Source organism: Hemicordylus capensis, chromosome 5 (genome assembly GCF_027244095.1).
Source record: "Hemicordylus capensis ecotype Gifberg chromosome 5, rHemCap1.1.pri, whole genome shotgun sequence".
Taxonomy (NCBI): Eukaryota; Metazoa; Chordata; class Lepidosauria; order Squamata; family Cordylidae; genus Hemicordylus; species Hemicordylus capensis.
In genome coordinates, this window is record NC_069661.1 from 74020159 (window position 1) to 74536316 (window position 516158).

General features: G+C 42.8%; 1 protein-coding gene and 2 long non-coding RNA genes across 9 annotated transcripts; 2 read left to right on the top strand and 1 right to left on the bottom strand.

Annotated features, from left to right (window-relative positions):
* Positions 1-771: 771 nt before the first annotated feature.
* On the top strand, positions 772-55243 carry LOC128328245 (uncharacterized). Its single transcript, XR_008309094.1, has 3 exons — positions 772-1220; positions 5704-5932; positions 55039-55243. It is a non-coding gene; the product is annotated as an uncharacterized LOC128328245 (long non-coding RNA).
* A 69079-nt stretch (positions 55244-124322) lies between these two features.
* Positions 124323-408768, bottom strand: SPOCK3 (SPARC (osteonectin), cwcv and kazal like domains proteoglycan 3). Of its 7 annotated transcripts, none has more exons than XM_053254078.1 (12): positions 408334-408710; positions 407901-408104; positions 305076-305168; positions 304736-304781; positions 304603-304633; positions 227418-227544; positions 204461-204575; positions 161384-161500; positions 136565-136786; positions 133064-133126; positions 127197-127334; positions 124323-126038 (listed from the first exon to the last, which is right to left on the bottom strand). In XM_053254078.1, exons 2-12 carry the CDS (start codon positions 408102-408104, stop codon positions 125878-125880), a joined length of 1317 nt encoding a protein of 438 aa, XP_053110053.1. In that variant the 5' UTR covers positions 408334-408710; the 3' UTR covers positions 124323-125877. The 7 variants fall into 7 exon arrangements, with proteins under 7 accessions (XP_053110053.1, XP_053110051.1, XP_053110055.1 ...); XM_053254076.1 differs by lacking the exon at positions 304603-304633 and adding an exon at positions 266250-266364 and having other exon boundaries at positions 408334-408709; XM_053254080.1 differs by lacking the exon at positions 305076-305168 and having other exon boundaries at positions 408334-408703.
* On the top strand, positions 149739-161389 carry LOC128326712 (uncharacterized). The gene is made up of 3 exons (XR_008308215.1): positions 149739-150200; positions 151224-151292; positions 161029-161389. It is a non-coding gene; the product is annotated as an uncharacterized LOC128326712 (long non-coding RNA).
* Positions 408769-516158: the final 107390 nt, after the last annotated feature.

The window sequence follows — 516158 nt, forward strand, 5'->3', positions numbered from 1 at the left end:
TGGGCCCAGAGATGAGATTTTAAAATACCCCCCCCCCCCCGGCAAAGTCCAGGGCCTTCACATACCCCAGGCTTCCAAGAATTTAAGTCTGATACTTCATAATAAGTATGCTGCCTGGAAATACATTTCACTGAATACACACACGCACACTTCACAATATATAGTGATATACATTGAGTACTACATATTTGTGCTACTTTTAATGCCTAGAACACACTAGAAACACTAATTATTAAAATGGGCCCCTCGCTGCAGATTAGCAAAGGAGACTTTCAACCATGCAGGGTGAGCCTGTGTATGTTTTCTCAGCATTCTGAACAAATTCAGTAAAGTTTGATTCCAGGTTGTTTTTCACACGAGGCTTTTAAAGCCCTTTAAGACACATCTCTTCTGGAATGGAGGTGCTGCATTCACATGTTGGCCAGATTTACCCTGAAGTCCCTGCAAGTTATTGGGGAGCAGTTCACACACAAGAAAAATAAAATAAAAGCACAACACATGCTTACAACTTGAACATAAGTGCATTTATGAATGAATGAATGAATAAATAAATAAATAAATAAATAAAATATATTTGTTCCAGAAGTTTTTGTAATTTGCTGCCATGAAACAAACCACTGATAGGACTGTTTTAAATTAAACATTCACAGACTTCTCAGTCTCTCCCCCGACCCATATCAAAGTCCTATGGCAAGCAGATCCCTATATATCGGCAGCGGGTGGGGGGGGGGCCACAAAAAGGAATTCACATTCTACCTGGCAAAGGCTGAGCTGTCTGGCCTGGGCAGAGTGTCTGCTGCAGAGTACTGTGGTGGCTGCCAGCCTCCTTCCTTCTTGGGGCCTGATGGTCTACTCAAGCTCAGGCTTCAGCGAGGCCTACACGGAGGCCTCCCTGGAGGCGGGGAGAAAAGGAGCTCCTAGCAGCTTGTCCCCTGCTTTAGATTGTGGGCCAGGAGGACAAGCAGGAGAGAGGGTGAACAGGGCAAGTGGCTGAGGGGGCAGGGGGCAATGGGGAGTCATGTGAGGTGTCTCTGGGGGGGCCCTCCAGGCAATGGGGCCCTCAGACAACTGTCTCCCCTTGCCTAATGGTAGTTCCGCCCATGGTTCAATGTATCTCTATGAAGGTGCAAGAAGACTCTTCAGAGACTGCACTGATTCTAGGTTATCTCCTACTGAGCTCATACACAGCAGTGGCACCCCTCAGATTAGCCTATCACAAGGTAAAGAGATAGATTTCCCTTCTACCTAGTGCAAAAAGATGAAATAGGATTCTCAGGACTTAGGACAACCCCATCCATGTATTACTTGCTGCAGTAGGACTAGAAGGCAGAGGACACAGATCTTTTTTCCATTTGTAACTGATCAGTGGACTTATTCATGTCTGAAACCATTGGTACTTTGGCCTTTACTTTCCCAGGATTCCTCTGGCACTACCCTTGGTTATGCTATGGGTTTATGAAGGCTAAATAGCCACACTTCTTATAGGCTGAGCTCTCCTGTCTGGGAATGTTAAAAAAAAAATTGGGAATGCTTTTAATTTGAACAGCCTCCATTGCTTCAGCCAGAAATATTAGCCCTCTCACCCAATAAGTTCATAGTAAGTCATTTCATACAGGTGGAGAGAAAGTAGTAAAGGAAATACGCTATGTTGAAACAGCACAAATTATGGATAATTGGCCAGAAGCCTAAAAAACGGAGCTGTGCATCATGATTTAAAGGGGCAGGGTCTAACTTTACATGACACTATGCCACCAAAGAAATGAAGGCCGCAAATACTAAACATACATCCTTCTGAGAACACATGGCTAGGAACATACCCCGTCTCCCAAGTTCTTTAGTTAGCATCCTATTTGTATCCTGATCTTTTGAGAAACTCAAGAATACATGGAGGTCTCCTCATTTTATCATCAAAGCAACCCTGCGAGATATGTTAGGATGAGAGTTTTTGGGTGGCCTGAACACCCATTGAGCTTTGGCCCTTTTGTACCCATTGGCCTGGATACCCATTGAGCAGAGAGGTCTCCCCAGTTACTCAGTACTCAAATCACATCACAACAGTTTGAAGATCACAATCCTTAAGTAACCTTGCCATCTTTTCAAGTTGTTTGGGAGCAATCGGAAAGAGTACGGGCAGGCAAACCAGCCTTGATTTAGCTTGTGATTTCAGTCTTGTTACTTCTACGTAGGGAACAATTTAAAAACATTTCAGACAGTCAATGCTCTGCCAGAAAAACCATTCTCCACTTATTCTGTTAGCATACATTATTGCCCTTATCTTAATCCATGTTAAGTGACTGAACTCAACTGTACGTTTATGTCCCAGTAGCAGATGGCACTCCAATTATTCATATTTGTGATTGCCTTAGAAAAAAAGAACACACAATATTTCCCAGCACTTTTTTTTTTAGTTTAAATTTCCCTGGTGAGTTATTTGTTAATTGTTCCTTGTCTCATAAGGTATTTTTAAACCCTTTTTTTACCCATATATGAGAAATTGTGTAATCAGGCCTTTTTGCTCTTTATTTCTTTGTGGATCCTTCATTTGTTCAGATAATATGCTTTTTTAATTATACTTTGAATACATAAACTCAGCAGCACAAATTGTAATGTGGTCTGGTTTAGAGTCACAAAGAAAGCTAGGGACTTCCATTTGGAATTGTTCTCTGGAACAGATATCAACTGGCCTAAAAATCTAACAATTGTGTATGAACTAATTTCCATTCTGGTTCACAGTTAAAGGGTGAAAGGGCAGTAGGATCCTACCCTGTTCCTCCAAATGTAATTTCTCCATGTAAATGATTGCAAGTCTTAACTTTTGCTAAGATTCCAAAAGCCAATTCAGATATAACACGGTGCAGATTTCTCATGGATCAGTACCATCTGAGAATCCACTTGTAAGTTCTCTTGTTGGAAAGTGCCATCTGCTTACATTGTGGCAAGAAGGCTAGGCTAAAAGCCTTCTCCCTGATACGTAAGTTCCACATTCATGAAGAATGTGATCTAGGGTTAATTTCCATTGTGTATTTGTGGGGCTGCACAAGCCTCATGGACATATTCCTGGAAATAAAAGTGGCTTTTGTGGGGAGGGGAAAGAAGCAAAAATTGCTTTCCCCTCTCCCTATGCATGGTGTCCCACACAGTTAGCTTACTTGCTCCTTGTGAGGATGGAGCTCCTGCTCCGGCCTTATAAGCATGTCAGCCAGTATGTTAAGGAAGAGCTGATGTATCTAACTTTTCATTACCAAATAGGACCATGGGGTCCTGATGTGGATCAGGAGTGCAGCAGGTGGGATGGCTTTAACCCTTTGACCCATTGTGGTCCTGATCCAGAGTGTGGCCCACTGTGGTTGCTGTGTGTTCCAAGAGGAAAGCTCCCATTGTTGTTAATGGGAGCTTATATTAAAAATAGATAACTTTTAAAATGAAATGTTATATTTAAAATTATTAATATTTTTAAAGGGTTGTCCAATCAATCTGGGATGCTTAGTCAGTTTAAGAGGTTTTCCCATCCATCTGATTAGAAGTTACAGCCTTACTCATCATTCCTGGTTTTCGCCTACCTGTGGTTTTTGAGTGGCCAGAAATTACCTTTGACATTATTTCTGTCACCATTTTGTAGTGCTGAGCCATACTGTGGCTCTTTTCTGCAAGCAAACAAAAAGGGTGGGGGACAAAAATCGCAGGATTTGGACATTTGGGGGCACTGCTGGAGAGCAAGGTACTGTGCTGTTTTCTGCTCCCCGCCCCCGCTTTTTAGTGTGATTTTCAGCACATTTCAGTGTGCTTAGGAACCTAACTCCCCAATGCCCGATCCACATAGGGTTAAGGTTTCTTTATCCATGGTTTTGGTATCCACGGAAATTGGCAGGAACAAAACCCCTGCCAAGAACAAGGGCCACCTAGTATTAGAGGGGAGAGCTGGTCTTGTGGAAGCAAGCATGACTTGTCCCCTTAGCTAAGCAGGGTCCACCCTGGTTGCATTTGAATGGGAGACTTGATGTGTGAGAACTGTAAGATATTCTCCTTAGGGGATGGAGCCACTCTGGGAAGAGCAGAAGGTTCCAAAATCCCTTCCTGGCATCTCCAAGATAGAGCTGAGAGAGTTTCCTGCCTGCAACCTTGGAGAAGCTGCTGCCAGTCTGTGGAGACAATAATGAGCTAGATAGACCAATGGTCTGACTCAGTATATGGCGGCTCCCTATGTTCCTAGTATTTCATAAAACAAATAACCTCCTCACACATATTCAGAGTTAATGTACAGGTGCGGGAATGTATGCCATTATTTCCAGATACTTAACAGGGAGAGCTGATAGTGCTTACCCCAAAATATTCACATTCTTTCTCTTCTTGTATTATCTTTTCAATGTATTCATGCTGCCTTATCAGATGATAGTTATTCATCTGAATGTATAACCTTTAGCCCATCTAGATATCTGTAAGAACATTTGTCATAGGCTGGCTTTTTAAAAGTAACATTTTTCTTCTACATGCATTTTTATATTGGGCTGCACACCAGAAATTTATTTATAATGCAGTTATGCATCTGCTGATCTAAACTTATTCAGTCAATCTGAATTATAGGTTTTGTTGGCCTAGATTGAGTACCTCTAGAACAGGGCTGCACAAGTTCAGCTCTCCTGAAGAAGTTGGACTACAACTCCCATCATCCCAGACTATTGGCTACTGTGTCTGGGGATGATGGGAGTTCTAACCCAAAAACAGCTGGAGGGCCAAATTTGTGCAGCCCTCCTCTGTAAAGATATTCCAGTTCTAAAGAGATTTAAACATATGAAGAGGCCTTATTTGTCCATTTTGCTCAATACTGTTTACAGTGATGGGTAGTGGGGCTCTAGGGTTTCAGGCAGGGGTTCCCCCCACACCCCAGCCTTACCTGAAGATGCCAGGAACTGAATCTGGGAACTTTTTGCATACAAAGCATATGCTCTACCACTGAGATACAGCTCCTTCTGAGTCCTGCTTAAACCTGCTGTTTCCGTTTTACAGAAGGTTGAAGTACGCCATCCAGAACTCATTGGCTGCAACACATTGAACTTATGAAATGTTACAAGTATCTTGGGACTTGGTCTCGTTGTTGTTAGTGCATAGTGGATGCTTTGTGGGGGTCCCCCCGCCATGTTTTACTTGGAGGTGGGTCAGGCCCTGTTGAGCACTGAGAGTAGTACAGCCTTGCCAAATGCACCATCTTGATGGGCCATACATTGAGGGCATAGTGTAGAATGAAAGAGATGGGATTATTCCAGGTGGCTGCCCTATAGATTCACCCTGTGAATAAAGAAACAGGGCCCCTATGATGCAAACATGGATACACGAAACTGGCTGCCAGGACCACAGGTAACGAGGGCCACCTATAATCTCTTTTTATAAAAAGGTTTTTGTGTTTGACACAATAGCATTAAAGACTTTGGAGGTGAATTCTCAATGATGATGGATGTTTGATCTAATAAATGCTACTTAAAATAAGGTATAATATGAAAGTTCTGGAATCCATAAAAAGTGGGAAATGCTTAAAATCCCCCTGGAATAAATGTTAGTTCAGTTCTTCACTGTGTTGTTAAATCCTATCAATTTCAATAAAATTTAGGTATGCCACACTTTCTCTAGATGTCAACTCTAGATGTCAGCTCTGAATGTCAACTCAGTACAATAGTGTGGACTATTAATGGGTCATTCTAATTTTCCCAGGGTCATACTGAAATATTTCTAGGAATCCGGTAATCTCAGGAAATGCCTCAACAAGAACCACACTGCTGGCATCATGGCAAACTCTGAGCATATGAAGCAATATTACCATATGCAGCCAAGTAGTAATATAGCAGTGGTAATATCTGGTATCTACAAAGCAATATCTGGTCCTAATCACAGAGCATGTGACTGCCACCATTTTCAATAGGAATCCTTTGCAGATTTCAAGGTATGTTGCTGCCATCTCCACTCTCCACCCATTTGCACTTGTGCTGGAAATCACAAGTGGAAATTCAGAACAGTCTCATAGGAGGGACTCAAGGCAGGAGAAATCAGTAATGAACTTGACTAAGTGCTTGGGTTATCTCTGATAAGGCCATTCATAGTCTTCAGATGCTTTGATTTTGCACAGGTTAATATAAAAATTGTTACTGAATAATCATAAACATCAAGAGCTAGAAACTTGTGTTTGAAAATGAGCATCAAGTTTTAATGTAAACCGCCCTGAGCCTTTTGGAAGGGCGGTATAAAAGTTTTAATAATAAATAAAGAATAATAATAAAAGTTATTGCCAGGATTCAGATTCTGTCCTTGCTAGGAAATGCTGCAGATACATGAAATATATCCAGTGATGTGTACAAATGATGCTGAAAGGTAAGAACAAAAGATCTGCTATCAAATCTGTATGCTTAAGACTATGAGCTAAAATGCATGCTATTAATTGTGATTAATAATATGCTATTAAGGTGTCATGTTAATTGTAATAGATAAAAGGAGGACGATATGGTCTGGAGCATATATAGCAAAATGAGTGTTCATCTGGAGCATCACTAGATTTGGGATGTTCTACTGCATTATCATTTCAGCTCAATGGGGCAAGGGCTCAGTACCATCCCACTCTCCCTATACATTCAAATAGGCCAAATGAGGTATTGTTAGATATATGGCCATCTACTGAATCATAATTTCAATGGTGCCGACATTAAAACAAAAAGGTTCTCTTAGGAGCTTCAGGTTATAAACCTATGCACATTTACCCAGGAGTAAGTGCCACTGAATCTTATTTCTGAGTAAGCATGCATAGGATTGCTCTGTTCAGTGCTTGCCACCCAGTAGGGATCAGTGGTCCCTCTAATTTTTTTCATATCTGTGCGGAATCAGTTTTGTTCTGGCTGGCAGTATCAAGGCACTGTGTGCGCAGATAGATTCAGAGTGGGGCCTTCCTAATTTAACCTGAGTGGAATCTAAAATTAACTGAGTGGACATTAGAAAACTTGTGAGCGTGTGCACATGCACACACCTTAGAAGGAACAGTGGCAGGGATGTGCACGGAACTGGTTCGATCGACTGGTGGTTCCGCCGGTTCATAGGTGGGGGACATACCTTTAAGGGTGGGGAAGGGTGCTCTTACCCCTCCCACCACGTTTCCCCCGCAGGTGCTCCATTGAATAAGTCCCCGTCGGGACAGCATACTTCCTCTAACTTCTGGCTGAGGAAGACATTGGGGCGGCAGGGTGGCACGCTGCCGCCCCGATGGGAACTTATTCAATGGAGCATCAGTGGGGGAACCTGGTGAGAGGGGTAAAGGCACCGTCCCCTACCCTTAAAGGTATGCCCCCGACCTTCAACCACCCCCCACTGGTTCCATGCACATCCCTATGGCAGGAAAGTGCCTCCGCCATTCACCTGGCCGCTAGCAGGGGCTTGGCTCTGTGGAATCCAGGTGAATGGCGGAGGCGCTTTCCCACCGTAGGGGCTGCTGGGTGGCACACTGCAGCTCTGAGTAGCGTTCAGGTGCCACTGCCGCGGAGGTGAGTCCCGGATTACTTTACTCTTAAAGCTGCCTCTTGCCGCCCCCTCTCCCAGAGGCGTGTTCATGGGTGGTCACTGCTAGTTCTGCAATGTATGTGTCATAGACACAAATGTCAGCATTTAAATGGGCTATGTTGAGTATGAAAGTGAAGCTATATGGCAGAAACCACACAGCACAATTATATTTCTTCTAACAGTTTGTCTTTCCTGAACTGATACTTACTACGGTAGTAGTGATTTTTTTGATCTCCAAAGATTTCAGACCAAGTTTACTTTTAAAATCCTTTCTTAATTTTCTCTCTGAGATGAAGGAGGAGGAGGAGAGCTGTTCTCCTCTGAAAGAAAAAGAAACATTACAAAACCACCCAAAAACAAATTCAAGAAAACATTAAGAAATATTGTTGCCCTATCTAACATTTGTCTTGGATCTAAGATGCCACTACTGATCTTGGTTTGTTTTAAACCAAAATCAGAAATAGAATTCTTCAGAAGTTTGTGTGAGCAGGGGAGTGGGGACATTGTGCAGAACCAAGGTTAACCATGACATGCCATCTGCACCAGCATATTATCTTCCTTGTTCCATGATTTACATAGGGACATAGGAAGCTGCTATATACCAAGTCAGACCATTGGTCCATCTAGCTCAGTATTGTCTACACAGACTGGCAGCGGCTTCTTCAAGGTTTCAGGCAGGAATCCCTCTCAGCCCTATCTTGGAGAAGCCGGGGAGGGAATGTGGAACCTTCTGCTCTTCCCAGAGTGGCTCCATCCCCTGAGGGGAATATCTCTCAGTGCTCACACTTTTAGTCTCCCTTTCATATGTAACCAGGGTGGACCCTGCTTAGCTAAGGGGACAAGTCATGCTTGCTACCACAAGACCAGCTCTCCTCTCCTCTTCATGTTGCTTCTCATGATGCAATGCAACCTCCAATAAACTTCAGCTCTGCACCCTGAAAAGTCTTCCATTAGCACCAAATAGCCTTGTCGCTTTCTCTTGCCACTGTTGTTTACCCTACCTCTTAGCTTTTCTTTTTTAATGTTTTCATTGCAACTTACAATTATTTATGGACTAATATGGTCTTTGTTTTAATGTATGCAACAGAATATTCTGTCAAATATAATACTTCATATTATGAAGAGGCTTATTGTTTCCATTTTCTAAAGGGGGTGTTTGTGGAGCTACGAATGTGATGCTAAATATGAGTAAATGCATTTAAGCTGAAAATACATATTCAGATTATAATGTGAGCTTGGTATATTTTCAAATCAGTGCCGAGAGAAATAATTAGCTGTAAAACTCTGATTAGTCTTAAGTGGAAGTGGCAATGCTAAATCACCATGCTTCACATTAAGCCAAGAGCCTAAGGGGCAACACTTTAAAGCAGAAAAAGCAAGTCAAATGCAGTGAAAGAGCTGTCTATTTTTCTCACCCCAAGTTTTATTCCTTTCTGAATACATTCATTATAATTAAGTCAACATTTATAAACAGCTACCATGCCTCATTAAAACTTGTATCTTTTTTTACACCTTTTGCCTGTACAACTCCTTGGAAAACAACATACTGAATAATGTGTTTCAAAATCCTAACTCCTAGATGTGATGTACTAATCTGACATGGTGCTCATGGAAATCATCCAACTGTAAGATTTCCCTCAGTCACTCCCAAGTGATGCATGTGTGGAACGTGTGTGGAGGCCTGGTATTAAGGCTGGGCCAAGTCAGGCATATGCCCGACAGTCCACACCTATCTTGCCAACACCTATCTTAGGGCCCATGACACAACCGCCTGGGTCATATCACCCTTTGCAATGTCGGTGGTGACACGAGGCAGCTGACAGATTTGTGCCACCACTGCTGCTCACCACTGGCCATCTCCCTATCTGCCTGGAAATGTCCTCCAGAGACCTCATCATCATCACCGGGCCTCTAGGGGATGTTCCCATTGTCTGGAGAGGGAGAGGCAGGTGGATATTCCATGTTCCATTGGGGCTCATGGAGTGTTTGCTCCCTTGCCTCTCCACCATCCAATGGGCTTTCTCTCAGGCCCCTGCATAATGGTGGGGAGGGAGAGGTCAGTGAGGAGGGAGAGGACTCACCAACAAAAGACTCAGTGGCAGCAGCTCCTTCTGTTCATGCCCACACTCCAAAAACTGGGAACCACCATATCCTTCACTATATTCTTCATTGAGAATATATAGACTGTCAAACTATTCAGTATTCACTTCTCTATTGGCGTAGCATATGTCAGACTGGCTACATTGGTTCCTGTTAAGAACTGTTGAAGGCGCTTGAGGAAGCAAATAGCCTTGAGTGTAAGTTAGATTTTCTGGACCCCATGCAGGTGCTACCAGCACTAGTCTACAGTGTTAGAAACTTAAGCCTTGTGGCTTATGACTGGATGAAGTAACACACACTGATCACATTCCTATGGAAAACAATGAGATTTCACTTTACTTCATAACCATCCGAGAAGCTGTCCGATATTATCTTGAGGCTCTGCTCACAGAAGTAAATCCTTAAAGCAACCACCCTTCCTCAGATATTGTGCATGTGATAAACGTCTCCCTGTATTCATGATGAAATTCATGGCCCCAGGCAGTTCTAATCATGCATACACTAGTTAACCAGGTAGCTCCATACATCAAGAGATTCATTCAACCAGTTCACTAGGGCCTTGATGACCTCAAGGGCCTCAAAACAAATATCTCTCCTGATACATGTGGCTGCATGGTGGAAACAAGCTTCCACATATGGGTCTCAATTGCTGGACCAAGGTGCATGTATTAAAATAATAACTATACAATAAAATACCCTTGTTTGGACATATCAGTTGTCCTGGAGAGAGGTAAATAGCTTATAGACATTGAAATGGTGGCATACATTAATAGATTTGCTATCAATCGCAAAAGGGTGAGATGGGTTTTGTTGGGATACCATGTTACTTGGTTGCTTGGGTGGCCCTGTGGAGTCTGGAGACAGGTGTGGCATCCCTCCTGCGGGGCTTTCTTTCCCTTTCAGGGGGCGGTAGGGATGGGAAGGGTCCAGTCTGGTCAGATCCCTGTGGGGTTGAGAGAGCAAGGCAGGGAGAGCTGCAGGAAACAGCTCCAGGGAGACAGCTAGGTTGGGTGTGGCAGAAAACAGGAAGCAAGGTCAGGAAGGGGGTGGGGTTGGAAGTAGGCTTTAAGCCCTATCAGCTCTGCACTGGGGTATTTAAAGACAAGGCAGCTGATGATGAGGAGCTATTTCTGAGTATGTGAGCCAGGAGTTCTCCAGGAAAGGAAACTGGCTGAATGCAGCAAGCCAGGAGAGGGACTCAGGTGACAAACTAACTTTCATCCCTTCTTGAGGCTGGCCTTTTTTTGGTACTGACCCAGTCATTCTGGAGTCCAAAGAGGGCTAAGAGCTAACACCATCCCTTGGGAATCTGACAGGTTTCTTAATACAAAGGTTACCTGGTTAATGAGCCCCTGGTGGCACAGTGGTAAAACTGCCGCCCTGTAACCAGAAGGTTACAAGTTCAATCCTGACCAGGGGCTCAAGGTTGACTCAGCCTTCCATCCTTCTGAGGTCGGTAAAATGAGTACCCAGAATGTTGGGGGCCATATGCTAAATCATTGTAAACCGCTTAGAGAGCGCCGGCTATAGAGCGGTATATAAATGTAAGTGCTATTGCTATTGCTATTACCAGCTCTAATGTGACATGAAACCAAGTTTGTCTGGACTAAATGGCACTGTTCCTTGATACTTACTGAGAAATCATACTGAATTGTCACATTATTATTATGCTGTTTACCAAAGGAATAAATTACACACCTGTCACCTGTAATGCAGTTATTCAGAAAGGCCCCTTAATGTTGCGGCATTAAAGTGTGGCGATGCTATTGATTGAGTGTGTTGCCTGGGAATATTTTATTCATATTAGGAAGAATACCTTCTCCCACCAGTAAATCATCTAAACTACAGTTGTATTGCCAAGTCAGCATTAAATCCAGTCCTCCTTACTTCTCCTATAGGCATTAAACACTCAAACTTACTTATGGCCCCAAGAGTCTATAAAGGAGGCAGAATGTGCTGAGAGAAGGCAGCTCTCTGTAAAGCTGCTGCCATAATTCAATTTAAAATTGCATGCTATTAAATTTTTGCTCCTTTTTCTTATGATCCAGAACAAAACACCACAAAAATATTTCAAATAACCTGAAACCATCGCTGGCTCTCTATTGTCCTTTCAAAGAGTTTTGAATTATTTTATCTCACTCTAACAGAAGGGTTCCCCCCCTCGCAACACACCATAGCTTATTCCATTCTAAAACTTGTGTCCAAGTTGGCTGCATGAAAACATGAATTATGGCCGCATATCATGAACAACTTAGGGAATAAAGGGTGCCATCTGAAAGGCCAATGGTCTGCACTAATCTTCTCCTTTTTCATAGTTTATTAAGATTTTCCATTATCTAAAATTGCAACACATAACACAGAGAAAAAATATTGAAACCCAGCCATCTGTATTCAATCAGATAATCAGGAAAATAAAGACGCTTCAGTAATGCAAGTATGCAACACTGTGCAGACCTCATGTCTACCACCACTCAACCACAGTAGTCTGCCACTCTCTGGGCTGTTCACCAGGCTAGCCAGGGAACTAGATGTCACTGAGTTCTAGACTGAGAAGCTATTTATTTATCCATCATATTTTTATACCACCTAGCATGTGCCCCTCTAGGCAGTGTACATCATTTAAAACACAAAAAATATAAAACTGAGTAAAAACAGTTAGAATTTCACAAAACAAAAAGTAAAAACAACCTCATAAGATAAAAAACAAACAGTTTAAAATTAATTTCAGTTAAAACCCTGAGAAACCTGAGAAAACAGATATGTCTTGAGGGTCTCCCTAAAAGCAAACAGAAAAGGAGATACTCTTATTTCAACAGGTACTGTATTCCAAAGCCCCAGGGCAGCCACAGAGAAGGCCCAGTCTTGAGTTGCCACCAAATGAGCCGGCAGCAACCATAACCAGACCTCTCCAGTTACCAAAGGTGCTCTTACCCCTGGACTTCAGGGCCAAAGTCCAGGGCCCCCACATCTCCTGGGGTCCCCAAATTGTCTTTAGTCTGTCCTGGGTGGTGTGGTTTGTGCCCTCAAGAACCTATGTGTTAAAAAATGATGCTTAACTTGGGGGGGGGGGGCTCCAAAGGCCTTTAGGTCCAGGCTCCAAAATTACCTAGGTGCACTCTATCAGTTACTCAGAAGTAAGGTGCTCTGTATTTAATAAGACTCACTCTCAGTGAATGTGCATAGGATTGTATCCAAGGAGATTTGGTCTGGTTTGATTTTTTCCAAGTCAAAATCCTTTTGAATTTCAGCTTGGCTTACTAATGAGTTTGAGCCATTCCCAGCCCCCTCCAATTTCTTTCCACTTCTCTATGCCTTCCTATCATCAGAAGCAATAGTATGGGGGTATGAAGGAAAGGGACATCAACATGCCTCCTGAACATGGTAGGCCTTACAAATGGTCAAAAACATTTCATCAGTGACCAGAAATGACAAATATGTTTGCATTAGTTCTGGTATACTAGTATGAGAGTTTCACTGCTCATACCTCAAGTTTGGAGGTGCCATAGTTTCATCCGAATTCTGATGCCACTGTAACCTGGGTTTTGTGCTATGGCTGGTGCCAAAACCATAGGGAGGGTGGCTCAGACCATCCCAGAAATGCATGAGCTCTATGCCTGCTGTGCTTCTCACTGGCTGCCTCTTGGAGCACTTGCCCCACCCCACTGACACAGCAGTCCTCCCAACGATTGCCCTGCAAGAAGGATGCCGTGTTGCCACATCCCAAGCTTCAAAGCATGCAAAAGGGGGAAGTCTCACTGGAGGATGCCCACTTTCCATTGTCTCATGTCCCCCCCATCCTCTTTGGCAATCTGCAGAAAAAGGGGATGGGATGACAAGATGGGCAGTTCATGGAGAGGTTTCCATAAAAAAGTTATGACTAAGTACTTGCACAAGCATGTACAGCCTTGGGGGCACCATGAGGTGGGTAACCCAGTTGTTTCCCAACGAAGATGACACATGCTAACGATGTGTCATTGCTAGGTGTTGCTTGCAATGCTTTTCTGCCTGCTCCCAGGAGCCCCCACGTTTGTGTTTGAGTCTCCAGGCTTGGATATCTCACTCTTGACATGCTCAGGAGCCTCATAGCATCATGAGCTCTCTGTTTATGGTACATGGAGACAGGTCACTTAAGTCACTTAGTTCACAATGGGCCACAATGGGCCAGTCGCCCCTAGATTTGGCTCCTAACAAGCAAATTGGAAAGGGGAGCAGATGCCCTCCCTATCTGGGATACCCTAAATAGACCCCAGAAGTTAACTTAAAGCAGGTTAACTTCCAGCCAAGGTCACTCTTCACTCAGAGTGAACTGCCTCGCCTTCCCCTCCTTTTGCAAAGGATAGCAGCAAGCTAAAGCACCAATTAACTCAGCAGGAAGAACACAGATAAAGCTCCTGGAGGAGCTTTTCTCCCTCTTCACAAATGAGGCTGAGTCAGCGATAAGGACCTAGAGATTCACCCACTAAAAGTACTGATTGGATTATTGGTCCATGCAGATTTCCTCTTCTCACATCTATACACTCTGTTTTCATGACAAAAGCTTTGGCATACCTTGGCAATTCCCACATTGTTACACTCAGGAAGAGAGATCAGCAACACTGGAATCCTTGCCAGTTCCATCCAACACACCTATCCAACAAAAAAGGTCAATTGGAATGTGTCCCCAGGATATGTTTTGGGGTATAAGAAGTCCCAATTTCATGATCCAGTGTGCTTTTTGAGTACCAACTACCTTGGAGTCACCAGTTGCTGCTTGGGCAATTTACTGTTCACAGGCCACACCAAGCTGTGTTCAGTTTTTCACGCCACCCTCCAGATAGGCTTTCTTGTCCAGCCTGATCTCCCCAGTCTTCCTTGCCAACATAGGAAGCTGGTTCCATGGAGGAAGCACCCTCATGGATTCACCTCTTTCAACTAACCCCTCCAACCTTCTTGCCCCTGACAGAGCTGTCCCTGTGGAACAAGGTCCTTCAGTTGTTCCAGGACCCCAGAGGTATCTTTTACTAGATCAGATGATATGAATGTTTGCCCCACACTGCGCCCAACACTATCTCTGTTCCCCCATCTTAAATCCAACTACCTCCTTCTCTAAAAGCCTCTTTCTCTTTTCCACCTGAGAATTTATACATTTAGGACTTTAAGCTAACATGCTTCATTGCAGTTGAACGTATTCTTAGTAGTAGTAATATTGCTTTAACAATAAATTTCTTTCCGTTGTACCCCTCCATACAATAAATACCTTTTTTTGATTTTGAAACTAAAATCTTCTCTTAGTCCAGTCATTTCCTGGGTCCACAAATTTGTGCAAATTAAATCTGACTGAAACTGTCTTTCTGAGCTAATTTCCCCACAAAAGCCCGAACATAGAATTTGGGGTGTTCACCAATCACCCCAGGGCAGTTTCATTAACGGGAGAGATATCCAGGGTCTGGGTTGAAAGGCAGCCCCTGGGATTCTGCTCTATTTTTTTGTACAAATGATTAGGGGAAGGGGGCCCAGCCCCTTCCCCTTGGATGCAAGGGCACATTCCCCTTGGATGCACAGGGCTCCCCTGCTAACTGGGCAAAGAGGCACCTTTTAACATGGTGATTCTCTTTATTTATCAGGGGGAGAGTAACTGGCCCTATTCACCCCCAGCACAGTACTTCCAGTGGCTGTTGCTGGTGTGTGTCTTAAGTTTCTTTTTAGAATGTGAGCCCTTTGGGGACAGGGAGCCATCTTATTTGTTTGTTATTTCTCTGTGTAAACCGCCCTGAGCCATTTTTGGAAGGGCGGTATAGAAATCGAATTATTATTATTATTATTATTATTATTATTATTATTATTATTATTATTTTATTATATGGCATATGAAAAACCATCTTGGGGTAAACTGGGATGGTGATTAAAGGGCTGAATCATTAATAATGTGTGACGATGCCCCTTCTCCAAAGGACCACTCTCTCATAAGAGTGGCAGGCCATAGAGACACGCATGCGGGCCAGAGGACTTTCTCTGCCCTGTCCCATTGATAGATCCACGGAGGCCTTGGGGAAGGACACCATACCAACAGCTTTCCAGGTTGCAACAACTGGTGAACAGCAGTAGTGGAAGTGCTCACTCTGCCAGTCTGGTCATCCCGTGGCACATGCACATGTCAATTTTTGCCCAGTAGGGCCACCTGGCTTGCCAGGAATTGCTGAAAATACAAGCTTCACTCCCCTGCAATGGTCTGCAGTGGCTGATCTGCATATGTCACAATGCTAGCCTCACCCCGGAAATTTGAAATGTGTACTAGCAGCCATCACCAATCTTGCAAGACCAAAGCCACAGGGACACATGGAGCAGCCCAGACTCCTTGGGAGTCTGTAGAGGTTGACTGAGGAGGGGGAGGCAAGGTGTATGAGTTCTATTATTTAAGCAGATCTACCTGGAGGCCCAGATCAGTGGGGCCCCATATAGTTGGGTGCCCTAGCTCATGAAGGTGTAGTCCTACAGAGACCCAAAGCTTGTGAAGCCTCTGGTCCTCCCAAGTGGACTCGCCATCTCATGAGAGAGTAAATCCCCAGCTGGCAAGCTGACATGGGGGCTGGAGTGTGTTAGGAGTGCCTGGGCTGCTTTGCCTGGGTCTGGCATCACAAGAGCATCCTTTGTCACATTGGACCAGACCCCATGATCCTTTGTCCCTCATATACATATTCCCTCCTAGGAAGTCATCATGGCCCCTGCCCGGAGTAATACAAAAATAGTGCCTCTCCCCACCCCTTTCTCATAATCATGCTTGTCCCGTCGGGTTCTTGAAAGGGCTGCAGAGGAAATGTTGTGAGGAAAGTGCTTTAAATGCCATTTAAGGGTTTAAATGCTCTTTTCCTGCTGAGGGCGGTTGGTTGGTGCCAAAAAAGCACAATGGTTTAATTTTATTTTGCTGGGCATGCCCCCTTGAAGAGCTCCCCCCCCCCCATTGTATTGATGTCTTGCCAGAAGTCTGGTGACACGAGCGCTACAGATGCAGCCATAGGATATACAGATGCATGCTGGGATGCAGCTTCAGTGGACCAGGGAGAGGGAGTAGCTCCTCTGCCCTGAAACCAGAGGTTGCCCAGCTCAGGTTGGAACATTGTCTGTGAGACGATTCCTGATTTCAAAATTAAACCTCAGGTTCGTCAACCTGAGGTTTGGCGTTCTGTGCAAAGGAAGCCAATGTCTCCCAAGGCAAAAGACCAATTTCTGTTGTTATTATTATGGAGTGAAATTTAGTGGGTTTGGTGAATATTAATTTTTGGGTCTTCACTAGCTCTATCAAAAATGTATCAATACACATCTGTTATGCAAGACAAGCAAATGCCAGTAATTTTGGCCATATGCATTTTCAGCATGGAGCATTTTGCAACGCATTAAAAAAATTCTCTGAAGGCATTACCACTTGCTGGAGTCAGTTTAACTGTAAGCGTTTCCTCATTATAATGCCATTAAGAACTGAACCAAATGCTCATTCTGATTGATGAAGTAAATTCAAGTAACTGAGCAATCTGCATTTAACACTAATGTCTGAGAGTCCGCTATTTGACTAATTTTGCTCACAAGTTTTTGATTTCTTATGCTACTCATGGACACAGCAATGGAAAGATGTAATATGAGAAATATGGAGAATTAGAAATTCAGTGGCACCTTTCTTCAGTCGTTAGATTTTGATAAGTTTGGTTAACCCAGTGACATGTCTAGAAATTCTACTAATTCTATCCCACAGGAAGAAACTACTCAGTTATTAAAAAGAAAAGTGATTCTTTCCCCTGATTAAATCACATCAAAGTAATCATAAAGTTGCCACACACACACACACACACACACACACACACACACACACAAACAATGTAACAAATGCCCTGCATGACAGGTCCCAAGGGTGTGTGTCTGTGTTTATGTGATTTTATTTTGCACTTTCCAATCTTCTGAGGGAATGCAGTCTACTTTCAAAATATCCTCGATGTATAAAATGTGGAAATACTTATTTACAGCAGATTTTGAAATCAGTGTCATTGTGTTCTTTATCTCCTAGGATGTGTCCAGGCAGAAATTCAATGGAGATATCTTCCCCAATCACTTGCTAGAGATGCATCTTATTAATTTCTGCTTGATGCATCTCTACAGGGCACAGTGCTTCCCCAGAAGGCCACCTACTTTAATAAATGTCCAGGCAGGAATTCTAAATGTGCAGGAATTATCACTTGCTACAGATACACCTAATAAATTTCTACCTGGTGCATTGTAACAAGCCCTGAATATTCTATTGAGTCCTGAAATCCATGCAATTTATTAAATTTGCTTGTTATCTGGAGAAACTAGGCAATTAGTGCCAGTATCTCCCCAAATTTGAAAAAGATGTATTAAGAAGTAACTGAGATATGGTTGTTGGAAAATTTACTCTACTAACTGAGCAAAGAGGCGCCTTATAAAGTGGTGATTCTCTTTTATTTAACTGTCCCTATCCAGTTGTTGTTGTTGTTGTTGTTGTTGTTATTGCTTGTTTACACAGTCAGACAGGTGTTATTGACTGGTTTGTTTTATTCAGACATCGAGTCCTTCCCAAGGACCTGGGATGGCTGAATTTTATTGTCAGTTGTTATAGATATCGTCGCAGAATATAGGCTGTTCCCAGTAAAGCTGCTTTTTGTAATTGGCTGATGGTGATTTCTGTGGCCCCTATGGTGTTGAGGTCTTTTGGAACTGCACCCAGGGCGCCAATTACCACTGGGATTATTTTGGTTTTTTTCTGCCACAGCCTTTCAATTTCAATTTGTAGATCTTTGTATTTGGTGATTTTTTCTATTTCTTTTTCTTCTATTCTGCTATCCCCTGGTATTGCTATGTCGATTATTTTGACTTGTTTTTCTCTCTTCTCGGCTACAGTTATATCTGGTGTATTGTGTGGCAGATGTTTGACTGTTTGTAGCCTGAAGTCCCATCATATTTTTACATCTTCATTTTTTCCCAACTTTTTCAGTTTTATGGCCCCACCAATGCTTGGCTACAGGTAGCTTGTATTTTTTGCAGATGTTCCAGTGTATCATCCCTGCTACTTTGTCATGTCTTTGTTTGTAGTCAGTCTGTGTGATCTTTTTACAACAGCTGATCAGGTGGTCCACTGTTTCATCTGCTTCTTTACAAAGGCGGCACTTGCTGTTTGTGGTGGATTTTTCGACTTTTGCTCTTATTGCATTTGTTCTTAGTGCCTGTTCTTGTGCAGCCAGTATTAAACCCTCAGTTTCTTTCTTCAAGTTGCCATTCTTAAGCCATTGCCAGGTCTTGGTGATGTCTGATTTTCCACTTATATTGTGCAATTTTTCACTTACATTGTGCAATTATTATTATTATTATTATTACATTTCTATCCCGCTCTTCCTCCAAGGAGCCCAGAGCGGTGTACTACATACTTGAGTTTCTCTTTCACAACAACCCTGTGAAGTAGGTTAGGCTGAGAGAGAAGTGACTGGCCCAGAGTCACCCAGCTAGTTTCATGGCTGCAGTTCCAGCCCCTATCCAGTTGCTACTGTCTACTAAATCCGCCCCCCCCCAAAAAAAAACCAACAGATTGTGAGACCTTTTGGGTCATAATAAATCTTTATGTATTTGTTTGTTGTTTGTTTATTATTTAGCTATGTAAACTGCTTTGAGAAAATGTGTTCAAAAGTGGCATGTAAATATTCGTAGTAGTACACCCAAGATGTTGAGGCTATTCCCACGATCACTGGAAAGCGGACTAAGGGAGCTTAGCCCACTTTCCAGTGTTCATGGGAATCACTGGGCTTGCAGGTGAGCCCGGTGCTCCCAAGGTGGCTAGCCCACTTTATTCCCCCTTCCCTTAAATGAGGTTAACGGAGCGAGCACTTCGTTAACCTCATTTCTTTCTCTGTTAACCTCATTTTATGTGTCTACTCGACACATGAGTAGACCCCCCGACCGGCTCCGTGACGAAGCTGGCAGTCGTGTGGGAGGCCGATCCGGCCACCAAGGGCTGCACTGTGATCGTCTGCGGAGAGAGCGGGCTAAGCTGGATTGTGAGAAGCGCTTCCTTGTCTCCGTTTCAAACGTATGCAAAGCATTGAAAAAATACTTTTTAAAAACAAAAAAATATTTGTACCACGATGAAACTTTGTATTTATACTTATATTGTTCCTGCACTGTTGTAATACCAGCATGAATGGGGATGTCTCCTAAAAAATTGTTATTATTCATTTCTCATCACAAAGTGATTACAAATCACCTGGGTTTTGTTTTTTGGTTGAAATCTGCTCATATGCAGCTGAAATCAAGGCTTGAACCCCTCCACCCCAAACAACAACAACAACAACAACAACAACAGGCAGTAGCCATGTTGGCTCTACTGCAACATAATTGCTGTTGTCTTTCTTTTAAACGTTTCCTGTAATAATCTGACAAAAAACCATGCTTTTGAAAAACCCAAGATACAAGTGGTGTATAGTAACACTATGAGCCTGGTGAGACCCGGTTCTGCAGGGTGAGTGGGGAGAGCAGGCTAAGCCTGCTCTCCCCACTCATGAGCAGAGAGGGAACCCTGGGTGGCTGGATCGGCTACCCACACGATTTCCGGCCCCTATGGGTTTTTTGGGGGGGAAAGGTTAAAACCTTGTTAAAAATCTTCCACTTGCCCATTTCGTTTCCGGGCTGGGTGGTAGGTGGCACCCATCATGCCCTACCACACAATCCATTTTGGTGTCCCTAGGAGCTACCCATGGGGAACCATGGGGTATTTAAAATCTCTCCCTTCTTCCCTATGGCTGGAACAAGCTGCACTCACAGAGTGCAGTGTGCACACAAGTTTTGCATTACAATTTGCAATGCATTTTTCAGCCCTGCCTTGGAAAACACTACAGAAGCACACAGTAAAAAGGAATCTGTCCCTCGCAACACAGAACACATATTTCAAACAAATTCTAAAAATGCCCAAAAAATAATATCTGACCCAGAATCCACTGCCAGCCACAGTGCCTGCCTGCAGTAATATCACTGGCACAGGTTGCTCTCTCTCAAATGATTATGACTCCTTACGTTACTTCCTAGCATTGCAACAGCTGCCACAGCAGTACCCTTAGCAGCAAGGATAGCCAAAAGCTCAACTAGAGCAACTTCAGCCACATTTTGACTGAGTACACCTTGCAATGCAGATTGCAGACCAGACCAGAGCCATGAGTGAAGCAAAAGTTAGTTTCAAGGTCAGACATGGAACTCATCACAGCAATCACCAAGCAATATTACACACATAAAGAGAGATTTTTTTTGAGTGCCTCACAATCTGTTTTGGATTTCACTTTTATAAATAACTAAGTATCATCTGCAAATTTGGCCGCTTTGCTGCTTACCCTAACTTCTAGATCATTTATGAACAAGTTAAAGAGCACTGATTCCAGTTCAGATCCCTGGGCAACCCCACTTCTTACTCCTCTCCATTGTGAAAATTTTCCATTTATTCCTATCCTCTGTTTTCTATCCTTCAATAAGTTATCAATCCTTACATGGACTTGTCCCCTTATCCCATGACTGCTATGTTTACTCAAGAGCCTTTGGTGGGGAACTTTGTCAAAAGCTTTTTGGAAATCCAAGTATACTATGTCAACTGGATCACCTCGATCCACACACTTGTTGACACTCTCAAAGAACTCCAAAAGGTTAGTGAGGCAAGAATTGTTTTGCAGAAGCCATCCTGGTTCTCCTTCAGCGAGGCCTGTTCTTCTACATGTTTTTAAATTTTATCCTTAAGTATGTTTTCCATCAATTTACCTGGCACAGAAATTAAGCTAACCAACCTGTAATTTCCCGGATCCCCCCTGGATTCCTTTTTGGAAATCGGAATTACATTCACTACTTTCACATCCTCTGATACCGAGCCTGATTGTAGGGACAAGTTACATATTTTTTGCTAGGAGATCAGCAATTTTACAGTTGAGTTACTTCAGAACTCTTGGATAGATGCCATCTGGGCCTGGCAATTTGTTCATTTTTAGTTTTTCAAGATGGTTTAGACCTACTCTCGTCACCTTAAATAGGTCCAATTCTTCAGCTTTCAAGCCTGAGAAGCTCAGTTCCAGTGGCTCAGTATCTGCCACTGTGAAGCCAGACACAAATAACTCATTCAGCTTCTCTTCAATCTGCTTATCCTCCTTAATAATCCCTTTCACACCTGTCAAGGGCTGACTTTCAATAGAGTGCAGTAATAATACCATAGTGCCATGGAGCCTTGGTGAGCTTCGGATAGCTGAGCTGCCTGGCTTGATGTGGAGAGCTGTCCACCTTGGGAGTGTGGCTGGAAAGGGGTTGGTTCTTGCCCTTAGCACAATGCATGCTTGTGGGGAACTTAGTGCTAAATCATCCACAGATGACCTGATTCCCTTGATGTAATCTACTGCAAGTCAGCCCTTTACACAAGCTTTTGTTCTTCTGCTCCATAGGAGGCTTCTGTCCTTTCTGAGCTCACCTTGGGACACCTTCCTGAGCTCACCTTGGGACACCTGAGCTCACCTTGGGACAGCATTATAGTTTGACACGCCCCTATCATTTAAGGGTCCAAACGCCTCCCTGGGAGATTATCTGCTCCTGATATATTTAAAGATGTTTTTGTTATTCCCCTTGACACTTCTAGCTATATGCTCCTCAAACTCTCTTTTTGCATCATTTATTGTCTCCTTGCATTTCTTTTGTTAGAGTTTATGTTCCTTTCTGTTCTCTTCATTTGGGCAGGACTTCCATTTTCTGAAGGGAGACTTTTTCCTTTTTATAGCTTCCCTCACTCTACTAGTTAGCCATGCTGGTGTCCTCCTAAACTTGGTGGTACCTTTTCTTCTTGGTATACATTCCAACTAAGCTGCCATTATTGTGGTTTTGAATAAGTTCCATGCTTTCTGGAGTGATTTGACCCTCCTGGCATTCCCTTTCAGCTTCCTTTTTACCAATTCCCTCATTTTTGTGAAGTGTCCTCTTCTGAAGTCCAGATCTACAAATGTGTTGCTTCTATTGCTTAGTTCTTTGGGGCCTTTTCTCAAGACTGGTTTTTTATATTCAGGGTCATATGAGAGCATTGGCAAGTAGTAACTTGTATGTGTGAATGAATTACCATACATCAGAATACCACAAATAGAACTCACAAGCCACCCACAATCAAACACAGTGGTTTTCAGTGGTCAGTTGCTTCCAATCTTCAAATCTGCTTCCAATCTTCAAATATAATCAAGTGATGACAAATCACACTTCCATCTGAATTACATTATTTGAACTGGCCCTGACATACCCTTCTGACATATCCAGTGTAGTGAAGGAAGTTCCCAAGCAGCACTGTGCCTCTGAAAATTTAACTCAATGGACCTTTTGCCAATGGCACCCTCTGGAAATCTGAAACTGCCATCAGGGGTTTTCATATTACCACAATCGGTGGCCAAACAATATCCTTCTACTGATCTCATCTTGGGTGAAGTAGAGTTCAAGATTTATTCACTTGATACTTGATTCACCCTCTGTTCTTTTGGTACTTTAAAGTGTTTCAAGATTTCTCTTCTTCTTTTTTGTGAGGGTTCTAAAAGTGTGCGATTGAAGGAAATTGAAAAGAACACATTTTGACAGTGGCTTTTCAAAGATACACTCAAGCTGTAGTTCTAAGCTTTATCATTTGCTACAGCACTGAAGGCTCAATTTATCTAGTGCTGGTATTACTCTTTTAAAGATTCCTAATGTTTAGTAATGAGAAATTATCAGATTACACAATTAAATGATCTTGAGAGATGTGATAAAAGCATGCCATAGCAATGCAATTGGTTCTGTTATTTCAGAAAGCTATAAAACCTCTCTGAAATAGTTGCATATTATACAGCAGGCCACAAGGCTGGGGTCTCTTTTTGACTGCTCAGTACTGAGGTGAGGTTTGTTATGGAATGACCATTTGAGACAAGTAAATGTTAGCCATTTTGAGATTATAGGAATCTGTGTAGAATCAATGCACAGAAGGGAAACTGGGATTATACTGGTTTATAGGTATCCCTGTTCTCAAATGACACCTGTTGCAGGCCTGGGAATCCAAGGACTTTATTTCTTTAATACATTTATATATGGCCATTCCCAGAATGGCTCAGGGTAGTTTACATAAAAAATTCAAACTATTGAAAATGTGACATTTTAATTTGACTACACCCAATTAAAAGCAGTAAAAATATTAATGTAAAACTCATTTTTAAACAATTTAAACCCAATTAAATCTTATTAGAAGCCAGGTTGAAAAGATGATGCTTATGGCTCTCCATGGATGTTAAGCTTCCTATACTCTTAGGAAGTCTTTTCCACAACCTAGGGGTGACAACTGAGAAGGCCCAATCCAAGGTTGCCACCAGATGAACTGGTGGCACCTGAATATGGACCTCTTCATGATGATTTTAATGAACTTGCATATTGCTGCTCCATGTGGTAGCCAGCTGAATTACAATAGCCTTGCCAGGCATGGAGTTCTCAGGCCCTGTACTGACTGCACCTAGCCAGGTGTTCATTGGATCCTTCCAGGACACGAAGGATATAAAGGTCCTGCAGTAATTTCACACTTATTTATGGTAATATATGCTTTCTGATCCTGATCCCTGGTTTTAGCTCTGATCCTTGGCTTGTTTGTCTGCTTAACTTTGATCGTTGGCTTCAACCCATACTTGCTGAACCCTTTTCCTGGTCTGTTCCTACACTCCTGGCTCCCTATAGTTGCATACTGTTGGTCCTGATGTCAGGCTCTGTTGGTCCTGATGTCAGGCTCTGACACATCCTGCAGTGCCCACAACCCAGAGCTGAAGTTAATCAGCTTGGTGTGCACAGAGACAATCAACATGTGGAGGCTGAGGATTTGGATTGGGAGAGCCATCCTGCTTCGTTTTCATGAAATGAGCCTACATAGGTTCTGAACATTTGAAAACGACTTCTGATATTTACACATGACAAAAGTAATTCTGTCTGCAAAGTTCATATGTTGAACTATGTTGGCTGACAGAATCTCCTTAGTTTTGCAACAGGTATATGCCTTAAAATGAAGAGAAGTTGTACAAACATTTTCTGCAAGTACAAATTGCCTAGTAACTTAGAAGTTTCTTGGAGAGTGTTTGGGTTTACTTGCAGCTTCATCAAGATCTATAGTATTTGCTTTGCAAGCATTTATCTGTGATGAAACTGCTGCTACCTGATTATAGCACACTGTGGACTTGATTGTATGGGTAGATCTGTGGAGGGTGCTTTAGAAACACCAAATAAATTGCTTAATCAATTCCAGTTACTATCTAAGTCTGTTCTTCCTAGTAGCTTGGAATTCTCTACCAAGGGTATTTATGAGAATGCCTTCTGCATCATTAAGTCCGCTGCCTATTGAGAATATTTCGGGAGGTCCATCTATGGTTGCCACTAGCCTGTTTGGCAGCAATTTGGTGCTGGGCCTTCTCTGTAGCTGCCCCTGGGCTGTGAAACATGCTCCCTGCCAGAATAAAAGCTTTGCCATCTTTGATTGATTGATTAAGTGCCGTCAAGTCAGTGTTGACTCTTAGTGACCACATAGATAGATTCTTTCCAGGATGATCTGTCTTCAACCTGGCGTTTAAAGTCTTTCAGTGGTGCATTCATTGCTGTGGTAATCGAGTCCATCCAACTTGCTGCTGGTCATCCTCTTCTTCACTTTCCTTCAACTTTTTCCAGCATTGTGGACTTCTCAAGGGAGCTGGGTCTTCGCATAATGTGTCCAAAGTATAATAGTTTGAGCCTGGTCATTTGTGCCTTGAGTGAAAATTCTGGATTGATTTGTTCTATGATCCATTTGTTTGTTTACCTGGCTGCCCATGGTAACCTCAAAAGTCTTTTCCAGCATCAAAGCATCAAAAGCATCAATACTCTTTCTATCTTGCTTCTTCAAAGTCCAGCTTTCTCAACCATAGAGTGTCATAGGGAAAACCATTGTCCAAACTATTCTAATATTTGTAATTAGAGACCCGTCACGGCATCTAAATATCCTTTCCAAGGTCTTCATTGCAACGCTACCAAGTGCTAGTCTGAGGCATATTTCTTGACTGCTGGATCCTTTACTGTTGACGGTCAATCCTAAAAGGCAGAAGCTATCCACCACTTCAGTGTCTTCATTATCAATTCTGAGGCTGGTTGCTGTACCCATTGTTGTTAGTTTAATCTTTTTTACCTTTAGTCGTAGTCAAATTTTTTTCACTGTGCTCCTTGACTTTCATTACTAGAGCTTACAGATCATCCACATTCTCAGCTATCAGAATGGTGTCATCAGCGTAGCGCAGGTTATTGATGTTTCTTCCTCCAGCTTTAAAACCATGCTCATTTTCTTCCAATCCAGCTTCTCTCAGTATATGTTCAGCATATAAGTTGAATAAATAAGGAGAATATATACAGCCTTGTCTTACTACTTTGCTGACCTGGAACCAGTCTGTTTCACCATGTTTGTCTGGACTGTGGCTTCCTGTCCTGTGTATAGGTTTAAGACACACCCTTTTAATCAAGCCTTTAGTTGATTTTTAATGGGTTTATATGTGCTATTGTTTTATTTTTTGTTTTGTTTTATTGTATGCTGTTTTTACCATGTAAACATCCTAGAGATATATATTTTGACAGTATAAAAATGCAAGCAAACAAGCAATAATCTATCTGTGGGATGAAAAAGGACCCAGATTTACAGAGGGAAGATCTCTAGATAGACTTGACTAATGGTGAGGAAGGAGGAGGCAAGGGGGATTTGAGGACATTTCGGTCCCCTCCTACTCCATACCATCTTAGATATATTCCCTTACTGAAGGGGTTGATACTAGGCAAGTAGTCTATCTTGGTTTTCTGACAGTGGCTATATATGCCTTTCTTCCTTCTGCTCTTGAATACTCTGTGGGTTCTGGAAAACCAGGAGTGTTTAAACTTTATAACCTGCATATGTAGTGTTTTTTCATTACCATCAGGAGAATCCAAGTACTTTTGGTTCCTTTTTTTGTTTTATCATTAAATTTGTATATAGACCTTTTGGCGTTTCACAGCATATCCATTAAAAATATGGATATTTTAATCCATATAAAATCCATAAACACCCATAAACATTCAAAAGTAACACACAATTAAACAAAATATTCAACTGCAGCAGCAACACCAGTGAAGAAAAGAAACTAGCACCCTTTAAAGATCAAAGCCCTTTCTTTCAATTTGTTTCCACACGTTAGAAAATGTTTTGGACTCTGTTGTCAACCATTCTGTTGTGGATGCTTTGGAAAATCTGAAAATAGATTAAATTATATTCCCCATATGCCATTCCCATTTTGAATACTGGTCTGGTGTTTTGGGTTTTTTCGGTCTTCTAAACTATATTTCTCCCAGAGTCAGCAGGACACGATATAATCAAACAGGGTCACAAATATGGCAAATCCCACAGCGTATTCAAGATCAGAAGGAGGAAAGGCATTTGCAGCCACAGTCAGAAAAGCATGATTTGCTGGAATTAATGATGTTCAAATTGAGCTACATAAAGAGTCAGCCTCCACAACCAGCTTAACAAAAAGAATTCTACAAGGTCAGCTTATGGTTCTGAATGCATAGAGGGATAAATATACAGAGGTTGTGAGATGGGGGTTGCTAACGTTAAGCAACAGAACTGTTTTCCTTTAACCACTACCAGATTGCAGCTAAAAGTAAAAAAAAATGTTCCTAATTCCATTTTGGCGAAAGGGAAAATATAGTGCTTATCTAGACCCAGTGGAGATATGCTTATTAACAATAATGGATGTATGATTTTATAAATGTCTGCTGATTTTAGATGCTGCACACGGAAAATAATTTCCAGAATACAACTATCTTGCCTGTCTGTTCACTTAAAGTACAGATGGGGGCATATTTACAAAGCAAGCATGCTACAAACTAAGTGTTCGTAACATTGAATCCTGGGTAATTAAAAGAATCTGTTTTCGGCCTATACTGGGAACAAATACAAAGTAAAATGCCGTAGCATTTAAAAATGTATTTGTATGTTGACAATTTATTGCTTGCTTTAAGAATGCAAAGTATTTACACATAATTTCTCAAATCAAAATTGTAAATGCAACTGCAAACAAGGCCAGTGGCAACTATGTCAGCTGGTGGCATCAGATAGGGGCAAACTATACATTACCAGGGGTGGCCCAAAGTATTATGGCACCTGAGGCAAGATGCAAAATGCTGCCTTGCCCCACACCCCTGATGGGGCCAGCCACCTTTCTAAACCATACCTGAAAGCTTTGAAAGTGCATGAGGTGAGGGCAGGGAGGAGGGAAGATTGCCAGCAGCCTCCTCTTCTCTCCTTGTGCTTCAGTTTGCAAAGAGTGTGAGGAGAGGCACTCCTTGCAAAGCTTGCAAGGGTCAGATCGGTTCCAAAGAGCTGCTCCAATCGTGATGCCATGGGGCATCTTTCCACCCTGCTGGCTCCCCAATAATCTTCCATCTGAGGCAACGGCTTCACCTTGCCTCACGAAAGAGGCACCTCTGAGTTCTCGTGTGTAGTTTGGCCCACTAGTTTTATTTTGGTTTAAAAAAACAACCACAACAAAAAACCCAAATAGCAGCCATGGGGAAGCTGATCTTAAGGTCCATGGTGTACAAGGCAGAAATATTTAAACTGTTCCCCTCATACTGCAGTCCCAACAAAACACCATACACCTGTGGATGCTTAGCCCCAGAAAGAAATCTTCCATTGATGCTTATGGAAGCTTCCCTTTTTATCAGGACTGCATCACAAAAGGAAATCACTGAAGCCATTCACACGATCAGGTTTTGTGGGGGTGGGGGAAAGAGCTCCTACCCTGTTCCAGACAGTTGAGCATGGACTCTGTTTGGCTCTGCAAACCCCACACCCAGATGAGCATGGCAGCCAACAGCTTGAAACAGAAGAGGTCCTCCTAGGACTGGGAGAACCTTCCCAGCATGTATCACGTTGCCAGGAGAAAGGAAACCTCATTATGTCAGCAGCCACCCCCTGATTGGCCATGAAGGACTCAGAGGCAGCCCCAGCCCTATTCAAGCCATTTCGAGGAATGGACCATAGATCACTGTGCAGAGTGGCACATTTACAGTTAGCAGCCCCTGCAACCACAGCTCTCTTACAAACATGGCAGCCAGCTGCCGGGAGTTGCTGGAAAAGAGGAATGCTAACACATGATCAAACAATGAGGTAGAATAGCTCCTCTTTTCATCCTACCTTAGTAAAGAACCAGGTACAGAAGTCAAGCTACTAAGGATAGAGTGCGCTGGATATGAGGGATTCCTGTAGGTCTACATGAGCCTGAATAGCGGAGTTCACTGCCTCCAAGTCTTACTCATGGTCATGTGAATGGGGCTACTGACTACCCGCTCCCCTCTTAGAGTTGTTCTGATCATCATCACCCCTTAATAAGGCTATTTAAGTGTTTTTGGTTTCGTGTTTTTAAACCACCCTAGCTGAGTGTAACATGAGCTTCATCCAAAGTTGACACCACTGTGCATAAACTACTTGCTCTGTTTCACCACATAGACATCATTTTTGTTGTGAGTGAGCAGAGCCATATGGTCAAAACATATCCCACATACTGCTGTGGATGTGAGGATGAAATGGCAGGAAAGCACGTTATACGATACCTGACCCTTGGTCCAGCTCTGCATGGTACCAGCTCTCCAAGGTCTTAGACAGAAGTCTTTCACAGTAGTGCTGTCTTAGATCCTTTCACTGGTGATGCCATGGACTCAGCCTGGACTCTTGTACACGCAAAGCATATGCTTTACCAGTCAGCTTACTCAGCTATGGGTCCTTGCCTTTGTACCCTGATGCATTATCATTTAGAATAGGTTGGCTTAACTCAGCTGTGCATCAGTTGACTAGCTGTGAGTGAAGTACTTAAATTTAACTTGAACATAAATTTAAATATGTGGCAAGGACAGCCATTTTTAATGAATTACTTAATTTGTTCAGGCTAATAGCAAATCAAATACAATGGAAACAAATAGGTAAACCCCAAAAGATATCTCTCCCATTATGACACTTTGGGGCCATTCACACGACTTACCGGGTGGGCAGGTGGGTGGGGGGAAGGCTTCCCAAGCCTTGCCTTCCCACCATACGATCATTTGGTCCTCAATGGGAGCGTGGAGCACTCCCACACGATCAGACCTGCTCCATGCAGTGCGGAGCAGGGTGGATTGATCTGAGGATGGGATCAATCGTTATCCTGGCCTCCGTGAAGCCCACAATCTACCACACTACATGCATGATGCTTTGGGGGATTATGCCAGGAGATGGACAATCTAGGCACCCATCTCTGTGTCTGCTGGGGTCAAACACAGCCCCAGCAAACACATGAGCAGTTAAGCTCAGGTTAAGAGATCACTCACTCCTTTAACCTCAGCTAATAGCCAGGTTTGAAAGTGGGGATAGGTGACACTGCCCCACTGGGATCAGGCCCGTTCCCCGCAGTTTTCATACACAGCGTAACCTGGGCTGGACATCCCTAGCCTGGGTTAGGCTGTGTGTGAGAACAGCCTCAGTATCTAATGCTTTGCAGTTTCTGTTATTAGTAGAGAAAGGAAAGCTCTTATTTCTAGCAATTAAGTTTCATTGGGGAACAACTGCTTTCTCACATAAGCAAGGGAAATAAAGGAACTCAAGTGACAATTCTAATCACACACACACACACACCTTTATTAATACAATTGTTAATACTCTTGACATCTTGGCAGAAAGCATTTGGGCAAAATATTAACATTTTTGCTTTTCAAAGTGCTGATTCTAATTTATTTATTTTTTAAAAAAATAAGGTAGTTGAAGGAGAAGGCAGTGAAATCGTGTCAGTGGAATATAGCTGATATTCCAATGTGAAGAAATACAATTTCATTAAACCACTTGCTCCAAATTTTATGAAACCATACTAACAACATAATCCCATGTGTGTCTACTCAGAAGTAAGCCCAACTGGTTCAATGGAACGTACTCACGGGCAAGTGTGCATAGGATTGCAGCCTGGCCTACGGACAAAGGCTTGAAAATGACTTCTGTTTCACTGCACTTAAATTCAATAATACCAATTAGATAAAAATCCATGACAAAGTTCTCAAATAAGAGTTTTGATTGAAACTGTTTAAATTCTGTACGGTAAAGGTAAAGCGTGCCATCAAGTCGATTTCGACTCCTGGCGCCCACAGAGCCCTGTGGTTGTCTGTGGTAGAATACAGGAGGGATTTACCATTACCATCTCCCATGCAGTATGAGATGATGCCTTTCAGCATCTTCCTATATCGCTGCTGCCCGATATTGTACTGGTGGGGATTCAAACTGGCAACTTTCTGCTTGTTAGTCAAGTATATAATGAAGGAATCCTCCTTACTATACATCATCTCTGTGTGATGATAAGCTGCTCTTAAAAACAGGATGCTGGGCTGCAATGTCTGATTTAGCAGGGCTCTCTTCGTATTCCCAGGTAACTCAAAAATAAACATTCAGATAAAGCTAGAAAAATAATTGTATTATAATCTAAGATTACATTATACTAACCTGTTCAAGGACTGGGGAGGTTCTGTTCTTTGTCTCTCCACTGGGCATGACAGACAGGGCCTTCTCTGTGGTGATGCCAACATTATGGAGTAACTTTCCCAAGAGATAGCTGCCTGGCTTACCTCTCCCAACAGAGCCTAAAATAACTATACTTCAGTGAGATTTGGGGGGTACTGCATCTTAATAGTTGTTGTGGGTGCTGCTGTTTTAAATGTTTGCTTGCTGAGGTTTTAAAATGGCATGTGGTGTTTGACTAAAATGAATTGTTGGCATGTTGATCATGTTGTTAATGTGGGCATCTTGTCCACCCAGGGGGTGTGCCACATCAAAGGGGCCCTGTCTCTGCATCCCTGGAGTAAAGAAGTCAATGAAGCAGCAAGGGCTTCAGGCCCAGGAAGTTTTTCACACCCGACTTTTAGTTCACATCTCCTCCAGAATGGAAGGGATGTATGTTACCCTGAAGTCCCTGTGAGCTATCAGGGAGCACTTAACACACAATTCGGGTTTTTCATCACGTGTTAGAAAGTCTAGCCTGATTTATATCCAAGGGGGAAAAAATCCACTTTTTGTATGGGTTTTTTGGGCAACTTCAAACTTGCAGTAAACCCACAGTTAAGCCTGCTGTGTGGGAAAGCTCCAGAAAAGGGCACACATTGAGGACATTCACACAATCAAAAACTGTGTTTTACCCGGGTTTGGGAGTTGTGTGTGCTCCCAATTTTCAGTTGTGTGCAAGCAAGGTTAGAGGAAAACCTGCTCACTGCACCATTTTGGCATGCTTCAGTGTATCTCTCGTACCTAGACTTTGTCATTTTCCTGTTCCTGACCTGCTTGGAAGAGAAACATGGCCAGAAATTAAACCCGCTGCATCTCCCCAGAGATGGCATTCTACATATACAGTGCCAGCACCAAAAAGCCCCGTCCCTGCTCATCATGTATGGTTGAGTTCATGGCATCCATAGAGCAGAGCTCAAGAAGCTGACCTTAAGACCCAAGGAACATTTCTGTGGGCACACAGATGGCCCTTCAAGTACCCCAGCTTCAGTCCATGTAGGGTTTTACAGCATAAAACCATTTGGCTCAAAAGCAAGTTAGTAACCAGTGAAGCTGCCTCAGAATAGGTGTTACAGTCACGTATCATTTGTATTTGCATACAATTGAATATTCTTGTGGCGACATTCTGAATTAGCTGAAGCTTCTAAATGCACCCCTACACAGAGCACACTGCAATAGTCTAACCTGGTTGTGACCAACACAGGGTTACTGACATTAGATCTGCTTTCTCCAGGTTGGGCCACAACTGGTGCACCAACAAGTAAAATGCAGTCCTGGACAGCATCACCTGGACATCCTGGGATAATGTCAGATCCCAAGCTTTGAACTGATCCCTCAAGGAGGCCACAACCCCCATTAGAACAATGCCACCCAGATTGCTATGTTTGCTCAACCAGAATGTCAGCTTCTTTGTCCTCATCCTGACCAGTGCCACCTGCAGAGGAGGAGGGATGTTGCCTTCATACCCAGCTTGTGGGCTTCCCAGAAGCATCAGGCAGGATTGGGACTTGGATGCTGGACTAGATGGACTACCGTTGTTCTTATGTTATCGTGGAAGTTATTTGAAGAAACTTGTCACCATTTGTTTTACAAAGCTATTTAGCTTAGGCAATCCATCCTTTTCTATCCCTACACTGCAAAGTTCTCCTTCAAACTAGTTTATGGATTCCACATGGTTTTTGAACCGTATTTAACTTCCTTAAATGATCTCAACACCTCATCATTTTCTTAACTGAAATCTAAAAAAAGAATGAATTACATTAAGCTCCCCCTGTGCTTGTAGAATACCCTATTTTTAGATCATATCTTCAAAATGTACCGCAGTTTATAATTTGCTTTCATTCTTTTTTTATGCTCTGCTGTGTGATACATTGAGACGCCTGATAATTTGCTTGATAGGTGTTTGTGTTGACAATGTCAGTTTAAGTAATCAAGCCATGTAGCTGATTAAGGCGGCTTCATGTTTTCCCTGAAATAAATCCTCAGATTTATCTTTTAGTGACAGATGTTTGTTTGCTTCCTAAATACCACAGTGAGTCATGACTGGTAAGACTTCCTATTCTTGGTGATCACACCACACTGCACAGTATTATTTTAAGTCATATTTTGTAAAATAGCATGCCAATATTTGTGCCATAAAATTCCTGTGTAGCAATTTTACTAATGTTCTTCACCTTCAGCTACACATATGATACTTTTCATGACATCATCCAATGCAGCAGGATGTTGTATGTAGTGAAAGGCAACATCCCATCTCAACTTGGAACTTAATCCATTTCTGAATAAGAAAGACCAGGACCAATCCAGATGTTTCCCACCATCTCTCCACCTCAAGCCTTGTTCCATCTCATTGCCCTTCTGCTCATGTTTCCCAAACTTATTTTAAGTGGGAAGGAAGGAACCAGCAGCAAGGAATGGCTGGGAACAGCAGAAGACCCATTTTTAACTTTCCAGTGCCCTTGTTTACAAAATGGAGTCTTCTGAGCTCATTTACACCAGGAATGCTGGGATTTGTAATTTTATTGCCTCCTAGCTTAGTGGATGGAGTCAAAAGAATTAAATTCATGCATTCCAGTGCCCTTGATTGTGACTGAAGCTTCTGAGCATTCTTAGCAATCTCAATTTTGTCACCAAGAATACAGAGATGCAAGGTGGAACAAGAAAGGCCTTCTGTCCCCATCCTTCTCTCCTCCCCGTCACATGTTAAGTTTGAGAAAGAGGGAGGCAGGAAACTGGCAACAGAGAAGGCTAGGGGCACCAAAGCAATCAGCACCCAGGCAGACTGATTAGAAACTGAACAAATTTTAGAGAAGAACTTGTTGGCTGAAAATTTGGACATATTACCTGAATTTCTAAATGTCTCAGTTCAGGAAAATCTTCTCTATCTTAGTTGTGTGTGAAGAACTCAGCAATATGGGCTGGGCAGTTCATTCCCATGCAATTGATATCTTTCCTCCTGGGATGTTCACCATGAGAAGGGGGGAGGTCTATGCAATCTGTACTGCCATTGGTTGCATTGTTCACCTGCAGATCTCTTATCAGCTGTTTGAGATATGTTTTAAAGTTTAAGGTGTTAATGTTTACTGTCACTTATTTTAAACTGTTTAAATATATTTAATGGGGTTTTTAAAAAATTGTTTGTTATAATTATGTACACTGTCCAGAGATATGTATATGGGACAGTATAAAAATGTGTGTGGGGTTTTTTTTAAAGAAATATGAAAAATGGCTCCCATGCAGCAAAGTGTGACTGGAACCCCAGTTTCTGCCGCTTTTAGAAACCTCATAGGAACTGATTATCAGCAACATGCCTTTCTTGGGACTAGTATCAATGCGCTTTTAATAGTGATTCATAGGGCTGGGCTATTGGAACTATCAGAAGCCCCGATAGTACCATTCCCTCCCTCCACCATGGGGAGATAGCCGATCATGGGGCAAACAGTACATTGTGTGTGGGGGGTGGGGTGGGTGGAGGTTCTCCAAGTCCCGACCCAGCACTGGCAAAGGGAAGGCTAGGCAGGTGGGGAGAATGCTGGGAGTGTCTGTGGGGAGGGCAGGGTCTTTCAGGAGAAGCTGGGGATGAGCATGGGAAGGCTGGGGAAGAGCACAGGGATGCCTGTGGACTGTAGTTCCTCCCAGAGCTTTTCCCATGGGAGATAACACCATGGGATAATTCTCCTATGGGAGAACCCCACTTGCCCAGCCTTCCTCGTGTCACTGCAGGGTCGGGTTTTAATGAACACCCACCTACTATTGTAGTGCCTGTGGCAATTGTGATCAGCTGCCTCCCCATTGGTGGGGGGGAGGGAAAGGAAAATGGCAGTATCAGGAGTTCTGGTACTCCTGATAGCACAGACCTAGCAATTTATGTCTGAAAAAGCATGGTGCATAGGTCATTTAAGATGACAATGTACAGACTTGTTGCACTGCTGAAATGTATTGGTCCTGTGGACAAGAGCCCACTAAGTTTGGAAGGTGGCAAGACGAGGTGAGGTGAGGCAAGGCACCACAGACAGTTCAATGGGAAAAGCTGATCCAACAACAGTTAGAGGTAGACTGACCTCTTCAATACTTTTGGGTGGAGGCTAGTCCTTGTGGGCCTACCTCCCTGCCTCAAAAATAGAAGCCTTAATGGAGCAAGTCATCTGACCTGGAGTCTGGCACACCCCTTCTCTCTTCTGATCCTTCCTAGCCTGTTGCTGATGTGCAGATATCTGGAAATGCAACAGTGTAGTGGAGGTAAGCTTCAGGGGGCTGAGGTTCTAAGGGTGCCATTTTAGGGGGTTCAGGCTCTAACGGTGCTGTTTTGGAGGGCTTCAGTTCTGGGGCTCTTTCTGTCAGGGTGTGGGCCTGGGTCTAGTGCTGATCCTGCCTCCTCAGAGTCACTACTCAGGCTATCAGGTCACGACAGTGTCCATCTGACTGGGTTCAATATGTAGTAATTATAATAACATTTCTTCCATGTACACCTGTTCAAAAACCTTCAGTGCTTTAAGAGTAATAAAAAGAGGCAGGCCCTGCCTGCAGACTCACAACCTAAAAGGAACAGAAGTCAGGGAAAGGGAGTGTGACATAAAAGGGTTAGGTTAATGAAAGAGAAGATGATCGGGGAAGAAAGGCCCACGGAAAGAGAGAGGTCTCTTCAGCCACTGGTTAAAGCTAGGGACAGATGGAGAGTTCCATATGACAAGAGCCAGGGCACACTCAAGAAGATATGCATAAAGTCATTCTGAAGTGACATTTGCATGCCTTATCAGGCACAGAGTGTCAGTAAAAAGTAGCATCATATGCAGCTATGAGGCTGCCGACTTCTACAGTCTTTAAGCGGATACCATACTCTCCAATTGCCCCCCTTTTTCTAGTCTTTGTCCTTTTTTCTAGTCAAGTTCCTTTGCTGCCATCTCCAAGATAGAGCTGAGAGAAACTCCTGTCTGTAGCCTTGGACAAGCCGCTACCAGTCTGTGTAGACGATACTGAGCTAGATGGACCAATGGTCTGTCTCAGTATAAGAGAGTTTCCTATGTTCCTATTTCCTAACATCACTGCCCCTATTTAGTGCCTTCCTTTCTTCCTGGGATGCCTTGTTAAAATTATCAGTATGAGTTTCAAGAGTTATTCTTCAGGGTTTAGCTGTTTCCACATTCTTTACCTTTACCTTACTTGGGGTGGCGGGGGGTCAGGACCTGAGAGATGGTTTAGATCTTTCCCTATTCTGGGAGTAGTTTGGGAGTGCTCTTGGACCCAAAGCTCTACCTGGTTTCTCAGGCTGAGGCAGTGGCCAGGAGCTCTTTTTATCAGCTTTGGCTAATACAACAGCTACGTCCATTTCTGGAAGTAAAGTGTGCTGTCAAGTCGATTTCTACTCCTGGAGACCACAGGGCCCTGTGGTTTTCTTTTGGTAGAATATAGGAGGGGTTTACCATTGCCTCCTCTCACGCAGTATTTGATGATGCCTTTCAGCATCTTCCTATATTGCTGCTGCCCAATATAAGTGTTTCCCATAGTCTGGGAAACATACCAGTGGATATTTGAACTGGCAACCTTCTGCTTGTTAGTCAAGCATTTCCCCGCTGTGCCACTTAAAACAGTGGTACATATGCTGGTAACTAGTGATGTGCGGTTCGGTCCGGATCCGGATCGGTTCGTCCCGAACCGGTCCGGATCCGGCGGTTCGATCCCGGACCGAATCGGGCCCTTCTGGGACCGATCCGGACCGAATCCGAGTCGGTTCGGCTCCGAACCGGCTCGGGTTTCCCGAACCGGTTCGGGAGTTCAATTGAGTCTCTGGAGTGTCCCTTTAAAGTTTGAAGTGTGTCCTCCATTTTGTGGCTCATTCCTGAAACTTTTGCTCCTAGCATCCATTTTGTGATGCTATTTTCAGGCATTGTATTGGCTGCGCTATTGATCCTTTGATTGGCCAGAATGAGTCCTTTGGTCTGGTAGGCTGCTTGGCTGTTGCACTGTTGAGAGCTGGCACCCTGTTGGCCGTGGGGGAGTGCAAAGGTGGGGGCTCCCAAAGGAGGGAATTTCAAACCTATATAAACCCAAGCCTCTTCTCTGGAAACTTCTCTTGGCTGCAGTTGTGGGATCATCTCTGAGACCTTGCTTGCTCTTTTGCTGCTGGTGTCTGCTGTGAGTCCCTGCTGACTGTGTGTCACATTAGTGTGTGTCTGTCTCTCTGCTCTCTGTGTGTGTTGTTGTGTGCCACCTTGTCCATCTGCCCTCTGTCTGTCTCTGTCCAAACCTCTTTAATACTTTCCCCTCAACTTTTTCCAACTTTTCCTGTTGTGTGTTTTCTGTTCTCTTCACCCTTTCTCTCTCAACCCTTCTTCCAAAGTTTTGGCTTTCCCTCCTTCCCCCCCCCCACCCCCCTCTTCTGCATTGCTTTCCTGTTTTTGTGCCTTGCCTGACTTTTGTTCCACTTTTTGAGTTGCATTCAATTATTGCTTCTGTGTAAATTTATATATTTGCTGATTTTGGTTTTTAATTAATAGCTATTGTTATTGCTGGCTGCCTGTCTGAGTTGTGTTTCTGAGGATTTAGTTTATATTATTGCTGCAATTTGATTCCTTGTGTTCTGATTTTGATTGTTAATTTGTTCCCCTCTGGCCCTGCTCCTAGCTTCCCCCCTCCCTCCCTCCCTCCCACCCAGATAAGATTGTTTCCCTCCTGTGCTGCTGCCTGTTGAGCCTTGCATTCTTTGGATTTCTTTGTGGAATTAGGTTCTGGTTTTGGTTTTGCTCCCTGTGTGTGTCACCCACTCCCCCAGTCCCTCCCCCTGGTAGTTGTAAACCCCCCCCCCCCGCCCTGAGACTTTCTGGCTGCCCTTTGGTTTCCTTTTTTTTACTTTGTGTATAGATTGTTTGGATTCAAATTTGATTGTTCCCCTGTGGTCCTGCTCCTAGCTTCCCCCCTCCCTCCCCTCCAGAAACCCACTCCCCCCACTGCCACCTCCTCCTCCACTCCTGCCCTGCCTGCCCCCTCCCACCCAGACTGAGTGTTGTTCCCCATCCTCCCTGGTGCTGCTGCTGCTGCCTGTTGAGTCCTGTCTTAGTTACTTTGGTTTTTTGTGTGAAATCAATTAGCTTCTTTTGGTTCTGGTTTTGCTGTGTGTGTGTCCCATTCCTCCCTGCTGGTTGTTGTTGGTTCCTCTCCCCCCCCCCAGACTTTCTGCCCATTGTTCCCAGGTGTTGTTTTTTTTTTTTACCCCAGGCCCCCTGCCACAGACTAGCCCCCAACCACACACACCCTCTCTGCTCCCCCCACCCCACCTCTTTTCCTCCTTGCCCCCGACTCTCTCCACTCACCCCAGGCCCCCTGCCACACACTAGCCCCAACCACACACACCCTCTCTGCTCCCCCACCCCACCTCTTTTCCTCCTTGCCCCCGACTCTCTCCACTTACCCCAGGCCCCCTGCCACACACTAGCCCCCAACCACACACACCCTCTCTGCTCCCCCCACCCCACCTCTTTTCCTCCTTGCCCCCGACTCTCTCCACTCACCCCAGGCCCCCCTGCCACACACTAGCCCCAACTACACACACCCTCTCTGCTCCCCCACCCCACCTCTTTTCCTCCTTGCCCCCGACTCTCTCCACTTACCCCAGGCCCCCTGCCACACACTAGCCCCCAACCACACACACCCTCTCTGCTCCCCCCACCCCACCTCTTTTCCTCCTTGCCCCCGACTCTCTCCACTTACCCCAGGCCCCCTGCCACACACTAGCCCCAACCACACACACCCTCTCTGCTCCCCCCACCCCACCTCTTTTCCTCCTTGCCCCCGACTCTCTCCACTTACCCCAGGCCCCCTGCCACACACTAGCCCCAACCACACACACCCTCTCTGCTCCCCCCACCCCACCTCTTTTCCTCCTTGCCCCCGACTCTCTCCACTTACCCCAGGCCCCCTGCCACACACTAGCCCCAACCACACACACCCTCTCTGCTCCCCCCACCTCTTTGGACCGCTGCTACTGCTGTGTCCTCCCCCCACACCTGAATCCCCCCTCCCTGCTGCGCTGCGCTTCTCCTCTCTCCTCTTTCTCTCTATCATCTCTCTTTCTCCTCTCTCTCTCTTTCTTTTCTCTCTCTCTCCTCTCTTTCTCTTTGTCCCTGCCCCCCCTCTCTTTTCTCTCTCTCTTAGTCTTTTCTCTCTCTGCTCCCCTTCACTTTCCACCTCCTCTCCCACAGCTGCAGCCACACACAGTAGCCTACCCACCTGGCGGCTGCCATCGGTTTTTTTTTCTTTTTATAGTTTTTGGTTGATTTTGTCTCTGCTTGGGGGTGAGTTGAGCGACACAAACAGTGTTGTCTCCTCACTTCTGCCCCTCCATCGTTGTTGAACTACCCCGGTTGCCTGTGTGCCTCGTGCGGCCGCCCTGCTGTGTCTCAGCCCAGGGTGGCTGGCTGGCGGCGGCGAATCCGTGACCAGCAGTGAGCGGCAGGAGAAGGACCGGAAGAAGAGGGGTTAGTGCGTGTGCGATTGTGCACCTTTTGTTGCCCCTTTCTCTCCCTAGCTGGCGGTTTTAAATAGGGACACCCCTATTCTGAAATGCATTTGGGTGTGGGGAGGAGGGAGGGAACCTTGGAGAGGAGATGTACTGTTGTAAAACTTGTGTCTTCATGCCCATGCCCAGTAAAGAAATTGCTGCTGTGTGTTGCGTTGCATTGCATGCGTCTTGCAGGTGGTTTTTGAACAGGTGCCTTCCAGAGTGCTTCCTTGCCTCTGGGGCAGTCTGAGTGGGGTCCAGGGTTCTGATGCGATGCTGCCACTGCTGGGCCCATGCCATGCCAGAGTGCTTCCTTGCCTCTGGGGCAGTCTGAGTGGGGTCCAGGGTTCTGATGCGATGCTGCCACTGCTGGGCCCATGCCATGCCAGAGTGCTTCCTTGCCTCTGGGGCAGTCTGAGTGGGGTCCTGGCTGGTCTCTGATGCTGCCACTACATGCTGGGCCCATGCCATGCCAGAGTGCTTCCTTGCCTCTGGGGCAGTCTGAGTGGGGTCCTGGCTGGGCTCTGATGCTGCCACTACATGCTGGGCCCATGCCATGCCAGAGTGCTTCCTTGCCTCTGGGGCAGTCTGAGTGGGGTCCTGGCTGGGCTCTGATGCTGCCACTACATGCTGGGCCAATACACACGCATGATGATGATCATGATGTTCAATCCATGAGGCTGCCATCAAGTGTTTGCTGCTGCTTGCTTGCCATGGCATTGGGCAGGCAGAGTCACAGAGTGGGTGGGTTCAACCTCTGTGTTGGTGTGACTGGGTTCTGGTTTTGGTTGTGTGCAATTTAGAGTCACTAAATAGGCTGCATTGAGTTTGAACCACCCCCCAGAACCCACACTTTGTGTTCCAGTTCACTAAATAAGGGTTTCCTCCTTTGATCTGCAGGTTCCCAAGCGTTGACTGCATCCCTCCCCCACCCCCGGTAGGTGCTGTGCCCTCCCCCCATCCACTCCCCCCCCCAAAAAAGCTAAAAACTTGCCACCCACACCACAACTACTCCACCCAACTGCCCGTGCCACCCTCCCACACCGGGGTTCCACCCTTTAACCCCCTATTTTTCTAAAAAAAACCCCTCCCAGACCCATCTCCCCAATTGGCTTGGTGGTTGACTCCCAAATTCAAAAAGGACACCCTCCCCCTCACTTCGATTGGCTTCCCCCCCCATATCAAAAAGTCTTCCTTTCCCCCCCATTGGCTTCCTTTTTTCAAAACAAACTTCCCCCCCGCCGCCTCCAAATCAGCTGCCTTTTTTTTGGCCCCTAAGCCCCTCCAAATTATTTTTTTGACCCTGTCTGGCCTTCCTCCTAAAGTCTCCCTCCTTCTGACCTAGCAGCATGTCTGAGCGCCGTGTGGCGGGCAGGGCTCGCTCAAGGCTGGCAGGCAGAGGTGGGAGAGGCCAGGTGCGGGGTGCGCCTGCGGCACGGGGAGGGAGAGGACGCGGGGAGCCTGAGGACACCCCAGTTCTCCCCATTGGAGAATTCTTTGCTCCGGCCCCATCTTTGGTGAGCAGGATTCAGTTCCCCACGCCTGCTGCCGCCAATCGCGGCAGAGGCAGAGGCACTGTTAGGGCTGTGGCGGGTCCCTCCTCGCCGGCGGCACCAGGTGCTGCTGAGCTACCGCCAGTTGTTGAGGTGGAGGAGACTGTGGAGTTGGAAGAGCAGGTAGAGGGCGGTGAGGACCGTGCGGCTGGCAGCGATGCAGCCAGGTTCTCCCTCCCTCTGGGGCCCCTTCCCCCTATCCTTTCGCCGCTCAGTGGGGCCCCCCCTCGTGAAGCCCGACACTCTGGTGGGGAGCGGTCTGGCGAGGTGGTGGAGGAGAGGCCTGCCTCTCCGATGCCAGTTCAGCCGGGCCCTTCCTCCGCTGTGGAGGGCGGAAGGGGCGGGTTGGGTGGCAGCAGTGGGCAGGCAGCGGCGGCCGCCCCCCCCCCTAGGACTGCAGCCACCCTGCGAGAAACGGCCTAGGACGGCGCCCAGGGCGCAGGAGGCCAAGGGCAGTGGTGCATGGGTGCATTTTGAGGTTCCTCAAGATGACCCATTCCACGCCCGCTGTGTCCACTGCAGGATGCTTGTCAGCCGTGGAAGGGACCCTGCGCACCTGGGTACGACGCCTATGTGGAGACACCTAGAGCGTCACCACCCAGGTCTCAGGGGACAGGCTGGCAGCGCTAGTGCGCCTTGTGCATCTGCCACTAGGGCGGGCAGCGGCAGTGTGCCAGCCAGCAGGCAGGCTACACTGCCCGTCCAGCGGTGGACGCAGTCCTCGGGCAGCCAGCGTATTGTTCGCGTGGACCATCATCACCTCACCCGCCTCATAGGGGAGATGATTTCCACCGATGACCAGCCGTTTCAGGTGGTCGAGAACAACGGCTTCCGCCGTATTCTCCAATACCTGGCTCCCGAATACGTCATCCCCTCAAGGACGACGTTCAGCCGGAACGTGGTCCCCTCCCTGTACCGCCGGTGCAGGGAGCTCGTGTCGGCCGAGCTGCGTGCAGCTCCGGCCGGGACAAGCGTGCATTTCACGACTGACCTCTGGACCAGTGTCAGTGGGATGCACGCTTCTTTCCTGGCCCTCACTGCCCACTGGTGGGGACCGGAGAGTGAGGGGACCTCCGCGGGCGATGCTTCCGGGTCCGGCGCGGCTCCCGATGCACTACGGCACAGGTGGGCCGTCCTGCACGTGGAGACGATGGACACGAGGCACACCGCGGAGGAGGTGGCGGCCGTACTCGACCGCCAGATAGAGGAGTGGATTGGCGGGTGTCCACACCTCTCCCGCGGCTTCATTGTCACCGACAATGGAGCCAACGTTACCGCCGCTGTCGAGACAGTCATGGACTGTGTGAACATACGGTGTATGGCACACACGCTCCATCTGACCGTCAGGGACGCCCTTGGCCTTAAGGAGCTGAGGGCGTCCCAGGAGAAGGGGGCCCGCCCCATCGCAGGTGCTGTTGCTGCCACGGCCACGCTTGTGGATAAGTCCCGCAAGCTGGCCGCCCACTTCCACCGCAGCGAGAAGTCCAGGAGACTGCTTCGCCAGAAGCAGGATGACCTTGGCCTTCCTCGCCATCTCATCCCTACGGATGTGGAGACGCGGTGGAACTCCACCTTCCTCCTGTTCCAGCGCCTGTTGGAGCAGGAGAGAGCCCTTGTCGCCCTGGCGAGGGACGAGTCCTTGGATGTCTGCGACTTCTCGAACGCAGAGTGGAAGCAGATGTCCGAGGCGGTGTCGGCACTCGAGCCCTTCCAGCTTGCCACGAAGGGCTTGTGTGGCGACACCACTCCCTTGAGCCAGGCGCTGCCCACAGCTGTTGGTCTCGAGAAGCTGATGGGTGGACTCCATATCTCTCTGACCACGCCAGAGGGTCGTGCTCTGGCTGGGAGGCTGAGGTCTGGGGTTGACAAGCGGCTCGTTGATGTGCTGGGAGACAGGGAGGAGTATGTCCTCGCTTGTCTCTGTCACCCAGCCCTCAAGGGCAATGCCGTGAGTGCCGACGACTTGCCCAGGTGGAAGGGCATCCTGGTCGAGAAGGTTAGGGAGGAGGAGGCCGCTAGGGCCCGCAGAGACCAGGGTGTTGGTAGTGGTGCGGGGGCAGCCCTCGCGGCCCAACCCGCACCCAGCAGCAGCATGGGCGGCCAGCCGGCGTCAGCTTCCCCTTCCCCTCCCTCTTCCCAGTCCAGCAGCGCGGCATCCCAGGCGGCGCCATCGCAGCAGCCATTTGCTACCGACTCGAGATCCGCCCAGTGGTTTCAGCGGTTCTGCTATGGCGCCATGCCTGGTATGCGGGAGGCTCGACCTGCCAGGCCCCCCTCCAGTGCTGAGCAATGCGTTGCGCAGTACTTGGAGGAGCCTGTGGAGGGAGACGGCGTGGACTGCGCACAGTTCTGGGCGAGCCGCCGCCAAGTCTGGCCGGACCTGGCGGTGGTGGCTGTGCGCCTCCTCTCCTGCCCCCCAACCAGTGTCCAGAGCGAGCGGGTGTTTTCACGTGCCGGGGACGTGGTGACACCCTCTCGCTCCCGCTTGGACCCTGGTCTGGTGGAGCAGCTGGTCTTCCTTAAGGTGAACCTCCCCTTGTTGGGCTACCCCAAGCTTGAGTTTGAGACGGGCGAGTGATTACCGTGGGTTGCCCCATGGTTGGTCACCTGCCTGGCTCGACCTCTGCTTATCCCTACCCTCCCCCCTTCCACCTCTAGCTGAGCTGACGTGACAGATGCTGAGCCGTGCCAGCCAGTCGCAGCGTGTAGTGTGCCCACACAGAGATGCAGTTGTAGTAGTAGTTGTAGTGCTGCGACTGGCCAGATGTTTACAATGCCCACGCCCACCTAAAAAGAAACCCAATGCTGACCAGCACAGGCCCTTTATCTATCCACCTGTCAGCATTTGGGGACCTGGCGTGGGCACGGCACACCCCCCCAAAGTAGCACAGCCCACGGAGTACTAGACTTAGCGGCAGCGGCGGGTATACGTTCAAAAATGCAGTGTAGATATGTAAATACTGTATGTAAATAAACATGTAAATAATTTTTTCTTTAAAAACCCCATGTCAAAATCAAGCCTCAAAATTATGCAAAAGAAAGAAAAAAAGGTGACAAAGGGAGAACAAAATGATGAATGCCAAATGAATTGATTTTATTGAAAATGTCACCAGAAATCATGTGTGGGGGGCTTGGTTTACATGGAGAAAATGATTGGGTGATTTTTTGAAATGAAACGAATGAATTATTATCATCTTATGTTCATCTTGATTGTGGTCACTGTTGATGTTGGCTGATGGCAAAAAACCCAAAACCATCAGAATAGCAATGAACTGGCTGCCAACACAACATATTGATTGATAACTGTGCAGGGGGGGAATTGGGTCTGTGTGTGTGTGTGTGTGTGGTGCAGGCTCAGTCTGTCTCTTCCTGTTGTGTGTCTGTCTGTCTGTCTGTCTGTGTGAATGGATGCCTAGCACTGTCTCTGTGTGTGGATGCTTTCTGTGTGTAGTGTGGTGTGTGTCTGTCTACATGTTTTTTTCCTCCCCCCTCCAACTCCCTCCATCCTTCCCCTCTCATCCTCTCCCCTTCCTCTTCACCACCTTCCATCCTCCCTCCCTTCCAGCCCACCACCGCCTCAACTGCCCCCAACCCCGGTCTGGCAGATGATGAGAGTCTGGTCTCTCCCACCGAAGCACACACGTGAGCACGTGTGTGCACAAATATGTGGCTGACCAACTCTGAGCCGGACCCTCCCCCCTTCAATCCCCTCTACATCCCTCTCCCCCTTCCCTTTCCTCCCCCCTGCCTCCCAGCCTCCCTCCCTGCCTCCCTCCCCCCTCCTAGCTAGCAGCGCACACATACACACACAAAACACCTGTGGTGGCAAACACCACCAGCACACATGCACTCACACTGGTGCCACCACCTCTGCCTTGGGCCTCTGTGTCCTTGAGCAGATATGTGGTGGTGGACCAGAGAAGCATTTCTTTCCAGCAAGGCAAAAGGCATGCACTCACTGCACACACACACACACACACACACAAAGAGGTGAAGACGAGAAGAGGCAACTTCTAGAACCAGCAGCAGCAGGTGAGTGTCGTGTAATTGTGTTGCTTCCCAAGGCCACTGCCCATGCTCAATGCTCAGTCTGCTGAAACTAAAGAACTAGCTACAGTCACCCTTCCTCACATGCAGCTCAGCTCAGCTCAGCTCAGCTGCACAGCACACTGACTAACTAGACACTACAGCTGGTGGTAGAAAAAACAGAAGTCTAGATTCTAGAAGATGTCCTGGTGGATTTTAAACTTTCAAATCTGTGCTAGGATTGCCTCGCCCGCCTCCTCCTCCTCCTCCTCCTCCTCCTGCCTGTAATTGTGCCCTCTCCCCTTGCAGTTGCGCCGTCGTGATGGGTTGGTGATGTGCGTGCGCCGTCTACTTGTTAGCTCTCTCCTCCTCATGTTGGCTGGGCTTGCCAGGCACTGGCTGGCAGCAGCTGTTGGCTGTGTGCTAGGCTCAGGCTGTGGCGCGCGTGACTGGACTGGGAATGTTATTGTAGCGGCAACACTGGCTGTGGTGGTAGCAGTAGTAGCTGTTGTTGTTGCTGGGCTGGTGGCTGCTGGCCTGTGCTGACTCTGCGCACTTGGTCTGGTCTGGTCTGGTCATTGGGATGCAGATGTAGGGTGTGTGTGCATCATCCATGGGGAGCATCAGAGCAGAGCAGAGCAGGTTGGCTGGCTTCTGTCTGTCGGGCCTAGTCAGTGGCAGGCACTGAGTGAGGCGGTGGTTTCTTTGGGCATCACGTCACCCATCATGCGGAGCAGCAGGTCTGCTGCTCTGCTGCTCCGCCTCCTGCTTCTTCTCTGTGTGTGCTGCTCTTGTGCTTAGTGTGCTGCTCCGCTGCTGCTGCTGTGCTGGCAGGCAGCACAGCTGTGGCCTTTTTGTTAGATCAGAGAGTGGGTGTTGTCTCTCTGAGTGTCCTCCTCTTACTTGCTTGGATAGGAGTGGTGGTAGTAGGTAGGCATTAAGATGGACTGACTAGGTGTTACGTGTTAGGGCGCCCAGAGAGAGGCGCCAAAAAGATGGGGTGGCAATTGTTGGGTTGCTCCTAGTATTATTGGTGAATTTCTGAAGAAAATTTTTTTTCCATTGGCTAGAATGGGGGTTCGGGGCTGCCCCAGACCCGCCTCTGTGGGGTGGCAGCACCCCCAAAGTGGGTCCGGGGCCATGGCAAAAATGCCCTCAGTCCCTCCCAGCAATCCCCGTAGAGATAGGAGTGATGGTTCTGTTGTTTTTCTGAGGTGTTCTGAGTGAGTGTGGATTCTGTGATAGCAAATGAGAGTGGATTCATGGTGTCTCATTGGAAATCTCATAAGCTATCATAGAATCTACACTCAGAATACCTCAGAAAAACAACAGAACCATCACTCCTATCTCTACGGGGATTGCTGGGAGGGACTGAGGGCATTTTTGCCATGGCCCCGGACCCACTTTGGGGGTGCTGCCACCCCACAGAGGTGGGTCTGGGGCAGACCCGAACCCCCATTCTAGCCAATGGAAAAAAAATTTTTCTTCAGAAATTCACCAATAATACTAGGAGCCACCAATTGCCTTGGGATTTTTGGGGTGGAGGACACCCATGGGTGGCTACCACCCACCCCAGCTTTTTTGCCCCTAAGGGCTCCACATTGTGAGTTATGGGCAAAAATTTATTTTTTGAAAAAAATTTGTAAAAAATCAGAGGAAGGTCCAATCGACTTGAAATTTGGGTGGCAGGTAGAACACAATGTCCCCTTCAAAACCAGCCACTTTTTGTGATCCGAACCGGTTCGGTTCGGATCCGAACCGGTTCGAAACCGAACCGGACCGGGGGGGTGGTCTGGCAAAACCAAAACCGAACCACCCCGGTCCGGTCCGGACCCGGTTCGGACCCGAACCGAACCGGGAGAACCGGTTTTATGCACATCCCTACTGGTAACCTCCAGGCTTGACTACTGTAATGCACTCCACATGGGGCAGTCTTTGTACATAGTCTGGAACCTACAAATGGTACAGAATGCGGCAGCCAGATTGGTCTCTGGGACAACTCGGAGGGACCACATAACACTGGTTTTACGGGAACTACACAGGCTGCTGATATGTTTCTGGGTGAAATACAAGGTGCTGATTAATACCTATAAAGCCCTTAATGGCTTGGGTCCAGGGTATTTAAGAGAGTACCTCCTCTGTCATGAACTCTGCCACCTGTTACAATCTTCTGGAGAGATCCGGTTATGGTTGCCACTGGCTTGTTTGGTGGCAAGCCAGGACCGAGCTTTCTCTGTGGCTGTCCCAGGTCTTTGGAATATGCTCCCTGATGAAATAAGAGCATCTCCTTCTCTGTCTGTTTTCAGGAAGACCATCAAGACTCACTTGTTCTCACAGGCTTTTAATTAGAATTAATTTTAATAATTTGTTTTAATTGTTTTATGCTACTGTTTTAATTATTTCATGTATTTTAATCTGTGCTGATTTTTAAATATTGTTTTAAATTTTGTACACCGCCTAGATATGTACATATCAGGTGGAATAAAAATAAGATAGATAGATAGATAGATGATAGATAGATAGATAGATAGATAGATAGATAGATAGATGGAATTTATGTAAAATGCTTTCAAAATATGTGTTGAAAAGTGGTATATAAATATTTGTATTAGTAACAGTAGTAGTGGTAGTAATATATCTTGTCTCTGCTTTTAAGTGGTCTCAGGCATGTCATTCTTCTTCATATTTTTAACATGGTAGGGGTTCTCCGCCTTTTTGAACCATGGACTCCTCAGATCCTCAAGTGTTACTCATGGAGCACCACCCCATTTATATAATATATTTTCATGAGGCTCCAAAACAAATTAGAGGGGGGAAGTACCCAAGATATCTCTCTCTCTCTCTCTCTCTCTCTCTCTCTCTCTATCTATCTATCTATCTATCTATGTAATAAATTCGTATATCACCCACTACCGAAGTCTATAGGCAGTTTACAACATAAAACAAACCAAGCATAAAACAAACCAAGAATTTAACCAGATAAAAGCATCCATAAAAACACCAACTAACTATTTATTTAATAAATTTGTTTTCAAGAACTTTGTCTTCAAGGATAATTGTTTTCAAGAACTTCATTCTGGCGCACCAGGAAGCAAATTAAATTCAGTGCAGCAATGATTTTCCATGGACCCAAGATTAAGAATTCCTGACATATGAGAAAGTACTGACAATGATTACAAGACTCTAGTAGCTGTGGAATGCCTCAAGCAATTGATAGGGCTATACAAATGCCAAATATATTGGTGGCGGTACTGCTGCTGAATGGAAATATCTTTAGTAACACAAAACAGCTTCACACCCTTCTCATAATATTTCAGCCAGAACTCTCTAGCTAGTCTCCTATGACACAGAGAGAAGCAAGTTCAAAAACTTGCATTATAAAGACGTTTGGGAGTCACATTTACAAACCATAAGCTGAATGAGAGCTTGTATTAAAAAGCAAAAGTAAGAACTCGAAGCATGTCTACTTTTTTATTAAGACTATTTTACCAATGTTTAAATTATTCTAGCCAGTAGCAGATTGTGCTTTGTAGACTGGTGTGTAGTAAAGATATCTATAAATGTCCAGAGAAATCTCTTATAAGCTGCTGCTCTGGGTAGATTTTTGAGTGAAGATATAGACTTCTGAAAGGTAAAGACTCATGGCCAACTAAGGGTGAGCTTATTATTGGCTGAAATGTACCACACATTCAGCAAGTGTATTTCTGGAAGATAATCTGCCTCCAGAAAGAGAGCTTATTTTAAGGATATATTCTCATTTGTCCAGCTGAAAAATATAAAGGACATATTTAGTGAAATGGAGTAAAGATATGAAATGATTGCTTGCAGACCACCAGCCCTACCTCTGCCTATTAAACAAGAAAGAAATCAAAGACCGAAGAAAGCAAAATGTATGTTGAGAACTTTTAAGACTGTGTGTATTCTCATTTGAAATGGAACTGTACCTGCATAATGTTTATAAATCATTATGTTGGGGTTTACGCAGATGAAATATATGCAGAGGCGTATCTAGAGAAAATAGCGCCTAGGGCAAGCACTGAAATTGCGCCCCCTGTCCAGACATCTGACACCCATCTTTCAGATAACTTTACCATAATATCAGCTCAAAAATACAAATCAAGATCATTAATCTTTTAATATTTCAAAAACTATTTAGCAGTGGACGTAGCCAGACCAAAAAATGCTGGAGAACTACAAATTTCAGTATGCTGCGGCTCATGAAATACCCAAATACTATCTGGAGGTGTACTTGGAAAACTAAACAGAAGTACCTGTCTAATTCTCTACTATGCATTGTAGCATCACCATTACATAAGTTTTAAAAATAAATGGAGAATTTGACTTTTCCCAGATACTCTGAAAATAATTAAAGGATATGCAGAGTAAACTATGTCACTGCTCGGAATATATTCTAGTATTTCAGAAAGACAGTTAAAATGAGAGAAAGGGAGCAAGAAATTTCCAGTGGGCCTTAATACTACGGATTTCACACTGATTCAAAGAAAAACTCACCATTAATAGCCATATTATTAAGACATCACATTTAACTCACTTATCACAAGAAGCAAAGTAAGAGCAAATGAATACAATCCTAGCTCATAAACTTCAGCTCAGTATTCACAAGCCCTGATTCTCTGTACATGGTGCCAATCTGAATATGTGTACAGTGTCTTATATTATATGAATTTTTTTTAAAAAAAAAATTTTACCTGTAGCCCCTTCAGGGGTCTTCCTAAAGGCCGTGGGGGGTCTGCAAAGGTTCCCCCTCCCCCCGCTGGCCTCTAGGGCCTCACAGAGGCCATCTGAGCATGCGTGGTGGCCATTTTGTTTTTGGCAGCCTTTTAAAAAAAATTAATTTTACAAAATGGTGCCCCCCTTCAAGTGGCGCCTGGGGCACGTGCCCTGCCTGCCCTACCCTAGATACGCCCCTGAATATATGACTACAGTATAGCAGTAAACATAATAAAATATCTGAAAGATAGTTCCCTTTCCCCACTATCTAGGAAGGGTTCATAGCTCAGTGATAGGGCACATTCTTTGCATGCACTACTAAGTCCCTGGTACATTCCCTGGCATCTACTACCCTCCAAGTAGGCCAAGAAGGATCCTTGTCTGAAAACATGGAGATTGACTACCTGACAGTAGCTTATATGATGGGCCCTTTCTCATGATCAGGGACCTGGGCAGGACAGTACACAGGGAGGAAGGCTATAGAAGCTTAGCTCTCCTGCAGACAGCCAGGTCCCAGTTGCTGGGTGTGCAGATTGTGCGCCCAGATTATCATCATTATTATTATTTACATTTTATATCCTGCTCTTCCTCCAAGGAGCCCAGAGCGGTGTACTACATACTTAAATTTCTCCCCACAACAACCCTGTGAAGTGAGTTAGGCTGAGAGAGAAGTGACTGGCCCAGAGTCACCCAGCTAGTATTATGGCTGAATGGGGATTTGAACCCGGGTCTCCTCGGTCCTAGTCCAGCACTCTAACCACTATGCCACACAGGCTCCCGATGATCTGCTGCTGCCCTAGGCAGTGTGAAGTTGCAGGGGCTGGGACATGTCATTCCAGCCCCTGGAAGTTACACAATGCACTCAGCGAGTGCATGGTGCATAGTGGGGATCTCCCCAGCAATGGGCGGAAGCCCCTAAGTGTCTGCACAGGCTGAAAGCAGCCAGTGCTGACACATATACAGGGTTAAGGGAGCATTTGCTCTCTTGACCTCATTTAACAGCTGGGCTTCATAGCTGGGTCTGCCACCAAGGCGCCACTGGGAGCCATGCAGCTCTCAGTAGTTCTCATGGGCAGACAAACCTGGGTTTGACTGCCTTAGCCTGGTCTTGGCTGATTGTAGAACAGCCTCAATGTGTAGCCCTCTGGCAATGGAAAGGGGGCTGCAGGTCCGCAAGAAACCTTCCATGTCCCTGAGCTGATGACTTCTTTGCACAGTGAACTGGGCTTGGAAGGGGAGACAATGTTCAGGTCTCTTCCCTTCCTTCAAAAGCCTTTTCATTTGTATAAATGAAAGCTGCTCCTGAGGCCTTCACAACATAATAGATTAGATATCAAATAAACCCAGTATACATGACAGAATTTGCTAACAAGTATGTGAAGAGTAGGCCTCTCAACTGTCCCAATATTAATCGTACATGTCTATTTCTAGTTTTCCATATCAAAATCTGTACACTGCATAGTAATTTGAGGAGCTTATAAATTAAAATATACATTGGTCTTGTGCATAATCCAAAACACGAGACTTTACCAAGTCCAAATGGGTTTGGGCCATAGTGAAAGCCCAAAAACCTATTTTCTGAGTCATTGTCATACTTATCTTGGCAGGTAGGATGTGTGCGTGTGGAGACAACACTAGTACCTATGGTGTTTTAAAATGCTTAGCAGAAATTATCCCAAATGCAATGAGACAAAGGACAATCAAGCAGATAATGTAGCAAATTCTCAATGTGAATCTTTCTAGATGCAGAACTGCAAATTGTATAGACATTTTCATACCTATAATCTGGTACAGAAATAGTCATTAACTGAAATCTGAGTATAGTAAAGGCTCTGTTCAAGGGGAAACTTATCTATTTTGATAAAGTAATCTTTAAATTCACATTCATATTTGATCATGCTGAACCAAGAAGCACTTTTCATATTCAAGGATATCAAGTCTCATTGGAAGCACACATTTTTCACACTGTATTTGTATTCATTTGGCCTTTTGCTCATATCTAACCGTTTAAACATGAGGAATCTCTTTTTAAAAAATCTGTAAAATAATGAAGTTTCTGATTTTGTGGCATAAGACACACCAAATATGAGAAAATATGTTATTAAGGAGAAGACATATTTGTAAATTGTAAATGGGAGCATTCTGTGTTTGGACCTTATTTTGTTTTTGGTTTCTGGAAGTAAAGAGGTTAAATTTTTTAGAATTGTTTTGTCTTGAGTATATTCCCTTCTGTGCTGCTTGGATCCTTTCCTGCCAAGGGCCTTTCTTACTTGCCTACACTTCTTTCAACTTGACAGGAGCAAGAGAGCATGTCCAAAGTATATTCTGAAATATAGTCTTTGCCAAGCTCCCAATGGATTAGCTGCATGCATGTGTTCATGGATTTGGGGTCCTAGGTGGCTGCCGCTCACCTTCAAAACTTAAGGAATGCTGTTGCCAGTTCTAGATGCTGAAAAGAAAATGCCAAAGTGCCATGCTGCTTGACCCTCAAGCAAATTCAAATACCGAACTCTGTATAATATCTGGGGCACATTATGCGCGGATTAACAGAAACTATTTAAAGTGGTAGATTTAAAAACAAGGCTGTTCCTGCTTTAAGAATACTCAAGTATAGTATACTGAAGTGCATATACAGTGCATACTTGAAACAGATGTATGGAATATGACATGCTTCTAAAATAAGACTACAATAAACATCTTAATTAACCAGTAATATAATCCAGACCTAAACTTATTTTTTTGGCACTAATTGCAAGTAAAATGGTGTGCATTTTTTAATTTATTCCCAGCAATTTCTCTGACTTCCAGCATTTGTATACTTTGCCCTTTTTGATCTAAGGACCAGCTGAAACAAGAATGTCACAAGAATGTGGGTTTTGTGGATCCATGTAGGATTTGGCATGTTGTGATTTCTTCGATATGCAGCCAGCTCATCACTTAGTTCCTAGTATTTAGCATATCCACTGTAAAGGTACAAGGCATGGCATTTAGCATGTCCAGTGCATATTTGGCATGTCCAGTATAACATTTCTAGTGGTTATATGGTTATAAAGTCACATGGCTACTGGATCCTATGTCAACCTTTTCCCTGATTCATCCCCCTGATATTCAATATGCTGGTTTGGTTGTGTGAATCAGCTCTTGTATGAATAGTACATATTAGATAATCAGAAACAGTTCCTTAACTCACCTTGTGATGAGAGCTCTCTTCAGAATACAGATACACATTCTGAATGGATTTAGAAATATTAAAATTATATTCTATTTTTGTATTATAAAAATAGAATACAACACACACAAAAAATTATATATCCTGTACATCAGGGGTGGACAGACTTCCGGGAGATACTTTTTATTTTATTTTGCCAGAGTATTGGGAGCTACCATTGGAAAATAGTGACTTGAGGAAGTAGTGCCAATCAAAAATATTGGCTTGGGTAGGCAGAGCCAGCCATAAAACAACAGCTGGGTTTGGGTTTGGGGTTTTTTTTGTTTTAAGTTACATCCACAGAATAACTCCTCAACTGGGCAGCAGAGATGGACAAAGGCCTAATCAAAGGCAACCAATTAACAATGAGCCTGAGAGATAAGCCACAAGCCAGCCATTGAATCTAAGGCAGATAATGCTTTTTTTATTTGTAATGTTTAAAGGGACAAGTTGTGTTGGCATTTTAAAGCTCCATTTTAGAGAGAGGGAAAACTGAGGCCTAGAGATATACAACTTGTGCAGGCGTGTGATTGTACATATGAGCAATCACACTTTCAGTCCTCCAGCAAGAAAAGCAGACTAAGGGTCATTCCACATAGCAATTATCGATGTGGTTCGATATTGACGCAGCTCCTGTGCTGTTCTAGGTGAAAAGGCCCCTACTCAGCCAGCCAGCCACATTTGCAGTATATGCTGAAATGGAAGGCAGAAGGGGCACTCCTTGAGATCTGAAAGAGATCTCCTAGAGATCTGCAGACTCCTAGAGATCTGCTTTGGATAAACTTGGAAACTGCTGGTAGCTTCGAAGCTACCTAATGCCTGCCCCTGTTGTAAATCTTCCTAATGCTATTTTGTGCATTTATAACCTTTTCTATGAAATGTGGAGAGGTTCTTCTACCATTGCAGTGTGATCCTGACTTGCAGGTTGTGTTTTCCTATTTTCGATAACCATGATTACAAATGCAACAACAATTAAGCAATGAATATGTACAGTACTTCAGAGTATAAGTTTTCTCTTAACACAATCAAACATAATTTGACAAAAACAATTATAGAGACTTGATCACACTCATGTGTCCCAAACTAAGTTTTTTGTTTGGTTTGAGGTCCCTCTGCCCCCCTGCCCCCCATGCGTCCATCCAGAATCTGGTATCTCATAGTTCTGTTTTCCAGATCTTTCCAGGCTGGTGTTGAGACACAATCTTCTGCTGCTGCCCCATCCTGTACAACTGCAATCGGACATTAATAAAGTATTGCTTATCAAATGGCTGCTCCTGGAGAGAATCTATCTATGTGGTCGCTAAGAGTCAACACCGACTCGACAGCACTTAATAAATAAATCAGTCCCTCATCCAGCCCATTACCGCCTCCAAGCAGGCACCACCTCCAAGCAGGCATTTAGAAAAGATATGCCATTTCCAGATGAGGTTGACTTGGAGAAATAGGTCTGGGTGTCATTAGCATATTGATAACACCCAGCACCAAACCTCCTGAAAATCTCTCCCAGAAGTTTCATATAGATGTTAAAAAGCATTGTAGACAGTATGGAGCCTTGTGGAACTCCACACTTTAGTTCTGGTTTGTCAATCTATATTTGTCAATATATAATTGACAAATCTGGTTTGTCAATTATAGATAAATAAATAATCAATATATAAAATGGTGCCCTGTCCCCCAAAGGGCTCACAATCTAAAAAGAAACATAAGGGAGACACCAACAACAGCCACTGAAGGGCTGCTCCAGGTCATTTGATTTGCCACTATGTCAGAACACCTATACTTGTGGTTTTCTCTGCAGTAGGCTTCACCACATGGAGAAAAACAACTCTTCGTGTGCAAAGCCACCCATGGATATCACCCAAGAGCTAAGCAGAAGTCTCCTTATCAACCCTGCTGCTGAAGATCCTTGAACCAGAGGTGCCAGCGAATTGATCTTTGGCTTCAAACACACCAAGCAAGAACCTTATCATTAATTTTAACAGGCAATTACATCTTAAAGAATATCAAAATCTGCTTTGTCTATAACAAAATTATAACAAAGTTTGTCAATTATAACAAAAATTTACAGGTTCAATAAAACAATGCCTTTATTTGGGTAAATCAATGTCAAAGCACAGTATGGAAGCCCAGTGGAATGATCTTACCAAGTGATTGGAGACCTGGAGATCAAACCATTTGGTTACTTGCGTCGTGTGTGTGTGTGTGTGTGCGTGTGTGTGTGTGTGAGAGAGAGAGGGGGGGTGGAGAGAGGGAGGCCCGGTTCAGATGTAACAGGAAACTAGAGGTCCTTTCACCTCTGGTATCCTAACCCAACCATCCAAATTCGGAGAAATATGTTTGTGGGAATAGTGACCCACGGTTTCCCTTGCCACTCTGAACCTCTGATCAAAGTGGAGTGTCACCACCGCAAACTACTACAAGAACAACAATTTATATACCGCTTTTTAACAAACACCATTCTTGTGGTGCCAGAATTACATCACAACACTGGCAGTGCAGTTTGGGACCTGCAGAACTGGAGTTGAGGGGGGAAGCTGTTCCCTCATTCTGACCCAACAGGCTCTGCAAGCTGTCCTTCTGTCAAGAAGGAAGCCCGCACAGCCAGCTCCACCTCTTCACTGCAGTCTTACTCACTGCAGACAGGCAGCTTTCCCCAACACTCAAATGCAGAACAAGAGAGCAGGGAGAAGGAGGCACAAAGCCACGGGCCCATTGGACCTGCAGTTCCATGTTACATCTGATCCAAGAGAGAGAGAGACTGACTGATGTAGGCAGAAACAACATAATTGGCCATCTAATGTGAAATATGTTTAGGCATGACTGGAGGAGCATGAGTTGGAGCCCAATCAGAGAGTTCTAGAACTGAGGAAAGATGTTCAAGGTACAATGTGCTGTCTAGAGATACAGCAGCGCAGATTTCGTCTGAAAGAACTGTCCCTATATCTTTTTAAAATTCTGTAATATTTAATGTTAAGAAACAGATTCCCTTTGTAGTATACAGATGGCACCTCAGAAGACTTTTTGGCCTAAATACCCAAAATAAATAGTAAATAATGTCATTATCATTAGGCAAATCAAAATGATGAGAGGCAATTGTGGAAGTACAAGCCAGAGCTCTAAAAGCCTCTTTACAGAGCCAACTTTCATCTCAGCAACATGAAAACAAAACAAGCTCTCCTTAAAAACAACACAAGTGATCCCATAATTGAAGCAATCTTTCTCATATAGCTTGGGCAGCAACAAGAGATCACACAAGGCTTTTAAAAATATTTTTCAAGCTCCAAAGCAGAGTGAGCCTGGCCCTCAATAACCGACACTAAGGGCAACAGCCATCACAGAGAAAACACAACAGATGGCAGCGTGGTTGCCCCACTCACACATGCAGGTTACTGAGCAGATGCCTTTTGGGCTTCATATCATTCCCCCCCGCCCCCCACAAAAAAATAAAAATAAAATAAAATAAAAATATTGTTGGGTTTCAGGGCCACAGGGCAGCCTTGTACATAATCCACGTGTAAAACAAATGTAAGCCACCCTCCTGGGAAATGAATGAAGGTTCCCAAAACAAGGCAAAAAATGTCAACAGAAAATCAAATCTAGAAACGACAATCCAATTACGGATGTTTCTCGTATCAGATGAGGCTTAGCCTTACACTTTTGCAGAATCCTTCCTGTATTATTTCACATTTTATTGAGGTAATGTGCAGTAGTTCAAACTGCTTACATGAAAAAAAGAAGCTATAATAAATTCTCCATCTGTTTTACCTCAAAGGTCAGCCTACCTGAGCAGCAGCAACTCACCTCTTTCTGATGCCAGGTGTTAAACATGAAAAGGCAGAAATCAGAGGATGTGGACAGAAGAAGGGAATTGGGGGGGGGGGAGCACAAATGAAGACAGCTCAAAATTAACTGTTTTTTATTAATATAGTACACACAAGAGATTAATTACAAAGGTGTGCTAAGCATGTAGAGTGCCACTGAATGTCTCTCCCCTGTTATGCTGGATTAAAAAGACGATTGAAACATAGGTTTTCCCACCTAAAAATGCTTACTGGACATATAGCACATACTACAAGAGCACACTGATAGCAACTGCTGTGTATGTCACCATCCATCTTTTATTCTGGAAAATGGGTGCCTTCTGGAGAAAGTCAGCATGCCTGTCCATTGATATCAATGGGATTTACTTGTGCTTTCACCCCTCTGGATTGCCCCCATTGTACCAAAATATGATGTGGATTATATAAGTACAGTATAGCGATGATATTAGCATCCCCAGTGATGGAGGCAACATTCAAGTGCTGTGCTATTTAACTGTGGAGCCTGCAGAAAGGGAGGGATTGTACTCCAATGATTCAAACATCTGCCCTGAAAACGAGATATCAGGGGCAGACATGGGGAAAATTGGGAGATTCCATCAAAAGGAGATGAGGATGCACCCAAAAGCACCCCCCGCAAAACACAAGGACACACCAAAAAAAGGGAGAGCCTTTTCTTATAGGGCAAGCTGCCATAGTGAATATCAACACAAAGCCATTGGGCAGAACAAAGCCACCAGCAAGGTTGACAAAAATGGACCCTAAATGAAGTATCCAGTGAGCATGCTCAAGGTCCACCACAAGGAGGGTGACACAATTTGAACAATGCCACCTGTTGATAAAATATCGACATTTTATATGTATCTTGCTTCATTCATAATATAACTATAGGTATGGGGGGAAAACTGGTAGATGCCAAAATGAGGAAATGTGTAGCAACCTAAGAGAGCTTCTGAATGTAATGTGTCATGCATCACTGTAATAAGCCATGCATTACTGCACCATCTACAGTTTGTCCCACCCAAATATTACTCAAGTGCAACTATCCTTTTCAGTAAGCTAACCTACTCTTCCTACATGAATTTTTACATATATAATGTAACCTACCCCACAGGGTTGTTGTGAGGATAAAAATATACCGCTGCATGTACACTGCTCTGAGCTCCTCAGAGGAAGAGCAGGATACGAATGTAAAAAATAAAATAAATAAAATATCCAAGTAATGGAAAACCCCCTTGGTATATTACTGGGATTGGAAACTTAGTTCAGGGCTTTTTTATGAGATCACCCAGCATTTTTATGTCCATGTGTGTTCATGTCTCTACCTGGACCGATTTGAACCAAATGTAGGGACACATAGGGACGCTTCAGTGGCATAGTTTGTGTTGATACCATCCACCCCAATTGAAGTTGGCAGATGAGTGGATGTTGGAAGTTCTATCTTGTGAACTGCCTAAACGATTTGAACCAAATTTGCTACAGCTGTAGGGACACAGAGGGACACCTCAACAATGTAGTTTGTGATAATGTCATCCACCCCAATTCAAGATGGTGGTTGTATAAACATTTGAGGTGCAAGTGGGAACCAATTTGGACCACATTTAGTACAGTTGAGGGATGGTGTAGTTGGCAATGATGTCATCCACCTCAATTCAAGATGTTGGACTCATGAACATTTGAGGCGGAAGTAGGCTAACTTGTGAAGATGATAATTATCAATTAAGATTATAGTGAAAGGAAAGAAGGCAGATTAGTTCTTACCAGAACTTCTTGTTTAATTCTAAAATAGCATGACTTGGCGGAGACAGTTGCAATGCACCAGATTTTCTTTTTCATTGATGCAGAGATGCTGTTCCAAAGCCTGAAGGCAGCAGCAGGAAATTCCTATTGTTATGGATCATGCAGGTCTGTTGTGTCAAGCAAGGAGAAAGCTTTCACTGTTTAGGGTTGTTGTGTAGCTTGCTTTCTGGTGGTGAACAATAGATGTTTCTTTAATGGCCCCTAAAAGCCCACCATGCTAGGCTCTATCTAAAAAGTGCATTTTGAAAGCTACCTGATGGTAGCAATTAAAGTATGGTATGGTAAAGGGAGCATGGTAGCAATTAAAGGGAGTGGGGAGGGAATCAGTTTTAAATTTACAGAATTTAAACAGGAAGCTGTCTTGGAGTCTTTAAGAGTGCTGATGTTGCTTTTGGAGAACTGATGCTGCTTTAGGACCAGCATTGCCTGCATTTGTGTCTACTTGCTTTCCACCTGCTCATCCTATATATGTGCAAATAAACAAGCAGATATTACGAAATGCTTAAAGTCTCCACCTTCTCTTCTCAGTAAAGTGTCCCTGTAAAGATGCCATGAGACTGCCCAGAGCTTAGAAAGATGGGAACTATAAAACAGTATATGCCTATGGGGAAACGAAGATTGCACTGGATACTCCTCCGACATCCATATACTGCTAGGAGTCATGTTTGCATGGGGGCCTCTATACACTGAGCCTAACACAAACCACACACAATCAATACACTAGAAACTGGAACAACAAATCTCAGAGTTTGGGCCTATGTGTGTCAGCAAACATGACATTCAACACACACACACACACACACACACATCAGGTTTATCAGGACTATTGAGATCATCCCCTGCAGCTAATATTTATATTTTTAAAATGCCCCAGATGGAAGCACAAAAAATGCTTAATGTCATTTGTAGTTTGAACTTGAAAAGCTCCTAGATCATCTAGGCCTTCAAAGAATCCTGTATTATCAGGATCGTCCCAAAAGAGGAGCACTCTAAGCATTTAGAGTTCAGCATTGTAAGAGGTGTATCCGGTACTACTGCTGCTTCTGAAAGTTTGAAGGAGACAATCTACTTCAAAATTAGCTGACATCCTAATGAAGTGCTCTATAACAAGCAAGGTTGCTCTAGCACAAGAAAATTGCATAGTTGTGCTAAAAATGGAAGTTGCAGAATTTTGCTATAGCGCTTTTGCACAAAAGTTCCTGTTAAAACAAATGAGGTATGCTGCAAGTTGTGCAAGTGCAATCGTGGGTCTCCCCCACAGCTGTCTTAAGTTGTTGCTTCTTGGTTTCATCTCTGTCAGATCTTCCCCAATGGCCTCTGTTAGAAGTGAGAATTCAAAAGCATTACTCTTAGCACCACAGTAACCTTTTCTAGCCAGGAGAGACATGATGAGCTGTTAATAGGTCTGTAATGAATGGGGATTTGGCAAATGATGGATTTAAGCCCAGCCTTTGTCTCAGAGCAAGTCCAGGTGGGGGAAAGAAAAATGCTGATTCATTCCCGCCCTGTTTGCTCAACAAAGGCTGTTCCTTTAAACTTAACCTGGTAGAACATACGCTGCCACCACACCCTATTTTACAGGTTTTCCCTCCTCCCTGGATTTGGGTGAGTGTCCAGGGAGACCCTCTTCCTCTTTACCAAATGAAAAAATACAAAAACCTTCCACATGTAGCCTATGCGTGAGGAGAAAAATTTGGTAGGTAGTTGAACAATTAACCTTGAGGCATGTCTGCACCAGAGCAAAACCCCTTTTTCCTGAGTTAAAAATCCACTCAGAGGCAGGTGAAATTACAAAGCATAAAAAGAGAAAACCTTATTCAAAAGACTACAGACTGCTTTGGTCTGAGGCATTAGCTGCTTCAGTTGCAGATTAGAAAAGAGAAACACACAGAACTTCCAAGAATAATTTAAAAAGCGCACTCCAGTTGATGGAGTCGTACACTTTTAAATCTTGGTTACCCATTTGCAAAGATAATTCAAAAAGCATCCCCAGTTGTAAGAAACCTTTAAAAGCACATTTAAAGGTTACAGAGACTTTTGCCGTGCCCTGGATGGATAAAAAGGGAACAAGTACAACATTCTTACATTACAGATAAAATACAATAGACCAGTTGTAAAGATCTGCAAAGCACTAAAATAAAGAAATCTGTCGCCAGCTACCTAACACACGGTCCCCTGGCTAAACCCTTCTCCGAAGTCAAACCCTGGCTTCTTCCCTGAACTCATCAAAACCATGGTAGAGACTTCAGGCTCCTGCAGAGTTGCTTCCCCTGCTTGGCTCCAACTGTGAACAAAAAACCCCTTGACTTCTTGCTGCCAGGCCTTCTAAGACCCGGTCACCGTGTGCTGAGTGGCTGATCCCTAGAGGTCACTGCCTGACAGGGTTTCCTTCTGGTTCACTCTTTAGGACAGGGGTGGGGAACCTTGGCCCTCCAGCTGTTTTTGAACTACAACCCCCATCATCCCCAGCCATGGCTGGGGATGGTGGGAGTTATAGTTCAAAGACAGCTGGAGGGCCAAGTTTCCCCACCCCCGCTTTAGGATAAGGGAGGGGCTGATTGCTACAAGGTCTGTCTTGGTCAGAGTTAGTTAAAACTGTTCAGTTGAAGGAACAGTTTAGTGCCAATTTTTCTATGTCTTTATTAGTATGCTGGTCTATGTCTCTCTCAGTATGTGATGTTCAGTTTCTTAATAAATTGTCATTTGTTTATTTGAAATCAACCTAGTGTCTCCAGATAATCTCTTGAGCTAAATCTCTTTACCACCAGAGCATACTCGGCTGTGTGCGGGTTTTAATGTTTCTCCTCACACTCCTCAACACCCTCAGCAGGGGCTCAGAGTTCACTTTGAAAGCGGGGTGGTTACTGCACATGAGTCCCTGCCTTCCTCATGTTCCTCTCAGCTACCCTCTGGCTCTCCTGGGAGTTGCCTCAGCCCATCTTTTCTTCCGGCCCAGCTCATCATTGGTTGGAGGATTAAACAGACCCCCATAGTCAGTGCCCTCATCATGAGAGCTCCAAATTCCAAATCATGAGATTTCCAGCTTTTATGAGACACCAGGATTCCCCGCTCCCTGATCTATGCCTTCCCAGCCTCTTCCCTGGAGCCGTGCACTGGTGGCCATACCCTTTATTTCACTGTTGCCTCCCCCATCCCACATCTGCAAGGTAGCGTCAAGATCCTGTTCTGGATGCTGGAGGTGAGCTCATCCCATCTGGGGAAGCACCACAGCAAGCATGCTTGTGGTAGTGCAACACCCAAGCTCCAGAATTGGCATGTGTGTCTAGCACAACAATTTTATGGTAGTGCAATGTCTTTTCACAAGCGCTTCGTTAGGATGTCAACCAGCATCTGTAACTGTTTATATACAGTCAATCTGCATCTTATTTATTATTTATTTTTCTATGCAAACTGTTTTGAGAAATTGTTGAAAAGCACTATGTAAGTATTCGTAGTGGTGGCGGTAGAATATGGATCATGTGTAAAAATGTGCTTCTTGAGTTTACTCGGCAATTAATATCTAATTTACTGTGGCACTGTTAAAAGAAATAATAGGTTACTCTAGTTCAAGGGTTCCCAACCTGTGATTCACCAGATATTGCTGAACTACAACTGCCATCAGCCCCATTGACAATTTATTGTGGCTAGGGATGATGGGAGTTGTAGTTCAGAAACATCTGGAATGCCACAATATGAGGGGAACGGGAAAGGACAAGATCTTGGTCACAATCCAAAGTTATTTAGTATGAAAAATGTTAGGCCTGCTTTCTTAATACAAGTATTTCTGTGAGTCTGAAGTAATCTTCACCCAGAAAAATACAGGTAGGTTGCAGCTATGGTTGACAATAGAGCCAGCTGATTTATATATAAGTTAAGCCTCTTTGGTAGAAAAGGATATTTCAGAGAAATGATTTTATTTCAAATTTCTAATCAGTTTCACCTTCAACAAATAGGATAGCATGCTAGATTTCCTGCTAGATTATAAACTAACAAGAGCTTATCACCAAGGAAAATTTAAATTAAGCAGACTGATCTGCTACTAACAGTGTACCTTGGGGATCTGTTTAAGCTACCTAGAGAGAGAGCAAACTATTTTTTAAAAGGAGTAGATTATACTAAACTGAAATATATAGAAAGCACAAGCCAAGTCAGAAATAAAGCTCAGAACCTCTGGAGAACAGAAACAGTGGCAGGGAGTGAAGTATACAAAATGAAAGCTATTTCACTGAGGTAAAAAATAATAATTCTGAACAGGTTTGATTCACATGGCCACTCAGCTTATTTTCCAGCTGGCATTAGACTTGATTGCGGCAGGCAGGTTGAGTGAGGGCTCCCCTAGGTCATTTGAAGGTGCATTATATTGAGTCAAGTCCATTGGTCCAACTAGCTTAGTATTGTCTACTTTGACTTGTGGCAAGTCTCTATGTTTTCGCCAGCAGAAGATCCTATTAAATAGAGATACTAGGGACTGGATCTAGAACCTTCTTTACATACCTGGCATCACAAGGTGTCACCCTCAGGCAGTTGCTAAAGGCTCAGCAATGCCGGGGATATCCATCACTGATGCTTGCTGTAAGGCCCCCCAGTAAAACTTGGGCCCAGTTAGCAACTGGTAGCTACATGGAGCCACTCCCTTACCTTAGCAGTGTGTGCTGGTGATGAGGTGGGTGTTTATTTCACTGCTCCAAAACCAATGGACCAGTTTGGGCAATACTTTGTCCTCAAGCCAATTATGTGTGACTAGTATTTTTAAGCCCATTAAAATAACGGGCGCTAGTAGGGTTGTGTAGCTTCTGTGTGTTTGCGGCACTCTCAGCAGCGACCGTTGGTCCGTTTTTTTTAGGTGTGCATGCATGAATCAGGGACCTTGTTTTCCCGCCCTTGGCGGGGGGGGGGGGGGTTCGTTCTGTTCTGTTTTCTGGCTTGTGGGGGGGGGTTTGCTTTTTTGTGTGCTTTCACTTTTTTATTGAGGATGTGTTGCCTTTCGGGTGTTTTGCCGGGCAGGGGGTATTGTGCTTAGTGCAAACTTTTGATTTTTTCATTGTGTTCATTGCAACCTTTTTTGTTTGTCTTTCGGGCTGTAGCCGCCATTTTGAGTCTGTTGCTGCCGGCTTTCCCTTTCCTGGGGCCAGCCCGGACCCCCCGCCGCTGCCACGTATTTCCCAGCGGCCGGGTCAGCCCCGCTGCTGCCGACACTGCCCTCCCCGGTCCCCGCTTCTCCTCCTCCTTTCTCCCACATGGCTGCCTGGTTCCATGCGGCCGCTTCAGCAGCAGGGCTGGTCCCGCCGCTGCCACATCCACCCTCCCCTGTCCCCATTTCTCCTCCTCCCTTCTCCCACATGGCCGCCTGGCTCCATGCGGCCACTTCAGCGGTAGGGCCGGTCCCGCCGCTGCCGCCTCTGCCCTCCCCGGTCCCCGTTTCTCCTCCTCCCTTCTCCCACATGGCCGCCTGGCTCCATGTGGCCGCTTCAGCGGCAGGGCCGGTCCCGCCGCTGCCGCATGCCCAGAACAGCAGAGAAAGACACGGGCGCAGAGACACGGGCGCACACCCAGGGCTTTTATTATTATGTGTGATAAAGGCATAGGTATTCAGTGGACATGCACATTTTCCCCCTCCTCCTGATGCGCTTTTTCCTAATCGTATGTCAGGGATGGTTCATCCAAACCACACCTCTATATGCAGCCCAAATAGTTATCATATTGTAGTTGACTATTCTACTTGCATATAGATGAATTGGTTCATATATATAACACAAAGGTAAAGTGTGCCATCGAGTCAGTGTCGACTCCTGGTGACCACAGAGCCCTATGGTTGTCTTTGGTAGAATACAGGAGGGGTTTACCATTGCCTCCTCCCGTGCAGTATGAGATGATGCATTTCAGCATCTTCCTATATTGCTGCTGCCTGATATAGGTACCAGCAGGTATTCGAACTGGCAACCTCATGCTTGCTAGTCTAGGCAAGTCATTTCCCGCTGTGCCATTAGGTGGCTTCACACACGCACACGTCTGCCCGCTTGACAAGATCATCAGAGGGGGTTCTGCTCTGTGTGCCAACATTGAGAGAGGCTTGATTGTTGTGCACACAGGACAGAGCCTTCTCAGTCATTGCCCTCAGATTCTCAAATACCCTCCCAAAGTCCCAATAAACATCCACTCCTCAACTTTCCTTGCTATCTTTAAAAGGGAACTGAAGACCTGGTTTCTTTAGAGAGGCTTTTGCCCTCTAAGCGGTGTTACTTTTATTAGTGGTGCTGTATTGTGAACTGTCATTTATGGTTTTATTCCTGTGTATTTTTAATTGTCATTTATTGTATTATTGCTTTAATATCCATATTATTATTATTATTATTATTAATTCAATTTCTATACTGCCCTTCCATACTCAATTTTATTATTGTTTTAATATTCCTGTTGGAAACTGCTTTGAGATATTCTATGAAAGGTGATATATAAATGTAACAAGAAATAAATTTGAATGAATGAATGAGCTCAACTTTGAGGGGGGCCCTTTGAATCAGGGGCTGTGGGGCAAGAGAAACAGTTTTAAACCCCATCTCCCTCTGTGCCACAGTGCAATAAAAATCCACCCCATAGCTACTTTTTGAGAAATAATAGAAGACAATGGGGATTCCAAACACAGAGTCTAGTGCCATGTCTGTTTGGCCCTGAGGAGCCTGATAGCTAGAAAAATATTGAGAAATCAGATGGAGTTCTGCAGATAGCAATATAACCATATTGACTAATCTAAAGGGAATGCTTTGGAAGGAGAGCTTAAAAGAACGAAGTCAGCATAGCTTGGCTAAGTAATAAGGGAAGGACTGTAATAACGTACTACAGATATCGGAAAAATACAAACCTCCAAGGAGGTGGATGAATAATGTAGACCCTGGCAAAAAGGTATAATTAAGAATAATGAGGTGAATTTATAAAATGGAATATTCAGGTTGGATATAAGGTAAAAAGGAAACTAAATTAGGCTATCTACAATTTTCCCAAGGGAAGCCATAGAAACTCGATTACCTGGGGCAGCTGGACTAGAGAAAAGCGAGAAAACACTGTGGGAGAAAAAGTATCTTGTATTCAGCAACAGATACAGTACTTGGTTTAATAGCTCTAAACCGTGTATAATCCCTGTAGAGGAGGCCTGGAAGCCATGCTGACAATGAGCTCGGTTGGTGCTAGTTATTTCAAGGGCAATATTTTTTCTGTGATTATGTCAGTGACTTCTTACCTCTCGAGGCAAAATTCAGTTTGGCTTCAAAACATATCCAGTGCTGTGCTAGAGTGAGACAATCATTTTTTCAGCAAGTTGAAGGTATAAAAGTGTGCAAACTCATCACAGGCTTTGACACTTGTAATGCTTCACAGACCTGCAAAAGTTTTTTGTCCAGAGACAAGAAGGGGACAAAAGAAGTGAGTGTGCACCACATGTGCTACAATGCTTGTGTGTTAACCAGATATGGGTAAGGTTTCCCAGGATCATCTTGGATAGATTCAGAAATGAACGGTTATTTCCCCCTAAATTCCTCATCTGTCTAGTCCAATTATACCTGTTACGGCTTTTGTTACAACCTGTTACAGCCTTACATGGAGCTTCTGCTTGGATGAGTCTTTCGTGGGAGGGGGATCCAAGTCTGCAAAAGGAACATATTAAGCCGTTAACGGTTAAAACGTGGTGTAAACACCAGGGCTGAGCACCAAAGCCAGGGGCAGTGGGCATGTGATCAAGCATCCCTCCCCAAACTACTCCGAATCTCTCTTTTCACCTTGATAACAATATACGTTAAAGGAGTGTTTGAACTGCATATGGTGAAGAAGTTTGGAGATTAAGTATTAAGGGGGCAGGCATTTGCGGGTAGTCATGCAGTCACATCTTTATCACATGGCACAGGCTGGTCAGACAAAGTATCATTCGAACCTGCCCCTTGTAGATTGCAGAAGCTTGAAGTCTGCTCAATCCTAGCATACACTATGAGGTCGTTCACACGACCGAGTGGGTGGGGCGGTGGGAGAGGGGAAGGCTGGTTAAACTCACCTTTCCCTCAGATGAGAAATTGCTTCTGGAAGTACAGACCACGGTCCCAGAGGAGCAGCAGTGTGTGGCACAACAGGTCCCGGTCTCTGGATATCCCACAATGCATCACCCAACATGCACAATGAACCAGATGGGTGCTCTAGGTGTGTGGTGGCGGCGAAATTCTTTTATGTTGCTATTAGACTAAGATCTTGTTTAGGGTCTAATTCATAGGAGCGATTGCTTTGTCCTGTTTATTATGTATTATATTATTGTTCGCATATTGTGTTTTTAATCCTCTTTTTATCTTTGTATATTCTCTGTATGGCCTATGGCTGTAATAAATTGATTGACTGATTGATTGATTATAGGGAAGAGGGAACATCTTTGGCAAGGCATTGATTGTGCTTTTTGCCTCTGCCCCACCTCCTCCAGGTGTGTATGGGGCTGCTTTAAAGCACAGGATGAGCCAGGGGCACGAGACTCTTGGTGCTCTCTCCTTGGAGCTCTCAGCCTTGGGGTGAGCTGCCTGGGGTCAGAAGTCAAGAAGTTGGCATAAGTCTGTTTGAGCCCTAGATCTGGTTTTGTTAAGTAGTGGAGCTGTGGTTGGTTGGACTGAGGGGTGTAACTGGGAGAGCAGGAAATTGGGGTTGGTGTGGGGGCAGCAGTATCACTGGTAGCGGGCAGAGGGAGATATGACGGTGGGGGTTGGGCTGGCCATTACGGGGGAAACGGTCCAGGCAACTGAGGCCTGTTCCTTTTCCCAGCTCTTCTCCCAACCCTGAGACCCCTGGGAGCTCTGCAAACACTCCCTCAAGGATTAGGGTGCTGCTGCTGAATGCCAGGTCAGTTAATGCTAAAACATCTCTCATCCACAATTTGATTGTGGATGAGCATGCTGACCTGGTATGTGTGACGGAGACATAGTTGGATGAGCTGGGTGGGGTTAGTCTCTCTCAGCTCTGTCCTCCAGGTTTCCTGATCGTGCAGCAGCCCTGCCTGGAGGGTCGAAGAGAGGGCATTGCAGTCATCTATAGAGAGTAGGGATGTGCATTTCGTTTCGGGCACAGATCGTTCTGTGCCCGAAACAACGAATTTCGGGTGATTCAGAGCCGATCCGAATCACCCCTGCGCACCTCCGAAAATTTCTGTGCCTGATCCGAATCACCCCGATTTCGTGAAAAAAAATTCGGGTGATTCGGACCTCCGTGGGCATGTCTGCAGCCTCCATTTTGTGGCTGCAGAATTGCCTTCTTCTTCCCCCTCCATTTTAATTCTGACAGCTCTTTGAATTTCCCGCCTTTTTTCTCCATTGACTTCAATGCAGAAAAATTTTCCCATTCACCTCCATTGAAAATAAAAGTTCCTACCTGCAGAGGAAAATGACCAAATAAGGTTTGGATAGTAAATCACACCCTCCCATTGGCCAGGTACAGGTGGAGGTAGGGTCAAGGGTGGGGGTGATTTTTGGAGGGCTTTGCAGGAGGGTATTTAAGGGGCCACCAGTAGCCATTTTCTTCCTTTCTGCTGCCTTGCGTGGGAGAAGAGACACAAGAGAGAGATCTGCTGCCTTGCTTAGTAAGTCTTGCCTCCATTTTGATTTTGGATTTTTGTGGGTGCTGTTTTTCTGCATTGACGCCAGTGCTCTGCCTTGTTGGTTGGTTTTCTGCTTTATTTAAGCAATTTTTTAAAATAAAGAGAGAAGAGGGTGGAAATTTTTTTTAAAGAAACCTCTGCCTTGCAGAGGTTTCCCACTGCTCATTTTTAAATCCTTGTTGGGGCTAGAAGAGGGGGAGAATTTTTTTTTTCTAAGGAAACCTCTTCCTTGCAGGGGCAAACCACTTTTCAATTTTTAATCCATTTTTGGATTAAAAGAGGGTGAGATTTTTTTTTAAAAAAAGAAACCTCTGCCTTGCAGAGGCAAACCCTCTGCTCATTTTTTAATCCTTGTTGGGGCTAGAAGAGGGGGAGATTATTTTTAAGGAAAGGATTGGAAGGAAACCTCTTCCTTGCAGAGCAAACCTCCTCTTCCCATTTTTTAAAATCCTTTTCTGGATTAAAAGAGGGTGAGATTTATTTATTTTTTTAAAGAAACCTCTGCCTTGCAGAGGCAAACCCTCTGCTCATTTTTTAATCCTTGTTGGGGCTAGAAGAGGGGGAGATTTTTTTTAAGGAAAGGATTGGAAGGAAACCTCTTCCTTGCAGAGCAAACCTCCTCTTCCCATTTTTTTAAATCCTTTTTTGTGAAGAGAAGAAGAGGAATAGATTTTAGATTTTTTTTTAAACATCTGACTGCCTGCAAGCATTGCCAGCCTGCAGCCCTTGGTGGGAAAGGAGGGTGTTTTTTCTCCTTTTGAATCCCCCCACCCTATTTTTTGCCAAACCACTTTTTTGGGCAATTTTTTTCTGCGGAGAGTCACTGCTGCCTGTGCCTGCTGCCTGCCTGCCTGCCTGCACTCCAGGCCCACCTGTGTGACCAGCCACCAGACCAGACCCTCAGAGGTGGACGCCAGAGACCCGGCGTTGGAGAAGCCTACACCTGAGTGAGATTGGCCCAGCCATTTTATATTTTACACACGCACACAACACACAGACACACGCACGTCACGCACGGCGTTCTAATCTGTAGTGTTCCATTCTTTAACTGTGCGCTTGGGGTTTATTAATTTTTCCCTGTTTTTAGGTTTTTGGGGTTTTCACTTTTCTCTATAAGTGTTGTGTGATAGTTGTTGTAAGATTGGGTTTTAAATAAATAGTGTTTTAAATAAATAGGGTTTCAAGGTGTTGTGATAGTTGTAAGATTGGGTTTTAAATAAATAGTGTTTCAAATAAATAGGGTATTAAAGTGTTGTGATAGTTGTAAGATTGGGTTTTAAATAGTGTTTTAAATAAATAGGGTTCTAAATAACTAGGGATTGTGTGTAACCTTCCCCGGTAGCTAGCTGTTAGGAGGAGGTCCAACTGTAGAGTAGCAGTAGACTGTAAGAGTGGCCTGGCCTAGTAGTGCTGCAACTTTATATTTCTGTTGCTGCTTTTGTGTATTTTGCAGAAATATTTTTTAAGGGCCTAGTCTGCCCACAGTTACTTTTCCATCTTGTTTGCCTGTGTAATTGACACAGAGATAATTTTTTGAAACATTTTTGTAACTGTGTGCTACTTTCAGACCACAGAGAGAGTAACTTTCCCCTGTGGTGGAGTGCGTTTGATACAACTACCCCTTCTTCACATTCTGAAATTTTTAAAAAAGTTTTAAAAAGCAATGGTTGGGAGGACAGCAGGAAAAGGGAGGGCGCAAGTAAGTGGGAGGCTTGTCTTCCCTACAGCTGGTCGTGGCAGGGGGCGGCAAGAGGGGCCTACTCCCCAAGTCACCCCCGGCCCTGCTTCGGCGCGCAGGCTTGACTTCTTCTTGGGTCAGCCTGGCCCTATGCCAGGGCCTGCGTCCAGGCAGGATTTAGGGGGGGGGGCCTCCCAGATTGCCAGGGAAGAAGATCTTCCTGTGGCAGCTGAGGAGGTGGTGCTGGTGGAGGAGGTTGGCAGTCCAGCCAGATCCACCTTGCGGACCCCCCAAACGGTCACTATGGGGGTTGGTGGGGGGCTCAGTCTGGCATCTGAGGGGGCTCAGGAGGAGGGAAGATCTTCTCCTGCCCCTGGGCCTTCCCATGCCAGCGCTGAGGGCATTGGTGGTGGTATGCCCGAGAAGGAACCAGCAAAAGTTCCACCAACAAAGCGACCTCGTGTCACTGGGGAGTCTGGCAGTGTGGTCTGGGATCACTTTGAGCTTAGCCCTGGTGATCCCACCCATGCTGTGTGCACCCACTGCAAGGCACTGGTCAGCAGAGGCAAGGACCCTATGCACTTCACAACCTCGGGGCTGTGGTCGCACATGCGTCGGTGGCACCCAGGTGTGGAGACCTCTGCTGGCACTGGCAGTAGGCCCGGTGCCTCACCTGGTAGCAGAAGCAGTAGTAGTGGCAGCAGTAGCAAGCGGCCAGCGGCTCCTGCCCACAGGCAGGAAAAGCTGACCGATCATCAGTGGGTGCAATCTCTTGGGAAGCGGTCTGATCGTCCAAAGCCTCATCTCGTGACTCGGGCCATTGGTGAGATGATCGCTCTTGATGACCAGCCGTTCTCCATTGTCGACAATGTCGGCTTCCGGCGTCTGCTCCAGCTGCTTTCTCCGGAGTACAAGATCCCCTCAAGGACCACTTTCAGCAGGAGGGTGGTCCCCTCCCTGTACCGTGCGTGCAGGGGGGCCGTGTTGGCCAAGCTGCGTGCAGCTGGGCCAAACACCAGTGTGCATTTCACTGCGGATATCTGGACTAGCCGCAGTGGGCTGCACACTGCCTTCATGTCCCTGACAGCCCATTGGTGGGGGCATGGGGGTGAGGGGACATCTGGCGCTGCTGGTGCTGTATCCAGCTCCTCCCATGCATGCACGCCTTCTTGGGCAGTGTTGCATGTGGAGGCGATGGACACAGACCACACTTCAGATGAGTTGGCTGCCGTCATGGAGCGGCAGGTGGGGGCGTGGCTGGCCGGGGAGCCAACCCTCCGCCGGGGCTTCATGGTGACGGACAACGCAGCCAACATCACCAAGGCTGCTAGGCGGGTTTACGGTGTGAACATCGCTTGCGCTGCGCACACCTTGAACCTCGTAGTGAAGGGTGCGCTTGGCCTCAAGGAGGCGCCGAAGAAGGCCAAGGAGCACCAGCGTGTTCGGGGCTCTTCCAGTAGTTTAGGTCAGGATCCTGCTGCTCCCGTGGCCGCCCTGGTGGAGCGTTGCCGCCAGGTAGCGGGCCACTTCCACCGGAGTGAAAAGGCAAGGCGCCAGCTCAAGGCCAGACAGATCGAGCTGGGCCTGCCCGAACACCAAATCCCCCAGGATGTTCCTACCCGGTGGAACTCCACCTTTCTCTTGCTCCGGCGCATGCATGAGCAAGAGGGAGCACTCAACAGCCTGGGGACGCGTGGTTGCTTGGATCTGTGCAAGTCTCTCTATGATGACTGGCCGGTGATCCGCGAGCTGGTCTTAGTACTAGAGCCGTTCTATTCTGCAACGAACGACTTGTGTACTCAGACCGCCACGCTGAGCCTGGCTTTGCCCACTGCTATTCTCCTGGAGAAGGCAATGAGCGATCTCCAGACCACTCTGACCACTGGGGTTGCGATTGCCCTGGCAGGTCGGTTGAGGACTGGGGTAGTTGAGCGGCTCAAGACACCATGGGCCGCATCTGCATGGCATGTCCTGGCATGCATTTGTGACCCAAGGATGAAGGGCAGCGCTGTGCCTCCTGGCGAGCTGCCCAGGTGGAGGGGCCTCCTGGTCGAACACGTGAAGCGTGAAGAGGAAAGGAGGCTAGGGATAGGTGCAGCAGACGACCAGGAGGAGGGGTCTTGGTCGCAGGCTGGCACTGCGCATCCCACCCCCAGCAGCAGCAGCAGCAGCAGCACTGCCACCACCCCCACTTCTTCCCAGTCCAGCGGCGTGGTTTCTCCGGCACTGGGACCAGCAGAGCAGCCAGTGCGACCTCGAACCACCACCCGGTGGCTCAGGGGCTATGCTAGTCTCATGCCTGGGAGACGGGAGGAGCCTGTCCCTCGCCCCAGCCGTGCTGAGCAGACTGTTCTGCAGTACCTGGAGGAGGCGACGGAAGACGAGGAGAGTGAGCCGTTCCCCTTTTGGGCAACGCGTCGCAAAGTCTGGCCGGACTTGGCATCCGTTGCTGTCCGGTTTCTCTCTTGCCCGCCAACCAGCGTCTCGAGCGAGAGGTTGTTCTCCATGGCCGGGGACGTGGTGACTCCTCTGCGCTCACGCCTGGATGCTGATTTGGTAGAGCAGCTCGTCTTCTTGAAGGCCAACCTCCCCCTGCTGGGCTACCCCGAACTGGCCGTGGAGGGCGAGTGACTCGCGTCACCCCCCCTATGTAGCGCCTCCCACGCCACGGCAGTTCATCCCGGCCAGAAGATGTGTCACAGTCCATCCCTCTAAGCCCACCCTGCCACTAAAACATGCCCCGTGCTGCTGGCACATCCAGACACGCATGCATACACAGGCACCGCTGCACTGTCAACCTGGGATGGTGGACTGCCAGGTGAGTGCTCCCAGCATGAGGGAGGGGTTACCACAGATGTGGCAGAGAGAGACGACAACTCCCATTTCCCACTGTCCTGATGGCTGGCCACCATCAAGACTAGGGACAATGGGAGCTGTAGTCGCTGTCTCTGCAGAAGAAATCTGTGGTGGGCCCCCCCCTGATGCTGGGAGCACCCACTTGCCCAGTGCTGAAGGCTGGGCCGTAGGGCAGCGCACCATCCATCCACAACCTCAGAGACAGGCTGCTGCGTGTGCGTGTGTGGGGGGCACAGTCAGGATTGGAAGGGACATCCCTGGGGGAGAGTAGTGGCTCTGTGCAATGGGCCTGTGCCTCCTGGCGAGGGGGGCACACACACACTGTCACTGAGTGGGCTTGCCGCTAATTGCTAGCCTGCTTGCCTGCTAAAACTGTCATCATTGCTTCCTCCCATGAACAATTGCATTGAAGCTGTAATCTAAAAAAGGTCTGTCTGCTGCTTTTCTCAATGCGATGTAATTATTTCTGATTTCGGCTTGCTTGTCAGGTGATGTCTAGTTTACTTCTTTCTTCATGCTCTCCTCTGTTCAAATCCAAATATGTGGTTTGCCTTGGTCTACTGAGCTATTAGGTTGTCGCCGCCGCCGCCGCTGAGTGAGATGGTCTGCTCTGCTGCTGCCTGCTTTTTCTGGCCACAATGGGAGTAGTACTACTGCTGTGCCTGAAGCGGCACACACACACACATGCACCCACCCTCCCCTCCCCTCCCCCCGAAAAGCTGTGTTGCCAATGATGAGCTTGATGCTGGTGCAGCCCTCACACAAATGTCTGTCTCACGCAGACAGAGAGAGCACACATTGCAACCTGAGGCGACACAGCCCTTTTCAGCCCTAACCCTCTTGCAGAGAGTGAGTGACTTGAGCAGCAAACCCGCACAGTGCACACACACAGGGGAATAAAGGCATCTTCTAGACTCCGAACTAGTGGTAATGTCATATCATGTGATTGCACAGTCTTTCTGCCCAGTATCTGCGGCATGCATTGGGATGCAATCCGAAAAAGCCTGCAAAAATTCTAGCTTGCTTTGTTGCAGAGACCTCTTCGTGGTATGTGGTGTTGTTGTGTGATGTGGTGTGGAGTGGTGTGTCCGTGTGGGGCCCGGTAAAGGACAGGACAGGTGCAATTCACTGTGCCTGTGCATGTGTGTGGGGAGATGCATCATTGCATTATGTTTCCAAATGAAGATCGGGTCATGTTTGCGAGTTGATTGACAGCATTTTATTTGAAGATTGTGCTTGCCGATACATAGATGCGGCGATCTCATGCCACAGAGTCAGACAGGAAAAGAAATGTCCAGAGACACGTGCGTGCTGCCATTCTCTTCTTATCTGCCATCATCATCCGTTACTCTTCAAAGCTGTGTGGGCGAGGAGGGGGCAACAACAACATGCCAAGACTTGCTGCTCCACTTGCGGAGTGTTGTTGTCTTGCGTGCGTCCTATGTGTGTTCCCTCCTGGCTGTGCCTGTCTGTTGACTGTAGTGGGCGAAAGAAGTTTGGATGAGGTGAGGTTCAGGGCAGGGCACTGTTGCTGGACTTAGAGTGGGATATGGGGCAGCAGAGTGGGGTGGGGTGGGGTGGTAGTGCCTAATGGGTGTAGGCTGCCACCCCAATTTCAAGGGGGTGGGAGGGACAGAGGGCTGATTTTTGGTGAATTACTGAAGTTTTTGTGTCTTTGGGGCAGATGGGGGGGACAGAAAGTGGATCTGCCCCAAAAGAGTGGGGTGGGGTGGTAGTGCCTAATGGGTGTAGGCTGCCACCCCAATTTCAGGGGGGTGGGAGGGACAGAGGGCTGATTTTTGGTGAATTACTGAAGTTTTTGTGTCTTTGGGGCAGATGGGGGGGACAGAAAGTGGATCTGCCCCAAAAGAGTGGGGTGGGGTGGTAGTGCCTAATGGGTGTAGGCTGCCACCCCAATTTCAGGGGGGTGGGACAAAGGGCTGATTTTTTGTGATTTTTTGAAGTTTTTGTGTCTTTGGGGCAGATTGGGGGCAGAAAGCGTATCTGCCCCAAAAGAGTGGGGTGGGGTGGTAGTGCCTAATGGGTGTAGGCTGCCACCCCAATTTCAGGGGGGTGGGACAGAGGGCTGATTTTTTGTGAATTTCTGAGGGTTTTGTGTCTTTGGGGCAGATGGGGGGGCAGAAAGTGTATCTGCCCCAAAAGAGTGGGGTGGGGTGGTAGTGCCTAATGGGTGTAGGCTGCCACCCCAATTTCAGGGGGGTGGGATAGAGGGCTGATTTTTTGTGAATTTCTGAGGGTTTTCTTGGGTGCAGCAGAGCAGAGTGCTAGATTGATTCATTCCCATACTCGTCATAGTAATTAAGGAGAAAGTGAGAGAAAAGCGAGAGTGTTAGGGTCATCTAGAGTTGAGAGTACTATATGCTGCATGAATGAATGAATCAATCACTCACTCTGCTGCACCCAAGAAAATCCTCAGAAATTCACAAAAAATCAGCACTCTGTCCCACCCCCCTGAAATTGGGGTGGCAGCCTAAACCCATTGGGCACTACCACCCCACCCCACTCTTTTGGGGCAGATACACTTTCTGCCCCCCCATCTGCCCCAAAGACACAAAAACTTAAGAAATTCACAAAAAATCAGCCCTCTGTCCCACCCCCCTGAAATTGGGGTGGCAGCCTACACCCATTAGGCACTACCACCCCACCCCACTCTTTTGGGGCAGATACGCTTTCTGCCCCCAATCTGCCCCAAAGACACAAAAACTTCAAAAAATCACAAAAAATCAGCCCTTTGTCCCATCCCCCTGAAATTTGGGTGGTAGCCTACACCCATTAGGCACTACCACCCCACCCCACTCTTTTGGCTCCAGAGTCCTTTTTGCTGATCCGAATCGATTCGGATTCGGATTCGGATTAAATCCGAATCCGAAACGAATCGGGGGTGATTCGGGTCAGCAAAATTCGGACACAGAACAGAACAAAGGTGATTCGGCTCGGGTCCCGAGCCGAATCACCGAAAACCCGAAATGCACACCCCTAATAGAGAGACCCTCTCCATTTCCAGGTGCCCAGTCAGGCAATCTCAGAATCTTGAGTGTCTGTCCTTGAGAGTGGGCCTGCGAGATAGGCTGGGGTTTCCGTTGGTGTACCGATCATCCCGCTGCATTTCAGTCTCTCTACCTGAGCTGGCAGGGGTGGTCTTGGAGGTGGCCTTGGGTTCCCGCAAGCTTATTGTTTTGGAGGATTTCAATGTCCACGCTGAGGCCCCCCTAGTGTGTGCGGCTCAGGATTTCATGGCCTCCATGGGCCTGTCTCAGTTGGTATTGGGCCCTACCCACATGGCAGGATATACTCTGGATCTGGGTTTTGCCGTCTGGGAAATAAATCATTTGGAGGTGAGGGAGTTTGAGATAACTCCCTTGTCATGGACAGATCATCATCTGGTGGTTTAGTTTGACTGCTCTGTCTTCCCTCTGCAGGGGTGGTGGACCGATTAGAATGGTCCTCCCCCAGAGGCTTATAGATCCACTTGGATTCCAGACGGCCCTCGGGGAGTTTCCAGTGTCCAGAGCTGGTGACACTGTCGAGGCCCTGGTTGATCTCTGGAATGGAGAGACGGCTTGGGCTGTTGACACGGTTGCTCCTAAATGCCCTCTCCAGCTTGGTGGAGCTTGTTCAGCTCCTTGGTTTTCCTTGGAGCTTAGGGCGATGAAAAAACTCAAGTGACGGATGGAACGACGCTGGAGGAAGAGTTATGACGAATCTGACCGAACATGGGCTAGAGCCCATTTCAGGGACTACTCCGTGGCGGTGGGGGCGGGGAAGAAATGTTTTTTCTCCGCCTCCATTGCATCTGCTCAATGCAGACCAGGTGAGCAGTTTGGTGTAGCTAAGACATTGCTTCACACATCCCCCCAGGTAATGGGGAAGGAACCCTCCACAGCCCGCTGTGATCAGTTTGCATGTCACTTTGTGGATAAAGTTGCTCACATCCCTGCTGATTTGGACTCCAGCGTTTTGGCAGTTCCGGCAGATTTGCCTCTGGTACCATCTGGTCCTATTATGTTGGATTTTTTTCAGTTGGTGCAGCCTGAGGATGTGGACAAGATCCTGGGCAGTGTGCGGGCGACATCATGTGCTCTTGACCTTTGCCCTTCATGGCTAATAAAAGCTGCCAGGGAGGGTACAGGTAGATGGTTGGAAGTTATTATTAATGCCTCATTGGGGGAGGGCAGGATGCCATCGTGCCTCAAGGATTATTATTTAAAAAGCCCTCCCTTGATCCCTCCAACCTGGACAACTATAGACCGGTATCTAACCTTCCCTTTTTGGGCAAGGTGATAGAGCGTGTGGTGGCGTCCCAGCTGCAGAGGGTCTTGGATGATATGGATTATCTGGACCCTTTTCAATCTGGCTTCCACCCCGGGTATGGGACTGAGACTGCCTTGGTCACTCTAGTGGATGACCTACGCCATGAACTAGACAGGGGGAGTGCATGTCTGTTGGTTCTGCTGGACCTCTCGGTGGCATTCGATACCATCGACCATGGTATCCTTCTGGGCTACCTCTCAAGAATGGGAATTGGAGGTACTGCATTGCAGTGGTTCCGGTCCTTTCTTGGGGGGAGGGTCCAGAAGGTGGTGCTGGGGGACTACTGCTCGGCTCCGTGGCCATTGGCCTGTGGGGTCCCGACCCGCAGGGTTCAGTCTTGTCCCCCATGCTGTTTAACATCTACATGAAACCGCTGAGAGAGATCATCCGGGGACTTGGACTGAGTTGCCAGCAATATGCAGATGACACTCAGCTCTATCTCTCCTTTTCACCTTATCCTAGGGAGGCGGTGGATGTTCTGAATCAGGGGCTGGAGGCCATGATGGGTTGGATGTGGGCTAATAAACTGAAATTGAATCTGGACAAGATGGAGGTAATGTTGGTGAGTAGGAGAGCCAATTGGGATGAGGAGATTTTACTGGTTCTGGATGGGGTTGCACTCCCCTTGAAAGAGCAAGTATGCACCTTGGCGGTATTACTGGACCCTGCTCTGCTTTTGGAAGCTCAGGTGGAGGCAGTGGCCGGGGTGCCTTTGCACGGCTTCGGCTAGTGCGCCAGCTGCATCCCTTTCTCGAGAAGGCAGATCTGGCCATGGTTACCCATGCCTTAGTCACGGCATGGCTGGATTACTGTAACGCGCTCTACATGGGGCTGCCCTTAAAGAATATCCAGAAACTGCAGCTAGTGCAAAATGCGGCAGCTAGGGTTTTATCTGGAGCTGCCTGGTAGGAGCACATCACATCCATTTCAAAAGAGCTGCATTGGCTACCAGTTTGCTTCTGGGTCCAATTCAAGGTACTGGTTTTGACCTTTAAAGCCCTTAATGGTTTGGGCCCAGGACACCTGAGGGACCGCCTGCTCCCAAGGGTTGATGCCTGCTTGATGAGGTCATCTGAGGGGACTCTGCTCCGGTTGACAATGAGGGAGGCTTGGTTGTCGTGCACACGGGACAGGGCGTTCTCTGTTGCTGCCCCCAGACTCTGGAATGCTCTCCCAGTGGCTATTCACTCCTCGGTCTCCATCACAGCTTTTAGAAAGCATGTTAAATTGTGGCTTTTTACTCAGGCTTTTATTTGATTGTCTCTGCTGCTGCTCTTTGTACTCTGTATTGCTTTTATGCTTTTGTTTTAAATTTTTAATCAGATTTGTTTTATATTTTTAGCCTAATATTTTAATTGTGTCTTTTTTACAATCTTGTTTTTAAATTTTGCTGTAAACCGCCTTGGGATTGTTTTAATGAAAGGCGGTATATAAATTTAACAATTAAAACAAATGTTCAGAAGCACATGGTTTTATGTGTACTGCTCTCAAGGATTTGAGCAAAAGAGATCCTGGCTTGTTCCAAGTCAGAATTGAAAGGAGAATCCTCTTCTTATATGCGCCCAAAGATAGGGAATGTCACAGAAGTTCAGGATTTAATCTTACTCTGTGTTATAACTGAACTTGCCATATATTTATCTAATATTAAAGACACATTTTTAAATGCACAAACAAAATTATGCTATGCCTAGCATATACCAGTTGGATATACCACTCTGCCTTGCTTTGTTTGAATCAAAAAAACATACAGAACAGTTTCTCTTCCAATTTTCTCGTAAACAATATATGTGAAATAACAGCTCTCCCCAAGAGAAACATACGCACAGCCTACACAGGGAGCACCACCATCCTTTGATTCAACAGCAGCCAGAAACATGTTTGTCTACTAAAATAAGCTGTGGAAAATAAAGCAGCAGAATGTGTTTGTAAACTTGGATCCACTTAACATGTTACCTTCTGAATATGTGTCACTGAATGTTGCTGGGATTTCATTTCATCCCCCTCTCCCCACCCTGTTTATCAGTTGGCCTTCTCCCAAACTCCAGGATGCTTGTTAATTTCTAAATTGTATAGCCAATAATATGACTCATTTGAGCAGTAGGCTTATTATTGTCATATGACTCATATCCCGGGCTGTGCTCTGAAGGCAGATGATGCTGAAGTAGGTCTGGGTCTGATCTGTGCTTGGATGGAAGACTAACTGGGAAGTTTCAGGGAGTACCATGATGGAGTTGCAGGAATTCTATGGTGAAAGAAGGGGTGGATATAAGTAGAAAATAAATAACAATGAGTTGATACTTTATTTATTTATTTATTTATTTATTTGTTTGTTTGTTCATTTCTATACCTCCCTTCAAAAAATGGATCGGGGGGGCGGGGCGGGGGGGGGGAATCAGTGGCCCTAACTACCCCCCTCCCCAACCCACAAGCCACTGGGAACTTTTGAGGTTTTTAGACTCTTTGGTGTGTAATGAATCCTCATAGGGGTTAATTATGAGGAAACATTATTTATTAATTATTATTATTATTATTTATTTACACAGTCAGACAGGCGTTATTGACTGATTTGTTTTATCCAGACATCGAGTTCTTCCCAAGGACCTGGGATGGCTGAATTTTATTGTCAATGTTGTTGCTGTTATAGATATCGTCGCAGAATATAGGCTGTTCCCAGTAAAGTTGCTTTTTGTAATTGGTTGATGGTGATTTCTGTGGTCCCTATGGTGTTGAGGTGCTCTTCAAGGTCTTTTGGAACTGCACCCAGGGCGCCAATTACCACTGGGATTATTTTGGTCTTTTTCTGCCACAGCCTTTCAATTTCAATTTGTAGATCTTTGTATTTGGTGATTTTTTCTATTTCTTTTTCTTCTATTCTTCTATCCCCTAGTATTGCTATGTTGATTAATTTAACTTGTTTTTCTTTCTTCTTGACTACAGTTATACCTGGTGTATTGTGTGGCAGATGTTGTCTGTTTGTAGTCGGAAGTCTCATAATATTTTTACACCTTCATTTTCTTCAACTTTTTCAATTTTATGGTCCCACCAATCTTTGGCTACTGGTAGCTTGTATTTTTTGCAGATGTTCCAGTGTATCTATCATCCCTGCTACTTTGTCATGCCTTTGTTTGTAGTCAGTCTGTGCGATCTCTTTGCAACAGCTGATTAGGTGGTCCACGGTTTCATCTGCTTCTTTACAAAGGCGGCACTTGCTGTTTGTTGTTGATTTTTCGACTTTTGCTCTTACTGCATTTGTTCTTAGTGCCTGTTCTTGTGCAGCCAGTATTAAACCCTCTGTTTCTTTCTTCAAGTTGCCATTCTTAAGCCATTGCCAGGTCTTGGTGATGTCTGATTTTCCACACATATTATGCAAATATTGACCATGCAGTGGCTTATTTTTTCCATTTTTTTGCTCGATTCTTGACTTGTTCTTTCTTGTAGGCCTGCTTTGTTTCAATGTTGTTGAATAGTTTCTCGTTCTTGACCATTTTAAGTGCATCTTCTTCACTGTCCTTTATATATTCTCCAAGGCCTCTTTTCTCCTCCTCTACTATTTGATGGACTTGCAGCATTCTTCTTCCACCTGAGCTTCGAGGGAGGTATAGCCTATCGACATCACTGCGGGGGTGCAGAGCATGATTGATGGTCATGATTTTCCTGGTCTTACGATCTAGCATCTCTAGCTCTGCCTGGGTCCAGTCTATTATTCCTGCAGTGTACCTGATAACAGGTATAGCCCAGGTGTTTATGGCTTGTATGATGTTCCCGCCATTGAGTTTGGACTTTAGGATTTTTCTAACTCTCCTGATGTATTCACTTCCCATTTTTCTTTTAACTTCAGTGTGTGTGATGTTATCAGCCTGGAGAATGCCCAAGTATTTGTAATTTTTTTTTCTCTTCCAGGTTCTTGATCTTGCTTCCATTGGGCATCTATTCTTTCTGTTTTTGTTATTTTCCCTCTGTTCATTATTAATGCAGCACACTTGTCTAGTCCAAACTCCATTGCTATATCGCTACTGAATATACAGACAGTGTTTAGCAGTGATTCAATTTCTGACTGGGACTTTCCATACAACTTCAGATTGTCCATGTACAGCAGATGGTTGATTTTACTTGAGGTTTTAAATGTTTGGTATCCAAGGCCTGTTTTGTTTAGTATGTGTGAAAGTGGGGTCATAGCAATTAAAACAACAGAGGGGATAGTGAGTCCCCTTGGAAAATGCCTCTTCTAATGCTAACCTGTCCAAGTGTCTTGCCATTGATTAACTGTGTACTCCACATGCTCATTGCTTTTTAAAAAAATATCTGAATGTTTTTGCTGACAGCAGTTGTTTCTAAACATTTTAGTATCCATGTGTGAGGCAATTAATCGAAGGCTTTCTTGTAGTCAATCCATGCAACACTTAGATTTGTTTTTCTTCTCTTGCAATTTTCTAAAATCATTTTGTCAATCAGCAGCTGGTCTTTTGTGCCTCTGGTGTTTGAGCAATTTCCTTTCTGTTCAACTGGAAGCTGTTAGTTAATAAGTGTTGCATCACTCATCTGCTCTTATTCCAGTTAATAATTTGAACATGGTTGCAGGCAGGTTATCGGTCTATAATTACTTGGAATTGCACCTTTTGCTGGGTCTTTCATTATGAGTTTTCCCAGTTGTTAGCCATTGCTCAATATCACCTCTTGCAAAATGTGACTGAACTGTTTTGATAGTTGTTTATGAAGGCTTGTTAGGTGTTTAAGCCAAAAGCCATGCAGTTCATCATTGCCTGGTGCAGTCCAATTTTTAATTTTCTTTGTTCTTTCACTTATTAATTCTGGTGTTATTATTAGATCTTGCATTTGTTGGTTACATTTTTTGACCTCTTTCATCCAGCCTGCTTTTTTATAATAATCTGTTGGATTGTCCCATAATTTCCCCCAGAGTTGCACTGTCTTTTCTTTATTTGGTGTTTCTATGTTTCTTGCAGTTTCTCCTTCTATGCTTTGGTAGAAACGTCTCTAATTCGACTGAAATTGGAGATTCTGCCTGTGTTGTGTAATTCTGGCTTCGTATCTGCTAATCGTCATTGACACTGCTGTTATTTGCTGCTTTATTATTTCCAGGACTTCTCTAATTTTCCTTGAATCGAGGTGGTATTTTTGGATCAGATACTGTTTGGTGTTTTCATTCTCCAGCTTCTTGTTTTTCATATCTTTCAGTTTACTAGCATCTGAACTAAGCCTGGAGATTTTATTTTCTAATCTAATCTTCCATTTAGGTGATGTACTGCTTTCTTTTTTGACAGGTCCACTGATCTTATATCCGAGCTCTTGTGTTGTTATTGTTGCTGCACTGTACATTAGTTGGTTTGTTTCTTGCAAATTCTTGGTTGTTATTTCTGCAAGTGCAGCATTGACATCTTTTAATGCCTGAGCAAGTTGTTTTTTGGCAACTGTTTTTAGAGCTGGAAGTCGAACCCTGGTGGCTGTTTGGTTCATGTGCTCAGTGATTTTTTTGCTTTAGTTCTTGTTGCTTTTCTGTTAAACGGCATTCGGGTTTTTGAGGTGAAGGCAAAGGGGAGGTTGCCTGGTTTTGATTTTGAAACAGTTCAGCAACAGTGGCATCCTCTATTTCCAACACCACCTCCACCTGCGCCTGAGCAACTTCTTCAGTTGGTGGTAATTCTTCTTCCATATCTTGAGCCTGTGTTGCTCTTTGCAGTTCTTCCAGCTCAACTCCTATGAATACTTTATTTCTTATTATGAATCTTCTCTGGTTGTGGTTTTTGTTATTAATTCGGGTTTTTGAGGTGAAGGCAAAGGGGAGGTTGCCTGGTTTTGATTTTGAAACAGTTCAGCAACAGTGGCATCCTCTATTTCCAACACCACCTCCACCTGCGCCTGAGCAACTTCTTCAGTTGGTGGTAATTCTTCTTCCATATCTTGAGCCTGTGTTGCTCTTTGCAGTTCTTCCAGCTCAACTCCTATGAATACTTTATTTCTTATTATGAATCTTTTCTGGTTGTGGTTTTTGTTATTAATTCAATTTCTATACCGTCCTTCCAAAAATGGCTCAGGGTGGTTTACACAGAGAAATAATAAATAAATAAGATCACTCCCTGTCCCCAAAGGGCTCACAATCTAAAAAGAAACATAAGATAGACACCAGCAACAGTCACTGGAAGTACTGAGCTGGGGGTGCACAGGGCCAGTTACTCTCCCCCTGCAAAATAAAGAGAATCACCAAGTTAAAAGGTGCCTCTTTGCCAAGTTAGCAGGGGATTAGACACCAAACAGGTTGTACATAGATGGCATCTTACTCCAGTCAAATTATTTAATGAGGCACAAAAAAGCAAAAGTCTTGAGCACCTAAAGTATAGTCTTTATTGTGGCATAGATCTTCATAGTCAAAACTCTATTCATAGACCATAATAAACTTTGATTGATTGAAAACGCTATCTTATATTCGTTTTTGACTTTACAATTATTGGTGTGCACTGAACCAGCTGTTCTGGTCCAGTGCGGGTATGACCCAGACCTGAACCAGACCAGGCCAGTTTGGCATCTCCTCAGTTCCACCCCCACCCCCACTTCAGTCTGGTCTGGGGGGAGTTGGTGAACTTTTTTTTAAAAAACCATTTTTTAAACTTATTCCCTCTGGGGGATGTTCCCTGAGGCAGCAGTGTGGAGTGGTCCACAGAGTTTCCTCCTCCCCCCACCAGCCTCCCTTTTGTCCCACAGCAGCCTGTTTGGCCCAGGCCACACAGAGGCCCATTGTGCAGGTGTGGTGGCCTCCAAAATGGCCACTGCACTGGGGGAAAGGTCCAAACATGCTGAATAATGGCAGAGTGGGCCAGTTTTGGACAGAAGAGAGGCTGGCGGAGAATGGGAACCTCCATGGATTCCCCACCGCCACTTCGGAGGACACCCCCAGAGGGAGCAAATTTAAAGAAATAAAAAATAAAAAAATCTCATGAACCCCCCAAACGGGCCAGGGAGGAGTTCAGTCTGAACCAACTGGTGCTGCTTCAGTTTGACCCTCAACCATCAAATCCATTGGCACATCCCTAGTTACAATCCTAAATACACTTACTAGCAAGCAAGCCCAGTTGAACACAATGGGACTTCTTTCTGGGTAAACATTCCAAGGATTGCACAATCAGCTTGGTTCTCTTTTTACTCTGGACAAACATACTGAGTAGACTAGGACTGGGAAGACCCTGGTTTGAATCCTCATTCAACCACGAAATTCACTGGGTGACTCTGGGCCAGTCACGTATTTCTCAGCCTAACCTACCTCACAGGGTTGTTGTGAGGATAAAAATAATCATGTGCATTGCTCTGAGCTCCTTGGAGAAAGAGCGGGATAGAAAAGTATAAAAATAAAAATGTGTACTTTCCCTTGTTGGCCATTCTTTTCAGATGAGCCCTAAGTCTAGTAAGAAATTATGTTTGTCTTTTACTGCCAGCAACATTAAGTGGTGACTTGCATGTGTGAATGAGCCATTGCAGGCAAACATTTCTATCACCTCACACCACTTTATGCACTGTGGTTTTCAGTAGAATTAGTTCACACATTCAGCTGCCAGTCATCAGGTGTAGACAAATGAAGCGATGGACACCTCTGTCTGCATTAGCACACCATCAGAACGATTGACCTCATGGGGACAAAAGAGTGACAATAGGGACTTGAGATGCTATTTAGTTCAGTTCACATCTCAGTCATGGATGAGTTCTCTGGATCACTGTTTAATAAAATCACTAATCATCTTCAGAACAGTTGCATAATGACAGTGGAAGGTGGGTGTTATATAAAGATGATTGAAACAGTTATTTTCCTATGTTGTTACATGAAGGCTTTTGTATTTTAAAGAAATAAAGAGGAGGATCTGTTTGCTTCAAACCATGATAGGACTAATTTCCTTAAATTATAGATAAGGCAATCTGTTGAAATTCATAGCTTTTATAAAATATTTACTATTCCCTGTAAACCGTGCAATTCATATTCAGTTCACGCTTTTCTAAGAGAACTGATTGCACTGATAGAAAGCGGGGGCCTCTCAAAACAATTAGGGGAACAAGAAAGACATAAAGAATTGTGAGAAGGTGATGAACATGTGGGGAAAGTGATTAAAGGAAGCAATTACACAAAGACCCATTTAAGTGAATGCATGAGACACGTGGAATGTCTTTCCGAGAAATAGGATAGCTGAAGAAATGGTTAAAGTGCAAGGAGGTAGGATTAAAGCTAAACTGAAAAAGAGCAAATACTTACAGCCAGATGGCCTTTTCCTAATATGTTATACAATGTTTGTTTCCTCCTAAGACGCCTAAGTACATTGGCATTAACTAGTGAATGGAGGGAGAAGGAAAGTATTTGGATAATGGGTTTGCTTGCTTTCTTATTTTCTTGCAGCCAGCAAGTGCCTGTCCGCTTGCATGGGGCTAACCCCCCACTGGATGCTCTACAAAGGCAGCCCTCCCTCTTATTTTAATATAAAAGCTATATGAGGCATGCAATTGCTTGTGGATTTTTGCAATCAGCTTCATTGGTTTAAAAATAAACACTGGATTCTGCCTGAATGGCAGATAAAATAAAGACAATGACTTAACTGCTAATATTTAGCCAGTGCAGCCCAATGGATAGAATACTGATCTCAGAGCTCTGGGATAACCCCAATGGTTATGATGGACTCAATGGCCCCAACTGAGTGCAGAGCTGGGTATCCAAAAGCCCACCACAATGAATTCACTAGCAAGGCTTTTACTGCATTGAAATGTGCCCATGGACTTTAGTTAGTGTCAGTGTGCCTCTGCTGGATTGTGGCCACTGTACAGTCTTGAGAGAGTCGCTATCTCTTAGCCTCACTATGGATCTGTAAATGGAAATATAGGCTGCATTTGCACATAACCTGAAACTAGAGCTGAAGGGACTTCTGATTTCAAAAGTTGTACGTCTTAATCGGGGCATCTGTAATTTTGCTATAAAATAAATGTGCAGTTTCCCTCGCTGGACAGAGATTTATACCTTTGGTCTGTAGTGAGGTCCACCAACTGGACCTCTGGTTCCGCGGTGCCAGCGTTACATCCAAACGCTGGCACTGCAGTGTAGTTGCTTTGCAACCACAGTTGAGGGAGGAAGCTCCTCCTTTGCTGCAGCTACTATTGGCTGCCAAGGCTGTCCTTCAGTACAGAAGGAAGCCCAGGCAACAGTTCCCCCTCGTCTCTGCAGTCAGCAAAACTTCAGAAAGGGAGCACTCCTTAAATGTCCAAATTCAGACAGGAGAGTGGGGCAGGCAGTGGGGGGGGGGGGGCGCGGGCGGAAATAGAACCACGGGTGCCTGATGTTCCAGCAATTTCCAAATTAAAAATATTCTATAAATGGGACATAATTGTAGCAATTGAATCATAAGACTTCTGACTTTGTCCCCCAAGAAGTTGGACATCCTGCATCCAAATTTGGTGTCAGGCTTTTCTGCACAGCATGTATGACAATCTAGATAAGAGGGTGAAGTTAGATGGCTTTAAAAAATATTTTTCCTTGTGGTAAAACATTTTTCTTGATGTATGCGGGCACATTGTTTGGAATGCTGCTCAGGAATGGTGCAAAGACTCCCATTCTCACTGCCTCATTGTGTGTCATGATGTTATCATGTGATGTCATAATATATGCTTGGTTTCTTTAAACACACATACACACACATACCTTGATAGTGGGCCATAATATGCTTACACACCTTTGCTTATTTGGCAACGAGGCACCTTTTGATGTGGTGATTCTCTTTATTTAGCAGGGAGAGAGTAACTGGCCCTATCCAACCCCCAGCACAGTACCTCCAGTGACTGTTGCTGGAGTCTATCTTATGTTGTTGGTGTTTTAAAAGTGTGAGCCCTTTGGGGACAGGGATTCATCTTATTTATTTATTATTTCCCTGTGTAAACCACTCTGAGCCATTTTTGGAAGGGCAGTATAGAAACTGAATTAACAACAACAACCTTTCCCCTATGAGGATTCATTACACACCAAAGAGTCTAAAAACCTCAAAAGTTTCTAAAATATAAACTGAGTACCCAGTGGATTGCAGGTTGGGGAGGAGGTAGTTAGGATAAGGCCACTAATTCCTGCCCACCACCCCACAAAGCAGTAGGGACAAAATGTACAGAAGAAATGGAGGTGTGTAATGAAGACACCAAAGAATCTAAACATTTCAAAAATTCCTAAAAAATAAACTGAGTACGCCAGTGTGTGTGTGGGTGGAGGGCGCGGGGTTGTAATTGACACATGGCAGTTGACAGTTGGCACTGTCCAATGACAGTCAAAATGAACAGAAGAAATGAAAGTATTCAATGAATCATCATAGGGATTCATTGAGGAATCCAAACACTTGAAAAATAGTGACCACACATTTTGCTCCATAACCCCACTTCTACAAGGGCTAGAGCTTAGTTGTTATTTTAATTAAAACTGGGGATCCATGTTCATGTTAGGATAGGGCGACTTCAAATCCCCATTATTTCCTATGGTGGAGATATACAAAATCAGTAAAAACTAAAAAGAAAATAATTAAATATCAACCAAGTGCCTCACTGCCTTGAAATTTGGGTGGTAGGGGGCACCCATGGGGACCTACCCACTAGCAAAATTTGGTGCCCCTGGGGCCTTTATAAGTCATCTGAATCAATCCAAATTGAATCTGGGCTGATGGGGGGGATCAGGGATGATTCAATTTGAGCACAAATCGAATCAAGAACATCGATTTGTGCACATCCCTACTGTATGTTTCCGAGCAAAATACAAAATGCTGGTTATTACCTATAAAAATCTCAATGTCTTGGGTCCAGGGTAGTGCCTTTTCTGTCATGAACCCTGTCACCTGGGTTCATGGTCAACCATGAACATGGTGAACCATCAAGATCATCTTGGGAGGTCAGGTTACAGTTGCCAACAGCTTGTTTGTTGGCAATTTGGGGCTGGGCCTTGTCTGTGGCTGCCCTGAGGCTTTGGAATATGCTCCCTGTCAAAATAAGAGCATCTCTATCTCTGATTGCTTTTAGGAAGACCCTCAAGACACATCTCTTTTCTCGGGCTTTTAACTGGAATTAATTTTAAACTGTTTAATTGGTTTAATCCCATGAAATTGTTTTAACTTGCTTATTCTGTGAAATTGTTTTTACTCTGTTTTATATTTGTTGTGTTTGAAATTGTGTACACAGCCTAGAGATAAACATATCAGGTGGTATATAGATATGACAGATAAATAAATAAATAAAATAGGGCCTCAGCATGTCATAATCCAGCCCTGCGTATAATAGTACTAAGGTCTGTACCTGTTTATAAAATGAAGATCAGAAGGAATTAAGCAGACTGGTGTTATTTAGCCACAGCCTTACTAGATCCTAGACTGATCTCAGGCTGCACCCAAGGCTTCTGAGATGAAGAGGAGACAAAGTTGTTCCCTAATATTTAGAAAATAGAAAAGCTAAGCATTACTTGACTCCATACCTTATGCTAACCAGATACATGGGCCCTTTTTTTTAAGGAAAAGAAGTTAAAAAGTCTTTATTTTAGCAAAACTGGAGATTAATTTTAGGTAATACACTAGGTAGGGAGTCAATAGAAGCCAAATTGGTAGCTCCTAATGGATGAAGAACATTTAGTCTTCAGAAAATAAAGTCCCATCTTCAGATGGCAGAAGATCATTTCCCTCCAGTTCCAGAATCCCTCTGTTGGGTGGCTAAATGTGTTGTACTCCAAAGTACATCATCTATGATTTTATGTAGTTTGGGGAGTACCATATATATGAAAACAGAAACATGGGTTCTCCGGGCAAAATATTAGACACATAAGGTGTTCCTATATAAAGGAGTGGCTAGTTCTTTAGATACCACTCTTGGCTCTTTGGAGAAAGAGTGGGATATAAATATAAAAATAAAATAAAATAATAAATAAATAAATAGATTATGGCACTATGCCGTGGTGTCTAAAGAACTAATGATGTTTGGGTAAAGAGAGGAAGGCATAAGATAGATGCCTTTTGTAGAAATGGATCAGCTTTTATTGTATTTTGTAAAGAGAATTACACTTCCATCTTTTTCATCTATTCTGAAAAGGTTTTTTCATTTATCATGAAAGGGACATGAGTATGTATTTTTCTGTGACAAAAATAAATTACTGTTTGAAGTCAAGTAATACTAAGCACTTTAGCACTGGGCAAATAAAAATTATAAAAAACATACTACATTCATGTCTTTAGCAGACCACACACTACCATTATAGATAGTGAAAAACGACTGGATGTTTGATAAATGTTCTAAATAATATTCCAATCAGAGAGTACTGCAATACATTTGACTTTATCTCAGTATTTCGCACCCACACCAGTAAAAGGCACAAGGCATAGTTTTGGGGGATAAGGGTCACAACTCCCTTAATATACATCAATTAAGTGAAGGGGATCGATTCTCCACTCCCACAATGTGGTCCCTATAGACTCACAGCCCATGTGAGTCTGGAATACAATGCAAGGGCAAAAAACCCCTTGACTCAGCAACCTGCCTGAAGAAGCTCATGCTGCCAATCTTAGCTGACCTAAAGTCAGGTATCCGTGTCCACATCACCAGCCCTAAACCATTGCTGTTTGGATTGGTGATGTTTCAGCAGATTAGAGAAGCCCCTGACCAGCACTCTCTGAGCTGCAAAACGCCTAGGGACTGATAGGGACTCTTCTTTACATCAGACACCGTAGAGTGCTCACCAGTCTTAAATTGCTTCCCTGATTCTGCACTCTAGCTGCTGTTGTGACCAGAAGAGCTTAGTGTGAGGTCGGCAAAAGAGACTCAGCTACAGGGCCAATGTGAATGAACCCCAAAAATTCCTACCTCCCCCCGCAAAGAGCAACCAGTGAAGCCCACACTAAGTTTCAGGATGGAAGGGAGGAGTCACTTCTGCAAATGTGGACTGCCAGGCTCAGGAGGTGGCGGTGTCTGGTCTCATCCCCTGAAACTCAGCAGCCAATCACCATAGCCCCTTTGCCTTATTCTTATTCAAAGGAGGGCAGGGCAAGCAAGCAGTTCCATAATGTCCTTTTTGAGGTATGGGTATCAGAACTGTACACAAATGTGGCCACATCATAGTTTTTTATAAAGTAAAGTGTGCTTTAAGTGTAGCTTGGGAGTGCTCCTGGACCCAAAGTTCTCTCTGGTTTCTCAGGTTGAGGCAGTGGCCAGGAGCGCTTTTCATCAGCTTCGGCTGATACGATAGCTACGTCCATTTCTGGAGGTAAAGATAAAGGTAAAGTGTGCCGTCAAGTCGATTTCTACTCCTGGCGCCCAGAGGGCCCTGTGGTTTTCTTTTGGTAGAATACAGGAGAGGTTTACAATTGCCCCCTCCCGTGCAGTATGAGATGATGCCTTTCAGCATCTTCCTATATTCCTGCACACTGCCCAATATAGTACCAGTGGGGATTCAAACTGGCAACCTTCTGCTTGTTAGTCAAGCATTTCCCCACTGTGCCATTAGGTGGCTAGCAAAACCAACGGTACTTACTTCTAAACAGGCATGCATAGAATGGATTTCACTATAAAGTCCAATACCTTAAATATTACAATACACAGATAGTCAGTGATTAACATCAAAATCAAGGTATCTTCTCAACTGCCACACAGAGATCTCCTGCTGACAAAAACCAAAAGCAATATTTTTCAGGGGGGTTACTTATTGCGAACTTCTCCCAGCCAGCCTCCTATACTTCACCTGCCTTTCTCTATGTCCAGTGAGTGAACAGAATAGTGACCGCATGTTTTGCTCCTTAACTCCACTTCTACAAGGGCTAGAGCTTAGCTTTTTTAAAAAAATGAAAGCTGGGAATCTAGCTAACCGGGCACCAGGGAACATGCTTAAAATCTAGCAAAAATCCAGAAATCCTGGGGAGATGGCAACCTTACACACCTAAGAAAGGCAAGGACAAAGGCTAGACTCTCAGTTGAATCTCTGCTCAAAACTAATTGCACAATGGTAATAAAAAACAAGGAGTCTGCAAAAATAAAATAAATGGGAAGAACTTGAGTTTTGTGCCAGAAATTCTAGAAACTGCCAAGGGGAGACATTTTTGAGATACATATTTTTGTAATTGCTAGCTCACGTCTGAGTTAGATGTTGCTGTTTTGTAAATCTCGTTTAATAATCCTTTTCTGATAGTCCTTCAACCTAAACCTCAGCAGAGCAGATCATTATTGCTCTTTTGAAAGGCAAATCTATAAATAACTCAGATGGATAAGAGAAAGCAAACCCAGTCTTCAGTACAGAACAGGCATGTGCCCGAAACGTTTCGGAGGCCATTGTAAAGGCCTCCGAAACGTTTCGGCACTGGGGCAGTAATTGGCATTTCGGCATTGGTGGGGGTAGTACTTTAAGGGCAGGGGAGGGTGTACTCACACCCCACGCCTCATTTCCCCCACCGGCGCTCTGTAAACTTTAAGCCCCTCGGGGCGACAGCGTTCCTCCCTGCTGCCCCGTTCCCCCCATCGGCCGGAAGTAGCTGGAAGTTGCGAGCGGTTGTGTGCCCATTGTGCGTGCACGTATGCCGTGTGCATGCATGCATGATGGGCTCACGTGCTCTCGCAACTTCTGGCCACTTCCAGCTGATGGGGGGAACGGGGGTGGCATGGTGGAACACTGCCACCCAGAGGGACTTAAAGTTTACAGAGCGCCGGCGGGGGAAATGCAGTGTGTGGGGGGGGTGAGTACACCCTCCCCCGCCCTTAAAGTACTACCCCCGCCAGTGCAGAAGACCATTTGTGAACATCCCTAGTGCAGAACAGTTGTGAAGAAACGCACAAACTCCATTATGCTGATGCAGCTGAATGAAGGAAAGAAACAGCCTAGCAGTTCAGCTATACAGAAAGGTTAACAAGTTTAAGTAAATTTACCTTGGCGACAACACTGTACTGAATTTCTAATGAAGATTTTCCACACATGCTGTCCTCTGAATGCCAGTTCAACTAGCCCTCATCCTCCCCCAACTCCAGCCTTGGAGATAGCTTGAACACCCAATTATGGAGAGAAATACTCAAGTTCCTCAGTTGGTATGCAAAAGACTCACTCCACTGCATCTCTACGGCTCTCTTTCCATGGCAGTCAAGAACTCAAATGAAGCGTGCCTATTAATATTGTCTTTTAGCAGTTAACTCTATAATACATATTCCTTTTGTATTTGTAAACAGCAAAAATATTATAATTACATTCAGTCAATTACATATAGCACCCACAATATTATCCCTGGACTAGCTAAAAATATCCATCTTAAGAGCACAATATATAAATCTTCGGATGCTTTGCTCCTTAACTCTATACTCTGTTCTCATCCAGCAGGATAGTCAGCTATAAAACTAGAATGGCAGCCTCTTCCTCCTCAGCTTTATTTTATTAACATTTTAATCCCACTTTACACACACACACACACACACACACACACACACACACACACACCAGGGTGAAACTATGAATGGTAATTTCTTATGTGTCAAGAGGATTAGCTAGACTTCCTTTTCTTTCTGTTGACAGGCAAATCAGCTTGCCTATGCTGGGAAGTGTTTACTGATAAGATTCTCCTGTGTGTGCTGTCATTAATTTGTCATTTTTGTGACTGTGAGGCATATGAAAGTCCCTAAGATACAGCAAAGCTTTTTCTTAGTACTGTAAAAGAATTAAGAACTTAGCTCGCCTACTGATGTGATGACAATTTGGTGAGCTGCCATGAAGGAAAGGATCAAGTTTAAGAATGGTATCAAAGAAGCAGGAGTTCAATGTCAACAGCAATTGCTATACTTTTTAACCCTCCAGGCAGGCAAAGAAGAATGGATTCTTTGTACATTGCCATTTTGTATGCTGTGTAGCAGGATGGACGCACATATTCTAGGATGGGGAAATCTCAATTTCTTTATTGAAATGTTGCTCACAAAACTCCTACAGAACTGAAACAGAAGTGTGTAATTTAATGTAAATGAATACAGTTCATTTTGGTCTGTGACCAGTTATAACAAACAATGGTGCATTGACAGGATCACCCAGGAGACAGGTGTGCTAGGTGTCCATCTCTGTGTCCGCTTGGACTGAACACAGCCTGAGAGAACACATGATCCTGGAACTTGGGTAATGGTATGCTCACACCCTTAACCGGGCTACAAGCCAGGGCAAAAAACTAGGCTAGGCAGTGCTTTCCCACTAGGATCGGGGCTGGACTTGGCAGTTCTCATGCACAGCCTAACCCAGGCTGGGCTTCACTAGCCCAAATTCGGCTATGCGTAAGAACAGCCTCAATGAATCACAAAATGGGGGTAAAGGGGAAGTATCTACAGGTGTGGAAAACTAGGAAGAGAGTTTCTGGAACCTTTCCCCCCAATAAAAGTTTTTCCAATGCTTTCTGTTCATGGAAACAACATTTGGTAATTTACTTAACTACATGACTTTAAAATAGGTGTCCCAATCTACAGAAGTATTTTGATTTGAAATAAGTGGTTCCCTCTTCACCAAAAATTTCAGCTTTAGAAATCTCCCACCACACACACATAGACACCCTTATTGCTAACAATTCTCAGCAATCTCCAGGATTTCTGGTTTTGCTACAAAGCAGTGTAACAAAAGGGAAGAAATGGCTGACACAATATAAAAAACATCTTCGTCTAAACAGTGTCTTTGAAGAAGAGTCATTGATTTGAAGTTTGGCACAATAAAATATATCTCCAGTGCCTCTTTGAGGTGCGTCCCTCTCTCACCATGTCTACATAACTTGTGATTCACCAAGACAACCAGACCACTAACCATGTAGTAAAGGTAAAGTGTGCCGTCAAGTCAATTTCGACTCCTGGCACCCACAGAGCCCTGTGGTTTTCTTTGGTAGAATACAGGAGGGATTTACCATTGCCTCCTCCCGCACAGATTGAGATGATGCCTTTCAGCATCTTCCTATATCGCTGCTGCCCGATATAGGTGTTTCCCATAGTCTGAGAAACATACCAGCGGAGATTCAAACAGGCAACCTTCTGCTTGTTAGTCAAGCATTTCCCTGCTGTGCCGCTTAAGGTGACACTCTGACAAATGACATACACACCCCTGCCATTTTTGAAATCCCAGAAGGCAGGCAGCAAACACTGGATATTTTATTGAGCCCTTTTCCAATAAAATATATGTAGCCTCCTTTAGTTCATTCTCTCTCTCTCCCTCCCTCCCTCTCTCTCTCACACACACACGTGCTCCCATTCACTCACTCATATTAATGATGGTTTCCAGAAGATTAAATACTATAGATCTGTTATTGTTAGTGTAACCCTATGAGTGTAGCCCCCTGTTGGAGCACAAGGACAGATGGGTGTTTTTTTTAACCTTTGGGTAGAATCCAGCATAGTTTGGATTCTGAGGGAAGAGCTGTACTGAGGCAAGAGAAGTGAAGGAAGAGAAGGGAACAAGAGAACAACATTTAAGTTCTGGAGCGAGAGCATTAGACTGAGAGGAAGAAGTCGAGCAAGGAGGCAGGACAATGTTTTATGTCTTCTTTGTTTATGGAGCTCTGGTTAGTGGCTGTGATAACTTGCCTAATCAATAAAGTTCTGTTAATCAAAAAACTCAGTTCTTAGCACAGTAAATGTGGTCTGAGTTACAGCTAGTTGTGTGGGGGGAAAGGTCATGCAATGTGTTCACCTCATGCCAATCTCTGGATGGTTCCACTAAATTCACATGCTTAGCATGCCAGCCTCTCGACAGAGAGCCAACTGATGGAATCCCACCAACAATAAGAGTCGTTCACTCAAATTCAAATTTCCTGCGAGGTCATTTTTGTGTAGGAAACTGCTACATGTTTCCTACACAAAAATGTAGGATTAATGCAAAATCAGATCTCTTTTCTGCCAAAGGCATATACAGTGACAAGGGCCAGTGGCTGCTCCCCACAGAGAATATGATAGTGCACCAAACATTCATCCGTCTCTCATGTTTGATTAACTACACATGGGATTCTCACAATTTCTTATAAGGAAGCAACTTCAATATAAGAAATTTGATTTTGTGTGAGGTGGCCCCCAGGATACTTCTGTTTGAAGGAAGACAGCTCTATTTTGCTTTGACTGAGTAACTCTGTTAGAGACAATAGCCTTATGCCACAGTGTGCAGAAGACTCTGCACTGCATATTTTATTTGATTGCCATGTGCACAGGTAATCAGTGTCTTTCTTTCATCTGTGTTCCTCAGCTGTATTTCAGGCTGTGCTCTGAGGTGGTACCGATATCTCCCTCACATTCAGGTTGGCCCCCACAGCCAGCTTTCCTCTCAGCTGTCAATTAATTGCAGCCCCAAAGGTAGCAGTCAAATTAATATTGTATAAAATGTCACAACAGACAAGCATTTTTTTTAAATGAACAGACTAGAATAAACAAACTGACTGGAGGCCTTTGGAAGATGAATGCTTAACTCTCAGTCTTCACCTCCATATCCCCCCCGCCCCTGTTAATATGCTCCCATTCACTCACTCATATTAAAATTAGTGATGGTTTCCAGAACATAATCAGGAGAACTTATGTCACCTTGGAATTAAGCCTCTCTAGACTTTCCCACCCTTGGGTGCCCAGTGAATAATGTGCCTGAGTGACAGGCCTGTGGGAGAGAGTTAACTCCTCAGAGTGCTCAAACACCAATAGCTCACTGCAATTTAACAATTAGAGCATTTATACTGAAAATCAGGAACAGGGGATTCATGGCTGAGAAGAAAATTATAGGCCTGAAAGATAAACTAGAACTGTTACACAGCTTACTCCTAGTACTGTACTTTTGTAAACCAGAGCCTCTCATACAACCTTTCTTCATAGCTTCAACCTTAGGAACAGACAAGAGATGGTGATCTCCCTCCAGGGAGTTCTCCACACAGCAGGCTTTACTGTGAGTTTTCTGTGAGGTTTTACTGTGAACTCAAAGTTATCCCCAAAGCCCGATGCAAAAAGTGAAATTTTTTTTACCCCGGATATAAATTGGACTGCACTCTAATGCTCAGAGAAAACCCTGAATTGTGTGTGAAGTGCTTCCTGATAGCTCACAGGGACTTGGGGGTAAATCTACCCCCTATGTGAACGCACACTCTCCATCCCAGAGAAGATGCAAGCTGAAGGGCTTTAAAAGCTCTGTGTGAAAAACCTGCAGGGTCAGGACTCTAAACATAACCAATAGAGAGCAAGGATTTCTTAACAGGCCAGCCCTCTGATTGCTTGCTGGTTGTCAATAATAAATGTAACAATAAATGTAACAAATTTACCCAGACAGGAGAGCTTCTGCACCAACCATCCATTGGTTGGTGCAGAAGCCCCAATGCAATATTTTGGAGGGAAAACAAACTAACTCGTTAATAGCTTGACAGAATGAGAAGTCTTTTCTCTGTACTCTGATGCAGGCGAAGGGGATCGCACTGGCTAGCCATGCCTCTCCCTTCGCAGTTCCATACTCACATGCTTCAGCAAACTCAGCTACAGAATTTCTCTGCAGATCCCTGGAATTTGGATTGTCGGGCAGCTGATAGCTGCAAAGGGTTCAAGCACCTGGTGCAATGACTCCAATTGATTACACCAAGAGGAGATCTAACTTACTTTATTATATTCTGAGGAATACAAGAAAGGTGATGCTGATAATGAAATGTTTAATCCAGGCCTACAAATAAGTATATAAAAATATATAAAAGTATGTATTAAAGTGTAACTTAAAGTATGTATAAAGTGTAATATTCCCTAATGGAATATGAAACTAACAGGAGGCCAGAGTTAAGAGCAAGAAGCCCCCCTCCCAAGAATGTGGGTTGAGGGGCCCACCGAGGCAACAGGTACCAGGAGTGGTCAAGCACAGGCCATTAGTTGAATTCCTTCGCCAGCTGAAAGAGGGTCTGGCTGGTATGAAAAGATACCATAGGGATAAAAGTTGTCAGAAGCCAGGTAGTTAATCATCTTCTCAGGCTCTAGATGACACCTCTGGAATATGTAAGTTTGATAACTAATGACGTGTATTAATCGCTTTATTGATATACATGTATGATCGAAACCTATAAGAATTTACCTGCTGTATAACTCGGCGCGCAGTATCATCCAGATGCGCTCTGATGATACTCGTGCCTTTCATGACATGAAATAAAGCGCTTTCTTTGAGCACGTACCCTTGTTGTTTGACTTCATTCAGTTAAGACAACAAGTATATTGGCGAGAATTGAGTCTAATCCTCTTTGGTTCTGGCAAGACGCCCCATTCTCTATCCAAGTGATAGACGGATGAAAGCAAAGTGGCTGAATCAAACAGGAAGGCTGGATTCTAGAGGGATCTTTTCCCCGCAACAATGCTCTATATCAAATGCAGCAAGGTAGAGCAACCCAAAATGGAATCCGCTCTAAGTATATATACAACGTGACAATAAGTTTCATACTTCCAGCAAATCAAAGGGAGGAGACAGTCAAGTGATACATCACCAAAGCAAGCTTCTACATCAGACGACTGACATTGTTACCACTTTACATTCCTAAAACTATGCATCGTTATTCTGAGCAAGAGAAACAACCCTCTTTCCCATGAAAGGGAAAGAACAAGATGGCCCATCACTTCATGGCAGTTGCTGAGTTCAAGATACAAAAGTAACATAGGAGTGTGAGAAAGGAATACATGGGAACGCTGATAGCAGCTAGCCAGATCTACCCACCGTGTAGGAAGACAGGTCAGGGCAAGTCTCAGAGCCTGTGGCTCAGTATTAGCAATCTAAAATGGCGTAGCTTATGTCAACTAAAGCAAAACAGATTCTAGGGGTATTTTCTAGATATCATAATCCCCCCTTTGAGACAGAAGTGAGTGCTAATGACACTTCTAAGTCTCACTAACATGCACATCTAACTGTTGTGGGGCAATTAATTGTATAATCTTACTATTGACCGCAACTTGAGTGTAGGATTTCACATAGCAAGCAATCCTGGTACACATTGTATACTACAAAAGCCATAACCAGTCCCCAGACACCTTTAAACCATCCCAGTCCTTTTCATAACCAAAGTTTGAACAAAAATGTCAAGAAGGTATACAGTTGCCCTAAAATCTCAATAGCATATGCTATACTAGTACTGAAACAAACTAGACTTCTAAAACAAATTCTTGGATAAGCTAACACAGCAGCAATAACAGAACATACATTGTTGGTTAAGACAGTTGACACTTGATCTCATTGAAATAAACATGCATACATGAAAATATTGCACTAAATCTGAAAATGGGGAGAGTTTCTCCCCATCACAGCCAACATGCTACTTGATGGGGAGAAACTCTCCCTGGGTACAACATTTGCCTCTCCAGACAAATGTACTGAGGGAGAGGGGCAAGTGGGGGGAAATGGCTAAGAAGCATGCTCGTGCAGGCATGGGGCTAGCTACCAACTCCTGTTTGCCCTGATACCTGGGAATCTGTTGGAAGTGAAGGACTTTGTGCTGTCTCTTGTCTCAGACAGTGGGGGACAGACTAGTGAGTCAGAGGGCTAGAGGGTCAAGACACTGGTCATCCCTTCTCTACTGCTCTGACACTTTCCATCCCTTCCATCCTGACACCATTCCATCCCTTTGGAATGTAGATTGCTATTCTCAGGGACACTTCCTTCCTTCCAGCCACTTCCTTCCTCTCTCTCTCTTCTCTTACCTTCCTTCTACCTTGCAACATGCAAGCTCCTCTCCCCTGCACCATGTGTGCAGAGATGCAGAATCCATCTGCATCCAGCTAGATAGATAGATTAGAGATCCTAACTCCTCACTTTCCTATCCAGAATGGAGTTCTCTAATAAATATCATTTATATTGATTTGAAACTACGAACTGGCTCCAAGTTATTTTACTTTCAGCATACACACATGCCTAACCAAATTCCGCTGTGTTGTGCCTCTGTGCACTCTGCTGTAATGAAAAAGGGTTTCTTCTACCAGAGAGAATTCCCAGCAGAATCTAGTTTGAACAACATTGAAACAGGGCTTATGTGAGCTCTGAAATTCATATGTACATTATAACACCCATACTATGCACTGTGAATTAAAGGGATGTCTGAGCTATAGTGCTGCAGCATTCCTGTTCAATACTGCTTCAGCTGTGCATATACCACCAAACCATACTACAGTCTCCAGGGGGTTGTGTGATAGTGTGCATGTAATGCCCAGCTGAAAGACCAAGGCAAACAGTGGCTGCATGGAGCTTTATTCCCCTGCTAACCAAGCAGAGAGGCACCTTTTAAAGGTGGAGATTTTTGTTGATTGTGCTAAAACTGTTTCAATCTGTATAAAAACCCTCGGCAGCCTCCATTTGTGGCCGCCCTGCTCTGGAAGCTATTCCCAGGGTTTGCTTTTTGCTCTGCAGAGACAAAATAAAGCTTTGAAAACTGCAGAGCAAAAAGCAAACCCTGGGAATAGCTTATACAGATTGAAACAGTTTTGGCACAATCAACAATAACAACAAGCCTGACAGGCAGTCCCACACACATCAATGGGTTAGTCTTTGAAGACCATGCCTCTCTTTGTTTGTGTCATAAATACTTTGTCTCTAGTGTGAGCTACCCTTATCAGCAACCATCCTGCAGTTGGTCAGCTCATCCTGCAGGAAGGCACAGCAATTCACATATCATTGCTAAAATCAAGGCCTTTGATAAAGAGCTAGCATGGTGTAGTGGTTAGAGTGCTGGCCTAGGACCGGGGAGACCCGAGTTCAAATCCTCATTCAGACATGATACTTGCTGGGTGACTCTAGGCCAGTCACTTCTCTCTCAGCCTACCCTACTTCACAGGGTTGTTGTGAGGAGAAACTTAAGTATGTAGTACACCGCTCCGGGCAACTTGGAGGAAGAATGGGATATAAAAAATGATTTTAAAATAAATAAAAACAAAAACTTTACAGCAAAGGGTGAGAAACAAATCAAATGCTTTTCTACGTGGGAACAAACTCACAAAATGGAGTAGACTCTTGCTCATCTAAGAATCTAAAATGGTGCTGCTTTAGTTAACTCTCAGGTAACAACTGAATTTGCAGCCCTTTTGAACAAGATAACCTCATTAGGCACAGTGGAAAGGCAGTATACCCGTGACCTAAAATCTCATGTTCAAATGCAAAGTTCTGACTGCTTACTGCTATGCAGGCTTCTGTTCTGTTTCTCACCCACATTTTTAAAAGGCTATTTTCACTATTATTTCCCCAGCACCATTTTCAGGGATTGTTTAGCTGTTCCTTCACTATCTGGAAGCAAGTCCAAATAAGTTAATTGTATTTATTTATTTAATTAATTGTTGCATTTATATACCGCCTTTCATTAAAAGACAACCCCAAGGCGGTTTACAAAAGTTAAAACATACAATAAAAAGGCAATAAAAACATCAAGCTAAAAATATAAAAACATATAAAATGCAGGCATAAAAACAATACAACAGGTAAAATTTATTTACAATATTGCTATACCACGCCAAACTTGCGTCTCTGGGCTGTTTAATGGAGCTTACTCCCTTGTAAGTGTGCATATAGAATTGTAGGCTCAGTTATCAAAATCCTGTTTGAATAGGCATGTATACTCTAAGCTCAGCATCCTCTTTCTCAAGGTGCTGCTTCCAGAAAGCCCTAAAGAGGTGCAGCAAGAAACAATGCCACACAGTGTTAACTACTAGTCTTGAGTAGACTGTCCTTGAACATGGAGATTCTACATGACAGCCAAACTGCCTGTTAATGTGGAGGTTTCATTTCCTAAGTGAAGTGAAGTTTCCATATTCACAGGCACTTGGGCTCTGATGTAGAACCTCCATGTTCAAGAACAGTCTGCACAAGAATGATGGTTTCTTGGCGCTGGGTCAGAATGGTTTTTGGAAATTCCGTGTGGGGTCCTTGATCCCAATCCTATGCATATTTACTCAGAAGTAATCCCCAGAGAAATAAATGGACCTTCCTCCCTTTAGTGAGTCCTACTATGCTTGGCTGGAAGGGGCTGGAAGGAAATGAAAAAGAGAGAGCCCAGATTCTTGCCTAGGATCTCTGCTGGTCCTGATGTGTAAGTTTCAGTGAAATCAATGGACTTGCTTCTCAGTAATTTATTCCAAGCTTTGCTGAGGGGCTTTGTTTCCCGCCTTTGGTGAGGGTGAGAGAAGCGGGGGCAGAGGAGCGGGAAGCCCATGAAAGGGAAGGGAGGAATGTTTGTTTAACCATAAATCTTTTCAGAAGATTTGCACCAGATTTGGAGGGGTGGTGTCTTTTGTTACCTAGTTGATTACTGCAAAAATGTGAAGGTGATTTGGTGGATAATTTTGATTTTTATAAGCAATAGAATGCTCAAGGATTATAATGGTGGCATGTTGAAACAACTCATCTTAACTATACTGGAGCTACTATAATTGTATTGCCAGTAAAGCACCCAGAAACATAAACCGTCCATACAGGAAAGTTTTGGGAGGTACACAAATAGGTTTAATTAATTAATTAATTAAAATACTGTGCCAGGATAATTACTGAGCCAATTGCAAATCAAGAAAATGGCAGCTCGCCCAAAATGTCCCTTCTTCACTTCCTTTCCCACCTTTCCACTCTCTCTGCCATTTCTATATATACAAATGATAATGGGACTGCAGTTAAGGAGAATGAAAATTATGGCTATAGATATCAAACTTACATTAGTACTAGTCATGCTTCTTTACACTTGAGGATAATACTGGAGAAGTAATTCAAGAAGTGATGAAGGTGATCCTGTGCAGCATATTGCCTGCTTTCAACTGTAAAACAAAACCTTTGACACCTTTTCCAAGTCTCCATAGTAATTAGAGATATTATTTTCATCTTTATGTTCACTTCCCCCACGTCATTCTCATTTTCTCTCATCCTTAACATGTACAGCATGTCTTCATTAAACTTCTACAGACTTTCCATGTTTTATGATGCATGACTTACCATGTCAGAAGTAACATTAGTTCTTATTTCTCTACATTCAAGACTATTTACAAGGATCAAGTGTGGGTGTTTTTCTTAATAAAGCTTTTATGCCTTTCCTGCAGGAACAGAACATTTTGTCAAGCCTCACAGTCCTAGTAAATGACTTCAAAGCAGCTGCGTTACCTCTCTTCACTAAGCCTGAGAGAAAAGATTAGCGATTTCCATACCACAGCAGCCCAGGGGTGGCTGAAGACCAAGAATTCAGCCCCAGTTTCAAGTTCTGTACAATTCCTTGTTTGGCACAGCTAAATTTCAATAAAATCTAATTTTGGGGACAGAGCCCAGTAGGTTAGAAGATGCCAAGGTTGGTGGTTGATTTGTTGTGGCCAATCTCGGCACATCCTAACTGAGAAAGGAAAATAAGCACTCATGCAGGGATGGTGGCGGGGTTGATGTGCTCCCAGGAATGAGGGAAGTTGCATAGAGCTTAGTTGCAACAGAGATTCCATGTGACACCTGAAGTTGCCGTATAAGAGCACTTTGTCTTGTGTTCAATATTAATTAATTAATTAATTAATTAATTAATTAATTTACCGCCTGAAAGGCTCTAGGCGGTTCACAAAAATAAACACAATAAAGATAAAATAAAACAAACTGTTAAAACAGCAATTTAAAACATGTAAAGATTACTAAAAACCAGGCTTAAAAAAAGATGATATGATATATGATATGATATGATGAATATTTATATGCTGCTTTTCAACAAAAAGTTCCCAAAGCGGTTTACATAGATATAAATAAATAAGTAAAATGGCTCCCTGTCCTCAAAGGGCTCACAATCTAAAAAAGAAACATGACAGACACCAGCAACAGCCACTGGAGGGATGCTGTGCTGGGGACGGATAGGGCCAGTTGCTCTCCCCCTGCTAAATAAAGAGAATCACCACTTTTAAAAGGTGCCTTTTTGCTCAGTTAACAGGGGACTAACTGAGTTTCCCAAAAAATGTCCCTTAAGGACTCTTTTGAATGCTGGTAAAGATGTTAAACTATGAGTGTATAGACATTCTATACATTCCACAGCCCAGGAGTTGAAGGCCCGCTCCTGAGTCACCGCCAGAGGGGCTGTCTGCTTATAGAGACGGACCTCTCTTGATGATCTTAATGTGCAGTGAGGATCATTCTGAGTAATCCTCTTTAAAAATGGGCCTCTTATCATATTTTTAGAATGCTCCCCTTTAGAAAATATAGAATAGAATAGTTATTCCTAGATTCTGTTCTACCCTTTATAAACATTCATCTAGCCGCTTTCCAGATTAGACCCTGAAATGGGGTCATGGCAGATCTTGAAAGTGTGCTTCCACACTTCCTGCGTTGTGACAGCACAGTCCCTACACAGACAGCAGGGTGCTGTTCACATTTCCAATGCCTTGATTAGAATGTAATCGCTGCGATATAGAGCTAGGACGTCATATATCTGGCATAAGAAAGTTGCTGTTTTGGGGAGTTGTTCGTTTCTGTGAGACTGCTCCCCCTGCTGTTTATGTTTTGAATGCAACTTGCCAGAATGGAAGCATTTTGCTGCTGTTGAGCAGCTAGTCTTGAAAGCGCCCTATTGTGTTAGTAAAACACAAATGCTCGATTGATGTGGATCATTCTTCACTTCGATCAACATAATTACTACTAGAAGGAATAGGTACAGAAATAGGAATGTTAGACTTAAACATTCCTGACGGTTCCTAACTTTTGGATCAAGAACCAGAAGCATGCACAGAGGTTCCATGTGAAACATGGAATTAACCTGCTTATAGCCCAACTTCAGTAAATTGAAAGAAAATTAATTCCTTTCTTCCAAGTCTCTTAGGCATAATCTGTCTAAAAATACACACCAAACAAAAACCAGCTACCTCAGCAGCTGGTGTCTTAGATGTAATTCACAGGCCAGCTGCAAAAGCTGCCACAAAATCAACTTTTTTTTCTACGAAGTGATACCTAACCTGTTTCAGTTCTTCAGCTTCTGCAATATTCCATTCCTTCCAGAATATTTCACATCTCTTTTCATACAGAGAGCTAGAGTATTTGCAAGTAGCAGCTTCTAAAGTGCTTTATGTAAAAAGAAAAATATATTACATTCTATTACACAATAGTGGGCACATTCTAACACTCACAAAGGAAGTTAGAGAGGATTTTTGCACATAAGCAGACTCCAATCTTGGATGATTCCAGGTTCACAAATGCCTGGATGAGATCTAAATAAGGCTATGCATTCTTAGTGAATCTTCATTTCTGTGTCACTTGTGTGTGTGTTTAAGGCATTCTAAATGGTGAATAACACATAACACATATACAGTTCAATGCTCAGTACCTCTGAGAATTTAACTTCTAAAATGGAAGTGGGGGGGAATGCTGTGGATCCTGTTCCAATGGGCAACTAAAAAACAAAAACCGGACAGCACTCTGTGTTAAGACCATTTCATCCTTATCAGCCCAAACCAAAAAAGAAAAGGTGTGTGCGCGTGCAGTGAAGGAGGGCATCGAGTGGTTTTATTTAAGAAACAATGTCAGTGCTGCCTGGGGAGGGTAGGTGGGGAGGCAGGCTGCTATTTAATTCCCTGCACATGATCTCCCTTCCTTGGAGATCTCTGTAAGCTCTGTCGTTTGCATGGCACACAAGTGGAGCTACGGCAAGCGGCAGAGCCGGGAGTCAGAGGAGAAGTCCACCAGCATTCCACAATGTACTGCACCAGGAGTGCGGTGTATTGAAAGATTCTCCCGCTGCCAGATGCGCTTGCTGCCCAGCTTGGGGAACGCTCAGACCAGGGGCATATCTAGGGTAGGGCAGGCAGGGCACGTGCCCCGGGCACCACTTGAAGGGGGCGCCATTTTTTAAAATTAAAAAAATAGCCGCCAAGAACAAAATGGCCACTGTGCATGCTCAAATGGCCTCTGTGATGCCCTAGGCCATGCCAAGCCTTGCAGAGGCCATTTGAGCATGCATGGTGGCCATTTTGTTTTCAGCAGCCATTTTTAAAAAAAATATTTTTTAAAATGGTCACCACACATGCTCAAATGGTCCCTGTGAGGTCCTAGAGGCCAGCAGGGGGTTGGGGACCCATTGCAGACCCCCCCCCATGGCCTTTAGGAAGCCCCCCGAAGGGGTTACAGGTAAAAAATTTTTTTGAAAAAAATTAATATAATATAAGTTACTGTACAAAAATTCAGATTGGCACTATGTACAGAGAATCAGGGCTTGTGAATACTGAGCAGAAGCTTATGATCTAGGATTGTATTCATTTTCTCTTACTTTGCTTCTTGTGATAAGTGAGTTAAATGTTATGTCTTAATAATATGGCTATTAATGGTGAGTTTGTCTTTGAATCAGTGTGAAATCCTTAGTATTAAGGCCCACTGTGAGTTTCTTGCTTTCTCTCATTTTAACTGTCTTTCTGAAAGACTAGGATATATTCCAAGCAGTGACACAGTTTACTCTGCATATCCTTTAATTATTTTCAGAGTATCTGGGAAAAGTCAAATTCTCCATTGATTTTTAAAACTTATGTAATAGTGATGCTACAATGCATAGTAGAGAATTAGACAGGCACTTCTGTTTAGTTTCCCAAGTACACATCCACATAGTATCTGGGTATTTCATGAGCCCCAGCATACTGAAATTTGTAGTTTTCCAGCATTTTTTGATCTGGCTATGTCCACTGCTAAATAGTTTTTGAAAGATTAAAAGATTAACGAGCTTGACTTGTATTTTTGAGCTGATATTATGGTAAGGTTATCTGAAAGATGGGTGTCAGATTTTTGGACAGGGGGAGCAATTTCAGTGCTTGCCCTAGGCGTTATTTCCCCTAGATATGCCTCTGGCTCAGACTGCAAGCCTCCTGAGTATCACACATAAGAACAGCCCTGCTGGATCGGGCCCAAGGCCCATCTAGTCCAGCATCCTGTTTCACACAGTGGCCCACCAGATGCCGCTGGAAGCCTACAGCAAGAGTTGGGGGCATGCCCTCTCTCCTGCTGTTACTCCCCTGCAACTGGTACTCAGAGGCATCCTGCCTTTGAGGCTGGAGGTGGCCCACAGCCCTCCGACTTGTAGCCGTTGACAGACCTCTCCTCCATGAAGTTATCCAAGCCCCTCTTAAAGCCATCTAGGTTGCTGACTGTCACCACATCTCGTGGCAGAGAATTCCACAAGTTGATTATGCTTTGTGTGAAAAAATACTTCCGTTTGCTGGTCCTAAATTTCCTGGCAATCAATTTCATGGGATGACCCTTGGTTCTAGTGTTATGTGAGAGGGAGAAGAATTTCTCTCTATCCACTTTCTCCACACCATGCATGATTTTATAGACCTCTATGTTGTCTCCCTGCAGTTGCCTTTTTTCTAAACTAAATAGCCCCAGGTGTTGTAGCGATGGAGAATGGGGACGAAGGGTGCGCTTGCGCCCTTCTACCACACTATTAGCCTGGGCAAAAAACTGGGCTACCCTGTTTTGGAGTGCTGGGATTGGGATTGATCCCGGCAATTCTCACAACCAACTTTACCCAGGTAGGGAGGGGGGCTGCCTTAGCCTGGGTAGAGCTGGTCATGAGAATGACCTTAATATTGGATGCAAAAGCTTCCTAGTGAATGGATATATCACTGAAAAGAATTTCATGTATATGAAGACTGCTGCAATTGAAGTTTCTGCAGCAAGCTATGTGAAATTACAAAATATGATTGAGAAAGCCCATTATTCCATTCTTGGTAGACGTTTGGTAATTGCATGACCAAATGCTAACACTTCCTATTAGGCTTTAATATTATACCTTTGAAAAGAACCTAAAAACACATGTTTTTAACCCGTCTTTTGGTACCTATATTTGATCATTTTAGTTGGTTGCTTTTAATAGCTGATTTTAAGATTGTAAACTGCCTAGAGATCATTTATTTAGGTAGTATAAAAAACATAATAAATAAATAAGATAAATTCAAATCAAATATTATTTGCCTCCCTATTGAGTTACAATACAATCCTGGAAGTACTGGCCTAAGATCTATCCATCAGCTCCTGGATACAATGGAAATATACTAACACTAGTAAAATGGGCTTGCAGTTTTCAAGCATTCCGCCTGTACCATGAAATGATCATGTACTCTCCTTTCCTTTCTTCCTAGTTGATGACCAGAACAGCTGCTTTGTTTTGAGCATGTAATAATGTTGCTGTCAAGAACTCCTAAAAAGACAAATTCAAGGCAGTTGAATGAGATAGATGAAGAGAGCTAGTGCAAAAGTTTTCGTGTTTTTCGATTTCTTAAGCAAGTTTTGTGGAAATCCAACATGGATAGAAATCTAGTCAACTGAAACAATACTGTATAGCTTGTGTCAATCATTCTGTGAAAGACTGGAATTCCTTTCTGTAAAAGTACCCGGGAAAACGGCCAAAGTTTGTGAGAAGCCATCATTTCTCATGCTTTTCCAATATTCCCATGCTTTCCAGGAAATTAATGAATGTTTCTGGAATTTTTTATGTTTCTGGTAGTGTGAGGTCTGGAACCTACCTGCCTAAGAGCATTTTTCTATCTTTCGTGGTTTGACTCGGGAATTTCATATCAGTAAGTGAGTGAGTGAGTAACAACAACAAATATTTATATACCGCTTTTCAACCCAAGTTTCCAAAGCAGTCCACATAGAGAAATAATAAATAAAATAACAGGAAGCTGAGAGAGAGAGAGAGAGAGAGAGAGAGAGAGAGAGAGAGAACCTAGTAATGAATTAAAGAATGGCATCATGGAAGCCTGCCAAAAACAACAGTATTAAGTGGTACTTATACAAAAAAATAACAAGGCACAGAGGTCCACATGTTGTACAAAGGTAAGAGAGTGTAAGAGCTATTCCCTCACATAGAGGCTGTGGCCTGCCTGCAGTGAGAACTTGTTCTGCAGCTGAATGTGGGTGGAGGGGAAAGGAAAAGCAGTTTTCACTTCTCCCCTCCCTATAAAAGTCCTTTTTGCTTTCAGAAATATGTCTACATATTTTTAGGAAAACAAAAGAAACTGCCAAAAAAAGAAAGAGAAAGGTCTGTTATCAGAGCCATATTTCTGACCTCCATTCTCTAACATGGCCCTCAAGTAATTGATGACTAATTTTTTATCCAACTGTACATTTGCTTTTCAAGTATTTTTTAAAATAAAATTACAGTGATATTGTAATTACATTTGTCATACACTGTTTAAATGAATACATTAGCTTAATTATCATCGGCTTTGGTTAAAAATTAAGCTGCTCTTATGCTTTGTGATTTTGAAGCAGTCATAACTGGAAGAAGCCAACTACTTCCACTTCCCAGGGTGTCAGTTTGCCCGATGGCAAGTAGGCCTTGTGGGACCCTAATGAAGTGGCCCCCCTTAAACATTAGATAATATGTTAAAAATGTTAATGACCTTTTAGTAGTTTGAAAATATAATAGAAGTTCCAATATTATTACTGTATGCAGCTAAAATTTATGTTGTATTACTATTTTTTTTTTAATAAAATCATTTTTCAAGGATACTTTATATTTAAGAATATTATGCCCAGCTAGCCGGGGGTGCCTGGCAGAGGGCAGCGGGCGCTGTCAAGCCTCCGGCAGCATGCCCGCCGCGGCCCCCGCCTGCCTCTGCCTCTTCCTGCGGCAGTTGCTGCCACCGCTGCCGCCACCCCACTGGCCATTATGGGCCTGATGCCGCTGAGCGACATCATGCAGCTGGCCCTCGAGCAGATCCTCCATGAGTCACTGCTCAGCCCCTACGCCCTCGACCTGCAATCTATTGCCCATGCCCACATTGCACAGACAGCAAATATTTTTCGAGTAAATGTGTTTAACCTAATAATGGACCACATTGTCCAGTCACTAGATTCACGCTTTGTACAACACAAAAAGTTGTATAAAGATTTATCCTGCTTGGACCCAGCAAAGTTTAAAACTATTGCAGAGAAGGGCCTTGAAGATGAAGCATTGGAAGGTATTATTAAGCTGTCTCCACAAATCAGCAAAGATCAAGTAATATTGGAATTGTTTTCTTTTGCGTTGAACTTTGATGTATTAAAGCTATTGCTTAATGATGGTGAGAATATGAATTCCAGTTGCAACAAGTGTAAAATTTGTAGCACTTGCCCATTCTGGCATCCAACAGACTTCATGACAAGGCATATGATAACCTTTATGAACTTTATAAAGTCATCTGCACACTATCAGTTACTCAAGTCCAATGTGAGAGGACATTTTCAAAGCTAAAGATCATAAAGACAAGGCTAAGAAATTCACTGTCTGAGGAGAATTTGGAATCATACATGTTGCTATCCATTGAAAAGGAATTGTTAGATGAATTGGATGCAGAAGCAATTATTGACAGATTCGCACAATCATCTAGTGAACTCAAACGATTGGTCTTAATATAGTGGACTGCATGAAATATGCTTTTGAACTACATGTTAATGTGTAAAATGTTCAGTACAAGCAAACTATTTAAAAATATCCACCATTTATTTAATTTTTTTAAAAAAATTAAAAATTCAATTATAACAATCTGTACTGTATACTGCCAGTAATATGTACAATATATGTACAGTGTAATTACTTAAAAATATACATTTATTCTGCAAAAATTTTAATTGTACCTTTTTCCCACTTATGTATTTTTGAAAATTTTATTTATTTCTTATAAAAAGTAAATGATAGCCTTATAGTTGTGGGTGGGCCCCCTTTGTCTCTTGGCAACCAATATTTTTAGACCCGGTCCGCCACTGCCACTTCCAGTTTACTTGCTTTTCTTGATATACCCAAGCAGAGCATATTTTGTACATCTAATAAGACCCTAAACAAACAAACACACACCAGCATCTCTCAAATATCACCCCCCCCCCCGTACAAACCTGCCACAGAGAACACCACATATGGTGAGGGGTCTGGGAATCAAAACCTATAAGGAACTTTAAAGGAGGTTTAGTCTGGATAAGAGAAGACTAAGGGGGATATGATAGATGTTTTCAAACATCTGAAAGCTGTCACATGGAAGGAGAAGACAACTTGTCATCTGTTGCTCCTGAGGAAAGAATAGAATCAATGGGTTGAGATTACAAGGAAGCAAATTCAGGCAAGTCATGAGGAGGAATTTCCTAACTGAAAGAGCTTTCAATAGTAGAAGAGGTTTTGCTAGATTTTCTAGAGGGTTTTATACAGAAGGTGGTCATCTGCCAGGGATGCTATAGCAGATTTTGCACTGAGCAGGGGAGATGGGCTAGAAGGCTTCCAAGGTCCTTTCCAACTCCGAAATTCTATGATTCTGTGATTCTATGAGACGAGGTTATCTTTTGGGTCCCCCCACCATTGGATGTATGATGGTTGAACAACCAGGAGCGGACTCTCTCAGATGTAGTGGCACCCAGGAGAGGTACTGCCTGCATTCAGACGATCAGTAAGACCTTTTTATTTTGGCACTTTTTTTTTTTTTTTTTTGAGATTTATGCTTCTTCCAATATTGCTGCTCCCCGATATAGTACCAGCGGGGATTCAAAAAAGCTTTTGCTTGTTAGTCAAGCATTTCTTCTGCTTCCTAATGATTCCAAGCATGGAATTCACCTTTTTCACAGCTACCGCGCATTGAGTCAACACTTTAAATGAACCAGCATGACTCCAAGATCCCTCTCCTGGTCAGTCACTGATAGCTCACACCATTGTTCCCTTTAAGCCGCTTGGCTGTGCGCCCACACAGGACTTTCACACACACCCCGCTCAGCTGATTCTAGTCCCCGTGCAGTCCCTCGGAAATCTGGTTAACTTTAGTGTCTGTCTTAGACCCTCCCTCTCAGCTAACTGGTTCAGCTGCATTCTTCTGCAGCATTTGAATAGAAATAGAAAGTGAAAGTGCGGGGACTGAGGAGTTGCTGAATTGGAAGTGGACAGGAAAAGCCCCAACACTTATATTGGTTTTATTTGATTTGTTCCCCTTGCTCAAGCCATTGTATTTCTCTTCCCCCACCCTGTATGGACCGTGTGTGTGCAAATGTATATGCTTGTGTGTATTTGAAAGGCAGTTTGCTTGTGCTTTTTCGTCCACCCCCACTTCCCTCCCTGTTTGGGAACTCGTGTGTGTGTGTGTGTGTGTGTGTGTGATATTTACCATATGCTGGCTGTTTAGTAAAGCTTGAAGACATCAAACTGCTTATAGCTCTAATCTGGTAGTCTGTGGATTCCCCCCATCCCCCACCTTGTGTCTTTGCCTTATTATTTATTTAAAAATAATTTTAAAAAAATCATTGCCTTATTATTAAAATATATTTTTATGCCACTTTTTAGCACCAAAGTTCTCAAAATGGCTTAAATAGCAAAATATATTATAAAATAGTTCTTTTGCAATATGTTTCTCCTTGTATTTTAATATATTAATATATTTTATATAATATATAAAAATATTGTATTTTGCTTGTGCTTGTAACAGTAGTTCCATCTATATATTTAATTCTCTAAGGCATATCAGTGGCTAATCCTGTGTGTGGCAGCTCTTGCAAGAGTTCATGAGCAGAAGCATCTGATTGGGCAGTGAGGATTCCATATGCAGATAAGGAGAAGGAGCCTGTGATGGATAAGGTCAGCTGGAATGCAACTGTTACTGGTCGGAAGATGTTCTTGATTGTAGAGGAGAGGAATTCTCTCTCTCTCTCTCTCTCTCTCTCTCTCTCTCTCTCTCTCACTCAAAGGATAGCAGGCAGGGGTCTGCAAAGAGAGAAGTCGTGAGGGAGGAAACAGCCCCTTCAGGAGAAGGAGGCTGCCGTTGTGTGAATTAGATGAGGAAACAACATGAACAAGATCTGTTAACTCAGGGAGGGAGGGAGAGGAGAGAGAGAAAAATTAAGAGAAGGGGAAGAAAGAGTGGGGAAGAGCGAGTGGAGAGAGAAAGAGAGAAAAAGAAGGGAGGGGAAGAGAGACAGAAGGAAGGGTGAGGGATGGGCCTGAGCCTGTCAGCAGCCTGAAGGGAATGAGCAGCCATGGTGGCACCTATTAGCAGCAAGGAAGGGCCCAGTCAACCACGGCTGCTGTTTGGGGCTACCAAGGCCATTGTCAGAGGGAGGCAGGCAGGCAAATGACGGGCCCAGGCCTGTCTGCAGCTGGAGGGAAACGAGCAGTCATGGCGGTGGCGACAGCAAGGAAGGACCTGGTCAACTACTGTTGCTGCTGCTCCTGTGGGGAAGAGCAGGAGCGGGGCTCGGGTGGGGAGGTCCCTGGGGATAGGAGGCTGCAGCTTGGCCAATAGGCACCAACAATGCTGTAGCCGCTACCAAGAGATGTGAGAGGGATGGAGTAAAGGGATGGAGGAGTGGCCAAGAGGGGTGAGGGGGATGGAAGCAATGGGATGGAGGAGCAGGAGTGCAGCTCAGGTGAGGGTGGGGAGATCTCTGAGGTGAAGGGGGATGTGACGGGGTGAGGGAAGCAAACAATTACTAGTGCGCAGATGCTCTGCACAGGTTAAGCTAGTATATAAATAACTTACATAGTGTTTTTAATAAGCTGTAATGGACTGAAATATCCCCAACTTCTTGAAGGGGCTTCAAAAGTTGCTAAAATGAACATTAAGCATTTCCCCCTCCCCCACCAAAAGTCTATTTTTATATACAGTGGTCCCTCTACTTACGAAATTAATCCGTTCCGAATGCACATTTGTAAGTCGAAAAGTTCGTAAGTCGAAAAGCGGTTTCCCATAGGAATGCATTGGGAACGGATTAATGCATTCCGGAGCCTAGAAAAAAGACCCAGACCCCCAGTAAGGCTTGCAAACTGCACAGGAACATTTCTTTTCAAGAATAAACAGGCAGTAAACAGGCAGGCAAGTCAAGGAAACCGCATGTAAAATTCGTAAGTTGAGGAAACCCCATCTAAAAATTTGTAAGTCGAAAAAACCGCATCTAAAACCGGATCTAAAACTGCCATTTGTAACTCGAAAAATACTTATGTCGAGTAGTTCGTAAGTCGAGGGACCACTGTACTTGCTTTGTCACAGGAAACATATTTTAAAGGCCCTTGAAATGCTTGCTTGCTTTTTAAATCCTAAAAAATTGGGGTAACTCCATATATGACATTCTGCTGCTCTGTGAAGCAAATTTCTGGGGAGGAGAGTGTTGGATACCTTTAGAGAGCAGAAAGGGTTTAATTATGAAAAATGTGGGGAAGCTGTGGGCCTCAGCCAAGCCCAATGGGTCCAAACTATGGAATCAATTCTGCATGTAGGAGTGTGCACGGAACCGCCACACTGTGGTCCGGCACTGGGGTGGGGGGTTGCTTTAAGAGCGGCGGGAGGGTTTACTTACCCCTCCTGCCACTTTCCTGCTTGGCGCCGTAAGTAGTAGAGTAATTGGGGCGGCAGGGAGGGATCCTGCCACCCCAATTACTCTACTACTTACGGCACCAAGCGGGAAAGCGGCGGGAGGGGTAAGTAAACCCTCCTGCCACTCTTAAAGCAACCCCCCACCCCCAATCTGAACCACCCAGGTCCGGACCGGTCCGGACCGGTCTGGAGGCCTTTTCAATGGCCTCCGGACCGGTCCGGGCCCACCCCTACCTGCATGCTTGCACACAGAAGGTTCTAAGTTCCCTCCTTAGTATCTCCAAAACAGGGCTGAGAGAATTCTTGCTTACAACCTTGGAGAAGCTGCTGCCAGTCTTTGAAGATAATACTGAGCTAGATAGATCAATGATCTGACTCAGTATATAGCACTTTCCTATATTCCTATGTTGATCTATCTTTAAATTTCTGGTATTATTTACCTACCTTGAAGGTTCGGATCACCTCCAAAAGATGGAAGAAAAGTGTACAAATTAATAAATCTACACTTAAGGCCCTTATTTAACATTCTGACTTGGGCAAGCAGCTAGTTTGGTTAATCTAAGGCATGTGTTAGCTACAATCTCCAGTATATTTGGAAGGAAATGGGAAGCCTACTGTGACTAACTGTCCAATTGTAAGGGCAGCTGATACTTATGCAATCAATATTTTACAACTAAGAGCAAAGAAGCAAGGATGAACTCAAATTTAAATAAACAAAAATTAGATAATTTAATGGGCCACTTTTAACCACCAATGGCAAATACAATTGCTATTAAAATAGAAGACAGTTAAATAGAATTGTAAAGTACACTCCTTTCTTTCCATATTTATGGTGTGTGTGTGAGAGAGAGAGCGCGAGCGAGAGATATCTATGTGGCACATGTGCACACACTGCCTCAATACTGCCTCTATACTGCACATGTGCACATATAATGCACATGTGTGCACACTGCCTTGATATTGCCACCCAGAAGAAAACTCATTCCGCTCACCAATAGAAAAAATTAGAAGGAACACTGGCTCAGATCCCATCAGCACATAGTTGGGTTGGGTAAATTGGCGGGGGGGGGGGGAGGTGTGCCCCAATATGCATCACTTTACATTTGCTAAAACTGAACCACATTTGCCATTTTGTTGCTCACTCCTCCTTTTGGAGCTCCTCACTATTTATTTATTTAAAATATTTCTATACCACCCAAAACCTGCATCTCTGGGCAGTTCACAATTTATTACAATCTGTTTTTTATTTCACTACCCTGAATAGTTTGGTGTCATCTGCAAATTTGGCCACATTTTTGCATACCCCAACTTCAAGATCATTTATGAATAAATTAAAAAACATTGGTCCCAGTACAGATCCCTGGGGATCTTCCATTCCTACTCATGCATTCCAAGCAAGTTATATGTTTTTCCCCCTTAAAAATAACAATTTCCATAGGCTGTTCAGTGATTCTTTCCATGCTCATCATCTCAATGGGAAGGACTATCTCCACATGCATCATGTTCCTCCTCCAGCATTAGTCCTGCTGTCTTTTATTAGTGTAGGAATGCAATGGTTTAGATCTGGAAAACTGGGGTTTCAATTCTGCTCAGCCATAAAGCTTATTGAATAATTTTGACCTATTATTTTTCAGCATAATTTACCTCAAAAGATTGTGAAAACAGAATAGATTTGTGTCTATAATTGCATTTTGTATATTCTTTTTTTTGCTAGACAAGTGAGGTCTCCAAACAATGCAAAAGCTGGTTAAACATTATGTAGGCTGCCTGATCTTAGGCATGATTTCTCTTTGTATGTAATTTTTTTTAAGAAGGGAAAGTAACTGCACTAGTCTTGGTTCTATACTCCAAATCAGCTGGGTTGGCACAATTAGGGAACAGTCATATGTTTATTTATTTAACGTATTTTATACCACCTGATATGTACATCTCAGAGGCGTAACAATAGGGGGGCAGGGGGGGCACGTGCCCTGGGCGCCATCTTTGCGGGTCACGTGGGGGGCGCCGCCATGACCCCCACCAATCCCAATTTTTTTAAAAATAATAATAATAATATTTTTTTTTAATAAAAATTTCTCCGGCTCAGCAGCAGCAGTCAAGGGAGTGCATCGGCGCCCCCTCCCCCACGAGCGGTCCCTTCTGTGCCCACGCCCCCCATTGCCAAAATGCCGCCCATCGCCGCACGCCCCCCTTCAGATCTTTTAAGAGAATCAGCCGGCAAACGCTCTTGGCTCTGAGGCGGGCGGGTGCCACCGCTGCCTGTTTTGCTGCTGCCATTGATTGGTTGATTGGCCTCCCGAGTCCTTGCACTTGCGCGAGCTCTCCCCGCTGGAGTCTCGCAGCGTCATCACTCACGTGCACTGCATGCTGGCGATGAGAGCGTTTGTGCTCCTCTCTGTTTTGAGGCTGCTCTAGTGTGCTGCGCGGGGAGGATCCAGCGAGGAGACCACCAGCCAGACTGAGCCTAAGCCTTGCTTTTTGCAAACTGAAACTGTCCGCCTTCACAATAAAGTGTGCAGCTGCAGCATCAAGGTGTGTGTCTGTTTTTTGTTCTTTTAAATGTTTTATTTAAACTTATGGGGCGGGGGAAGGGAAGGGTTGAAGAAAAACGTTTGGGCCAGGCATGATGTCTCAGCATCAGTCAGGTGTCTGGGGTGGTGGCGGGGGCGGTGGGGGGGGGTGAACTCCCCACCCCCACGGAAGCAGAAAACCTGTCCTTCCCCCCCCAGCCTGAGCCATGTGCTTTAAAAAAAACACTGTTTGCTTTAAATTTATGGGGGGAGGGTTGAGGAAAATGGTGGGGTGCTCAGAGCTTCCATATATGCTAGTTGAAGAGGCGATGGTGACGAGAGAGCGTGCCCTGCTATTTCCCCACCCGGAGCAACCAACAAACAGCCGCAGGTAGCACAGAGCTGTGTGTGTGTTTACTGTTTTAAAAAACATTTTCTTCAAATTTACGGGGGGGGGGTTGAGGGAAACAGTGGGGTGTGTTGGGGCTCAGGTGGTGTCTGGGGAGGTGGCAAGGCGGCGGGTTGGGGTCACCCCGCAGTTTGAAGAGGCGGCGGGAGTGAGGAGATAGCCTGCCCCTTCCCCTGCTCTCCACCGACAAACAGCTGAGATCCGGCTGTGGTTGGCGGCACAGAGAGATTCAGAGAGAGACCCTTGGCTGGGTCACGGTGTGTGCTTGTTTTCGTTTGTTAGTTTTTTAAAAAAAGCTTTCATTCTTTTGATTTTAGGTGGGGGGGGGAGGAGGGTGGCTGAGGAAACTTGGGGTCTGTGCGGTGCTGCTGCTTGACTCTTGAGCAATGCGCTGGCAGCAGTTGGCTTCATATTGTAGTATGTATCATCATTGCATCATAATTCTGATGTTTGAGATACAAGCCAACTTCACAGGGTTGTTGTGAGGAAAAACCTAAGTATGTAGTGCACCACTCTGGGCTACTTGGAGGGAGAGTGGGATATAGAATGTAAAAATAAATAAATTGAAATACAAAAAATAAATACTATTTTCTCTCAAAAAACGATAATAGCATTTTTGGTTATTTATTGCATTTTTGGTTATTTATTGCATTTTTGGTTATTTATTGCATTTTGAAATTTTTGGTAATTTTTGTATTTTTAAAAATGTTTTAAAATAAAAGTTTTCTGAAACATGTGTGTCAGTCAGATGTATGTTGGGGGGGCGGCGGGGGGGGCAGTGGCGGGGGGCGCAATTTCAGTGCTTGCCCCGGGCGCCGTTTTCCCTAGTTAGGCCTCTGGTACATCTCTAGGCAATGTGCAAAATTTTGAGATTAAAAATTTTGAGATTAAAATACACAAGACACAAAAATCATAAAATAATTATTAAAACAAATTATTAAAATTATTAAAATTAATTCTAATTAAAAGCTTGTGAGAACAGGAGAGTTTTGAGGGTCTTCCTGAAAACAAACAGAGAAGGAGATGCTCTTGTTTGAGCAGAGAGCATATTCTAAAGCCTTGGGGCAGCCATAGAGAAAGCCCGGACCTGAGTCGCCACCAAACAAGCCAGTGGCAACCATAACCGGACTTCTCCAGAAGATCGTAACAGGTGGCAGGGTTCATGGCAAAGGAGGCGTTCTCTTAAATAGCCTGGTCCCAAAAAATAGCCTGGTCCCAAAATAAGGGCTTTATAGGTAATAACCAGCACTTTATATTTCACCCAGAAAACCAGTGTTATATGGTCCCTTTGTGTTGCTCCAGAGACCAGTCTGGCTGCCGCATTCTGTACCAATTGTCGTTTCCAGATTACATACGAAGGCAGCCCCACATAGATCACATTACATTAGTCAAGCCTGGAGATAACCAGCATATGTACCACGGTTTTAAGGTCATTTACCTCTAGGAATAGACATAGCTGATGTATCAGCCAAAGCTGATAAAAAGCACTCCTGCCCACTGCCTCAACCTGAGAAACAAGGGAGAGCTTTGGGTCCAGGAGTACTCCCCAGCTACATACCTAATCTTTCATGGGGAGTATAATCCCATCAAGAGCAGGCAGATCTCTTGTGTTCTGCCCCCACTGCACCCCATAGTTGGTAAGGTAAGGTAAGGTAAGGTAAAAGTGTGCCGTCAAGTCAATTTTGGCTCCTGGCACCCACAGAGCCCTGTCATTTTCTTTGGTAGAAGGGGTTTACCATAGCCTCCTCCTGCGTAGTATGAGATGATGCCTTTCAGCATCTTCCTATATCGCTGCTGCCTGATATAGGTGTTTCCCATAGTCTGGGAAACTTACCAGCGGGGATTCGAATCGGCAACTTTCTGCTTGTTAGTCAAGCATTTCCCCACTGCACCACTTAAGGTAGCTCCACAGTCAGTACCTCCATCTTATTTGGATTCAACCTCAGTTTGTTATCCCTCATCCAACCAGGCATTTAGGGAAGATATGCTATTTCCTGATGAGGCTGAAATGGAGAAGTAGATCTGGGTCACATCAGCATATTGATAACCACCCCACACCAAACCTCCTGATGATCTCTCCCAGAGGTTTCATGTAGATGTTAAGCGCATTGGAGACAATATAGAACCTTGAGGAACTCCACACTTCAGTTCTCGCTTACCGGAACAACAGTCTCCAAACGACACCATCTGGAATCAGCCAGAGATGAAGGAGCGGAACCACTGTATAACAGTGCCACCCAATCCCGCCTCCCTCAGATGGTCCAGAAGAATACCATGGCCGATGGTATTGAAAGCCACAGAGAGATCTAAAAGGATCAGCAGAGTTACATTCCCTTTGTTGATAGCCAATTGGAGATCATCCATCAGGCCGACCAAGGCAGTCTCACCCCATAGCCGACACAAAAGCCAATTTGAAATGGGTCTAGATAATCTGCACAATCCAAAACTGCCTGGAGCTGAGAGGCCACTACCTGCTCAATCACCTTGCCTAACAAAGGGAAAGTTAGAAACAGGTCTGTAATTAGCTAATTCCAAGGGATCCAATGCAGCTTTCTTCAAAAGTGGTCTAATAATAGCCTACTTAAGTCAAGGAGGTATCCTGCCCTCCCTCAGAGAAGCATTTATAATATTTACCGGACTCTCACTGATAATATTTATTTATTTGTTGTTTGTTTATTTAAACATTTCTATACCACCCAAAACTTACGTCTCTGGGCGGTTCACAACAAAATAAAAACAAAACAAAACATTTGTTAAGACAAAAATGGGGGGGGGGGGGGAGAACACACACATTACAACAATTTAAAAATTTAAAATAATACGTTAAAACAGCATTAAAACCAATTAAAACAACATTAAATAAAAGCCTGGGTGAAGAGATGTGTTTTTAAAGAATTTTTAAAAGCTGTCAGAGATGGGGACGCTCTTATTTCACTAGGGAACACATTCCAAAGCCTCGGGGCAGCAGCAGAGAAGGCCCGTCCCTGAGTGGCCACCAGACGAGCCAGTGGCAACTGCAGACAGACCTCTCCAGCAGATCTCAGTGGGTGGTGGGGTTCATGCCGAAGAAGGCGTTCCCTTATGTACCCAGGGCCCAAACTGTTTAGGGCTTTATAGGTTATAACCAGCACCTTGTATTTTGCCCGGAAACATATCGGCAGCGAGTGTAGCTCCTTCAATACAGGAGTTATATGGTCTCTCCGAGATGACCTAGAGACCAGCCTGGCTGCTGCATTCTGGACCAGCTGTAGTTTCCGGACTATGTACAAGGGCAGCCCCACATAGAGCGCATTACAGTAATCCAGTCTGGAGATTACCAGCAGATGTACCACTGTTTTGAGGTCATTCACCTCAAGGAATGGATGCAGCTGGCGTATCAGCCAAAGCTGATAGAAGGCACTTCTGGCCACCACCTCAACCTGGGATACCAGAGAGAGGCTTGGATCCAGAAGGACCCGTAGATTGCGTACCTGGAGAAGTGTGACCCCATCAAGAACAGGCAGATCAAAATAATCTCTTGAGTTCCGACCCCGCACAATGAGTACCTCTGTCTTAGCCGGATTCAGTCTCAGTTTGTTATCCCTCATCCAGCCCATCACCGACTCCAGGCAAGCATTAAGGGAGGTTATGCCCTCTCCCGATGATGCTGACAAGGAGAAATAGATTTGGGTGTCATCAGCATACTGATAGCACCCTGCACCAAATCTCCTGATGATCTCTCCCAGCAGTTTCATGTAGATATTAAACAACATTGGAGACAATATGGAGCCCTGGGGAACACCATACAAAAGTTCAGATTTTGAAGAACAGCAGTCTCCAAGGGAAACCACCTGGAACCTGCCTGAAAGGTAGGAGTGGAACCACCACAAAGCAGTGCCTCCAACTCCCAACCCCCTCAGACGCTCCAGAAGGATACTATGGTTGATAGTATCGAAAGCCGCCGAGAGGTCCAAAAGGACCAACAGAGTCACACTTCCTCTGTCAATTGCCAATTGGAGATCATCCATCAGGCTGACCAAGGCAGTCTCCACCCCATAGCCAGCCCGAAAGCCAGTTTGAAATGGGTCAAGATAATCACTTTCATCCAAGACTGTCTGGAGCTGGGAGGCCACCACCCTCTCAATTACCTTGCCCAGCCACGGAAGGTTGGAGACAGGCCTGTAGTTGTTCAAGTCCAAGGGATTCAGGGTAGGCTTCTTCAGAAGCGGTCTAATAATTGCAAAAGAGGCATCCTACCTTCCCTCAGAGACGTGTTTATAATCTCTACCAGGTCCTCTACAACAACCCCCCTGCCAGATAATATAAGCCATGTTGGACAAGGGTCAAGAGAACAGGTGGTAGGCCGCACCATTCCATCAGCTTGTTCACATCCTCAGGAGTCACAAACTGGAACTGATCCAACCTAATCACACAAGAGGAGTCACTGGACACCTCCACATCAGACACTGAGGTAATTGTGGAGACCGAGTATAAGTTGGCCCGAATACGAGAGATTTTCCCCACAAAGAATCCATTAAACACATCACAGCAGGTAACTGATGGTTCCAGATTCTGATTCAAGGGAGAAAGGGCACTCACTAGCCCTCTCACAACCCTGAACAACGCTGGACGTGAACTTGCGGATGCAATACGGGCAGAAAAGAATCACTTCTTTGCTGCACGTATTGCCTGAGCATAGGTCTTCAAATGAGCTCTATGTTGCAATCTGTCGGATTCAAGCAGAGTCTTTCTCCACTTGCGCTCCAGTCGTCTACCTCACCGCTTCAGCCCCCATAATTCTTCCGTATACCAAGGGGCCAATTTTGAAGCAGGTCGGAGAGGACGCTTAGGAGCAATCATGTCTACTGCCCCAGTGAGTTTGCTGTTCCAATTCTCCACCAGGATCACCAGATCCTGGATTGGATCTCAACAGGATCACCAGAAGAGCCAACACTAAATCCCTCCAAGGCTTCTTGAAATCCTACTGGATCCAATAACCTTCTCGGCCGGATCATCCTAATGGGTCCCTCACCCCTGTGAAGGTGGGAAGTGATTGTGAGTCCAACCTTAACCAGATGGTGGTCTGTCCATGACAAAGGGGAAATCACAGGATTCCCCACCCATGGAACACCACCCTGATCAGAGTGAAAGACCAAATCAAGCGTGTGACCAGCAATGTGCGTCGGCCCCGAGACCACTTGGGATAGGCCCATAGTCATCATGGCCGCTAGTAATGGTTTCTGATTTGTTCTGGACCGACCTGGCATTACAGAGGAGCAAGGCTATGCTCCAAGGATCATTGGCACTGCTCCCCAAGGTCAAAGGGCTGGCAGGACAGCCAGAAGGGGAAACAGCTATTAGATTTCCAAGTCCCCTTCCCTTATAACAGCCCGCTGACCTGCCAACGTTCCTTCTTCTGTTCCCCACCACGACCGGAATGGCCGCCCCACAGTCAGCAGACACACCCCCTGTCTCCCCATCTCCAGTTAAGCCCAGACACATTCTAAGATTATCTCACCCAGAACAAATTAAAAAAGAAGCTCCACTATTAAATGCCCCCCCCCAATACCTAGGCCAAGAGACCTGGCCCTGATAAATATGATTATCAGATGAGATAAGCCAAGTTGAGCAAAGGTCAAGAGAACAGATTGTAGAGTGCACAGTCTGAAGCAGCTTGTCCACTTCCTCAGGAGTCACAAACTGAAAATGATCCAACCTAATCCCATAAGAGGAGTTGCTGGACACCTCCACAGTAGACTCTGCAGTTGCTGTGGAATTCAGCTCTACCTGAATACGAGAGATTTAATCTGCAAAGGAGTTGTTGAAGATTCACAGTGAGTAAAGGATGGTTCCAAGTTTAAATTCAAGGGGGAGAGGTACATACTAGCACCCTCAGAACCCTAGACAACTCAGTTGGATTTGAATTTGTGGAAGCAATGTGAGCAGAAAAGAACTGCTTTTTTGCCACCTGCACTGCCAGAGCATAGATCTTCAAATGTGCCTGATCAGACTCGCACTGAGTCTTCCTCCACTTGCGCTCTAGCCGTCTACCTCACCACTTCAGCTCTTGTAGTTATCTTTAAAGCAAGTTGGAGAGGACCCTTAGAAGCGATTATGTCTACTGCTCTAGTGAGTTCATTATTCCATGTTTGCACCAGAGCATCAACGGAATCAGTAACAGAGCCAACTCTAAACCCTTCCAAGGCCTCTTGGAATCCTATTGGATCCAATTACTTCCTTGGGCAAACCAATCTAATAGGTCCTCCACCCCTGCAAAGCTGGATCATGGCTGTAAGTTCTATCTTAACCAGATGGTCATCCGTCCATGACAATGGGGAGATGACAGGAGTCCCCACCCACAGAACACCAGCCTGATCAGAGCAAAAGACTAAATCAAGCATGTGACCATCATGTGTTGGTCCAGAGACCAATTGGGATAGGCCCACAGTCATCATGGCCACTAAGAACTCTTGAGCCATTCCTGACAACCCAGTCCCGAAATAAACACTGAAGTCCCCCACCACCAACAACCTGGTCCACTCCAATGCCAACTCAGCAACCAGGTCCGTCAGCTCAGTTAGGGACTCCACTGGGCAGCAGTGTGATCGGTACACCAGCAGAAGCCCCATTCTATCCCTGTCTCTAAACCTAGGTACACACATTCAATATAGGCCAGATCCCTGACAAGAGATCCTGGTAAAGGAAATGGTATTCTTATATACCACAGCCACCACACCTCCCCGCCCACATCCTCTCACCTGCACCACCATAGAGTACCCCTCTGGGAGAAGCTGAGACCAAACTGGACCACTAGCCTCTCTCGACCAACTATGTAAAACATAGCTGCTATGTAATACATAGCAGGTCACCTCCTTCATCCATGATCAAGTTATGCAGTACCTCAGATTGATTTTGAACTGACCTGGCATTACAGAGTAATAAGGCGAGGTTCTGTGGGTGGGTGGCATTACTCTCCAAGGTGGGTGGCATTGCTCTCCAAGGTCAAAGAGGTGGTAGGCCTGCTGGAAGGGGCAACAACAATTAAATTTCTAAACTGCCTTCCCCTGTAATGACCCGCTGGCCTACCAATGCCACGTCTTCACTGATTCCCCACCACCACTGGTATAGCTGCCCCAGAGTCGTCCCCCACTTCCCCATTTAAGTTCAACCAAAGACACATACCTGTATCAAGCCTAACTAAGAACTAAGCAATGAAGTGAACAGGAGTCTTCCTTCCAGCGGTCCAAGACAGTAAGTTGGCCCCAGCCCTCAGTCCTACTCCTGAAGGCTGCCACCATATGTTTCTCAACTGTGTGTGTATGTGCATGCAACCCACATATACACAGCCTATTCAAAGCTGTACTATTGTACAAGAACTCTATTAGGCTGGTCTGGTCCCTCATACTGTACAATGGCAGGGTAAACTTTCATGTGGGTGCATATGAAAACATGGAGAAGCAGATGAAGAACTTTAGAGCCAGTATCTTCTTGTTTGCAAGCCCCATGTACGGATCATTTTTTAAAAAAGACAAATATTAGCAGAGTTTCAATCCCCACATCTCCTCCTCACATTCAACAAATTCCTTCCAATTAAAGTCTAATGCAGGTAGACCTTCCCTGGAGAAATGGCTAGCTATGGCTTGAGCATATTCCACAGAACACTGTTCCAGCTGAAATCACAATGAAATACATGGAGTGTATCACACAATCACTGCCTGGTGAACTGCATTCTTCATTTGGTTCCAGGGCAGTATTCTATGTTTCTTAGAAGAAAAAGGCTGCCAAAGGTGTTGTTAGCTATATCCACAAGAATCATTACAGCATCTGGGTAAAGCTTGGTTACAAGAGTCTTTATTTTGCAAACTATACATAAACATTAAAAGAAAACTGCCGTATACTTTAATATAACATAAGATATTAAATTTAGTATTAAACCTATTGAAATCAAACTCAAAGAAGAAACCATTTTTTTCCTTTTAGTTAGCTGCAGATAAACATCTGCAGGGAAAACATTAACACACAGTTGAAATTAAACAACTGCTTGCATAATATTATACAAGTTCTTTCGGTTTTAGTATGGCATAAAGCCACAGGTCTGATATGAATGAAAATGGTGGAGTTTCAAAACGTCTACACAATTAATTAACATGCTAACATAAATACAATGATTAAAATAATTTTCTCTACAGTCAAACTTGAATGCTATTCTACTTAAGAATTATAATGTATTCTACATGATAATTACATAACAATGGGGGTGGCGGGAAAATAACCCATTTCTCCATTCCAGCAGCAGTACCTATACTGATATTAAATTTGGAATTTGGTAAAGCTCAGCTATTGCCCAATAATTTTATATCGGTATGCATGCTATAAATCTTTCTATTTCTATTTTGCAAGGCACCTTACAATACTGCTCTAAAGTTCTGAACTAGAAATCAAAAAGGGCAATATGAATTAGGAGAGATGTAAAATTAGTTATGAGTTAGAAAACTAAATATCATACTAATGGGTTAGAAAGTGTTTCTTGGGGCAAGGGTCATCAAGTACAGTAATATATAAACACGTTTTATGTAAAGTTTCCCCATTAAAATATGTTAAAACTAATTTTATGGTTAGAACACTATAGAAATAAAGGCAACATGATCAGGTCGCCTGCACACATAACAAGCTTTTATGATTTTGACACAAAAAAAGAAAAACTGAAAACAAAAGGACAACAAAACTTTATATTTGCAGAATCTATGCTTGTCCAGGTTTACTGCATTTTAAAAACATCATGTCAAGATCCTAGTAATTTCAAAGTCAAAAACATAACAGTTTCAAACACAAAGGAGGGCCTGACTCCACTTCTACAGTCTCAGCTTCTCCACTCCTCTGGAAAATTATAAGCTGGCAACATGTTATGTCTTTACTGAGCTTTGCTTATCCGGTCCATGCACATTTTGAAGGGGGGAAAAATCTCCACAGGATCTAAATCACGCGAAAGTTAAACATTTCTTTACTTATAGCTACTGTACTAGAAGTGGCCATACATACATATTCCCAAACAGAATATGTCATGTTTTTTTCCTCATGGAAATTTTAAAAGTTTGGTTGTCCTTATGATTATCTGCACATTTAAAGGTTTCTTTTTAGTAGCACATACACATTTCTTTCTTCAGGCTAGACTCCAGTGTGTTTTCTTCTGCTCAATGGCATATAAAAACACATAATATAATGATTTTCATTTAAACAAAGAAAGTCTATGACTCCAGCTGCAATATTTCAAGTAATCATACAAAATATACATGTTGTTTAGAATCCTTTTGACTTTCAAAGGTATGGGAATTTTCTGGGATGCCATCTTGTAAATATTAGAAAGAGACAATTTATTCATAGCTAAAAGCATCAAATATATCCTTCATGGTCATCATCGTCATCATCATCTCCTTCATCTTCATCGTCATCTTCAATTTCATCTTCATCATTCATCATATCATCATCCTCATCATCCGTCCATTCATGGAAATCACCACTGGCAAAATCACCTGATGTTTCTAGATCAATAACTAAGAAAAAGCATAGCTGTTTTACTTGATGTAAAGGTTTGCTTCAAGATGACAGTAATACTAAATTTTCCCTTTTTGAAATAAGATAAATAATACTGTAGGACCCATGGTAGCTACTGACTATAGTTTGCGGTCCTATCCCTGGTTGGGTTGAAAGCAACAGAGGCTTTATGGCTCTTGTGAAGAATCAGGCAGCTATACAATGGTAATAGCTGGCTAGAGAAGAAAGAGCACTGATGAATGGGCTGTTTTTCCCTAAACATTAGACCAGCCATCCAGATACTGAGAGTCCAAGTGACTGCAGGGTCCTTGCAGTTCTCAAAGAACTCCTGTCCCTCGATGGCCATGTTAAGGTTTTAACCTAGTTGACAGAGATCGGCATCTCAAGGATGTCATCTTAGTGGAGAGTTGAAACATTAATTGGGTTTTTTTAAAACACATTTTGCTGAAGAAGTTTCATTTTACAAACAATCCCTGAAGTCACTAATTTTAAGTACATTATATACATATTACAGACTATAATTCAATTACAACATATCATATTCACTTTGCAAAATAAATATTGAATGGAATCCCATGTGATAGTAAGTTCCTCTCTCTCCACATTTCCCCCAAATGCTAATTATAAAAATGCTAGCAAGGAGTTAAGCACATCTATCAAACGCTGTTCAGTTAAATTATATATTTTGCCTGGAGTATAAATACAAAAGAAACTTGTCAAAGTTAACTTTCATTATTAAAAGCAGTAGAAAACAATGACTTCTAATGAAGTTGAAGACGAATCAAATGATATCAAGTTGTGTCTGTTTAATTATTTAATGGGCCTATAATTGAGAAGGTTTTGATTGCAGTTTACTGAGAAAACTGATTTAGCACAATACTCATGGGGCTAGCAAATGCTTTATTTAAAAACTTACCCACAAGTTGGGGGGTGGAAAGAAGTTATGAATTGTGAATTCTAATATACCTTCTTTGAAAGCAATCATTATCTCTAAGTTAAGTGAGGAAATCCAATCTTCTGCTTCCTATAGATAGTCAGGCAAGAGGCTGAACTCTAGGTTACAGAATAAGTCCTTAGATTTTTCAGTTGACATGGCACTGAAATGTCACTGTTTTCTTATTCCTAATGTGAACAATAGGAAGATTTCTGAGACTTACCACAATCTGCAGCACCATGTGTTCTGGATCCCGTTACCTCATTGCCATATCTGTCAACACACCAGCATTGTCCTGCACTTCCATGGCACTGGGTTGGTTTGTAGTACCCATCTTCATCACATAGAGGGATATACTGCCCTGTGCAATCATAGACATTTAAAAAGACCCTCAAAAGCAGTCACTCTAGCAGCATAAAGCAGTGTTCTGTCTTCAACCAAAATGGGGAAGAGTAGGTAACAGAGGGAGGACGAGACAGGAAAAAGAAGTCAAGGGACTTAGCTGAACCAAAATGAAGCAACAGTAGTAAGGGAAACGAAGAAGCAGGCTGAAGAGTCCTTTACTGGAGCGCTGGCAGGATGAAAAGAACTGGGAGGGGTTACCATCAAGCTCCTCTTATAGTTTTTGCTAATTTGCATATGTCCTGCCCTGGAGCGAGCATGGGATGATAACCCAGGAGATGTCCTAACACAGTAGCCGAGAATGTGAATGATATTATTATTATTTTTTTCTGATGAACTGTATTTCAGATTTACTCTTTAATCCTTGGGTAAGGATGCTCAGGTAAGTTGTAGTATTAAACCAAAATTTCCTATGACTGACTATAAAAAGGTCTCCACTCCACAGACAAGGAGAGAAGAGCCGGTCCTGTGGAAACAAACATGACTGTTCCGTAAGCTAAGTAGGGTGCGCCCTGCTTGCATATGAATGGGAGACGATGTGTGAGCACTGTAAGATATTCCCATTAGGGGATGGAGCCACTCTGGGAAGAACAGAAGGTTCCAAGTTCCCTCCGTGGCATCTCCAAGATAGGGCAGAGAGAGATTCCTGCCTGCAACCTTGGAGAAGCCTCTGTCAATCTGTGTAAACAATACTGAGTTAGATGGGCCTATGGTCTGACTCAGTATATGGCAGCTTCCTATGTTCCTAATAGGCCATATTTATCTTTTCATTGATCTACTGTAGGGATGTACATGGAACTGGTTCCACATACTCCCGGAGGGCAGGGGGCACTTTAAGGGGCAGGAAAGTTGCTGCCTATCTGCCAGGCCCGCCCTGCTGCTTCCCCCCTGGTTGCGCTCCTCCAAAAAGCGGGCATACAGGGATCAGCCGGGATTAGCCTCCTTGGAGCCAGGATCAGCGTTGCCACACAAATGGCCAATGCTGAGAGCACCCCCCCACCCTCTTGAATGGAGCACCAAACGGTTCCATGCACATCCCGAATCTACTGCTATCTTTAAATGTATATTGTTCTTTTGATTATGTCAGCATAACTAATAGAGGGAGCATTCTCTGCTAGAGCAATGCTTCATAACAGTTCTAATGTCAAAGGAAACAATTATCAATATAAATTTCATGGGCAGGTAATAGCACCCACCATCCTCCCTTTCTAAATGTGTGTGTATGTATGTCATGTATACATATATATATATATATGAAAGAGTCTATTATGGTTTTATATATGATTATATTGAATATAAAATGCAGGAAGGGATGGGGGTTGCTTTTGGTATTTTATTTGTGTTTACAGATACAATTTCCCCCTCTTAAGCAGATATATAACATTGAAATGTATTGAAAATAAGACCAATTTATGCCACCATTTTCTTTCTGTGCTGACTTCTTTTTACACCAGTTTTTGATTCCTCATTATTGCGTAGGAGTTTGTGAATCTCAGTCTGATAATGCAGAAAGACTATTGAACAAATGTAAAGCTATAAGAATAAGTAGGACTGTAAACATTCAAGCAATTTCAATGTTTCACAGAGTCCATTCAAGCCAAGTATATTAGTAGAACAGAAATTAATAGATTCTGGAGGATATATATGGAATCCTTCTGTAAACAATTCATACAGGCAAAAGAAATGCATTCTGTGTCAGCATTGTGATGTGATTTCCACCACCACCCACTCCCCAGCTTTCAGTATTATGAATCTTGCTTGCTTGCATAAAATGCTTGATTTGTTCCCCCCACCCACCCACCCCCACCCAAAAAAAATCTGTGTGCCTCTTCCATGGAGTAGTGTATTAACAATCAGCCTGATGTGGGGCATGCACATATGATATTTAATAATTTCGTAAGAACCAGATTTAGGGAAGCCACAGCATGCACAGTTGTCACTTTCAATTTCAAATGTGTTACTTGGCAAAGCCTACAACCTGAAGCAGCATGACAAACTATCCAACAATATCAATTATTTATGGATTAATCCAGTTCAAATAGTCTTTTGGCAACTTTTCTGAAAGTTAGACCAGACTGTCAAAGTTCAACTTCTCACACATCTCTCCCATCATTTGGAAAAAGGGATAGTTCCACTTTGCATCAAGAATATCTAAATGCTGTATCTCTCTGACCACCACGTCATCAGAATCCAGAAAAAATGGAGGTTCCTCTCAAAGTGTCATGGAAACAGCACTTGGTACAGCTGGGATCAGATGTTACTTCTACCTTGGTCAGAGTTGAGACACAAAAGAACCAGAAACTTACTTGACTGAGATTAATCACTTGTAAGTAATATTTCAATAGTATTTGAGACAAGGACAGTAGATATTTCCTAATTTTAACAGGCACCAATCTCAAATGCAAAGGTGTATTTTATTTTTCTTAATCATTTGCTATCAGCTATTCTATTTCAGATATGGCTTCTTTATATATTTACCTATAGTTCTTCTTGATATATAACTAATATTTCTTAAAATGATAAACAAATGTTCATGTACTGTCATAAAATTGTGAGCTCAACAGGGCTTTTGAGGAATTTCTAATACATGTCATAGTACAGTAAGGCTGCAATGTTCAATCATTTAAACTGATTAGATCAATCAATTCAGAAACTTTGGCTCAATTAAAAAGGAGTCCTTGATTAATCAGGTACCAAATGTTAAAAAGAAATTTTTCATATAAGTAGTTAAACAAAACTTCAGGCAATAAATAACACCTTATTGCCTGATTTCTTGCTCAAGTAAGAGAGAATACTGTTATCAATCAATATTTATTACGGTCACAGACCAGCATAAAGTATAAGGGTGATTACATGTTAAAAGTGAGAGCAGATAAAAAGTGATTACATATAAAATGGTACATATTAATGCTAAAGGGACTAAAAATACTAAAAATAGTAGATAATACACCAAAAGCACCAGGGCCTAAAAGCCTGAGAAATAGGGAAAAAGTCATTAAAATGCATGATAGGCATTAAAAGGTGGGGGGCATAAAAATGCATGTAACAAAGTTAAAAGACATGAGAAGACAGAAATATATAAAAGCCTGAGTGATAAAACTGGAAAACAGCCAGATTAAAGAACAGTAAAAAGGGAGGCATGTGAGCAATTGCAGGGCCTGCCCAGAGTCACCAAGAGTCAGATTAAGGCTGATAGGACTCACTGCCTGTCATCCACCAATGGAATACTTCTAAGACAGTACTCATGTCACCCAAAAACAAAACTGTTATTGATATTCAAATTTAATAAAGACAGAATCAATCAAGATTTCATTCAACTGGTGACAACTTTAACACACAGTTTAATTAGACTTATAGAATTTATCATTGTTTTTAACTTGTTTTAAATTAATCTGTTAAATTAAATTGTTGGTTTTAATCTGTGTTGTTTTACTGCAAATTGCCCAGAGACATAAGTTTTGGGCGGTATATAAATATGCTAAACAAATCCATAAATAAATAGCGGGGGCTGGCATTCAGCACAGCAAAACTTGGGCAAAACAGACTCTCCCATGCAGCTGTTCATACCTCAAACAATGCCCTCAGTGTTGCAGGGCAAGGCTGGTGCGCTGCTGTTTAAAACTGTGCAACTGCACTACGCTATGTCCAGTGGAAATAATGGTAACAATGCCCAACTGGGATTGGGCAATGTTAGGTAGCAGCCCACCAGCACTGTTCCACAACATTACGAGCGTGAGGGTCTGTACCCAGTGTTTCATTGCACAGAATGTCAGCCAGTAATTATAATTCAGAAGAGTTTATAATAAAAGGAATCCTGTTTTCACTATGCAGTTGGACCTAAAGTGGCAATAATAGTGTATGTTGCTTCTAACAGAGTGGTGTATCAAATCAGCGTCCTCTGAAGCACTTTTAAAAATGTATTTGGAACGGTTGGGTCTCTTGACACCTAGCTGATATATGCAAAATTTCAGAAGGATTGGATGGATACTTTTAATTTTATAAGCAACAGAATGTTCAATACTTATATTATTTCTTGTTTACACAGTCAGACAGGTGTTATTGACTGGGTTCGTTTTATCCAGACATCGAGTCCTTCCCAAGGACCTGAGATGGCTGAATTTTATCATCAATACTGTTGGTTATTATAGATATCTTCGCAAAATATAGGCTGTTCCCAGTAAAGTTGCTTTTTGTAATTGGCTGATGGTGATTTCTGTGGCCCCTATGGTGTTGAGGTGCTCTTCAAGGTCTTTTGGATCTGCACCCAGGGCGCCAATTACCACTGGGATTATTTTGGTCTTTTTCTGCCACAGCCTTTCAATTTCAATTTGTAGATCTTTGTATTTGGTGATTTTTTCTATTTCTTTTTCTTCTATTCTGCTACCCCCTGGTATTTCTATGTCGATTATTTTGACTTGTTTTTCTCTCTTCTCGACTACAGTTATATCTGGTGTATTGTGTGGCAGATGTTTGTCTGTTTGTGGTCGGAAGTCCCATAATATTTTTACATCTTCATTTTCTACCACTTTTTCAATTTTATGGTCCCACCAATCTTTGGCTACAGGTAGCTTGTATTTTTTGCAGATATTCCAGTGTATCATCTCTGCTACCTTGTCATGCCTTTGTTTGTAGTCAGTCTGTGCGATCTTTTTACAACAGCTGATTAGGTGGTCCACTGTTTCATCTGTTTCTTTACAAAGGTGGCACTTGCTGTTTGTTGTTGACTTTTCTACTTTTGTTCTTATTGCCTGTTCTTGTGCAGCCAGTAATAAACCCTCTGTTTCTTTCTTCAAGTTGCCATTTTTAAGCCATTGCCAGGTCTTGGTGATGTCTGATTTTCCGCTTATATTGTGCTTATATTCAGCATATATTTCCGCTTATATTGTGTAATATTGTTATTATTATTAAGATTATTATTATTATTTTACATTTATATCCCGCTCTTCCTTCAAGGAGCCCAAAGCAGTGTACTACATACTTAGGTTTCTCCCCACAACAACCCTGTGAAGTAGGTTAGGCTGAGAGAGAAGTGACTGGCCCTTAGTCACCCAGCTAGTATCATGGCTGAATGGGGGTTTGAACTCAGGTCTCCCTGGTCCTAGTCCAGCACTCTAACCACTACACCACGCTGGCTCTTTCAACATTCAACGGAATGCTGAAATAACTCATCATAACTTTACTGGCACTACCATTCCAAAATACTTACATATATCAGAATAAAAGTTCTATTTATTTTATGCACCATAAACACCTGACTGCTTTGAAGTTATTTCTATGTGCAGGTACGTAAGAAAATATGATACTCTTTTAATTGTAATATCAATACACATATTTAGAGTCAAAGAATTATTCATAAAACAGATCTGCACTTTACATAAAATATTAGACAGAACATTTAAAGCCAGATATTTTATTACTGTATCATTTAGCCCTTTCCCTCCCTTGTTCTCTCTCTCTCTCCCCCTACCAAGTGTAAAAATGGGCATTCTAGTAATAAAACCAGTGTAATATCTTGGAACTGATACACTAATAAAACTAACTTTAATAGCTTTCAAAGACTTTATACATTCTGTTACTGGAATTTAGTTTGGTCCATCATTTTAGGATTCATATTGATTTTGTGTTGCAGTTTCACTAGGGTTATTTATGTAAGCAATAAAAACTTCAAAAGAATGATCTATGACTTACCTAGGAGTTTCTTTCCCCCTTGCTGTTTCTGAATGTTGCTGAGCTCTGTCTGGCAAGGTGGGTCTAGAATGACATCAGACATGTGAAACTGAAGTTATATTTGAGAACTGAAAAACAGACTGCTCAAGTCTACAACCTAAATTCAAATATATTCTTTCAAAAGTGGCTTACTACCCCTTCCATCAGTGTTATTCAGGTTGTATTTTGTAAGTCAATCTTGTTACAATGAGAACAGAAGAATCACCTTCTGAATCAGACTGAAGGTTGATTTAGCCCAGCATTCTGCTTACACTAGATGTCTGGATTCCCCATCCGGATTCCCCATCCAGATATCTCTGGGAAGTTCATAAGCAAAGCTTGAAGCTGTCAACCACACACTGCTTCCCACCATCTGGTAATCAAATGTATATGGCCTTTCACCTGGCTATTACTGACAAAAGCTATTTGCTGAACCTAATCTGCAGAAGCTTGCCTCATTCTTTTCAATGCAAGGCAAGTTAGTAGCCATCACCATATCTTATAAACAGTACTTCTTCTTGTCTGTTCTGAATCTACTGTCAGGAAATTACATGGGAAGACCTTGAAGAATAATATTGAAAGAGAAAAATAACTCTCTTTGTCTCAAGATTATTTTTATTCTGCTCTTATGTGAAAAAGAAACAATATTTTAAATGTGTTAGCAACCTTGTGCAATCTTGACTTGAGTAGATAATACACTAATTTCTATTATTTCAATAGCCCTCAGTGTTCACCTACAAGCAAAATCTCACTGAATGAATGAACTGTTAAAGCAAAGTGAGAAAGAGAGAAGGTGTGTGCGTGTGTGTTCATTTCTACTTGTTTCTCAAGTAGAAGAGTTTCAAATATAATTTATTGTACTGTTGAGTTATCCCAGTTCTGAGGGTGGCACACAATACCCATCTATTTCAATTAGAGAATTAAGCACAAACTTAAATTGCTGGAATTTTACTCAATGAGATTTAGAAGTGTTCAACTTTGGCTCAATTCCACCCTAAGAATGCCCCCCCCCATGACACTATTTGCACTTTAATATCCATGAAATTAATTTGAACAATTAATCTGAACCAAAATTACTTTGTTGTTAATTTTGAAAGGAATTACATCTATGCAACCAAACATCAAAACTAGATTTTACCAGAGTGCAACATGGGGCAGTGAGGGACAGGGGAGTACAATTAATTGAAATGATAGAAATTGAAGCCATTCACACAACAGGTTGGGCAGGGAAGAGGCTGCTCCAACTCACCTTCCCCCCAGATGATCACAGAAAGGCTGCTGGGAGCACAGACCGCACTCCCAGACAATCTGTGCTACGCCACACAGCGTGGAGTTCTGCAGGCCGGGATGACATGTCCCAACCTCCAGATATCCCTCCAGATATCTACACAAATGCGGTGGATTGATGGGATCCACTGTCAGATGGGTCCTCTAGGCACCCATCTCTATATCTACTCGCAGCCCGAGGAGATACACAATCCCTGCAGCTGGGTTAAGGGAGTGCTTGCTCCCTTAACCTCAGCTAAGAGCTGGGCTTCAGATCTGGGTTAAGCTGGGCAGGTGTGCTGGGATCCACGTGGATCCCGGCGCTCTACACAAGCAGCCTAATCCAGGCTAGATTGCTTTATCTTGGGCTAGGCTGCTTGAGAGAACAGTCTCACTGTCTATTTACTTCATTAATAAGATGGTTTTAGTTTTAAGAAAAGAAATAAGACCCAGTATTGTCATTGGTTTTTTAGTTTGTCTCTATTATATGGTGCTTTGAAAATTCCGCTAAAGCTGTTCTTACTACAGTAGTTTAATCCATAATACTGAATCACTGTGATTCTTCTAAGCATAAAAGCCATTCAAGTTTATAACTAAAAATATATATTCTCATTTGTATCTATTGGCTGAGCATCATCTATTGAATAAGATCTACAAATACCAACATACCCTTTTATATTATTCATGCATCCGATAAGAAAATCAATATAAACGGAAATACAATAGTGACAATTCAAGCAGAACAGTGCACATTTACCCTTCATTTTGAACATTTTTCCCTGAAAGAAAGCTAAAGGTGTTTGAAAAGCATGGTTTTTTTTTTAAAAAAGTTGCTAATTTCTGAGAAAGAATGTTGTTTTCCTGTCAAGCAGTGGTGAAACTGTAGAACAAATGTGTTTAGAAACTACTTAAAAGTCATAAAGAGTCCTTGTAGGCCATCTGGTCCAACTCCTTGCTTGAAGCAGGAAATCCAGAGGGAAAGTATTCCCAACCAATGGCTGCTCAGCCTTTCCTTGAAGAGCTCTACCGAGGGGGAGCCCACCATCTCTCTAGGTAATTGGCCTTATAGTTGAATTGCTCTTACCTTTGAGAAGTTTCTTCTACTGTTCAAATGAAATCTGCTCTACTGTAACTTAAGACCATTAGATCTATTCCTGCCTTCTGGGAATGAACAGAACAAGTCTTTTCTTTCTTCTAGGTAACAGCCCTTCAGCTAGCTGAAGTGATATCAAGTCCTTTAATCCCTTAATCTTCTCATTCTCTAAACATACCCAGTTTCCTCAAGCTTGTTCATTTCTTGGGGAAACTAGTTCCTCTTGATTGGAACCTGAGATTCTAATAATGCATCCTAAAATTGTATTAGTCTTTTTAGCAGCTGAATCACACTGCTGACTCATATTTAGCCTGTGATAGACTATAATCCCAAGATCCTTTTCAGATGTGCTCCTTCAAGCCAGGTCCTTCATCCTAGACTTGTGCAGTTGACTTTCTTTTTAAAACCCAAGTGTAGAATGTGCATTTGTCTTTACTGAATTCCATTTTGTTAGGTCCAGGCCAGTTTCCCATTCTCTCAAAGTAATTTTTAATTGTATTCATGTCTTCTTATACCTATTAAATAGATAACCCAGTTTTGTGTTATCTGCACATATAAGAATTCCCTCTACCCCTTCATCTATGCCATTGGTAAAACTGCCGATGAGTATCAGTCAGGTCAGAGCCCTATGGCACTGTATAATCATTAAACGTTTAACTATTTCTGGCTTCTTTAAAAACAAAAACAAACCAAAACCCAAGTATTTTCAGGTTAATTTGAGGATGATATCAAATTATTATAAGTAGCCAAATTATGCATATTATACTTTTAAAAGTGTGGCTCTTTTTATATTAGTTGGGAAGCAGGAGACAATTTTGCTGCACACAAAGAGGAGCAATCTAAGATTTCCACCAATTTTCCTCCTCAATTTAGGCCCCTTGTGGTGCTATATTCCACTGTGTTTTTGAGGTCTGTACTCCTCAGGAGCTGCTTTCCAGAAAATGTGAAGGGTTGCCCAAGAAGCGGAATATGAGAAAGCTCCATTGTGCAAGCAGAACTTGTTCTGTGGGTAATACCCACTGAATTGTTCACAGTACTCAGAACTTAAATTCTCATAAAACACTTTACTTGTAGTTTTCCATTATTTCTTTAGCATTTAACAAACAACTGTGATATTCTTCTACCTTGCTGTCTCTGGAAGCAGTAGCACCACTCATTATTAGATATCAAACTGTCTTTGTAAGTATCACATGAATTGAAGAATGCCTTGGTGCACTGTTCATTCTTGTCAAGGTAAATGCTTCCAAGCTCTGACTGGTCCAAAAGCAGGTCATAGTTCGTATCAAGCCTGTTAAACATCCAGCCAAGGGAATCCTTGCAAATTGGCAAAATGCTGGTATCAAATCCTAAGAGGTAGAAATACAAAGTACTCACATAAGATAGAAAGGCGCAGCTGGCACACAGCTCAACCAAGCAAAGGAAATGCTTCATCACAAAAACAGCTTTATAAGATACCAATCAAAGAGCTTATATTGATAGGTTTGAATCATGCTAATCACATAAAAACAAGAGTAAACAAATATGTTGTTGAACATCTAATCTCAAGGCATTCAACAAAAATAGGCTTCTTTCTAAACTATATACATGACACATTGGGAAAGTCAGGTTGCTTACCTGTAACAGTAGTTCTTGTAGTGGTCCCATTGTTTTTCACACTCTGGATTACTGCGCCTACGTAGACATGACCAGGCGAACCATCTGAAAGGTCGAAGGCCTTTTGGCAGTAGCCCCTAGTGACATAAGCATCCCCTCTGACATTACCTTCCTCAGTCCTCAACCACCATGATAATCAGGTAAGTGACTGCTAAGTGGGGAAGAGGGAGGGTTGTGTGAAGAACAATGGGCCACTATCAAGAACTACTGTTACAGGTAAGCAACCTGACTTTCTTGGTAGTGGTCCTATTGTCCTCCACACTCTGGAGATTAGCAAGCTACTCACCAAGGTGATGGGAGAAGTGGGCATCTATGGAAGGATGGTTTCTAGGATCGCTGTTCCAAACTGTGAATGCGCTCGTCCAGGGCATAGTGTCGGATAAAGGACAACAGTCCTTTCCAGGTAGCTGCTCTATGGGTGGCATCTAGAGGAATCCCATGGAGGTAAGCTATAGAAGTGGCCACAGCCCTTGTCAAGTGTGCACAGATAGAGGGCAGTGGTGGCTTCTTAGCCAAGGTGTATCCGTGCTTGATGGCTGACATGATCCAAGCAGACATCCTCTGAGAAGAACACTATCAAGAAAAGGGACCATACAGGGCAAGAAGCTGCAAACAATAACAAAAATCCCCTGTGTCAGACAAAAAAGTATGTTTCTGAAGAATACTGACTAAATCTGTGCATCTATAGGGTACAAAATTGTACACATATAGCTCAATGTGGGAAATTGGTTGCCCCTGAAAATACCATACACCATATAGTATGAACAAGGACATTGACTACATAAACCAAAACCAAAATAGAAAGTGGTTACAACACTGTAAAGGATAATAGAAAATTGTGTATAGATTCTAAATGAAAATCCTAATAATAACCAATAAGAAAAAATGAAACAATGAATGAATAAATGAATGAACAAAACCCATATATACACATATATCAGATTACATATGTTTTTGAATTCTGACGAAATGATACCCAAGGCTAATGTCCATGAATGTCCATAGTAACTAATATAAATCATAAAAGAAGTGCTGGGAAGATGAACGCATGCTGAATGAATGGCATTTTCAAACAAATCACTCTGTACTGTGTCCAGATATCTGCTCCACCAATGTGGGTGTAATAAGATATCAGATGTGGAAACGCCAACCAACGCCTCAAATGCTGGCAGATGGCAGTTGATGAAAGTGCCAAAATTAGTGCCCAACAGGCACCCGGGTTTTATGCCCATTTCGAGGTCACCCTCATGGGCAATCATTCATGTGTCTCTTTAATGTAGATAATTTTCCACAGAAGAAATCGTTCATCACTGCTATATCTCTTAGTAGCACGAGTAAATTTTCACAGAATAAATACTTTTTTGGGGGGTGGCTGTTGTCTCCTTCCTTCCTGCCTTTATTAATTTATTCATTAATTTATTCATGAGCTACAAAAAAGTCTGACACAGGGTTTTTTTGTTATTGTTTGTGGACCCTCTTTGAAGAAACCTGCTCCCCTTTGTTAATAAGGCATTTGACTGACGGATTGGCTGTGTGCGGTGAAGGCAGAAGGACAGCACACATTTCACATCCAATGTATGACAAGATTGTTCTTTGTTTGAGGTTGATGAAGGAAAGAACACTGGAAGGCAGATATCCTGAGAGACATGGCACCGGGACACAATTCTGGACAAGTAGTGAATGTCCAGCCTCAGAAGGACCTTGTCCTGCTGGAAGGAAAAATACGGAGGGTTTGCCCATAGCGACTTGAGCTCAGACACACGCCGGACTGAAGAAATTGCCAACAGAAATGCTGTCTTAATGGTCAGGTATTTAAATGAGCAGCTACCCAGAGGTTCAAATGGCTTATGCATGAGGGAAGAGAAGACTAGTTTCAGGTTCCAAGGAAGTGCTAAGCTCGGAGCTGGGGGCTATAAACAAAGTAGTCCTTTTAAAATGACTTTTTAACAGGATCCAAAGAAAAAAAGCAAGGTCATGCGAAGTGTAGGCTGCAACAGCAGCAAGATGAACTTTTAAAGAAGGAACAGAGATTCAAATTCTTCAAATGTAACAGGCAAGAAAAGGATAAAGCCCAAGGAAGCCTCTTTGGGGTTGATCCCCTTGGAAGGTGCAAGTAAAGTGTGTCCATTTTGCTTTATAGGAACGTTGCATTGAAGGTTTTATGGTGGCCAAGATGACATCCAGAACTGCCTGGTCGCAGATCACCGGCTGGTAATCCTCCATGCTGTGAGGTGAAGTCTCCAGACATCCGGATGTAGGACTGGCCCCTGTTCCATGGCAAATCTGGTAGAGGCATGTGCTGGCCACTGGAAAGAGCCAGCATTGTTGGGAACCAGGCTTGTCAAGGCCAGCAGGGGGCAATGAGAATACAGTCGGTGCACTCCTCCTTGATCTTCCTCAGTACTGCTGCTATAAGTGGCAGTGGGGGAAATAGGTAAAGCAGGCCCCTGTCCCATGGGAGCAGGAACACATCTCCTAGGGATCTGAGGTATGCACTGCTGCAGAACTGTTCACACTGTTTCTTCTCTTCTGTGGCAAACAGGTCTATGCTGGGGGACTCCACTTTTTGAACAGGGGTTGGATTATCTCCCAGTCCAAAGTCCACTCATGGGTTTGTGCATGCCGTGTGTGGCTTAGGGAGTCTGCCCACACATTTTCTTTCCCGGCAATGTGCATGGCAGATGGCCATATGTGACGTCTGAGGAACCCAGTCCAAATGGTCATGGCCAGGCAGCACAATCCAGGCGAACATGTCCCACCTTGATGATGCAAGTAGGACATTGCTGTTTCATTGTTTGTCATGACCAACACAGAGGTACCTCAATAGTGAAAGGAGCGTTCATGGCTTCCAGAAGGCTAAAAGTTCCAGGCAGTTGATGTGGAACACTGTTGCTGGTGGCTGCACAAATGGTCAGCCTTCCATCAGATTGGGGAGTACGGAACACCAACGTACAGACTAACAAGCAATTCCTGGCAGTACAAGCCTGGTGCGTGGACAGTCTTTCAGTGGATAAAAAATGGCAGGATCCACTGCTTTAAGGGAAACATTCAGAGGTGTGCAAGAGACAGAATGCTGGTCGATCCCACAAACCCCAATATGTTTTGTACTGTCTGTGCTGGGTGTCCCTTCGAGACCAAGATTCTGTGGGCCATGGCTCTGATGTCTGCAACTCTCCATGGAGGCAGGGAAGCCAGCATATTTTGAGCGTTGAGGATCATACCTAAGAATTTTATTGACCTTGTGGGTGTCAATTTGGACTTTTCCCCAGTTCACACATAGACCTAGACAGTCTTGGAGGCTTAGCGTAGTTTGGATATGCTGGTGTAAATTCTCTATGGTCCGTGACACCAAGAGCCAGTTGTTTAAATTTGGAAACAGACAAAATAGCTTGCTGATGGAGATGTGCCATGACTACAACCATACACTTGGTGAAGACCCTTAGTGCTGTGGACAGACCAAAGGGCAACACCTTGTATTGGTAAACTCTCCCCCAAATGCAAAAACAAAGATAATTTCTGTGGGGTATCTGGATTGAAATATAAAAATAAGCATCTCTCAAGTCTATCGCTGCAAACCAGTCATTGTATAACATGTTGTAAGATCTGGTTGAGAGGGGTCATCTGGTGAATGGAGAGGAGAGCTGTCTTGTGGTAGCAAGCATGACTTGTCCCCATAGCTAAGCAGGGTCTGCCCTGGTTGCATATGAATGGGAGACTTGATGTGTGAGCACTGCAAGATATTCCCCTCAGGGGATGAAGCCACTCTGGGAAGAGCAGAAGGTTTCAAGCTCCCTCCCTGGCTTCTCCAAGATAGGGCTGAGAGAGATTCCGGCCTGCAACCTTGGAGAAGCCGCTGCCAGTCTGTGAAGACAATATTGAGCTAGATAGACCAATGGTCTGACTCAGTATATGGCAGTTTCCTATGTTCCTATGTTCCTATGAATGAAGCCTCAAGTGAATGAATTGGTTGAAGGTGCGAAGATCCATGACAGGCCTCAAGCCTCCACCTCTATGGAATCACAAAGCAGCGTGAATAAAATCCCGTTGCTATATTGGTGTGCACTGCTTGGATGGCACCCTTTTTGAACAGTGATCTTACTTCCTGTTGAAGGGTTGGGTTGGATTGTGTAAACTGGGTTCCTGAAAAAGGTGGTAGCGTGTGGAACTCTATTGTGTACCCCATGCACATGATGGTCAACACCCACTGGTCCATAGTGATATCTTGCCATGCATCTGCATAAAGGAGGCTGTAGCTAGACAGTATGTCAGGCCCTTTTATTGTACGCTGGCTTGGACTTAGGGGTGGTCTTTTGAGATGGAGTGGATGAATTGCAAAAGGAACTCTAGGGTTGGTATCCATTCCTCTGTTTCTCCAGAATGTCTTTGCATTGACTGTTCAGTCCACTGACACTGCTTATTGGACCTTTGCTGGAAAGACTGGATCCCCATAGACTATGCAGTGGTCTTAAGTTTGCAAATTCTTTCTGTGTCATCAGTTTCTTTGCCAAAAAGGTTGTCCCTATCAAAAGGGAGGTCCTCAATACATAACTTAGTCTCAGGTGCCAGAGAAGCAGACTTTAGCCAGACATGCCTGCACAATGCCACAGCTGCTGCCATGGTCCGAGAACTGCAATATGCTTTGTGATGAGCGGAGCATAGTTGCTGTTTTGTAGTTTGCAGGCCCCTCAGAAAGGAAGGTCATGGCTACTTCTTTTTGATCCAGTTGAAGCTGCTGCTACTTCTAGCTTTTCAAGAAGAAAATGGGTGTAACAGGCCATACACCCTTGATAGTTTGATATGCAGACCTGAAGGCTTGCAGTAGCATAAATACACTTCCCAAAGGAATCTAGCTTCTTCCCATCTGGGTCAAATTGAGCAGAGAACAGTTTTTGCTTTAAGCCATGCTGGGAAGACTCTACTACAATCAAGTTAGGCTTTGGGTGTAGAAACAGGTAAGGCACGCCACTCTGGTGAGTCCTGTAAAGATTTTCCAGTTTCTTAGATATTGGTTGAATAGAGGCTGGTTTGTTCTAGGCTGCTTTGACCACTTCCGTGACAGTAGGAAGAAGTGGAAGAGAAATGGGAGCAGCAGAGGCGAACGATTAGAGCAAATACGGAGTCAACTGTCTTATATTTTAATTGCTGAGTCTCTAGTCCAAGGACTGACACCATACCCTGGACTTGCTCAGAGTAAGGCCTATAGTCATCTGACGTGGATTGCCCTTTTTCCCCATCTAGAGGATCCTCTGATCCAGTAGAATCTGGTGGCACATAAGGTTCTTTATTTACAGATGAAACAATGTCCAGATCTGAATCAGAGCCAGGTGTTGTTAGGCCCACAGAGGCTTCAGGTTCAGTAGTCTGGGCAGTTTTAACTGGCTGTTGAAGTGCTGCTGTATGTTGGCTCTAGCTAGTAACCGTGGGTTTGGTCTGCCCCCTCCCAAGATTGGGCCCTTTAGTGCCCCTGCTGTGCAAAGCAGATCATGACCTGGAATGAGACCATTGCCTCCTAGAACTGTGCCCATATCTGTGACCCCACTCTCTCTCCCCCCTGAATTCCAGTAAAGATGCCTTTGATAAGCCATAGGTGCCCTGGGCCCTTCTTGGTTTCTGACGTAGGCTTGGGAGCCTCTTCTAGCACTGAATCCAGCTCCTCAGAACAGAGCACAGCATCCTGCAGCTTGTACAGTGCTGCTGGGATGACTGAGAAGTGGGAGGAGTTTGCAGGGCTGCAGTAGTAGTTAAAGTCCTCTTCCACAGCAGAGCATGCAGATGTTAGCGCCCTGTTTCTTCTCACTTGTCATGTAAGGCCCTTCTGAATGGCACAAAAATTGGTCCAGTGGACCTCTTCTGCTTGCGAACTCTTGCGAGAGCTGCCACACACAGGCTCTTAGCCATGGGTACACCCCAGAGAATATCTATATTTATATCTATCTATGTATTGTAAACAAGTACTTGATATGGTTATAACCTCCATTCCCAACTTGTGTGTGTATACATACATACAATTTATATACATAAATTACTACAGACACTTAATTTCAGCCGTGTGTGTGTGTGTGTATTCTATCTTCTATATAAGGCATATCCATGGCTAATCCCATGCATGGCAGCTCTCACGAGAGTTTGCGTGCGAGCTGACGGGAGTGGGAGAGGAAAGTGACAGTCATGGCAGGGAAGAAAAGGTGAATGGATGGGCAGGCGGAGCGGGAGAGAAAGCAATGGCCTGGGTGGGAAAATGCAGCAGCCGGGAGGAAGAGAAAGTGGTGGGTAGGTGGAATAGTGAAGACGTGAATAGGTGGCAGGCAGGGGGAAGAGCAAGTGGCAGCCGGGAGGGAGGGAGGTCCAGTGGAAGTGCATGCCACCTTCAACCTGCGGCCTCCACTGCAAGCTGGTGGGAGAGTGCACATTGCCTCCAACCAGCCTACTCACAAGGACAGCGGCCAAGCAGGCGTGGAAGAGGGTTGCTGAACCTCCTTCTTTGGGTCTGCCTGTAGCCCAAATGACTGGTCGGGCCATACTCAACCCATTTTGGGCCTCTCTACGTCTGTGCAGAGAGCCCCCAAATGGGAAGAAAATGGGGGGAGAGAGAGCCAAGGGGGAAGGGAGGGTTGAGGAGAGCCAAGACAGAGGTGGGAGAGAGAAGAGATAATAGAAAGGCCGAGAACAAGGGACAGAGAATGGGGGGGGGGAGAAGGAGGGAAGGACCAAGAATGAGTGGGGGGGGGAGCTGAGAGAGGGGGGGAAGGACGAGAAAGAGAGGGGGAGGAGAAAAAAGGGATAACTAAAGGTGCAGATGCTCTACGTCATCTACGCTAATGTGTGTATATGTGTGTGTTTGTGTGTGTACACACACACACACACACAGAGGGTAATACAGACACACACACACACGGTGCGGGGAGAGAGAACACTTCTGCTTCTGCCTTCTCAGGCAAGTCAAGTTGGAAAGGACTGGACTATGCTAAGCTGGCTGTGACAGGGATGGAGTAGGCAAGAGAAGGGAGGTGTCCAGGAAATGGCTGTTTCATATCACCCCGAGAAAATAGAATGCTCTCCCAACAGGGAAGGTAAGCCAGGGTGATGATAAGACAATCATTCTGCAGTGTTAGCTCAGAAGTGAAGGGAAACTTGTAAGCCACTTTGAGTACTAGTAAGTTGAGCAGTATACAAATATTGTGAGCAAACACTTTGCTTCTCTTTAAGAAAAAACCCTTCGGATTCTGGTTTTTATATGGCGAATTATGTGGCAGCCCTGACTTTGCTAGTGTGTGCTGTAAGAGATCTGTTTGATGAGATGCAGGAACTGTCTCCTGAATTTAAAAAAAAACCCACAAGAAAAAACAAATGCTGTCCCAAGGTTCTGTAAACTTTATTGGAGTTGTGGCTGTTGGGGGAATGCTTTAAGCCATTTTACTGTTAAATATCATACCACCACCACCACCACCCCTAGCTCCTTTTCTCCTGCAGGGGAAAATAATACATCAGGACTGAACTGCAGACTGAGAGGAGGCTTTCTTTTCTTTTTTAAGCTCCTCCCCGTCATGCCATGGTCCCAGCTTAACACACACACCCTGCAGCTATTAGTCCTGGGAAGAAAGCTGTTATTTGGCAAGCACCAATGAAACCACATGGAGTTTCTCTGCCAGGATAAAAAAATCAGCTTGGGAGAATTTTAGTTGGAACCATGGGTTAAAAGAAAAACCTTTCCCCGACACTGTAGTCCTGATTGCCCCCTCTCTTATGCCTTGTGTTTTAAAAATAAAAATGAATTCTAATGGACATGTTTAAAGTGATGTGTAATTTGGCCCCACAATTTGCATTTTTTGAGAGAGAGAGTCCTCATTTAGCAATGCTAGCAGGCAAGTATTCCAAGCACGTATTTTAATATTTCAATTTAATAGAAGTAAAACTTTAAAAAAGAAAAGAAAAAGGACTTGTCCATGATCAGATAAACAGAATACATACCTATTTAAAGTCCAGATCTACTGATATACTGAGGATAGTTTCTCAGATCTGTTTCAGCTCATGCCAACTTGAAGTTATTAATAATAATAATAATAATAATAATAATAATAATAATAATAATAATAATAATAACATTTATATCCCGCTCTTCCTCCAAGGAGCCCAGAGCAGTGTACTACATACTTGAGTTTCTCTTTCATAACAACCCTGTGAAGTAGGTTAGGCTGAGAGAGAAGTGACTGGCCCAGAGTCACCCAGCTAGTTTCATGGTTGAATGGGGATTTGAACTCGGGTCTCCCCGGTCCTAGTCCAGCACTCTAACCACTACACCACGCTGGCTCAAGTTGCAACATCACATAGCATGCCGACACTCTACCATGTCAAATCTATGCACAGTTTATGTGTGTGTGTACAGGCATGTCTCACAAGTGCGCGCGTGCGCACACACACACACACACACACACACACACACACACACACACTGTAATGGTGCAGCAGAGTTATTTCCCAAAGAAATTCCACTATACCTACTGCTGAAAGCACTAGGATATGGAGATCAAAAATCCTGCATTTGTTGGGAACCTGGAAGAGACATGCCCTGGAGAAAATGTAGGAAAAGGATCTTCATGAGACAACTGAGTCTGTTACCTTCAGTTTCTTTTTATTATTTATTATTTATTCGATTTCTATACCATCCTTCCAAAAATGGCTCAGGGCAGTTTACACAGAGAAATAGTAAATAAATAAGATGGATCCCTGTCCCCAAAGGTCTCACAGTCTAAAAGAAACATGATAGACACCAGCAACAGTCACTGGAGGTACTGTGCTGGGGGTGAATAGGGCCAATAACCCTCCCCCTGCTAAATAAAGAGAATCACCATGTTAAAAGGTGCCCCATTGCCAAGTTAGCAGGGGTTCACTTCCTTGCCCAAATTGAAGCTGTTCTTGTGAGCAGCAAGCTTGGCTTGCAAACTGCTTGCAAGTGTGAGCACCTAGAGCTCCGGTCTCCTGAGGAAATCCCCTAATGCTCCACACTCAACACGAGGTGCATTGTGGGATTCCCCCGGCCTCCAGAATGCCATGCTGGCCATTGCTGTGGCGATCGTGTGCGTAGTGGCGAGGGCCAGTCCAGATCATCTGCTTAACCCTACCTTCCCCCCCGCCCATGTAAAAGGCCACAAGTGTCATCCAGATGAAGACAAAAGTTGCAGTAAAATGAACAAGACCTTAATACACAGAAGTAGGGTACTCATGTACAGGACAGAACAAAGTGTATCTAGCCATCCTCCCCTTGTTCCAATGCTAAAATCTAGAAGAATTTTAATTTTAAACCAGGTGGTGTTAAACTAATAATGAACACCACATGTCAAGTTATTTGTGAGCATTAACCCAATCATCACTTCATCTTTAACAAAAACTACCTTTTTCTTTATTTTAATGCTACATGCGCTATTTTAATGCTACATGAGCTCCATCTTTGACCTTATTAATATGCCACGTTGCTTTTAATTATATATAGCAGCACCAAACTTTATAAAATATTAGTAAGTGAGGCCTGTCATTGACTAGGTAAAGTCATTTTGCATGGATTGCACTTATAGGAATGTTCAAGAAATTAAATATATGTAATATCAGATAGAGCAGTCACATAGAACTAATATAGGTGTTGCTATTGTCTACAGGTTTGCGCACAACAGACTAAGAACCAAAGCCCGAGACCCCTTTGGCTTGTGCCCTTGGCAAGCCAGCATACTCTCAGCAAGCTGCCACAGCTGCACAGACTTTCCAATGTTCCTTTGCTCTCTGCCATAAATTTTTTATTAGTGTCCTTGCAAAAGGGAAGTTAAATAAGTTTGAAATTGGTAGAATTTCACCTTCAAACATTATTAATTTTATTGAATAATGACCATATATGGTAAATTTAAACCATAGTAAATTTGAATCTGAAAAAAGATCTTCTGTTTACAGTTAAAGTATGATGATTATATTCAGTATTTCTTCTAAAAAAATAATTTTAAAAATCCTTCCTGAAGCATATTCCGGTGTAAAAAATAGTGCATTCAGCTAATTTCAGTGCAAGATAATTCAAGCAAGATTTGGTATCTGTAGGTCAGCACTCTTACAAAGCACTTTTCCTGTGTAAGAAAAATTACTAAAGCAAGGAGTTAGGGGGAAAAGCAAGGAGCTGAGTAAAAATTTCTTTTTATGTGTCTGAAATACAGGATAATTGTGTTGCAGTGGATTATTAATGTCACTATTTTGACTAAGAATCCACAACCAATTGCACATAAAGATCACTGACATCAACAGAATGCAGCACCTGAAAATGGGGTCCAGATTGCAATCTACATTTTGAATTAAAGTTTATAGAGGGAATTGTAGTGTCTTTGTCTATAGATTCTCAATCAGCTCGAACTATAATGTAAGTAATAAGTTTTGCCATCTGGACAATGCTGAAGACTATGGGGGCGGGGGGCGATCTATAAAAAGAAGGCCTAGATGAAGTGCTGAGGGTTATACGGAAATTGTCTTGATTGGAGATAGCCCAGGGAAAACGAGAATGTCTGTTTTTCCTGTCTATGCCTGAAGATATCTAACACAACAAAATGTACATTATCTGCTGTAGGGATCTCTGAGGGAATAGTTATTTTGACCTATGTTGTCAAATTGTTTCCTGTTTTCAGAACAAAAGAATGGCCAGAAGGATTGCCTGCTACAAGAGGAGTTTCACTGTGGTTTCAAATCTTTAGTGAAAGATCTTTACCAAGGAAGTATAATTATTATTTGGCTTGGATGTTGAGAAGTTGATTTGTGATTTTCCAAGGAACCTATTCCAATTACAACACCACACCAAATGCTTTATTTGTGGTGAGAGGGCAGTTTCTTAATTTTTTAAAATCATACCTTTTTGATGAGAATCAAATAAAGGAAGAAGGTTTGGTGCAACTGAATTTTACAGTAGCAATACATTATTATTTAATGTTTTAAGGCATTTAATGTAAAACTATTGTGTAAGAACACTTATGTTTCTTTAATTTATATATTTTTCACAGAATCCAGTAATCGCAATAGACCCAGCACAGTGTCTCCAAGATCACACATCACCCTGAACCTGCCCCCACACAAAAGTACCTACTGAGAAGTCTCCCCTCAACCTCACCCTTATAGTGGTACAAGTCCATGCCTTCATTCCTGCATGCCAGAATAGGGCCACAATGTCCTACCAAACACAGGAAGACTAATGATCAGTAAAAGTAAAACAACCTTAACTTAGTTTTATCTATATTATTAATTCTCCAAGACGAGCCATGCGTGGGGACATGGTAGAAAGGAGGCGATTGGCTGACACAGTTTGTACCCAATTGGGCAGTGGGGATTCCATATGCAGATAGGGAGAAGGAGCCTGTGAAAGCAGAAGCACCATGGTGACTGGGCAGTGGGGATTCCATATGCAGATAGGGAGGAGGAGCCTATGGCACTGTGGTGATTGGGCAGTGGGGATTCCCTATGTAGATAAGGAGGAGGAGCCTGTGATGGTTAAGGTCAGTTGGAATGCAACTGTTACTGGTTGGAAGATGCTCTTGATTGTAGAGGAGAGGAATTGATATATATAAAAGGATAGCAGGCAGGGGTCTGCAAAAAGATGGGTCATGAGAGAGGAAAGAGCCCCTTCAGGAGACGGAGGATACTGTTGTGTGAATTAAATGAGGAAACAAGATGAACAAAGTCTGTTAACTCAGGGAGGGAGGGAGAGAGAGAAAAAACATGAAGGGAGGGGGAAGAAAGAGTGGGGAAGAGCGAGTGGAGGAGAGAGAAAGAGAAAAATAAGGGAGGAGGAAGAGAGACAGAAGGAGGGGCAAGGATCGGGCCTGAGCCTGTCAGCAGCCTGAGGAGAATGAGCGGCCATGGCAGCACTAGCAGCAAGCAAGGGCCCAGTCAACCACTGCTGCTGATTGGGGCTACCGAGGTCATTGTCAGAGGCAGGCAGGCAAAGGACGGGCCCGGGCCTGTCAGTGGCCTGAGGGGAACGAGTGGCCATGGTGGTGGCAGCAGCGAGGAATGGCCCGGTCAGCCACTGCTGCTGCTCCTGGAGGAAGGAGCACGAGCGGGGTTCAGGTGAGGGTGGGGAGGTATCTGGGGATAGGGGGCTGCAGCTTGGCCAATAGGAACCAGCAATGCTGCAGCCACGGCCAAGAAGGGTGAGGGGAAAGGAAGCAACGGGATGGATGAGGAGCAGGAGTGCAGCTCAGGTGAGGGTGGGGAGATCTCTGAGGTGACAGGAGCAATCAAGTACTAATGCGCAGATGCTCTGGAGCGTGCAAGAATTGCAGCATTGAAGTGGAGAGAAATAATGGTGGCGGTCAGGATGCAGAGGTGGACGGCTGGCGGGCGAAGCCCCTCCAGCCAGAAGAGGTGGGTGGACGGCGGGCGAAGCCCCGCCGGCCAGGAAGAGGAGGTGGTTGTGGGGAGAAATAATGGCAGCGGTGAGGAGGTGGGCAGATGGGGGAGCAAAGCCCTACCAGCCGGGAGAAGGAGATGGGAGGCGGCAGCGGGATGGCCTAGCCCTGGCCCGCCCAATGGGGAGAGCTGCGGGGGGAGAGAGATGCGGGGGGAGAGAGATGCGGGGGGGAGAGCGAGCGAGTGAGCTGCGGGGGGGGGGGAAGAGTGAGTGAGCGAGCTACGGCAGGGGAGAGCAAACGAGCAAGCTGTGGGCGGGAGAGCGAGAGAGAGAGAGCTGCGGGGGGATGCCACAGGATCAGTGCACAGCTGCACAGATGCTCTGTGCGGGGTCAGCTAGTTGTTAGATATTCTACCTCACAAAAATGACCTCACGGGTTCTTAAGAATTTGCCTGCCAAAAAAGATTCTAAGAAGGTAGGGCCACTTTGAAACTAATCAAAACAAAAAGGTCAGAAGATCTACTGCTAATAAATATATTACAACTCACAGCATTTGTGGTCACCTTATATAGAAATTGAAAGCCCTGTAGGAGTTGGAACAATGGGGCAGGGTGGTGAGGGAATGAATGATGACTGAACAATAGACTTCAAAAGCGATATAATACATAGATAAGCTCTGTAAAATGTCTTTATTCATACTTCGGATATTACTGAAAACATCCACTGCAGAGTTGCTGAAGGTACCCTGTCCAATTTCTAGCAATTTCCCTCCAGTCCCGCGCCTTATCCCATCTTGTTCCTGATAGTGCTATCTCTAGTTTTCATGGGGTCCAGGGCAAGAATAATTGGGTGGCGGCATGGTGAAACAAAGTTCCATCTTTGCCAGAACTAAAATATGGATGTGCATGAATCAATGTTTTCATTTTGATTTTTACCCAAATCGAATCACCCCAATTTGTTTTGGGTCCAAATCTGCCCCCCCCGAATCACCCCAGATTTGATTTGTACCAGAATTTTCTAAATCAGAATTGATTCAGGGCAAAAAAAGTGATCCCGGGGGCAAAAGAGTGGGTGGGTGTTAGTGCCCAATGGGTGGAAGCTACAGCCCAAATTTCAAAGAAATTGGGCAAAGGGGTGATTTTAAAAGAATTTCTGAAGTTGGTGCATCTTTAAACTTTTCCCCATAGGGAATAATGGGAATTTCAGCAGCCTTACAGCTCCATGTGGGGGGCACCAGGGTGGCCCAGAGCGGGTTGTGGTGGGTAGTAGTGGCCAATGGGTGCAAGGAAGCTACCACCCAGATTTCAAAGAAATTGGGCAAAGGGATAATTTTTAAAGAATTTTTGAAGTTGGCATGTCTTTGGGGCAGATTTGGGGCAGAAAATGGGTTTCGGGGGCAGAGCCCCAAGGGGTGCCTGCTACTTCCCAGATCTCAAAGAAATTGGTGAAAGGGGTGGTTTTTAAAGAATTTCTGAAGTTTGCACGTCTTTAAGCTTTCCCCCCATAGGAAATAATGAGGATTTCAGCAGCCCCATAACTCCACTTGGGGGGCACCAGAGTGGCCCAGAGTGAGTGGTGGTGTAGTGCACATAGGGTGCCAACCGCCCACAAGCCCATGGGGCACTGGGTTTTGTTGTTTCTGAGGTGTTCTGAGAGTAGATTCTCTGGTAGGAAACGAGAGTGGATTCAATGGGCTTGTGGGTTGAGGGGTAGTTGTCTCATAGGATAGACATATCTGAATATTTATTATTGAATTATTACAGCAATATCCATAGTGCTTTATGAAGCGACAGGAAAAGAAGAACAGGTCCCTGTTTCCAGGAACTTACAAGGTACATTTGAAATGCATCTGATGGGACACTGTGTGAAGCAGGATGCTGGACTAGACAGGCCTTGGGCCTGATCCAGCAGGGCTGTTCTTATGAAATGGGGATGAGAACAAGAAGCGAAGACAGCAAGAGATGGTTGCTGAGTGTGTTATGGAAGAGGCTAAACCCCATCATACAAATACCTTTTACACAAGAGTAAATATCCTTACTGAATTTGGTGACTCCTATTACTGTACTTGCAGCCCAGTCCTAGTCATGTTTAGTGCTGCGGGGAAGAGAATTCCCTTACTTGAGCTTCCTTTCATTCATGCAAGATCTGATTCAACCCACTAGAACCCAACCATGATAGAAGCATGTAAGATTTGGCATAAATAATGCAGGTTTTAATATTTTCAGCAAAGACTCTTATTCTGACAAATAAAAGCAATATAAGGAAATTACCCATAAATGTACACCCACCCAAGTGCTGTATAATTCATGTTCATTATGTCTGGTAAGACAAGGAAACATGTTTTTGAATGGAAGACAGTTTCTTCTAAGGGGAAGGTTATGTTGCACAGACAAATTGCATATCAGGGAGCTGAAAGGAATTGTACACAAGTGATAGCTTTTTCAAAAGTGTATTTCGATGTAGGAAACACTGCAGCATATAGTGCTTTGGTTCATGTTAGGGTGATGCAATGGGTACCTTTTCATACTGAAAACACTTCAGTATTCTGGTGTGTTTTATGTTGTACAAAAATGTCTCTTTAACTTTATTATTAGTACGAGCTATGGAGAAAATACAGAATGGATATCACCATCATTCTGGCTAAGTAATTGCTCAATATTATATTTTCAGTTGTGTATGTGTGCATTGTTGAGAGTAATGTAGACTAATCTAACCTTATGGATACTTCAAGTGTTTGTCTATGTCTCTCTGGGAAAACACTTAGCACATCTCATAAGTAAGAAAGAAAAGTTTATTTAAATTGTTTCCCAGTTCTGCAGACGTTTGTAATGCATATTTTTCAGAACTGCTCAGCATTAATTAAGAATATTTATATGCCACTTTTCAGCAAAAGGTTCTCAAAGCAGTTCACACAGGAAAAAACATTAGGATGGTTCCCTGTTCCAAAAGCACACATAATCCAAAAGGGAACATGTGGTTGACATAAGCAACAGCCACTGGAAGGACACTCCAGTACAGCTGGATCAGATTAGTTGTCCTTCACCTGCCAGGAGCAACTGGTATAGATAAAGCAGGGGCAGTAAATGAGCTGCAGGTGCACGGGCTGGTTATTTGCCTGGCTCCCCAAGCGAGCAAATAACCACCTCACATGCCTGAGGTTAACGCAGCAGTGGGCAAAAGAAGACACATTGAAGTGGTCAGGAAAGTGGGAATGAACCACATCTGTGGCTCATTGACCCTGCTTATTTCACCCATACTGGTGACTCCTGCTACCTAATATAAGAGAGCCACCATTCTAAAAAGTGTCTCTCTGTCCAGTTAGTAGAGGTAAATACAGTTTAATTCTGATTCCCTAATTCAGAGCCATTAAATAACATTTGATTGTGTAGAATCTTAAAAAACAAACAGCAGCAGCTGGCATCTAGACTAGTGTTGAGCCAATGCAACAAAAAGCTGTGCATGCATGAGATTTGTGGAGCTGCATGAAGTTGTGGTGCTCAGAGGCATATCTAGGGAAAATAGCGCCTAGGGCAAGCACTGAAATTGTGCCCCCTGTCCAAACATCTGACACCCATCTTTCAGATTACTTTACCATAATATCAGCTGAAAAATACAAGTCAGGCTCGTTAATCTTTCAATATTTCAAAAACTATTTAGCAGTGGACTTAGCCAGATCAAAAAATGCTGGAAAACTACAAATTTCAGTATGCTGGGGCTCATGAAATACCCAAATACTATGTGGAGGTGTACTTGGAAAACTAAGGGCCTGTCTAATTCTCTACTATGCATTGTAGCAACACTATTACATAAGTTTTAAAAATCAATGGAGAATATGACTTTTCCCAGATACTCTGAAAATAATTAAAGGATATGCAGAGTAAACTGTGTCACTGCTTGGAATATATTCTAGTCTTCAGAAAGACAGTTAAAATGAGAGAAAGAGAGCAAGAAACTCCCAGTGGGCCTTAATATTAAGGATTTCACACTGATTCAAAGACAAACTCACCATTAATAGCCATATTAGCAAGACATCACATTTAACTCACTTATCACAAGAAGCAAAGTAAGAGCAAATGAATACAATCCTAGCTCATAAGCGTCAGCTCAGTATTCACAAGCCCTGATTCTCTGTACATAGTGCCAATCTGTATATGTGTACAGTGTCTTGTATTATATTAATTTTATTTTTTTTAACTTGTAGCCCCTTTGGGGGGCTTCCTAAAGTCTGGGGTTTTTTTTTTGCAAAGGTTCCCCCTCACCCCACTGGCCTCTAGGACCTCACAGGTACCATTTGAGCATGTGCGGTGGCCAATTTCAAAAATAATCTTTTTTTTTTAAAAAAAAGGCCACTGAATACAAAATGGCCACTGCGCATGCTCAAATGGCCTCTGCAAGGCCTGGCATGACCTAGGGCCTCACAGAGGCCATTTGAGCATGCATGGTGGCCATTTTGTTTTTGGCAGCCATTTTTAATTTTTTAAATTTTTTTTACAAAATGGCGCCCCCTTCAAGTGGCGCCCGGGGCACGTGCCCTGCCTGCCCCACCCTAGATACGCCCCTGGTGGTGCTCCACAATGGTGCACAATTTTTAGTGGTAAACCTTCTCCAGAACATATACACGGTTAGGCTACGAGGTTGAACAATTTACTGTGTAAACTGTCAACATCTTTCACTAGTCTGGAACAGAAATTCCTCTCTTTGTGCAGTGTTGTTTCACAAGCGCAACAATATTATGCTAGTTAGTACAACACTAGTCTAGATGCAGGCCAGTACTCTTACATCTAACAGATTTTTTTTTACTTTAGTCTATCCTGTAATCTAAATTTTATTGTCCAATACTAATTACAACAGCACAGGAAATGTTAATTCCTTCTTCTGTTTGAGGATTTTAATAAAGACACACAGCACAACATGTTCCTAGACTGATTTTGGATTCAGAACATTCTTTACATTCATGTCAGAAACATAAATATTAACCTTATAACAAACTAAATGTATTTATTACTTTTGTGTTAGTACCCAGCATATATAAGGTTATTAGGGTACCTAAGCACAATGACATGTTTTTTTTTTAACCTGACTACTCTCATTTGAACCACCAAATGAGCCAGTGTCTGAATTATCTTGTAATGCTTTCTGCGTACTCTTGCACGCTGTCAAGAACATCTATATATGAACATTTAATTATTATTATTGTTTAAAATATTTATACCTTGCCCCTCCAGTGCACTACTGCTTGGGGTGGTTCACAACAATAAGATACAAGATACAATAAAAGTAATAAAATTAACTAAGTTAAACAAGAAAAGAGAAAAAGAAACAGAAAAAAGTTGTCAGATTAAAAACCATAATCATTATTAGGTTCAAATTAAAACTGAAAATTATAAAAAGCTAAAGAGCCTACTAGATATAACAAAAGATAACAATGGAGCATTAAAAAGCCTCCTAAAAAGGTGCATTTTAAGATGTTTTAAAAAACACTGAGGGAGGAAGCATGGCAAAGCTCTTCTTTAACGAAGTAGTCTCTTAGATCTGTCATGGTAAATCTGCTGATGCTGCATTCTGGTGTTTCTGGCTATTACATTTCTGACATGAGTTTTCCATAGGTCTACATTTTAAGTCCAAAATGGCCTGATAATCGCTAACATGGTACTTAGAAATATTCAGATCCACTAAATATTATTTTATTGTGCTCCTATCCAAAATGCTTCCCATTCAAAATAAAACTGCTTCATGCTTCTAAGCAAACGTATAGCTCAGCTCTCTGATGCAACTGTTTTCAAACAGAACAAAATGCATCAAACTCACAATTACATCTTAATGGAACTCTGCTGATTTTTATACTAGAATATTTTGGCCACAGCTCCCCTCACCCCCCGCACCCACCCCTCACATAGTGATTAGATTGGCTTATACATGAGGTTTCCTTCATTCTTAAAAGGGAAATCCATTATGATCCTACATAATGGATCATCTGAAAGTTAGCATTTCTTCATATAGAGAAACTGACAAACAGCAGATTCAAGAACACAACGAAGTTGTGAATGTGACTGGAGGTTTAACTTACTCTCTGGAAAAAATCTAGACTAACCAGCTTTAAACCACAAATGTTAATGTCAGCTGCTAATTTTGGTTACCATCTCTCACTGTCTCCTGCACAGAAGATTATTCTTTCATTTGGCTCAGGTTGAAGCAATTGGCCTTTTACCAATTTGGCACATGGACAGGATCATTAAAAACTTTTGGCCCTTCCAGGAAACCTGCCATTGGGACTAGTTCCAAAGGAAGTACTGAATTCCACAGATTGCCATAAATGTCTTTGCTCTTCTTGAGACTTGGAATTTTCCTCCATAAAAAATTCACCAGTGAAACCTCAGAAGAAAACAAATACCTGCAAATATTTCTGTTTTATCTCAGGGGATACATTTTCAATCCTGGAAGTTTAAAAAGAAAAACAAGTACTGTAACTAAATCTGTGTCTACCTCTTCATCCCTACTTTGGCACCCAAAAGAGGCTACAATAAATCTTTTCATGTGCGAGCGCATGTGTGCATTAACTCACTTTCAAACAGAGCAAAAATCACAGTTATCTATTTTAGCAGCTTTAAATGAAGACTTTGCCATTCTTTTAGTGACAAAAAAGCATGCTAGATCTGTTGAGGAGTGATTCTTTGATATATAAGGAATTAAACAAGAGGCTTCTGTTTTAGTTGCAGAAACATCTTATTTATTTATTATTTTTTAACACTAGCTAACAAGGAAACATTCACTTCTACGCAAGTCTGGCAGTGCTTCTGGATCCATGCCTCTCCCTGGTGTCCCAAGCCAGAGGTGCTTTTTATCAGCATTGACTGATATGCCAACTGTGTCCATTGAGATAAATGACCTCTTCACATTTATTTTTAGAGATAAATGACCAGTGATAAACATGCTGGTAACCTCAAGACTTGTCTACTGCAATGTACTCTATGTGGGGTTGCCTTTGTACATAGTCCAGAAACTGCAGTTGGTCCAGAATGCAGCAGCCATGTTGGTCTCTGGGTCATTTCGAAGACACCATATTACTCCTGAGTTGAAAGAGCTACACTGACTGCTGATAAGTTTCCAGGACAAAATACAAGGTGCTGATTATAACATATAAACCCCGAAACAGCTTGGGTCCTAGGTATTTATAAGAACATCATCTTCACCATGATCCCCACCACCCTTTGAGATAATCTGGAAAGGTTTGTCTACAGTTGCCACCGGAGTGTCTGATAGCAACTCAGAGATGGGATTTCTCTGTTGCTGCCCTGAATCTTTGGAATGAGCTCCCTGTTTAAAGAAGAGCCTCCCCATCTCTGAAAATTTTTTAAAAGGCAGTTAAGACACTCAGCCTGTTCACTCAGGCTTTTAATTAGATTTATAGTTTTTAACGGTTTTAACATTGTGTTAAATTGTCAATTACTTTAATTTGTTAATATTTTAATTTTGTTTTAATTTTAACTTTTTATTGTAAACCATCCAGAGACTTGAGTTTTTCTGATACATATTTGGTATCCAAATATGTTAAATAAATAAATATTTGACCACAGGTGCAAATGTTTCCTCATATTTTTGTGCATATCCTTTGGCAACCAATCTTGCTTTATGTCACTGGATATCTCCCTCTGCATTCTGTTTGGTTGTGAAAACCCACTTGGGTCCTATTGCTTTCCTACCTTCATCGACAAGAGTCCATATTTTGTTCTTATGAAGTGGTCCAATCTCCTTTGCTGCTTGCAACAATTTCTCTGTTGCTGAATCCAGCATTCCAATTTTATGCCAATTCATAGGTTCTGGTATTTTTTCTTCTCTGGCTGCCAAAGATAATCTTTTAGGTAGGACCCCATTATTATATCTACTTGAGCGTCTCACTTCCGGTTCCATCTCAGTCTCCCCTTCTTGATTAGCTATCTATACTATATCGGAGCTTATTATTACTTCATCTTTTTGTTGCTTTGATTGCTAGTTAGTCTCCGCATTACTGGAAAGACTGAGCCACAGTTAGATACTGCATTGGCATTTGGCCTTGGTCTCTCATCAAAATATGGAACACTAAGCAGTTTAAAAGTTTCTGAGTTTAAGTATTCTTTAGCTTTTGCTACCCAGTTCATAACCTATGAATATGCCTTCTTCACTTCTGCAATCTAATTTCCCTCTTTTTCTTTAGGAACCTGTGCATATGCCTTACATTTGAACACTCTAATATGTTTTAAGTTAGGTTTTGTCCATTCCACAGACCAAAGGGTGTTACTCCTTTAGTTTTATTGGGTAGTCTATTCTGCAAATAAGTTCCAGTCATTAATGCTTTCCCTCAGTATTTATTTTACAGACCTGAAACAAGGAGCATACTTCTTAACATTTCAATCAGGTTTCTGTTCTTTCTCTCTGCCACCCCGTTTCTCACTGGAGTAGAAAGTATTGTTTTTGGTTTTCTTCCAAATTTGTTGCTTATTCTAGTATCATATTCTTTAAGTTTTAGCAATTTTTCATTTTTCTTTTTGAGTAGATAAGTGTAAACATAACAAGAAAAATCATTTATCAAAGTCAGAAAACAAAGATTCTTTCCTGGTATTTTTATTAGGAAGGGTCCACAAATATCACTGTGAATTAAATCTAAGACCTCATTAGATTGCCTTTCTGTGGTTAATGCATATGTGCCACTTGTTGCATTTGCTTTAATACATTCAATGTACTTGACTTTTTAAGGTTTAAGGACTAAGTATTTCTACACATAGGTGATGAACTGGAACACAGAAATTAAATGCAAGATGAAGTGTATAGCCCTATTCATAGTACAGCTGGGGATGTAGAATGTAGTATAGTAGTAAAGACTATGAGCTGACAGGTCCCTGGTTCACTCTCAGCTCAACAGGATAAGAGAAAGAATAGCCTGAGGAAAGGCAACATTTCTAACACTCAGCTCCCATTTGCGATACAGGAACATTAATTCTGGCCTACCGGTCACCATAAGCATGACTGAGAATGTAACTGAAGTGACTATTAGTAAATTTTATCATAAGAAACACAGGTGCCGACAGAGGGAAAGCCTGAGGAGCAATTCCTCATAAAATCTTCTTTTTTTGGAGGAGAAGGCACTTCTGGTGGGAGATATGGATTATAAGGTTTGGTGTGTGTGTGTGTGTGTGTGTGTGTGTGTGTGTGTGTGTGTGTGTGTAACTCCTCAAATGCTTAGGGGGATCAACACCCCTGAGAAGGGATGAGTTTACAAGCTACGTATTTGAGACTTCCAGTATCCAAATATCATCATATTTAGATGTGCTGACTTTTAACTAGGCTGAGCCAGTTTTCAATGCCTCTACAGGGTTCCAGATCATGTAATTGCCCTTTCCAAGTGATAGGAAACTAAATGAGTTCTTAGCTCACCAGTTGACTGCTTAACCACTGCAGGAAATCATGTAATCTAAGCAGCATGGGGTTGGGGCATTACTGGAAGGGTCAAGTGGGTCAGATGCCAAGTAGTTGGAATGTGCATGCTTATTAATGAAAGCCATGAAGCACCATCAGGCAATACTTTTGTTCTCAGATTTAAGCCTCTGAAGGTGCTTTCAAGACAGGTTTGGCGATAGGGATTCAGAACCTGAACTAAGGACAGCTAGCAGCTGCTTTCACCCTTCCTTCACTTTTGTTGTCACTGCCATTGTTCTTAATGACAGCTGCTATTAAATTACCAATGTAAAAGCGCATGCCCCTGCAACCATGGTGGCTTACATACAGGAATCAATTTTAACCTTGTACGTGATTAACACACTGGAAGCAGCAGTGGACAGATAGCAAAAAGAGCAGAGGTGGAGGAAGACAATAATAGTGGCTAAACAAAGATGGGATCATCAGCCTCACAAAGCTCTTTCCTCTACCCTACTAGACAAATGTTATACCATGTAAAGGTATAACAGGAATCTAGTAATCTCTGCTAATGAAAGAACACCCAGCTAATAAAGGTAAGAAAAATGGAAATACAAAAACCCAGGGCTGATTTAGACATCCAAGTCAAGCATGGAAGATGTTTGACAATACAAGTGCATGAAAGTTACTCCAGGCAGCAAACTCCTTTCGTGGCTCCTCATAAAGCTCTGGTAATTTTAAGACTGAGATTCCTCTTGGGACAGAGAATCACCATCTTCCATGTAAACCATTTTGAAAACTTTTTTTGGGGTAGAAAAGCAGGATACACATAATAAATAACAAAAAATCAACCATTTCACTACAAATCACAAGAGAGGCTGTGATGATATGGTCAAAGTGGGCAAGCCAGATGAGAAACTGCTTCACACAAATAGCTTCCACATTTTGTGGTGCTACATTGCAGTAATACTCCTGACTCTGTCAAGAGTTGGGAATTTTCAGATTAGTACAACTGAAAGGAATTGTACATCTCTCTGCTTTACAGGTTTACATTTTCCTAACTGTATTTAACCAAATATTTCACCTTTTGGTATACAATCCAATTTTGAAATACATAAGTTTGGAACTTCATTTACAATTCTAGAAATGAACTAGATAAGATTTCATGAACCACAACATACTCTGAAATGTAGAAATTTCTTTCTCTTGCTCCCTTAAATATATTTGATCACCTCGCCTTACAATGTTTGCTATAAGCAGTTCCGTATGGAGTGGTGGATTGGGAGAGAGGTTAGAAAAAGTTTGTTTAGGGCTTCCATGAGACATGCCACTAAATACTACAAAACACTGGTTGTGAGCATGGCTCTAGACTACATAGATTTCAAGACTGCAGCTGATAAACTCCTACAGGTTTAAATGTGTGTTGGCTGGATCAAAAAGTACTGAGGTACTACCTACAGTATTGCCAAAGTACCAGGGTACAAACTACAGTTTAAACTTCACTGTTTTTGTATCCTGAACCCCTATGTATTAATGTTCTTTCACACTGGATTACTATTATTGCTTCAGTACAAGTAATCAAATCAAGGAATATCATTTTCAATTAAGTAAAAACAATAGGATTTTTGTAGTAATGCAAATTTGCAGAAAGTAGGATCAATAACCAAGCACAGGTTTTAAATTATTCAGAACATCTAAAAATGTTAATGGTTAAGGTATCAAGGTAGGCAGTCAGCAGTAGGCAAGCTCTATTAAATAACACACAGGAGAAATTCACAGAGTTGGCTTGTTGTGTTAATGAAGGGTACAAGTTCAATGCTTACAAAATCTAATTTGATTCAACTCCTCAGTGGGAAACCACTCTCAAATGTATCACTGCACATAATAATTGCTGTTTTAAACAAAGCTTACCAGTAATTACATAACCTGATATGCTGCTTACTTTTTGTTACAACAAACTACTCTTTAAAGTTTCAGTGCACATTTCCCCCTGTTTAGAGTTTACATATAGTCATTCCATCTGATTATTTTTCTCTTTGGGGCTGTTTCTCTCAAATGATCCCAACTCTTAACAAGTAGATTCTCAGCATTTACTAATGCTTATGTACCACGACGCAGCAGTGACTGTATACTTGCCACTCAACTCCACTGAACTCTTTCTTTTTCATCCTCCCTTTATAGGGCAACCAATCATCAGGCTGAAGTAAACTGTTTCTACTATATTAGAACTGCACACTAGGCTGAACAAAAGCCTTGTGAGTGACAACCCACGCAAACTCTCGCTAGTTTGTACTGTGCTAAATGGTCACTTGAAAAAGCTTGAAAAGGTTGTTGGATGTTGATACAAAAGCATGGTTCTGTTTCCTGGGGAATACCACAGTAAGCAAATTAACTTCTGAAAGGCATGTTAAACGTTTCTATAGCAAGTGGTTGAGAAGCTCAGTTTGAGAGATTCATTGGAGAAATAAAAGTCATATGGAAAAACTTCACACAGAGAGATTCTCCTAAAGAGATATCAAAAGTTGTAATCACTTACTGCTTCTTTCAGGCCTTTGTACAGTTCTTGTCCTCTTCTGAATTCCACTTTCATGGAGTGCCTTGAACCAATCTCGCAATCTGTTTGCAACCTCTCTGAACTCCAGGTCACTGCACACTGGGGGGAAAATGAAAAGCTGCTTAATTTTCCCAGGCTGTATATCAGTTCAGTCTTTCATATTGCTGTAAACAAATGAAAACTAAATAAAAACTAAAATACAACTAAATTTCTCTAGCAACGAGCTTTCCCCTTTTCTCTTTTAATATTAACTAAAAGTAAAAAGCTCAACACTTTCCCCCCTGAAAAAAGCTGAAGCTGAAAAACATTACTTGCATTTGGTTGTTTTTATACAGAAGACAACAGTTTTTTGTAAACTATATTAACTTCAGATCAGCATTGCACTTGGGCAGCAAAAGAAATGTTAGATAGTATTGAGGTCTATAGTACAGTAATGCATGCAGTATGCTTTTCATTCATTGGGTTCCAGGTTCAGTACCTACTAGAAATCTAACATCACTTTGGATTATTTTGATTTCGAATGTTCTCTCTTTCTGAAGAGCTGTATATCAAAGTTATGGTTCTAGAACAGAGACAGAGATAAATTTCATCACAATAATTGCCTACAGAAATTGGGCAAAATTTTGCTTGGAACAAAATTTCAGAGGAAATCCAGCCACTTGCTGCCTGAATGGGTGGTACGGCTTCTTTACCCCAGCCCCTTTTAGCAAGGAGCAAGAGGCTGGGGTGTATTATCACTGGCTCAGTGTTGGTGGGAGATGGGGTAGGCAGCAAGAATGGACGTGCTGGGAGCGCTCCAGACCAGGGGAACCTGGGCATAGCACTGAAGGCTCGAGGGCCTGCAGTGGTGATGGGGCTCACCCAACGGAGCGGCAGTAGCATTCTCTGGTGTGCAGGTGGTTCTGGGAGCAGTGGGGCATTGGCTGGGCCTGCCTGGCCCAGATTTGGAGCATGACAGGGGCAGGGGGCCACAGTTTTAACCCAGCATGAGCCCTTGGAGACCTTCTTCTGGGCCACAGGGTGTCAGGGTGACAAGCTTGGGGGTATTGGGTCTGTGAGGCCATTTGGTGAGCCAGGGAAGCAGCTGAGACAGTTGTCCTCCATGTTGGCCTGGGCTGTGGGTATTGCCTGACTGCCTTCTAGGTAATAGGCAAAGGACTTGGGGTAGGGCTTGTGTGTTATTGCTGTTTTTCTTTATTTCTGCAGTCTGGGCTGGATTATGGGTCCCAAGAAGGCTGATGGTAAAAATAAGGTGGGGAGCCAGTTTGTCCTCCTAGGAGACCTCATGAGTTCTCTTCTGACGATGGAGACATGGGTACTATTAGGGCACTCATAGTTCATTTGGAGGCCCTAGAAAAAGAGCACAAGGCGTCTCAAGTAGTTCTGGTCCACATTTGGACTGATCTCTTTCAGGATTCTACAGTGAGATTCTGGTGCGATAATCAAGCCATGGTCCATGCCATAAATCGCCAGATGTCAAGGTCCCCTAGAGTCATGGGACCGAGCTTTTGTTCTAGACTGCTTACAGTATAACATACTATTTATGGCATGACATATATCTGATGTCCAGAACGGCATTACAGATGCCCTGTCTCGTTTTTAGGTGCACCATTTTCACCAGCTGGCACCAGGAGCAGTGCTGTGGTCCAATTGGATGCCAGAATGGCTATGGAGCCTTGGAGTTTAGAAGCTTTCAGAGCAATTAGTACTTCTTTAGCATCGGGCATGCGTACCACATACAACAAAAAAAGTCAGGCATTCCAGCAATTTAGGTGTCAGGTAGGACTCAGCCAGCAGTGGCTGGTTCTGCTGGAACATCTCATGCAGTACCTAGTACGTCTTCGTTGGCTACAGGGACTCTGTCATCTAGCAGCTTTGGCTTTCTTTGCAAAATCCAGGGGCTGGCAGGATCATTCGGACAACTTTAGGGTGTGGCTTATGTTAGAAGGGTGGGCTTGAGAGACCAGAGGCTGCCTCTTATGCCTGATATTCTGCAGAGTGCCATTGGGCGCTTTGAGTCAATTTGCTCACTACCTTACTAGGTGGCCCTTTTCCATGTTGCCACCCTGGTCACCTTTTCAGGTTGGAGAGTTGTTTCCAAAGGGCAAGGGTAGCCCCTCCGTTAGGGTGCTTTAGTGGGACCTGGTCTTCAAATGGGGCCTCATTGAGTTGTGGTTACAGTTTTCAAGATGGATCAGAAGATCAAGAGACAGCTGATTACAGGCAGGGGACAGCTGATCACGCATCATAGGTCAGAAAAGGCAACACTCTGCTCCTTGGGGGCTTTGGATCGTTTCGCTGCCTTACGGGAGAGCTAACTGTGGGTGCCTTTTTGTACATGCTGATGGGTGACCCCTCTCACAATATCAGTTCTGGGCCGTGATGTGAAAGGCGATTGAGGCCACTGCGGTGTCCACATCTTGCCTGCCATTACATTAGTTTTGGATTAGTGCTGCCTCTGTGGCTTCCAAGCTGGGTTACCCTGGGATGGCCATTCAATGGTTTGGCCGGTGGCATTCTGTGGTGTACTGCAAGTATGTGTGCTAGAGCCTGTGCTTGATGTCAATGTTTCCCCCTTTCCTTGCAGGACCAATGTTGCTGGCTGAGCAGGCTAGGGTCCTCATCTTGGGGCACTCATTTGTGTTTTGGGTGTTCAAGTGGGCACATGGTGCTGAACACAGCTTGGCCTTGGAGAATGGGCCTCAGTCACTTGGCTTGGCCAGTGGGGCATGTTATTCACCCAATTTTTGCCTTTATTGCTTGAATTTCTGGAGAATAATCCACCTCCAGATATCCTCATGGTCCATTTGGGGACCATGGTCCATTTGGGGACTTGACCTAGTGAGTCAAGTCAGGGCTCTCCCTTATTCGTAAGGCATGCACAGACATGGGAGTGGTCCAAACTTGGTTCCCAGACCTGATCATCGTATGGTCTGATATGATCCAGCGTAGGATATGGAGACCCCTACATACCCCACGGTGGATCATATTGGATCATACAATCATAGAGCTGGATACTAAGGACCCAATCTTTAGTATTCAATTGCATAAGCCAGGCAAGATTGACAAGGCAAGAAGGAAGGTTAACATGGTTAACACGGCCATTTCATAGACACTTTGGTGGGTGGCGGTTTACCTCATTTCAATATAACAACAACTTGGAGCTGTTATTTAAGAAGCACCTCCTTTGTCATGAACCCTGCCGCCTGTTACAATCTTCTGGAGAGGTCCGGTTATGGTTGCCACTGGCCTGTTTGGTGGTGAACCAGAACTGGGCTTTCTTTGTGGCTGCCCCAGAGCTTTGGAATAAGCTCCTTGCTGAAATAAGAGCATATACTCTGTTTGTTTTCAGGAAGACCCTCAAGACTCACCTGTTTTCACAGGCTTTTAATTAGAATTTTAATTTTTTTCAAATAATTCTTTTATGCTGTTTTTATTTGTATTTTAATCTGTGCTGATTTTTAAATATTGTTTTAAACTTTGTACACCGCCTAGAGAGGTATATATCAGGCAGTATAAAAATATGACAAATAGATAAATAAATATTCTCAGAGCCTGGCCTTTTACAGAGGTGATGGGGAGCAGCTTTCACCTGCGGGCATGATTTTTGTTGAAGATCTGTGGCTGGGATTGGCAGCGATTCCTCGTGGTTGGTGGGGGTAGTGCAGCGGCTAACCTCTGCTGTGGCAGGTGCAGTGTGGTGGGAAGTAACAACTAAGTCTTGGTGAGCACCTTAGGTAAGCATTAGGCTACAGGGAGGGCGGTCAGATCCCTTGAGGCTTGGCAGATCAGGGATGCACTTTCTACATTAATTTGTTTGTATTGCAGTTCTTTGCACTTCTCACCAGCTTAACCTAAACCCAATCTTCCTTTGTTTTCCTCTAAGCTTGGTGATCAGTTGATTAGGGATGTGCGAACAGATTCAATTCCAAACCTGTTCGAAGAGGAATCAATTCGGTTCAATGGCTCGATATCAAGCCAACTGCCCTCCCTGGGTCAGCTCAACATTGGACCGACACCACCAGTTGTTCAGAGTGGTTTGTGGGGTTTTTTTGGTTTTTATTTTTTATTTTTTGTACACACGGAGAAGAACAGTGGCACTTCAGCTGAATTGATAGGAGTGCATGTGGACCTCTTGCATTTCTTCAAAGCAGCTCCATCCATTGTTGATTGTTGACTGGTTAGCAAATCCAGGCTCCAAAGAGAGCAATCTGGGTTTCGTTTGGGCAGAGGGAAAGAAGCACAACAGCACTCCTTCCATCCAATTCCGCAATGCCCCACTGCTTGCCTTGGATACAAGTTCTGGTGACCATTCAGATGAGTCCTGGATCTGCAGTGAGATGTACAGTACTGCATTACACACTGTGTTGAATGTCTGAGCAGAAGGTTATGACTGATGCCTGTGCAGTGACCTCTGCCTTGAGTGACATAAGTGGCAGTTTGAAGGTAGCATGTAAATGTTCAGATTGCCAGGATTCCAAGAGAGCTACACTGTTGAACATGAGACACAACAATCTTCTCCCATTGGCAGAATTACACTCATGCATTTTGCTAAACCCACTGATAGCAGATAGTTCAATTAAGTGCTTGGACTTTGCTGCTGCAGTGTACCAAGGATATAACTAACTAGCTAAACATACCTGGATATAAACCATTTAGCTACCCTCTTTAGAATGAAAAATCATTTCTTCCCACGAAGGCATGCTACTAAAATTATATACTACATATTGGCCTGGATTGATTTAAAATAGGTCAGGATGAGGTAATTCAGACTATTATTTCACCCAATAGGTTGGCAGATGAATCTTTAATGACAAAAGACAGACAGTAAAGGTTGTGGAAGGTTAGACAGTAATCAAAAAATGCATATTAAATCAGATGTATCCACTCAGGAACCTGCCAAGAAGTGCTTTTCCTTTTGTCTAATACTACTGCAGGCGTTCTTGCTCACAATCAATTCTAGCAGACATTAAAAGAATTAGTATGGATAAATGAAGTCCCCAGCTCAAAGGTTATTTGATTCCATCATCCGAAAGTACTAGAAGCTGACTGGGTTTACAAAAATCAACGTATTTAACTATGGATAGATGAAGGAAGCCTCCTACATATATGTTTCATACATAGCATTTCTAATGTATAAATGCTAAAAGGAACCAACTGCTGAATTTGTTTTCACATAAAGTAAATGTTACAATTTAGAGTTGGCATTTGAATGTAATTTACTGATTGGAAGCAGAATATTTGGAAATGCTAATCATTATATTTTCCTTCACTGCTTTAATTTTCTGTACAAAACCTAATTGCATCCTTTGGTACAACTGAATCAAAAGGAGCATCAATGGAAAATGTGTTAATATTTTTATGTATCTAATACACCACAATGGATTATATTCATCAGTTGTTTATGTGATCATATATATCCTGAATGATATTCAGTAAATTAAGCTTAAATAAAGAATATAAACACTAAGTTATATTCCTAATTTTTAAATGAAGCTTCCAGAAACCAGGTTGTTTGTTTATGAAGTGCTTCTGGGAGCAACCTTCAGATACAAGTGATTTTATTCTGATTGAGAAATTATTTCATTTAAACGGGGAAAAACACTGCAAGTCAGAGGCAGTAAAGGCTTTAAGACTGGTGTCTGGGAGTAGTTTTGGAGTTGATGAGGGTGAACAATGGGAGCTCAATGCAGACAAGTAAGAAGTACTGCTGGCTGAAGGATCTGATGACCTTGGAGGAAGTGTGCAGCTTGTTCTGGATAGGATTTCACTTCCTCTGAAATGCTGATCACCTTAGTGGCAACTGTAGTTAGGAGCAATGTACAACCTTCAGCTGGTATGCCAATGGTATCCTTTCCTGGCAAAAATCTGATGGTCCACAATAATTCTTATTATAATCTTTTCAGTTTGGTGATTAGTACCGGTACTATGCACTTTACATGGTGCTCCCCATTTGAAGATACACTAAAAAATTCTATTGGTCTGAATTAGCTTAGGGTTTTATCTGGGCCCAGCAGATCAGATCACACACTGATACTTGACCTGCTTCACTGACTACTAGGGATGTGCAAAACTTTTAGAGTTCAGAACATTCTGTACCCGAATCAGGCCATTTCAGGCGATTTGTATACAAAACAAATCGCCTAACTGCAACTTCCCAAAGTTTTGTAAACAAAACAAAGCAACCGGATTTCAGATCCAAAAGATTTGCTGTTTGCCTCCATTTGTGGCAATCTGAGTGTAGTCTCCATTTTGTGTTTGACACAGATTTGAATTTCCCACCCTTCCAGCCTTCAGATTGGTAAAGGAAAGCATGGGCTGATCTGCTGACAACTGTCTCGTTGTTCCTGATTGGCTGTTTTGGCTCTTGCCACTCCTGACTGACCTCACAGTGGCCAGGGGAAGGGTCAAAGAAGGGGCAAGGGTGGGAGGGAGTTCGAGGGATTTTTTCATTCAATAAGATTTAAAGAGGCAGCAGCCACCATTCTGCCTTGTTCTGCCTCATAGGAGAAGACAGAGAGCTTTGCTTTGCCTTGCTTGCCACCATGCCATGCCATTGCCTATACCTATTGCCTTCTGCCTTGCCAGCCTGAGCCTAGCCTGCCCACCCAGCCTGCCCCTGCTGGCTAGTGGCTAGTGTGGCTACCAGCCTGGGAGTGGATCAAAATTTATCTCTGCTGCATTGCTTTTTTTATTTTTTTATTGAATCCTGAGAAGAATTCTTTTTTCACCCCCTTGAGACTGAATCACTGCCTGTCTGTGCCAGCAGCCCCAGCCCCTTTGGCCACTGGCCAACACCCCCCCCGCCCCCCAAATCTGAAGACTGAAGAAGGAGAAGTAGTCAAGAAGAAGATTGAAGAAGGAGTAGACTCAGAGACCAGACCACAGAAGTGGACAACTGGACACACAACGTGGGTGAAGCCCTAGACTGAGTGTACCCCATTTTTACACATATGCACGCACACACACACGTCTCTGGAATTGTGTGTTCTTGGGGTTTTTTCCTGTTTGGAGGAAGGTTTTGGGTTGCAATTGAATTTAAAAAGTTGTGTGCTGTTTAGTTTGGAAGAAGTTTAAACAGGGGGGTCTGAGTGGGAGACAGTTACTAGTAGGTGATTAGAAGGGTAGCGTAGCCTCGTGATTAAAAAAAAAATTCTATCTCCCCCCCACCCATTCTAAAGGTTTTAAAAAAACAACAACCAGAAGTCTGTCTTCCAGCCCTCTGTGCCCATAATCTATCAGTATTAATACTCTCCCCCTGCAGCTGCCTATTGTATCGTATCTGTTCCCTAGTTATTATTGTATCATTCTGTTCCCCAGTTATTATTGTATGGGCACAGGACAGCCTCTCTCTCTCTCTCTCTCTCTCTTTCTCTCTCCTTCTCTGCAATGAAGATTGGGTCATATTTTGACTTCTAGCATCATCAGTGTTTTTATTCGAACTAGATTGCTTGCATCTACAATAGGTTGTGCTGGTGCCACAGGCTCTGATCTGTTGCAGAAATGTGCCAAAAAATTGTGTGCTATTGTTGTCATCAATCATCACTCTTCTACTTGGGTAGGTGAGAGGGGGGGAAAACCTCGCTGTTCCACTGGCAGAATGTTGTTTTGCATCCTTACTTAACCCACTTTTATGTAGCTGACTGTGATGGTTGCTTGTGGATGAAAAATGCTTGGGGGAGGAAGGACAGGGCACATTTAATGCTGTTGTTGGCCCTAGTCTGCTGCATCTGTGATATCATGCTTGCTTGTTGCTGGCTGCTGCTACCCTGCATTGGGAGGGGGCGTGTGGAGCAGTGCATTTCATTGTTGTTGTTTCACACTGTTGTGTGTAGCTCAATTGCATTTCTGGGCGGGGATAGTGGGACCCAATGGATGTGGTGAGTGACACAGTGGATGTGCGTGACCCTTGGAAACCTTGTTCTTTGCAAAGCTCTGCTGTTGTTGATGTGTGCTGCATCTAGCCTATGGGACAATGGGGACAGACAGTGCCCATTTCTTCCTGTGGATGCCTCCTAGGAGTGCCACAGTGGATCAAGCTACCATCCAGATTTGAAAGGAATTGGGCAAAGGGCTGATTTTTAAAGAATTCTTTCCTCCCATTGGGCACTACCACTCACCACAACCCACCCTGGGCCACCCTGGTGCCACCCCCCACCCCGGGGAGTTCTAACTAAGGCTGCTGAAATCCCCATTATTCCCTATGGGAAAAGCTTTGGGTAAACTTCAAAAGTCATTTAAATATCAGCTCTTTGCCCAATTCCTTTGAAATATGGGTTGTAGCTTCTTTGCACCCATTGGGCACTACCACCCACCACACCCCACTCTGGGCCACTCTGGTGCCCCCAATGTGGAGCTATAAGTTTGCTGGAATCTCTATTCTTCCTTATTGGAAAAATCTTAAAGATGCGTAAACATCAAAAATTCATTAAAAAAACAAACAGCCCTTTGCCCAATTTCTTTGAAATTTGTGTGGTAGCTTCCACCCACTGGGCACTACCACCACCTCCCTCTTTTTGCCCCGGGACCATTTTTTAATCTGAATCCATTCAGATTCAGAAAATTTGGGTACAAATCATATCAGGGGTGATTCAGGGAGGTCAGATTTGGACCCAAAACAAATTGGGGGTGTTTTGATTCAGGTACAAATCAAAATGAAAAAAATCTATTTGTGCACACCCCTACTGGCTACCTAGTTCAAGGTGCAAGTTTTATGATTTAAACACCTAAATACCTGGAAACAGTATCTCTTAGAAACTGCTTCTTCTGACATGAGCAGTGTAGTCTGATCTCTTCCTGGGTAGGTGGGTAAAAGAGACAGGGCCTTTTTGACTGTAGCCTACTGTGTGGAATATGCCTGAGTCCATCGTTGCCTGACTTCAGGAAGAACCTGAAACAGTCCTATTCCCACAGGTTTTTAAAAGGTCCACTGCTTTTTAAATATGCCTCTATTTTATTGCTCTTATCTGATACACTGATACGCACACACACACACACACACACACACACACACACACACACAGAGGTGTTTGTGTGTGTGTGTATGTATGAGAATTGGGTGGGGGGAGGAAGGATTCTTGTTTTTGAGAATATATGTTACTTGTTTCAATGCTGTAACCCACCTAGAATATATTTTAACACAGGACATAAAATTATAAATAAATAAATATTGACTGTCAATTACTTCGGTAATATAAGAAGTTTCAGTAAATAAAATAAATAAGGCAGCATACCACCCACTATCAGAACCAGAAATACAAACTTACCTGCATGATTTACAGTCGGGAAGGGGAATGGATTATGGCATAGCAGAAGTCTGATTTCCAGTTAGAGTCAAACTGTACACTGAAAATATCATATGGTATTTCCCCTTTCAGGACCGTACCACTTCTGAATGATTGAAACCTCCCCCCCCACCCCCCGCAATATACAATGGTATCCCAAGACCACATGCTTCTAAGGCAGGCTGTAAAATACAACTCCACAACATCCTTCTCTTCTTTCTTCCTGGTGGTGATACCTGCCACCACCTGACTTAGTGCACATACCCCTCTCTGCACTGCTTGTCTTGTTAGAAAAAGAAGATGGAGCAGAAGAGGAAATGCGGAAATTACAGTACTGGAGGCACTCTATAGAGCATCTCCAGTACTTTATTGTTGATTCACCATTTTCTCTTCTGCTCCATACCCCCTTCCTTAACTGGACTAGTGGTACATGAAGAAGGCATGGGAGGGCATGTACCATCATACAGCTGTGGGTGTTGCCACTGAAAAGGAAAAGGAACAGAACCATTTCAAAGCAGCTCTTTTTTGAGTAGTGGCTGTACCACTCAAATTGACCCTTCAAATGACCATCGGTAGCAGAGGCGGGTGAGGCAGCAAGCGACATCTTACTGCCCCACTGACATACCAAAGACCCATTCCCTGAAGTGACCATCTCATTTCATCTCATGGGAAGACAGCCTCACCAAATAAAAAACTAACTGTTTCCCATTTGTCAAATGGTGCAACAAAAGCTTTAAAACTAAAAACATTCCTCTCTAAACATATCGGCAAGATTTACCCTGAAGTCCCTGTGAGTTATCAGGCAGGGTCGATGTGAGGGGGTGGGGAAGCTGTACAAATTACCGGGCCCCGGCGGTCCAGAAGGGGGCCTGCAGTCCAACTATCTTGCATATGTTTTTGTCTTACTTCCTGCTGCCACCCCACCCTGTGCTTGCCCTGCCACCATGAGGACTAACTGCCAATTTTTAAAATAATTCTAGCTGCCATGTATGCTGCCGGGGGGATGGGGTAGGGTGAGCCAAGCACCCCCACAATGATGGAAGTGACAGCAGAGTGGGAGTAGCCACTGAGCCTGAATGTCCAGCCCAGTGGCCCTTTAGAACTGTGAGGCATTCTGGCATGCCTGCACAGTTTCAATAGAACAGGCATCCCCAAACTGCGGCCCTCCAGATGTTGCTGAACTACAACTCCCAGCATCCCTAGACACAATTTTTTGTGGCTGGGTATGCTGGAAGTTGTAGTTCAGCAACATCTGGAGGGCCGCAGTTTGGGGATGCCTGCAATAGAACAATGCCGCTCCTGCTCTGCTGCTTGGCTCACCCCCCGCCCCACCCCCGCACATAGCAGCTAGAATTATTTTAAAGATTGGTAGTTTGGCCTTGTGGCAGTGGCAGTGTGTGGGGGGCCTTGTGGTGGTGGTGGGTGCCCAATTTTTTTCCCCACCAGGGTCTGAACCCACTCTCGGTGGACCTGTTATCGGGGAGCAGTTCACACACAATTTAGGTTTTTCACTGATTATGAGAATAGCCTCAATGTCTGAGCCAGAACCTGGGCAAACCTGCAAAATTAAGAAATAATTATCTGTATTCTATATAGCAGCATTCCTTTACATAAGAACAGCCCTGCTGGATCAGGCACAAGGCCCATCTAGTCCAGCATCCTGTTTCGCACAGTGGCCCACCAGATGCCGCTGGAAGCCACAGACAGGAGTTGAGGGCATGCCCTATCTCCTGCCATTACTCCCCTGCAACTGGTACTCAGAGGCACCCTGCCCTTGAGGCTGAAGGTGGCCCACAGCCCTAAACAATTGTTAGGGCACTCCATTTTCACACTAGAAACTATTAGTAAGTGACATTTGTAGACCCTATAACAAATCATTTTAATGCTAAAAACTAAGCAACAGTACAGTCATCTTCATTATATTCACTGGTACAAGTGTTAAAAGGTCTGTGTGGAAGCACGGTAGTTACCACTCCTCCATGGCTATGTTTTGCTTTGCTTAAGTGGAGGAAATTAGCATCAAATGGGTACAGACCAGTCAAGAGCAATATTAACCTTAAAATACTCTGGGAAAGTTGGCCATGGTGTGGAAATATGGGAGAAGACAAAATAGAGTAGACGAGTTCTTGAAAACAAAGAGTTGCTTTATTGAGGGGTAAAAGAAGTACAGATGATGAAAAGAGGATGGTTAGGTTTTGATGTTGGGAAGGGGAAAGAGAAGGGTGAGAGAAAGAGAAAGAGGAAAGCTGTTTTTTATAGCTACCTATGAAAAGAGAAGGGATCCTTCTCTCCAATTGGCTTAAGCACGAGGCAGGCAATGATGTGCACCCAAGAAGCATGGAGCACAGAGTCCAATGGTAAATCAAGAGATTGATGCCATCTTTAAGGGGCTTCATATAGACAAAATCATACCAGAGGCATGATTGAAAAGTTTCGGTGGAAGAGACCGAGAAGGTATTTCTTTAGGAAATTTCTAGTGTTTAGAGAGTCTTGCTCCAAATAAGGCATGAATATTGAGTATTGATTAGGATATGTTTGGGTGACTTCTCCTATGTGCGCCTTAAACAAAGAAATATGCACAAAAGAGACTGCTGAGAGCAATCACTTGAACAGAGAAGGGGGGGGCACATCACACATTCTGGCATTTACTCACTCAATTCTGATAACAGCAGGGAGGAAATGAGATGAGAAGTTTTGCTTAATCTTGAAACTTCTTATTGTGATATAAGGGAAGAGAGCTTGCAATACTTTCCTTTTGTCTCTGTTTTACCCTAATTTTGGTCTGCCCTACATCTCTCTCTGTATATGCTCAGAGGGGCATTTCCTTTAGTCCATTACAGCTTTTTGCAAATGGCCTGAAGGCACCCTGGGGAAACACCTTGTCAGAACAACCTTTTACCTGGAATGCAACCACAGGTTATCTTCCAAGCAGGCTAGGTAAAGAAAATAGCTAATCCTATAACCCATTCTTCCTCCAAGTTGCTCACAGTGGTGTAGGAGGTCCTTTTTTTTTTTTAACCCACACAACCACCCTGTGAGGTAGGTTGTGCTGAGAGATGTAACTGGCCCAAAGTCATCCCGTGATTTCATGGAGAAATTAGGATTTTAACCTGGTATCCCTAGAACTACTCCAGCAGTGTGAGCTAGTCCACACTGGCTATATCATTTACTATGTGCAATGCAATTGAAATGTATACCATAAACAACTTACTAATACAATAACCGCTCAATGCAATTGAAATGTATACCTCTTAAACAACTTACTAAAACAATAACTGCTCATTATTAATTCACTAATAATAAATGTATAATGGCAAGTCCTTTAAATTAGTTTTTAATGTCAAGACCCTTCAAACGGTCTTCTTTTTAGCATGCAGTTATGTTTTCCAGCCTTGAAGCCACAGTAAGGATTTGTCTTCCTTCAAATCCAGTATCCAATTGCCTCCAAAGTTATTTTGTAGCAATAGTAAGCCTCAGGGTAGTCCTGTATATTAACAGTTTGCCTTTCTCTCATTTCTCTGTTTCCTACTATATGAGCTGAATTTCTCTCCTAAACAGAATGCTGAGCTTTATCTTCTTCTTAGCTTGAGAAACCCCAAATAGAAAAAATCCATCCAAAGGAAAGGTTCCTTTCCTTTTTCTATTCCTCCAAGTTTACTGTGCTCCCTCCCCCCTTTTATTCCACTGTCACAGAAAAATGGGCACATTTTCATACAACGAACCCATCAGCAAAATGACAGCTAAATTGTCAGTAAAACAATTTGTTAACTTCAAAAATAATTGCATTCACAATTCCTTACTTCAACTCATGACATCACTTGAGTCAAAAAGTTGACTATAGAAGTACACAGATACCATTATTTTATCATCTATCTGCATATTCTGGCCATCTGTTGCCTTTAAAATCTTTTTGATTTTTTGAATGTGCTTCAAAATTTACAAATAAAAGCATTTTTATTTCTTCACTTCTAAATGAAGCAAATGGGTTTTATACTCCAGTTATTCCATGTTATGAGATAATTAATATAAATACTGCTGATATATCAGGGAACTGCAGCTGCTCATTCTTATAGCTTCAAATTAATGTTCCATAGAGGCATTCTGTCCATGATTAATGTATCATAAAATTTAAAATGATTTCAATTAAATTATATATTCATAAGAGAGACCTGGTCTTATTGTCTCCGCAAAATTGTTAAGGCTCCTCTCATTCAGCCATCAGGACCACGGAAGACTGTCAGGATTTACAGTCATGAAGAACTGAAGGGCTAAAAGCAAAGCTCAGCCTTTTCTTAATAAGCAGAGTTTCTTGTCTCAATAGCCTCTATCTTGCAGAGGCTTGAGTTTGTGTGAAATCTATTTCTACCATTCTCTACCCATATTTGATGGTAGCTTAATATGTTTCCATGCTGTCAAACAGCGTTGTAATGCTTACCTGCTTGGCACAGCATGGTGAAAATGAAGCTAAAGTGCTTGCAATTCTTAAAAAGTGGTGAAACTACATAGAAAGGTTTGATAGGAATCAGTAAGGTTTTGGCAGCAATAATCAGCCTCTTAGCCTGCAATATAGGGCTGTATAGAGCATTAATGCACATTAACATACTTTTGATTAAAGCGGCAACTCTAGGCATATGTATTTGGGAGTAACTTTCACTGGATCTAGTGAATTTTATTCAGAGTAAATATGCATAGAACTGAACTCACACTTCTTAAATTCCTCTTATAAAGATTGATAAATTCTTCAAACACTCACTACATTTTTATAAGCTGCATTCGTTTTACTTCAAATTTCACCATTTGCTACTTTTACCATCCCTCTTGTCATAAGAAATACCCAGTCATAACAAGATGAGCAATCCCAAGTAACTGAGTCTACTCGGAGAACTTTTTATGAAGCTTTAGCATCTGTGACCAATATTTGTATGTTTTTGCTATATCTGTGGACTGAGTTTCAGGGATTTATAGGCTGATCCACAACATGTAACCCAATCCTATGCATGCTGACTCATATGTAAAGTTCTGTGAATTCAGTGGACAATACCAATTGTGCATAGGATTACAGTGTTGGTTAAACCAAAGCACTTGGATTTAAGACTATTTCTTCTCTTTTGATTAGGGCTGCTTCAGTTCACATTCTGCTCCAAGAGCTATTCATCCATAAACTCATAGATGAGATTTCCTTCATATTGACTTGCTGGTTAAAACGTTTTTCTGTCAAGTTGCTAAGAGTCACTTCTATACAGAGTTTTTCTATAGAAAAATGTGGACAATGAGATCCAGGCAATAATCTATTCAGACATAAATGTACTTGTTAATCATAAAGTATGAAAGATATTTGAACTAATAGATGTGTTGATTTCCAGTTCTACTACCTTCAGCTGAAAAGAACTGTCAGATGTCATCAACTGCATGCCTCTTTTTCCATTGCATCTTAGACTAGCAACATCTCTTTCCTGTAATAACTGCAGTCCTACTGTATACTGCTTACAAGATTCATGAAATTGAGACTGATTAAACTGTCAATGAAGAAATCAGCACTTTATCTGCAAAATTTACAAAATAATCTGTCAGGAGTTGAGGTCTGAAGAAATAAAGAAAGAAAACATTTCATATTTTTTTGTAATATCCAAGTGGATTTAGATGTTGCTGCTGAAGAATTTCCTGAAAAACTAATGGCGTACTCACAATGGATTTTCTAACATTCTGGTATGATAATTTCTTTTTCTCTGCCATGCTAAATTTTCAGTAATTAGACAGAAGCTATGCAAATAGTTCTCTACATTTTGATTTACTGTGTTAAAATGCTCACATCCAGACTAACGTGTGTGCCAAACAATATTTTGAGTGCACAAAGGGTTAGGGGTGATTTTTGCCAACCCTCCCTTCCTTCTGCAGTCCTCTGTGCCACCTGAAAATATATTCCTGGGAGTCCTGTTGCCCTCAGAGACATATTTTTGGGTGGCACAGAGGGCTGTGTAGAGGGAAGAATGGTCAGCAAAAATTGTTCTGCTGCCATTGCACATTCAAAACAAACGAAATCAAATTCAAAACCCTATTTGATGCAGACAAAACCCTATTTGATGCACACAAATTTGTCAGCCGGCATGTAGGAAATTTCCACAAACATATCACTATAGCAATATTGCATCAGTACTACTGCACATGTTAACAAAGTCTTCACTGCACTCTGAGAAATAAAAAAGATTGAAATAGATACTATTTTTAATTTGACTCAGTTCCAAAGTATGCAAAGACTATACTGACAAAGAGGCTCTTTTCATGATCGGTGAAAAGAGCCTGGGGAGGGTTAGCTGGGAGAGAGGGCTTAGCCTGCTTTCCCCACACATGAGCAGGCAGTCTGCTCTGGGCGGCCGAAGTGGCCACCCACACAACTACCGGCTCCGTTACGGAGCCGCCGTGGGCTGGGAGGATAGGGGGCTGCATGGTCCCAGAAGCTCCTGCATGCTCTGCATGAGTGCGCAGGGCATGCTGGAGAGACCCCAGAGCCGGGAGACTGATTTTCAGCCTCCCAGTTGGCGGTCTACTCATGAGTTGCCATGGTGCAGAGCCACGCCACTTCAACACATGATTAAACAAACCAGGGTTGTGGAGTGCTTGCTCTGCAAACCTGGTTTTAGGGCAGGGTTACATAAGTGGGTTAACCACTTGGAGGCCATCGGGCTCACCTACGAGCCTGGTGGTTCTCACTGTCAGGTGAAATTGGGCTAGGGTATCCTAGCCCGATTTTGCCTGATTGTGGGAATAGCCTCAGAAACAGAGATGTGGTACTGAAGAGAAAGTAACCTTTATAAGCATACAACTTGCTCATAAGAATTCTGCTACACAATGTGTAGCAGAATTCTGGCATGTGAAGAAAATAGCATAGCAACCTTTCACTGCAGGTAGCATACTTACCTGGCCACGCTGAATCTACATACCATACTGGTAACCTTTTAGTCCCCTTCCCATATAAGTGAGCCAAAGGTTTGTCAGCTTGTGCCTTGTAACCATTCCCCATGGTTTGTTATGTCTGAACCCAGCCATTGTTCAGATATATGGATTAGACAGACATCATGTGAAACCTTCTGACAGCATGAAATGGTTCAAACTGAACAATTTAAGTGCTGCAACATACAGCAAACAAAATCAAACAAGCTATAGTAATCATGAGGACACCACATGAGATTCCAACAAGAAAGCAGACAAATACACTCAGATGCTTGCTTTGAAGGACTTCCTGTAACCACAATGGCACCCTCTGTCATATATTCTGTAATTTAAAAGACATCAGTCTTAACAATAAGACTTTCTATAAAATGGTAAGTTATCCTTTTGATACAATATATAAAATAAAAAATAAGGCAGCGAGGCTGCAATCCAATATAGAGTTAAGTGCTGCGCTGAATATTGTATTTTATAACATTTTATTATTCAGTGACGCTTTATTGTTTTCTATTTTTATTGTTATGCCAGCTTGAGTGGTATGAAGAAAGGCAGCATACATGTTCCTAAATAAAGTGCACAAAAGCCAACTGAAATCAATTGGCTTAAGCATGCTTAACTCTGTGGGATTGTGACTAAAGAAGATTCCAGAGTGGATAGGAACATGAGTGGCATCAGAGCAGTGAGGCTTGGAGAATTAGAGAGTCTTCAGCAAAACAAGTGGACAGAGAAAGTCAGAATGAAATGACTGACAGTTTAACTAAATTTATCTATAGTAATACTCAAATGCTACTCTAAAGGACTACTAATTTTCAATAGGACTTTCTTTCCTAAATTTAGTCAGGATTTGAGTCACTGATATTTACTATGATTTGTGAGAGGAATCAGCAAACTCCCAAGTTAAGATGTTTTGTTATAAAAAGGACATGACTGTTCTGATACAGGTATATGACATCTCTTTGGCATTATATGAAGGCATAAAAAATTATAATTATAAAATAATGATTGTTTTTAAAAAGTGAGCACCATCCTATTTCATAATGAAATTCCACTTATCCAGAGTACAACTGAAGAATAGTCACAGCACACAAAGCAGTTATGCCACAGAGGGAGCTGTATTGGCTCCAGCAAACATTAGACAACCCATGCTCAATGCAGGAAACTGCAACAGCATTCCTAACAGATGCCATACGCTATTTGAAACCCTGCAGAAGACAGCCTACCACTGCACAAGGCAGACTGTTTCACAGATGAGCAGTTCTTACAACTAGGGAATTCTAATGTAACCTAAATCAGCTTCCTTGCAATTTCAATCTGTTTGTACCTGTCCTGTTCTGAGCAATAGTGAGTACAGTCAGCTACTACTTCTGTGCAACAACCCTTCAGATCTTTGGTTATCATATCTCCCCATTGGTATTGTCTTCGTACCTAGATCCTTCAATGATTCCTCATAGGACTTTGTTTCCAGAGCCTCACCATCTTAGATGCTTTCTTCTCAACCCATTCTGGTTTATCAATGTTCTTCTTCAAATGTGGTGTCCAGAACTGGACACAGTATTCCAAGTGAGGTCTAATGATGGCTCAATAGAGGGGAGTGATTATGTCTTGTGATTGGACATTATGCATAATATAGATAAGCATAATATAGATATAGATAGATAGTGCTAAGATAGCATTAGATTTTTTAGCAGCTGAACACACTGCTCATTCATGTTCAACTTATTCTCAACTAGAACCACCAGGTGTCTTTAAAAAAAAAAATACAGCATGATACCCATGTGAAAACTCTGTGGCACTCCAGGAGATACTTCTCTCCAGAATGATGTGGAAGCATTCATGACTACTTGCTGTGTATGGTTGTGCAATCTGCTATGTATCTACCTAACAGTAGCATTGTCTGGCCCATATTTTTACCCATATTTTGCAAGGATATCATGCTAGACTTCATCAAATGCTTTGCCGAAACCATTATGCTTATCATATTCCCATGGTCTACTCAACTGGTAGCCTAGTTTTCAACTAGCCTGTTGAAAAAGGAAATAAGATTAGTTTGGCATGACTCTTAACAACCCTATGTTGGTTCTTACTAATCAATTGATTCTTTTGTAGGTGCTCACAGACAGACTGCTTAATAATATCTTAGGATCTTGGCAAGTATCAACATCAAGCTAACAGGTCTATAGTTTCCTGGCTCCTTTCCCTCCTTTTTGAATATAGACACAGCATCTACTTCTCTCCAGTCTTCTGACAGCTCAGCTATTCTCCAGGAATTCTCAAACATTATACAGAAGTTCTGATATCCCATCTGCCATTTCCTTCAGTATCTGGGGGTGTTAATCACCTGTACCTAAAGACAAATTCATCTACAGTAAATAGACATTCTCTTACCACCCCTTTATTGTGAGGTGCAAATGCCTTCTTTATTAGCAATTTATGTAGCTCACAAACAGATGCAATGTCCAGTTCATAGAATTTCCATCCACATATTTGGCAGCAGTGTTCTTCATATTACTAAATCTAAATGTTAAGTTTCCTCCAGTAGATTTTCAAGCAATATTACAAAGCTTTTCACCCCAAAATCGAGCCAATGGTAACATTAAAAAATGTTGAATTTCATAATATCCTTGCTACATATTCAAACAATACTACAAAGCTTTTCACCCAAAAATTGAGCCAATAAAAAAAAGTGTTGAATTTCAGAATATCCTTGCTACATATTTCTATTCACATATAGTTGTAGAATAATAGAATTTCAAAGGCAGCATAACCATTTACATTTATGTGATCTTACATACCTTAGTAATTGGTATATAAAGAAAGCCAACGTAGCATAGTGGCTAAGTAGCATAATAGCTCTGAATGAGGACTTCTCTGGATCAAATCTCACCGCTGCTCTGAATTTACTATCTGACTTTAGGCAAGCTACACTCTCTCAATTTCAACTGCCCAACTGTGATATGGGGTTTATCATACATACTTAAATTATAAGGCTGTTTTAATGATAGCAAAAATAATTCACATTAATGCTTTAAACACTTTAAAATACTATAAAATGCTAGTTATTGGTATTATTGGAAATACTGTAGTTATGAACCCAATGCATTGGATCCTAAGCAGCACAAGCACAGCAATTCTCATGCAAGTAGTTTTCCCCAGTCCTCCTCCCTACTGCAACTTCCTGAGGTCTCCTGAAAAGCAACTCCTGGGGATCATGGATCCTTAGGAATGGCATGGGATGTGGTGGTGGGGTGCGGAGCACTGATTGTTCTATTCACATTACTTAGGATACAATCCAATTTTTACATAAATTATATTGTGCTGTGAAAATCCTTCTAAAACCAGAATTGTGAAGCTTTGCATAAAACCTTAAGTAATGGTGCAGTACAATCATACTTATTCAGAAGCAAATCCAACTGAGTTAAAATCCTAAGGAAGTGTGTATATTTTCTGTCTTATTCTCTAAATGAAGCTACTCAACTTTGGCTCTCCAGCTGTTTTTGGACCACAACTCTCAGCATCCCCAGCCACAGTGCCCAATAGTCAGGAATGATCAGAGTTGTAGGCCAAAATCTGCATGAGGGACAAAGTTGAGTAGCTCTGCTCTGAATGAAGATATTACGTACATATAATGGCAGGGGGCTAGTTAATTTTCTGCTTCAGGCAGCAAAATTGTGTGTGTGTGTGTACAAACTCTAATATTCATAGAGTTTCACAAAAGACACAAACTTGGATAAAAGCAGCAACCTGTTTAACCTCTCCCACGTGTGCTTTTAATTGTTTCCCCCCCTGGCCAGTTTCAATAGGTTTATATTGCTCTTGATAGCTGCATTTAGTGCCTTAAAATTCTTATTTTTAACAAATGTTTCAGTGTAACCTGACCGAGTTTAACTCTGGTAGTGAATAGGTAAATTAATCTCCAGCTACTTTTATGTTCCTGAAGAACCTTTTTACATTGAGGCACACATTCAATTCAGCTCCTGTTTCAACTCTGTCCCTAGATAACCATTTTGATATAATCATCTATTAAAATGCCTCTTATGACAGACTGAAGTGCTTAAAATACTTATTCAGAATTTAGTGGGAACTCTAGCAAAGATAAATTCTAAAGCTAGATAATAGCTCCAGCAAGTGATATTGCATTGTTTGTAGTTCATTCTCTTTGACCGCATTGCTGGGGTGTGCATGGACCATTTCGCGGTCGTACCAGTCCACTGCAAACAGGGCCAGTTCAAGCAGTTCGATCGTGAACTGCTTTGAACCCGTTTGAGTTGGTTCATCGGTCCAACCAGCCCAGCCAGTCAGTCCGACTAACTGGTTCGCAGAGCGGCAATTCAGTTCAAATTTGGACCAAACCGCCATAAACAGTCCATGCACACCCCTACTCATTACTTACATTTGGAGTGCATTTAGATTCTGTTATAATTTTATATTACAGTAGCCCTAGTAAAGTGACTCATGATGATGATGATGATGATGATGATGATGATGATGATAATAATAATAATAATAATAAATAAATGACTCATGATGACAGGATGGTGGATGGGAGACATTTATATGGTTGCGTTGTCTTTGGGTTGGCTAGGCAATGACTAGGAAAGGTCACAGTCATTAGAAGCTTATGGAATGCTAAGCTGGGAGAGTCCCATTCCCAATGATAGGTTGCCATCATGCTTTTGCAGTTTTTAAAGAATTTACTTAGAGAGTGTTTCTAATCTACAGCATTCAGTTAATTTAAATAATGTGTATGATTATTTGAATTAATACAAAAACAGTTTTATTGTCTTCCATTATTCAGAACAGAGGCAACTTGGGATACAAGAGAGACCTAACTTATCCTTTTAATTTACAAGCTAACTAATGTATGTATGGATTCTGACAAGCATGACAACTGCTGTTCAGAAGAAAACTTTTCAAAGGCAGAAATGTTATTGAAAAATCTGTCCTCTGCACTGCTCCTTTGAAGCTTTCTCATGTTGTATGTTTCCAGTATTTTAACTACTTCAGAAGAAAAGAACACAGAAAAATAATTTTATTTCCTTTGTGTTTCCAAGCTTTGCAAATTCAGCCTGGGTTTTGTTAAAGGTATATGCTGTTTTTCCAATTGTTTTTGAAGTAAGACTACTTTTTGAAATAAAGTGATTGAGTGAAATAGAATGAATTATGACCTTTGGGATATCCTTTAAAATAAATTCTATACAAATACTACTAGGAATTATCAACACCTTCATCTGTCAGGAAGGTGAAAATAATTCCATTTTCTGACAAACATAACAGACATAAACCCACTTAAAAGCTTTCATCTCTTTCAAAGTTTAGATAAGGGATAATCCTGCTGAAAAAAGCAAACGTATAGAAAGTCTCCAGAGGAATCACAGGAAAGTAAAAATTGTTCTCGGGGGGGGGGGAGTAGTTTTAGGATGCTTTGTCTGCTTTGTATGTGCGCCAAATATTGGGCTGATTCAGACATCACACAGAGCCAAGATTAGACCTTGGCTTTGTGTAACATCCCTGAATCTTGGGAACCTGTGTTCTCCTCTCTCTGTGAGCCTAAGAAGAATTCCACTTCTGTTTGTGGTTAGAAAAAAGCCAGAAAGGAGTTAATTCATGATGTCTGAATTAACCAGTAGAGGTTTGTTCTATACAAAGTTTGAGACTAAACTATGATTGCAGTTTCAGATGCTGGTTTATTAAACTCTTGCTAAAATATTCCAGAATCATTCTGTTTGGACATCATGATGAATCCTGGTTTGTTCTAAGCCGGTCTAAGAAGTAGAATCCTTCCTCCCCTTAGCGATGAAGGGGAAAGGAGAATACGTGCATCCAAGGCTAAGTTATGGTATGTGAAACCTGGATTAAATCTTGGCTCTACATAACATCTGAATGGGGTCTTTGACAGACATTAAAAATAACTAGCCTACCCCGCACAGAGCATCTGTGTGGTGCTTTGGGGCCGGCTGTTTCCCCCTCCCTCTTCCTCCTGCCCCGGTCTCTCCTCTCTTCCCCTTCCCTCCAGCGGCTCTCTAGCCCTCCTCTCTTCCCTTTCCTTACCCCACACAGAGCAACAGTGGGTGTCCAAGAAGGGTCCCACCACTGCTGTTATTTCCTCCCTCCCATCTGCCTGCCGCAGCTTTTCTCTCCCCCCACTCTGCCCGCTGCCTTTCTCCCCCCGCCCGCCACTGCTTTTCTCTTCCCCCCCCCATCCGCCCGCCCGCTGGCCGGCTGACCAGCCACAACCGGCACTTTCTTCCCCCTCGCCTCCTTACTTCACTGGAACTCTCGCAGCATAACGCGAGAGTTCCACCGCCAAATCCTGGACACGCACTGGCTAAGAGAATTAATTATATAGATAATGCTCAAAGCAAGTTTTAGGAGGAGAGAAAGCAATTTCAAATATTAGAATACATTGTTAACAGATTTAGGACTGCTCTCCTATAACATACCAGTTTTATGGCTACACACACCTTTGTCCACCAATTGATCTATTATTAGGTTTGCTCCAAAGTGCAGTAGTTACCAGCCTTCATGACTATGTTTTGCTTAATGTTGGTAATTTAACTCAAGTTAGTGCAAATCTAAATACAGCCAAATAGTACACTGAGGTACTGGGACCATGGATACACCTGTGTTAACTGTGCACGCAGAAGGGCACCCTAAAGTGCAGACATGTTTCTTAAAAACAAGGTTAGGTTTTATTAATAATCTTCCCTTAAGGGGTTAATGCTCTGAAAATGGCACTGACTGGCCTCCAATATATATTTACAGGTTAGTGCTGCAGGACGGGATATTGGTGGTAGGGAATGGGGAGGGAGAGGGATAGAGGCCAGGGATGTGAATTCCAGGGGTTGCAGTTCCAGGCCTCCTTCATGGTAGGAGGTTGAGACCTTTTGTTACTGGAAGACTGAGCCAGAGAAGCTTTGAGTCACAAGGAAAAGCATGGAAGTGAAGTTTTATCTTGCTGTATTCCTGAGATTACAGCTCATTCTGATCAGGTGTTTCGTGACTATGACCCTTAAGGTCATTAGTATAACTGCAATGGGAATGGGATATGCCACTCTGACTGCATTTGAGCATATGCAGAAAATCAAGACAGACCAGCCTAGGATGCAAAAGAGAAAAAGACAATGGAATGAATGCTTCCTTCCCCCTTATGAGCCTCCATAGACACTTTTTCCTCTCTTGTCAGCAGGTGCAGTCATGCTGGAGATAGATGTGCCCCTCCCATCTTTCTTTCACACTGCTACTTGTAGTAAAATACCTTCTTGAAAACTCCTTTGTTTAGGGGGGACACCCAAGCGATAGTTCACAGGATGTACGATTGATACAGAATTACAATAGCCGAGTCTATCAAATCATGCCTTCAAACTATGTTCTGGACTATAAAATGCTCTCCCATGAGGATCTTGCTTTCTTGCTTGTTCCTGCTCTTGGTTCATCTAGTTCACAACCCCCCCATGGACTTGGAGAGAAAGATCTGACCAAAAGACAGGTAGCTATGAGGGCATCTTTGTTCTATCTCTGTGAGCGGGAGGCGGGGTCTGTCCTTGACTTATGTGGGTGTTTGCTTGCTGAGAGAGGAACTGCATTCCAATTTCAATACTTTGCTGCTCGGTCCATTCTGGCACTTTCTGTGCATACTCAGGGGGGCAGTGGCTATTAGAGTGACACTTACTAGTCCCCTATTGTCAGTATCTGGCCACCTGGCAGGGAAGTTCACAGTACCAAACGGAGCTGCAGAAACAAGATACAGCTCGGAACAGTTCTTCCTTATTGGGCTTGGCTGCAAGCTGTCGACATGAAAGTTGACAAACGTTGCTTTCAAGCAGTGAATAGAAAGCTGGTGACAAAATTTATAGTACAAGCCGAGAGCTCCCAGCTGGCAGGAATTCAAGGCTTATCAGCCCTGTGCAAGAGGCGTTTACTCCTCCTGATAGTTTCTAGCTGTGTTCTTCGTCTTGTAACAGGCCTCTGTTGTGGAGTCAGTGGAGGTTGCTTGCATAGCTCCTCTTCTGATTGGTCTGTCATGGTTTCTGCTGTCTCAGGTTGTTGTGTCTGCTCTGAATCATCAGCCGGATCTGCCTCAGCCGGGCTCTGCCCCTCAGACACCCCTGCATCGGCTGAAAAGTTGACAGCTTCCCCTTCCTCCTCGCTGTCTGATTTCGAGGGCGTGACACCTATGATCACACTAATGATCTGAGGGCTTTTTACTTAGTTGGTGTTTTTATGGATATCTTAATCTGGCTTTTATATGTTAAATTCTTGGTTTAAACGACCTAGAGACTTTGGTAGTAGGCAGTATACAAATCAATCACTCAATCAATCAATCATTAAGAAAATCTTGGCCAGAATGATCCATTTTCTCAGATCAGAGGACTCTGTTACCAGGTTTGCTCTGAAGTATGTTAGTAACCACCCATTGTGACCAGTATTCCCTCTAACAGGGATTACCAGATGTTGTTGACTACAACTCCCATAATCCCCAAGCAAAGGCTTTTGCAGCTCAGGATGCTGGGAGTTGTAGTCAACAACATCTGGGAATCCCTGTTATAGGGAACACTGATGGTGATTATGCTTTGCTCAAAATGAGCTAAGGTAAATGAGCTCCAGTTGGCGCAAATAGGTATACAGCTATGTTTAACCTTAACATACTACAGAAAATTGATCACGATATGGGCACACTGGAATTTAGGGCAGACAGAAGCAAAGAAATTCAGAAACGTGCCTTGAAAACAGAGAGTTGCTATATTGAGGTGTAATAGGGACATGGAATTAGAAAAGGGTGTTGTTAAGACAAAGATTAGTGCCTAGCACTCTTGCCAATGATGGTCTTCCTGTAAAGGGTTTGCAGACTCTTTGGCAATGGCTTAGGTTGTCTCTAATACACATTTAACATGTCTTAACACTAAGGAAGTGGGGTAGAGGTTTGGAAGTTGAGTAGAGGTTTGGGAGTGGGGGCAGGTTTCAGAGGGGAGAGGGGGAGAGAGAGTGCACAAAGATATTTTTCATAGCTTCCTGTGGTCTAGGTGGGGTCCTTGTCTCCAGGGGTGTGCGGCCAAGGTGTTGGTGAGTGAAAAGAGGGATGCTCAAGCACGAGGCAAAATGCAAGAGAGCTATTCCCTCATGGAAGAGGTTGTATAGTCAAAAACATTGCCTCAGGGCATGATTGGTCACTTGAGGGGAAAGCAAAATATTTTGAGTACTTGTTCCATATATGGTGTGATTGTGTACCAATCATATATCCTGGCTGTTGTCTTTTCAGTGCTTCTCTAAAACAAAAGAGTTGCTTAACAAGTGCTTTACTGCAAGTAGCAGTCTGAATAGAAATGGGAGGGGGATATCTCTCTCTGATATTTCTCCCCTAAAGGAGAAAGGAGGGAAAGTGTGTCCTTGTATTGTGTTATCTGTGGAGGTTCCTTAAGGGGCGGAAGGAAGTCTGCATTCCATTACCTTTTGTCTCTTTTGTATGCTGGGCTGATCTGCCTGGATTCTCTGCATGTGCTCAGATGCAATCAGAGTGGCATATCCTAGCCAGTGTTCCCTCTAACAGGGATTCTCAGATGTTGTTGACAACAGCTCCCAGAATCTCCAGCTGTAATGGCTTATGCTTGGGGATTATGGGAGTTGTAGTCAACAACACTTGGGAATCCCTGTTAGAGGGAACACTGATCATAGCCCCATTACTGTTGTGTAAATGACTTGGGGCACTAGGAAACACCTAATCAGAATGACCTGTAATCTCAGGAATACAGCAGGCTGAAATTTCACTTCCAAATAGGCTAAGAAAATTGCTGTGCTTCTTGTCTCAGGGTGCAATGAAGCACCCAAAATGGTGAACTGAGTGAACCTGGCAACAAATACACTAAGGAAGAGGCTTCCTCGCTACTAGAAACAGTGATGCAGCCAAGATTCGATCTGGGTGTGCAATGGGAACAGGCGGGCATGGCAACGACATAAGCTTTCTCAGGAATGGGCAGCAAACATAGCAGTGGTTTGCCAATTTATATAAAAATATAACATAATACCCCAGATGCACAGAACCCAGATCTGTTTAGTTTGCACAGATCTACTGTGCCATACTTTTAAGTCTTGATTTAAGATGCATACAAGGCTTTATTTACATAATTAAAGCAATTATACCATTATAATTAAATCAAAGACAATTTTAATAATTATTCTAAATAATATTTAAGCTTTCAGTTATATAATCCACACATGGCCAATGATACAGAACACATTCTAAAATGCAACATAAAACAACTCATTACAGTTTTAAAATATGCAGTTGATGAAATATTCTATAGTGAGGCAATATAATGCAAGGACAGGAGTTATGGTGGTTTTTGAATTCTGTTCTTTGAATCTGCATCTCTTATTTAACTATATGCCCTACTAACTTTAGTTAGGAAGAAATATGGTGATTAAGTTCCAAAATCAATTAGTTAATCTGTAACAACTCAAGTGTATTGGAAGATTGCCTGGCTTTAGGTCTAGGGATTTGGCTTTATTTGCGTTTTTCTGGCATACTCCTATACTCTAAGGCTTAACCAATATGTAAGTTGTAAGTACGCAGTTGACCTAGACTAATATTCCTGAATATAAGACAAGTTAAAATTAAAACATATACTTCCTTGAACTTTTCCTGTTAAAAATTAGTTAAAATTAGTTAAAAGCAAAATTCAGAGTTTCAAACACACTGCAGAAGTTTCACACTTACTTCTAATTACTTTCTACTCAGTGCAAGAGCTAGATAAGGCAAACACTAAAAGGTGTTAAAGGATGGAAGTAGTAAAACTGATAGTTAATTTGGCCTGACATATAACAATAGGGCTGAATAAAAATGGAGAACTTTTTACAATGCCTTCGAAAAAACAGCTTCCCATTTTGGTGATGGGTCCACAAACAATGGTGAAGATGTTCACAATTCCCATCTCTACTCCATTTTGCCAGGACATGGGGGAAGTATTGGGCTGCTTATCTTCTCCTTTAAGGTGGCAGTTTACAGGCATGATGTCATTTTAAATGAGGTGATCTGAATCAGGATCCATTCCTCCTCTTGGTAGTGTTTTTGAAAACTGCCACTTTAAAAGGAGGCAACTCACAGTGTGACCCTTGTGCTTCGCTCCTCAATTTGCAAGCATTTTTCCTGCTTAGAGTAGTGATATATGGGTTAGAACTGCAAATATGATCAGTCAGGGAACCACTGTCTTCACTATAAGTCAGCTACCATACACTTCCTCTAAGACTCCTAATTGACTGGGATCATTCCAAGAAATAGGGGCCAGATTTTTTAAAAATGCACCGAAGCAGCCTGAAAAACAATGGTTTCACACAGCTGCAAATACAATTAAAAAAACAAACACACACAGGAGCATGGAGAAACTATTTCAGCTCCCTAAAATGCATGTCCATTGCAAAACATTCACAAATCAACATTTGGCACAACCAGAAACCAGGCAGCTGCACCAGTTCACAAAAGAAGAAGGGGAAAGGAGCCAAAGGTGCCAGTTTTGGGTGTGCATTTTTAAAAATACCCACTTGTGTGCGTTTTTAGGCTGCTTGTTCTTTTTTCCTTTTGCAAGTCTTTTCATTAAAAAAAACTGGTTGTCTTCTTTTTCTTTTTGGTGTAACTGAATGGAGAGTCCTAGATGCCAGTCTTCTGAAATGACCCTTGAGGATTTGTGCATTAAGAAATGCAGTTTTCAAAGAAGCTGGGCATGTCTTGAGTGGAAAAGTGTACCTAGTAATATACAGTGTATTCTGATATTCAGACAATAGTGCAATTACAATTAATCATCTTGTACACTTCATTCGGGAGCAGGGGAAATACTGATGTTCTCTAACACTGCCTTTCCTTGCCATTCCCGAGAGAGAGGAGGGCGATAAAGTTAGCGGGAGCAATCCAGTGAGATACAAGAATGAAGGTCACTCTGATATGTGTATTTATGAAAAGAATGGTGGGCAGGGGGAGACAGAAAATTTGCATCACTAATGTTGACTGCATTCAGATATCACAGTCCCAATCTTCCAAACCATGATTTGGAGAATCTGGAATGAGGGATGTCCTTGAGTACTCCTTTGCTTCCCTCCTCCCATCTACAAATGGACATTTCCACAAACTAGCAAACAGCAGACTGCAAACCATGATCAAACTATGGCCTAGTCAAAATGTGTTCAGTGTATATATTTGCAATTATTACTAGAATAAGTGCTAAAAATACACCATCAGGGATGGCCTAAGATGTCACACATCTGGGGCAGCAGCACCAAATGCTGCTTTGAGCCATTACTGTGGTGGGAGCTATTTCCCTTTCAAAATGGATCTTTGCAAGCTTTGAATGGGGGCTGGGGAGGATGGAAAGTTGGCAGCAACCTTCTCCTTGTGTTCCTTGCAAGCTTTTCAAGAAGTGTGAAGAGAGGCACAATGTGCAAAGCTTGCAAGGATCTGATTCAGTGGTCCCTCTAATTGGAGAGGAGAGCTGGTCTTGTGGTAGCAAGCATGTCTTGTCCCCATAGCTAAGCAGGGTCTGCCTTGGTTGCATATGAATGGGAGACTTGATGTGTGAGCACTGCAAGATATTCCCCTCAGGGGATGGAGCCGCTCTGGGAAGAGCAGAAGGTTTCAAGTTCCCTCTCTTGCTTCTCCAAGATAGGGCTGAGAGGGATTCCTGCCTGCATCCTGGGAGAAGCCGCTGCCAGTCTGTGAAGACAATACTGAGCTAGATAGACCAATGGTCTGACTCAGTATATGGCAGTTTCCTATGTTCCTATGTTTTCCTATGTTTCCTATGTTCTTTTCATCTTTGTGTGGAATGAATTTTGTTCTGAGCGGCAGTATCAAGGCAGTTTGCGCGCACCTGCATTCAGAAACGGGACTTCCTGATTCAATCTGAGCGGCATCTAAATTGAACTGAGCAGACTTGCGAGCATATGCACATGCACACGCCTTAGAGGGAACAGTGGTCTGATTGGTCCTGAAGAGGTTCAAAGTCCAACTGCAACAGTTGAGGTAACCTTGCTTCTCTTGCCACCTCACACTGCCTCATGACAGAATCACCCCTTACTTTACTTTATAGATGTAACACACACACCCTCTGTTTCATATTCTAAAGGCTGAGTTAGACATAACCCTCCTTGTGGGGAAGAACTGTAGCTCAATAGAAGACACTTACTTTGCATGAAGAATGTTCCATATTCAATTGCTGCAGATCCAGGTAAGGCTGGGAAAGACTCACCTGCAATTCTGCAGAGTAGATATACTGATTTAATGGGTCAATGATCTGACTCTGTATACGGCAGCTTCCTATGTTCCTAATTTTCTGTAGTGAACAAAGTCTTCATGTTATTTACTTTGTCCATCTCTCCTCCATCAAATTACTGGTTGCACCCATCTTTCCTCCAATTGCATCAAAATTTGGAATTTATGCATCTTAACATTTGGTGTTTTAAGTTTCTTGATAGATTTTAAAATGACAGAAGATGACAAAACACATACACACCTCTGGGAGAAGGACATTTGAGTGTCATAATTATTTTACTTATTTTAAATACTTAATCTTTCCTTTCAACCTGGAGATTGCCAAGGAAGTTAACATGCAAAAACTAACACAACAGCAAAAAGTTAAAGGTTCTAACATCAAATTACAAATTAAAGCTAGGATAGCAGCAACAGAATAGCCATTTCAAATGAGAGATCACAGTTAAGAGCAACGATAGACATAAAAGCAATAAAACAAAGCTGACTGCAATGAAAAAAATCCATCAAGAACTTGGAAGATGCCAGAGATGCCAGTTAAAAGCAAACTTGGTAGGAGTCAGTGTCGTGCTTCTGGGGGAGATAATTCTACAATATGGGTGCTACAACAGAAAATGCCTTCTTTCTCATTACCACCTGTTTAACTTCTGAAAATGGGAACACCCACCCCTGAAGATCTTAAGGAACGGGCATATTCATATGGAAGCAACTGTCTTTTCAGATACCCTGGTCCAAATGTGTGTAGTGCTTTATACGTCAAAATAGTAACTTGAACTGTGTCCAGAACTGGGAGTCAATGAAGGTTTTTAATGCTAGAGAATATATTAAAAGATATATTCCACGTGGTTGAGTTCCAGTTAACAGTTGACCCCATATTCTGAAACACTATCTCCATAGTTTTTTATAGGAGCTTTCCAATGCATGTTAATGTTATAATGCTTAGCATAAAACTGGGGAAAGGGGCACACTCTAAACATGAAAAGTGTAGAGTGAATTGTTTAATAAATACTACAGCCTTTCATCCACTTCCCCATGAGATTCCCATTTTTTTCTCCATGCTATGAGTTCAACCACATATTTGAATGGCCCCCTATTATAATTTATCTTTTGGTTCAAGCCATACTAGTATATGAGACACAAAGGTTTCACCCTAGCTTTCTTGTCAACATGCTAGTTTTATATGCACCTTTTTAAAGATTAAAAAATGAGAAAATATTCAGAATGTGTATTATTCACACACACACTCACCCACCAGAAAAACCTGTCCCATGTGACTCTCCTGATGATGGGTTTCAATTTGAACTTCGAACCAAAGGAACAAACAGTGAATATATCACCATTACAGATCCCACTGTTTCATCAGTACAAAATTTATCTGTTTGGGGCATGAATAAGAAACCCTTTCACAAATTTAATAATAAAATGTTATTCTATAAGCAATTTAATTTTATATATTACAACACTTTTATTTTGCACTGTTGGCAATAATGTTTTAAATTACAAATAGACATTGCTAGAATGATTGCTCCACTATCTTAATAAAATTATGTTTAATGTAAGAATGACGAAGGCAATAAAAGTGTTAATTAAAACAATAGCACTTTCTATTACAGAATTATCATGCAGAAAATGAGTTACAAGGCTGTAATACTAGTAATAAGACATAAGAAATTTTAATTACTGCTGTGGTCCAGAATCTGATCATTATGATAATAAAAAATGTCAGTGAGATGCTGTGAAAACCTATCATTTAAAACTAAAGTAATGAAGTGAATCAATTAAAAGGCATTAATCCTGAACACAATCTCATGAGCATTTGTCCAAGTGCACAGGCACAATGCCAAAATATTTTAAGTATTCCTAAGACAAGCATATCTCTAATAAAGAAATGCATGTGGAACATAAAATATAAATAAATAAATAAATAAATAAATAAATAGCTAGATAGATAGATAAATAAAAATAATTAGTGAACTAATTGAAATGTTTTTATATCACCTTTCTTCTGAAGCACTTACAACACGTTTTATATACAAAAATGGTATTATTCCCACTTTTCAGATGGAATAAAAATCAGTGGCTCAGATCTGGGGTACCCAAGTGAGTATGTTATAAGTTTTGGAGGACCAGATCTAGTTGTTCAACGTGCCCTGGAAAGAGTGAATTTCAGGGTTCCTATCTTCCCTACAGATCACCCTTTAACTGGTAGAAGTTATGTTCCTGAGTGTCACACACAGCAATCAGCCACACACTTTCAGATGTTGCAGAGTGTTAATGGAACTGCCCTGGGGTGATTGGTCAGCACTCCAATGTTTGGGCTTGGTGGGGGGAATTAGCTCTTAAGGAGGCAGCTCTATGTCAGTCTTAATTTGTGCAAACGTTTGGACTCAAGAAATGCACTGCACTGACTGCACTGAGACAAGATTTAGGTTTCAAAGTTTAAAAGAATTTATTTGAGGAGGGTGTACATAAAAGAGAAAAATGTGATTAAAAGCAATATTACTATCAAAAATATATTTAAATGCAATGAGGCATTTTAGCTTAAAGTCTAATTGTGTAAGTTCCCAGGTAGGCAAGAGTAGGCTTCTTAGAGAAGAAGGGGCTTGTATCTAAGAAAGGGGAACAGAGATAGATTTTGGGCCCAAGGAGGGGTGAAGGCTCATATCACCTGGTCAGGACGGGGAACTCCAGGGGCCACCGATGGATTTTGCTCCTCAGGTCTGGCCAAAGTGGGTGCAGGAAGGTTGGAGATGTTAAACGATAGCAATGATTCTAGGAGGAGGCTACCTCCTTGGACCCAGCTTCCCCAGTTAGCGATGAAGACTGGGCAGATCAGGCTGGGCAAGAGAGCCAATCTGGAAAATTGCATGAAATACTGAATGTATCCCAGCATGGCCTGTGAACAGGGAATCAGCCCCAAAGCTGATGGAGTAGGCAATGGAGTCCCAAGTGAGAGGCACAAGTGAGTGTGAAGATTGCAAGGACCACTCAATGGAGTCCCAAGTAGAGCATATGAGGAAGCACACTGGTGGGGATACTTATACCCAAATGGGGATACTTATACACAAAAACATATCCTGGGGGTAAATTCCAACTGACCGTTCTTGTTGGGGAGGGACTGATAAGGATCCCATTGTTGTTAATCTTTCTTCCTGAGTGTACAATGTGGAAATTGACAAGGAATGCCAAGGCTTTTGTCATGAAAACAGAATGTATAGATGTGAGAAGGGGGATCTAAATAAATATTAAGGTCCAGTTATCTAATCAGTATTTTTGATGGGTGAATCTCTTAAGCTCATATAGCTTGTTGAACCTCCTTTGTGAGGGGAAAAATTTACCTATGAACACTTATCTATTTCTTCTTCCTGAGCCAATTAGCACATTGGCTTACTACTATCTTTTTGTGGAAGCAGGGGAAAGACAATGCAGTTCACCTTGAGTTCAGGATGACCTTGACAGAGAGCTAACTTGCTTTTAGTTAACTTCTGGGGTCAACTTAGGGGGTCCCCACATAGGGAAGGCGTGCATCTGCTCCCTGTTCCAATTCACTTAGATGTAGCCAAATCTAGGGGCGATTAGCCCATTGCCACTAAGTGACCTGTCCCCCCCACGTGTACCAACAGAGGCCTCACAATTGCTGTGAGACTCCTGAGCATACAGAGTGAGATCCCCAAGTCCTTCAGGGATGTGATAGAGGCATCCCAATCCAGGGCTGGTAGCTCCTCCGCTGTCAGGGAGAATGAAGGTCTTGGGCGAGGAGGACATCGGTCTGAGGAAGAGGGAAATGCTCCTTTAGAAGGGACCCCTTCCGTGGATGATGAGCCCATATCCTCTCGCACAGGGGATACTCCTCTGGGGGGTGGGGGCCTCCATGTAGTTGGTGATTCGATCATTAGGGGGATAGAGAGATGGGTTTGTGACCCACGTGTTGACCGCACGGTGACTTGCCTGCCTGGTGCGAAGGTTGCGGACATTACGCAGCGTCTAGACAGGCTTCTAGGCAGTGCTGGGGAGGAGACAGCTATCGTGGTGCACGTCGGCACCAACGATGTGGGGAAATGCAGTTGGGAGGTCCTGGAAGCCAAATTTAGGCTGATAGGTAGCATTTTGAAATCCAGGACCCCCAAGGTAGCATTCTCAGAAATGCTACCTGTTCCACGCGCAAGTACAGTGAGACAGGCAGAGCTGAGGGGTTTCAATGCGTGGATGAGACGTTGGTGCCGGGAGGAGGGGTTTAGATTTGTTAGGCACTGGGACACATTTGGGGGCAAGCAGGGCCTGTACAAAAGGGACGGGCTGCACTTGAACCAAGATGGAACCAGACTGCTGGCACTTAAAATCAAAAAGGTTGCAGAGCAGCTTTTAAAATGACACCTGGGGAACAGCCGATGGGAGCTGGGCAGTATCCCGTTTGGCAAAAGCCATCCTTTAAAGTGCAAGGCTGCAAAGAATTCAAATAAACAGATGGGGACGGAGCAGAACCGCATAAAGAGCAGACGGGGGGCTGTGCCAGCAGGTCAGAGAGTCAAAGAAATAGCATACATCAGGGGAGAGATTCAGTGTATATAGGTGCTTGTATGCCAATGCCAGAAGCCTCCGAGACAAGATGGGTGAGCTGGAGTGCTCGGTTGCTAACGCAGAAATAGACATAGTGGGCATAACAGAAACATGGTGGAACAGTGAGAACCGGTGGGCCACTGTTATCCCTGGGTATAAACTCTATAGGAAGGACAGGGAGGGGCGCCTTGGAGGAGGGGTAGCACTGTATGTTAAAGAAGGGATAGAATCTAACAAGCTGGAAAACCTAGGTGGACTGGGGTCCTGCACAGAAACCCTGTGGGTGACTATACAAGGCCGGAAAGGAATCGTGCTACTGGGGACATGCTATCGCCCTCCGGATCAAAATGCCGACAGTGACTGGGAGTTGCAGGAGGAAATCAGGGAGGCATCAAGGAGAGGCAGGGCTGTAATTATGGGTGATTTCAACTACCCACACATAGACTGGGTAAATTCACATACAAGTCTGGACAAAGAGGTCAAATTTCTAGATACGCTAAATGACTGTGCCCTAGAACAGTTGGTCATGGAACCGACTAGAGAGAAGGCGACCTTGGATCTAATTCTGAGTGACACCCAGGACCTGGTGCGTGATGTCAGTGTCATCGACCCTTTAGGGAACAGTGACCACAGTGCCATCAAATTCAGCATACATGTGGGGAGAGAATCATCAAGGATGTCAAACACAGACATTTTAAATTTCAAAAGAGGAAACTTCTCCAAAATGAGGAGTATGGTGAAAAGAAAGCTGAGCGGGAAAATCGGGAGAGGCACTTCGCTCCAGAGTGCATGGGGTTTACTCAAAACCACAATACTAGAAGCCCAGTTAGATTGTATACCCAAAAGAAGAAAAGGTACCAGGAGGATGCCAGCATGGCTAACGGGTACCGTCAAGGAAGCCATAAAAGGGAAGAAGACTTCCTTCCGAAATTGGAAGGCCTGTCCAAATGAAAAAAACAGAAAGGAACACAAACTCTGGCAAAAGAAATGCAAGGTGACAATAAGGGAGGCAAAAAAAGAGTTTGAGGAACATTTAGCCAAAAGTATCAAGGGGAATAACAAAAACTTCTTTAAGTACATCAGAAGCAGGAAACCTGCCAGAGAGGCGGTTGGGCCATTAGACAATGAGGGACTGAAAGGGATTATTAAGGAGGATATGGAGGTTGCACCAAAGCTCAATGAGTTCTTTGCGTCTGTCTTCACGGCAGAGGATACTAAGCATATACCTGTTCCTGAACCAGGCTTTTTAGGGATGGAGGCTAGAGAGCTGAGTCTGATAGAAGTGACAAGGGATGATGTTCTAAACTGTCTGGAAAAACTGAAAGCTAACAAATCACCAAGGCCAGATGGCATCCATCCAAGAGTCCTCAAAGAACTCAAATGTGAAATTGCCGACCTCCTTGCCAAAATATTTAACTTATCCCTGAAATCGGGCTCTGTACCAGAGGACTGGAGAGTAGCAAATGTAACACCGATTTTCAAAAAGGGATCTAGGGGGCGATCCGGGAAATTACAGGCTGGTTAGCCTAATGTCCGTTCCAGGCAAATTGATGGAAAACATCCTCAAGGATAAAATTGTAAAGCACCTAGAAGAACAGGCCCTGCTGGGAGTGAGCCAGCATGGCTTCCGCAAAGGTAATCTTGCCTCACCAACCTTTTGGACTTCTTTGAGAGTGTCAACAAGTATGTGGATAAAGGTGATCCAGTTGACATAGTCTACCTGGACTTCCAAAAAGCTTTTGACAAAGTTCCTCATCAAAGACTCCTGAGGAAACTTAGCTGTCATGGAATAAAGGGACAAGTACATGTGTGGATTGCTAACTGGTTGAAAGACAGAAAACAGAGGGTAGGTATAAATGGAGAGTTTTCACAATGGAGGGAAGTAAGAAGTGGGGTCCCCCAGGGATCTGTACTGGGACCGGTGCTTTTTAATTTATTCATAAATGATCTAGAAGCAGGGGTAAGCAGCGATGTGGCCAAATTTGCAGATGATACCAAACTCTTCCGGGTAGTGAAATCCAAAACGGATTGTGAGCAGCTCCAAAAGGATCTCTCCAAACTAGGGGAGTGGGCGACAAAATGGCAAATGAGGTTCAATGTTAGCAAGTGTAAAGTGATGCACATTGGGACGAAGAACCCCAACTTCAAGTATATGCTGATGGGATCTGAGCTGTCGGTGACGGACCAGGAGAGGGATCTTGGGGTTGTGGTTGACAGTTTGTTGAAAGTGTCGATTCAATGTGCGGCAGCTGTGAAAAAGGCAAATTCCATGCTAGGGATCATTAGGAAGGGGATTGAAAATAAAACGGCTAACATTATAATGCCCTTATACAAAACTATGGTGCGACCACACTTGGAGTACTGTGTACAATTCTGGTCACCACATCTTAAAAAGGACATTGTTGAACTGGAGAAGGTACAGAAGAGGGCAACCAAGATGATCAGGGGCCTAGAGCACCTTTCTTATGAGGCAAGACTACAACACCTGGGGCTTTTTAGTTTAGAAAAAAGACGACTGCGGGGAGACATGATAAAGGTCTATAAAATCATGCATGGCGTGGAGAGAGAGAGATTCTTTTCCCTCTCACACAACACTAGAACCAGGGGTCACTCCATGAAATTGATTGCCAGGAGGTCTAGGACCAACAAACGGAAGTACTTTTTCACACAACGCGTGATCCACTTGTGGAACTCTCTGCCACAGGATGTGGTGACAGCCAACAACCTGGATGGCTTTAAGAGGGGTTTGGATGACTTCATGGAGGAGAGGTCTATCAATGGCTACTAGTCAGAGGGCTGTGGGCCACATCCAGCCTCAAGGGTGTGCCTCTGAGTACCAGTTGCAGGGGAGTAATGGCAGGAGAGAGGGCATGCCCTCAACTCCTGCCTGTGGCTTCCAGCAGCATCTGGTGGGCCACTGTGCGAAACAGGATACTGGACTAGATGGGCCTTGAGCCTGATCCAGCAGGGCTGTTCTTATGTTCTTAAGTCTGAAGACTCAGACACGAACGAGAGTGCTCCTGGGAGGCAACAGTAAAGCTGTTCTAGTAACGAGTGCTTCCAGAGGTACATATTTCTACCACTTATGGGGCAATCTGAGGGCAAGGTAGGAACCCTGAAATTTACCCTTAGTGACGAAGGCTCCTAAAATGGGCAGGTGCTCAGATCGGAGGCAGTTTTAAATATAAAGCTTATTTTCAATCAAGGATCCCAAAAAATGTACTGGGTACACAATCATATCTAAACAACACAATCAATGTTTAAATGGCTTGCAAACAAAAAAAACAAAAAAGCATGTGCCTGTGTGCCACCTAGCAGATATTAAACATAACTTCAAATTTTACAGACAATGTAACATTCCTAAACTACCGTATTTTTCTGCACAAACGCTGTGGCATGTATGTTCTTAAAACTTATTTTAAAGCGCCTGCGGCTCTTACACCAGAATTGGGGGCAATGGAAGGAGGCGCGGTGGCAGCACAGCAGGTCCCTCCAACCAACGATAGGCTCTATGAGGCTGAGAAGGCACAGAAGGAATGGAGGTGGAGGTAGAGGAGCGGTGACAGCACAACTGGGCCTTCCTGGCCCTGGGTTTGCATGCTCTACCCCCCACTTTCCATTTCTCATGGAGCACCATTTCTGCTCCACATGGGGGCATTTTGGCCCCTTGCTCTCTCCCGAAGGAGTTTGCTATGGTGAGGGTGGCCAGGTTGGGGCACTGCAAGGTCATAGCCATATTTAGCTTTCGAGGTGGGAGGGAGCGGGAAGAAACATTTCAGTGTAAATTAGAAGGTGCTTACTTCCCTGTATCGCCGGCCCTGAAAGCTCAGGATAGGGCTTGTGGCACACTCCAGCACTGTACCTGGGTTTCAATAATGGCTGAAGAAGGCTACAGGGGAGTAATGATCTGTGTACATCCATTACCCCGTGCCCACACACAACATAACATGACCTTTGCTTTTAAAATCAAAGTTAAGGTAGTTAGAAACTTTATTCATGCTCTAAAAGGCATTAACATTGCAAGTAAAAGTGAATACCTGAACTTTCACACCCTGTAAGCAATAAAGACTGTGCAGTCCTGAATATTATGCTGACTTTAAAAAGTAGATTCTATGTTCCTACATTCTGCCTTGGTCTTTCAGTTAAAAGTTGATCTGAGGAAGCATGAGTCCAGTAGGTGCAGTTTCCCCAGCAGTTTGCTGGAGATGCCTCTAATAGACAGATCCTTTATTATGATAATCGACCAGATAAATAATCATCATACAGTTCTCTTCACAAAGACCCTTTATTGTCCAAAAGTTTTATTTTTAAAAGTTGGTTCAAATAAAGTAAAAAGGTTTCAGCCATAATCAGTTTAACTGATGAGTACACTTAAACGTTTTTCATTTATTTGGACCAACTTTTTAAAAATAAAACTTTTGAGCAATAAAGATTCTTCGTGAAGAGCACTGAAGTGTCAACATGTGCATTGCATCACCAATGTATCAACTTATACAATCATCATACAGTTTGTGGCAGACAATAAGAGCCTACGTCAAGGTAAGCATCTCTTTATGTATTTTGCAAGCTATAAAGAAAAATTTAGCCACATTTAGAGAAATAAAACCATCATAATCAGGCAACAGGTGCTGCAGTTAAAATATATCAGTATGGCTGGGATAATTTACTAAAAAAAGGCAAGATAAAACTGTTTCAGATATCCTTATAAAATTGAGCAACAGAGCAAAACATGCACAGTTGTGGCACCTGTCCCACAAGTGCCTAGCCGAGCAGTATAAGGTCTTTTCTTACGTTCCCCATCCTGTACCGCAGGAGATGCCTCTGATGAGTTCCTGCCTGACACATCTCTATAAGGCACAGTACTTACCCAAAATATCACCCACGATAATAAAGTTTTACTTGTTTTATCAACTTCTAGATAACACCTTCCTGACTTAAGAATATAGGTTTCAAGAACTATATTCTAACTGAAAATGGTTTTGTTCTAGATCCCAAAGTTTTAGGTTGCACCAGAAAATGTACATTAAGTATTAATGTGATGAAGGGAAAGGAACTTCATCTCTTTTCCAAATAGTACCTATGACAGATCAAAGGGGGAGTTTATTTAGCTACTGAATAGCTCTATTGCAATTTTTAGGAGCCTAGAAAAAACCTCTATCTTCCACCAGTGGTTTTTTTAAAGGTTTTATGGTTTGGAGCTCATTGTTTATATCTGAATAGCTGCTAGTAGTTCTAGACTGATTTAATTTTATTCAAGTTTTATTATATATCATTTTATTATTAACTGCCTTGTGGGTCATTCTTGGTGAAAAGCAAAAACACAAATATATGAGCTATTTCTTAGGCCTATGAGGCCTAACAATAATCTGATCCAATCCCATATTTTGTGTCGATTGGAGATTGTTGCTCTTCAAAATCTGAGCTTAAGTATGGTGTCCCTCAAGGCTCTGTACTCTCTCCAATGCTTTTTAACATCTACATGAAACCGCTGGGAGAGATCACCAGGGGATTTGGAGCTGGGTGTTATCAGTATGATGATGACACTCAGATCTACTTCTCCATGTCAACTTCTTCAGGAGTTGGCCTATCCTCCCTAAATGCCTGCCTGGAAGCAGTAATGGGCTGGATGAGGGAGAATAAACTGAAGCTGAATCCAGATAAGACGGAGGTACTTATTGTGTGGGGTCAGAACTCTAGAGACAATTTTGATCTACCTGTTCTAGATGGGGTCACATTTCAACAAAAGGAACGGGTTCGCAGTCTGGGAGTACTTCTGGATTAACGTCTCTCCTTGGTTTCTCAGGTTAGGGCTTTACAAGTTATAACTAGCACTTTGTATTTTGCCCAGAAGCCTATTGGCAGCCAGTGTAGCTCCATCAACAGAGGAGTAATGTGGTCTCTCCAAGATGACCCAGAGACCAACCTGGCTGCCACATTCTGAACCAACTGAAGTTTCCGGACTACGTACAAAGGCAGCCCCACGTAGAGCACATTATAGAGTCAAGTCTGGAGGTTACCAACAAATGTACCACTGCTTTGGTCATTTATCTCAAGAAACGGGCGCAGCTGGCGTATCAGCCGAAGCTGATAGAAAGCCTCACTTAACTTTAAAAAACCACTTAAAAACCAGCCCTTCGCCCAATTCCTTTCAAATAATTCTGATAGCTTCCTTGACCCCCTTGGGAACTACCACCTACCACACTCTACTCTAGGACACCCCTTTCCCCCCGAAGTGAAGCTATACATTTGCTGCAATCCTTATCATTCTCTATGAGGAATTCAAAAATACTTTTAAAATCCACCAATAATCAGAGGAGTGTCCGATTGCCTTGGGGTTTTGTGGGTGGTAGTCACCCCTGGGTGCCTACCACCTACCCCATATTTGTGCCCCTAGGTGCTCCACAATAGGAGATATGGGCTGGTTTGGGTCCCATTATACCCTATGAGAAAAATAATTAAAAATATTTCAAATATTCATAAAAAAATCATAGGGGTGTCCGATTGCGTCGGGGTTTGGGTGGTTGTTGGCACCCATGGGCCCTCCACAATAGGGAATAATGGGCTGGTTTGAGTCCCATTACACCCTATGAGAAAAAATAAATATATATTTCAAAAATTCATTACAAATCGTATGAATGTCCGATTGCTTTGGGGTTTGGGTGGTAGATACCCATGGGTGCCAGCTACCACCCTACCCACATTTGGAGGTTTGAACCAGTTCAAACCAGTTCAAATGCGAACCGAACCAGAGGGGGGTTTGAGCAAAACCAAAACTGAACCACCCCCTCCTGGTTCGAACCCTAGCCAAACTGGGCAAACCGGTTTTATGCACATCCCTACTGGATATTTAAGAGAGCATCTTCTTCACTATGAGCCCCACAGCCCATTGAGGTCACTTGAGGAGGTCCGTCTCTAGTTGCCGCCAACTCGTTTGGTGGCTACACAGAGATGGGCCTTCTCGGCTGCTGCCCCGAGATTGTGGAATGCGCTCTCTGCTGAGATACGATCCTCCCCATCTCTGGCAGTTTTAAAAAAACTTTTGAAAACACATCTCTTCAACCAGGCTTTCTCAGCTTTTAAAAACTTGTTTTTAAATTGTTCTGGTTATTTAATTGCTGTTTTACAATGTTTTTAATTGTTAATCATTGTTTTATGCTTTTATAATTTTTTTTTAATTATTAACTGATTTTAATGGTGTTTTAATGTAAACTGCCCTGAGCCTTTTGGAAGGGCGGTATAAAAATTTTAATAAATAAATAATTATTTTTGGGAAGGCCAACATGGCCCCACAAAATTGCCAGGTTTGGTCATGTTTGATTGGAATTCCAATATTTCCGAACACTGTCCACTTCCTAAGTAAGCAAAGAACCACCTATCTACAGTGGTGATTCTCTTTATTGGTTAACACTTAACCAAACAACTCAAAAATTAAAACAGCCTAAAACCATTAAAAACCCACCAAAGACCAGACTAAAGAAATATGTCTTTAGGGCTCTTTTAGAGACCATCAATGATGTTAGACCTGAAATTTCTACAGGAAGCACATTCTGCAGTTCAGGAGCCTCTGTGAAGAAGGCTGAACCCTGAGTAATCAGCAAAATAACGGCAGCAGCTGGAGACGGACCTCTCCCGATGACCTTAACAAGCAGCAAGCATCGTGCCAAAGAAGGAGTTCTCTTAGGTGACGTGTTCCTAAGTCACATAGGGCTTTAAAGGCAATTACCAGCACTTTGTATTTTGCCTGGAAATATATCAATAGCTATTGTAACCATTTTAAAACAGATGTTTAATTGTCCTTCACTTACAAAGTAATTGTCCTCTTACTTACAAAGCCCTTGTTTCTGAAGTAATTTGCTCTAAATAGTATAAGACTTTTGTTCACAGCACACTCACAAGTTTTCTTCAGTGCTCTATACATTCAGAAGCCACATAATTCAGAAACATAAGCTTGCGTCTTTAAATACTCCTTATATAATATGCTATTTCAACCAGCTTTTCCCCCACAAACCTACATACACATATACTCTGACCACAATCTTCTCAGAGAAATAGCCTCTGTGCACAAATGTTCCAGGTCCAATGTTCTGCTAAAGGCATCAATCATTGCCAAGACACCAAGCTTTTTTCTCAGACCAAAATTTTACTTCTTGTTCGTCCAAAATGCATCCTCACTCTTGCTGCTACAGTAGTCAACACTTAAGTATATTTAACCTGCAGGAGTGGATAAATGACAGGGCTGCAGGAAAAACTATTATATAAAAAGCCCTACTCCTTGAAATGTCAACCTAAAGGATACTATTCTCCAAAAGAAAGAATTCCATAGAAATAAATAGAACTGTACATAAAACAACTGATATCAAGACCAACAAAATTTTAGTTGTTCTACACACCACCCCATCTTTGTTTCCTAGGTCCAATCAAATGTGACACAGGAAATCCGTGATTAGAATCTGCTCCAGTTTGTGTTTTGTTTATTATCAACCACAGGGGAGAGTTGAACCCTTTACTTCCATGTCCTTTTCCCTATGTAAATCCCCTTCTAAATTCTATGGGAAGAAAAAGACAGCAGCTTTGGGTGCGGAGGGGGCAGTGGCAGGATTTACACAGAGGAAAGAGCATGGGGGAAAGGCTTAAACTTTCCCATATTTAAAACTTCTCACTATTTTTCTAATCTTCAAAACACAATCTTCCTGAGACTGCTGATAAGCAACACACATACCCACACACCCCAAAGATCTCCTGCATCACATCTGATTTGGTCCCAAGACACAAAACCCTGGAGTATACATTTTTGGCTATTTCTAGAGTGCAGGATTTGTGTCAAACCCTAACAGAGTTAATGAAAAGGTATGCAAAACTATTGAATGAATGCATTCTATTTCTAAACGACTTCTAACTAAAAGTCGTTCTCATTACTACTTAAGAATAACCACTGGTTATTAGTCAGAATGCTTTCCATGAATACAATTACGTTTAACTGAAGAATACACCACTGAAAGATCTAATATATATGTAACTACTTACCCCTCTTATCAGTTCTGCCTATACTTGTGGATTTATACGAAGGACAAGGACAACGTCCTTCACACTTCACTGAGATCTGTTTTCCTGAGACACAGGCTTGATATTCTAGTTTGCACTGCAACAGAGAGGAGAGAATGACAATATTTAATATAAACATATTTTATAATGCAAATTCAACTCCATTAAGTATTTTGAAAGAGTTAGCCATTCACCACTTTCTATTTCATATTATAACTGCCTAGGAAAGATGAAACTGCACTACTAACCTACACAGGTTAAAATATGATGAATGAATCATGTGGTTTAGACTTGCAACTCAGTGCAAAGCAAGATCAAGGAAAAGCAGGAATGTCCAGTCTCTGCTTCCCAATTACTGTTGAGCTGTTCATAACTGAAGAAAAGTTGAAACTACTTACTGAGGGTATAGTATTTGCAAGTCGTGTGTAGGCCAAGGCACTGACCTAAACAGTGATCTTTGCCACTAATGACTGCTTCTGTCCTATTAGATTAATTCATTTCTTAAGGTTGCACGCTTTGTATTTTTTCTGTTTCAATTTGTACCAAATCCGAATCAACCTCATTTTGTATTTTGTCCGAAATTAAGCCTTCTGAATCACCTCAGTTTTGTTTTGTATCCGAATTAATCCGAATCATAATTAATTCAGATTATAAAATGGGCCACATGGTCAAAAGAGTGGGTGGGGGTTATAGTGCCCAATGAGTGGAATCTACCACAAAAATTACAAAGGAATTGGGCAAACTGCTGATTTTTGGTGAATTTTTGAAGTTCGCTCATCTTTCAGATTTTCCCCATAGGGTATGATGGAGGTTTCAGGAAAAGTATAAGTTCACATGGCGGTGGGGAGAGGGGTGGCCCAGAGTAGAGTGTGGTTGGTGGTAGTGCCTAGTTGGTACAAGGAAGCTACCACAATTTTTTCAGAGGAATTTGGCAAAGGGCTGATTTTTAAAGAATTAATGAAGTTACGAGTCTTTCAGATTTTCCTTGTAAGCTATAATGGAGGTTCCTGCAGTCCCATAACTCCACTTGAGGGGCACTGGGGTGGCCCAGAGCAAGTGGCGGTATAGCGCACATAGGGTGCCAACCACCCACATGGGTTGCCAACCCATGAAGTGCAGGGTTTTGTTGTTCTAGAGGTGTTCTGAGAGTAGATTCTCTAGTAGCATATGAGAGTGGATTCATGGTTTTTCATTAAAAATCTCATTTGCTACCAGAGAATCTAAATGCAACACAGAAACAACAAAGCCCAGTACCCCAATGGGTTAGAAATCCAGGGAGGTGGTTGGCACCCTCTGTGCACTACACCACCACTCGCTTCAGGCCATCCCAGTGCCCCCCAGGTGGGGTTATGGGGCTGCTGAAACCTCCATTATTCCCTATGGGGAAAATCTTAAAGATGTGTAAACCTCAAAAATTCCTAAGAAATCAGCCGTTTGCCCTATTTGGAATCTGAGTGCACCATCCTTGAGGCACTGCCACCCAACCCACTGTTTGTACCTGAAGCCCCACATAAACAAGTTGAAAGAGTGAAGAGAATGATGAACAACGACACTTCATTTTTTGGCACAGTTATTTGAGAATTTTGCAGTGGGTGTGAGCCTGTCCCTGTGGCACTAGCACAGCAGCACAACCCAACAAAACTTAGACACCAAGATAACTCATAAAAATCAGAAGAAAAACAATATAGCTCTTCAAAAGACCCCTGAACAAGTCAAGAGATTCTTTCTAAACCTTTGGAAAGAAAAACCTGTGTAATTTCAGAGCTTTCCCAACCAGCTTCTCGAAAAGCTTCTCCACACAATTTATACCATGGCTTTTAGCAAGAGCTTTGGAATTGCATTGAGCTCCCAAAGATATTTGGGTATTTCTGTCTCAAAATTCTGTCTTCCAAATCCCTTTGCAAGGGCAGTTTGCATTTCAATCACACTGAATACAACACATACTTAACTAAACAATTCAGGCTCAACAGCTCTTTACATATCTTATCTTCTGCTAATCACTCAGTGCCTCAGCTGGAGTGGAGAGAGTCAGAGAAGTCAATTTCAATTGCAATGCTTTTCCGAAGAACAAAGTATTCTGTCCGAAACACAGTCATTTCAATTTGGAAACAAATGTTTTTTAATTCTTGATTTTGTTTTGGTTACAAAACCTCTGAAATCGCCATTTTCGGGCACAAAACTATTTGTACCCGAATCGAAATGCACAAGCCTATCATTTATATCCCACTTTATCTGATGGACTCTGAGGTGTACACCCCCCCCCCCCAAAAAAAAATGTTAACAGAAAGCTCACAATCTAAAAGTTTGATGACATGGGGAATAAGAGACATCAAATGAAATCAAAATAACTTTATCAACTCCAATATAGGAGGAAGAACTCATTCCAAAGGGTTATGGTGGTAGTGCCTCTAGAACTCTGCCTAGAAAATACGTTTTCGTTTCGAAAATACTGCCTAGAAAATACTGTTTATGACAGCTCACAGATTCTGGAATGCTGTTCATTAGGGATTTGCATGAAGCAGATCTGATGTTTTGTTTAAAGCTCAAAATGAAATGCAAAATGTTAGAAATATTTAGTAGAGACAGCTGTCGAGCCAGTTGTTTTGACAAAAGAGACTCAAAATGTTTCAAGTGTTCAGCCACAATGTGGGGAACAATGTGGAATGTGAAACACCCCATTGTTCCCCATAGATTGCTCCCAGGCACACTAAAGTGGGTTGGGTGGTAAGGCATGATGGGTACTACCTACCACCCAGCTCACAAAAGAAATGGGCAAGCAGGCAATTTTAAAAATTTTCCCCAAACCCCCATAGGATCCTGGAAGCTGAACTAAAGCAACTTTAGGCACATTTTGACTGGATACACTTTGTAATGCAGACCAGAGCAGTGAGTGAAGCACAAGTAAGTCTCAAGGCCAGACATGGAGATCAGCTCATCACAGCAATCACCAAGAAATCTCTCTCTCTCTCTCTCTCTCTCTCTCTCTCTCTCTCTCTCTCTCTCTCTCACACACACACACACACACACACACACACACACACACACACACACAGAGCTGCCACTGTCCATTTCTCACCATAACATTTCTTGCCACAAAACTACAACTCAAGGAAGGCAGGCACCCAAGTTTTGCCTTTGTCAATCTGAGATCCAGCAGATCATTATAGCACCAATAGCAAAGCATATTATACTCAGTGCTGAGAAATAAAAACCACAAAATCAAATTATTCATCCTTCCTTCCATTCTGTCTGCCACAGAGAGACAGGAGGACAGAGATCAGTCATGGACTGGTGCAGAAACTACTAAGCTAGATGGACCAATGGTCTGACAAGAAACAAATCTTCTAGGCTCTTACCATGAAAAGAACTGTTTTTTTCTCCAGCATATGTATATGCCATGACACAGCTGCTTGCCTGCCTGCCTGCCTTCCCTGGGTCTGGATAATACCATGGCCTCAGATTGCTGGGCCTTGGCTGACAGCCTGACACATGGGTCAGGGCACCAGTCCATCTCATCACTGGTAGTGGCATTCATGTGTGGCTGCATGTGTCAGCAGCACTAATGGGCAGACTGTGACATATCTGGATTTGGGGTTGGCCAGGTGGGGTGAGCTGCCAGTGGTGTTGCAGTGGTTGAGGGTGACCATGAGTCACTCACCCTCCATGGCCAGCTCTGGACAGACCATTAGAGGGAGGTTGTCCTTTAGCTGCTCTACCAAGTCAGCCTCCAAGCATGAGCAACAGGGTATCATCACATCCCCAGCCATGAAAGAACACCCTCTCGCTCTGGATACTGTTCAGCGGGCATGAAAGGAAACTCCTGGTAACCGTTGCCAAGTCCAGCCAGACTTGGTGACATTTTGCCCAAAACTGGATCGGTTCCATGTTCCGGACTGCCACCAGCTCCTGCAGGTACTGCAGAACACACTGCTTAGCACTGTTGCAGACTCCATGGGCTCCTCCAGTACCCCTGGCAAGAAGCCAAGAAAGCTCTCTGTGAACCACTGGGTGAAATACTGAGGCAGAACTACAGGCTCCCTTAGCCCTGCCAGGGACACTACGGTGAAGCGGTGGTGATGCTGCTGCTGGTTGTGCTCTAGCCTCTTCTTATTGTTTCATTTAGCCAGTAGGATCTTCCCATCTTGGCTCCTGGTCAAGGGTGATAGGTTTGCCCTTCATCTTTGGATCACATAGGCAGAACAAAACATGCCATGCTGATTCACCCAAGAATGTCCTGAGCTGATTCACTGTTCCAGTCATCAACCGAACTGCAAAGGCGATTGCTTCCTCAGTGGTCGATATGGGCTGGAACTCACCCACCATCTTCTTGAAAAGAGCAGTGGGCAAAGCCTGGCTTAATGTTGCTGTCTCGGCACACAAGCCATTCATGGCAACAAAGAATGGCTCAAGTGCCAAGACAACCTTGGAAATGAGTGTCCAATCATTGGTGGATAGGTTGCAAACTTCCAAGCCACACCTGCTTGCCAGGCCATGAATGGCTAACTCTTTCTTCTGCAGGTGCTGGAGGTGGAGTTCCACTGTGTCAAAACATCCTGAGGGATCAAGTGTTCAGGTGGGCAGAGCTAAAGCTGCCTCTCCTTGAGCATCTGCCCTTTTCACTCTGTGGTACCTGTTCACAAGAGCAGCCATGGAAGCAGCAGGTTGGCACTCAGTGCCTTCAGTAGGGATATCTTGCCTGGCCACAGCCCCAGAAAGGCCAAGCGCATGCGGCACAATGGCATGCCGCACCACACAAAAGATGGACACAAACTGAAGCTGCTCAGCTGCCTTCACTATGTTCCGAACATTGTTGGTCACCATGAACCCTTGCTGAAGGCTTGGCTGCCTGTACAGCCATCCCTCCACCTGGTGATCTATGGCCACCAACAGCTCCTCTGTCACGTGGCTAGTGTCCAGCACTTCCTTATGCAGCAGAGCTCACCTTTGCTTTGCTGCATCGGAAGGGCTGGCCACACTACCAGCAACAGATTCCCTTTGCTCTCCTGCCCGCACCAGTGCACCATGAGGGACAAGAAAGAAGCATGCAGCCCACTGCTGTCAACAGATTGGCAGTGAAATGCACACTTGTGCCAGGGACTGCTTCATGCATCAGCCCTGATATGGCTTCCCTGTATGCCCAGAAAAACTATACACAGGACAGAAAGCCACAGTCCTGACAGCACATGGTGAAATAGACTGGTTCCAGATCGGCAAACGAGTAAGACAAGGCTGTATACCTTCTTCTTAGTGATTCAACTTATATGCTGAACATGTACTGATAGAAGCTGGATTGGAAGAAGATGAGCATGGCTTTAAAATTGGAGAAAGAAACATCAATAATCTGGTCTACTCTGAGGACACTACTCTGATAGCTGAGATGATCTACAAGCTCTATTAATGAAAGTGTGGAAATTAATGATTTAATTAATTAATGATAATAATTAATGTAAGTGGAGCCAGTGTGGTGTAGTGGCTAGAGTGCTGGACTAGGACCGGGGAGACCTGAGTTCAAATCCCCATTCAGCCATGATATTTGCTGGGTGACTCTGGGCCAGTCACTTCTCTCTCAGCCTAACCTACTTCACAAGGTTGTTGTGAGGAGAAACCTAAGTATGTAGTACACTGCTCTGGGCTCCTTGGAGGAAGAGTGGGGTATGTATGTAAGTAAGTAAATAAATATATAAAGTCAAGGAGCACAGTGAAAAAATGGGACTACAACCAAATGTAAAGAAGATGAAACTAATGACAACAAATACAGCAACCAACTTCAGAACTGACAATGAAAACATTGAAATGGTGAATAGTTTCTACCTTTTAGTATTGACCATTAACAGTAAAGAATCTAGCAGTCAAGAAATAACGCCACATACTAGCACTTGGTAGAGTTGCGATGAAGGCCTTGGAAAGGATATTTACATGCAGTGACATGTCTATACCTACAAAGATTAGAATCGTTTGGACAATGGTTTTCCCCGTGACACTCTATGGATGAGAAAGCCGGACTTTGAAGAAGCAAGATAGAAAAAGTATTTATACTTTTGAACTTTGGTGTTGGAGAAGAATTTTGAGGATACCATGGACAGCCATGAAAAACAAACAAATGGGTCACAGAACAAATCAATCCAGAATTTTCACTCGAAGCACAAATGGCCAGGCTCAAACTATCATACTTCAGACACATTATGTAAGCATGGGAGCTCCCCTGCTCCCCTGAGAAGTCCATAATGCTGGGGAAAGTTGAAGTAAAGAGAAGACGACAACCAGCAGCAAGGTGGAAGGATTAGATTATGAGAGCAATGAATGCACCACTCAGAGACCTTAAAGGCCAAGTTGTAGACAGATCATCCTGGAGAGAATCTATGTGGTCGCTAAGAGTCGACACAGAATTGACAGCACTTAATCAATCAATCAATTTTTAAATGAGGCTGAGGCCCAGTGAAAGCTACTTCCCCAAGGTCACCTAATTAGCTCATGGTAGGATCAGAAGAATCAAAGAAACATGCAATCCATATATTTAATCCCCGTAGATGTGCCTCTGTGGGGATGCGTCCCGGCAACCCAGTGGATTGGCTGGGCAGCGGAGGTGCTGGATTGGCAGGGTGGCGGGAGCTGCTGGGATTGGCTGAGCGAGCGGCAGGAGGCCGTTGAGTTGAGCTGCAGCTGTGGGGGGAAATGGTGGCGGCTGCCCCAGCTGTGGTAAGGCGGTGGTCACCACCGCGGGCCACTGCAAGGAGGCGGCGGAGGCTGCAGCCCTAGCCCAGCTGCTGCAGCCGTGGCCTGGGCTGGGAGGAGATGGGAGGCAGGAGGCAGCGGGACAGACTGGCCCAGGCGGTGCCTGCAGGGGTGAGTGGGGAACGGGCGGTGGGGCGCAGAATGGGCGGGAAGGAATCGGGCGGCGGGGCTTCCCTGTTTGCCATCAGAGAGGAGGAATGGCAGTGGCAGGGCCCTTTTTGGCTGCCTGCAGCCCAGTGAGGCTCTGTGTGGGAGGAGCGGGGAGGAACGGAAGGGAGGGAGGGCAAGAGAGCGTGGGCCTGGAGGGAGGGGGGAGAGAGAAGAGACTGGGGCAGGAGGGACAGGGAGTGGAAAACAGCCGGCCCCAAAGCGCACAGATGCTCTGTGCGGGTCGGCTAGTTACACCTAATTTGCTTGTGTTACAGTGCTTGTGAACTTTTTTTTTTAAAAAAGTGTCACTGTTAACACCTAAAAACACATGAACAAGTATTTTGTAAAGCGCCTAAAATTTGATTTTTTTAAAAAAATTAGTCTGATAGGTTGGTTTTTTTTATGCACAAGAATAAAATATGTAGTGAACTTTCATTTCCCCCTTTCCTGACATTCAGAGCAAATTACAACTAATACAGTTTGTTGCAATCACAAAATCTATTCATGAGGTTTGCAATTCTCCTCTCCAATTTCTTTATAAGAGCAATTTTTAAAAAATTGAATGAATCATTTGCTTAAAATGTATTCTGGTACTATAAAGGATGCATTATAATTTGACTTTTTGATGCAATATCATTTCTTAAACAACACCCACTGATTGCATTGCTAATTCATCAAGTTCAATTTACCCAATTATCCAAGGTTGAAATATTTATAAAGTTATAAGTGAACTAAAATATCACATAAAGGGCATGCTCATTAGTATTTAATTGTAGTGAAAATGCAAAATAACATACATAATCAGGCTCAGCACTTCTTGTTGCTTTGAAAAAAGGCGTGCAGAATGTTTTACTTACATTGAAAATTAGAGCAGATTTGCATGTGTACCTTTGCAGTTTTGTCTGCTTTTTACTGCAATATTACTCGGGTTTTTTTGTTTTGTTTTGTTTAAGAGATGGAAACTATATCTTCATAGATGTACTTAGGGAACATATGGCAAACAGAAAGTAGCCCAAAGTGCACATATGAATCTGCTTTTAGTCAATGCAATATACAAATATTAACATAAGGATGCTATATTTCATCATGAGGAAATTTCAGTGACCACTTTACACTGGAGAAGACCCACTAAAATCAATGGAATGCTTCAACAAAACCGACACCAAAATAAATACAATATGGAAAGACTTTTTCCTATGTATAACCTGCAATTTTTATCTTGTTTGTTTGTTTGTTATTAACCCCTTTTCTACCAGCAGGGAAGAAACTTCTTTTCTGCTTTTATGCAAACAATACAGTTCTGCTTTGGCATACATGTGTGGAGTTATGTCATTTATTGTAAGCCTTAGCATCATACTGTACAAAGGACCTTTTTATTTATTTATTTTTACATTTCCATACCGCCTTTCATTAAAAGAAAACCCCAAGGCGGTTTACAAAAATTAAAACATACAATAAAAGCAATAAAAACATCAGGCAATAAAAACATCAAGCTAAAAACATATCAAACAAGCATAAAAATAAGACAACAGATAAAAACACAAAGAAGCAGCAGTAAAAACGATTATGTAAAAGCCTGGGTTAAAAACCAAGTCTTTAAAAGCTTTCTAAAAGCCGTGATGGAGTCTGAGGAATGAATGGTCACTGGGAGAACATTCCAGAGTCTAGGAGCAGCAACAGAGAAGGCCCTGTCCCGAGTGCACGACAGCCGGGCCTCCCTCATTGTCGGCACCCGGAGCAGGGCCCCCTCAGATGTCCTCGTCAGTCAGTCTTTATTAATACAGCCAATGGCCAGAATTACAAAAATAAAATCATTTAGAATTAACAACTTCATTCCGAATAACACCACAAATATAACAGAATTTAGCAACATTGAGTCAGTTCTCCTCTTTACAATCCTTTAAAATTAAATTTAAATAATCAATTTCAGTTAATCCTGGAAATCCTCGTCAAGCGGGCAGCAACCCTTGGGAGCAGGCGGTCCCTCAAATACCCCGGGCCCAAACCGTTTAGGGCTTTAAAGGTCAAAACCAGCACCTTGAATTGGACCCAGAAATGAACCGGCAGCCAGTGCAGCTCTTTCAAAATGGGGGTGATATGTTCCCAACGGGCAGCTCTGGATAAAACCCTCGCTGCCGCGTTTTGCACTAGCTGCAGTTTCCGGATATTCTTCAAGGGCAGCCCCGCTTAGAGCGCGTTACAGTAATCCAGCTGCGACTTGACTAAGGCGTGGGTAACCGTGGCCAGATCTGCCTTCTCGGGAAAGGGACGCAGCTGGCGCACCAGCCGAAGCCGTGCAAAGGCACCCCTGGCCACCGCCTCCACCTGAGCTTCCAAAAGCATAGCCGGGTCCAGTAGTACCCCCAAGCTGCGTACTTGCTCCTTCAAGGGGAGTGCAACCCCATCCAGAACTGGTAAAATCTCCTCATCCCGATTGGCTCTCCTACTGACCAACAGTACCTCCATCTTATCCGGATTCAATTTCAGTTTGTTAGCCCACATCCAACCCATCACGGCCTCCAGCCCCCGATTCAGGACATCCACCGCCTCCCTAGGATCAGATGACAAGGAGAGATAGAGCTGAGTGTCATCCGCATATTGCTGACAACTCAGTCCAAATCCCCGGATGACCTCTCCCAGTGGCTTCATGTAGATATTAAACAGCATGGGGGACAAGACCGATCCCTGCGGGACCCCACAGGCCAATGACCACGGGGCCGAGCAGTAGTCCCCCAGCACCACCTTCTGGACCCTCCCCTCAAGAAAGGACTGGAACCACTGCAATGCAGTACCTCCGATTCCCATACTCGAGAGGCGGCCCAGAAGGATATCATGGTCGATGGTATTGAATGCTGCCGAGAGGTCCAGCAGAACCAACAGGGATGCACTCCCCCTGTCTAGTTCCTGGCGTAGGTCATCCACTAGAGCGACCAAGGCAGTCTCAGTCCCATACCCGGGCCGGAAGCCAGATTGAAAGGGGTCCAGATAATCCGTATCATCCAAGACCCTCTGCAGCTGGGACGCCACCACACGCTCCATTACCTTGCCCCAAAAGGGAAGGTTGGACACAGGTCTATAGTTATCCAGGTTGGAGGGATCAAGGGAGGGCTTTTTAAACAGAGGTCTTACTACTGCCTCCTTGAGGCACGATGGCATCCTGCCCTCCCTTAATGAAGCATTAACGATCACCTCCAACCATCTGCCTGTCCCCTCCCTGGCAGCTTTTATTAGCCATGAAGGGCAAGGGTCAAGAACGCATGAAGTCGCCCACACACTGCCCAGGATCTTATCCACATCCTCAGGCTGCACCAACTGAAAAGAATCCAACACAACGGGACCAGATGGTACCAAAGGCACGTCTGCCGGAACTGCCAAAACTCTGGAGTCCAGGTCAGCACGGATGCAAGTGACTTTATCTGCAAAGCGACAGGCAAACCGATCACAAAGAGCTGTAGATGACTCCTCCTCCATGGTCTGGGGGGATGGTGTGGAGCAATGTTTTCACCACACGAAACAGCTCTGTTTGTCTGCACTGAGCAGATGCAATGGAGACGGAGAAAAAGCATTTCTTCGCCGCCCCCACCGCCACGGCATAGTCCCTAAAATGGGCTCTAGCCCGTGTTCGGTCGGATTCGTGACGACTCTTCCTCCAGCGTTGTTCCAGCCGTCGTCCGAGTTGCTTCATCACCCTAAGCTCCAAGGAAAACCAAGGAGCACAACGGGCTCCACTAAGCCGGAGAGGGCGTTTAGGAGCAACCATGTCAACAGCCCGGGCCATCTCTCCATTCCAGAGATCAACCAAGGCCTCGACAGGGTCACCAGCTCTGGACACTGGAAACTCCCCGAGGGCCGTCTGGAATCCAAGCGGATCCATAAGCCTCCGGGGGCGGACCATCTTAATCGGCCCACCACCCCTGCAGAGGGCAGACGGAGCAGTCAAACTAAACCCCACCAGGTGATGATCTGTCCATGACAAGGGAGTGGTCTCAAATTCCCCCACCTCCAGATCATTTATTTCCCGGTCGGCAAAAACCAGATCCAGAGTGTGTCCCGTCACGTGGGTAGGGTCCGATACCAATTGAGACAGGCCCATGGTTGCCATGGAGGCCATGAAATCCTGAGCCGCACCCACTAGGGGGGCCTCAGCGTGGACATTGAAATCCCCCAAAACAATAAGCCTGGGGGAACCCAAGGCCACCTCCGAGACCACCCCCGCCAGCTCAGGTAGGGAGAGACTGAAGGTAGCCAGCTCAGGTAGCCAGCTCAGGTAGGGGAGACTGAAGTGTAGTGGGGTGGTCGGTACACCAACAGAATCCCCAGCCTATTTCGGAGGCCCACCCTCAAGGACAAATACTTGAAATTCTGAGATTGCCTGACCGGGCACCTGGAAACGGGGAGGGTCTCTCGAAAGATGACTGCAACGCCTCCTCCCCGACCCTCGAGGCGGGGCTGCTGCACGATCTGGAAACCTGGAGAACAAAGCTGAGAGAGACCAACCCCGCCCAGCGCATCCAACCAGGTCTCCGTCACACATACCAGGTCAGCACGCTCATCCACAATCAAATCGTGGATGAGAGATGTTTTTGCGTTAACTGACCTGGCATTCAGCAGCAGCACCCTAATCCTCGAAGGAGTGTTCACAAAGCTGCCTAGGGTCAGAGGGTTGGGAGAAGGGCCGGAAAAAGGAACAGGCCTCAATTGCCTGGACCGTTTTCCCCTGTAACGGCCTGCCCAACTTCCACCGTCATACCTCCCTCTGCCCACTACCTGTGATATTGCCGCCCCCACTCCAGACCCACTTTTTTGCTCTCCCAGACACATCTCCCCAGACTAACCCACCACGGCTTCTTGGCTTAATTAAAAAACAAAACAAAACCAGGCTTGCATAATCTCCTGCTGACTTCTTAATTGTGGGAAGACGGATATTCAGGGCAGAAGGAGAGAGATCTTCTGGGCCACAGGCAGCTCGCCCCACGGCAGAGAGCCACAAGGACGAGAGCCCTTGTGCTCTTGTCCTTCGGCTCTCGCCAAGAGGCTCACGCCCTTGGGCTAGCCTGCCCTTTATAGCAGCAGCAGCAGCTGTTAATACCTTTTGAGTATTAACTGTAAGAAAACAAAAACTGCAGTGTGTATAGGTCTGTGTTCCACGTATTTGGAGGACTTTGTGCTGCCAAGAGGGTATCATGGGTTTAGAATGCATGCAAAGTAGAAATACTATGTATGATTACTGTATACTCTAATAGGGATGTGCGAAATGGTTCTACGTCGAACTGGTTTGACATAGAACCAGTTAGATTTGACGGTTCTAGGCCAGACCGAACCCCCTGGTTGGGGGGGGGGGTTTCGCAAAATTTTTAAAGTTATTTTTTAAAAGGACCTTAAATTTGCTCTTTGAGATGGCAGACGGGGGGTCTGTGGAGGTTCCCCCTCCCCCCGCTGGCCTTCAAAATGCCCCCCTCGGGCCCTTGTGGTTGGGGCCTTCGTAAAATGGTGCAGCAGCCAAAATGGCAGCCTCCGTAGATGTGCAAATGACGTTTTCAAGGCCTAGCATGGCCCAGGGCCTCGCAGAGGCCATTCACGCATGTGCAGTGACAGCCATTTTGGCCACCATGCCATTTTATGAAGGCCCAAATGGGCCAAAAAAAGGCCAAAAAGGCTCAAGGGGGGCATTATGAAGGCCAGCAGAGGGATGGTGAACCTCCATGGACCCCCCCCCCGGCCACTGCCTCAAAGAGCAATTTTAAAGTTTTGTGTTTTTTAAAAAATAAACTTTATATAATTTGTTAACCCCCTGGACCGGACTGAACCGGGATGGGGTTTCGGGGTGTGTGTGAGAGACCGAACTGGCCCAGTTGGGTTTGAGCCCGCTCTGGACTCAAACTGAACCGGGCCAGCCGGTTCCATGCACACCCCTATAAACTAGTCATGAGGCTGTGTAGTTCTCTAGAGCCTTAAGTGATATACACCATTGAATTACCCAGGAACACCTGGTTATGTAAACAGGAATACAACTGGAGCACTTTCCCTCTCTTTCTCTCTCTCTCCCTGCCTATCTAGAGTATGTAGCTCTACCCTTTGTTCTTAGTTTAGTTTCCCAGTGTTACCGAGAACAAGATGGGCTCTCTCTCAGAGCAGTTTCATGGTTAGCAGGGCATAGCTTCTTTCTGAGTACCAGTTGCAGGGGAGTAACAGCAGGGCATGCCATCAACTCCTGCAAGTGGCTTCCAGCTGCATCTAGTGGGCCATTGTGCGAAACAGGATGCTGGACTAGATGGGCAGTGGGCCTGATCCAGCAGGGCTGTTCTTATGTTCACCTATCAATAATCTTTCCTGAACTTTGATCTCTTTACTTCAACCCCCCAGAAGCACTAAACTCCAAGAATAAGTCATCTGCATGTCTTAAAAATAAAAATAAAGTTATTAAAATGAGCAGGAAACCTTGATTGTCTTGAGTGAGGCTTACTGAAATCTTCAGATTGGCAGGACACAAAGAATCTGTGGCTTGCTAACCATGAAACTGTTCAGAGAGAGCAACCATCTTTTTCAATTTGTTGAAGACTGTAGCTCTTCTGATTTCTTATAAACACGTGTTTATAAGATGTAACACATGTTTATTTATAAAAGTGTGTATTTATTTTTATTTATTTATGTAGCATATTTGCATACCACCCAAAACTCATGTCTCTGGTCAGTTTACAATAAAATAACAGAATTTTTAAAAAGTTAAATCATTAAAACAATGTAAAATGAATGATAGATTCTACAAATCTAACTAAAAGCTTGGGTGAATAAATGTGTCTTAAAAGCTGAGATGGGGAGGCTCCTGCAGATGAACATCCCCAGATGATCTCAATAGGTGGTGAGGGTCATAACATTATCTCAAATACCCTGGGCCTAAACTGTTTAGGGCTTTATAGGTTATAACCATCACTTTGTATTTTACACAGAAACATATTGGTAGTATTGCAGTTCTTTTAAGACAGGTGTAATATGATCTCTTCAAGACGACCTGGAGACCAAACTGGCTGCCGCATTTTGCACCAATTGAAGTTTACGGACTACATACAAAGGCATCTCCCTATAAAGCACATTGCAGTATTCAAGACTGTAGGTTACCAGCAAATGCAATTCTGTTCTGAGATCATTTATCTTGAGATAACTAATAATATCAGCACTTCTGGCCACTGCCTCAGACACCAGAGAAAGGTTTGGATCCAGAAGCACTCCCAGACTGAGTACCTGTTCCTTCTGGGGGAGTGTAAACATTCTAAGAAAGATGTACGCTGTGTAAGAATATGGAAATAAAAACATCTTAATCTTTGAAGACTGGAAATGCATTTCAACAAAAGAGCATGCATTTTAAAAAAAGAGGTTAGGCTTGATAAGGACTCCATTTTCATTAAACCAAGGGCATGATGAGCAAGTGACTGAACTCACAGGGCATGCATTCTCACTGGGCAAAGCATATAATGCTTTGTGGATAAATGATGTGGGATTCTAAAGTTACTCTTTCTGTTGCAAGTAATAAATGTGTTTTTTTAAATCAAGGAAAAAAGTCTTTGTAGAACAACAAGAAGTTCTGGTAAGAACTAACTGATAACTCTCCTTTCATTATAATCTTAATTGATAATTATCAACTTCCACGTCAAACATTCATGCGTCCACCATTTTGAATTGGGGTGGATGACATCATCACAAACTATGCCACTGAGGTGTCCCTATGTGTCACTCACAAAAACGGTACCAAATCTGGTTCAAATAGGTTAGGAGGTCCATGAGGTAGCCCACGTGTATCAAATGGTCACATATATGCCGTCTTGAATCAGAGTGAATGACATCATTACAAACTATGCCATTGACGTGTCCCTATTTGTCCCTACAGTTGTGGCAAATTTGGTTCAAATCGGTTAGGTAGTTCACAGGTTAGCCCACTCACTCTTCAAATATTCATGAATCTGCCATCTTGAATTGGGATGGATATAATCACGTACTACGCTGTTGAGGAGTACTTATGTTTCCCTACAACAGTACCAAATTTGGCTCAAATTGGTCCAGGCATTGTGAAGTTGATAGGTGCGAGCACACACACATGCACACACCCTGGGTGATCTCATAAGCTTACTCTCCTTAAGGAGGCTTAAAATGAATTTGCTGTTATGAGGAAGAAACGGGTATGAAAAACACTATTCATGAAATGTGTCAATTATATACACTTGTCCATATGGGCATTTTGAGATATACTGAAAACCATTCTAACACAGTGAACATATCACAAAGATATATTCCTTGTTGAATTTCACACATTTCACTATTCTCTGTAACTGGTGTTCAAGAACATTGGCTAAGCAGAGATTAGGCTTTGAATTCTGGTAGCACTTTCCCCATCCAGGTTATGCACTAATATGACACCTGCATGAAGTATATAAGAACATGATGATTAGAAATGAATACTTCCAGTGGGTTACTAAAATAGCACATTCCAGAAGTCAACAAATATGGTTGCCACAGTCACTATGGTGACCATAAAATTAAATTCTGTTACTCAGAATTGGGGCTCAGTCTAATCAAGGAGAATCAGCTCTATTTTGACTTTCTTCCCCCTACAGCATACACAAAGCACCAGACTGTTGTGACTCCCACAATCCTCTGACTGACTGGATGCAGGTGGGGTAGCATCATTTTTAAACAGTCCATTGATAAATAGATCCTTATTATGGTACTTGATCATTAATTGACTGATTTTACACACAATCGTGTAGAATTTAGCAACACAGGAAGTAACAGAAACACTCTTTTAGCAAAAAGATATGTTACACAAAATTCTAGGGATCTTCCTGGTAAACCTCTTAAAGGGGTAAAATCAATTTACTGTATGGGGTGCTACAGAAAACACAGTGAAGTAAAATATGCACCACATCTTCCACTTCTGAAGTGCAAGGGCACCTGCTCAGATGATAAAGTATATTTTTACATCTGCCCTCCAGCCATGCCGATGGAAAAACATTGAGACGGGCCAAGGTAAAAGCTCTCTGATGTTTTGGGCATGTCAAGTTGGAAAGATAATGTATTGGGATTGAGAAGGGGTTACCCACCAATTCTTAATGCAAGTGGGGAGTATACTTATCTCCTCCTGCATTTTGACATCTAAAATATGCTGCTCCAATATTCTAATAGCTTATTTGTGTCCCTTAGCAAAACAGCCTGTTGAACTTCAATGTTTTTCACTTTCAGTTTGAATATTTATTTATCAAATTTGTAAACTGCCCCAAACTTTCATCTCTGGGCAGTTTACAGCGACACAAAACAGGTCAACACAGAGAGAAATAAAAACCTTAAGACAATTTAAAACTTGACTTTCTCCCAACCCCAATCATTGCCCTGTCCATGCTTACTGCAGATGTAGATAAAGAGGTGTTTCCCTTTGGCCTTTCTCCCTTTAAAACCCTGCCCTAGAGGGGCACACAAACCACTAAAAGAATTTCCGACAAGGAGCAAACATCACCCTTGCTAATAAAATCTGTTTCAGCTGCTCTTTCATAACAGCCTACTCCCTTCAGTCCAGACTAAAAAATAAGTGTGGAGTTCCATAGCTATTTTTGCACCTACAAACCTCCCATTACTTTCGGTCCCTCACTCCATGCATATATTGTCTTAAGACTCTATTAAAATTAGAGATATGAAATAAATACACACCATTGTTATTTTCAAGATGCGCGTTAAATTTAGTGCAGGAAAGATTGTCCATGGACCACATGAACCAACCCAGCTGATCCCAGGTTAAGCATTCTTGTGACAGAGAGAAGGGAGGCTGGCAACAAAACAAGGAGTGAGTTTTCTTTGATGAATAAAGGATCGTATTTACTGGCTTTGAACCAGAAATTGAAATAATTTCCTTCTGGGTGCTTCCAAGACACGAATTAAGCCCAGAGTACAGACAGAGACATGAAATAGAAAACCTATAGAAGGGGGAAGGAAAGCTGTGAAATTGGTATTTTTGCAAAGGGTTGCTGGAAGGTGAGGAGCACTAGACTGAACCTTTTGGAGGGAGCCAGTCTATTCTGACTGAGTATGTATGGAGACAAAGGAGTAACGGCTGTGATTAATCTAAAGAGAGGATTGCAAGGATTCAGGCCTTCCTGACAGATAGGCTACCTTGTCCTGAAAACCATGTTTTTTAATTCCAAATGTGGAAAGGCAAGGCTGCAGTTGCTTGATGATAAAAAGGATATATGCTCTAGACTGGCACTCTGCTAACAGTTAACTACGTAGGAGCATAAACAGTGATCTGGATGCCCACTTATAGTTCACCATATGAATAAGAGTGGAAGATTAAATTGATAGAAAGGAAATGGGGAAAAATAATTAGATGCCGAGAAGTGTGTGTACACAGTGTGGTGTGAAAAGTTTGAAATACTAGACAACTGAGAGATTTGGATAAGACTTTTGAGCCTGTGCACCTTTTTATACATACATACACACACACACACACCCAACATTCAGACACACACACACACACACACACTGACACACACAATATGTGTTTTCAAAAATATTTGCTTATTAATGAGGTGAGATCACCAGAATACTAGATACAGAACTTCAAGAGCTGTTATTCAGTTTCAGAGGTTGCAGTGGGCACTATAAAATCTTCCTCTCATCTTCAAGACTGCTTTATAAACAATGGCTCTTGCTTACTACAAATGTTTTTGGAAGCACAATTGCCACAGTTCTTCAGTTATAAATCCTACAACATGCTGTTCAAACCTTCTATAGATTTAATGAGAGTACAAAAGCATGACATGGAAATCACAGAACAATGTCTATAAGGAAATTTATATCGCTGCAGCACTTATTGCTATAAAACTGATACAATGTATTGATGTGTTCACAAAATGTATTGTACAATTTGTACAAGTCATTGACAAATACATTGCAAGTGAAAGAAGGTAGATATATCGCACAGCAGTACCAAGATCGTTACTGAAGCCTGACAATACAATCATAGCAGGCCTTGCCTGGAGTGAACAAAAATGTTTCTCTTTTATATCAATTTCAAGATTGCTTGCACCTCAAATTAACCTTTATTTTTATAAACCAGTATTATGTACTCTGAATGACTTTTGAAGGCACTTCAGATGACAAATGAGCAAAGCAACTTAGAAGCTATCTTAAAGACCACATTCATATGTACATTTACATGAAAGTAAATACCAATGAATAAAGTAGGACTTACTTTAGAGTAAACAAGCACAGGATCGCACTGAATAATACAAATACTAACATTTAATTACTACAGTAAAGAATGTGAGTTTATTCTGCCTTGTTACCTGCATTTTTCTCTCAGAATTTCCTATGGTCAACTAAAATACCTCAGAAAGCACTTTTAAAAGGATTTTAGTTATACACACAGTTGCAACAATGCCATAATTTCCAAAGTCTTTGCTCAGTTGTATCACTAGACACAGTTAGAGGTACTCAGAACAAGCAATCCTGGCTGCGTCTCTATGTGCTATTGGTTGGAGAACCTACATCAGCCATTTTAAAGCTAGCTATCCCATAAACTGTTTTTTGCTTTGAGAGAATACGCAAGTCTCAAAATAAATTCTAATAGAGATTAATTGCTTATGTATATCTTTAAAAGATAGTTCACTCTCACACAGAATTTACTGGCATATTACTATTATCCATACTGGAATATTAACTTATTTACAGGAATATTATCCATACTGTATCTATGCTCATGAAACACCAGCTGAATGGCAGAAAAGATCAATCATCGGAAAAGGTTATCATGTACAAATACCAGCACAAAAATAAACAAAAGATTATTGGTTGAGGGGGGAGGAGCGGAGAGAGCACAGGTCAATCTCTATTTTGTTGTCAATAGGATAAAGGTTATCAGTAGTTATGGATATAACCTCAGGTGTAAAAACCCAAAGAGCTAACATGAGCCAGTTTACAGAAACAACAATTCAGAAAAATACAGTGAGCCTCACGTGTTTTATCATAATTTGTTTTTATCAGTTAAAAGAATGGTATTCTTATGGAAGTTAACATAGTAACTTCTAAAGCAACTCCAGCATGCCAGCAACACAACTGCACATTTGGTAACTATAAATAACTTTTTACAGATTAATTTTGGATCAATATTTGCTAAATAATTGCAAGTAGCTACATACTTTGTTAACCTAATGTAATGACAATATAATTGTTTAAAACCATTGTTAAATTGTTATCAATATTATATTTTTCATTGTTACCGTCATTATTTATTCATAAGGTGCTTTACCATCATCATTGATCTATTCATTGTATTTGGAACCAATAGTTTCAAGCTCTGAACTACTACAATTTGCTCATTTAGACATAGCAAAGCACTGAAAACCAGCTTAGTTTCAATTAGGAATCAGAAAGCTCCAGAAGTAGTGAGACTGTGGACACTCAGAACTGCAACTTCAATGGCACTCCTAACAGTGAAAGATAGGTATTCTGTTTATTTATTTAATTTGCTTTTATGCTTGGATACCCAGGGTATACAGAGCAAGTTACATGAAGTGAAGCCTGTAAATAACTGCAAAATCAATTGATCATGATAAGTTACGGATGTTTAATTTCACTGTGAGACTGATTTGTCTTGACAAAAAGGACTCATGGAAATGAAAGATATGCGTACAACTCTTTCACAGTTACTTTTGCTCTTCATTTAGGACAGATCTTACAAGGCTCCAGAAAAAAACAAAAAAAATGCAACAGTGTTTATTATGTTTTGTACAGAAACCCCTCCCCCCAATCCTGCTGTGCTGGCTCATTGTGGTGTGTGTGTGTGTGTGTTCTAGGGAGGAATGAGTGAAGTACGCTGGGAGGTATACTCCCAGTAGGGTCATCCAAAGCTCAAAGGTCATCCCAGCTGCCAAGCTAAGGAACATGGAATGTAACAAGCACGAATGTGGGAAAGCTCGACACAGTGGAAGATGAAATGTATCGACTACAGATTGACATCTTGGGCATCAGTGAATTAAAATGGACTGGAATACAACATTTTAGGTCAGAAAATCATACCATTTACTCCTCAGGACACAAAAAACAAAGGAGGAACAGTGTTGCTTTCATAGTCAAGAAGGATATAGCCATGATAGTACTTGAATACAATACGGTCAGTGACAGACTAATATCAATTAGATTTTATAGTCAACCCTTTAACATGACAGTTCTTCAAGTCTATGCCCCAAGGAATGATGCAGAAGAAGAGCAAGTTGATGAGTTTAATGCTCAAGTATGACAGAACATGCAAGCAAGATGTACTGGCGGTGGTTGGAGACTGGAATGCCAAAGTTCAAAATGGTAAGAAGGAAAAGATACTTGGACTATATGGCCTAGGAAATAGAAACGACGCAGGAGAAAGACTTATTCATTTCTGCCAAGTCAATGATCTCTTCATTGCTAACACATTCTTCAAACAACCAAAGTGGCACCTATACACATGGAAATCACCAAATGGAGTACACAGAAATCAAATTGATTACATTATTGGTGCAAGGAGGTGGAAGAGCTCAGTTATAACAGCAAAGACGTGGTTGGAGGCTGATTGTGGAACAGACTACAAACTGCTCATGTACAAGTTCCAAGTCAAGCTAAAGCAGAAAAACAAAGCTATCCAGCTACCACAATATGATCTTGAGAATGTACCCACCATTTTCAAGGAGAATATCAGGAACCCCTTTGAGTTCTGAATCTCATTGATAGGGAACCAGAGGAACTGTGGAATGAAATAAAAGAAGTTTATTTGAGGATGAATTTGAAAAGAGCCTGCCAAAGACCAAGAAACGGAAGAAAGCAAAATGGATGTCAGAACAGGCTATGGAAATTGCCCAGAAGAGGAGAGAAGCGAAAGTCAAGAAAGATAAAGACCTCAGAAAGGAACTTAATAGGGAATTTCAGAAAGCTGTTAGAAGAGACAAGATGCAGTACTACAGTGACATCTGTAAAGACTATGAGGATAGAATAGACTCGGAAAAACAAGGAATATTTTCCAAAAGATCTCTGAACTCAGAGGGAGGTTCCAACCTCGAATTGGTATGTTAAGGGATGCCAAAGTACCGATAGTAACTGATCAGAGATCAAACAGAGATGGAAGGAGTATACTGAAAATCTGTAAAGCAGGGACATTGACATCCACGATACTCTAGAAGATATTCCTTTTTTGCAAGAACCTCTAGTACGGGAAGATGAAGTTAGATCAGCACTCCAGTCATTACCGAGCTGGAAGGCTATAGGAACTGATGGAATAGCTAAAGAAATATGGAAGGCAACAGAAGAAGAATCAGTCAAGGCTCTAACCAAACTATGCCAGCAAATTTGGAGAATGACACAGTGGCCATCATATTGGAAGAAGTCAGTCTACATACCCATACCAAAGAAAGGAGACTTAACCGATTGCACAAACCCTCGCAAAATATCCTTAATTTCACATGCTAGCACAATAATGCTCAGGATCATCCAATGCAGATAAGAGCCCAACTTGGGAAGGGAAATGCCTGATGTTCAAGCTGGTTTCAGAAAAGGCCGTGGAACAAGAGGCATAATTGTTGATGAATGCTGGATAACTGAGAAAGCCAAAGAATACCAGAAAGAAGTTAATATGTGCTTTATTGACTACAGAAAAGCCTTTGATTGAGATGACCATGTCAAGTTGTGGAATATCCTCAGGAAAATTGGCATCCCATAACATCTCATTGTTCTCATGAGAAACCTATATGCAGGATAGGAAGCCACAGTCCAGACAGAACATGGTGGAACAGACTGGTTCCAGATCAGCAAAGGAGTAAGACAAGGCTGTATACTTTCTCCTTATTTAGTCAACTTATTTGCTGGACTGAGCAAAGCTGGACTGGAAGAAGATAAACTGGAAGATGGACTGGAAGAAGGTTTTTAAGTTGGAGGAAGAAACAACAATAACCTGTGCTACGCTGATGACACCACTCTGATAGCTGAGAATGCGGATGATCTGCAAGCTCTAGTAATGAAAGTCAAGAGTGAAAAAAGTAGGGCTACAACTAAATGTAAAGAAGATCAAACTAATGACAACGGGTACAGCAACCAGCATCAGAATTGATAATGAAGACACTGAAGTAGTGGATAGCTTCTGGCTTTTAGGATCGACCATCAAATGTAAACGATCCAGAAGTCAAAAAATACGCCGCAGACTAGCACTTGGTAGGGTTGTGATGAAGGCCTTGGAAAGGACATTTAGATGCCATGATGTGTTGATACCTACAAAGATAAGAATCATTTGAACAATGGTTTTTCCCGTTATGCTCTATGGATGCGAAAGCTGGACTTTGAAGAAGCAAGACAGAAAGAGTATTGACACTTTTGAACTTTGGTGGTGGTGAAGACTTTTGAAGATACCATGGACAGCCAGGAAAACAAACAAATGGATCATAGAATAAATCAATCCAGAATTTTCACTCAAGGCACAAACGACCAGGCTCAAACTATCATACTTTGGACACATGCAAAGATACAGCTCCCTTGAGAAGTCCATAATGCTGGGAAAGGTTGAAGGAAAGAGAATAGGACAACCAGCAGCAAGGTAGATGGACTTGATTATGACAGCAATGAATGCACCACTGACAGACTTTAAAGGCCAAATTGTAGACAGATCATCCTGGAGAGAATCTATCTATGTGGTCACAAAGCGTCGACACCAACTTGACGTGTCAATTAATCATATAAATGAAACAGTTTAATATAAAAACTGGTGAGAAATTACCTATTCAAATGAGACCTATGTAAAAACCATACATCTGAGCTGGTAATGATGCCTCTCTAGTATAAAATTGTATAGAGAGCTTCATAATTTGATGCTAAGTCATCTGTGAAAACCCTAGAATAACTGTGTAAAATTTGTATGATATCAAGATGGATTATAAATAGTTTACAGAATTTGCAAGTGTTTTTTTACATATTTTTATACCAAACAGAATGTTTGATAATAGAATGCTATATAAATCTATAACAACAGCTGAATCTCTATTCAGTTGAACTCAGTTTTTACCTGAGATGAATAGGCATGGCCATCTGATCCACAAACAGGACTGGTATAAACCGCTGGACACTGCTTGCATTTTGATGAAATAGGACCAACTCTCCACTGCTTATGGCCTAAACCAGCCTCTTTCATACTGAAAGAAAACAAAGCAGGTAGCATGGTGAGCAATAATAAAAAATTGACCTAGGAAACATAAGACAACAAATTTCAGATCATATTGTTAAAAAAGAGCTACCAAATTCTCAACAATTGTATGAGTAAGCAGCTGTCTAAGCAACACCACACTGCCTTTTCATGCCTTTGTTTAAATTGTACATCTGTTCTTCAATTGATATTTTGGTTCATAAGAATAACGAATAAACTCCATAGAGGGCTCCATATTGTCTCCGATGTTGTTTAACATCTGCATGAAACCACTGGGAGAGATCATCATGAGATTTGGTGCAGAGTGCTATCAGTATGCTGGTGACACCCAAATCTATTTCTCCATGTCAACACCATCAGGAGAAGGCATAACCTCCCTAAATGCCTGCCTGGAGGTGGTGATGGGCTGGATGAGGGATAACAAACTGAGACTGAATCCGGCTAAGACGGAGGTACTCATTGTATGGGGTCAAAATTTGGGAGATGAGTTTGATTTGCGTGTTATAGATGGAGTCACATTTCCCCAGAAGGAACAGGTGTGCAGTCTGAGGGTGCTTCTGGATCCAAGCCTCTCCCTGGTGTCCCTGGCTGAGGTGGTGGCCAGAGGTGCCTTTTATCAGCTTCGGCTGATACGCCAGCTACGTCCATTTCATGAGATAAACGACCTCAGGACAGTGGTACATATGCTGGTAACCTCCAGAATGGATTACTGTAATGCGCTCTATGTGGGGCTGCCTTTGTATGTAGTTCGGAAACTACAGCTGGTTCAGAATGCAGCAGCCAGGTTGGTCTCCAGGTCATCTCGGAGAGACCATTTTACTCCTGTATTGAAAGAGCTACACTGGCTGCTGATAAGTTTCCAAGCAAAATACAAGGTGCTGGTTATAACCTATAAAGCCCTAAATGGCTAGGGCCTAGAATATTTAAGAGAACATCTTTGTCATGAACATCATTGGGAAGACTACTCTGTGAAGAGCAGACACAGCTGAGGAGATGAGCAAGCTTTTCTAAACATCAAGCCTTTCACCCCTTCAAACTAACAGGAAGAGGGGAGATTTTCAGGGGTTGGTTTCTCTTTAAGGGATAAGTGTGTGTGTGTGTGTGTGTGTGTGTGTGTGTGTGTGTGTGTGTGTGTGTGTGTGTCTGTGTGTGTGTGTGATTTGCCAGGGCTAGCAAACTCCAGTGTTCTTGTTTGTCCCTGCCTGGAGTGGGTGGAGTCAGCTTGGACTGGGGGAGGTCCCACATTCCTTTGACTCAAATCCTGTGTTTCAGTTGGAAGACTACTCTCTACATAAGAGGTGAAGGCCCAAGAACATAGCGAACAGGAATAGCAAACAGGATGTTGGAGTTTTGCAGGAGTTTAGTGGGAAGTGTGCAGGGGAGCTTGGAACAAGCCCCTGCAATCACAAGGAGCCTGGTGGAGAATAAAACCTAAGTACAAATCCCTCCCTCATATCCTTGGGAAAGGCTGTTTGGACAGTTAAATAGCTGACAATTGCAGCTGAGACCTATCCTCCTAGTAAACTATCTAATAAACAGATAATAATAAACAGATAATTATCTACTTCTAATAAACTATCTCTAAATACTGTAAACAGCCAACAAAAACAGAATTAAGATAGAAAGTCAGCTGGGGAAGGGGCAAAGAGTGCCACATGTACGACTATTTGCCCCATGGGCAGAAGTCATGGGTGTGTGAAGGAGCTCCTGGCTCTCAGGGAACAAATTCGTTCCCTTTAGACCAAGGTGGTGGATCTGGAGAAGCTCAGAGAGACAGAGAGGCATGTGGACGAGACCTTCAGGGACGTGATAGAGGCATCCCACACCAGGGCTAGTAACTCCTCTGCTGTCAGGGAGAATGAAGGTCTTGGGCAAGGAGGACATTGGTCTGAAGAAGAGGGAAATGCTCCTTTAGAAAGGACCCCTTCCATGGATGATGAGACCATATTCTCTTGCACAGAGGATACTCCTCAGAGGGGTGGGGGGCTCCTTGTAGTGGGTGATTTGATCATTAAAGATATAGAGAGATGGGTTTGTGACCCGCGTGTTGACCGCACGGTGACTTGCCTGCCTGGTACGAAGGTTGCGGACATCACGCAGTGTCTAGATAGGCTCTTAGGCAGTGCTGGGGAGGAGACAACTGTCGTGGTGCACGTCGACACCAACGATGTGGGGAAATGTAGTCAGGAGGCCCAGGAAGCCAAATTTAGGCTGATAGGAAGTGTATTGAAGTCCAGGACCCACCCCCAAGGTAGCATTCTCAGAAATGCTACCTGTTCCACATGCAGGTATAGTGAAATAGGCAGAGCTGAGGGGTTTCAATGTGTGGATGAGACACTGGTGCCAGGAGGAGGGGTTTAGATTTGTTAGGCACTGGGACACATTTTGGGGGAAGCAAGGCCTGTACAAAAGGGACGGGTTGCACTTGAACCAAGATGGAACCAGATTGCTGGTGCTTAAAATCAAAAAGGTTGCAGAGCAGCTTTTAAAATGACGCCTGGGGAACAGCCGGTGGGAACTGGGCAGTATCCTGTTCAGTAAAAGCCATCCTTTAAAGTGTAAGGGTGCAAAGGATTCAGATAAAACAGAAAGGAGACAGAGCAGAACTGCATAAAGAAGAGACAGGAGCCTGTGCCAGCTGGTCAAAGAGTCAAAAGAAAGATAGCATACATCAGGTTGCGAGATTCAGCATATAGGTACTTATATGCCAATGTCAGAAGGGGAGAGGTGGGGCTGTAATAACGGGTGACTTCAATTACCCACACACAGTCTGGGTAAATTCACAGTCAGGTCATGATAAAGAGGTCAAATGTCTAGATATGCTGAATGACTGAGCCATAGAACAGTTGGTCTTGGAACCAACCAGAGAGAAGGCGACCTTGGACTTAATCCTGAGTGGCACCCAGGACCTGGTGTGTGATGTCAGTGTCATCGACCCTTTAGGGAACAATGACCATAGCGTGATCAAATTATTTATTTATTTTTATTTTATTTTTACATTTATATCCCGCTCTTCCTCCAAGGAGCCCAGAGCAGTGTACTACATACTTGAGTTTCTCCTCACAACAACCCTGTGAAGTAGGTTAAGCTGAGAGAGAAGTGACTGGCCCAGAGTCACCCAGCTAGTATCATGGCTGAATGGGGATTTGAACTCGGGTCTCCCCAGTCCTAGTCCAGCACTCTAACTACTACACCACGCTGGCTCTTCAGCATACATGTGGGGAGAGAATCACCAAGGAAGTCTAACACAGACACTTTGAATTTCAGAAGAGGAAACCTCTCCAAAATGAGAAGTATAGTGGAAAAAAAGCTGAAAGGGAAAATCAAATGAGTCACTTCACTCCAGAATACATGGAGTTTAATCAAAACCACAATACTAGAAGCCCAGTTAGATTGTATACCCAAAAGGAGGAAAGGTACCACTAAGTCCAGGAAGATGTCAGCATGGCTAACAGGTACCGTCAAGGAAGCCATAAAAGGGAAGAAGACTTCTTTCCGAAATTGGAAGGCTTGTCCTAATGAAGAGAACGGAAAGGAACACAAACTCTGGCAAAAGAAATGCAAGGCAACAATAAGGGAGGCAAAAAGAGAGTTTAAGGGACATTTAGCTAAAAGCATCAAGGGGGATTAACAAAAACTTCTTTAAATACAGGAAACCTGCCAGGGAGGTGGTTGGACTATTAGACAATGAGGGAGTGAAAGGAATTATTAAGGAGGATATGGAGGTTGCAGAAAAACTCAATGAGTTCTTTGCATCCATCTTCACAGCAGAGAATACTAAGTATATACCTGTTCCTGGAAGAGGCTTTTCGGGGATGGAGGCTAAAGAACTGAGTCAGATAGAAGTGACAAGAGATGATGTTCTAAACTGTCTAGAAAAACTGAAAACTAACAAATCACCAGGGCTGGATGGCATCCATCCAAGAGTCCTCAAAGAACTCAAATGTGAAATTGCTGACCTCCTTGCTAAAATATTTAACTTATCCCTGCAATTAGGATCTGCACCGGTGGACTGGAAAGTAGCATATGTAACACTGATCTTCAAAAAGGGATCTAGGGGCGATCCGGGAAATTACAGACCGGTTTGCTTAACGTCCATTCCAGGCAAATTGATGGAAAGCATCCTCAAGGGTAAAATTGAAAAGCACACAGAAGAACAGGCCCTGCTGGGAGTGAACCAGCATGGCTTCTGCAAAGGTAAATCTTGCCTCAAAAACCTTTTGGAGTTCTTTGAGAGTGTCAACAAATATGTGGATTAAGGTGATCCAGTTGACATCGTATACCTGGACTTCCAAAAAGCTTTCAACAAAGTTCCTCATCAAAGACTCCTGAGGAAACTTAGTGGTCATGGGATAAGGGGACAAGTACATGTGTGGATTGCTAACTGGTCAAAGGACAGGAAACAGAGGGTAGGTATAACTGGAGAGTTTTCACAATGGAGGGAAGTAAGAAGTGGGGTCCCCTAGAGATCTGTACTGGGACCGGTGCTTATTAATTTATTCATAAATGATCTAGAAGTAGGGGTAAGCAGCGAGGTGGCCATATTTGCAGATGATACCAAACTCTTTCAGGTAGTGAAATCCCAAACGGATTGTGAGCAGCTCCAAAAGGATCTCTCCAAACTGGGTGAGAGGGCGACAAAGTGGCAAATGAGGTTCAATTTTGGCAAGTGTAAAGTGATGCACATTGGGACGAAAAACCCCAACTTCAAGTATATGCGGATGGATAAATAAATAAATAAATAAATAAATAAATAAATAAATAAAGGAGCAAAGTGCGCTGATAGTTTATGAGGAATGAGTAACTGAAGCAACAAATACAATTCTAAAAACTGCCCTTCAAATGATGTATGCAAAGAAAGTATGTTAGAGTTACATTTGAGCTTACTGGCATAATTAGCGTTGCCAGATAGTGACTTTTACCCTGGATTCGTGACTATTTTCAACCCCCTCCAACTATTTCCATGTCGGAGGGGTGTCCAGAGTCCTGGAGCCAGCCAACATCTGCTGCCCGCACTGCACAGCAGCCAGTTATATGTTTCCATCACGGCTGCCATGGCAGCGCCTGCTGCTGCGTAAGCCAGCCACCAGCCAATCAGAGGCTCTCCCATGCATATGGAGAACCTGTTCCTCCCCCACCCCACTAAAAAAACAGGCCAGTGGCTTCGGTGGAAGTGTGCTTGTACATCACGCACAAACTGACATCAGCCAAGCCAGCAAGCAGCAGCCTCCCTGCCAGTGCTAGAAGTGCTTCTGCCACCCATAGTGCCTGCACACCACCACGATAAAGACAACACATCACCCACAGTCAGACTCAGAGGAATCTGAGTGATTCATGTGGAGAGTCATAGGAGAGGAGAGCTGGTCTTGTGGTAGCAAGCATGACTTGTCCCCATAGCTAAGCAGGGTCTGCCCTGGTTGCATATGAATGGGAGACTTGATGTGTGAGCACTGCAAGATATTCCCCTCAGGGGATGAAGCCACTCTGGAAAGAGCAGAAGGTTCCAAGTTCCCTCCCTGGCTTCTCCAAGTTAGGGCTGAGAGAGATTCCTGCCTGCAACCTTGGAGAAGCCGCTACCAATCTGTGAAGATAATACTGAGCTAGATATACCAATTGTCTGACACAGTATATGGCAGTTTCCTATGTTCATGTGGCAGCAGGAATGAATCCATTTGATGGCCACCAAGAGAGCCAAATGTTTGTAGCAGCAGTCTCATCCTTGGAGTGACTCACTTCTTTGTCTCTGCTCAGTCCAGGTCAGGAAAAACAGGGGGAGGGGGAGGCTGGTGTTGGAACTGTGGAGAAATGAGTGTGCATGTAGTGTTGTCCCCCCCCCCATTTTTCCTATTTTTATAAACTATTTTAGCAAAGTATGCATATAGTATATCAATTAGCATATACAAATTGTTATGCAAAGTGGAGATTTTTTTAGTGAACACCACCATTTCCACTTTTTTGGTGATGTATTTCAACTATTTTCACCATTTGGACCTGGCAAACCTAGGTACAATCCCTGAAAGCTAGTTCAGGTAGTATCACCTTCTTTTTTGAGCATACAGACTAATATTATTCATTCATTCAGTCTCTATACTGCCCTTCCAGAATGGCTCAAAGCGGTTACACTGAAAACCATTAAAAGCAATCAACAATTAAAATAGAAATTTTAAAAGAGCACAATTATAAAAGAACAACAACAATTAAACAGTCAGAACAGTTTTAAAACCCTAAAAAACCAGGTTACAACATTAAAACTATTTGCAACAATTAAAAAACCCTGGAAGGCCAGGCCAAACAGGTTTTGAGGGCTCTCCCAAAGTCCAATAAACAATTCAAATTATGGATTTCTGCAGGGAGTACATTCCACAGTCCAGGAGTGGCTACAGAGAAGGCCCACCTCTGAGTCGCCACCAGACATACCTGTGGTAATTGGAGATGGACCTCTTCAAACAACCTTAACCTGCGGTGGGGATCACGAAGAAGAAGGCACTCTCTAAGGTAACCTGGACCTAAGCCATGTTAATAAACTATGAAAGAGGGGAGAGCAAAGAACAAGTCATCATTGATGACTTTAAGATGGGAGGAATCCATTGGAAACAAAATCTCAAAAATGTGGAATTTAAATGTTCTCTGAGCACTTTCAATCTTCAACATCTTCTTCATTATGAGCCCCACCCACCACTGAGGACATCTGGAGAGGTCTGTCTCCAGCTGCTACCAGCTCGGCTGGCGACCACACAGGAACGGAACTTCTCGGTTGCTGCCCTAAGACTGTGGAATGGGCTCCCTATTGAAATACGATCCTTCCCATCTCTGGCAATTTTTAAAAAGCACTTGAAAACTCACCTGTTCATGCTAGCTTTGTCAGCTTTTTAATTTTTTAAAGTTTTAATCTGTGTTTGATTTTTAGATTGCCTAAATTGTTTTAAGATCTTTGTGTATATTTAATAAAATATAAAATATTTTATTATTATTAAATAAAATATTTATTATTATTAAATAATAAATAAATTATTATTAAATAAAATATAATAAATAGATTATTATTAAATAGAATATAAAATATAATAAAATATAACTTGTTTTATATTATTGGTAACTGCCCAGAGACAAAAGTTCAGGACAGTGTACAAATGTGATAGATAGATAGATAGATAGATAGATAGATAGATAGATAGATAGATAGATAGATAGATATCAAGAACAAAGACAGCTGAATGTGAGCTAGAAAATAGTTCAATGGGTCAGTATCTGCTTGCTGGTAACTGACAGTTCTAGAATTAAAGGCTTATTTTAAATCAAGGATTTATGTAGAAACACACACTAATCTAAATTTTAAAAGACATGCATATATAATTATGCAAAACATAGTCCAAACAAATAACAGGCTGCATTTTAATTGAATGAAATGATTTGTTGCTTTGAGAATGGATGTGTAACGCTGGAATTGCTGACTCAGAAATACTATTTTACCTACTATTAGTCTGTTAGAGTGACAGTTTTACACCAAGGTTTTACACCAGTTTTACACTACTAGGCAACTGTCCATACCAGTAGGAAGTAAAACACAAGCCTGGGGTGGCAGAGTTCTGAAAGAATATGTAGTACTTAACCCTGGAAGATACAGAACTTTACACAGTGAGTATTTATTGGGAACTGGGGAAGCAAATTAACAACTTTCCCTCAAACCCAAAACAACTTGGTATTAATCATACTAAATTATTAACATAAACTGAATTTAATTTCATCAATTTCTTGACAATGGATTCCATAGAGCTATGCTACCCCAGACATGCCCACTGCGTCTGACATCAGATGGGGGACATGATTTTGCTCACAAACGGGACCGTTTGCAAGCCAAATCGGCCAACGCTGCATTTGCTGCACAGCTGGAGCAACTCCGTTCTGTAGTATGATCAGCCAGAACTGCATACACTGATATTTAGGCAGGGATAGTTGCTTCGGCCGTGCTAAAAATGCAGCACTGGTCAGTTTCGATCCCAAACAGGGCCACGGGGCCCCATATGGGAGTGAAGCCATGCCCCCTATGTCTGATGTATGATGCAGGGGATGTGGCTAAACATACCCTGCATCATATGTTATACGCAGGGGCTGGGGCTGGGGAGGATGAGGCGGCGGCAGAACCCGGGCTGCCACTTGGCTCCCTCCGCACCTGCATAGCACATATAAGAGCACACATTACGAATCAAAGATAAAATAGAAAGCTGTTCTTGGCAGATGAATGATCATGGAGGAAGACAAAGTCAAGAGTACACAAGGGTGATAAGACATGTGACATTAAAATGTAATTGTAAAATATCATCTACCAAGTTAAAGGCTCCGTAACACAAAAAACAACTTAAAAACTATGAAAATTGAAAAGGACACTTTAAAGATTAATTATGGAAAGCTAAGATTTTCTTTTCTTTGGTAAAAACTACAGAAGAGAGAGATGAAGCAAAGTTACTGGATTGAAGAAATAATAATGTGCTTTCTGAGATTAAATAAAAAATAGGCTTATATGCAAATAATAATCCAATTCAGGACAAAAGTCTCTTCAAGAACTTTAACAAGAAAAGAAAATCTCATTAAACAATTGGCAATTCACAGTTTCCTCTAAATTAATGGAGCATACCTGAATTTAACTCTTTAAAATTGAGAAGGTTTTTGTTTTAGTGCCTGGCAGGCCTGAACCTAGGATTGCCAACTTCTGAATCAGCCCATGTAGCTAGCTGTCCCTTTAATAACAGTTGGATCTGAAGCAATTAGCTAGTGACCATATTTAACACTATACAATAAAAATCTTCACTGGCTGATTTCTGCATATCAGGCCTCTGTTAATGGGTCAGGTGGCAAGTTTACCTGAACCTTACTGTAATTAATAAAGACTGGCCATAGATGGTACTAGAGAGCTTTACTAAGTATAAAGGCTTCCCACTGCCACAAGCATTTTACTTCCTTCTCTGAGGATGACTTGTAACATCATCATTTGCTCCAGGCACCACAGACTGGTGTGCCAGATGATCTAAACTATATGAGATTTATATTTAACGCATGGAATAGTTGTGTGAAAGCAGCACAGCTTTTTGTACCTCATATCCTAATGAGCTGATTGTCAAGTAGTAACACATAAAGGGCACCCCCTTCCACTTCAATTAGGGGTTTGTCACCTTAAGTGGCACAAGGGAAATGCTTAACTAAGAAGCAGAAGGTTGCCAGTTTGAATCCCCGCTGGGAAACACCTATATTGGGCAGCAGCAATATAGGAAGATGCTGAAAGGCATCATCTCATACTGTGCAGGAAGAGGCAATGGTAAAGCCCCTCCTGTATTCTACCAAAGAAAACCACAGGGCTCTGTGGGTGCCAGGAGAAAAAATTGACTTGACAGCACTGGACTTGAGTTTACCTTTACTGGCCTTGTTAAAAAGGATAGTAACAGAGCATTTGCACAGTTGCACGAGAGCACTCTTGTAGACAGAACACCAGAAGAGTACTGGCTGAGATATGCTCAGTATCTCAGCCAGAATCATTCTACTGGGTACTGTTAGAATGTCGACTCCTAACATTCTTATACTACTTTGTCTTTGCATTACATTTATTGTGTGAAATGGCACTAGATTAAAAAGTTACACTGGGCAACAATCGTGTCTCTGATTTAACTGTGGAAGATATAAGGCAGGAACATTTTCATTGGAATAATCGGTGTGGATTAAAGCACCATTTCTAGCTGCAATTTAAAAGAAAGAAAGAAAGAAAGAAAGATTCTGCCCGCAGAATCAACATAAGAAATCGACAGAAAAGGAAAATACATGGGCATTTAATCAGAGATTTGCCTCTATCCCTGTTGCCTAGATCTGAAAACAAAGACCCCTCAAGAATGCAGTGCTATGCAGGCCTATACAAATGCATCATCTCTTTCTCCTTGCACCAGAATTAATGGAGAAGCAGGGTTAACGGTTGTTTCCTTTTAAGCTTATATTGAGATAAAGCACATAAACTTCCTTCCAAGGTAAAACTAAGATGGCTAATTAATACACATGCTGCTAGAACTACATGCAACCACATGCAACTAAATCAACTAAATCTATAGATCTATAGATAACCCATAGAGGCTCTTCTCTTTTAGCAATGAGTGCTTGATTTATAAAGCTGTAAGTGTAAGGGAATGGATACAAATATTTTAATAAAATAAATAAAATGAGTTAGCTTAGCACTTTTCCTTATGGTAAGTATTTATAGAATATTCACAGCCAAGTAGAAAAACCCAAATAGAAAACAACATGCATACACACTGCTTCAGTTATGAAGCATGTGTATACATTGAATACATGTACAAATTGCATCTTTCCATACAAATCACACACAAGAGCAATGAGCAAGTAAAGATCAGAACCCCAATTTGTATTATTTTAGCGAAAGGTAGTGATTTATTTGTACACACACCTATACAAAAGTAGTGATTTATTTGTACACACACACTGTTTTGTACACAGTATTGGTACTCTCGCGTATAAAATGTATTATAAGTAGCCATCATTACATTTAAACTGTTTCACTTCCTTCAGGATTCTGGAAAAAGCATGTTGATTAACATTTTGCAAAACAGAAGTGTATTTAAGAGACTAATTTTTAAAAATACAAGTTTAATTAATTGACCAATTATTTTGTTGGCATTCCTATTGAAATTATACTATTTGGTAAAGGTAAAGTGTCCCTTTGAGTCGATGTTGACTCCTGGCAACCACAGAGCCTTTGGTAGAATACAGGAGGGGTTTACCATTGCCATCTCCCATGCAATATGAGATGATGCCTTTCAGCATCTTTCCTATATCGCTGTATTATATACATATATACATACATATATATAAAATTAATAATAAAAAACAAATAAATTTATATATAAATTATATATGAGTGTGTGTGTGTGTGTTTCCCATAGTCTGGGAAACATACCAGCGGAGATTTGAACTAGCAACTAGATGTCAATGTTATATAAGCCCTCTTCAGATGTTATTCAAAGACACACTGTACTCACGTTCAGCATCTCAGACAGGGCCGGAAGAAACTTCATGTTATTCCTAACAAATAGTCTAACTATAGACAATACACTATTCTAAGAAATGCTGTAATGTACAGCAGCTCAAATGGGACCAGAAGTCCTGCCCTGGCCCTGTAACTCATCCCTACAACCTGCTGCTCACAATTACAGTGATATTGCAGTGATGGAAGCACCTGCCACCACGGACGCAGCATTCACCTCTTCAAGAGAACACAGCTGTACTTCTGAGCAGCGGGCTGCAGGAGTGAAGGACTGAGGGCTAGGACAGGACTTCCAGGCCCATTTGAGATGCTGTACATGAGTACAGCATCTCTTTGGATAATGTCTGAAGGAGGCTATAGACATACTGTTTGTTAGAGATAATATGATGTTTCTTCCCTTTCACAGTTCACATTTGAGAGAAGTATTAGAAACATATTTAGGCCTCAACCTCCTTTGCTGGCTTAAAGAATTATTTTAAAGGAAAGCTGTATGGTGAGCAAAATGCTCAACCTTTACTTTACTACAAGTACTTGAAATACATCAGGAATTAAAGTTCCTTAGTTTTGCCATGTGATGGCAGAAACTGGAGACAGCAGCTATAAATCAATGTTGGGACACTTCATCTCCATTCATTATTCTATCCATTTTCAAATCATTGTAGCCTTGATTCTCTATTTTGATGACTGTGTGATATTTGTAGTAGTCCTGCCATTGACAGAGTCAGTAAAATTTACTCAATCGTTTCAACCTTCCCAATAAACATATCAAACAGAAAAGTACAAGCTCTCTCCAAAGTAGTTATTGGCAGCAACATAGTGTTCAAGGTTAACTTGGCGAATGTAGACGAGATAATGGGCACAAAAAGTACGACATTACTATGAAGATTTGACTTTTGACAAATGTAATAAATAAATAAATTATTTATTTATTTAAAACACAGTTAAAACCCAACATAAAAAGTATTAAAATTATAAAATCCTGTGTGAATAAATATGTCTCCAGTGCCTTTTTAAAAGTTGCCAGAGATGGGGAGGCTCTTATTTCAACAGAAAGCACATTTTAAATCCCAGGGGAAGCAATGGAGAAGGCCTGTCCCCAAGTAGCCAACAGACAAGCTGGTGGCAACCGCAGATGAACCTCTCCAGATGATCTCAAAGGGCGATGGGGATCATGGTGAAGAAGATATTCTCTTAAATACCCAGGGCCTAAGCTGTTTAGGGCTTTATAGGTAATAAGCATCACCTTGTATTTTGCCTAGAAACTTATCGGCAGCCAGAGTAGCTCTTTCAACACAGAAGTAATATAGTCTCTCCAAGATGGCAAAAGCCATCCTTTAAAGTGTGAGGCTGCAAACAATTCAAATAAAACAAAAGCAGAACCGCATAAAGAGCAGACGGGAGCCTGTGCCAGCAGGTCAAAGAGTCAAAAGAATAGCATACATCAGGGGAGAGATTCAGTGTATATAGGTGCTTGTATGCCAATGCCAGAAGCCTCCGAGCCAAGATGGGTGAGCTGGAGTGCTTGGTTGCTAATGCAGAAATAGACATAGTGGGCATAACAGAAACATGGTGGAACAGTGAGAACCAGTGGGACACTGTTATCCCTGGGTATAAACTCTATAGAAAGGACAGGGAGGGGCGCCTTGGAGGAGGAGTAGCACTGTATGTTAAAGAAGGGATAGAATCTAACTAAGTGGACTGGAGTCCTCCACAGAAACCCTGTGGGTGATTATACAAGGCCGGAAAGGAAATGTGCTACTGGGGACGTGCTATCACCCTCCAGATCAAAACCCTGACAGTAACTGGGAGTTGCAGGAGGAAATCAGGGAGGCGTCAAGGAGAGGCAGGGCTGTAATTATGGGTGATTTCAACTACCCACACATAGACTGGATAAATTCACATACAAGTCTGGACAAAGAGGTCAAATTTCTAGATACGCTAAATGACTGTGCCCTAGAACAGTTGGTCATGGAACCGACCAGAGAGAAGGCAACCTTGGATCTAATTCTGAGTGACACCCAGGACCTGGTGCGTGATGTCAGTGTCATCGACCCTTTAGGGAACAGTGACCACAGTGCCATCAAATTCAGCATACATGCGGGGAGAGAATCACCAAGGATGTCTAACACAGATATTTTGAATTTCAGAAGAGGAAACTTCTCCAAAATGAGGAGTATGGTGAAAAGAAAGCTGAGGGGGGAAATCAGGAGAGTCTCTGAGTGCATGGGGATTACTCAAACACAATACTAGAAGCCCAGTTAGATTGTATACCCAAAAGGAGGAAAGGTACCACTAAGTCCAGGAAGATGTCAGCATGGCTAACAGGTACCGTCAAGGAAGCCATAAAAGGGAAGAAGACTTCCTTCCGAAATTGGAAGGCCTGTCCAAATGAAGAGAACGGAAAGGAACACAAACTCTGGCAAAAGAAATGCAAGGTGACAATAAGGGAGGCAAAGAGAGAGTTTGAGGAACATTTAGCCAAAAGTATCAAGGGGAATAACAAAAACTTCTTTAAGTACATCAGAAGCAGGAAACCTGCCAGGGAGACAGTTGGACCATTAGACAATGAGGGAGTGAAAGGGATTATTAAGGAGGATATGGAGGTTGCAGAGAAGCTAAATGAGTTCTTTGCATCTGTCTTCACGGCAGAGGATACTGAGCATATACCTGTTCCTGAACCAGGCTTTTTAGGGATGGAGGCTAGAGAGCTGAGTCAGATAGAAGTGACAAGGGATGATGTTCTAAACTGTCTGGAAAAACTGAAAGCTAACGAATCACCAGGGCTGGATGGCATCCATCCAAGAGTCCTCAAAGAACTCAAATGTGAAATTGCCGACCTCCTTGCCAAAATATTTAACTTATCTCTGAAATCGGGCTCTGTACCAGAGGACTGGAGAGTAGCAAATGTAACACCGATTTTCAAAAATGGATCCAGGGGCGATCAGGGAAATTACAGGCCAGTTAGCCTAACGTCAGTTCCAGGCAAATTGATGGAAAGCATCCTCAAGGGTAAAATTGTAAAGCACCTAGAAGAGCAGGCCCTGCTGGGAGTGAGCCAGCATGGCTTCTGCAAAGGTAATCTTGCCTCACCAACCTTTTGGACTTATTTGAGAGTGTCAACGAGTGTGTGGATCGAGGTGATCCAGTTGACATAGTCTACCTGGACTTCCAAAAAGCTTTTGACAAAGTTCCTCATCAAAGACTCCTGAGGAAACTTAGCTGTCATGGGATAAGGGGACAAGTACATGTGTGGATTACTAACTGGTTGAAAGACAGGAAACAGAGGGTAGGTATAAATGGAGAGTTTTCACAATGGAGGGAACTAAGAAGTGGGGTCCCCCAGGGATCTGTACTGGGACCGGTGCTTTTTAATTTATTCATAAATGATCTAGAAGCAGGGGTAAGCAGAGATGTGGCCAAATTTGCAGATGATACCAAACTCTTCCGGGTAGTGAAATCCCAAACGGATTGTGAGCAGCTCCAAAAGGATCTCTCCAAACTGGGGGAGTGGGCAACAAAATGGCAAATGCGGTTCAATGTTAGCAAGTGTAAAGTGATGCACATTGGGACGAAAAACCCCAACTTCAAGTATATGCTGATGGGATCCGAGCTGTCGGTGACGGACCAGGAGAGGGATCTTGGGGTTGTGGTGGACAGCTCGTTGAAAGTGTTGACTCAATGTGCAGCAGCTGTGAAAAAGGCAAATTCCATGCTAGGGATCATTAGAAAGGGGATTGAAAATTTATTTATTTATTTATTTTTACATTTCTATACTGCCTTTCATTAAAAGAAAACCCCAAGGCGGTTTAATAAAATAAAACGGCTAACATTATAATGCCCTTATACAAAACTATGGTGCAACCACACTTGGAGTACTGCGTACAATTCTGGTCACCACATCTTAAAAAGGACATTGTTGAACTGGAGAAGATACAGAAGAGGGCAACCAAGATGATCAGGGGCCTACAGGTGAAACTCGGAAAATTAGAATATCGTGCAAAAGTCCATTAATTTCAGTAATGCAAATTAAAAGGTGAAACTGATATATGAGACAGACGCATTACATGCAAAGCGAGATAAGTCAAGCCTTAATTTGTTATAATTGTGATGATCATGGCGTACAGCTCATGAAAACCCCAAATCCACAATCCCAGACAATTAGAATCCACAATCCCCAAATCCACAATCCCAGACAATTAGAATATTACATGGAACCAAGAAGACAAGGATTGTAGAATAGAACAATATCGGACCTCTGAAAAGTATACAGTGTACTGTGCTTGATTGGCCAGCAAACTCGCCTGACCTGTCCCCATAGAGAATCTATGGGGCATTGCCAAGAGAAGGATGAAAGACATGAGACCAAACAATGCAGAAGAGCTGAAGGCCGCTAATGAAGCGTCCTGGTCTTCCATAACACCTCATCAGTGCCACAGTCTGATAGCATCCATGCCACGCCGCATTGAGGCAGTAATTGCTGCAAAAGGGTAGTACCAGTTGCAGGGGAGTAATGGCAGGAGAGAGGGCACTCCCTCAACTCCTGTCTGTGGCTTCCAGCGGCATCTGGTGGGCTACTGTGCAAAACAGGATACTGGACTAGATGGGCCTTGGGCCTGATCTAGCAGGGCTGTTCTTATGTTCTTATGTAGATGACCCAGAGACCAACCTGGCCGCCGCATTCTGGACCAACTGCAGTTTCTGGTATGTACAAAGGCAGCCCAACACAGAGCATATTACAGTAGTCCAGCCTGGAGGTTACCAGCATATGTACCACCATTCTGAGGTCATTCATCTCAAGAAATGGATGGAGATGGTATATCAGCCAAAGCTTCTGTCCACTGCCTCAACCTGGGACACACAGGGAGAGGTTTGGATCCAGAAGCACCCCCAGATGGCATACCTTCACCCCCGGACTATGTCTTTACCTACTGCCAACTTACTTATTTATTTAAGTGCAATTTTACATAGCCCAATATATACATACCTGGGTGATTTACACACTAAAATCAAAATTTAAAGCAACCAATACTAATAAAACATTAAAATGATAATTTAAATTCTCAATATAAACTTTAACAAGGCCTAACTAAATGTCTTCAGCTGTTTCTTAAAAACCAGCAGAGAGAGGAAGGCCCTGATACTATTTGGGAGTGTGTGATGTTTTGAGAGTCCTGGGGCAGCCCTAAAGAAGGTCTCGTTTTGTCATCACCAAATGAGCCGATGGCAACTGCAATTGGACCTCCCCCGATGATATTAACAGGAAGTGGGGTTCATGCAGAAGGAGGTGCTCTCTTAAATCCCTTGGACCCAAACTATTCAGGGATTTGTAGGTCATAATCAGCACTTTGTATTTGGCCCAGAAACAACAAAAAGCTCCTGGCTTCCTTACATTATCATCCCTAATCCTCTAACGAAGTAAGTCAAAGCCTTGAACCCTGAACAAGATTTGATTTCATACATGAAAACATGAAAACTGGCAATATCTGAACATTGCAAGGTTCAGCTGAACATCATGCTAAGTTAATGATGATATGTTCAGAATGGGGTGACCTATGCATGCAGAAAAAAGCTGTTTCTATATTTTTATTATATGAAGATAAAATTCCCCTGGTATATTGGTATCATTTTGAGACACCTTTCAATCTGTGACTCCATTGTTTAGCTGTACTGTGTTAAAGCTACTTTCCTAAAAGTGCACAGCTAACCACTTCTGAAGCACTTCAACTGAGCCCACCTTGTCTCCTGGTAGAACAGGGGTAGGGTCAGGCATTACATATAAATCACTGTTGCCAAAGCTACCGGGCAGAGTCAGAGAAACAGAATTCAGAGAGGATAGGCTATTGTCCAAAGCTTGTGGCCCTCAATTGCTCAGAATGGCCTTTGGCCCCAACTTCCATTAAATTTCACATATCTTCACTGATACAGTTTGTAATAAATTCTGAAAAAATCTTGTTTCTCATACAGCATTGCTCTCTCTTCCATTAATGTTTATTGTTTAAAGATTCCAAGCGAGGCCTTATTCTCCTTCTGATATTTGTTCATCACATCCACGTGCAAACCTATGAAAAAATAGAGCCCCTATTGTGTTTTCTGCAGAACCAGTGTAGATGATATATAACCAGAATAACTGGTAATCACAAATCATTAATTGTGATACCGTTTTAAAAAATAAACTGCAGACAAAAAGGTTCCAACACATTCACAACCCTTTTTTTACCTCTTGCTTCTTCCAACTGTTTTATTGTCAAACAAGATTAAAAAACTGTAGAGCAATGTATTTTTTTAAAGGGGTACTTTGTGGGGTAGTGCAAGGATGATGACAATTGCACAGTTTCACAGTAATTGGACTAATCAAAGCTATATAATGTTACCATTGTGAGTAAAGTAGTCCTGCTCATTAGCCCATTACAAAAGAATTACTGTAAATTCAGCCTACGTGCAGCATCACTTCCTGTGCAAACAAACATAGATAATACAACAAGCTTGAAACTTTTCCAAGCTGGCAGACTGGCAACACAAATTATACAGAGAAACAGAAAGCTTTCACTAGATTCAATAGAGCTTGGAGCGTAAGAATGATTAAATGTTTCTGTACACAAGTACACATCACAATAATGAATCAGACTAAAATTTTCCAAGAAGAAACTCAACTGCACCAGCTGGCTTCTTCACACAGCAGTATTATAATGTAAAATGATGACATTCTAAATAGCCTCATTTCCAACTTTTGTGCAATCTGTCTAAAACATGCCGAGGGCAGAGGAGGGAGAGGGAGAGAGAGAGAAGCAACACTCATCACATAACTGCAAATGAATAAGAAAAAGAAACCCATCTTTATTTTTCCTTATTTATTCTAAGGCAGGGGACCATACTGTGATCCATTTTACAGTGTAATCCAATACTACTTTAATAATAAGAAAGATTTGGTCCTGTAAATTATGGCTGTAGTTATGAAGCAGACGTGCATATATTTTACACTTCAACTAGAATATCTGTACAACTTTGAAAAGAAAAACCACACATTTCCATAAGACTGTTCAGGGTTATCAGAGGTTAATATCTGCACTTTTCTACGTGCTTAAGTCAACTAAGTTCAATGACTGGTGGCAGGATGGCAGGCAGAATCAGGAACCCTGAATGAACAGAGGAGGAGGAACATTATTTAGAGGTTTGTTCTCTCATTAGTGGCTGATTATTTCTCCATCTTCTTGTGTACTGGTACAATTTTTTTTAAAGAAAAGAGCCAATGAAGTATTCACACACACACATACACATTCAATCTACAACTGTAATATTATGTCTTGCATTGTGCATGGCAGCTTGAAAGATCAAGAAACTATGTCATACAACATCAAAAATTCTGATTTGCTTAACCTGCTAAAGTGCTTAACTGATAGTAATAGCAGCAAGTAAGCATTTATATTGTGGGAATTTTAAACAATTCATCCAAAATAAGCCTTATTAATCTTGAAAAACTATAGTTTGCCAGTATAGTTAAGATGAGGAGTTGTTACAACATTCTGCCATTATAAGAACATTTTATTGCCTATACAATCAAAAGTATGCATCCAATCATGGTGAAATATTGCACATATCATGTAGGGGAAAAGAGACACCACCCCTCCAAATTTGGTGCGAATCTGTTGTGAAATGGCTGAGATACAGCAAATTAAATCTTTAACTCTTGAAAAGAGAAATCAAAATGTTGGCAACCTTTTTCTGGCACAGATAATGTATCTTTTTAAATCTTTGATGTGTCTTTACTATTCCACCAAAATCTAACTCCATATTGGACTGGTGCCTTTTGCTGGTCTGAAATACATCCATCCAGTAGTTTCTGAATAATAATTAGGGGAAAATAACTAAGGGACAGATAACTGATTCTACCCACTGAGAATTCAAGGATTGAAACTGTCCATAGCATCCAGTGCAGGTTATTTCTGGGCTACAGCTGGAAAGGTGGCACACTGGGGAAATGCTGTGCCTTGTACAGATTCATCAGGCAGAAATTCATCCGGGGCATCTCTAGGAAATTATTGGGGAAGATGCATTTGCTGAATTTCTGCCTGTATGCATCCCCCAGCCCGTGCCAGCCCAATGACCAGCTGAGAGATCAAGGCAAAGTGTGGCTGCATACAGCCTCATTTGTAAAACAGCTTTATAGAGAACATGGTTTAAATGGCACGGAAGTTAAGATGGGCACCTTAACTTGGAATATGTATGCTTTTTAGAGTATGAATCAAAATGTAAAGCCATCTTAACTGATCTTAAACGCAAAGTTTTGTATGACTGAATCTAAATGGAGCATAATCACAATTACATAACAGGTAGAATCCAAAGAGCATTTATATAATGTAGGAATGTGCACAAACCATTATTTGAGCACTTTGGGGAAAATTTGGAAGGGAACTTTAAGTAAAAGGAGAGCAGGTCCTTACCTGCTCTCTGGCATCCCATTCAGTTTCCTGCTGAGGCAGCATACCTCCCAATATCCTCCAGCATGGCGCCAGCATGCACATGACATCCACACATTTAGCTACCTACTGGGGCATCCACGCATGCACACATGGGATCCGCACATGCACAGATGCCATGTGCATACTTGCACCATGCCGAGGGTTATTGGGAGATGTGCCACCCCAGCAGTAAGCTTAATGGGGCAGCAGAGAGCAGGTAAGGTCCTGCTCCACTTTTCCCCCGGCAGCAGCTTCTCCAAGGTTGTAGGCAGGAGTCTCTCTCCACCCTATCTTGCAGATGCCAAAAGAAGGAACTTGGAACCTTCTACATTCAAGCATGCAGGTGCTCTTCCCAGATGGGCCCATCCCCTAAGGGGAGTATCTTATCACTGCTAACTTATTTCATTATTTTATTTTATACATTTATATAGCACCCAAAACACAAGTTCTCTGGGCAGTTTACAGGACAGTAAAAACAGCCAACAAAAGATTAAAACATTTCAACCATTAAAATAAAAAAGTTAAAATTATTAAAACACAATTAAAACAGTATCTAATTAAAAGCCTGGGTGAACAAATGCATCTTGACTGCCCTTTTAAAAGTTGTAAGAGATGGGGAGGCTCTTATTTCAGCAGGAAGAGTGTTCCAAAGCTTTGGGGCAGCAATGGAGAAGGCCTGTCCTTGAATAGGCACCAGAAGAGCTGGTGGCAACTGTAGATTAACCTCTCCAGAAGATCTCTGTGGGCAGTGTGGTTCATAGTGAAGAAGATGTTCTCTTAAATACCCAGGGCTCAAGCTGTTTAGGGCTTTAGGTTATAACCAAAACTTTGTACTCTACCTGGAAACTTACCAGCAGGCAGTTTAGATGTTTTAAGATAGGAGTGATATGGTCTCCCCGAGATGACCCAGAGATGAATCTGGCCGCCACATTCTGGACTAACTGCAGTTTCTGGACTATGTACAAAGGCAGCCCCACATAGAGTGCATTGCAGTAGTCAAGTCTGGAGGTGACCAGCAGATGTACTACAGTTCTGAGGTCACTTATCTCAAGAAGTGGACGCAGCTGGCATATCAGCCAAAGCTGATAAAAGGCACCTCTGGCCACTGCCTCAACCTGAGACACCAGGGAGAGTTTGTGTCCAGAAGTACCCCCAGACAGCATACCTTTTTCTTCTGGGGAGTGTGATCCCATCCAGAATAGGCAGATCAAAATCATCTCCCGAGTTCCGACCTCGCACATTAAGTACCTCTGTCTTATCTGAATTCAGTCTCACCTTGTTACCTCTCATCCAGCCCATCACTGCCTCCAGCAGGCATTTAGGGAGGTTATGCCTTCTCCTGATGATGTTGACATGGAGAAATAGATTTGGGTGTCATCAGCATACTGATAACACCCTGCACCAAATCTCCTGATGATCTCTCCCAGCGGTTTCATGTAGATGTTAAACAACATCGGAGACAATATGGAGCCCTGAGACACACCATACCAAAGTACAGTTTTTGAAGAATAACAGTCCCCAAGAGACACCATCTGGAACCTGCCCGAGAGATAGGAATGGAACCACCGCAAATCAGTGCCGCCCACCCCCAACCCCCTCAGACACTCCATAAGGATACTATTGCCGATAGTATCAAAAGCCGCTGAGAGGCCCAAAAGGACCAACAGAGTCACACTTCCTCTGTCAACTGCCAATTGGAGATCATTCGTCAGGACAACCAAGGCAGTCTCCACCCCATAGCCCACCCGAAAGCCAGTCTGAAACGGGTCTAGATAATCAGTTTCATCCAAGACTGCCTGGAGTTGGGAGGCCACCAGCCTCTCAATTACCTTGCCTAGCCATGGAAGGTTGGAGACAAGCCTGGAATCCAGGGCAGGCTTCTTCAGAAGTGGTCTAATAATTGCCTCCTTAAAGACAAAGAGGCATCTTGCCCTCCCTCAGAGAAGGATTTATCATCTTTACCAGGCCTTCTACAAAAACTTCCCTGCAGATAGTATTAGCCACATCGGGCAAGGGTCAAGAGAACAGGTGGTAGGCCGCATTGCTCCAAGTAGCTTGTCCACATCCTCACGAGTCACAAACTGAAACTGATCCAGCCTAACAACGTAAGAGGAGTCTCTGGACACCTCCGATTCAGACACTGCAGTAATTGTGGAGTTTGAATCCAAGTTGGCCGGAATACGAGAGATTTTATTGATTTATTGATTGTTGCATTTATATACCGCCTTTCATTAAAAACAATCTCAAGGTGGTTTCCAAAAGTTAAAAAACATACAATAAAATGACAATAAGAATATTAAGCTAAAAATATAAAAACAAACCAAATGTAAAATCTATAAAATACAAGCATAAAAAACTATACACAGGTTAAAAAAACACATAGAAGCAGCAATAAAAAGAATCATGTAAAAGCCTGGATAAAAAGCCAAGATTTAACAAGCTTTCTAAAAACTGTGATGGAGTCTGAGGAGCGAATGGCCACTGGGAGAGCATTCCAGAGTCTGGGGGCAGCAACAGAGAAGGCCCTGTCCCGAGTGCAAGACAGCCGAGCCTCCCTCATTGTTGGCACCCAGAGCAGAGCCCCCTCAGATGACCTCGTCGAGCAGGCAGCAACCCTTGGGAGTAGGCAGTCCCTCAGATACCCCAGGCCCAAACCGTTTAGGGCTTTAAGGTCAAAACCAGCACCTTGAATTGGCCCCAGAAACTAACCGGCAGCCAGTACAACTTTTTCAGAATGGGTGTGATGTGCTCCCATTAGGCAGCTCCAGATAAAACCCTAGTTGCCGCGTTTTGCACTAGCTGCAGTTTCCGCATATTCTTCAAGGGCAGCCGCACATAGAGCGCGTTACAGTAATCCAGCCATGACGTGACTAAGGCATGGGTAACTGTGGCCAGATCTGCCTTCTCTAGAAAGGGACGTGCAAAGGCACCCCTGGCCACCATCGCCACGTGAGCTTCCAAAAGCAGAGCCAAGTCCAGTAGTACCTCCAAGCTGCATACTTGCTCCTTCAAGGGGAGTGCAACCCCATCCAGAACCGGTAAAATCTCCTCATCCCGATTGGCTCTCCTACTGACCAACAGTACCTCCGTCTTGACCAGATTCAATTTCAGTTTATTAGCCAACATCCAACCCATCATGGCCTCCAGCCCCTGATTCAGGACATCCACCACCTCCCCAGGATCAGATGACAAGGAGAGATATTGCTGAGTGTCATCCGCATATTGCTGACAACTCAGTCCAAGTCCCTGGATGACCTCTCCCAGCGGTTTCATGTAGATGTTAAATAGCATGGGGGACAAGACCGAACCCTGTGGGACCCCACAAGCCAGTGGCCATGGAGCCGAGCAGTAGTCCCCCAGCACCATGTTCTGGACCCACCCCTCAAGAAAGGACTAGAACCACTGCAACGCAGTACCTTCGACTCCCATATTCTAGAGGCGGCCCAGAAGGATACCATGGTCGATGGTACTGAATGCCACTGAAAGGTCCAGCAGAACCAACAGACACGCACTCTCCCTGTCTATAGGGGTGTGCAATTCGGATTTTCAGTGTTTCGATTCGGATCCAAATCGAAACACCTCCGATTCATTTTGTATCCAAATCTGGCCCTTCCGAATCACCACCGATTCAGATCCGAATTAATCTGAAACCGAATCGATTCAGATAAAAAAAAGGATCCTGGGGCCAAAAGAGTGGGGTGGGGTGGTAGTACCTAATGGGTGGAAGCTCCCACCCAAATTGCAGAGGGATTGGCCAAAGGGCTGATTCTTGGTGAATTTTTGAAGTTTTAGTGTCTTTGGGGCAGATTGGGGGCATAATGTGGGATCTGGGCCAAAAGAGTGGGGTGGGGTGGTAGTGCCTAATGGGTGGAGGCTACCACCCCAATTGCAGAGTGATTGGGCAAAGGGCTGATTTTTGGTGACTTGTTGAAGTTTACGCGTCTTTAAGGTTTTCCCCGATTAGGTATAATGGAGGGTTTATCGCTTCACATCAGGGGGAAAGGGGTGGCCTAGAGCAGTGTGGGGTTGGTGGTAGTGCCAGGTAGGGGCAAGGAAGCTACCTGAATTTTTTCAAAGGATTTGGGAAGAGGGCTGATTTTTGGTGAATTGTTGAAGTTTATGCGTCTTTAAGGTTTTTCCTCATAAGGTATAATGGAGCTTTCAGAAGCCCCATAAGTGCACTTGGGGTGTGCTGGGGTGGCCCAGAGTAAGTGGTGGTGTAGTGCACATAGGGTGCCAACCACCCCCATGGGTTTCTAACCCATGGGGCACAGGGTTCTGTTGTTTCTGAGGTGTTCTGAGTGTAGATTCTGTGATAGCAAATGAGAGTGGATTCATGGTGTCTCATTGAAAATCTCATTTGCAAACCCATTTTGACGGAAGTTCATTCGTTGGATGTCTTTCTCCCGCTTTCCGCTTACTCACCAGCCACCCCATTAGCTGAACCTGCGCAGAATAATTGGGCCCCCAATCTGAAGGCTAGGCAACTCATTCCCCACCGCTCGCAAAGCAGGCGAACTTCGCGGTCCCTCAGTCCTCATTACCGGCTCCTTGAGGGCGCTCCTTAGATTCTCCCTCCCTGTTGTCTTCCTCCACAGATTGCCTCCTTTCTTCCTCCTTTTCCCTGCCTCAGCCTTTCTGCCTTTCTTCCTCTGTTCCCTGAGTCTGCCAATTCACTGTTTCCTAATATGCTGGGCGATTCCCATCAGCCTCCCTTCTTCCTCTGTCTCTGTTCCCCAAGTTTGCTGGAGTTTGCCATTCCTCGAGTCCCGCCAGCCTCCCTCACTGCTGCTGCCTTCCAAGTCAATAGCTTCAGGCATCCGCACGGCTCCAGATGTAGTCCTCAACTCGGTCGTCCATAAGCGATTTTTATATATATATATATATATATATATATATATATATATATATAATAATAATAATAATAATAATAATAATAATAATAATAGTTGCCAAAAAATTTGCTCAGGCATTGAAATATGTAAATACTGCACTTGCAGAAATAACAACCAATAATTTGCAAGAAACAAACCAACTAATGTACAGTGCAGCAACAATAACAACACAAGAGATCAAATATAAGATCAGTGGATATAATGTTAAAAGAAAGAACCACCTGTTAAAAAAGAAAGTAGTATATCACCTAAATGGAAGATTAGATTAGAAAATAAAATTACCAGGCTTAGATCAGATGCTAGTAAATATTGAAAGATATGAAAGATAAGAAGCTGAAAAATGAAAACACCAAACAGTATCTGATCCAAAAATTACAACTAGATTCAAGGAAACTTAGAGAAGTACAGGAAATAATAAAGCAGCAAATAACAGCAGTGTCAAAGAAGATTAGCAGATATGAAGCCAGAATTACACAACACAGGCAGAATCTCCAATTCCAGTCAAATCAGAGACGTTTCTACCAAAGCACAGAAGGAGAAACTGCAAGAAACATAGAAACACCAAATTAAGAAGAAACAGTGCAATTCTGGGGGAAATTACTGGACAATCCAATAGATTGTAATAAAAAAGCAGGCTGGGTAAAAGAGGTCAAAAAATGTAACCAACAAATGCAAGATCTAATAAGAACACCAGAATTAATGAGTGAAAGAGCAAAGAAAATTAAAAACTGGACTGCACCAGGCGACGATGAACTGCATGGCTTTTGGCTTAAATACCTAACAACCCTTCAGAAACAACTATCAAAACAGTTCAATCACGTTTTGCAAGGAGGTGATATTGAGCAATGGCTAACAACTGGGAAAACTCATCTCATAATGAAAGACCCAGCAAAAGATGCAGTTCCAAGTAATTATAGACCGATAACCTGTCTGCCAACCATGTTCAAATTATTAACTGGAATAATAGCAGATGAAGTGATGCAACACTTATTAACTAAATAACAGCTTCCAGTTAAACAGAAAGGAAATTGCCTGAACACCAGAGGCACAAAAGACCAGCTGCTGATTGAGTGTTGCATGGATTGACTACAAGAAGGCCTTCTACTCATTGCCTCATACATGGATACTAAAATGTTTAGAAACAACTGGTGTCAGCAAAAACATCTACATCTACATCTACATCTACATCTATCTACACACACACACACACACACACACACAATGAGCATGTGCGGAACACAGTTAACAATCAAGGACGAAACAATTAGACAGGTTGGCATTAGAAGAGTTATTTTCCAAGGGGACTCACTATCCCCTCTGTTGTTTGTAATCGCCATGAACCCACTTTCACAGGACTTGGATAACAAACAGCTAAAACATCAAGTAAAATAAACCATCTGCTGTAAATGGACAATCTGAAGTTGTATGGAAAGTCCCAGTCAGAAATCGAATCACTGATAAACACTGTCCATATATTCAGTAGTGATATAGCAATGGAGTTTGAACTAGACAAGTGTGCTGCATTAATAATGAACAGAGGGAAAATAACAAAAACAGAAGGAATAGAACTGCCCAATATAAGCAACATCAAGGACCTGGATGAGAAAGAACATTAAAAATACTTGGGTATTTTCCAGGCTGATAACATCGCACACACTGAAGTTAAAAGAAAAATTGGAAGTGAATACATCAGGAGAGTTAGAAAAATCCTAAAGTCCAAACTCAATGGCGGGAACACCATACAAGCCATAAACACCCGGGCTATACCTATTATCAGATACACTGTATGAATAATAGACTGGACCCGGGCAGAGCTAGAGACGCTAGATCTTAAGACCAGGAAAATCATGACCATCAATCATGCTCTACACCCCTGCAGTGATGTCGATAGGCTATACCTCCCTTGCAGCTCAGGTGGAAGAGGAATGCTGCAAGTCCATCAAACAGTAAAGGAAAAGAAAAGAAGCCCTGAAGAATATATCAAGGACAGTGAAGAAGATGCACTTAAAATGGTCAATAACGAGAAACTATTCAACACCAATGAAACAAAGCAGGCCTACAAGAAAGAACAAGTCAAGAATTGAGCAGAAAAACGGAAAAATAAACCACTGCATGTTCAAAATTTGCACAATGTAAGTGGAAAATCGGACATCACCAAGACCTGGCAATGGCTTAAGAATGGCAACTTGAAGAAAGAAACAGAGGGTTTAGTACTGGCTGCACAAGAACAGGCACTAAGAACAAACGCAGTAAGAGCAAAAGTCTAAAAATCCACCACAAACAGCACGTGCCGCCTTTGTAAAGAAGCAGATGAAACAGTGGACCACCTAGTCAGCTGCTGTAAAATGATTGCACAGACTGCCTACAAACAAAGGCATGACAAGGTAGCAGGGAAGACACATTGGAACATCTGCAAAAAATACAAGACACCAGTAGCCAAAAATTGGTGGGAACATAAAACTGAAAAAGTTGTAGAACATGAAGATGCAAAAATATTATGTGACTTCCAGCTACAAACAGACAAACATATGCCACACAATACACCAGATATAACTGTAGTCCAGATGAAAGAAAAACAAGTCATAATCAACATAGCAATACCAGGAGATAGCAGAACAGAAGAAAACGAAATAGAAAAATAACAAAATACAAGGATCTACCAATTGAAACTGAAAGGCTGTGGCAGAAGAAGAACAAAATAATCCCAGTAGTAACTGGTGCCCTAGGTGCAATCCCAAAATAATTTGAAGAGCACCTCAACACCATAGGGGCCACAGAAATCACCATCAGCCAATTACAAAAAGCAACTACTGGGAACAGCCTATATTTTGTGGTGATATCTATAATAACAACAACAATATTGATAATAAAATTCAGCCATCCCAGGTCGTTGGGAGGACTCGATATCTGGATAAAACAAACCAGTCAGTAACACCTGTCTGACTGTGTAAACAAGAAATAATAATAATAAACAACTTTACTGGGAACAGCCTACATTTTGCGGCGACACCTATAACAACAACACTATTGATAACAAAATTCTGGCATCACAGGTCCATGGGAAGGACTCGATGTCTGGATAAAACAAACCAGTCAATAAGGTCTGTTTGACTGTGCAAACAAGAAATAATAATAAAAATATTTATAACCCACCCCTCCAGTACACTACTGCTCGGGGTGACTCACAACACATAAAACAGATACAATATAAAGTAAAAGGCTAATAAAAATAAACAAATTCAAAAACTAGGCTAACAAATGTTAAAAGTCTCAAATGAAAAGTTATCAATAAATAGCTAAAAAACCTTCAGGAGAGAAATAACATCAGCCTCCAGGCAGATCCCAGATGAGAGTCTGGGTGCCTGCCTGCCTGCTTGTGCCCCACACTGTTTGCTGTCTGCCTCCTAGGTCTGGCTGCTGAGCTGTGGGTAATCTTTACAGGACTGGGGCCTGGGGAGTGATTCAGCATTTTCCCTGGGATCCATCTAGGGTTGAGTCCGAACCGGTCCGGCGGCCATTCTAAAGAATGGCCGAACTGCCGGACCGGTTCGGCCCTTGCTGGTTCTGGTCCGGGTGGGGGGGGTATTGCTTTAAGGGCGGCAGGGCTTGCTTACCCCTCCCGCCTCTTTGCCCCCTCCAACGCCCATATTTAACAGACTAACGGGGCTCTAGAAACCAGCCGCCCCTGCCCCCCCGCCACGAGCAGATTTACCCACCAAAACTACCAATACCCCTGCCGCCGCCCGCCAGCCCTCCCTCCCTCCCTCCCAGCTGCCCACCCGCCCGCCCGAGGACTCACCCGATGCTTTAGAAAAAACGAGAGGAGCTACCGGACGGAGCTCCTCTCGCTACGGGCCTGCTGCATACTGAAGGCGCTTTGCGCGCATGCGTGCGCCACAAAGGACGCCGATCACCGGAGGCCCGGTCTACCCACCGGGAAAAGGCCGGGTAGACTGGGCCTCCGATTGCCAGAGGCCTGGTCTACCTGCCGGGCCGGGTAGACCGGGCCTCCGGCGATCGGAGGCCTGGTCTACCCAGCCTTTTCCCGGTGGGTAGACCGGGCCTCCGGCGATTGGCATCCTTTGTGGCGCACGCATGCGCGCAAAGCGCCTTCAGTATGCAGCAGGCCTTCGTAGCGAGAGGAGCTCCGTCCGGTAGCTCCTCTCGTTTTTTCTAAAGCATCGGGTGAGTCCTTGGGCGGGCGGGCGGGCAGCTGGGAGGGAGGGAGGGCTGGCGGGCGGCGGTGGCGGCAGGGGTATTGGTAGTTTTGGTGGGTAAATCTGCTTGCGGTGGGGGGGGGCCTGGTTTCCAGAGCCCCGTTAGTCTGTTAAATACGGGCGCTGGAGGGAGCAAAGAGGCGGGAGGGGTAAGCAAGCCCTCCCCGCCCTTAAAGAAAGGCCCCCCTTCGGTGCAGGTCCGGACTGCTCCGGACCGTGCACATCCCTAGATCCATCTACCCAGAACAGCCTTCTCTGGGCTATATAGGGTCAATGCCAGTGGCAGTGGGCCCACCATTGGCAGGGTCATCACTGAAGGGGTGGCACCAAAGGGGATGGCAAGGGGCAGGTTTCCTGGCCCAAGAATTCACATGTGGGGGGGGGGTTATTAAGGCTTCTATTTTAATTAGTCCTGGGTGAGATTGCTTTGTAATGTGTCTAGGTTTATCTGGAGATGGGGAGACAGGGGGCATGTCCACTGATTATGGGGCAGCAATTCCGGCGGTGGTGGGGAATGGAAGAAGAAATGTTGGCAGGTCAGCAGGTCATTACAGGGGAAGGGAAATCAGAAATCTAAAAGCTGTTTCCCCTTCCAGCTGTCCTGCCAGCTCTTTGACCTTGGGGAGCAGTGGCAACCATGCTTGCAATCTCACCTTGCTCCTTTGTAATACCAGGTGGTTCCAGAACAAATCAGAAATCATCCATGATCTGATTCTGGGTAAAGAGGTCAACTTGGAATGTATTTCGGAGACCTTGTTGGGGGAGGCTGGTGGCCCGGTCTTGTCCCAGTTTCTCCCCTCCAGGGTACTCTGCTGAGGAGCAGGTGAGGGACCATGGGTGGGGAGGTGGAGTGGCTGTGTTCTATAAGAATAACATCTCCCTTATCAGGATCCCTGTAGACGTGTCCAGCCATATCACATGTGTGTACATTCCTGATTGGGACTTCTGTTGGTGTACCAATCGCCCCGTTGCTCAACAGAGTGCCTAACTGAGCTGATGGACTTGTTCTCGGGCTTGCTGTTGGAATCCCCCAGGCTTATGGTAGTGGTGGACTTCAATGTTCATTTCAGGACAAATTGTACAAGGTGGCTCACGAGTTCATAGCGGCCATGACAATTATGAGCCTATCCCAAGTGGTTCGGGATCGATGCACAATGCTGGTCACATGCTTGATTTGGTCTTTCATTCTGATCAGGGTGGTGTTTCGTGGGTGAGGACTCCTGTGATTTCCCCACTGTCATGGACGGACCACCATCTGGTTAAGCTTTGACTCACAATCACTTCCCACCTTCGCAGGGCTGAGGGGCCTATTAGGATAGTCCACCCGAGAAGGTTATTGGATCCAATATGATTCCAAGAAGCCTTGGAGGGATTTAGTGTTGGCTCTGCCAGTGATCCTGTTGATGCTCTGGTGGAGAACTGCAACACTAAACTCATCAGGGCCGTAGAAATGATTGTTCCTAAGCATCCTCTCTGGCCCACTTCAAAATTGGCCCCTTGGTATACGGAAGAACTACAGGGCTGAAGTAGCAAGGTAGATGACTGGAGCGAAAGTGGAGAAAGACTCGATTCGAATCCGACAGATTGCATCATAGAGTATATTTGAAGATCTATGCTCAGGCAATACATATGGCAAAGAAACTATTCTTTTCTGCTGTATTGCACCCGCAAGTTCACGTCCAGTGGAGCTGTTCAGGGTTGTGAGAGGGCTAGTATGTGCCCCTACTCCCTTGAATCAGAATCTGGAACCATCGATTACCCACTGTGATGTGTTTAATGACTTCTTTACGGAAAAAATCAATCATATTTGGGCTGACTTAAACTCAGTCTCCCCAATTACTTCAGTGTCTGATGTGGAGGTGTCCAGTGACTCCTCTTGTGTGGTTTGGTTGGATCAGTTCCAGTTTGTGACTCCTGAGGACGTGGACAATATGCATGGGAAAGTGCAGCCTACCACCTGTTCTCTTGACCCTTGCCCAACATGACTTACACTATCTGACAGTGGGGATGTTGTAGAAGGCCTAGAAGAGATTATAAATGCTTCTCTGAGGGAGGGCAGGATGCCTCTTTGTCTTAAGGAGGCAATCAAACTGCTTCTGAAGAAGTTGGCCTTGGATCCCTCACAGCTGAGTAACTATAGTCACTGTCAACTAAAGTCACAGTACACAGCTGAGTATTGTCAATTACCTTGCCGGTGGTTGGGCAAGGTAATTGAGAAGGTGGTGGCTCCCCAGCTCCAGACAGTCTTGGAGGAAACCAATTATCTTCTAGACCTTTCAGACTGGCTTTTGGGCAGCCTATGGTGTGAAGACTGCCTTGGACAGCATGGTTGATGGTCTCCAGTTGGGAATTGACAGAGGGAGTGTAACTCTGTTGGTCCTTTTGTACATCTCAGTGGAGGGGGTTGGGAGTGGGGGGCACTTTTTTGCAGTGGTTCCACTCCTACCTTTCAAGCAGGTCCCAGATTGTGTCCCTTGGAAACTCTTGTTCTTCAAAATCTGAACTTTTGTATGGTGTCCCTCAGGGCTCCATATTGTCTCCAATACTGTTTAACATCTACATGAAAACGCTGGGAGAGATCATCAGGAGATTTGGTGCAGGTTGCTATCTGTATGCTGATGACACCCAAATTTATTTCTCCATGTCAACATCTTCAGGAGAAGATGTTTAGGGCATAATCTCCCTAAATGCCTGCCTGGAGGCGGTGATGGGCTGGATGAAGAATAACGAACTGAGAATGAATCCAGACAAGACGGAGATACTTATTGTGTGGGGTCGAAACTCGGGAGAGGAGTCTGATCTGTCTGTTCTGGATGGGATCACACTTCCCCGGAAGGAACAGGAACACAGTCTGGGGGTGTTTCTGGATCCAAGCCTCTCCCTGGTGTCCCAGGTTGAGGCGATGGCCAGGGGTGTTTTTTATCAGCTTCGGTAGATACGCCAGCTGCATCCTTTTATTGAGACAAAAACTTCAGACACTGGTAGATATGCTGGTAACCTCCAGAATGGATTACAGCAATATGCTCTATGTGGAGCTACGATTGTATGTAGTCCAGCAACTACAGCTGGCCCTTTGGTATCTGGTGTCAGAATGTGGCAGCCAGGTTGGTCTTCGAATCATCTCGGAGAGACGGTATTACTCCTGTACTGAAAGAGCTACACTGACTGCCGATAAGTTTCCAAGCAAAATACAAGGTGCTGGTTATAGCCTATAAAGCCCTAAATGGCTTGGGCTCTGGATATTTAAGAGAACATCTTCTCCATCATGAACCCTATTGCCCATTAAGATCATCCAGAGAGGTCCGTCTGCATTTGCCTCCAGCTTGTCTGGTGGCTACTCAGGGATGGGCTTTCTCTGCTGCTGCCCCAAAGCTTGGGAATGTGCTCCCAGCTGAAAAAAGAGCTTTGACAATTTAAAAAAAAATCTTTTAAAATGCATCAGGCTTTTAATTAAATACTGTTTTAATAGTTTTTAACAGTGTTTTAAAATTTTAAATTTGTTGTATTGTTTTAACTTTTTGCTGTCATTTATTTTTATTAATATTTTAATTTTCCTGTTATTTATTTTGTTTTGTTGTAAATTGCCCAGAGATATATGTTTTGGGCAGTAATAAAAATATGTTAAATTAAAATATATAAATAAAAACTGAGAACTAAAACACTAAAAAAACTACCAGATATAAGCAGTAGTATAAGAATTTAAAAGTCTCTTTAAAAATACATATTTTAACTGCTTTTTAAAAACACAGAGGGAGGGAGCATGGTGAAGCTCTTTGGGGAGTGCATTCCAAATCCAAGGGGCCAAAACCCAAGAGGCCCTCTCTCTAGTCCCAGCCAACCAGATCTCTGTTAGTGGCGGGAAAATGAGCAGGGCCTGAGATGTTGAGCAGAGAGCCCTGGCAGGTTCATATGGGGGAATGCGGTCCGAAAGGTACTCCGGCTCTACAAGCCATGTACAGCTTTGAAGGGCAAGACTAGCACCTTGATTCTAGCCCAGAATCAGACTATTAACCAATGAAGCTGCAGCAGGATGGGTGTGACACTCATGAAGTGACTTGCACCCATGAGTATACTGGATCAGCTGAAGCTTCCAAACCATCTGCAAGCAAAGCCCCACATAGAGTGCATTGCAGTAGTCCAATATGGACGTTACCAAAGCATGAGTAACTGAGGTCAGAGCTGACTTCTCCAAGTAGGTTTGCAGCTGGTGTACCAGCCATAGCTGGTAAAAAGCACCTCTGCACACCACCAACACCTGTGCCTCCAAGGACAGTATCAGAAACAGCCCCAAGCTGCGGACTTTGTCTTCCAGTGGGAGTGTGACCCTGTCCAAGACCAGATTTACCTCACTGCTGATCAGTTTTACCATCCCAGGGCACTTCCGTCTGATCTGGACTAATTTTCAGCTTGTTTTCTCCCATCCAGTCCAGAACAGCCTCCAAACCCCAGTTCAGAACACACACACACACACACACACACACACACACACACTAAGATGCTAGAAATCTGGCAAGAAAGCCACAAAGCTTCTAACCTATTGTCTTTAAATAAGAATAATCATATCCCAGATACAAAGGAAACGGGGAATACTATATTACAGTAATCTTCACTATCTTTACAGTGGGGACTGCAGCAACTGAAGACGGCTCATTCCACTGCGGGGGGAAGGAACAGTGATTCTTGATAGGGATGTGCACTGAACCGGCAGGCCTGGTCATGACCCGGCTACGCAAGGGCCATTTGCGCATGCACGGCAGCCTCCAAAATGGCCACTGCACCAGGGGAAAGTCCTGGAAAGGGCCGAAGACCAGCTGAACCGGGCGATGGGTGCATAATGGAGGATGGCAGGTGGAGGGAGGATCGCCACATATCTCCCCCCACCAGCCTCCTCTGAGAAGCTCCCCAGAGGGCATAAGTTAAAACAAAAGGGGTAATTTTTTTTTTAACTTTTTGGTCCATGAACAGCTGAGGGAGGGTCAGTCCAGGTTCAAGCCGAACCAGGGGTGGTTCAGCTCGACCCCGAACTGTCGAACCGAACCAGCTTGAAGTTGAAACGGTTTGGTTCCAAATCTATTTGCACACCCCTAATTCTGGCTGCAGCATTAGGGAGGAGAAAGAGAAGCATGAGAGGAATAAGGGAACAAGAAAGTGCATGTTCACAAGTACAGTGCTGGCCACAGCAGCATCAGCAGCAGATGGGAGAGAGCGAAAGGGCATGAGAAGGAGGAGGGGAGCAAGAGAGTAAGGATCAGTGATATAGCACTGGAAAAGAGACAAAGAGCACATGGAGGATGAGGGGGGAGAGAGCACGTGCACTCGCAAAGGTCAGTGCAGTGGCCACAGAGGGAGAAAGAGAGATCATAGATAAGGCAGAAGAAGGAGTGGGAACAAGAGAAACAGGACGTGTGCCAGTGTGTCGGCACAGAGAGAGGAAGCTTTGAGCAGGGCAGGAGGAGGAGGAGATGGGGGGGAGGGGAGGGGGGGAGTTGTGTGTGCATGCACACACACTGGCTAAGGGGACTAGAGGCAGGAGGAGCGGGAAAAGGCCAGAAGCACCACTGGGATCTGTGCAGGCCATGTAATGAAGAACCATTGTCTATTATACCCCAAGACAGAGCAATAAAGAATTATATACAAGTAAACCATAGATGACCCTGATTAACAACCCTTCAACAGTTTCTGGGGTTTTTTTGCTTGCATCTTCCAGTGCTTAAAAACAAGAACACGTTTAATTTTTGACAGCACAAATTAATACAAATGGGATTTCACAGACCATTAAATTCCTACATGCAGGCAAGGCTCCTAGTCCAAACTGCTACCCCAGGGACAAAAGTTTCAAAAAATTAGTCATGAGCATCTACTAATCTTAATACATAGAAATTCAAAGCAGTGATATCTTCCAGGGTCAGTCAATTCACTGAGCTTTCTGTAATTTTAAAATTTAGTAGAGTTCCTTAAGAAACATGCATACCAATTCCCTTGATCACCACAAGCACTAATATTTGTCCACAATTCTTGAAAACAGGCAGAAAAATATTTGTGCATAATAATCAAATAGGTTTCATTCTAGGCAGACAAAACATGAATCAGGTTCATTTTCACTGAGAGAGAGATAAAATAATTATTTGATTTAATATATAAAATTGTTTCTCTGTTACTTGAACGCCAAACACATTTGAAGAGGTTCCAAGTTAATAGTTAATGTTGTATCTTATAATATAGTTTTTGTGTTCAGTTTATTGATTGGATAATACTAATTTATGAATCATCCACTGAATGAGCAAACACAAAACTCACTTTGGGCTTTATAGGGAAATGAAACAAGTATACCCACTGTTCCCCACTGTTGTTTGACTACAAGCTCATCAAGAGAACACCTGTTCTTTTCCTAACCACATTGTTCTACCTCCTTCCCTGACTTCCCATATGTATCAAGGATATGGAAGGGCTCCGGCATGGCAAGGGCAAGGCCTGGTTTTATAAGCCTGCCCCTGCCCCCTCTTCTCCCAACTCAACACAGCCTAGAGACCACTGAGCAACAGACAGGGAATGTTTTCCCTGCTCCTAACCCATAAACTGCATCTGGAGCTGTAGATATAGAAAGAGGTATCAAAAATCTGCTCTCTTTTTCAGTTGCATTTAAGAATGCAAAATTCCTACTTAATGCAATCATATTTATTCTTTTAAAATACTAGACACAGCACAATATCAAGCTCAATATTATATTCACAGTATCAAAGCTATAATTTGGAATTAATTCCTTCAAACAGCTTAGCCTGCACTTTGCTTATCTCAGAAACTGTCATTCTTGTAAAGCTAATCTTTAAGTTCTAACACATTTCTAATGATCTCTAAACTTAATACTCTTCTTTATTCTCTATGTGGGATCAATTAGAGTTCACAACACAATTTTAATCAAGTAACCTATGTATTCAGATCAACTGATATTGTTAGATATTTATGAGTTAATAAGGATATCCTGGAAGGTCCCCTTGTAAATGTTTTACACTGAAAGGCAGTATATATATGTATATATATATACCCACACACACACACATACGATAGCAATGAATATACCACGGAAACAGTAGCATTAAAGCGATTTCCATAGGAAATTAAGTGCCTGAGATTATCAAAATTATTCATCTGGTGTTAAAAAATTATCAAAGTATTTTTGTTTATTTATTTATACCCCTTGCTGTGGGAGGAGGAGATAAGATGGCGACATGAAGCTGCCTTTATTTATCCGCTCTGCAGATAAACTGAGAATTCACTTTTATTATGCTCCTACCTTAGTCAGACTTGGTATATTCTGTTCTGAACTGCTCTTGATAGTTTTTTTACTTCATTCTATTTTATTTTCTTATTTATTTATTATTTGGTAATAATCACCAGGTGTTCAGGGAAATCATGTCACAGCTGCTGCTGCATTCAGCAGTGCCTGTCACAAGTATGAATTTAACTGCCAATCTGTCGACCAGGGGCCGTGTGGAGGTGCTTGACACTAACCACTCTGCAGAGGAGCTGTTGGTGACCATGGATCTCTAGGTGGAGGGATGGCTATTTGGGCAACCAAACCTTCAGCTGGGGTTCATGGTGACCGACAATGGTCTGAACATAGTGAGGGAATCCAAGCAGCTTCAGTTTGTTTCCATCTGTTGTGTGGCACACTCTCTGAACCTGGTCATGCGGGATGTGTTTGGCTTTTCTTGGGCTGTGGGCAAGCAAGACATCCCCACTGAAGGCACTGAGCGCCAGTCTGCTTCTGCCATGGCTGCTCTTATGGATGGGGAAAACAGCTGCTATCCAAGTGTTGCAGGATAGCAGCTTACTTCCACTGGAGCAAAAAGGGCATGTTGATGCTCAAGGAGAGGCAGCTTGAGCTCAACCTGCCTGAACACCTGACCCCTCAGGATGTTCCGAACTGATGGAACTCCACCTTTCTCTTGCTTCAGCACCTGCAAGAGTCAGCCATCCATGGCCTGGCAAGGAGGCATGGCTTAGGAGTGTAAATAATGACTGGGCACTCATTTCCAGCATTGTTTTGACACTCGGGCCATTCTTTCTTGACACATACAGCTTCTGCACCAAGAAAGCAATGTTAAGCCAGGCATTGCCTGCCGCTCTTCTCAAGAAATGATGGGTGAGCTCCAGTCCACTGAGAAAGCAATAACCTTGGCAGGCTGGGTGAGGACTGGAGTGGTGGATCAGCTTAGGACACCCTTAAGTAAATCAGCAGAGCACTTTTTGTCCTGCTTATGTGACCCAAAGATAAAGGGCAAGCTGTCACCCTGCCCATCTGGCCCAGGGCCCTCGTGGTTGAAGAGGTTAGGCAAGTCCAGGAGAAAAGGCTGGGGCGCCTACTATTAATGCACAGTCCACCCTTAGCAGCAGCATCACCATCACTTCACCACAGCAGTCACCACAGCAGTCCAGTGTCCCAGGCAGGGCCAAGCGACTCAGTAGCTACACCTCAAGAGTTCCACCCAGTGGTGCACAGAGGGCTTCCTTGGTGCCTTGCCAGGGGTATGGAAGGAGCCCACGAAGCTCTGCAGCAGTGCTGAACAGTGTGCTCTGCAGTACCTCTCTTACTTTCCTCTCTGTTCCTGTAGCAAAATTCTCCTAAAATTCAACTGCCTCCCATCTCTGTCCCCTGAACATGTATTTGCAATGTTTCCCAGTCAATTAGCTTCTGCAAGACTTCCATTCTAATCTCACTGGTAACAAAGCCGGGCAAAAATTCAAAGGACAGGGTAGGAAATTAAAAATGAATTGTTCTGTGTAGGGAAAGAACTGTGCACTTATTGGATGATCTTTAATTCTCATGCAAGTTTGTATTCAACAGACCTTATAGAAATCAACCATGCTGCAAATCAACCAGAATTTCAGAAATCAAAAAAGAAAGAGGAGGGAAAAGAAGATTTGTGAAAGGGTGGTGGTGGGGATTCTGAAGATCTTAACAACAGGGAACAAAGTTTTCTATTAAGTTGAACGGAGCATATAGCTTGGTACAGTGCTGGTTTGTGGTTTTCTAAAGAAGGATCAGAAAAAGGCTGGTAGGAAGGACAGGCTGCAATTGCAGGGGAAAGTACTCTGCCTGTGATCAGGGGCACTTGCTCAATATTAGTCAGCTTTTCTTGGGGGAAAAACAGCAGCAAAAAATGATTGGACAAGATATACCCCTCTGAGCCTCAGCTTTCCCTATCTCTAAAATGGAGCTATGATTAAGAATGCTGGCATAGTTTGCTGTCCCTCTGAAATATACAAACAAAAACAAAAAAAGACTTATCTGCCATGAATTCAGTGACTGGTCTTGGGCTTAACTCTCAGTTTCAATGTTCCTCATCCATAAACTGAACATTAATTGGTTGCTTTTAATCAAATCCAGCTCAAGACCTATCATTTAAAGAGTTTTGATGTTAAAATCCTTTATACTGTCAATGTACTACTAATGGAGAAAAGAATGACCATTGTACCATTAAAATATCCAAACATTCCCTAATCATATGAAATAGGACTATATATGAGTTTACTATTAAGAGTCTAACGATTTCAAATATATTAACAATTTTTCACATAAACAAAAAAGGGGCATACATAAACATATCGGTAAAGAGAGTATTGTTTTGCTTTCAGCAGTGCATTCTTTGAGACAAAGACTGGCGATTCTGTACTTATTTCATTACAGAAGCAGGAGACTCTACACTTACTACAATAAGGAGGCCAATGAATCACAGCAGGTTAAGTTACTTTGGAACTGCTGCTAGTAAGCTGTTATAAGCATCAGTTCACTGTGGCTTCTACCTATCAGGAACTACCTTAGCACAAGATGCACTAATATGAACAGGATCCACACAAATTCAAGTCCTACTGCCATTTGTTTTGTCAATGCAACCTGTGTAGGAAAAGGTCCTTAAGTCATCTATTCTGTGTTACCATGAAGGATTGGTTCAACACACTGAATGATCACAGTATGCACCCTCATTTTCACCTCAGTCATGAGATTTAGTGAAATTGTAGCAATTAACAAAATTCTGTATTCACTGTCCTAACTATTGTTAACTCATCAATAACATGGAGATATTTACCTGTGCGTAAGTCTCCGATGGCTAATGCAAACAGCAGTTTGTTGATCTTGAGCAACGCATACCTTATGGCGACTACATTTCATCTTTAAGCATGGATCTTTAGCTGGGTCTAAAGCTAAAAACAATTGCAGAGAATTTTTTTAAAATCCTTTTCTAACAGATGCATATCAATCACAAGTCATCTAAATCTTTACACACAGTGAGATATAAATTCCTCACTGGAGCTCTTAAGTGTGTTCATGTTATATTAAACTAATACTTTTATTTTTTTAAAATCAGTTTGATAAAGCGTGCAGTACAGCATAAGGACACCTACGCCCTACTGATTTAACAGTGCCTAAACACAATTAAGTGTCTGCTAAACTGCACCCAGAAGAATTCAATTTCCTCCTATTAACTTTTCCAACCTTATCTTTGTCGTAGTTTTTAATCTGCTAATACACATGTTGTTCTCTCTGCACAGACTTATATGAACAAGTTTTTCTTGTGATGTGCAACTAGCACATGACAGATCAGCCATTTGAAACTTCTTGGTTAATAGGAATACAATCTTAATCAGATGTCAGTACTACCTTTCAATGGTGTGGGAAGCTTGCACTTTTTTCCCCATGTGACAAATAAAGTTTGATTTTGATGGCAGACACAAAATCTCACTCACACCATTTTGTTTAAACCATGTTAAAAGCAACACAAAGCAAGATTTACCACATTAGGAATGCACTACTTGTACACAGCTTGCAGTCAATTAATATGTTTGCCTAACACTTCAATTCCCTGTTCTCTTACTAAGCAAGAATTCATAAAAGCATGTGCAATAAGAAAACTGTAAGACATTTAGGAAATTCCTCAACAATTCCTACCACCTATATTAACAAGCATCTAGCCAAGATCTTAAGAACAACTTCTTGTAAACAGAACTACTGAAGGCAGATGGAAATAAGGGGGCAGTGAAGATATCTCTGGTGGGAAAATATGAAGCACTTCATGAGGCTAGTAGGAAAACAATGAATTTAAACAAAGTTTGACCTTAAATATAATACCAGGGCTACAAAATGTGCTGAATATGGGTACAAGTATGAGAACACTTATCTCTCAAGAATTCAAAATGTTTCCTCAACTTATTATGCATTATACGTTCTGCCCAAAAGATTGCTTATTGAGTTGTTTACTTCTGCATTTCCTACTTGACCAAAAATCAAGCTTCCAAACAGGAGTGTGGCAAGATTTTAGTGGGCTCAAGAACGGAATATGGAGATAAATTCCTCCCCCGCTGCCTTCTTCAGGGAGGGGAGAGCAAAGAGCAAGTTGTCACCCAACCAATGGGGCCCCCAGGGTCAGATTATGACATGCTGAGGCCCTAAGCTATTTCGAGCTTATAAGGCCCCAAGCATTACAGAACAGGTTGAAAGTGCCACACCAGTGTGTCACTCACCCCTGCTCGCTGTGCTGCTCATAGTTATGGCAGAACGTGTCCAAACCTGCCTGTAACCATGATGATGGGCATTGGTCTAAACCAGTCTCTTGGCTAATAACATTTTGATACAACTTATAGTTATTTCTGCAGATTTAAAAGCTCCGTATAGTAACTATGTGCCCATATGTTTTTGTTTTATCAAAATGATAATGTGTGTTTTAGAGACTTTTGTCCCCTTTATTTTACAAGCAATTGCCAAACTTGATTTTTTAATTATTATTATTGTTTACACAGTCAGACAGGTGTTATTGACTGGTTTGTTTTATCCAGACATCGAGTCCTTCCCAAGGACCTGGGATGGCTGGATTTTATTGTCAATGTTGTTGCTGTTATTATTATAGATATTGTCGCAGAATATAGGCTGTTCCCAGTAAAGTTGCTTTTTGTAACTGGCTGATGGTGATTTCTGTGGCTCCTATGGTGTTGAGGTGCTCTTCAAGTTGTTTTAGAATTGCACCTAGGGCACCATTTACCACTGGGATTATCTGGGTCTTCTGCCAGAGCCTTTCAATTTCAATTTGTAGATCTTTGTATTTTGTGATTTTTTTTCTATTTCTTTTTCTTCTATTCTGCTATCCCCTGGTATTGCTATGTCAATTATTTTGACTTGTTTTTCTTTCCTCTGGACTACAGTTATATCTGGTGTATTGTGTTATTGTTGTTGTTGTTGTTGTTGTTCAGAGGACCCTCATAATGTGAGGTCCTAAACTACTTAGGTCCTAAGCTACTTAGCTTGTGCCTAAATCTGGCACTGGGGCCCCCTTTCTCTCAAGGGACTGGGAACATTTCTCCCATTCCTCCTTTGTTCAGCTGTAAGTTGTAATGCCCCTGTTGCCAAAGAAGCTCTCTAAAATACTAACATACACCATAATCAAAGATCAAGTTGAACAATTTAGTATGATTTACTTTCCATTAAGCTACACTAGGCTTAAGAGCCTCAAAGTTGGCTAGAGTAAGCCTGCTTTATCTGCTGCCAATTCACTTCCAACCTTGAACATTTTATTCGTCCTTCCCACGACAACAGAAACATGACCACTTCTGAACTTTTACAGCTAACGATACTACAACTCCACCCTCCTACAGGTTGTGCCCAGATCCCTTGTGATGTCTGAATCCCTTCCTTCAGTAATTCAGTCACTACAAGAAACTAGAAGAGCTTCTGGTATTAAACTTTCACTTGAGGGAGTGGACCCAGATTAGGAAAGGGGGAAATGTAGGGTCATTTTGTTTTAATGAGGAGGGGCATTCAATTCAAGAATATGCCATGCTGGCACAAGCATGAAAGTTTGTATGCCATGTTGGCATAAGCATACTATTTGCATAAAAGTTTCTGGGTGGGTATGAAAGGTGTGAAAGTGTCAGTGTGCATATGAACGTTCAAGTTTGCAGAAAGCCAGTCCAAGACGATGGTTTCCAGATTGGGACCTGTTCTGAACTGAAAGAAACATATCTTACAATGCATTTATGAATATAGCTGGAGATTATTTGTAGGGATGTGCACGGAACCACTGAGGCGTCAACCACAGATGCCGCATACGTCATTGTGACGTATGCAGCATGCGCATCGGCAGAGGCAATGAGCGCATTGCGAAGGGCACATGCGTGGCTCCAGCTCTTTTGGCTTGTTAACTTTAAAGACGACGACGGGGGCAGGGGCGGCAGGGAGGAACTCTGCCGCCCCCAAGAACGTTTTAAGAAAGTCCAGCACCGGGGGGGTAGTGCTATCCCCCCCTTAAAGACACACTCTCCTTAAAGTCGACGAGCGCGCACGCGCCGCGAAGCACGCATGCGTGGCTCCAGCTTTTTCGGCTTGCTAACTTTAAAGACAATGACAGCGGCAGCAGGGAGGAACTCTGCCGCCCCAAGAACATTTTAAGAAAGTCCAGCGCTGGAGGGAGGGGAAGAGCGGCGGGGGGGAGAGCGGCGGGGGGGAGCGGCGGGGGGAGCGCTATCCCCCCCTTAAAGACACACACACCCCCACCGAACCGGCCGAATTCCAGACTGGTCCGGAGGCCTTTTTTATCGCCCCGGACTGGTCCGTGAACACTCCTAGTTATTTGGGCAAGAATGTTGCCAAGAATATAAGAAACTGACTTCCTGTTTTCCATGAACCCAGAATCTCTGGATGAGTGAAACTATAGTACAATACAACATGAATTGTACAGTACAACATGAATTCACAATAGTGCAAGAGAATATACAATACTAATGGAAAATTAATGTTATATCCATTTATCCATACTTCGGACATTATAAGCCAGAATTATGAAGTACAGCTTTCTGATCTAAATACAAATATGATTCACACACTAAGCAGTGTCAAAAATCTATAAAGACTGCCCAGTTCTAGTCTAAATTGTGTGGCCATACTTTTAATGAAAGATATAAACAAGTAAAAATAGTTTGGCATTGTTTACTAATGCAATATGGCTTGCAAATTTAGCAGCTAAAATGAGGAGATACCCATTACAATTCAGCGGTGCTGAAGTTAGGCAAATACACTATTCAAATACACTGTTCATTCAACAATTATTTGCTGTAATCCCCAAATACATGAACTTAAACATAAAAAATGCCGCTTTTGGTTGCCTCTGTGCCATAATACATCTTAGCTCTTTTCACAGTACATTAAATCTGTATAACATTTTACTGGCATCTGTCTTATTCTAAAATCAAAATGAAAAAAACATACCTTTCCTCTTGTTAAAATTTTAAAAATGAGGACAGGTTTCTAGTTTGCAACTCACCTACACTTCAGGAGTGTGTAGCAACTATTCCCTGGAAAGCATCATAAATGACAAGCCTTTGCAAGGTGAGTAACCAGTGAAGCTGGCATGCCTGGTTAAAGAGAGAGAATTGCAGGTGGCCAATGTCATTTTATTTTTTGTGTGTACACAACTATGTGGCCCCTTTTGCCCTAGGCTTCTAAGCCTTTAAGGCAGAACATAGGCAGAGAGACCAGTGTATGTAGTCTGATGTAGAAATGTAGCAGACTGAATGTCTTATAACTAGGAAGGCAAACATGGTGATCTCTTCAAGTCCAGTGACTTGTGGTTACACGTGAGACATTGGTCTCTGTACTCATCTCTCCAGCTTGAAGGATGAGCATAGACATTGATCTATATACATCACAGGGGGTGATGCAACTGAAAGATGAAAAGGATAAAGAGGAGAGTAGGGCAAAACAGTCAGGAGTAGCACTGTTGCCCCACCCCCAGATATCTACAAAACTGAATTAAAGTATCAGAAAAGTTTTTATAATTTCATGCTTATTTATTTATTTATTTAAAATATTTCTGCCCCGCCCCTCCAGTGCAATACTGCTCAGAGCAGCTTATAATAGAAGAGCATCTAGGAAGTAGGTAATTCTTTACCAGCACAAGGCTTGAACCTTGAGAAGTGGTCCATCAAGAAAAAAAATTACATACCAAAACCTTTCATTTTATGAACAGAACTAACCCCGCTAACCAGACAAAGCAGCATATTTCCTCCAGCATATTTAGCAGGAGGAAAACCGACATCTCTATAAAACTTGCAGGGGGTACTGCTAGTGTCAACCTTGAGTGTTACCTTTTAGACTGCAAGCCCTTTTGGGATAGGAAACCATCCTATTTTTGTTCTATACCACTTTGAGAACTTTTTGTGCAGTATGAAAATATTGATACGTAAATATAGATAAGCAAATGTAACGTATCAGAAGTATAGTGGTAGCAATGACCTGTCTCCTTGGCCTGGTACATGCTTTCTTCTCATGAAACCATTCTCCTGGCTGACCTCCTGATGCATGTGCGAATGAGGTACAGCTGAAGCATGTACATTCAAGCATGCAGCACAAGTACTACATTATATGAAAATACATATCACTGCAAACTGGGTAGTATGTGTGAATATATTCTACTGTTACACACTCTCCATGTACCCATAGAAAAGTTCAGGGACAAAGTGAAAGGATTTAGTTTTCTTAACTAATGTACAAGCAGATAATACAAGTAAATAAACTCCTGCAATGGATAGCAAAGGAGTTTATCAAAATCTCAGGCAACAAGAACAGGGACTCCAAATTAGCCCATCTAGCGGTTTCCAGCTCAGCAAAATACTCTCAGCAAGTTCTGTCTCCCAAGTCAAACTGTTTCTTTGTGCCTTCCACTAGAAGAATGTCACACTTCAAAAGATAAGATTTCAGCCATCAGGGAACATATATTCTTTATAAAAGTACTTGAATACCCATTAATTGTCTGGAGACCATATTCAAGAAAGCCAAACTCATCACACCTAGGCATATACATGCTGTAATACATGCACCATGTAGATGTACCAACAATAACTTTGGAACTGAAGAATGGGAGTATAACACAAATTGATTTATTTACATGTTTTAAGAGTGCTGTCAAAAGAATTACAGATATAACGTCTATAGGAGTAATTCTTTAAATTATCATAATAATCCTCCCAATAAGAAACCATTACAACAAATACATACATACAACTATTATATAATAGTATTTCTATAACATATGCTGGGCTGACTAGCCAATTAAGTAATTCATAAGACAACTCCCCAATTCAAGGTAGTTTCCACATTTCAGTTGTCAGGTACTCCTAATTGAACAATGACCAAACAGCATGGAAATAGAAATGAATAGCATATAGTTAATTGCAATTCTCACAGCCAATTTTGTACTGCTAAATCTGATTAAATAAAAGTCCAAGTCTTTGGGATGACTCATTTCTAAAGTTTTTAGCGCTATGAAAAGATGAACAAAAAGATAGGCTATTAAACACCCATACACACTCTGATTAAACCAACCTTATGAAGTTCTAGGAGCAACTATGAACACATTCTGTTATCCCAAGAACTTAAAGGTTTGTTTGGCTGGCCAATACATTTACAAAATCTTAAGAATTCTAGGTTTCATGCACCACTCTGGTACAGGCTTGGGCTCACAGGGGTACTGACAAAGGAGACTGAGTCTCCTACTGTTATCAGCAGGAATCAAGTCAGGAAAAGAAAAACAGGGCCAGAGACAAGAACACAAGACAGGAATAGGGCCATGGACAGATCATTAGACAACAGTAAGCCTGGAGACAAGGCATTCTCAGACATCAACCTAGCATGTTGCTCTAGCTATTATCTGGAGCCAAGGGCTTAGCAGGAACAACGCACATCAATCTGATGTCAGGACTACATAAATCCTCAATTAGCTCCAGGAGCTTAAAATTTATTTATTTATTTATTTCACTTTTATACCACCCCAAACTCGTGTCTCTGGGTGGTTCACAATAATAAAACAGTTAAAAACACACATAAAAACACATTAAAACAATTAAAAACTAACAATTTAAAAAACAATCACAGATTAAAAACCTATATATTATCAAGAAGCTGAAAAAGCCTGAGTAAAAAGATGGGTTTTAAAATATTTTTTTTAAATAGTCAGAGATGGGGAGGATCGTATCTCAATAGGAAGCACATTCCATAGCCCCGGGGCAGCAACTGAGAAGGCCCGTCTCTGTGTAGCCACAGACGAACTGGCGGCAACTGTAGACGGACCTCCACGGACGACCTCAATGGACGGTGGGGCTCATAATGCCATTTAGGGCTTTGTAAGTTATAACTAGTACTTTGTATTTTGCCCGGAAACCTATAGGCAGCCAGTGTAACTCCATCAGCAGAGGTGTAATATGGTCTCTCCGAGATGACCCAGAGACCAACCTGGCTGCCGCATTCTGAACCAACTGAAGTTTCCAGACTACATTCAAAGGCAGCCCCACGTAGAGTGCATTACAGAAGTCAAGTCTGGAGGTTACCAACAAATGTACCACTGTTCTGAGGTCACTGATCTCAAGAAACGGGTGCAGCTGGCGTATCAGCCAAAGCTGATAGAAAGCACCCCTGGCCACTGCCTCAACCTGAGAAATCAAGGAGAGGTGTGAATACAGAAGTAATCCCAGACTGCGGACCTGTTACTTTTGGGGAAGTGTGACCCCGTCTAGAACAGGTAGATAAAAATCATCTCTGGAGTTCTGACCCCGTACAATAGGTACCTCCGTCTTATCTAGATTCAGCTACAGTTTATTCTCCCTCATTCAGCCCATTACTGCTTCCAGGCAGGCATTTAGGGAGGATATGCAAGCTCCTGAAGAAGCTGACATGGAGAAATAGATCTGGGTGTCATCAGCATACTGGTAACACCCAGCTCCAAATCCCCTGATGATCTCTCCCAGCGGTTTCATGTAGATGTTAAAAAGCATTGGAGAGAGTATGGAGCCTTGAGGGACACCATACTTAAGCTCAGATTTTGAAGAGCAACAATCTCTAATCGACACCATCTGAAATCTGTCTGAGAGGTAGGAGCAGAACCACTGTAAAACAGTGCCTCCCACCCCCAACCCCCTCAGATGTTCCAGAAGGATACTATGGTCGATAGTATCGAAAGCCAATGAGAGAACCAAAAGGGCCAACAGAGTCACACTTCCTCTGTCAATTCCCAATTGGAGATCATCCATCAGGCCGACCAAGGCAGTCTCCACCCCATAGCCCGCCCAAAAACCAGTTTTAAAATGGGTCTAGAATCTAGATAATCAGTTTCCTCCATGACCAAAATGGCCATGCCCTCTTTCTCATGCCTCCTCCAGTAGTGCCGAGGAGCTTCCTCAATTTCTGGAAATTCTGAGTTGTCATAAGTTAGGGAAAGAGGACAAAACCAGATACTCCGGCCATGCTAGTGGAGGCTTTGGGGGGCTCCTTTCCAAGCGTAATACCTTCCAAGGTTCCTTCTGGAGATGGTTCCTGTATATCATCCTCTGTGTCCTCAGACCCTTGTTTAGATAGTGATGGGTCTGACTCCAGGACCATGCATGACAGACTTTGGCCAAATTCAACATTTTGAAAGCATGACTGCTATGTTTGTCACCAGCTGTATTTAAAAACAAATGTGTTGTGGGGAGCCAAATATGATTAAGATAAGGGAAAAGACTAGCAAGCCAGAATGGAAAGGATTAAAAGCTAATAGAAAGAGAATGCACACATACATAAAAAATCTGGAGCCCAGATAGCTCTCACTAGGAAAACAGAACATTCAGTCCATCTTGAGTTTTGGACTTTTATGCTGGTCAAAGACTGAAATAAAGACTTGACTTTTCGACTTTTTAAAAAAGCATGTTGGTCCAGAAATAGCAGATTTGTGTTTTAAGTTGCTGCTTGGGTTACATTTGCACACTACTGAAAGAAACTGAAAATATAGTTTGCAGAGTGATCTATTTAATCATCTGGGACTGAGTAGGGTGTACTAGGTATTATCACAGGAAAAAAATAATCTTCAAGTGTACAGTATCTTTGATTGAACAGGCAGCCTGAACAGGCACAGATAAACACCACCAAAATAAGAACGGGAGTTGCTTGGCCTGGCAAATCAGCAACACAATCCATAAATTTATAATAAACACGAATCTCAACTAGGAAAAGTCTCTATAAAAAAGCAAACAAGACAAACTTACGTAAGGGCAACTCTGATGGATCAAACCAAGGGTCTATCTAATCCAGCATTCCAGGAGTGACCAATCAGTTGGCTCCAGAGAGCAGGAATATAGAAGCAACAACCTTTCCACCCCATTTACCCAAGCAGCTGGTATACAGTGGCATACTGCCTCTGAATATGCATGGTTCCACATAATAATCAACAGATCATGACCATGATAAATTTGTCAAATCCCTTTATAAGCCAGTTCAGCTGGTGGCCATCACAAGTATTGTACTGGTCAAATATCTCATTGTGATGAAATGCAACAAATTAAGTACATCACTGAGAAAGGAAACCATGATTAACTCTGAAGATATTTAATTCACTAAACTCAGAAGACAAATAAATAAAGCAATTCCTCATATTGCTTGCAATATTATAGTGTCTTAAATGTGCCGAGCACATTGTTCCTCAGTCTATAGCCATTTACTATTCATCACAGAAGGAATGAATGAATGGTCATATGGACTTTGGACTAAACCTCAGATTCCAGCCACTGCTCTGAAACTTTCTCTCTTGCCGTGAAATGTATTATTTGGGATGTGAACTCTCTTTATACTACTGAATTTGCAATATCTATTTAGTTAAATCTAGATTCAACTGAATTCAGAAAAATGTTTGCTTACATTCATATTGGGGCATAAGTTTGGGCATTTATACACATACTCTGTTTAAGATGTCTGCCTAAATATTCTTCATCTCTGTAGACAGATAGACTTACTATCATTATTCATTTTACCTTACCTTATTACATTTTACCTTACCTTACAAATAATTTTAATATTATCTATATACTGTTTTTCAATTTAAAAAAAATCTAAAAAGCAGTTTACATAGAAAATAAAAATGCAATAATAATAATGAGGAGGAGGAGGTTGAGCAGCAGCTGGAGCTTCCCTGCCCCCTATTGGCTCACAAGATCATGGAACCTTTAGGGAACAGTGACCTTCATGTAATCAAATTCAGCATTCATGCGAGCAGAGAATCACCAAGGAAATCTAACACAGACACCTTGTATTTCAGAAGAGGAAGCTTCTCTAAAATGAGGAGTTTGGTGAACAGAAAACTGAAAGGGGAAATCAGGAGAATCACTTCACTCCAGAATGCATGGAGTTTATTTGAAACCACAATAATAGAATAGAAGTCCAGTTAAAATGTATACTAAAAAGGAAGAAATGTAACACCAAGTCCGGGAGGATGCCAACCTAATTAACAAGTAAAGTCAAAGGAAAGAAGTCTCTGCTGTGTCCCGCCACCCAGTTCCCCGCTCCCCAGCTGGGAAGACTGCTGAGCTTTCCCTCTCCCCCCAGTCGGATTGCTGCCATGCTGCTGCCACACACACACACACACACACACACACACACCCGCCAGCCAAGCCTCTTCTGCCTCCTGTTCCAGCTCAGAGCAGCCAGAGGATGATGGGAGGAGGAAGAGCAGCTCCTCCCCCAGCGGTTCACCCCTCAGCAACTCAGACAGCAACTGTTTGTGCAGTAGCAGCAGTGGCTCCTTTTCCTTTCCTGCCACAGTCCAAGCAAGGCACTTTCCCCTGCCTTGCTCCTTGCTTGTATCCCAGGACATGAGAATGGCCAGGCTGGGCACTCATGTGTTCCCTACGGTGCTCTGGAGTTCCTCTTCTCTACTGGAGAGGTCTAGCACAGCCTCCCTCCCCAGAAGATGGCTGGGCTAAGCAGCAAGACTCGCAGAGCAGAGGCTTAGCTAGGATGCAGCAGCCGAGGGGTCATAGTAAATGCAAACTCCCTCTCCACCTGTAGTCAGGAGCAGCTGATGCCACAGAGATGCAAAGCCCCATGAGACCCTCCCCAGGCTGAGGCAGGTGGCCCAGCCCCACGCTTGGACCTTCCCATCCCCTAATCTCCCTCCATTAATCCCCCATCCCCTGTTTAGATAATGCCCTTTGTGCCAACAGGAGGGAGAGAAAATTGTTTTGAACTGGAATCGGGTGAATTGCTAAGGCTGCAATCGTCTGCATGCGGTGAACTAGCTGGAACTTACTTCCGAGTAAACAGGTATCAGATCGTGGCTGTTAAGAGCCAAGTGATTATATTCGCTTACTGTAGATGGAACTTTCCTTAAGACTTTATCCATCTTTTCAAGTAGTCAAAGGTAGTAGAAACTGTGGGCTTTTTCTCCCCTTCACACAAACACACACTGTATGGGGTAAAAAGGGGTTCTAATTCAGTCTCAAGTGGGAGGACATTTACAAAAGGTTAACACAAGAGGACATGAGTGTGCTCCTTTCTTTGCCATAACCCTATGATCTCATCTCATTTCAGGGTTGTTGTCCTCCCTTCCCACAGAGAGGCTTTGCATTTTCAACAGCCACATAATAGGCAGAAGTCCAATGGATAAAGCTTGCCCCTGCACTTGGCCAAACTATATTTCACATCAAGCTCATCATTGGCCCTATCATGCTTGTTTTTTTTCGCCCCTAAATAGCAGCTGGTGGGTGATCTGGACTGGAGACTAGGGATGTGCAAATAACTTGTTAGGAGACCCTTTATGGGCCTCCGAACTGGTTCGAATGGCAGACGGTTCTGCCAGTTTGAAGGTGAGGATAGTGCTTTAAGGGCGGGGGAGGGTGCACTTACCCCTCCCGCCTCTCTTCCCCCGCAGGCGCTCCATTTTTAGAAAGTCAATCCAGGTGGCAGCATACCTCCCTGTCACCCCATTTGCCCCCTTTACTGGAACTAACCGCAAGTATCTGATGTGCTTGCACGCACTGGGTGCATGCACATGGCGGGCATGGTGTGAGTGCACCCACACCAGCGTGCACCCACGCCAGCACGTCAGATACTTCAGGTATTTATAAAAGCCGGTGTGTCAAATATTTCAGGTACTTTATAAAACTGCATGCACTCCAAGCACACCATTGGTGTGCTTGGAGTGCATGCAGTTTTTTATTGGTGAAACTGGTTCCACATGTGGAACAATGTGAAAATGAAAAATCAGAGAAGCCATGCACCCAACTATAATGTTAAAGAGGAAATGAGGGAAGCAATGGTATTCATTGGTTATTGAGTGCATGAACTTCATTATTCTTTTCCCTCCTTCCACTGTTTCACCCCCACCCTCCCCACCCTCCGAATGTGATGTTAGGATCTACACAGGATTGGTTGATTGCCTTCAGTTCTTTCGCTAAATCATGGTGTGAAGTTGTATTTAAGTACAAGACTCAGCCACCTTTGTATAGCACTGAGGGTGATGACTTACATCAAAACATTTGCTATTTTGCTACATCATAGGTTTAGTTTTTAAGTTTTAAACTTTTGAATGTTTTTAAACTTATAACTTTCAATTGTGTATTAAAGAAGGTCATTGAAAAAAGCTTATTTTAAGACCTACTGTTGCCGGCACTGCTGTTTGGAGTTATTTTCAAGTTAACTCCACTTCAAGGTCTCTCTGTCCACAGACTGACCCTTTTACTTCCCTCCCATCCTTGGTTGCCTCAAACGAGCAAAACCAAATACTGTGCAATGCATCATCTCAGCAGGAAAGCAGATAAGGCACTGTGAATGCTGAGGCTGATGGGCCAATGGAACTAAGGAGATATGCTCCGACACTAGAGCAGACACCTTTTCCATTTACCCCTGTTGCCTAACACTTGAACTGCATTCTGTTCCCCGCTGCTGCTCGGCTCCATTCCTGAGGAAAGAGGTCCTTTGGCTGCACCTGAGCCATGAGGGTCCAATCACCACTACCACTAAACAGAAGACAAGGTTGTATGATAATCACTGCACCTCTCTAGGCTCTTCCTATCCCTGATCATTCTTAAATCCAAAACCCTGTTTCTCCACAGCCTTCTTTCTCTAGACAGCCTGGAGTTCATCTAATTCAAACACCAAGCTAGATTGCCTCTTTGTAATATATATGGTTAATCTCTGGTATGTATTTTAGTAGTAATATTGCTTTAATCAACTCTCTCATTCCGCTGTACCCCTAAACCCTCAAATAAAGCCTTACTTTATATTTTAACCTCAACTTTCTCTGTCAGTTCATTTCCCCAGGACCAGAACTTTGCAAACATTTATTCTGATGTAGGATTGCTCCACTTTAGCTTGCTAATTCTCCCACACATGCCCGAAGGCATTTAGGGTCATTTGCCAATCACCCCAGAGCAGTTCCATTAACACAACTTAAGCTGTGTTACAGATGCTATAAGAAAGTGCGTGGTTGAGGGGAATTAAACAACATGTAGTATTAAGATACAGATGCAAATTAAAACAGTTCATCATAATAAAATCAGGCCAAAAGCAAGTTAAAATGGAAGCTTTCTGAGCTAACTTCATGACATACAAAGAGCAGCCCCCACCTCAGCCACTTTTTAAAAAACACAGGTGAGGTGAGGAATTGGTTGCAAGGGGATCAGTTGTGATCTTTGCAAGTAATTATACCTACACTAGCATACTTTCAACAACGCAGTTTTAAAACATCAAATATTGTAAGACATTTGGTGTTTCTTAGATTGGTGACTAATTTTGACAAAATGGAGTTAAAATTTAAAGAAATTGAAAGGATTTTTCTTCCCTATCAAAGTAGGCTATAATATTGACACACAGCATTTATTTAATTAAAGTTTTAATACCAGTACAATTGCAGGTACAATTTCTTTTGTTCTAATAGAACTCTAGAAGCCTGAATAAAAAATGTTAAGCAAAATGTTGTCCTGTATAGAGAGATTTACTGTACTTTCATACATCCACATATGTATTTGAAAAGAACAGTTTTCTTTTACTTTAAAACCACCTGAGGCAAGGGGACTCTATGCAAATAGAATCTACAGGGGGGAAAGCAGTTATTTTATCATCATATTCACTCTTACCTATATACAATCACCAGTGCCACTATTGGGTTATTTTGCTTTAATCCTACTTAGTGGGAAAAGGTGAAGTGAAGCAAATGTAGATATTATCTTTCTTACTAAAAGAAATAAAGGCCAAGGAGAACTCCTTACAACAGACACTATTTGAGTTACTTAATAATAATCAGTGGTAGCAGCAATGGGGAACATGCTTATGCAGGAAGCTATACACACTGTATCCCTAGATATGCTTGGTCCATCACTAGTTTAGCACCAGCAAGTCTGGCATGACTAGCGTGGTACTCATAATAGGGACCCAATCACTATACTTGGCAGTGTTTTCTGTCCCCTCGTGAAGAGCACATTGTTGCAACACATGGGACCTGATCCCTCTTATTAAGTTTCTCTCTTGTATCCATTGGATTTTGTTGCAGCCTTTACTATGCCACCTTCACATATGAACAATGGAATTTCCTTCTCTTGCAATAACTGGAGAGCATGAGTGCCAATTTACTGTATTCCTAGCACAATATCCAGCTGGACTCTCCCTAAATAGTTTTCATATAGGAAGTTTAGGGGTTACGGGGGTTGCATATTGGATGGGATCTGGTGAGAGAGGCTGGAAATCCTAGCGAAACGCACTGCACAGAAAGAGACCCAGATTATTGTGAGAAGGAACAGAAGCTATGCAGAGCCTTAAAAGCAAAAAGATATAGTGGCAGTGATCCAGTTACTGGATCAAATTTGGCTTCTTTAGCTATTTGGAACATCTTTGCACCAATATGAAAGACAGAAGTCATTTTTAAGATTTTTTTAAAAATTATTACAAAAGCATATGAATTAAGAACTGATAATAGGTTAGACCTGAATGAAGTAATTAGTAATAAATCAGACAGATCAAGTGCAACAAAAAAAAACCCCTTCGAACTCTCCCTAGAGCATTTTAAAATGGCTTAGAACTTTTTCATCTAAATATATGAAGAAACATAAAACCCTGCAGATTTTATAATATATTCTGTACATCAAAATATATATTCTAGGATGTACTCATTTTTTATAATGGAATACTGACATCTAGAGTGCTACGAACAAATATAGCCCCTAAAATATATGCAGAACATAACCCAATATTGATCAAGTTTGGATCAGGTAACTGGATCAAGTTTGGGGCCAAAAAAAAGAAACAGTGAGATTAAAAATGACATCTTGTTACAAGAGTCAGATTTTTGTAAGAGTGAGGATAAATATCTTTCTTTGGAATTGCTGCTCCCAATCTATTATTTGGGAATCAAGTAAAGCTTATATGAGAGGACAGTTCACACTCTTTTTTAAAATAAGGAAAGAAGACAGGCAAGCATTAGTGGAGGAACTAGGTAAGTTAGAGAAGCAGCATAATAAGAATCCTACTGCAGACAATATTTGCAGAACATTTGAGGATAATTGTGAAACTGCGTTAAAAGATTCTTATAAGGCATATAAGGAGATGAACACTACTAAGCAAAAGTCTCTTGAAAAAAGGCGAGAAAACACACACAAGAGGAAAAGAGAGAGACAGACATTCTCTCAACAAAAGAATGGATGATAGTTTAGCCTTTAAGGATTAAGTAATAAAGGGAAAATTTGAAAAATATTATAAATTGCATACATCAAAGAACAGTCATAGTCTTTATTTCGGTCTTTGACCAGCACAACGGCAAAATAGACAAAAATGGTTCAAACAATCTACTCCTACAGAATAATAAAAAGTCTCTATAAAATTACTTAGCATAATAAGTAGAAGAAGCTAGAAGTTAAAACTATAAACATAAAACTATATATAAAACTTAGTCAACACTAATAATAGAATGACACTGAGTATAAAGGTAGCAAGAGAGCAAAATTATGTAATTAATACCAAGCGGTGTTAACTCTCATAGAATATCTAGTTCTTAATAAACTCTAAATGAATTTTGCTAGCTCTTAAGGTAGAATATAGCCACATTATAGGATCTAGAGTCATTCTGATCTGCCAAAAGGAAATTTAGGTAAAAGAAATCAGTACAACCTGGATATGAGCTAATACAGTATCTGAAAAGATGAGCTTATGCTGAATATCATGGTAATAGTGACAGTACAAGAGCACATGAGCTGTCATTTCAATCTCACCAGAGCCACAGGGGTAGATATGCTCTCCATATGGAATTCTTTGATTCCAACACAGCTGTGCACAAGGCATTGCATCGGGCCAATGTCAGGGCTCTGTGGTACTTTGGGACTGTTCGCTGGTTTAAATAGTTGGTGGGGGTAAAGCTCAGAATCTGCCCAAAAAGACACCAACCAGAATGGAGCCCTGATCAATTTGCCACTCCATATCATAAATTCTTTCCCTTATTTTGAGTCTGGTGTTTTCATAACCAAGGGTTAGCAGTTCAGTGGGAGAAAAACCATAATAATATAGCCTTTTTTCCATTCCTTTTCCCCACCTTGAGTGATATATGTCCTTTAGCACCAATGGAGCTAAACCAATGGGATGGAAAATCAACTTAAATCAGAATTCAAAAATAATAACCCAAGCCCTAGCCTCTATTTTGTGCAACCCTGCTTCCAGCTGTAGAACCGCCCTAGGAACACAGCTGAGGACCGGAAATATATTTTTCAGGAAATTAGATTGAACTGTTTCTAATTTAGAGAAATTAGGGTATATGCCCAGCTGCACGCCGCACAAGAGTGTGCACGGACTTTGGCCTCAAAGAGTTTAATAGCCACAGGGATAAAATGGGGACCCCTTAAGTAGCAATAAGACTGAATTGCCTGTGTGCTGTTCTGTGCATTCTGACTAACATATTCTCTGTGTGTATATCTGCAGCCAGAGGCCTGAAATATTACATCAAGGTACTTAAATTGTTTTACTTGTTCCAACTTGTACACATTTAGTATCCAATTGTAAATTTTGGTCTTTTTGCAAACACTAGAATCTTTTTTTACTATAATTAATTTCAAGTAACTGTTCCTTATAATAGGAGGTCAAAGAGCACAATGCTCTTCTTAAACCTATTGGTGTTTGCGAAAGAATGACAGCATCATCTGGGCTATTTTTGGGGTACCCAGATGTGTACCCTATTCAGCGTTATGTTTAGAGTCTGGATCCCTTACTATTTCCTCTAAAGCATGGGATCTTACCTTTATTAAATGGATCAAACTTTGCTTGGAATATCGGGAGCCCTCCTACTTTTGGTTTTTATGGAGGGATGCTTTCCCTAGCCCTTGGCTCTCACAGGTCATCAATAAAATACTGCAAATGGGTCTATCTCCTTCTGAAATTCTACTTATGGGAATTGAGAAGGCAAAGGATATACTTTTAAAACGTCTCCATGACATTGAGCATCAGAATCTTGTTTCTTGGGGAAACAGGGCCTGTTCTCCTTTATTCTTTGGGATCATGCCCCCTTTGGGGAACAATGGTGCTAGTTATCTAGTTTCCCTATACTTTTTAAAGTTTAGGATAGCATTTACTAGCACCCGTATGATTGTGCTACCCTCTGCCCTTTTGGGGGGAAACGATTTGATAAGGGATTGCCAGACTCTGGCTTTCCTCCTCCCTGAAACATGTTGTTTTGCATGTGTTGTTATATTGCTCTCTTTTCTGTGATACCAGGAAAGAACTTATATTCCCTTTGTTAGAGCAATTTCCAGGAAGAGCTGACCCCTTCTATTTGAACTTCTGTTTTGAGCACCAAACTAATGAGGTCATTAAAGTGGTGACAAAATTCTTTTATGTTGCTATCAGATTAAGATCTTGCTTAAAGTCTAATCCATGTTTTATTACTGTTTTATTCTGTTTTATTATGTTTACTATGTATAATATTTTGTTTCATTGCTTTTTATGTCTTTTGTATGGCCTATGGCTGTAATAATAAAATTGATTAGTTTAAAAAAAAAAAAAAGACAGCATCATCTGCATACAAGAGAATAGTGAGATACTTATCCACTAATTTGGGAGGGTGATGATCCAAGTTGTTTAAATGGAAAGCAAGGGAATTAATTTAAAAGTTAAACAATAGTGGAGCCAAAATGCATCCTTGTCTTACTCCCCTAAATGTTAGAATTTCCTTGGTGAGGTGTCCCTGTGCACTACAGCACACTCTTATACAAAAGTTTTCATGAAGTTTCGTTATCAAGCATAGTAGCTGATGATCCATCGATGAATTAAGTAGCTTGTTCCAGAGTTTCTCCCTAAAGATCAAATCAAAGGCGGCCCTGAAATCAACAAATCCTGCAAACAAAGCAGAGCGAGAACTGGAGGACTATTTCCCTACTATATGCTGCAAAATAAATGCTGGGTCCATGACAGAACGACCTGCATGGAAGCCAAACTGCTCCTCAGCCAAGATGTTGTCCATTTCAAACCAGTCTAGCAGTCTTTCATATAAGTGGCTGGCATACAGCTTACTTATCACACTGAGCAGACTAATATGTCTATAATTCTCAGGGAGCTTCTGATGATCTTGCTTGTAAATTGGAATAATTACTGCCACACCCCAATCCTTCAGGACATGACCTGTCTCATCAATATTTGTAAATCATCATCAAAGAATAAGACTATAAAGTTTATTTAAAAATTACTTATAACAATTATATATACCAAGAGTACAGAAAGTATGCAAGCATGTGCTAGAGGAATAGAGAAATGTAGAAGACATATTAGAAGCTATAAAAGGGAGTTTAAAAAAGGAAAAACTGCAGGACATGATGGGTTATCATTAACCCATTATACAATTTTTGAAAACATCCTTGCAGGTCCTCTGGCTAATGTTATGAATAAATCTTTATTACTGTGAGTCTCCCAGAGACTTGGAACATTGCTAAAATAATAATATTGCCTAACCCGGGAAAGTCCTATCAGTGGTAACCTCATACAGTTCAATTTCATTGCTACACAATAAGATCTTTATATCAATCTTAGCTATTAGATTAAATACAATTTTGATGTAGGTAAAAATCAAACTAGTTGACTCTCAGGAAGATATTTAAAAGATAATATACAAAAACAATTACATTGAGTATGCAAAGAAAATGAATTTGACATCTTGTTTTGTTTCTAGATGCTGAAAAAGCTTTTGATAATGTAGAATGGTCTCATTATTTGACGTTTTAAATGCCTTTCATTTGGGCAATAATTTTGCCACAGTGGGTAAGAATAATTTATTGTCAACCTAGCACAAATAATTGTTAATGAGAGAATATCAGATACTTTTAATTTATACAAAAAAGGTACTAATGAGGGTTGCCCACTGTCAGCTTTACTGTTTGTCTTGTGTTTGAACCATTAACTACTGCCATTAGAAAAAGCCCTCTGATAAAAGGAATTAAGGTTAGCTTACTTGCAGATGATATTGGCTATAACAGACTTAAACTATTTACAACCCTTAGAGAAGAAACTAGATAAGTATGGTAAAAGTGCTGAAAATAAATAGACAGAACTTATCAGCGTGCATCTACAGAATATGATTTTTCAAGTACTTAAGGAAAACTGTGAAATCATTGGAAAGACAAATAATTCGATAGCCAGGGGTATATCTGGCAAGAAACAATTGTGATTTATACAACTATGATAGGTTAAATAAGAAAATAAATGCATAAATAAATTTCATAAATAAATGAAAAACGGAGTAAAAAAATCTGTTTGCTGGATTAAACACAACAAATATTATTACACTGTCATAACTTGGTTTTTTCTTACAAACACTACCAATTGAACTAAAAGAGCTACAGATTAGGAATTGGCAACCTTTATTGATGAGTGTTACTGAGCAATGAGAAAACTCTGAAGTCAAGAAACCGCAATACAGGACAAAATGAAAGAAGGAGAATTAGGTATGTCAAACTTAGAACTATTACTAAGCCAACTGTTTATCTTGGTTAATAGACTGGATTAGGTTTCCAAGGAAAAATGAAACAAGGATAGAACAAACATATAGTAATGAGACAAATATAGGTCAAAGATCAGTCCACTGAAGTCTCAGCAGCAGTAATATATGATTTAGACTTCATTAAAAATTTAGAAGCTTTTAGTATTCAGAAGATCTATAGAAATAACAATCCCCCCGCCCGCAAATGATAATTTTGTACAATTAAAGAAAAGGGTTGGTTTTAGTTATCTCCCCTGTTCTGATGACCTGCAACTACATACATTTTATAATCAATGAAGAGTACAAGGTTTTCATTTTAAGAAGTTGTACACAATCTGAGTTGTACACAATCTTCTTATTTATGATTGTAAAAAAAGTATTTATATATGCTTGATAAACAATAGTTCTTCAGAATTAAGCTAATTACTGTTTCCAATCTATTATTTGGGAAGCAAATAAAACATATGAGAGGGCAATTTATTTCATACATTTTAAAAATAAGGAAACAAGACAGGCAAACATTGGTGGAGTAACTAGGTAAGTTGCAGAAGAATAATAGAAAGAAAATATAAGTATTTATTGATGCTTGAGAAACAATTATTTCATTGTGAAGAGGAGCAAGTCAAAACATAAGCTAAAATGGAGACAAGATCTGGGCAATACAATTCATTACGACAAATGAGAATACATATCATATGGAAGATCAGTAACAATTCTCCAGTTTGTCTTAATATAAAATAAAATTGTTAACAATTCATAATAAGATGGTATATTATTCCTGAAAAATTACATAAAACTGACATAATTTTGTCAATTATGATGCCCATTGCTGGAAGTGTAAAAATGAAGTTGGTACATGTTTTCATTTATGGTGGGCATGTGAGTACATTAAACATTACTGTACTCAGATAAAGAGAGCAATGAAGAACACTGTAGGAATTAGAATACATTTATAGTCATAAGATTAAGAATTTACCTATTAATTAATTACCTATATGTTGGTTGCAGATGGAATGTGTTATGCCAAATACTGGAAAAGTAGATTAGTCCTTTACTAATGGACTGGGGTGGGTGGGTGTAATGCATTATTATGCTGTTATGATAAAAGTAACAACATATGTTACGGCAGAGAAGTGGAAACAGAAATGCAATATGTTCATAAGAAATTGACAACTTTTCATTTAGTTTAGGCAAAACATAGCTCATTCCTCGGGGGATATTTTGCATGTCTTTTATATTTAACTGTAGTGATCAGCCTCTCAGCTCTAATATGGTTAAAAGATAGTGAACCCCTGTCCTTGATTGACAGGCTGGCAACCCTACGTCCTGACCAATCAGTTCACCAGATGGGTGGACATGAGTGGTGCTGGGAATGCTGGGAGGAAGAAGCAGGAAGGGAATATGGTGAAACAGTGACCAGCATGGAGGTTGTTCCTGCATGTTACTCTGCAAATCCTTGAAAGAGGATTGCAGGAGCCTTGATCTCATCAGGATTTTTGGTGAGTTTTCAAGGACGAATGAAGCCAGGGCTTTGAGGCTTCGGAATCTAGTGTAGGGGAAAGTATGTTTAGTCAGACTTTGCATTATGAGTTATTTTGCTTTCTGTGTGTGCTTTGCATTTCTAAGTATCTGTAGGGATATGCATGAACCTGTTCGGAGGCCCTTTTATGGGCTTCCGAACAGGTTCGAACACTGGGCCGTTCAAACGGTTAGAAGGCAGGGGTGGAACAACTTTAAGGGTGGGTGAGGGTGCACTTACCCCTCCCTCCAATTCTCCCCCATCGGGGCTTGATTGAAAACAAGTCAAGCGGGGAGGCAGCATACCTCCCTGCCTCCCCGCCTGCTCTTCAGGCAAGTAGCAGCTCATGCGTGTGTGTGCCGTCTACAAAGAGATCTGGGTGCTTTGAAACATTCTTGTAACTAACTAAGCATTTTTAAGTGCATCTAAAAGAAAAAAAGCCTCAGATGAACCAGTCTGTAGCAACTGAATAAACTGTTTTTCTCTGTTGTTTTCACAAGCCCTTTGAGTGATAGATTCATTCAGGAGACACAAGGGGGTGGGTCCAGCCCGGCTGCAGGGATAGGAGAGGCGGCGGCGGTGGGTCTGGCCCGCCGGCCGAAAAGAACAGGGGCTGCGACTGTCCCTTGGGCGGTCCAGCTGGCTGGAGGCTGCAAAGCCATGTTGGCGGGGGGCCGGCTCCAGGGGAGTGGCAGCGGCAGCCGGACGGGTGGGGGGGGGGTCTTGTGCAGAGCCGCCACCTCCTCCTCCTCCTGCTCGGCAGCAAGCGGCCCTCGGGTGGTTCCCAGGACAGCGGCGGCGTCCCCCCGGGAAGAGCCGCTGGCAGCCTGCCGAGCGCCGGCAGGCAGAAGCGGGGACCGGCGGTTCCCGGAGGACAAGACCTCCGCCCGCCCACCCGCCCCTGGCAGCAGCTGCTGCTCCTCCTCACGCCCAGCCCTGGGAGGGAGGCGCAGGCAGCAGCTCAGCAGGGCGAGCCGTGGTTGCTGCTGCTGCTCTGGGCGCCTGGTCATCGCCGCTGTCCCCGGGGAAGTGGCCCTGCGCGCGCCTGCCCCGCTCCTCCTCCTCACTCCTCCTCCTCCGGGGTCAGCCCTCAAGGGGCTTCTTTGCAGCGGCCGCCACTGCCTCCCTCCAGCAGGGCTCTGCTGCTGCTGCTGCAGCCAACAGTAGGCGGCCCCCCCGGTTTCATGAACCCAACTAGCACCCGTTATTTTAACGGGCTTAAAAATACTAGTCCAGATATAATTAGCTCTCACCACATGCAGGTATTGGCATGAGGGAGCAGTTGTTTTATACTCTTCACTGTTAGCAAGGGGAAACAAAACTGGAATGGGGATTTTTACTCACTACAATTCCCGTTAAGAAAAGCTTGTAAATAGTGAATTGGTGGTAGAGATTTAAACTACAAGAGTTTTCCTTTTTCTTTAACTTCTTGCCTTAAAAGTTAAAGATTAAAATCCCAGTCAGCTTCATAGCTCAGAGGGACGGGTGACTTGGCAAAAATCGCCCTTGTGAGTCAGCTGGCTGGGACCAGTTCCTTACAGTTACAGTACTGTATGCTTTTAAAATTGCTTAATGATTGTTGAATAATTGAGATTCTAATTTTTGATATTTAGTTAGCTATATGATAATATTTGTACATAATTTATATTTAATTATTAATTCCCTTCACCTTTTTAGGTATTAAAAAAAAGTGGAAGGGGAGGAGAAAAAGTGGGTGGGTGGGGAGCAGACACTAAGCAGGCTTCAGGACCTCAAAAGAAAGGCACATTTGGCACATTGCTGTCTTAAGAATCACAAGGAAAACAGGATATGACCATCTGTGGGATTATGAGAGGTACACCATATGATTGGAAGTGGGATTTTGCACCTCTGATTTATAAGAACCTGCTTTAAAACAGATTTTTGATAGGTTTGGAATATGACCATTCAAAAGATAAAGGTAAAGTGTGCAGTCAAGTCAATTTCAACTCCTGGAAACCACAGGGCCCTGTGGTTTGTTTTGGTAGAATACAGGAGTGATTTACCATTGCCTCCTCCTGTGTAGTATGAGATGATGCCTTTCAGCATCTTCCTATATCACTGCTGCCCAATATAGGTGTTTCCCACAGTCTGGGAAACAGACCAGTGGGGATTCTAACCGGCAACCTCTGGCTTGGTGGTCAAGCCATTTCCACGGTGCACTATTAGGTGGCTATCAAAAGGTAGATATCCTGAATTTAAAGCAACAATTTCTAAATTCCTCTTACTATATACATAATATCTACACAAAAATTTTGCACCCATGTCCAATGACTTTTCTACTAAAAATTAAAATACAAAAGTTTAAAGTTGATTCTATATTTAGTTATCTTCAAGAAACCTGTCTAATTTGTGGTGTCCCCTCTGGTGTCCTAAACCTACAAATCTCTACTCATGAGCCTTTAAGATTAAAGTAGCAAAAGGTTTACAATATGGCTACAAAAGAACAGGAACAAACTGCCCCATTCTAGTAGTTAAAATAAAAGTGATGCTATAAGGCCTCCAAATTCACAACAAATTAACTTCAAGCAAGTAATTTATTTCCCATTAATTTTAAATCTGACTAATCTTTTTAAAATGTTATTTTAACACACTTGTTGGGAGATTGGTGAGGTGACAGCTAGATGAATCCACATACCGTATTTTTCAGCAAAAACACCACCGGCTGAAAAAATTTAAGAAGCCAGCAGAAATGCCACATCGGTGTAAGCACTGAAATTAGAGGTGAACATCATGCATTATTATTTTTTGGTTGTGCTAAACAACTCTTAAAATTTCACTAAATCTATTAATTGCTGCAGTGTAAATCACTGCAATGATTTATCATCGGTCTTAACACAATGAAAGGAAATTAAGAACTAAATGCTGAACAAGTTTTTTTTTTTAAAAAAAAAACACATCACATTGCAGAAGTAATTTTCCACTACACTTCATAGGAACCTTCTTTTATTTTTAAGTATATCACATTGCAAAAATTATGAACTTTAAATTACACTTCAAAAGGAAACCTTCAGTCTGAATTATCGCAATCTGAAATAAAAAGGTTTAACAAGGTCTCATCTAAATTTTTCAGGATTGTCTGCATTTTTTTCGTCCTCTTATGAAAGAAAATTTCATCTTTTTTGCCCTTTATTCTTATGAAATGTTAATTGCTTCGCTTTCAGCATTTTCAGATTGTATAATTCCAGCTTCTGTGAAATCACTGAAGAAGTTTTAACAGCTTTCCATGCTTCTGAAACCCATTTGGTGATCTCACTGTGGGTTGCTTTGAGAATTTTCCCGGTCTCTGTGAATGTATTATTTATATTTATATTTATTTATTTAACATATTTCTATATCACCCAAAATTTGCATCTCTGGGCAGTTCAAAATTAAAATCATTTAAAACCCCACATTAAAGTATTAAAACTATAAATCTAATTAAAAGCCTAATTAAAAGCCTGCGTGAACAAATATGTCTTCAGTGCCTTTTTAAAAGTTGCCAGAGATGGGGAGGCTCAGGGGCAGCAAGAGAGAAGACCCATCCCAGAGTAGCCACCAGACAAGCCGGTGGCAACTGTAAACGTACTTCTCCAGAAGATCAGTGGGTGATGGGGCTCATGGTGAAGATGACATTCTCTTATAAACCCAGGGCCTAAGCTTTATATGCATGCAGACTTTCCTCATCCAGTTTTCCCAACGCTTTCACATTTAAATGCCTTGTTAATGGATAAGTCGAAGGGCCGCAAGATTTGGGTCAAACCACCAGGAATCACAGCCTAGCATACATAGCCGATACCTTTTTGCATTCTTTTTTAACAGAATACAGTAAGTGTGGACGCATCAAGTCCATTATTAAAATACCACATATTGGGGAAAAGCTCCTTTTCTTTTCTGCCAAATTTCATTATGCCATTCACACATTATGGCTTCACACATCCACCCTTTCTCATTAGCATGAACAACTTCTGAAGGAAAATTGCCTTTTGGGATAGATTTCTGTTTAAAAATTAGCATTGGCTTTAGTTTGTCGCCATTTGCAGCACAACTTAAATGCACATGAAAGATATCTTCTCATTTCCGGTTGTCGGTATAGAAATTGTTTTTCTCCTTTTTCATTCACAGTCCTATTCAGCAGTCAGTCAAATGCCAGTAGAACTTGATTCATATTATTTGTGATTGCACAAAATTTTCTCACTCAATAGCATTTGCAACAAACTTTTAAAATGCTGATCAACCCCCCACCCTGTCGGCAGCTGCTGTCCCATTAGTGTGCACAGATAAATTATTTCACCTCAAATCTGTAGCACCAACACGGGCCACCTTTAATGTCAGTTATTCCCATGTGTTGTGCCATTAATTTTACTTGTAGGCAGATTTCCACAGTAGCGACTGGCAGTCCTTTTTCTCTCTGCTCTTTAATCTACTCCTCGAGGTTATTCTCCAAATCAGACCAGGCTACAACGCCACTTCTCTTTGCACGCTTTGATTTCTGCATTCTTGCCAGGCAATCTTTTTCCGATTTCCACAGATGAATTGGGGTGTGCAGAGTACTGGCTGGCCCAGTTCGGTTTGAGTCCAAACCAGACTTGAACTGGACCAGGCCAGTTTAATCAGGCACCATGTAAACACCCCCCCCCCACCGGTTTGATTAAGTCCTGGGGGGGGGTTGAGGAATTTTTTATCACTTATCCCCTCTGGGGGACTTCCTCTAGGTGGTGGGGGCTCCGTGGGGATTCCCCCTCCCCCTGCCAGCCTTATTGCCACCCTAACCAGCCACACAGAGGCCCATTGCACAGGTGCAGCGGCCTCCAAAATGGCCGTTGTACTGGAGGGGGAAGGCCCGAATGGGACAAAGAGCCAGCCAAATGGCCGGTTAGGGTGGCAAGGAGGCCAGCAGGAGGAGGGGGGAAGTCCACCAGAGGGGGCAAGTGATTTTAAAAAATCATTTAAAAACAACAACAGTCTAATCAAACAGGGGGTGGTTGAGTTTGACATCGAACCTGTTTGTACACCATTACTGATGAAAGCAGCATTCATTCACCTCAAATTCACAGGCTGCAGTTCTATTTCTGATCTGTTCTGCTCTTAGCACAACTCCCAGCTTTGGAACTAACAGTGTAGCTCATATGCCATTTGTGCACCATTTTCCTCCACAAAATTGGCACCAAAAATCCTGCACAGAAATCTCACTTAAATGCCACATTGGCGGAAGCGCTTTTTCATCTTGCTACTTAATTCAAGCATCAGTGCCACATTGGCGTAAATGCTGCAGGAGGCAATGAACAACTTTTAAAATGTACCTGCTGTGGCATTTCTACCCCAAAATAAAATACTTTTTAAAATATCGTATAAAATGTCTGTAACACATGATTCTGTAACAAATAGGTATCAATATTAAAACATTACAACTTGTCAAAATATCATTTCAAATCAGTTTAACATGTAATAAACTTAGTATTACCAGTTTTTCACAAATAAACCTTTTGTCACAAAAACCATTAACCATTTCCAACTGAGCTATTTATGTTATGAAACCAGTATCTCCTGTCAACCAATGCAAAAATGACCTTAATTCAATAGGTATAATAATATAGTTTTACTATTATGAAAAAATAGTCAATGCTTTCTTAATTTTTCAGAATATCAGATAAATTAATGCTTACTCCTTTGCACTGTTCTTGACTTCTGCCAAACAAATAAAAAGTTTCAAGTTATAATTTGTACGCTATTTTCCTATCACATCTTTTATGCTTTTATTTCACCCTGCTTTCACTCTTTTATATCTTAAAATACTCTTTCACTCTCTTATATCTTAATTTCACTCCAAAACCTCCCTAATTTTCTGGTACTTCATTTTTTTTCTCCCCCAAGCTCAAAAATTTAGAGCTGGACTCTTGCAATCAGAGAACATAAACCGTATGTTTTAACACATGTAAAGATAGTTTGCATTTGTCCTGTTTTCATGTAGTGTTACCTCTACAAAGCTAGTGACTGGAGGCCTAAGTAGGTGTGCCCACTACACATGAATGGAAAGCACATGTACTGAAGCATATTTAAAAGTGACTAACCATGTATGCAAGATTTACACTGGTAAGCACTTTACCCATGGCACATGTTTGGCTTGGCCTAAAAATACAGTATAATGAGTGAAATCATATAGCACGTGCTGCAGCATATTATCTAGAAAGCAACAGCAGAATCTGCCTGCTAAATACAGACATTTGCTTCAGGTTTACTATTTCATTCTAGTTCAAATGGAAGCCCGATATTCTTTATGGATAGTATATTAGGCACATCTTTGAAAGAAGCAGAGAACTATGTGGATAAATTTTATGGAGTGCTCATACACAAATCATGTGTTATCCTTTACCATTTCAACTCTTGCTTTTGGCAAAGGTTATGCACTCAAATGACAAGATAGAAAAGCAATGCTTTCTGTGCTGCAGGGAAGGTCTTTTTCACTGCTAACTGATTTATTGGTTCCTGCCCTAACAGCCAACATTCATCCGTTCTTTGTTGACATTCCATCAGTACCAAGAGCCAATGACTTTTATATGTGTAATGTTTTCTTGGAGATAGAAGAGTTTCTTTATCACTGGAATCCCACAGCACAATGTAAATCTACTCTAAGAACTGAAAAGGGCATTTTAAATATGCATAACTGCACATATGCAGCTAGGGGCTAAAGCCTCACTTCCTAGTATTAAGACCACTTAAATTAAGACCACCAGCAGTTTAGTAGGGGGTAGCAAAAGCAACAAGGAAAAGTCCTTATCACAACCATTGTATGCACAACATTATTACGCACCAATGATGAAGACCATTATTGCTTTTTAAAAGTAATACTAACACCCCCCTCCTTGCAACACATTCAAAGTATGTGACACTAGCATACTCTTGGATAATCTGGTCTTGCACTTAGTATATGTACCAGCAATGCTGATGATTAGGTCAAATGACTAATCAAATTTTGGCCAAATATTGCCAAATAATAGTTCAGTATTTTTAAAGCATTCACTGTAGGAGAACAAAAATTATTATTTAAATCAATGTGTGATAATTGATTTGTTTATACAATTGGTATAACTTGGCAAGTTCTCTGAAATATCTGCACGGACGTCTAAACTTTACAGAGCAGCAGCCAGGAGGGGTTACTCCCTGGTTTCTGCAGCAAGGAAGATGCAATCACAGGCAGTGACTTCGGTCACTGATGACTGTTAGTTTTCCATTTGGAGATATCTGCAGTCATACTAGTTGGCCAGTGGGAGAAACTTCAGTATGCTGACAGGTTTACCCTATAGGACTATGCGACAAGAAGCCCTCACTTCTGCCCTTACTAACAAATGATCTTTTTTTTTTTAAAAAAAAAAGTTAAATACAAGCTGCTACCTGCATAGTGGCAGTCTTGGATTCATGGAACATTTTATAATACTTGCTGTGATCAAAAAGGCCACAGTCAAGTGACAATTTCTGACTAGTCGAAGAAGTTTCATATTTTGTTTTCCAAATAACTGAAGGTCCCACAAGACCGTTGTCTGCAGTAGATTAACATAGCTAACCCTAGGAATGTACTTTTAAAACCTAAGAATCCATTATCAAATTCTTAAGCATGAAGTTTACCTTTAATAATCACATTTTAAAAATTCAGTATACTAAACAATAACAAGCTGAAGAAAAGTTCAACACTTATTTGCATAGGAATATTTTGATTTCCTCACCACCAAGAACAAACATTTGATTAAGAGCTCACCATTTTAGGGATTTATCACTACCAACAGAACACAAAGTGGGTCTTTCCCTTCCAGTCTACAAGGTATACCCTCATTATAAGAGTCCCCTAAGTGTCTTCTAAGCTCAACATATTTTAGACTTCATTATATAAAAATTAATGCAAAATTAAATTGGGCAAAATCATACAGCATATTAAAGTCAGCCCATATGTTACTACATGTAATGCAAACCTGTGAGCACTGGCTTTGTGGTGGAACAAACCATTTATGAGAATTCACAAAATATAACAAATGTTTAACATAAATGAGGACGTATAACATAAATGAGGCCAAAATATGTATACTACCTCATACCTATTTTTGATTGAATGTTTAGATAACAGCATACAAGGAGATACTATGAAAGCAAAATGCTATGGATTGGGCTGGCCCAGGAAAGGCTTTACAAATACATCTGCTGATGCCCTGCAGGGAAGCCATCCTCCATGGAAGTGTCACTCCATATCTTATCCATTACATGAATATATTTTGCTGCTGCTTTAGGGTATTTCTATTGAGCAAGAAAAAGCAGCCTCCATGCTTCAGAAATTGCTCTAGTGACTTTATTAAATAACCTCATTCAATGAGAACACAATATAAGCTCTGAAAACATCTGCAATCAAGCAATAAGTTGTGCTGGATAGAATACTGTATACATATTAAGAATTAGAAAGAACTGGGACAAATATGTTGCAGAATGAAACCAACAGAGGGACATGCACAAGCATCTTTGATAAAAGCATGGCCACAACATAACTGAATTTGGTTACATTTAATAAACAAGCCAATAAATGGCTCCATGCAGATAGCATGGGAGATCATTCCCATGAAGAACTGGAAGGAATACTCCTACCACAGCTGTTCCCCATTTCCTCTTTGGGAATAGCAATCCCAGGTGTCTTTTTGCTGCACAGGAATTAGGGTCAAGGCCAGCAGCAGACATCCTAGTTGACTGTGTCTCATCCAAGGTCCAAGATTTCTAGGCCCTTCAAGAGCTGTATCAACCATCCAAGAAGACACCATCCTATTGTCACAAAGTTCTGACAAAGATGTCACAAACTGGGAAGCAGTGTCTATTTGAATAAAAGTAACAATTAGTCCCTAGGAAATAAAAGTGAGTTCCAAGAGGGCTAAGCGGTAATAACTAACCTTCTGAAAAGAGGAAAACTATTAGGTGCCAGAAGCGTACAATGAAAACTGTGTACATCTTAGTGTGTACAATAAGCAGAAGCAGATAAGCCACTGAAGAAGACTTTATAGTCGAAACACATCTAGTGATCTGCTACTGGCTATATTTTGTACATGATGATGATCCTGGAAGGAATTGATCAAAAAACTACATACAGTAATTTTGAAGGTACTTATTTGAAAATAGTTGATTAGTATTACAGTATCGTGAATGGCATTGAATAATTTTTATTGTAAGCTGTAGTTTATCAATACTTGGAAGATTACTAAAAAATAGATTACATGTATGTATGACCCTTGATTCCTTTGGAATAGTTGACTGTCTTAGTCAAGGTCCAACATTTCTAGGCCCTTCGAGAGCAGTTATCATCCACCCAAAGAGTCACCATCCTGTTATCACTGATATTCAAATTCTGGTTGGCTATCAAAGCCTGTCAAGATATATGGACCCTCTATCTCTCATGTTCTCCAAATGTATAAACAGCACCTACCCCACTAGATGAATTATTTATGTAATTCTGCTCTGTGCACAAAATGTTCATCAAGTCTGAAGAACATCTTATAATGAAGAAAGCACTCCAAAGACGGCAACTGCATTCCTGCTCACATGCCAATCAGAGCATAAGCCAAAATTCCCTCTTGACCTGCATAAAGAACAACCAGCAACTGCCTGAGTGCATCCAAACCTGGAAGGGAGTGTGGGGACTTTCATGGCCCCAGACACACAGCAGGGCAGAATAGAAATTCTGGCCTATAAACAGTATACAACCCAGCTTCCTGCCTCCCACCACAAATCTTGCAAGAGCACCATATAACTAGTTCTTCCATGACCTCCTCTTCCAAACAATCCTCTCAGCAAGCTGCTGGAGAAAGAGACTTTCACCCATTGTTTGCAATTTCTTTTTGAGGTAGTGAACCAACACTCAAATCAAATTCATTGACAAAACATATTCTGAACTAAATCTCTGTTAAGGGACAGAATTAGGTAAATGAAAAGCTAGCTATATAGAACCTGAAATGCCTTTCGTTTTGATACACAGATGGTGATAACAGCACCATAAAACTCTAAAATAAGTTTTATGATGTTATCACTATTCACTCTACTGATCTATTTTTGCTTTTTAAAAATCTATCTAGCAGTATGAATTTAGATGTTTCCCCATTTATGTTATGTGCTTTGCACAGACTGTAAGAAACATGCACAATGGAAGTGAAATGATGCCAAGAAAATCCCAATGAATGGCTTGTTAAGGTTAAACTACTTGATTTTAAATCTGTGGTTATTGTTTTGCCTTTCTTGTGCAAACATCAGGGGAGGAGTAGCTTCACTGATATTCAAATTCTGGTTGGCTATCAAAGCCAGTCAAGGTGTATGGACCCTCTATCTCTCATGTTCTCCAAATGTATAAACAGCACCCACCCTACTAGATGAATTATTTATGTAGTTCTGCTCCGTGCACAAAATCCTTTAGAACTCTTATTTCATTGATTCACAAAAACCACCATATGAGAGATGTTTGCTTAAGGCCAAATAGTGGCCATCAATACTGAGTGTAAATTTTTGAGGAGGGGAAAAAATCAATGTTGATATATAATATTTTTAATACAGAATACAAATCCTACTAGATTTTGAGTTGAGGCCTTTGCAAGGAAGTACTAAGAATAGAAGCAGGAGGAAAGTTTGTCCCCTCAGTCTTCCTTCTATGGTTCTGCTCCAAGTTTGAGTAAGGAACGGTTTAATACTCTTTTAACCAGGCTCTACCCAAACCTGTAGGAACTCGCGTACAGTCCTATATTCTCGCTACCATTGCAACCACACATTCGTTAGTACGCGGTCGTGCTTTATCGGGAAATTCTATTCACTGTTGCTTTTGTAAACCATATGTTAAACATTCTCTAATAAAAGTCAATATATAAAATTATATCTCTGTTATAGAAATGAAATGGTCTCCTCATCATTCAGACCTCTACCATGCATCTAGCAAACACTAGACTTTGGTTAATTATAAAAGTCAAAAAGATAAAAGTCAAAAGATAAGATCTAAAAAACATCAACTGTGTTTATTCTACAGTACTTTACTAAATGACATAACCATTTCAAGATGGATATGAAAGAAGAAAGCCATAACAATAAACATATCTTGTCACAATGTCCTATACAATGTGAGGAAGAAATTCATGCACACAAGTAGGAACATAGGAAGCTGTCTTATACTGCCAGACAATGGTTCCATCCAGCTCAATATTGTCTATACTGACTGCTAAGTGCTCTCTAGGTTTCAGGGAGGAGTCTTTCCCAAACCTACCTGGAGATGCCAGATATTGAACCTGGGACCTTCTGCATGCAAAACAGATGCTCTACCTCTGAGCTATGGCTCTACCCCACCTGGTGCACTATCTCATAACTGCACAGGACAACTTATCCAAACTGCCCCCAAACATACATATGAAGCACTCCCCTCTCCATGATTTGGAGACAGTGCACCAGGTAGGTGGACATGAACACCCATGCTTCCCTGCCCCCCCGCCCCCCATGCAGGACTGGCAGTTTGGAATAGTGTATGAACTAGCCTGTTGTCAGACAAGCAGTGAATGGACCTGTAAAACTGAGAGAAGAATTCCTATCAATTCTTTTTTTTAAACTGCCCTTTTAAAAATATTTTTTTAAAGGGGGGCAATGTTCTAAAAATCTAGTTCAGCTAAGCCTGATTCAGACATTATAAAACTGCACTGCTGTAGCCATGTACAGCAGCTTGAAGGGGTAGGAAATCCCACCCCCGCTGAATTAACCACCCTCACACCCCACCCACTCACACTTTCAGCAGAGCTTGTTTGAAGAGCAAAGAGCCCAAAGCATGATGGTGGGCATTTTCAATCAATCCTGCCTCGCAATCATGGAAGCGCCTGCCATCATGCTTAGGGCTCTTCCTGCTTCCGACAAGTAACCACTGAAGGGACCACTACAATGGCTAGGGCTCCTCCCTCTTCAAACAAGCTCCACTGTAAGTGTGAGCGGTGGTGTGCAAGGGTGATTGACACAGCACTTCTTCCCCCTTCGCATGGCTGCACATGGCTACAGTGGTGCAATTTTACAATCTCTGAATCGGGCTCTACTGTGTCCTCTATTTCTTTTTCCCCTACACCAATACAGAAGAAGAAGCCTGGCTTGGTACCAGTCCTATGGATAGAAACAAGAAAAGATAAAGGATACCATTTGAAAAGCAAATAAATTATAGCTCTATTCTTTAAAAATGCATACATTTGTTAAAATCATCTATTTACGTGAGAGATTACAAAACTGCCATCCCAATTATCCTATTCTATATATAGTAGTTAAAACACATAAATTGCAGAGGGGAGGATTGCACCCCCAGAAGATATTAAAGTAAGACCTATTGTTTTGGGATGTGATGGTCCTGCCGATAGATTAAGCTGGATGATAAACACAATATTAATTGCTTTACTGAAATTTACACCATCACATCTGGCTAATACAGGCCAATTATTAGAAGAATTGTCCAATCTTAATAATCCGTGTAATGAATACCATATGGGAAGTTTTGATGTAGAGGCACTGTATACTAATGTATATAAGGAAGCAACCAGGAAAAGGTTAGTTGATTTATTGAGGATGAATAAAAGACAGGTGAATTGCTATGGATTTACAATTGGGGATATAGAGGAAATGATAGAGGTCAGTTTAAAACAGGGTGGATTTGATTTAAATCAAACTGATTTAAATCACAATTTAAATCACGATTTAAATCACTAGCAGGGTGGATAAAAATCAATGATTTTTTTAAAAAAAATCAAAAAATTCAGATTTTTTAATTTAAATCAGATTTTTTTTATTTAAATCAGATTTTTTTATTTAAATCAGATTTTTTTATTTAAATCAGATTTTTTTGATTTAAATTGATTTTTTTTATTTTTATCCACCCTGCTAGTGATTTAAATCGTGATTTAAATCAGTTTGATTTAAATCAAATCCACCCTGGTTTAAAATGCAATGTTTTCAAATTAAAATGCAATGTTTTCAAATTTAATGGTGGATTTTATTCCCAGAAGCAAGGATGTGCTATGGGCAATCACCTTGCACCATTATTAGCTATTAGCTATATGAATAAACTAGAAAGGAAATGTGTAAAACAGGATGTACTCCTATATAAAATATATACTGATGACATCATCATAACTAGGTCTAGAGAACAAGCTGATGAGATATTTGAGAGAATGAATGCAGAAGGAAGTATAGTGTTAACTAGAAGGAGTCCCAACGTACTGGGTTGGTTACAGTATTTGGAAGTGGAAATTCATCTTGGCGGGAGTAGTCCCAAGACTAAGTAGTATAGGAAACCAGCAAAGAAATATTTGATCATTAATAATACATCAGCACATCCACAGATTATTAAAACTCACACTATGGAGAATATAGTTAAAAGAGCAGTAACAGTCTCATCAGAGGAATACAAAGAACAAGCAAAAGAAAGAGCTATAGCATTGGGACAAAGTAATGGCTACAAGTTTCCTTTAAGAAGAATGGCAGGAATTAAATTTGTACCAGGCTTACTGGTTTTGAAAATTCCTTCTGTATCTGACAATTTTGTTACACAATGTCAAAGAACATTATATAAGTATAACATTAAGGCCAATGTGGTGGTTCAGTATGCTAAGATGTTGAAACAACAACTGGGGAGAATGAGATTATACAATAGATGTGACAAGACAGATTGCCCAGTAAGTGAAGTGAGGGAGGGGAGTTGTAGATTAAAGGGAGTAGTATACAGAATAACTTGTACAGAGTATGGGAGTTTTATATTGGAGAAACAGAAAGAGAGTTAATCACTAGATTTAAGGAACACTTGGCAGATACAAAATATGTGAAGAGAGAGAGGACATGGTCAGTACATATGACCAAATATGAGAGAATAACAATGTCTATTAAGGCGGTTGTATTGGAGGTGGAGTGTTGCTTAGTAAGCATGTGCACGGAACTGCGGTGGGGAGGCTCAGAGGCGGTGGGGATGCTGCTTTAAGCAGGGAGGTACGCTGCTGCCCTGATGGGCTATTAAAGAAACGGATGCTGGTGGGGTAAAAGCAGCAGGAGGGGTAAGTACACCCTCCCCTGCTCTTAAAGCTAGACACACACACCTGCCGTTGAACCGGTGAAACCGCCAGTTCCAGACACATCCCTACTGCTTAGTACAAAGAAAGATTAGAGAGGCAATATAGATAGATAAACTAAAACCCACCTATTTTAATGCAATAAATATGAAGGTCTTAAAGGAGTACTTGGGAGTCATCTTAAATATGCATATTTCATCACCAGCGTATCAATTTATACGTAAAATCATCTCAGCAATTTCCTAACAATTTTCTACAACTAGTAACTGAACTTTCAAAAACAGTGTGTTACATAATTGCTACATTCTAGCATTCAGGAACAAGTCTCACCATAATATAGATTAAATACAATATTTTTAAAAAGTGTTTTCCTTTAAAAAGCTTCTTGTGGCAGTTTTGCTGACAGGTTTTGCATAAAAATATGTGGGATATTTTGCCACCCAAGATAATTAATTTACAAAGAGCTTATCACAGTTACAGCAGGAATCAATATCAGGAGGTGCTGAAGGGGTAAAATTAAGTTACCTATATCTTCAATTTATTTTTCATTTTTCATTATTATATTCAATTAAGAACACAGTGGTTTGCTTGATTTTAAAAATAATTAAAGCAACACAGTATGATCCTATAGGTTAAAAAATAACACTCATACTTGACTTGATCAGGAGAAATATTTCCCTTAAAATGTCAGTTAACTGGCACTTGACGGCACAAGCAGAAAAAGCAAAAACATGGCACTTTAAATATTAATTATCCTCTATACATCTATAGAACCTCTCCACTGATCTGCCAAGAAACTACTGGCTCAAGAAACAATTCCAACTTGCTGTAAACAAGATTACTACTAACCGCTCTCTCCCTCCTATACACACACACACACACACACACACACACACACACACACACACAGAGAGAGAAGTAATACAATTAACACCTTGAGGTATTGAAAATGGGGGTTCAATCTTACATTGCAGTTCAGAAATAAATGAACTCTTTCAATTGTATGTGACACAATCTCAACACCATACTGTACTCCAACACATTAAACTATTTATCATCATCATCATCATCATCAGGTAAAAGTTCAGCAGCAACTAAAAGATACAGTCCGTACAAATCTGAATATTAACCATGCCTTTGTCCTCATTTTTAAGTTGATGCAGTCACAATGTGAAACCTGGAACTTCAACAAATCTAGTCTGTCTTAGAAGATAAGGACTACCCCTACACATAAAGGCTCTTTTCAGAGCCATTCTGCTACCACTGTCATGAGTGATAAAAATCAAGGAGGAACTTCTACTTTTATTATAGCTGTGGCACAAGATTCATGGGGAAAGCAGAGGCGTAACTATAGGGGGGCAGGGGGGGCACGTGCCCCGGGCGCCATCTTTTCTGGTCACGTGGGGGGCGCTGACATGACAAAAAAAATTTTTTTTAATTTTTTTTAATTTTTTTGTTAATACAAATGTTTCCTGCTCAGTGCAGCAGCGCTGCAGCAGTCAAGGGAGCGCATCGGCGCCCCCTCCCCCACGAGTGGTCCCTTCCGCGCCGCCCGCACCCCCCCATTGCTTTGCTGGCACCTGGCAGCCAGTCAGTGGCCTGGCTTGGCGGCGGGCGCTTGTGAGGAAAAACCTAAGTATAATGTAGTGTGGGGGGGGGCGGGGGGGGCACCATTTCAGTGCTTGCCCCAGGCGCTGTTTTCCCTAGTTACGCCTCTGGGGGAAAGCAAGCCTTTAAGAGGCAAGTCACAGCTTTACAAAGTAATTTATAAAATGATTCTCTTTATAACGTGTATGTGTGCATGCACATTCCATGGCACCAACTTATAATATTTTTATACATGCTACAAAAACCTGCTGATGTAGTGTCATCTGAAATCTGCTTTTTATGGGAATGGCTCTGGCTACAACAAGCCCAGTGACTTATAGCAGCAAGAGAAGGAATATGAAGAGAAGTTACTAGCAGGTGGCTCACAAATCTGAACCAAGCAGCAAGAAAAGGTTTTGGACACTGTCTCCTAATGTGACATGCTCCATGAACACCATCCATCCCTCCTCTATTCCATCTACCTTATCTTGAATTATTTCACTCCTTCCTTTTCCCATATCCTCATTCTCAACTAGAACATTCTAACTGAACAGGCTTGCCATGTCCATTTCAGCCAAAAGATTTTCCTTACAGAGGTGATTTTCCTTACAGAGGTGAAAAAAGAAATGTGTAGAACATAATATATAACTTATAGGAAGCCTCAGTGTGTATATATATGTGGTAAAACAGATTTGTGAACAATCTTTACATAACTGTATAATATGTGTTTTTGCTACAGGTTGAGTATCCCTTATCCGGACTGCTTGGGACCAGTGTTCCAGATTTTTCTGGATTTTGGAATATTTGCATAATAAGGTATCTTGGGCATGGGATCCAGAGCACCAAAATAGACGCCAACGGAACAGGAGCCAAACTGAGCAGGGAGTGAAGGCGGGGGGCTTTCCCTTTTTCCTCTAGTGCCAAAGTGAGAACATCAAAAACATTTAAAAGGTTCACCATAAAAACAGAGCTGCAGCTAGAGAGAATTACAGAAAACCTGTAACTGACAGCCTTCTGAAATAAGTAAGTTTTGACTGCATGTTTAAAAGCAGCAAAATTGGGAGTCTGTGAACAAGTGGGCTGAGGCGTTTTGTTTTTTGTTTTTATGGCGTGGTGTCCGGATTTTGGAGCATTCTGGATTTTGGATGTCCAGATAAGGGATACTCAACTTGTACATCCATATTCAGAAAATATTAGATATTAAGCTTCAGTGTCTATTAAAATAAATGCTAAGAAGCTGCATCTAAAGAGATCCGATATGTGAGAGTTTGCCTTAGACTAACTGCTTTTGCTATGAAATTCCTTTGCTATAGCATGAGATTGTTTTTGTTGAAAAGTGGTACATAAATAGTCATAACAATAATAATTTCAGCCAACTAAAACTAAATCGTGATGTTACCTGGGAATTATATTTATAATTTTTTTAGTTCACCTTGGAAGGGAAAGGGGATAACAGAAAAGCTACCTTGAAAATTGTTGTTCTCTTAAGTCCACCACTGCAGAGAAAAGAGAATTAAAAAGCTTTTCATTTTTTATTACATATGACATCTACTTTATAGTGAAAGCCCCTTTTTATTTGTATAGGGATAATTTCTTACCTTGATCAAAAGGTCTAGCTGGACTCCATGTGCGAAAATAATCATCCTGTAGCAGAAAGAGACAGTATATGTTTAGTATGTAGAAAGAAACAAATACATGCAGGGGGTGGGGGGGCAGAAATGCATAAGTAATATACAAACCTCAACTTCCTGTGAAGGGCATGCAGCAAGAAAGAACACAAACAAGAAAAATATAATTATCATATGGGCACACTAATTGCAGGGAATATAAAGCTTTTCTGATGTAGAACTAAAAGCTACAAGCAGCCATTCCACAAACCAGATGAAAACCTATCTGTGCCAATAAACCCTATCTAGCCACACAGTTTGATCTGCTTACCATAGAAATGGTTATAGCGTTACGAACTTCCATGTCTCTATTGACATTTTTAGCAGCCACTAGCACAGAGATTTCCAATAGGGCATAATCCACCTGGAAAGCAATTCTAAATGTTAATGCTGGGGATCTCTCTACAAAAGGGAAGCTATTTTAAACAGAATCCTGCCCAACACATCTGAGAGCTTTTACCCTGGCCCATTTCAATGTTTTCCCATCAGCATGGCTGTAGGGCAGATATAAAGATACCTTATCTGCACAGGTGCCCCTATGATTCAGGAAAAGTGGAAGGTGTGGTGCATATTTCATTTCATTATGTTTTCTATAACACCCTATACAGTAAATTGATTTGACTCCTTTTAATAGGTTTACCGGGAAGACCTTTAGAATTTTATGTAATATCTTTTTGCTGATAAAAGTGCTTCTGTTACTTTCTGTGTTGCTAAAATCTGTGCTAATTGTGTATAAAATCAGTCAAGTAACAGTTAAGACTCCCTCAACTGGTTAGGCAAAGATATTTACTTTAGTAGGTGAACTGTTCTTTATCTAAATGTGGTTAGTAAGGTAGTTTGTCAGTATGCTTGCTATGAACTGTAATTATTGTGAACTGTTTCTAGTCAAGTACCATAATAAAGATCTATCTATCTTTCAACAGAATCCATATGTGAATGTTCCATGTAAACCATCAGATTCAATTGAGTGCTTTATTGTTTCTTTTAGTTTGGTGAACTGCAAAAACTTAGAGCATCACTCACTCTATCCCTTTAACTTCTGGAGAAAAAAGAAAAACCTCAAATTACATACAGGTGACCCTCATTATTCATGGGGGTTCTGTTCTCGGCTTTAGGAATGAATATGGAAACCACGAATAACAAAACCTTAAAACTAAGGGAAGGGGGGGGTATTTATTTCTTTGGTTATTTAATTTCTATGCCTCCCTTCCAAGAATGGCTCAGGGCAGTTTACATTAAAACAAAATAAAATCAATTAACTATTAAAATCAAAAACTGTAAAAACAAGTTCCAAACAGGAAAAAATGCCTAAAAAGTGGGAAAGGAGAAGAAATAAGAATAAAAGTACACAGTACCTTGCTTTCCAAAGCTCCAAAAATGCCCCCGAAAACCCCCAAATCAGCCAAATTTTCCACAGGGGAGGGAATTAAAGGAAAAGTCTCAAATTCAAGAGCCATTTTAGAAGGGCGGTATATAAATCAAATAAATAAATAAATAAAATAAAATGGCTCCATGCTCTAAAATGATGTCTGAAAATGATACCAGAAGTGAATTTTAGCCTATTTTCACACCACAAATAAAGAACCCAGGTCTTTATGACCCGCCTGCAGATACGCGAAACTGCGGTTGCCAGAACCACGGATGAGGGCCACCTGTACATTATTTTGGGACTTCTACTCTGCTAACATTTGTCATGAATTATATCCTCAAAATGTCAACAAAATGGAAAAGTAGGCTACTTCCTACTGATACAAAAATACTTCTTAAGGCTTATGAACTGACTGCATGTTTTTGTCAAAATGCCTCATGTTATAGGCGGGGTAATTACATTGTTAAGATGAGTGCTTGGCATCTCATTCAGAAGTTCAAGAAAATTAACTACAGATCCAACAAAAGTGTGCTTCTAAAACATGTTGCTAATACCCAAATTTCCTGAGAGCATTTTTAAATATTTCAGAATAACTCCAAGGCTGTACACTTTTTCCCCTGTTATGACAAAAAGGGGCCTGAAAATAGAGCTAAGATGTATCAACTGCAGTCTTATAAAGTGTGTGCCAACCATTCAGGATATCTATAATCTGAGTGAAATGACAGTTGATAACAGAATATAAAATTGATGGCATTGATGCTCACATTTTTCCTTTCTTTTGAGTGGAAGCTTGAATATAAAAAGCTATTATAAAAACAAACATATTCATTCATTCATTCGATTTCTATACCACCCTTCCAAAAAAGGGCTCAGGGTGGTTTATATAGAGAAATAAATAAATAAATAAGATGGATCTCTGTCCCCAAAGGGCTCACAATCTAAAAAGAAACATAATATAGACACCAGCAACAGTAACTGGAGGGTAGATAGGGTAGATAACTGTGCTGGGGGTAGATAGGGCCAGTTACTAACCCCCTGCCAAATAAAGAGAATCACCATGTTAAAAGGTGCCTCTTTGCCCAGTTAGCAGGGATTAGCATGGATCTTAGTTGATATGATTATGCAACTAGGATCCATGTATAGAACTGTATCTCCTTTTACAGGAACACAGTGCATAGATGCCCACTATTGATATTGAGGAGGAACACGGTGTACTGGGTAGTTTATTTTACCTCCCACAAAAATATTTTGCACTTTTTCTGGATATTACTAATATATTCAAACATGTCATTTGTTGATAAGACATTTTGCCCATTTGTCTTACAGCATAACTTTATGCATGTCTATTCAGAAACTTAAGTACCAGTATGCATAGGATTGCTGCCAAAGCTCATCAAGAAACTACTCCAAGCATATTTTTTTTCTATTTAACTCCTATTAGCATGTTCTTGGTTTTTTGAAAGTTGAAGATCTTTTGAAGAGACATACATACAAAATCCATGTTATACTTTCATTTCAAATGTATGCACCAGTTTCAAAGATGATTTCTCTGACTACAAGATACAATTTACTGATTTAAATGTAATCACTATAGTATAATAGTAATTTGCTACAGCATCAGAGCAGAGTTGCAATAGAAACCAAGAAGCAAAGATGAACAGCCACACTGTAATTAACAATTAATATATAACTAAACATTTGATATAATGTTTGGGGATTAAACCAACATGGGAGACTAAGGCAACATAAACTGAACTTTTATGTTGCTGAATTCCAAAGTACCATTTTTGGCACTCCACAAATGCACAGTGACATTTCAGGTTCACTTTCAAGCAGCAAACCCTTCAAGTTCCTCCTCAAAATCATGGGTCCTCTAAAATAGCACCCCATGAAGCATGTTGTTGCTTTTGGAAAAAACAATCAACCTCCAGTATGTACAGAAGTATCTATATATTTAATTTTCTAAGGCATACCCAGGGCTAATCTAATGTGCGGCAGCTCTCGTAAGTTTGCGAGCAGCTGCCAGATAGCCATGGGTACACCGCCAAGTGCTGCAGCAGGGTGGCGAGGGGAGGGAAAGCACCCGCTGGGCCAGCTGGGGAGGGAAAACACCAGTCAGGCCTTCAGGCAGGGAAGAAAAGCGCTGGGCCAGCCCAGAGGCTGGGGAGGGAACGGAGAGCAGACAGGGAGGGGGAGAACAGATGGGCTGAAGGGAGGGAGGAGAGACAAGGAGGAATAGGGGCGCAGATGCTCTGCACCAGATCAACTATTTTAAATTAATTTGTTTGATATATTTGTATACCATCCCAATCTTCCATCTCTGGGTGGTTTACAACATAAAACAAAACAGAAATGTATAGACTTCATTCAGATAGCTGCACATTTAATGGTAGATTTAATGGATACCTGTACATGGTATACAGTCACTCCTCACCAGCATGGTGTAGTGGTTAGAGTGCTGGACTAGGACCGGGGAGACCCGAGTTCAAATCCCCATTCAGCCATGAAACTAGCTGGGTGACTCTGGGCCAGTCACTTCTCTCTCAGCCTAACCTATTTCACAGGGTTGTTGTGAAAAAGAAACTCAAGTATGCAGTATACCGCTCTGGGCTCCTTGGAGGAAGAGCGGGATATAAATGTTAAAAAAACAAAAACAAACCAACACAAACCACCCTTTCCCCAAATCACTGTTATCCACGATTGAGAAATTGTGACTGGTCTCACCAACCACGACCTGAGTATCTGTGGTTTGGTGAGATTCTTTAAGGGGAGGGGTGGTTCCCTGCAATTTTGGGGAGTTCAGAAGTTCAATCTACTCATTCCTCTTGCTGACCCTGCCAACTCCTCATGATTTCGTAACTTTGAATTGGTTCTGGAGGTTCAGAAGTGCCTTCGAGTGATTTCGGGGGGGGGGTGTCAAACTTTCCCAGAGGCTCAATCTGTTCCCTCCTTTTGCTTATTCTTGGTAATGTTAAAGGATTCTGGGTGATATTTGGCAATTTTAAAAAATTCTTTCATTTTTTGGTCTTTTTGCGATTGCTGTTCCCCTAACCCCGTTTCCCAGTGATTTCAATTGCTCACCAACCACGAATTCCAATGGTGAAATTTTGCCAGAACGGAACGGCAAGGGATGACTATATTTAATGGTAGAAGAAATAAAGTGTTACTTTTGTTAAGAGTCCTTGTGCTGGGCTTTGTCTTGTGTATAGAGACTAAGAATTTTATCCCAGATAATGCATTACTCATTTAGAAGTCAGCTTCCGTATTTTACACTCAGATGAAAATGGATAAGGTAATATTTATTTGGCAGAGATATTATATTTCATCTATACAGTACTTCTTTGCTTGATGAAGTAGCTTGTAGAGAATTTCTTCCTGTGCTTTGGTAGCAAGTCTGCAGCTGTCTGACGAATTAATTATTAAGCACAGCTATGTCTACATTAAGAATTGTGCCATTTTCATTCCTCTTAGCAGCATTTCATTTGGCTTTAGATAACCATTAGTTTGCTTTTAATCTATAATGTGATCTGGCCATATTAACAAAGGAATTCATCATCACTAAGTAAGGATTTTGTAAACACCTTCTATAGATTATTATAGTTACAACTTTTGATTATGTAGACAGCTATCAAGTATCAATATCTTAATATATCCTGTGCAAACTTTCTTCTTGATCCCAAGGAAGCTTATTGAATATGCTATGCGAACACCTACCTCTCTCCCCGCCCTCCAAACTGGAGTTGTCCATAGTAGAAGGATTGAATATTGTTGACCACTCCAGAGATATTGCCTCTAATGGAATTAGCAGTACAATTTTTTTTATTGTATTACTAAGCACCTACTTCAACTGTTGACCAGATAATAGGTCAACTAATAAACTCCCTATGGTCATTATTATTTGTTGCTATTAGTAAGGGTTATATGTATGAAAAAATTTAGTACAATTTATTTCTGTCAAAGCTGCAGTACTCAACAAAAACCAATACAAGCAAGCAATCAAGCATCCTTGAAAATTCATTGAGGAGGAAGTAATGAAGGATTTTGCCTACTAAAAATTCTAATACAAAACAAGATTCAATGTGAAATGGATAAACAGTCTTCTACATTAACTAAACTCTACTTACTGAACTACCTTAAATAGCATGTATGAATGAGATTTATAATCTTAATCCTCTAAAAATCTAGAAAAGCAATTTAAACCCGCAGTAAAGCCTGCTGTCTGAAAAGCATCCTGGAGAAAAAGGTTTTTACCATACTGAGATTCTCAATGCCCCACTTTGTATGTTACATCTGAAGCAGGGAACATATGAAGCAGAGATAAGCAAACGTCAAGAGACCAGACATTTGTTTACAAGACATCTGGCTAAGGACACTAAAAACAATATTTTGTTCTTTGGAAAATTAGGTGCAATTTGTATGACTTGTAAGACTATAGTAAATATGTAATGCTACTTTTCTTTAACCATGATGCATAGAAAACAATCCAGATGCAAAGTTTTCCAAGAATACTTTTAATACATTTTACTTATTTCCTACCAATTGTTGCAAATATTAATGCAGAACATCATGTTGCACCAATATTAATTTTGCCCTTATAAAATGTAAATTGCAATATGTTTTCACTACACAGCACAGCACAGCTTTAGGTGACTGGGCAAAGGTCACATTCTTGCTTGTCACATGCCAAAATGAGTAAATTCCATTTCACTTCCCCAAAAGTTGAATTACTAGTGCTAAAGGTCACAAGCAGCACTTGTTCTTCAAAGTTCATATTATTAAATCATGTGGGGATGGAGGGTGGTCTCCAAGAGAACAAGGGGGAAACTAAAAACACTAGCTTCAGAATATTCTCCACCATGGATTCATTTTTCCCCTTCATGAACGGAATATATGCTAATATTTCTTCTACTATTCTAACGCTCTTCATATTTTACAGTCATGAATTGCTTTGTGAGTATATTATTTCTACAATAAATAAAAAGGGAATTCTGGGTACATTTAACATTCACAAATGCACCCTACAAAAGGGTGACACAAACAGTTATTGTACAACAGATGACTGAAAGGGGAGTGATCTATGGGTTCCTCTTTTATATTTTTCTGAAGCAATCCAAATCAGGCCTTTATCAGAAACACTCTGCTGTACTGAATAGATTATTGGACTACTTTTCTTATACAGCAACATTTCTACCATTTACATCTCATACTACTGGGGTGGACTGTGCTAATTATTCTGGATTGTACTAAATAAAAGAAACTGTATGATTTAGGCTAAATTGACATATTTGTTAGTCATAGACGTACATGACAGAAGATATTCATCAATGAAGGGATAGATCACAATGGATATAAAATCACATCTAAGGATGTAAAACGTTCATAAAAGGTTGTCTCGACTTGGAATGCCATCGTATCTCCAGACCTGAAAACATATATAGTGCTTCTGATAGATCCCATCCTTGATCCCAAATTACACCTAGCCATGACAAGTCTTCTGTGGAATGAATACAACAGGCACTTTAAGGAAAAGGAAAGTAATGTATCAAACTGGTGACTAAGACTGCAATCCTACAAAAGCTTTTTTTGGAAGGCAATACCACTAAACACAGTGTGATTCACTTCTAAGTGAACATGCATAGGATTGCACTGGTAGGATTTCCAATAGATGCCTGAGCTTTGAAAAACTAGCACATATAACTTCTAAATGTATATAGTTAACACATCTTATGGAGTTTAAATTATTTGAAATATGGAACGATGAGCTTCATTATCAGGAAGGCATAGATGCTTAACAAAAAAGTGTAGAACTTAATGATAAGAGGCAACATTCTGCAATAGTATTAATTGATAAGATACTGGCTTGCCCAAAGTTTCAGTCTGCAGAAGAGAATATAGGCCTAACTCTGTCCTCTTGCCCTCTCCCAATGTTTCTGACAGGCATTCCCTAGCTCTAGATGTGGCAATACTGGTAGTCAGGTAGCAATTGGAAACTAGGATTTGAACCAAATCAAGATATCTGTCAATAAGTGATGAACAAGCTATGATGTGGTGGAATAAAGGTAGAACAACAGTAAGGTACATGAAAGCAGGGTTCCCAGCTCTTTGGAGCAAATCTGTGGTTGGAGCAACACCAACTATTGTCAGCCATTTTTTGGAATCTGTTTTAACAAGAATGCTGTTAGGGAGGTGCAGCATATTTCTAAGTGATAATAATGGTTTGAGCATAATTTACTGTGGGCAGAACAGTATGCAGAAAAATAGCAGAAAAATACTAATTTATAAAATAAGAACTCCGGGAGAGTCTGATGAGGACTGAGGATACTTATTGTTTCCCAGAAATAAAATTCTGTTGAGAGCAACAGTTTGGTTGGTGGAGGACAGGAACAGATCTGGAAACCTGGAAAAAGGACTAGAAGGAAGAATTCAAGATATCTGGAAGCCTTCACCTGGTATGGCCAAAGCTGTACAAAACCTTCAATGTAGGAAGCTGTCATTTGCAATGGGCCTAAAGATTTGACAGTATAGCACCTTTACAGTCGCAGACTGAGTTGCACTGTGGAGGAGCTGGAGCAATCTGGCCTTGGGATGAACTAATTCACACCATTCCCTTGGTAAGCAATAACACTCTTCAGAAGAAATACTGTATAAACTTGTTTTCAAAATTTCAATTTCATAATATATTTTAATAAGCAATAATTAATTATAATTATTTTAAACTTAAAGAACTCTGAGTCTTGGTTCCACCACACTTAACTTCAACCATCTACTAAAGGAGATCACACACACACCCTCAGCAGCCAGTGCTATAGAACAGATGAACAAGACTACAGAGGTTCAGGAAAGCTAAAACCTAATTATCTAGCTCCACAGCTCAGCAATTTCATATGATGAAAAAATAATCCTAATTGTTTATTTTGCTTATGGCCTAACAGGTTTTTTTAATATATATTTGTACCTCACACTTTTACTCAGAGCTGCATATAGGTCCAACACAAGACTTCAGTGTGGTGGTCCAACACAACACTGTATATATCACCATCTTACCGGAGAAGTATAGTGCATGTCTGACCTTTTACTTCAGAGACTATCGTTAATTCTGACAGATTACTACATAAAGCGCATTTGAAGATCTATGCTCAGGTGATACATGTGGCAAAGAAGTGATTCTTCTCCTCCTGCATCGTGTCCGCATGTTCATGTATGGCAGAGTTATTCAGAGTTGTGAAAGGGCTAGGGATGTGCGAAATGTTTTGGGTACAGAAAGAACTGTACCAGTGTCTGCCTGTTTCAGGCGATTGGTGCACAAAACAAATCGCCCCTCTGCAAGTCCCGAAAGATTTGGTTCCAAAACAAATAGCCCAAATTTCAAAGCCAAAGGTTTTGTTTTTTCAGACCTCCATTTTCCATTTTGTGTTTGACATCTTATTTGAATTTCCCGCCCTTCCAAGCTTCAGATCAGTGAACGAAAGCCTGGGCTGATCTTCTGATGAGTCTCTCCTGATTCCAGATTGGCTCTTTTGGCTCTTGCCACTCATGACTCATCCCACATTAGCCAGGGGAAGGGTTGAAGAAGGGGCAAGGGGGCGGAGTTCAAGGAGAGATTTTCAATTAGATTTAAAGAGGCAGCAGCCACCATTCTGCCTTTCTGAACTGTGGGAGGATAGAGCGAGCTTTGCTTTGCCTTGCCATGCCATGCCTATTGCCCTCTGCCTTGCCAGCCTGAGCCCAGCCTGCCTTGCCACCAGGGTGGATTTGATTTAAATCCGATTTAAATCAAAAAAATCCGATTTAAATCAAAAAAATTGGATTTTTTTGATTTAAATCAGATTTTTTTGATTTTTACCCACCCTGCTAGTGATTTAAATCAGTTTGATTTAAATCAAATCCACCCTGCTTGCCACCCAGCCTGCCTGCATCTGCTGCGGCATGCCAGCTTGGGAATAGATTATATCTGCTGCATTGCTTGTTTTCTGTTCCTAAGAAGAAGAGAAGTATTCTTTCACCCCCTTCCTGCTGCTGAGAGAATCACTGCCTGCCTGCCTGTGTCTGTGCCAGCCACCAGTCCCTGTGGCCACTGGCCACCTGGCCAGCCACCCCCTTTCCCCCCAAATTTTCCAAGCTTTTACCCCAGTCCCCCCGCCCCAATCTGAAGACTGAAGGAGAATAAGATTGAAAAAGAAAGAGTAGACAGGGTCCAGACCATAGAAGTGGACAACTGGAAAAACAAGACAGATGAAGCTCTAGACTGAGTGAGTGTACCCATTCTAACACACACACAAACACACACGCATGTCTCTGAAACTGCGTATTCTTGGGTTTTTTCCCTGTTTGGAAGGAGGTTTGGTTGCAATTGAATTTAAGAACTTGTGAGGCTATTCTCACAACCAGCGGAAATCGGGCTAGGAGAGCCTAGCTCGATTTTCACTGGTCATGTAAACCACTGAATTGCCCCTGCCCTTAAACCAGGTTTACGGAGCAAGCGCACCACAAACCCAGTTTTTTAAATCATGTGTTGCCGTGGCATGGCTCCACGTCAGGGCAACTCATGAGTAGACCCCCAACTGGAAGGCTTAAAAGCAGCCTCCCAGCTCGCGGGTCTCTCCAGCATGCCCTGCGCCCTTGCACAGGGCATGCTCGAACTTCCAGGGGACACGTGGCCCCCAAACTCCTAAGCCCCCACCAGCTCCATGACAGAGCCAGAAGTCGTATGGGAGGCTGCTGCGGACACCCAGGGAGGGCTTACTGATCATCTGCGGGGAGAGTGGGCTTAGCCCGCTCTCCCCACAAACCCAATTTGGCTCTTCTCACTTGATCATGAGAAGAGCCCCTGTGTGTTTAGCTTAGAAGAAGTATAAACAGGGGTTCTGTGTGGGAGGGATCCCCATTAGCTATTACTAGTAAGTGGTTAGAAGAGTAGCGTAGCCTCGTGGTTTTAGAAAACAATTCTGTCTTTTTCCCCATTCCAAATTTTTTTTCTCATTTTTACAAAACAGAAGCCTGTCCTCCAGCCCTCTGTGCTCATAATATAACAGTATTAATATACACACACTCTTTTGGCTCTGGGACCCTTTTTTTGATTCGAATATATTCAGATTCAGAAAATTTAGCTACAAATTGAATCTGAGGTGATTTGGGGGGTCAGATTCCAACCCCAAACTAATCGGGGGTGTTTTGATTTGGGTACAAATCAAAATGAAAAAATCAATTCATGCACATGCCTAAAAAGGATTAATTTGTGCCCCTTCCCACTTGAATCAGTACTTGGAACCAACAATTACTTGCTGTGACAATTTCAATGGTTTTTTTGTAGATAAAATCTCTCGTATTTGAGCCGACATAGATTCAAACTCCACAATTGTTACAGTCTGATGCCAAGTGTCCAGCAGCAACTCTTATGTGATGACCCTGAATCAATTTCAGTTTGTGACTCCCGAGGATGTGGACAAGTTGCTCGGAATGGTGTGACCTGCCACTGCCTTCTTGATCCTTGCCCGACATGGCTTATAATATCTGGCAAGCAGGCTGCTGTAGAGGGCCTGACAGAGATTATAAATGCTTCTGTGAGGGAGGGCAGGATGCCTCCTTGTCATAAGGAGGCAGTCATTAGACTGCTTCTGAAGAAGCCTGCCTTGGATCCATCAGAGTTAAGCAACTAGAGGCCTGCCTCCAACCTTCCATGGTTGGCCAAGGTGATTGAGAAGGCGGAGGCCACCCAGCTCCAGGCAGTCTTCGAGGAAACTGATTTTCTAGACCCATTTCAAACTGGCTTTCAGGCGGGCTATGGGGTGGAGACTGCCTTGGTCAGCCTGATGGATGATCTCCAGTTGGGAATTGACAGGAAGTGTGACTCTATAGGTACTTTTGGATCTCTCGGCGACTTTCGATACTATCGACCATAATATCCTTCTGGAACATCTGAGGGGATTGGGGGTGGGAGGCACTGCTTTGGTTCTACTCCTACCTCACAGGCAGATTCCAGATGGTGTCTCTTGGAGACTGTTGTTCAAAATCTGAATTTTCGTATGCTGTCCCTCAGGGCTCCAAATTTTCTCTGATGTTGTTTAACATCTACATGAAATAGATGTTTCTCTCTGGGAGAGATCATCAGGAGATTTGGTGCAGGGTGTTATCAGTATGCTGATGACACTCAAATCTATTTCCCCATGTCAACATCATCAGGAAAAAGCATAACTTCCCTAAATGCCTGCCTGGCGGCAGTAATGGCTGGATGCGGGATAACAAACTGAGGCTGAATCCAGATAAAACTGAGGTACTTATTGTGTGTGGTCAGAAACCGGGAGATTATTTTGATCTGCCAGTTCTGGATGGGGTCATGCTCCCCCAAAAGGAACAAGTATGCAGTCTGGGAGTACTTCTGGATTTGACCCTCTCTCTGGTTCCCAGGTTGAGGTGGTGGCAGGGTGGATTTGATTTAAATCAAACTGATTTAAATCACGATTTAAATCACGATTTAAATCACGATTTAAATCACGATTTAAATCACGATTTAAATCACTAGCAGGGTGGATAAAAATAAAAAAAATCCGATTTAAATCAAAATCCGATTTAAATAAAAAAAATCAGATTTTTTTGATTTAAATCGGATTTTTTTGATTTTTATCCACCCTGCTAGTGATTTAAATCGTGATTTAAATCGTGATTTAAATCAAATCCATCCTGGGTGGTGGCCAAAGGTGCTTTTTATCAGTTTAAATGATTTTAAATGTAAATCACCCAGAGTTTTGGGCGGTATAAAAATAGGTTAAATAAAATAAATAATAATTTCACTCTTTAATCAATTAGAAAGTGGTTACCATCCCTGAAGTGAGATATAAATCAGATTGTAAACAAACATGGAGACCATATTAACTAAAATTACATTTTCCCTGATTATAATATTTTTAAAAGCAGGTGATATTTGTTTAAAAACCCAACTGAACAACCACAATTTGTATTATCAGAATGGTCGGACCCAGTTCCAGAACTCCTGAATCTGGTCATAGAAGTTCTGCTTCATTTCCCTGGTTCATTATTCACATCTTAGTGTAAAACTAGCCCTTAATAGTTTGTTGTTTCCCAAATATATTCCAGCAACCCAGAAACAACTGTGACTTGAAAGTTTCTCAATTAATTGGATTTTGACATACCATCTCTACAGTCACAATGAAAGATGAGAATAAAACAAACTAGGAGCAAGATCTAAATAGTCAAGGACACTTTTGCAATAGTACCTTGTCTAGTAATAGAGCACAATTTGTGCATACATGTAAGCAGTTACTAAAATTCTTCCTGTAGCCCATCTTGAATTTCTCCTTTCATACTATCTATGAGCCTAGTAATCCATCCACCTGATCCTGTTTGGGACTTATTGCCTCGTTTACTAGCCTTCATATTTATCAGTGTTTTAAAACTCTCTCTCAAACACACTAAATAAGCATCAAGAGATCAAAGATTTGAATTTTTTGTGAAATGCATCAAAAAGATGTTATCACCATAGAAAGGTCATTAATTAACAAGCAACTCTTGGACATATAATAAAAATGCAGAATATACTACATAAAGAAATATTCCATCAATGATTAAGCTATTATAAATACAGATTTTTCATAATTTTGACCCATATTCCTAAGAACTATTTAAGCTGTAACAGTAAAACACTTCATCTACCATTTTCAAACTCCTCTTAAAAATGCATATGTTCCATTTCTAAGAAAATAAATATTTCATATCTGCTACTTGAAGGTCAGCCTATTATCATAGCAGAGTATGTTTTCAGGGGGAAAGGGCACTGAAAGATAAGTCACACCAAGCTAATAAATGCCATAAGAGACAACATTAACGAATTCTGGTAACAGCATCTTAGAAACAACCTACAAGTCCACAGAATATGTAGAATGTGAAGAAAATACATTGTATTAGCCAGTTCTAGTCAATATCCTGATTGGGTTTAAACATGGAGCCTGATATATTTCATACACGATTAAAATACATATATGTAAGTAGCTGACAATTCAGCCCCACATACTTTTATTTGATGTAACTAGTATTAAGTCTTAATATGCACTCAGTCTCTTCCTCCCTTGAGTAGATACATAAGAGTGCTTCCTGGACCCACTTAATGATTGCCTAGTTAAGTGGTCAGTTTCCTCCCTTTTGTTGTAAATGTTTTGAACAATACCAGCAAGACCAGGGACTAAAATACACATCCTGCTTTCCTGCAGTTGTCAATGCGGGGACATGGCTGAGGAACAGACACTATGCTTTTGCTAACCAAAATTGTCTACTGTTGGAAATTTAGGAGTTGCAAATCTACAAAGACCATGGTCATGTTTCCTTCCTGTAGCCACTTGTCCTACTAGGCTTTCAGCTGGTACCAGTCTCTGCTGAATTTCTAATAGACTAGTTCAGTTCTCTGTTTGAAATTAACTGTGTCTCCTATTCTCTCCATCCCCCTAACCTGGGTACAGCAAAATATAGCTTTGGCTCACTTAAAAGTCATCTGATGAAGCAAGCAGGACTGTAAGCTAGCCTGACTAGAATAGTAAGTGGTTTGTAATAAGCTAAATGTTACAACAACCAAGAGCCAGACTTGCCCTCTCTGATTATTAATAGAAATCCTGATGGACTCTGTAGTGTTTGAATAGTTTGCCACTTCACAAGTATGAGATTGCTTTAGAGTTCATTATCCAGTTTAAGATTATAAAGAATGGCAGAAAGCATAGAAAAGGGAGCCAAGATCACATAAGGGAGGTAGTTGACACTGATGTATATATCTCAGTTCTTTGATTCCAATATAAACCGGGGGAGCGGGGCACGGTAGTGGCAGCGGCAATTTTGATGCAAGTTGGAGGGGCTATTCACTGAGAGGAAATGATTTCCTGATGCCTTCTTAAAAGATGCCTTCTTGTTCAGTTAGCAGAGGTTAATGAACAAGAAGGCATCTTTTAATGTGGCAACTAATATTTACCAGAGGGAAAGCAACTTTCCCTACCTGCACAGAATCTTTCTGGTGGGTGCTGCTGGTGTCCACCTTTTATTTCGTTTTAAGTTGTGAGCTCCTTTGGGTATAGGGAACCATCTTTAAACTGCTATTTTGCTGGAAAGTGGTATACAAATTTAAATGATAATATCTGTCTGTCTATCTGTCTGTCTGTCTATCTATGGCTCCTCTTGCTGTATTACAGTAAACTAGAACAAAGGTAGCCCAGTTTCCTTACCTGTCACTTTATGTTCTGTGAGCAATCATATGTGCAGATGCACATAAAGGAGCAGCTCTCAAAAGCTTCTAGGGCTTTGTAGAGCATTCTCCCCAACAGAAGTCAGGGACTAGATTACTATACAAAGCTCTAAAAGCTGTACTGTGTGGATGCACATCTCATATGTGTATTTGTGCAGAGACTGATGGAAACCTCAGGTACTCTACATGCTTCAAAAGGTGGGGGAAGTGCTCCTAACTTCCCTTGAGGAATGCCAAAAGCCATTTTGAACCATTTGTTCAAAGAAATGAAGCAGAGAAGGGGGGGGGGGTTTAAATGAAATCTAATGTATAAGATTGCACTGCATAATTTAGACACTAAAGCTTCCAAATCATAATACTGAAGAGTTGAAATATTTGTAGTCTTCTCACCACTGGACTTTGACAATCTAAGCTCATGCTTCCCATAATATAACTGAAGGCCATTACTCACAAACGTTTCCATTACATATTCTGAACACAAAGAAGGGGAATGAATGAAAAAAAAATATTCATTCTGCTCTACCTCCCCATAGTATGGGTTTATGCATGAGGCACAGTGATTACAACATGACTATCTGTCAGGCTTTGGAGGTGGAGGCCCACATGTATAGGTTCACATCCCTAGCAGTCATGCTCATCTTAACCAGTCCTACAGGATATGAAAGATTGACTAATAGAGAAGTATTATATTCCCTGTTGTCCCCAGTTTCATGTTAATTGGCTGCTACTGTTTTTAATTTACATTTTCAGGGTGTGTGTGTTTTTTTTAAACTAGGCCAAATTAGAAACTCCCACTCCTCATGAAAAATTGAAACTGTTACATTCAGCTCAGTAATTCCACAGCAATCATTTTTGCAGTCTCAAATCCATTATGTGTTAAGTGAGGAACAAACAATAGGTCCTAATTGATTATTTTAAAGTTAAGATCTTTTCTTCATTCAAGTTCAGAGCTATTAAGATTGGCCAGAACCACTTTGTACAACTTTAAAATGGTGCATTAGTAGTTCTTTTTACAAGTATCTAAACCTCATATTTGGTGCACTGCTATTCTTTTTGTAGGGGTGGAGAGCCTGTCTTGCAGTAGCAAACGTGAACTGTCCCCTTTGCTAAGCATAGTTTGCATTTGTATGGGTGACTACATGTAAGTAAGCACTGCCTGCTGGAAGATACTCCCCTTAGGGAGCGCAGAGGCCAGAACTGAGCCACCGCCCAGACCGTGACCTGGTAAGAGAACGAGTGGCTAGGGCCGGCAGACACACCAGCAGAGTAAGCAGCTCTTTACATCTCTCGTGCCCCCACTCAGCCACTCCTTACCTCCTAAAGGGCCACCCACCCCCTGTATTTGTAAAGGAATCCTCACTGGATTCCCCTTTACAAGTATATCCAATGAACTGGGCTGCAAACTGTATTTGTAAAGGAATCTTCACTGGATTCCCCTTTACAAGTATATCCAATGAACTGGGCTGCAAACTGGCTCAACCCGATTCAATGGCCGAACCAGACCAGACCCAGTTTGTCCGGACCTGGAACTAGATCAGGCCGGGTCAGTTCGAACCCAATTCAAATTCGAACTGAACTGCCCGAACCAGTTTCATGCACACCCCTATTCGAAACAAAATGCAAAATCAGTTTAGTTCAAATCCCTATTTTAAAAGTTAATTGAATTACTAAGTCTTGTAATCACCACAATAAGAGACTATCTGGAATTGAAAACATATACTATGACAACACATTTGGCATATCTCTAAATATAAAAGCCTTTGGTGGTCCATGGCAAATGGTACATGTCAAGCCCTGCCCTCACAGCAGACACAACCATTCCCACCAAGGAGAGCAGCAGACTGCTCTCCACCGCATCAACTGCTTTCTGACTCTCTGGCTCCAAGGGGAAGAGGTTGCTACCATGACCCTCACCCCATGGCAACTACAGGAGAAATGGAAGGGAGGAAAAGATGGAGAACAGGGTAAGGAAGTGGAGGTGGCAAACATGTGATGGGTGGGGAGCAGAGAGAAAAAGATAATGGAGAGGCCAAGCCCTGTGCCTGTGAAGGAGGAGGAGAGGAGTGGCCACCCACCCGTCTTCCTTCCTTCCTTCCTTCCAGTTGGTGTCTTAAGGTAGAGGCAGCGGCAGTAACCATTAAGGGCACTCCCACAGCAGTGCTGCCAAAAGGAAGAGCAAAGCGCCAAGGTCCATCTCGAGCCAGGGGAGAAGAGAAGAGTAGAGGAAGAGAAGAGTAGAGGAAGAGGCACAGGTTGGAAGCCAGGGACAGCAGAAGAAGACAAGGCAGCACTTTCCTTTTCAGCCTCGCTTGCTCGGCAAGCCCTGCTGCACTTTTCTCTGCTGCTGCCACCTCCTCTCCATCCCAACCGCCATCTTCCAGGCTCAGCAGCAGCGGCTCCTGCCTTCATCTTTCTGCTCAGCTTCCTGAGATTCCAGGGTTTCCTTAGATTCCAAGCAGGGGGCTATTGGAAAAAAGACAGAGAGCTCTGAAGGTGGAGAGGGGAGGTGGGGATGGTGATGAAAGCTCCTTCCGTGAGCCAGTCTACCACCCAAATGACAGGTGGGACAGCAGTGAAGCCCTAAAACAAAAGCACATGGCTCTCTCCACACACTCAAGGGAGGGGGATTACTGGGGCAAGGAGAGCAGTCGGGAGCCTTCTCCATCGTCTACAGAGAAGGGCGAAAGGTGGAGCTGGGCAAGAAGGAGGGAGAGAGAAAAGTAGGGAGGAGCAGAGAGTAAGAAAGAAGGAAGAGGATGAATGGGGTAAGAGAGAGCAAGAAAAGTAAATGAAAAAAAGAATGGTAAGAGAGTGAATGGGGAGTTTAGAGACCTAAAAAGGAGGAGGAAGGGAAAGTTAGAGGCTTCTGAAGTAGGAGCGAGGGACTGCATGAAACATGGATGCCAGAGTTGTGAGAATGGCATATTGGAATCAACAGAATGGAGGAGCAGGAACAGAGCTCAGGTGAGGGTGGGGAGGTCTCTGGGGTGAGGGGACTGTAGCGGGTGCCAAGGGGAACAATCGTACTAGCACACAGAAGCTCTGTGCAGGTTCAGCTAGTGTAAATGATAGCACAAACACCACTATACAAGGGCATCAAATTGTCAACTGTTTAATTATAAAAGACTCAAAGGAAGAGCAGCAGGCAGGCAGGCAGGCAGGCAGGCAGGCATGTGCAAGGGAGGTTTCTCTCTAATTACAGCAGAGAGAAGTGAGGCTCTGTAAGTAAAATACTGGCAGAAAAAAATTGGCTAGCTGTTATTGGGAAAGGATGGAGATACATCAGTTTTCCTCTATGTATTGCTCTGACAAATCCACACGATCATCTCCTATGTATCTAGAACCCGGGGGGGGGGGGGGGAGGAATTCCTTTAACTGTTTATCATGCACTCCACTATAAAAGGCACACACTGAAGAAAGTTTGAAACCACAACTATTTTTAGATGCACAAATATCTCCAGAGAAGAATATATGAATAAGCATGTCTCTTGGGCTGTTACTCACATTGTGTAATGTCCAAATCAACTCTATTTTTCAAAGCAGACAGGGAGGGAAGGTTAGCCTAATGATCACTCAAACAAGGAAAGATGGCAAATCTGCAGAACCAGAGATTAGGCACAACATTCAAGGTGAATCATCCATGCAGCCAAGCCCATGATTTTACAGAGCAGCCTTCTTAAACAAGAAGGTCCTAAATCTAAGCTGTTTAGATGATGAACTGGGGGGGGGGACCATATTCAGTATATCTACATTCCAGAAGAGCTATGCACTGCATTCTAGAATGAATTGTTACAATCAATTTTCAATTATATTTTAAGCAAAAAGTTTAAGAATCTCTTAGTGCTAATGTTATCGTTCACACTGCCTGTTCAAACTCCAGTAACCTATTTTCATTCATATTTCAAATGCTTCATTACTGTAACACTACTGTACTTTGGATAGTCTAATCCAGCCAAGCTCAGAAACATTACAGCCTTCACACATTCTAATTTTTTGATCACTTATTCTGGCATGACCTTAATTTTCTTAAACAGTTTGTACTCATCCCTTGAGAAAATGTTATCTGTTTATGGAATCTGCCTGTATACTTCTCTATGAATATTGAAGCGCAGAACCTAATTTAATTTTTTTCCAATGTCTTCCTTTCTGGTTGATAAATTACTCATTGTGAGGATGTGTCATCTCATCAGTGATAAGTGAAAAAAGAAACTAATGAGACTACTTACCACCATGAATGTAATAAGATGCAGCAAGACAGTAGCCAGGCTGCAGCTGCTTAACTCTGACAGTATAAAAAGGCCTATCCAAAGAAATATCCTCTGGCAAGTGTTTTTGCCGCACACACCAAGAGGTCAAGATAGCACTGCAACAAAGAGTAACCCTATGGCTGCGACCAGATATCGCACAAAACTGGAGTTACAGGTTGCTGGCAAACCTGTAACTCCAGCATTGTGCGATGTCTGCATGTGGCAAAAGTGGCTTCGCAACCAAACCATAGGGTCCAGTTTACTTCCCAAACTGGAATTTGGACCTGGGATTACTCTTCAGTTTCACAGCTCTAAAACCTCTGTTAGATGGGATCACCATGTTGTCTGCCTGCATCCGCTGCTATAACTGTGGTTACAGATTTAAACAGTGGCTGTGACCAGTGAGAGGCCAGCTCAGAGGAGCACCAACAGCAGTTACACTCTAGGGCTTACCCAGCACTCCATGGTGTGTTCCCTGACGAAATGTCCCTCCCCTCCCCGCACACTTCCTACTTCCTCTGCCTGCCAACAGGCATGCCAGGCCCTGCTGCTAGGAACATAGGAAGCTGCCATATACCGAGTCAGACCACTGGTCCATCGATCTAGCTCAGTATTGTCTACCCAGACTGGCAGCGGTTTCTCCAAGGTTGTAGGAAGGGGTATATCTCAGCCCTGTCTTGGAGATGCCAAGTGGGGGACTTGCAACCTTCTGCATGCAAGCATGCAGAGCAGCCCCATCTCCTAAGGAGAATATCTTACAGTGCTCACATGTAGTTTCCCATTTATATGCAGCCAGGGCAGACCCTGCTTAGACCAGCTCTCCTCCCTCCGTTTTTGATGAGCATGATAAGTAGTGAAAGTAGGAAGCCAACAGGGGCCAGATACATTTGAATGAAAATATCTGTGATGAGTGGAATTGTTAAGAACAATCAATCAAGTAGCCCAGTGACCAAATGCCCTTCACTAAAAGAAGATAAAAATCTCATGATCAATAATTAAAGAGCCAGCAGCACTACCAGGGGAGCACTGCTTGAAGTCTGTAATCACAGCCAGTAAGCACAACTATTCCAAGCTCCTGGCAAATTGTGAGCAATTTCCGCGAGCTGTGAAACCATGCCCACAGCCTAGTGACAGTATGGCTATACAAGTGGGCAGAACCAAGCTCAGAATACCAGAAAAAGGAAGGGGAAACTCTAGCCTGGCTTTGGAGTTTCCCAAACCAGGGATGAAGGATTAGCTGCGATGCAATCCCCAATTTAGAATTTTAAGTGAAAACTGCAGTTCTAAGCCAGTTCCTGCTATGTCTGAATGAGGTCTAGGTTTAGACTTGGCGTTAAGTGTCCAGAGTTAACATTAACTCCAAACATTGGTAGTAAAAACTAGCTTTTCTGAACTATTAGCAGTGTTAATCTCAGTGCCTAAATTCAAATTAAAATACAGAGGAACTGAAGAAGAGATTATGTTCTGAGTATAGAATGTGTTCACATGGCATATGGGGAACATATATAAGGTCAACTGAAATGGTTAAATTAGGATGGTGATCAATTGTGCATCAGTATTTTGATGGAGAGTGGCCTATAAAATGCAACAATGCATGGTTTGGGTTTCAAATAGTTCCATTCCAGGAAAGAAAAAGAAAAAACGCACACACATTGCCTTCAAACTGCTGTTAACTCCTTACCAGGTTACTGCTTGCCAGGAGTGCAGACTAGGATTAACATAATAATCCTAAAATATAGTAAAACTATCTTAACCCATACAGAGCATCTGCACACTAGTATCTGATTGCTCCCCTCATCCCTTGCCACAGTCCTGGTCACCTCAGACATCTCCACCCTCACCTGAGCTGCACTCCTGTTCCTCCTCCTCCATTCCGTTGCTTCCATTCTCCTCACACCTCTTGGTCGTGGCTGCAGTGTTGCTGGCACCTATTGGCCAAGCTGCAGCCCCCTATCCCCAGAAACCTCCCCACATTCACCCAAACCCGGCTCCTGCTCCTCCCCACAGGATCAGCAGCAGCGGTTGCTGGCTTCCTTGATGCCGCCACCACCATGGCCACCCATTCCCCTCAGGCTGCTGACAGGCCCAGGCCCATTTCTTGCCTCCGTCCGGCAATGGCCTTGGTAGCCCCAAAGAGCAGCAGTGGTTGACTGGGCCCTTCCTTACTCCCAAAAGGCATCACCATGGCCACTCTTTCCCCTCAGGCCACTGACAAGCTTGGGCCCATCCCTCACCCTTCCTTCTTTCTCTCTTTCCCTCATTTCTTTTTCTCTGTTTCTCTCTCCTCCACTCGCTCTTCTCCTCTGTCTCCACCCCCTTCCTGATTTAACAGATCTTATTCATCTTGTTTCCACTAATCCACACAACAGCAACCTCCTTCTCTTGAGGGGGCTCTTTTCTCCCTTATGACCTCTCTCTTCGCAGACCCCTGCCCACTATCTATCTATCTATCTCTCCTCTACATTCAAGAACAGCTTCTGACCAGTAACAGTTGCATTCCGACTGTCCTTAACCATCACAGGTCCCTCCTCCCTATCTGCATATGGAATCCCCATGGCCCAAGTACCATGATGCCACAGGCTCCTCCTTCCTATCTGAATAGGGAATCTCCACTGCCCAATCACCACGGTGCTTCTGCTCACCATCTCTCACGAGAGCTGCCACACACAGGATTAGTCATGAGTACACCTTAGAGAATTATTATATAGATAAATAGTATATAGTAAAATAGCGTAATAGCACAGTGAAACAGTATAACTGAGAAGTGGACATACTAGAAAGAGCTCAACAAGAGAGATGCCTCAAGGACCCAGCAAAATGGATTATTACATAAAACCAGTTCTGAGTATTAGGACCATGTATTTCAACAACTGCTTATTACACCATTCATTTAATTTTTACAACTTTTAATTCCAATAGTATCTAAACCTTCTTTATGGTCACAAAGTACTTGTTCTATTTTGGTATCTGTTACAGTGGATATTCAAAGGTACAAATATCACCTATATGTATTTTAGTCACTGTTTCAGTAGTTCAAGCTTTATTTTTACCCTCACTTTTATTTATCAATCCTTTTAACCAATTCTATAAACATAACACTAGGTACAGATATAGTAATGTTGCTGAAGCTAAGCAGGACTGGCTTCTAGTTACACGAGTACCTCATTATCTGTGGAGGTTCTGTTTCCACAGATTACCATAGGTAATGAGACTACAGATGAGTCATTGAGTCTATGGGATCACAGCAGTTAGGTTCCCAGACTCAAGCAAACATCCCCCAAATCACCCCAAAATGTGAAAACAGGCCAAATAAAGTGCCCTACCATACTCCATGGGCCTTCAAGAGGCCAAGTCCCAAACTCCCTCAAATTTGGTGGTAAACTACATGGGTTTTTTAAAAAACAAGAACAAATGAGCCATAAAATGGCTCCCATGCTCAAAATGGCAGCCACCCCTGACCCATGGAATTAATCCCTTTTTGGCCCTATTTTTTTTACCTGAGTATGCCAAGGTTGGGTGTCCATTACCTGACCTCGGATACATGAAACCATGTATGGTAAGTCCACAGACAGTGAGGTAATCCTGTACTGCTGCTAGTAGTAGTAGTTGTCATTATAGTTAGTTAGTGCTTTGCTAAGAGACCCATAAACCCTGTGTGTGCTTAATTTATGTAGAAGAAAAGTGCAACAAAAAAACATGATTATGCAAGCATGTACACTTTACATGAATTCACATTATTGCAGCAATTTCCTGATTTGTAAAACCCTTACTTATCATGTTTCTTCTTTTTAACGGGAGAGTGTAGAATCTGAATGGTCAGTTTGGTTCTGATTCAGGGTTGGCTCACATCCAGGAAGCACTGGGTCCCCCCCCCCCGCCCGCCACTTTGAGCCTGTGATTTGCTATTCTGTTCATTGGGGAAGCTTGTATTTATTTATATCAGATAGCATGATTCCCATGACCTTGTGAAGAGTCAAAACAGGGCTGGAATTCATGAAAAGACTTGTTGAAGAGAAATGTACTGAGTAACCACTTAAGTGAAACTATGAAGTTTTAAGTGTTGACTGGCCGTCCACGTATGAATAAGTCACATGGAACTCTGTGGGTCTTTTAAACAAACATGCATAAGATCACACTGTTATGTTAATGGCAGGAGGGGTGTGTGTGTACTGGAACAGATACAGTCCAGCTGATATTACTGTATGTGTTGGGTTGATAAAATATTTAAAAACAGCTCTAACAACTTATGAATGGATCTGTTACCCTATTCTACAAATCTTCCTGCCTTCCTCTAATCTTCCTCAATTGTTGTGTGTAAGTGGAAAAAATGAAAACTTAATAGAACTATATTTTTCTTTAAAATGCTAGTATTTAATAGATTCCAGTACAATATTCCACATCTTCTTCTTTATATTTATTTCTCGAAGACGTACCTGTGGCTGATCCCATGCGTGGCAGCTCTTGCGAGAGTTTGCGAGCAGCTGCCAGATAGCCACAGGTATGGGGCAGGAAAATGGTGGCAACAGCAACAGTAGCAGTGGCCAGCTGGTGAGGGAAACCATGGTAAATAATAGTACTTAGAATAATTTTGACCTAAAAATAATGTTAATTCCACCTATTTTAGTCCAGTATCTATTCGGTTTCCTCAAGTTTCTGCCAGGAGCCTAACTTCAAAGATCAGACAACAATTTAGTGACTAAGACAAGACAAACTTGTGCCTCTTAGTCCACAAAAGCAAAATGAAGTCACTAATATCTGTCTATATATGATATAGAAGCATTTCTATATCATATATAGCATATATGATATCTATATATGATATATGATATAGAAGCATTTGGGGAAAGGGCAATCAATACAAGCCTACCAGTTATAACAGTAATAAAATTGTATCACATTTCCTTCCAATTCTGAGGCATTTTAAGCAAACTTCAACATTGGTCTAGTGCCCACTTAAGGCTCTCTCATTTTTTTCAAAAACAGAATTTAGAATATACAAGCCAACTGCTCAGATTAAAATGCACTAGAACATGAACTGAACAATTTATTTATTTATTTTTACATTTTATATCCCGCTATTCCTCTCAGGAGCCCAGAGCGGTATACAACATACTTAAGAGTTTTCTCCTCACAACAATCCTGTGAAGTAAGTTAGGCTGAGAGAAAAGTGACTGGCCCAGAGTCACCCAGCAAGTATCATGGCTGAATGGGGATTTGAACTTGGGTCTCCCCGGTCCCTGTCCGGCACTCTAACCACTACACCACACTGGCATATTATACCGGATGTAATTAATTCATTGAATTGGTCTCATTTTTACTATGCTGAATATACACAGTACATAATTCAGAAGAGAATCAAGCCTACCATCATTTTTTCCCTTTAAGTTATCCTAGTCTGAAACTATATCAGCTGAAGTTCCATTCAAAGCTGTCATTTGTGGAATGACTGTTTTCAAAACAGAGAAAATGTCACGGGTTCAGAAGTTTATTTTATTTTTCAGATTTGTAGACCACTCCAACTTCTGTCTCTGGGCAGACTGGCTGATGAGTGCTTGTTTGATGAGTCCATGGGTTGGGGGAATAGGAAGTCATACTTCAGTAGTAGAGCATACTTCAGTAGTAGAGCACCTGTTTTGCTTGCAGAAGGCCTTATAATTCTATTCTTGGCATCTCCAGACTGGGAAAGACCTCTGTCCTCAATCCCAAGAAAGCTGCCAATCAGTTACAATAATGAGCTAGCTGGACCAATGATCTTACCAGGCATCCCCAAACTGCGGCCCTCCAGATGTTGCTGAACTACAACTCTCAGCATCCCTAGATACAATTTTTTGTGGCTGGGTATGCTGAAAGTTGTAGTTCAGCAACATCTGGAGGGCCGCAGTTTGGGGATGCCTGGTCTTACCAATGTAAGGCAGTTTTATATGTTCAAAATTCAGCTATGATCCATATTTAGTATTAACTGAGATGAAGAAACCAGATTGCATTTCCAGAGCTATTAAATGTATCCAAACATTCTTTTCAGTGGGTATCAGTGCAAAGATTTGGAGAACAACACAGTGGCCAACAGATTGATATAGGTATACATACCTATATCAAAGAAAGGAGACGTAACAGATTGCGCGAAACATTGCACAATATCCTGAATTTCACATGCTAGCAAAATAATGCTCAGGATCATCCAACGCAGATTATAGCCCTAAGTGGAAAGGGAAATACGGGATGCTCAATCTGATTTCCGAAAAGGCCGAGGAACAAGAGACATCATTGCTGATGAACACTGGATAACTGAGAAAGCCAAATACCAGAAAGAAGTCAATCTGTGCTTTATTGACTACAGAAAAGCATTCAATTGTGTCAATCATGTCAAGTTGTGGAATATCCTTAGGAAAATGAGTGTCCCAGAAAATCTCATTGTTCGCATGAGAAACCTATACACAGGACAGGAAGCCACAGTCCAGACAGAACATGGTGAAACAGACAGGTTCCAGGTCTAATTTCCAATCAAACACATGGAACCTGACCAGGCTTTTCTCATCAACCATTAAACTGGTGAACCAAGGTGTTCAAAACCCCTAAGAGCTTAGAGGTTCCTTTTGAACCCCTAAGGTTCAAAACCCCTATGAAGGTCCAAATATGAAGAATATGAAGGTCCAAATATGGACGAGGAAAACTGGTATGACTCTCAAATTATTACCTGAATAGCCTAAACAGAAGTCCCAGAATCTTCTCATGGGAATAGGAACTACCAGCAATACGTTTTCCCATGAAGCTGGACTTCCTCCAAAAAGGACCCCGCCGAATTAATGATCCTAGAAAAGAAAGGAGGCACCAAACATCTTTTGCTATCCTTTCCTCAGACATGGCTTCCTCAATAGATTAATTTTTAAAAAGGATTCAAGTTTCTTTGTCCAACAAGCCTCAGTTTAGGGTATAAGAGCAAAAGCCCTGGACACAGTGCTGTAAGCGCAGTCTTCCTGAGAGCAGCAACCCAGAAAATATATGTCCTGAAGAACTGTCTCCCAAAGACTTTGTGGTAGCCCAAGTGCCTGTTCCCTGACCTACCTTTACTCCAGCACTCTGGTTCTCTTCACAGAGAGGAAAGGTATACCTAATTGCTGATCTAGCAACCTTTTTCCCTCAAAGTGCTACGCGTTTTTCCTATTCCTCCTCCATTCTCACGTCTCCTCATCACAGGAGCTGAAACACAGCCACAATAAAGCTGCTATGAGCTGCGTCGATCTTCTTTGCCCAGGAATCTCTTTTTCCCTGTTCTATCCTTTCACTCAATGTTAGCCTTTTGTATTTGTGCAAGCTGGATAGGTGGAGTCCCATTATCACTGTTCCCAACATGTCATTTGCAGGCGAGAAACTCTTGACAGGTTTCTGCCACAATGTGAGGGGGACTCTATGGAAAGAGTAGTAGGTCCCATGGGCTTAGTGCTCATACATAGACAGCAAAAGATGCATATTCATGAATTGGTGTTCTACACCCTTGTGGGCTACCTTAAGCTTAAGAGTTCCAGGCCTCTCCTCTCCAGACTCTGACCATCCTCAGCAGCACCCTGCCAAAACGCAGTCTCTCCACCACTAACTGTCCAGGCAAAGCCTTCTCTGTACCTCTGCTCCCCTCTCTCATCTGCAGTCCTGATCCTGTCTCCTCTGTTCTGATCCGACAACCAATTTTCCCCAGCAGCTTCCCTTTTTTGCTTACCTTCTCCTGCCTCTGTCACAGATTTGTAATTAGCCCCATTGCTCTTCTCAATTTCCCCCCTCTCACTCTGATCGTTTTCTCCCTCCCCACTCAAATTGACCATTCTAGGATTTTCCTTGCTCCATCATCTCTATGCTCCCTAGCCTTCTCAGTACACAGCACAGCCACTTCCTAACAATTTCGAGTTCTATTTCCCAGAATTCTATTATTTGAAATGTACCATTACTGTGCCTGGTTTTATCAATTGACTGGTCATTGCCAATTCCTATCAATTCAAATATTAATGCAAATTTCCTTTGGTTTGCACCAACATTTATCAATAAAATGTATTATTGTTTCATTGAAGCCTGTCTCTATTCCTTTTGTGGTATAAACCCATACTGAAGCATAGCTTAGCCCTTCGGTTTAAAGTTCCCTAATGCTTTATCTTTACTTTAACATTAACACCTTCTGTAACATTTTCATATGGCAGCAACAGTACAGAATTGTCTGTATAATCCAAATTGGCTGTGTCATGCCATTTTTTAAATTAGAAAAAAGCATATTCTCCTTAGTAACTATATCATTGCTGCTAAGAATTTTTTTTTAAAGGGGGGGGGAGGAATTTTTAATCCAAAACAAAAGGCTGAAGCTGAAATTAGTTGTGGCAATGAACAGCAGTCAATTGACATTTTAAAGAGTAAGCTAAAAAGGGTCTTTCAAAGAAACTGCCTGAAACTCAAATAAGTTGATAGAAACATCTGAGAAGGATTAAAGGATAAAAAGGATTTGAGTAGGAAATAAAGCAATCATTACAAGAAAGGATCTTGATATAAAGCATTTTGCTAGTATTATACAAACACTCTGTCTCCAAGGATTCCATCCTAAGTTATGCCTGTATCACTATTAAAAAAACAGTTACTGAAGGCAGAAAGTACCTAACTATATATTTTAAAAGAAAAGTGAACCTTGTACTATGAAAAGAGAAACTGCCTGCTCTGCAGAAGGCTTTTCCACCAACAGTCTGTAGAGTCAAAAACTCAAAAAAGAACGTATACAGGTTGCATATCTTTATCTATTGGTTCCTGTTCAAGAAATATATAAAAATTTCCTGCATGGGCAGGAAAAACAACCAACTATTTATTAATACACATACACCTAATTTAATTTGCTAGCCACCTGCCATATACTGAGTCAGACCATTGGTCTATCTAGCTCAGTATTGTCTTCACAGACTGGCAGCGGCTTCTCCAAGGTTGCAGGCAGGAATCTCTCTCAGCCCTATCTTGGAAAAGCCAGGAATGGAGCTTGAAACCTTCTGCTCTTCCCAGAGCGGCAGCTCCATCCCCTGATGGGAATATCTTGCAGTGCTCACACTTCTAGTCTCCCATTCATATGCAACCAGGGTGGATCATGCTTAGCTAAGGGGACAAGTCATGCTTGCTACCACAAGACCAGCTCTCCTCCCCAAGCCTTGAAGGAGACTAGAGTGATGTGATCCAAACAACTGCAGGAAGCCAGTTCATAACACCTTTGGTATCAATTTAACAGTGGCGTTCAAGTCTGAGCAGAGTTGAGTGATTTTATCAACAAATAACTGGACAAACAGTCACAGCACACTATGATGGCTCATCTTCGGATAGAATAGGTTCCGAGACCACCTGCTACCTTAAGAATAATTCTTAAGAATTAAGCATTAAGAATTCTGGAGAATTCAGCTGATGCAAATGACACAGAAAAGCAAGTTTTCTAAGTTGTCATCACCTCCAACTCACAGATGTACAAATGAATGCATTTCTTGAAGGAAAATGGTGCCAACCAGCAGACAAGCTGCACTTCTTGCATTGCTACCAGTGACCACAGGAGCATCAGCTTTTTCATTGTTAAAGCAAGAATCCCCATTCCACTCCAGATAAACCACCTGGCCCATCATTAAATTCAGCAAAACTTCTATGGGTCCACCTATGAAAGTATGATTCCCCACCCTTTCCCAGCCCACAAAGATATTGGTGAAAATGGGAGGCAAGTTCCAGCCCAGCCCTAAAACTGGCTAAATCTGGGCATATAAGGAATCTGAAGACGTTCCTCTTTTTGCTGGTATAAGCTCACCTTCTTACAGTTTCGTACGGATGGTCCCTCATACAACTGCCAAGACATTACAGGACTGTAGCTATGCAATTTGTAGCTTTTATATACACTGTAACTAACTATAAAGTCCAGTAAAGAAAAAGCTCATTTGCACATTCTCCCAGCAGCATCTGCTGAATATGTTGGAGTTCACCACAAGCTCACTGGGGCTTGAGTTCCCTGCCACTCCATGCTGTCTCCATCAGCAGGCCTAAAGGTAAGGGCTAAATGATTTCCTAAACAGCACAAACATATCACAGTTTCAAGCCCCTCCGGGACATATTTTGGTGATGTGCTGTGGGGTTCAAGGGGAAGGGGGGGGATCAATGAAAATAGTCCCTTCCCCTGTTCAAGTGACAGCGCAGCGGTAATCTGGAATTCGCACTGGTGCCTGTGTGCAGTGCTAGTCTGGATGTCAGCCAATGAATTTTTAAAAATGAAAATTTTCCATGGAAAAAGTATGGGAATTTTTTTTCTGGGAAAATTCTCCAGTAGCAGCCCACATCTCCACCCTCACCCCATGTTTCCATCTAAACTTCAACAGCTGCTTCCAGAAAGCTACTTACAATCACAGCAGTGCAGCTACAGAAGCCACTCCAGGACAATTCAGCAAAGGAGTAATCTCACGTGGGAAGGGCACTGGGGTTGTTTGTCCCTAAACTACTGGCCCAACATTACACTTCATCTTATTAGAGAAGATGAGTTTTTTTGACAGGATAGAGGGCAGCAAGAACAACAGCAAAGGGATATTGTGAAGAAACAAAATGTGAGCTGTAATGAGGACAAAACTGAGAGTGACTGTTAAGAGCAGAGGAATCAGAGAGCATTCTGAACCACAGGGACTAAGAAATCACTTTCAACAGGTTTCTATTGAAAATGGCTGAGAGGAACTTGACAAAAGACAAGAAGAGCAGATGTACTGGATGAGATGTAAGACTCAACCTTCTAAGGCAAGAGGTGACCCACCAGCACTTGCAGGAAATTCAAGAAAAAGTGGTGGCAGTTAGTGACCCTCTACTGAGAGGTATAAAAGTGTCTGTATGTCAAATGGAAACATTGGTTGTCTCCATGGTGTGCAGATCCAGGATGCAACAGTCAGGTTAATACTTATCAAGCCCCCAGATAATTATCCATATAGGAACAAATCACACTTCCAGGCACAGCTATCAATGTATCATGTTCAACTATGAAGTTCTGAGAAGGAAGAGAACAGACCTTAGTTCACAGGTGATGTTGTCATCAATACTTCCTGTAAAAGTTAGAGATTACAAAGAGAAAGAAGAATATTTCATGTGACAGCAGCAGCAGATTGTGCTGATAGAGGATTCCATTTCTGGGATAATGGCCTAAGCTTCCTTAAGGACTGGAAAAAATGTACTAGTCAGAAACCTCACAAACCCGGCCATAAGAGCTTCAAACTAAATTCTGTGGGGTATGAAGACAAAAGTGTGGTGAAGTAAAGGCTTCCAGTTAACCCAAACACCAGAGCCGTTATATGTCGATACTCCATTTCAGATATGTTTGATAAACACATACAAACCTGCCTGCTTTTCACCACGCAGGCACATGTCTTTGCCATGCAAGAGCACATCTTCCTGTTTGTCAGAATCAGCCAAATGGTTAATGGGCCAGCCACCATGCAAATGGTTCTTCTATTGTTCTAACAGATCTGTAGCCATCAGGGCAATCACCCTGGTGCCTTAATCCCAGATGCCTGCATTGAGGGAGGGGTCAACTTTAATCACCACCTAGCTCTCCAGTCTCCCAGCATCAGACAATTGAAACACAAATCTTTCCCTTTGGAGTTTCCTATAAAATGTGAAGCAGGAAAATATTTGTGTTGATCTTTTCTTCCCACACATTTTGATCTTGGGTGGGGGCTTCTGTGAGAGACTCTTGCCATGAGCCCAATCTGCATGTTCAAAATAACTGAAAGTCTGTCCATTAGGATTCGTTCTTTTCTGCCCCATATGACAGCAGGGATATGTGAACCAGCACGAAATCAAGCTGGTTCGCTCTGGTTTGCAAGCTGAACCAGAGAGGGCCCGGTCTGAGGGTAGGTTGAGTCAAGCCCCCACCTCATGAGCTGGCTTGACTGTACACTTGTAAAGCAGAATCCAGCAAGGGCACCCCTTTACAAGTAAAGGGCTGGAGGGGGTAGTTTCCAGTCTTTAAAGTGTTTGGTTATTTTACCTTTAAAAAGCACCACTGTGCGACAGGATGTGGCGGCCATAGGGATGGCAGTACTGAGGGCTCTTTCCACCCTCCCGTCTACCTCCCAAATGACAGCCCAGGCTAACTGTGGCCCATTTTGGGTCTCTCAGCTAGTGTTCCCTCTAAGGCATGTGCACTCACAAGTTTTTTTGTTGTCTGCTCAGTTAATTTAGATCCCGCTCAGGTTGAATCAGAAAGGACCTACTCTGAATGCACAAGCACACACACTGCCTTGATACTGCTGCCCAGAACAAAACTAATTCTGCACACAGATGAAAAAAATTAGAGAGAACACTGCTCTCTGCACACGTGCACAGAGAGGCTCGAAACAGGCAGCAGTCAGCCAGGCTGTCATTGAAGAGGCAGGCGGAAGGAGCCCTCACCACTGTCTATGCCACTATCCCCACGGCAGCCACATCCCAACACAAAACAGCACTTTTTAAAAGTAAAAAGCCTTAGAATCCCCCTTCTGTAGCCCTTTATTTGTAAAGGGAAATCTTTCCCGGATTCCTCTTTACAAGTATAGCTATCGAGCCAGTTCGACAGCAGAACTGGACTGGGTTTGATTGAGCCCAAGCCAAACTGGGCCAGCTCGAATCCGATCCAGATTCAAGCCAAGCTGGTTCCGTGCACATCCCTATAGGTAAGAACAAGATCTAAGATTAAGGCTTAAGGCACAGAAGACTTGCTTTCAATTCAACATTAGGAGAAACTTCTTAACAATAAAAGCAGTTCAATGACAGAACTACTACTACTACTAAGAATAGCAGCAGCTTCAAAATTATAGCCACAAATAAATGTAAATGTTCACAAATAAATTGTGAATGTTCTTATTCACAAATAAAAAACATGCCAGTGATTTTTAAACTAAAAAGTGACTTGTCCTGACACATTTTATCCAGAGAACGAATGCAATTCCATAAGTTCTAAACCACCAAAGTGTTTTTAGCTGCAAAAACAAAGTCAGTTTTTATTTTCTCTGCAAAACAGATGTTTTCTGTGATAGGTGATTATATACTTATCAGAATCACCCATCAGATCAAGAATGACCTACAGCTGTGCATTTCCAAATTTGTGATCAAACTTCTGTCAACAGTGCCATTTTAAAGGTTATGCAGAGTTTACAATTAGCATAATCTGTTAATCCCATTTCTAGTGCTTAGAAAAATTAAGTGGCCATGCATTCAAAACTGAAGCATTGAAGCTTTACAAAATACAATATACACAAAAGGGGGGGGAATGCACGACCATCTCTAGGAACAATAAATCTACCTAAATGGAGAAATTATTACACACCCTTGGCCTACATGCCAAATTACATACAGCTTTTCAAATGTTATTAACCCTTGCTGGCTCATCTTTTTTTTAAGTCAACAGCAGCCAAATTGAGGCTGTAGAGAGAGGCCTCTCTACCCTGCTGTGATACAATCCTATTTACCCTGCAAGTTAGTTCCCATTTGTGCCAATGGAAATTTTCTAGGGTAAAAAGTAGCCAGATTGAGATCCTCCTATAAATATGGACTGCAGTAGGAGATAGGCTTAAAGCCCTCTGGTTCCAATATGGCTGTTAAGGTTGTGAGGGTTAATCAAGCGATCAGACATTTTAAAAAGGAGGAACACCATATATGTGCAATATATTTTATTATAATTATGTTAATAAAATTTTTTATATTTTATTAATGTAGTTTATTTTATTTATTAATATAATTAATAAAAGTATCACAGAACACACAACTAAACATTAGTTTAAATGGATTATGTTTATAGAGAAGGAGTATTATAGATTAGGTCCCTGTCAAACTATCTCATAACAAATATTTAAGGGCACATGACAAACACAAAATATTCATTCTATTTCCTCCAAAATGATTTTTTTTTTAATTTTAAACTGTGGACTGGATCAGTTAAGTAGTATACTTCTACTACTAGTAGTAGTATAGTAAACTAGTTTTCTTGGCTCTATAGAAAACCAAACATAGAATAAGCAAAATCAGCAGCCTGATAGTTGTTACTCTAACACAACTATTTTAAAAAGTGTAAATATTTTTAGAATTGTCAGATGCATTAAAATTACTGAGGCTGATCTTGAAAAAATTGATGCTCTAGTAAGCAAGTATTCAGATTTTTGTCAATTCACTCTGCTACATAATCATATGGAATTATTGTATTTCTCATTATATGGTTGGCTAGAATATTGAGTTTCCAAGGACAAGGATCTATATATCACTTTGAAAAACATTTAAGAGTGCAACTTATAAATTTAAATTACAGCTGAAGCCCAAGTCACACATTGGCAGCCACCACTGAACTTCATTTACCCCATTGCACAGTTAGCTGCTTGCACAACTATGTAATTCACGTAGTGTCATTCCTCTCCACCACATACATTTTTCACCTTGTATTGATGAAAACCACATTTATGTTTTCCATAGGAAAATGTACATTTTACCAAGACTCCCGAAGCAGTTCAGATATTCAATTATCTGACAAATTAGAGAGATATTCAAAAAGGTCTCTCTTACAGAGAACATAAAACTGTCATAAAAATCCTATTGAGATACAAATCTATCCCAAAACAAGTAATTTGTTTGTTGGTTCAATTTTTATACTGTCTTTCACAAGACATCCCAAGGGCACTTTTCACACAGCTGGCTTTATCACGAGTTTATTGCAAGTTCCAAGCTGCCAAAAAAAGACACAAAAAGTGGATTTTTTTTACCCAGGGACTTTTTTGTATGGGGCAGTATAGAAAGGTAACAAACAAACAAACAAAGACTACACTCTAACACACAATGAAAAACCCAAATCATGTGTTAAGTATTCCCCGATAGCTTGCAGGGACTTCGCGGTAAATCTAGCCAATATGTGAACGCACACCCTTCATTCCAGAGATCGCAATAAAAGCCCTGTGTGAAAAATGCCAAGGTGGTTTACAAAAGTCAAAAAATAGAGTAAAGCTCCATACAAGTCACATTTAAAACCTTAAAATCAGTTAAACAATAAAAAACCATAACACCTCCCAAAAAAAAACCCCATTAAAAATACAAGGAGAAACAGGAAAGCTGAGAGACTTGGCAGCCCCTAAGGGGTAAAAGCCTGAACACCCACACAAAAAATATCTTTAGTTGCTTTTTTAAAGCCACCACAGATGTTAAAGAGTGAAGAATCACTGGGAGAGCATTTGAGAGCCTGGCGGCAACAAGAGAGAAGGCCCTGTCCAATGTAAACAACAATTTAGCCTCTATCAGCAGCAGCATACAGAGCAAAGGCCTTTCTGACAACCTTGTTAGCTGGGCAGAAACTCTTGGAAACAGGCGACCCTTCAGGTATCCAGGACCCAAATAGTTAAGGGCTTTAAAGGTAATAACCAGCACCTTGAATTGGATCCAGAAATAAATTAGCATCTAGTGCACCATTTTCAAAATAGGTGTAATATACTACAAGCAAGCAGTTACATGGAGAACTCTGGCAGCTGCTTCTGCACCAAATGACGTTTCTAAATATTCTTCAAGGGCAGCCCCAAATAAATTACACTGCAGTAATCTAGCCGTGACATGACTAAGTAACCATGGCCGGATCTGCCTTCTCGAGAAAGGGATGCAGCTGGCGCTGTGTAAAATCACCCCTGTCCACCGCTTGCATCTGAGCATCCAAAAGCAGAGCCAGGTCTAGCAACACTCCCAAGCTGCACAGTTACTCTTTCAAGGGGAGTACAAGCCCATCCAGAGCTGGTTGAATCAACCTATCTGGATTGGCTTTTCTACTGACTAGCAGCACCTCTGTTTTGTCTGGATTCAACCTCAGTTTACTAGCCCACATCCAGCCCATCACCGCTTCAGCCCCCGGTTCAGTGCAGCCACTGATTCCTTAGGATCTGATATCAGAGAAAGGTAGATTTGAGTGTCGTCTGCATATTAATGACACTTCAGTTCAAACCTCTTCTCCCAGCCATTTCGTGTAGATGTTAAATAGCATGAGGGACAATACTGAGCCTTGTGGGACCCCATAGGCCAGAGGCCAAGGGGTTGAGCAGAAATCCCACAGCACCATCCTCTAGAACCCGACCTCAAGAAAGAATCAGAACCAATGCACCACCCCCGATCCCTATAGCTGAGAAATGGTCCAGAAGAATACCAAGTCGATAGTATCAAACACCAATTAGAGGTCCAGAAGAACCAAAAGGGACACACTTTGCCACACGAAATAACTCTGCTGACCTTACACTGGGCAGATGCAATGGAGACACATTATTTTTAGAAAACATTTCTTCGCTGTCCCTTCCTCCATGGAGTAGTCACTAAAATGGGCTGTAGCCCATTTTCGATCATATTGGTTACAAGTCTTCCTCCAGCGTCACTTCAGCCAGTATCACTCTGAGTTGTTTCATCACCCTAAGCTCCAAGGCAAACAAAGGAGTAGAAAGGGCTCCACCAAGCTAGAGAGGATGTCAATAACCCAGGCTGTCTCCACATTCCAGAGATTGACCAGGCCTCAACAGAGTCACCAGTTCTGGATACTAGAAATATTTTCTGTAGTAAATATTTTCTGTAGTAAATACAAAACTGTAGTGGTTAACATACTGTAATTAGTTTAAAAAAATGTTTCTGTATAATACAAAAATGAGTTGTTTCCTTAAAACAACATTTACTATTTCAGTACATAGAAACTTGATTATAACAATGCATCTGTAACAGTTTAAAGTAAATGAACTGCTAACTAAACAGTATCTGAATATTGAAGGCGTAACAAGTTACAAAAATTAGCAAACTGGGTTATGAGGAAGTACATTTTCCAATATAAGCAACTTTGGTCACCAAGAAAGAGGCCCCCTGCCCCAAGGATACTTCCCCCAGCCTTAGCTAGTCCATTTGCTATGGACACCTCCATATGCCCCAAGTTTAGCAGGGTCTGGTTTACTGTTGTGGGGACTACCTGGTAGCTTTAAGCCCAAACTGTCTTTCCACTGCACCAGAAACTTTGCTGACTTGGCCCCTTCCATACAAGTTCTGCAGAGACTCTCCAGAAGTGGGTCAATGTAAGTTTTACGTTTGTGTTCTTGAACTGCTCAGTACCGTCAGCTGACTCCATAATCGCTAGCAACAGATGTAGTCACATCCTTCAACCCAGAGAAGATTGACAGCAACCTTGCAATCAATACCCACCAGCTACATAGTAACTTAGAATAGGTATACTGGCTGTGATTCTTTGTCTTTGTCTATCACCCCTCTTTTTCCCCTATTCCTTACCCATCTATGCTAGGATCTTCTCTAGCTTGCATTAGTTCGAAATTAGAAGCTTTGCTTTAGGTCAGCATCTTGTAGTTAGTTGCTTCTGACCAGCTCCCGAAGAGGTTGCTAACTACTGCCTTAATATTCTGTGCTTCTGTTCTTGAACAAACTTAACCCTTATTTTCAGAAGAAACTTGTCTTGATGCTATTACTCTCCTTGATTACTTTAACTCAGACCCTGAATTTACCAAGACCAGCTTTCTAGATACCTTACAAAAACATTCCTGGATGCACATTTGAGCAAATGTGGTAACAGAAGGTAAGATCTTCTTATCCTCAAGGCACAAAGTGAGCCATTGCCAAAAGGCAGGAAAATCAGTGTCTTGAGTGTCAAGCCGTCATTTCAAGCACAGATAGAAGTACAGGGATAGCAGGTTCTGGGGTCCTACCACCATGGGCACCACTCTGCCATCTACGGCTGCCCTTTTCTTGATGTGCTGAGGCATGTTATACATATCTCCTCATCCTCCTGGGGTACATCTCTTTCCCTCCACAACTTGAGCTAGGAGCTCCCCCTGGCTTAGTGGCATAGTCAAGTACTTGAGTGTCATCACTGTCTTAGCAGCAGGGCCTAAAGATGCTGAGTACTCACTCACTGATGGGGCTAATGCATCATTCCATCCTTTGCCTCAGCAAAATTTCATGAGCCACCCCAACCAAAAGATGTGATCTGAACCCAGATTTTCCATATTTAGTTAGTTAGATTTATATATCGCCCTACTCCCATAGGACTCAGGGTGGCTTACAAGCAATAATATACACAACACAATTTCATAAGAATATATCTTACATAGCCTCATAAACCACAACTCCATACAATACTCATTCCACATGACATAATAACCATGGATTACAAGAGCACTCTACGACCAGCTATCTCAGCAACCAAACACCCGGCGGAACATTTCAGTCTTACATGCCTTACGAAAGGCCAACAGATCATGGAGAGCTCTGATATTATCCGGGAGACCGTTATGTCTCCCTATCAGGTCACATTGGCTCAGCATCCAAGCTATAATTTCTGAAATGTTTGTTTAAAGAAAGAATAAAGACTATAGCACCCATACATGCAGCAACAGACAATAGTACCAAAAGTGTCTAACTGATGCACAAAGAGGTCAAACTGACATTTGTGCAATCATTAATTCAACTCCTATAGTCAAATCCTTTATATCTGAAATCCTGCTGCTGGGGTAGTAATACCTATATCTAGTATACACATGAAGACTGAGAACTAGTTCTTCCTTTTCAAGATTTCCCCCCACTAAGATCTGTAATGGAATGTGTCACTCAGCATGAACTAGATTTTTACCTCTTCTCTAAATCCCTCCCTCCATCCCTCTTTCTGAATATGAACATTTCCTATCCTTAGGCTAAACTACTATGCAGCTATTACCACTTAACACAATATTCATTCAGGAAAAAGTAAAGACGGATGAATCAACTCATTACTACTTTTTCCATAAATGATCATTGTTTTGGTCTGATTAACAAGATTAGCTGAAGTATTTTCACCATCAAGGAAACAAAAGTACGGGCCAACCCATGTCTAAAAGTGAAATAAGTAGGGATAATTTTACACCATGAGGCACCAACACACTGTTACCCACCTCCATTGATTAGACATCATGTAGCTGACCAACAGCAGATTGACATTCATCATTTACATCATGGCGCCAACTTAAAAATGTTTATGTATCCCAAGTCTTCAAGGATAAGGAGGCTATAAACTTTAAAAGGAAAGCTGAGTCAGTGTTGACTCCTGGCACCCACAAAGCCCTGTGGTTTTCTTGGTAGAATACAGGAAGGCTTTACCATTGCCTTCTCTCGCGCAGTATGAGATTATGCCTTTCAGCACCCTCCTATATTGCTGCTGCCCAATATTGGAGTTTCCCATGTTCTGGGAAATACACCAGCAAGGATTCGAACCAACTCTCCTGCTCTCTAGCCAGGTTGCTTCTCCACTGCGCCATAAGGTTAGAAGCAGTAGCTTCAATACTCAAAGGAGAATTATAGCTATTAGCATTGCCAGTGCTTAATAGGGTACCACAGACAAATCAGCCAAATGTCCCTGCCATCCACAAACCTATTCACTGTAGAAAGTGGCCATGAGTCCACTAAAACTGCACAAGATTTTAACAACTTAAGGAGATGACAAAGTGGTACATTGTGGATGCAATGCAACTGTGAAAAGTTCTCACCCCACCACCCCCACCAAAAGGCAGGGCAATGAGATTGGGATAGAATAGGAGGAATATTAGTCAATGGGAAGGTAACACAGTGGGCATGTAACCTTAGAAAGAATGAAACCCCAATCTTTTCTAATACTGCCCTGATACTTAATATTTTCTTATGAAGATATTTTCTCTGTGTATGTTTTCTTTCAAAATGATTCTCAATGTTTTGTAATAGCTGGCCTAAACAGAAACATGTGCCTCTGGTATCAAATATGCTCTTTCAAAGATTCATCTGTCCACTGGCAATTAGCAGCTAAAAGCAGCAATTAGCACAGTATCATCCTAGCAGCAGAATCACAGTTAGCTTAAGGAAATGTGGCACAGCGTATACCAATTCAAAAATTCTCTGACAGTTCTTGTTAACAGGCTAACCATATGTAGCAAAATTATAACGAGAATGTATGACAACTATTCACAGTCAGTAAGGTTTTAATTGTTTAAATGTTAAGTCAGATTATTCAACTATACATGGCACTGAACATCTAACATTCATTAGTGCAGGAATTTTATATTCAAGCTACTCTATATTTAAGTGAAGCTGTGCCTCTGAGTGCCTTCCTAAAGAACAGAATACAGAAGAGCATTGCTTAATGACTATTCAGTTTACACAGGCAGACATGGTTAATTACAGGCCTAGAAAAGGTGTGGGGGGGCGGGGTGTTAGTTAAAGAATGCAGGGCTTTCAACTTTGTATATAAGCAACTGATACAAAGGCACTGCTCCAGCCCCAGCTTACCTTCTGCCATGTTGCTAGAAGTGGCTTAGAAGTTAAAGGTCCTGACAGGGTTTGCTACAGATACAACAAACCAGATCCAGTAAATTACACTAGGGACTCTTGAGGCAGGGGCCTGGCTATAACTGAAGCGGGGGTGGGGGGACACGACCCTTGGTCTTTGTGAGACAGGGGCCTGCCTACAAGGCAACCACTCACCCTTTGCTCTTTACTATTGATGTTATATGAACTAACCATAATATGTATATATGTTTAAAATATTGTTTTAATACGGAGAATGTGTGCACACAAGTGTTGTGGGGGGACATGTGATATTTGTATAGGAGCAAGAGAAAGGGCATGCCAAAAATGTTTTGTTTCTCACCATGTCCTTACAGTTTTTCTACAGCAAAGACACAGAACAAGGAGCGGAAGGAAGGAAGGCGGCCAGGAACCCAACTTCACTTCTTGTCTGAAGGCCCACTCCAACTTTGCTGTAGTACCATTAGCTGAGGCTGAGCCAGGGCAAGAGACAAATGCAGTTTTCTTCCTTTGCCTGCTCTCTCATCCCAACACATCACTGCAAATACTCATTCTTGGAACCTATTTTTCCAATAACTTCTTGCCCATTATCATTTTCAGGTCAACTTTAACACCTACCAAGCACAGTTTAAGTTCTCACAGTAGTGACTTGACCAAACACAGATACAATAAGCTTGGACATTTTCATGTGGATATGAAATGAAGTGGTAAAACAACGACTTATTACCTAGCTAGTCCTTAGTAACATCTGAAAAACGGAATGGCCTCATTTTAATGAAACTACTGTGTAGCTGGTATATTCCATAGTTTACACATTATTTACCAGAATGGTTTCTACCATCCTTGGAAACTGCTTGTCCCCTATTTGCCCTTAATATCTTCTTCAAATATCTATTATTAAACTTATTCTTGAGAAGAAAATGGCAGTTGATTACACATAGTTAAATTTGACATCCATTTTCAAATTGTGATTATCTGAAGAAAAAGTTGCCTAGGATTCACAGACAATAATTTTATTGCTATGATGAATTATGTATCCCTTTAAAAACTGAGCACTTCTACTGCTATCGTATGTTGGTCTAACATTGTACACCACCCTGGGTACAATGTTTAGCAAAAAGCAGTTGTATAAATTCAAATATAAACAAAAATTATGTTTATGTTAGTCATTTCTATAGCCAATATTCAGGGATCAAGAAATATTGACTCAGTTCACCAGCCAGACAAAATATTGTACTCATCAGATGGTTCCTCGAGTTATGTTAGGACATAACTCATCTGGAGATTTTTTTTACTCATCACAGACTAATAGACTAGTGGATTTCGTGAGCCCTGCCAATAGTAATAGGATCACATGGAATGAATTGGGCTTGGGTAAGTGAGAAGAATGTCAAGATCCTGCTCTCATTTATCTCAGACTCACTGGCTCATTCAGACACTATGTCAAATCAAATTATGGTGTTACAAGATTGCTTGATTTTACAGGATTCTCCTTCACTTTTACTTGTGTACTCCAATTTCTTCCTGCAGCTCCTCTTTTGGGGCAAATTATAGTTTGCACAAAAACCATAAGTGAATGTTGTGACCAAACCAAAGCTAGGCAACATATGAGGAGAGCAGGGCCTACATGAATCTGAAATTTGTTCATAACACACCAAAACATGGTTTAGCATTGCATCTGAACTAAGTCATTGTGTCATAAGCAACCCACTACATTTCAGTCTGTGCTGTGCGTAACTGGAACAAAACTTATTTCTCACAAGGTTATTGGGAGATAAACAGAATAGATGCTGTAAAGCACTTAGTTTCTTTAATATACAGTTTAAGTAACATGCAACTTAAATGCCTTCTCACAATTTTTTAGTCTCTCAGGTTGCTATTTTTCTCATGGACAAACAAAATTTCTTTTTTTTATTCTAAAAACCAAATTCACACAGGATCACCACCAGTGTTGGTGATTAGATTAGAATCTCACCAACACCACAGAGATTAAAGTCTTGGACTTGTGAGATAGTCAGATTCATGTTAAAACAATACAAGAGTTCCAAATAACTTTTTACCTTCTACCTACATCACAGTGAGGAGAATGGGGGAGAGTGGCTGAGACAGTCTCCAATCTCATGCAGAATTCCTGAAAAAAGTCAGGAAATTTCATAACAGAGAAAAGTTTATTTCCACTACAAGCAAATTCCTTATTACCCTGATTTCTTTGATATAATGCAATGAGTCATGAAGGCATTAAGAGATACATTCCAAGAAGATTATTACTACAGAGAAGAAAATTTTCCCATTATGTCAGGGAAATACATAAAACCTATTGATCTGGATGCAACTGTTCACAATACAAAATGCACAAGGGCCACACTTTTAAAGGTAACATGGCTTTCTGGTATCCCAACAATTTATTCCACAAGTGCTAACTTTAACTCTAAAGCAGAGAGTCAAATGAAAGTGAAAATTATGACCCAGTTCAAAGAGGTTTCCCAGTGCACTGGAACGGAGTTTAACCATAAAGTGTCTTAGGTGCCTTGAACCTGAACTGGTTCAAGATCCCACAATCATGAATTCAAAAAGTGGTAACTGGTTCAGTAATCTTGTAATTATACAATTGTTTTATTTTTCCAGTTTATGTTTTTCTTCTGTTTGTAAAATTATAAAAAATATATTTTTCTAAAATCAAATAGTTGTTGTATACTTACATTGCAAAGAAGAGTTTCTTAATGAAATATAGCGAAGACAATTCAAAGTATCTAAATTGGACCAAACATGAAAGTTTAAACACACTGATGAACCTGAACCAAAGTTTTAAATGGTTCTCTGTTCTAACAATATCTATTAACTTGCCCATTTACAGTATTTAGCTGGCCTGAGCAGCAGCGTACTGGACACACACACACACACACACACACACACACACACATATATAAAAATTGTGCTGTTTTAAGCTGAAACCAAAAAACCATCTTCTGTTGATTGAAAATGACAGGAACCAGGCATTCATAAATTACCTTGCAAGATGACAAACCAACATCATTTGCAAAATCAAAGCAGTTACGACTCCTGGTATATTTTCCTATCAGGAACAGTTGATTGCCTGTCAGCAGAACTAAATGCAATAACTTTGCAAAGCAGCAAAGAAATGGTTTCTATTGTGTTAGACAAACTTTTTCATACATTTGGCTAGATTTCATTTTTATTTTTAAATAAGATGTGATGTCAGAATACATATTCCATCAACCTTGACTTTTGGCCACCATGGCTGAAGATGGTGGGAGTCATTTCTGGCGCCCCAGTTTTAAAAGCATTCAGGGAAGGATATGTCTAGACCTAACTGCTCCTTGACTCTCTGTATTCTGTTCTCACCATGCTGGCCAAAATCCTCTCAAAGGCCTCTAGGTGAAATGAGGGCATGAATAATAAAACAAGAATTAGAGAAAGGAATATTGGACTTACCATGAAGGGTTCTTTTTCCCTGTGCCTGTAGTTCATCAGAATGAGTTGTGGACTGAGCATGCTCGAGACAGGACCTGATCATGTGATACTAGTTTCCTGTTGCCAAGAGGCGCCATAGCCCCATTTCCGGGACTGTAGCGTAGAGTGTGACATATGTAGAAAGAGAGAGAAATCCTAAGAATGCAACATGTTAATCACCAGAATACAAACAGGAGAACAGGTATATACTAACACTGTAGTACTCTGAGACCTGTTTCTACCCCAAAACTGGTAGACTTCCCAAACCAGAGAAACCACATATACATCCGTGGGTCGGCCTGATGAGCTCCACTCAAAGGGGGAAAGAACCCTCCATGGTAGGTCCAATGTTTCTTTTTCCCCTGTGCTGGAGCTCATCAGACTGGGACATGTCCAAGCAGTCTGAAAAAGGGTGGGAAGGATGTATAATCTAGACTACCTGTTGTAAGACCCGATGGCCAAAGGCTGCTTGGGATAGCAATAGCAATAGCAATAGCACTTACATTTATATACCGCTTTATAGCCGGAGCTCTCTAAGCGGTTTACAATGATTTAGCATATTGCCCCCAACATTCTGGGTACTCATTTTACCGACCTCGGAAGGATGGAAGGCTGAGTCAACCTTGAGGCCCTGGTCAGGATCGAACTTGTAACCTTCTGGTTACAGGGCAGCAGTTTTACCACTGCGCCACCAGGAGCTCATTGGATGAGAGAAGGAGGCTATTTTGTAATGCCAAATGAAGGGAATAACAGGAAAGCATGTAGCTGTTTTACAGATATATATCAGAGGGAGGTGTGCCAAAAAGGCTGCCGAGGCAGCGGCGTTATGAGTGGAATGTGTTGTAATTCTGGTAGGGACTGGTAAATTAAGGGTTTCATAAGTCAGGAGGATGCAAGGCCTGATCCATCTAGAGTACCCTTGGAGACCTTGGAACCTAGTGAAGAGAATTCAGATGAAACAAAGAGAGTAAGATCTCCAGAATTCCCTGGTGCAACCGATATAGACGCACAGAGCCCTACTGACGTCAAGAGTGTGCCACACCATTTCCCTAGAATGGGATGGTGATGGACAGAAGTTGGTTAGTACTATGTCCTGAGAGTGGTGAATGGAAGAGTTAACCTTTGGAATGAAGGTGGGGTCAAGCTTCAGGACTCCAGAGTTCTGGAAGATGCAGAAGTCTTTCCTAACCGAGAGGACACCTCAGTTCGGATACTCTATGAGCCGACATGATGGCTACCAGGAAGAAGACCTTGTAGGATAGGTCCTTGAGGGAGGCAAAGGACAAGGGGTCAAATGACGGTTGGGTGAGTGCGTCCAGGACCTTGTTCAGGCTCCACAATGGGAACCTGTGAACAGGATGGGGGGAACAGATTGGATGTGCCCTTGAGGAATCTTGTAATGTGTGGGTGAAGTGTGGACCACCCAGGATATGACCCCAGAACTGATGCCAGGGTGGAGGTCTGACATTTCAGGGTGCTAGGGCAGAGCTGCAACTCAAGCCCAGATTGGAGGAAAGCCAGGACTTCGGGAACTCCAGCCAAGAGAGTGTGTTTTCTACATGCCCATCAAGAAAAGGCTGCCCATGTGACCTAGTAAATGTGACTGGTGGCTGGGCACCTGGAGACCAGAATAGTATCTTGGACTGGGGAGGCATAACACTGAGCATTTAGTTTTGCGTGCTCAACCTCCAGGCGGAGAGTTGGAGCCTCTGGGGCTGGGTGAAGGAGGGGCCCTGGTGAGAGGATGTGCCTTCGGAGAGCAAATTGCCAGTGCAGGTGGACTGACAGTTTGGAGAACCAGGGTCTAGGGGGCAGTGAGGAGCTATGGGGATCAGCTCTGCTTGTTCTATTATGAGCTTTCTGAGAACTCTTGAGAGGATGTCTGTCAGAGGAAAGGTGCAAGTAGGGCTGTGGCTAGGAAGCCGTAAGGCTATCAATTACTTCTGACAGGGAAACCTGAAGCAGCAGCGTGGGAGAATATGGTTCATTGGGGATGTGAAGAGGTCTGTCTCTGGCTGGCACAGGTGTGACATCAGCTGTCAGAAGACGTCCAGGTGGAGGCTCCACTCTGCTGGGTCCACCATGCACTGGCTGAGCCAGTCTGCTTGAAGATGTTGGCTCTGCTGAGCTGTTCTGCCATGACTGACACTAGATGGTTTTCCACCCACTGGAAAAGGAGATCAGATTCCGCCATCCAGGACTGAGATCTGGTGCCTCCCTGATAACTGACATGGAACTTGGTGGTGTTTTGTCCATGCGGATTAGGACATGGTGTTCCTGCAGAAGATGGTGAAACTGTAGGAGGGTGAGTTGTCAGCTCTAGCCAGTTGATGTTTCGGAGTGACTCCTCAGGGAACCAGCATTCCTGGGCATATTGATTCAAGCAGTGGGCACCCCAACCGGTGAAGCTGGCATCTGTGGTCACTACTATTCTCTGAGGGTCCATCAGAGGGAGGCCTTTGTGGATTGCTGGAGAGATCCACCAACGGAATGACTGGCGCACCCTGAGAGGGATGTTTACCTATTTGTCTACGCCTGCCATGATCAATTCCTGATAGGGAAGGAGCAGCCACCGGAGGAAGCGTGAGTACCACCTGGACCACGGAGTGTGTTCAATGCAGGCCACCATGGATGCCAGAACAGTGGCCAAGGGCATCAGGTCCATCTTCCTTTGGTGTAGGAGAGGTGATGAGAGTTGATATCTTGTCTTTTCAATCCTTGAGAAGGGAGACCAATGCTTGGACGGTGTTGAATAATGCTCCCAGGTGCTGAAGGGACTGTGTTGGATGGAGGTGGCTCTTTTCCTGATTGACTATGAAACTGTGGTCGTCTAGGCACTGAGGAGTCCTATATATGTCTCTTTGGGCTTGATGGAAGGAGGCTGATCTGATCAAAATATCGTGGGTGTATGTGAGAACCCTGGAGGTGTGCAATTAATGTCACCATGACCTTTGTAAACATGAGATCGATTTCAAGGTTGCCGCCTTGATGACCATGGCAGATACCTCATGAGCTTTTCTGAGTAGTAGATCGCACTCTTTATCCTCAGGTATTTTGAGTTGTTCCTTGCCCTCAGGATACAGAATAGAGCCAGATATGAGTTGCACCACAAGGATATCAATATAAGAAACTGCCAGAAGCGACTTAACATCTTGTGGAACAGAGTTATGTTCCTTGGGGCAGACCCCCACTGGCTTAGAGGAGACAGGTCTTTCCCACTCTGCCAGCATGACTGTATGAAATGGGGTGGGGGGGCATGGCAGAAGGTGTGGAGGAGAAAGGGAAGACACTTTGGTCCCATTCTGTTGAGGGCTGTGATTCCTAAATAAGAGTAACATCATGACTATTAGCCTTAGCAAGGACTCCAAAATCTATGGACGAAAACAGACAGGAGGAGATGGATACTTGTTCTGTGACCTCTTCTTCAGATAACTCTCCTTCCTCCCTATCAGACACCTGCAGGTTAAGAGGGTGAGAGAGAGTATTCAGAATCTGAACTTGGCAAGATTGGGTTCCCAGATGGATCTGGTATAATTGGCAGTGGTGGAGGCAATACAGGTACAGGAGTAGCAACAGACAGACAAACTGCCTGAATCAAAATGCGCTCACTGAGCCCAACAGCTGAGGCTGGCTTCTTGTGCTTTTTCTTCTTTCTTTCCTCTTTCTTTTTCGAAGGATTTGCCTGGCTCAGAACAATGTTTTCTTTTCTTCTCTGCCTTTTGTGGCCCACAGAGGAGGCTTCCACCACTGGGGAAGGGGTCGCAGGGTGGAGGCTGACCTAGCCCATTTGGCGGGGGGGGGGGTTCCTATGCCAGGCTTCTACCCCTAGAGTTTGTCTGTGTGTCCTTTGAGAGGGAGCCAAGCAGAGGATTGCGAGCCTGAGATTGCTTCAAGTGGAGCAAGGTGGAGCAAATCAACTAAACACCAATTAGCCGAATTATAAATTTTTAAAAAGGCAGTTTAGGAATGTAAGAAATAACTATAAACAGTTCCCTTCCCACTCTTGTACAATCTAGGGAGGGGTGGAGGGAAGACAGAAGGAAAATGACAAGTCAAGAAATAGAAACTAGCCTACAAAAATCTCAAGTGCTGAAGAGTTCTCTCCAAGACCTGTGAACCTGAGCGAGACAGGACCGGAACTGGGGCTATGGTACCTCCTGGCAACAGGAAACTAGTATCATATGATCTGGCCCTGTCTTGAGCATGCTCAGTCCACAACCCATTCTGATGAGCTCCAGCGGGTGGGTGGTGGGTGGGAATCTGTCACTATATTTCTGGGAAGGTTGATTATTCTGCCTCCAGGTGAGTACCTTATTCCTCCGGAGACTATCAAAAACAATCTGGACTGGTGGGCCCGCATCTCGGCATCGCTCTTTACCTTCATCGATGTGAATGGCCAAATCCCCAAGGATTGGGGGGTAGCAATTATTGTGCCCATCTTTAAAAAGGGCAAGAAGGATGACCCAGCCAGCCAGCCAGCCATCTATCTATCAGTCTTCTTAATACCATCAGTAAACTATATGCAAGAAACCTACATGGGAAACTTAGGGACTGACTGGAGCAGGAAAAGCTTCTTACTAAGGAGCAAACAGGATTCAAAGAAGGGCGCTCCACTATTGATCAATGCCTAGTCCTACAGCACATCATTGGGAAATATTCCGCCTGTAGGACGGAGGAATTTATGCTGCCTTCACTGATCTTAAAGCAGCTTTTTGGGAGAATCTGGAGGCCTCCACTATTGATTGATACCTACTACATCTCGTGCGAACCCTGCATCTTAACACCTCACTCAAGGTGAGGTGTAGCCCACAAGGTCATCTTACAAGTGCTGTTCTAACGCATAAGGGTGTCAAGCAAGGTTGCATTCTGGCCTCACTCCTATTTAATTTTTATATCACCTCAATGGTTGACCAGCTCAGCAACGTTGACTTCCATCCTCCTAAGCTTGCCAGGAGAAGACACCTAGGCACCCTACTATACTCAAATGACATGGTCATCCTCTCAAGAACTCCCATTGGCCTTAGAAGAGCGTTGAGGCTCTGACGCTGCACTGCAAGGAAGACAGTCTAGAAATCAACTATAACAAAACTAAAATAATGGCCTTTACTAGGAAACCCAAGATCCATTCCTGGAGGATTGAGGGACATAAAATTGAACAAGTGACTCATTTTAAATACCTGGGTGTAGTCTTTCATTCAGGTGGCTCCAGAAAAGTCCACGGAACTCATGTGGCCTTAAATGCTCAGAGAAGCTCCTCCACTATTCTTCAATTTATGAGCACAAGAGGAGGCCACTATGTCCCTGCAGCTCTTGAGCTATTCCAAGCCAAGTCATTAGCTCAACTACTCTATAGCGCTCAAGTGGGCCCTTTTCCCAATATCATGACTTTGGAATGCGTACAATCCCTCAGAGCAGCGCTGCATGTACATTACACCTGGAGACAGGCCTGATCAAGATTGAGACTAGGGTGTGGGTGGCCACTCTCTCCTATTGGTTTAAACTATCCCTCAGTCCAATTGGTCTTGCCCCTCTGACCCTTCATGATGATTACCATGGGCTCAGGCAATTGAGATGAAATTAGCTATCCTGGGCCTCGCCCCTCTGTCCCTGATCAACATGGGCTACGATCAGGCAAAAGCTATCATCAAACAGCGCATCACAGACATTAAGCTCCAAGAGGATCTCAGCAGTGTCCCAAAATTTTGTATAAGTGAGGAGCTTAGATATATGGCCTCTCCTGCAACATACCATAGAAGGGCGTTCACTCTGGCCCACTGCCATGGTCTCCCCTCAGCAGTAATAGAGGGTCGCTACAGAAAGATTCCGTACGCAGAGCAATTATGCCCCTGCTGCTCAGGACAAATTGAAAACACTAAGCATGTCCTTCTATATTGCCTGTTCTACAGAGACATTTGTGCTGCCCTTATTTCCCTGCTGCTGAACAAGCTTCCAGGTCGTACCAGTCACTTCTATACTCAATTGCTGCTATCTGACTCTAACCCCACCACCACAAAGATCGTTGCCAAGTTCTGTGCGGCTGCAATTGGCATCCAGCAAAGGATGATAGCTGATGGGCTCCCCTAATCTGATTCTTGATAACACTTGCCTCCATACTCTTCGTATTATACTAATTGCACTATGGCAGTGCATAATATTTTATTAGATTAATGTAGTGTAACTTTACCATTTTTAGTGATACTCCAATTTATGGTAACCATTTTAGTTTTAACTATTCTTAATTTTAATTCTAGCTTTCGACCACATATGTAATCATTTTCAGCTATGTTACTATTTTAAATTCTCCTTTTTATCTTTTCTGTGCATTTTATTATGGAAATAGTATTCTTAGTGGTTTTCGTTTCTTAGTATTGTAGCTGGTTTCTTTTTAAATTGTAATTATTCTTAATTCTAGCCTTTTCACAATATCATCGTATTTGCAATTACCTCTATCAACATGTAACTTTTCTCTAGTATTACCTTCATTTAATGTGTAATTTTATGCTGGTCTCTGTCTGTAATAAAGGTTACTTGACTTACTTGACTTGATTATTCAGCCAAGATCTGGAAGGCTGTTTTGCCCATTCTTAATGTTAGTATCTTAAGGCAGGAGAGTAGCCTTACCCAACTGGATGTGTACAAAATGGGATTCAAAAGGTATTGTTCACCTCTAGTGTTTTGAATACAATTTCCCTTAAAGAGTAAAAGAGTACTATTTTATTTAATCTTGAAGCACAACATGGCATATTTCTTTTCCCATTTACACCAGCCCCCTGAAGGTGTACCTTAGAGAGAGAGAAACACAACTCACTGTAACTAGATTCATTCTACTGCTAAAACATGTTCAAGTTATGACTTCAAGACTTGCTGTTAGTGTCAACTGAGAAAGAATTAAAATAAAATACTGTGAAAGACGAAGAAAAAGTATAATGCAACTATCCACCTAGTGACTACCAAGGAAATGTTTCCCTCAAGAAGTATTTAAGTTTTAAATCTCATACTGTATTTACAAAATCATATATGCCAATTGGTTTACTTATCGAATGTTCCTTTTAAGGTCACCACAGGGAAGGAGATAAGAGCCGAAGACAAAGCTTGAGTAAATAACTGAATGTGCCTGATAATTTCTCTAAAGGCACCTGTTTTGTTTCTTAGTTTATCTCATTCAAGCATTCTTTTTGTTCGTATACAACTATAGACAGACAGACATATGTACACATGCACTCCTTTCTCATCATTTTGTTTATGCTACATGAGTTTAGGTTTAATGCTATATATGTGTCTAAGCCACCAATAGTAGACATCCCAGCCATGGGCAAACCTTCAGTGATTCATGTTTGCCTTTTTAAGAGGACAGGACAAAGATCAGACATGGGTCATGACGTTTCCTACAGAGTGCCTAATAGAAGTCAGATGGGATGACTTCTTTAATTGGGATGAAACACCACACCCAGAACTGGGGACGTTGAGGAGCCCTTTCCTTACTTATTTGTATTAGGAAGGAAAGGGGAGTAAGGTGAGAAGAGGAAACAATGGATACTTCCCTGCTCCATTCAGCTGCCAACTGCTAAATGAGGAAACTGCACATACACTTGTATGAGAAAGAGATTGGAAATATATTTATTGGTAGGCATGCACAAGAGGTAAAATTTGCTGACCAATTTAAAGTTGGCAATCACACTCTCGACCCCTTGACTCCAAGCAAATACAAAGGTATTTGTATTCAAAATGTTCACAATTCAATGGGCCTTGGATAACTGTCTGGTATTTTCAACCTCGACTGATAATTAAGTCATATTCCATCTTTCATTCATCCTGTCTGTCAACAGCTTGTAAAGAAAAGTTAACTCTCTCACAGTGCTGCTGTGATTTTATGTCCATAAGAATCTGAAGTGCAGGGAAGTTTTTCTTTCTTCACTGGACTCTACCAAGAATTAAGTGTTGCATTATAGATGGGAAAGGATTTTCAAGATGACCCTCATCAATATTCAATCAGTTTCATGATAATGTTTATAGTGCTTTCAGTTGTTCAAGGAGCTTCACATATATCATCTTCATGTAATTCTTAAAACAAACCTGTAAGGCAAGTTATTATTTCCCATAAAGCAGCTGGGAAGCTGATGCTGAGAAAGAGTGGTTTGCCTAAGACCACCTAGAGAATCCATAGCAGAGGCAGGCAAAATTCACACCAGAAAGCTCCAATATATAGCTCAGCCACTGATAACTACTTCCAGCACTTCAGACATTTATTCCAAAAATAATTTGGATAAACATAGTTGAACAAGTTTTCTCTCATTCCATTACACAGTTTATTCTAGCAATGAGGTGTTTGATAAAAATGCAATTCAGGGCATCTAGGCAACCAATGGCTTGCTGGGACTATTTACATATTTTGAAAAGTTCTCTTATCTATACAGAAGATAGCAATTTTGATTCCCCTTTCTGCTCAGGCTTTAAAAAACAAACAGAACCACCAAATCCCGTACCTCTTTTCTAAATGTATCATCTTCAGTAAGTGCAACACTTCTCATTAACTTCACGAACACAAATTGACTCCATTTATAAAGCTAGAATCCCTATGTCTAAGCTATGAAGAAAATCAGTAAACTTACACATTTACATGCAGAGAGAAGAAGAAAAGTGTTTCCTTCAGACAGTATTCCAACTCCACACTCTGTCTTGCCAATTTGTGAACCAACAGAAAAGCTAGTCAATTGTTTGATTCACGTTTGCATAAATTTTTGTTTCTTTGTTAGCCTACTTTCCAGTAGGTTTATGAGATCACACAGCATTCCATGTGCATGCATGCCAGCATGTGTCTCCTTACTATCAACTTCACAATGCCTGGACCAATATGAATCAAATCAGGTACAGTAGTGGACACACATAGGGACACCTCAACAGCGTCAATTCAGGATGGAGGATGCGTAAATGTTTGAAGTGCAAGTAGGCTAACTTGTGAACTGCCTAACCGATTTGAATCAAATTTTCGACAGCTGTAGACATATAGCTGTACACATAGGGAGGCTTCAATGATGAAGTTTGTGATGTCATCCCCAATTCAGATGGTGGACATATGAATTTCTTTTTTTAAGTTACATTTATGTCCCACTCTTCCTCCAAAGAGCCCAGAGCAGTGTACAGGGTTATGTTTATCTTCACAACAACCCTGTGAGGTAGGTTAGGACAAATGGGCTAACTTGTGAACTGCCTAATCGATTTGGAATAAATTTAGTCCAGTTGTAGGAATAGTGAAAGGAGGTAGGCAGATTAGTTCTTACTAGAACAACTTGTTAATTTTATATTAGGATTTAATACATGTTTGCATTTTACAGCCATCTAAAAATATATGGCTTAAGCTATGAAATTCAGAAGTTTTTATTCTGATGAGCAACAAGGAGTAAAGTAATATAACCATTAATATTAAAAAAAAAAAACCCACAGTGACAGCAGCAGACAAGTAAATGAAGTTGTATGAGGCTTCAATTACATGTCCTGGAAAATGTTGCAAAGGCATTTTGTTTTGTAAAAGAATGATGAGTTAGAAAACACTAACATAAAGAGAAAAGGCAACAATAGTTTAGACCCAGGATGGTTCCCATTTGTAAAATATAATTCACTTTGATTCTGACATCTGTGCATTATTGTGCTTTCAACCAGCATTAACTTGTAAATTTAAGCCATTTAAATGGATATGTCTTTCCTACATCTAAATTGTTTTTTTTATCATCAGTTAGTTCTATAGCACTTTTCAAAATATGAAGTTGAAGCGATTTGCAATTCTTATCTTCCTTATGTTCCCAATACATTGCAAAGTAGATTAGCCTTGAAGATGGTGGCATGCACAAAGCACAAGCCTCAGCAGCACTTTCTCTCCTTTCCAAGTCTGCCATTCCACTAATCAGTACACCACAGATTAAATCACCAAGACAAAAATACAATATCAACCATTGCTTGCTTTAAATCAAGTTCCCACTGATTCTTCTTCTTCACATATTTCTTAAACAATCGGGCAAATCTGATTATGAAAGTATGTTAATTTACAACTCAATACAGGAAAAACCTTGTTATATGCAACCCCAACATCCATGGTTCCACGAATACATGATCGGCCTATTGACACCCAACCTAAGTATATACAATGAAAAAATGGTTAATTTCCACATATCCACAGTTTCAGAGTGACTAGAAATGACCTCCATCATCATTTCCAGCCACCATTTTGTTTAAATGAACCATTTTGTGGTTCTGTTTTTAAAAAAGGTTACTATGATTTTTTCCCCTGAAAATCCCCAAAATTGGGGGTTGGGGGGACATAGCTGGTATGACACTTTATTGCTCTTATTTTCACCTTTTTTCCATGTGTAGTCTCCAGGAACCTAACCCACCTATTCCCATTCACTCAATGCCTCATTATCCACAGTTTCATTACCCATGGAAACTGGCAAGAAAAGAACCCCCGCAGATAATGAGGTTCACCTGTAGAGCAGAGTCCTCTCTAATTTTTTTTCATCTGTGTGCAGAATTAGATTTGTTCTGGGCAGCAGTATCAAGGCAATGTGTGCACGCATGCATTCAGGGTGGGGCCTTCCAGACTGAACCTGAGTGGGATCTAAAATTAACTGAGTTGACATCAAAAATGTGTGAGTGCACCCACATGTGCACGCCTTAGAGGAGACACTGTTGTAGAGCAATTACAACATCCAGGAAGTGTAATTTCTTTTAGAGAACTTGATTTTTTCTAATTTAGAAAATAGAAATTTAGAAAACCTGTTTTTCAGTATAATGGATACACTTACTTATTAATGGGTCAAGCTGCCCTTCATCTGACCATTGCAATGCTTACCCTTGATACATTTTGCTTTTTTTCGCCAGGGAAGGAATTTATTCAAAATATTCCCAGATAGGATATTTCATTCCCAGAAGCAATGGCAGGTAAATGTGTAGGGTGGGGGGAACAATGTATTTTCCTACACTCTATGTCCTTTCCTGTATTGCTTCTCTGTCTTAAACTAACTCATCTGCCTTGTCCCACCACAATCAACAATCCTATAATGCAGCCTTTATCTCTGCACTTGTGACTCTAGCCTACTTAGAAACAAAAGTGAAAATCCAGAAATTCTAGATTGAAGCAAGGGCCCAGGGCCGGGCAAGGGCCCGGGGAAGGGGCTGGGATACCCCCCCTGGCTGGGCCGGCCCCGGCGCCTCCCCCCGCCTGGCCGGGCCAGGGCCAGGCCCGGCCCTGCCATTGTCTCCCGTTCCTTCACTATCTCCCATGCAGCTGCTCTCATGAGAGCTGCCACATATGGGATTAGCAGTGGGTACATTTAGGATAATTAAATATATATGCAAAACTGGGAATACCAGTAGAAAGTGAATATTAAATTCACAGCAAATAGTCTTAAGAGAAAACTGGTATAAGATGTTTTTCCGTTGGTATGTTACTCTTATGGCTATCAGTAAGATAGATAGTAATTATCCAGGGAACTCTTGGAAATGTAAGCAGCATCTGGGGACATTTTATCACATGTGGTGGACCTGCACTAAAGCACCACAATTCTGGGGGGGGGGGGAAATCCACCTTAAGATGCAGCAAATTCTAAACATAAATTTCCCCTATTCATCTGAACTCTTTTTGTTAAACACAACTAAGTCCAGTATACCTACTAAATATACGGAGCTATCATTATATATTATTACAACTGCCAGGATTCTTTATGCTGCTAATTGGCGATTACAGGAAATTCCGACTTTGGATGATTGGATATTAAAATTATGGAAATATGCTTCGATGGCTAAGGTGACAGCTATTTTCCAGAATAATTTGGAAGAATCATTTACATTTGCTTGGGAACCTTTTATATAGAACAAGGTTTGCATTCACACCAAAAGACAAAGGAGGTGTTCTCTTAAATAGCCTAGACCTAAGCCATTAAGGGCTTTATAGATAAGAACCAGCACTTTATATTTCACCCGGAAACATATCGGCAGCCAGTACAGTACTTTCAAAACCAGTGTTATGTGGTCCCTTCGTGTTATCCCAAAGACCAATCTGGCTACCGCATTCTGTACCAAGTGTAGTTTCCAGAATACGTACAAAGGCAGCCCCACGTAAACCACATTAATGTAATCAAGCCTGGAGATTACCAACATATGTACCACTGTTTTAAGGTCATTCACCTCTAAAAATGGTCATAGCTGACGTATCAGCCGAAGCTGGTAAAAAGCAATCCTGGCCAGCACCTTAACCTGAGAAACCAGGGAGAGCTTTGGGTCCACGAGCACTCACAAGCGACGTACCTGATCTTTCAGAGGAGTGTAATCCCATCCAGAACAGGCAGATCTAAACCATATCTCGGGTCCTGTCCCCCCACAGTCAGTATCTCCATCTTATTTGGATTCAACTTCAGTTTGTTATCCCTCATCCAGCCCATTACCACCTCCAGGAAGGCATTTAGGGAAGATATGCCATTTCCTGATGAGGTCAGCATGGAGAAGTAGATCTGGGGTCATCAGCATAATGGTAACATCCAGCACCAAACTTCCTGATGATCTCTCCCAGTGGTTTCATGTAGATGTTAAAGAGAACTGGAGATAGTATGGAGCCTTGTGGAACTCTACATTTCAATTCTCACTTAGCGGAACAGCAGACTTTAAGCAACACCATCTGGAATCTGCCAGAGGGGAAGGAGCGGAACCACTGTAGAACAGTGCCACCCAAGCCCACCCCTCATCAGAAGGTCCAGAAGGACACCATAGTTGATGGTATTGAAAGCTGCAGAGAGATCCAAAATGATCAGCAGAGTCACACTCCCTCTGTCGATAGCCAGTTGGACATCATCCATCAGGCCGACCAAGGGAGTCTCAATCCCATAGGCCACATGAAAGCCTGTTTGAAATGGATATAGATAATCTGCATCATCCAAAACTGCCTGGAGTTGAGAGATCACCACCCGCTAATGACCTTGCCCAACCATAGAAGGTTAGAAACAGGTCTGTAATTAGCTAACTCTGAGGGATCCAGTTTTCTTCAAAAGTGATCTAATAATAGCCTCCTTAAGACAAGGAGACATCCTGCCCTTCCTCAGAGAAGTATTTTTAATATTTACCAGACTCTCTCCGGTAATATGATTATCAGATGAGAAAAGCCAAGTTGGGCAAAGGTCAAGAGAACAGGTTGTAGGAACATACAGTCCAAAGCAGTTTGTCCACTTCCTCAGGAGTCACAAAATGAAAATGATCCAATCTAACCCCAAGAGAGGAGTTGCTGGACACCTCCACAGTAGACTCTAGCCGAACCAACCCTAAACCCTTCCAAGGCTTCATGGAATCCTATTGGATCCAATAACCTTCTCAGGCAGACCAATCTGAATAGGTCCTTCACCCCTGCTGAGGTGGGTTGTGGTTGTAAATTCTACCTTAACAGATGGTGATCTATCCATGACAGTGGGGAGATGACTGTCCCCAGTGGGGGACAGTGCGGAGATGATCTGTGAGTAGGTCCCTACCCACAGAACACCACCCTGATCAGAGCAAAACACCAAATCGAGCGTCTGAGCAGCATCATGTGTTGGACCAGAGACCAACTGGGATAGACCCACAGTCGTCATGGTCGCTATGAACTCTTGAGCCATCCCCGACAACCTGGTCCCAAAATGAACATTAAAGTCCCCCCACCAACAACAATCTGGGCGACTCCAATGTCAACTCAGCAACCAGGTCTGTCAGCAAAATTAGGGACTCCACTGCAGAGCGGGGTGATCATTACACCAGCAGACATCCCAGTCTATCCCCAGTCCCTAGGCTTAGGTACACACATTCAGTACAGGCCAAATCCCTGACAGGGATCCTGGTAAGGGAGATTGTATTAGTACGCCGAATGAAGCCAGTTCCCTTCCCACCCTTGCACAAGGTAGAAGGGCGTAGAGAGAGAGATAGGAGAGTGCTATTGCACTGAAAAAAGTGCGAAAGTTCCAGGAAAATAAGGAGAAATGCAGAGCTCTTCCTTGAACGTCCTGTCCTGAGCGAGACAGAACTGGATCTGGGACTAGGAGGCGGAACTGCCCACAATCAAGTCACATGGTCCAGTTCTGTCTCGGGCATGCGCAGTTCACTACCCTCACTGAGGCTCTCCTACTCAGGGGAAAATGTACTTTTATAGACCACAGCCAGCCCACCTCCCCAACCACATTCTCTCACCTGCTCTACCACGGAGTAACCTTCTATTAACTATTAATCAACCTCTACTACTTTGACTATTAATGAACTTCTATAACAATCCTTACCCTATGGGAATCTTATCTGCCAAGTGTACTTACTCGCCACAGCACATTAGAATTCTCCCTTTTCTCGTTCTCCCTCCCTCTATGAAAGTCCCACCAAAATGAATGGTAGCTGAAGTCAGGCAACAGCTTAGGTTTGAAAGAAGTTTCTACATTTATGTTTAGCAAATTTTCAATAGAAGAATTTGAAATGTTAATTTACTTTTTAGTAATAATTTCATTTGAAATGTTAATTTTTAGTAATAATTTCCTAAATGAAGTTTAAAATTACTAAATTTATATTAATGCTTACCAAACACTTCAAAGTAGCAATTGGCTCCATTAGTTTAAACCTCTAAAGCCAAAATGGCCTGTCAATGTTAACAGATGGAGAGAAGACCAACCTCCTTTCAGACCAAGAAAGAATGTGTTGTTTTGCCATCAAAACCTTCATACAGTATAAGACTGTGCTATAAACCAATTTTAATTGCTATGGAGTATAAATTAAGGTTGTGCAAAGCTCCGTATGCAGAACCAGTTCCAAATATAAATCAGCTTAATTCAGCCTAACCAGAATCTTGCCATCTGGTTCAGGCAGAATCGGAGCTGAATCAACACAGCATCAAATCAGTCTCCAAGGCTTACCACCTGCCCTCACTGAACTGGAGGAAAGGTATGATGTTCCTGGTGCTAAAGGACCAGCAGCTATGGTATTAGTTGCTTTTTGAAAAGTCCTAGAAGAGGGAGGTTTCTTTAAACTCTGCAGTCCTGCGAAATGTACTTTCAGAGGCTTTTGCTGTTCTCTTGCACCTTTCTCAAGACTGCAGTGACTGCATCCCACATCTTCTGGCTTCTTGTTGCTGAGACAGTCTCACCTCCTCCAAAATAGTAAGGCAACTACAACGCAGTACATGGAAGGATGGGGGTCACCAGTGCCTCGGCACCCAATCTGAGTGACTACTACAAAATCAAAAATTGAATAAGCCCAATTCCATGAAGCATCCATTTCAACGAAGGCCCCTTGAAGCACAAAGGTAGGCTCCAAATACAACCCTGTTCTGCACATCCCTAAACAAACCCTGTTCATCCCAAGACTTGCAAATTCAAAGTTATGCAGCAAAGCTGCAGACACCAGATATTCAGCTGACAGAGAGGGCATGGTTCAATGTAGTGATTTTAGAAGAAAACTATACAAGATTTTAAAAACAACTAAAATTGACTAGTTCTACAAGTCCAAGATTTTAGGCACTGTGGAGAAATATGCTGTGACTATTTAATTGTATTAGTAAATTGTTACATTTTATATCTGTTCTCAGAGTAAACTGGAGCAATAACATTGTAAAATTAGCAAATTTACTTGGCAGTCTAGTTCTATATACAAACAGTTGCTCCATTAAAACGGTCACCAGCTGTCATGGAATATTTCTGTACCCCTAGAGGCTCAAAACTTTAATTGTTGGTTCTTAATTCTAAAATATTGCCCATTTAGTGCAATAGTCAGTGACACCCCAGTAAACAAAACCTGCAAAGAGCAAGGCCTCTATGATTAAAAAAAACTGCTGGGGTATAAGTGTGCCCCATTAGGGGTACAGTCATACCTCTGAGTTATTTTACTTGCAAAACAGCCACTGTCTTAGTGAAATGTATTCTTCTAGGACTTGGTTTGCCTCTGCAGGTTTTGTTTGGTTGAGTTATGGGTTAGGATACATTCAAAGTTCACCATACATTCACCATAATGGCAAATTTGCAAAAGGCTCAGCATTTTTACCTCTCGACACCTAGCAATGACTGTCCATTGTGTAACCCCTTAATATGTTTGATAGATGACCTATTGGTCAGGGTGCATTCAAAGTTCACTCTAATGGCAATTTTGGAACACTCTCAACTAGCAATGACCACCCCTTAACATCTAACAATGCTATTTGACCCGTGACACCCCTGGACATAGGAAAAAGTCATTATCACCTGTTCTCAAGAGGAAGGAACCTCTTCTTGGCCTTGGCATTCTTGCCAAGTCATGGCACTTTTGACCTTTCAGAATAAGAAGTTCCATATCAGCCAGTCATCATTGCCTATAAAAATAGGCTCCATTATCCCTTTCCTACCAGCAAGGACAAGAAAGCAAGTAAATGTGTAAATATTGTGTACCTGTCTGCCATGGTTGCCAAGGCTGGCAACCTTGTGGCATACAGAGCTGCCTATTAATAACAACGTTTGTATTTTCATAACATCTGATGAAGGTTAAATACTTGTTTAAGTGATATCCTGAACAGACCAATAGAAGAGCTCCACAGGGAACTGTACTGGCCAATCAATTTCAAGACTGATAAGTTGGCTGTGACTGGGTAGCTCTGGATGTAATGTTAATTGCATAACAATTATGTTAATTGTCATGCTAACTGGAAGTCATGTTAATTAAAGCCCTAAACAGCTTAGGGCCGGGTTACCTTCGAGAGCGCCTTCTTCTGTATGATCCCTATAACCTCCATTGAGGTTATCCTGAGAGGTCTGTCTCCAGTTAGCACTGGGACATCTGGTGGCAACTCGGAACTGGGCCTTCTCTGTAGCTGCTCCTGGCCTGTGGAATGCACTCCGGTAGATATCTGTAGTTGGGGCTTGTTGTTGGCCTTCAAGAGAGCCCTAAAGACTTGGCCTGGCCTTCCAAGGTTTTTAAATTGTTTTAAAGTATTTTTAATTGATTTTAAATGGCTCTGAACTGTTTTAAATTTGTTTTAACCTGTTTCTTTTAAATTGTTCTTGTATTTTACTTGTGCACCGCCCAGAGCATTAGGATGGGGAGGCAGAGAAGTGTAATTAATTAATTAATTAATTAATTGGATGAAGATTCCAGAGAGGAGAAGTAGTTTTTGGAACAGTGCCTCAGAAGAGTATCTGAGGGAGCTTAAAGGTAAGGAGTGTGAAGAGCCGAGGAAAAAAGGTGGCTCAGGAAGGGGAAATGTAAAGGTGCATCAGCTCTGGGTAATGGCTGAAGGGGAGCAGGTCATGTGGCACCAGGCAAGAAGCCTTCAGTAATCTGTGTCAGGCACAGGTCCCTGGACTAGTCTTCAGCAACTGCCATGAACTCTTCAGTGCTCAAAACAATCAACCACTAACTGAAAACCAATAGCCAACTGGAAGGAGGAGAAAACAAGTTTACTTTATTCTGGGGCTTGAGTTGCAATGGTTCTGTTTCCATTTCATACCAATTTATTGGATAATTATTTTTAAATCATAAGTTGGTGATAGAACACTCCACACTCATGCAAGCACCATTAAAAAGCACAGGTCATGGATGCGTTCTTTTAATTTCCATGCGACTTGGAATAAATTTAGTCATCATCCAAGCTCTTTAGTTTCTACCTAGAGAAGGAAGATTCCCACACCCCTCTAATAAAACTGCAGTAGGTTTTTACTAAGTAAACTTTTTTTAATGGCAAGACAGCCTATTTAATACTTTATCTGACAGAATTTGAAGTAGTTCTCGACTAGCTGAAAAATTGTTTTTCCTCCTAACGTGAGCCATCCATATCAGGTAATACAGATGAATTAAAAAACAAACTGGCCAACTGAACATTCAAAGAACTGACAAATAATGGCCAATTAGGTCAACATTAACCCATTACAGCAGAGAGAGACTTTTGCAAATCACAACAAAAACTATGAAGCAATATAATTTTAATGATTGTGATGAATTCCTATATTACTTAGGACTATAAGTTCTAAGTAATGAATCAAAGTATGTTATGAATAGTTGTAAAAATACAAAAATGATACCGAAGACCACTGAGATATCAGCAGCATTAAATAATGGTTTGGTTTGGTTTTTAAATAGACAATTGCAGAACAAGAACAGACAATGGGAAAAGAAGCTCTGCTTTCTCTTCCATCCAACCATTAACTTCAAAATTAGTTACCGACCTAGTAATAAACATCACAATTATTTTCACCACTAAACCACTTTCTATGAACAGCCCCGCACAAGAAAGTTCTAAGTAATGAATCAAAGTATGTCATGTTTAGCAGTAAAAATACAAAAATGGTATAGAAAACCACTGAGATATCAGCAGCAATGCAAGACCAGTTTTTACTCTTAGATTTTCAACATAGATTTTGTTTGACTTGATTCCAAAGGTTTGTTACTGTACACTAGAGATTCTTCTCACTTTCAGGCCACAGTTCTATCTTGAACCTAGTAAATAACCTTTGAGAGGTTTTCATGTACAAACAATCTCTCAGGTGAATTCCTTTGAACAAGGTGATGTGTAAAACATACATACTACAGGAATGCAACTTTTCATATCTTTCTGCTTGAATAAATGCTACCTTTTCTCATATAAATACAATATACTTTGTGAAAGCATACAAATTAGTCAACTTCAGTGCATCACTGAAGCAACGCATCATGGAGGAGATGTCTATCAACGGCTACTAGTGAGAGGGCTATAGGCCACCCTCCAGCCTTGGAGGCAGGATGCCTCTGAATACCAGTTGCAGGAGAGTAACAGCAAGAGAGAGGGCATGCCCACAACTCCTAACTATAGGCTCCCAGTGTCATCTGGTGGAACAGGATGCTGTGTGAAACAAGATGCTGGACTAGATGGGCCCAGGGCTGTTCTTATGTTCTTAAGTAATTTTATCTATGTATTCAGATTTTGGACTACAGGGAAAGATTCTGATATCTAGACAAGAAAGGCTGCTTCCATTAGAACCTGTTTTCCTTTAAAATGTGACATACTAAGAACAGATTTTTTTTTAATTCTTTTATTTTATAGCCATAAACTGTACTGTATGAAGTATTACAATTGCTACATAAACAACTTTTTCTCTACATGGATATTTAGACCGGCTGTGTGCTCCTGAGATTTTTATAAAGAGAAACAATTTTTCAAAATATTACACTACTAGCAAACATGCAGAATACTAAAAATATACAATGCACCCTTACACGGAAATTCACACTATAGGTCCCAATGAGAGAGAGTGAGAGTAAGTGACAGCAGCACAATTCAGAGAACTCAATGGAACCTACACACAGTAAGCATTCAAATCCTCTCTCAGATGAAAAACTTCTATTCACAATCTCAGATACTGCCATGGGGATGGGCCGTAGCTCTGTGGTAGAGTACCTGTATACAAAAGTTCCCAAGTTCAACCTCTAAAATCTCAAAATAGGGCTGAGGAGGACTCATGCCTGAAACCCTGGGGAGCCACTGTCAGTCTGTGCAGACTGAACTACATGAACCTGCAGAGGTCCCCCAGTATTGCCAGAGGCAGCAGTGGAAAAATCAAGCAAAGCCCCTTTAAGAAACAGAAGGGACAGGAAGCAGAAACTTTCCTAGAAAAGGGACAGAGCTGATTTACCCCACCTAGTCAGCTGCTATAAGAATCAGTAGTCTGATGTGACAAAAGTTGCTGGAGCTACATTCTGATCTGCATTGCAGCACCCAGAATTGGTTTCCCCAAGATCCTGACTCTGGGCCTCAAAACTATCCAAGGTCCAGTGCACTCCTGGACCCCTGCCTTGGCAGAGATCCTGGAACAGGATACAAATCTGCCCTAAGAGAAGTCCAAAGTCAATACTGCAGCTTGCTCCTTAACACTATACAATAGACATTGTGCCCCAAACCCCAAATAAGACAAGACACACATAAACTGAGTAAACTAGGTGTTGGGATATGCAACAGCGGCAGCTGAACTTACTCTGTATAGTTTGCATGTAATCTGCGATGAAGCCAGAGGGGGCACTGTAGCTTCCTCAGTATGAATGTATGTATGCATGCATGTATTTGATTGATTGATTGATTGATTTCTATACCGCCCTTCCAAGAAATAATGAATAAGATGGATCCCTGTCCCCAAAAGGCTCACAATCTAAAAGAAATGTAAGACAGACACCAGCAAGAGTCACTGGAGGTACTATGCTGGAGGTTGATAGGGCCAGTTACTCTCCCCCTGCTAAATAAAGAGAATCACCACGTTAAAAGGTGCCTCTTTGCCAAGTTAGCAGAAATTACCAGTACCAGTTAGGCTACCAGTACCAGTTACCAGTACCAGTTAGGCTAGCTAGGAGTTTCTATTCTCCTTCCTGTTCCTTATCCTGTGTGAGTCAGCAAGTTCTATATTGACCTCTAAGCATTTGTCTCACAAGTAAAGTTGTCTTAAACCTTGCACTGGTGTTTGTTCTGAAAACCATGAGGACAGCTCACATTCGGCAACAGGTTATCCTTGCCCCACCCGTTGAGATCAGATTATCCAGACTCTTTCAGAGCAACCCAGTATACAGCCTAGAATGGCCTTCAGCTTTCTGTGAGAAAGCTAAATAATGGAAATTATCAGCTATGGGAATTTAAAGTAGAAATGCTTCTAACCAAGGCTGACCTGTGGGAGGTTACTAACACAGACAGACCAGTAGCAAATCCCCAAGAATGGGATAGAAAAGACAGACATGCATGGGCAACTATCCATTTACTAGTGGAAGATAACCAATTGATTCACATAAGGAATCAGGCTACAGCAGAGGGCATGTGGAATACATTAAGAAATCTGCATGGAAGAACTGGTATGTACAGTAGACTATTCCTTTTGAGAAAACTGTACAAACTGAGACTTGGGAAAGGAACAGAAATGCGAGACCATATAAATGCCATGCTGGGAGTGGTGGCACAATTGTGTGGAATTGGAGAAGAAATAAAAGACAGTCACATAGCAGCCCTATTACTGTAGCCTGCCTGATTCCTATGGTGCACTAATAAATGCCCTTGAGACAAAGCCCGAAGAAGACCTGACACTGGAATTTGTGAAAGGCAGACTTCTGAATGAATTCCAGTGCAGAAAGGAAGTCATGGAGGACAATATCAGTATATAGAGAAGCTGCACTGAAAACTGCAGGTGACAAGGTGTACAAGAAGGAAACAAGAGCAAGTTTCTGGTGCAAGAAAGGACATTTAAAGAAAGACTGTTCCATATGGAAGGCAGAACAAGAGAAACTACAAAGAAAGTCTCCACAAGCACCTAAGCAAAAGGCAAAGGCTACAACTAGTGACACAGAACAATGGAGTGGGTGTTTCAAAACAGCACAATGTAACTCAACCCAGACCTGGCGCGTTGGTTCTGGTGCAACTAGTCACATGACCAGCGATAGAAACTTTTTCACACAATTGGACTTAAGCAATAAGGAAAAGATTTATCTTGCAAATGGAAGCAGTGTAACTACAGAGGGAATTGGACAAGGATTTCTAAATTGCACCAAGACAGATGGGGACATCCTTGCTATACCAGTAAAAGGTGTGCTATAAGTTCTTGGCTTGGAATGTACTTATCAGTTAAGCGGACGGCAACCAAAAGCCTCATCATTAAGTTCCAGGGCAATAAGTGCACAATCCAAGAGGGGACAAGAACCCTGGCCAGAGCAATTGCAGATGAACACCTGCATCGCTTAAGCACAGCAACGGAGAAGGTGAAGCTCACCACACATAAGCAACATGACAACTGCATTCACTTTTGGCATCAGCATCTCACCCATAGGCACCCTGAAAGTGTAAAAGAACTGGTGAAACAGTACCTGACAAAAGACCTTGTGATGTCAGCCTGTCCAGTGACTATAAAGTGTGACTGCTGTATCAGAGCTAAGACTACAAGAGCAATACTTCCCAAAGCAAGCCAGACCAGAACTTCTAAAGCACTTGATCTCATTCACAGTGATGTATGTAGGCTGATACAAGTAGGAGGCAACAGATACTTAGTGAGCTTTATAGATGATTTCTCAAGATATACAGTCACCTATCTCATAAAGTAGAAGAATGAATTGTTGGAAAAGCTACAAGACTATGTATCCATGGCAAGTAACAGATTTCAGTGCAAGCCACTTATACTTCAGACCGACAATGGAGGTGAGTACACAGGAAATAAAATTGAGAGCTCATGGAGTAGAGCATGACAAAACAGTCCCATACATGCCTGAAAAGAATGGAGTGGCAGAATGCAAAAATAGGACCCTAACAGAAATTCTTCTCTACAACAGTGAAGAAAATCCCATATGAGCCATGGTATGGAGAAAACCCAGTGTGAGACACATTAAATTATTTGGGTGCAAAGCATACATATACATCCCAAAAGACAAATGTACCAAGTTGCAAAACAGGGCAGTGCAAGGAATTCTAGTTGGCTACAGCAAATGTGCCAAAGGATACAGAATTCTAGACACAAAGATAAAGTGACTATCAGTAACAGCATGACATTTACTATAAGCTTTGCTGATGATGTCATGACTTTAGAAGAATCAGGAGAACTAGCACCCAAACACACAGAAGAACTTTCTGAACAAATGGTTGAAATTAATATACAACCAGCTGAAGTACAGAGGCAAGCAAAATCAACATATATTGGGCTAATACAATCATCCAGGACAAACAAAAGTAAACCACCTCTCCACCTGTCATATAAAGCTAGTACCAATCGGTTACCTGAACCATCATCTTGGAAAGAGATCCAGCAAATGCCAGAAGGGAAGCCAACAAATGGGCTAAGGCAGCAGAAAAGGAAATGAAGTCCCTGCATAGCAGTAATACCTGAGCACTTACTCTGTTACCACCAGATATAAAGCATATAGGCTGTAAGTGAACATTCAAGATTAAATATAATTAAGGCAGCAAAATTGAGCAGTACAAGGCTCAGCTTGTTGCAAAAGGCTACTCACAAAATTTTGGAGAGGACTATGATGAAACATTAGCTCCAGTTGTTAAGCACACAACAATTGGGACATTAATAGGTGTTGCAGCTGGAAGAGGAATGTATGTCTAACACCTAGATGTAAAAACAGCCTTTTTGCATGGTGAGCTTAAAGAGGATATCTACATGTAACAGCTGCCTGGTTTCAAAAATACAGAAAGACCTGACTTTGTATATAAGTTGCACAAGAGCATATATGGACTTAAACAGGCCACTAGGGCCTGGAATACAAAAATAAATGAAGTACTCATTAATGAAAACTTCATCAGAAGTAAAGTAGATCCTTGCCTATACGGGAAGAAAGGGGACAATTGATGGATCTTTCTTCTGATCTTCGTGGATGACCTATTGATGTGTTTTGAACAAGAAGGGGATGACAGTGGAATAATGAAAGCATTAAATCAACAATTCAAAATGAAAGATCTGGGAAATGTAACAGACTACTTGGGAATACAGATAGAGAGCAAAGATGACGGGAGCTACCTCCTAAATAGGAGAAATAATAGAGGACTTTGGAATGAAAGATGCAAAGGGAGTAAGTATTCCCATGGAAACCAGTTACTTAAAGGAGAGCAAAGAACAGAGTACATTGTTGCCAAACAACCAACAATATAGAGAAGTAATTGGAAAATTGTTATACAACGCCACTGTCACACAACTCGACATTGCAGCAGCAATTGGGATCTTATGCAGGAAGGTTTCATCACCAAGTCAGAAGGACTGGAATGCACTGAAGAGGGTTGTACATTACCTAAAAGTTACCTTAAAATTACCCCTGCTAACTGGGCAAAGAGGCAACTTTTACCGTGGTGATTTTCTTTATTTAGCAGGGGGAGAGTAACTGGACCTATCCACCCCCAGCACAGTACTTCCAGTGACTGTTGCTGGTATGTGTCTTATGTTTCTTTTTAGAATGTGAGCCCTTTGGGGACAGGGATCCGTCTTATTTATTATTTCTCTTTGTAAACCTCCCTGATCCATTTTTGGAAGGGCAGTATAGAAATTGAATTAATAATTATAATTATTATTATTTCTTGTTTACACAGTCAGACAGGTGTTATTGACTGGTTTGTTTTATCCAGACATCGAGTCCTTCCCAAGGTCCTGGGGTGCCAGAATTTTATTGTCAATTGTTATAGATATCATCGCAGAATATAGGCTGTTCCCAGTAAAGCTGCTTTTTGTAATTGGCGGATGGTGATTTCTGTGGCCCCTATGGTGTTGAGGTGCTCTTCAACGTCTTTTGGAACTGCACCCAGGGCGCCAATTACCACTGGGATTATTTTGGTCTTTTTCTGCCACAGCCTTTCAATTTCAATTTGTAGATCTTTGTATTTGGTGATTTTTTCTATTTCTTTTTCTTCTATTCTGCTATTCCCTGGTATTGCTATGTTGATTATTTTAACTTGTTTTTCTTTCTTCTCGACTACAGTTATGTCTGGTGTATTGTGTGGTAGATGTTTGTCTGTTTGTAGCCTGAAGTCCCATAATATTTTTACATCTTCAATTTCTTCAGCTTTTTCAATTTTATGGTCCCACCAATTTTTGGCTACAGGTAGCTTGTATTTTTTGCAGATGTTCCAGTGTATCATCCCTGCTACTTTGTCATGCCTTTGTTTGTAGTCAGTCTGTGTGATCTTTTTACAACAGCTGATTAGGTGGTCCACGGTTTCATCTGCTTCTTTACAAAGGCACTGTTTGTTTGCTGTTTGTTGTGGATTTTTTGACTTTTGCTCTTATTGCGTTTGTTCTTAGTGCCTGTTCTTGTGCAGCCAGTATTAAACCCTCTGTTTCTTTCTTCAAGTTGCCATTCTTAAGCCATTGCCAGGTCTTGGTGATGTCTGATTTTCCACTTATATTGTGCAAATATTGACCATGCAGGGGCTTATTTTTCCATTTTTCTGCTTGGTTCTTGACTTGTTCTTTCTTGTAGGCCTGCTCTGTTTCATTGGTGTTGAATAGTTTCGCATTATTGACCATTTGAAGTGCATCTTCTTCACTGTCCTTGATATATTCTTCAAGGCCTCTTTTCTCCTCTTCTACTGTTTGATGGACTTGCAGCATTCCTCTTCCACCTGAGCTGCGAGGGAGGTATAGCCTATCGACATCACTGCAGGAGTGCAGAGCATGATTGGTGGTCATGATTTTCCTGGTCTTACGATCTAGCGTCTCTAGCTCTGCCTGGGTCCAGTCTATTATTCCTGCAGTGTATCTGATAACAGGTATAGCCCAGGTGTTGATGGCTTGTATGGTGTTCCCGCCATTGAGTTTGGACTTTAGGATTTTTCTAACTCTCCTGATGTATTCACTTCCAATTTTTCTTTTAACTTCAGTGTGTGCAATGTTATCAGCCTGGAGAATGCGCAAGTATTTGTAATGTTCTTTCTCTTCTAGGTTCTTGATGTTGCTTCTGTTGGGCAGTTCTATTCCTTCTGTTTTTGTTATTTTCCCTCTGTTCATTATTAATGCAGCACACTTGTCTAGTCCAACTCCATTGCTATATCACTACTGAATATACCGACAGTGTTTCGCAGTGATTCGATTTCTGACTGGGACTTTCCATACAACTTCAGATCGTCTATGTACAGCAGATGGTTGATTTGACTTGATGTTTTAGATGTTTGGTATCCGAGGCCTGTTTTGTTTAGTATTTGTGAAAGTGGGATCATGGCAATTACAAACAACAGAGGGGATAGTGAGCCCCCTTGGAAAATGCCTCTTCTAATACTAACCTGTCCAAGTGTCTCGCCATTGATTGTTAACTGTGTACTCCACATGCTCATTGCTTTATTTATAAATATCTGAATGTTTTTGCTGACACCAGTTGTTTCTAAACATTTTAGTATCCATGTGTGAGGCAATGAATCGAAGGCTTTCTTGTAGTCAATCCATGCAACACTTAGATTTGTTTTTCTTCTCTTGCAGTTTTCTAAAATCATTTTGTCAATCAGCAGCTGGTCTTTTGTGCCTCTGGTGTTCGGGGAATTTCCTTTCTGTTCAACTGGAAGCTGTTTGTTCGTTAATAAGTGTTGCATCACTTCATCTGCTATTATTCCAGTTAATAATTTGAACATAGTTGGCAGGCAGGTTATCGGTCTATAATTACTTGGAACTGCACCTTTTGCTGGGTCTTTTATGATGAGATGAGTTTTCCCAGTTGTTAGCCATTGTTCAACATCACCGCCTTGCAAAATGTGATTGAACTGTTTTGATAGTTGTTTATGAAGGCTTGTTAGGTGTTTAAGCCAAAAGCCATGCAGTTCATCATCGCCTGGCGCTGTCCAATTTTTAATTTTCTTTGCTCTTTCACTTATTAATTCTGGTGTTATTATTAGATCTTGCATTTGTTGGTTACATTTTTGACCTCTTTCATCCAGCCTGCTTTTTTATTATAATCTATTGGGTTGTCCCATAATTTCCCCCAGAATTGCACTTTCTCTTCTTTATTTGGTGTTTCTACATTTCTTACAGTTTCTCATTCTATACTTTGGTAGAAACGTCTCTGATTCGACTGGAATTGGAGATTCTGCCTGTGTTGTGTAATTCTGGTTTCATATCTGCTAATCTTCTTTGGCACTGCTGTTATTTGCTGCTTTATTATTTCCAGGACTTCTCTAATTTTCCTTGAATCGAGGTGGTATTTTTGGATCAGATACTGTTTGGTGTTTTCATTCTTCAGCTTCTTGTCTTTTATATCTTTCAATTTACTATAATTTGATCTAAGCCTGGAGATTTTATTTTCTAATCTAATCTTCCATTTAGGTGATGTACTGCTTTCTTTTTTGACAGGTCCACTGATCTTACATCCGAGCTCTTGTGTTGTTATTGTTGCTGCACTGTACATTAGTTGGTTTGTTTCTTGCAAATTCTTGGTTGATATTTCTGCAAGTGCAGCATTGACATCTTTTAATGCCTGAGCAAGTTGTTTTTTGGCAATTGTTTTTAGAGCTGGAAGTCGAACTCTCGTGGTTGTTTGGTTCATGTGATGAGATATTTTTTGCTTTAGTTCTTGTTGCTTTTCTGTTAAATGGCATTCGGGTTTTTGAGGTGAAGGCAAAGGGGAGGTTGCCTGGTTTTGATTTTGGAACATTTCAGCAACAGTGGCATCCTCGATTTCTGACACCTCCTCCACCTGCGCCTGAGCAACTTCTTCAATTGGTGGTAATTCTTCTTCCATATCTTTAGCCTGTGTTGCTCTTTGCATTTCTACCAGCTCAACTCCTGTGAATACTTTATTATTAGAATCTTCTCTGGTCTGCTAGCCTTTGTTCTGTTATTTCTGTATCTGGATGCTTCTCGTTCCAAATTTGGTACATTCTTTTTAAATAACCTCTTCTAGTTGGACTAGACTTGTAATAGCAGATCATTATTTCCTTGTTGGCATTTTTCGTATATATTTTTTGGTTAAGCGACGTTTCTTCCAGTAACCTTGCAGTCTCCAGCCCTGGTTGCTCAACTGAAGATCCTGATTCCTGTTGCCCACTTACCACCAGATGTCCAGGGACTATAGCACCTGGCATGGTCCTTGTTGACCCGGGCGACGGCCGATCTGGTATAGATTTATTAAAGTTCCATCTCACCATATTGTTGATGGGAGAGGCACTCTTTGTTTGGCTCCTCTGGTGAGACTTGTCCAGTATGGTTGGACCTCTGGCATAGCTCTCACCTTCCTCAGAGCACGCAAGCCCCACAACCACACCAAGATAGTGCCTCACTGGGGGATTTTTATTATTATTATTAAAAGTAACTTTTCACCTTAAGCTACGACTTCCAGCAACTTCTGAATGCAACCTAACTGGATATGTGGATGCAGATTGAGCTGGAGACAGTTCTGATAGAAAAACTACCAGCAGTTATGTGTTTTTGCTTGGTGGGGGAACGTTTCAGTTGGGCCAGCAGAAAACAAGCTTCAGTAGCTCTTTCTTCTACAGAAGCAAAATACATTGCAGCTGCACAAGCTATTCAAGAAGTAATCTGGTTCCCAGAACTATTGATGGACTTGGCTCAATGTCCAAGAGAACCTACACAAATCTTGGAAGATATGATTATATTGCACTTGCACAAACAGAGACTTAACTCTAGAACCAAGCATATAGATGTGAAGTATCACCTCCTGAAAGACTTACAGGAACAAGGACTCAGACTTGCAGTATTGTTTTACTGAGTATATGATGACAGACATTCTTACAAAGCCTTTGGTCAAGTAGAGGCATTGTAGGCTGTCAAAGGTAATTAACTTAGTGGGCTAACGCTTCAGCTGTTCAGAAGGGGTGTTGGGATATGCAAAAGCTGCAGCCTAACTTACTGTGTATAGTTCACATGTAATCTGCGATGAAGCCAGAGGGGGCACTGTAGTTTCCTCTATAATGGTTGGGCTAGCTATGAGTTTCTATTCTCCTTCCTGTTCCTTTTCCTGTATGAGTCAGCAAGTTCTGTACTGACCCCTAAGTGTCTGTCCCACAAGTAAAGTTGTCTTAAACCTTGCACTGGTGTTCTGAAAACCACACAGACAGCTCATATTCTGCAACAATAGGGCCACTTTATTAATAAACACAAATTAACTTGCAACAAATAAACTTGTAACAGGGTTATTAGGACTGTCCCTCACACAAGAACAAAATGGCCAGGTGTTGAAGCTGTCAGGAGCCAAACTCCTAACACCCTCTCACCATGTGGCTTTCCTATTTCAAGGGAAGGGCTACTCGAACCACCACAATCCAAGCCACAAAACTCTTGAGTTGGTGAGTAAAGCAACTCCCCAAAAGGGGACCATTCCCAACCTTCCAAGCCACAAACCCCTGAAGGGCTGCTCAATGGTAACCTTGATCGCCTCAATGGCCCTCTGGCTGAACACCAGTAAGTAATCCTACCTATCGACACCCACACTCTCTTCCCAAAGTGACCAAATCGACCCTCACAACAGCACACCTTGAACATGGCCCATGAGTAGGTGGTAGAAAAGGCCACACCCAGTGCCTATCCGGTGCAGCCCCCAAAATTACTACTTGGCCCGAATCGTGACCAGCTATCTCCCACTGAGAACAAAAGGCAGGCAGGTGGGTGCCAAGAGAAAATGTGTAGCAAGGAGGCGAGACCAGCACTTAAGAACTGTTCTGCCCCTCCCTCTGATTGGCTGAGCACAGTCACATGCTTGGAACTAACAAGATGGTGGCCATGCGTGTCCCACCCGTTGAGATCAGGCACAACCCTATCCCCCACCTAAACACACAGGTACATCCACAGGGAGCAACATGACGACAACAAAATACATGCATATTACTTTTCTTTTTCAAAAATGATACTAAAAGAAAGTGCAAGTATTCTGGGGTATCTATATCAGATTGTTATACACCTCAGGACTTTTGGTTCAAGAGATCTCACCAGTCTACCCATGTGCCATCGTGCTATCGATTGGGAGGGACTTGAGCACTGGATGTCCAAGGAGACACAAGGAACCAGATCAGGGCTGTCTTTTGTAGTTTTACATAAAGAAATATATTCAGAAAGTTACAGTGAGTGTAGGGTCGTGGCAAGCAAAGACTAATTCTATCTCATAAAGTAGAAGAATGAAGTGCTGGAAAAGCTACAAGACTATGTATCCATGGCAAGTAACAAATTTCAGTTAATGGGAGAAACAGTGAATTGAATATTCACTGGCTTCCTTGTTTCTTTGGTAAGTTACTTACCAAAGAAACAGAGAAGCCAATGAATACTCAATTCACCGTTTCTGCCATTAACTAAGATGATGGGAACTGAAGAAAAGATGTGGTGCATGAAGATAGTGCAAAGAACACTGCAGCAATGGAGAGGGTGAAGACACACCCTCTGGATCTGGCTCACACTACAATAATACTCCTCCTGTCCTTTGATGGTCTTGGGAGGGATCAGACCCCACATTTCTCAGCGATGTAATTAAGTCAACTTTTACACAATTTTCCTGGGTTCTGGTCTCCGAAGATGGTGATCTGTTCTCACCTTGGGGTCCGGTCACTGCAGTTGGCTCCAAATTACAGTCCTTATCTCCTGCAACCTAGGGCTTGGTACAAGATGTTTCAAAAGGGTTGTTGCCATTCTCTCCCTTGCTCTGGTCTTCAACCTTGATTGATAAGCATTAGTTGTCAAACAACTGTTGCTTTCTGTTGCCAACAAACCATATTTCAGGGTAGAACAGAGAGCACTCCTCTATCCAAATATCTCAATTGCACTGGATCATGGCTCATGATCCTAGTACCCACCTTACTCAGCCAAGCCAAAAGAACTTGACCCTTGGCTCAAAGCAGGACAATGGCACTGGTTATGATGGAAACATGCCTTCAGGTCTAAACTTCTAAGGCAGACCGATACTGGGATGTGCCCGCACCTTGCTAACAAGCTATTCAGACCTTACTTCAAAGGCAATTCACTATGGGAGAGATCTAGTCTAAAAGAGATAATAGTGAAGCACTCTTGGGAGTAACGCAGATAAAGCAGCACATTTCCCAAACCCATTCTGAATTAACAAATTAGCTGGCAAGGACTCAATGGACTGGCCCATAAAAACTAAGATATGTAATCTTTCCATACCCAGTCTTAAGACAGTCAACCAAGCACAGCCCTATTCACCACATACATTACATTTACATAGCTTCCTCCTGCCTTTGCTGGGCAAGCTACCCTTAATGTGATTAAGTTTGAGTGGCAATAGGTTTCTTTGTCTTTCATGAAATCTGCCACCCTCTGGGTAAGCAGGAGGAGGAGGAAGCCTCAGTGTTCATAACAAGATTTCATCTAGTGCCCCACGTCAGAATATTAGCCTACTTTCCAGTAGGCTTATGAGATCACCCAGCATTCCCCATGTGTGTCTGCCCATGTGCTGATCCCCCACTACCAATTTTGCAATGCCTGGACCAATATGAATCAAATCAGTTACAGTTCTAGCGACACCTCAATGGCAGAGTTTGTGATGACATCATCCACCCTGATTCAAGATGGCAGATGCGTAAACGTTTGAGGCCCAAGTGAGCTAACTTGTGGACTGTCTAACCAATTTGAACCAAATTTGGTACAGTTGTAGTGACACATAGACACACCTCAGTGGTGTAGTTTGTAATGATGTCATTCACAGCAACCCAAGATGGCGGACCTGTGAACGCTTGAGAAGCAAGTGAGCTAACTTGTGGATGGCCTAATTGATCTGAACCAAATTTGGTACAGATGTAGCAAGTGACACAGGTACCCTCAACTGCATGGTTTGCAATGATGTCATCTCCTCCAATTCAAGACAGCGGATGCATGAACATTTGAGGCAGAGAGGGCTAACTTGTTAACTGCCTAACCGATTTGAACCCAAATTTATAAAGGTAGGGACACACAGGGATGGCCCAAGGGCATAGTTTGTAATGATGTCATCCACCCTGATTCAAGATGGCGAACATGTAAATATATGAGGTGAATGTGGGAACTGAGTCGGACCAAATCTGGTACAACTATAGGGACACATAAGGACACATCCAACTCACAGTTTGTGATGATGTCATCCACCCCATTCAAGATGGCAGATGCATGAATGTTTGAGATGCAAGTGGGCTAACTTGTGAACTGCATAACAGATCTGGACCAAATTTAATCCACTGTTACAGACAGTAAAAGGAAAGTAGGCAGGTTAGTTCTTCCTAGAACAACTTGTTAAAATCTTAACTTGCTAATAAAATGATTCAACAGTCTGCAGTTCAAAAGATGTTACCTTGATTTTATATTTTATCCCATTCATTCATTCATTCATTCATTCATTCATTCAATTTATATCCCACCACTTTTCCACCAGAAAAATTCATGGTAGCTAACAAAAGGAATATACAACTGGCCAATTGAAGGGTCTCTCTCTTTTCTGTTGAGTAGTAGTTTATCCACAATGCCTGTAAACTGGGCCATGATAGGGACTGTGCTGATATACATTTCAGTATTTGCACCATTAATTGTGCTTTTATTTAAGTTATGGAATGCACACCTGACTTTAAAGCACAGCTTATGTCTTATTCAACCTTTTCAAAATGGGAAGGACATTCTGTTTCTTGCGTTGATTAATTGATTGGTTGGTTGATTGATTGATTATGTAGGTGTCAACTCTTAGCGACTACATAGATAGATTCTCTCCAGGATGATCTCTCTTCAACTTGGCCTTTAAGGTCTCCCAGTGCTGCATTCATTGCTGTCGTAATCGAGTCCATCAACCTCACTGCTGGTCCTCGTCTTCTCCTCTTTCCTTCAACTTTTCCCAGCATTATAGACTCCTCAAGGGAGCTGGGTCTTCGCATAATGTGTCCAAAGTATGATAGTTTGAGCCTGGTCATTTGTGCCTTAAGTGAAAATTCTGGATTGATTTGTTCTATGATCCATTTGTTTGTTTTCCTGGCTGTCCATGGTATCCTCAAAAGTCTTCTCCAGCACCAAAGTTCAGAAGCGTCAATGCTTTTTCTATCTTGCTTCTTCAAAGTCCAGCTTTCATATCCATAGAGTGTCACAGGGAAAACCATTGTCTGAACGATTCTAATCTTTGTAGGTGTAGTCACGTCACGGCAACTAAATATCCTTTCAAAGGCCTTCATTGCAACCCTGCCAAGTGCTAGTCTGCGGCATATTTCTTGACTGCTGGATCCTTTAACATTGACGGTCGATCCTAAAAGGCAGAAGCTATCCACTACTTCAAAGTCTTCATTGTCAATTCTGAGGCTGATTGCTGTACCCATTATCATTAGTTTAGTCTTCTTTACATTTAATTGTAGTCCCATTTTTTTACTGTGCTCCTTGACTTTTATAAATAGAGCTTGCAGATCATCCGCATTCTCAGCTATCAGAGTGGTGTCATCAGTGTAGCCCAGGTTATTGTTGTTTCTTCCTCCAACTTTAAAACTATGCTCATCAATCCAGATTCTCTCAGTATATGTTCAGCATATAAATTGAATAAAGAAGGAGAAAGTATACAGCCTTGTCTTACTCCTTTGCCAATCTGGAACCAGTCTGTTTCACCATGTTTTGTCTAGACTGTGGCTTCCTGTCCTGCGTATAGGTTTCTCATGAGAATCAATGAGATGTTCCGGGACACACATTTTCCTAAGGATATTCCACAACTTGATATGGCCAATGCAATCGAAGGCTTTTCTGTACTCAATAAAGCACAGATCGACTTCTTTCTGGTATTCTTTGGCTTTCTCAATTATCCAGCGTGCAATGATGTCTCTTGTTCCTCGGCCTTTTCTGAAACCACCTTGAACATCCAGCATTTCCCTTCCCACGTAGGGCTCTAATCTGCATTAGATGACCCTGAGCATTATTGTGCTAGCATGTGAAATAAAGGCTATTTTGTGATGGTTTGTGCAATCTGTTAAGTCTGTTATTATTTAAGAATAAATAATATTTACTGACCTTCAAGAGAGCCCTTAAAACCCATCTGTTTGGCCTGGCCTTTCAGGGTTTTTAATTAGTTTTAATTGTTTTAATGTTAACCTGGTTTTTAGGGTTTTAATTGTTTTGATAGTTTGTTTTTTAAGATGTTTTTAAATTGGTGTTTGTTTGTATTTCTGTTTTGTTTTTAATGATTTCTGTTTTTAATTGTAAACCGCCCTGAGCCAGCTCAGAACGGTAGTATAAAAATCAAATAAATAAATAAATAATAAGTCTCTTTTCTTTGGTATGGGTATGTAGACTGACCTCTTCCAATCTGTTGGCCACTGTGGTGTTCTCCAAATTTGCTGGCAAAGTTTGGTTAGAGCTTTGACTGATTCTTCTTCTGTTGCCTGCCATATTTCTGTAGCTATTCCATTAATGCTGATCTAACTTCATCTTCCCGTACTAGAGGTTCTTGCAAGTAGAGTATATCTTCTAGAGTGCTGGCTCCTCCTCCCATGGAAAGTAGGGGATATAAAGATGTATCATACATTGTATTAGAGTCAGGCTATAGTCAAATCGAAACCTGAAAAGTGTGTGTTCTCTAGTAGACCTATGCAAGTCAGTAAAGTCAGGAGAAGATGTCTGAAGTTGCAGGGCCCCGCCAAAAGGAGGCAGCAGAATGTGAGACAATTTCTCAGAGCTTCTCCTGAAAGGAAGTACCCAGCCATCAGCGCTTCTTCCCAGGCCAGCCGCTGCCCCCCACACTTTCCCAGGCTGCCCTGCATCTCTGCCTGCACATCCCAGGCACTCCCAAGATTCAATTCAGCCACCCTAGAGCCAGTGCTGGGTTGGCAATTAAAGAGCCACCAACAACAATACATTACCAGAGGCAATTGCCCTGCATTCTACTGCCTCCTCATGGTGAGGGCCACAATTTCCTACAGCCTCTCCCAATTTTACTGACTTGTACAGCCCTCTTCTCTAGCACAAATTCCCCAAGAATGGTTAGAGAAGTTAGAGTGTAAAAGGCATTAACTCTTTTGACCAGGAAAGCAGAAGGCAAAATCAATCAAGAGGCTTTATACTGCCTGACACTCACAAGGGCCAACACCACATACTCCTGTTCCCTTCTGCACCGGAAGATTGCTCTCAAACATTTCCTCCCTCCCTTACCTTCCACTTACTCCACCCACTCCTGTGAGGAAAGCACCTCCCATCGCCTTCTTTCCTCCTCGTCCTCCCTCTGGCCATGAGCCTTGGGCCAGGCCAGCCATTCCTTCCATCCCCTTTCCTCTTTCGTTTGCAGTGCAGCATTGATGGCATGCAGAGGGGAGAGTGGGTGAACTGAACATCAGCTAGTGCACCAAGAGAGGAAGGAGCAAAGCAGTACAGCATAGCTGGGGGGAGAATGAGTGGGCTCACTCCAGAGGCTGGAGGAAGGAGCTTCATAGGATGGGTCCGGCCCACAGACCAGGGGATCCACAGATTGGCAGCAGCTTCTCCACGGCTGCAGGCAGGAACCTCTCTCATCCCTATCTTGGAGATGCCAGGGAGGGAACATGGAACTTTCTGCATGCAAGCATGCAGATGCTCTTCTCTGCTGTAGAACTTGAAGAACTGAGACTTATCTTAAAAGCAAGAGTTTTCATTCTCCTCCTCTATGCACAAAGGAAAAGAGGGGAGGGGTAACAGCCTCATGCACAATATCATTTAAACCATGGTTTAAATGGTCAACTGAATCTCTACCCAGTGTTTCTTTAAAAAGACATTAATTAGTATTTGACTCAAATCTAGAATGTGTATTATTCAGGAGTCGCTCAAGGTTCTGCATTTACCTTACGGAGGCCAAATTTAACAAAAGGTGATAATATCTGTTGAATAGTTTGCCATCTTCTACAAAAGAAGAACTACTTTTCAAAGAGGAATTTTCAGATAACCAGGTGACAAGTTTCATAGGTTATGGGTTGCATACAGAAACTAGAATAAACAAGGAAGGAAATTAAATTAGGGTTCTGTGAAATTAACTGCGCCTTTACCAAAATAATGAACATTTAGTTGCCCAAAATTACTTCAAACATATTGAAAGGATTTTGTATTACTACATTGGCTTCGCAACACACATAAGATTACAAAGGAATTCTTCATACTATAAAGTCTAAAGCAAATCTGATTTGTGAAACAGAGATTAGATGCAAAAATAAAGATTGTGCCATTGCTCACCCCATCCCCATCAACAAGTGGAGCTCAATGTTTTTTCTTCAACAAAGAACCAGCTTTTCCCCTCTGTAGGTACAGAAGCACAGCTTGCTGCTTTTGTACTTTTTTGCCCATTTTGTTTGTTCACAATTTTAAATATAGCTTGCTTTCACGTGGAAAGAAAGAAACCAAGTAAAGATGAGCAAATACATCCTTACAAATAAAACACCAAGATAAAGACTGCACAGGGGTCAACAGATTTTAAGTTCAGACACCACACACACATGCACTCTATTAAACTCCAGAGCAAAATAGTCCCATTAGTGGCTTGAGAAGGAACTCAAGATAAGTGAAGGTGGTGGAGGTGGGGCAGGGGAGTACCTTTAAGAGGGAAAATCACAGAGTCTAAGGCTACAGTGCTGACCATAATCAGGCAAGTTCCACTGAGATCAATAGGTAAATCTAGGCACATAACAGGCTGCAAGAATGCACACAGCAATGTTTCAAAGCAGTGTAGAAAATCCCAATAGTTGTATTCTTCTTGAAGGATAATTCAAGCCACCATTGTAACTCTGTTCCTACAGCCTGACAATTTACAAGGCTTTCTCTTTGTATTGTACAAAGACATAAACTGCCCTGTCAAGAATGCTGGTGCTTCAATTAATCTTCCTAAAGTAACACAGCATTTCATTTGCAAGCAGTGCCAGAGTTATGTTTCAGGTCCATCAACAACTATGAGTATGTTCAACAGATATTACTTAAACAGAAACTTCTTTTGCAATGTTTTCATGAGATTTTAAGACCTGTTATTTTTTGTGCACTATGATTAGCCAAGTCAAAACCACTGCAACAATACTTAACGCCTTATAAATGCATTACCCAATTTCTCCCTCATCTCTAGCTACCATGTCCCCTAAGTGGCTCACTGGCTTTGCAGCAGCTAGGGGGGGAAGAAAAAAATTAGAGATGGGGCTGCAGTGCAGAGTAGCTATTGTGCAGCTGGTCTAGTCATGCAGACCATCTCCAATGCATTTTCTCTAAGCACAGAGTACTTACAACTGTGGTGAATGCCATGCTGCAATGAGGCACCACAGGAGTGAAGAAAGGGTGAGAGAAAGCAGTCATAGAAAAAGAGGTAGGGCAACAGTGAGAAAAAGTGGCGGCACAGGCATATGTGGGAAGGTGCCCTCTCCCACCATAGGTCAGGGAGTTAAAAATAAAGAGAAAAGGAAAAAGCCGAGGGAGGAAGAAATGTGAGTCATGGAGATATGACGTAGTGTGGGTGGTGAGAGAAGAGGGATGGGCATCAAGATAGAGAGGGGTCTCTGTGCCAGAAGCCAAGGGCCCTCCCTTCATCATTCCTTTACATGTCAGGTGCTCCCCCCCTCCCTCCCTCCCTCCCTCCCTCCCTCTCTCTCTCTCTCACACACACACACAGAATTGGGGATCCCATGCTTGTCTTGTAGCATCCAGCTCTGCCCTTAAGCAAACAATTCAAATCTATGCTCAATGAAGCAATGTTTTACAAAGAGTGTAGATGTATCATTACATGCATAGAACAGCTGCATATATCAGAATGTGTGTGAGTTCAATTACTCTCTTTGCTGCAACAAGAAACCTAAGCAGGACCATCACACGCAAAACGGTCATCCTCACGCTTCATCAAAACCATGGCTAGCACTAACAGACATATAATTTTAAAAAAACTGTTAAATTGTTTTAAGTTTTTGTATATATTTTTAACTTGTTTTATGCTATTGTTAACCACCCAGAGATGAAAGTTTGGGGCGGTGTACAAATTTGATAAATAAATAAATAATGCTTAAGTATCTGCCTTTTACCAAGCATCATAATCAGAGGCGTAACTATAGGGGGGCAGGGGGGGCACGTGCCACGGGCACCATCTTTTCGGGTCACATGGGGGGCGCCGCCATGACCAAATATTTTTTTATAAAAAATTTAATACAAATTTATCCTGCTCAGTGCAGCAGCGCTGCAGCAGTCAAGGGAGCACATCGGTGCCCCCTCCCCCATGAGCGGTCCCTTCCGTGCCCCCGCACCCCCCCCATTGCTTTGCTGGAGGCCAGTCAGTGGCCTGGCTTGGCAGCGGCGGGCGCCTTGGCGGGCTCCTTTAATGCTGCTCACTGCACCTGCCCACCCGCGCCACCCCCCATTGCTTTGCTTGCAGCCAGTCAGTGGCCTGGCTTGGCGGCGGGCACCGAGGTGGGCGCCTTTCATGCTGCTCACTGCGCCTGCCCTTGGCTGAGGCTCACTCACTCCATCACTCGTTTAGTCTGGAACAACCAGAAAGAGGCCCTCTAGTGGCTTGCCAGCCAGAGGGTCTCTAGTCAGTGACGCACGCGTGACTCGGCCAGCGTGCCGAGTCGTGCTGCACATGCATGCGGTGCATCCATCCTCCTCTGTTCGCCTGCACGTGGTGGCGCGGTCGCCGTCGCGGAGGAAAGCATCGTTGCTGGGGCTGGGGCTGCACTACAGCAGGTGCAGGCAGGACGACGAGGACACACACGGACACCCGGCATGGAAGAAAGGATTCGGCGGCAGGCGGGTGGAAGCAGCAGACCAAGTGTCAGGGTGAGAATGAGTTGCAAAAACTACAGAAGCCACATGTGGAAAAAAAACCATATTAAAGAATCAGGCTTTTATTTAGCTGCCCAACTATGGTCTCAGGTGCCTAATAGGTGTTAATGTTTGCATTATATGCTCCTCTCTCCACCCCAAAAGAAAGAAAAACAATCATAAAGATTATTTGGCACTCAATCTTAAATGCATGCATGTATATGGAACTGAGAGTCAATTCCCACAGCCTGGGTAGTACAGCAGTGTGAGTTGACTCAAGCAGTGTAACATAGCTGCCTGTGCATTGTTACAAGGTGTTTCAAGAGAGTTTTACCATGAGTTCTGCTTGCTGGCATGCTCGTTTCTGCACTGTGAAAGCTTGCCTTGTGATCTCAGTTTACGCTGAAGTGCTCCTATAACAGCTGCATCTCAGAAAAACCTGCAGTGTTAGCTTTAACAAGTGCCTGTGGTATCCTGCTAAAGACACAAAGTTTGGCAAGAAAAATGGGGGAGGGGGTTATATGCCAGGACCTTTGGAGATTGTCTCTTGCTTGTGAGGAAAAACCTAAGTATAATGTGGTGTGTATCATCAATCATTGCATCATAATTCTGTTGTTTGAGATACAAGCCAACTCCACAGGGTTGTTGCTTGTGAGGAAAAACCTAAGTATGTAGTGCACCACTCTGGGCTACTTGGAGGGAGAGTTCGCATTTTTGGTTATTTATCGCATTTTGAAATTTTTTGTAATTTTTGTTTTGTTTTTTTTAATTTTTAAAATAAAAGTTTTCTGAAACATGTGTGTCAGTCAGATGTATGCTGGGGGGGGAGGCGGGGCGGCGGCGGGGGGGCGCAATTTCAGTGCTTGCCCCGGGCGCCGTTTTCCCTAGTTACGCCTCTGATCATAATGCATATGTGTTTGCTTTATAAAGACCGCGACTCTAATAGTTTTAAATGCAGAAAATCCAATTGATTTCAGTGCATGTTACATTTTTAGGACTCAAGTGCCCATGTCAGGAACCCACCCAACGCCCCTCTCAAGTCCAGGAAAGTGACTAATTTTTATATTGTTTTATTATAACAACTTAGTCTCCAGGTTCTGGGAATTTATTCAATTTTTACTTTCTTTTGCTGCCACTATATTATTATTATTATTTATTGAATTTATATACCACCTAATATCAATTTTTTTTAGATTGTGAGCCCTTTGGGGACAGGGATCCATCTTATTTATTATTTCTCTGTGAGAAATAATAAAATGGCCCTGAGCCATTTTTGGAAGGGCAGTATAGAAATCGAATAGAACAAACAAACAAAATCTCTAGGCAGTTTACAGAATTAAAACATAATATAAAATATAAAACATTTAAAATAGATAAGATAAAATAGATTAACAGAGATTCAAATTTAAAAACTGATTACTTATTACCCTGCTCTCAGTACTCAACACATTCGTTATGTAGCCTCACAAGCACAGGACAGGCATAAGTGTTCAGTGTACAAATGAAATAAAACGAGATGTAGAACAAAAACAAGAATAAGTTTGCAACTGTTTGGAATCAAGATCTCTGCAAGGCAGGGCACATAAACATCTCTGCAAAGTTGCTAAGTACATCAGCTATTTAACTCTGAGTGGTTTTTCCTTCTTGATAAAATGTAACATTTAAGGACATAACTGGGACAGAGGTTTGCAGACATAGTGAATTTTCCCAGACTTTCTAGTCTGTCACCAGGAGAGTTCACTTCTGGGCACCTTTCACATTCAAGGTTTCTTTCCCAGGCTTAACACTCCCCCACTTTTAGAGATCTGTCCCAGTGTACGGCTGGTTCTACAGTCTCCACAGATTCACCAATCGAGTCTCACACAAACCCCTGAACAATCTCTCTTCTTCAGATCACATAAACTCATCTCCCCGCTATGCTCTGTCCTACCTGTCACTCCTACTCTCAGCTCCAACTACCTCCAACTCCAACTGTCTTCTCCTAACCAACAGTCTTTATTTAAATCCCTCCCCGAACATTCCGTGCCTGTTACTATAGCAACACACACTCTCACGCACTCACTCTCCGGCTCCTATATGTATGTTCCAACACAGCCCATGATATAGTTTTGACACATCCACAGTTATACTTTCGTTATACCTGTATATTCATGTACTGCACTAATAGTTCCGATCTTAACATGTTTTCCTCTGTCAGATCTGTATTTCACTCTGAAACAGCACCTCATTTTTAATGTTCTAAAGATTATTTCAGATGTCAGAGTCAAAGAACATCACTGTTCCCCTTCTATGTCCATGTATGAAACAAGGCTTGCAGTTCACATCAGCCAAAGTTAATGTGACAATCAAGAAGCCATCACAAACCTAGGAACTCAAATGAATGGTTTTCACGAGACAGCATGTCAGGTTTCTTATTAAAGACATAGCTCAGGGAAAGCAAGTTCCTAAATTTGGGAGCTGTGTATACTTGTTTAAGAGCCTAAGCATAGAAAGGGACTGCATCCACCAACCTGAAATTGGGATCATATTGGAAGGGGAGGTCTACAAATGCATGGCAAAGCGACATGAGCTTTACCCCATGCCAAGAAGAGAGAGATTTCATCAATCAAGGCTCTACATATAGGTTCCTGTTCCAATATAAAAATCCTATTCTTTATACAACTAAGATGCAAGACATAGACTATTTTGAAATATTACGTGTTACTGTATTTACCTGAATTTATGACTATGTCCCCACCCCCCAAGTTCTTTCATGTTAGAAACTGGAGGGTCGTCTTAAATTCAAAGTCCTATTTCATTTGGGTAAACAGATATAAGCTGTATTTAACCTCTATTTTAAGTTGTCTTCTATTTGGGTAAATACGGTATGTCTTTATGCTTATTCAGAGGCACATTTAGGCATGTACCATGGGAGGGGTCCATCGTTTCCTGCCTCCTGGGGGCCCCCAAATGCTCTGGGGTGCCTCCTCAGAGCCCCAATGCCCCCACGCTGCCACAATTTCCCCCTTTTCACCTCTGGCGAGATGAGCAGTGCAGGTCAACCCCCCTGGTGGTGGTGGGCTCAGGCAGGCCTCCTTGGCCTGCGCAGACCAGCCTCCTTGGCCTGCGCAGACCAGCCTCCTTGGCCTGCGCAGACCAGCCTCCTTGGCCTGCGCAGACCAGCCTCCTTGGCCTGCGCAGACCAGCCTCCTTGGCCTGCGCAGACCAGCCTCCTTGGCCTGCGTGAGTGTGCAGTAGCATTATGAAGTGTCACATCCCATGACGTCAAAAGATGCAACACTCCATACTCCTACTGCACACACATGCAGGCAAGGAGGCCCGCCTGCACCAGTGTTCATTCTAACAGGAATTCCCAGATGTTGTTGACTACAATTTCCATAATCCCCAGCCAAAGGCTATTGCAGCTGAGGACGCTGTGAGTTGTAGTGAACACCATCTGAGAATCCCTGTTAGAGGGAACACTGATCTGCACCTGCCGCCAGGCAGCACAACAGGTATTTTTTTAAAAAAAAATTAAGGGAGGGGGATTGCAGCCACCAGCGGGTTGTGGCCTGCTCTGTTGTACTCACACACACCCGGCAGTGAAGAGGGAGAAATAGTGGTGGTGCACAGGGCAGGCAGTGGCGGTGGGCTGGGCAGCACAAGAGGTATTTTAAAAAAAATTTAAAAGAGGGGTTGCAGCAGGGGGGCCCTCGCATTGGGAGGCCTTCAAAGCTTTTCAGCCTCAGGCACAAGTGCCAAAAATACCTGGGTGCACCCCTAAGTTTCTCATACAGCATCTTAAGTTAGCAATGTGAAAGATTCACTCTGGCATATTTTATTTGCATAACATACATCACATTTAAGAATCAATAAGAAAAACAATTTATGTTAGCCACTAGATAACAAAAATCATTAATCTTAGCTTGCAAAATACATACAACCATTAAGCAACTGTGCATCCTAAAAGCTTATTAGTGCAACAACTAACATTATAGTCATTAATACAGGGCATGACTGCTCAACTTACATTATATTATTGTTTAGTTTAGTTTAGTTTAGTTTAGTTTAGTTTGTATACCGCCCTTCCAAAATGGCTCAGGGCAGTTTACAATTAAAACACACCACTAAAACAGTAAAGAGCTAAAACAAATTTAAAAACAATGTAACAATTAACAATTTTAAAACATTTTAAAACAACAAATAAACAATTACAGTGATTAAAAACCCCAAAATAGGGTTTTGAATTTTAAAATAAACCAGAAATTAAAAACCCCACAATTTAGGAAGCTGAGAAAGCTTGGGTGAAAAGAAGGGTTTTCAGGTGTTTTTTGAAAATTGCCAGAGATGGGGAGGATCGTATCTCAGCAGGGAGCGCATTCCACAATCTCGGGGCAGCGACCGAGAAGGCCCGTCTCTGTGTAGCCACCAAAAGAGTTGGCGGTAACTGGAGACAGACCTCCTCAGATGACCTAAATGGGCGGTGGGGCTCATAACAAAGAAGACACTCTCTTAGGTACCCAGGGCCTAAGCCGTTTAGGGCTTTGTAGGTTATAACTAGCACTTTGTATTTTGTCCGGAAACCTACTGGCAGCCAGTGTAACTCCATCAGTAAAGGAGTAACATGGTCTCTCCGAGATGACCCAGAGACCAACCTGGCTGCTGCGTTCTGAACCAACTGAAGTTTCCAGACTACGTACAAAGGCAGCCCCACGTAGAGTACATTACAAAAGTCCAGTCTGGAGGTTACCAGCAGATGTACTACAGTTTTGAAGTCACTGATCTTGAGAAATGGGCACAGCTGGTGTATCAGCCGGACCTGATAGAAAGCACCCCTGGCCACTGCCTCAACCTGAGAAACCAAGGAGAGTTGTGAAACCAGAAGTACTCCCAGACTGCGAAGCTGTTCCTTTTGGGGAAGTGTGACCCCCATCTAGAACAGGCAGATCAAAATCGTCTCTAGAGTTCTGACCCCCATCTAGAACAGGCAGATCAAAATTGTCTCTAGAGTTCTGACCCCGTACAATAAGTACCTCCATCTTATCTGGATTCAGCTTCAGTTTATTCTCCCTCAGCCCATTACTGCTTCCAGGCAGGCATTTAGGGAGGATATGCCAGCTCCTGAAGAAGTTGACATGGAGAAGTAGATCTGGGTGTCATCAGCGTACTGGTAACACCCAACTCCAAATCCCCTGATGATCTCTCCCAGCGGTTTCATGTAGATGTTAAAAAGCATTGGAGAAAGTATGGAGCCTTGAGGGACACCATACTTAAGCTCAGATTTTGAAGAGCAACAGTCTCCAATCGACACCATCTGGAATCTATCCGAGAGGTAGGAGCAGAACCACTGTAAAACAGTGCCTCCCACCCCCAACCTCCTCAGACGTTCCAGAAGGATACTATGGTCGATAGGATCGAAAGCCAATGAGAGATCCAAAAGGGTCAACAGAGTCACACTTCCTCTGTCAATTCCCAATTGGAGATCATCCATCAGGCCGACCAAGGCAGTCTCCACCCCACAGCCTGCCCGGAAACCAGTTTGAAATGGGTCTAGATAATCAGTTTCCTCCAAGACTGCCTGGAGCTCAGTCACCACCACCCTCTCAATTAGCTTGCCCAGCCATGGGAGGTTGGAAACAGGCCTATAATTGCTCAACTCCAAGGGATTTAATGCAAGCTTCTTTAGAAGAGGTCTAATTATTGCCTCCTTAAGACAAGGAGGCATCCTGCCCTCCCTCAGAGAAGCATTTATGATATCCACCAGGCTGTTTTACAATAACCTCCCTGCTAGATCGAACAAGCCATGTTGGACAAGGGTCAAGAGAACAAGTGGTAGGCCTCACCGATCCAAGAAGCTTGTCCACATCCTCAAGAGTCACAAACTGAAACCGATCCAGTCGAATCACATAAGAGGTATCGTTGGGCACCTCAAGCTCAGACATCAAATTAGTTGTAGAGTCTCCATCTAGGTTGGCACAAATCCGAGAAATTTTATCTGCGAAAAACTCTTCAAACACATCACAGTGAGCAACTGATGACTCCAAATTCTGGTTCAAGGGAGGGGGGGCAGATACCAATCCCCTCACAACCTTGAACAACTCCACTGGACGTGAATTCACAGAGGCAATATGGGCAGAAAAGAACCGCCTCTTTGCCGCACGTATTGCCTGAGCATAGATCTTTAGATGTGCTCTATGTCACAATCTGTCAGATTCGAGCCAAGTCTTCCCCCACTTGCGCTCCAGTCGCCTACCTTGCCGTTTCAGCCCCCGTAGATCTTCTGTATACCAAGGGGCCAATTTTGAAGCGGGTCAGAGGGGACGCTTGGGAGCAATCGTGTCTACTGCCCTGGTGAGCAAGTTGTTCCAATTCTCAACCAGGGCATCAACGGAATCACCAGCAAAACCAACACTGAATCCCTCCAAGGCTTGTTGGAATCTTAATAGATCCAATAACTTCTTCAGGTGGACCATTCTAATGGGCCCCTCACCCCTGCGGAGGTGGGAAGTGGTTGTAAGTCCAATCTTAACTAGATGGTGGTCCGTCCATGACAATGGGGAAATCACAGGAGACCCCACCCACGGAACACCACCCTGATCAGAGTAAAATACCAAATCAAGTGTGTGACCTGCAATAGTGGTCCAGAGACCACTTGGGATAGGCCCATAGTTGTCATGGCCGCTATGAACTCCTGAGCTGCCCTGGACAGATTGGTCCCGAAATGAACATTGAAGTCCCCCAGCACCAAGAGTCTGGGAGACTCCAACGCGAGTTCCGCGACCAAGTCCGTGAGCTCAGTAAGGGATTCCACTGGGCAGCGGGGCGATCGGTACACTAACAGAAGTCCCAATCTATCCCTGGTCCCCAAACTCAAGTACACACATTTAATATGGTCCAATACTCTGACAGGGACTCTGGTAAGGGAGATGTTATCCTTATAGACCACATCCACCCCACCTCCCCTCACCTGCTCCTCTACAGAATATCCTTGAGGGAGAAGCTGGGACCAAACTGGACCACTAGCCTCCCCCAACCAAGTCTCAGTAATACATACCAGGTTGGCCCCTTCATCCATGATCAAATCATGGATGAGTTCTGATTTATTTTGGACTGACCTGGCATTACAGAGGACCAGGGAAAAGCTATGTGCGTTGCTGGCAGTGCTCCCCGAGGTCAAAGAGCTGGCAGGACAGCCGGAAAGGGAGATGGCTATTAAATTTCTGACTACCCTTCCCCTGGAATGGCCCACTGACCTGCCAACATTACTACTTCTATTCTCCACCACCACCGGGATGGCTGCCCCATAGTCAACGAAGGCACCCCCTGTCCCCCCATCTTCAGATGAACCCAAGCACACTACAGCAATTTCAACCCAAGTCTAAAACAGCTTAAAACTAATTAAACAGAAGCCCTCTAGCCCTCGCCCTCATTCTCCCCCAAAGTAGGTCGCCCCTTCGGTTGCGGGCCCACAACCACAAGGAGCCTTCCTATGAAGCCCAAAACTGAGCAGGTGACCCAAGGAACAGCTGAGTCACTCAGCGGCTGGTCCCAGTCCTGCCCACACTTCCCACAGATGTTAACCTGAGGCTGCAGCCCCACAGAGGAAGCAAAAGCAGGCAGGCAACAGCAGAAGGAACCCCAGCACCCACCTGGTCTCTCACTCCAGGCAGCACTGGGTGGGAGCTAGATGGGCTCTCCCTTTCTCTCTCTGCTGGGCTTCTAATTATTAGATGAGCAACATTTATTTTGTACTAAATCAAAAGTCAAAAAATGTCCTCCACTTCATGACTCAAAATATCTTTCTCCAACAATGTGGGAATTTCATGTGACCCACAGTTTACTCAAAGATTAGCCCAATGCTGTAAAATTACATATACATACAGATAGACAGATCTTCCTGAAAAAGACAAAAATGATGCACCAGTAGTATCTTCTATTCAGCCTCCCTGCTTCCCAGCCATCTGGGTACATACACAGCTCATCTACTACCAGAACCCATATGACAGAGCTTCTACTGGATCTACTACAGCTGTTTCCAGGGCACTTTCAAACCATTCCTTTGCTTGTTTGAACACTGAAAAGTAGCAAGAGTTCTCTCAGTGGCATCTCAGTTCTAGTTTGAGAATAAGAATACATGAGAAAACTGTCACAAAAGTAACAAAAGCAGATTTTTTTAAAAAAAATAAAAAATCAGACTTTTCCTGTCATAAAAGGGGCATATACAACAGCAATGGACTTCCTCACTGGTTATATCAGCTGAACATTTTCTCATGCCAGCAAGCCAAGCAGTATCTGATTATACTGTGTCTGGCTTCCTTTTGGTAGGATTGTGTCTGCTGCTCTTCTGTTTGTTTTAATATCATATTGTTTTACATTATTGATACTAACCAACTTTAGCATTTCAAGAGCTGGTTTTGTGGTAGCAAGCATGACTTGTCCCTTTAGCTAAGCAGGGTCCACCCTAGTTGCATATGAATGGGAGACTAAATGTGTGAGCACTGTAATATATTCCCCTTCGGGGATGGAGCCGCTTAGGGAAGAGAATCTAGGTTCCAAGTTCCCTCCCTGTTATCTCCAAGATATGAGTGAGAGAGATTCCTGCCTGCAACCTTGGAGAAGTCGCTTCCAGTCTGTATAGACAATACTGAGCTAGATGGACCAATGGCCTGACTCAGTATATGGCAGCTTCCTATGTTCCATATGAATTGGTAAGAAAATATAATCGCTTAGGAAAATAAATGAGAAAAAGGTTGCATACAAGCAGCTAATTGTTCAGAATATGCTACTACACTACTCTTGAAAATACTGGCCTCAGAATATTACTTTTTCAACATAATCATTAGGGGTGTGCAATTTGGATTTTCAGTGATTCGGTTCGGGACCCGAACCAAATCACCCCTGTTCTGTTTTGTGCCCGAATATGGGCCACCCGAATCACCCTTGATTCGGTTCGGATTTGGATTTAATCTGAATCCGAATTGATTGGGGGGGAAGGGCCCAGGGACAAAATTTTGGGGTGGCATGGTAGTGCCCAATGAGAGTGTGAAAAAGTGAAAGTGGGGTCATGAGAGTTCTTTAACTGAAAAAAATCTCATTTGCTATCATTGAATGAGAATTCACACCTCAGAAGTTTTTCTGAAGGGATGTTTTCCCTTATTTTCTGAGGTGTGAATTCTCATTCAATGATAGCAAATGAGATTTTTTTCAGTTAAAGAACTCTCATGACCCCACTTTCACTTTTTCACACTCTTATTTACTATGAATATCAATCTAGCACACTGCACCTTATGAAGAAAAACCTCAGAAATTCACCAAAATCCAGCCCTCTGCCCAATAAATCTGAAATTGGGGACGGGTGGTAGCCTCCACCCATTAGGCACTATCTACCAGCCCACCCCGCTCTTTTGGGGCAGATCCACTTTCTGCCCCCAATCTGTCCCAAAGACACCAAAACTTCAAAAAATCCCAAAAAATCAGCCCTCTGCCCAATCCCCCTGAAATTGGGGTGGTAGCCTCCACCCATTAGGCACTACCACCCCACCCCACTATTCTGCCCCAGGCCCCACTTTCTGCCCTAATCTGCCCCAATCTGCCCCAAACAAATGAAAACTTCAGAAATTTCCCAAAAATCAGCCCTTTGCCCTATCCCCCTGAAATTGAGGTGGTAGCCTCCACCCATTAGGCACTACCACCCCACCCCACTCTTTTTGCCCAGATCCCATTCTATGCCCCCAAACTGCCCCAAAGTCACTAAAACTTCAAAAAATCCCCCAAAATCGGTCATGAGCCGAATCACCCGAATTTTTTGGCTCCGAAATTCAGGTGATTCAGCTTGGCCCCGAAAAATATTGGGGGACATCGGGGGTGATTCAGTTTGGCCCCGAATCACCCGAAATTGCTCATTTCGGGCACAAATCGATCTGTGCCCAAAATTTTTTGCACATCCCTAATAATCATTACTATGTATCTCATCCCCAATATTGCTTTCCAAATAGTGAAATTTGGAAGGAACACAAACAAGCATTTTCTGTTTGTGTGTGTTTGTTTTTTGTTTTTTTAAAGCAGCCCCCAAGAAGGAATGAAGACTGCATGCATGTTAAAAGCAAGAGAAATAACCAAGGAGAATTATAAAGGTAAGGGTGGGGTGTGGATGAGAAGCAAAGAAAGAACTGAAGACCTCTGCCTTGTTACAAACTGCACTACACCAAGGGCTCTCAAACTGTGGGTTTGGACCATCCAGGAGTCTGAAACTTAAAACGGGGGGAGGGGGGGAGTGTCCTGGAATCAGAAGGACAGAGGCCTTACCATCTCCAGGCTGTGTGGAACCGGTCAGGGACGACAGGTGGCAGAGACAAATGCCAACAACCACTTGGCTCCTCGGCTACTTGGAAATTCAAGGAAAGTAACAGCAGTGCCACTTCTTTGGCTGGTGGGCCCAGGGACAGATCAATGCATAGACCAGATAGCCACTTGCCTACAGCAGCAAGTTCTTAAGAGGTGGCAAATTCGGAGGGGTCGGGGGCAAGTTAAATTTATTTTAAACTTTTTTCAACCACCACTATGGCAGTGGATGGTCGGGATGGGGTGGCAGCACAGATGGTCAGCGGCCAGTGGGGGGTGGGCACTTGCAGAGGTGAGAGGAGACTGAGGTGGGTGAGGTAGAGGCGACAGCAAGAACTCCTTCCCTGAGCCCACCTGCCTCCCAAATGACAGGTTGGGCTATTTTTGGCCCATCTGGGGGCTCTTTACGCACGTGCACAAAAATAGATTTAACTTGCCCAAATCCCTCACACCAGACCACAAGCCAGAGCAGCAAATCTTTTTTGCCTACAGGCGGCAAAGAGCTTAATCCGCCCCTGGATGGGCCAGGGGAGAGTTCCCTTGAGAGACAGAAGTGAGAGGAGACCGAATCCTGTATCTAGTGAGTGCTCAAAGAAGTGCCACTCCTGTGCCTGCCCTTGGCTTTGTGAGCAGTGGAGAAGCTGAGAGGTTTTTATCTCCTGTGTCACTGTTCACCTCAACAAGAAACAATAAGTTCCCCACCAAACTATACAATAACCACGTAATGAGAAGTAAGCCACAACTTGATCCAGTGTAGTACTATAATTTAAAATATTTACCATAAGGCAAAACATAAATGATTGGGAAACATATCAATGAAATTAAAAATGTGGCATTGGAGGATTGGTAAAGTCCATAGTGTGGAGAGTAATGTGATGCAAAACAAATAAGTCCAGACATCCACAACAGGGACCCGGTGACCTCCATTTTGCTGTATGTCTTTTTCAAGTGGGAAATGGGCTTCACAAAATACTACTCCACAGACTCCTGAGTCCAATTTTAATGTTAGCAACCACATCTACTACTTCTGGAGAATTCACTTTAAAACAACAACAGATTATTGTAAAGTTCAAGAGTTGCTATGTACTTTACAATAAGCATTTTTTCTGAGTGAATTCCTATAGTAAAAGTGGTTGCTAACATAAAGATTGGACTCTGGAGTATGTGGAGTGTTTTAAAAGTGAATGTACTCTTCCGCCTTTGTACAAGAGCACAAATACTTTTCAGAGCTGGTCTGAGCTCCAGAAGCACTCTGCTAGCCTGGGAACATGTCAGCCTCAGCAACATGTTTCTGGTCTACACTTCATTAGTCAGGGGATATCAGCCAGTAGACTTAGTTATGGGGCAGGGGGCAGACAGGTCAAGTAACTTTATATATTATTTTAGGGCATCACAGTATCTAAAGGTTTGAGAACCCCTGCACTACATCAAAAGCAAATTTGTTGTTTTAATAGGTATACATCATAGGCCCCCTGTATCATCTACAAAATACAAAATGAGAACTGTATTATCCTCTAGGAAAATTCACAATTTGCAGGCATGGATCAGAACAAGGAAAGTGTACAAAAATATAGTGTGCTTCCCCACTCTCACACCAATCTAGGAGAAAGGAGAAGGAATCTGTTGAATAAACCCCCAGTTACTGTGCCACAAGTTCCAGAAATGGAAGCTTATGGATTAAAACTAAAAAGTTATTAAATGCAATAGAGCATTACTAAATGACCAAGTCACTAAATGACTTGGTACCAATTTCCATTCTCCTCTAAGGAAAAATTGACAGATGTGAAATTATTTCATTGCACACTCACCAATATTTGGTTGTGGCCCAATATCTATCTTAAGTCTGGTGAAAATAAGGTAATGTAAGTTATCTTAGCATTCCAATCCTACAGGCTTCCTACAGTAGGTATGTTTTTAGAATGAGATACAACAATGAGCACTTGCATAAACATCACAACTCACTTAGCACAGAGGTGCTATAACACCCAGACAGAAGACAAACTCTCCTATACATCATCCTGAACTATTTTTAACTACCAGAGCCAGCTTCACCGGTGCAAGTCTAAGTGTCCAGTATTTAAGGTGTCCGAGGGGACTGCAATTGCTCCACTTGCCACATCATGCACAGTTGCGGCTGAATTTATGTATAATCTAACCCACCAAGCACTACTGCTTCACACGTCACATTTATTTCAGTGTGGCACACATGAGAGCAATAATCAGTGGACTGAGCCCAAAATAAGAGACATAGGCAAGATTCTATTTTGAAGCAGGCCTATCAAGGGTCCCATTACAGCTAAGGACTCATGATGTGAAACAATAACTCTCAGCATCATTTAAAATTGCTATGTAGATATATCATAAGTGGGGACATACAGTTAGGATGAATCCCTGATTAGGTAGAACAATTCTATTTTTCATATATTTGCAGCCTGCCAGTGGGGCTAAAAATGTCGTGCTCTAATTTATATCACACTGAACATGTTAGAAGTGTATATTAAATCATCAGGATTTCATAGAAACAGAGCTTTAGAGGTTGAAGCGACCCTGGAGGTCTTCTAGTTCAACGCCCCACCCCCCATACATCTCAAACCACTTGTAAATTTACAATTGCCTTTTCTTCAACAACATAATAAAATTACAGCCAAAAGGTTGACAAAAAGGAACAAAATGAATCAATCCAAGCAGGACAAGAAGAGTCTAGCCCAAAACTCACAGATCTATTTGAACATTAAGTTTAAACTTGTGTGTAAACCATTATGCAGATGCAATGAAGGATTTGGTTTTTACTGAAGTGCATGCAAGAAGAGAAAAGCCAAGAAACTGTGAAGTCCAGATTACAGGTCAACCAACACTAAATTTTATGGATTAATCAACACTGGATTTTTCCAGTGACATCAAGTATTATGTTATGAAAACAAACTTCTAAAATGGGTAGCAGGAGGAGGGCTTGATTTCTATCCTACACATCCCAGGATAGTCCCCCAAGAGTCAGAGTAGGCAATAAGACTTTACTACATGCAACACTTTTAAGCCAATTCCGAATACACTGTTTCCTAAATTATACATATGAATGTACAGTCAATACACTTGTTGGGCTAAAAGATTACCTCAGTGTTCAGAATCTCCCAAAAGCATAAAGAGCTTTGAAACTGGTGTCACCTGCAGCAATGGATGGTTCTGCAAACCAAAGCTATTGACAGCTATGGATCACTTGTATGCTAGACACTGTAAAAGCCACTGGGATCCCTTAAACAGAGAAGGGTATACACACATTGCCATGAATGAGAAATTCCAAAGAGAGTCAGTTAGTGCACTCAGTGCCTACAGTGCTAATCACGTGTAACAGAGCTGAGGAAGTACTGGGAAGTGGTCCACACAACACTGTAACAGTTGAGAGCTGACCATGCATTTCACAGTGTAGAAATATTTCACATGAACTGCTGGACTGGATGCAGGGTTTTCTTTTACAAGCAACTTTTTGTATGCTATAGATTCTATCCAGGAGGGCTATTCATACAAAGAAGCCCACTTCCATGCACTGAATGCCCTTGTTGGATTAGTGTTATCCTATCTATCTTACAGAAATTCAGACAGCCATGATGTCCCCTATCACATGCTGCCAACATGACTTTGTGAGTTGTAACACACACACACACACACACACACACACACACACTTCCCTTCAAAACTAATCATTGTTGCTGGCAGCTTAATCCAGACATTCTGCCAATTTACATGATCAGCTAAAGTGATAATTAAGCAACAAGCTTACCATTTGGTAAGCTTACCTCAGTTGACAGGTATAGTGTTCACACAATAAAATAAATTTTATTGCATATTATGAGAAAGCCACTCACACAACAAAAGCAATACCACATGAATGTAAACCATTACTACATGATATGATGAACTAATTGTGTGAAATCAGAGTTTTAAAGGCAGAACAAAAGGTAAAGAGAGAGGACAGAACTTGATAACAAGATTATCAAGTAATAAGACTGAGAGCAGATAGAAAAAGTTTAGAAAAGGTGAAGTTAAACATGGTACTGGAGCCACTATTTAGATGATAGCATCTGCTAGGAGAGCCCCACTTTTAGCTAAACATTTAGCACTGATCACCAAGGAAATGTTACAAACTATAAGATGAACACAACTGGCCAGACTTTCATATTTTACATATTCAAGTGCCCACATCAAAGGAACTAAATGTAACATTGTCCAAGAGAAATGCCGGTTCCCCCCCCTCCAACTTAAAAATCATAACTCTGACACAGTAAGCATGCGTTAATTATTGGAGAAGCATGAAAAGTCTGAGCTCTGCAATTTTAGAAGCCAGCAAATTTCTCCAAACTTGAACTTGAGGAATTTCAAGGGCTTCAGAGCCCTCGCCCCAGATAGGAAGCAAGCTTTAAAAACCCTAAGAACACCCCAGCACTGCCCTCCACTTTTAAGAACTTCAGTTACCAGTCCTGCCCATGGCAGCGAGTACAACAGCAATGTTGGCAAAACACAGAAAGTTCTCATTCTCTCCTCTCCACCCTGACCAAAATAATGACGATGGTGATGATGATGATGGCGATGGTGGCTGCAGCATTATGAGGGAAGTAGGGATATTTGTTTTAGTCCACCTCTCTGTTACACAGTTATGTTGCATGTCAGGAGCAAAGGTGTGGTTGCCCTTGTGAGTTGTACTCTCCTCTAGGCCAACTTCAGTGGCAAAGTGGAAGAAGGAAGACAAACCTTCTCTTCCTGCATGGTGCCGCAGCCATGTTTTGCCCAGTGTAGTGCTTCGCAACATGAAAAACCCTCCTCCTTCCCCATCTGCCACTCACAAGCAAAGTTGGAGGAGCAGTGCCTGACAGGCCATCCGGCAAGAGCTTCGTTTTCCAATATTTTCTCAGAAAGTAACCTAATTTACTCCCCGTTTGGAGCAAAGAAGATAAGAAGTTACTGGGTTAATTGAGGGTGAAATGTAGAAAGTTAACCTATCTCCAACTGAACCCATGCACTACTTGTCTTGTTCTAATTTCCAGTTTTGTCTATCTTGGTTCAGGAACAGCTGGTGAGGGCAGCACCAGGAGGCTCCACGCACACGCAGAGGTTAGGGCCACGCTGTGGCCACGCCAGATGCCGGGTGGAACACTGCTGCCCTGCGCAGGATTGTGGGTGGAGCACAGCAGCTTGCAGGTGCTGCTTACACACTTGTAAGCACCTGCTTATTATTCCTTAAAGGTGTCTTTCACCACTGCCCCGGCGCTGCCCTCACTAGCTGCTCCTGGCTTGCTTGTAAACAGGGACTCACATAAATGACACTCGGGTGCTTCTGAGTACCAAACCTTTTTTTTTTTCCAGAAGAAGTGACCCACATGCTTGAAAAATGCTCAAATGGGTACCACCTGCAGCCACCTCGCTAGCCCTCCCCCCTCCTATTGTCCACTCTCGCTGCTACCGCGATCGCCCTTGCCAACAACTCCCTCGCTGCCACTTGCCAGCAGCGCTCTGGACCTCTCCAGAGTGAAAAAGGCCCTGTCTGCAGACAGAAATGGGGTCTTTCCCCTTCTGAGCAGCTGGAGAGCCACTGGGAATGAACAGTACACAGTCCACTCCCAGCAGTTATCCGGCTGATTAAAAGGAGAAAGGCACCATTCCTGTCTGAAGACAGGGAAAGGGCCTTTTCCACTTCTGAGAGGTCCAGAGAGCCACTGGACATTGATGGTGAGGGCAGCAGGAACACTGAGGCAGTAGGAGCAGTGGTGAGGAGGGCAGGTGCTGCCATGGTGAGTGAAGGGCCACGCCACCAAAGCGGCAAAGGAGGAGGAGCTAATGAGACATCTGATATCGATGGATGCCAAACTATTTCTGCTGGTACTTACCTGAAAACCTAGTCCTTAAAATTGTGTGAACTCCTGCTTATAAAAGGAAGTCTGATGTCTCCACCGGTTCATACACCACAATGCTATTTGTAACAGCTACCATATAATAGGCACAGATGGCAAGAGTAAATTCCAATAAGATTAAAGACATAAGACAAGACTAATGGTAGACATCCATATCCACTAAACCACCTACAGCAAGTAAAAGATTATTTGTTCAGAGAAAAATGATAAAGACAACGTGAAACAGTTATCTATTTATAATTGGGATTATAAAGCCAATCTAAAGAAGAGCATATTAATATTCTTCCAATTCTGAAATAACCAGCAATATAATTCACTTGTCTAAATAATGCCATCCAAGACATAATAAAACTTCACTAAACCAACAATAAGAAGATTATTTTCTACTACTTATTAATAAGTAGACCAATCTACATGCATACAGTTCCCTCACCCTCAACATTCTCTGTTCCTTCTTTCAGATCCTGACTTTGTCAAAACTGGTGACAAAGGAATCATACCAATACAGGGCTTCATATAATTAGCACTACACCATTTCTAGATAAAAGAATACAGTTAGGACTGCTTTCAAAGCAATTTTGTATTTTGTTCACCAAGAAGTTTCTTCTCATGTCTGCAATCTGTAATAATTCCTGAATAAAGTAACCATTTCATATTACCAAAAAAAAAAAACCCCAGAAAGGCAACCTTGTAAAATATCTGAAACAATACTGCAGAGCTACAGATTATGTTATGCTCTGTGAGCACAGTTAGAAAGTGCATTTGAGTATGAAGAACAATAAAACTTGTTCTTCATGCTCTTTCCCTGCTCTTCCATCCCTGCCTATCACTTGGCCAGTCAGATTCCCACGTTACTCTTCTCCTCGCTCCTTCTCTTTCCCTCAGAGTTGCCTTCACTTCCATCACCATCAAGGTTGTCATACCACATTTTTGTACTCTGCACAATAAGCTTTATTTTCAAACACCTTTGGCTCCAGGTCCATTCACTCTAGGAACTACTCTAACATGTCTCGGCAATGTCTGGACTGCAATTTCCTCATTTTGGTCTCAAAGCATAGGTGCCCACATGAGGAGGACACACAGGTTTGAACAAGAATGGTAATGCCTCCCAAAGAAGATTAGCCTCACATTTACTATTCAATTCTAATGCAATAGACTGCATCTCTACTTCTGCTAATCAGTTACCGTCAGTATACAATACACCAAAGACACACAAATCTAACTAACCAAAAGACTGGAGAAGACCCTCCTACCTTATTTTTTTTAATCACCAAATAAGTTACTCATTACCCATGTGAAATGAAAGACAGTGCCTTTGGAAATGCTTTTAGACCAAAGGACAGATTACATGTCGGTCTAAGATATCTACCCCCACCCCCAGTTTTCCAAAAGTTTAAAGCAGCCTCAGATGGTTTCAGGTTGTGAAGAGGGCAAGGAACTGTTGATCTCCCATCCCATTATTTGCTCAACATCCCCTTACAGCTGCTTTTCTCCCTAACAGGAAAAAGATATGGAAACTCTACATCTACTGCCCTGCAGGTGGGAAACCAACAGGGAGGAAGACAGACAGCTGAAGGTAAGGGTTAAACTACCCCAGCTCTTCCTCTTCCATGCTGAGCCTAGGCTCAACCAGAAGCTACCCACAGCTGCTTTGCATTAAAAAAGAAAGTCAGAAAATTCATAATGCACCAGTTTGTCACTAAAACGCAAACTTGAACACCATAGTGTTTTTTCTTCCACGAAGCTATGTTTCCATTTAAATACCATTAGCATCGACTCTCTGCACTCTAATCTCACTAATGTCTACTGGAATTCTGCACATTCAGAGTCAATACGTAGTCTTAACACATAAATTTTTTACTGTCTCACACAGCCAGACATGGCTCTTGACACAGCTGCTAAATAACTTTCTTCTATATTGTCAAATAACAGAATCCCCCTTTTTAAGAGTGAATACAAGTCAGTTTGCATAAAGCAACAGATAATTCTTTTATATTTGCACCATTTAGTGGGTACAACTTTAGTTTTTAAACCAACTTACTCCAATGCTAACATTATAAGGCATCAACCAAATATCATGTGAAGGCAACATTCGTTTAAGACTGATTATGAACAATTCTTTCTGAACTGCTCTCTATTCTTCCTTTGTGTTCTAAATTACCTCTGGAAAGCTGAGCCAATGAGCCAGAAGTCAGGGTCATTATCTTACACATTAATCAATCTTGTCAGTTAACTCCTAAGCTAAGCTTTTAAATACTTCTTTTCACACCAGAATTACCTCTCAAACAGGGTTTTTCCTCTGCTTTGCAGAAAGCATATTTGTCATGCAGTGAGTTTACTACCTATTTAATTCTAAAACTTAACCACACTTGAACAAAATTCTGGAAAGGTCAAACGGAATACAAATCAGACCAGAACATGATTTTTTTTAAATAAAGCATATTCAAGAACTACTGTATTCAATGGGGCTTACTCCCAGCCAAGTGTGATCAGGATTGTGAGCTGCAATCCAACAAACATAGATGGGGTTGGTCTATTAATTTATTTTGGAATGGTCCTATATAAGTAACTCTGATTTCTCAGCTACTCTTTCAAAATTAGTGGTTTCGGGATTACAAAGTGGCACCATTGTTTCCCATCTGAGTACAGCATTTCCATTCCTTTGAAAGGTTAAACTCATTCTATTTATAACAGATCCCAGTAACAAATATGGATAAAATGACTGCATCCTTTCATGACAGAGGCTCTAGTGCCACAAACAGCTGCATTGGTGAGAAACTTACCAGGTGGTATTTGTCTTATCATAGAGCTACTGTGATGTAGACAATATCATCTGCTGAGCTTGTGCCTTTTAACAGACATATAAAAGAAAGGAGATGGCACTGGCAATCTGACATAGTAGATACTACTTTACACTTTGTCTTTTTCTTAGTTATCCTTCACCCAGTCAATTATTTGAGTTTCACTGACAAAAGCTACTGATAGTCCCTTTGAGTACATACACTGGGGCCATGCCATAGGATAAATGCCTATGAAGATAACTAACTAGATTTCAAATAATTGGGCTCCTTTAAACAGTGAGAGACCAAAGCATTTGTCTAGAAAGAAAATACTTCTTTTAAAAATATGTAGGGAACAGCTGCTTTTTAGAGAATAATTGTCTGGCTAACATCCAAAATCACCACATACATTACCAACAGAGAGACATTACACTACATTTACTTCTACAGCTTTACAGGGTAATGCATTATGAAAATGACATCAGCATTTTAGTACATGCAGCATGATTCTATGCAACTCACTCAGAAGTGAGTTCTACTGATCTGAATGGTACTTGGTCATGAGGGTGAAGGGTTGCAGTCTTCATGGTCATATTGTTATAATGACTAGTCCTACAATAATTGCATATTACTGTACTGGGGGGAAACCCCTCAAATTTCCAGTTCTATACCTTAACATGCAACGCTTGACTTCTAAATGTTGAACACTGCATACTTCACACTATAATTAAAATGTACGAACTTAGATTAAGATAGCTGAATTGTCACATGCTATTAAAATTGAACACCTCTTTACTTGCACAATTGCTTTTGGCCTCATATTCCTGCTATCTGAAGATGTAGATAAAGAAGTCCTCCCACACAGTTCATGAATACAATGGCAATCCAAAGGAATAACATAGAAAACCCATAATTTCAGATTAATTGGAAAGCACATATCATAGAAAGTCATAGTCACTGTCAAACTATAGAAGAGGCTTGGTGAAGTCTCAAAAAACTCACATTTAAGGGATAAATAATAGGAACTTCTGGTGCCAAAGAAATCAAAGAGTGGGAGATGTGGTTTCAGAACCCATGCAAAAATGAAAGATCCACATTTAGTAACAGTCCTTTTTGAATTTGTCTCCAGGTTCTTTCTTCCTCATTACCAGTAAAACAGCTCTGAAGTTCCTATCCCGCACTTTCCTGCACAATAATTATCTGCCAGTTGTCGTGAGCACCATTAACCTGAAGAACACAGAAAGCCCAATGCTGCTGAAACAGATTAATCAGGTACAGGATTAAATAGACTTAACCCAGAACTCCTGTCATAGGAGTACATCTCATCTGAAAAGCTACCTAGTACCTGACATCCCATCAGCAGAAGGAAACAGCGTACTCAAAGTTTCTTAACTATTTTAAAAAATGGTAGCACAGACTAATATGTCAAGAATTTCATGTTCATGAAAGCAAGGGTAATGTAAATTTGTCATAAACTAATACAAGTGTCTCAATGGCAGGAAGACCCATCAATAAAAACTAGCATATGCAGCCTATCTTTTTCAAAGCGATTTAGTAGTTTTATTCAATACCAAAATTCTTAATAGTCATGCTAAACTGAAGTCTGTATGTCTGCTTTTCTTCAAAGAGAAAATATTTCAAAGTAAAGCAACAGTGGTGATCCAAACCATTCTTCTACTCACAATGCAACTTTAAATTTTTAGGGGAAGTTTTGCCATTTATAAATAAATAGTAAGACATAAGACACAATTTGCAGTCTTTCAGTTCCTTCCAAAATATTCTAAATATGACTGAAGCTACAATCCTATGCACATTCACTTGGAATTAAGTGAATTGACTAATGTGTGGCTTACCTACCAAGTAAACATGCATCCACAATCCAACCATATGCCCTTTCCAATGCAAACCTTTACACAACTCATTTGTTACACATCAGATTTACACAATTTGGTTGTTTGCTTCCTTGGGCTTTTGAGAAAGGTGGGATATACATCCTTACAACACAGTTGCACAAGCATTTAGATTTCTCAAAATACTGATTTAAGGAAAATCCAGCATGTGGTATGATGAGAAGACATTTATATTGCTTCCTGCAATGCCTGCATTGTTTCTTTAGAGTTTAAGAGTATTAAATGTAGTCACATAATGCCTTAGTGAAAAGGATGGAGTTAAAAGTTCAATGTGCCTGCCAGTGATTTCAAATTAGTATTTGATGCTTTGTCATTTGTTCAGATGCACTTTGTGCTTAAACTTAACTGGTCTACTTGCTTGGGATTTTGGGAAATTGACATGATAGGATGGGTTGAAAAAATGAAAAAGGTACAGCAGATACAGCAACTACATGGCATCTCCTTTGTCCCTGTTGCATGCATGCTGTTCCTCCAAACTCTTTAATGCTTTTTTTAAAAAAACTATGCAAATCCCTGGTAGAAGTTTATGATGACACATCAGCAGCTACATTTCACTGATACCTACCCAGCCACGGAAAACTCAGCTTAGTTCTGTCAAGAGATAAAACAAGTAACCACTATCTCTTACAATCACAATTTCACTTTTTAAGTCTAGGTTTTGGAAAAGGAGAAGAGCCAAGAGAAGTCCCCCCACCCCTTGACCAACTTCCCTCTTTCTGTAGAAAGGAATCCAGCAGACAAGCAGAACTTAACCCTTTCAGCATCATTTCTATTACCTCAGAATCTGAGGCCATCATTATTGTATATTATTTTCTTGCACACAGAAGAATGGGGGGTAGGATGGGGGAGGGGTAGAATGGGGAAATCCACCCCCCCCCTTCCTGAGTCACTAGCATACTATCATCAATCAGGGCTTTTATTCATGCACGGACATCCAAGTCTTCAAAAGCAGTATTGTCTTTCTCTTCCACTCCCCCTCCTACTTTAAAGTTCTTTTAAAGATTCCATTAAGCCATCAGATCGATCCTTACTCTACTCAGTAACAGTAACTCATGAGCACCGAAGACCTATATAGATATAAGCCACGATGGGGTTGCACTTTTTCACTCAAGCCTTGTGGGGAAACCCCGATGACACCCCCACACAGAAAGTTGGAATTGCACCACTGCACTGGCCGCACAAACAAGATTGTTTTTATTTATTTATTTATTTTTTATTACAATATTATTATGGAACAAGCACAGCTTGTTTCGGAGAAGTAAGGTGAGAAGGGAAAGGGAAGCATGCCCGATTTCACAGCAGGACGCCAGTCGAGAAGTTATTCCCAAGAGGAAAGGTGATAACGCTCCAGGTAAACTGAATTAGACCGGGGAGGGGAGAACGGGAGTAGAAGCGATGGAAAGATCGGGCAGGCAAAGCACACACTTACGTCTCGGAATTTGTTCCACTGTCCAACCTCCTTGTCATATTGAGAGATAGTTGTAAGCCACTGTTTATCATCCAGAAAATTGCCGCTGTCTGACCTGCCCCCGGCTCCCGTCGCCGCTGCTGCTGCCGCCGCCGCAGCCGCTACAACAGCCTGACTGCACCAAGCGGCTGCCCACACACACACGAAGGCTGCTACCTTTAGCATCTGGGTGAGAGAAAGAGACACAAGAAGCGGGTGTTATCCACACACAAAAAGAGCCCCAACAGAGGAATCCAACGCGAGTTTGGAGGCGCAAACGAGGAGGAGGCGAAAATGGGGTAGCAAAAACCATGCACTGGACACAGCCCGCTCCCTCGCGATCAAAAAAGGGAGTTTTTTTTAAAAGGAGGAAAAAAAATCTTCAGGATAAAAGCGGGTGGGAGGAAACCATCACCTTGCTGCGATCCCCGCCGCACCAGACTCCCGGCTCCTGCTGCTGGAAGCGCAGCTCGACGCTGCCAATTGTGTGTCTCTTTCTGGAGGAGCTGCCGCTGCTGCACGCGCCACCGTCTCGAGCCGTCCACTCAGCTCCTTGCGCCCAGCGCGCGCTCCCCTCCGCCTCCTCCTCCTGCTTCGCAGGCCCTCCTCCCCTTCGCCGGCGCTGCCGCTGCTGATGCCCCGGACCCCTCCGCGCGCAGCTTTTGGTAGGCGGGCGATGGGAAGAATCTCGCTCGCGCTGAGGGACTGAAGGAAAGGCCGCCTTCTCTCCCCCACTGAGGTCGCCCACCAACGTTTGGACGCGGAGGCTGCAAATTCGTGCCCGATTATACGGCAGTGCAGACATGGCGTTGAACTCGGGGGGGGACTTACTTCCGAGGAAGCATGCATCGCCTCGGCCTGCCGCTCGCGAAATCTGAAAATAAACATAAACAAGGAGCGGCAGCGCTGCGTTCTTGAACGGAAAGGCGCTGCCCTGGTTTGCTTCGCGGGGCTGCCACAGCCAAGCCAAGCCTGCCTGGCGGTTCTCTTTCTCCTCCACTACCCAGTCGATATGGTTATGGGGCTGGTTATGGGTACACATCTGAACAGAGATGGTTCTTGTTATTTCTCCTTCTGGCAAAACACCTTTTAAAAAATAACTTTAAGGCAAGCAGGAGGACTTCAGCAGGGCAGGCGAAGTCCCACCGCCCCCTCATCGGACACTGGGGGGGAGAGGAGAAACCAGGGTTTCTATCCTGTAGCTCGCCTCCGCCGCCACCCCATTAATGGTTGTAATTTGTTGCAAAAGGCACTACTCAAGCAGGGTGCTGCTTAATTATCAAAACCATTCAGTAGATATAAAAAGCAACAGACCGTATATAAAGAGCCTCACTTCAGTTAATCCTTAAAATGGGAGCATAAATGTGAAATGCAGTACAATCTTTTAGAAATGTAATACATGGGACAAAATTCACCCCCAGAACTGCACTTTTACCCCTTCTGTACCTCCAAATTTATTTCTGATGCTGCTGTTGATAGAGATGCATAGTAATAGGAAGGAAAGGCTTTCCCTGATGAATTTCTGCTTGTGATGCGGCTGTTCATAGAACAGGCACCCTGCAAACCCACCTCCGCCATAAATTGTAAAGGTAAAGTGTGTTGTTGAGTCAGTGTGGATTCCACAGAGCCCTGTGGTTGTCTTTGGTAGAATACAGGAGGAGCTTACCATTGCCTCCTCTCGCACAATATGAGATTATGCCTTTCAGCACCTTCCTATATCGCTGCTGCCCAATATAGCTGTTTCCCATAGTCTGGGAAACATACCAGCAGAGATTCAAACCAGCAACCTCTGGCTTGCTAGTCATGTCATTTCCAAACTGCGCCATTAGGTGGCTGTGTAGTTAGGAGGAAAATACACTCTGTACATGCTGAAATATATGAAGCCCTCATTGAAATTAAACCCTGCTTTACATGCCCTTTGTTACCTTTTCTGACAGGGCGGCTACATCAGATTTCAGCAGTTGATGCTTTTTTCATAATTGCATCTCCATGCCAACATCTTTTGCCTGTTGAATGTCACACAGACAGCTGTTAAAAACCATAAGAGCCTTGACTAGAAAGGTTGGTTGCCCTGGTCTGAACTTCCAAGATCTTCTAGTTCTTCCAATATAGAAATGTCATGTATCTTTATTCTATCCATCTGCTACACTCCTGTGGTCCTTCAACAACTTGCTCAACTTCTGTACATAGCAGTTCTCTTTTCAACCTACTAATACTACCTGATGGGATCTGAGCTGTCGGTGACTGACCAGGAGAGAGATCTTGGGCTTGCGGTGGACAGATCATTGAAAGTGTTGTCTCAGTGCGCAACAGCTGTGAAAAAAGCAACTTCCATGCTAGGAATCATTAGGAAGGGGACTGAAAATAAAAATGCTAATATTTAGATTCAGATTTGAAACTGACAAGAGGAAGTACTTTTCCACACAGCGCATAATTAATCTATGGAATTCCTTGCCATGGGATCTGGTGATGGCTTTAAAAGGGGCTTAGACAGATTCACAGTAGGGGTGTGTGAACCAGTTCAGGGGTTCGACGGTTTGGGGTCAAACTGAAACTCCCTGGTTCGGTGTGGAGCCAGACCAACCCTCCCCACCGAAGTTCGGGGATTTGCAATCTTTAAATTCTTTTTAAAATTATTATTATTTATTTATTTATTTACACAATCAGACAGGTGTTATTGACTGGTTTGTTTTATCTAGACATTGAGTCCTTCCCAAGGACTTGGGATGGCTGACCATGCAGTGGCTTATTTTTTCATTTTTCTGCTCAGTTCTTTACTTGTTCTTTCTTATAGGCCTGCTTTGTTTCATTGGTGTTTATTTTAAAAACCACATAACAATACTAAACAATTATTCTGGAAATTACTGAGTCTTCATCAGCTAATAAATACTTTACGAGGAAATCCCCGGGTTTTCCCTTCAGATTATTTAGCCAGGGATTAATTAATTGATGTCTTACATCTTGGTAAAGTGGGCACTTTAAAAGAATATGGGCCATTGACTCGGTCTCCTGGGCGCAACGACATATGCGCTTTTCATAGGGCAATTTGTTATACTTCCCGTATAATAGTGCTGATGGAAAGGCATTAAACCTCGCCCTAGAGAAGGCCCATCTATGATTACAATGAGTAATCGTAAATAAATAAGTAGCTGGACTGAAATCTGTCTTAAACTGTACAGATTTGTAAAATTGTGGTAAAATAGCATTCTCATTTTGTATTTCTATATCAACCAGTCTTTGCTGCACCAATTTGCATGCTGTGGTTGCACCAGCCTCCAACAAAAAAGTGGCAGATATTCCGCAGCAGGAAAGTTTATGCATTATTTCCTTGCACCAGGATGCTTGTGGTTCTGCTGCCAGTAATTTGGGGATTAATCCTGTCAGGAAAAGATGCAGTTTTATCCAATAGTTTATCGATAACATCCAGGCCTTGCTTTAAGAATGCCTGCCTCTGAGCAGATCACTGCATTGGACACACAGTTGGGGGGGGGCAAATAGCTTCCTCAAGAAACCCATTTGGATTTTTTCGAGTTCACCAAATTTTGCATACATCCCCAGTTGGGCTCCATATAGCAACTGAGGAACCACCTTGAACTTATAGAGTTTGATTGCTGCTGGAATATAGTTTCCCCCCCTTAGAACAAAAAAATCTCTGTATTGCTGCAATATTACGTTTAGCCACTTCAGCCATTAAGCTGATGTCGTCCATTGGACTGGAAGGTTTTTAAAATAAGAGTCTCAAAGTTATGAGTGTATTTTAAAATTGCCATATTTAGATATATGTATATGCTTATTTTAAGGATATTATGCTATTTTATGTCATTTACCATTGTATATCTCTCTTTTGGTGATTGACCGTAAATAAAGTAATCTGAATCATTGCTGTTTAATAGTTTCTTGTTATTGACCACTTCAAGTGCATCTTCTTCACTGTCCTTTATATATTCTTCAAGGCTTATTTTCTCCTCCTCTACTGTTTGATGGACTTGCAGCATTACTCTTCCACCTGAGCTGCGAGGAAGGTATAGCCAATCTACATCACTGCAGGGGTACAGAGCATGATTGATGGTCGTTATTTTCCTGGTCTTACGATCTAGTGTCTCTAGCTCTGCCTGGGTCCAGTCTATTATTCCTGCAGTGTATCTGATAAGTACAGGTATAGCCCAGGTGTTTATGGCTTGTATGGTGTTCCTGCCATTGAGTTTGGACTTGAGGATTTTTCTAACTCTCCTGATGTATTCACTTCCCATTTTTCTTTTAACTTCAGTGTGTGCAATGTTATCAGCCTGGAGAATGCCCAAGTATTTGTAATGTTCTTTCTCTTCTAGGTTCTTGATGTTGCTTCCATTGGGCAGTTCTATTCCTTCTGTTTTTGTTATTTTCCCTCTGTTCATTATTAATCCAGCACACTTGTCTAGTCCAAACTCCATTGCTATATTGCTACTGAATATACGGACAGTGTTTCGCAGTGATTCGATTTCTGATTGGGACTTTCCATACAACTTCAGATGGTCCATTTACAGCAGATGGTTGATTTTACTTGATGTTTTAGATGTTTGGTATCCGAGGCCTGTTTTGTTTAGTATTTGTGGAAGTGGAGTCATGGCGATTACAAACAACAGAGGGGATAGTGAGTCTCCTTGGAAAATACCTCTTCTAATGCTAACCTGTCCAAGTGTCTCACCATTGATTGTTAACTGTGTACTCCACATGCTCAGTGCTTTATTTATAAATATCTAAATGTTTTTGCTGACACCAGTTGTTTCTAAACATTTTAGTATTTATGTATGAGGCAATGAGTCAAAGGCCTTCTTGTAGTCAATCCATGCAACACTTAGATTTGTTTTTCTTCTCTTGCAATTTTCTAAAACCATTTTGTCAATCAGCAGCTGGTCTATTGTCCCTCTGGTGTTTGGGCAATTTCCTTTCTGTTCAACTGGAAGCTGCTTATTACTTAATAAGTGTTGCATTATTCCATCTGCTATTATTCCATTTAATAATTTGAACATGGTTGGCAGGCAGGTTATCGGTCTATAATTACTTGGAACTGCACCTTTTGCTGGGTCTTTCATAATGAGATGAGTTTTCCCAGTTATTAGCCATTGTTCAATATCAACTCCTTGCAAAATGCGATTGAACTGTCTTGATATTTGTTTATGAAGGCTTGTTAGGTGTTTAAGCCAAAAGCCATGCAGTTCATTGTCACCTGGAGCAGTCCAATTTTTAATTTTCTTTGCTCTTTCACTTATTAATTCTGGTGTTATTATTAGATCTTGCATTTGTTGGTTACATTTTTTGACCTCTTTTACTCAGCTTGCTTTTTTATTACAATCTATTGGATTGTCCAATAATTTCCCCCAGAATTGCACTGTTTCTTCTTAATTTGGTGTTTCTATGTTTCTTGCAGTTTCTCCTTCTTTGCTTTGGTAGAAACGTCTCTGATTCGACTGGAATTGGAGATTCTGCCTGTGTTGTGTAATTCTGGCTTCGTATCTGCTAATCGTCTTTGACACTGCTGTTATTTGCTGCTTTATTATTTCCAGGACACCTCTAATTTTCCTTGAATCTAGGTGGTATTTTTGGATCAGATACTGTTTGATGTTTTCATTTGTCAGCTTCTTGTCTTTCATATCTTTCAGTTTACTAGCATCGGATCTAAGCCTGGAGATTTTATTTTCTTATCTAATCTTCCATTTAGTAAGATTAGATTGGAAAATAATTATTATTTTTATTTTACCTTTTAATCCCCTTGGTGGAGTTCCTGGAGGTGGCGGGGGTGGGGTCTGCAGAGGTTTCCCCTCCCCCCGCTGGCCTTCTAAATCACCCCCTCACCTGCTTCGGGTGCTCTTTGGCCGGGTTTCGGCCAAATACAGGAGGTGGTGGATGGTATTCCAACAGAATCCCCAATCTATCCCTAGTTCCCAGCCTCAAAAATAAACACTCAGTATGTCAACTGTCTCACAGGGGGCCCGGTAAGGGAGATGGTATTCTTATGGACCACAGCCACTCCACCCTCTGCCCACATTAGCTTACCTGATCTACAACAATATAACCTGATGGGAGAAGCTGGGCCCAAACTGGACCACTTACCTCCCCCAACCAAGTCTCAGTTAAACATGCCAGCCAGATGGTAAAGACATAAAGCAAAGAAACAAAAATAGAGAAGATTTCATTAAAAATTTACCTTGGAAAACACAATAGGACTAAAAATCATTGCAATGCGATTTGGAACATCAACCCATGAGGTGTATGTAAAGTTATATTGATGAATCATGGAATATATATTGATATTGTCATGCATCATTACATCTGATTGCAAGCATATGAAAGCAAATAAAAGAGAGGCCAAATATGTTTTCACAGGATTAATCTATCTATCTATATAATTCTCCTGGGTGTGCCTTGGAATGTGCGTCCCAGCACCCAGCTGATTAGCTGGGTGGCAGACGGGCCTGATTGGCTGAGGCGCACCCAGGAGGATTGGTTGCCATGGCGGCAGCAGCCCTGGCTGCAGAGGCCAGGGGCAGCAGTGGGCCCAGCCCAGCCATGGAGGCAAGGCCCGAGGGGGGGAGAAAGGGGGGGCAGAAGAGGCGGTGGGGAGGAGAGGTGGCTGGGTCTGGAAATGAGAGAGGAGAGCTGGTCTTGTGGTAGCAAGCATGACTCGTCCCCATAGCTAAGCAGGGTCTGCCCTGGTTGCATCTGAATGGGAGACTTAATGTGTGAGCACTGCAAGATATTCCCCTCAGGGGATGAAGCCACTCTGGGAAGAGCAGAAGGTTCCAAGTTCCCTCCCTGGCTTCTCCAAGATAGGGCTGAGAGAGATTCCCGCCTGCAACCTTGGAGAAGCCGCTGCCAGTCTGTGAAGACAATACTGAGCTAGATAGACCAATGGTCTGACTCAGTATATGGCAGTTTCCTATGTTCCTATGTTTCCTAAGTGGAGACTGGAGCAGAACGTGGGGGGGGGGGGTAGAGGTAACCGCTGGCCCCAAAGAGCACACAGATGCTCTGTGCGGGGTCGGCTAGTAATCTTTATTATTACCCTGAGGAAGATAGTACAGGTGGACCTCAGTATCCACAGGGATTCTGTTCCACAATAATGCTGCGGATGCTGAAAGCGCTGATGCCAAGGCCTTAATGTCTATGGGATTGTGGGGGAGTTCAGTTCCCGGAGGTAGAAAATCATGGGGGAAATGGGGGCTAATGATGTAAAAGAACAAAATAAAGTGCCCTACCATGTTCTGTGGGCTTCCAACTATCCTGCAATGCCTTCCCAAGTCCAAATTCTTCAATTTTTCTACAATTTTTGTGGTAAAAATGCTGATTTTTACCTTAATAAGACACAAAATTGCTCCCTTTTACAAAATGGTGGCCGGAAATGACCTCTGAGGTCATTTACGGCTACCACCCCCCAACCTGCAAGTACACAGATTTAACCTTTTTTAACCATCTTTTTTCATTCATATGCTGAGGTCAGGTGTCAATTACCCGACAGCGGATATGTGAAACCGTGGATACTGGACCTGTGGATAAGGAGGTTTGCCTGTATATGAATGTGTACCTTTAGAATACATCTGCTCTGGAAGTTCCCACACTTTAGGACACACACAAAATTATGAAGACTAACATACTAGGGAACATTATAAAGAATGCTTAATATAGCATGATGCTTTTTGTGCTAACATCATTCCTTCCACTTGGTATACTGTATCAACAGTGCTGACTCCATGGTCCCAAAGCTCACATCTGTAATGCAGATAAAACAGGGGGTGCTATTGAGCACAGATATGACTGAATGCCTTCAGTAGCCCAATTCAGATATTATGCTGTATGGGGGTACAGATGTCTGTACACATGTACATATGTTTGTGTGAATGACTGTACCTTTGTTCATTTTAAAAGTGAACCTGGATACAGGTCCTTCAAATGCATGGTACAGATAGGAAATGTACCTGCATGCAACATAACATGTGAATGACTGTACGTGTGTACAGATCTGTACCTGTCTACACTATATACTCATTGTATGAGCACTGAACATAACATCAGAATGGCCCTAGTATCCAGTGCCTTTCTTCTTGCAGTGCCTTTTTACAGCTACACCTATGCAGCAGGATCCTATCCATGTACTCAGACATAAGCCTTAATGTGTACCACAAACAAGGGTTCATATATTGTTATATTAAATACTAACAGCTAGTATAACTGAAAAGAGCTCAGGGCATCAGTGATTCAGCAAAGGTGGCTTTTGCAGCTCTGAGTGGTTGTTGTTGTTTTGTTGTTTTTAAATAAAGACTTCCTGTTAATGCCGAGTCAGAGTGATCACCAAAAAAACAACAGCAACTTGTCTTGCACACATCATGGGCCTCTTGAAGAGAGAAAGTTCATATCTTACTGAAGATAAAAAGCAATACTTACTAAAAAGACATTATTCTTCAGCATCCATGTATTCTAAACTGCATGTTGGAGAATCCAGTTATTTTTATAGCATCCTTAATTGTGTTTTGTACCAACAAAACTAGACAGGGCCACATAATTAATATATATGTTAAACCTTTTCATTCTATTTATCCAGGATTCTCTCCTGGTCTTTGACTGCAATAAACCATCATTCATTCATTTATCCAGGGTATATTTTTATCCCCTCTGTTGCCTAGGTTATATCTGGTTTTATTTTATTTTACTTACTTCTTGAAGACTTTCTATTATAAGTTTTCTAATAATTCATTATACCAGCAATTGATGTTTAGTGGGTTGGGGAAGCCAGTGAGAAGATTTCCCTCCCGTTACCCTATTTCTACTTGAGAGCACCAGCTGGGGACTTTCAAATCAACACTGCAGCTTCTTCACTCACCAGGGAATTGTTGTTGCTGGAAGTCCTTTTGGATGCTAATTAATCTCCTTCAGAAAGTTTACTGTCCCTGGTTACAGGTCATCCTCTACTTTGCCTTCAATTTCAAAGAAAGAAATGGGGCTTGTATAATTTGGAGAATTCTCTGTTGAGAAGAATCCTGCCATGCACAACAAAAAGAGAAAACATTTTTCAAAAAACCTCACCATTAGTCCATCCTTTCCACAGCATTCATGCATAATCATTCCTTTTTCATTTTTAGCTAGATTTTAATAATTCAGAAACATTTTAATGGAGATTTAATTGAGCTGACGAAACTTCTAAACTTCACGACCCAAGAAACAAACATGAACTTCTCTATAAAGCATTTTAATCTTAAAATTGTGCCATCATATTGAATCCCATTGGGCACATTTAAAAAGTCTGGTCCAAAGCTGTGCAGCCTAGTCCTATGTGTGTTCACTCTGAATGGAGTGCCACTGAATTCAATGGAATTTATTCCCAAGTAGGATAGCAGCCTTAAAATGCTTCACCCCTGCAAGTAGTAATATTATTTGTAGGGGAATCAATTAGCAGAACTGCAAGTTCTTAAAGCAAATATCTCTATGCCTTCAACAGAAGTAGACATTTGAGAGTGTAGAGCCACTTCACAAGAGGCAGAAATTCAACAGTTTAGCTTTCCTACATGAATGTATTAGAGATGTTTTCTTATCAGTGAAATGCAGAGCTGGTCCTGTGGTAGCAAGCATGAACTGTTGCATTTATTAAGCAGGATCTACCCTGGTTTGCATTTGTATGGGAGACATGTGTGCCCACTGTAAGATAGTCCCCTTAGGGAATGGGACTGCTCAGGGGCGTAGCAAAGTTGGAGTGGGCCCAGAGACAAGATTTTAAAATGTCCCCACCACTAAAGCTCAGCTCATCCTAATTTTTTTTTGTTAAGGTTCTGTAAATTGTGGAAGATGCAAGTCATTTAATGGTACTAGAGAAAGACATGCTGTTCTGGTAGCTCCAGGTCTTCACACTCACATCCATTTCGGAGGATGAATACAACTGAAGGAAGCCCGGGAGGGTGAGCGGCTGGGGGAGTCAGTCACGTGACTTGCCTCGGGGGGGGCCCAAGGCAGTGGGCCCCCAGACAACTGTCTCCCCTTGCCCTATTATAGTTACGCCCCTGGGACTGCTCTGGGAAGAGAAGAGCATCTGCCTGCTTGCATGGAGAAGGTTCCAAGTTCCCTTCTTGGACTCCTGTCTGCAATTCTGAAGAAGCTGCTGCCAGTCTGTATAGACAATACTGAGCTAGATGGACTAATGGTCTGACTCAGTATAAGGTAGCTTTTAGGTATGTTGAGTAGTTATTAAAAGCAGGACAGGCTTGCCCCCCACCCCAAGAAAGAGCCATCCATTCTATAACTAATTGGTTTCATGTTTTGGAAGGAGTTTTAGACTCAGAGCAGAGGAGTTTCAGACTCAGAGCTGGAAACTGGCTAAAGACTGAATGGAAACACTGCTGCATTGTTCACAGGCTGAGATAAGCCATGCATACTGCATTTTCTAGGCATCTCTGGGGTTGGTTGAGTATAAAGAGGGGTTATGGTATTATCAATGTAACCTTCATCTAGACCACCTGAAGGAGACTCTGATGTTTTGGGCTGTTTGGGCAAGTCACAAGCAGTCCTCATGATAGTTGATAATTTTTCAACACATACCATTTTTTTTTTGTTTTCTTCATGCAATAAATAAATAAATAAAATATTGGGCACATGCCCTAAACAGCTTAGGCCCTGAGTATTTAAGAGAACATCTTCTTTGCCATGAGCCCCACCACCTGCTAAGATCATCTGGAGAGGTTCTCCTGCAGCTGCCGCCAACTCATCTGGCGGCTACTCGGGAACAGGCCTTCTCCGTTGCAGACCCTGGAATTTGGAAGTCGCTCCCTGGTGAAATAAGAGCCTCCCCATCTCTGGCAACTTTTAAAAAGCCACCAAAGATACATTTATTCACCCAGGCTTTTAAATAGATCTATAGTTTTTAAATAATCTTAATACTGGGTTTTAAATGTTTTTAATCTTTTAAATGATTTTAATTGTTAATTGAGATAATGTTTTAAATGATTTTAATTGTAAACTGCCCAGAGAGGCAAGTTTTGGGCAGTATAGAAATATTTTAAATAAAATAAATAAGAGATATTGGGCACATGTGTGGCCATTGCCATTTCTTGCAGGGGGAGGGAGTTGATGGGCTGTTTCCTTTCCTGAGCTGGAGAAGAAACAGCCCATTGTCCGCTCCCTGCAACGTCGCCAGTGGAGAAATGAAAGGGGTAGTGGTGGGAAGGTGGCATCATAAGGAGAAGGAAGAGGCTGCAGGAGGTGGTCAAAAGAGGTTAGGGGGTGTGAGGGGGCTAGCACTGGCCCCCACACAAAAATAATGGGGAATGGTGAGCTTGACAGGGTGTCAGAGGGCTTCCCTCCAAAACATTGGTTCCCATAGGACAATGCCACTGCATTGAAGTTACCTTGTAGTTTACTTTATTGATTACTGAGGGGAATAATTGTTCAATTTTGAATGTCCTTTCTTTGTGGCATTTAAGTAATTCTAAAGATTCTGACAAGGAAGAAGGACTTTGAACTCAATGGGACTGATTTCTAATTCGACATGCTATGGCTTATCCTGTAGATTGTACTAAATGTATGACCTTTGCTCTTAATCAAGTTTTTGTCTGTCCAGTACACTCAGGTTTACAGAGCTATAACACTATTACTTTGGCATAGGAATTGACTGCCCAAACTGCACTTGCATACCTGCCAACATGTCCCTATTTCCCCATTCACCAGAATGAGAAAATAGGGACATGCTGGCAGGTATGCACATGTATGGCATTAGTTGTATCTTTTTAGCCTACTTGCCAGTAGGTTTATGATATCACACGGCATTGTGTGTGTGTGTCTCCATGTGTGTATCCATCCGTATGTCCCCCCGCCATCAACTTCACAATACCTAGACCAATATGAAACAAATCAGGTACAGTTGTTTGTTTGTTTGTTTGTGTTTGATTGATTTGTATACCACCCTTCCAAAAATGGCTCAAGGCAGTTTACACAGAGAAATAACAAATAAATATAAGAAGATGGATCTTTGTCTCCAAAGGGCTCACAATCTAAAAAATTGTGTTGTCCTAGTTCAAGGGACACATAGGGACACCTCAGTGGCATAGTTTGTGATGATGTCATCCACCCCAATTCAATATGGCAGATACGTAAACTTTTGAGGTGCAAGTGGGCTAACTTGTGAATCACCTAACTGATTTGAACCAAATTTGCTACAGCTATAGGGATACATAGGGATGCCCAAATGGCGTGGTGTGTGATTATGTCATCCACACTCCAATTCAAAATGTCTGCTGAAGCACAAGCAGGATAATTTGTGATCTGTCTAACCAATATAAACCAAATTAGGTACAGTTGCAGTGAGTGACACACAGGTACACCTCAATGGTATAGTTTGTGATGATGTCCTCCACCCTGATTCAAGATGGCGGACGTGTAAACTTTTGAGGTGCAAGTGGGCTATTTTGTGGACTGCCTAACTCATTTGAACCAAATTGGGTACTGTTAGAGTGAGTGACACACAGGGACACCTCAATGGCATAGTTTGTGATGATGTCCTCCACCCTGATTCAAGATGGCAGATGTGTAAACTTTTGAGGTGCAAGTGGGCTAGTTTGTGAACTGCTTAACTGATTTGAACCAAATTTGCTGCAGCTGTAGGGACACATAGGGATGCCTCGATGTTGTAGTTTGTGATAATATCATCTACCCCAGTCCAAGATAGTGGATGCGTGAAGATTTGAGGCACAAGTGGGCTAACTTGTGGACTGTCTAACTGATTTGAATCAAATTAGGTACAGTTGTAGTGAATAACACACAGGGATAATTCAGTAGTGTAGCTTGTGATGATGTCATCCACTCTGATACAAGATGGCAAAGCCATAAACTTTTGAGGTGCAAGTGAGCTAACTTGTGAACCATTTAACTGATTTGAATCAAATTCGCTTCAGCTGTAGGGACACGTAGGGTCACCTCAACATTAAATATTTTGATGATGTCATCCACCCCAGTTCAAGACGGCAGACATGTAAACTTTTGAGACTCAAGTGCACTAACTTCTGGACAGTTTAACCAATTTTAAACCAAATTTGCTACAGCTGAATGGACAAACAGGGATGGTGTAGTTTGTGATGATTTTACCCACCCCGATCCAAGATAGTGTATGCATAAACTTTGAGGTGCAAGTGCACTAACTTGAGGACTGTCTAACTGATTTGACCCAAATTAGGAATAGCTGTAGTGAGTGATACACAGGGACACCTCAATGGTGCAGTTTGTAATGATGACATCCAGCCCAATCCACGATGGTGGACATGTGAACATTTGAGTTGCAAGAGATCTAACTTGTGGACCTTGATTTGCACCAAATTTAGTCCAGATGCAGAGAGAGTAAAGGAAAGTAGGCTGATTAGTTCTTACTTGTTTTTATAATAGGAAAAGTATAATTACATGAAACGGATAATTAAAAACAAAATTATTAAGAAAAATTGAACTTCGACAAGCCACCTAATGGTGCAGCAGGGAAATGACTTGACTAGCAAGCAAGAGGTTGCAGGTTCGAATCCCCGCTGGTATGTTTCCCAGACTATCAATCAATCAATCATTTTATTTATGGCCGTAAGCCAAACAAAATTAAAACTTTAGACAGTTACCATAGATAAATATACAGCATAAAATAACTAAAAGATACACAATCAGCCTCATAAAACCCCATGACAAGAGGTCAGTTTCACAGCCAGTGGGGGCCAGTCTGAGATTGAATCAGACCAACCCCCGGCTCATGGAACCAGCTTGCGAGCCAGCTTCAGCGGGGATATACTTACTTGTAAAATGGAATCCAGCTAGGAATCCAGCTAGGATTCCTCTTTACAAGTCCAACCAGCCGGGCTCAATCAAGCCGGAGCTGCCCAGGTCTGCTCGAGTTCTGTCTAGATCCGAGCCAAACGAGGCTAACGTCCAGTTAACACATCCCTAGGATGCTTTGTTCATCTGTGGAAATCAGGTTAGAGGTTCTTTCCTCCTCCAAAACAAACTCATATGGTCATGTGAAATACGTTACTGTCTGGTGGATCCCACACAACTACCAGAAGGCATGTAAAAGTATGCAGAAATGCTACTTCTTTATATCCTGCAACTCACTTGCTGTTAGTTCTTCACTTTCACCTGCCCCTTTCTTTCCCCTTAATAACTCTCCCTTATCCACCCCAATCCCATGCACCCTACTATTGACTTTGTGTGTGTTGTTGCTTCTAAAGCCTGTACTTTTATTATTTATTATTTATTCGATTTCTATACCGCCCTTCCAAAAATGGCTCAGGGCAGTTTACATAGAGAAATAAATAAATAAGTTGGCTCCCTGTCCCCAAAGGGCTCACAATCTAAAAAGAAAAATAAGATAGACACCAGCAACAGTTACTGGAGGTACTGTGCTGGGGGTGGATAGGGCCAGTTACTCTCCACCTGCTAAATAAAGAGAATCACCACATTGAAAGGTGCCTCTTTGCCAAGTTAGCAGAGGACTTTTTGCCAAGTTAGCAGGAGACTGGACAAAGACTGTACATAACTATACTTTCACAAACTAAATATGTACTCTTCTTCCATTATTGGGGTGGATCGAAGAGGGCAACCAAGATGATAAGGGCACCTTGGAGCACCTTCCATACAAGGCAAGGCTACAACACCTGGGGCTTTTTAGTTTAGAAGAAAGACACCATGGTAGAGGTCTATAAAATTATGTGTAGACAACATGGTAAAGACAACACGGTAGAGTTCTATAAAATTATGTGTGGTGTGGAGAGAGTTGATCGAGAAAATTTTTCTCCTTCTCATAACACTAGAACCAGGGGTCATCCCATGATACAGATTGACAGGAAATTAAGGACCAACAAAAGGAAACACTTATTCACACAACACATAATTAGCCTGCCACAAGATTCTCTGCTACAGAATTTTCTGCCACAGGATGTGGTGACAGCCACCAACCTGGATGGCTTTAAGAGGGGCTTAGACAAATTCATGAAGGAAAGATCTATCAATAGCTACTAGTCTTGGCTATTACTATAGACGACCTCCAGCCTCAGAGGCAAGATTCCTCTAAACTCCAGTTGCAGGGGAGCATTAGCAGGAGAGAGGGCATGCCTTCATCTCTTGCCTGTGCGCTTCCCAGAGGCATCTGGTAGACTACTATGTGAAACAGGATGCTGGTCTAGAAGGGCATTGGGCCTGATCCAGCTGGACTGTTCTTATGTTCTTAATCAGCATTAGAGGCTGATACTTCTTTCCAGTGTTTGGTCTGCCTTTTCTCCTTTGTTATATAATTGCTCATTCTCCCTCCATCCAACTTTTCAAAAACAGTTACTGGGCAGATCAGTATTATTCATGATATGGAAGGTAAATATCCATCTTCTTGTACCAGTAGGTAGACTCCTCTTTATTTGTAATTAGAGCACAGATTCTGGGCCCATGGCAGAGAATCAGTACATAGGACTGATGTGCAATGAACGTGGGCTGCCAAGGGTCCTCCAGGGCCCCCAATAACCACTATCGTCAACTGCCCCCTTTCCCCCCTTTCCAACTGGCTGACACAGTATAATGATATCACCATTTGAAGTGAGTCATCCCAGACTCATTATATTGTGTCAATCAGCTAGCCAGCAAAGGAAGCAATCAGGAAGCCAACAGTGGCAGTTGGAAGGGGTGTGGAACAGTCGGAGGATGAGTGAGCAGGTGGGCTGGCTGGCTGGCTGGTTGGCAGAAGTGGCAGGAAATGATGGGGCCAACAGCAGTGAGTGGAGGCCAGTAGGACAGGTAGTGGCTGCAGAAGTGGCAGTGACAGTAGAGGTTTAAAAAGTTTCTCCAACCAATTTGGTGGCACCTACAGCACCACAAAATTGTAGGGGCGGGACACAATTCAAGTCATGCACATGGGACCTTTCAGAGTTCTTTATTTATACTCCTGGGACAAAGCTTTAGTCTCTGGGCACTACATTCTGGAATTGGCTGTCCAAATAGAAGCAAAGTCACTGAAGCACCCCATCCTCAGCCTATCCAAAAGGACACTATGACTCATGGTACTGAAAGTTGCTGAGACATTCAGAAACATCAGAAAATTGATGCAGATACGGTTCATTCAAAATGACTGGAGCTGCATGACAACCATCTCCTTGAGCACCTTGCCCAAGAAGGTGGATGTTTGTGACATCTCATAGTTGTTAAAATCCTCAGGGAACAAGCAGGATTTATTTAGGAGTGATGTCCTTCAATGTAGCTGGGACTTCTCCTCTCAGAAGAAGGTGCTGATTTTCTCCTAAGGACAGCCATTCATTCCCATCTTGTTAGACACATAGGCCATGAAGAGCAAGGGTTGAACTAAGAAGTGCTTGGCTGCAATCCACCTAGTGATACATGAAAGGTTTACACAGAATGAAAAAGATGTCTGGTCTATACATGCACTGTACTTACACATCTTTTCCCACTAATTATGTTACAAGTGAAACTTCACCAATGGACCTGCCTTTTACATTTGTCCATCAGGATAACCAACAAGTTTGAACACAACTTTGATGATTCATGTCAGTGTTCAGTGAACATATTCCATATGATTTATTCTGCCTACATAGGCTGTATTCACATCTAATGCCAAACTGGAGTTGAGTGGGGCAGAGGATGGAATTCATGTATGTAAAAATGCATGAAACCGTGGTTTCATGGCAAAAGTGGCCTGCAGTTTCCTATGCCAAACTCCAATTTGAATCTTCAGCTTGTAGTGAGTTTCGTTGCTCCAACCTGAGGTTTGAAGGCGGCAGTGTTAGGTCTGAATGCAGATGCTGTCATAACCATGTTTTGGTGCTGTTTCTAGAACCAAAATCATAGGGAGGGTGGCCCAGTCCCACCCATGAATGCACCAACTCCATGCCTGCTGCACTTCTTGATGACTGCCTATCCAAGCACTTGGCCCGCCCATCTCTGTGCTCCTCAAACAAGGAGGCAACAAGGACACAAGGCCTGGCAACAAGGACACCACCTTGTACAATCCCAAGCTTTTAAGCCTGTCAAAGAGAAACGTCATATTGGGGGATGCCCGCTTTCCATTGTGACTCTTGTTCCCTGCCTTGGAACTCAGAAGAGAAAGGGGATGGGATGGCAGGATGGACACTATGTGTTACTGGTCTCCAAAAATGAATCGATAAAGAAGTATGTTCACAAGCACATGCAATCACGGTGGTACCAGTAACCGGGCAACCTGATGAAATTGTTGCAAAGATAACATAAGGCAGAGCAGCAATACCTGAGGTCGGCTTTAAAAGGCAATCCCAGCTGGGAATTCTTGAATGGCTCTGCTCTATTTTTTGTACAATAAAGTTGGGGAAGGGGGGCCCATCCCCTTTCTCTTGGGTAAAAGCATGCAGTCTCTGGCATTACTCATGAGAAGAACCATCCAGCAGGAGCAGTATTGCCCCTAGTCACATGAGAATTTCCTCCTGTGTGGTGATGATGGATGCTGTTCTGGAGTGGACTACTGTCTAATTGAGAGTGAAAGGCCATGGAGACACCCATGCACTACTCATGAGAAGAACCATCCTGGGGTACACAGGGATGGGGCAGAATCTATTATATTAATTCTCCTGGGTGTGCCATGGAATGTGCGTCCCGGCTCCCAGCTGATTGGCTGGGCGCCGGCACACCCAGGAGACCAGAGGTGCAGGGGGGCATGGCCGGGGAGGCAAGCAGCAGGTGTGCCCGGCCATGGAGGAAAGTGGTGGTGGTGGGCCTGTCCGCGGAAGCGGCACTCAGCCCGGCAGCGGGCCTGGCCATGGAGACGGCACTCGGCCCGGCAGCAGGCCCGGTGGTGGAGGCTAGCGGCAGCAGCAGGCCCGGATGCAGAGGCAGGCAGCAGCGGCGGGTCTGTCTGCGGAGGCAGGCCCGTCCACAGAGGCAGCACTTGGCCTGGCAGCCTGGGCCCGACTGAGGAGATGGCTGGAGACTGGAGAGGAGAGGTAACTGCCAGCCCCAAAGAGCGTACAGACCTGGCCTGCCTCCCACTGGCCTGCTCTCCCTGCTCTCCTGCAGTACCCTGGCCTGCTCTCTGCCTCCCGCTGGCATTTCCCCCCATGCCGCCACCACTTCTCTGCCCACCAGCCATTGTTTTCTCTCTCTCCCTTGCCAGCCTGCCGCCCAGATGCTGTCATTTTATAGCTCCCCTGCCCACTGCCATTACTGCCGTTTTGCCCATGCAGCCCGCCACCAGCTTGCCCTCCCACCTGCTTGTCCGTCCCACTGCCAGCTTGCCTTCCCGCCTGCTCATCCATCCCACCACCAGCTTTCCTTCCCGCCTGCTCATCCGTCCTGCAGCCAGCTTGCCCTCCTACCTGTCCATCCCACCACCGGCCAACCACAGTTTTCTTTGCCTGCTGGCTGCCGCCATTTTCTTTCCCCCACCTGTCCCGCAGCTATCCGGCAGCTCTCCCAACTCTTGTGAGAGCTGCCACACATGGGATTAGCCATGGGTATGCTTTAGAGAAGTGTGTGTGTGTGTGTGTGTGTGTGTGTGTGTGTGTGTGTGTGTGTGTAAAGATAAAAGGGTGGCAAAAATCTTTTAATTAATTAACACAATGTACCTTGCAACAATTTATACTATTGACGTGACCCAAGCCAGGAAGAACACAAGTATGTCACCTCAGCCTCAATGAATATGGATTACTTCTTATTTTGCTATTTTGTTTTACGTCTTGTAGCCTCTTCTGATGCACATTTATTTATAATTAAGACCTACTAACCAAGCTCTAGTGCTTTAGGTTTTGCTTTAAAAACATTTTTCAAATACTATTGTCTGTATTGCCATTTACCCTCTGTGCAAAGGGGCAATGGATTTTTGGTCATGGCTTTGTTCCTGGCTTAATCTTTTAGGTTGTTTGTTGCATGGTGACTAATTGCTAACACTCTAAATAAATATTCATGCCTTCCACAGGCTACTTGTGAGCTGCTGGGTGTGTGTGTGTGGGGGGGGGAGCACTTCCTTTGTTTGCTTTAAACATGCTGCCTGTTAATGTAATTGGGAGTCCTGTAGCTCCTGACCTGTAATGTGTGAGGGGATAAATAATCATTCTGTATTTACTTTTGTCACACCATTCAAGTCTTTATATCTCTACCACATTCTCCTCCCTGTCATTTCCTTTCCATGTTGATTCATTTTAATGGTTTCAATCTCTCTCATCATGTGCAAATGGTCTTATGGTTCTCCTTTCCCCCTCCTTACCTTCTCTGCTTAATGGAGCCTGGATTGCACACAGTATTCAATTAAATCAGAAGTTCTCCAGTGTTGTGACTCTGAACCTTCCAAAGTCAATTTAGAAATCATTTGAGCTTCTCCCACGATAACTGGTAAGTAGATTCTAGATACCTTTACTTGGAAGTAACTCCTAGAGGTTTCAATAAAAATTATTTCTAGAGATGTGCACGGAACCGCTGAGGGCTGGTTCAATGGCGGTGGGGGGGGGGAATAACTTTAAGGGCAGGGGAAGGTGCACTTACACGCCCCCACCCCCACACATTTCCCCCACTGGTACTCACTGAAAAACCAGTCCAGCGGGGCAGCAGCATACCTCCCTGCTGCCCCGTCTGCTTCTCAGACCGGAAGTGACAGGTAGTAATGTGCATGTGCGCTGCCACCCCGCCAGACCAGTTTTTCAGTGAGTGCCGGCAGGGGGAATGCAGCAGGGGTGGTGGTAAGTGCACCCTCCCCTGCCCTTAATGTTTCCCCACCACCACCGTTGAACCTTTGAACCGCCCAGTGTTCGAACCTGTTCGGAGGCCTGTAAAACTGGCTGAAAGGGCTGCAGTTTTCTGTGCATACTTTGGAATGCCTACTCACATTTAAGAGAAGTCAGAAACGAAATGTTCTAAACCTCTATTCTAACCAAAAAAAAAAAGCTTTAGTTCATAGTGGGTTGAGTGAGTTTCAGCATCAGGAGTGCTATGGCCTTTTCATAATTGGTCACATTATTTTTTTATTCATACTTTGGGGGCATTTTTATCCTACTTTCCAATAGGCTTATGAGATCATCCGGCATTCCATATGTGTCCATTCATGTGTCTGTCCACCCCATCAACTTTGCAATGCCTAGACCAATATGAACCAAATCAGGTACAGTTGTAGGGACACATAGGGACACCTCAATGGTGTACTGTAGGTTGTGATGATGTTATCCAGCCCGATTCAAAATGCTGGATGCATAAACCTTTGAGATACAAGTGGGCTGATCTGTGAACCACCTAACTGATTTGAAGCGAATTTGCTACAGTTGTAGGGACACATAGATGCCTCAGTAGGTAGTTTGTGATGATGTCATCCACCCTGTTTCAAGGTGGTGGATGTGTGAACATTTTAGGTGCAAGTGGACTAATCTGTAGACTGTAACCTATTTGAACCAAATGTGGTTCTTAACCTCACTACAGTTGTAGTGTATGACACAAAGGCACACCTCAACACCATAATTTCTGATGATGCCATCCACCCCAATTCAAGATGGCAGATCAATAAACATTTGAGGCACAAGTGGGCTAACTTGTGAAGCCCCAAATGATTTGAACTACATTTTCTAGAGCTGTAGAGACACATAGGGACACCTAAATGGCATAGTTTGTGATGATATCATCCACTCTGATTCAAGATGGTGGATGTGTAGAGGCACAAATGGGCATACTTGTGGACTGCCTAACCAATTTGAACCAAATTTGGTACAGTTGTAATGAGTGACACACAGGGACACCTCAAAAGCATGGTTTGTGATGATGTCATCCACCCCAGTTCAAGATGGCAGACACATGAACATGTGAACCGCCTAACTGATCTGAACCAGATTTGCTATATGTGTAGCATAATTTGTAATGATGTCATCCACCCTGATTCAAAATGGTGAACACATGAACGTTTGAGGTGCAAGAGGGAACTGATTTGGACCAATTTGGTACAGTTGTAGGGACACCTCAAATGCATAGTTTGTGATTATGTCAACTACTCCAATTTAAGATGGCAGAAGCATGAACGTTTGAGGTGCAAGTTGGCTAACTTGTGAACTGCCTAACCAATCTGGACCAAATTTAATCCAGTTGTAGGGACAGTGAAAGGAAGGTAGACAGATTAATTCTTACTAGAACAACTTCTTACATACTGACATACTCTGAAGCAAAATTCAAAACTATGTCAATCAGATCTAGTAAAATTTCTCATTAAAATGTATGCAACTGAAGTTCTCTCTTAAGCTTCGGTGCTACCACAGAATACTTTATTGTGGCATTCTTGAAGCTGATCTTCCCATTTTCCTAAGATAGTTTATTTCAGCATAGCTGCCTGGTCTGTCCACTCTGCAACTAGTTTACCTTTACGCTGTCAGTTTTCAGGTAAATATAGATGGCAATCTTCTAAACATGAAGGTGATTTAAGTTTTATCTTGGAGAACTTACATTAAACAGAGACAGTGGAAAATAAAGATTCTGAAGCATTTACAATCTGTCAGCTAAACCCACATTGTGCCTTTTAAAAACAACTGTGATCTTCAAAGAAAGAAAAGCATTCTGTGTACATTCCAGAAAGCAGCATGTTAATCAATGTGTGACACTTATACCATTGCTAATAGGTCTAGATTTTGCAAACAAATTCATTTATGTCCTTTAACTTAGAGAGACTGAAAACTTGGTCAAGTCATGTTGTTTACTCAGTTCAGTCCACAGCCAGATTACAATCTGATCTCTGCACCAATGTTTACGTGAGGTGCTGCTTCAGAGGACTGTTGAAAATAGGACTTCATATCATAACGCAAACTCTTATCAAACCAATAGTATCCAGAGGCCTTAGAGGAACATGATGTACTGTATATACCTGAATCCAAGACTAGATTTTTTCCAAGTTCTTTTATGTTAAAAATTAGGGGATCATCTTAAATTCAGAGTCCTCTTCCTTTTGAATCAATACAGGTGTAATCTGTACTTAACTTTTTGTTTTTTAAAGGAGTCATCTTAAATTTAGAATCATCCTCTATTTGGGTAAATATGGTATGCTGCAAGAGAAAGGTTTCAGTAGCTGAAAATGGGGGAAGGGAGTCAGAACACTGAGGTATAGAGTGCCACCAAAAAGATAGTTAAAACATAGTATTCAGAGATGAGGGAGGCCAGGATGAGTTAGTACCAGGGAGGTTAATAATACAGAGCAAGGAGCAGAATTACACAGGTCATGCTGGGCATGCTTTCTTCTAAGCTTCCAGGGTGAATTGCAGTGCACTCTAGAGGCCTCTGAGGATTATTGGTTCACTTTGCTTAAGCAAGTAGAAATCGCTCCAACCCTATGCATAATGCATAAGAACACACCCAGTTATACACAGAGACTAGTTGCAGAGGCCTCTGAGATATAAAGGTCATTCACACAAGCAAAAGGGGGTGGGCTGGGGGAAAGGCAGAAGCCTACCTGCCTTCCCCCAGACAATCAGAGTCAGAGCCCAATCAGGGCTCCACCACTCACACACCCATATGAGTGGTGCTGCAGTGAGACAAGTGGTGATCGGCGGAAAGGAAGCCGGGCCACCAGATATCCCACAATGCACTGTGTGAGCAGTGCATTGGGGAAGCTCTGGGCTGCCTGCCTTCCCGCAGGCTCTTTGATTAGGATAGCTGCTGACAGCCTGAGAGCAGATGCCAGCACCACGGTGACACACACAACCAGAAAGTGAGGTAAGAGGCGTGCTTGTCCTCCTACCTTACTTTCAGCCTGGATTTAAGATCAAGGCTACACAGGGAAGCAGCGGCAGGATCAGGAGCTATCCTGAGGCTTCTCACGAAGCCTCACAGTACACTGTGGGATCTGGACTAGCCCTGTCTCACCCAGGTGGGATGGTCATAAGAATGACCTCACTCATATTCTCACTGCCTTAGAATAGTGAAGAAAGAGGATCTGCTTGGGTGAAAGCACATAGCCTTCAGTCTGGAAGGCATGCCTCTCCTCCTATGAAGAGTGAAAGCACACCCAAAGTCCCTTGTGCACCTACAGAAGCCCCTGGGTTATGCTCCTCTTAATGTGCCCTCCCACATCTTTGTTCCAGAGCTTCTCACTAGCAGCAGCAGCTTCTGGTGCTGCTACTATACTTTGGGCTCAAGTCAGCTTATGTAGCTGTGTGTGCCCTCTCTTGTTAGCCACCAGAATGTATAGGAGGACAAAAGAGCATGTTTAATATCATCAAGAATGTGGGATAAAGGATATTATTATTATCTCTCTTGTTTACAAAGCGAGACAGGTGTTATTGACTGGTTTGTTTTATCCAGATATTGAGTCCTTCCCAAGAACCTGGGATGGCTGGATTTTATTATCAATATTGTTGTTATTATTATAGATATTGTCACAAAATATAGGCTGTTCCCAGTAAAGTTGCTTTTTGTAATTGGCTGATGGTGATTTCTGTGGCCCCTATAGTGCTGAAGTGCTCTTCAAGTTGTTTTGGAGTTGCACCTAGGGTGCCAATTACCACTGGGATTATTTTGGTCTTCTTCTGCCACAGCCTTTCAATTTTGATTTGTAGATCTTTGTATTTTGTAGGGGTGTGCAATTCGGGATTTTGGGTGATTCGGCTCGGACCCGAACCGAATCACCCCTGTTCTGTTTTGTGCCCGAATCTGGGTCACCCGAATCACCCTTGATTCGGTTCGGATTCGGATTTAATCCGAATCTGAATCTGAATCGATTCGGGGGGTAAAAAGGGGCCCAGGGGCAAAATTTTGGGGTGGGGTGGTAGTGCCCAATGGGTAGAGTCTACCACCCCAATTTCAGGGGGATTGGGCAAAATCCTGATTTTTGGTGAATTTCTAAAGTTTTAGTGACTTTGGGGCAGTTCAGGGGCATAGCATAGGATCTGGGCAAAAGGAGTGGGGTGGGGTGGTAGTGCCTAATGGGTTCAGGCTACTACCCCAATTTCAGGGGGATTGGGCCAAGGGCTGATTTTTGGTAAATTTCTGAAAATTTCATGTCTTTGGGGCAGATTGGGGCATATTGGGGCAGAAAGTGGGGTCTGGGGCAGAATAGTGGGGTGGGGTGGTAGTGCCTAATGGGTGGAGGCTACCACCCCAATTTCAGGGGGTTTGGACAAAGGGCTGATTTTTTGAGAATTTTTGAGGTTTTAGTGACTTTGGGGCAGTTTGGGGGCAGAAAGTGGATCTGCCCCAAAGGAGTGGGGTGGGCTGGTAGATACAGTGCCTAATGGGTGGAGGCTACCACCCATCCCCAATTTAAGAGTGATTGGGCAGAGGGGTGAATTATGGTGAATTTATTTGTATGAGGTTTGTCTTCATAAGGTGAAGTGTGCTAAATTGATTACTTCCTCATATTATTCATAGTAAAGGAAAGTGTGAAAAAGTGAAAGTGGGGTCATGAGAGTTGTTTAATTGAAAAATAGCTCATTTGCTATGATAGAATGAGAATTCACACCTCAGAACTTTTTTCTGAGGTGTGAATTCTCATTCTATCATAGCAATTTTTCAATTGGGGTGGTAGCCTCCACCCATTAGGCACTACCACCCCACCCCACTATTTTGGGGCAGATCCACTTTCTGCCCCCAAACTGCCCCAAAGTCACTAAAACTTCAAAAATTCTCAAAAAATCAGCCCTTTGTCCAAACCCCCTGAAATTGGGGTGGTAGCCTCCACCCATTAGGCACTACCACCCCACCCCACTCCTTTTGCCCAGATCCCATGCTATGCCCCCGAACTGCCCCAAAGTCACTAAAACTTTAAAAAATCGCCAAAAATCAACCGTGAACCGAATCACTTGAATTTTTCGTGCCCGAAATTCGGGTGATTTGGCTCGTGCCCGAAAAATATCGGGGGACATTGGGGGTGATTCGGTTCAGCCCCGAATCACCCGAAATTGTTCGTTTCATGCACAGATCATTCTGTGCCCGAAATTTTTTGCACATCCCTAGTATTTTGTTATTTTTTCTGTTTCTGTTTCTTCTATTCTGCTGTCACCTGGTATTGTTATGTCGATTATTTTGACTTGTTTTTCTTTCTTCTCGACTACAGTTATATCTGGTGTATTGTGTGGCAGATGTTGTCTGTTTGTAGTCAAAAGTCTCACAATATTTTTGCATCTTCATTTTCTACAACTTTTTCAGTTTTATGGTCCCACCAATTTTTGGCTACAGGTAGCTTGTACTTTTTGCAGATGTTCCAGTGTATCATCCCTGCTATCTTGTCATGCCTTTATTTATTTTATTATTATTAACAATAATAATTCATTATTTATTCAATTTCTATACCGTCCTTCAAAAAATGGCTCAGGGCACTTTACACAGGGAAATAATAAATAAATATGATGGCTTCCTGTCCCCAAAGGGCTCACAGTCTAAAAAGAAACTTAAGATAGACACCAGCAACAGCCACTGTTAAGTGTAACTTTATTTTAAAGTGTAACTTTATTTTATATTTCCTATGCCCTTAAGCAATAAGTTATCTATTTCTTTAGACTGGAAAGGTGGAATATGCTAACTCTATTTCTGTTCAAAGAATTTACCAGACAACTCCTTGGCAAGAAGGAGGAAACGTCAAGGGGTGAAATGACAGAATATTACAGATCATGATTATTATAAACTTAAAATAGCTGAGTGGATTTTTTTTGTCTGCATGGAAGCTATGCTGTTTAATAGCATTCATTCACTGTGGTAACTGCAGCAATTTATAGTCATTTCGTCTACAAATTTGCAAAAAAGATATTATCTGTAATAGGATTCAGACATACAATAACCAAGAATTTCAGTCTCAGATCAATAGCTGAGTGTCCTGGCGTATAATTTTAAGGCAATAAATTCATGTTATTATGTGCTCTCCTGTTTTATTAAAGAATTCATACCCATTCTCTTAAGCTGTTAGAGAGCATAGAGAATTGAGCCCGTTGGCCACTAACGTGCTAGGGGTGTGTGTGTGTGTGTGTGTGTGTAGAATTCAATCTTACATATCTCAAATATGGTAATCCAGACACTTGCCTCCACTTTCATGAAGCCCACCTCCAGTCTCATGGTGGCATTAGAGACACATCTTGGAACTTGAAGGGCTGCTCTTAGGAACTTTGATTGCACACGCTCCAGTGGGGCAAAGTTGGGAAAGAGGCCTAGCTGGGTACCATAGAGAAGCTGTGCTAGCGGTTTGGTTTCATACAATTTAAGCACTGTGGGTATATAATAGCTGCCTCTTATCTGGAGAAACTTAAGGATAGTGGAGGTAATCCTCTGCACATTAAATGCAGCATAGTCCCCATGTGTCTTCATAGTGCCAGCGGAGTGAAGGATTACCCCCAGGTATTTAAAACAAGGAACCTGTTCAATCTTGTGCCCTTCTGTAGACTAAGTGCAGATCTTGGGCCTTTTAGCAAAGTCCATAATTTTGGTTATATGATAATTAATTTTCAGCAGATCTTCCTTGCAATACTGTTCTAAGGCCCTCAATGCACGCTTAAGGCCAATGGAGTCCTTGACAGTATTGCTGTATCATCTGCATATAGTAGGGTGGAAATATGGGCTCCTACAAGTTTAGGCGGGTGGAAATCTAGGTTACTGAGTTAGCCCACCATGTGTTAATGTAAAAGTTAAATAATAGTGGGGCCAGTATGTATGCAGTAGCACTTGTGAGATGTCCCTGGGGGTTGCGCCTTACCTTGAGCAATTTGTCGATGTGAAGCATACATATTAAGTATAACAGTCGCTGGTCATTTGAGGAGGCTTCCAGCTTCTCCCATAACTTGACTCGCGATATAGAGCCAAAACACTGCTATAAGGTCAATGAAGGTTACATAAAGGGAGGTTGTGTTGCAGGAGGAATATTTTTCAATAAGGTGCTGGAGTACAAGGCACTGGCTGATTGTTGATCAGCCTTCCCTGAAGCCAACCTGTTCCTCTACCAGCAGATTTTCCTGCTCCAGCCAGTCCCATAATTTCCAATGCAGATGTCTCGCATAAAGCTTGCTAAATGTGTGGAGCAGGCTAATGGGTCTGTAGTTGGCAGGGTCGTTCTTCTTGCCCTTTTTGAAAACGAGAACAATAATTGCTGTCCCCCAATTCTTGGCCATGTGTAAATAGTGGTAAATTGTGTGGCCAGGTAAATAGTTTGGCTAGAATGTGGGCCCACCAATCCAGGTTGTTTTTAATGGCCTCAGGTAGAATCAGGTCCTCCCCCAGGGCCCTTCTGGTTCTCAGTTGGCTGACAAGGCTCTTAATCTCAGATGTAGACACTGATGTACATGCAGTCATGTTCTCTATAACTTGCCCAAGGCGTCTGCTTTCCATGGAAGAATCCTCATAGACTTCACAGAAGTGTTTTCCCCAAATACCTGGGGGGATATGACAATCTAGATGGGTCAAGCTGTTGCTATGGCTGCATGTGGTGATGTGCCAAAACACAGCTGAGTCATTAGTTCGGACTGCCTGGATGAGTCGTGCCCAGTTGTTTTTCATTGTTTCTTTTTTCCTACATGCCACCAGCTTTTTGTACCTCCTCTTCTGCTGAAGGAGGTCCTTCTCAGCCACTGGTCCACTGCTGGCTTTATAGACCTGATAGGAGGTGGTTAGAGCGGGGTTTTTTTTATAGCATTAACACAGTCCTTATCAAACCAAGCTTTGGAGTGGTGATGACACTGTCACAAGGTCCCCCCCTTTTTTGCATTTTAGGTGCCGTTGAAGTTCACAGACTAGAGTGCTGTAAATCTTCAGAGGTGTACCAGGTGGTTTAGCTCTTATCAGGGCCAGTTGGAGAAGTTGAAAGTGCTCCGAGACAAGCAGCCCAGTTATCTCTTTATCTAGTTAGGGGGACCATTTTGCACAGCAAAGGGCTCTCCCTGCTGAGGATACTGGGGGCTGATAGCAGTCCTCAGGGTGAGTTGAGTGGCTGAAGGACTTTAATTGAAAGAAGATCAGAAGGTGATTGCTGTCAAATTTAGGAAAAACCTCTAGGCTCTCAAAAAAAGGAAGCAGATCTCTGGAGATGATTATGTAACCAATAGTGCTCATTCTTGAGCCTGAGAGATAGGTAAATTCTCCTGGTTGGTCACCATTGACAGAGCCTTTTAGGAATGAAGAGGTTAAGTCTAGTAGCTGTTTGTGCCAAGCAGAGTCCCATAACATTTGACCTCCAGTCCTTTGGGATTCTACTGGGAAGGAGTCCATCAGTCTCAAGGTTGGAAGGGGGGCATTGATGTTTCGTGTACAGGGTGTGACCATCAGGACCCAACCTAGCATTGAAGTCTCCACCCAGGGTCACCAGCACGTCAGGGTGAGAAAGACTGAAGTTGGCAGCGTAGGTTTCCAATTCAGCCCAGATGGTTGTAAGGCCTAATCAGGTCATTTTTATATTGAATAAGTGCATAGATAGGTTAGCCATATTGTATTAGATAAATGCTTGACATGAGTCTGTTTACTTGATACAGTTTAGGCCTTGATCTTAGCATGAACCCATGAGCAATGCTGTCATATAGGTAAAGTCCCAGATCCTCCACATTGTGCTCAAAATTAGATGCAGTGGTCCCTCGACTTACGAACTACTCGACATCCGAAATTTTCGACTTACGAACGGAAAAAAGTGCCGCACGCTTACGAATTTTTCGACATCCGAACGGCACTGGGGTGGGGGGTTCCACTTAAAAAGGGGGGGGCTTTACTCACCCCTTCCATGAAAGTAAGGCACTGTACTGTACTGTATTCCTTGTAGTAATTGGGCGGCAGGGTGCCGCCCGCTTCAATCTCCCTCGGCGCGGGCTCCCGCTTCTCGTAGCCATAATCGGGGCGGCAGGATTGCTCCCAGTCCCTGCCGCCCCCTTCAAGCTCAGTCCCCCTCGGCTGGCGGCCGCCCCCTGAAGCTCCCCAGAGGTCCCCCGCCGCCCCCTTGTTTCCAAATCTAGCCCCATTTAAGAGGACGGCAGGAGAACTCCCTGCCGTCCCCTTCCCCCTTGCCGGCTGGGCTGCAACTGGCTTCTAGGAAGCCTTTCGCGCGCCTGCGCAAAAGGCTTCCTAGAAGCCAGTTGCAGCCCAGCCGGCAAGGCAAGCAGACGGCAGGGAGTTCTCCCGACACCCGCTCGCTAAAGTTCCCTAAAAGTTAAGGAACTTTAGCGAGCGGGCGGCGGGAGAACTCCCTGCCATCCGCTTGCCTTGCTGGCTGGGCTGCAACTGGCTTCTAGGAAGCCTTTTGCGCAGACACGCGAAAGGCTTCCTAGAAGCCAGTTGCAGCCCAGCCGGCAAGGGGGAAGGGGACGGCAGGGAGTTCTCCTGCCGTCCTCTTAAATGGGGCTAGATTTGGAAACAAGGGGGTGGCGGGGGACCTCTGGGGAGCTTCAGGGGGCGGCCGCCAGCCGAGGGGGACTGAGCTTGAAGGGGGTGGCAGGGACTGGGAGCAATCCTGCTGCCCCAAATATGGCTACGAGAAGCGGGAGCCCGCTCCGAGGGAGATTGAAGCGGGTGGCACCCTGCCGCCCGATTACCACAAGGAATACAGTACAGTACAGTGCCTTACTTTCATGGAAGGGGTGAGTAAAGCCCCCCCCTTTTCACTCCGGAACGAATTAATCCGTTTCCAATGCATTCCTATGGGAAACCGCTTTTCGACTTACGAACTTTTCGACCTACGAGTATGCATTCGGAACGGATTAAGTTCGTAAGTCGAGGGACCACTGTACATACTCCCACCTCGGTGGAGTCCCGTTCTCCCACATTACATTCGAATTACCTTCAGAGCTTATACAGAGTGCAAAGTGAGTAATTTCCCGCTCACTGTTCAAGAAAGCCCCCACCTTCTCTCTCGTCTAATCTTAGAGACCCAGCCTGTCAACTCAGGCAAACGTCCTCATTTTTCACTGAAAAGCATAGTCTAAAAAGTAAGAGTATGCTAACCACAATCTTCACGCTTGGAAAGTTTGGTGCTGCCCAGAGTCTGTACCTTTCGGTTCCCTTACGCACAGGCCACCTTTGACCAATAGTATTAAATGTCAAAAGGGGCACAGGTTAGCCGAGGGTCATGGATGGTCAGGACCCCTTCTTTGTCCAATCACTATTGATGCATAGGTGGGAAAGGTGAGGATACTTAAAACCCTAATTTGAGGATAGAAGAGAGAGCTCTCTCCCTCAGGGAGGGTGGCTCAGGCACAGCACACAGGAGGAGGAAAGGAGGAAGTTGATCCGATCAATCAATTTGACGGCACCTAGTAGCATCTAGCAAAAAGAGGAACAAGTCGAGGTTCCCTTGGGGTATAATATATTGTGACCGCAAGGGTCTAGCTGTCCTGTCATTGTCTCAAGGCTGTTAGTTTTGTGACTGCTTTGTGTGAGAGAAGTAATTTTGCTGTATGCTGTGATTCATCTGAACATTGGTAAGAAAATAAATCTGTTTTGATTAAATATAACCCCCTCATTCTCCTCGTGTCTTCTTGAGTCTTGGGGTTCTTGGCAGCCAGGACCTTCAGAAAGGACCCACAGTCTATTAATGTAGAGATTTTTGGAGTCTTCAATTATTCCTGGTTGCAGGGATTTTGGAGAGTCAAAAATCTCTTACATGGTTCTAAAATGAGGTTTCTTCTGTTGTGGAGGGAAGTAAGTATTATCTTATTATCTTAGAGTATTATCTTAGAGTCTGGTGGCCCTGACTTTGTGGAACAGTCTTCCGGATAATATCAGAGCTCTCCATGATCTGTTGGCCTTTCATAAGGCATGTAAGACTGAAAAGTTCCGCCGGGTGTTCGGTCGCTGAGATAGCTGGTCATAGAATGATCCTGTAATCCATGCTTATTATGTCATGTGGAATGAGTATTGAATGGGGTTGTGGTTTATGAGGTTATGTAAGATATATTTTTATGGAATTGTGTTGCTGTGTATGTTATTGCTTTTAAGCCGCCCTGAGTCCTATGGGAGTAGGGCAACATATAAATCTAACTAAAATAAATAAATAAATAAATAAATAAATAAATAAATAAATAATCAGCAAGGAGCAGTGACTGAATTGGATTAACACTGCCATAGCTTAGTGCTTGAGTGGTCGGAGAGCTCTTCATGTTGTACAAAGAGTGGTGGAAACTAACACCCCCAAACCACCTTTGGATCTTCCATGACCCATCCCTGACTCAGTTCTAAGTGAGAATGACAGAAATCCATTAAGTAACATTCCTTCCATCGTCCATGATTCTTTTATCAGGATGATGTCACGGCGGGCCAGGTAATCAGTGAATTGGGCATCCTTGCAGATGCAGCCCACCAAGCCACATTCCAGGAGAGGAGGGCCACCTTATGCTGGTCTTCTGGATGTCATAGGGTTGGACTGCGAAGAGGTGTCAGAGCAGATAAACTCTGTGAAGGAGGGGGGCTTCTTCCAGGATCCACCCATCTGGCCCTGGGGACACTGGTTTGGCACTCAGTTGATCCCACACTTCTGTCCTAGAGGCTAACTGGCCTGGATCCAGTGCAGGGAGGTCAGTAGAAGAATCCTGAGTGCCCTCAGACTCTGTTAGACTACCTTGGGTACTCAGCTCATCACTGTCAGGTACAGTTCTTGGGCCCATATCTTGTGTGTCAGTGTCCTCTGGGGTTACAGAAAGGGCCCGGATCTTCATACCAGGGATATCAGAAAGAGGGACTTGCCTGCTATCCTTCGTATGCTACCTTGGTTGTTGAATTCACCCATATTCTCAAGATGAGCATCACTGGTTACAGGTACCTCAGTGCCTAGCTCTTGCAGAGTGGAGGGTGCACCCATGGAATTAGTGGATTGGTAGTAGAGGGATGCTGTAGATAGGATGCTGAGGGGCTCTGTCCTTCACTTTCATTGGTTGCCAAGATGTTTGTGTGAGTTGGGACTTCCATTGCAGAGGCCGTCTCTATTGATGAGAGAGGAAACACTGTGGGGAGGGCCTGGGAGTCCATAACGCAGGCAGCCTGTCTGGGGTGAGGAAAGCAGTAACACTATCAAAGTGTGGGTCTGTGGCAAGAAGCACTCCCAGACACATTTCTGCTGTGTCTGGGGCCTTTGTACTGATTGTCTTGAGGCATCCAGTGGAGGCAGGAGAAAACCTGGAGAATTGGGCACAGCCACCTTCATATTCACTTTCTAATTCAGACTCCATTTTGGATTCAATTTCAAAGTCTGAGGGATGTACTTTAAAGAGCTGTTTAGGAGGGGAAGACATTTCCAGCAGGGTGGTCCAGCTGTAGCTATTTGGGCCATGGGCTGGTGATGAAATTGGGGGGCTGGAATGTCTTGCGATAGTGTGTAATGGTTGAACTTCCATTTCCTCCTCCAGCTCACTTTCAGAATCTGAGTCTAGGCACACATCCCCTTGTATCTTTGACTGTGGGCTTAGTCTCTGCAAAAGCACAGTGAGCTTATTTTTTAAGTGCAGTAAATCATCCTGGCTGTGGGGCGGGGAATGAGCCATCTTTGCAGAGAGAGTAGGTTGGAACTTATCTTGGCCAGAAAGTTTGTTACAGATAGATACTTCTGGCCTTAATTTAGCCTTTGGTGGCTCAGCTTGTGAAGGGTTGATGCAGCTGGGGAGGGGTAATTTATTGGTAGAGTAGTTGACAGGTTTATTGTTGTTGGTAATTAGCAAGCCCATGATTAATAATCTAGTGCCAAAGTCCCTAAAGACGCTATGAGAACTTAAATTAAATTGTCTTAGACTTTGGGCTGATTGTTGGAGTTGAGAAGGCACATTGGCTGTTTTAAAAGTTAAAAATAGTCTTTTATGATCTGATTTTGTTGGCAGGAAGTGAAAGCTCTCCAACTCTATGGATCTGATTTGGTGATTTAAAAGTTCCGAGAGGGAGGTGAAATTTTTTCCCCTTGCCCATAAATGAGAGTCCTTCCGAGGGAATTGAATAAGAATTTGGTGAGTCTGCAAAATTCTTTCCAGTTTCTTATCTCTTATTTCCAAAAATCTTAGGATGTGACCTGTGTAGTGAGTCAGACACAGAGGGAGGAGCTGACTGGGAGCTTTTGACATCGGCTGAGCTTTTAACCCCTTGTTTGTTCATAGCAGTGAAATGGGCAAAGGCCTGTGTTAAATTCTATAATCGCCCTCCAATTTTGTTTAGTCTCCTCAGTATAATTATCAAAGACTCAGCAGAAATCAAACAGGCATCGCTTAGCTGCTGGGTGACAAGGTCAGGCAAGGAATAAGGTGTATGGTCGGGAGCGATAAAAAACCCGTCCCCCTGTTTCAAGGAGTTTCCCTGCTCGGCCCTCTGATGAGAAAGTTTTAAGGTAGTTTGTTTTGTGTCTGTATTTTGAGGGGCCGGCTTGTGTGAAACACCCACCTTGGGTGTGGGGGTGGAAGCTTCCTTGGCCAGGACTGTGAATCTATTCTTGGTACTCACAGTAAATGAATCTCCCATCACTGCCTCTGTGCGGGGTGGGGAAGAAGTTTCAGATCCGCAGCTGTTTTTAATTCCCTGCTCTCCATCCCCGGCCTTGTGAGAACCTTTGCTGGTAGGACTTTTCCAAAGTTGTTTTCTCTCCCTAGGGGGGTCAATCTCTTGAAAGGCATGCCCAGGAAGGGGGGAAAGTCCAGATAGAAGCAGGAGCTTGGGAGCTGAGCTGTTAGCCGGTCGCTATCTTGCTCCCCCACCACCAGGACTAATTGTTAATTAGGCCTGTGCAAGCTCCAGCTGAAGCCAAATGCACTGCACATTTCCCTTGGCACTATACAGAGGTGATCATAGCCACTGCACAGTGCTGTGTTTTCTCTAGCACTGGTGGGGCTCCTTTAAGGAAAACAGAGCCTTCTCAATCCTCAGAGCCATCTTGAAAGGTACTCATAGAGCTCTTTGGGTTAAGCAATGGGAAGGACTACACTTCTCAGGAGTCCATGTGCACCTTCAAAGATGGAACTGGGGCTTGAAAGGTCTCTGATTCTCATAAAGTTCCCACCCACCCAGCACTGGCAGCCCGTGAACGCGCCTCTGGGGGGTGGGGGCAGCAGGAGGCAGCTTTAAGAGTAAAGTAATACGGGACTCACCTCCGCCACCGTGGCACCTGAATGCTATTCAGAGCCGCAACGTGCCACCCAGCAGCCCCTATGGCTGAAAAGCGCCTCCACCACTCACCTGGCTTCCATGGAGCCAAGCCCCCACCAGTGGCCAGGTGAGTGGTGAAGGTACTTTCCCACCATAGGGGCTGCTGGGCAGCACACTGCAATTCCAAATAGCGTTCAGGTGCTGCCCTGGCAGAGGTGAGTCTCAAATTACTTTACTCTTAAAGCTACCTCCCGCCGCCCCCCTGGAGGCACGTTCATGGGCTGCCACTGCCACCCAGTGCTAGAAAAAGCACAACACTCTCAGAGGTCAGCACTGTGGGAAATGACTCTCACACTTAATTTTTTTTTCTAAAGTGGCCCCCGCTTGGAAAAAATAATGAAGAACACTAACTTTGAGAATTTAGCCCATTTTTTCAGTGTATAGTTATGTCTGTGAGTCCCCAGATGGTATAGACCAGGGATTCTCAAACTTGGGTCCTCAGGTGTTATTGGACTTCAACTCCCATAATCCCCAGCCTCAGTGGCCTTTGGTTGGGGATTATGGGAGTTGAAGTCCAATAACACCTGAGGACCCAAGTTTGAGAATCCCTGGTATAGACTAACTGCAGCAGTGCAAGTGCTGCACTAATCAGGGAGAGAGGCAAGCAAACAGGCCCAAGCTGGGGACAGAAGCAGACAGTGGCCCTGTGGGAGCCTTGTGGACCAGCAACAAAGTTCCTGCAGGCTCAATCTAGCCTGCGAGCCATAAGTTGTACAAGGCTGGTATTAGAATGTATGGTACAAATGCACTTTTGTGGGGTGTAAAAGAGCCTCCCCTGCCCCCCACCTACCCTGTGTTGTTGTTTTCATGGATTTTTAAGTTGCAAATCAGAACTAATGCAATTCAAATCTCTCCTCTGTCATGAACTCACTAGGTGGCCCTGTGCAAGCAGCCTCGGTTCCCGACTGCAATAAGGGAAGAATAATAATAATAATAATAACAACAACAACAACAACAACTTTACTTACAGGTAAATCATAAGTGTCATTATTATTCTTATAGGCAGCACCAGCACAATCTTTGCATTCTTGCTGTTCCATTACAGCGTGATCCTAGACAATCAGGGGTCACCTTGTGAATGTCCCAGAGGATGGTCTATGAGCATATGATGCAGTCACCTTGTTGAAGCTAAATTGCTCTGAGTATGACTGGCCCTAAAATAAATAGCATCCTGGGTAAGGAGTGCTTTTAGTGCCCTGTCCCCCCACCCCTGTGGTTAGTTAATCAGTGTTGCCACTTTCCCCCCACCCCCACCCTTCCTAGCTTACTGAAGACAGTACACTCAACAAACAACAAGCCATGGAGATCAGCTCAACACTCCTTCAGGTAGGCACCTGGATGACTGCCTGGGTCACCCCCCTCCTAAGACCCACCCTGGGTCTGGGCCTGGCCAATGCCTGGATGGAAGACCTCATGTACACTGTCTTTAGTTCCACCATGGAAGAAAGATGAGATATAAATGAAATTAGATGTCATATAATGATGTCAGTCAGATTGACTTCATGTAGCCAGATTTAGCTGTATGCCAGTAAGGGCAAACAAAGCCAATCACATAACCTTCACTCTGAATAGGTAGTAAGGAGAACACTACTGTTCTCTGTTGGCAATTTCTGATGCCAAGGCAATGGGGCCAATTCCATGTTTTGCCATGTTGTGCTGTGGCAGCTTCAGTGCCATGTATCAAAAGAGTAAGCTTTGGTAATACGAGTTGCTTCTTCAACATGATGTTCCCCACAAACATTTTGTCCCTTTTGGGTCCCCAAGAGACTTTTATGTTTGTGGGGTAGGGGCGGATAATGTTCAAAGAAATCTGCACCCTCCATTTTAGCTCTGCTTGGACTCGGCTCTTTCCCCTACAACAGAAATCTTCAGACTTCCTATTTCATTGATCTGCGGAGGGCGGGGGTTGTTTTTTGTAAAACTGAGGGCACAATCCTGCCAATATTTAATATTGGCAATATTTAATCCTGCCACTTTTAAGTCCCATTGATTTTAGCATGAGAGCTCACTAAAATCCCTACAATGAAATCAAAGAGATTTTGCAGTTTCATACCCTTGATAACACTGTCCAATTAGCTTCTCAAGTGTATGTAAAAAGGGATATTTCTAGCGAAGTGTTCTGATTTGTTTTCTTTCATATAGACACACTTGATTGGATGATGTCTGTTTTTTCAGGGTTTTTGTTTTAAATAAGATACACACTTTCCCTTCGGTCCTTTCTAAATACTTTCCTCCATTTTAGCCAAATACGTGTTGTGGACAAATAAGCAGCTTAAATGTAATTATGGTTTCAGGCTTGTAGATGCTAAAGTATTCTTAGGAAATCCAACTATTCTTTTTACACAGACTGGAAAACCAATTTTTAAAAAAACCAGAATTCATGTAGAACATTTATTGGATGAATTATTTTGCTGCCGAGTGAAAAAAAGTTTTCAATTATATGTTTCTTGAAAAGTACATGGCTAATGCACTGGCTGACAGAGGATTAAGTAATGTCAACTCAGAAGCTGAAGAGGAAGAACATTATATCCTGAGCTCATTGCTTAAGCTAAAGAGGTATATGAAGGAATGATGAATTTCATCATCATCATCATCATCAAATCACAAAATACAAAGATCTACAAATTGAAATTGAAAGTCTGTGGCAGAAAAAGACCAAAATAATCCCAGTGGTTATTGGTGCCCTGGGTGCAGTTCCAAAGGACTTCAAGAGCACCTCAACACCATAGGGGCCACAGAAATCACCATCAGCCAATTACAAAAAGCAGCTTTACTGGGAACAGCCTATATTCTGCGACAATATCTATAATAATAACAGCAACAACATTGACAATAAAATCCAGCCATCCCAGGTCCTTGGGAAGGACTCGAAGTCTGGATAAAACAAACCAGTCAATAACACCTGTCTGACTGTGTAAACAAGAAATAATAATAATAATAATAATATTGATCTGAAGTTGTATGGAAAGTCCCAGTCAGAAATTGAATCACTGCTAAACACTGTCCGTATATCCAGTAGCGATATAGCGATGGAGTTTGGACTAGACAAGTGTGCTGCATTAATAATGAACAGAGGGAAAATAACAAAAACAGAAGGAATAGAACTGCCCAATGGAAGCAACATCAAGAACCTGGAAGAGAAAGAACATTACAAATACTTGGGCATTCTCCAGGCAGATAACATCACACACGCTGAAGTCAAAAGAAAAATCGGAAGCGAATACATCAGGAGAGTTAGAAAAATCCTAAAGTCCAAACTCAATGGCGGGAACACCATACAAGCCATCAACACCTAGGCTATACCTGTTATCAGATACACTGCAGGAATAATAGACTGGACCCAGGCAGAGCTAGAGATGCTTGATTGTAAGACCAGGAAAATCATGACCATCAATCATGCTCTGCGCCTCTGCAGTGATGTAGATAGGCTATACCTCCCTCGCAGCTCAGGTGGAAGAGGAATGCTGCAAGCCCATCAAACAGTAGAGGAGGAGAAAAGAGGCCTTGAAGAATATATCAAGGACGGTGAAGAAGATGCACTTCAAATGGTCAAGAATGAGAAACTATTCAACACCAATGAAACAAAGCAGGCCTACAAGAAAGAACAAGTCAAGAACTGAGCAGAAAAATGGAAAAATAAGCCACTGCAAGGTCAATATTTGCACAATATAACTGGAAAATCAGACATCACCAAGACCTGGCAATGGCTTAAGAATGGCAACTTGAAGAAAGAAACTGAGGGTTTAATACTGGGTGCACAAGAACAGGCACTAAGAACAAATGCAATAAGAGCAAACGTTGAAAAGTCAACAACAAAGAGCAAGTGCAGTCTTTGTAAAGAAACAGATGAAACAGCAGACCACCTAATCAGCTGTTGTAAAAAGATCGCACAGACTGACTACAAACAAAGGCATGACAAGGTAGCAGGGATGATACACTGGAACATCTGCAAAAAATACAAGCTACCTGTAGCCAAGAATTGGTGGGACCATAACATTGAAAAAGTGGTAGAAAATGAAGATGCAAAAATATTATGGGACCTCCGACTACAAACAGACAAACATCTGCCACACAATACACCAGATATAACTGTAGTCGAGAAGAAAGAAAAACAAGTCAAAATAATCGACATAGCAATACCAGGGGATAGCTGAATAGAAAAAAAAAGAAATAGAAAAAATCACAAAGTACAAAGATCTACAAATCGAAATTGAAAGGCTGTGGCAGAAAAAGACCAAAGTAATCCCAGTGGTAATTGGCACCCTAGGTGCAATTCCAAAACAACTTGAAGAGTACCTCAACACCATAAGGGCCACAGAAATCACCATAAGCCAATTACAAAAAGCAACTTTACTGGGAACAGCCTATATCCCGCGACAATATCTATAACAGCAACAATTGACAACAATTGTCAGTGCAGTCAGGTGTATATATTTCGTGCTGATTTTTAACTGTTATGTTCATTGTATCTCAGAATGAGGAAAATATTCCTCTTAGAGGGGCCCGTTTCCTCATGTATTTAAGAGAAGAGTGTTCCCTAGTGATTTCTAGAAACCTCATTGGAGGAAAATATGACCCATAGAATATGTACAGTACATTTTCCATATTTGATTTATTATTTCTACACCATAAAGCGGTTTTGAGGGGTTTTGGGGGGGGGGGGCGGCGGTGTTTCATGACACTAAAAATAGGGATTCTCGCCTATTTATTTAAAAGATTAGATTTAAAAGAGGTATCCTAGAATTCTGGGGAAATGTCAAGGCTTTGCTATTCTTGAACCTTTCATTGTACAGCTGCATTCCTCTTGATCATAAATCTGTTATACATGAGAATTCAACATATATTAAAAATGGTACTGATTTCCAGTGAGATCCAAAAGGACAAATTATCTCGGTGGATTCTAATTTCCAGCGATACCTGTGTCTATAACTGAGGCAATATCACTTGCACTAAAATGATTAGGGACCTGTTTATGGTTCTGGATCCTTCCTGACACTTACATTTTAGCCACACATCAGTTCCAAACAATGGCTTGCAGTACAGAGCCTTGCATGGAGAATCCCACACTCATTAAATTTAGGATTCATGAAACAGTATATCCCTCCCCAAGCAGCAGCTTCTGTCTCTTCCTTTCATGGTTTCCTCAATGACTCATCACAAGCATTTGATTACTGTGTTTTCTTGCTCAGGAGGTCTGGCCTTACAACCTTTTGATCTCCTTTGCTATTTTGTCTGTCAAGCCACTCTACTTGACTGATGGCAGCTGTCTTCTATCTGCTCTCTTCCCCTTAGTGTGGTCCACAATTCCCAGATTACTCAATTATTTATAAGTATTGACTTGCTCCATAATGCTTACAACATATTCTGAGTACAACTTAAATCATATCATCAGTACTGCACATACAGGGCCATAAAATATCATTTACATTACATAGAGCCACACACACAGCTGGCCTGCTAATGAGGTCCAGTGATTCCCTCTGCCTGCCTCAGCAGGCCTATTAGTTCCTGCTTCTGCTGCACACACACCCCCGCCCCTTGCAGGGACTTGTCCTGCTCACACTACAAAGTGCAAGGCAGAACACAGCAGAAGCAATTGTGGGGGCAGCATCAGAGTGGGTGGGAGGGGAGTGGCACACAGTGTGTTCTGCACACCATAGAGGTGGAGGATGGCCTATCGCTACCATGCCAGGCACGATGAGACTTGGACCAGGCAAAAATCTTCTTCATCTTGTGTTGGTAGCAGTTCATCCTAATGGGCCACGGGGTGCCAAATGAATGTAGCTGCCTCTGGTTCCCAGCAGCCCTGGTTGCACCTCTCTCTCCCAACCTGCCTTGCCCTGGTGTTAACAAGAGCTAGACTGCCTGCAGGCTGGCCATTCATCAGGCAGAACTGTGCAGACTGGTCACAGCTGTACTGATGAATGGCAAGCCTGCAAGCAACACGGTTCTCATTAATGCTGGGGTGGATAGGCTGGGAGAGAGAAGCATAATTGGGGCTGATGGTAGCCAGAAGCAGTTGCACCTCATTCCCCCCCACCCCTGGCTTTTTAGGATGAGCTGCTACTGCCCTCTGTTTCCTGATCTGTTTTCCATAAGGCTGAAATATCTAGCATGGTTTACAAACATCATTCAAAGCACATGTCCATGCAGGGGTGTAGCTATAATTGAGCGGATGGGTTCACATAACCCAGGACCCCAGCTCCTGAGGGCACTCACACTTCACCCCTCCCTATTTTCTTCATTATCTCCCTCACTTCAAGGGGCCGCTGGGGAAAGGGGTGAACACAGGTCCCATCTCCCATAACTATGCCCCTTTGTCCATGCCATGATGGACAATTGTTTTCCAGATTGTTTTCTCCCAACCTAGGTAACTGGCAATTTTAGTAAGATAACAACACTATACAGCAAATAGACTATACAGGTGCTTATTCCCAACACTGGACACCTCCAGGAACATCTGGCAGTGGTGCGGAAACTCCTCTCTAGAAGCTTTAATGGCCACCTCACTCCTTGCCTGTCATCATTATGTGAAGGGATTTTTGTTCCAGAGGGCATTTGGGGTAAGGTAATCAAATCAATTTGAATATTAAAGCTGCTTTGATCTCACTCACTGTCAGGTAGGTTCCAGAACTCACCCACATTATTAGAACAATTTTAAAAAACCAACAACACGGGGTGGGAGGGGGGACTTCATTTCCCAGAAAATGTGGGGGAAATCTTCCATTGGAAAAGCATGGGAAATAATGACTGTTGATAAACTTGACAGCTTTCATGGGTACTTTTACAGACAGCAAGACTGGACTTTCACAAAATGATGAAGAAATAAACAAGCTATATTGTTTCAATTTGCTGCATTTCACTCCATGTTGGATTTCTACAAAACTCGCTTAAGAAATAGAAAAACTTTTTTTTTCTTTTTTTGGCATGAGATATCTTGGTTTTTGTATCTCATTCAATCTCCTAGAATTTGTATTTTTAAGAGTTCCTGGCAGCAAAACTATTACATCCTCAAAACAAAGGAGCTCTTCTGCTGCACAACTTGCAAGGAGTGAAGGGAGAGTGCACAGTCATTTTGTGGTACAGGAAGGATGCTTGAAAACTGCTATCCCTTTTACTAGTGTGTGTACATATATATTTCTCTGCTTGTTTTGTCATACATTTAAGGAATCAGTAATATGAGTAATAAAGTATGGCAAAACAACAACAACAGATTTCAAACTGATTCAATTAGCTTACCCATGTCTTTCTAACAAGAGACTTCTGAAAGCAGCCTCTTTTGGTCAAACAGAAAGCTGGGAAATAAAAAAATACATACAATACATTGTGATTATGACATTGTTTTTCTATTGTTTTGATTTATTCTCTACTTTTGCAAACCTCTCAAATGAAAAAGGGATTATACATTTTCTAAACAAAGACATTGGGAGTATCCTTATAAGATGGGGTATGAAGACTCTCCATATGGAAACAGCTCCTTAATGGGATAAGCTAATGGGTAGATTATCCCTTCGTACCCATGAGAAGTGCCAGACAGTTCACCCCGCCCCGCCACCCGTGCCTCGGAGAACACTCCTGGAGGGAGTAAGTTTTAAAAAAACTTTTAAAAACCCTCGCAAACCCCCCCCCAAACAGGCCGGGGGGGGGGGGTTGGTCCGGGGTCGGACTGAACAGGGGGTGGTTCAGTTCGACCTCGAACCATCAAACTGAAACGGTCCGACATCAAACATGTTTGCACATAGCTAATAATGATGTGGAGAGACCCCACACATACAGCTGTCTGTGAACAGACTTTCACTTTGACATCTGGAAGTCAAGTGGCAAAACTGGCAGGTGCAGTGACATCAGGGCGTGGAGCAAGTAGGCACAATCCTACTTTTTATCCACATTTGCACTGAATTTAGGGAGGGGAATGTGTTAACAAGGCAACTATCACACTGATTATTTCCTCACCCTGTCAATTTGAAATACTGCCAGACTAGAGTTCCTGATCACATGGAGAGCCCCCTATAATTGTACAGTTTAGGCTCTCTTCAGATATTTAAGCAAACTTGATTGGCTGTGACTAGAGCCTGCTGCCATAATGTCATTGTGTGTTGTGTGCTCACTGAACCTACTTTGAACTTCTGCAAGAGATGAGCATGTTTGCTGATCATAGTGAGTTGCATCAACACCAGTACTTCTGCAAATGGAAGACATTTTGCCACTTTTTCCACAAATGGGAAGATGTTCTGTAAGTAGGGATGGGGAATTGTAACCATTCCGCTCCTCAAGAAGCTGCTCCTGCGAGTCTCCTAAACTTTAGGGACATATTTTCAGGGATGGAACCCCATCGCCATTGAGATCTTCTGGAGAGGTACGTCTACAGTTGCCACCTGATCATCTGATGGCTACTCAGGGATGGGCCTTCTCTGTTGCTGCCCCTGGGTTTTGGAATGGACTCCCTGTTGAGAGAAGAGCCTCCTCATCTTTGGCAACTTTTAAAAAGGCACTGAAGACATATTTGTTCACCCAGGCTTTTAATTAGATTTATAGTTTTAATACTTTTAATGTTGGGTTTTAAATGATTTTAATATTTAAATTACTTTAATCGTGAACTGTCCAGAGATACAAGTTTTGGGTGCTATAGAAATATGTCAAATAAATAAATAAATAAATAAATAAAATAAAACAAAACAGAGGGAAAGAGGAATCAGCAAAAGTCACCCATTCTCCATTGTGCGTGTCTTCTGCTCATGGAAGTGCTAGTCTAAATGACAGTCTTTAAATTCTATTCTTAATATTGTAACTTCGGTATATAAAGGAAAGTCCACAAGAAACTCACAGTAAGACTGGAAGAGAGGACTGTCAGTGCAATCTCAAAATTGATCGGTGGTTTTAAACTGTTAACACAACCATTGAGCTGTGCTGCCAGGCCGCTGGAGCCACAAATACCTAAAGTGAATGTTAAAAGGCACAGTCCTATATAAATCAAGTGCAAAACTCACATTAATTTAAAGAAGCAGAGTTGTAGCCCATTTTGGACAATGGGATCCAGGCTTCAAAATAATTATTTTAATTAAGGCTTGCAATCTGACAGTTTTAAATTGAACTAACAGATCTTGAAGAGCAAATCCCCAGAAACACGACCCCCTTAGGAAGCATTCTTCTCTCAGATTCTCTCAAGCTCTCTTCAAGATTAATTCTCATCCATTAGAGACTTGGTACCTATTCATTTTTTTTCACCTGGACCGAAAGTTAGCTAATGAGCTGTTCTATGTCAAGATAAAAACAATATTTGCGCAGATTTAATTAAGGAGACAAAAATTAACATTTTCTCAACACTCCAACTTTTTTAGATGCCACCTAGTAAAACTCAGGATGTATTTGAGTTTCCCCCGCTACATCCAGCTGAGTTTTATCCTTATCCAAGTCACATTATTCCAATTAAAAAAAACCTTGAAGTGTAGATTCCTCCACATCTACCAACTTTCCCCTCAAAGTCCCTAATTTATCCAGGGCTAAGTGGATAACAAAATAATTCAAGTTAATTAAGTAGCTATTTCACAGCATCTTTTCAAATCCTTTGGTTGACAAACATATGGAAAGTAGGTGGCTCTTGGGACATGGTGGTCACCTTCCCCTCCCCTTATTCTTTCTTTTTTTACTGACCCTGCTCTTGTCTCACCCAGAGAGATTTGACTTGTGAGGTATTTCCTGGTATGAAACTCAGGCTGTAATCCTTTGCATACTTTCTTGGGAAAACCCCCCATTAAACACAGTGAGGCGAGTCTCACGATCAGTGAGACCCCCAGAAGTTCCAGAATGCCCCGCGCAAGCACGTGGGGCATGCTGGAGAAACTCCCGAGCCCAGGAGGCTGCTTGCAGCCACCCAACAGGGGTCTCCTCATGGGTTGCTGTGGTGTGGAGCTGCATTGCAGCAATAGAGGATCGGAAAACCCGGGTTAGCGGAGCGCTCACTCCGCTAACCTGGGCGAAGAGGAGGGGTATTTACGCAGGTTGCCTGCATCAGGGAAAGCGGGCTCACCCACAAGCCCGGTCGTTTCCATGGTCCATGGAAAGTGGGCTAAGCTCCCTTGGCCCACTTTCCACTGATCATGAGGATCACCTCAGTGACTGTCATCCTGACTAACAAAGTGCACACATAAAGAGGGACTGTAAGAACATGCTGGGAACCTTTATGCAGCTGTCCCAGTCCCCCTGCGTTCATGCTGTTGCACAAGAGCCCATTAGAGTACTTATAATAAGAGGCTGATAAGAGATAATAAAAGGGGTTTCCCCATTAGAGTTCCCTGTGACTCTAAACTTTTAAAATTGGGAACCCATCGCAAGGGTGAGCAACATGTTTCCAGTTTTACAGAGTGCTTCCAGAGATGGGGCAGCACTCCGAACTCTAATGGCTCTTGTGCAACAGATCATGCAGGAAGACTGGGTGAGTTGCATGAGGGTTCCTGGAATCAGGGGTGTAAGGAGCTTAGCAAGGGTTGAGGGACAAAGTCCAGCTGGCAGCTCCCATGCCTCCTGGGTGTTGCTTTGTACGCATAAACTGCATGCATGCCCCCAAGCCACACCTCTTGTGTCTGCCATCAGATGCAAGGGGGTGAGGCGAGGCCAGTGCCAAAGACGAGGCTGTCACAGCCCTAGAAAAGTTTCATTTTTCCTGTCAGCAGTTTGTGGAATAGGTGAAAGGGAGCCCCTTTCCCTGGAAAGGAGCTACCTTTCAGGGATTCCACAAACTGATGAGAGGGGAAATAAAACTTTGGTGGGGCTGTGACAGCCCTGTTCTTGGCACTAGCCCCACCCCCTTGCATCTGACATGAGGCACAAGGAAGAAGGCAGGCAATGCCAGGGAGGGGAGTCCATCCTTCCCCAGCCAGTGTTTCATTGAAATGCTGGCTGGATACACTGGCTGTATTGGAGAGAGGTGTGCCTCGCACTCCCAGCCAGTGAGCACTCACCAGCTGAATTCAGGAGAGGGCAAGGGGGCACCCTGGCTGAGGGGGAGCCTTCGGGGGGGGCCCAGACCCTCATGGCCTGGAGATAATTGCCCTCCCTTTCTCAAGGGTCTCTACACCCTGCCTGGAACATCCCCACCGTCTCTCCTTATGCATTTGTTTGGTTAGGATATCAGCCAGTGGAATTTACTTTTAAGATAAAGATATATGGGACTGCACTATGAGTGTTGCAGAAGCTTCAGCTGCTAGATTTATTTGTGTCAAACATTTATTTATTGTATCACTTGAAAAATCAGTCCACCTCTTAATTTTTTCCTCTAGTCGGTTTATTCCATTTCCAAGAGTCAGTGGCCTGGTTCAGACCAGTGCTAAACCATGGTCTATCTCTAGAAGAATGCAGCTCAATGAGCCCCAGACTTACACACCTCCCTCTTCCTTCATGTGCAATACACTTTCACCTGTGGTCTGCAAAAAGCTTTGGCTTTCTATTTCATCTGTATGTAGCAGAGATTCTGGTTTCTTATGTTTTGTACAAAGCAATTCCCCATACATAGAGAAACAGGAAATGTAGCTTGCTAATCACCATGTACAGGAACTTCTAATTTGTGCGTGGAAGGACGAAGGGTGTGTTTGTTTGAACCCATGGCTTTCCACAGCATCTTCTCTAAATGCTAACACCAAGATTTAGCATTACATCTGATATAACACCATGATTTAGCATTAAATCGGAACCAGGATCTAACACTGCATCTGCTATTTGAAGAAAACAATTAGAAGTATTTCTAGTGCCCACTGTCTTTCCTTTGCAGAGTAACTATGTTAAATACACAGGATCCGATCCAGTGAAAGGGGCACCAACTCTGTTTTGGGACATTGGAATGAGCTGAAGGAGAAGATGACAAATACCAGCCTGGGAACCATGAGCTTCTTTTACACAAAGATGTGCATGGATTCTGACATGGGAACAGCGCTGCCAATATACATATGCACATGTTGCATGTGTTTTTACACACACGCGCGCGAATCTGTTGACCCTCTTCTAGCTGCTATCCACAAATGGTCATACTTGAGAAAGCATCCTACCATTAAACTTGGATGGATCCATGTGAAAAGACTTGTATTCTTCTGCCAAAGCAGAGGGCTCTGATTCATTATTTGCTTTTATAGATGCTATGGAATGAACACAACAGTATACAGATACCAGTGAAGAAAAGCAAAGAGATCCTTTGGTGAATGTAAGTTCACAGTTTTGCCGTGCAGCTGTCTTCTCCCTTAAAAAGATATATGAACAGCTTGCAGTCACCACCACCTGGCAAAGAACTGCCAGAGCAACTGGGGCTAAACCAGAGATGCCTGCACATTGCTGGGGCATACAGAGTGCTGATGGGAAGAGTGACTAATCCTGTGACTATCCTGTTAGAGTGAGAAGTGTTGCCCTCACTAAGATTGTGGACACCCTCATAGAAAACATGCTCATAGATCTTACTGTTCTTCAAGACTTATGCCTTACCCCCATGGAATGCCCAATTTCCCCTCAAGGTTACCCAGAAAGTTCCCCTCTCCAGAGATAGTTTTTTAAAATATAAATTTCCCAATTAATCTAATTCTGTAATCTCGTCATTTTGAAAACCTAATTATCTATCTTGTTTAGAAAGAAACACAGGAGTTTAGTTTCTGGGTGGAGCTCATTCTGCCTGTGTGGCCTTAGTAAAGTCCCACATTTGGCAATGGACTGAGCCCAATAACAGTGATGGAAGATAAGGGTACAAATGAATAATTCATCAAGGAACAGCCATATTTTAATCTAGCAGCATATTCCTCTCTAAAATCTTCAATGAAGCACCATCCTGATAAGGAAAAAAATTGCTTTCATCTCAAGGGAGCAAAAAATCTATATTTAATATGGTGAAATGAAACATCCAATTGATTATTCATAGGTTCCAGAGTAACTAGTTACATACAAGTGAGGATTTAATGTTCTTATTTTACATACAGATTATGTATGAAAGTGTCATAATTCCAACCTCTTGTCAAATGTTTTGAAGCCACAAGGCACTTCAATGCATATATTCCATTAAGAAACTGTTATCTGTATACCAAATTGTAACACATTTTTGTACATCAAAGCTACCTGTGTGTTGCAGAGCCTGTTCGTAAAAGTTGCAGTAAAAGCTTCCTATTCTTTGGCTGGGTTCAGTTGTAATGGGAAGCTATGGTTTCCTGTTATGAAAATGAGCCTTAGCAGGCTGCAGGCTGACACAGTTCCTTCTCCTCCTCTGCCATGCACAAGAGGAGTTGGAAAATGTTTGCTGTTTGCATCACATGCAAACTGCGGTTTAGTTCAGGCCAAATTCTCTCTCTAGATGTTCAGACCCACACACAACGAAACATGTAAGGGGTCAATGCAATGGGTGAGCTCTGATCTAGAACAGAACCTTGGTTGAAGCTCAGCCCAGGAATAATGCTCCCTGCTCCGATCTCTGCACAAGCCCCTACATCCTTTCTAAATTAGGATAAGCTGAGTTTGGATGCAATGCCCAAACTCAACAACCCTGGCTTATCCTTAAGTACTTTTTCCAGAGAACCCGAGGTCTGAACCCAGGGTTGATCTTAGTTTCAGATCTTGGGTTCTTATTCTAAGGTCTAAGGTCCGCCACTCTGGGCTTCCTTGGAGGAAGAGTGCAATATAGATGTAAGAATAAGTGAAAAACAAAAGACAAAACAAGACGGAACCTGGATAGAGCCCCTTCAAATACAGGTACAGATAGGAAATGTATTGCAGCTGAACATGTGTTGAATACAATGTGTGAATAATTATGTGCACACAGATCTCAGGAGAGGCTCATCCTAATGAGCAGGGGGGTACCACATGAGGAGCAGCTGACTCTGGTTCCCAACAGCCTGGTTCCACCTCTCTCTCCCATCCTGCACCATTCCACCATTAATGAGAGCCACGCTGCCATCAAGTTGGCCATTCATCAGGTAGAGTTATGCTGTTTAGGATGAGTGGCTACTGCTTCAGGCTGAAGATAAAAGTGGCACTGGGGAAGGAGGTTTGGCATGGGAGGTGTGGAAGAAGGGGCACAAGCGTTATATAAATGGTGTGTATGTGTGTATGAATATATAGATTGATATATTTATCTCACACATGGAATACATGATGTATCTGAATACTACAGGCATCAATGTAAAAGCAATCTATCAAACACTAACCGGTTCCCAACAGATACCAATCAACTGCTGAAAAGGCAAGTTGTTAGAGATGAAAAATTGATATACACAAAATCCATTATGAAAACATCATTCTAAAATATTTTGACTTTTTGCAGGTAGTAGGCATGCTGTGAGTATATAATGGTTCTAGAAATGAGGTTTTTTTTGCTCACAATGGAACTTTCAAAGAAAACAGTATAAGGGAAAGAAAAACTCTGCAGAACACTTTAAAGGTTAAAAAAACAAAACAAAACCTTGAACAATGGTAACACATAGCCAATCTCTTGGGCCTCCAGATGTCTTATTGCTAACATTAGTTTTAAAAACCCTGCTCAGTTTTGTTTTTGTTGTAAAATCATTGCTCTGCAAGAAGTATTTTATAGTTAAAAGACTGCTTGTCAATTATTTACATTGGGAGAGTTTTATTTAAATGAGTTAGAGGACAAATATTTTTCTATATACTGTTCAGGTGTGTTTGTGTTTGTGTGTGTGTGTATGAAATAGGTATTATCCATCCATAGTGGATAATTTAGACATCTTTATTTCCTCAAATCTTATTGATTTCAATAGGAGAACGCTGCTTAAAGTGGCAGTAAATTGCTCCAGAGGTGATATGTGGGAGCACCTTAGAAAGCACTAATTGATTTAGGCATACCGCAATGCATTCAAATAGCACACTCTGAAGACTTACTATGATCAATAAGAGAAACTCAACATAGCCAGATTATTCTGATTTTCAAGAAGTGTTTGACAAACATTCATATCAAAGAACACGTCAAGACTTTGTGGCGGGGGGGGGCGGGGGCACAACTCTTATTTTTTAGTCATGGAAAGCTCCATAAAAATAACCATTATCTGTAGGCATTTTGTGGACCACATCTGGATGCCACTATGTATAATACCTATTACACACACACACACACACACACACACACACACACACACACACACACTTTGACAATCTTTGTGCTTTGACAACTACAAGGTAGCTACACAAAATGGCCTCTCTCCACATTGAGGTTGTTCACACAATCAAAAACTGTATTCTAGCCAGGTTTGAGAGCTGTGTGAGCTCCCAATGTTTAGTTATTTGACACAGAACAGGAGGTGGGAAACAAATTACTGGATTCTATCATGGCACAAGTCTGCCCAGTGTGGCAGCTGAGGAAAGATGGAGAGGAGCATGAACAACTGAAGTTCTTACATAGGAAAATAGGAAGCTGCCATATACTGAGTCAGACCATAGGTCCATCTCGCTCAGTATTGTCTACCCAGACTGGAAGTGGATTCTCCAAGGTTGCAGGCAGGAATCTCTATCAGCCCTATCTTGGAGATGCCAGGGAAGGAACCTGGAACCTAGATGCTCTTTCCAGAGCAGCTCCATCTCCTGAGGTGAATGTCTTACAGTGCTCACACTTCTAGTCTCCCTTTCATATGCAACCAGGGCAGACCCTGCTTAGCTAAGGGGACAAGTCATGCTTGCTACCACAAGACCAATTATTTCCCCCATCTTCATTAACTTCTGCCAAAAGGTACAGGAGAACTTCCGCCTGCTTTCATAGGCTCTCCATTATTGGCTCTGACCTTCAGGTAGGAGGAGAAAGCATCCATACACACATTTTGAAGCATGGGTGGTAAACCTGAGGCTCTCCTCTACAATTTATATGGCTGGGGATGCTATGAGTTGCAGTCCAACAACAATTGGATTGGCTCAGGTTGGCCACCCCTGTTTTAGAGGCTTCCCAAAGCACTTAATCCTTGCAACTTTGCAAGCAATAGGATATACTCTGGGGTGGCGGGGGCAGGGAAGCAGCTTGAAATGTGCCTGCAGATCAAGTTTAAAGTTGTGAATCTTATAAATAATGGTGTTAAGAAGCAAGCCACTATGAATGGTGTTAAGACTAAACCCCTACAATGGGTGGATCCCCATAACCTGCATGGTGCATTATGGGACTTGTGGGGGGCGGGGCGTGATGTGTCCCAGCTCTGACTCTCCACCGCTGCTGGGGAAAGCTGGAGTCTTTGTGGGCGCGCAGTCCACGCACCCAGCATAGATGGGGCAATCATCTGAGGGGGAGGTAAGGCCTTACAGCTTTCCACCCCATGTACCCCAAGCCCTTTCTCCTGGAACATGAGAAAGGTCTCAATGAGTCACTTACATACCAAACTCAGATGCTCATATTTAATCAAATCAAATCAAATCTTTATTGTTACAGTGTAAGATTCACTTGGGATCATTTTTATATTGAATAAGCACGTAGATAGGTTAACCATGTTGTATTAGATAAATGTTTGACATGAGTCTGATTGCTGATATAGTTCGGGTCTTGATCTTAACATGAACCTTTGGGCAAATGCCAAGTTCCCCTATTTCAGCACATTTTCCATGCTAGAGAAAATCGGCCTGTTGGCTTGGGCACACTTCCTCATTTTTCGATAACTCATATCGAGAACGCTCCCTCCCAAATGTTCCATCTGAGGAAGGGGAGGGGGTCACTTGACCTGCACCTGCATCTGGTTCCTCTTTCATATCTCTCCTGGTCATACAGCACACCTAGTTCTTCTTTCCGATCTTCCCTGACCAATGGTGTTTAAATGTCAAAAGTTATGGGTTGAGCAAGGGGTCATAAATGGTCAGGACCCCATCTTGACCAATCATCCTTGGTGCGTGGGCAGAGAAGTTGGGGTATTTAGAACCCTGATCTAGAGCAGGGAAATATCATACGGACCAATGGCTGCCAAGGCTGAAGAATTAGAGGAGGATTGCCCAACTTGACATACCGATACTCTGAAAAGGGGAACATCTCTTGGTAAGCTCAGGAGATAAACCACAAAGGGTGAGTGAAAACTCTGATGATCTATAGGGTGTCAGTTAGATATTATCTTAGTTGCTTTGTGTGAGAGAAATAACTCTCTTGCATGCTGTATGCTGTAATTCACCTGAATAAAATAAATCTGCTTTGATTGAATACATACCTTTCCTCTTCTCCTCGTGTCTTCTTGGGTCTTGAGATTCTTGACAGCCAGTACCATCAAAAGAACCCATTGGTAACGTGAGGATTTTTGGAGCCTTCATTTATTCCTGGTTGCAGGAGTTTTGGGGTGACAAAAATCTCTTACAACAGTCATTCGACCAGCAAAACACAAAGGACAAAAGCTTTACATACAAGCGAGCTTTACATACAAGCGAACTTGGTCAAATAAAATAATAAACTGTTGAAACATAAAACAGAACCATAACACCCAAGTTCATCCATTACATAAAACAGAAGGCTCCATGCATTGTAATAATCTAAAATTTCATTCAATCCAACCCCATATCTCGCTTCTCAACATTTCTTATCCTCGTCTTATTAGCCAGAAAACAATACTTCGCCACGTTATAAGATACTACATCCCAACGGTCTGTCAAAAGTAATTCCAGCTAGAACTGTTCAGAACAACTGGGGTATGCTATTTAAAAAGTACTTATATATCTCTCCCGCAAAGTTTGATAAAACTCACAATTCAAGATAACATGGGCCATTGACTCCACTTCCCCTGAACCACAAGGGCAGACACGCTCCTTATAGGGGATCTTACAGTATCTCCCCTCCCAGACCGCCGTTTCTAAAGCATTACACCGGGCCAGTGTCAGAGCCCTCCGGAAACTAGGTACTAATATTTTATTAAGGTATCTTGCTGGACCAGAGAGTGATGTTTGATTACCTAAATAGGTGTCAACCCCTATCTGACTTCTGTCCATCTGTTTCTCCATATCCATAATGCATTGGCGCAGACATGATCTCGCTCTCCCATAGCTCAAGACAACCAAGCATCTCTGAAGATGTCATAGTAGTTCAACCCCTTCTCCACATAGTATTTCCACCTAGACCTATATATATCATTCAACACTAAGGGTGCTAGTCCTACTGGCTGAAAAATCAACTTCAGCCAATATTCAAATATTACCAGCCAAACACTTGCCTCCACCCGAATCCAGCCTGCTCCCAATCACAGAAATGCATTGGGGACACCCCGGGGTAGTTGGAGCACACTTCTCAAAAACTTTGATTGAATTGCCTCCAGCCTGGCAAGGTTGGAATAGATACCTAGCTGCACTCTGTAAAGGAGTAAAGGCCGGACTTTGGCCAAAAAATTTTTAAGGGCAGCCGGAACAAACTGTGCACCTTGCCTCCTATGAAAGGAGTTAATAGCTGCTGCTGCCCTCGAGGCATTTTGCATTATATATTCCTTGTGCACATTCCTCCTAGTATTTGTCTGGAAGACTATACCCAAATACTTAAACTGTGATACCTGTTCAAGTCTATGTCCATTCAACATCCAACACTGCTTCTTAGGTTTGTTGGCAAAAGCCATCACCTTGGTCTTTCCATAATTTATGGTGATCGCCTGTGAATCACAGTAGGACACCAAAGCATTAAGGGCTCTCTTGAGGCCAATTGGGGTCCATGAAAAAATCACCGCATCATCCGCATATAGGAGTATATTCAAGTGTCTATTGGCCAGCTTAGGTGGGTGAAATCAAGTTTCATATGGATGTTCTGAGTTTTCTGTTATTAAACAATGCATTATTTCTCAATCTTAATCCAACAATGAAAGAGATAGATCAAATAGTGATGTGCATGGTCCGGAGCAGTCCGGACCAGCACCAAAGGGGAGCCTATCTTTTAGGGCGGGGAGGGCTTGTTTACCCCTCCCGCGCCTCTTTGCCCCCGCCAGTGGCCGTAATCTACTGTAAAATTGGGGCGCTGGAAACCAGCCGCCCCAGCCGCCGCCGCCGCTTCCGCCGCGCCCCCCGCGAGCAAATTAGAGATTAAAAAGGCTACTGCCTACAAGGAAAGGCTACTGCCGCCCTGCCGCCCCCCCACCCGCCACCCGCCACCCCCCCACGAGTGCTCACCAAGTTAGAAGAACTTAGAGAGGAGCTCGCGAACAGAGCTCCTCTCTTATCGAAGCCTCCGGCCCAACTGGGGCCTTGGGCGCGTGCGCACGCGCACTAGAGCTCTTTAGCCTATAGAGCTTTTGCCGGAGGCCCGGTCTACCCGCCGGGAAGAAGCCGGGTAGACCGGGCCTCCGGCGATCGGAGGCCCGGTCTACCCGCCGGGAGGAAGCCGGGTAGACCGGGCCTCCGGCAAAAGCTCTATAGGCTAAAGAGCTCTAGGATGCAATTTGAAATTACCAGGAGCTAGCACATGCATCCCCTCTTCCATTAGCATTGTTCAGTGCAGTACTTAAGCCAATGTCCTCAATGAAGCAATCTCTTCTTCTTTGTTTTCCCCCTATCATATCTGCATATTATCTTACAAACATTTAGCCGTTTATCATAGCATTTTTCAGACTGAATCTTATCCCTTCACCTCTCCACAAGGTTAGTGAGGATGTTGGCCAATATATTTTACCACATTTACCCAAACTGAAGAGGACTATGAATTTAAGCTGACCCCCCTTAAAAATAGTGGTTAAATATAGGTTATACCTGCATTCAATCAAAAGGAACAGGACTTGGGGGTCATTTAAGGTGACCTCCTAATTTCTACCATCAAAAAATTGGGGTGGGGGAAACTAGTTGTGTGATGGCATAGGGAGCACAATGGCATCTGAAACCTTCCAATTACCTGCCTGCAGATCTCCTTCCTCACAGCTTTCCACTTATTTCCCTTGCTTCTGTTCCATGACAGTGGTGGGAAAGAGAAAGGGAATGATGTCTATCTGACACCAAGCATGCTATTTGGCTGCAAGTCAAGCAACAGATGGCCTGACTGTGCTACTAGGACATCTGCTAATGGGGTGGTGAAAAAGAGAGAAGTTGGGAGTAGGCGAGGAGGTAAGGAGGAGTGACATTTTCTCCAGATAAGATCAAAATCTGAGCCACAGAAATATTCTCTGAGTGATAATGCTCACCTCGTATATCAGACAAGTGTTGCAAGTCACCAGTATTCATATTTCCAAACCAGGAATTACAAAACTTGTAATTACTCTACCTTTCTTGTTTGTCCATTTACCTCTGAGGGACAACTATGGTACTGTACTTCTCTTCTGATCTGGTATGAATTTCTTTGCCCTAAATTGCTTATGAAAAGTTTCTTTCTAGAGCTTAGGTGGAAATCAACAATATGGACCTGAACTCCTTTTTTCTTTAACGGAATATCCATATTATAAAATGATGTGCCTCAGAAAGGAGAATCGGGGTGCTAATGGAGAGAGAGCGCGCACACAGACAATCAACATGTGAAAGAGCAGAAGAACGATAATGGTAAATTTAATCATTCTTCTTAACCACACGCCTTTCAGAAGTCTGGATGAGTTTATGTGCTCTCTCAAGGAATTTGAAAATAAACAACATGCTGACAACACATTTGAAAGGCAATCCCCTTTTAGTCCTTCCTTTATTGTGCAGAAGGAAAGAAAAAGCACTAGTTGTGGGTAAACCCTTTAGGGATGAGTGAAACGTTTCGGGTACAGAACTATCTGTACCCAAATCAGGCCATTTTGGGAGATTGGTGCACAAAACAAACCACCCGATTGCAAGTTCCAAAAGTTTTGTTGACAAAACAAATCACCCAAATTTCGGATCAGAAAATTTTGTTGTTTCAGATCTCCATTTTGTGACGATCTCCATGTAGTCTCCATTTTGTGTTTGACATTTATTTGAATTTCCCGCCTTCAGATCAGTGAATGAAAGCATGGGCTGATCTGCTGACAATTGTCACCTTGTTTCCGATTGGCTGTTTTGGCTCTTGCCACTCCTGACTGACCCCACATAGGCCAGGGGAAGGGTCGAAGAAGGGGCAAGGGTGGAAGGGAGTTCAAGGAGGGATTTTTTCATTTAATCAGATTTAAAGAGGCAGCAGCAACCATTCTGTCTTTTTGCCTCGTGGGAGGAGAGAGAACAAGCTTTGCTTTGGTTTACCATGCCAACCATCTATGGTAGCAAATCAGAATTGATTCATTGTTTGTCACTGAAAATGAACCCACTCTCATTTGCTATCAGAGTATCTACACTCAGAGCACCTCAGAAACAACAAAACCCAGTACCCCATGGGCTTGTGGGTATGGGGGTGGTTGGCATCCTATGTGAACTACACCACCACTCAGTCTGGGTCACCACAGTGCCCCCCCAAATGGAGTTATGCAGCTGCTGAAACCCCCATTATTCTCTATGGGGGGAAAGCTTAAAGACGCACAAACTTCACAAATTCTTTTAAAACCACCCCTTTGCCCAAATCCTTTCAAATCTGGATGGTAGCAAGCACCCATTGGGGCACTACTGCCCAACCCACTCTTCTGCCCCCAAACTCCCTTTATGCCCCAAATCTGCCCCAAAGACATGTAAACTTCAAAAATTCTTTAAAAATCACCCCTTTGCCAATTCTTTTGAAATCTGGCTAGTAGCTTCTTTGCACCCATTGGGCACTACCACCCACCACAACCCACCCTGTGCCACCCTAGTGCCACTTCCCTGAGGAGTTCTAACTAAGGTTCTAACCAAATCTTCCCCAAAGACATGTAAACTTCAAAAATTCTTTAAAAATCAGCCCTTTGCCCAATTCCTTTGAAATATAGATGGTAGCTTCCTTGCACCCATTAGGCACTACTCCCACCACACCCCATTCAGAGCCACCCAGTGCCCCCCACATGGAGCTATAGGTTTCCTGGGATCCCCATCATTCCCTATGGGAAAGATCTTAAAAGATATGTAAACTTCAAAAGTTCTTTAAATATCACTCCTTTGCCAAATTTCTTTGAAATTTGGGTGGTAGCTTCCACCCATTGGACACTACCACCACCACCACCCCTCTTTTGACCCTGTGGCCCTTTAAAAATCTGAATTGATTTGGATTCGTATTCAGAAAACTTGGGTACAAATCGAATCAGGGTGATTTGGGAGGGGGGTGACAGATTCGGACCCAAAACAAATTGGGGGTGTTTCAATTTGAGTACAAATCAAAATGAAAAAAATTGATTTTTGCATGCCCCAAAACCCTTTGAAAAATCCTATTATGTACTGTGAGATCTGTTTTTCATGAGCACTCGGATATGAAGATGAGTTATTTTGTGTATGATTTTGTGTCTCTATTGAGACACAGAAAAATCCAGAGTTCCACTGCAAAGCACAAGAAGTGATTTTTACCAGTTTCTCCCACCAGAAGTACTCTTTCACACATAAAAATATGCCCCTGAGGCATGCATGACTGTTGGGGACATATTATTGAGTGCTAACAAGACCTTCTAGGAAAGGAGATATTGGCAAAAATTGCCACCCCCAAACCCCCATTGCTCACATTGGGACTCTGGATTACTAACAGCTGCTGAGGCTGTTTTCAGGCACCAACTCTGCAAGGTTAGTGAGGATGTTGTCCCCTATAGTTCTGTTTCCCCTTCCAAAGCACTAGTTTTATTGTCAAAACTGCAGTAACATTTCAAGCAACAGGAGGAGACAAGTGGATTTTAAAAGGGTTGCATCTCACTATACTGCAACAGTTACTTTGTTTTCTTTTAAACATTTAAGGAAACATATACAAGAATCCCCTCCAGAACCATATAGAATGAGAGAAATTGTAGAGCATGAGCTCCTATGGGATTCACCACATTTCCTATAATTAATTTTAGCCAACTGCTATGTATTATTTAACTTTTCTCACATTATCTGATTATTATTTTTAACAAGTACACTTGCTGTATTCCCATCCCAATTGTATTTCACTTGTCAAAAGAAACAGCTTATTGTATGTATCTCTGTGTATTTGGGTGAAAGATGGTGAAACTCCATAATTTTCTTTCTACCTTCCTTCAAACAGCTTTGCTTTTCTTCCTTCCCACAAACTGTCCCCAGGGCCAGCCTTCAGTTTCAAAATGCAATCCGCTGTATAGAAACAGTGAGATACACAGTGCTGCAAATAAATTATTTTTGCATCAACTTCATGTCAAAACCCACAGTGGTTGCCTTTGGTCTCTCTTACAAATCTTGTTCATTTTATATAGCAGTGTAAGTTCACACCAGGAGAAACAGGACAGGCACAGGAGTCATCCTGAGCGTTCCCCTCCTGTCTTGTGCTAGTGTATATTTGCTGCCCAGGCTGCTAGTCAGTCTCTGTGACTGATAGAACAGGGCATCATCCCCACCAGGAAATTCCTCCTTGGACTAAAAGTAAAGTTGTGCCGTCAAGTCAGTGTCAACTCCTGGTGACCAGAGAGCCCTGTGGTTGTCTTTGGTAGAATAAAGGAGGGGTTTACTATTGCCTCCTCCTGCACAGTGTGAAATGATGCCTTTCAGCATCTTCCTATATCGCTGCTGCCTGATATAGGTGTTTCCCATACACTGAGATTCATACCAGCAAAGAATAAAACCAGCAACCTCTTGTTCCCCAGGTAAGTTACTTCCCTGCTGTTCCATTAGGTGGCTCCCTTCTTAGACTAATGCTGGGATATTATGATGCCTTGGAGTGGCTGCAAAGAGCCTATTTGGGCCAAAAGTATAAAATGTCACTGCTTTGGTTGCCCCATTCCTCTGAAGGGGAAGACATTCCAGGGGTTTGCAGCACACTTTGGATTTTGGTTTCCCTTAAAAGAAGTTTCACTGCAGACTTATGGCATCTTTGATAAATTTTATTTCTTTACAACAATATACAGGTTGAGCATTGGATAAGTTGAAAGACAGCAGGTCATTCTTAGAAATGAACAACAGATTGCACCAGTTTCAAATAGAATGGCCCCTTCATTTATTCATTCATTTGTCCAGTTTTTATATCGCCTTACATAAGACATTCCAAGGTGGTTTACAAAAGTTAAAATACAATAAAATTCAATAAAACAACATTTCAAACCTTAAAATCAGTTAAGCTGTGAAAACCATAAAATGCAAAAACCATAAAAAGCACACACAGAAGCAGGAAAGCATCTAAGGTGCTGCAGTTCCTGGCTGGCTACAACTAATCCATTCTAAAATCTCTGGCTTCTGTCCCACAGCAGCTTGCCTGTACTTTTCACACTGGCTTCACACAAACCCACATCATGCAGGAGAGGCGGGGAAAGGGACTGAGTGATGTAACCTTCAGTCCTTCCTTTCAGGTAGCTCCTTCATGCTTTTTGCCAGACCCATCACGTTGGCACTCATTCAGAATAAACAGAGCCATTCAAAAACATCATCTGGGCCTCTTCACCCATCAGCCAGTGATTAACAATAAAAGAATGCCAGCCAGTTAACAAATTGCCATTTTTTACAGTATGAATGAATGTGTTGGATACATACATACATACAAATTGAGGCTGATTGCACAGCTTAAAAGTGGGTAGGACAAGTGTCCTTCCCGGGTTTAGGAACTGTGTGAGCTCCCAATTTTCAGTTGTGTGGGAGTGAACAACTAGGTAGGAAGCAATGGTGGCTGGGGGTTGCTGGGACTGGGGTGGGGAGGGGCATTAGGCAGGCCACTAGGCAGGGCAGGTGATGGGTGGAGCCACAGGTAGTGGTTTTTAAATTTTAAAAATTAGATTTAAAAAATTATTTTCCTTCCAACAGAATCCATTCCTTCTCTACATACACCACACCCACATGGAAAGCAACTTCTGCAATTATTTGAAAAGCAGTATGGATATGCATCAGAAATCCATGCATATGCCCTAAAAGAACTTTCTGGCTTCTTATACCAGTTCCTACTCTAATTAGTCCGGTCTTACAGTTTGCTTTTCCTTCCAATGTGGAATAGGCCATAATGTTTTGCATACAGATCAGATCAGAGAGCAAAGGAAAGAGAAATCAAGCAAACACAAATAAGAAGTCAGCAAAAGATCAGACTTACCAACACGTAGCCTACCAGCCTACCTGCTCTGTAACCAAAATGGTGATTGGATTCTTCCGAGTAGCTTAAAGAAAAAAACTTCCCCACCCTCTGAGCACTCTGATTGGTTGTCTGAGGAGTCAGTCAGCCTAGTCCCTCTTTGATTGGTTCATAGGGAGGCCCTAGGACTGCACTTTGCAAAAACATAAGTGAGCTTTCTTATAGACTTCTGCCTTATTAATACTAATATTTTAAAAGATCTGGGGCTTTTCATTTGTGTTATTGTCACCCACCCTCACAACTCTTAAAGCAGCAGCAGGCTGCAGGCAAGAGCGGCAGTGAACATTAGAGGAAGGCAGTTGGCACAGAAAATTGAAGCAAAGACAACATGGTTAACTAAAAAATTTAAGGTGAGCACCACCCAGTTTGCCCATAGATAAGTTCTGCCCCTGGTAGGAGGAGGGAGAAGATATTGTGTGGAAGACAGGAGCTGAGTAGAACAGCACCATCCTACCTAACTTTCATACCCAGCATTTAACCAAGGTAAGAGGAAACGCTGCCCTTCACAGCTCCTTCTCCCACACAATCAGTTCTCCCTCTTCCTACCTAGTCGTTTGCTCCCACGAAACCAAAAATTGGTAGCGCACACAGCTCCTACACCTGGGGAGGACACTTGTCCTACCCAGCTTCTGGTTGTGTGAACAGTCTCTGTATGTTACAAATATATATATCAGTTTACAAAAATAATGGAACATGGGCTAACTCAAAGCCTTTCTTTTGCTAATTTTCTATTGTACATGAACTAAAAGAAATGATTATGGAATGTAGTCATAAAATTAACAAAGAGGTTTGACCTGATTAACCAGGATTTGGAGGGACTTCCATTTTCATTGCATAGGCTACCTTAATTGAGGGCTTCTTCTAAGAAGTACTGCATTGCTTACAGTTATCATGTGAATTTCAGAGGGTAGGCTTAAATGTTCCTTAGGAGTATATGGGTTCCCTTTCAGGCTAGAAGGAAAACAGGAAGCACAGCAAGTCAAGTGAACAGTACAACATATATTTGGTTTACAGCATCATAGAACAATAGCAATATGTAGAACCTTCTTTTCTAGTATGTATGACTTCATTCTGACACAAAGGGCATCAGTAATACCCAGGTAAGAAGGGGTCGGCTTGAATTATATGTGAAGCCATCCTGTCTATGACATGATTATGGATGTGCAATAGCATGTCCCACCTTCCCATTCTCTCTCCTGGTGTGCATTTCTCTTCTAATTGTGTGTATTAGAACCACCATTGCCTGAGAAGAACAAAGTCACATTCTGTGCTTTTAGAAGAAGGGAATCATGCAATAGGCAGAACGTTTTGGATGTACTAGGACTATTAATACATCCCTGTTCCGGGCTCCCTTCAGCCACAGCATAGCATCCTACCAGTGGTTTTGTTGGTTTCAACTTTGTTTTTATTTTAGATTGTGAGCCCTTTGGGGACACAGAACCATCATATTGTTATAACTTTTTCTATGTAAACTGCTTTGCAAACTTTTTGTTGAAAAGAAGTATACGTACAAAAGTAATCCAATGTAGAGTGCATTGCAGTAGTGAAGCCTGGAAATTACTAGCATATGCACCACTGTTCTAAGGTAATTTATCTCGAGAAATGTAGCTGGCCTGTCAGCCAAAGCTGATAGAAAGCACCTCTGGCCACTGCCTCAAGCTGAGACACAAGGAAGAGGTTTGGGTACAAAAGCACTCCCAGACTGAGTACCTGTTTCTTCTGGAAATGTGTGACCCCCATCCAGATATGGCAGATCAATATTGTCTCCTGAATTACAACACCGTGTGATATCATGTGATATCTTATTTGGATCCAATCTCAGTTTGTTATCCCTCATCCAGTCCATTACTGCCACCAGGTAAGGATTTAAAGAGATTATGCTTTCTCCTGATGATGTTGACATGGAGAAACAGATTTGGGTGTCATTGGCATACTGATAACAACCTGCACCAAATCTCCTGAGGTTTCATGTAGATGTTAAAAATCTCCCAGTGGTTTCATGTAGATGTTAAAAAAATTGGAGATAAAATGAAGCCCTATGGGACTCCATACAGTCACTCTCACTTTGAAGAGCAACAATCTCCAAGTGACACCATCTGGAATCTACACAAGAGGTAGGAGCAGAACCACTGCAAAGCAGTGCCTCCCACTCCCAACTCCTCAGGGGTGGAAGACTCTGGAATGTGCTCCCTGCTGAAATAAGAGCCTCACCATTTCTGACAACTTTTATAAGGTCTCTAAAGTCACATTTATTCACCCGTTTTTTTTAAACTAAGCTTGTGGTTTTAAATTGTTTTAAAGTTTAAATTTATGTTTTAAATTGTTTTATGTTGCTGTAAACCAGGCAGAGACAGAAGTTTGGGGCAGTGTACAAATATAATAAAATAGATAAATAAATAAAATTGTGTCAATGTTTTCTTTGATATCTGCTTCATATTTATTGGCCTACGCACTTAGGCTGGGGTCTACTTTAGGTGCCTTGGCCAAGCCAGTGAAATTTTTAACAGTTTTTATTAAAGAACAAGATGTTAGACTTCCCTTATCACAAATGGCTTATGAAATTATCTTCACTTTCAAAACATGTTGGTCATGCAGCATGGAGAAATACAAATTGAATACAATTTGTATTTCTGTTTGAGAAATACAAATTGAAACCTCTCCACTCTATGTGGAAATAGTAACTGGACCATAGTAAATGTTCTCAGACTTAGTAGATGATCATTCAGTTATAACCAATGATAGAACTTTAGACGTCTAGCTCAAATCTGTGTTGCACAGACATTCTAGAATGATCATGCTATATAAGAATCAGTTAAATACTTAGAAATAAATGCTTTTATTTTGGCCTTATTCCATTACACAACAGGGCCTTGTTTTTATTGTGATTTATTCACAGTACTTTCAGACTTTTACAGAACTTGTCACTATTGGAACATTGCCATTAGAACAGCAGGTGTCTAAGGAATTATGAAGTGTAGTAATTTGTACTCTGTCTATAACCATGAGTAAAAGCGTTCCACAGCCATAAAGCCCTGACTTTAACAGAGGTGATTAAAGTGTGATGTCTTTGACTTTATTATTATAAGCTATTTACTTCAAGATGGAGAACTGACGAAAGTAGGAAAATTACAGAACAAAAGCTACTTTTATCAAAGGGATTAATGGAAAAGGCATTCTTGGTTTAAGGCTCCCAGTTTGGCATGAGAGGGTGGAAAAATACCGAGAAGTTATTGTATAGCATTATTTAAAAGAATATACACACAACCACACTAATGTAAAATATACTGGACTGGATTTTTTTAATAATATGGAAATCTCTTGAATAAAGTTTGATGAGACCCATCTCCTGCTATTAGTAAAATGTTATTAGTAACCTACAGCATGAGACCCAGAGGCAGAGCTACAATTGAGTGGACGTTCACCACCAGCGGGGTCACTCGTCTGCTGCCTGCCTCCATCCCACTGCTAAAGATGTGCAGGAATTGGATTTTGAAATTCTATTTGAACTTGAATCGAATCACAAAATATTCAAGTCAATTCATTGAAACAGCAGCCATTGCCAGCTGTTTTGATGAATTAACTCAAAATGATTTGAGTGATTTGAGTGATTCTGCCATAGGGAACAATGGGATACTCACATTGTTCCCCATGGGTAGGTCCTAGGGACACCAAAGTGGGATGGGTGGTAGGGCATGATGGGTGCTACCCAACCCACAAAAGAAATGGGCAAGTAGGCTTTTTTAAAAAAGTAACCTCCCCCCACACCCATATGATCCTACAGGGTTTGGGGGAAAGGTTAAAATATTTAATCACCCACTTGCTCATTTATTTTGTGGGATGGGCAAAGTAGCACCCATCATGATGTTCCACCCAACCCACTGTGCTGTCCCTATGGGCAAAAAAACAGACTACATAAATATTGCAACCCTGCCTTGAAAAACACTGCAGAACAGAAGCATACAGTAACAGTACCTCCCAACACAGAACAGCACATTTTGCCAAACATAGTCCAAAAATGGCCAAAAAAGATTCACTTACCCAGAGTCCACTGCCAGCCACAGTGCCTGTACTGCAATAAAATCATTGGCACAAGTTGCTCTCTCACAAACAATTATTATTCCTTACTTCCCAGCATTGCAACAGCTTCCACAGCAGCATCCTTAGCACTAGCTAGCATAGTCATAAGCTCAACTACAGCAACATCTTCAGACACATTTTGACTGAGTGAGTATACCTTGCAATGCAGAATGCAGATTGCAGAGCAGACAAGAGCAGTGAGTGAAGCACAAGTTAGTCCAGACATGGAGCTCATCTCACAGCAATCACCAAGAACATATCACACATAGAGAGAACATATCACACAGCTGAGTGTGCCACACACTCTCTCTGTGTGTGCCATACACAGTGCTATTTATAGCACTGTAATGCATACACAGGCTCTAGAAAAATTAAATCCTCTAAATAAAGAAGAAGGTTTTATTGGGGGGGCATTTTTTTAGGGGAGCAAGCAACAATGGGATAAGTCAAAGGGAAGGGAAGGGGAAGGGTGGGGGATTACTGTGGCCTCTCTAACTGAAACCCACCCCTCCTGTCCTACAGTCCTACTAGTACCTAATTCCTCCCTTCACCCAACTAGGCCCTGTTTGAAGAACTCTAAGAGGTCGGTCTCACGATCAGTGAGACCCGGTTTTGCTGGTTTTGCAGGGAAAGCAGACGAGCAGGTCGGAAGCCCTGGGCAGCCGGATCAGCCACTCACACGATTGCCGGCTCCGTGGTGGAGCCGGCGGGGGCTGGGGAGTTCAGGGGCCCCGTGGCCCCTGGAAGCTTCAGTATGCCCTGTGTGAGCACACAGGGCATACTGGGGAGACCCCTGAGCTGGGAGACTGCTTTTCAGCCTCCCTCTGGGGATCTACTCGTGAGCAGTGGTGGCGCAGAGTCGTGCTGCGGCTACTCACGATCCCACAAAATGGTTTAAGGGGTGGGCTACTTGAGCGGGTTACCCACTCAAGAACCACCGGGTTTGGAGCTGAGCCCGGTGGTTCACACGATTGTAGGAAATCTACAATCTACAATCTGATTTTCTACAATCGTGTGAATAGCCTCTAAGTCCTATAACCTGACCAAGGTGGGGTCACCTTCTTGTATTTTCTCCTGGGGGCTTCTGGCATCATCGACTGGAGTCTGCCAGATGTTACTCTCAGAGGCACTCTTGGTCTGAGCAGACACCAGGATTCTATAGCTGGGGGGGCAGGTGGACACCAGTCAGGGCACCCACCCACCCAAAAAATCAAAACAAAACAAAAACCCTGGAAAAGGGGAAATAAAGAGAGCTTGGCAGGTGGGGCACTAGGTGGAATTCAACACATGAGCCTACAAAAGTAAAAAAAAATGAAGTGCAATAGCACACAGCAGCAGCAAAGGTGAAGTTTGGGGCTGCAAAATAATAAATAAATTTAAAAAATCAGCAGAACACCCCAGTTATTAAAGCCACTGGGGTCTGGCTACAAGGAATAAGAAAACAAATCCTGCTGGTACAATTTTATTTTAAAAAGAAAGAAAAATAAGCTGTTGGGTTTGCAAAGAAATAAAAAACAGATAAGCCACAGGCCACCACCAGTGCTGAGCTACTGCTCTCTCTCTCTCTCCCCCCCCCCTCTGATCTTTCTTCTTTCCTGAGGCACAAAATGGCTCTCTGTTTCTCTGCCTCCAAGTAATCCCCTTAAATATATTTTGAAAATCCCTCCTTTGGCTCCCTCTTCCTTTCTGCCTCCATCCTGCCAATATGGCCACAGTTGCCTGTGACAACACTTGATTTGTATGATAACAAGCCAACCAATTGGAAGCCAGTGCCAGAAAACCAATCAGCAATGGGGAAACACAGAAACAAAATGGTGCTCAAATCACTTGAATTGATTTGAGATCTAGTCATGGTCAATTCAATTGAAACTTGAATCAGGCCCTTTATTCTAAGCGTGATTCAATTCATTTCAGTTTGAATAATTCAAAACAGCCCGATTTGAGCTAAAATCAATTTGACTTTACTTGATTTGCACATCTCTACCTGCTGCCCCTCTCCCTCTCATCCCCCAGTTCCTTGCCAGCTTGCTACCTCTGTGACAGCTCCTAAACTTTGAGGAGCTGTAGCAACAGCTTCTAAGCTTTGTCTGGCTGCTAACACTATAAAGATATCACAGCTTGATGCCTGCCACTGGGCTGTGACATTTTTATAGTGTGCAACAGCTGAGAAAAGCTTAGGAACTGTTGAGGTTCCAACAGAGAAGGCAAGATGGCAGGGAACCGGGTGGGGGGAACAAGAGGGAGAGGGGCAGAAGGTGAGATGAGCAGCCTAGACAGTTGAGAATATGGAGGCCCAGTGGAAGAGGTAATCTGCCACAGAGGCGGCTTTGGGGCCAGAGCCTGGTCCTTGGATGGTGAAGCAGGAAGTGGGCTGGTGATGTGACTGTGGTGGCAGCCACAGCCACGTTTAAAACACAGAACACCATCAAACCGCTATGCCACTGATGAGAACAATGTTTTTTGGTGGTTTGTTGTTGTTGTTGTTGTTGCAAAAGCTCTTAAACACCACAAGCAGCAATTGCAGATATAGGAATGGTTCGATGCAATGAATGGCACCTGGTTTGGCAGATCTAGACCAAGTGGAACTCATCCTCTCCTCTCCTCATTATTTGATCAAGCCATAATTTGCTGGAAAGTGACAAACTATAGTTTGCACAAATCTTCCAAATCAGGATTGCAAGCCGGGATCAAATGTGGAAGGCTCACACAAACCACCAATTGCTGGTTTGGATGCAAGGGAAAAAAGGAGGCGGAGGGATCCATGGTATCACAAGGAGAAAATCAAAAACAAACCGTGAACAGAATTATCTAATAGGCAATTAAATAGAAATATGTTTTAATCATATAACATACTAGACATGATATAAAATATGCCCCAAACCAGTATATATGCAAAAAGTGTATGACTGAAATAAGCTATACACAAACCAGCCAGGTAAACATCTACAGACAGCACATATGAATGAGTGAATACAATACACATAGACAAATGGTAAGTAGTAAACTCCCAGAATCTAGTGGAAGCAAAACAACAACAACCCAACAACCAGAAGTTGGCATCAATATGTGGCTCTAAATTAGCTCACATTCCCAATAGCAGCTCTTGTTGTTCTCCCGGTATAAATACATGCATCCAGTATGTTCATAAAACATAAGAGCAGAAAGATGAAAGCAAAACAGTCTACTGTGTCTGATGATTGGGAGCGATGATAAGGGATACTCGGTTTGGATGCAAGAGCAGACTACAGTTTGACCAAACTATAAAATTACTCATTAAGTCAAGTACTGGATGGGGTGTGTGTGAAAAGGGGAATGCATGAGAACATTATATATGAACCATCGCATAAAATAAACTTATGGTAGAAATGAGACCATTCTTCAAACTATGTTTTGCTGTCCAAATGATTTGCAACAAGTTAATGCCCACAATGATGCTAAGGAGGTGTTCCTTCTTATAGCAATCCACCAGCGTCCTGATGACAATTATAGCTCAAGACTTTTTGTCAGGAAGAGAATTGTGAGTTACTGCTTCCCCAACCCCTTCCATGATCCTGCAGTCTGGCCTTCTTATCTTGCTTCCTGATATTACCTGTGTGAATTGAAAGTGGACTATATGGACCGTATGGACAGCACACTGGGCAAGACAGTTAGGGATCAGCATTATTATTACCAAAATCACCAGAGGATCTATGCACAATGCTGGTGGAGAGAATTCTACCAGGATACCTATGGCATTTCTGAGCCAGAATTACACATTTCATTGAGCTGAATGAAATGTGGCCTGTATGGGCACTATATGGGCACTTCTTTCAACTAAGAAAGCTGATGTTTTATTACTGAAGGTATCATTTGCTCAGATATTGACCTCAGTGTAAATAAAAACTATAATGCTAATTGCTCCTATATTTGTATACAAATATTGACCTGAAACAATCTATCCTCTCTGGACAAAGCACCATACCTCAGTATCCGTTGAGGTAATAGAGGCTGAGTCTTGTGATACTATCTGGGATATCTTTGAGCTTGTTGAGGCTGATGATGTGGACCAGGATTCTCGCCACCATGGGCACAGCGACCTCTAGCCTGGACCCTTGTCCCTCCTGGCTTGTTAGGGCTGCGAGAGGGAATGTTCTCTCCTGGCTTCGGGGGACGGTTAATTCCTCTCTTCAGGAGGGGTTTGGTCCATCAGCACTTAAAGAGGCAGTGGTCTACTCTCTTCTGAAGAAGCCTTCTCTCAACCCTGATAATCCGGATAACTATCATCTGATCTTCAATCTTTCTTTTCCTGGTAAGATTCTGGAGAAGGTGATTTGTGCTCAGTTGATGAGAGTCCTGGAGGAAACCGATTTCCTGGATCCTTGCCAGCCAGGTTTTAGGCCTCAGCACAGCACTGAAACAGCATTGGTCTTCCTCATGGATGACCTGTATTGTAACCTTGATATGGGAAGCACACCTCTCTTAGTTCTTCTTGATATTTCAGCAGCCTTCGATACCATCAACCATGTTAACCTTCTGGAGCACTTAAGTGGGCTTGGCTTTGGGGGCACTATTATCCAGTGGTTCTGATCCTATCTCACTGGGTGATTCCAGTCGGTGTTGATTGGGGGTGAGTGTTCTGCACCCTGGCCCATTTCTTGTAGGGTTCCACAGGGCTCAGCCCATGCTCACATTCTCTTTAACATCTACATGAAGCCACTGGGCCTGGTCATCCATTGGTTTGGGGTAAGTTTTCATCAATATATATTTATTTTATTTATTTTACACATTTTTATACCACCCAAAACTTACGTCTCTGGGTGGTTTTATGCTGATGATACTGATGATACTATGCTGATGATACTGAGCTTGATATCTCTACCCCTGGCCAAACAGGTGATGCCGTCCATGTGCTGGCTCAGTGCCTAGAGACTGACAAGACCTGGATGGGCCAAAACAAGCTCCGGCTCAATCCCTCCAAGACCAAGTGGCTCTTGTTTGGTTTGCGATCTGGCCAATTGCTGTGTGTGAGTTTATCTCTTGAAGGGTTGTACTTCCCTTGAGACAGTTCGTGATCTGGGGGTCCTTCTGGATTTGTGGCTCCTGCTTGAACAGCAGGTGGAGGCCGTGGCCAGAGTTGCCTTTGCCCTGCTTCGGCTGGTTCACTAGTTATGGCCTTTTCTTGACCACCAGACCCTGGCAACAGTAACTCATGCCTTTTATCATTCATTCATTCATTCATTCATTCAATTTTTATACCGCCCTTCTAAAATGTCTCAGGGCAGTTTACAAATAAAATATAAACCATTAAAACCAATAACAGTTAAAACAGAAATATAAATATGAACACCAATTAACAATTAAAACATCTTAAAAAACAATTAAACTATCAGAACAATTAAAACCCTGAAAACCAGGTTAGCATTAAAACAATTAAAACTAATTAAAAACCCTTAAAGGATGCTATCGAACACTGATGAGAGATCCAGAAGAACCAGCAGAGTCACACTCCCTCTGTCGATTCCCCGGTAAAGGTCATCCAACAGGCCAACCAAGGTTGTCTAAACCCCATTGCCAGCTCTTTGTTATCTCTCCTTTGGATTACTGTAATGCGCTCTACCTAGGGTTGCCTTTGAAAATGATTTGGAAGCAGCAACTAGTCCAGAATTCAGTGGCCCACCTCCTTATGGGTGGCCATAGATATGATAGTTAATTAATTTTAATTTTAATGAATTGAATGTTTAATAGTTTTAACCTTTTAAATTTTAAATTGTTGTAATGTTTTAACCTTTTTATTTGTTTGTTTTATTGTGTTGCAAACCACCCAGAGACTTGTGTTTTGGGTGGTATACAAATATGTTAAATAAATAAAATCCAAGCCCCAATATTTTTATATGAGGGGGAATCTTTTATGGGGGGAAAATGTCTTGTTGCATCCCCTGTAATTTCCTGCTGGATCCGCCCCTGGTGGTGGGGATCATAATGATGAAGACGTTTTCTTAGATACCCAGGGCCTAAGCTTAGTCTCTGGGTGGTTTGTACATTGTCCAGAAACTCCAGTTGGTATAGAATGTGGCGGCCAGGTTGGTCTCTGGGTCATCTTAGAGACACCACATCACTCCTTTGCTGAAAGATCTACACTGGCTGCAAACAGGTTTCTAGGAAAAATACAAAGTGCTGCTGTTTGCAGCCAGTGTAGATCTTTCAGCAAAGGAGTGATGTGGTGTCTCTAAGATGACCCAGAGACCAACCTGGCCGCCACATTCTATACCAACTGGAGTTTCTGGACAATGTACAAAGGCAGCCCCACATAGAGCACATTGCAGAAGTCAAGTCTGGAGGTTACCAGCATATATATCACTGTTTTGCAGTCGTTTATCTCAAGAATCTGTCTGAGAGGTAGGAGCGGAACCACTGTAAAATAATGCCTCCCACCCCAAACACTCTCAGACTTCCAGAAGGATACTATGGTTGATAGTATCGAAAGCTGCCAAGAGATCCAAAAGGACCAACAGAGCCACACTTCCTCTATCAAATCCCAATTGGACATCATCCATCAGGTTGACCAAGGCAGTCTCCACCCCATAGCCTGCCCGAAAACCAGTTTGAAATGGGTCTAGATAATCAGTTTCCTCCAAGACTGTCTGGAGCTGAGAGGCCACCACCCTCTCAATTACCTTGCCCAGCCATGGGAGGTTGGAGACAGACCTATAATTGCTCAACTGAGGGATCTAATGCAGGTTTTTTAAGAATAGGTCTAATAATTGCCTCCTTAAGACAAGGAGGCATCCGGCCCTCCCTCAGAGAAATGTTTATGATTTCTACCAGGTCTTCTACCACAGCCTCCCTGCTAGATAGAACAAGCCATGTTGGACAAGGGTCAGGAGAACAAGTGGTAGGTCTCATTGGTCCAAGCAGCTTGTGCACATCCTCAGGAGTCACAAACTGAAACCGATCCAGTCGAACCACATAAGAGGAGTTGCCCGACACCATTAATTATGGTGTCTCCATCTAAGTCGGCCTGAATACAAGAGATTTTATCTGCAAAAAGACTCTTTAAACACATCACAGCAGGTAACTGATGGCTCCAAATCTGATTCAAGGAAGGGAGGGCACATACTAACCCCCTCACAACCCTGAACAGGTCCGCTGGAAGTGAACTCGCAGATGCATATGGGTAGAAAAGAACCGTTTCTTTGCCGCAAGTATTGCCTGAGCATATATCTTTAAATGTACTCTATGTCGTAATCTGTTGGATGATGATGATGATTAAATTAATTGTTATTGGTATTGTTGTTGTTCTTCTCCTAGAATCTTTGAAGGAGGCAGTATATAAGAAAATTTAAATAAATAAATAAATACCTTGACTGAGACTTGTTAGGATAAGTCCATAGGGACACATAACTAAAGGGCTCTTCCCCACTCCATTGCCACTAGCTCTGCAGGGAGCAAGACCAAAATGTGTTGAATAGTCTGTAAGATCATAAAGTCTATCTAGGGACTAATCATAAAAAAATAAATTAGGCAGGTATAGTAAACAGACCGCTAGGGAGTACCTAGCCATATGATTATCATTCAGTGTGAAGCACTGAAATTCTCATGAGTATAAGTACCATTGTAGGTAAAACAAAATTGTTTTATTACTATATTTGGCTTTGAAGGGAAATGTTGTTATGAGGTGAAAATCAAACAGAGCAAAGTGGAAGGCACTTGAAGTAAATGCAAAGACTCATTGAAATTCATCCAAGTTAAGCCTAAACAGGGAGCAGTGCAGTAGAGCTATTAGCTGTCATTAAGTGGGAATTTAAAAAGCAGGATAAGCAAAAGTAAAATGTAGAATGTTTCCAAAAATGAGTTGAAGGTGAATAGAATAGAAGACCTTCTGATGGCTCCATTTAATTATATTATGGGAGCAAAAGGATCACAGAAATGAAACAGATAGTTTCATTTCAGAATTGCCGAGCTATAGTTAATACATACTGATCATTTCTTTTAAAAGCAAACTAATCAGCCATGATGCTTTTAAAGCATGCTACTAGGCTATAAGTGGAAGTGGACATTTTTGCTGATGTCATAGGACTGAGGAACATTGCTGCACTCGGAGCATATTGGGTTAGTATGCAGGGATACAGTACTATGATGCAACAGATTTGGTGAGTCATATATCCATCTAGTGATTCCCAGCTTTTTGTACCCATGGGCACTTTCTCTGGATTAATGCTGGAGACACAGTTTTATTCATATGCATTTTTTCAAAAAGTCCCAAGAATAATGATGGGCCAGAATCTTCCCTGTAACCACTTAATATTTGCCCCTGGTAAATCACTCTTCCCTTTGCCCAGTCAACCATGTCTCAGGGTTGATCACGCTTTTTGAGCAATTGCGATTGTATACATGAGTAATGGCTGTCACGCCCGCAAGGCAACACACAACAAAAACCAGCTTCCCCAACAGAAGGACGTACCTGCGCTTGGTCAGGGGGAAATGGGTGGCTGGGATTGGTTGTGAAAGGGTTTGCTATGTAAACAAGGAGGCTCTCCACATGAGTAGTGTGGAGAGCCCGATGGGGTTAGGTGGAGAGAGCGGATCAAGCCCGCTCTGCCCACACATGAGCGGCTAGTCCCCTTTGGACAGTCGGATCAGCTGCCCACAATTACCAGCTTTGTCACAGAGCTGGTGGAGATTGTGGGCCACCCAGCCCCCGGAAGTCTCAGGATGCCCCACATGAGTGTGAGGGGCATTCTGGGGAGACCCCCGTGCTGGGAGGCTTGTTGAAGCCTCACTGTTGGGGGTCTCCTCATGAGTATCCACGGCACAGAGCCGCACCATGACAACTCACAATCAGGTAAACGGGGTTAGCTGAGCGCTCACCCTGCTAACCTCATTTAAGGGTGGGGGTATTTAGTGTGGTTTGCTGCTAGGAGCCATGTGGCTCCTGTTGCAGCACATGACCACTTGAAAGCGGGCTGGGTTCCCTTATCCCATTTTCCAGCTGTTGTGGGTATAGCCCCAAGGGCTGCTTGTGTACAGGCTGCTTCTTCTTAAACATATTTTTTCCTCCTGTTTAGGTTTCCCACACTCACAGTACTCTGTCCTCCTGCTCCATGGGTCATCCAGCCTATTTCCCTCAGCCAAGCCAGCAACTTCACCTCTTGGTTTGAGGCAGGTGCAGCTGCTAACTGAGTAAAGTTAGTTAGCAAACTGCTAACTATGGATGTGCACAAAACTGTTTTGCCCAGTTTAGTTTGAATCCAAACAAGACTGGGTGTGTTTGATTTTGTGCACCCCCAAACATCCCCAAACAACCCCTGATTTTGTTCTGGTTCTGGCGTTTGAAGTTTTTTTAAAGTCCAAAAACTCACCGCCTCCTTCTCCAGGGCTTCTCCGCAGCTGCAGGGGTATGTGTCCTCTTGAGGTTCCTCCTCCCCCCACCAGCCCTCAGTTTGTTACAAACGGCTCCAGGTTTGGGCAGTTTTCCGCCTGTTCTGGGCCTGTCCTGCATGGCGGCAGCCATCTTGGATGCCGCCGCACGTGCCCAATGAGCTTCTGTGTGGCCTGGATCCAGCCATCTAAGGATAACTGAAGGTGACAAATGGAGTTGGGGGTGGGGTCTGTGAGTCCATTTTTCCCTTTAACTGTAGTTCCCTGGGTTTGGATGTTTGGTTAGTGAAACTGGAGGTGAAGGGACCTCCAGTTTCGTATTTCATCTGAACCTGAACTTACTCTCTCCATCAAAACATCATGGTTCATTGTTGGTGTTCATTGCTGTCCCAATGGATATAGAGCTGAGGATACATCTAGTATAATGGCACACAGTCTGGTAATGCCATGAGGTGCTAGATCAGGGTTTCTCAACGTGTGGGTCCCCAGATGTTATTGGACTTCAACTCCCATAATCCCCAGCCCCAGTGGCCTTTGGTTGGGAATTAAGGGATTTGAAGTCCAATTACATCTGGGGACCCACACGTTGAGAAACCCTGTGCTAGATGTTTCTGGTATTGTATAACCTTAAGCAGGTTTTTAAGCCTTTAAACCTGAGAAGCCCCATTCTATGGCTTCTTGTTTGAGGCAAGCCTTGCCTCACTATCAAGTTGTCCTTGTTCTTGGTGTGGTGATTCTTGATTATTTGTTGGTCTGCTCAGATCAACCTCCGGCATGTTTCTGACCCTGGCTACTGATTTAATTTCTCATCCTTGCCTGTTTTTTCTGACTCTTCCAGTCCCAGTTCCAAGCCCTGCACCACATAGCAGCTGCTGCCCACAGCTCAGCCCTGACAGATAATCTTTGAACTCAACAAATATTACAGATTCTATAGTATTTATTGCACACTTTCTAAAACTCTGGTGTATCGTTTTGTAGCTTTGGGCCAGAGGGCTCCAAGTTCTGTCTTCATTAGCCAAGCAGCAAATTGCACAGTATGGAGACACAAAAATTGTGGTTTTATTAATCAATCCTTTCATTAATTTAAAAGGAAGAAGAATAAAAATAGTATGCTTTCTGTCATAATGTAAAACTTTACTAGGTCAGGAATAAAATTAGCATGTCACAGATAACAATGGAAATTGCTGTGGGAAGATCAGTTCCACTTTAATAAAGTACACAGTCCAGTGGCCATTATTTTCAGATGCCTGAAAGGAAATGAAGGTGGAAATGAGGGACATTCTTGGGCACAGAGATCAGGTAGTGGAAGATTAGGAAGTAACACTTCTTGCATTGCATTCTTATTCATAGCACAGACACAATGAATGTTCTAGCTACCTTTTTCATACCAACTGCCAAACTACGATACCATTTAATACAGGTTTTTAATTTCTTTTTAAAAGTTTGTTTTAAAACCAAGGAAAATTGGCAAGAATTTTAAACAATGATAAATATTGATAAACAATGATAAATATTTGTTGCAAAGCATGGGGCGGGGGGGGGGGGCAGGGCATGACACAACAATTTGGCTGACTGTAGGCTACACTTCTTTTCTATTTTAGCCATCTATGGAAGAGAGTAGATCCCTGAACTGAGCGAGAAGCACCTTTTAAAATGGTGTCATTCTTATATTTTGCAGGGGGGAAGCATCCTCTGTTCTTTCCAATACAGCATCCTGCTTTATAGCTGCTTCCTTCATAAACACAAAGCAATGTTATGTTTGTTTAAGTAAAGGTTTATTCAGAAAACAACTCCATTTTCTTCTTCTCCTTTCCCTCCCTTTTTCCTGGGACAAACTTCTCAACAACAAAACATAAAAGATACTGGATAGAATACACTGGATAGAATACACACCTCTCCCCTTTATGATAACCAGATCTGTATTGATTTAAAATTCATTTATAAAGTCTTGAAGTCTTTCAGGTGGTCTCCTGTCACACACACATCTAATTTTTTGGTTCTCTGGGACAGGAGCTGTTAGTGATATGCTTTCTGGTAAATAGGATTGTCCATCACTTTCATCAGCCTCCACTGTGAGGCAAAAACTAGAGGTAAGAGCAAACCAGTTACTCTCTTGAGACCAGACTCCCTTACCTCTTTTCTTAGAGTATGCATGCTGGAAAGTCTCAAACTGTTCCATTTCCCCCATCATCCAATATGACAGAATCTCCTCGAATTTCTATTATTTGTTCTGGTTTAGAATATCAGGAGCATCTTTATCACTTTTTAAGGTAGCTGTACCCAAACAAAGTTCCCCACCTGAAATATTCGCTGTTTTACACCCCGTTTCTGATCCACATACAATTTGTATTTTTGTTGCTTCTCTCTTACCCGATCACAGATCTCTGCATCCTCAGGATGAGATGGCATGGAAAGCCCTATCAGTTGTTGCCATTGGGTAGGTTTGGTGGTAGCTTTGCAGTTCAAAAGGTAATTCAGATTGAACTTCAAAAAGTGGAGTGAGGAGTAGATTGCTTCTTTCCAGGATTGTAGTAGCCAGTTGTAAACTTTATTTCACTAATCTGTTCATTCTTTCCACTAAGCCATTCCCTCAAGAATGATACAAGGAAAGAATATTGCATGGTTATGCAAATATTTCTCCATTTTAAATGAGGTAAGGAAATGGAAGAAGAGGACAAACAGCAGAAAAGTGGATGCACTCAATTACGACACGAATGAATGCACCACTGATAGACGGTAAAGGCCAAGTTGAAGACAGATCATCCTGGAGAGAATCTATCTATGTGATCGCCAAGAGTCGACACCGACTTGATGGCACTTAATCAATCAATCAATCAGTCAATCAATCAGTCAATCAATTCATCCATCAGTCAAATTGACAGTCTCCCATTGTCAGTCAATAGTTATTTAGGAAGCCCTTCACAAAAACTGCAACCATGAATTGGACCACCTTGTTTGTAGTAATGTGTCAGCAAATGAAACTTCTGGCCACCAGGAATAATAATCCACGATCACTACAACAAATCTTTGGTTTGTGGGTTGGTTATAAAAAGGACCCATAATATCCAGAGCAAGTTTTTCCCAGGGACTATTGGGATACTCTAATGGAGTCAAGGGGGTGGTAACAGTCTTCTGTGTCATAAGCCATACAGTACCTGATCATATCTTCAATATGTTTATCCATACCTGGTGACCATAAACTTTCTCTGATTTGATAGACTGAAAATTAGCTTTGCAGGATGCATCCCAGTTAAATGCTACATTATTATTATTATTTTTAATTTTTTTAAAAGATGCAATGAAGGAACTTTGGAGGCAAATTGTCTACAAATTTAGAGTAATACTCACAGAGCCCTAAAAATGATTGAAGTGCATCCTTGTTGTGTGGCTCTGGTGTTTTCTGAATAGCTTTCACCAAATCTGTTTGGGGATGTACGCCACTCTAAAATATTGTGTGCCCCAAGTACGTCACCAAGCATGTGCAAAACTGAAATCTCTCTGCAGAGATAGTAAGTCCGTGTTGTCTGAGTTTTCTTAAAACTTCTGTCAGTTTAGCATCATGCCCCTCATTGGTTTTGCCATATACTAAAATGTCATCCTGAAAGTAAGTGATTCCATCTGTAGTCCCAAAATTTGAATGCTTTGAAATACTGAGGCTTGAGAGGCTAATCCAAAGGGCAGTCTTTTGTATTGAAAAAGACCCTCTAGGGTAATGAAGGCTGTGCATTTGTGAGAACTTCAGAGCAGATGAATTTGATGTTAGGCTGAAGACAAGTCCAAAGTTGTGAACACCGAGGCCTCTTTCATAGTAAGCAGCATTGCATTTATATTGGGTAATGGATGATAATCCACTACCACATTGGAGTTAACATCTCTTAAATCTATGTACATTTAGAGCATACCATTTGAATTCCTCACAAGAACAATGGGAGATATGCATTCTGATGAGCCAGCAGGCTCTATGATGTCAGCATGCTGTAGTCTTAAGAGCTCCTCTCTAAGTGGTTGGCTCAATGCTATGGGTATGTTCCTCACTTTGTGTTGTCCAGGTATTGCATTTGCCTTCATCTGAATTTTATGTTTGGAATGTATGGCAGTGCCAGGAGTATCAGAAAAAGCATCTAAGAAATCAGCAGTCATATCAGCATATGGATGCTCCATCATCTGTAATATGGGTTCCATGATATTTGGGTCTAACACAATCCATAGATCTTTCTGATGTTTCCATTGCAATACTGAGACTCCTTCTTGTGATACATACACTTTCCTTTCTGCAGTATGTCATTTGTATTCCAGAACAGCAGTTATGTATCAATTTATGACAATAGGGGAACCACCATATCCCCATGGGTGGGTGTCTGAAGACTGCAGGTGCAGATCTGATGTAGTAAGGAGTTTCTTGCAAAGTATTTGGGAAATGACAGTGTACAGAGAACTAGAATCAGAAACTGTTAAGTTTGACTTGGCAATGTGGAGAAGCAGGCTCTAATTCTGTCACACTTAAAATGTTGTGGAAAGTGGTGCATCTGCCTCTTCATCATATAGAGAATCACCAATGGAGTGGACAGCAGACTTGCAAACCTTAGCAAAGGGTCCCCTTTTTTTACACCTATTGCAAGTGACCTTCCATGCAGGACAGTGAGCATAGGTAGTTCCTCCTTTCTTGTGCTGCTACTTTCTTGGGCAGTGCCATATAAGAAAATTGGGCTTGGATCAATTTAGATTGAACAGCCTGGATTTCAGGAGATTGGTTTTGGGCTACTAAAGAAAGTGATTTGGCTTAGGGAAGAGCATTTCCCACCCTACTAGCCAACTCTCTAACTTTATCCAAGGTAAGTTTCTGCTTCAACAGCAGTATTTTTATGCAGTTTGGAGCAGTTTGTTTTATAACAATCCGATCCCTGATCAGTTCATCAGTAAAGTTGGCAAACTCAGAGTTTACACTTAAGACATAAAATGCTGTGAAATATTGATCGATAGGTAGTTGGGATCTAGAATAGAACTTGTGACATTCAGCAATCACATTCAAAGTAGGGTTGATCTGCTCTTTAGAGCAGATTCATAAGGATTGGCATACCCTTCCAAGTTGATCACCTAATGGCGCAGCAGAGAAGCAACTTGCCTAGAGAGCAGGAGGCTGTTGGTTGAAATCCCCGCTGGTGTGTTTCCCAGAACATGGGAAACTCCTATATCAGCAGCAGTGATATAGGAAGGTGCTGAAAGGCATCATCTCATACTGCGTGGGAGGAGGCAATGGTAAACTACTCCTATATTCTACCAAAAAACCCACATGGCTCTGTGGTCACCAGTAGTCGACACTGACTCAATGGCACAATCTTTCCTTTCATTTTCATTTTCTAAGTTGGCAAGAAAGGGCAGGTGATTATATATTCTTTGGCCTTCAGTAACCAGGCAGTGAAGCAATACAGACTTCTGCTTTCCTGAAATAAAACCAGTGCTCTATATAGTGATGTGGTAATTGTAGAAATAGAACCTCCATTTTTCCAGGGAAGAGGAGGTTCTCCTGGGGTGAACAAGAAAAAAAAAGGTAGTGATGGGATCTGAGCCATGCTGCAGTGGACATCCAGGGTACAATAGAGTCCAGGATTGCTGAAGAAAAAGTACCTCCTTGGATTGTGCAGGTCAGGAAGCTGGAAAAACAATCAGCAACAGCAATAGTAGAAAGCAGTTCAGGAATATAGATACAGTAATGCAATGAAATGAAGATGTAGTAATTTTTACATGCTCTGCAGGCACACATGCTTAGCTGGTTCAAAAGCTCATCGCCAGTTGTTTTATAGCTGCTTCCCTCATAAACACAAAGCAATGTCATGTTTATTTAACTAAAGGTTTATTCTGAAAACAACTCCATTTCCTCCTTTTCCTCTCCCTCCCTTCCGATTCCACTAGGGTTATGCGAGCCAGCTCAATTCAAACTGTGGTTCGAATCAAACCAGCCCAGTTTGGGTGGTCTGATTTTGAACCAGCCCAGCCCCCCAAAGTGGGATGCCAGTATGAGTTTGGACTGGACCAGCCGGGTTCAATCCAAACCAGTTTGGATTGGTTCAGGGGTATATGGATCAAGGAGAATCTGGTTAGAATTCCCCTTTCCCAGTGAAGGGGCAAGGGTGGCTTCCCTAAGCCTAGAAGGGGTGGGAGGGGAGCCTGTAGTACTTAAAAAAGTGGCGGGGGGCAGGGGGCTGCTCCCCCCCCACTCCCATCAGCCTCCCCCAGAATAGCCAGGGCCGGTGGCAGCCCAGTTCAGGCTTTCTCCAGCCCTGTTCTGGCCTTTGTGCATGAATAGAGGTCATTTTAGTGACCTCTGCATATGCATGGAGGCCAGAACCCAGGCTGCAGAAGGACTGAACTAGGCCACCTGGACTACTCTGAGGGCAGCCAGTGAGGGGGAGCTACCCCCCCCCCCCCCGCGGCTGCTGCCGCTGCCACTAATTGTAAGTACTACAGACTCCCCTCCTGCCCCCTCTATGCTTAGGGAAGCTCCCCTGCCCCTTTACCAGTGTGACCTCAAAACAGTCCATGAACCAGTTCGAACCAATCTGGAACCAAACTGGAACCAAACTGGGTAGGTTCAAATCCAGTTTGGATGCGAACCAAACCTGCAAAATTGATTTTTGTGCACACCCCTAGACTCCACCCCCACACTCTCTGCATGATCCCCACTGGGCCAATCTTCTTAAAAACAAAACGTAAAAGATACTGGATAGAATACAACACATCCCTTCCAATAACTGCTGCTGGTGTCTCCCTTGTGTTTCTTTTTAGATTTAATCCCCTTTGAGAAAAGAAAATTCATTTCTTTTGCTACATGAACTGCTTTGTGAACTCTTTTGATTGAAATTTGACATATAGAAATATTCTAAATAATGATATTTGTCCAGGAACATAGCAGTCGAACATGGTTATAGCCTGCCCTAAGCAATCCTCTTGGTTCTCTGCCCTTCTGCTTTTATCATGCCTCCTTTTCAGAATGCATGGCAGAAAATCCAGCAATCCAACACCTGCTTTTACAATTTTTCTAAATATTGATGCCAAAGAGACAGGCAATCTGCCTTATAAGAAATCATAGAATTCATTTCGATTTTGTACTTTTTGGCAGCATGCTTGCATAGCTTGTTCTGCCAATAATACATTGAACTGAACATGATGAGAGAGATGATTGCTCTAAGGATAGCTCTGGCATAAAAAAGGCCATAGCTCATCATATGGCTTCCTTTGTTTCTTACAGCAAAGTCTATCTTATGCAGAGAAGAATGATGGCTTTCAGCAGTGCTAGCGTTTTTCCACCATTTCTGCACAGAACTGGAGTGTAATACGTCATCAACCTTAGTCATAAAAGAATGCATCAGCATCAGCCTGCATAATGATATGAATGAATATTAGAAAAGATACAAATCGCAGAGGGGAAAATCAATTCAAAAGAGTAACACAAAGGGCAGTATATTAATACAGTCATAACTCCAGGTCAAATTACATGGTCTGATAATATAAGAAGCAGAGGAAATAACAATTCAAACTGAGCAGATGTTGTCACCAGCTTTGGATAAATCAAGGTTCGCAATATACTGGGAACTTTAGTTGTGCATATCACATTATTCTGGAAGGGGGCCAGTGCAAGAACACACTTCTGTATCTTTGTTTGTTTCAGTGGAATCTCTGTCCAGTATTATTTGGAAGAGGATTTATCAGAAAGGACCACTGAGGAACTTATCATCTGCCCTTTTGACAAGAACATAAGAACAGCCCTGCTGGATCAGGCCCAAGGCCTATCAGGTTCGGTATCCTATTTCACACAGTTGCCCTCCAGATGCCTCTGGAAAGCGGACAAGCAAGAGCTGAGAGCATGCCCTCTCTCTTGCTGTTGCTCGCCTAGACTGATTGTGCCTCTGTGGCCAAAGGTGGCCTATAGCCACTAGACTAGTAGCCATTGATAGACCTGTCCTCCATGAATTCGTCTAAGCCCCTTTAAAAGCTATCCAAGCTAGCGGCCATCACCGCATCCCATGGCAAAGAATTCCACAAGGTCATTGGAGGGGGTTTTGCTCCGTGTGCCGATGATGAGGGAAGCTCAGCTATCATGCATGTGGTACGGGGCCTTCTCGGTTATTGCCCGCAGGCTTTGGAATGCTCTCCCAGTGAGGATCCATTCCTTAGTCTCTATCACAGTTTTTTGAAAGCAAGGGAAATCATAGCTTTTTAGCCAGGCTTTTATATGAATGTTGTTTTCGTTGTTGCTGCTGTTCTGTATTGTGTTCCATGGTTTTATTGTGCATGTTTTCAAACCTTTAATTAGATTTTTATTTTTATATTACAATTTAATATTTGTATTGTTTGAACAGTTTAATAGTTGTGTATTGTTTTAAAATGTTTTGTAAACTGCCTTGAGATTGTTTTAATGAAAGGGGGGTATATAAACATAACAATCAGTCAATAATATGAGTGTGCCTTGTCTGATTCAAGTTCAATTTGCACTGGTTTCCCCAAAGTTCCAGCCACAGAGGAGCTAGTAAAGAGAGGCCTCTCCCAGAGAAATGCCCAAAGGCAAGTGGCCCAATTATGATGGGCCTGTTTAATGAAGCACAAATCAGTGCAATGTGCAAGCAGACCAGTCACAAGGAATGGCTGTCAGAGGAGGGAAGCTTGGAGGAGCACTGCAAGCACTTTTTAAAAGACACTTTTGTGGCCATAAGAGGCCGAGAGAGGGGGAAACCAGGAAGAATGTGCAAGAAATTTAAGCACAAAATGTATGAGAGGGAAATATGAAGAGATAGGTAGAATACATGGTGGGGTGGGTGGGTGGGTGGGGAACCTAACAAATAATGGGGGAAATTTCCTAATAAATTCAAACTTTTCACAGAAAAAGCAGCAAAACTGGAGATGAAGACCAGAGGTGTAGCAGCTGCAGCGGTTGACAAAAGACTGAGGGAGTGTGGTAGTCTGTCAGATGGGGGAGCAGGGTTTCGCACTCTTTTTTCCTAATCTGGTAATCTAGAAGTGCCCTGAGGGAGGCTCCGTACAGGCACAAACCCATGTGTGATGCACAGAGACTGCAAAGAAGATGACACCGGGCCAACACATGTGGATTTAATGTCACATTCCATACACAACGGTAGCTGACATCTCAATTAAGTTCCTCAATAGTACTACTCAAGAGTTATTCTGAAGTTATGCTAAATTTCAATAGGCCTTCCTCTAGTAAATTTAGGGAGGATGTCAACCAGTGTGAATTGGTTCCATGTTGGAATTTTAAAGTCACTGGGCAGCATGCAGACAAATGCTGCCATCATGTTAGAAAGTTTCAGACATGCAACAAGGGTTGCCAATATTGGAGATGTCTGCTTCTGATAATATATCTCTGTGGCTGGGGGACCTTCAGGTATGTATGCTGGAGCAGCAGAAGAAAGGAGGAAAAATCAGCAAAAATCACAGTGTGCGTGAAACACTCTAATGCGAGGACAGTTTTAGTCTGGATGCTGCCCACTGAAGTCAGTATTTAATAGCTTTCCCCACTAAATCCGCTAATCTGAATTTTTCACATATTCCATTCATTTACTCACTCATCTGTATGTTCTAAAGAAGCAGCAAAAGTGATAGTCATTTACAATGAGGTTTCTTATTTGGCAATGCTTAGGAAAAGGGATTTAAAAATTTAATTGTCCCTTAAAGCACTTTCAAGGAAATTATGCAAGTAGCACAATGAATGAATCACTAAGCAAATGATTTTGTCTCTGCTCCTATAAACATTAAGACCACAATCTCAACTATTTTCGCTTAACAGTTCTGCTGATTTCCATATGTGTGTGTGCATATGGGTTCACACACACATTCTGCCATGGCATTTTCAATGCTTAAGTAAAAAGAAGGAAGCCTCAGTTGTATAAAGGTCTACATCTTCTCCATCGTATATTCGTTCCTCTCTTCATGAGTTTGTTTCTCAGCCCAGTGTTCACTCTGCATCCTTCTTTACTCATTCTGCCTCTGGGATCCCTACCCCATTTGCTTTTTTGCTCCCAAGGGCCTTTTCCAGCTTAGCCTGCAGATCATTTTCTCTGTTTTCCTCAGAAAAGGGGTTCCTCCACTTCCCTTATATAAACTACTCAGTGTGTTGGTGGGAGGGAGCTTCATTCTTTCATTTGAACAGAGCAGCTCAGCCCTTCTGTCCTTCCCAGTCAACAAGCAGTACCTGCTACTTGCTGAATGTCTGATTTCAGCTTTCAACTCAAGCTACTGACCTCTGGAACCCCAAGCTAGAAAACATATTAAACACATCTAGATTTCGGCTGGACAGTCCATAGTTGCAGCCTGGCCCTGACAGCTGGAATCCATGCCTGGCTGCCTGTGTTGTGGCAAACCCAGTTGTTTTATATGACGGAGTTGCACACTGCAAGGGCATTGCCCAACACTGGTGGGCACAATTCCTTCCTCTCCTCTAGTAATTGTTTTTGGCCCTGTAGAAGTCAGTGCAGTGTGAGCCAGCAATAAAGACAAGTACAGGTTGCTTGATTAACAAGTCTGGGCCAGCTAGAACCTGGTAATGTTTATTTCTGTTATGTAGGATTGCCCTAAAGCAGGGGTTCCCAGGCTTTCTTACCAAATCTGCCCCTTCTGCTGCAAACCTTCATCTCACAGAGATGTGTAATTCTCACAAGTAAACATTATACACATAGAAGGGGGGTCAGTGCGTATAGCTTTCACAAGCTTACTTATCCTAACTATTTCAGTGGGAGTACTCATGAGTAAGTGGCCACCTAACGGCACAGCGGGGAAATGCTTGACTAACAAGCAGAAGGTTGCCGGTTCGGATACCTGCTGTTACTATATTGGGCAGCATTAATATAGGAAGATGCTGAAAGGCATCATCTCATACTGCGCAGGAGGAGGCAATGGTAAACTCCTCCTGTATTCTACCAGAAGAAAACCAAAGGGCTCTGTGGGCGCCAGGAGTCGAAATTGACTTGATGGCACACTTTACCTTTACTTTACTCACAGTAACTTATTCTTTGTTTTGATTATTTCTCTGTTATGTTTCTATGTAAACCACTTTTAGAACTTTTTAAAAACATTTCTTTGGCTGCTAAGCCTGTCTGTCAGGATGGCTGAGGGGAGTAGAGGGGAATGCTGTCTATCGTTCTTCCCCCTCCAGAAGATGATTTGTTTCATACTCTCATGTTTGCACATGAAAATGTCTGCCATAATACATTTAAAGGTCATTCACATGACCTTTAAGTGGGATGGGGATGGTGGGGGTCAAGGCAAGATAGCACCTACTTTCCCCCCAGATGATCTCCATTCTGCTACAGATGATCTCCAGTCTGCTCACACAAGCAGCAATGCCGGGAACCACCCGGCCATCTGGAGGCCAGGGAAACACAGTCCAGCCTCCAGAAATCCCACAAATGCATTGGGGGTACACTGTGGGTTTCCTCAGAGTCTGGTACTCTAGCCACCCAGCTCTGTGTCTGCTCAGCCTGAACAGGCACGTGAACGGGCACCCAGGTAAAAACCTCAGGCTACAAAAACGAACACGAATATGATGAATATCTATAAGCCGCTTTCCAACAAAAGTTCCCAAAGCGGCTTACACACACACACACACACACACACACACACACACACACACACACCCCTACCTCCTGGTGGGGTAGCACCAAGATCCACCATGGTCTTGGTTCTTCATATGAACTGCCCTGTCCTGGTAGTGCTGCGCAAACCCTGGCCGGGCTGCTGATGTGAACAGCCTTTTAATCTTCAATGAGGTGTTGCATTTCTTGTCATGAGACAATGCTAGGTGAATGCTGGCTTAAGCCTGTGTCAGTGGGCTTAAGGGGAGGGGCAGGCTGAGCATAACCAGCCAATCAGAGCAGAGGAGGCTCGTCACCTTTCTTCCTCCTTCATCTCCTTCTGCAGTGGACACACATCACTAAGGATGCATTGGCTTCAATCAAGTGATCCCCAGATAGAAAACAAATAGCACAGCTGCAGCATCGGGAGGTAGAAAGGCTCTGAGTATCCCCTGGGAACCCTTTGGATGTCCCTAGGTGTATTAGTAGTACCCCAGTTGGGAACCTCTGCTCTGGAACTACAGCAGTTGATGTAGCTTTCACAGCACACTGGTATGGAAATTGTATTCCCACTAAATTCAAAAACTTCTACATATATGTGTTTAGAAACAGGAAACAAATCTCAGTTGAAGATGTATTAAAGAGGTATTGTTATGTGGTTTACACACTCATTTCTTTTGTGTATCAACTGTGCTCAGATATGTTTTCTAGGTTTTTTTAAGTATTAGAAAGCCAACTGTATGGTTGGTTTTTAAGCACTAAAAAGCCAACAGTATGGCCAGTATGGTGGGATGTACTGTATGTGCTCAATAGAAATCTATATTATTCATCTTCAACACTCTAAAAATTGGCCTGACTGCAGCTTACACACTTTCTAAGAATTCCATTGCAGTCAGTGAGATTTTTGAAGTACACAAATAAAGATCAAATGAGGACCACACACAGCTTATGAATGCCTGACTTTCCAAAGCAAACACATGATCACTATTAAAGTCATGGGTATAATACTTACATCTAAAAACAAATTAATTGATTTGTTTGTGGACCAAGCCTTACTGAAAAATATCCTTAGGTGCTAGATTGCAATTGTCAACATATTAATGGAGGATAAATGGAGGCAGCCATTTATTTAAAAAATAGATCAGCGCTGGTTTCTTTCATGACATGCTGGATGTGATAGGCAGAATTGGCAGGGTGCTAATTACTCTAGTAGTGCAATCCATTTTTCCAAATGGTGCAAACATCAATAATTCATCTGAAGTGGCTGCTAAAAAATTTAATGTCTGACAATCAAAGCCTGGCAAATCCAAAAGATAATCTTTTGTGTCTACTAGTTGGCATTCAAAGTCTCTCTTTTCATTATAAAATATAAATGCATTGCTCCTACTTGAGGCAGTTTAGATTATAAAAAATGGCAGATGTATAATGTGTCTAGCTTTGATTGTTTGAGGTAGCAAGGCAGAGCCCAGAAGAGAGGAATGCAGTTGTCACATATTCAAGGAATAAAGCTTGAATGATCCTCCTGATAGGAACAGCCCAATTATGTAAATGGGTAGTAGCAATGAAAAGATTAAAAAATATGGTCAAAGTTAGTCATTTCAGTTTCCTGATTATTATTTGAAAAATGCACTTTTACTGAGGGGCATCTTGATATGCTCACATCATCATCATTTCCTGCAAAGAAAATGAACTCCAAGGAATGAAGAAAGTAATCCTGCATCTAAAATGTCACCTATGCTTATATGAACCTGACATTTTGCAATAATGATATAATGAAAGCTGAAAGAAGAGCCCAGTACAGATGGTGTAGGGTTGTACATATGGTGGTGGAGATGATGGTGGTAGGGTTGAGATCATGCTTTTTGGCTCCACCCCTCAGTGCACTGCATCTCATATTAGAAATCCATCTTCACAACAACTACATGTAAACATGCATTAATGCACACATAGGTTCTCAATTTTTCTAGAATGTAGTGTTGCGGGCTCACTCACCCTGCCTAAGATGAGTGGTGGAGTGATCTCACTGTGACCACTGTAATGCAGGAGCCAGGAGGGCAAGGGCTTCACTCAACCATGTCATCAGCCTGGCTGTGGGGGGTGAGTGAATCATGGGTGGGGGTGAGCCTGGGGGGTGAGCCCTGCCCATCAGTTGTGGGGCAGGGAAGCGGGGTTGGCAGGGATCCAGTACAGCAGGGCTTGTGGGCAGCTGCCCGGTCTGTTGAGAGGGGAGAATGGCTCAGTGCCACTGATCACCATGGATGTGGAGGCAGAACTGGGGCAAGATCCCATGCTACTGGCCACTGGGGATACAACAGCCCTCCAGAAAGAGATGGACCATGTAAAGAAGAAGGGCAGGGGCTTAATGGCTGTGATGTCTGTATGGAGATATTTAAGGGAGGCAGCACCACTGATGAGAGGTGGCTACAGTGCAGCCAGGGAGAACCCTGGGCCTCCAGAGTGTTGGAAGTGAAGGACTATGTGCCGTCTCTTGTCTCAAAAACATAGGAGGACAGACTAGTGAGTCAGAGGGCTAGAGGGTCAAGACACTGGTCATCCCTTCTCTACTGCTCTGACACTATCCCTTTGGAATGTAGATTGCTACTCTCAGGGATACTTCCTTCCTTCCTGCCTTGTCACTTCCTCTTCCTTCTCTTCCCTTCCTTCTATCTTGCAACATGCAAGCTCCTCTCCCCTGCACCATGTGTGCAGAGATGCAGAATCCATCTGCATCCAGCTAGCTAGCTAGATTAGAGATCCTAACTCCTCACTTTCATATCTAGAATGGAGTTCTCTAATAAATATCATTTATATTGATTTGAAACTATGAACTGGCTCCAAGTTACTTTACTCTCAGCATACACGCATGCCTAACAAAATTCCGCTGTGTTGTGCCTCTATTCACTCTGCTATAATGAAAAAGGGTTTCTCCTACCAGAGAGAATTCCCAACACAGAGAGGGGCTGGGCTCAGGCACTGACTGCAATCTGAAGAAGGAGCAGGGTGACTTAACCCCTTCCCAGTACTCTGAGACACACAGGGGTAACCGGGATGCAAAGACTGTGTGTACAAAGTCTTCATGATACAGATTAGTGTCATTATGTGGTTCAGCCACTACAGTGGTACTGGATTTAGTTCCATCAAGGACAGGGAGTTGCCTGCTTGTTATTTCCTTCATTTTAAGGCAGTTTTTTTCCAGCATACTGAAGGGCTTCTCATAACAGTATGCATAAGGCCTACATATAAAACTTTGTAGTTTTGTACGTAACCTTCTCAAGAGCTGAGGCTATAGTGTATGCAAGTTAGATCTAGGCTGCACAACCTGTGGGCCACCACATACAGCCTATTAGCCATGTATTGGGGCTTCTTAGGTGATACCTTCTGTTACTGGAGTTCCTGACAGGCAAGTGGGTGGCTGGTGGATTGCAATTGGTTAGGTGGATTACAAGTTGTACTGGTCCGGTTTAGACTGATGTTGCTATCTCTGAAATAGACAACTTGATCCACAATCCAGTCAAGTTTAGTCGTCAGATCTTGAAAAGCAAGGAAGCATATCTGATTACAATGACAGTACAACAACGTCAGGCCACCTAATGGCACAGCGAGGAAGTAACTTGCCTAGGGAGCAAGATGTTGCTGGTTTGAATCCCCGCTGGTATGTTTCCCAGACTATGGGAAACACCTATATCGGGCAGCAGAAATATAGGAAGATGCTAAAAGGCATCATCTCATACTGTGAGGGAGATGGCAATGGTAAACCCCTCCTGTATTCTACCAAAGAAAACTACATGGCTCTGTGGTCGCCACCGACTCAACGGCACAACTTTACCTTTACAACAACATACCAGCAACATCTGAAGCAAGGCCGTTTAAATGTGATTCAAATAAACTTACCGCTAGCCGCTTCCAGTTACATAACCCCACATCTAGATCTAGCTGCTTGAAACTTCTTATGAGGTACTTGGGTGTGGCTGGTATAATGGGTGTGGCTCCTTTGGGTGTGGCTGGTATAATGTGTAGGCAGTGGCAGCTGCTGTCTATTGGGGCTGGGTGGGTGGAGTGGGGGAACTAGGAGTAACCATAGGAGAGGTGAAGAGTAGACTAGTCCAACCCTGAGACAAGTTAAAAAGAAGGGCAATCATCAGCCCATGGTTTTCTCCAGTTTGTAAAGTTGTTTACTTCTTGTCTCAACCAAAATCTCCACCATTCACTTGGCAGCTGGCTATTTAGTGCTAAATTCACCCCTTGGTTGTCTGAGAATGAAGGAATCCTGCCCTTAGAGTGGTTCATGGTGGATATCAGTGTGGAAAGTTGCAATATCCCCTCCCCTCTCATGTCCCCATGCCTCTTCTTCAACTCTGTAGCTCCATCCCTTCTATCAGCATTGCCCCTCCTTGCAATCTCAGCTCTCTCCTCCCCAGGGCCAGCTTAAGCCTACTACAAGTTCGGCAATTGCCGGGGGGGGGGGGGCAGCTGGGTATGCTGTGCTATACATCTCCTGGTGTTTGTATGCGGGATGGAGGGCACAGACCTTTCCATTCATGTCACCATGGCCAACAATACAGCATGTACTGCTCTGAGCACAACTTATAGTTAGGTGAATACCATGGAAGTTGCACATGGAGATCTTTAGGGGGGCTGTGCCCACTTTGCCCTTACACAGGAGCCACCACTGTCGGTAGGGTTGCCAGCCCTCCAGGACTGGACTGAATTTGCATGAATCTCCAGGTAACTAACTACAGAAAATAACTCTGGAGATGTTAATGGCTTAACATTGTGAAAAATATCTCCAGGAATAGCTTCAATCACAGTTGGCAACCCTAACAATGGGATCCATGGTTACTTGCTCAGCATGCAGTGCACCCACAGCCCTGCTCTTCAGTCTGATTCCAGTAACATGAACAACAGGCCTCTTAATAAAGATCTTCATATGTACATAAGCACTGGCTGACATCCTGATCAATGGAGTGCTTGAATAATGAACAAAGTTGCACTAGCGCAAGATCTCATTGTGGCATCAAAGGAGGGATTTGCAGAATTGCGCTCTCGCCTTATAGCACTCTGGTACAAGAGTTCCCTTTAAAACAATGAAGTTTGCCGCAAGTTGCACAACTTGTTCTGCAAGTGCAAACATGCTTATGGTAGTACAACACTGATCTGGAGCAGTGGCAAGTGCCAGACTTAGTAGCTAGAGTACAAGTAGCTAGAGTAACAGCTTTGTGTTAGTTCAATGCTCTTCTGCAAGTCCTTCAGGATGTCAGTCGCTAACTCCAGGAGAGCTTCAATGCACACAGCACAAAAGAGAGAGGTCCCACTCATATGGGTCTCAAGGGGGGAAATTAAGCTAACTCATACAAGCTATCTTGAAACTACACACACATACACACACACACACACACCCCATTTGTTTGCACAAGAGTTTAGCAGCTAGGATTAAATTCAGTGTAGCCCTTTTATTATTCTGGATTATTTCATCAGAACTGAGCAGCTTCTTCCTAAATTATCTGCCTGCTGATCTAAGGTGGTGAGTTAACCATGCATGTGCTCAAGAACATAGTGAGGCTGTTCACACGAGCAGCTCTAACTAGACTTGGGCAGCCCTATCTGCCTCCCCACACAGCCTGGGATTTTTACCCAGGTACGGGGTCATGTGTATGCTCAGGCTGCATGCAGCCCCAGCAGACACAGAGCCAGGTGCCTAGAGCATCTGACTCACAAGGGAATCCCTCAATGCACCAAGCTCATCACACGGTGCATTGTGGGATATCTGGAGGCCAAGAACATTTCCTCAGTCTCCAGAATGCTACACGGCTTGTGGCAGCACTGGTCATGTGGGCGCGAGCTGCACAGCTGGGGGTAGGTAGGTGCTCTCCTGCCTTCCCATCATCTCCCCTCCCCAGCGGGGAGGTAAACATACTTAATAATAAGATGTACCTGCCTCCATACCCAGTGAATGTGCTGAGGTTGGGGCAGGAGCCTGGGTTCCCATTTCCCACTCTGCCCATGTTTACAGAATCACCATAATGTCTGAAAAGAGATACTAAAATCAATCACATGAATTTTGTTGGGCCGGGGAGGGGAGGCGGTGGGAAGGCACTGTTGGGCCGGGGAGGGGTGTGAAGGGTGTGTGAAGAGAGCAGTCTTCATATGTTTTGATGCGCATGCACAGAGCCCAGAGCCAGGGGTGTAGCTAGGGGAGAGGGGGCCCGTGTACCTCTCTCTCTCTCTGGCGCCCCCCCCCCCCAGTGAGGGAGACAATGAAGAAAATAGGGAGGGATGGAACTGGAGGGCCCTCAGAACCTGGGGGCCCGTGTTCTTTGAACCCTTTCGCTCAATTATAGCTACGCCCCTGCACAGAGCCAGTTGCTTAAATGCCACTCTTTCTCTCTTGTGCATGTTCATAGAAGAATTATAAGATCTGGAAAGCATTCATGTTCAAAAAAGAATGAGAAGAGCAACACTGTTTTTGTTTGTTTCATTCCCTACTTCAGTGCTCAAATTATGGGGTAGGCAACCCTTAATGAACTCATAACCCACAAATCCCAGTCCTGGATTCTCTCAAGTTTAGTCAAATCATGCTCCCCACATTGATTGATTGATTGATTGATTGATTAAGTGCCGCCAGGTCAGTGTTGACTCTTAATGACCACATAACATAAAAGTAAGGTGGGGCAGGCCTTTTCTGCCCATGCTATCATTCAAGTATTGCAAATGTCCCATTATTATGATTATTTTTACTTATCATTCAGTCTGAATAAGAGTTCTGATGAACTCAAATATTTTATTGCCTAGAGACATAAGTTTTGGGTGGTATATAAACATGTTGATAAATAAATAAATAAATAAATAAATAAGGTTGCCTCACTGCTTTATGATTTTTGGTTGGTCCTGATAATGGTAGGATATGCTCTACTATCCCTGTATAGAATTATATATCTATAGAATGCTACAAAATATCTTGCTCCTATTCCTTTATTGTATTACATGAATGTGTGTTTGTGTGTGTTTTAATTCCTCAAATTATTGTATTAGGATATGTAGGCAACTGTGTGTGTCTAGAAAGTTGATGTAATTCTTCAGGAACATCTCCTGCACAATCTTCTTTGTAATGAATGGACACCACACAAGTGCTTTGCTTTTATTGAGACTTGCAAAAGAGAGGTTCCAAATGCATTGTGCCTACAGTTTTAAATTCAAAACATGCAGCATTCCTCCATCCTCTTAGTAATATATATGTGTCTGAGGATAATATATCTACAATAGAATTCCCACTGTTATCAGAATTCAACTCCTCTTTCCTGTCCTTATCTCTCTGAGCTAGGTTTGAGATGCTAATATTAGAAACATATCTAATGCATTGGTCAGAAGTATTTGGTAGACGCACAAAGCTCTCAGTCAGAGCTGTAGGTAAGCATAAAGATAAGGAGCCATCATGGATAGCTACTATACTTCCCTGCAAATGATTCGGTTTTCTTTCTTTGGACCCAATGCACTTAAAGAAACTAATCAACTGTCAGACATGTTTGATGCTTTGTTTACTTCTAAATGAACCACAAGTTAGCAATCATCGTAATGTAAACTGAATGGTTATTCTCCTATTTTTAAAATCATGTTCTGACTTCTTGACTGATTACTTCTAGTTGAGCAGACATGTTGCACTCACAATCCTGCACTTGCAATCAGAGTAAAGGGCGGAGAATAAGATACTGGTATTAAACGGACACCTCTTTACTTCAGAACATGACCATGAGACATCCAAACAAACGCAGTCAGTGCTACCAGCAAAGTCCCCAACTTACCATTCCAGACTATTTAAGCAGGGTCTAACATAGACAAGCCACCATTTCACCCCCTTGTTAAATTCAGCAGCCCTTGAAATCAGGGGTGTAGCTATAATTGAATGGGTGGATTCAAAATATCTGGGGGCCCCAGCTCCTGAGGGCCCCCCAGATCCACCCCTCCCTATTTTCTTCATTCTCTCCCTCACTCTGAGGGGCTGCCAGGGAGAGGGGTGAACACAGGATCCTTATCTCCTAGGTGCTCCCCTGCCTGAAACAGACCTGTCATCACTGTCAGCTGGGGTGAGCTTGGCCCAGCGAGCAGGCAGGTGAGAAGCAGAGAGCGGGGGGGGGATGAGCACTGAGTGAAGGGTGGGGGTGTAAACGGCTGCATTTCACATTTTGCTCCCAAGCTGCCTCGAACCTTGCTATGACACCTCTCCAGCCTCAAAGTCTGCAGTTTATCAGAATCTTTAGAGGCACTTAACACGATCAAAGTGAAGTACCTAAAGGCGGTTCATGGGGAGAGTAGGCTTAGCCCATTCTCCCCGCACATGAGCAGGGAGCTGTCCCTGGGTGGCCGGATCGGCCGCCCACATGATTACCAGCTCCGTCATGGAGCCAGTAGTGGCAGTGGGGATTGGGGGCTGCCTGGCCCCCAGAAGTTCCAGGATGTCCTGTGCGAGTGTGTGGGGCATTCTGGGGAGACCCCTGAGGCCAGGAGGCTTGTTGGAGCCTCCTGAAATGGGGGGTCTCCTTGTGAGTTGCCATGGCAAGGAGCTGCGCTGTGGTGACTCACAATCGCCAAAATGGGGTTAGCGGAGTGATTGCTCCGCTGGCCTCGTTTAAGTGGGGGGATTAAGCAGGCTAACTTCTCACGACCACTTGAAAGTGGGCTGGGCTCCCTTAGCCCACTTGTGAGTGGTCGTGTGAATACCCCATTGGTTACAGGATGAAAAGGACAAAGAAATAATATTGATTATACCCCCATTTTTAGAGAATATAAAATCTAGCCATTATTCAATTCTGTCTCTAGCACTAATCAGAGCATATGGGCCTCTTACCAGGAAGAGAGCAGAAGTGAAAGAAAAATATGGTGGTCTTTATATTAGCAGTGTGGGAGTGTAATTCTATATGGTAATATTTATCTACAGTATATTATAAAGGATAAATCAAATTATACTCATTCTGTTTAACTACTCACAACAAAACTTTAATCAGGACCTTATATAACACATACCAAATGCAAAGAAAGAGCTGGAAACCCCAAATGAATAAATCATTAGGCCACCAGTGTTTTAACCTTTTTGTTCTTATGCAGGATAAGAGCTCTTAATTGTTTTTCAGGTCCCTAGTGCATTCCTTTATTAAAGTTTAGAGCTGAGCCTTAAAGACGATATCATATTCAACAACATCCTTTCATGTGAAAGGGATCAATTTAGTTTCTTGTGATAATGTGTGAGAGTTGAATGATGAAGATTACTTGAACTCTTCACCACATTTCCAGATGTCCTTTTAGCATCCCCCACCCCCACCAACAGCAAAATGGAAGTATATTTACAATGAGAGTTTCTTGGAGAGGAGAGCTGGTCTTGTGGTAGCAAGCATGACTTGTCCCCTTAGCTAAGCAGGGTCCACCCTGGTTGCATATGAATGGGAGACTAGAAATGTGAGCACTGTAAGATGTTCCCCTCAGGGGATGGAGCTGCTTGGAGAAGAGCAGAAGGTTTCAAGTTCCTTCCCTGGCTTCTCCAAGATAGGGCTGAGAGAGCTTCCTGCCTGCAACCTTGGAGAAGCTGCTGCCAGCCTATGAAGACAATACTGAGCTAGATAGGCTAATGGTCTGACTTAGTATATGGCAGATTCCTATGTTCCTATGTTGGTGATACAGGAAAATGCTTACACTTCAGTCCTACTCCATTAAAAGTGATGGTCTCATTCTCCTGAAACTGGGCCACTTCCAGTCAAGCACCAGCACCAGCAGCATTGCATGCTCTCAGGTCCTGTGTCAACCTGCTGGAGTTCTCTGCCTTCTAACTCTCTTGGTGTCCTCCTAGTTTCCTTCAATGGCTCCCCCATGGATCTGTGAAGTCACAAAGGCTTCCACTTCCTGACAGGGGTGCTTGATTTAACATTAAATAACGGATATATGATTCTATCCTTAGTAGTGAATTGCCCTTATCTCAGTTGTCTGGTCTGGTATCTCCTGACTGAATTCAGACATTCAGAAAACAGAAATAATATATATTTTTCCTATGATGTCTGCCTTCATTGGAAGTTATTTTCCTGGGGTGAGAAAAAGCTCTGATCAATGGGAGCTCATCATGCAATGAGTGATTGATTAAGGCTGCTACCTTGTTTCTGCCAAGGTTTCTGTGCTTTGACCACAACCTGATAAGCAGAAATTCAGCTGGTTCATATTTTCCCATATGCTATGCTGCAGAGAGTTGTATCTGTTGAATCTCTGCCTGATATGTAGCTATTGAAAGCACACAGTGCTTCCAGAAGAAACAGTTAGAATTGAGGGAATTCATGATAGTTTCCAGATAACTATCTGCCTTTGCAAACAAGACTAATACTACTGTAGAAAATATCACACAAAACTGACCCATTCTAAAAACAACCACCAGGAATCATCTGTTACAGTTCACTTTAAAAACCTTTTCTTAAATCTTAAAGTATTTTGGCAAAGTAAAAATCTTGAAATAGTACATTTCAAGCACATGTAGCAACCTCAGACGACTCCAAAAAAGGCCTTTCTCTTAGATCTCAGACTGGTGCTAGTACCTGAGCTTCTATCTGGATGACTTGAATACTTTTTTATCTGCTTCATTGATTCAGTTCCACAGCTAATAGTTAACCTGTTTCTATGGTTGCTCCTCTTTGCCCTTGATCTCATGCTGCTGGTAAGGTATGTGGTGAAAAGAATTCTTAAAATGTTCTCCATTTCCCATTTTTATACCTATCTTATGTTACTCAGAAGCTACTGTTTTTATTATGTTACTCATAAACTCATATATTACTGCTAGCTTATGTTACTCATGTTATAATACAATTAATGTCCAAATCATTCAGTGCTGCTGATCCCACACGACTTTGTTAGTCACATGGAGGAGGAGGAGGAGGAGGAGGAGGAATAAGGATCAGATCTTCCTCATATGTATTTTGTCAGCAATCATTGCAATACATCAACATGTGTTACTCGTATCATTAGCAGAGGTCATCCATGCCAAGGTATATAGCTTCAAAAAGAGGTTTTAAATTAAGAGACAAAAATCAAAAGATTCAAAAGGCAAGCCACAAAATAAAAATCTGTTTCTTAGAAAAAGCTTGAAAAATTGACCTCCTCATCGCAGATGAATCCAAATGACTTCAGTATCCACACAAGATCTTTCCCATCTGCAACCCATTTCAGACTTTTATTAAAAGATTTTTCACACTTCCTTGTCCCTCTTCCCAGTTGTATAACATGATTTCCAGAAACTGAGGAGACTCTAAGTCTAACAGGTGTCAGTCTCACTTTTTACTTCTGCGGAAAAAAGAGAGTGAGCACAAGCCAGTGTGTCAGCAAAGATACAGAGGCTCTAAACATGATCCGTGTAGGCTCTCCTGCACACGAGCAGGCTGGGTAGGTACTCAGACCTCGGTGGCCAGATCAGCCGCCCACATGATTACTAGCTCCATCATGGAGCTGGTGGGGCAGTGGGGATCGAGGGCCATCCGGACCCTGGAAGTCCCAGGATGCTCTGTGCAACTGCATGGCACATTCTGGGGAGACCCCCAAGGCCAGGAGGCTTGTTGTAGCCTCCTGGTTGAAGGTCTATTCACGAGTTGCCGCAGTGCGGAGCAGCATCTCATGCAGCATCTAACATCAACAAATATACCTGAAATGTTGACTTGATCCATGACAATGGCTGCGCTGCTTACATGTGGTACCACACTGGAAGCATCTCCACTGCATAGCCCCTGCTAGATATTGACATGACAGATACTTGATAAGATGCAGATCCAAAAAGGGAGTCATTGGGCCATACCATTATGTCTCTTTTGTAAACAGAAACAGCCACAGGAGAGCAAGAGTGCACTCCCTCCAATATGGCTCCCATGCCATGAACACATCACTTCAGAGTCCTCTACAGTACATATACTGCAGTGATGTCATTGTTTTCAAAATCACTATTGCTACCCATATAGTTTCAGAAGCTCTGTTTCAAAAACTGATGATAAACTGTCCATGTCAAGGAAAGGTAGGGTGTCAAAGATTAAATAAGAAACCTCAGTGAAGAAAGTAGTATCACCAAGGCTACTGAGACTATTATGAGACTCTGGATGTGGGAGTAGTTGGCTTTTGAAAAAAACTAACCCTTCAGTCCAGAGCAACAAATCCCTTTGATTTATACCAGTGTTGTGATTCCCTTTATTATCTCCATCAGCCTTCAGTCTGAGGGTAACTATTGGTAGTGTCTCACATCCTGATATTTGAATTTCCATTCTCTAGATTCAATTTCTTCTAGTTAAGCTACAGCAGAATTATTCTCTAGCTGTGGAACCATAATCTGGATCCTATAAGCACATATCAAGGGACCACCTTCCCCAGTTATTACCAGAACTCTAACTATGCTTTGTGGGGAATTCGCTTGGCTAGAGGGAGCAGTTTCCCCCTAGTATCATCTTGGAAAGGATGAGGCAGAAATATGGTTCAACAGTTTTATTAATGGTATATGGGGGTACAGAATGCAAACTGTACTTGTTAGGCAAGGCAATAAATCTTGACTGATATACAAGGCAAGAACGCTAGCAATAATTTGGTCTAAATAGATCTAATTAGAGATCCATCAGTTTGGCTCTGGCGGTTGACCAGAGCCTGGCTTAAGGCTTGCTGTGGGAAGTGCTTGAAAGCGGGGAGGTGGGAAAGAGAGGGGCTGAGGAGGCTTAGAAGGGCAAGAGGTTAATTCACCTATCCTTCCCTGGTTTTTCGGTGTGTTTGTTGCACATTGGTTGGCCTCTTCTCACAGAGAGCAGGCAAAAAAGCAGGGGGAAAGAAGGGCGAGGAGCAAAGGCTACAACTTACTTGAGAGTCTGCCATGATCCAAACAGATTCCAAGGCCATGTGCTTTGACCAGAGGGACCTATACCTTGAAATGTGTCCAGAGACAGTTTCCAAGCTGTGCTGTCTACCTGGAGGGTAGCAGATTCCATGAAAGACAAAGAAGCTCATTGCTACTTGAGCTTAATTTTGTTGAGTGTATCTTGCCTGATACAGGCAAGGGTGAAGTTATGCAGATGCATATATGAGTTGAATAGGGCTGAATATCTGAAGAGCAGGATGCCTTTAGGTGTATAAGATTACACATTGCTCTTTTTTATGCGTTCATTTCCCTGAATCTTTGCCAGCTAAATTGTTAATTCAAAGACAGCTTAGGAAATGCATCGCTTATCTGTGCGACTCCCAAGGAGTGCTCTGCTGTTATCTTTTGTGAAAGGGAGGATTTCTTTCCTTGATTGATTCACCTTTTGAAATAGAATGTGCTCACCAGCTATTTCCTGCTCTTGTGTGAGAGAGAGGGGTGGGGATATCCCATCCAGTCTTTGCTATTCTGACCTTGGGGCACGTTGCTTCCATGCTTAGCTCATGCTGAGCAACCAGCTGTGGGTCTTGCCAAACCCAGGTGAAACGGTCATAATGGAGGCTGCGATCATGCAGTTTCAGGCTACATAGCCTTCCAAAGTAATATAGATAGAGGGGTTCTCTCTGGGCTATTCTAAAATCAGGGTGTCTGGCAACACAGTAAGGTAGGTTATTGGATTTGGCAAGGCTAGATTTTAACATTCAGGGCCAATTCTAACATGATGGCATTTATATGGTGCTGTGAAAAACACGTAGATGTGCCAGTGGCTGTAACATACTTGGGATGTCTATGTCCGCCATGTATCATTAGGACACATAGTGGAGCCCATGTGTGGCTAAGGGTTAGAGGTGTGCACAAATCAAATTCTGTGATTCAGTTAGAGGTTGAATAGAATTGTGAACCATTGAACTGATTCGTCAAGAACAGCCAGCTTGGCTGGCTATCTCGACTAATCACCCAAATCTATTTGGATTATTTGAGCAACATTTTGAGGCCTGTTTTTCTGGAGAGAGCTGGTCTACCAGTTGGAGTAAGTGGGCAGACCAGTCCTCTAAAGCAGGCAAATGTGCTAAGTCCAGAGTGGAGGGCTGGTCTGGACCTCAAAATGGACCTCAAAATGGCATTTGAATCTCCCAAATTGATTCGGGTTGTATTGGGGGCGATTTGCTTAGAACCCAAATCGGGCCCTCTATTTTGAAGATGATTCAATCCAAGGTTGAATCTGTGAATTGCCCCTGATTCGACCTGAATCAATTTGACCTAGAATCAAATTGCACACCCTAGATGCTGAAAGGCATCATCTCATACTGCGTGGGAGGAGGCAATGGTAAACCCCTCCTGTGTTCTACCAAAGACAACCACAGGGCTCTGTGGTCGCCCGGAGTCGAAACTGACTCAACGGCACACTTCACCTTTACTAAGGGTATTACAATTCTTAGTGTGGAACTTATCATGAGCCATGATATGCTGCACTAAAAATTTGCCTGTATTCCATTGCTTTTTATTTGGTGACACAAATTGTCAAAGCACTAGCAAACCACTTCAGAGAGATTTATTTTCCTTACTCATTTTATTAATAGTGAAGAAGACTTCTTATGCATACCCTAATGTTTTAAAAAGAGTGTCTCTTTTCTGTCATTCTATTATTTTTAAAAAGTTTTCCCCCTTTGGTTATAAAAGGAATTATATTCAAATGCTTAGGTATATTTAACTAAAATAATTTTAACTCTGCTTCACAGAAATGAATTAAATTTATCTCCTTCCAGAGACTTAATGATATCTTTAAACAACCCTGGATTTAAAGGAGTGAATAATTACAGCAAATCAAGACAGCATTACACACTCTGACAGATTCAAGGCAATGATGGATGTGTCCCAGGTGAGAAAACTGTCACCTGGTTTCTGTTATTCTAAAGACATTTCCAAGTAAATAAATCATGGAGAAGATTGGTTTTTCAAAAAAAACAACCAGTAATATTATTGGAGCTTCTGATTATGGTGAATGTCAGTAGGATGCACTAAAAAAAAAAAAAAAAAAATCAGTCCTCATACATTGTTTTAAAAAACATTCCACACAGTCTTAAATATGTTACTTCTCATTTTAAAACAGTGGTTTTCAGGGAGAAGGAAATAGAAGTAACAACTAGGATTAAAACAGGTCTTTTATTGTTTCTTTTTAAACTTTATTAAAGGAAAATAGCATAACATGCAAGCTATTGAAGTCTGTGTGAATGGGGTAGTTCATGCTAATCTTTGCTGTTGCAATGGCTAGGGAGACTGGTTTGGACAACCATCAGAGATGGCACAATTCAACTCACTCTGAAGCAACATCTCACTCATTAAATCATTCCTCTTGTGTGGAGAGGTAGATGTGAAGTAGGTTCCTCATCGGAGTCACCCCTCATTACATTTGTTGCATCATAGAAAACAGTCCAATTCACAAGCCATCACAATCTTATGGGTGCCTTGCTATTCCCCAGTTCAGCCAAAATTGTATTTCGTGGCACTTTCCCATGTTCTCTTTATTGCTGATGCTTCCCCATGCTTATCTGACCAATGCGATGAAAGTAGAAAACATGCTATTAGCCAAAAGTCAAATTCAATCACTTAGCACATCTCAATATAATCTTTGGAGCAGGAAGACACTCCATCAAAGGCAAAAATTGTGCCCATCCAATAGCCAATGAGGACTAACTTAAAAAGTTCCTGTCTAGTTCCCATATGAGTGACCCATCAGAACCCAATGTGCTCTTTAGCTGGTTGAACTATGCTGTCTGTGGATTTATGGTTAATTTTGATGAAAACAGGGCTTATTTTAGACCATTTTGTGAGACCTTGAACTGAATCTGAAGTCTTGTTAAAACTTTGGCAATGCAGGCCAGAAGCCTCACTGTTGCAAGGCAGAACTTGATGCCTTTCCCCCTTTACACATCCAACTTCTTGTAAGGTTTTGTCATGAAAGATGGGGAGAAAACAGTCAATTATTTATTCTGCATCCTAAGGAATCTATATATATAATTCTAAATGTATAATCCTGTTGCTAATCCCATGTGTGGCAGCTCTTGTGGGAGTTCGCAAGCGAGCTGCCCATTTACGACAGGGACGGGTGGCCTGGCCACCCACCGAGGAGAAGTGGTCACTGCCAGGCCAGCTGTGGAGGAGAAGCAGCCGCTGTTAGGCCAGCCAGAGAGTGGAGGAGGAGAAGCAGCGGCTTGCTGTGGATGGGAAATGGCCGCCGCCAGGCTGGCCAGTTGTGGTGCAGAAGCAGCAGCCGGCAAGCCTGCAGGCAGCTGAGGAGGAGAAGTGGCGGCTGCTAGACCAGCAGACAGCAACGGTGCAGCCAGCTGGCGGGTGGACAAGGAAAGTGCTGGCCAGGCCGGCGAGGGAAAGCAAAACACCGACTGAAGGAAGGGAAAAGAAAGCAGAGTGGGGACTGGGGCTTAAGGGGGCAGAAAGCAGAACGAGGACTGGGGTTGAAGGGATGGGGAAAAGCAGAACAGGGCTGAAGGGAGGGCGGAAATGAAGATGGGGAGGAGAGATGGAGAACTAGGGGCACAGATGCTCTGTGCCGGATCAGCAAGTTTTATCTATTGTTTATAATCCTGACTGTAAATGTGCAAATATGTGATGTTAATTTTGTTGTGTGTGGACCATACCTTTCTCTCAAAGATAAGCTTCTACTGAGGGTATACCATTGTCAAAGTGCCATATATTGAATCTTGGAAAATACAATTCTTAATTTAGAGTAGTGGCTTTCAGTCTTGTGTTCTGGGGAACACTGTGATCCCTTGGAAGTCATAAGAAGTTCCTCAACTGAGAAAAGCACTAAGGTGAGCTAGTTCAGATGCTATGGAGCTCCTGTACATTGCGGAAGAGGCAGGGTCAAGGTTGCACCAAGGGAACGCCCAACCTGATTTTAACAGAGATTTATTTTGAACAAGGATTTGGAGTGTGTATGTAGAAGGGCAGTTTGGATAAACAGCCCCCCATCATGTGATTCAGGGACATCCCAAGAACGCGGGTGTGCTCTTGGTCGATCCTGTCCTGATTATGCATGTTGACAGACATCTCATTCGCACTGTCCCACAGACAAGCATATCTGAAATATAGCATGCCCACCGCAAAGTGGAGGCCCAGGAAAGTGTTGGATCTGTTCTTGTAGAGCAATCATGAAGGCCAACCAGACTGGCCAGCATTTCACATGAATTGGGTGTGTGACTTGGAACATGCCTCTTCCACAATGTACAGGAGCTCTGTGGCAGAAATGCAATGTGTACAGTGCTCCCTGAGAGGAAGAAGAGTGAAAACTACAGCACCACAGAGAAAAATCATTGCTTTCCCAATTACGATATGGAATGTGATTTCATAAGTGTCAAGGGCACTTATCAAATGTGACATTGCTCTCTCCATAAATGCCAAGCCCATTCTGTGAACTTTAAAATTTTATCTTTTTAAAAAATATATGTATTTAGTGGGTCAGGAATTCTATCCCCTCACATACAACTTTTGTGTTAAAATAATCATCCAGTGATATTTTCTTTCAGCAAAGAGTCACAAGGTTAACTCGCACATCAATGCTTTATGGTTTTATGAGTCATTCATTTAGAATGTTAAAAAAAATAAATCCAGGTGTCTTGCTCTTTTGTTTGGAAGTGGTTTGCTCTTTGATTGTGTCCACAGGCTGAGAGAGCTTGGTGGCTGACTCCCTGTCATTGGGGTGGCCAACCTGAGGTTCTCCATACTGTAGATCAGTGTTTCTCAACCACCAGTCCATGGACCGGTGCCAGTCGGTGAGGAGTTTAGTGCCGGTCTGTGCTGGTTCATGAGGAATTAATCCCCCCACAAAACAATTTTGAGCCGGTGAGGGCCACCGCTGCTGGGAGCTCTCCGGAGCTCATTTCTAGGCAGGCAACCCTCGCTGCTGGGATAACATTCATTTCGAGGAAGCTAAATGAGTGTTATCCCAGCAGCGAGGGCTGCCTGCCTAGAAATGAGCTCTGGAGAGCTCCCAGCGGTGGTGCCCCTCTGGCTTGAAATTGTTTTGGGGGGTGCCTGGGGGTGCGGGTGGGGGCAAGGGGGGCTACCCCTTTACTAACTGCTGGTCTGGGAAACTGTGCAAAAAGAATGTACCGGTCCATGACATTGAGAAACACTGCTGTAGATTACAAGTGAAGGTGATGGGAGCTGTATTCCAGCAACAGCATTAGGTTGGGCACCCTGTCCTATCACATCTGGTAATTTTGAGGCTGCCACTAAGTGGTTTAGTAGGTCCAATATAGCACAACATGGTACTGACCTAGAGAAAACTTTCCAAATTCCCAAGGATGCCAGCATCATAGACTTTATCAGCTGGATGAGTAATAGAACTGAGTGAAGAGGCAGTAACTTTCAATAGAAAGGAAATATTGAGAGTGAGTGCCAGGGAAGAGAAGGTCAAATAAGATATGGTCTCATAGAGATCCACTTCATAGCCCTACTTACACATTATGTTCAGCACATGTACAATCTGTGTATAATCTACACATATACAGTCCTGTGTGCATGGACAGATATTCACACATTGGGCAGTTCAGATAATACCATCCCTGCCCACATAATTAAGAAGAGGTGTTGAGAGCTTGCCCTTTGGGATGTCCTCCACAGATGTCTAATGCCCTCCTGGCATGTTTCTTTATTGTCGGGGGGGGGCTGTTCATCCAAATGGCCCCTCTACACACACTCCAAATAGTTGTTCAAACAAGTATTTGGAAGTTTGTGTCACATAGGCAGCTGCCTTATACCAAATCAAACAATTGGTCCATCTAGCTCATAATTGTCGAACACTGACTCGTGGTGGTTCTCCAAGGTATCTTTCCCAGCTCTACCTGGAGATGCCAAGGAGTAAACCTGGATCTTCTGCATGCAAAGCAGATATATCCAAATGTAGAGGAGCCATTTGGATGAACAGTATACACACACACACACACACACACACACACACACACACACACACACTCTGCCAGGAGGGCATCAGGACATCTGAGGAGGACATCCTAATAGGCATACTCTCAGCACATCCCCTTCCTAATCACATGGGGAGAGAAGGTGTCATCTCAACCTTATATTCAATTCATGTACAATAGTATGCTTCCCATCGATACTCTGCATTTGAGAGGGCTCTTACAAGCTCTTAAAATGAAAAAATGTACAGTCATCCACACAAAGTCATGCTTATATATGTACAAATACCTGCATACAAATAGAAAGTAATGTCTGGGCAGGGCTCATGGTACATCTGGATACACACTGGATATTCAGGTACATCTGAATATTGTGACAGAGGCATGAAAGAAGTAGAGACCTTTTAAAAAGAGACCACCTGCTTCCCAAACAAATCCCAGGGTGAGAGACTGGTGTGGGCTGTCTGTTGCTGCTGCTGCTGCTGCTGCTGCTGCTGCTGCTGCTGCTGCTGCATTGAACAACTGCCTGTGGGAGAGGGAGAGGGAGAAGGCAAGTCCACCTGCCAGTCCCCTGCCTGACCTGTAGAACTGTGGCCTTTGGCAGTGGCTGCTTTGCAGGATCGGGGCCAGGAGTGAGTCAGCAGTTCCTGCCCGTCAGCTGACCAGAGGGGCACTCTCTGGCCCTATATAGGAACGCTGCCTGTGCGGCAGGGTTGCCACTGAAGGGGTGACACTAAAGGAGGTGGCCCTTTTGGGGGGAGCCACTTTGGGGGACAGCGAGGGCGAGGGCCAGGGCCAGGCCTCTTGGCTCAGGTATTTGTATGTGGAAGGCAATTAATAATCAGGCTTCTGTTTTAATTTGTCCTGTTTTAATTTTAATTTGTGAGAATCTTTTATAATGTGTCTGGGCTTACCTGGAGATGGGGAGACAAGGGGCGTGTCCACTGACTGTATAGCAGCCATTCCAGTGGTGGTGGGGAAAAGAAGAAGTACTGTTGGCAGGCCAGCAGGTCATTACAGGGGAAGGGAACATAGAAATTTACTAGCTGTTTCCCCTTCCAGCTGTCCTGCCAGCTCTTTGACCTTGGGGAGCAGTGCCAACCACCCATGGGACCTCACTTTGCTCCACTGTAATGCCAGGTCGGTCCAGAACAAATCAGAAACCATCCATGATTTGATTCTGGATGAAGGTGCCGACCTGGTATGTATTACAGAGACCTGGCTGGAGGAGTCTGGGGGCCCACTGTGGTCCCAGCTTCTCCCTCCAAGGTACTCTGTGGAGGAGCGGGTGGGGGACCGGGGGCAGGGAGGTGGAGTGGCTGTGGTCTACAAGAATAATATCCCCCTTACCAGGATCCCTTTTAGAGTGCCAGACCATATCGAATGTGTGTACTTAAGTTTGGGGACCAGGGATAGACTGGGACTTCTGTTGGTGTACTGACCGCCCCGCTGCTCAACAGAGTCCCTAACTGAGCTGGCGGACTTGGTCTCGGGTTTGGTGTTGGGTTCACCTAGGCTTGTGGTGCTGGGCGACTTCAATGTTCATTTCAGGACCAATTTGTCCAGGGCGGCTCAGGAGTTCTTAGTGGCCATGATGACTATGGGCCTATCTCAGGTGGTCTCAGGACTGACGCACATTGCAGGTCACACGCTTTGATTTGGTCTTTAACTCTGATCAGGGTGGTGTTGTGTGGGTGGGGACTCCTGTGTTTTCCCCATTGTCATGGATGGACCACCAACTGGTTAAGGTTGGACTCACAGTCACACCGCACCTTTACAGGGGTGAGGGACCTATTAGGATGGTCCGCCCAAGAAGGTTATTGGATCCCATAGGATCTCAAGAAGCCTTGGAGGGATTCAGTGTCGGCTCTGCCAGCGATCCTGTTGATGTCCTGGTGGAGAACTGGAAGAGCAAACTCACTGGGGCGGTAGACATAATCGCTCCTAAGTGTCCTCTCTGACTTGCTTCAAAACTGGCCCCTTGGTATACAGAAGAACTACGGGGGCTGAGGTAGACGACTAGAACACAGGTGGAGAAAGATTCATCTTGAATCTGACAGATTGCAACATAGAGCTCATTTGAAGACCTATGCTCAGGCGATACGTGCGGCAAAGAAGTGATTCTTTTCTGCCCATATTGCATCTGCAAGTTCATGTCCAGCGGAGTTGTTCAGGGTTGTGAGAGGGCTAGTATGTGCCCCTCCTCCCTTGAATCAGAATCTGGAACCATTGATTACCCACTGTGATATGTTTAATGAATTTTTTGTGGGGGAAATCTCTCGTATTTGGGCCAACTTGGATTTCATCTCCACACTTCCTTCAGTATCTGATGTGGTGGTACCCAGCGACTCCTCTTGCGTGATTAGGTTGGATCAGTTCCAGTTTGTGACTCCTGAGGATGTGGACAAGCTGATTGGAAAGGTGCAGCCCACCACCTGTCCTCTTGACCCTTGCCCAACATGGCTTATACTATCTGGCAGGGGGTTTGTTGTAGAAGGCCTGGTAGAGATCATAAATGCTTCTCTGAGGGAAGGGAGGATGCCTCCTAGTCTCAAAGAGGCAATTATTAGACTGCTTTTGAAAAAGCCCACCTTGGATCCCTCAGAGCTGAGTAACTACAGGCCTGTCTCCAACCTTCCGTGGCTGGGCAAGGTAATTGAGAGGGTGGTGGCCTCCCAGCTCCAAACAGTCTTGGAGGAAACGGATTATCTAGACCCATTTCAAACTGGTTTCCGGGCTGGCTATGGGGTGGAGACTGCCTTGGTCAGCCTGATGGATGATCTCCAACTGGGAATTGACAGAGGAAGTGTGCCTCTGTTGGTCCTTTTGGACTTTCCAGTGGCTTTCGATACTATCGACCATATAATCCTTCTGGAGTGTCTGAGGGGGTTGGGGGTGGGAGGCACTGCTCTGCAGTGGTTCCACTCCTACCTCTTGGGCAGGTTCCAGATGGTGTCCCTTGGAGACTGTTGTTCTTCAAAATCTGAACTTTTGTATGGTGTCCCTCAGGGCTCCGTATTGTCTCCGATGTTGTTTAACATCTACATGAAACCGCTGGGAGAGATCATCAGGAGATTTGGTGCAGGGTGCTATCAGTATGCTGATGACACCCAAAACTATTTCTCCATGTCAGCATCATTGGGAGAGGGCATAACCTCTCTAAATGCCTGCCTGGAGGTGGTAATGGGCTCAATGAGGGATGACAAACTGAGACTGAATCCAGATAAGACAGAGGTACTCAGATCAGCCTGTTCTGGATGGCTCACACTTCCCCAGAAGGAACAGGTACGCAGTCTAGGGGTGCTTCGGTATCCAAGTCTTTCCTTGGTGTCCCAGGTTGAGGCAGTGGCCAGAAGAGCCTTCTATCAGCTTCAGCTGATACACCAGCTGTGCCCGTTTCTTGAGATAGACGACCTCAAAACAGTGGTACATCTGTTGGTAATCTCCAGACTGGATTACTGCAATGCACTCTATGTGGGGCTGCCCTTGTACATAGTCTGGAAACTACAGTTGGTCCAGAATGCACAGCCAGGCTGGTCTCTGGGTCATCTAGGAGAGACCATATTACTCCTGTATTGAAGGAGTTACTCTGGCTGCTGATATGTTTCCGGGCAAAATACAAGGTGTTGGTTATAACTTATAAAGCCCTAAACTGATTGGGCCCTGGGTATTAAAGAAAATGTCTTCTTCGTCATGAACTCTACCGCCCATTGAGATCATCAAGAGAGGGCCATCTGCATTTGCCACCAGCTCGTCTGGTGGCTACTCGGGGATGGGCCTTCTCTGTTGCTGCCCCGAACTAGTGAAATAAGAGCCTCCCTATCTCTGACAACTTTTAAAAAGTCTTTAAAGACGCATCTTGCCACCCAGGCTTTTAACTGATATTGTTTTGACTGTTTTAATGTTGTTTTTAGAATATTGTTTTAAAATTTAAAATTGTGTTTTAAATTTCTTGCTTTTAATTTTTTTGTTTTTAATTAATGTTTTACTTTTTCAATCTTGTTGTAAACCGCCCAGAGACGGGGGCAGTATAAAAATATGCCGAATGAATGAATGAATGAATGAATGAATGAATAAATAAATAAATAAATTTAGGTTGGGGCAATTTCTTAAGTTGAAATCTATGCATAAGTGAAGAGGTGAAAGTAGCATTATAACTGTGCTATTTGTACCTAATTTCACCTTCATTGTTCCAGAATTTTCCATCAGAATCAGTCCCAAGTCCTACCAGGGAAGGGTATATAAAGATAATAATTATATAAAGATAATAATTTGAAATTCTTTTCCTGAGAGATCTTTGAAGCTTCAAAAACTACATGACAGGAAGAAATTCAGAGACCCAATTTTGGTCACCCCTTCATTTCCATGCATGGAACAACTGCACCTGTTGTGTTTCTGCCTGTACCATAGTCTTTAAAGGCATAGAGGTTGTTCATACAACCTCACACCTCCGCTCAGGAGGGCAGGGGGGCAGTCTGGAGTTTGGCTGCCTTCCCTGGCAGACAAGTGGCAACCATCATTGCCTCTGCCATGCTGTGCACCCACATGAGCAGCAGCGGAGACCAAAGATGGGATTGGGAGGAGGAAGCCCTCCAATATGCCAGGGAGACCCTCACCAGGAGCACAGTGGCTGCTCTCATTAGAGCAGCTGCTCTGCTCAGAGCATCCACTCCTTCCCCCTGGCTCACTGCCCAAAAGGGTGACAGGCCTGGGGGAAGTCTTCTATCCAGTGGCGATTGCTGTGACAATCACCTCCCGATCACCTACCTGGATAAAACTCCAGGTAGAAGAACAGGGCTACCCTTGGCTGGAGCAGCCAGAAGCAGAGGGTTCCTGGCACTCCAGATAACATGAGCTGCCTGGGTTACCCCAGGCAGCCCGCTTTGTGAGAATAGCCTTATAGAGTTTCTGTCAAGAAACAAGTTGGAAACCTAGTAACTATTAACTTACACAACACAGAAAAAGTGCCACAAATTGAAATGAAGCTACAGCTTGGCAGCTTCTGTCTTTAAATCACAAAATGTTACTAGATCAGCACTATTCTTTTGAAAAGTTGCTTGCTTGAGGTTATTAGTTTGGCTGAAACAAAAAGACAGCTGTCAAACCCAAATGGAAACCAGAAAAAAGAAAGCATTCATTCTTTATCAGATTATATGTTAGCACTTTCCTTGCTGTTTTCTTCCAAGTTCAGCAGTATTTTATTGTATTGGTTTACAAGTCTAGTTGGGTGACAACAGAAGAACAACAGTTAAAAATAAATCTAATACGTCAATTTAACATGAAGAGTTGCTCTTGAGACAGCCATATGCCTATAGATTGACAGAGAGCTAATCACCACCCAGT

Bases quoted from the DNA above. Each gene is read 5' to 3' on its own strand.
- SPOCK3 (XM_053254081.1), bottom strand. From the start codon at position 408,723: ATGTCTGCACTGCCGTATAATCGGGCACGAATTTGCAGCCTCCGCGTC. The intron at 408,105-408,333 runs GTGATGGTTTCC...TCTCTCACCCAG, and splicing joins GCGGCGGGGATCGCAGCAAG to ATGCTAAAGGTAGCAGCCTT. The intron at 305,169-407,900 runs GTAAGTGTGTGC...ATTGCTTTCCAG, and splicing joins AGTGGAACAAATTCCGAGAC to GTGGATTATGCCCTATTGGA.